Raw genomic sequence first — 518,152 nt, forward strand, 5'->3', positions numbered from 1 at the left:
TGTGTTGAAGCCGGAGAGAGGCAAGCCAGATTGTCTTTAAAGAGAGACTGCACACGCCATTTTTGGAGCTGTTTTTGTTCTGTCCAAAAGTCATATGTCGGATCACAAGTGAGGTGAATTTAGTGATTAGGCCCTGAAATAACGAGCGCTCAGAGAAAAGGATGCACACTAGTGATGTGCGAATAAACTCGTTACTCGTGATTTCCTGAGCATGCTCGGGGGTCCTCATCCTCCGAGTATTTTTTAGTGCTCGGAAATTTAGTTTTTATTGCTGCAACAGAATGATTTACATCTGTTAGCCAGCATAAGTACATGTGGGGGTTGCCTGGTTGCTAGGGAATCCCCACATGTAATCAAGCTGGCTAAGAGATGTAAATCATTCAGCTGCAGCAATAAAAACTAAATTTCTGAGCACTAAAAAATACTCGGAGGACCCCCGAGCGTGCTCGAGAAATCTCGAGTAACAAATGTATTCGCTCATCACTAATGCACACTTGTTGTGGGCAAGTCACTTTTCTGTTTATTCACACAAGAATGCTGTCTCTTATACCATTAAAGCAATGTAACTCAATGTAGCTCATGTAGCCCCCATTTCTCTGTTACCCAGGTCATGATGACTTTATTTACCATGTACCTAAAACACGTTTTTGCAGAATCATAAAAACATTGCATATGAGATAAAAAGTTTAAAATCCTTGAACATGCGACTGTAAGGCTATAACACTAATACAAAAACAAGTTCTAGGCCAAAGAGGAAAAACATTAACCCTTCTATATCACCATGTACATCAAACTGCAAGTATCACTGGTTCCATTGATCTCAATACCAGTGCACTGCAGTATAGGTAGGTGCTACTACTACTTCGCCTGCAGTTCTGTTCCTCATTTTGCAGTCAGGCATGTCAGGTGACTGTGAATGGTATCCAAGTGACGGGAGTCCAGGGAGTTTAGTGGCCCTGGTAAGCAGAGGCGTAGCTAGAGCTTTTGCCGCCCGGGGATGTTCCCGAGTTTGGTGCCCCCCCCCCTCCCCCGGCTCAATACACACAAAGGTTACCAACAATGGTTTTCCTGTTTTGTAGAACTTAAACTGGGCCTAATGGTGTCACCCCCACATGCCAAACCTGTGACTTAATACCACCACACCATGACCAGACCACATAGTGACCGAATAATACTACAGTTAGGGCCAGAAATATTTGGACAGTGACACAATTTTCGCGAGTTGGGCTCTGCATGCCACCACATTGGATTTGAAATGAAACCTCTACAACAGAATTCAAGTGCAGATTGTAACGTTTAATTTGAAGGGTTGAACAAAAATATCTGATAGAAAATGTAGGAATTGTACACATTTCTTTACAAACACTCCACATTTTAAGAGGTCAAAAGTAATTGGACAAATAAACAGAACCCTAACAAAATATTTTTATTTTCAATATTTTGTTGCAAATCCTTTGGAGGCAATCACTGCCTTAAGTCTGGAACCCATGGACATCACCAAACGCTGGGTTTCCTCCTTCTTAATGCTTTGCCAGGCCTTTACAGCCGCAGCTTTCAGGTCTTGCTTGTTTGTGGGTCTTTCCGTCTTAAGTCTGGATTTGAGCAAGTGAAATGCATGCTCAATTGGGTTTAGATCTGGAGATTGACTTGGCCATTGCAGAATGTTCCACTTTTTGGCACTCATGAACTCCTGGGTAGCTTTGGCTGTATGCTTGGGGTCATTGTCCATCTGTACTATGAAGCGCCGTCCAATCAACTTTGCAGCATTTGGCTGAATCTGGGCTGAAAGTATATCCCGGTACACTTCAGAATTCATCCGGCTACTCTTGTCTGCTCTTATGTCATCAATAAACACAAGTGACCCAGTGCCATTGAAAGCCATGCATGCCCATGCCATCACGTTGCCTCCACCATGTTTTACAGAGGATGTGGTGTGCCATGGATCATGTGCCGTTCCCCTTCTTCTCCAAACTTTTTTCTTCCCATCATTCTGGTACAGGTTGATCTTTGTCTCATCTGTCCATAGAATACTTTTCCAGAACTGAGCTGGCTTCTTGAGGTGTTTTTCTGCAAATTTAACTCTGGCCTGTCTATTTTTGGTATTGATGAATGGTTTGCATCTAGATGTGAACCCTTTGTATTTACTGTCATGGAGTCTTCTCTTTACTGTTGACTTAGAGACAGATACACCTACTTCACTGAGAGTGTTCTGGACTTCAGTTGATGTTGTGAACGGGTTCTTCTTCACCAAATTAAGTATGCGGCGATCATCCACCACTGTTGTCATCCGTGGACGCCCAGGCCTTTTTGAGTTCCCAAGCTCACCAGTCAATTCCATTTTTCTCAGCATGTACCCAACTGTTGATTTTGCTACTCCAAGCATGTCTGCTATCTCTCTGATGGATTTTTTCTTTTTTTTCAGCCTCAGGATGTTCTGCTTCACCTCAATTGAGAGTTCCTTTGACCGCATGTTGTCTGCTCACAGCAACAGCTTCCAAATGCAAAACCACACACCTGGAATCCACCCCTGACCTTTTAACTACTTCATTGATTACAGGTTAACGAGGGAGACGCCTTCAGAGTTAATTGCAGCCCTTAGAGTCCATTGTCCAATTACTTTTGGTCCCTTGAAAAAGAGGACGCTATGCATTACAGAGCTATGATTCCTAAACCCTTTCTCTGATTTGGATGTGGAAACTATCATATTGCAGCTGGGAGTGTGCACTTTCAGCCCATATCTAATATATAATTGCCTAGAATACTACTTCCTGCAATTTGTGCCAACTTCCGTGGCTTTGTCCGGAGCTAATGTCCGGAGCTAATGTCCGGAGATTAATTGCCTAGAATACTACTTCCTGCAATTTGTGCCAACTTCCGTGGCTTTGTCCGGAGCTAATGTCCGGAGCTAATGTCCGGAGCTAATGTGCGGAGATAATGTCCGGAGCTAATGTCCGGAGCTAATGTCCGGAGCTAATGTCCGGAGATAAGTGACGTCAACAGTGTCCAGTGTCTGATTGGTTGCCGCCTGCTGCGAGCGACCAATCAGAAACGTGCCGTACTGTGACACACTCCGCCCGCCATTTTGGTGTGATTTTTGAATTTTTACCTCACAGCAAGTTTCTACTGCGTGGAGGCGGGCCCAGTGACATTGCTCTTCAAGCTCCTGCTGAATTTCGTCAAAAAAATGATAATACCATTTACCAAAACTATATATATTTAGTTGTGAAGTGGTTCAGTGACATTTTCACACCAATTTTGAACTTTTGTTTGGTGTTTTCTCCATATACTGCCTATTATTTTTGTTCTTTCTTACTATTATTTATTAACTAGATGGCAGCCCGATTCTAAAGAATCGGGAGTCTAGAATCCATATATACTTTATTTATTCAAATGTAAGAATAATACAATTAATAAATAATAGTAAGAAAGAACAAAAATAATAGGCAGTATATGGAGAAAACACCAAACAAAAGTTCAAAATTGGTGTGAAAATGTCACTGAACCACTTCACAACTAAATATATATAGTTTTGGTAAATGGTATTATCATTTTTTTGACGAAATTCGGCAGGAGCTTGAAGAGCAACGTCACTGGGCCCGCCTCCACGCAGTAGAAACTTGCTGTGAGGTAAAAATTCAAAAATCACACCAAAATGGCGGGCGGAGTGTGTCACAGTACGGCACGTTTCTGATTGGTCGCTCGCAGCAGGCGGCAACCAATCAGACACTGGACACTGTTGATGTCACTTATCTCCTGACATTAGCTCCGGACATTAGCTCCGGACATTAGCTCCGGACATTATCTCCGCACATTAGCTCCGGACATTAGCTCCGGACAAAGCCACGGAAGTTGGCACAAATTGCAGGAAGTAGTATTCTAGGCAATTAATCTCCGGACATTAGCTCCGGACATTAGCTCCGGACAAAGCCACGGAAGTTGGCACAAATTGCAGGAAGTAGTATTCTAGGCAATTATATATTAGATTGTATTATTCTTACATTTGAATAAATAAAGTATATATGGATTCTAGACTCCCGATTCTTTAGAATCGGGCTGCCATCTAGTTATATATATAATTGTATTTCTGAACATGTTTTTGTAAACAGCTAAAATAACAAAACTTGTGTCACTGTCCAAATATTTCTGGCCCTAACTGTACATACAAGGGACAAATACCACAACACCATTTCCAGACCACATATTACCACCACATAGTGACTGAATACTACAATACTGATCAGTAATAAAAAAAAAAAAACAATACTATCACCATAAGTGCCAGTATTCACAGGAGATCTGTACTTAGTATGCAGTGTCTGTGTAGAGGTAATACAGAGATCACTGGTGGTATTATACACAGGAACTCTGTATATAATGTATAGATAATACAGTGATCACTGGTGACATTGTACACAGGACCGCTGTATATAGTATACAGTGTATAGTGTCAGTGTATAGGTAACACTGACTCACCAGTGACGTCTCTAGGTGAAGTCCTTCATCTTTCATCCAGCACAGACCGCCATCATTCCTTCCAGCCAGGACTCGTTTCTGCAGGAAATAACACAGTTATCTCGAGCTCCGCTTGCAGAACACATTACTTAATTTTTCACAACTTCTACATTACATTACATGAAGAAAAAAAGGTGATAGAGTGTCACTCTGCACAGTAACAGGACCGCCTCCCCATTTAAAACAGTATACTCAAAAAATAAAATAAATACATCACTGCAGTAATAATATCCCTTAATTAGCCCCTATGGTAACACTATTCCCCACCCTTGCCCCGTTTATCTCATTCCTGGCTCCAGCCATATGTTCTCGCATCCTGCCCTCTTGAGTATCCATTCTACCCCATATGATCTCCCCATCCTGCCCTACCAGCCTACATCGTATCCGTCCTGCCCCATGATCCAATCCTGCCCCATGATCCAATCCTGCCCCGTGTCTCCAATCATGCCCCGTATCTACATTCTGCCCATGCCTCAAGTCCTGCCCCCAGTGTGTCCAGCATATTACCCCCATGTTGTCCAGCAATCTGCCCCAGTGTGTCCAGCATATTACCCCCAGTGTGTCCAGAAATCTGCCCCAGTATGTCCAGCACTGCCCCCAGTGTGTCCAGCAATCTGCCCCAGTGTGTCCAGCATTGCCCCAGTGTGTCCAGCATATTACCCCCAGTGTGTCCAGCAATCTGCCCCAGTATGTCCAGCAATCTGCCCCAGTGTCCAGCATTGCCCCAGTGTGTCCAGCAGTCTGCCCCAGGGTGTCCAGCATATTACCCCCAGTGTGTCCAGCATATTACCCCCAGTGTCCAGCATTGCCCCAGTGTGTCCAGCATATTACCCCCAGTGTGTCCAGCAATCTGCCCCAGTGTCCAGCATTGCCCCAGTGTGTCCAGAAATCTGCCCCAGGGTCTCCAGCATTGCCCCAGTATGTCCAGAAATCTGCCCCAGTGTGTCCAGCATTCTGCCCCATGGTCTCCAGTATTGCCCCAGTGTGTCCAGCAATCTGCCCCATGGTCTCCTGTATTGCCCCAGTGTGTCCAGCATTCTGCCCCATGGTCTCCAGTATTGCCCCAGTGTGTCCAGCATTCTGCCCCATGGTCTTCAGTATTGCCCCAGTGTGTCCAGCAATCTGCCCCATGGTCTCCAGTATTGCCCCAGTGTGTCCAGCAATCTGCCCCATGGTCTCCAGTATTGCCCCAGTGTGTCCAGCATTCTGCCCCATGGTCTCCAGTATTGCCCCAGTGTGTCCAGCATTCTGCCCCATGGTCTCCAGTATTGCCCCAGTGTGTCCAGCATTCTGCCCCATGGTCTCCAGTATTGCCCCGTTGTGTCCAGCAATCTGCCCCATGGTCTCCAGTATTGCCCCGGTGTGTCCAGCAATCTGCCCCATGGTCTCCAGTATTGCCCAAGTGTGTCCAGCAATCTGCCCCATGGTCTCCAGCATTGCCCCCAGACAGAGTCAGACACAAAGAAAAAAAAAAAAAAGTAAAATCCTCACCTCTCCCATTCCTAGCGCAGGTCCGGTGCAGTAGTCAGCGTCTCTCCGGCTCTGCGACGCTCAGGACAGAGAGGCTGAGCGGCGCGCACAGTGATGACGTCATCGCGCCCTCTGCTCTGAGACGTCGCAGAGTCAGAGGACGCTGCAGCTGCCGCAGGAACCAGGAGAGGTGAGTATTAGAGCGGGGAGCGGGGTGCGTGGGCCCGGGGGCGGGGGGAGCCTGGTCGTGGCGGAGGACGGCGCCGCCCAAAGATTTAAAGGGGCGTCTTTTTTTTTTTTTCTTTCTCCTCCTGCAGCGCCGGCCTCCCCCCGCATTGTGCCGCCCGGGGCGGACCACCCCCCCCGCACCCCCCTCCCTACGCCACTGCTGGTAAGGGCCACACTTCCGCATCTGTTAGTCCCTGGGAAGAGGGTGCGGTGTTGTGAATTCTTTGGTCAAGCTCCCTCCTGTGGTCATGAGTGGTACATCGGCTGGTTCTGTCCATGGGCTTCCTCTGGTGGATGTGAGTGGGGCTGCGGCTTCTGAGTTTCCTTCCTCAGGTGACGAGGTTAAGTCGTTAGGTGCTGCTCTATTTAACTCCACCTAGTTCTTTGTTCCTTGCCTCCAGTCAATGTTCCAGTATTGGTCTTGCTCTCTCCTGGATCGTTCTTGTGGCCTGTCTTCCCTGCATAAGCTAAGTTCTGCTTGTGTTTCTTTTGTTTGCTATTTTTTCTGTCCAGCTTGCTATTTCGGTTTGTCTTGCTTGCTGGAAGCTCTGGGACGCAGAGGGAGCACCTCCGTACCGTTAGTCGGTGTGGAGGGTCTTTTTGCGCCCTCTGCGTGGTTGTTTGTAGGTTTTTGTGCTGACCGCAAAGCTATCTTTCCTATCCTCGGTCTATTCAGTAAGTCGGACCTCAGTTTGCTAAAATCTATTTCATCTCTGTGTTTGTATTTTCATCTTTACTCACAGTCATTATATGTGGGGGGCTGCCTTTTCCTTTGGGGAATTTCTCTGAGGCAAGGTAGGCTAATTTTTCTATCTTCAGGGCTAGCTAGTTTCTTAGGCTGTGCCGAGGCGCCTAGGTCTGGTCAGGAGCGCTCCACGGCTACTTCTAGTGTGGTATGATTGGATTAGGGATTGCGGTCAGCAGAGTTCCCACGTCTCAGAGCTCGTCCTATGTTATTAGTAACTATCAGGTCATTTTGTGTGCTCTTAACCACCAGGTCCATTGTGGTTCTAAACCACCAGTTCATAACAGTACTGGAGACCCAAAGTACTAATGCTTCTCAATAGAGGGAAAAGAGAAGTTCTGAGACCATTTTTTTTTCTCTGCACTGTGTTTTGTCTTTCTTTTCCCCTAGACATTTGGGTGGTTCAGGACACAGGTGTAGTGATGTACATTAAAGGTCTGTCTTCTTGTGTGGATCATCTCACTGCAAGAGTACAAAATATTCAAGACTTTGTGGTTCAGAATTCTATGTTAGAACCTAGAATTCCTATTCCTGATTTATTTTCTGGAGATAGAGCTAAGTTTCTGAATTTCAAAAATAATTGTAAACAGTTTCTGGCTTTGAAACCCCGCTCCTCTGGTGACCCAGTTCAACAAGTAAAGATCATTATTTCTTTATTACGTGGCGACCCTCAAGACTGGGCATTTTCCCTTGCGTCAGGAGATCCTGCATTATGTGATATTGATGCGTTTTTTCTGGCGCTCGGATTGCTTTATGATGAACCTAATTCAGTGGATCAGGCAGAGAAAATCTTGCTGGCTCTGTGTCAGGGTCAGGATGAGGTAGAGATATATTGTCAGAAGTTTAGGAAGTGGTCTGTGCTCACTCAATGGAATGAATGTGCTCTGGCAGCAATTTTCAGAAAGGGTCTCTCTGAAGCCCTTAAGGATGTCATGGTGGGATTTCCTATGCCTGCTGGTCTGAATGAATCTATGTCTTTGGCCATTCAGATTGATCGACGCTTACGTGAGAGTAAAACTGTGCACCATTTGGCGGTATTATCTGAGCATAAACCTGAGCCTATGCAATGTGATAGGACTTTGACCAGAGCTGAACGGCAAGAACACAGACGTCGGAATGGGCTGTGTTTTTACTGTGGTGATTCCACTCATGCCATCTCCGATTGTCCTAAGCGCACCAGGCGTTTCGCTAGCTCTGCCACCATTGGTACGGTACAGTCAAAATTTCTTTTGTCCGTTACTTTGATCTGCTCTTTGTCATCCTATTCTGTCATGGCATTTGTGGATTCAGGCGCTGCCCTGAATTTGATGGACTTGGAGTTTGCTAGGCTCTGTGGGTTTTTCTTGGAGCTCTTGCAGTATCCTATTCCATTGAGAGGAATTGATGCTACGCCTTTGGCCAAGAATAAGCCTCAGTACTGGACCCAACTGACCATGTGCATGGCTCCTGCGCATCAGGAGGATATTCGCTTTTTGGTGTTGCATAATCTGCATGATGTGGTCGTGTTGGGGTTGCCATGGCTACAGGTCCATAACCCAGTATTGGATTGGAAATCTATGTCTGTGTCCAGCTGGGGTTGTCAGGGGATACATGGTGATGTTCCATTTCTGTCTATTTCATCATCCACCCCTTCTGAGGTCCCAGAGTTCTTGTCGGATTACCGGGATGTATTTGATGAGCCCAAATCCAGTGCCCTACCTCCGCATAGGGATTGCGATTGTGCTATCGATTTGATTCCTGGTAGTAAGTTTCCTAAAGGTCGACTGTTTAATTTGTCTGTGCCTGAGCACGCCGCTATTGTAAAGGAATCCTTGGAGAAGGGTCATATTCGCCCGTCGTCGTCTCCATTGGGAGCAGGGTTCTTTTTTGTGGCCAAGAAGGATGGTTCGTTGAGACCTTGTATTGATTACCGCCTTCTTAATAAAATCGCAGTCAAATTTCAGTACCCCTTGCCGCTGCTGTCTGATTTGTTTGCTCGGATTAAGGGAGCTAGTTGGTTCACCAAGATAGATCTTCGTGGTGCGTATAATCTTGTGCGTATTAAACAGGGCGATGAATGGAAAACAGCATTTAATACGCCCGAGGGCCATTTTGAGTACCTGGTTATGCCATTCGGGCTTTCCAATGCTCCATCAGTATTTCAGTCCTTTATGCATGACATCTTCCGAGAGTACCTGGATAAATTCCTGATTGTATACTTGGATGATATTTTGGTCTTCTCGGAAGATTGGGAGTCTCACGTGAAGCAGGTTAGAATGGTGTTTCAGGTCCTGTGTGCGAATTCTTTGTTTGTGAAGGGGTCAAAGTGTCTCTTTGGTGTTCAGGAGGTTTCATTTTTGGGTTTCATTTTTTCCCCTTCTACTATCGAGATGGACCCTGTTAAAGTTCAGGCCATTTATGATTGGACTCAGCCGACATCTCTGAAGAGTCTGCAAAAGTTCCTGGGCTTTGCTAATTTTTATCGTCGCTTCATCAATAATTTTTCTAGTATTGCTAAACCGTTGACTGATTTAACCAAGAAGGGTGCTGATGTGGTCAATTGGTCTTCTGCTGCTGTGGAAGCTTTTCAGGAGTTGAAGCGTCGTTTTTTTTCTGCCCCTGTGTTGTGCCAGCCAGATGTTTCGCTCCCGTTCCAGGTCGAGGTTGATGCTTCTGAGATTGGAGCAGGGGCTGTTTTGTCGCAAAGAAGTTCTGATGGCTCGATGATGAAACCATGTGCCTTCTTTTCCAGGAAGTTTTCGCCTGCTGAGCGTAATTATGATGTTGGCAATCGAGAGTTGCTGGCCATGAAGTGGGCATTCGAGGAGTGGCATCATTGGCTTGAAGGAGCTAAGCATCGCGTGGTGGTCTTGACTGATCACAAGAATTTGACTTATCTCGAGTCTGCCAAACGGTTGAATCCTAGACAGGCTCGTTGGTCGCTGTTTTTCTCCCGTTTTGACTTTGTGGTTTCGTACCTTCCGGGCTCTAAGAATGTGAAGGCGGATGCCCTGTCTAGGAGTTTTGTGCCCGACTCTCCGGGTTTGCCTGAGCCGGCGGGTATTCTCAAAGAGGGGGTAATTTTGTCTGCCATCTCCCCTGATTTGCGGCGGGTGCTGCAAAAATTTCAGGCTAATAGACCTGATCGTTGCCCAGCGGAGAAACTGTTTGTTCCTGATAAATGGACGAGTAGAGTTATCTCTGAGGTTCATTGTTCGGTGTTGGCTGGTCATCCTGGAATCTTTGGTACCAGAGATTTGGTGGCCAGATCCTTTTGGTGGCCGTCTCTGTTGCGGGATGTGCGTTCGTTTGTGCAGTCCTGTGGGACTTGTGCTCGGGCTAAGCCCTGCTGTTCTCGTGCCAGTGGGTTGCTTTTGCCCTTGTCGGTCCCGAAGAGGCCCTGGACACATATCTCTATGGATTTTATTTCGGATCTCCCTGTCTCTCAAAAGATGTCGGTCATTTGGGTGGTTTGTGATCGCTTCTCTAAGATGGTCCATTTGGTACCCTTGTCTAAATTGCCTTCCTCCTCTGATTTGGTGCCATTGTTTTTCCAGCATGTGGTTCGTTTACATGGCATTCCGGAGAACATCGTTTCTGACAGAGGTTCCCAGTTTGTTTTGAGATTTTGGTGAGCCTTTTGTGCTAGGATGGGCATTGATTTGTCTTTTTCCTCGGCTTTCCATCCTCAGACAAATGGCCAAACTGAACGAACCAATCAGACCTTGGAAACATATCTGAGATGCTTTGTTTCTGCTGATCAGGATGATTGGGTGTCCTTTTTGCCTTTGGCTGAGTTCGCCCTTAATAATCGGGCCAGCTCGGCTACTTTGGTTTCGCCGTTTTTCTGCAATTCTGGTTTCCATCCTCGTTTCTCTTCAGGGCAGGTTGAGTCTTCGGACTGTCCTGGTGTGGATACTGTGGTGGATAGGTTGCAGCAGATTTGGACTCATGTAGTGGACAATTTGACATTGTCCCAGGAGAAGGCTCAACGTTTCGCTAACCGCAGGCGCTGTGTGGGTCCCCGACTTCGTGTTGGGGATTTGGTTTGGTTGTCGTCTCGTCATATTCCTATGAAAGTTTCCTCTCCTAAGTTTAAGCCTCGTTTCATTGGTCCGTATAGGATTTCTGAGGTTCTTAATCCTGTGTCGTTTCGTTTGACCCTTCAAGCTTCTTTTTCCATCCATAATGTATTCCATAGGTCATTGTTGCGGAGATACGTGGCACCTGTGGTTCCATCCGTTGATTCTCCTGCCCCGGTTTTGGTTGAGGGGGAGTTGGAGTATGTGGTGGAGAAGATTTTGGATTCTCGTATTTCGAGATGGAAACTCCAGTACCTGGTTAAGTGGAAGGGTTATGGTCAGGAAGATAATTCCTGGGTCTTTGCCTCTGATGTTCATGCTGCCGATCTGGTCCGTGCCTTTCATTTGGCTCATCCTGGTCGGCCTGGGGGCTCTGGTGAGGGCTCGGTGACCCCTCCTCAAGGGGGGGTACTGTTGTGAATTCTGTGGTCAAGCTCCCTCCTGTGGTCATGAGTGGTACTTCGGCTGGTTCTGTCCATGGGCTTCCTCTGGTGGATGTGAGTGGGGCTGCGGCTTCTGAGTTTCCTTCCTCAGGTGACGAGGTTAAGTTGTTAGGTGCTGCTCTATTTAACTCCACCTAGTTCTTTGTTCCTTGCCTCCAGTCAATGTTCCAGTATTGGTCTTGCTCTCTCCTGGATCGTTCTTGTGGCCTGTCTTCCCTGCATAAGCTAAGTTCTGCTTGTGTTTCTTTTGTTTGCTATTTTTTCTGTCCAGCTTGCTATTTCGGTTTGTCTTGCTTGCTGGAAGCTCTGGGACGCAGAGGGAGCACCTCCGTACCGTTAGTCGGTGCGGAGGGTCTTTTTGCGCCCTCTGCGTGGTTGTTTGTAGGTTTTTGTGCTGACCGCAAAGCTATCTTTCCTATCCTCGGTCTATTCAGTAAGTCGGGCCTCACTTTGCTAAAATCTATTTCATCTCTGTGTTTGTATTTTCATCTTTACTCACAGTCATTATATGTGGGGGGCTGCCTTTTCCTTTGGGGAATTTCTCTGAGGCAAGGTAGGCTTATTTTTCTATCTTCAGGGCTAGCTAGTTTCTTAGGCTGTGCCGAGGCGCCTAGGTCTGGTCAGGAGCGCTCCACGGCTACTTCTAGTGTGGTATGATATGATTAGGGATTGCGGTCAGCAGAGTTCCCACGTCTCAGAGCTCATCCTATGTTATTAGTAACTATCAGGTCATTTTGTGTGCTCTTAACCACCAGGTCCATTGTGGTTCTAAACCACCAGTTCATAACAGTGCGGGTAAGGTGTATCCATAGAGACATCAAGAACTATCCCATGGCTTAGGTCGACATATGCACAGACTGGGGTTCTGTGTCCCATAAAGTGGGAGTGGTCAAGGACTTGTTGCATTCTATTGTTATTGGATACGACTTTCCATTATTCTGGGTCTTATGGGCTTAAGCTGTAGCACCCAGTAGTCCAGTGTACAGCCAGGAGTCGGCTATGGTAACAAGATCACATGATGTGACTGGTAAATTTCCTTTCACTATACTGGCTAGAGAGGAAGATGAGGAAGCATGCTCTGAAGCCAATGTCCCAGCCCTAGACGAATTCCAGGACAATGAAATCTTTGGTGGAAGTTGAAGAAAATGGTCCATGACAAGGCTCCAACCTGCAAAGCTGATCTGGCAACAGCAATCAGAGAAAGTTGGAGCCAGATTGATGAAGAGTCCTGTGTGACACTCATTAAGTCCATACCCCAGAGACTGCAAGCTGTTATAAAAGCCAGAGGTGGTACAACAAAATACTAGTGATGTGTTGGAGTGTTTTTTCGTTTGTTTGCTTTTAATGATTCCATAATTTTTTCCTCAGAATTGAGTGATTCCATAATTTTTTCCCCTATGCTTGGATAAAAAAAAGAAATTAAACAAAATTAAACAACTGAATGAACATCCTCCGAGGCCGGTGATTCCATAATTTTTGCCAGGGATTGTACAGCTCAGGTAAAAATTAAGAGACAACTGCAAAATTCTCAGTTTGTCTGATTTTTCTCTTTATAGGTATATTTTTGCATAAAATGTGAAGTGTTCTTTTAGTCTAAAAACTTCTGACAACATGTCTCCGAATTTCCAAGCAATACATTTTGTATTATTTTTCTGAAAAGGAGAAAAGATCAAAATTTAAAAAAAAAAACAGTGCTTTCAGACCTCAAAGAATGTAAAGAAAACAAGTTCATAATCATTTAAAAACAACAATACTAATGTTTTGATTCAGGAAGAGTTCACAAATCAATATTTTGTGGAATAACCATGATTTTTAATCACAGCTTTCATGCGTTTTGGAATGCTTTCCACCAGTCTTTCACACTGCTTCTGGCACAATAATTTAAGCAGTTCTTCTTTGTTTGATGGCTTGGAACTATCCATCATCCTCTTGATTACATTCTAGAGGTTTTCAATGGGGTTCAGGTGGAGATTGGGCTGGCCATGACAGGGTTTTGATGTGGTGGTCTCTTAATTTTTGCCTTCCTGGTATATACTGTATGTCCCATATCCTGGGCCTCGATCTGGTATATACACTGCTCAAAAAAATAAAGGGAACACTTAGACAACAGAATATAATTCCAAGTAAATCAAACTTCTGTGAAATCAATACTGTCCACTTAGGAAGCAACACTGTTTGACAATCAATTTCACATGCTGTGTACAAATGGAATAGACAACGGACAGAAATTATTGGCAATTATCAAGACACACTCAATAAAAGAGTGGTTCTCCAGGTGGGGACCACAGACCACATCTCAGTACCAATGCTTTCTGGCTGATGTTTTTGTCACTTTTGAATGTTGGTTGTGCTTTCACACTCGTGGTAGCATGAGACGGACACTACAACCCACACAAGTGGCTCTGGTAGTGCAGCTCCTCCAGGATGGCAGATCATTGCGAGCTGTGGCAAGATGGTTTGCTGTGTCGGTCAGCGTAGTGTTCAAAGGCTTGAGGTACTACCAGAAGACAGGCCAGTACACCAGGAGACATGGAGGGGGCCGTAGGAGGGCAACAACCCAGCAGCAGGACCGCTACCTCAGCCTTTGTGCAAGGAGGAACAGGAGTAGCACTGCCAGAGCCCTGCAAAATGACCTCCAGCAGGCCACAAATGTGCATGTGTCTGCACAAACCGTTAGAAACTGACTCCATGAGGATGGTCTGAGTGCCCGACGTCCACAGATGGGGGTTGTGCTCACAGCCCAACACCATGCAGGATGCTTGACATTTGCCACAGAACACCAGGATTGGCAAATTTTCCACTGGCGCCCTGTGCTCTTCACAGATGAAATAATGTCTTCAAAGGGAGATTTGTAGTTAAAATTCTGCGCTGCCGCTAAGATGAATTTCAGGAGAGTAAAGTTGATTCACAGTGGTTTTATTCAACGCGTTTCAGGGGTCTCATACCCCCTTCATCAGGAACTACCACACAGAACATACAGGCATCACAGGTATAAATAGTTTTGCTAGGTTACAAAAAAATCGTTTTTTTTCTTTCTCAAATGCTGCAAATTTGGAAATATTGTCTAGAAATATAAAAGAAGTCATTATATTTTTTCATTATATATACCTCCCTAATCGTTTGAATTGTTAATTGTGTGTTATCATTGAACTTTGACACTGAGTCATCTGACCTGTTGGTGCCCTTTTTTTTTGTAACCTAGCAAAACTATTTATACCTGTGATGCCTGTATGTTCTGTGTGGTATTTCCTTATGAAGGGGGCATGAGACCCCTGAAACGCGTTGAATAAAACCGCTGTGAATCAACTTTACTCTCCTGAAATTCATCTTAGCGGCAGCGCAGAATTTTAACTACAAATCTCCCTTTGAAGATATTATTTTCTCTGGTCGGTGAAGACCTGTGGATCTGCAGCAGCCGCTATCTATATGCTCTAATCTCATCCTAATTTTGGTGTATATTCTCCTCTGTGTAACGTGGATAAGACCCTATTGCGCTCTTTGTCTCCACATTGTTTTGCAATAATTCACAGATGAAAGCAGGTTTACACTGAGCACAAGTGACAGAGTCTAGAGACACCGTAGAGAGCGATCTGCTGCCTGCAACATCCTTCAGCATGACTGGTTTGGCAGTGGGTCAGTAATGGTGTGGGGTGGCATTTCTTTGGAGGGCCGCACAGCCCTCCATGTGCTCGCCAGAGGTGGCCTGACTACCATTAGGTACTGAGAAGAGATCCTCCGACCTCTTGTGAGACCATATGCTGGTGCATTTGGCCCTGGGTTCCTCCTAATGCAGGACAATGCCAGACCTCATGTGCCTGGAGTGTGTCAGCAGGTCCTGCAAGATGAAGGCATTGAAGCTATGAACTGGCCCACCCATTCCACAGACCTGAATTAAACACATCTGGGGCATCATGTTTCGCACTATCCACCAACGTCACGTGCAGCACAGACTGTCCTGGAGTTGGTGGATGCTTTAGTCCGGGTCTGGGAGGAGATCCCTCAGGAGACCATCCACTGCCTCATCAGGAGCATGCCCAGGCGTTGTAGGGAGGTCATACAGGCACGTGGAGGCCACACACACACAACAGAACATCATTTCCTTGTCTTTCTTGAGGCATTTCCACTGAAGTTGGACCAGCCTGTAATTTGATTTTCCACTTTGATTTGGAGTATCATTCCAACTCCAGACCTCAGTGGGATATTAGTTGTGATTTTCATTGATCATTTTTATGCTTTATTGTTCGTAATCGCAACACATTCCACTATGTAATGAATAAAGATTGGCAACTGAAATATTTCATTCAGTGATATCTACGATGTGGTATTTTAGTGTTCCCTTTATTTTTTTTTAGCAGTGCATATTCCCCAACCTGGTATATATGTTTCTTATCCTGGTCCCATCTTGGTATATACAGTGGGGCAAAAAAGTATTTAGTCAGTCAGCAATAGTGCAAGTTCCACCACTTAAAAAGATGAGAGGCGTCTGTAATTTACATCATAGGTAGACCTCAACTATGGGAGACAAACTGAGAAAAAAAATCCAGAAAATCACATTGTCTGTTTTTTTAACATTTTATTTGCATATCATGGTGGAAAATAAGTATTTGGTCAGAAACAAAATTTCATCTCAATACTTTGTAATATATCCTTTGTTGGCAATGACAGAGGTCAAACGTTTTCTGTAAGTCTTCACAAGGTTGCCACACACTGTTGTTGGTATGTTGGCCCATTCCTCCATGCAGATCTCCTCTAGATCAGTGATGTTTTTGGCTTTTCGCTTGGCAACACGGACTTTCAACTCCCTCCAAAGGTTTTCTATAGGGTTGAGATCTGGAGACTGCCTAGGCCACTCCAGGACCTTGAAATGCTTCTTACGAAGCCACTCCTTCGTTGCCCTGGCGGTGTGCTTTGGATCATTGTCATGTTGAAATACCCAGCCACGTTTCATCTTCAATGCCCTTGCTGATGGAAGGAGGTTTGCACTCAAAATCTCACGATACATGGCCCCATTCATTCTTTCATGTACCCGGATCAGTCGTCCTGGCCCCTTTGCAGAGAAACAGCCCCAAAGCATGATGTTTCCACCACCATGCTTTACAGTAGGTATGGTGTTTGATGGATGCAACTCAGTATTCTTTTTCCTCCAAACACGACAAGTTGTGTTTCTACCAAACAGTTCCAGTTTGGTTTCATCAGACCATAGGACATTCTCCCAAAACTCCTCCGGATCATCCAAATGCTCTCTAGCAAACTTCAGACGGGCCCGGACATGTACTGGCTTAAGCAGTGGGACACGTCTGGCACTGCAGGATCTGAGTCCATGGTGGCGTAGTGTGTTACTTATGGTAGGCCTTGTTACATTGGTCCCAGCTCTCTGCAGTTCATTCACTAGGTCCCCCCGCGTGGTTCTGGGATTTTTGCTCACCGTTCTTGTGATCATTCTGACCCCACGGGGTGGGATTTTGCGTGGAGCCCCAGATCGAGGGAGATTATCAGTGGTCTTGTATGTCTTCCATTTTCTAATTATTGCTCCCACTGTTGATTTCTTCACTCCAAGCTGGTTGGCTATTGCAGATTCAGTCTTCCCAGCCTGGTGCAGAGCTACAATTTTGTTTCTGGTGTCCTTTGACAGCTCTTTGGTCTTCACCATAGTGGAGTTTGGAGTCAGACTGTTTGAGGGTGTGCACAGGTGTCTTTTTATACTGATAACAAGTTTAAACAGGTGCCATTACTACAGGTAATGAGTGGAGGAAAGAGGAGACTCTTAAAGAAGAAGTTACAGGTCTGTGAGAGCCAGAAATCTTGATTGTTTGTTTCTGACCAAATACTTATTTTCCACCATAATATGCAAAAAAAATGATAAAAAAAACAGACTGTGATTTTCTGGATTTTTTTTTCTCAGTTTGTCTCCCATAGTTGAGGTCTACCTATGATGTAAATTACAGACGCCTCTCATCTTTTTAAGTGGTGGAACTTGCACTATTGCTGACTGACTAAATACTTTTTTGCCCCACTGTATATCCCTCATCCTGGTATATATGTTCTCCATCTTGTTATATATCCCACATTCTGTCGCCGTTCTTTAATGCATAGGAAAAAAAAGAGATTATATTCACTTCCCCACTGAGCGGCATCCTCTTCTAAAGCCAGCAGGTGACATCAGTATGCAAGCTACGGTAGCTCATGACGCCACTGCCATGTGAACCCAATCATGTGCACTTTGACATCAGTTGCTGACGTCTGATTGTCCAGTAGCATGAATTGCAGCCCCCAGACCCTGCTGGTTTCTGCACTGCAAACACTTCAGCTGAATGTGCGTCCGAGAATACACATACAGTTGAAATTTGTGCTGGCATTGGGGGGTCCCCTACCCGCATGGGCCCAGACAAGGTCACAACCTCTGCGACCGTGATCATTACGCTCCTGTGTTTTGATAGATAAAATCCTGTGCCACATGTATCCAAGCAGTTACCCCAGATCGTGAACCCCTATAATGTGTATATGTCTGTATATTTAAACTATATACATGACTATGTATGTGTGCAGTATGTCTGTGTATATGTCTTTGTATACACACATTTATATAATTACTAGATTGTGGCCCGATTCTAACGCATCGGGTATTCTAGAATATGCATGTCCCCGTAGTATATGGACAATGATGATTCCAGAATTCGCAGCAGATTGTGCCCGTCGCTGATTGGTCGAGGCAACCTTTACGACATCATCGTCGCCATGGCAACCATTATGACATCTACATCGATACTGTGCCCGTTGCTGAATCAGAGACGCGGGATGTCTACGTCCTTTATGACATCATCGTCGCTGTGCCGGTCGCTGATTGGTCGAGGCCTGGCGGCCTCGACCAATCAGAGATGCGGGATTTCCAGGACAGACAGACAGAATGACAGACAGACAGACAGAAAAACCCTTAGACAATTATATACCGTATATAGATTGGTACCCTCCTATTAGACTAAGAAAAAACCCACAATGGTCACTGAAATAACTTGAAACTGACTAAAGTAATTATCAGTGTACATTTACTGAATATCAGCTAAAAAATATCAGACATTGCTTTAAATTTATGGTTCAACAGAGAAAAAAAATGGCCTGGACAAAAATGATGGTACCTCTAGAAAGGAATTAATATAATTTGACCAAAGGGACATGATAAACTAAGGTGTTTCCTGTAGTTATCATCATAGGTGTCTACAACTTGTAATCAGTCAGTCTGCCTATTTAGAAGGTGAAAAGTAGTCATTGTGCTGTTTAGTATCATCATGTGAGCCACACTGAACATGGACCAAAGAAAGTGAAGAAGAGAGTCATCTCAGATTAGAAAAAAAATAATAGACAAACATAATAAAAGCAATGGCTATAAGACCATCTCAAAGCTTGATGTTCTTGTTACTACAGGTGCACTTATTATTCAGAGGTTTATGGTCTATGGGACAGTAGCCAACTTCCCTGGATGTGGTCTCAAGAGGAACATTAATGACAAATTGAAAATATTCTTAATATGAATGTAACCAGAGAGCCCAGAACAACTTCCAAATAGATTAGAGGTGAAATCCAAGGTCAAGGTACATCAGTGTCAGATTGCATCATCTCTCGCTGTCTTGGCCAAAGTAGACTTCATGTAAGACGAGTGAGGTGGAAACCCTTGTTGGTAGCAAATCATAAAAAAACAAAATTGGAATTTGTCAAAATGCATATTGAAAACCACAAAGTTTCTAGAAGAATGCCTTTTGGGCAGACAAAACTGGAGCTTTTTGACGTCACATAAGCTCTATCTTATATGTAGAAGCAGTTGACTCATCTATGCATATCCATGCACGGAATCACCCATTAAGTAAAAACAGCAAGACATTCCCAGAAATGTTCCAAGGGACTAGATCCAAAATGTTAAAACTTGTCTTTATTTTAATTCATATAAAAACGTGCAAGTCCATCATTTCCATGCATACAGTATATCTTACAGGTACAAGTCCCAGGAAGGCATTAGATTAGGTGGACGCATTTAAAACCTATATGGTTCTTACTCATAAACCAGTCATGGGTGCAAGAAAAAAATTGCATGGCACACGGACCATGTGTGTGCTGTCTGATTTTTTATCTCAAAGGAAACCCAACATTTTATCAGCTAAGTACAGTAAATTCACAGCCCAAACTTTCAGAATAGGATAGAATAGTTAGAAATATGTCAGTGAGCTATATCATCAGTGCCTGCATTTGTAGTTTTCTGTACTTGTATTTAACCCTTTTCTGAAATCGGACATAATAATCTGTCCATATGATCTGGGTCTATTTGACCAGGTACAGATTATAACGTCTGCTCGATCGCCTGCACACACAGGTGGTGTGCGGGCGATCGCCACTGGGTGACAGCTGATTCTGACAATTGACACCTGGCACTAAGTGCCAGGAGCGATCTTGCACCGCTCCTAGCACTTCAACCCCCGAAATGCTGCAATTGAATGAGATCGCAGAATTCCGGGAGCCGATATAGGGCTGACAGCCCCTCTGCCTTTGGATTGGAGATCCCGCGGCGTGACGTGGGATCCTGATCATTGTCATGGTGACCCAATGTCGTCATGGAAACCAGCAAACCATAACAGTAAAATCTAGCGCTCCTTACCTTCGGAGCTTTGCACTGTGCCTGAATAATATTTACCAATTACATGTAGGGTATTGGTGCACTCAGGAAAAAATGGACCTCTGTTTGTTGTAAAAAAAAAATCCTATTGGCCCTTAGAAAAATTAAAAACTTGGGGCTAAAACAACATTTTAGTGGCAAAAATGTAATTTATTCTTTCTTTACCCCTCAGTGGTATAAAATTCTTTGAGGCACATGTGGTGTCAATATGATAACTGCACCCCTAGGTGAATTCATTGGGGAGTGTAGTTTGTAAAATTAGTTCACATATAGGGGGTTTCTGTTGTTCTGGAACCTCATGGGCTCTGCCAATGTAACATAGCACCCTCAAACCATTCCAGCAAAATCTGAACTCCAATATGGCGCCTCATTCCTTCTGAGCGTTCCACTATGCCTCAAAAGTAGTATTACCCCACATCGGGGTTTTGGCGTCCTCAGGAGAAATTGCACTACAACTTGTATGGCGCAATTTCTCCTGTTACCCTAATGAAAATGCTAAATTTTGGGCTAAAATAACATGGGGAGTCAACTGTTTAGGCACATCAGGCGCTCTCCAAATGGGACATGACGTCTGCTAATGATTCAAAAAGTCAAATGATGCTCCTTCTCTATTGAGCCCTGCTGTGCGCCCAAGCAGTAGCTTTCTCCCTCATATGGGGTATCAGCATACTCAGGAGAAATTGAACTACAAATTGTATGGTGCAATTTCTCCTGTTACTCTTATGAAAATGCAAAATTTGGGGCTAAAATAACATTTGTGTGTGGAAAATGTCATTTTATTATTTTTACGGATCAACGTTATAAAATTCTGTAAAGCACCTGGGAGTTCTAGGTGCTCACCACACATCAAAATACATTCCTTTAGGGGTCTAGTTTCCAAAATAAGGTAACTAGTGGGTGGTTTCTACTGCTTGGGCACATCAGGGTCTATGCAAATGGGACATGGTGTTCCCTAATGATTCCAGGAAAATTTACATTCAAAAAGTCAAATGACGCTTCTTCCTTTTCGAGCCCTGCCATGCACCCAAACAGTAGTTTTCTCCCTCACATTGGGTATTGGCGTACTCAGGAGAAATTACACAACAAATTGTATGGTACAATTTCTCTTGTTACCCTTATAAAAATGCAATATTTTGTGCTAAAAACATATTTGTGGGGAAAATTAGATTTTTTTTATTTTTATAATTCTTCTCTAATTGTTATAAATTTCTGTGAAGCACCTGAGGGTTCAATGTGCTCACCACCCATCTAGATCATTTCCATGAGAGGTCTGATTCCAAAATAGTGTCACTTTTGGGGAATTTTCATTGTTTAGGCACATCAGGGGCTCTCCATACGCGACATTCAAAAAGTCAAATGGCGCTCCTTCCCTTCCGAGCTCAGCCGTTCTCCCAAACAGTGGTTTTCTCACTCATATGGGGTATCGGCATGCTCAGGAGAAATTACGCAACAAATTTTGTGGTCTATTTTTTCCTGTTACCCTTGTCAAAATAAAAAAAAATTGGATATAAAGTCAATTTTTTGTGAAAATTCCTGTGAAACACCTAAAGGGTTAATAAACTTCTTGAATGTGGTTTTGAGCACCTTGAGGGGTTCAGTTTTTAGAATGGTGTCACTTTTGGGTATCTTCTATCATATTAACACCTCAAAGTGACTTCAAATGTGATGTGGTCCCTAAAAAAATGGTTTTGCAAATTTTGCTGAAAAAATGAAAAGTCGCTGGTCAACTTTTAATCCTTATAACAATCCTAACAAAAAAAAATATTGTTCCAAAATGTTGTTGATTTAAAGTAGATATACCGTATATACTCGAGTATAAGCCGAGATTTTCAGCCCAAATTTTTGGGCTGAAAGTGCCCCTCTCGGCTTATACTCGAGTCACGGTAGCGGTGGGGTCGGCGGGTGAGGGGGAGAGGGCGCTGAGGCATACTTACCTGCTTCCAGCGATCCTGGCGCTCCCCCTGCCGTCCCACAGTCTTCTGTGCTGCAGCTTCTTCCCCTCTTCAGCGGTCACGTGGGACCGCTCATTAGAGAAATGAATAGGCGGCTCCACCTCCCATAGGGGTGGAACCGCCTATTCATTTCTCTAATCAGCGGTGCCGGTGACCGCTGATAGAGGAAGAGGCTGCAGCACAGAAGACCGTGGGACAGGCGGGGAGCGCCAGGATCGCTGGGACTAGGTAAGTATGTCATATTCACCTGTCCACGTTCCTGCCGCCGGGCGCCGCTCCATCTTGCCGGCGTCTATGCGCTCTGACTGTGCAGGTCAGAGGGCGCGATGACGCATATAGTGTGCGCGGCGCCCTCTGCCTGATCAGTCAGAGCGGAGAGACGCTGGGACCGGACGCTGGGAGCTGCAAGCAAGAGAGGTGAGTATGGCTTTTTTTTTTTATTGCAGCAGCAGCAGCAATGGCAGAGATTTATGTGGAGCATCTATGGGGAAATATGAACGGTGCAGAGCACTATATGGGGCACAGCTATGGGACAAAAATGAACAGTGCAGAGCATATATGGGGCACAGATATGGGGCAATATAAACGGTGCAGAGCACTATATGGGGCACAGATATGGGGCAATATGAACGGTGCAGAGCACTATATGGGGCACAGCTATGGGGAAATATGAACGGTGCAGAGCACTATATGGCACAGATATGGGGCAATATGAACGGTGCAGAGCATATATGGGGCACAGATATGGTGCAATATGAACGGTGCAGAGCACTATATGGGGCACAGATATGGGGCAATATGAACGGTGCAGAGCATATATGGGGCACAGATATGGGGCAATATGAACGGTGCAGAGCACTATATGGCACAGCTATGGGGAAATATGAACGGTGCAGAGCACTATATGGGGCACAGCTATGGGGAAATATGAACGGTGCAGAGCACTATATGGGGCACAGATATGGGACAATATGAATGGTGCAGAGTACTATATGGCACAGCTATGGGGAAATAATGATCTATTTTTATTTTTGAAATTCACCGGTAAATGCTGCATTTCCACCCTAGGCTTATACTCGAGTCAATAAGTTTTCCCAGTTTTTGTGGCAAAATTAGGGGGGTCGGCTTATACTCGGGTCGGCTTATACTCGAGTATATACGGTAATTGATTTAAGGGCATAAAAAATAAATTAAAAGTTGGAAAATTGCTAAATATTCAACATTTTCGCCAAGTTTCCATTTGTTTTCACAAATAAACACAAGTCATACCAAAGAAATTTTACCACTATCATGAAGTACAATATGTAACTTATTATGTTATTCTGGTTCACTATCTATTCATCTTTCCAGCCTATTAATACCAGCTGACAGCGTAGCCATTACTGGTCATTAAAAATGACATGGGGCTCGACCTATTTTTAATAAATCAGGAAAGGCTAAGCAGACAGCAGGGGCTAATATCAATAGGCTGGTAAGGGGCCATGGATATTGTCCCCTTCCCAGACTAATAACACCAGCCCTCAGCTGACCCAGAAATGGCGCATCCATTAGATGAACCAATTCTGGTGCTTAGCCTCAGCTCTGCCCAATTGTCCTGGTGCATTGGTAACCAGGATAATGGTTTTGGGTTTCATGTCATCTGTGTAATGTCTGCTGACATTAAACCCAGGGGTTAGTTATGGAGAGGCGTCTGTCAGACATCCCATTACCAACCCCGTAGTAAAAAAAAATGAACACACAGGAAAAAGTATTTTAATTGTTAAAAGCATTCCCAGATAATTATCTTCTTTTACCCATTTACTACCATAAAAAATAAAATAATCCACAGCGGTCCCCCATAAATCCATAGCAATCTGGTCCCACGACAATCCCCGACTCTGCTACATCCGGAGACTGTGATTTTTCACAGCTCAAAAGTATTTCAAGGATCCGTCCTTTCCTCAACCCTCACTCTACCAAAATGCTTGTGCATGCCCTAATCATCTCCCGCCTCGACTACTGCAACATCCTCCTGTGTGGCCTACCTTCTAACACTCTCGCACCCCTCCAGTCCATCCTTAACTCTGCTGTCCGACTAATTAATCTCTCTCCTCGCTACACTCCTGCTTCCCCTCTTTGCAAATCCCTTCACTGGCTCCCAATTTCCCTGCGTATCCAGTTTAAACTACTAAGGCCGGAGTCACACTACAGCGAGATACGGCCGAGTCTCGCTGGGTAAAAGCAAGCTCTGGCACCGGCATTCCGGAGAGGAGTATACAGCTCCATGTATTGCTATGCGGCCGCACGCTCTGCTCTGGAGTGCCGGTGCCAGAGCTTGCTTTTAACCAGCGAGACTCGGCCGTATCTCGCTGTGTGTGATCCCGGCCTAACACTGACCTACAAAGCCATCCATAACCTTTCTCCTCCATATATTTCCGAACTAATCTCTCAATATCTTCCCTCACGTAATCTCTGGTCCCCACAAGACCTCCTTCTCTTCTCCATTTTTATTCACTCCTTGCCCAATCGCCTCCAAGATTTCTCCCGAATATTCCCCATCCTCTGGAATTCAGTGCCCCAACACGTCCGGTTATCCACCACATTTGGATCCTTCAAACAGAACCTGAAAACCCACCTCTTCAAAGAAGCTTACAGCCTGTAAAGACCACACGGCCACCTCAACACCATCGGAGCTACGGCAACCCCGGACCTACTGTCTCCTTCCCCACAATCCTGTAGAATGTAAGCCCACAAGGGCAGGGTCCTCGCCCCTCTGTATCAGTCTGTCATTGTGACATTTGTTTACTGTAAGTGATATTTGTATTTTGATGTAACTCCGTCTAATGTACAGCACCATGGAATTAATGGTGCTATATAAATAAATAATACTAATAATATGTATGAGGATTTACAGGCATATCTAGCCCTGCTTCAGCAGCATGCCACTGTAGCTATAACCTTGCCAGACAATAATTTGCTCTATTATCTTTCTCTAATCCATTCAGAAACGTTGCTGCTATTTCACCCCTGGTATCTTTTGCATAGGCACTTTACCTTATTTCCTCTTCTTGATTTCACCTTATATACCTGCACATACTCATTTTACTCCATTGCATCATACATGTTATTGCAGCAAAAATTCTTGCTTATATAGTATACTATCAGGCCTTATGACTGCAACTTTGCACATAAGCACTTTACTGTTTATTTAGTGTATGACATCTATACCTTGCTGCTATTATTCATACAATTTTACTACATTTTCTTGCCTTGTCCCTTGTGGTGTGTCCGTTCTCTCCCTGGTTATTTGTTCCTACCCTACCTCACCAGTTTATGTCTATAATATACAGTATATACTCGAGTATAAGCCGACCGATTCCGACCCCCTAATTTTTCAACAAAAAACTGGGAAAACTTATTGACTCGAGTATAATCCTCAGGTGGAAAATGCAGCAGCTACCGGTAAATGTCAAAAATAAAAATAGATACCAATAAAAGTAAAATTAATTGAGACATCAGTAGGTTAAAGGGAACCTGTCACCCCCAAAATCGATGGTGAGGTAAGCTCACCGTCATCAGGGGCTTATCTACAGCATTCTGTAATGCTGTAGATAAGCCCCCGATGTATCCTGAAAGAGGAGAAAAAGAGGTTAGATTATACTCACCCAGGGGCAGTCCTGCTGCGGTCCAGTCAAATGGGTGTCTCAGGTCCGCTCCGGCGCCTCCCATCTTCATTCCATGACGTCCTCTTCAGGTCTTCACGCCGCGGCTCTGGTGCAGGCGTACTTTGTCTGCCCTGTTGAGGGCAGAGCAAAGTATTGCAGTGCGCAGGCGCCGGGCCGCTCTGACCTTTCCGACGCCTGCGCACTGCAGTACTTTGCTCTGGCCTCATCAGGGCAGACAAAGTACGCCTGCGCCGGAGCAGCAGCGTGAAGACCAGACGAGGACGTCATGGAATGAAGATGGGAGGCGCTGTTCCGGACCTGAGACACCCATCGGAGCAGGACCGCCCCTGGGTGAGTATAATCTAACCTCTTTTTCTCCTCTTTCAGGTAACATCGGCATTACAGAATGCTGTAGATAATCCCCTGATGACGGTGAGCTTACCTCACCATCTATTTTGGGGGTGACAGGTTCCCTTTAAGTGTTTTTTAATATCCATATTGAATCAGGAGCCCCATATAATGCTCTATACTGTTCATGATGGGCCCCATAAGATGCTCCATACAAAATACGCCTCATATAATGCTCCAAACAGTTTATGATAGCCCCATAGATGCTCCATATACAAATATGCCCCATATAATGCTTCATGCAGTTCTTTATGGCCCCATAGATGCCCCATATAATGCTCCATGCAGTTCTTTATGGCCACATAGATGCCCAATATAATGCTCCATGCAGTTCATTATGGCCCCATAGACGCTCCATATAACATTGCACCACATGTAATGCTGCTGCTGCAAAAAAAAATGACATACCTCTCGTTGCTGCCCGCTGCTCCTCAGCGTCCCATCTCTCCGCAGTGACTGTTCAGGCACAGGGCAGCGCGCACACTAATACGTCATCGTGCCCTCTGACCTGAAAAGTCACTGCAGAGGACGCGGAAGACGGAGCGTCGGTGGAACGTGGAATGGTGAATATGAAATACTCACCTGCTCCCAGCGCTCCTGATGCGGTCCCTACATGTCCCACGTCTCCGGGCGCGGCAGCTTCTTCCTGTAGTGAGCGGTCACGTGGCACCGCTCATTACAGTAATGAATATGCGGCTCCACCCCTATGGGAGCGGAGTCCATATTCATTACTTTAATAAGCGGTACCAGTGACCGCTGAACAGGGGAAGAAGCTGCCCCGCCCGAAAACCGTGGGACATGCAGGGACCGCGTCAGGAGCGCCGGGAGCAGGTGAGTATTTGACAGTCATCACTCCCCCTCACCCGCCGACCATGACTCGAGTATAAGGTGAGAGGGGCACTTTCAGACCATTTTTTTGGTTGAAAATTTCAGCTTATACTCGAGTATATACGGTAAATAAAGTTACAACTTTGTTCACATATTTTGGGCTCTTGAATTCGTTTTTTCCTCTGTCCTTATCGTTCATTCTGCCTATATGTCAAATATTTTGTCCAATGTACACGTGGTGGTGACGGTATGTTTCCCATTATAAACTATACACTATATTTATCAATGTCTACATGTGTACTCTGTCTCTGAGGTATTTTATTAAACTGTCAATCAAATATATATGACCGAGCTTAAAATTGCTACCAACAAAATACTGAGCACATGTAGATGAATAAATACTGAGACGCACTAATCAACTATGAATATCACCAGAAAAAATTGTGCTATAAATTCTCATAGATAATATACTTTATTAAAGAAAATATATAATTTAACAACAATAAATGACAAATATAGCACAGTACCCTATGAAGGGCCACAACTAACAAGTATATAAAGGCATAGTATAAAACTAAGTTGAGTAGAGAAATCCCAATATCTATAAGGTGTATCCCTATGTTTTTTAACCCCTGTACGTCCATGTCGGAATCCCTCCATTTGATGTGGGCTCCAGCGCTGAGCCCACATCTTTCCCGGCACAAGTCAGCTGTATTGTACATCTGACTTGTGCCTCAAACAGCAGCTGGTGCAATCGAGATCCACCTGCGACTATTAACCTGTTAAATGCTGCTGGCAATCTCTGACAGCGTCATTTAACTCACGCTTTCTGGAAGTATGCTGGAAATCCCGCCCACAGGTGACGGGACGTGACAGGGTCATCACGTGATTGCAGGTCACCAATGGGTTGGCATGACAACCAGAGGTCTCCAGCAGACCTCTATGGTTGTCATAGCCGGTTTGCTATGAGAGCTGCTCGATGGTCGGCACTCATAGCAAGTGAGCATTTCTGCTACATACAGGCGATCTGATCATCGCCTATATGTAGCAGAGCCGATCAAAGTAGTACAGCTTTTAGTCTCCCATGGAAACTATTAAAGCATGGAAAAAGTTTTAAAAAAATGGTTTTAAAAATATTAAAAAATGTAAAAGTTCAAATTACCAACTTTTGATCCATTCAAAATAATAAAAAAAAAAATCAAATATACACATATCTGGTATTGCCGCACTCAGAATCGCCCGATCTATCAATTTAAAAAAATAGATCATAACGGCATAACAAGAAGAAAATTCAAAACGTCAGAATTATGTTTTTTTGGTCACCTCTAAATTGCAATAAAATGCAATAACGGCGATCAACAGATCATATCTACACTAAAATGGTATCAATAAAAACATCAGCTCAGCATGTAAAAAATAAGCCCTCACCCAGCCCCAGATCATGAAAAATGGAGACGCTACAGGTCTTGGAAAATGGCGCCATTTTTTTTTTACCAAAGTTTGGAATTTTTTTCCACCACTTAAATAAAAAAGAACCTAGGCATGTTTGGTGTCTATGAACTCATAAGGATCTGGAGAATTATAATGGCAGGTTAGTTTTAGCATTTAGTGAACATGGTAAAAAAAAACAACAACTATGGAATTGCACTTTTTTTTGCTATTTCACCGCTCTTGGATTGTTTTTTCCCGGTTTCCAGTACATGATATGTTAAAACCAATGGTGTTGTTCAAAAGTGCAACTCGTCCTGCAAAAAACAAGCCCAACATGGCCATTTTAACCAAAAAATAGAAAAGCTACGGCTCTGGGAAGGAGGAGAGCGAAAAACAAAAATGCAAAAACAAAATTACCTCTGGTCGTTAAGGGGTTAAATAAGACATCATACCACCAAAATCAAATATTGAACTTACTTCAACTGATGAATCAATTGGGAAAGGTGCTGTGTGGCCCAGGAGCCCCAACGCGTAGCTTCGTCAGGGAACGTTGGGGAAAGACATTATCCAGTTTGTATTTGATCACCTTTCTCTACAGATTTCATCAGTACCTATCCCCTTGTTTGCTAGCATGTTTATTTTATTTATATTCATTTTAAAATAACCTATGATGAATCAAACCCGTTAAACATATCTACGCCTCTTAAATGGCCATCATCTCATATTAAATATCTAGGGCTTCATATCACAAATATCACAACTTCTTTATGCTACCATAACTGTCCTACCCTACTTACAAAAATTTAAAACCCTGTTAAAAACGTCTGATATTCCCTTCCTATCCTTAATAAGTAGGAAAAATGTCCTTAAAACTTATATTCTTTCTAAAAGGCCAGGGTCACACTAGCGAGTTTTACGGACGTATGAGAGGCGCAGAAAGTACGGATTGCATACGGTACAATGATTCTCTATGGCCCAGCTCCTATCAGCCGTATTTTACGTATCCGTATTATACGGTTTTGTACGGCCATAGAAAATCGCAGCATGCTGCGTTTGTCAGCGTATTGCGCAAAAAATCCACCAATGAAAGTCAATGGGGACGAGAAAAATACGGATTACGCACGGACCATGCATGTGACTTGCAAGAAATACACAGCGGTGTTCTATAGAAAAGCCAGAAATTCAGTGCGGTGTACAGTAAAATCACACTGACAAGTTAGAATAGAATAGCTAAGATAAATGTCTACACATAGTATAGGGGTATGTGTATGTATATATATATATATACTAGCTATTGAACCCGTTCTACGCCCGGGTGGCGAGCATTTATATTGGTATATGGTCTCCATCCTGGTATGTGCTGCTCAATCCTGCGTCCCCATCCTGTCATGTGCTGCACCCATCCTGTGTCCCCATCCTGTCATGTGCTGCACCCATCCTGCGTCCCCATCCTGTCATGTGCTGCTCCATCCTGCGTCCCCATCCTGTCATGTGCTGCACCCATCCTGCGTCCCCATCATGTCATGTGCTGCACCCATCCTGCGTCCCCATCCTGCCATGTGCTGCACCCATCCTGCGCCCCCATCCTGTCATGTGCTGCACCCATCCTGCGTCCCCATCCTGTCATGTGCTGCTCCATTCTGCGTCCCCATCCTGTCATGTGCTGCACCCATCCTGCGCCCCCATCCTGTCATGTGCTGCACCCATCCTGCGTCCCCATCCTGGTATGTGCTGCACCCATCCTGCGTCCCCATCCTGCGTCCCCATCCTGTCATGTGCTGCACCCATCCTGCGTCCCCATCCTGGTATGTACTGCACCCATCCTGCGTCCCCATCCTGCATCCCCATCCTGTCATGTGCTGCACCCATCCTGTGTCCTCATCCTGTCATGTGCTGCACCCATCCTGCGCCCCCATCCTGTCATGTGCTGCACCCATCCTGCGCCCCCATCCTGTCATGTGCTGCACCTATCCTGCATCCCCATCCTGTTATGTGCTGCACCCATCCTGCGTCCCCATCCTGTCATGTGCTGCACCCATCCTGCGCCCCCATCCTGTCATGTGCTGCACCCATCCTGCGTCCTCATCCTGGTATGTGCTGCACCCATCCTGCGTCCCCATCCTGTCATGTGCTGCACCCATCCTGTGTCCCCATCCTGTCATGTGCTGCACCCATCCTGCGCCCCCATCCTGTCATGTGCTGCACCCATCCTGCGTCCCCATCCTGTCATGTGCTGCACACATCCTGCGTCCCCATCCTGTCATGTGCTGCACCCATCCTGCGTCCCCATCCTGTCATGTGCTGCACCCATCCTGCGTCCCCATCCTGTCATCTGCTGCACCCATCCTGCATCCCCATCCTGTCATGTGCTGCACCCATCCTGCGTCCCCATCCTGCGTCCCCATCCTGGTATGTGCTGCACCCATCCTGCGTCCCCATCCTGTCATGTGCTGCACCCATCCTGCGTCCCCATCCTGGTATGTGCTGCACCCATCCGGCGTCCCCATCCTGCGTCCCCATCCTGGTATGTGCTGCAACCATCCTGCGTCCCCATCCTGCGTCCCCATCCTGGTATTTGCTGCAACCATCCTGCGTCCCCATCCTGGTATGTGCTGCAACCATCCTGCGTCCCCATCCTGTCATGTGCTGCACCCATCCTGCGTCCCCATCCTGGTATGTGCTGCAACCATCCTGCGTCCCCATCCTGGTATGTGCTGCAACCATCCTGCGTCCCCATCCTGCGTCCCCATCCTGGTATGTGCTGCAACCATCCTGCGTCCCCATCCTGGTATGTGCTGCACCCATCCGGCGTCCCCATCCTGCGTCCCCATCCTGGTATGTGCTGCAACCATCCTGCGTCCCCATCCTGCGTCCCCATCCTGGTATGTGCTGCAACCATCCTGCGTCCCCATCCTGGTATGTGCTGCAACCATCCTGCGTCCCCATCCTGTCATGTGCTGCACCCATCCTGCGTCCCCATCCTGGTATGTGCTGCAACCATCCTGCGTCCCCATCCTGGTATGTGCTGCAACCATCCTGCGTCCCCATCCTGCGTCCCCATCCTGGTATGTGCTGCAACCATCCTGCGTCCCCATTCTGGTATGTGCTGCAACCATCCTGCGTCCCCATCCTGTCATGTGCTGCACCCATCCTGCGTCCCCATACTGGTATGTGCTGCACCAATCCTGCGTCCCCATCCTGGTGCCGGTCAGGGCTGCCACTAGAAATTTCGGGGCCCCATACTGGCAACATTTTCGGGGCCCCCTTGAGACTCCGCCCAGGCTCCACCCCAGCCCCGCCTCCAGGCTCCACCCCTCGAACTGTCCACAGTCCCACCGCTCTCTCTTGGAAAAACTCCACTTCTCACCAATCACACATTAACAGTTCCCATCACCAGATCACACATATAGCCGGCAGCTTTTGTTTTGGCCAAAAGATTTTTTAAGCCGCCACCATAACACGGTAGACACTTTTGGCCGGGCCCTACTCTGCTGTAACCTATTAAATATTTGTTAAAATATGCAATACAATTTAGGTATATTTTTATTTATTTTTCAATTTTTAAAATGCCCAATAATATCACATAGAAGGAACAAATACCACAACACCATGACCAGATGACATATTACCACCACAGTGATCGAATAATATCACATACAAGGAACAAATACCACAACACCATGACCAGACCACATATTACCACCACAGTGATCGAATAATATCACATACAAGGAACAAATACCACAACACCATGTCCAGACCACATATTACCACCACATAGTGACTGAATACTACAATTCTGATCAGTAATTTTTAAAAAAGCACCATACTATCACCATAAGTGCCATTATACACAGGAGATCTGTACTTAGTATGCAGTGTCTGTGTACAGATAATATAGTGATCACTAGTGAAATTATACACAGGAGCTCTGTATACAGTGTATAGTGTCAGTGTATAGGTAACACACTGACTCACCAGTGACGTCTCTAGGTGAAGTCCTTCATCTTTCATCCAGCACAGACCGCCATCATTTCATCCAGCCAGGACTTCTCTCTGCAGGAAATAACACAGTTATCTCGAGCTCCGCTTGCAGAACACATTACTTAATTTTTCACAACTTCTACATTACACCACATGAAGAAGGCGACATAGTATCACTCTATACAGTAACAGGACCGCCCCCCATTTAAAACAGTATACTCAAAAAATAAAATAAATACATCACTGCAGTAATAATATCCCTAAATTAGCCCCTATGGTATTAATAATATCACCCAGCCTGGCCCCGTGTGTCTCATTCCTGGCGTCAGCCAGATATTCTCCCATCCTGCCCTCATGAGTATCCATTCTGCCCCATATGATCTCCTTATCCTGCCCCATATGATCGCCCCATGTGATCTCTCCATCCTGCCCCATCTGTCTCCATCATATCCATCCTGCCCCATGATCCTGCACGATCTGTCTCCAATTCTGCCCCCAGTGTCTCCAATCATGCCCCATGTCTCCATTCTGCCCCCTATGTCTCCAACCATGCCCCCATGTCTGCAATCCTGACACTTGTCTCCAATCATGCCCCCTGTGTCTCCATTCTGCCCCATCTGTCTCCAATCCTGCCCCATCTGTCTCCAGTCATGCCCCCATGTCTTTCACCCTGCCCCGTGTCTCCAATCATGCCCCGTATCTCCATTCTGCCCCGTGTCTCGCATTCTGCCCCTGGGTCTCACAGTCTGCCCCTGTGTCCAGCATTCTGCACCTGTCACTGTGTCCAGCATTCTGCCCCTGTCACTGTGTCCAGCATTTCTGCCCCACTGTGTCCAGCATTCTGCCCCAATGTCCAGCATTCTGCCCCTGTCACTGTGTCCAGTATTTCTGCCCCTGTCTCCAGCATTCTGCCCCACTGTGTGTCCAGCATTCTGCCCCACTGTGTGTCCAGCATTCTGCCCCACTGTGTGTCCAGCATTCTGCCCCACTGTGTCCGGCATTTCTGCCCCTGTGTCCAGCATTTCTGCCCCTGTGTCCAGCATTTCTGCCCCTGTGTGTCCAGCATTCTGCCCCACTGTGTCCAGCATTCTGCCCCACTGTGTGTCCAGCATTTCTGCCCCTGTGTGTGTCCACCATTCTGTCCCACTGTGTCCAGCATTTCTGCCCCTGTGTCCAGCATTTTTGCCCCACTGTGTCCAGCATTTCTGCCCCACTGTGTCCAGCATTTCTGCCTCTGTGTGTCCAGCATTCTGCCCCACTGTGTCCAGCATTCTGCCCCACTGTGTGTCCAGCATTTCTGCCCCTGTCTCCAGCATTCTGCCCCACTGTGTGTCCAGCATTCTGCCCCACTGTGTCCAGCATTTCTGCCCCTGTGTCCAGCATTTCTGCCCCTGTGTGTCCAGCATTCTGCCCCACTGTGTCCAGCATTCTGCCCCACTGTGTGTCCAGCATTTCTGCCCCTGTGTGTGTCCACCATTCTGTCCCACTGTGTCCAGCATTTCTGCCCGTGTCCAGCATTTCTGCCCCACTGTGTCCAGCATTTCTGCCCCTGTGTGTCCAGCATTCTGCCCCACTGTGTCCAGCATTCTGCCCCACTGTGTGTCCAGCATTTCTGCCCCTGTGTGTGTCCACCATTCTGTCCCACTGTGTCCAGCATTTCTGCCCCTGTGTCCAGCATTTCTGCCCCACTGTGTCAAGCATTTCTGCCCCACTGTGTCCAGCATTTCTGCCCCACTGTGTCCAGCATTTCTGCCCCACTGTGTCCAGCATTTCTGCCCCACTGTGTCCAGCATTTCTGCCCCTGTGTGTCCACATTTCTGCCCCACTGTGTCCAGCATTCTGCCCCACTGTGTCCACCATTCTGCCCCACTGTGTCCGGCATTTCTGCCCCTGTGTCACTGTGTCCAGCATTCTGCCCCACTGTGTCCACCATTCTGCCCCTGTGTGTCCACCATTCTGTCCCACTGTGTCCAGCATTTCTGCCCCACTGTGTCCAGCATTTCTGCCCCACTGTGTCCACCATTCTGCCCCACTGTGTCCAGCATTCTGCCCCACTGTGTCCACCATTCTGCCCCTGTGTGTCCACCATTCTGCCCATGTGTGTCCACCATTCTGCCCCACTGTGTCCAGCATTTCTGCCCCACTGTGTCCAGCATTTCTGCCCCTGTGTGTCCAGCATTCTGCCCCACTGTGTCCACCATTCTGCCCCTGTGTGTCCACCATTCTGCCCCTGTGTGTCCACCATTCTGCCCCACTGTGTCCAGCATTTCTGCCCCACTGTGTCCAGCATTTCTGCCCCTGTGTGTCCAGCATTCTGCCCCACTGTGTCCACCATTCTGCCCCTGTGTGTCCACCATTCTGCCCCTGTGTGTCCACCATTCTGCCCCACTGTGTCCACCATTCTGCCCCACTGTGTCCAGCATTTCTGCCCCTGTGTGTCCACCATTCTGCCCCTGTGTGTCCAGCATTTCTACCCCTGTGTGTCCATCATCCTGCCCCCCGGGCCCCCCTGGATCGCAGCAGCTCTCAAAGAAAAAAAAAAAACACAACTTCTTACCTGGCCAAGCTCCAGCGCCGGGTGAAGCTCCCTCTCCAGGCTCCACACAGACGCACTCGCCGCCGGGCCCGGCGGCTGACAATGACGTCAGACGCCGGCGGCGGCGAGTGCGCACTGCGGCCCTATTCAGCCGCCAGCCTCAGACTGGCTGGCGGCTGTTAACTATTGACGTGCGGGCGCGGGCCCGCACGTCAATAGTGTGCCGCTGCCGAAGCGCCTGCAGGGGGGGCCCGGTGACCAGATGAGACGGGGCCCGATGCGGGCCCCCTCTGCTCACCGGGCCCCATACGCCAGTCACGGCTGTCATGCCCTGATGGCGGCCCTGGTGCCGGTATCGCCGCCAGCTCAGGCCCCCCAGCACTTGCTATACTCACCTGTCTGTCCTGTTCCAGCGCTGCGCGCCGCCATCTTCCTGGTCTCCTGGCTGTGACTGTTCAGTCAGAGGGCGGCGCCGGCGCGCATTAAGCGCGTCATCGCGCCCTCTGAACTGAAGGTCACAGGCCGAAGAACGGGAAGATGGCGGCGCTCAGCGGTGGAACGCAGGACAGGTGAATATGGCCAATACTCACCCTCCTGGCGGTCCCTGCTTCTCTGTTAGAGATCGCGGTGTGCGTTCAGTGTGAACGCATACCGCGATCTCCCGGGAGCGTCACTCTGTGAGGCCCAGACTGCGCCGGCGCTTGCGCCTGCGCAGTCTATAAAGGCTTTCGGACAGAGTGACGCTCCCAGCGTTATATTATAGATACATATATATATATATATATATATATATATATATATATATATATATATATATATATTCAATTGCCGGTTTTTGCTATCTCCTTCCCAAACCTGATATTCAGAAAAATTGCCACGCTCGAGTTCATCTGAGGTTATGGCAGCAGGGGGGCACAGCATCGCAAGTCTAGGTAGCTACGCTCATCTGCTTTCCATTCATTCCCCTGGTTTTTACAGGCAGGGGCGGCTGCATTAGCAGGCTTCTGCTTGTAAAATTATTTAACCCCTTCAGATGGATTTACTGCGTGGGACAAGACTGAACGACAGAAGGTATGGGATATTGTTGTTTTTTTATTTTAACTTTGTTTCAGGTGACAAGGGTCTTCAATTGGATTGAGAGCATAATAAAGTATTACAACACCCTGTGTCTTTATTTCATTAAAATACTTTTTTCATAATGTTTGTGTATTATTAACCCTTTATTACTATAGGATTAATAATGGATATGTGTCTTATTGACACCTCTCCATTATTAACCTGGCTTAATGTCACCTTATTATTACCCCATATCCCACCGCTACACGGGAATGGGAAGAGAGTGGCCAAGTGCCAGAATAGGCGCGTCTTACAGATGTGCCTTTCCTGGGGTGGCTGGGGGCAGATGTTTTTAGCCAGGGGGGGCCAATAACCATGGACCCTCTCCAGGCTATTAATATCTGCCCTCAGTCACTGGCTTTACCACTCTGGCGGAGAAAATTGCACGGGAGCCCACGCCAGTTTTTTCCGCATTTTAACCCTTTATTTTACCAGCTAGAGCGCCCAAATTTTGCACATACACACTACTAACAGTAGTAGTGAGGAATATGCAAAAAAAAAAAAAAAAAAGGGATATGAAAAGGTTTACTGTATGTAAACCATGTCTCATATCCTGTCGGGTTTGGGAAGGAGATAGAAAAAGCCGGCAATTGAATTACCGGCTTTTCTGCTATCTAGCGCTGTATGAAATATATATATATATATAGACTGTATATTTTAACGAATATTTGAGCCCATGGATCCATTGTATGTCCGTTTTGCAAGCCGGCGAGAAAATCTCGCAGTACGGATGACATACGGATCACTATTTTTGGAACATTTCTGCGTATTACGGCCGTAAAAAACGGACCGTATTTTCATACGCCTAGTGCGACGCCGTCCAAATAGTTCACATGCTTAATATGGTCTCCATAGAAATCCCAGGATCTTTTTTCAATTCCCTTTGAACGCTTTTTCCCCACTTTATATGAAAAACTAAACCTCCAAGACTCCTTGTAAACTTCTTTCCCTCCTGAAACAATATGGAGGCCTTGGCCTTCCTAATATCCAATCCTACTATAACTCCATTCTCTTAAACAGAAAGCTGAGACTACTGTAACGTGGAGGTCGCTGTGGGCGAGGTACTCGTCTCTTACGTCCTGAAGGTGGTGGTTCTGTCTGGGTGTGTGGACTTGTACTGTGGGGGAGCTATACCCTTGCAGGTAGAATGTAACTGGTAACTTTGGTTTGCCAGGACCAGATGTTGGACAGTTTAATGAGGGAGACCACCAGTCAAAAATAAACTTTTTACTCAACGATAACTGGGAAGGCATTATATACAGGAGATAGCGGCCATATGTCTTGATAAATGTTTCTTTCACAGTATGGAGCATTTTCCACACACAGATTCCTTCCTCTCCTCTATCTTCATCTTTTCTCTTTACTTCACTATATTCCAACTCAGTACTACACTCCAGTTTGTAAGAGTTCCATGCTTAACCTGCAAAGGACTCTTTTCGTCTTACATAGAATGTTCCGTTTAGGCTTGTTACCTCTGAGTTATAAACGCTAGGCTGTACTGCTAGGTGTCCTGATCCAGGACATGTCTCCGATCGATCACTCTCTTTCTTCAGTAACTTCTCTTCTACTTCGCTTCTCTTGCTATCCTCTGTCTCTTCTCTCATTAGGGGCACGCACATCACGCAGCACTGCTATCATTAGACCTTAGGTCTTTTCTCTATGCACACTGGGCCCTTTCTGACAGGAAACTGTCTCTCTCCCTTCAGCTTGCCCACACCCTCACTCTGGGCTAGTCCCAAACTTAACTCTGTCATGTTAACTATCTGTTGCTGGGCAGAATACAGCTTCATCACTAACAATACAGATTATTACACATACAAACATCATAGCACATTGCAACAATACACACATCTTCAAGGGGGAACATGGGCAGCATTTCCATCTTTTTTTTTTAATCAGATATTTTTATTGAACAGTAAGGATAGTATATGGAAATTGCATTTTTTAAAACATTTCAACCCCGAGCCAAACTCCCACCCCCCCCTCCCCTCCACCCTTTAGAGACCTGTCGTGAGCTGCCCCCGTTTGCAACATCATACATGGAGAAAAAAGGAAGATGACATATCAATAACACTCCCAGGAGGACCAAAAGGCCCAAGCATGCAAATAAAGCCCCTTAAATTAAATTGACTCAAGCCAAGGATTCCACAACCTGTGGAAGAGGTCAATCTTGTTTCTCTTAAAGTAGCTACTTTTCTCCAAAGCAATAATATGGTCCGCTTGCATCAGAAAGTCTCTTCTTGTTGGTGGTTCTTCCCTGATCCAGAACTTGGCGATCAGCTTCCGCGCGATAAATAGCAATCTGGCGATAGCCATTTTGTACATATTATCAGTTACAATCTCTTCTACATAACCTAGAATTGGTATAGAACAATTGTATGACAGTCCCACTCTATTCAACACCACAATCCAAAAGGAGGATAGCCTGGGGCATTGCCACATCATATGAAGGATACCCGCCTCGGACTGCGAGCACCTAGGGCATTCTGAATTAGGTCTCAGACCAGCCTTGAATAACATGTCCGGAGTTCTGTAGGCCCTATGGATAGCAAACAGTTGTGACAACCTCCCAGACTCACTCATTGATTATCAATCACCCCCAGGTCCTTTTCCCATTTCGCTCTAGCTCTAATAGGGTGCCCCTGCATTTCCAACTTCTTACAATAGTATATCTTTCTAAATAAAACGCCTTATCAGATGTTGGAACTTGCACTATTAGGACTTAATGCCCACTGTTGCTCTTGGATGAGTTCCTTCTTACCCAAGATAGCGGTATTAGGCATATTACCATATCTACTTTGAAAATAAAATGTACAGTGGAGCGAGATTTTGACATGTTGTCTTTTTTCTTTGCCTTAACCCCAATAAGCAACATATCTACTTTCTAAACCCCAATTATGTTGACATCTACAATCTGTGGCACTCCTTGTGTAATGTTATTATCACGCAATTCTTCAATAATCAAAATCCAAAGACATACATTTGGTCAGAGGTCACTTTGGGTCACACCCATAACTTCTTGTAAATACGTATATGTTCCTACATCCCAGAAACTGGTCTTGGTTAGACGTACTTTTAAAATTATCACACTCCACTTCTAGGCTGATTTCTAAACTCTATAAACAAACTAAATCCCCCTTCAAAGTTTTTAAAACTATCTTTCTTGGGAGAAAGAGTTAATAATAACCTCTGTAAAGTAAGCAAAAGCTATTTTTACTAAACCCTCATGTTTTTTTTTTTTAGATGTACACTCCTCCAAGAAAACTTAGAAAATCATTCCAACTGGGAAGGAACACCTCAGATTTTACAACATTTAGGACCAGCTTAATCAAATTTGTGTTGGAGATGATTTATTCACATAAATGTGTGTTTTGCCCAAACATAAAGCTGTTCTGGTTTGAAAAAGAAACAACCTTACTGGATATAGGCATTATACCACATCCTCTTTTGGAGAGGAGGTGCTTTTATCAAAACTTATCGTACTAATAATTAAAAACAATTTAAACAATGACCTTCATCCCCTCTTTTTAGCTCCAGCTAAACATCTGATTCCATTACATTAGAAACAACAAATTCTACAACCCTCTGAATGGTCTGTAAAGTCCATTTAATTTTCTACGTAGAAGAACTTTCCAGCTGAGAAACTCACATACTGTTCTGTCTCCGCCATCTAATATTGTTACCCTGATTATTTGCTTGCATAATTGCAGTTTCCTCAGTATACAGTATTGATATATTCATGCCTTTATTCATCTGTTATGCTTTGGCTCCCTCTAGCGGTCAGAGTTATGTTGGCAGTTCAATCTTGTTTTTGTATTATCCATGTCTGATTCTCCTCCTCCTTTGCAATGCATTATGGTAGCTCAGCCTCCATTTCCCTCCATTTTTCCTTTCACTTTCTTCAGTTTGCCTTCAAGGAAAGACGCTTCACTTCATCCCCCTTGCGATTGCATTGCCGGTATGTCTTTATGCTTCATATAGATATTCCTGCTCTATATTAGCTTAGTTTAACCAGTTGTACTCCCAGTTTAGTCACTAGCTTTCTAAATGTTATGCATAATGTATATCATGTGTATTATGTATCTGTTCTATACCTTGCACTGATTCTATGTATATCATTGTTCACAGTTTCACCGCATCAATATACCACTACGTTTAATAAAGCACAGACTCAACCACAGTCTCCTTATTGGACCCCGGTATAGCGGTTTAGCTGACTGTATAGCTACGTATGAGCCTGCCTCAGCTAGTGAGGACAGAACAGTGAAACGGCAGCCATCCAGCTAGTGGGATTCAAGTCACCGGCTACACAGAGACTGAATACAGCTGCAGCAATCTCTGCACAGCCAAGCACTTTCCCAAGACACCATGTCTCACAAATCACATAGGACAAGATCTGTTACTTCCGTCTCCTCAAAGACAACATCCATCAGCAGCGCGGTCGCCATTGCCCGCGCAAATGCTGAAGCCGCCAAAATACGAGCGAGCTTTGCTGACCAAGAGATGCAACTTAAATTAGAAAAAGCACGCCTAGATGATGAAGAGAGAAGGTTGCGCTTAGAGAGAGACGAGCAAGAGAGAAGAATGCAGTTAGAGAGAGCCGACCAAGAGAGAAGAATGCAGTTAGAGAGAGCCGACCAAGAGAGAAGAACGCAGTTAGAGAAGGCACGTGTGGATGCCGCCTTAGAAAGCCTAGCAGCAAAAAGGGAAGCTGCCGCAGCCCTCGCCGAAGCAGAATCGCTAGAAGCCGCGCAAAATCCCAAGCTGCATAGCCAAAGCAGTACGTCGAGTCTGGAGTTTCCACTGCAAGACTCACCACAACGCACATCTCAGTATGTTAATGACCTTCCTGATCCAAACTATAACCCTGAACCAGTACCAAAACCAGAATACGACACCTCCAGCGAAGTGAGCGAGAGTCGTCACGAGGCTCAGGACAGAAACAAACTCGAAAATGTGAGGCAAAACAACTCTGCTAATGACTACCTTGCCCCTCATCAGGTAACCAACGTGGATCACCCTGCTGACGCACCGTACATCAGGCCGCAGCAATACGACACCGGCTGGCGCCACCATGAGGACACTAACAGGTACGAACGCACCTCACATCACTATCAGGGCGACCCATCACCAGTATACTCTGCTGACAACCGGTTCACGACAGAATTTGCCAAGTTCTTCACACGACGTGAACTGGTTGCCAAGGGACTCATGAAATTCACTGACCGAGCTGAAGGTTACAGAGCTTGGAAAGCTTCCTTCCAAAATGTCATTAGAGACTTGGGGCTACAACACAGGGAAGAGATAGACCTGTTAGTCAAATACCTGGGAGAAGAGTCAGTCAAACACGCAGTAAGGATCAGAGACATTAATATAAACCGCCCTGAGACTGGCCTCAAAGAGATCTGGAAAAGGCTGGATGAGTGTTACGGCTCAGCAGAAGTAATAGAAAGAGCCTTGTTCAAAAGAATCGATGACTTTCCTAAAATATCTAACAAAGGTCTCCAGAAACTTAGAGAGCTAAGCGACCTGCTAAAGGAAGTCCAAGTTGCCAAATATGAGGACGACCTACAGGGACTTGCATTTCTCGACACAGCCAGAGGTGTTAACCCTATAGTCCAGAAGTTGCCCTATAATCTACAGGAGAGGTGGCTCACACATGGTTCCACGTACAAATACAAACACAGTGTTCCATTCCCTCCCTTCTCCGTTTTTGTAGACTTCATACACCAACAAGCGAGAATTAGAAACGATCCCAGCTTTGACTTTGCAATACCATATGCCACACCGTCACCACCTGCAAATCCACGCAGAACATCTGTGGAAGTACACAAGACTTATGTTTCTTCTCCAGGTTCTAATTACAGGTCTGCTGGCTGCTCCGAATCAGAGACAAAGGTGCAGGACCCTGACAAGCAGTGCCCACTTCATCAGAAGCCTCATCCTCTCCTGAAATGCAGAGCCTTCAGAGGAAAATCTATGCCAGATCGCAGAAGCTTCCTGAAAGAAAACGGTATCTGCTACAAGTGCTGCTCGTCCACAGCTCATCTCGCCAAGGATTGCAAGGTCAGTGTAAAATGCACAGAATGTGGCACCACAGATCATAACACCGCTCTACACCCTGGCCCAGCTCCATGGAGTACACAAAACATGCCAGCTGACAGTGAGCATGGCGGGGAGGAAAGGAACACGGATACAGCTACGCCAGAGATCACTTCACAATGCACCGAGGTCTGCAAAGGGACAATAGACAGTAGGTCCTGTTCAAAAATATGCCTCGTCAAAGTATACCCGAAGAGCCATAGAGACCAAGCTGTAAGACTGTATGCTATCTTAGATGACCAAAGTAATCGATCCTTGGCTAGATCAACGTTCTTTGACCTATTCAACATCAAAGGGCCAAGCACTCCCTACTCCTTAAAGACGTGTGCAGGTACTGTGACAACAGCAGGCAGGAAAGCTACTGACTACCAGATCGAGTCTTTAGACGGGCAATTCTGCCTACCACTACCTACGATCATCGAATGTAACCAGATCCCAAACAACAGATCTGAAATCCCTACGCCAGATGTAGCAATCCATCACGCTCACTTAAAACAAATAGCACACCTCATACCGGAACTCGACCATCAGGCCCAGATAATTCTGCTGTTGGGGAGAGATATCCTACAGGTTCATAAAGTGAGACGTCATATCAACGGACTCCACAATGCTCCCTATGCCCAAAGGCTAGACCTAGGATGGGTCATAATTGGCAACGTATGCTTGGGACGCATGCACGCCCCATCTTCTGTGACAAGCATGCTGACAAATACATTGGAGAAAGGACGTCCATCTCTGTTTCAACCTTGTAACAATGAGTTCCATGTCAGGGAACTGCCACACAGCATCCAACTACCTGATCATTTAATAGACTTTGCTCACGACAGCAGTATAGTGTCGGCAAGCTATGAGGATCAGTTAGGGGGCACAGTCTTCCAGAGAACTAAGCAGGACAACCAAGTGGCAATGTCGGTAGAGGACAAGTTGTTCTTAGAGGTAATGGACAAGGGACTCGTTAAAGATGAGACCAACAGCTGGGTCGCACCTCTTCCCTTCAAAACCCACAGACCACGTCTACCGAACAACAGAAATCAGGCATTACAACGTTTCTCCTCTCTCAAACGTAATCTGCAAAAGAAACCAGAGATGAAAGATCACTTTTTCTCCTTCATGTCAAAGATTTTTGAAAACCGTCATGCAGAACTAGCTCCCACTCTCAAAGACTCTGAAGAATGCTGGTTCCTACCCATCTTCGGAGTATACCACCCTAAGAAACCAGGCCAGATCAGAGTCGTGTTTGATTCCAGTGCTAAATTTAATGATGTCTCCCTGAATGACGTTCTGCTGACAGGACCAGACCTCAATAACAAACTACTGGGTGTACTTATGCGCTTCCGTAAGGATTCCATTGCCTTCATCGCTGACATCCAGCAAATGTTCCATTGTTTCCTTGTGAGAGAGAGAGACAGGAACTTCCTAAGACCAGTTGAAGTGTATTGAGCACGAAACGGCCGTCGTCCGGGTGCATTCACTACCCTCCCTCCCTGCGTTTTCTATGTATATGTCCGAATAAACCTGATGTTTCACTACCGGTGAGTGCGCTCTTTTCTCTTCTTTTTCTTCTTATTTTTTGTGGGATCCTACTAAAGAAGTCACAGAGTATCGCATGAGAGTGCACATCTTTGGCAACAGTCCTTCACCTGCAGTCGCCATTTACGGACTCAAAAGGTCAGCTCAGGAAGGAGAACCAGAATACGGAGCAGATGTCAGACAATTCATAGAAAAGGACTTTTATGTCGACGACTGTCTAAAAGCCATGCCTTCAAATGAGACTGCCATCAGTCTTCTCAGGAGAGCTCAGGACATGCTTGCCTACTCGAACCTTAGGCTTCATAAAATAGCCTCAAAAAGCCAAGAACTCATGGAAGCGTTCCCTTCTCAAGACCTATGTAATGGTCTCAGAGACCTGGACCTGGGGTCAGACCCCGCACCAATGCAACGCAGCCTCGGGCTTCTCTGGAATCTACAATCAGACACTTTCACCTTTCAGGTCAGCCAGGAAGAAAGGCCTTTCACACGTAGAGGCGTCCTGTCTACCATCAACAGTCTGTACGACCCCTTGGGTTTCGAAGCTCCTGTTACTATACAAGGCAAGGCCCTACTAAGAGACTTAACTAGGGAAACATCTGACTGGGATGCACCTCTGCCACCTGATAAGAGGATCCAGTGGGAAGAGTGGAAGAACTCGTTAGCGGCACTCTCCAACTTGCATATGCCAAGACCATACACCCCTGTGCCATCTACTGAGATAGAGAGCCAAAGACTGTACGTATTTGCAGATGCTTCTGTCAAAGCAATTGCCGCTGTTGCCTACCTCAAAACTGTAGACTCCAAATGTCAGTGCCACATTGGTTTCGTCATGGGAAAGGCCAAACTCGCACCACAACCAGAGCACACTATACCCAGGTTAGAGCTTTGTGCCGCAGTCTTAGCCGTTGAGTTAGCGGAGTTCATCGCATCCGAAATGGATATCGACCTGACACAAGCCAAGTTCTACTCAGACAGCAAAGTAGTCCTGGGATATATCCACAACGAAACCAGGCGATTCTACGTTTATGTCAATAACAGAGTGCTACGAATCAGGAGATCAGTTCATCCAAAGCAGTGGCATTACATACCCACAGACCAGAATCCCGCAGATCATGCAACTAGAGCATTTGACGCAAGTTGACTAGGAAGCACAACGTGGCTCTCGGGACCAAAACTATTGTACATTGAGGAATGTTTTCCAGACACCTTTGAACTAGTAGGAGAGGACTCAGATGCTGAAATCCGCCCTCAGGTGTCTACCCTTCATACAGTGACCTCTGTTATCCAGCTTGGATCTTGCAGGTTCGACAGATTCTCAAGTTGGAAGTCGCTTACTCGAGCCATTACCTGCCTGACTCATATAGCTCGCTCATTCAGGACCACCAGAACTTGTGGCACAGAAAAATGTAAAGGTTGGCAACTTTGTAAAAATACCTACGTTACCTCCGACTTAGAGTTCTCTAGAAATCACATCATCCTCACTGTTCAAAGAGAAACCTACTTGGCAGAAATCCAATGTCTTACTAACAAAGCTCCAATACCAGCGAGCAGCGTATTGAGAAAACTCGACCCATTCATCGACAACAACGGCCTGCTGAGGGTAGGAGGCCGACTCAAAGAAGCTGAGATGGAGTTTGTGGAGAAATTCCCTCTTATACTTCCCGGAAAATGTTATGTTGCCTACCTAATCGTACATTACCACAATCTGGTCAAGCACCAAGGAAGACTATTTACAGAAGGAGCCATCAGATCTGCTGGCTTGTGGATCATCGGTGCAAAAAGACTCATCAGTAGTGTCATCTACAAATGTGTTACCTGCCGTAAGCTTCGTGGTTCAACTCAAACCCAAAAGATGGCTGACCTACCAGCAGATAGACTCAGCCCAGACCCTCCCTTTACCAGCGTTGGTCTCGATGTGTTTGGGCCTTGGTCAGTTGTTACACGTCCTACGAGAGGCGGCCAAGCCAATAGTAAACGTTGGGCAGTCATGTTCACTTGCATGTCAATCAGAGCCGTCCACATAGAGGTCATCGAGTCCCTTGACACGTCAAGCTTCATCAATGCCTTAAGACGTTTTATGGCCATCCGTGGTCCTATCAAGCACATACGTTCAGACAGAGGTACTAACTTCGTTGGTGCAGCAAAGGAATTAGGAATACCCTCAAATCTAAACTATAAGACTCTCGAGAGGTTCCTCAGTGACCAAGGCTGCACATGGTCATTCAACCCACCTCACTCTTCACATATGGGAGGATCTTGGGAACGAATGATTGGTCTAGTACGGAGAATTCTTGACTCCACTCTTCTTCAAGAAGGAGCAGCGAGACTCACCCACGAAAGTCTCATCACCTTCATGGCTGAAGCTGCAGCTATAATTAACGCAAGACCCCTGGTTCCAGTTCCTAACGACCCTGAGGAGCCTTTGTTATTGACTCCAGCTACTTTACTTACCCAGAAAACAGGACTGTCCAGTGCCCCTCCAGGAGGATTCGACGCGAAGGACCTCTACAAGCGCCAATGGAGACAGGTACAAAGTCTTGCAAATACTTTCTGGGACAGGTGGCGCAAACAATATTTGTCTACCCTGCAGCCACGTACGAAGTGGCAATCTACTAAACCTAATCTGAACATAGGTGACCTTGTTCTTGTGAAAGACTGTCAGATTCACCGGAACCAGTGGCCACTTGGTCTAGTTACCGCAACGTTCCCGAGCAAGGACGGCAACGTCCGCAAAGTTGAGCTAAGGATGACCAAAGGGAATGAACCTAAGACATTTTCCAGACCGGTATCTGAACTGGTCCTATTGTTGCCTTCGGAAGAAAGGAGTAGTGACATCCGTTGATGCCAGACGGGGAGTGTTCTGTCTCCGCCATCTAATATTGTTACCCTGATTATTTGCTTGCATAATTGCAGTTTCCTCAGTATACAGTATTGATATATTCATGCCTTTATTCATCTGTTATGCTTTGGCTCCCTCTAGCGGTCAGAGTTATGTTGGCAGTTCAATCTTGATTCTCCTCCTCCTTTGCAATGCATTATGGTAGCTCAGCCTCCAATTCCCTCCATTTTTCCTTTCACTTTCTTCAGTTTGCCTTCAAGGAAAGACGCTTCACTTCATCCCCCTTGCGATTGCATTGCCGGTATGTCTTTATGCTTCATATAGATATTCCTGCTCTATATTAGCTTAGTTTAACCAGTTGTACTCCCAGTTTAGTCACTAGCTTTCTAAATGTTATGCATAATGTATATCATGTGTATTATATATCTGTTCTATACCTTGCACTGATTCTATGTATATCATTGTTCACAGTTTCACCGCATCAATATACCACTATGTTTAATAAAGCACAGACTCAACCACAGTCTCCTTATTGGACCCCGGTATAGCGGTTTAGCTGACTGTATAGCTACGTATGAGCCTGCCTCAGCTAGTGAGGACAGAACACATACATTCTTGGTTCCTAAACACTTGGCTCATCTGGTCTTAAAATGTTCCCAACCCTTGTGTAAAAATACTCCTCCATCATCTCATTGATTAATTTGTATGCCTCCTTCTATTCATATCCCATTATTTATCATCATGCCATTTAATGGTTCCTCCTGGTATTCCATGCTAATATCCGGATAACTTCGTAATTTTCATACTTACAACATCCATTTCTCTTTAATTTACAACTGTTCTCATAGGTTTCTCTTTGTTTAGGAACAAAACAAGAACACAGCAAATATATAGATAAAGCCATAGATTATACATATTTTCCAAAATATCTATAATGTGAACAAGAATCCACACTGTGACCTTAGTTTTGTCCAATTTTCATATTAACATAAGAAGGAGAAAGAGAGTGAAGAGAAAAGACTAGAACTGCAGGCATGATGAAAGAGACAAAAAGAGAAGAGTAGACAGGGGGAGAAATGAAAGTGTAAAGTAAAGGTACCTTCACACTGAGCAACTTTACAACGAGAACGACAATGATCCGTGACGTTGCAGCGTCCTGGATAGCGATCTCGTTGTGTTTGACATGCAGCAGCGATCAGGATCCTGCTGTGACATCGCTGGTCGTAGCTAGAAGTCCAGAACTTTATTTGGTCGTCAGGTCGGCGTGATTCGTCATGTTTGACAGCAAAAGCAACGATGCCAGCAATGTTTTTACATGGAGCTAACAACCAGCGAGAACGATAAGTACGTCACTGGATCGCTCCTGCATCGTTCTGGTGTTGCCGTGTTTGACGTCTCTATAGCGACCTAAACAGCGACGCTGCAGCGATCGGCTCGTTGTCTATATCACTGCAGCGTCGCTTAATGTGACGGTACCTTAAGAGAAAAAAAAAAGGAGGTGGGGGATGGGAGGTGGTAGAGAACCACCCCATTCAAGGCAATCTCATAGGTTTCTATAAGATAAGTTTTCTTTGTATTCCCTGTTCTTTTTTAGGATACTTTACTGGAAAGGATCCACTTACTCTGTACTTTGCCACATGTACTCCCCTTTTTCACTTGTATTGTTATTTCTGCATTTATCATAAATAAAATGTAAAAAAAAATTGATTTGTGAGGAATTGATTAGTGATGAGTGAACATGCTCGGATAATTTATCTGAGCATGCTCGGGTGCTAACCGAGTGTCTTTGGCGTACTTGAGTAATAATAAAATGTTAATAACACACTGGCGCTAGGAACAAAAGGATTAAAGCTGCTGATACCGGACAGGTACTGTGCCACCCCTGTCGCACCTATAAGGTAGAAAGTGAAAAGCTAAAAATGAGGTATCGCGCTAAAAATACTAAGCAGGCTGTAAGTTCGGGATTTTACCTCCTGGAAAAACTAGTGTGCCAACAAACAACTAGTACTGGAACTAATGCTGCTAGTAGCGGTTATAAGTGAAAATAATAAACACTTACTCGTTGCCTAAGTCGTGGAATGCAGTCCCAATTGGTGTGATGACCTGCGGGTGCTGCTGTACAGGATTCCAAATAACCAGACGGCAGGAGTAGTTGGAAGGCGCGCAGAGCCAGAAGCACCCCGGCCGGTGGCGTCCCTGGATGCGCGGCTGAAAAAAATGGCCGACAGTGCTCTGCAGCGTTTGACGTCACGAGGCTACGGAGCCTTGCTGGGGCAAAAAAACTAACCAACGCGTTTCGAGGGACTCCGTCCCTCTTCGTCAGTTTTTTTGCCCCAGCAAGGCTCCGTAGCCTTGTGAAGTCACACGCTGCAGAGCACTGTCGGCCATTTTTTTCAGCCGCGCATCCATGGACGCCACTGGCCAGGGCGCTTCTAGCTCTGCGCTTTCCAACTACTCCTGCCGCCTGGTTATTTGGAATCCTGTACAGCAGCACCCGCAGGTCATCACACCAATTGGGACCGCATTCCACGACTTAGGCAACGAGTAAGTGTTTATTATTTTCACTTATGACTGCTACTAGCAGCATTAGTTCCGGTACTAGTTGTTTGTTGGCACACTAGTTTTTCCAAGAGGTAAAATCTCGAACTTACAGCCTGCTTAGTATTTTTAGCGCGATACCTCATTTTTAGCTTTGTACTTGAGTAATATGTTCCAGTCCTCGCAGCTGCATGTCTCGTGGCTCTTCGAAATCCGCAACACATGCAGGGATTGCCTGTTTGTTAGTTAATCGCTGCATGTGTTGAGGCTGTCAAACAGCCACGAGACAAGCAGGCGCGGGGACTCGGACATATTTGTCAAGCACGCCGAAGTCACGCGGTTAGCACCCGAGGTCCAATGTGTTAAGTTTTCTTTTTTCCCTTTACGGTCGCCACTTTTTTGCAATCCTAAAAGTGGTATATTTGATATTCTTGAAGGAGAATGGACACATTGCATACCTATAATTTTGAGAGAAACTTTATTCTTGGCTCAAAAACTGACAGCATTGCATTGGATGACTTACAAATCATTGTCATGAAGTTTTTTAAATATTAAATAAGTTGACACTTCACAACAATGTAATATATCTACATAGGGAATACCCAACTTTTTGAAAAAAAATTTTTTTCATAAAGCATGGGACTTAGGGTATGTGCACACGTCAGGATTTCTTGCAGAAATTTTCCTGACAAAAAACGGACATTTCTGCCAGAAATCCGCATGCATTTTTTTTCGCGTTTTTTCATGCGTTTTTTGACGTGTTTTTGTGCGTTTTTTCCCAAATGCATAGAATAGCGGGAAAAACGCAGAAAATCTGCAAAATTAATGAACATGCTGCTTTTTTTTTTACCACGATGCGTTTTTTTTTTCGCGGAAAAAAACGCATCATGTGCACAAAACATGCAGAATGCATTCTAAATGATAGGATGCATAATGTATGTGTTTTTAATGAGTTTTTATAGCGTTTTTACCGTGAAAAAACGCAAAAAAACCTGAACGTGTGCACATAGCCTTATAGTTAGCTACTAACATTATTTTTTCCAAACAGGAGTACTGAGTCATTCATATGAATATTTATGGGTGGGAGCACACGAACCATGAATTTGTTGTAAGATCAAAAATGGGCTTTTCTCCTGTCTTGAACTGTACTTGCGACTTTGGCATTAAAAGTTGCAAGATTTGCGCCAAAGTTTTTGACATACTCAAAAATACATCAGGGGAAGGCTGGAGTAAAATTGTGTCAAGTATTGCAACTTTTCCAAAAGTCGCAAGTGGCTAAAGATCTGGAATCGCTAAACTACAATGCGAAAACAAAACAGATGAACACATATAAATTAGATTTAAAAAAAGGCTCAAATAGAATAATGAATTGGGTACAAACAAAGAAAATGACGCCAAGCACAAAAAACAGGTGCATGATGAATTGGGGCTTTTGCATATTGTTCTCTACCGGCAGTAATTAAAATGGTATATTAAGAATATGTGTACGCAATATGTTTTTTGTCACAATTTCTGAATATTGCTTTTCTTTTGTAGGGCATGTGATTTTAACTTGAACGTACCTGCTCATTTTTTTTCTTGCCAATTTTTGTTCTTCAATTATTTATCTAAAAAGAAAAATTCTACTTTCCTGTGTGACTTTTCTGATGTTTAAGAAGATATGATTTGTAGGTAAAACACTTCCCACAGTCTGAACATGAAAGTGTTTTTCCTGCGTGAGCTCTCTGGTGAGCAAATAAAGAGGAGTTTTGTGCAAAACACTTCCCACACACATTACATGAAAATGGTTTCTCTCCTGTGTGAATTCGCTGATGTGCAATAAGAACTGAATTCTGGTTAAAACATTTCCCACATTCTAAGCAGGAAAATGGTTTCTCCCCTGTGTGGATTCTCAGATGGGTAACAAGTTTAGATTTATCGCCAAAACGTTTCCCACACTCGGAACATGAATATGGCTTCTCCCCTGTGTGAATTCTCCGATGTTTAACTACAGATGATTTCTGATTAAAACATTTCCCACATTCTGAACAGGCAAACGGTTTGTCGCCTATATGAGTTCTTTGATGCCTAACAAGATGTGATTTCTCTGCAAAACATTTTCCACATTCTGGACACGAAAATGGTTTCTGCCCTGTGTGTGCTCTTTTATGAGCATAGAAAGATGCATTTTGGCGAAAACACTTTCCACATTCAGAACATTTAAATGGCTTCTCTCCTGTATGAATTCTCTGATGAGTAACTAAAGCTGATTTCTGGGTAAAACATTTTCCACATTCTGAACATGCAAATGGCTTTTCCCCCATATGAATTCTCACATGCTGAACAAGATTTAATTTTTCTCTAAAACATTTTCCACATTCTAGACATGAAAATGGTTTCTCACGTTCGTGAATTATCTGATGTTCAGCAAGATCAGATTTGTGAGAAAAATGTCTCCCACATATGGAACATAAAAATGGATTATCTGTGTGAATTTTAAGATGTCTAAATAAAACGGATTTCTTCTTAAAACATTTCCCACATTCTGCACATAAAAATGGCTTCTCCTCTGTGTGAGGTCTTTCATGTTCAAAATCTCTTCTGCTATCTTCATTTTGCTTAAAAGTTGGTGATAAAGCAGAAAATGAAAGATCTTCACTGCAAAGGGATGAAAGTATTTCTGGAACACTGGCAAGATATTCACATGTATCTGGTATTATACCATGATCTTCTGCTTTAAAAAATGAAATTAACTGATGTTCCTCTGAACTTCTGGTAGAAACATCTGCCAGGAATAAAAAATAGTCATATTATTGGTCAATAACAGCGCCTTGAAGTTATATAAATTCTAATATTTTACACATAGTATGTTCTAACATTTCAATATAAAACCAATATATTACAAATTGTAAAATTCTCTGCTTTGGTCAAATCCTGCTGCTGAAGCCATATGATGGTGCATTGTCATGACTCTCTTAAGTTAACAATTACTTTGGCTATCAGACTGGATAGGCTATTGCACTTGCCCTTTCAGATACCTTTTTACTACAAGCTGTAACTTGGACATGTAGAATAAGACTCTGGCTTTTATGACTTGCAGCCTGCAATTTTAATACACCCACCACGAAGCTGCAAATCATCTGTCTGTGTGTCTCTTTGGTTGTGTGACTCACTTATTCAGTGATAGTCCATTTTGTTTAGACCAATACAGATTTTAGCTAATCCTTACTCAAATTCTCTGCATGTGAGGGTCTCTGCATCACTTTCCCATGCTTATACAGGGTGGTGTTTGTAACAGCGTCTGAGTACAGAGTCTTGCAATTCAGAGCAGCTGATGAAAAAGCATGAACTTTAGGAAGCTAAAACAGCAGGGTTTCGGAGATAGAACAGTGCAAAATAAGGTAATGGAGATTCATAACTTTGCAAAATCTGCTCAATAATTCAATTAAAAAATAAATCAAAGAAAGACCCTGGAAAGCTGTCATTAGCCAAACAAAAATGGAGGCATACAATTCCCAAATATTACCAAATATAACTTTCCTATTCAAATCAAGAGAAGGCAGATGTGTCGTACCCTACCATGGGCCACTATCAGCAGCTCCATAATCGAGAAGTTCCGTCTGGGAGCCAGTGCCAAAACTGAGAACAGCTGATCGGCGGACATTTAGGACTTCAACCGATCAGACATTGATGACATACCCTAAAGGTACCGTCACACTAAGCGACGCTGCAGCGATACCGACAACGATCCGGATCGCTGCAGCGTCGCTGTTTGGTCACTGGAGAGCTGTCACACAGACAGCTCTCCAGCGACCAACGATCCCGAGGTCCCCGGTAACCAGGGTAAACATCGGGTTACTAAGCGCAGGGCCGCGCTTAGTAACCCGATGTTTACCCTGGTTACCATCCTAAAAAGTAAAAAAACAAACGCTACATACTTACCTACCGCTGTCTGTCCTCGGCGCTCTGCTTCTCTGGTCTGGCTGTGAGCGCCGGGCAGCCGGAAAGCAGAGGGGTGACGTCACCGCTCTGCTTTCCGGACACTGTGCTCACAGCCAGACCAGAGAAGCAGAGCGCCGAGGACAGACAGCGGTAGGTAAGTATGTAGCGGTTGTTTTTTTTACTTTAACGATGGTAACCAGGGTAAACATCGGGTTACTAAGCACGGCCCTGCGCTTAGTTACCCGATGTTTACCCTGGTTACCAGCGAAGACATCGCTGAATCGGTGTCACACACGCCGATTCAGCGATGTCTACGGGGAGTCCAGCGACCAAATAAAGTTCTGGACTTTCTTCCCCGACCAGCGACAGCACAGCAGGGGCCTGATCGCTGCTGCCTGTCACACTGGACGATATCGCTAGCGAGGACGCTGCAACGTCACGGATCGCTAGCGATATCGTCTAGTGTGACGGTACCTTAAGGATAGGTCATCAATGAAAAAGTAGTGGACGAACTCTTTAATTAGTTTACTTCAAGATTGGGGTAGACTTGATAAATATAACAAACAGATAATCTAATCTCTGTACAGAAAGGGCCCTAGTTTTTCCCTGTAAATTCCCCGTTACACACAGTTCTTTCAACACTGCCAGGTGAAGAGAAAGCGAAGCCTCATCTTACAACATGCTATTGTGGCCTAGAAGACATGCAGGTAATTTTTTTTAATTACCTTTTTAATAAGTAAACATTTAACACTGTGGTGGCATCTCGAGTTTCCTCAAGGGCTGGAGAACAAGTACCGTATTTTTGAAAAATGGCACAAAACAAGGTATAACGGCAGCTGGTCAACTATTTCATTCTGTGGCAGCTAAATATGTAACTTTCCTGCTCCACATATGGCCTATAAGCTAATCAATTTTTGGACCTTTAGTCCGGTTAACCACTTTTTTAACACAAGGGTTCACAACCCTACTAATGTGGCCACTCTAAATGTTTGACAATTTACTGAAGGATGACCCTGTGACACACTCTTTATCCTTAATTTACTTTCAAATGTGTACCATGCTGATTTTCCCACGCTCAAGAGTTCATCTGAGTTCAAGCTGTGAGGGAGCGCAGGTTCAGTGACGTCACCGCTAGTCTCTGGAGCTCCGCTCCCAGCATTTCATTCATTCCCCAGTAGTTTACAGCCAGGCCGGTCGCATTAGCACCGCTCCCAGTTGTAAACTTTATATACCACAAATATGGATTACGGTGTGGGACTGTCTGAACGCCGGACAGGTATGGGTATATTGTTGGTTTTTATTTTTAATTTTTTCCAGGAGATCGAGGGCTTCGCATGGATTACCAGTAACAATAAAATGGTCAAACTGTGTTTAGTGTTTTATTTCATTAAAATACTTTTTTCTGGCTGTGTCATTTTTTAATCCATTAACAACTATAGGATTAGTAATGGATAGGTGTCTTATTGACACCTCTCCATTACTAAGCCGGCTTAATGTCACCTTACAATACAAAGGTGACATTAACCCCTTATTACCCCATATGAAACCACTACAGGGCAATGGGAAGAGAGAGGCTAAGTGCCAGAATAGGTACATCTTACAAATGCGCCTTTTCTGGGGTGGCTGGGGGAAGATGTTTTTAGCCAGGGGAGAGCCAATAACCATGGTCCCTCTCTAGGCTATTAATATCTGTCCTCAGTCACTGGCTTTCCCTTTCTGGCGCAGAAAATTGCGAGAGAGCCCACGCCAGTTTTTTCAGTGAAAACATTATTTTATTAAATACATATAGGTCCCAAATTTTACACACACATACTACTAACTGTATTAGCCACTGACATATATAAATCTAACTGTTCTGCAATGGTTTACTGTATGTAATCCTGGTCTCTTATCCTGTCGGCTTCTGCAATGATTTTACAGAAGCCGACAAATGAATTATCAGCTACTCTGCGATCTATCTGTCTATGAAATATAAAGATATATATATGTATATGCGTGTGTCACTGATATATACACATAGTATACGTGTGTATATATATATATATATATATATATATATATATATATATATATATATATATATATATATATATATACACACGTATACTATGTGTATATATCTATTCTATTCTAACCCATTCTATTCTCTACTGGACGCGGCAGATCATTTGCCGGCTTTTAATCTATATATATATATATATATATATATATATATATATATATATATATATATATATAATTATTTGGTATTAAAACAATGTTACAGTTGTGTTTTACAATGCAATTTTAACATGTGCTTTTACATAGAGAGAACTGCTGTATGTTAAAGCTCATGTTAAAATTGCATTTCATAAGGATGCCATATGGATGTGACACTGACACTCACATTGCAAACAGATTACATACAGATCACTGTTCGGGAACATTTGTGCGATTCTCGGCCGTCAAAACCGGACCGATTTTTTTTATACGGTGAATGTGACTCCAGCCCAAATCAGTATAACAGTGCTGATCTGACACTGTCTGTAGGTCACTGTGCACAATCCTGCTGAAAGGTTCCCTTTAAGTTTACTGAAAACTTTGTGGGCAAGAGGAAAGATCCTAGGTTTGGTAAAATCCACTAAGAAAAAACTGTATTAATATTCTCATAAAAATGTTACACATAATTGTACAAGTCAATCACTGAGAAGAATCTGTGATTTCTCGACATTTAGTGGTCACTACTCACCTGTGAGGTTATCTGTAAAATTCTCCTCTTTACATCGCTCACCATCCCTCACATATGTCTCTATAGTATTCATATGGGTCAGATCTTCACCCTAAAATGGATATTGTAAAAATCAAAGACAAATGGAAAAATCATGTGAAATGATTTTTAACACCAGAAAAGCTCATTGACATTTTTTTTGGAGAATAAGACACATTTTTAGCAAGAAAAACCCTTGCTAAAAAGTGCATGTGTGTTATAGTCCGGAGACAGCTCATTCTGCTTGATTGGTCTGAATGTCATCACTGTCTTTGATCATCATTTTTACCATCAGAGTTTGGTCAAAGTTTCATCAGTTTTTCTCCGGTGACAAAAAAAACTGATGGAGGTTTCTCAAGCTTCTCCTTTCGAACACTCCAAGAACAGGCACACGGTTGACTTTAGAGTGCAATCTGTTTTTTTTTTTTCACCACAGACTTACATTGGCATGTTTGATCTGACACATGGGTTAATATCAGACAAATGTCCGTGCTTTTGTGTGGAGCACTTGGTCTGACAAAAAACTGGACATGTGAACTTCCCCAAAGGCTATCAAAGGTATGAGTGTACTCCATAAAAACATAAAATTGATGAATGAATGAGCCCGAAGATGTATCCAAACCTTCAAACAAACTTGCCACATAATCACCTAGATATAAAGCAGAAGAGGAGACCGGAAGTAATATTTGCGGTTACACTAACCCGTATGATATGTGCACATGTCAAGTATTTAACCTGTTTTTTTTTCTGCGAAAAACACAGCATTTCATATAGTTTTCACTAGTGATGAGCGAACGTGCTCAGATAAGGTGTTATCCCGCACGCTCAGGTGCTAACCGAGTGTCTTCGGTATCCTTCAATAATATATTCAAGTCCCAACGCCTGTTTGTTATGCAATCACTACATGTGTTGTGTCTGTCGAACTGCCGCGAGACATGCGGGGACTCAAGCTTATTTTTTGAGCACGCCGTAAACACTCAGCACCCAAGCATGCGGGATAACACCTTATTCGCTCATTACTATTTTTCACCCATTCTAATGAATGGGAATACAAATAAAAAAGAGCATTAAAAAATTTGAGTATTTTACGCAGCATTTTTCCTACCAAGAGACACGATGTTTGGAACAGAGATGTCTCTTGGTAGGAAAAATGTGTGCACGTACCCTTACACTTCCATTCATCCATTACAATTTTAAATGCAAAACAGCCTTAAACTGTTTTATATAGTGTTAATTCACACTACTCTTACTCATAAGGCCTTTATGGAAGTTTAAATACTATGAAATATAGTTTTCCTGTTTTGATTTTTGTTGTCTAAACCTGGGTGCATCCTATAGTCAGAAAAATATGGTAATTAGCATGTTGACCAATAATATCCCAGTGGGTGATTAGACAGGATTGAATGTAAAATGATATGTGGACATACAAGGAACAAACAGGTTGTGTATAAGGGAAAGCACTCACTACCATTTTTGTGCAGAAGGAAGAAATCTGAGAAACGTACCTAGAAATAAATGGATGGTTGTGAAAAGAAGCACTGCATCATAATAGTGCATAAGGAAATGATGTTCCCTGGACCAAAGACCCCATGTGTGTACATATAGAACTGGAGAAACAAGTTGGCGATTCTGAGATACCGTGGAGAAAAAATAAAGGATGCCAATCCAATTTCGGATGGTTTTATTCGTCGACACGTTTCGAGGTATATAACGTCTAACTTCTTCATCAGAACAAACTGTGATCGTTTTATACTTCGAAATGGGTAGACGAATAACACCACCTGAAATTGGATTGGCATCCTTTATTTTTTTTCTCCTCGGCAGGCAAGAGTAACCCAGTTGTTTCTCCAGTTCTATGCATTTATCTCCTCGTGGGTCTGCAGCTGCATCCAGGAGAGCGCAATCGTGCATATCTTTCTATATTGTTACCCAGATAAGACCCTATTTGCGCTTTGTCTCCTCTCCAGTGTCTCTCTGTCTTATGTGTATATTCACATAAAGGATCGATGTGAATATAGCGCATGGACTGAAATAGTCTCATGGTACCGGCCGATAAACAATGTAGCGCATGTATAAAAGATATAGCTTGCGAGCCAGAATACTGCTTGCGCCAAAATAAAGTAAATAAAAAGCTAATGCTTATAAATAAGATTGAGCAATTAAAACAGCTAAAAAGACAAAGCATATGTGATATCACAAGCGACAGCACACTACTAGAATGAAGATACGGGCACATCCTGCCGGCTGGGTCCTTATTTATCCATCACAAACAGGAGAGCAACTTCTATAAGCGCCATGATGTATGCAAACATTGAATATATGAAATTTGAACCGCAGTACTGCTATATTGAATATACTTATAAAAAAATGAAGGTACTTAGTGCAAACTAAAGACCAACCAGACAAAACCCATAGCATGGACTGACTCCACACCCAAAACACATAAGAAGGCATCAGGACCAATGCTTAATAATAATAATAATAATAATAAAAATAATCTTTATTTATATAGCACCAACATATTCCGCAGCGCCTTACAGTTTAACAGTTTCAAACACAACAGTCATAAGTACACGGTAGAGGTGTGTATTTACAATGATGCTCCAGCCATCTTCAGGGGGTGGGGGATAGATGGAAGTAGTGAATGGACTACACACACACACTTATACGTAAAATGACTTTGATTAGGGAATGTGATAGGCCACTCTGAACAAATGTGTTTAGAAGCAGGGCCTAAAAGTATGCAAATTGTGGATGGTCCTAATATCTTGGGGTAGAGCATTCCAGAGGATTGGCGCAGCACGGGAGAAGTCTTGGAGTTGGGAGTGGGAGGTACGGATTAGTGCAGAGGTTAGTCAAAAGTTGTTTGCAGAGCGCAGTGGTCAGTTAGGCCAAAAGACAGAAATGAGGGAGGAGATGTAAGGGGGTGCCGCATTGTGGAGAGCTTTGTGGGTGAGAACAAGTACTTTGGATTGGACTCTATAATGAATGGGCAGCAAGTGTAACGACTGACGAAGAGCGGAGACGTCTGAATACCGATTAGCTAGACGGACAACCCTGGCTGCTGCATTAAGGACAGACTGGAGGGGGAAAGTTGAGTAACAGGGAGTCCAATTAATAGAGCATTGCAGTAGTCCAGGCGGGAGTGGATCAAGGCGTCAGTGAGGGGTTTTGTTGTTTCCATGGTGAGAAAAGGGCGTATCCTAGAGATGTCCTTTAGGTGTAAGCGGCACGAGTGGGCAAGAGATTGTATATGGGAAGTGGAGAGATCGGTGCCACTCACAGAGAGGGAAATGTCAGATTTAGGGAGGTTAGTAGACGAAGAAGTTCAGTTTTGGAGAGGTTGAGTTTCAGATAGAGAACGGACATGATGTTGGAGACTGCGGATAGTCACTGGCATTCTGTAGCACAGCAGGGGTAAGGTCAGGGGATGACCTGTATAGTTGTGTGCCATCAGCATAAAGATGGTACTGAAAGCCAAATCTGTGATGGTCTGTTCAATTGGGGCTGTGGAGAGAGAAAAGAAGGGGGCCAAGTACTGAGCCCTGAGGTACCCCGACAGCGAGAGGAAGAGGAGATGAAGTGGAGCCAGCAAAGAAAACACTGAATGAGCAGTCAGAAAGATAGGAAGAGAACCAGGAGAGTGCAGTGTCTTTATTGCCTAATGACTGGAGCCTAGAGAGTAGGAGACGGTGGTCAACAGTGTCGAAAGCTGCAGAAAGGTCGAGAAGAATGAGCAGAGAGTGGTCACCATTACATTTTGCTGTCAGAAGGTCATTGGTCACTTTTATGAGTGCAGTTTCTGTCGAATGTAGGGGGCGGAAGCCGGACTGTGAAGAGTCTAGGAGGGAGTGAGTGAAGAGGTCACGGGTAAGGTGGGAGTAGACCAGGCACACCAAGAGTTTAGAGATGTGGGGGAGATTGGAGACTGGTCTGTAGTTATTTGTGCAGGATGGGTCGAGAGCGGGTTTCGTTAATACTGGAGTAATGATAGAGTGTGTGAAGGAGGATGGGAAATTGCCTGAGGAGAGGGAGAGATTAAAGATTGTAGTTAGGTGAGTTGTGACGACTAGAGAGAGTGACTGGAGGAGGTGTGAGGGAATGGGGTCGGTAGTGCATGTAGTCGGACGAGAAGAAAAGAGGAGCCTGGAGACTTCTTCTGTGATGGGATCAAATGTGGAGAGTGAGCCAGGGGAAATGTAGGGAGGGATGGCAGTCACTGCACTTGGTGGTTGGGAGCAGATTTCCTGACGGATGTTATCTATTTTCTCTATAAAGTGGGAGGCCAGGTCATCAGCACAAATATCTGTGATAGGAGCTTGTGCATTTGGCATGAGGAGGGAGTGAAAGGTGTCAAAAAGTTTCTTGGGGTTGTTGGATAGTGAGGAGATCAGGGTGGTGTAGTAGGCCTGTTTGGCGAGGTAAAGTGCAGAGTTATAGGTTCTTAATTAAATATGAAGTGGATGAAGTCTTCTGGTGTGCGAGTTTTCCTCCATAAGCGTTCAGCACTCCTAGAGCATTGCTGGAGAAGCCGAGTTTGTAATGTGAGCCAGGGCTGTTTTACTCTGTGCTTGGAGTTTCTGAGGGTGAGGGGCGCTACTTGGTCCAGGGTGCTTCTTAGAGTTTCACTGTAGTGGTGTACAGCCAGATCAGGACAGGAAAAAGAGGAGATTGGGGACAGTGATGAGTGTAGGGAGTCTGAAAGTGTATGAGGGTTAATTGTTATGATCTGGTGGTTTAGGAGCAACATAGGACGAGCTCTGAAGGAAGTGGTAACTGTACTGACCGCAGTCCCTAAGCTCAACACAACACTAGAAGTAGCCGTGGGATGCTCCTGACACTCCCTAGGCACCTCGTCACAGCCTGAGAACTAACTACCCCTAAAGATAGAAACAGGAAAACTATCTTGCCTCAGAGAAAATCCCCAAAGGATAGCTAGCCCCCCACAAGTAATGACTGTGAGTGGAGAGGGAAAAGACATACACAGAATGAAACCAGGATGAGCACAGGAGGCCAGTCTAGCTAGATAGATAGGACAGGATGGAATACTGTGCGGTCAGTATAAAACACTACAAAAAATCCACACAGAGTTTACAAAAATCTCCACACCTGACTAAAGGTGTGGAGGGTAAATCTGCTTCCCAGAGCTTCCAGCTACACTGAATTAATTCATACTGAAAAGCTGGACAAACATAGAAAGCACAGAACGGATAAGTCCACAACCTGTGGACAGAAAAGAGCAAGCAAGGACTTAGCTTTGCTGAACTGGTCAGGATAACAGGGAAATCCAAAGAGATGTGAATCCAACCAGGAACCATTGACAAGTGGCAGAAGCTGAAGGAAAGAGCCAGGCTAAATAGCCGAGCAGAATAGACAATCAGTGGAAGCAGCTGCTGACTGCTAAATCCAAGGAGCAGCCATTCCACTTAAAACCACCGGAGGGAGCCCAAGAGCAGAACTCACAAAAGTGCCACTTACAACCACCGGATGGAGCCCAAGAGCAGAATTCACAACAGTTAAAGGGAACCTGTCACCCCGAAAATGGCGGGTGAGGTAATCCCACCGGCATCAGGGGCTTATCTGCAGCATTCTGTAATGCTGTAGATAAGCCCCCGATGTTACCTGAAAAAGGAGAAAAAGACGTTATATTATACTCACCCAGGGGCGGTCCCGCTGCTGGTCAGGTCGGATGGGCGTCTCCGGTCCGCTCCGGCGCCTCCTATCTTCTTTCCATGACGTCCTCTTCTGATCTTCAGCCACGGCTCCGGCGCAGGCGTACTTTGCTCTGCCCTCTTGATGGCAGAGGATAGTACTGCAGTGCGCAGGCGCCGGAAAGGTCAGAGGCCCGGCGCCTGCGCATTGCAGTACTTTGTCTGCCCTCAACAGGGCAGAGCAAAGTACGCCTGCGCCGGAGCTGTGGCTGAAGATCAGAAGAGGACGTCATGGAAAGAAGATAGGAGGCGCCGGAGCGGACCGGAGACGCCCATCCGACCTGACCAGCAGCGGGACCGCCCCTGGGTGAGTATAATCTAACGTCTTTTTCTCCTTTTTCAGGTAACATCGGGGCTTATCTACAGCATTACAGAATGCTGCAGATAAGCCCCTGATGCCGGTGGGATTACCTCACCCGCCATTTTCGGGGTGACAGGTTCCCTTTAATGGCATGTAGATTTCTGAATGTGTGGTAGGTAGGATTGTGCTGGGGTGGGCGAGGAATTGTGAACGAGATGGAGAGAATGTTGTGGTCAGAGAGGGGAAGCTGTGAATTATCTAGGTAGGAGATTGAGCAGAGCTGGGCGAAGACAAGGTTTAGGGTGTTACCTCAGAGATTGAGAGCTGTGAGAGGCCGAGAAAAGTGGTTAGTGATAGAAGCTGGGACGCAGATGTGGAAGTAGGGCTGTTAATGTGGATGTTGAAGTCTCCCAGGATAAGGGTTGGTAGTTCTGAGGACATGAAGTGCGGCAGCCAGGCTGAGAAATGGTCAAGGAACTGGGTGGGTGAGCCTGGAAGCCGATATATGACTGCTACTCTGAGGGAGAGGGGACAAAAGAGCCTGATGGTGTGGATCTCAAAAGAAGGAAATGAGAGTGACGGGGTATGACCTGGAAAGTGCATTGTAGGGACAGGAGTATGCCGACTCCGCCACCAGGTCTGTTTGTGGGTCTCGGGGAATGGGATAATTGTAATCCACCATGGGATATCGCAGCAGGGAAGACAGTGTCAGAATTCTGGATCCAGGTTTCAGTGAGGGCTAACAGATTCAGAGAGTTGTTCAGAAAGTAGTCGTTCAGGAAAGGAAGCTTGTTACATACAGCCCATGGATTCCAGAGGGCACAATTAAGAGAAGGAGATGAGGGAGTGCAAGTAGACTCCTGCCCTGACTAACTGCCATGGAAAAACTGCTTTTTCTTGATGTTTAGCTTCTGTGATGCTTTGCTTATGGGAAGCGTGCATGCACCCCGCACTGCATGCACCCCTTAAAGTGTTTCCAAATTTATAGGCCACAATACAGGGTCATGAGAGAGGGTTTGTAGGAGCTGGATTGGGATAAATTAGCAATAGCTGCTCAACACATCCTGGTGTGGATAGATGATCAAAGACACTAGTCCTGATTCCATCTCGGTGCTATAACACCTCTCCCAAGATAACATCTACAGTGACCCCCCATGGATATACAACAGTGAGTACTGAGAACAATGCAACAGATCAATTATAGCAAATATTCAGTAAGCATAATTCATTAAAATATATTGCAGGTGATATGCAGCAGATGAGACAGCAGACAGAGATGAGTAGTTGTACCATTACAAGCTGCTTGCTGACATAGAATAGAGTGAACACTTGCAGGATGGATCTGTTTAGGAATTTAATGGTGGAATAGTAGTTAAAGGGACACTGTCACCTGAATTTGGAGGGAACAATCTTCAGCCATGGAGGCGGGGTTTTCGGGTGTTTGATTCACCCTTTCCTTACCCGCTGGCTGCAATATTGGATTGAAGTTCATTCTCTGCCCTACGTAGTACATGCCTGCGCAAGGCAATCTTGCCTTGCGCAGGCATGTACTATGGAGGACAGAGAATGAACTTCAATCCAATATTGCAGCCAGCGGGTAAGGAAAGGGTGAATCAAACACCCGAAAACCCCGCCTCCATGGCTGAAGATTGTTCCCTCCAAATTCAGGTGACAGTGTCCCTTTAAGGCAAAAGAAAGTCAATCTATTTAATGGATGAGAAGAATACCGAATTAATATTTATAAGAAAAAAGGTCACCTTGCTGTGGTTGATGGGCACACAGGAATTGGCCAATTTATGAGCTAAGTACTTTCATATTTATAAGTCTATTATATATAGCAGTGCTGCTGTATTCCTTTGTTTGTATATTATGCCACCATGGCAGCTTGCACCTGTTTACACAGTAGCAAGACAATTGTGAGAAGATCCAGACAACATGCAATATCTATGATCAGCTTTATCCTGTCATACTGGTGGATAAAATAAGACTGAGCATAAGACCTTCAAAGCCGTCTTCACATTATAGGGAAGATCCAATGACATCTTCTCTCCATCTACCTGATGATCCTGAGGAACACTGGGATCTTCTTGTTTACAGTCCTGTGGAAGAAGAGGACGGGGACATCTCTCTGGTGTTGTCCTCTTACTGGATAGAACTGGAGGAAACACATACAGGGACTGAATTCATTCATTACATACAGATAATTATTGGCCGTGTGTATTTAGTCCTGTCTATTACCTCGTGATGTGAGGGGCTGGGGAACCTCCATCATGATGTCCTTGTAGAGATCTTTGTGTCCTTCTAAATACTCCCACTCCTCCATGGAGAAATAGACGGTGACGTCCTGACACCTTATAGGAACCTGACACATACAATGATACTGTCATCCCCCCGATCCCTCCATAGCGTTACTGTATAATGTCCCAGCATTCCCAGCAGTGTCACCTCTCCAGTCAGCAGCTCAATCATCTTGTAGATGAGTTCTAGTATCTTCTGTTCATTGATGTCCTCATGTATCAGGGGGTGAGGAGGAGGCCCCGTGATTGGACTCAGGGGTCTTCCCCATCCCTCCGACATAGGGGCCTGACAGCGCTCACTAGAGGTCTTCTTCATTATTGTGTAATCCTGGTTATGGATAGACACATTAATAAATCTCACTAGACATATCCAGAGTCCTCACCTCTCCAGTTCTGTCCATCTATTATTCCCATAGATAAGAATGATGGAATGTGACGTCATCAGAATCTCTCACCTCTCCAGTAAGCCGGAAGAGGATCTCTAGGGTGAGGTGTAATATCCTCTCCGCCATCTTGTCTCTGTCCCTACCCATCCTTCACGGGTCAATCAGGAAAATTCAATTAAATAAAAGATCTCCACTGAGATAATCCGATATTGTAGGAACCTGAATGGGGAGAAGATGACGATGTAACATCATAAGGATCCCATGTAATATTACAATTACTGGAGATAATAAGGGGAAATCTATAAGGGGATATACAGTTAGGTCCATATATATTTGGACAGAGACAACATTTTTCTAATTTTGGTTATAGACATTACCACAATGAATTTTAAACAAAACAATTCAGATGCAGTTGAAGTTCAGACGTTCAGCTTTCATTTGAGGGTATCCACATTAAAATTGGATGAAGGGTTTAGGAGTATCAGCTCCTTAACACGTGCCATCCTGTTTTTAAAGGGACCAAAAGTAATTGGACAATTGACTCCAAGGCTATTTCATGGACACGTGTGGGCAATCCCTTCATTATTTCATTCTCAATTAAGCAGATAAAAGGTTTGGAGTTGATTTGAGGTGTGGTGCTTGCATTTGGAAGGTTTTGCTGTGAAGTAAACATGAGGTCAAACGAGCTCTCCATGCAGGTGAAACAAGCCATCCTTAAGCTGCGAAAACAGAAAAAACCCATCCGAGAATTTGCTACAATATTAGGAATGGCAAAATCTACAGTTTGATACATACTGAGAAAGAAAGAAAGCACTGGGGAACTCATCAATGCAAAAAGACCTGGGCGCCCACGGAAGGCAACAGTGGTGGATGATCGCAGAATAATCTCCATGGTGAAGAGAAATCCCTTCACAACAGCCAACCAAGTGAACAACACTCTCCAGGGGGTCGGCGTATCAATATCCAAATCTACCATAAAGAGAAGACTGCATGAAAGTAAATACAGAGGGTTCACTGAACGGTGCAAGCCACTCATAAGCATCAAGAATAAAAAGGCTAGACTGGACTTTGCTAAAAAACATCTAAAAAAGCCAGCACAGTTCCGGAAGAACATTCTTTGGACAGATGAAACCAAGATCAACCTCTACCAGAATGATGGAAAGAGGAAAGTATGGTGAAGGCGTGGTACAGCTCATGATCCAAAGCATACCACATCAACTGTAAAACACGGTGGAGGCAGTGTGATGGCTTGGGCATGCATGGCTGCCGGTGGCACTGGGTCACTAGTGTTTATTGATGGCGTGACACAGGACAGAAGCAGCCGAATGAATTCTGAGGTATTCAGAGACATACTGTGTGCTCAGATCCAGCCAAATGCAGCCAAACTGATTGGTCGTCGCTTCATACTACAGATGGACAATGACCCAAAACATAAAGCCAAGGCAACCCAGGAGTTTATTAAAGCAAAGAAGTGCAATATTCTTGATTGGCCAAGTCAGTCACCTGATCTCCACCCAATTGAGCATGCATTTCACTTGTTAAAGACTAAACTTCAGACAGAAAGGCCCACAAACAAACAGCAACTGAAAACCACCGCAGTGAAGGCCTGGCAGAGCGTCAAAAATGAGGAAACACAGCGTCTGGTGATGTCCTTGTGTTCAAGATTTCAGGCAGTCATTGCCAACAAAGGGTTTTCAACCAAGTACTAGAAATGAACATTTTATTTAAAATTATTGAATCTGTCCAATTACTTTTGGTCCCTTTAAAAACAGGGTGGCACATGTTAAGGAGCTGAAACTCCTAAACCCTTCATTCAATTTTAATGTGGATACCCTCAAATGAAAGCTGAAAGTCTGAACTTCAACTGCATCTGAATTGTTTTGTTTAAAATTCATTGTGGTGATGTCTATAACCAAAATTAGAAAAATGTTGTCTCTGTCCAAATATATATGGACCTAACTGTAATGTGTAGATATTGTATTCTTTTCCTCTTTGTATGGACTAGAAGATTTAATATATTATGAGAGAAGCTCTTCCATATTTGATGACAAAGTCATCTCACACCTTCACATGAGCCCTACAGCTAATCCATGGTTGGCATACTGAAAAACATGGAGTGCATACACTAATCCAAGATATAATTCAAAAAGATTTATTAAACATACAAAAAGGCATGTGCATATACCGTTGTGCTCTAAAGTTTCCATACTCCGGCAGAATTTTTGCTTTCTTGGCATTTTTTTCAGAGAACATGAATGACAAAACCAAAACTTTTTCTCCACTCATGGTTAGTGGTTGGGTGAAGCCATTTATTGCCAAACTACTGTATTTTAGCTTTTTAAATCATAATGACAACCCAACACATCCAAATGATCCTGATCAAAAGTTTACATACCCAATTTCTTTATACCAGGTATTGCCCCATCTAACATCAATGACAACTTGAAGTCTTTTGTGGTAGTTGTGGATGAGGTTCTTTATTTTTTCAGATGGTAAAGCTGCCCACTCTTTTTGGCAGAAAGCCTCCAGTTCCTGTAAACTCCTGCGCTGTCTAGCATGAACTGTGCACTTGAGATCTCCCCAGAGTGACTCACTGATATTGAGGTCAGGAGACTGAGATGGCCACTCCAGAACCTTCACTTTATTCTGCTGTAGCCAATGACAGGTCGACTTGGCCTTGTGTTTTGGATAGTTGTTATGTTGGAACGTCTAAGTACATCCCATGCGCAACTTCCGGGCTGATGAGTGCAAATTTGCCTCCAGTATTTGCTGATAATGTGCTGCATTCATTTTTCCTTCAACTTTGATCAAGTTTCCTGTGCCTTTATAGCTCACACATCCCCAAAACATCAGCGATTCACCTCCGTGCTTTACAGTAGGAATGGTGTTACTTTCATCATAGGCCTTGTTGAATGTAACGTTTATGGTTGTGGCCAAAAAGTTAAATTTTGGTCTCATCACTTCAAATGACCTTGTTCCAGAAGCTTTGAGGCTTGTCTCTGTGCTGTTTTGCAAATTGTAGGTGAGATACTTTGTGGCATTTGCGCAGTAATTGCTTTCTTCGACCATGCAGCCCATTTTTCTTCAAGTTCCTCCTTATTGTGCATCTTGAAACAGCCACACCGCTAGTTTTAGGAGTGTCTTGTATTTCAGCTGATGTTATTTGTGGGTTTTTCTTTGCATCCCGAACAATTTTCCTGGCAGTTGTGGACGACATTTTTTTGGGTCTGTCTGACCATGGTTTTGTTTTTACAGAGCCCCTGATTTTCCATTTGTTAATCATAGTTTGAACGCTGCTGACTGGCATTATCAATTCCTTGGATATCTTTTTGTATCCCTTTCCTGTTTTATAGGGTTCAACTACCTTTTCCCATAGATCCGTAGACAATTCTTTTGCTTTCCCCATGACTAACAATCCAGAAACGTCAGTGACTGCATGAAAGATGCAAGAGTCTGTCTGGATCCCATAAACTCACTCAGCTTTTATGCACACACACTGATTACAAATAGGTCACAGGTGAGGATGTTACCTTTAGTAGCCATTCAAATCAATTTGTGTCAACTTCTGTGCATGTTATCAGGCCAAAATCACCACGATATGTAAACTTTTGATCAGGGTCATTTGGATGACCATATATTGTTACACATCTGTGGTACCATGCTCACATTCCCAATGCACGTTTTGCCAAAGAGGGCCCCTTGAGGAAGCTAATGTGAAACGTGCATTGTTGCGGTCAGCGTGGTACCACATATAATAACGCGTAAATAGTTCATTATGGTTGTTTGTATGGATGCAGTGTTACATTTAGGTTACTACATGTGAGAAATAAATTACCTACACACAGGGCCGGCGTTAGGGGCAGGCAGACCAGGCAGCCGCCTAGGGCCCCCGCTCCTCCAGAGGCCCCCAGCCAGTGGCGTGCCATCAACAGCGGCACACCACACAGCCACTATGGGGCCGATGAGTAATAGGGGCCCGACGCTGCATCACGCATTCAACTTTTCGGCATCATAGATGCTGATACAATCGAAAGCAGTGATGGAGGAGTGTCATGTGACACTCCCTCTCGTTTCACTCCCCCTCTGCCTCTGACTGAGCATGTGTCAGCAGTGGAGCTGATGAGACGCTGAGACACTCTGCAGAAGCCAGAGCAGCTGGGGAAGAAGGAGTGTTGTGTGTCTGCTGCACTACACTATGTTTCGGGGGGCTGCATTAAGACTGTGCGTGTGGAGGCTGCACTATACTGTGTATGTGGGGGGATGCATTATACTGTGTGGGGGGAGCTACATTATACTGTGTGTGTGGGCGGGGGCTGCATTATACTGTGTATGTGTTTGTGTATGTGTTTGTGGGGGGCACTGAACTATACTGTGTGTGTGGTGGGCTGCATTATACTGTGTGGGGGCTGCTGAACTATACTGTGTGTGTTTGTGGGGAGGGGCGCTGAATTATACTGTGTGTGGTGGGCTGCATTATACTGTGAGGGGGGCTGCATTATACAGTGTGTGTGGGGCTGCTTTATACTCTGGGGGTCTGCATTATACTGTGTGTGGGAGCTGCATTATACTCCGGGGGGTTGCATTATACAGTGTGTGTATGGGGCTGCATTATACTCTGAGGGGGCTGCATTATACTGTGTGTGGGGGGTTGCATTATACTCTGAGGGGACTGCTTTACACTCTGGGGCACTGCATTATACTATGTGTGGGGGCTGCATTATACTCTGGGGGTGCATTATACTGTGTGTGGGGGCTGCATTATACTCTGGGGGGCTGCTTTGTACTCTTGGGGGCTGCATTATATTGAGTGTGGTGAGCTACATTATACAGTGTGTGTGTGGCTGCATTATACACTGAGGGGGCTGCTTTATACTCTTTGGGCTACATTATACTGTGTGTGGGGCTGTATTATACTCTGAGGAGGCTGCATTGTACTCTATGAGGGGACTACAGTATACTCTGAGGGGGTTTCATTATACTCTATGGGGGGCTGCAGTATACTCTTAGGGGGGCTGCATTATACTATGAGTGGGGCTGCATTATACTCTATCAAGGACTATCTGTACCAATTATTCTTCCTGGAGCAATGGTAGGTGCAGACGGTCAGTAGACGTTGCGAGTTGGACGTTGCGTACTTGTGCAGCATCCAGATGTTACAGCACAGCGGATGGGATTTCAAGAAATCCCATGCTCACTATGTGTGTCCAGATGCCCGCAGCTCCTCTGCGGAGATGGACATGTAGCGTGTCTCTCCAGACCGCAGCATGTCTATGTCTCGCATCCACAAGATAAATTTCACCTATGCAATGTATTAGACGCGGTGAATCTGCACGGTTCAGTGATCACATGTGAATTCACCTGCGTTCAATAGCCAGCAGCGTTTTGGATGCAGCAGACATGTGATGCGTCCAAAGCGCTGTCAATTACTGAACGTGTGTACCTACCCTAAAGAGGCCGGGAAACAAGTGTCGAACGACTTCAATATTGTCTATCACGCTCATTTACCGGACTGAACTTAGTGCTTGTAAATACAACAGAAGAATTTCGGTGTGATAATGCAATATTTGAGCATTTGGGGCCCCACATTAAACTTTTGCCCAGGGCCCCACTTTGTTTAAAACCGGCCCTGCCTACACACTTTGTATTGGTACAGTATCCACTCTGCATCTCTTCGTGCAGTTGGTTATGAGGTTTATATAAGCATTTGCACTTTATTCGGTTATTAATTGAATTAGATACTCTCTTTGCCCTAGTACTGTATGTGATATACACGCTTTTCTCTGTTTTCTGTGTCTCTGTTCTAATTGACTTTGCATAGATACATGGTAACATAGTAACATACAATATTGTTCTGCTCCAGGAAGACATCCAGGCCTCTCTTGAACCCCTCGACTGAGTTCGCCATCACCACCTCCTCAGGCAAGCAATTCCAGATTCTCACTGCCCTAACAGTAAAGAATCCTCTTCTATGTTGGTGGAAAAGCCTTCTCTCCTCCAGACGCAAAGAATGCCCCCTTGTGCCCGTCACCTTCCTTGGTATAAACAGATCCTCAGCGAGATATTTGTATTGTCCCCTTATATACTTATACATGGTTATTAGATCGCCCCTCAGTCGTCTTTTTTCTAGACTAAATAATCCTAATTTCGCTAATCTATCTGGGTATTGTAGTTCTCCCATCCCCTTTATTAATGTTGTTGCCCTCCTTTGTACTCTTTCTAGTTCCATTATATACTTCCTGAGCACCGGTGCCCAAAACTGGACACAGTACTCCATGTGCGGTCTAACTAGGGATTTGTACAGAGGCAATATAATGCTCTCATCATGTGTATCCAGACCTCTTTTAATGCACCCCATGATCCTGTTTGCCTTGGCAGCTGCTGCCTGGCACTGGCTGCTCCAGGTAAGTTTATCATTAACTAGGATCCCCAAGTCCTTCTCCCTGTCAGATTTACCCAGTGGTTTCCCATTCAGTGTGTAATGGTGATATTGATTCCTTCTTCCCATGTGTATAACCTTACATTTATCATTGTTAAACCTCATCTGCCACCTTTCAGCCCAAGTTTCCAACTTATCCAGATCCATCTGTAGCAGAATACTATCTTCTCTTGTATTAACTGCTTTACATAGTTTTGTATCATCTGCAAATATCGATATTTTACTGTGTAAACCTTCTACCAGATCATTAATGAATATGTTGAAGAGAACAGGTCCCAATACCGACCTCTGCGGTACCCCACTGGTCACAGCGACCCAGTTAGAGACTATACCATTTATAACCACCCTCTGCTTTCTATCACTAAGCCAGTTACTTAGTGATAAGTAACTGATAAGTAAGTTTTATATATATATATATATATATATATATATATAATTTTGTATGGTTAATAATAAAGCTTTTTGAACTATATCTGGGAATATGCAATCCATGTTTTTCAGTATCCATTCCAATTTATGAGTGCCCATGTAGATTTATTGATTATGCTCCTTTAATTAGGCATAGGGTCAGTAATATACCTATATTTTTTAATATGGTTTCTGTATTGATGATATTGTTTAAAGCTAATCAATGGTGTGAGCGGTGATGGCAGCATGTATGGTGAATGATCTCTGTGGAGCATCACATCACAGTCATCACCGCTTAAACCAATATTGTGGCAGTAAGCCTTTTACGTGACTACGGCCTCACTGTCCAAGCAAAGTGAATGTGATTCCATGAACTCTCCTGGTTACTGTGCGTCTAAAGATTCTGTCTGACCCAAAGAGATCAGTATGTTTTCCCCCATATTATGGTTAGATCTTCAAAGGGATTTTCCCACAAAGAATTGTCGCCTATCTCCATCGGTCCCATTAAGGCTACGTTCACATTAGCGTTGCGCCGCCGTGCGTCGGCGACGCAATGCGCGACGCACGCTAAAACGCACGCAAACGTGCGCGTTTTGCGACGCGTGCGTCGTTTTCTGACGAAAATCGGACGCACAGAAAATGCTACATGTAGCGTTTTCTTGCGTCCGACGCTAGCGTCGGAAACGACGCACGTGGCGAAAAACGCCACCAAAACGACGCACGCGTCCCCTATGTTAAACATAGGGGCGCATCGCCGCTGCGTCGCCGGCGCAACAGCGAAGCACATTGGCGGAACGCCAATGTGAACGTAGCCTAACAATGTACGGTACGACAGCGTTCATGCTCGACCACGCAGCTCAATTCAGTCGTGTGATGGGAACCCCGTTATAATGAATTAAACCACGCAGTCTACGACAAAACAAAGTGCAAAATACGATGGCGTCATTCTCTACTTAACGCCACAAAAAATAATACACATTAATTGTAATGGAATATCTAAATTAAAATATTACCTGTATATAAACAGAAACAAACTCACACAAGGCGACATAAAGGCTAGAAAAGTGAAAACTTAATTAAAGTTAATGAATGAATTCTACGCAGCTCAGTAAGGGGTATGCTGTCCAGCACTGTGGTAGTTAATGTCCCCTGCGCCCAATAATGGGGAATCTCCAGCACCTACCTCCACCTGCAGAGCCGCGCACCACATATATGGCTGTTCTGTGCACACAGGACCTGGGATGAGGTCATAGGAGGGGAGGAGTCAGGGGTCACATGATCAGGGGCCTCAGTGTCTGCAGGACTCTGCTGTGCTGGTTGTCATGGTGCTGGATGAGAGGAAGTTTATGTGTGGGGTCAGGAGGGGTTTACAGTGTGGATGTAGCAGAGCAGTGTGTGTACGAGGTGTACGGAGCAGAGCCGTGTGTGTACGGAGTGTAAGGACTAGCGGAGCCGCATGTGTATGAGGTGTACGGAGCGGAGCTGTGTGTGTACGAGGTGTGCGGAGCGGAGCCGTGTGTGTACAAGGTGTGCGGAGCAGAGGCGTGTGTGTACGAGGTGTACGGAGCGGAGCCGTTTGTATACGAGGTGTACGGGCGGAGCCATGTGTGTACGAGGTGTACGGAGCGGAGGCGTGTGTGTTCGTGGTGTACGGAGCGGAGCCGTTTGTATACGAGGTGTACGGGCGGAGCCATGTGTGTACAAGGTGTGCGGAGCGGAGGCGTGTGTGTTCGTGGTGTACAGAGCGGAGCCGTTTGTATACGAGGTGTACGGGCGGAGCCATGTGTGTACGAGGTGTACGGAGCGGAGCCATGTGTGTACGGGGTGTATGGAGCGGAGCCATGTGTGTACGGGGTGTACGGGCGGAGCCATGTGTGTACGGGGTGTATGGGCGGAGCCGTGTGTGTACGGGGTGTACGGGCGGAGCCGTGTGTGTACGGGGTGTACGGGCGGAGCCGTGTGTGTACGGGGTGTACGGGCGGAGCCATGTGTGTACGTGGTGTACGTAGCGGAGCCATGTGTGTACGGGGTGTACGGGCGGAGCCATGTGTGTACGTGGTGTACGTAGCGGAGCCATGTGTGTACGGGGTGTACGGGCGGAGCCATGTGTGTACGGGGTGTACGGGCGGAGCCGTGTGTGTACGGGGTGTATGGGCGGAGCCGTGTGTGTACGGGGTGTACGGGCGGAGCCGTGTGTGTACGGGGTGTACGGGCGGAGCCGTGTGTGTACGGGGTGTACGGGCGGAGCCATGTGTGTACGGGGTGTACGGGCGGAGCCGTGTGTGTGACATTTGTATTGTAGCGCTGTGATTGCGTATGACGCGTATGGTGCGGATTTGTGTGTATGTGACATGTATGGAGCAGCGCTTGTAGGATACGTGCTGTGTGGAGTTCATGTGGGTTTTCTCTGTGTTCCGTGTCAGAACCTTTTCTGTGAGGAGCCATGCTTAATCAGCCATGATGTATCGTTATTAGAGATGAGCAGATTCGTGTATGTCCGTGTTCGGGAGCACTTTTTTTTTAAAGGGACACTGTCACCTGAATTTGGAGGGAACAAAGCCATGGAGGCGGGGTTTTTGATTCACCCTTTCCTTACCCGCTGGCTGCATGCATGCTGCAATATTGGATTGAAGTTCATTCTCTGTCCTCCATAGCACACGCCTGCGCAAGGCAAGATTGCACCTTGTGCAGGCATGTACTACAGAGGACAGAGAATGAACTTCAATCCAATATTGCAGCCAGCATGCAGCCAGCAGGTAAGGAAAGGGTGAATCAAAAACCCCGCCTCCATGGCTGAAGATTGTTCCCTCCAAGTTCAGGTGACAGTGTCCCTTTAAGGTCTGGTTCGGGTCGCAAACTTGACACCGAACCCTATATAAGTCAATGGGAACCTGAACTTCAGTGCTGTAAAATGACTAAAATGGTCGGAGTAAGGGCTAGGGGGCTGCAAAATGGGGATAAGAGCAGGACAATTGCCCTACAAACAAATGTGGATAGGAAAATGGCTTAAAGGGGTTCTGTCAAAATAGTAATCATGGTAAAATAGGGAGTAAATGGTGGTAGTAAGGGCTAGGGTGCTGCAAAAGGAAGCAAAATGGGGGTGAGAGCATAACAATTGTGTAACGAATGGAAGCGGAGGCACATGTGATGAAGTTCACATTCGTCTTTTATTTTTTGAGTGGAACCTCGGGACCTTGGTCTGGGGGGCTCCGAAGGGGGCGTAACTAGTGAGCCCCAGGTATCCATGGTAAGATCCCTCGAACAGGACCAGAATGGAATACCTGAGGGACACAGGTGCTACCTCCAGCTAGACCCCGGACACGTGGCAGCTGTCCAAGCAGGACAAATGGATAAACAGATATAACATATATGATGGAGCTGACCGGCGGACACCGAGTATGAGATATAAAGTATAAAGCTGGCTCTGGCGAGGGAAGTCAGATTCCAGGTAGATGGGAGCGTAGTCCAGGGGTTTAGATGGCGAGTGGCGGAACGGGATGGCACTTGAGTATAAAGGTACAGGTGTCGTCTTAGAATAGCCAAACCCCTGATCACTGATATTATGCGGAAACAAACAGTATAAGCAGAGTGCAAACGGAACAGGAAATAGCAAGAGTAGATACTCGTTGCTCTGGCACCCTCTCTATGACGGAGGAGCCAGAAGTAGTAATCAGTGCGTTGCCATTGGTTAATTGGAGTTTTCAAAAAATGCGCATTATCCCTTTTAAGAGATTGGAGGTAAGCGGGCACGTGTCCTAAGCACTCTGCCTGGAGGCCTGCTGGCAGCAGGATGCCAAGAGTGTGCAAAGCAGTCATCAAAGCAAAAGGTGGCTACTTTGAAGAACCTAGAATATAAGACATAATATCAGTTGTTTCACACTTTTTTTGTTAAGTATATAATTCCACATGTATTAATTCATAGTTTTGATGCCTTCAGTGTGAATTTACAATTTTCATAGTCATGAAAATACAGAAAAATCTTTAAATGAGAAGGTGTGTCCAAACTTTTGATCTGTACTGTACATATGAGATAGCCTTATCAATTGGTGAATGAATACTATGGCAACTGATGGCTATGTGACATTATATGGGATAGTTAAGTTTTTTTTTTGTACATATTATATATCATTGGTCGTCACTAAATGTAAGTGTTATGTGAGATATTGTACAATGTATATTTTGTTTATGTAATCATTGTTCATTATTATGTAAATTATTTGGGCGGTTTCTAGATGGTGATTGGTGGCTGTGATTGTATTGAAAAAGACCTGTATGGTTGAAATGTTGCATCTGGCACAATAAAGAACTTTTTATACTTCACCTGGATTGGATGCTGTCCTTCACTTTTTTTTTGTTCTGTAATATGCACTATCTTGGAAAATTTTGCTGGGAGTGTTCTACGTGTTATCTGCCTGTTTTGTGGTTCAATAAAGCATTGCCACCCTGTCTTACCCTCACCCTGTGTTGTCTGAATGGGAGAGGGGGCATTAGGCGGAACGATCCATGGTCTATGACGTTTCGGCTAGCAGACTTGGGTGCCCACGACCCCCCGTTTCTCCACAGTTCTAAAGGACAGAAATGTCCAAGAAGGATGGGAGATTTTGCTAAATGAAATTCTCACCAAACAATCTATAACAATCTTGAAAAGAAGTAAGAATTGGAAGCATTTAACCCCTTCCCGACCCAGGACGCCACGTAGGCGTCATGAAAGTCGGTGCCAATCCGACCTGTGATGCCTATGTGGCGTCATGGAAAGATCGCGTCCCTGCAGATCAGGTGAAAGGGTTAACTCCAATTTCACCCGATCTGCAGGGACAGGGGGAGTGGTACTTCAGCCCAGGTGGCTACGATTGCTCCGATTTGCTGTTGAAAGTGAAACTGCCAATCAGAGCAATTTGTAATATTTCACCTAAAAAACTGGTGAAATATTACAATCCAGCCATGGCCGATGCTGCAATATCATCGGCCATGGCTGGAAACACTGATGTGCCCACCCCCCACCACACCAATCGCCACCCCAGTACACCGATCTGTGGTCCGCTCCCCTCCGTCCTGTGCTCCGCTCCGTTCTCCTGCCCCCCTTATACTTACCAAGGCTCCCAGTGTCCGTCCGTCTTCTCCATGGGCGCCATCTTCCAAAATGGCGCGCACATGCGCAGGCCGAATCTGCCGGCCAATTCGTTCCATGTACATTTTGATCACTGGGATTGTTAGGTCTCGAGTTCCCATTTCTGCACAGGGGGAATCTCGAGCCATCTCCGCTGTGGTCTCCCATGCTTATCCAGCCGCAGTGGAGTCTGCTCAGCAGGGACGTCGGTCCCAGCGTCTTGCTCAGTCTCACTCTGTACAGAGAGTTACTGCTGCTTCTTCAGCTTCTGCCATTAAAGCCAGTGCTGGTCAGCAGCGAGCGGACTTCTCTGGGACTAAGTCCTTGTCTGCACACACTGAGCATGCCCAGGGCAAGATCTCCCGTTGGAGATCGAGGGTCATGTGCTCAGGCTCTGCAGCACATTCCATTGGTTCTCTTGGCAGGTCTTGGAAGGGCAAAGTTTCTGTGGCCACTTCCTGTGCTGCAACTATATAAACTGCGCATGACCGCACGGCCATGCGCTAGTGTACAATTGTTAATGTGTGTATGTTGTGAGTGCAAGTCGTCCTTGGATACCCCTACCCTATTGAATGTCTGTTCGCGGAAGGTGTATGGTTGCTATCTAGCGCCCGACTTATCCTACAGCACGAATCACACATTACAGCGTCCAGTTGCTGTGACCGCCAGTACGGCGCCGTGCACTTCCTCTGTGCTTTCCTTACCCAAGCCTGGGTGGTTAGTGGCGTTCGTCAGTGCGGCACCACATGCACTCTTGTGCCTTAATATTGTTATTTAGTTTCCTTACACACCCATTTGCGGTGTTGTGCCAGCAAGGGTCTAATCGGACTTCATTCCTAGTTGGGGTTGAGTTCGCTGACTACTTGCTCGCGCTCTATGTGCGGTACCGCGGTCCTGTGACGCAACAGGATCGCTTCCTTCACGCTGGGTGAAGTTTAACCCACGTGTGTATACTTATGAGTACCGCCATACAGTCCGTCATTACTTGGCAGCAGGTTCCATCTCTGCACGGTGGACCCCGGGCTGCGAACGCACCATACTCTATCTGTCTTATCATTTGGTGCGTTCCGCTAGCCCTAACATTACACTAGCGCCAGGGTCTGGCTAGTAATGACGGACAAACAGCAATCCTTGCGGTATATCCAGCAGCTGGAGGGTAGGTTGGCGGCTCTTAAGAGCGCAACCTCAGCTGTGGATGTTCCCGCAGTTGCTGTACAGGCTGCTAGCGTGGCTGCAGCAACCCTGTCCATTGCCACCCCTGCTCCGACATTTTCTCGCCTCCCGCTGCCAGAAAAATTTTCTGGCGATAGCAAATTTTGTAGGGGATTTGTGAGTCAGTGCTCTATTCACCTCGAGCTCCTGGCTGCACGTTTTCCCACAGAGCGGGCTAAGGTGGGATTTATAGTCTCTCTTGTCGGACAGGGCGTTGGAATGGGCTACGCCGCTGTGGGAGCGTGGCGATCATGTGGTGCAGAGTGCTCCGCTGTTTCTGAGCACTCTGAAACAGGTCTTTTTAGGACCTCAAGTCACCCATGATACTGCGCTCCAACTGCTGGCATTAACTCAGGGTGAGTCCTTGGTCAGTCATTTTGCCGTCCAATTCCGCACATTAGCTTCTGAGCTGGATTGGTCGGATAAAGCTCTTATCCCCATATTTTGGAGGGGCCTGGCTGACCACGTTAAGGACGCTCTGGCCACTAGGGAGATTCCTGCCACACTGGAGGAGTTAATAACTGTCTCCACTCGAATTGACCTCCGTTTTAACGAGCGGAGGTTAGAGCGAGCCCAGTGTAGGCAGAGGTTTCGGCTGGCTCCTACCTTCGCCAAACCTCTGGAATCTCCGGTCCTGGTTCCTGAGTCACATGAGGCCAGGGAAGTGTCACAAGCAGGATCTAAGTCCCGGACCGCTTGTGCACTCAAGGTCTGTCATGTTTGCCAGCAGTCAGGACATCTAGCCACCAGATGTTCTCAGCGGTCGAGGAAACGTCAGCGTCTAGTGGTAGTAGGTGGAGGTACACTAGACACGGCGACGTTTGCCTCTAAATTGTCCTTTAAGGGGACAATTACTATAGGCTCATTCTCCCACTCGGTAGAGCTCTGCGTGGATTCTGGGGCGGAGGGCAATTTTATGTCTTCTGCCTTCGCCCAACGTCACGCAATACCCCTGGTTATGCTAGCTCAACCAGTAACGGTACGAGTGGTGAATGGGTCGACACTGCCCTCACAGATAACACACCAGACCATCCCTTTTACTCTGTCCATGTCGCCATCTCATCAGGAGATTATATCTCTGCTCGTCATTCCTGAGGGAATTGATGAGGTCCTGTTGGGAATACCTTGGCTACGGTACCACTCTCCTCATATCGAGTGGTCCTCTGGCAGAATCCTGGGATGGGGCGAATCTTGTGGGGGTAGGTGTCAGAGGGAGTGCGTTCAGGTTGCTACTACAGAGGTACCCGCAGATCTTTCCTCTCTCCCCAAGCAGTATTGGTCTTATGCAGACGTGTTCTCCAAAAAGGCGGCGGAGATCCTTCCGCCCCATCGCCCCTATGACTGGTCACAGAAGGTGCAAAAAGTGTCAGAGAACCTCCAAAAGTAGATGAGTGGAAGCATGTGACCAAAAGAAGCAAGAAGACCATGGAGAAATCACCAACCACACAACTGAAGAACCGATATCAAATCTTTGTAGAGGATGAAGATGGCACACCTAAGGATGAAGCAATACCAGCAAGCAAAAAAGAAAAGGGCACACAGCAACAAGTGACAGCAAAAAGTACAGCCAAGAAGCAACGAAGAGTGGTGGTGGTGGGAGACTCACTACTGAGAGGCACAGAAGCAGCCATCTGCAGACCGGACATAACTGCAAGAGAAGTATGCTGCCTTCCAGGTGCGATGATCAAGGATGTGACCGATAGGATACCAAAGCTCTTCAGCTCCAAGGACGTCCACCCATTTCTTCTGATACATGTTGGCACCAATGACATGGCAAGGAAGGACCTACCGACAATCTGCAAGGACTTTGAAGAGTTGGGGAAGAAAGTAAAGGAACTGGATGCACAGGTAGTTTTTTCTTCTATCCTTCCAGTAGATGGGCATGGCACCAGGAGATGGAACAGGATCCTTGATGCAAACAACTGGCTAAGACGATGGTGCAGACAACAAGGATTTGGATTCCTGGACCACGGTGTGAATTACTGGTATGATGGACTCCTCGCCAGAGACGGACTACACCTCAACAAACCTGGGAAACACACATTCGCCAGAAGACTCGCTACACTCATCAGGAGGGCGTTAAACTAGAAGAAGAGGGGACGGGAAGAAAAACATTAGACTCGAACAAAGACGACCCAGGAAAACATACTCAGAAGGGAGGTAAGAACATTTCTAAAACAATCCACAGTGAGGAGATTGGAACAAAACAAAATCCTCTAAACTGCATGCTCGCAAACGCCAGAAGCCTGACAAACAAGATGGAAGAACTAGAAGCAGAAATATCTACAGGTAACTTTGACATAGTGGGAATAACCGAGACATGGTTAGATGAAAGCTATGACTGGGCAGTTAACTTACAGGGTTACAGTCTGTTTAGAAAGGATCGTAAAAATCGGAGAGGAGGAGGGGTTTGTCTCTATGTAAAGTCTTGTCTAAAGTCCACTTTAAGGGAGGATATTAGCGAAGGGAATGAGGATGTCGAGTCCATATGGGTTGAAATTCATGGAGGGAAAAATGGTAACAAAATTCTCATTGGGGTCTGTTACAAACCCCCAAATATAACAGAAAGCATGGAAAGTCTACTTCTAAAGCAGATAGATGAAGCTGCAACCCATAATGAGGTCCTGGTTATGGGGGACTTTAACTACCCAGATATTAACTGGGAAACAGAAACCTGTGAAACCCATAAAGGCAACAGGTTTCTGCTAATAACCAAGAAAAATTATCTTTCACAATTGGTGCAGAATCCAACCAGAGGAGCAGCACTTTTAGACCTAATACTATCTAATAGACCTGACAGAATAACAAATCTGCAGGTGGTTGGGCATTTAGGAAATAGCGACCACAATATTGTGCAGTTTCACCTGTCTTTCACTAGGGGGACTTGTCAGGGAGTCACAAAAACATTGAACTTTAGGAAGGCAAAGTTTGAACAGCTTAGAGATGCCCTTAATCTGGTAGACTGGGACAATATCCTCAGAAATGAGAATACAGATAATAAATGGGAAATGTTTAAGAACATCCTAAATAGGCAGTGTAAGCGGTTTATACCTTGTGGGAATAAAAGGACTAGAAATAGGAAAAACCCAATGTGGCTAAACAAAGAAGTAAGACAGGCAATTAACAGTAAAAAGAAAGCATTTGCACTACTAAAGCAGGATGGCACCATTGAAGCTCTAAAAAACTATAGGGAGAAAAATACTTTATCTAAAAAACTAATTAAAGCTGCCAAAAAGGAAACCGAGAAGCACATTGCTAAGGAGAGTAAAACTAATCCCAAACTGTTCTTCAACTATATCAATAGTAAAAGAATAAAAACTGAAAATGTAGGCCCCTTAAAAAATAGTGAGGAAAGAATGGTTGTAGATGACGAGGAAAAAGCTAACATATTAAACACCTTCTTCTCCACGGTATTCACGGTGGAAAATGAAATGCTAGGTGAAATCCCAAGAAACAATGAAAACCCTATATTAAGAGTCACCAATCTAACCCAAGAAGAGGTGCGAAACCGGCTAAATAAGATTAAAATAGATAAATCTCCGGGTCCGGATGGCATACACCCACGAGTACTAAGAGAACTAAGTAATGTAATAGATAAACCATTATTTCTTATTTTTAGTGACTCTATAGCGACAGGGTCTGTTCCGCAGGACTGGCGCATAGCAAATGTGGTGCCAATATTCAAAAAGGGCTCTAAAAGTGAACCTGGAAATTATAGGCCAGTAAGTCTAACCTCTATTGTTGGTAAAATATTTGAAGGGTTTCTGAGGGATGTTATTCTGGATTATCTCAATGAGAATAACTGTTTAACTCCATATCAGCATGGGTTTATGAGAAATCGCTCCTGTCAAACCAATCTAATCAGTTTTTATGAAGAGGTAAGCTATAGACTGGACCACGGTGAGTCATTGGACGTGGTATATCTCGATTTTTCCAAAGCGTTTGATACCGTGCCGCACAAGAGGTTGGTACACAAAATGAGAATGCTTGGTCTGGGGGAAAATGTGTGTAAATGGGTTAGTAACTGGCTTAGTGATAGAAAGCAGAGGGTGGTTATAAATGGTATAGTCTCTAACTGGGTCGCTGTGACCAGTGGGGTACCGCAGGGGTCAGTATTGGGACCTGTTCTCTTCAACATATTCGTTAATGATCTGGTAGAAGGTTTACACAGTAAAATATCGATATTTGCAGATGATACAAAACTATGTAAAGCAGTTAATACAAGAGAAGATAGTATTCTGCTACAGATGGATCTGGATAAGTTGGAAACTTGGGCTGAAAGGTGGCAGATGAGGTTTAACAATGATAAATGTAAGGTTATACACATGGGAAGAGGGAATCAATATCACCATTACACACTGAACGGGAAACCACTGGGTAAATCTGACAGGGAGAAGGACTTGGGGATCCTAGTTAATGATAAACTTACCTGGAGCAGCCAGTGCCAGGCAGCAGCTGCCAAGGCAAACAGGATCATGGGGTGCATTAAAAGAGGTCTGGATACACATGATGAGAGCATTATACTGCCTCTGTACAAATCCCTAGTTAGACCGCACATGGAGTACTGTGTCCAGTTTTGGGCACCGGTGCTCAGGAAGGATATAATGGAACTAGAGAGAGTACAAAGGAGGGCAACAAAATTAATAAAGGGGATGGGAGAACTACAATACCCAGATAGATTAGCGAAATTAGGATTATTTAGTCTAGAAAAAAGACGACTGAGGGGCGATCTAATAACCATGTATAAGTATATAAGGGGACAATACAAATATCTCGCTGAGGATCTGTTTATACCAAGGAAGGTGACGGGCACAAGGGGGCATTCTTTGCGTCTGGAGGAGAGAAGGTTTTTCCACCAACATAGAAGAGGATTCTTTACTGTTAGGGCAGTGAGAATCTGGAATTGCTTGCCTGAGGAGGTGGTGATGGCGAACTCAGTCGAGGGGTTCAAGAGAGGCCTGGATGTCTTCCTGGAGCAGAACAATATTGTATCATACAATTATTAGGTTCTGTAGAAGGACGTAGATCTGGGGATTTATTATGATGGAATATAGGCTGAACTGGATGGACAAATGTCTTTTTTCGGCCTTACTAACTATGTTACTATGTATGTTACTATGTATGTTACTGTCCTATTGATCTCTTGCCTGGTGCTGAGCCTCCCCGGGGTCGAGTCTATCCGCTATCTCTCCCGGAGACGGAGGCCATGTCACAGTACATCCAGGAAAATCTGGCAAGAGGATTCATTAGGAAGTCAGTGTCACCTGCTGGGGCAGGGTTCTTCTTCGTGCAGAAGAAGAATGGGGAACTACGTCCATGCATAGACTATAGGGGTCTTAACGCCATCACCGTTAAAAATAAGTATCCTTTGCCCTTGATATCTGAGCTCTTCGATAGGCTTCGGGGAGCAAGGGTATTTACTAAACTAGATCTGTGGGGTGCTTACAACCTGATTCGCATCCGTGAGGGGGACGAATGGAAGACGGCTTTTAACACCAGGGATGGGCACTATGAATATCTGGTGATGCCCTTCGGGCTCTGTAATGCCCCAGCCGTTTTCCAAGACTTTGTGAACGATATCTTCCGGGATATGCTTTCCACCTCGGTCGTAGTCTATCTGGATGATATTCTCATCTACTCTCCAGATATTGACTCCCACCGGAGAGATGTTTGCAAAGTCTTCGACCTCCTACGGGCAAACTCCCTCTATGCCAAGTTGGAGAAGTGTATGTTTGAGCAGGAGTCCTTACCTTTCCTAGGCTACATCATCTCTGCCCAGGGATTGGCTATGGATCCTGCCAAACTACAGGCAGTGATGGAATGGCAGGAACCCCATTCTCTTAAAGTGGTGCAGCGCTTTATGGGGTTCATTAATTATTATCGCCAGTTCATTCCGCACTTCTCAACTTTGGTAGCTCCCTTGGTTGCCCTCACCAAGAAGGGGGCGAATCCCAAATTGTGGTCTGAGGAGGTCTCCAAGGCCTTTAACTCTATAAAGTCACACTTCGCTAGCGCTCCCATCCTACATCGCCCCGACGTTGATAAGCCATTTATCATGGAGGTGGATGCCTCTTCTGTTGGTGCTGGAGCAGTCCTCTTCCAAAAGGATGCTCAAGGTCGGAAACATCCTTGCTTCTTTTTCTCCAAGACCTTCTCACCAGCAGAGAGGAATTATTCCATCGGGGACAGGGAGTTGCTAGCCATGAAGTTGGCTTTCTCGGAGTGGAGACATCTCTTGGAGGGAGCACGTTTTCCCTTCCAAGTCTTCATAGACCATAAAAATTTGGTGTACCTGCAGACAGCCCAGCGGTTGAATTCTCGCCAGGCCAGATGGTCCTTATTCTTCTCCCGTTTTCATTTCACCCTCCATTTTCTTTCTGGGGAGAAGAACATTCGGGCCGACGCTCTCTCTCGCTCCGTTGTGTCATCTGCGGAGGAGGAGGAGGACCCTCGGCTTATTGTCCCCACCGAGAGCTTGAGAACTGTGGCCCCGGTTTCGACCGGAGGTTCTCTCTTGGGCACACTCGTCCAGGGTGGGTGGACATTTTGGTACTAAAAGGACATCTGAGTTACTGGCGAGGACATACTGGTGGCCGCATATGGCTCGTGATGTCGCAGAGTATGTTCGGGCGTGTGTCTCTTGCGCCAAGAACAAGACTCCTCGGCAACGGCCAGCTGGTTTGCTTTATCCTCTGCCGGTGGCGGACAGGCCCTGGGAGATGGTCGGGATGGACTTTGTGGTGGGCTTACCCAAGTCTCGTAACTGCACCATTATCTGGGTGATCACCGATCATTTTTCCAAAATGGTGCACTTGGTGCCTCTTCCACAGCTACCTTCTGCACGGGCGTTGGCTGTCTTGTTCGTCAAGCATATCTTTCGCCTACACGGTATGCCAGACAAAATTGTTAGTGACTGGGGTCCATAGTTTGCGTCTCGATTCTGGAGAGAGCTTTGTCATCTGCTCTGTATTGAGTTGAATCTCTCTTTGGCATATCATCCCGAGACGAATGGGTTGGTAGAGAGGGCCAACCAGACCTTGGTCACATATTTACGACATTTTGTTTCTGACTGGGCATCCTTGCTACCGTGGGCAGAGTTTGCACTTAACAATGCCGTAGCCGACTTCACCGGTCAGACTCCATTCCTCCTAAATTACGGCCAGCATCCGCGTGTTCCTGTGCCCATGCCTGTGTCTTCTGCTGATTCCAGGGTGGCAGACTGGGCTGTGGAGGCACGGGACATTTGGGACCGCACGCAGGATGCCATTCAGGCCTCCAAGGAGAGAATGAGGTCCTCCGCCGATGTTCATCGGCGCCCCGCTCCGACCTTTGCTCCTGGCGACTTGGTGTGGCTCTCCGCCCGTAACATCAGGCTGCGAGTTGAGTCCACTAAGTTTGCTCCTCGCTACTTGGGTCCCTTCAAGGTTCTCGAACGGGTTAATCCTGTGGTCTACCGTTTGCCTCTTCTTCCACGCTTGGGTATCACCGACACCTTTCATGTGTCCCTCTTGAAACCCGTATACATGTCCCGGTTTTCCGAGTCATCTGCCGGGACATCGGGTTCGTCTACGGACGATTACGAGGTGAACGCTATTTTGGGGTGCAAGGTGGTACGCGGCAAAAAGTTCTATCTGGTGGATTGGAAGGGTTATGGCCCAGAGGACAGGTCATGGGAGCCTGCTGAAAACATTCGGGCCCCACAGCTCATTGCTGCCTTCGAGCGTAGCGAGGCCCAAGGAGGGGGGGTAATGTTAGGTCTCGAGTTCCCGCTTCTGCACAGGGGGAATCTCGAGCCATCTCCGCTGTGGTCTCCCATTCTTATCCAGCCGCAGTGGAGTCTGCTCAGCAGGGACGTCGGTCCCAGCGTCTTGCTCAGTCTCACTCTGTACAGAGAGTTACTGCTGCTTCTTCAGCTTCTGCCATTAAAGCCAGTGCTGGTCAGCAGCGAGCGGACTTCTCTGGGACTAAGTCCTTGTCTGCACACACTGAGCATGCCCAGGGCAAGATCTCCCGTTGGAGATCGAGGGTCATGTGCTCAAGCTCTGCAGCACATTCCATTGGTCCTCTTGGCAGGTCTTGGAAGGGCAAAGTTTCTGTGGCCACTTCCTGTGCTGCAACTATATAAACTGCGCATGACCGCACGGCCATGCGCTAGTGTACAATTGTTAATGTGTGTATGTTGTGAGTGCAAGTCGTCCTTGGATACCCCTACCCTATTGAATGTCTGTTCGCGGAAGGTGTATGGTTGCTATCTAGCGCCCGACTTATCCTACAGCACGAATCACACATTACAGCGTCCAGTTGCTGTGACCGCCAGTACGGCGCCGTGCACTTCCTCTGTGCTTTCCTTACCCAAGCCTGGGTGGTTAGTGGCCTTCGTCAGTGCGGCACCGCATGCACTCTTGTGCCTTAATATTGTTATTTAGTTTCCTTACACACCCAGTTGCGGTGTTGTGCCAGCAAGGGTCTAATCGGACTTCAATCCTAGTTGGGGTTGAGTTCGCTGACTACTTTCTCGCGCTCTATGTGCGGTACCGCGGTCCTGTGACGCAACAGGATTGCTTCCTTCACGCTGGGTGAAGTTTAACCCACGTGTGTATACTTATGAGTACCGCCATATAGTCCGTCATTACTTGGCAGCAGGTTCCATCTCTGCACGGTGGATCCCGGGCTGCGAACGCACCATACTCTATCTGTCTTATCATTTGGTGTGTTCCGCTAGCCCTAACAGTGATAGGTTTTATCACAGTGATCAAAATAAAAAAAAGTAAATGAACCCCCCCCCCCTTTATCACCCCCATAGGTAGGAACAATAATAAAATAAAGAAAAAAAAAATTTCCACTACAGTTAGAACTAGGGTTAGGGTTAGGGAATGTGCACACGTATTCTGGTCCTCTGCGGATTTTTCCGCAGCGGTTTTTATAAATCCGCAGTGCAAAACCACTGCGGGTTTATCGCAGATTTACCACGGTTTTCTGCAGATTTCACTGCGGTTTTCTATTGGAGCAGTTGTAAAACCGCTGCGGAATCCGCAGAAAGAAGTGAAATGTGCGGAATGTAAACCGCTGCGTTTCTGCTCAGTTTTTTCCGCAGCATGTGTGCAGCGTTTTTTGTAAACTCATGGGAAACTGCTGCGGACCCGCAGCGGTGGAAACGCTGTGGATCCGCAGCGTTTTCCGCGTCGTGTGCACATACCCTTAGAATTAGGCTATGTACACACGGTGCGGATTTGGCTGCGGATCCAAAGCGGATTGGCCGCTGCGGATTCATAGCAGATTTCCATCAGCTTTACAGTTCCATGTAAACCTATGGAAAACCAAATCCGCTGTGCTCATGGTGCGGAAAATATCGCGCGGGAACGCGGTGTTGTATTTTCTGCAGCATGTCAATTCTTTGTGCGGATTACGAAGCGTTTTACACCAGTTCCTCAATAGGAGTCCGCAGGTGAAATCTGCACAAAAAACACTGGAAATCCACGGTAAATCCGCAGGTAAAACGCAGTGCCTTTTACCCGCGGATTTTTCAAAAATGGTGCTGAAAAATCTCACACGAATCCACAACGTGGGCACATAGCCTTAGGGTTAGGGTTGGAATTAGGGCTAGGGTTAGAAATAGGGTTAAGATTAGGCTTGTGGTTAGGGTTAGGATTATGGTTAGGGTTGGGATTAGGGTTAGGGGTGTGTTGGGGTTAGTGTTGGAGTTAGAATTGAGGGGTTTCCACTGCTTAGGCACATCAGGGGTCTCCAAACGCAACATAGTGCCACCATTGATTCCAGCCAATCTTGCGTTCAAAAAGTCAAATGGTGCTCCCTCCCTTCCGAGCCCCGACGTCCGCCAAAACAGTGGTTTACCCCCACCTATGGGGTACCAGTATACTCGGGACAAACTGGGCAACAACTATTGGGGTCTAATTTCTCCTGCTACCCTTGTGAAAATAAAAAACTGCTTGCTAAAACATCATTTTTGAGGAAAGAAAAATTATTTTTTTATTTTCACGGCTCTGCGTTATAAACTTCTGTGAAGCACTTGGGGGTTCAAAGTGCTCACCACATATCTAGATAAGTTCCTTTGGGGGTCTAGTTTCCAAAATAGGGTTACTTGTGGGGGGTTTACTGTTTAGGCACATCAGGGACTCTGCAAATGCAACGTGACACCCGCAGACCAATCCATCAAAGTCTGCATTTCAAAACGCCACTACTTCCCTTCCGAGCCCCGACGTGTTCCCAATCAGTAGTTTACCCCCACATATGGGGTATCAGCGTACTCAGGACAAACTGGGCAACAATTATTGGGGTCCAATTTCTCCTGTTACCCTTGTGAAAATAAAAAATTGCTTGCTAAAACATCATTTTTGAGGAAAGAAAAATTATTTTTTTTTTTCACGGCTCTGCGTTGTAAACTTCTGTGAAGCACTTGGGGGTTCAAAGTGCTCAACACATATCTAGATAAGTTCCTTGCGGGGTCTAGTTTCCAAAATAGGGTCACATGTGGGGGAGCTCAAATGTTTAGGGACACAGGGGCTCTCCAAACGTGACATGGTGTCCGCTAAGGATTGGAGCTAATTTTTCATTCAAAAAGTCAAATGGCGCTCTTTCCCTTCCAAGCCCGGCCGTGTGCCCAAACAGTGGTTTACCCCCACATGTGAGGTATCACTGTACTCAGGAGAAATTGCCCAATAAATTTTAGGATCCATTTTATCCTGTTGCCCATGTGGAAATGAACAAATTGAGGCCAAAATACATTTTTTGTGAAAAAAAGTACTTTTTCATTGTTACGGATCAATTTGTGAAGCACCTGGGGGTTCAATGTGCTCACTATGCATCTACAGTCATGGACAAAAATTTTGAGAATGAGACAAATATTAATTTTTCCAAAGTCTACTGCTTCATTTTTTCTAATGGCAATTTGCATATACTCCTGAATGTCAGAGTGATCAGCTTAACAGCAATTACTGTACTTGCAAAGTCAATATTTGTCCAGAAAATGAACTTTAACCCCCAAAACACATTTCAACATCATTGCAGTCCTGCCTTAAAAGGAGCAGCTAACATTGTTTTAGTGATTGATCCATTAACACAGGTGTGGGTGTTGATGAGGACAGGGCTGGCGATCAATCAGTCATGATTAAGTAAGAATGACATCACTGGACACTTTAAAAGGAGGCTGGTGCTTGGTATCATTGTTTCTCTTTAGTTATCCATGGTTATCTCTAAAGAAACACGTGCAGCCATCATTGCACTGCACAAAAATGGCCTAACAGGGAAGAGTATAGCAGCTACAAAGATTGCACCTCAGTCAACAATCTATCGCATCATCAAGAACTTCAAGGAGAGAGCTTCCATTGTTGTCAAAAAGGCTCCAGGGCGCCCAAGAAAGACCAGCAAGCTCCAGGACCGTATCTTAAAACTTTCAGCTGCGGGATCGGACTACCAGCAGTGCTGAGCTTGCTCAGGAATGGCAGCAGGCTGGTGTGAGTGCTTCTGCACGCACTGTGAGGCGTAGATTCTTTGAGCAAGGCCTGGTTTCAAGGAGGGCAGCAAAGAAGCCACTTCTCTCCAGAAAAAACATCAGGGATCGACTGACATTCTGCAAAAGGTACAGGGAGTGGACTGCTGAGGACTGGGGCAAAGTCATTTTTTCTGATGAATCCCCTTTTCGATTGTTTGGGACATCTGGAAAACAGCTTATTCGGAGAAGAAGAGGTGAGCGCTACCACCAGTCTTGTCTCATGCCAACTGTAAAGCATCCTGAAACCATTCATGTGTGGGGTTGCTTCTCAGCCAAGGGAATCGGCTCACTCACAGTCTTGCCTAAAAACACAGCCATGAATAAAGAATGGTACCAGAATGTCCTCCAAGAGCAACTTCTCCCAACCGTCCAAGAGCAGTTTGGCACCCAACAATGCCTTTTCCAGCATGATGGAGCACCTTGCCATAAAGCAAAGGTGATAACTAAATGGCTCATGGAACAAAACATAGAGATTTTGGGTCCATGGCCTGTAAACTCCCCAGATCTTAATCCCATTGAGAACTTGTGGTCAATCATCAAGAGATGGGTGCACAAACAAAAACCAACAAATTCTGGCAAAATGCAAGCATTGATTATGTAAGAATGGACTGCTATCAGTCAGGATTTGGTCCAGAAGTTGATTGAGAGCATGCCACGGAGAATTGCAGAGGTCTTGTAGAAGAAGGGTCAACACTGCAAATATTGACTTGCTGCATTAACTCATTCTAACTGTCAATATAACCTATTGGTACTTAATAATATGATTGCAATTATATTTCTGTAGGTGATCTAAACATCAGACAAACACTAATAAAAACCAGAGGGCAGCAGATCATGTGAAAATATAATTTTGGTGTCATTCTCAAAACTTTTGGCCATGACTGTAGATAAGTTCCTTGGGGGGTACTTTTTAATTTTTAAGGATCAATTTGTGAAGCACCTGGGGGTTCAAAGTGCTCACTATGCATCTAGATAAGTTCCTTGGGGGGTCTAGTTTCCAAAATGGGGTCACATGTGGGAGAGCTCCAATGTTTAGGCATACAGGGGCTCTCCAAACCCGACATGGTGTCCGCTAACAATTGGAGCTAATTTTTCATTCAAAAGTCAAATGGCGCTCCTTCCCTTCCGAGCCTTGCCGTGTGCCCAAACAGTGATTTGTGACCACATATGAGGTATCGGTGTACTCAGGAGAAATTGCCCAACACATTTTAGGATCCATTTTATCCTGTTGCCCATGTGGAAATGAACAAATTGAGGCTAAAAAAAATTTTTTGTGAAAAAAAAGTACTTTTTCATTTTTACAGATCAATTTGTGAAACACCTGGGATTTCAAAGTGCTCACTATGCATCTAGATAAGTTCCTTGGGGGGTCTAGTTTCCAAAATGGGGTCACTTGTGGGGGAGCTCCAATGTTTAGGCACACAGGGGCTCTCCAAACGCGACATGGTGTCTGCTAAAGATTGGAGCCAATTTTTCATTGAAAAAGTCAAATGGCGCTCCTTCCCTTCCGAGCCCTGTCGTGCGCCCAAACAGTAGTTCCCCCCACACATGGTGTATCGGCGTACTCAGGACAAATTGTACAATAACTTTTTGTGTCCAGTTTCTCTTTTTACCCTTGGGAAAATAAAAAAATTGTTGCTAAAAGATCATTTTTGTGACTAAAAAGTTAAATGTTCATTTTTTCCTTCCATGTTGCTTCTGCTGCTGTAAAGCACCTGAAGGGTTAATAAACTTCTTGAATGTGGTTTTGAGCACCTTTAGGGGTGCAGTTTTTAGAATGGTGTCACTTTTGGGTATTTTCAGCCATATAGACCCCTCACACTGACTTCAAATGTGAGGTGGTCCCTAAAAAAAATGGTTTTGTAAATTTTGCTGTGAAAATGAGAAATCGCTGGTCAACTTTTAACCCTTATAACTTCCTAGCCAAAAAAAATTTTGTTTCCAAAACTGTGCTGATGTAAAGTAGACATGTGGGTAATATTATTTATTAACTATTTTGTGTCACATAACTCTCTTGTTTAACAGAATAAAAATTCTAAATTTGGGGGGCGTGTCTAACAGCCGGAGAAGAAGGACGCATGGTGGAGAGCTCCTCCAGTAAAAAGGAGATAAAAGGTCTTCCCCTAGACCTTAATCCATCACAGACCACCCAAAATTCCCTAGCAACGAGCCTGGATTAAGAGAGACCCCCAGCTGTGCCCCGGAGAAGTTACACCGGATCCGCAGGCACATAGAGGCTCTGCAGCACAGCGCATCGAGCATAGGCCGGCACAGAGAAGACTCCCCAGGCTCAGCTAACGGCTCAGGGAGGCCCGGCGGGCGACGTGTGACGAGGTGAGCGGCGGCAGCAAGCAGTTTGCGGACCCCCGCCGAGCTAAGGGGGTAGTGAAGGGGAGACCCTCCCGCCCCTGTATTCCCCGCGGCACCCGCAGAGAGAACACCGCGAGCGTGCACACCCGGATCCCCTGCAGGCAGGCGGCGCGTGGTAAGGAGAGCGGCGGCAGCAAAAAGTCTGCGGACCCCCCGCCAAGCTAAGGGGGTAGTGAAGGAGAGACCCTCCCGCCCCTGCATTCCCTGCTACACCCACAGAGAGAGCATCGCAGGTGTGCTTACCCGGAACCCCTGCAGGCAGGCGGCGCGTGGTGAGGACAGCGGCGGCAGTAAAAAGTCTGCAGACCCCCCGCCGAGCCACGGGGGTGTTGAGGGAGAGGCAGTCCCATCCTTTGATCCCCTGAAGCACCATCAGTGAGATTGCTGCGAGTGCGCCTTTGCTCCGTCAGTGCCGACTGTTTTCCCACCACTGGGAGGGTAGACGCCATCTTGGGGACGGAGCACCTCATAGAGAAGCACCATATCAGGGCAGGCACACCTAAGATACTCGGCACTGCTGCATCTTACCCTACATACCATCCTTGCTGCAGAAGCGGAGCAGTCACTCTACCATAGCCCCTTACTGGGCTGTCATTGTGCCTTAGCTACATTACATCAGAAAACAGAACCTCAGCACTCTACCTAACAAGCTTATAATTTACAAACTTAGACCTCTGGTGACACCTAGTGCTGGAACTGTTTATCACATCTAGAGGTTCCTTTTTCTGGCTCAGGACATTGTATATGCCCCACTAACTTAAAGATTATAATTAAATGCACCTCGGAGGGGGCTTGCTAATGGGGGGCTCTGCCTGATGCGGTGATCGCTGCACCCCCATGTTCCCCTGAACTCTACCACGGGCGATTAATAGCAGCAGACATATATGGGTAAAACTAAGAAGACTTCTGGGCAACCCATAAGCTTACACAAGGAGCCTCCTATTGAGGACATGGAACGGTTCTTAAACCAGCCACTCCAAACAAGGAACACCAGATCAGCAATGTCGCAAACACCGCATAAAAATAGTTCCTCCTCAAAAGAGCCACAGACCTCACATATCTCCCCTAAAAAATCAATAGACAACAGTGGCGGAGATGAAGACATGCCGGAGGACATGAATATAGCTGAATTGAGTAAATATATTAAAGCTCTTCCAACCAAAACGGACCTGGAAAGTTTTGCGTGTAGGCTTGAGAACTCGTACAAAAAGGAGATACATAATCTGCAGACAGAATTCACATCGCGTATAGAAGATGTGGAAAAGACCCAGGAGAATATCTCACAGGAACTTCAGGCACACAGAGAAATCTTAATGGACCACACCATGAAACTGGAGGAAATGTCATCTGGTCTTGAGGACCTGGAAAATCGCAATAGGCGTAACAATATCCGTATACGTGGCCTACCAGAATCTGTCAGTCCTCAGGATCTAGACCGTACAGTTCAGAGAATATTTCTGGACATTCTCGGCGACCACGAGGACAACACCATCGAGTTCGATAGGATTCATAGATCCCTTGGTCCTAAACCCACGTCTGAGTCGCGCCCCAGAGACGTCATCTGCAGGGTACATTACTTCAGAGTTAAGGAGGCCATCATGATGGCCTCTAGGAAAAAGGGATCCCTCCAGTTTGAAGTTCAACCAATCCTGCTCCTATAAGATTTATCCAGGCGCACTCTATTTTTGCGCAAAGCTCTGAAGCCCTTGCTGGAGGTTCTCAAGGAAAGAGACATCCCCTACAGGTGGGGGTTCCCATTCCAACTATCAGCATCCAAAGGTGGCAAAAGCGCATATTTCCGCCGGATTGGGGATCTGGCTAATTTCCTGGGCACGTTTGAACTTCCATTAATAAATCTTCCGGATTGGCCTCTGGCTCCGACACTCCCAGATGCTCCTCCAAAGTGGCTCAAGGTTCCCCGTTCCAAGAATCGTCATACTACCGAAGGCTCCTCAGAGCCTCCATGAAGTTTTTTTCTCTTTTCTTGTTTCAGTTTCCTCTTAGTTACAAGTAGTTTTTATTAATTGCTGCAATGCATCTAGATACTCTACTGCAGTTGAGTAGTCTCATGAACACTTATTGTTAAACGGATGAGTCTCCTGGTGTGGCGGCTTGTCTTACCATGGGCTCGCCTTGGAGGTTTGATTCTATTCTTTAAGCACCTGGGTGCGTGGTGTCCTGCCTGTCATCGGTGAATTTGTCCTTCTTCCCTCCCCCCTAAATTCCCACCCCTTCCCTCCCTTCCCCCCCCCCCCTTTTTTTTTTTTTTTTTTTTTGTATTCGCTGATGGCATGCGGGACATCTCGCCGGTGCAGAGACTATTACTATGTTTAACCAAACGTTACGTGTTTACAAGTTCTCGTTTATGGGACCTACCAGGTTCGGGGGGGCTGGGGGGGGTCAGTGTTTCCCTTGGCTTCCCTTACTCACCTAAGGTGCACGGGTGAAGGGAGAGGAGGAGACCTCTCCTCCATTCTTTTGCCCTAACTACACAGATGTAAAGTATGACCCGGTGCGTCAATCCTAACGCACCTTCTTCTATGTTTTCCATGTTCTATTATCTCTTCTCTACCCTGCCTTTTTCCCTTCCTTCCTATTGTTTCCTCCCTACTTCCCATGGCTGTCGCGTGTTCTGGCGGATGGGGCGCATGGTATTACGGAATGGCGTAAAGGTATTTGATAATGGATGAAATTAAATTTTGCTCCTTCAACGTTAAGGGGCTAAACATACCGGAAAAAAGAAGACGGGTCCTATTTGATAGTCACAAACAGAGGGTATCTGTGTTACTGCTCCAAGAGACACATTTCAAAACTGGTGTGGTACCACACTGTATCACGAAAAATTACCCTAAATGGTATCACTGCCCAAACCCATTTTCAAAGTCAAAAGGAGTCTCAATAGCCTTCCACAAGTCCTTTGTGCCTGAGATCTTAGATTCACAAATTGACAAAAATGGCAGATATATCTTCCTACTCATCACATGGGCAGCTCATAAACTTGTAATCGCTAACGTTTATTTTCCAAACCAAGGGCAACAGAAGTTTGGAGCCGAATGCAAAAGACGCCTCGAGGACTTTGCTGGTTCCTCTCCTGTGATACTTGGGGGCGACTTTAATATTCCTATGAACCCTGTGGTGGATGTCTCTTCGGGTAAGTCTTCATATCCTGCATCTTCTATTAAAAAAATAAGATCCCAGCTGCGCAGCATGAGACTGGTAGATGTCTGGAGGGTTCTTAATCCAACAACCAAGGACTATAGTTTCTTCTCAAAAATACATAACACCTACAGTAGAATAGATTACTTTTTCGTTTCTCATAGGTTGCTTGACATGCAGGTAAAGGCGGACGTGGGGTCGATATTGTGGTCGGATCACGCTCCTATTTACTTAACAATCTCACTTCATTCTGCCTCAAGACCAGGTTTCTCTTGGCGCTTGAATGAAAACCTGTTACAGGATCCCATATGTAAATCCAAGATTGATCAAACAATCACAGATTTCCTGTCTGACCACGAGGAAGACACCACGTCCCCCACTGTAAAATGGGAGGCGTTGAAAAGTGTAATAAGAGGCGTCCTCATTTCTCATGGCGCTAGGCTAAAAAAAGAAAGAGCGGCGGAAATACTTAGCTTAACAGAACAAATACACCAATTAGAAAACAAACATAAACGAGACCTTGAGGCCAGCACATTTGCTAGGCTCTCCTCGGCCAGACAAAAACTGCTATCTATAATAGACCAAAAATCCAAATGCCTCAGAGAAAGACTTAAGAGCCGCTTCTACCAGCTCGGTAATAAAAGTGGTAGACTCTTGGCCAGAGCTCTCAATCAACGCAATCCCAATACTTACATCCCTTTTATTAAAAACAAAGAGGGGAAGAAAGTTTTTAATACCAGAGATATTCTTTCCAACTTCAGCGAATACTACAAATCTCTATATAACATAGCAGGACACTATAAAGAGGCTCCATTACATTTTCTCCGTAATAAAATCAAATCATATCTACAGGAACATAAACTACCCACTCTGCCTGAAGGTGATCTACTTGATCTTGAAAAGGAATTCTCAGTGGAGGAGGTGTCTGAAACCATCAGCGCCCTGAAACAGGGCAAGAGCCCGGGCCCTGATGGATACTCAGCAGGCTTTTACAAGTCATTCAACTCACTGCTTAGTCCAATATTCCTGAAGGCCTGTAATTATGTCTCTCTTGGGGGCTCGTTCCCTACACAGGCACTCATCGCTCACATAACAGTTCTCCCTAAGCCGGGCAAGGATCCTTCTACATGCGACAATTACCGTCCGATTTCCTTAATAAACCTAGACATTAAAATATATGCAAAAATGTTAGCCAATAGAATATGTCCCCTTTTACCGAAACTAATAAACCAGGACCAGGTAGGCTTCGTTCCAGGGCGAGAGGCGAGAGACAACACAATCCGAACCATCTCTCTAATTGACAGAGCGGGCAGAGAGGGGGACCCCCTGTGTATCATGTCAATTGACGCTGAAAAGGCTTTTGACCGGGTCCATTGGGAATTTATTTCTCAGACTCTAGAGGAAATTGGCCTAAAAGAGAACATGCTGCGTAGGATCTCCGCCCTATATTCTTCCCATAGTGCTCAGGTCAAGGTAAATGGCACATTATCGGAAATGTTCCCGGTCAGGAATGGTACAAGGCAGGGGTGCCCTCTCTCTCCCCTCTTATATATTCTAACAATGGAGCATTTAGCTGTGGCCTTGAGAAACAACCCATCAATCACTGGTATAAAACTTCGTTCCGAAGAACATAAGCTAGCGCTTTTTGCAGATGACATCCTGTTATATATTACGGCCCCCTCTACGAGTCTACCAAACATCATTTCGGAGCTACATAAATTCGGATTTCTAAGCAACTTCAAAATAAATTCCCATAAATCCGAAATCCTAAACATTTCACTCCAATTCCCTTTGGTAGATCATCTTAGGAAGACCTTCCCATTTAAATGCTGCTTTGATTCCCTTACTTATTTAGGTATTAAAATTACAAGCAAAACATCTAAGCTGTTCGAAACCAACCTAGCACCAACCCTACAGAAAACAAACTCAGATTTAGAGAAATGGCACAGGCTCCAATTGTCCTGGCTGGGTAGGATCAATGCAGTTAAGATGGACCTCCTGCCTCGCCTCTTATATTTTTTTCAAACAATCCCCCTATACCTACCGGCTTCTTTCTTTTCCCGCCTCAAACAAATGATTACTCGTTTTATTTGGTCTCATAACCGGGCACGTATTTCATATACAACATTAAGTAGATCTAAACTGACGGGTGGATTGGGTCTCCCGGATCTCGCAATTTATAGTTATGCATCAATGGGAACTTGTATTCTAGACCTTTATCACAGTAAAAACTACAAAAAATGGGTAAACCTAGAAAACGATCTTAACAGATGCGACTCCCGAGTTGTTCTTTGGACAGGAGGCAGGGGGCTAGGATCAGGCACTTACATACCCTTCCTCACACGAAACATACTGCTTCTTATTAAAAACCGAAACAAAGACCTTCAGATCACAACTCTCCCGGGCCCCTTAATTCCAATTTATGACAATTCTGCTTTTCCGGCGGGGCTGAATAGAGAGACATTTCTACATAAGAGAAAAGATTCCAATCCCATCATCCATGACTACTTAAAAGAAACTGGGATGAAGTCCCTTCGGGAATTATTCCCAGAGGAGGAATCACAATCTGTTGATTGGTTCTTCTATGAACAACTAAAAAGTTATATCCACTCAATCTCTAAACAAGCCAATATTAGCAGGCCGCTAACTCCCTTTGAGATGCTTTGTATATCAGCAAATCCCCCGGATCATACTGTCTCGCTGCTGTATAAAATCTTCCAAGAGGGGAGGGCTCCACTGCAGGGTTGGCCATTGTTTTTCTCGAAATGGGAGGGCGATCTGGGAAGGCCCTTGTCATCTGAAGACAGGGGAAAAATTCTTCTCTTCTCGTCTAGATCGTCATTATGCGCGGTATCACAGGAGAGGAGCTATAAGATTCTAGCAAGATGGTACAGATGCCCCTCCATGGTGCATGCGGTGTTCCCCACGACCCCTGACACCTGCTGGAGATGTCTAAAGGAGACTGGCTCTTACATGCATATCTGGTGGGACTGCCCCCCCATAAAGGATTTGTGATTGGCTGTCTTTGAACTTCATAACAAGCTGTCTATCATACAGATCCAACCTTCACCAAGTATAGCATTGTTGTCTCTATGCGATTTGTCAATATCTAGGTTCAAGAAGGGTATCCTTAGACACTTTCTTACTGCAGTCAGAAATCTAATTCCTCGGTTTTGGAAACAAGAAAAATTTCCTTCCCATACAGAATTTGTGGCAGAACTTAATAACATCTATAGAATGAAGCAGTTGATAAACCAGTCACCAGGTAACGCAGAAAAAACCTACAACATATGGGCCCCCTGGATCGCTTTTAGGGAAACTCCTGAACTAGACCTCTGGGTTTCCAGAACCCGACACATTGTATAGCTTGTTCTCGTGTACATCCGGGCCGTTTCTTGACATGTGTTCTGTCCGCTGGGGTACGGAGGCAGCCACACTCCTTCCCCGAATTTCCCCCACCCTCTTCCATCCCTCCCTTCTTCTTCTTGCCCTTCTTCCTTTCCCCTTTTCTGACTTTCTGTTTGTCTTCCCCATATCCAGTTTGATTATATATATATAGTATTTTAAATGAATACAAAAGAACATATCAATGGTTACCAACTATCCCGGATGTTTTCTATTATTATTATCTCATATTCTCGGGACAGCCAATAGCATTATTAACCAGACAGTTAAAGTATAAGATTTAATTGATGCAACAATGCTCCTCTTGTTCGACTTGTAATTACCGCCTACCATTGCACTACCAGTTTGTAATGTTTACCTTTAATCTTCATTGCTGTGACCAATAAAATGATTTATACAAAAAATTCTAAATTTGAAAATTGCGAAATTTTCATAATTTTAGCCAAATTTCCATTTTTTTCACAAATAAACACAAAAATTATCGACCTAAATTTACCACTAACATGAAGCCCAATATGTCACACAAAAAAAATCTCAGAACCGCTAGGATTCGTTGAAGCGTTCCTGAGTTATTACCTCATAAAGGGACACTGGTCAGAATTGCAAAAAACGGCCAGGTCATTAAGGTCAAAATAGGCTGGGTCATGAAGGGGTTAAAGAGACCAGGATGGATGAACACAGAACTTAATCACTCGTTAAAAAGGAAAAAAAGAAATATACAGTATATTAAATAGAAAGAGGGGGCATATCTAAATAAGAATATAATGCTGTTTGCAGGGAATGCAGGGCAAATGTTAGAAGAGCTAAAGCCAGAAATGAAGTGAGGCTTGCGAGGGAGACCAAAAGTAATAAAAAGGATTGTGGAGGTATGCCAAAAGTAAAAGAAAAGTCTAAGGTGCTGTAGGATTTTTGCAGATTTTTACAGGGTGAAAAGGGTGAAGTTGTCAAAATGATGTTGAGTAGGCCAAACTTTTAAATTCCTATTTTGCATCTTTGTTCTCTAAGAAAGCCATTGTAACATCAACTAATCTTCACGGTGCTATCGAAGGAATAAAAAAAATCCACACTATATATAAGCAAAGATGGTGAGGGAACACTTAGCTAATTTAATTGAATTTTAATCTCCTGGTCTAGATTAATTATATTCTAAGATATTGAAAGAGATTGGAGAGGAAATTGCAGAACCAGTAGCCACAATCTTTGAAAAATCTTGAAGAACAGGAAAATTCCAAGAAGATAGGAGAAAGGCAAATGTCCTTATCTTCAAAAAAGGAAAGACTATGGAGCCAGGAAACTACAGGCCAGTGAGTCTTACTTCTATACCAGGAAAGATATTTGAACAAATTATTAAACAGCATGTACGTAAGTACAGTAGTTAACCAGAGCCAGCATGGTTTTGTAGCAAACAAGTCATGCTAGACTAATCTAATTTCCTTCTATTATGAAATCACTGGCTGTGTGGATTAGGGAAATGCGGTAGATATAGTATATTTTGAGCCAACCAAGTATGGGATTGACAAAGCTATGATTAGGTGGATTCATAACTGGCTCAGTAATCGCACCCAAAGAGTGGTACCAAAGAGGGGTACGGCAAGGCTCTGTCATGGTCCCAGTGTTGTTCAACATTTTTATGACTGATCCAGATAAGGGAACTGAAGGTAAACTAATCACATTTGCAGACAATGCAAAGTTAGGAGGGATAAGCAACACTAGAGAAGACGGAAAGAATTCAGAATGATCTAGATTAGCTTGAACGATAGGCGAGTAATAGAATGGTATTTAATGGGGAAATGAAAGATTCTACTTTTGGATAATAAAAACGAAAATTACACTTACAAAATGGGAGGAATAGAACTAAGCAACATCACGTATGAAAAAGACGGATACACTAATAGACTGCACAGGAGTCGACAGTGTGATGCAGCAGAAAAAATAGGCAAGCACAGTTAGTTCTGCATTAAGAGAAGCATAAAGTCTATATCACATTAAGTAATTATCCCCCTCTACTCCTCCTTGTTCAGGCCTCATCTGGGATACTATGTCCAATTCTGGGCACTACATTCTAAAAAAAGACATTGAAAACTGGAGCAAGTTCAGAGAAATGCTATCAGGATGGTGAGCGGACTGGAAAGTATTTCCTACGATGAACAGTTACAGGATCTGGGAATATTTAGCTTGCAAAAATGTAGGCTAAGAGGAACAAATAACAAATAGAGTCTTACCATGGTTGGGTGCAGCTGGTATAGTTGTCTATTCAGAGAAAGGTACAAACAAGTCCTTTGTGACCCATGCCTGGTTCATTTTAATGAATGTGAGCTTGCCCACGTTGGCTGTAAACAAGTGGATGCACCTGTCTGTGATGACACCCCCTACCGTGTTAAACACATGGTCAGACAGTACACTTGCTGCAGGGCAGGCCAGCACCTCCAAGGCATAAAGGGCAAGCTCAGGCCATGTGTCCAATTTGGAGACTCAAAAGCTAAATGGGGCAGACCTATCAGTTATAACATGGAGATGTGTGGACAGGTATTTTTTCACTATATATTCAGCCATGCCTTACAAGGTGCTGGAGGTGCCCCAGTCGCATTGGCGATTTCCTTCCTCTTTGTTAAAGAATGCAATGGATGTTCAAAACGTGTAGCTGTGTCTACACTCATGATGGAATCTATGAATATTTTTTAATCCAATACATTTTTGCAAGCTTGGAAGCTGTATCATTTCCTCTCTTGACTTCCTCCTCTGTCTTGTTCTTCCACTGAGCCCCTGCTGTCAGGTGGTAAAGCCATCAGTAGTTTCTCCACCAGCATGTGCTTGTATTCAAGCATTTTGTGATCCCGGACCAAGGATGGAAGTAAGGATGATATGTTGTCCTTGTAGCAGGGATCCAGCAGGTGGCAACCCAGTGAATCAGCGCTGGCAATAATATGGGCAACTCGGTGGTTGTTGAGTAGGAAAAGCAGTGTCACGGATTTACCATGACAGAGAGGTGCCAGAAGACTGTGCCATCTGATTTCTCCTGCTCCTGCACTGACTAGAAGCACTTCTTCATATTAAGCTGTACAGGTTTCTTCTAGCAGTGCAGGGGTTAATCTGCTCAGTTGAAAACTCCTGCAAGCTTACCTGCATTAAGGCCCTCAGGTGTTCACTGTTGGCCACTCCCCTCTCCTATATAAATTCGACTCTGGCAAGCAGGCATTGCCAGAGCTAGCTTAATTGCTGCATTGTTCAGTAGTTGGTGGAAAGTTGTTTGAGAAGGCAGTTGGTGGATCCAGCTAAGACTGTTGCGTGGTTTAGGTTGTGTGCAAACCTCTCCTTCTTCTAATTTGTTTTTTCCCTCCATCCTCCACTCCCCGGTGTTTTCCTCTGTTGTTTGTGTGTGCATATTTGTATGATTGGTATTTTGCTTTATCACCGTTACCTTGTTATTACCTAGTTGCCATACACTACTACTCCCCTCTTCCCTGGGTGGGGGGAGGTAACAGACTGAGGGCGGATTCAGGAGATTTTTTGATCCCATCAGTGTGCTGACTGGCAACTCAGCATTGAAGTAGTGTAATACCTGCTGCAGCGCAGTAGCACACAACCTCCATGAGGGGGTGCGGGTGAAGGAAAACAGGTATACTCATAGTGAAATCACAGAGTAGCAGGCAGAAGCCACTAGGTGGTGAAAGAGTAGTCAGAAAAAGCCGGGTCAGCAACAGAGGGAACAAAGTACCAGAGGTCACAGCAATACACGTGGTCAGAAACAAGCCAAAGAAGTCAGAGCCGATCAGCAGCAAGAAAGCTAGAGACGCAAGACAGTCAAACAGGTCAGAGGACAAGCTGAGTCAAATACCAAGGGGTCACAACACGGAGAGCGAGTACTACAATGAACTAAGTCACAAGGGAAAACAGGAACGGAACCTAGGTAAACGGGCAGAGGACAAATCATGGTTTAATGGGGTCAGCTGCTCAAGCCAGAGACAGGAACTATAACTGACACTGCCTGCAGGCAACAGCAGACCTAAATAGCCACACAAATCCCAAAACAAGGCAAAGAAGATCAACCCCCGCATTAACATCCCGGGGAAAGAATAATCAGAAACAAACCCCAGACTATATCATGACAGGTGGTAGATCTACGTACTGTTGTTTTGCAGCACCCAAACAGGTTTGGGGACTCTGACTCCCAGGCAACCCCTAGCAGAGCTCAAGATCACTCTCCTGTTGCACTCTCAGTCGCTCTGGATGGTGGAGGAATTTTTTCTGGCACTGGGTCATATAAACTATGACACCGACTGTGTCTCCCTGGCTGAGTCTATGCCACAATTCAGTAACGAAAGTGGCCGGCAGGGGAGTATTGCTCTGAGCTTCGGAGGTGGTCCACTGACAGTAAGTGGAATGACCCTGCCCTACGTAGCCAGTTCTGTCAAGGTTAGTTCAGGATCAGGGCCTCAAAATACAAACACTGTTTGGACATATACCCTTAATCGCCAAGACTTCGCACCCTTGAGCCAGGGATATTTTACTCAAATCGTGAAAAGGGATACATCTTCAGGTAGGGGTCATGCACTCAGAATGTATTGCCTGTTATGTGCTAGCAGGTTTGCCTTCTCCTCTGGATCTTAGACTACCTTGGCTCATGATGCACAACCCTGCAATAGATTGGCAAACTTGGGAGATGGTAAAGTGGAGTATGCATTGTCAAGGACACTTTTTAGGCACCGAGCCAGTAATGCATTTTCAATGTTCATTCTTCGTAAATCATGGTGTAACCGTTATCGTTTTTCAACTTATATGCTCCTGGGCAAAAACAGAACAGGGACCCAATTTACGAAGGACGCCTTGACATGGCAATTGGGCTCACATATATTGACCAATTTATGTGCAAAGTACCTTCCTTTTTTCATAGCAATTTTGCAGATAAATAGTTCATGTGTATATTATATAGCGCTTTTTTCCCATTTTCTATGGCAGTGATGCATTTTCAATGTTCTAGAGTAATCATTATTGGTAAATCATGGTGCAACCTTTATCGTTTTTCAACTTATATGCTTTTTTTTTTGTTTGACGCCTGTTCACACTAGCTTGGATGTGCTGGTCTTTTTCTCTATTTGTATTAGGCACCCAGCTAGTCAGGGTGGATACCAATCTGTGCCTAAATACCTGTCTGACTTTGGGGATGTGCTTTTGGAGCAAGGGTGCAAAGAACTTTCTACCCATCATCCTTATGACTGCACCGTTAATCTTATTCCTGGGGCCAAGCTGCCAAAAAGCAGACTATATAATACAGTCATGGCCAAAAGTATTAACACCCCTGTAATTCTGTCAGATAATACTCAGTTTCTTCCTAAAAATGATTGCAATCACAAATTCTTTGGTGTTATTATCTTCATTTAATTTGTCTTAAATGAAAAAACACAAAAGAGAATGAAGCAAAAAATAACCAAATATAACTGCGACCAACCGCTTCCAGTAACCATCAATGAGTTTCTTACAATGCTCTGCTGGAATTTTAGACCATTCTTCTTTGGCAAACTGCTCCAGGTCCCTGATATTTGAAGGGTGCCTTCTCCAAAATGCCATTTTTAGATCTCTCCACAGGTGTTTTATGGGATTCGGGTCTGAACTCATTGCTGGCCACCTTAGAAGTCTCCAGTGCTTTCTCTCAAACCATTTTCTAGTGCTTTTTGAAGTGTGTTTTGGGTCATTGTCCTGCTGGAAGACCCATGACCTCTGAGGGAAACCCAGCTTTCTCACACTGGGCCCTACATTATGCTGCAAAATGTGTTGGTAGTCTTCAGACTTCATAATGCCATGCACACGGTCAAGCAGTCCAGTGCCAGAGGCAGCAAAGCAACCCCAAAACATCAGGGAACCTCCACCATGTTTGACTGTAGGGACCGTGTTCTTTTCTTTGAATGCCTCTTTTTTTCTCCTGTAAACTCTATGCTGATGCCTTTGCCCAAAAAGCTCTACTTTTGTCTCATCTGACCAGAGAACATTCTTCCAAAACGTTTTAGGCTTTTTCAGGTAAGTTTTGGCAAACTCCAGCCTGGCTTTTTTATGTCTCGGGGTAAGAAGTGGGGTCTTCCTGGGTCTCCTACCATACAGTCCCTTTTCATTCAGATGCCGACTGATAGTACGGGTTGACACTGTTGTACCCTCGGACTGCAGGGCAGCTTGAACTTGTTTGGATATTAGTCTAGGTTCTTTATCCAACATCAGCACAATCTTGCGTTGAAATCTCTTGTCAATTTTTCTTTTCCATCCATATCTAGGGAGGTTAGCCACAGTGCCATGGGCTTTAAACTTCTTGATGACACTGCGCACGGAAGACACAGGAACATTCAGGTCTTTGGAGATGGACTTGTAGCCTTGAGATTGCTCATGCTTCCTCACAATTTGGTTTCTCAAGTCCTCAGACAGTTCTTTGGTCTTCTTTCTTTTCTCCATGCTCAATGTGGTACACACAAGGACACAGGACAGAGGTTGAGTCAACTTTAATCCATGTCAACTGGCTGCAAGTGTGATTTAGTTATTGCCAACACCTGTTAGGTGCCACAGGTAAGTTACAGGTGCTGTTAATTACACAAATTAGGGAAGCATCACATGATTTTTCGAACGGTGCCAATACTTTTGTCCACCCTCTTTTTTATGTTTGGTGTGGAATTATATCCAATTTGGCTTTAGGACAATTCTTTTTGTGTTTTTTCATTTAAGACAAATTAAATGAAGATAATAATACCAAAGAATTTGTGATTGCAATCATTTTCAGGAAGAAACTGAGTATTATCTGACAGAATTGCAGGGGTGTTAATACTTTTGGCCATGACTGTATATCTGGTCCAGAGAGGCAAGCCATGAAGAACTATATCGTGGAAAGTTTGGCAAAGGATCATATCAGACCATCCTCATCCCCCGTTGCTGCAGGGTTTTTTTTTGTAAAGAAAAGATGAGGGGTTATGCCCCTGCCTGGATTTCTGCAAAATCAATCAGATCAAGGTCTGGGACCTTACCCTCTCCCTCTCATCCTGGACCTCTTTAACCATATTTTGGGCGTAACATGGTTTTCTAAACTGGATCTCAGGGGGCGTATAATCTCATTCATATTAAGGAGGGGGATGAGTGGAAAACAGCCTTCCATACACCTAAGGGACACTATGAGAACCTTGTGATGCCATTTGGGTTGATTAATTCTATCACCATCTTTTAGCACTTTGTAAATGACATCTTTAGTCACCTGGCAGGTAGATTTGTAGTGATCTATCTTGATGACATATTAATTTATTTGCCTCACCTTGAGTCCCATCAGGGACATGTCAGGCAGGTTTTACAGATACTCAGAGACAATAAATTGTTTGTCAAACCAGAGAAATATATGTTCTTGGTTGAGATAATCCCATTTCTGGGGTTTTTGCATGGATATGGTGAAAGTCTGTGTGGTATTGAATTGGGATCGTCCTGAGGACTTAAAGGCATTACAAATGCTCTTCGGTTTCGCCAACTACTGCCGTAAGTTCATCAAAAACTTTTTAGTAGTGGCCAAACCTCTGACTGATATGAGCAGGAAAGGGATTTTTCCAAATGGTCCAGTCTGGCCAGGGAGACATTCGATACCTTGAAAGAGTGCTTTGCATATGCGCCGATTCTCATATAGCCTGACGTCACTTAGCCGTTTATTGTAGACATTGACACGTCTAAAGTGGGGGTTGGGCTGTATTGTTGCAAGGTGCATCTTCTGGTAAATGGAGTCCATGTGCACACTTTTCTAAAAAACTGTCATCCGCTGAGATAAATAATGAAATTGGTAACATGTAACATTTTTTGGAGGAGGCATTTCATCCGATTATGATAATCACAGATCATAAGAATCTTGTATATCTAGAGTCTGCAAAACGTCTAACACCTAGACAGGTAAGATGAACGTTATTCTTCACCAGGCTTAATTTTTTTAAATACATATAGGCTGGGGAACAAGAACATTAAGGTGCATGCTTTATCTTGTTTTCCTGGAGGTGAAGATAATTTTGAACCTGTATTAGAAAAGAACTTGGTACTCAATACGAAAAAACTGTTTTTGCTTTTGCTTCCTTTATATTAATGCATCCAGACCAAAAATAAACGTTTTTGGTCCAACAATGGACCTTCATCAGACAAATCTTTGATATGGAACTATGAATACATAAAGTGAAAAAAACCAGAATTGTCACATGATGCAAAATATATCAGAAACAATTGCTATACAATGTTGATAATAATAATTCAAACCGGTAGATATGATTCACAGACAAACATCAATAAAGAGCTCTATCCGTGAGTGCTCCGTGAGTGGTGGAGGTTCCAATAAAATTGCAGACCGTGCTGTATAGCAAATTTAAGGGAAATAAGGGAAATAAGGTGATATAAGATTATGTGACTGAGTAGAGCAACAATATTATTGCGTCATGATAGCACCAAGTGGTAAAAGGATACGTAGTTGGATATTAATGCCATAAAGTGAATACGGTATACACTGTAATACAGGTTTTTTGATAGAAGTATCAAGTGAAGGTCTATACGTCAGGTGAAGGTATAAGCGACCAATATAAGTGAGTAACATGTGCAAAACCTAAAAAATAAATACGTATTAATAATGACCTGTAGACAAAAAGTGAATAACATAGTGCCTAATGTGGATTGAAAGTAAGTAGGCAAAGGGTTAAATGGTGCCTATTACCTGAAGAATGAAACACCAATAGGAAAATGATAAGCGCCGGGGTTAGGAGCAAACGACGTTGCAGAGGCAAAGCCCTGAAATGAAGGTGCATGAAATTAGGAAATGGATCAGCACTGGGGGCGAGACGCGCAGCATATTGCTGCAATTACCTGTGTCCGGGTCAGTGAGGAGAAAGCGCGCAGAGCAGCAGGAGGGACGCTGTATCCCTGTGTAACTTCCGGGTATAAATCCCGGCAAGCGATGATGTAATCGCGGTCATGTGAAAGCCAGGGACAAAGGTGCGCATGCGCAGAGGCCGGAAAGGAGAAGTCCGGAGAAAGGGGAGGGGAGGGAGAGAAAGAGGGAAGGCCGTGTATAAAAGCTAAGGAGAAACAGAAAAAAACATAAGACAAGACAGGATTTCTATGGGGAAGACTAATTATAACTAAAGAAACGGCCTATGAACGCCAAAGAGAGAAAAAAAAGAGAAAGGGGGGAAAAAAGGGAAGGGGAAAAAAAGGGGAAAAAAGAAAAAAGGGGGAAAAAAAGAAAATGTGCTGGAGGTAAATGAAAAAAGTCAAGAAATAGAAAACTAAATGGCCACAACATATAAACCAGTAGTGCTAAATCTAGACGTGATATACCATGCATGATGATGATGGTGCCCAGTGCTGTGAATGGTGTCGTGTCAAAGATTCTAAAATAGAAGAAATAATAGATTAAAAACAATGAAAAATTACATCGTAATATCAAAATCAATATATCACCATGGAATACTCTATTCACAAAAAGGATAATATGTCATATTCCCGATTAAGCCCTTTAGGCTCAAGGATGTGGAGTGTGAATATCCAGAATGCTTCCCTTTTTTTAAGTAATTTGGTTCTATTGAGACCTCTCCTACTGGGATCAATTTGTTCCAGAACTTGGAATCTAAGTTGTGAAATATTATGATTCATTTCCTGAAGTGATGTGGGAGGGGTAGGTGGGTTTTCTTACAACGAATGGTGGATTTGTGCTGAGACACCCTATCCCTGACAGGTTGAGTGGTTTCACCAACATAGGCTAGACCACAGGGACACTTTATTAAATGCACAATATATGAGGACTCACATGTGTAGAAGCCCTTAATTTGAAAACCTTAACCTGTGTGAGGATGAAAGACCATGGGACCTTTTTGAATGTTGTTGCATTGCAGGCAACTCAGACAAGGAAAAGTACCTTGTTTTTGTGTCCGCAGGAAGGTCTGTCTCGGTATAAGATTTTTTGAGCCTACATCTGCCTTTACCAATCTGTCCCGTAAATTTTTAGCCCTGCAAAAACATGAGAGGAATGGTAACTTGAATTCTGGGATGGTAGGATAACTCTTTTGTAAGAGATTCCAGTGACGTCTGATGGTAGACTGTACGAGGTTAGAGAAGGGATGAAAGGTGCTGACAAAGGGAATCCGTTTGCCACTAACATTGGTTCTTGTGGATGTACCCCCTTGTCGGGCCTTGGTCAGTGTGACGTAGGATAGCCCCTTGTATGGAATTTGTCCTGCATCTCATTCAATCTAGTGGTTTTTGTAGAATCATCAGAAACAATCCTACTCACCCGTTGGAACTGGGATTTAGGCATAGCCTTTTTAATGGTCGGGAGATGGCAGCTGCTAAAATGTAGTAAGCTGTTTCTATCGGTAGGCTTAGAAAAAAGATCAATGGCTAATGTACCATTGTGCTGTTTGCAGACCAGGGTACCAAGGAAGCTAATACGTTCCATGTCGTATTGTACAGAGAATTTCAATTCCGGCCATATGTTGTTAAGATATTGATCAAAGGTCAATAGTGACTCAATGGGGCCGTCCCAGATGCAAAAAATGTCATCTATGAATCTGCGCCACACGCGCGTATGGACCTGAAATAACGGATGGGAATATACAAAATCATTTTCAAATGATGACATATAAGCAAATCGCATAAGGGGGCGCTACATTTGAGCCCATAGCGGTGCCCTGTTGTTGGACATAGAAAGTGTCCTCTAACATAAAATAGTTCTCTTTGAGGACCAGGTTGAGGAGGTCAGCACAAAATTGCCGAATTTTCGTGTCAGTGCCTGCTTCATTAAGAAGTCTATCAATTGCTAAGAGCCCTTTGTCATGGGTGATCGATGTGTACAGGCTACTAACATCCCAGGTAACCAATACTGAAGATACCGGAAGAGAGCCCAATGTCCTGATAACTTTAAGAAAGTCATTTGTATCCAGGATAAATGACCTGGTCTGTTTGACCATTGGGGTAAGTAGTTTTTCAAGTACTATGGCAAAAGGTGCCAAAATTGAGTCAGTAAGGGCTACTATAGGACGCCCATGTGGTTTGACCAATCGCTTGTGGATTTTCGCCAATAGGTCAAACACCGGAGTGATGGGGTCTGTTTTGACAATAAATTTTTTAAAGTTTTTTGTCTATAGTGCCCTCATGTTCGTGAAGCTCTAGGAGATTTTTTATCTTACAGGCTATTATGGCAAGTGGATTATGCGTTATGACATTATAGACTTCAATGTCACTGAGTTGTCTATAGGCCTCTTCCGACTAGTCAGTCCTATCCATCACCACTATTGCCCCACCCTTCTCAGCTGGTTGAGGGTATGTGCACACGTTCAGGTTTTTTCACATTTTTTTCGCAATAAAAACGCATTACAAACTGCAGACATATGCATCCTATCATTTCGAATGCATTCTGCAATTTTTGTGCACATGATGCGTTTTTTTCTGCAAAAAAAACGCATTGTGGTAAAAAAGCAGCATGTTCATTAATTTTGCTGATTTTCTGCGTTATTCCCGCTATTCTATGCATTTGGGAAAAACGCACAAAAACGCACCAAAAACGCAAAAAAAAATGCATGCAGATTTCTGGCAGAAATGTCCGTTTTTTGTCAGGAAATTTCTGCTAGAAAATCCTGACGTGTGCACATACCCTTAATCACAAGGGTGTTATCAGAGGATAGCTGTTCTAAAGACAATCTTTCACATGGTGTCAAATTGGTATGAAAATGAAATTTCCCAGATTGTACATCCCTGTGAAACCGATCAATATCTCTTTCTACCAAAGAAATAAAGGTCTCAATAGGTGGACTATTTTTAGGAGGCATAAAAGAACTCAAAGTACGTAGACCCAACTCATGGAGACCAAGACGAGGAGGGGTACCCTGTGGTAGAGGGTCCTTAGATGGTAGTTGAGTAGAAAAGTGAACACGCAACCAGAGGTTACGAAATAAACTCTGTAGATCCATATTAAGTTCAAAAGAATTGAACCTAAATGTAGGACAGAAGGACAGGCCCTTTTGTAGTAAAGTCAATTGTGAACAACAATAATTTTTCCTATTGAGTGCCGTGTTTTCCTCTATTATTTTGATAATTTTGAACCTGTTCCTATACTACATAAAGGGCTGGTTATTGTGTCTATGTGCTCCGATCTTGAGAAGGAGGTTGCAGAGGCTCAGGGGGAAGCCTGTTCTGTTTGTCCGTTAGGTAATCTGTTTGTACTAATGAATCTCTGTCTTAGTTCTAACTGAACATCATGATTCGGTCATGGCTGGACATCTTAATAGTAAAGCCACCACAGATTTTTTTACTCTGTGTTTTTGGTGGTCATGGGTATATCAGGATGTTGAGAGGATGTAGCCGCCTGCTGTTTGTGCTCTTTCTAAGACCTCTTATACTTGTCCGTCTGGGTCTTTCCAACCATTGGTTATTCTCAGTAGACATTGGACTCATTATGGATAGATTTCATCACTGATCTACCCGGTGTTTTCCTCTGTTGTTTGTGTGTGCATATTTTGTATTACCTTGTTAGTCTGGTTGATGTATTGCCATACACTACTACTTCCCTATTCCCAGGGCGAGGGGAGGGAGCTGAGGGCAGATTCACGAGCTCAGCAAGGTACATGGCCCCTATGATTTCACCATTAGAAGTATTCCGGGGAACACTGATAGCTACGGCTCTCTTAGTGTTAGTGACAGGGAAGGAGCCCCTGGTCCTGGAATTCCCAACAACAGAGTCGTGATAAGCAGCATGGGTGCCAGGCTGCCCAGAGTCAACAACAAGCTGTTCTCAGTGGAAGGTGTATGGGTGCTCTGTATCCCTCTAACGACGCTTGAGTGATGCCAGTGATCAGTTTGGAGTGCCACCCTGCTGGAAACCCGGTTCTTCAACATCCTCCTCCAAAACTTTCCCTTGTTTGGACCCTTGCGTACCAGGTCGCTGTGGGTACAGGAACCCACTCTTCCGAGCCATATGTGGATGACAGACCTGAAAAAGGTGTGATTCTCCTGCTCCTCTTCCTCCTGTGCCACCACCTCATCCATCATCACCTTAAGGTTTTTTCAAGCAGACACAGAAGTGGGACAGTAATGCTGATTATGGCGTCATCTCTTCAGCTCTGGTCATGTTAGTGGAATATTCAAAGCAGTGCAACATGGCATACACATCTTGCATGGAGGCCCACTTATTCGTGGTGAAGTGGTTTTCCATTGAGCATCTGGTGCAGGCGTGCTGCAGCTGAAACTCCACTATTGCCTGCTGCTGCTCACACCGACTCTCCAGCATATGTAAGGTGGAGTTCCACCTTGTTGGTACATCACATATGAGGTGGTGAGCTGGAAGGCAGAAGTGACGCTTCAGCGCAAACAGGCGAACAGCAGCAGGGAGAGAACACTGAAAGCGTGCACACTGCACCACACTGTGGATCTGTCCCCCAAACAAATTAGTTGCAGAACAGCTTGCTGGCGTTTTCCCCTGACTCTGCTGAAATTGGTGGTGCAGGGCTCGCTGTGACTGGATAAGGACGTGATGGAGGAAGCAGAGTAGGAGGATGCAACATGTACTGAGAAACATCCAGCAATCCTTGGTGGTGGTAGGACAATTGCTGAAACACGTTCTGCCTCTATCCTAGCTGCCACTACATTGACGCAGTGGGCAGTTAGGGAGATGTAACGTCCCTGTCAATGCTTACTGGCCCATTTATCTGTTGTAACACGGACCTTGCCAGTGATGACGTTGCACAATGCACATCTTATCTGGTCAGAAATGTGTGTAGGGCAGAGATTGCTCACCTGGCAAATTAGTGGTGGCAGGGAACAACGTACTGCAGGACAGCCATTGATATCATTTTTTTTAAACTGGCGGTCTCTTCCAGCCGCAATGGCATTTTAACCCCTTCACCCGAAGCTTGTTTTCAACTTCCTGACAGGGCCATTTTTTTCAATTCTGACCACTGCACTGTCACTTTATGAGAATGTTTTCCCGTCACATATTGTACTTTATAACAGTGGTAATATTTCTTCGATATAACTTGCATTTATTTGTGACAAAAATGGAAATTTGGTGAAAATTTTGAAATTTTCATACTTTTAGTTTTTATGCCCTTAAATTTGAGCATCATATCACACAAAATACTTAATAAATAACATTTCCCACATGTCTGCTTTACATCAGCACAAGTTTGGAAACATATTTTTTTTGTTAGGAAGTTATAAGGGTTAAAAGTTGACCAGCGATTTCTCATTTTTACAACAAAATTAGCAAAACCATTTTTTTAGGGACCACCTCACACTTGAAGTGACTTTGAGGGGCCTATATGACAAAAAATGACCCAAAGTGACACCATTCTAAAAACTGCACCCCTCAAGGTACTCAAAACCACATTCAAGAAGTTTATTAACCCTTCAGGTGCTTCACAGGAATTTTTGAAATGTTGACAAAAAAAATGAACATTTAACTTTTTATCACAAAAAATTACTACAGATCCAATTTTGTTTATTTTACTAAGGATACCAAGACAAATTGTACTCCAAACGTTGTACAATTTGTCCTGAGTATGCTGATACCCCATATATGCAGGTAAACCACTGTTTGGCAGCATGGCAGAGCTTGGAAGGGAAGGAGCGCCGTTTGACTTTTGAATGCAAAATTGGCTGGAATTGAGATCGGACACCATGTCACTTTTGGAGAGCCCTTGATGTGCCTGAACAGTGGAACCCCCCCCCCAATTCTAACTCCAGCCCTAACCTCAACACACTCCTAACCCTAATTCCAACCCTAACAATAACCCTAACCACACCCCGAACCTGAACACTCTCCTAACCCCAACCCTAACCACAAACCTAACCCCAACACACCCCTAACCCTAATCCCAATCCTAACCATAACCCTAACCACAAACCCAACCCTAACACACCCCTATCCCTAATTCCAACCCTAACCCTAACTCCAACCCTAATTCCAACCCTAAGGCTAGGGTCACATTGCGTTAGTGCAATCCGTTTAGCGCTAGCGGATTGCGCTAACGCAATGTTTTCTATGGGGCTGCGGTCGGGGTCGCGGTAACGTCCCCGCTCTCGCAGATCCCCGATCTGCGAGAGCGTGGAACGGACCGCGGGCGCGCCTCGGACGCTGCAAGCAGCGTCCGCGGCGCGCCAGGAATCACCGGCGCGTCGCTAGCGCGTGCCGAACATGGCACGCGCTAGTGAAGCGCGTTCCCATTAGCGTGAATGGGCGCGTTAACGGCCGCGTTGCACGGCGTTAATTTCGCCGTGCAACGCTGTCCGTTTAACGCGGTCCCATAACGCAATGGGAACCCAGCCTTACCCTAATCCCAACACTAACCCTAATACCAACCCTAACCCTAACTTTCGCCCCAACCCTAACCCTAACTTTAGCCCCAATCCTAACCCTAATGGGAAAATGGAAATAAATAAATAAAATTTATTTTATTATTTTTCCAAAACTAAGGGGGTGATAAAGGGGGTTTGATTTACTATCTATATCGGTTTTTTATGTTTGACAGCTATCACACACTAAAAGACGCTTTTTATTGCAAAAAATTTAGCATCACCACATTTTGAGAGCTATAATTTATCCATATTTTGGCCCACATCAGTCATGTGAGGTCTTGTTTTTTGCAGGACGAGTTGACGTTTTTATTGGTACCATTTTTGGGCACATGACTTTTTTTATTGCTTTTTATTCTGATTTTTGGGATTCAGAATGAACAAAAACCAGCAATTCATGAATTTTTTTTTTTTATACTATTCCGCGTTTCATAAAATTGATAAGGCAGCTTTATTCTTTGGGTCAGTATGATTAAAGTGATACCTCAATTATATCTTTTGTTGTTTTTTTGGCGCTTTTACTCAATAAAAACTATTTTATAGAAAAAATAATTATTGTTGCATCGCTTTATTCTGAGAGCTATAACTTTTTTATTTTTCTGCTGATGGAACTGTATGGCAGCTTACTTTTTGCGGGATAAGATGACGTTTTCAGAGGTACCATTTTTATTTACATCCGTCTTTTTGATGACGTTTTATTGCACTTTTTGTTCGGAGGTATGGTGATAAAGCATTGTTTTTGCCTCTTTTTTTGTGGCGTTCACTGAAGAAGTTATCTAGTGGGACAGTTTTATAGAGCGAGTCGTTACGGACACGGCGATACCAAATTTGTGCACTTTTATTGTTTTTTTTATTTACATAAATAGATTTATTGGAAAATTATTTTTTTTTCTCTATTTGGGGATTTTTAAAAAAAATATTTGTACACATTCAAATTTTTTTCTTTTTAACTTCATAACATTGTCCCAGGTTGGGACATCACTATATCATGTCAGATCGCTGATCTGACACTTTGCATAGCACAGTGTCTGATCAGCAATCTGACAGCCAGTGTGGGAGGCTTGTTGGCAGCAGGCGCTGACAATCCACCTCACTGAAGGACCCGGAATGACCCTGTGGCCATCTTGGAGCCAGGGATCTCCATGGAGACCACCGGAACAACAGCGGCTTCAGAGGGGCTAAATGCCGATGCTCGGCGCTAGCACCGATCGTGGGCATTGCTGCGGGGTGTCAGCTGTCGCATATAGCTGACACCTGCACCCGATCACTGCGGCGCTCAGAGTTAGGCTGTGGTGATCATGACGCCGTACTAGTACTGCTCTGAGCAGAAATGCAGTTGAAAGTAATTAAGAAATGCTGATATTCAGGCACATTGCTCAAGTGTGGTTAGGGTGGAATGTCCTCTTTTTTTCGAGGGTTTGGGGATGGAGAGCTGAAAACTTTCATGAGACTGTGTAGACATGGTCGGTGCTGCTGCTGGTAGTGGTGATGTTACTGTCACATCCTCTCTTTGCGGTGAGGCAGTTAGCCCTGTTGAATGTGACCGAGAAGAAGAGGCCGAGAGTGCAGAAAAAGGGGGAGCAGGAGGTGTCTCAGATTTGTCATGCTTTTTAAGATATTTTCTCCACTGCACCTCAAGCTTGGATGTGAAATGCCTGATCATCCAGATGGCGCTCAGGTGTAGAATATTTATGACTTACTTCAGGCTCTGATGGCACAGCGTGCAATCAATCTGCAGCTCATCTTCACTACATTGGGTGAAGAAGTCCCATGCCAGGGAGCTCCTTCGAGCTGACTTTTGGGGGCTCATTCCCTTGGCCTGAGGGGCAGTAGCAGATGACGTACTGGCTATGGGACAGCACTGTGGTTTTCCACCCCACTCCCTCGTTTGCTGTGCTGATCGGGAAGTGTGACCACCACCTTCTCTTCCTTTGAACCGCATACATCACTATGAATCCCTTTGATGCATGTGGGGTCGAGGACCCCCCCCGCCTTATCTTCTTGCCAGTCCTGACCCGTGCCCTCCTTGACAGTCGGCACACTGCAGAAAGCTGCAGCAGTTGGGAACTGTGTTTTTCCATCCCCAGAGAAGGGCTGAGTTGGTACACTGACCTTGTGCACTGGCTCTACCACATAATCATCCAACAGAACCAGTGGTTGCCCATCAGTGCACTCAGTCTCTTCGATTTCTGGGGCAGAGCCAGGAGGAAAGGCCATGGAATCCCAGCCAGAGGACTCAACAAACAGCAGAGGAGACTGCTGCATGACTTGGCACTAAGATTGCTTGAATGATTTTCAAGGGAGTGAGGTAGAAGAACGATGACAAAGATCCTTAGATGCCAACTGAACACTTTCTGCAAGGAACTAGGTGGAAGAAAATGTGACGAAGCTGGATGCACGCTCAGTCATCAAATCTAACACCACCTCCACATGTTCTAGCCTCACCAATCGTTCGGCGTGACGGCCTACTAAATAACTCAGAACGTCCTGTCTCCTGTGTGCAACTGAGGAAGGTGTTGCAGTTGAACATGTAACAGGCATATATCGACCACGTCCTCTCTCTTCATCAGCTACACCTTCACCACTAGCAGCACCACGTCCCCTATTTGCTGCTCTAGTCATGTTTTTCCCCCTTAAAAAAATACCTTGTAGGTAAGAGGTTAGAATCGGGAACTCTACGCAAGGCTATTATGCAACAGAGCAACAGGTTTTTAAGGCACAGAGTACAAGTTTTTTTTTCAAAGAGTACAAGCTTTTAATGCAACAGAACAATAGAATGTTTTGCCACAAAGCATAAGGTTTATATGGCACAGAGCAATAGGTTTTTTTGCCACAGATTACAAGTTTTATATGGCACAGAGCAATAGGTTTTTTTCCTACAGAATACATGTTTTATATGGCACAGAGCAATATGATTTTTTTGCCACAGCAACAGGCTTTTATGACACAGACAACAAGACTATTATGGCACAGAGCAACAGACTGTTAAGGCAGTCTAGACAATGCTTGTATGGCACACAGGAACAGGCATTTAGCGCACAAAGCACAAGGCTGATATGACACAGAAGTGAGAACCATGCTGACAGTGCACAAGGAACAGAATGGCGTCGCAACCCTGCCTTTATACAGACAGGATTAAATGGTACGCCAGCCAATCACAGCCATGCCAGTACTTGGCATATGTGGCACCCCAGGAGTTCAGGTACAACAGTAGTGCTGCCTTCCTCTAGGGGAGAATAGTGCTATGCCTGAAAACAAGAGGGATCTCTTTCGCAGGTAAACCTCACACACAGCACCTTCTGAATCCAGGCCAGGAGGGGGACCTCAAAACCCTGTTTTAGGGCAGCTTCCTTGAATAAAGATCCTGGTTTGGAGGAGGAGCTAAGTTAGTCTGGATCAGACAGTCGGGAGAGCAGACAGGAAAGGAGCAGAGGAGAGATTTCAGGGCTCAAGGAGGCTGCAAGTGGGCCTCCAAGGAGCCAAAAGCACAGAAACTTGGTACCGGGAGCCTGAGGCTAGAGTGGAACTGTAGGACACCTAGCAGAACCGGAGGGCACAGAACTACATGTGTAATGCCCAATTTAAGCCTGTGGTACAGCAGCACCCTGGAGTCACTGTGCAGAGACCCCAGAAGGAACGGCTCAAGCTGCCTACCATACAGGTACCTTTCCCAGGACAGGGGAAGGAACCAGGACCTTGTTAAGACATTACAGACAGCAAGGGACTATAGCAAGTGCGCATTGGAAGGCTCCCAACCTGACTTGCCATGGGGATGTCGTTTGTTTCCGGGCTGCCTGGACTCCTAATGTACCTGTTGCCTGTACCCTGGCCTGCCAACTACAGTAAACCAGGTAAAGACTTTACAACTTGTGTCCTTTACTCGGTGACCGGCAAACACCATCATCACCATACACTCTAGGACCCCTGGGGAGCCCGCTTCACCTGTGGGAAGCATCACCATCATTGCTGCAACAACATCCCCCAGAGGACCCCTTTAAAGCAGCGTCGGTCCCCCTATTGACTGAACACCACAGGTAGCGTCACGACAGACTTATTCACAATTCCCCTTTAAAGACCGTTCCCTTTTACAGTGAGTCCCAGGGCCACGGACCAGGTCACAGCCACCATGACATCCCCTTTAATAGCCGAGTACCGAGTACCCTGCCCTGGTGGGCGACTCATCTTTTTGGCGTCACGAACAGGATTTCGTGCCCTAGCATCGCCAGGTACTGTGTGCCAGAGACAGTGACAGTTTGTTTGAAAACCGCCATTGCCACATCGCATGGAGCGCGAGGGGGAGGAGATGTACCTTCGTGGGCGGAGCCAGCCGAAAAGAGCATGAAGAAGGAAAACTGGTGCCGTGCTGCCAGAGGAACGCTGGAAGTGAAGACGCCATGCAGCAGGCCCAGAAGTGAGGATGCTACAAAGTGCTGGACGGAGGGCCGGGAACTGCTGCAGACTGCACACCGGAGGAACCACTACAGACTCCAGAGGAGAGACGCTGGCTTCTACCAGATTGAGGGGGAAAAGCCATGTCTGACCTGGGAGGAGGATTGGCGGTGGTCGCGGCCACAGGCCCCATACCGCTACCAGGTCTTGCAATGTCCGCAGCTCCAATAAGCTGGCCAGACCCAGCCGCAGCTACGGAGCCTATCATGCCGCTGTCCATGCCATATATTCCTGGAGTGGCTTGGCTTCCACAGTATTACAGAGAGTCCCATACCTTAAGTGACTTTAAGGAAAGACTCTGCAGCCTATTTGAAGTCTATCCCCTGACAGAGCATCAAAAAGTTAACATCGTAACTGGCCAACTGATTGGCGCGGCCCTAAGAGAGGTAAAATCCTGGCCAGATATGGAAAAAAGGACTGTGCAGCAGCACCGCTGCAGAGATAAAAATGTAGTTCTTCGGGTGTAAGCAAAGAACACAGGATAGCATACGGGACTATGCCCTTAATCTGCAAGAGGCACTATGGGCCATAAAACAGGTTGATCCTAACAGCGTGCAGGATGGAGATAAACTTTTAAAGGAGCAGTTAATTGAGGGACTCCTGTCCAGCACCCACAGGACCCAGCTGTCATGATCCAGTTCTGAGTTCTTGTCTCTGTACTGGTCATGTGGGAGTTAATCCTCTCTGCCTCACCCTGGAGCTGGCTGTGCTATTTAAGTCCTCTGCAGCCTGGGGGCCAGTGTCAGCTATAGTTCATGCTACACTGTTTGAGCTCCTGACCTGATCCGTTATAGTGTTCCTGTTTGCCTCTGACTGCCTGCACCCGTTTATGACTTGTTCTGACCTTTGGCCTGTACCCCGACTCCGTCTCACGTTTTGGTTACCACGTTCCCGGTAGGTTCTGACGTCTTGCTTGTCCCCGACGATTCTCTGCTCGCCCCTTCTGTACCGCGCCGCTATCTCCGTGTATGACCTTGGCTTGTTTCATGTCCCTTTCATTACCTGTGACACCTGTGTTGTTGCTCAGTTTTTCTGCGCTGTGTGTGCAGCCTCCTTTCCTTAGCCAGCACCCCCTGGTGGAGGTTGCTCTATACTGCACTGCAGCAGCACATTACATTATCGCTGACCTGACATTTAAAGGAGTACCTCTGCCAACCTGACACGGTCCGGTTCGTCATAGATAAGTCCTCCTATTTTGCAAAAACAATCCACATGCTTTTGTTGAATAGGAGGACTTATCTATGACGAACCGGACCGTGTCAGGTTGGCAGAGGTACTCTTAAGTTAGTCAACGTGGTGGGCCCTTGGGAGTAGGGGCTGTGTTATCCCAAGGGGTTACCACGTTCCCGGTAGGTTCTGACGTCTTGCTTGTCCCCGACGATTCTCTGCTCGCCCCTTCTGTACCGCGCCGCTATCTCCGTGTATGACCTTGGCTTGTTTCATGTCCCTTTCATTACCTGTGACACCTGTGTTGTTGCTCAGTTTTTCTGCGCTGTGTGTGCAGCCTCCTTTCCTTAGCCAGCACCCCCTGGTGGAGGTTGCTCTATATTGCACTGCAGCAGCACATTACATTATCGCTGACCTGACATTTAAAGGAGTACCTCTGCCAACCTGACACGGTCCGGTTCGTCATAGATAAGTCCTCCTATTTTGCAAAAACAATCCACATGCTTTTGTTGAATAGGAGGACTTATCTATGACGAACCGGACCGTGTCAGGTTGGCAGAGGTACTCTTAAGTTAGTCAACGTGGTGGGCCCTTGGGAGTAGGGGCTGTGTTATCCCAAGGGGTTACCACGTTCCCGGTAGGTTCTGACGTCTTGCTTGTCCCCGACGATTCTCTGCTCGCCCCTTCTGTACCGCGCCGCTATCTCCGTGTATGACCTTGGCTTGTTTCATGTCCCTTTCATTACCTGTGACACCTGTGTTGTTGCTCAGTTTTGCTGCGCTGTGTGTGCAGCCTCCTTTCCTTAGCCAGCACCCCCTGGTGGAGGTTGCTCTATATTGCACTGCAGTAGCACATTACACCAGCTATGCATCCTGGCCTTGCAAAACCCTGACCTGCACTTTGCGCAATTTAAAGACAGGGCCAACCGGGTGCTACACGAACCTCAGCCCAGCCGCACAGTGCCCCCTAGATGTCCAGCCCTCACGTACCACCAGGAGGTAGCATCATATCCTCAGGTCCCAGTTGAGGCAGACGCACAGATCCTGGATGATGATCCCTCCACAGGACTACGCCCCCAGGTGCAGGAGCTGACTAAAAGCGTAGCTGCACTAGCCCGGACCATGCAGTCCCTACAGGAATCCCCAAAGGAGATCAAGCTAGCTTCCAGACCAGCGACAGAAGAGGATCCCGCCGACCAGAGGAAGAGTGTTATGATTTGGTGGCCTAGGAGCAGCATGAGACGGACTCTGGAGAAGGTGGTCCCTGTACTGACTGCAAACCCTGAACCTAGCAGCGCAACTAGAAGTAGCCGTGGGGGGTACCTAACACTCCTTAGACCCCTTGGCACAGCCTAAGATCTAACTACCCCTAAAGACAGAAACAGGAAACCTATCTTGCCTCAGAGAAAATCCCCAAAGGATAGATAGCCCCCCACAAATATTGACTGTGAGAGGAGAGGGAAATAACATACGCAGATATGAAATCAGATTTTAGCATAGGAGGCCATACTAGCTAAAAAGAAAGAATAGAACAGAGTACTATGCGGTCAGTATAAAAACACTAGAAAATATCCACCGCAGAAAATACGGAACACCACATCTGACTAAAGACATGGGGGGTATATCTGCATCTCCAGAGAAATAGCTAGGCTGCAAAAAATCCTTCACAGTCTAAGCTGGACAAGACAAAAACATGAAAATGCACAGAACTTTAAGGTCCACAGCAGGTGGACAGCAAAAACAAAGACAGGACTTATCTTTGTAGAAAAGCACAGCAAACTGGAGAGACCAGCAGGGAAGAGAATCCTTCCTGAACAATGGACAACTGGCACTGACTAAAGGATCCTGCAAAGCTATATACCCCAGTCAGTTTTGCAATCAGTAGATACACCTGTCCACTCCTGCAGTCCAGGCACAACTGCATTACCCTCTACAACCACCGGAGGGAGCCCAAAAGCTGAATTCACAACAGTACCCCCCCCTTGAGGAGGGGTCACCGAACCCTCACCAGAGCCCCCAGGCGGATCAGGATGAGCCCGATGAAAGGCACGAACCAAATCAATGGCATGGACATCAGAGGCCGAAACCCAAGAATTATCCTCCTGGCCATAACCCTTCCACTTGATAAGGTACTGAAGCTTCTGCCTCGAAAAACGGGAATCCAAAATCTTCTCAACAACATATTCCAACTCCCCATCGACCAATACAGGGGCCGGAGGATCAACAGAGGGAACAACGGGCTCCACATATTTCCGCAACAAAGATCTATGGAAGACATTATGAATAGCAAAAGAGGCCGGAAGCGCCAGGCGAAAGGACACCGGATTAATAATCTCAGAAATCCTATAAGGACCTATAAATCGAGGCTTAAACTTAGGGGAAGAAACCTTCATAGGAACATGACGGGAAGATAACCAAACCAGATCCCAACCCGAAGCCAGGAACCAACACACCGACGACGGTTAGCAAAACGCTGAGCCTCCTCCTGAGACAGCACCAAATTGTCCACCACATAAGCCCAAATCTGCTGCAACCTGTCGACCACAGAATCCACACCAGGAAGGTCAGAAGGCTCAACCTGCCCAGAAGAAAAACGAGGATGAAAACCAAAATTACAAAAAAAAAGGCGAAACCAAAGTAGCCGAACTAGCCCGATTATTAAGGGCAAAGTCGGCCAATGGCAAAAAAGCCACCCAATCATCCTGATCAGCAGACACAAAGCATCTCAAATAGGTCTCCAAGGTCTGATTAGTTCGCTCAGTCTGGCCATTAGTCTGAGGATGAAATGCAGAGGAAAAAGACAAATCAATGCCCAGGTTGGCACAAAAGGCCCGCCAAAACCTGGAAACAAACTGGGAACCTCTGTCGGACACAATATTCTCCGGAATACCATGCAAACGCACCACATGCTGAAAAAACAACGGAACCAAATCAGAAGAAGAAGGCAATTTAGGCAAAGGCACCAAATGAACCATCTTAGAAAATCGGTCACAGACAACCCAGATAACCGACATTCTTTGGGAAACAGGAAGATCGGAAATAAAATCCATAGAAATATGCGTCCAAGGTCTCTCAGGGACCGGCAATGGCAAAAGCAACCCACTAGCGCGGGAACAGCAAGGCTTAGCCCGCGCACAAATCCCACAGGACTGCACAAAAGAACGCACATCCCGTGACAAAGAAGGCCACCAAAAGGACCTACTAACCAAATCTTTGGTACCAAAAATCCCAGGATGGCCAGCCAACACAGAACAATGAACCTCAGAAATCACTTTACTAGTCCATCTATCAGGAACAAACAGTTTCCCCACAGGACAGCGGTCAGGCTTATCAGCCTGAAATTCCTGAAGAACCCGTCGCAAATCAGGGGAGATGGCAGAAAGAATCACCCCTTCCTTCAAAATGCCGACCGGCTCAAGAATCCCAGGGGAATCAGGAAAAAAACTCCTAGAGAGGGCATCCGCCTTAACATTCTTAGTACCAGGAATGTACGAGACCACAAAATCAAAACGGAGAAAAACAGGGACCATCGAGCCTGTCTAGGATTCAGCCGTTTGGCAGACTCGAGGTAAATCAGATTCTTATGATCGGTCAGGACCACAATACGATGCTTGGCCCCCTCAAGCCAATGTCGCCACTCCTCAAATGGCCACTTCATAGCCAACAACTCCCGATTGCCGACATCATAATTGCGTTCCGCAGGTGAAAACTTCCGAGAAAAGAAGGCACACGGTTTCATCAAGGAACCATCAGAATACCTCTGAGACAAAACGGCCCCTGCCCCAATCTCAGACGCGTCAACCTCAACCTGAAATGGAAGAGAAACATCTGGCTGACGCAACACAGGGGCAGAAGTAAATCGGCGTTTAAGCTCCTGAAAGGCAGAAACAGCCACGGAGGACCAATTCGTCACATCAGCGCCTTTCTTGGTCAAATTGGTTAGAGGTTTAACCACACTGGAGAAGTTGGCAATGAAACGACGATAAAAATTAGCAAAGCCCAAGAATTTCTGAAGGCTCTTCACAGATGTGGGCTGAATCCAATCATGAATGGCCTGAACCTTAACCGGATCCATTTCTATAGATGAGGGAGAAAAAATGAAACCTAAAAAAGAAACCTTCTGCACTCCAAAGAAGCACTTTGACCCCTTCACAAATAAAGCATTATTACGGAGGATCTGAAATACCATCCTGACCTGTTTCACATGAGACTCCCAATCATTGGAAAAAATCAAAATATCATCCAAATATACAACCATGAATTTATCAAGATAACTCCGAAAGATATCATGCATGAAGGATTGGAACACAGATGGGGCATTAGAGAGTCCGAATGGCATCACAAGGTATTCAAAATGGCCTTCGGGCGTATTAAATGCAGTTTTCCATTCGTCACCCTGCTTGATACGAATAAGATTATATGCCCCTCGAAGGTCAATCTTAGTAAACCAGCTAGACCCCTTAATCCTAGCAAACAAATCAGTAAGCAAAGGCAAGGGGTATTGAAATTTAACCGTGATCTTATTCAAGAGGCGATAATCAATACAGGGTCTCAAGGAGCCATCCTTCTTGGCAACAAAAAAGAACCCCGCTCCCAACGGTGAAGAAGATGGCCGAATATGCCCTTTCTCCAAAGACTCCTTAATATAGCTCCGCATGGCGGTATGTTCAGGCACAGACAGGTTGAAAAGTCGGCCCTTAGGGAACTTACAACCTGGAATCAAGTCAATAGCACAGTCACAGTCCCTATGCGGTGGAAGGGAACTGGATTTAGGCTCATCGAATACATCATGGAAGTCAGACAAAAACTCAGGAACTTCAGAAGAGGGGGAAGAGGAAATTGACATCAAAGGAACCTGATCATGAACCCCCTGACAACCCCAACTAGTCACAGACATGGATTTCCAATCTAACACCGGATTATGTAGCTGCAACCATGGAAAACCCAGCACAATATCATCATGCAAATTATGCAACACCAGAAAACGACACTCTTCCTGATGGGCTGGCACCATGCGCATGGTCAGCTGTGTCCAAAACTGAGGTTTATTTTTAGCCAATGGTGTAGCATCTATGCCCCTCAAAGGAATAGGGTTCTGCAAAGGCTGCAAGGGAAAACCACAACGTCTGGCAAATTCTAAGTCCATTAAGTTCAGAGCGGCGCCTGAATCCACAAATGCCATGACAGAAAATGATGATAATAAACAGATCAAGGTCACGGATAACAGAAATTTAGGTTGTATAGTACTGATGGCAACAGAACTAGCGATTCTCTTAGTACGCTTAGGGCAATCAGAAATAACATAAGCAGAATCGCCGCAGTAAAAACACAACCTATTCTGACGCCTGAATGTTTGACGTTCAGCTCTAGACAAAATCCTATCACACTGCATAGGCTCAGGGCTCCGCTCAGAGGGCAACACCACAGTGTGCACAACTCTGCGCTCGCGCAAGCGCCGATCAATCTGAATGGCCAGAGACATAGAATCACTCAGACCAGCAGGCGTGGGGAACCCCACCATAACATCTTTAACGGATTCAGAAAGACCCTTTCTGAAAATTGCCGCCAAGGCATCCTCATTCCATTTAGTCAGTACAGACCATTTTCTAAATTTCTGGCAATACAATTCTGCCGCTTCTTGACCTTGACACAGGGCTAACAAGATTTTCTCAGCCTGATCCACTGAATTAGGCTCATCATACAACAACCCCAATGCCTGAAAGAATGAATCAACATTAAGCAAAGCAGGATTGCCAGATTCCAGGGAAAATGCCCAATCCTGTGGGTCACCACGCAGCAGAGATATGATGATTTTAACCTGCTGAATAGGATCACCAGAAGACCGGGGTCTTAATGCAAAAAACAGTTTACAGTTATTTTTGAAACTCAAAAATTTGGATCTGTCACCAAAGAATAAATCAGGAGTGGGAATCTTAGGTTCTAAGGCAGGAGTTTGAACAATAAAATCTGAAATGCCCTGTACCCTAGCAGCAAGCTGATCCACCCGAGAAACTAACTCCTGAACATTCATGTTAATACTAGACTCCGTAGCCACCCAGAGGTAAAGAGGGAGGAAAATACCAAACAGGCTAAGGAGAAAAAAAAATGGCTCAAAAGCTTCCCGCCCTTCTTCTGAGATGCAATTAACTCATTGTTGGCCAGTTGTACTGTTATGATCTGGTGGCCTAGGAGCAGCATCAGATGGACTCTGGAGAAGGTGGTCCCTGTGCTGACCGCAAACCCTGAACCTAGCAGCACAACTAGAAGTAGCCGTGGGGGGTACCTAACACTCCCTAGACCCCTCGGCACAGCCTAAGATCTAACTACCCCTAAAGACAGAAACAGGAAACCTATCTTGCCTCAGAGAAAATCCCCAAAGGATAGATAGCCCCCCACAAATATTGACTGTGAGAGGAGAGGGAAATAACATACGCAGATATGAAATCAGATTTTAGCATAGGAGGCCATACTAGCTAAAAAGAAAGAATAGAACAGAGTACTATGCGGTCAGTATAAAAACACTAGAAAATATCCACCGCAGAAAATACGGAACACCACATCTGACTAAAGACATGGGGGGTATATCTGCATCTCCAGAGAAATAGCTAGGCTGCAAAAAATCCTTCACAGTCTAAGCTGGACAAGACAAAAACATGAAAATGCACAGAACTTTAAGGTCCACAGCAGGTGGACAGCAAAAACAAAGCCAGGACTTATCTTTGTAGAAAAGCACAGCAAACTTGAGAGACCAGCAGGGAAGAGAATCCTTCCAGAACAATGGACAACTGGCACTGACTAAAGGATCCTGCAAAGCTATATACCCCAGTCAGTTTTGCAATCAGTAGATACACCTGTCCACTCCTGCAGTCATTTAAACGAGCGACCCCTGGGGCAGAGGGCCAACCTCCAGGAGTAGGATGACCAGGCCCACAAAACTGGTGAGCAAAGTACGTCGGCGGATGACCAGTCCTCCCCATTGTGATTGACGGCATCCCGATGAACGCTTTATTGGACACGGGCTCTCAGGTTACAACTATGCCTTACATTCTTTATAAATGTTATTGGTCTGACACAGACATTACCCGTGGCCAAGATAGTGATCTAACAATAGTAGCCAATAATGGTCAGCTTTTGCCACAGATGGGGTACAAGGAAGTCACCATTAAGGTGGGGCGGGTAGAATAAAAGGCCCAAAGAATGGTGATTCTTGATATTGACCGACGTGAATGTAACCCTAAGATAACCATTGGTACTAATGTTATTGAAAATTTTTTTGCCGAGATTATTGTCTTGTTACAACAGGTGGCTGAAACTGCTGGTTCCAGTGTGCAGAGTCCTGCAGAAAGAAATGAGAACCCTGGTACAGAGACAGCAGGTAGAACTATCTGGTGGAGAAATTGGCAGAAGTAGAGTAAACAATCACTGCACACTTCAGTTCAAGAGAATTGCTTCAGGTGAATAATTTATTAGAGTATGGTGAAGAAGGTGAAACGACAGGCAAGTAACGTTTCGGCCAACCAGTGGCCTTGATCACAATATTGCCTTTTGGCGGTTTGTTTCTATAAACAAACGTATCGTGTTTTTGGAAAAATCAAATGAGAAATTGGCAAGGCCTTTTCCACATAGGGGAAATGTATGGCCAATGGTCCAAACAGAGAGCGTCAAGGTAGGTGTATATACAATGCATAGCCAGAAGAGGATTTGCCGTATAGGGTTGAGCCAGCTGGGACCAAGATAGATAGAAGTAACAGCGCTGTATGTGCTTACTTGCCCGGAAAAATAGGCACCTATAAATCCGTTGGTGGCACAGCGGGGATCGCAATCCAGGCCCTGGGAGCCAGCGTTGGTGGCTAAGTGGAAGGAGCTGACACAGCGTGTGTCCTAGCAGGGGAGCGGGTTTGTGCATGTGCAGCGCCCCAGAGTCCTGGTCGTTGCAGTAATGTTATTCTTCCACCAGGGGGAGTGATGTTACGTCTGAAGGCAATGAAGGAGATCTTCTGTCCAGGTATCACAACCACAAAACACACTTCACACTCCAGGCCGCCAGGGGGAGCCATGCTTCTATCTATTAGGGCACTCCTCACAATTAGATAAAACTGGTAGTCTGGACAGAAAGTGAGAACGAGGAGAGGAGAGCAGACGGAGGTCTGTGGGAGAACGAGGGTTCACGGAGCTGCGCCTGCCCCACGTGCGGCAGCATCCAAAGAAAGAGACATTGAAAGGAATTGTGTTGCAGTGAGTGAGAAATGAAGTCATAGCAAAAGGAGAGGAACATCGGGGGAGACCAGCTAGAAGCAGGCTGCCTCCTTCTGAAGCGGAGTACCGGTTGCCAGAACACAGAGGGAGTAAGGATCTCTATGCTTTACTTCAGAGACTGGCAGGACAGTTGATTCCACGTTGGATGCCCGACCATATACCCAGGAGGCATGATGGCAACTTGTGGGGCTGGGGCGTCTCTAGGTTCCCTATAAAAAGCCTCAGGGCATCAGTCACGGGTTTGTCCTACCCGTCAGGGGGACAGAGAGAAAGAGACTTAACACCTACGATAGTTGAGAGGACCTCACCGAGGATCTCAGCAGGGAGGTACTACAACACTCAGGCGCTAGTGGAAGGCTATTGAATTGCACCTGGATAAGGGTACTCTGGATTTGCCTTCAGACCGGCCGGACTCTGCCTACCCTGTGGTCCCTACCCTGGACTGTGGATGCTGAAGCCTTCAGTAAAGAGACTGAAACCTTGTGTCCTCGTTATTCACTGCGCCTTACATCATCCACCATCTACACTCTGGGAAGCCCTGGGGACACACTTCACCTGTGGGAAGGTATACCATCTAGTTGCCATAACATCACCCCAGCGGAGCCCTAAGCAGCGTCGGTCACCCTGACCGAATACCACAGGTGGCGTCACGAACATTATCCCTTTAATGACCTTTCCCCCAAAGAACCTGGCTCACATGAGGACCGCCCCAGGAAAGGAAGACCAAGAGTCACCTCTGCTTCTGAGATTAAGTTTATCTGAGTCACCAGCCTCAGAAATCGCAGAACAGCTGCTCAGATTAGAGACCAGGTCAATGCCACACAGAGTTCTAGCAGCAGACACATCTCTACAACAACTGTTAAGAGGAGACTTTGCAGCGGGCCTTCATGTTCAAATAGCTGCTAGGAAACCACAGCTAAGGGCAGGCAACAAGCAGAAGAGACTTGTTTGGGCTAAAGAACACAAGGACTGGACATTAGACCAGTGGAAATCTGTGCTTTGGTCTGATGAGTCCAAATTTGAGATCTTTGGTTCCAACCACCATGTCTTTGTGTAAAGCATAAAAGATGAATGGATGGACTCTACATGCCTTGTTCCCATGTGAAACATGGAGGAGGAGGTGTGATGGTGTGGGGGTGCTTTTCTGGTGACACTGTTGGGGATTTATTCAAAATTGAAGGCATACTGAACCAGAATGGCTACCACAGCATCTTGCAGCATGCTATTCCTTTTGGTTTGCGTTTAGTTGGACCATCATTTATTTTTCAACAGGACAATGACCCCAACCCCAAACACACCTCCAGGCTGTGTAAGGGCTATTTGACTAAGAAGGAGAGTGATGGGGTGCTACGCCAGATGACCTGGCCGCCACAGTCACCAGACCTGAACCCAATCAAGATGGTTTGGAGTGAGCTGGACCGCAGAGTGAAGGCAAAAGGGCCAACAAGTGCTAAGCATCTCTGGGAACTCCTTCAAGACTGTTGGAAGACCATTTCCGGTGACTACCTCTTGAAGCTCATCAAGAGAATGCCAATAGTGTGCAAAGCAGTCATCAAAGCAAAAGGTAGCTACTTTGAAGAACCTAGAATATAAGACATATTTTCAGTTGTTTCACATTTTTTTGTTAAGTATATAATTCCACCTGTGTTAATTCATAGTTTTGATGCCATCAGTGTGAATTTACAATTTTCATAGTCATGAAAATACAGAAAAATCTTTAAATGAGAAGGTGTGTCCAAACGTTTGCTCTGTACTGTATATACATCACATATAAGAAACTGGCACCACTGCACATACATCACATAGGTGACACTGGAGCTAGTGCATATACATGACATGGGAGACACTTGAGCAAGTGCATATACATCACATATGACACACTGGAACTGGTGCATATACATCCCATAGGAGACACGAACTGGTGCATATACATGACATGGGAGACCATAGGGCTGCTGCATATACATCACATAGGAGACCCTGGGGCTGGTGCATATACAGTTGTGCTCAAATACTTTTGGATGTTTTGGACTGTCATGTTTTAAAAAGAGAAAACATAGTAGTTTGACAATAAATGGCTTTACCCAACCACTAACCATGAGTGGAGAAATAGTTTTGGTGTTATCATTCATATTCTCTGAAAAGTGGCCAAGAAAGCAAAAATTCTGCCGGGGTATGTAAACTTTTGAGCACAACTGTACATCACATTGGAGACACTGGGGTTTGGTGCATATTTATCTCATAGGATACACTCGGGCTGGTGTACATACAGCGCATAGGAAACACTGTGACTGCAACTATTAACAATAAAAAGGAGCTATAATAATGATAAAGAAAGAAGAGAGCACCCAAAGAGGAGGAAAAGACAGAAAAACAAAACAAGTAATAAAACAAAACAGTGCTGTATACATCACATAGGAGACACTGGGGCTGTTGCATATACACCACATAGGAGACACTTCCACTAGTGCATATACACATAGTAGATATCAAGACTGCTGTATACATCACATTGGGGATACTGTGACTGCTGTATAATCATATAGGAGACACTGGGGCTGGTGCACAATCAGCACAAAGGAGACACTGGGATTGGTGTATACATATCTCATAGGAGACATTGGGGTTGGCGCATATACATCTCATAAGATACACTGAAACTGCAACTATTGGCATTATAAAGGAAATATAATAATGAAAAACAAAGAAGGAGAAATCCAACGTGGAGGGAAAAAGAAAAGGAAAACAAAACAAGTAAAGAAAAGAGAGAGGAAAGAAAGAGAAAACAAAGGGGAAATATAATGAGATAAAAAGGGGCATTCCCACACGGAGTCACAAAAAAGTGGTAATAATAACCCTGAGAGAAGAACTAGGGTGCAGCAGTGTGTGCTGGCTCTGCCTCTCCAGCATCCTGATCTCAACACTTTCCTCCAGCAACACATGATCCTGTCCCGTTTTGTGATGTGTCAGAGGGGTGCACAGTGGTGTGATGTAGCCCGCTTAGTCTGGGGATGCGGGAGGCAATCGGGGAAGCACTGACTCCAGTTGCTGCACCTGTAGGTAGATGACGCCACTATTTAATATCCCCTTCTCCTAAGTCACACTAAACCCCTGATGAAGACGCTTACCCGAAACGTGCGCTAGCTGTGTCCTCTCTGTACTGCGCCGGCAAACATTTGTAAAACTTATGAACCCATTGTACAATGCTATGGCTGTTATTGTTTTTACATACAGTCATAGCCAAAAGTGTTGGCACCCTTGAAATTGGTCCAGAAATTGAAGTATTTCTCTTTTGAACACGCTTATTTCCTTTGTGTGTATTGGAACGACACAAAAAAAAAACTGAGAAAAAAGGCAAAAACAATTTTCAGATCTCTCCAAAAGTGATCAATGTGATCCATCACTGCACAGAACACGTTTCCTCCAGAGTCCAGTGGTGGCTTCCTTACACCACTCCATCTGACGCTTGGCATTGTGCTTGGTGATGTAAGGCTGCATGCAGCGGTTTGGTTATTGCAACCCATACCATGAAGCTTATGGCACACATTTTTGTGCTGCTATGTGGTCTGCAAACTTGTGAGTGTTGTTCCTAAACGTATATACTCTTCAATAATATCACTCACAGGTGATGGTGGAATATTTAAGAGGGAAGAAATGCCCTGAACTGACATGGTACAATGGTGGCTCCTACTACAGGCCACTCTCGAATTTAGTATAATATGAAAAATAATACTCCCTGGATGAAGCCAATATAGGCGAAACCTAGGTTTGGGCTTGATGATTTTTAAATTCAAGAGTGGGTTTGGTCTCTTCCTCTGTGAATATAAGGAATGTTGGATGGTCTGCACTGTGTTTTGTACTTTAGTAAGTTGTGTAAGGATTGGAATTAAAGAACTAGACCCGAAGCATTAGAAATTCTGACCTGAAACCTGAAGCTAATATGGACTGGAACTTATTGTTCAGCCTGATCTCCAATCCATTAAAATCTGTGGGGGATTTTGGCCAGAGGAAATATTCAACCTTTCGTCATTAGGAGGAAAATCTAACCAAGGAGTCAAAATGTTGATTGTCGGATAACCACACGATTTTCCCTCAGCTTGAGTAACCGTGGAATATGCAATGTTTTTGACTGAAAACAGAGCGGCCTATCTCTAATATACCAAGTCAGCTCTGTTGGATCTCAAAGGGTGTCTGCGAATGTCACATTTATGGGACATATCCTCTGTGACATCTAGGTGAACAGCGTCAGTAGACGTCCCACCCTTCTTAGGCTGGTTTCACATTGGCGTTTTTTGGGGTGCGTTTTTGCGGTAAAAAACGCAAAAAAAAAGCATGGTGAAAAAACGCATGTAAACGCGTGTAAACGCTGCGTTTTTTTGATGCATGCTTTTTTGCATGTGGTGAAAAAAACGCGGCGTTTTGACGCGTTTACATGCGTTTTTACATGCGTTTGCGTTTTTTAAAACGCTGCCAATCATCAAAATAAAGTAAAAAACCCACTATAAACAGAAATAGTTAGGGTTAGGGGTAGGGATCATAACCCTAACCCTAAAGGGATCCTACCCCTACCCCTACCCCTAAGGGATCCTAACCCTAACCCTACCCCTAAGGGATCCTAACCCTACCCCTAAGGGATCCTAACCCTAACCCTAACCATAAAGGGATTAGGGTTAGGATCCCTTAGGGTTAGGGGTAGGGTTAGGTTTCCTTTAACACCTCTATGTTGGGGGGTGGCATATCAGTGTGTTTTCTGGTTTTTTAATAAAAAAACGCATGCACCAAAAAACGCATGCGTCCCCATTGACTCCAATGTATTTTTTGACCCAAAAAAAACGCATGAAAACGCATGCGTTTTTTTTTTGGTCCAAAAAACGCTTCTAAAAATACTACAAGTAGCATTTCAGAAAATGAACGCATGCAGTAAAAAAAACGCATGCGTCACAAAACGCGACCAAACGCGTACACAAAAAAACGCATGCGTTTTCAATGTTAAACATAGGAAAAAAAAAACGCATGCGTTTTTTTGAAAAAAAAAAAACGCTGCAGACAAAAACGCAAGTGTGAAACCACCCTTACACTGATTTTGCATCTCATTCAATTGTTTGTCAATTTTTGCCTGTTGACGGAGCCTCTGAAAACTTGCAAATGTAATTTTGTTTGTGTTGCAAAACTCATCCTATAATATTAATATCACAAAAATTAAATTCCCAATTTTCCAAAGCTGCTGCATAGTGAACTTTTACCACAAGGTGGCAGCATTGTACAAAAAAAGGGAACTTTTTAATTTTTTTTAACCTGATATGTTTTCCTGAAAGTGCCATTCTCTGCAGTATGTCTTTAGTTACAGTTCCTAGCCAGATTGTCCCCAACTTTTCCAGAATCCTTACCAGTTATGTAACAGATTTACCATTAAGGTGGTAGAGTTTTGTAAAAAGCCCGGTATGTTGATAAGATGCAGCTCACATACTGATGTAAGGCCGAGTCACGCTGTTTTGGTCTCTGACTGGTGGAATGCTGCAGAGTGACACACAGCACTGTAGCTGATAGACAGCGGCACACCCTTGGCACGCTGAATGACCTGAGCGATGGAGTCACTATCAGCTTTAGCAAGAAGGTTGGATCTGAAGACCTTTCTGCCAATAGAAGTCAATTAGGATAGTGCATTCATGTTCTATCGTGTCTAAGCCCCATCTCTGTAATAAAGCTGCCCGTAATCTGCAAAAATAATCATCACAGTGCTGTAAGAAGTGATAATGGGCTCAGAACTCACACAGCACTCATGATTTGCATCTTCTTCTAGTAGTGATCATTATAAAGTTGCCGATTAGCATAATCATGGAAAATGTATTTAGCTGGGGCCTGGAACTAAATTTCTCCAATGATTTAAAAGGACCCATCACCAGGGAAAAGTGCAAGTTTTTGCTTTTATTTCATTCCTGATTTATATTATACTAGATGGTGGCCCGATTCTAACGCATCGGGTATTCTAGAATATGCATGGCCATGTAGTATATTGCTCAGCCACGTAGTATATTACCCAGTGACATAGTATATTGCCCAGTCACGTAGTATATTGCCCAGTCACGTAGTATATTGCCCAGTCACGTAGTATATTGCCCAGCCATGTAGTATATTGCCCAGCCACGTGGTATATTGCCCAGTCATGTAGTATATTGCCCAGCCACGTAGTATATTGCCCAATCACATAGTATATTGCCCAGTCACGTGGTATATTGCCAAGTCACGTAGTATATTGCCCAGCCACGTAGTATATTGCCCAGCCACGTATTATATTGCCCAATCACGTAGTGTATTGCCCAGCCACATAGTATATTGCCCAGCCACGTAGTATATTGCCCGGCCACGTAGTATATTGCCCAATCACGTAGTATATTGCCCAGTCACGTAGTATATTGCCCAGCTACGTAGTATATTGCCCATCTACGTAGTATATTGCCGAATCACGTAGTATATTGCCCAGCCACGTAGTATATTGCCCAGTCACGTAGTATATTGCCCAGCCATGTAGTATATTGCCCAGCCACGTAGTATATTGTCCAGCCAGGTAGTATATTGCCCAGCCACATAGTATATTGCCCAGCCACGTAGTATATTGTCCAGCCACATAGTATATTGCCCAGCTACGTAGTATATTGCCCAGCCGCGTAGTATATTGCCCAGCCACGTAGTATATTGCCCGGCCACGTAGTATATTGCCCAATCACGTAGTATATTGCCCAGTCACGTAGTATATTGCCCAGCTACGTAGTATATTGCCCAGCTACGTAGTATATTGCCGAATCACGTAGTATATTGCCCAGCCATGAAGTATATTGCCCAGCCACGTATATTGCCCAGTCACGTAGTATATTGCCCAGCCACAAAGTATATTGCCCAGCCACGTAGTATATTGCCCAGTCACGTAGTATATTGCCCAGCCATGTAGTATATTGCCCAGCCACGTAGTATATTGTCCAGCCACGTAGTATATTGCCCAGCCACATAGTATATTGCTCAGCCACGTAGTATATTGTCCAGCCACGTAGTATATTGCTCAGCCACGTAGTATATTGCCCAGTGACGTAGTATAATGCCCAGTCACGTAGTATATTGCCCAGCCGCGTAGTATATTGCCCAGCTGCGTAGTATATTGCCCAGCCATGTAGTATATTGCCCAGCCATGTAGTATATTGCCCAGTCACGTAGTATATTGCACAGCGACGGAGTATACAGCACAGAGCCATGTAGTATACAGACTTAAAATAAAAAATAATTTTTCAGTTTAAATCAATATTTTAGAGTAGAAATTCGTAGGAAGCATAAGTTACTCAAAAAAACAAAAATTTATTAAATATATCTCTTAAAAAGCCACCAACCTGTGGCTGCACCAAACACCAACACAAAAACTGTGAAAAGACTAGTCAGGGGAACTAGGAATACCCTGTAATGATATCTAAATTGTGGTCTGCCTATCAGCGGGGGTTGGCGCCCTATGGGATAGCGTTGTGGCGCCCCCGCTCCACGTCGGCTCGCCCTGGGGTCCCTAGAAAGCCCTAACAAAACGTTGGGCCCCTCTACCCACACAATGGTGAACTAAGGGTCCCTTCTGGACTAAACATAGACCACTCCTGCCTCTTAAGAATCCTGTACCCCATACTGTGTTTTAAAAACAAATAGAGAACATGAAGACAAAGGCGTGTGGCAGAAATCACCCAAATACTCAGCCCACTTCTTCAAGCTTATATTTACTTGCGTGGCTTTCTCAAAGTTACGGTAAACAGTATGCACAAAGGGTGTTACTTGTATTTTATGAGATAGTGGTATTCCTAGTTCCCCTCACTAGTCTTTTCACAGTTTTTGTGTTGGTGTTTGGTGCAGCCACAGGTTGGTGGCTTTTTAAGAGATATATTTAATAAATTTTTGTTTTTTTGAGTAACTTATGCTTCCTTAAAATAAAAAATAATCATATACTCACCCTCCGTTGAAGTCCTGGCCCTGCGTGTGGTGCACCCGGCAGCTTCCGGTCCCAGGGTTGGTATGGGCGCAGGACCTGTGATGACGTCGCGGTCACATGACCGTGACGTCATGGCAGGTCCTTGTCGCATACCATCTTTGCCACCGAAACCTGACGCTTGCATGGACTGGTCACCGGAGCGTCGTGAGGAGCGGGAAAGGCACCGGAATGTGAGTATATGATGATTTTTTATTTTTTTTATTATTTTTAACATTAGATCTTTTAACTATTGAGGCTGCATAGGCAGCCTCAATAGTAAAAAAGTTGGTCACACAGGGTTTATAGCAGCGTTAATGGAGTGCGTTACACCGCGGCATAACGCGGTCCATTAGCGCTGCCATTAACCCTGTGTGAGCGCTGACTGGAGGGGAGTACGGAGCGGGCACTGACTGCGGGGAGGATGGAGCGGCCATGTTGCCGCCGGAATGCGCCCGTCGCTGATTGGTCGTGGGCGTTGTGCCACGACCAATCAGCGACTTGGATTCCATGACAGACAGAGGCCGCCACCAATGAATATCCGTGACAGACAGACAGAAAGACGGAAGTGACCCTTAGGCAATTATATAGTAGATTCCAGAGCTGCACTCGCTATTCTGCTGGTGCAGTCACTGTGTACATACATTACTTATCCTGTACCGATCCTGAGTTACATCCTGTATTATACCCCAGAGCTGCACTCACTATTCTGCTGGTGCAGTCTCTGTGTACATACAGTACATTATTTATCCTGTACTGATCCTGAGTTACATCCTGTATTATACTCCAGAGCTGCACTCACTACTCTGCTGGTGCAGTCACTGTGTACATACATTACATTACTTATCCTGTACTGATCCTGAGTTACATCCTGTATTATACTCCAGAGCTGCATTCACTATTCTGCTAGTGCAATCACTGTGTACATACATTACATTACTGATCCTGTACTGATCCTGAGTTACATCCTGTATTATACTCCACAGCTGCACTCACTATGCTGCTGGTGCAGTCTCTGTGTACATACATTACTTATCCTGTACTGATCCTGAGTTACATCCTGTATTATACTCCAGAGCTGCACTCATTATTCTGCTGGTGCAGTCACTATGCACATACATTGCATTACTTACCTTGTACTGATCCTGAGTTACATCCTGTATTATTCTCCAGAGCTGCACTCACTATTCTGCTGGTGGAGTCACTGTGTACATACATTACAATACTTAGCATGCAGTAATCCTGAGTTACCTCTTGTATTATACTCCAGAGCTGCGCTCACTATTCTGCTGGTGCAGTCACTGTGTACATACATTACTTACCCTGTACTGATCCTGAGTTACATCCTGTATTATACTCCAGAGCTGCACTCATAATTCTGCTGGTGCATTCACTGTCTACATACATTACATTACTGATCCTGAGTTACCTCGTGTATTATACTCCAGAGCTACACTCAGTAATCTGCTGGGGCAATCACTGTGTGCATACATTACTTATCCTGTACTGATCCTGGGTTACATCCTGTATTATACTCCAGTGCTGCACTCACTATTCTGCTGGTGCAGTCACTGTGTACATACATTACATTATTTATCCTGTACTGATCTTGAGTTACATCCTGTATTATACCCCAGAGCTGCACTCACTATTTTGCTGGTGCAGTCACTGTGTACATACTGTATATACTCGAGTATAAGCCGACCCAGTATAAGCGGAACCCCCTAATTTTGCTACAAAAAACTGGGAAAACTTAATGACTCGAGTATAAGCCTAGGGTGGAAAATGCAGCAGCTACCGGTAAATGTCAAAAGTAAAAATAGATACCAATAAAAGTAAAATTATTTGAGACATCAGTAGGTTAAGAGTTTTTGAATATCCATATTGAATCAGGAGCCCCATATAATGCTCCATACAGTTTGATAGGCCCCATTAAATGCTCCATATTAAAATATGCCCCATATAATCCTGCATAAAGGGTAATAAGGGCCCCATAAGATGCTCCATAGACACATTTGCCCAATATAATGCTGCACAAACGTTATGGCCCCATAAGATGCTCCATACAGTCACTTGCCCCATATAATGCTGCACAATCGTTATGGCCCCATAAAATGCTCCATACAGTGACTTGCCCCATTATAGTGCTGCACAAACGCTATGGCCCCATAAGATGCTCCATACAGTCACTGCCCATTATAGTGCTGCACAAACATTATAGCCCCATAAGATGCTCCATACAGTCACTGCCCCTTATAGTGCTGCACAATCGTTATGGCCCCATAAGATGCTCCATACAGTTACTTGCCCCATATGCTGTGGCTGCGATAGCAAAAAAAAAAATAACATACTCACCTCTCTGTCGCTCACTTTCACCTACTCCTCCTATGGGAGGTGGAGCCGCATATTCATTACTGTAATGAGCGGTACCATGTGACCGCTCAGTACAGGAAGAATATGCAGCGCTGGAAGAAGCAGGGACGCGCAGGGACCGCACCAGGAGTAGGTAAGTATAATTAGATAGCCCCTGCTCCCCCTCCCCTGCCGACCCACTGGGACAATGACTCGAGTATAAGCCGAGAGGGGGACTTTCAGCCCAAAAAAATAGGCTGAAAATCTCGGCTTATACTCGAGTATATACAGTATATTACATTACTTATCCCGAGTTGTCTCTTGTATTATACCCCAGAGCTGTACTCACTATTCTGCTGGAATAGTTACATTCTGAGTTACATTCTGTAAGATAGTGAGTGCCGCTCTGGAGTTATTTTGGATGATGTACTTTCACAACAGCTGGAGTTTTTAGCCGAAGAGAATTCTGGGCAAAGTTCCTTATTTTACCTGCTGTGTATTATAGAGCCTCTCCTTGACACGTTTTTCTTGGTTATGGTACCTGCGATAAAATCCGCCATCACTGAACTGATTTACGAGCTGCTCTCTCTTCCCTGAATCCCCGCTGCTTTAATATCCAGTGGTGCTCAGTATGGGCTACATAGGGCAGAAAGGTCACACTCCAGCAAGTGCAAGTGGCTGCAAGAAAATGATGGGAATTATGTTTAACTATAATTTGAAGAGGAACTTTCATCAGTGTATGTTAAACTGGCCAAATCATGGGATAGTGGCTGCAGGGTTGAAAAAAAATTAATTTTTAATTTCCCCTCTCCGTTGTGGAGACGTTGTTTTGCGACGCATGCGTCCTTTTTTGCACGCAAAAAAAATGCAACTTGCTGCGTTCCCTGCGCCCCTACGCTTGCGGCAAAAAAACGCATGCGTCGCAAAACGCAGCACAACGCATGTCCGTGCGCCCATGTTAAATATAGGGGCGCATGACGCATGCGTCACCGCGGTTGCGCCCGACGCAACGCAAATGTGAACGTAGCCTTAGAAAGCTGTCATCTCTGCAGTACTTCCCCTCCCCCCTCACTGACTGCCATGAGATGAAAACTGGAGATGTTAGTAATCAAACTCAACACAGCTGAACTCCTCTACCACCACACTGACTGCTGAGAGATAAAAGCTGGAGGTGTTTGTAGTGAGATTCAGCTCTGCTGCATGCTACATAGGTGCAGAGATTATGGAGGAGAGCAGTGCTATGTGTCATTACATGTCTCACAGGAAAAAGCCTGTTCTAAACATTTCTGAGGTGTATTGTTTCATTAAATTACTGTAGGGGAAGTGAGATTGTGGGTTCTTTACTCTTAAAGCAGTGTTTATGGATTCTTTACTGTGCAAGCAGTGAGACTATGGATTCTTTTCTGTTCTTGCAAGCAGACTATGAAATTCTCTGCTATCACATGTTGTGATGGTCGATTTATGATACAAGTTCCATGAGGGCCTGGATGCCTTTGCTGATTCATATACTACACTTTATGGGAACTAGATTCTGGAGATGTGATGTTGACCAAGTAATCAATATTTGGAGTCAGGAAGGACTTGTATAGTATTGGAAACTTAAAATTCTGAGAACATCTGATCAGTGGTGTTGCCGGGTGTTGGACCCACACCGATAGTGTCAACCTATTCTAAGGTAATAGGTCATCAGTACCATTGTAGTGAAATGTAGTGTAGTATCTCTTTAACCCTCCGTCACATACAACTGATCTGACAGGCGCTTCTCTTTTACTTTCATTTCTCCTTCCTCACCAGATTGTGAGGAAACCCCCTCCATCCAGGTAGTCTCCTGTCTCTTGAAGGTCTGTGAAACCTGATATCACAGTTGGATTTCAGAGCTTCAGGGGAGAGGATATAGCTGCACAGATCTCTCAGGCTCATTGTATGTGAATACGTCACATTCAGTAAGGTTGGTATTTTATGTTTTTATTCATCACAATAGTTTATTTAGATTGTTTTATGAATGTATAGCACAAAATGTGAGGATATTTCATAGAAATAAGGGAGATTTTATAAAAGAAAGTGTGCTGCTCAGGCATATACAGTAGTTCCCTAACATATTCCTTCTCTTGCTTCAGATTATCTGCTGAAATGGAGAGGAAAATGTACAATTTATCCAAACAACTTGATGTTGAGGAAGTAACAAACATGCTGTTAGATGATAGAGACCTCACACTGAATGAGGATTTAGAAGAGGAAAGTGAGATTGATTCTCATGATGAGGTGGAAGAATGTGTCCTGGATTCTGAAACAGAGCAAGATGGTGACAGTGGTGAGGATGAAGAAGTTGGATCATATTATATTGGAAAAGATAAAAATACTAAATGGAACAAGAAGCCATTCCAGAAAAAACGTAGGGAACCTTTAAACATTATTACTCACCTTCCTGCAGTAATAGGAACTGCACGTAATGCAAAAACTGCAGTTGAATGCTGGAACAGTATATTTACAGATGACATTCTGGACTCTATTGTCACATATACCAACCAATATATATATACATTATAAAGGACAAGTACATCTGCAACAGAACCATCAAGCCCACAGATGAAATAGAACTGCGTGCTTTTTTTGGATTACTGTACCTTGCAGGAGCTTATAGGGCAAATAGACAAAGTTTGGAGGAACTTTGGGGTAAAGATGGGGATGGAGTTGAAAAATTTAGCCTTGTTATGTCCATAAACAGATTCAAGATTCTAATTCATTGCCTACCCGAACCGAACGCAAAACACATGACCGACTTGCTCCAATTCGTGATATATTTCAAAGATTTGTTGTAAACTGTAAACAAAGTTATTACCCTGGAGAGAATCTCACTATTGACGAAATGCTCCCTGGTTTTCGTGGTAGATGTGCCTTTCGTCAATATATTCCATCAAAGCCAAACAAATATGGAATAAAAATGTATGCCCTTGTTGATGCCAGTAAGACCTACATTTACAACCTGGAAGTTTATGCAGGAAAACAACCAGAAGGTCCTTACTGTGTGAGCAACAAACCCATTGATGTTGTAAAAAGACTGGCTGAACCCTTATTTGGATCGGGTCGCAATATTACAGCTGACAATTGGTTTACAAGTTGTGATCTGATTGATTATCTGAAAATTCAGAAGCTGTCATATGTGGGAACTGTAAGAAAAAACAAAAGGGAATTGCCGCCACAGTTTGTAAGTGTGAAAGAGAGACAACAGTACAGCAGTATGTTTGCATTCCATAATGGAAAGGCTTTAGTTTCCTATGTACCACGTGCCAAAAAAATCGTACTTCTTCTATCAACACTTCATGATGATGCTGCCATCGATCCTGGGACTGGGGCAGAAAAAACCCCGGAGATAATTACATTTTACAATGCCACCAAAGGGAGTGTGGATATAGCAGATCAGATGTGCTCCACTTTCAACGTCAGCAGAAACATCAAACGCTGGCCAATGGTCATATTTTTTGCTATGTTGAATTTGGGTGGTATAAATTCACAAGTAATTTATCTTGAAAACAAGCTTGAACCACTCCGTAGACGATTGTATCTGAAAAAATTGGCCCATGAACTAGTACTTGGAGAGCTACGCAGGAGAAGCGTGAAAACATTCGGTATCCCCTCTCGCCTTCAAGTTCAGCTCAAAAGGTTCCGCCCAGAAGATGATGGTGAAAAGTCACCATCTGCACCACCTCACAAAAGAAGGAGATGCACCACCTGCCAAACGGAAAGCGGAACCAGAAGGCTTTCAAATTATGAATGTCTCAAATGTCATAAAGCAATTTGCCTGACACATGCAAAAATGGTGTGTAATTCTTGCTATTTGCTCTGCAAGTGTGACTTTTCTGGGGAAACCTCAGCATCTACTTCTGATTGAATATGTTTTTAATAGTACTTAAGGTACCTTAAAATTAAGTTTGTGTTTAAAAATTTTCTTTGTACATTTTTTTGAGAGAGTCGAACTGGGGACTATTTGGCGGGAGTTTTGAAAAGTTTGTATTTCATAGTTATTAGTTTTATGTTAAGTAAATGTTTTTTTTGCAACTGATTATGTGTAGTCTCTTTTATTACATCCCTATGAAGGTCACTGATCACTTTTAGAGCACTGAAATTGCAAACATTAGATATTATAGGTATTTTTCCAGCAGGCGCCTGACAGGCACATTGTATGTGAACTCGTTAGTCCGAATATTGTATGTGACGGAGGGTTAATGAAGGCGAGGATAAGTGGCACTCCTGCCCATATTCTGTATCTCCATAATGAAAGGAAAAGTTAAATGATGTGTAAATATAGTTTTCTTGTGTGATTTTATACTATATATTTTGAAGGAAAAGGAAGAAACATGCCAAATAACAGGGAGTTGGCCCAACAGACAGATTTGCACCAAAGTATATATAGAATGCACGTCTGAAATATAGACTATACTAGTAATACCGAAACCACTGGCCTTACTTATAGAAAGATTAATGCTTTGGCACCCAGTATGATGCCCCACACTCTGAAAATCTGAATAAACTTGCAATTACCTCTATGGATACTCAAACCAAAAGATTGCTGTGAAAAGCCAAAAACTTTTGTCAAGAATGCGGTCTTAATGCACAAAAACTAAGACAAAAGGCTCAAAGAATGCAGAGGTGGTCTGCTGTAGGCAAACAGTAAGGAGCATTAACTTACCTGCAGTGCTGCAGTTCCTCAAGTAAAGCGCAAGGGGGGATGCTTATAGACCAGGGCCAGGGTAAAGGTGCATATGTCTGGAGGGACACGTTGAAGGCCCAACGCGCGTCGCCACTCAGGTGGTTTCTTCAGGGGCAGGTATTTGTCTGTATGCATTTATACTCTATTTTCTCATAAAAGGGTCTTGTTGATATTGCTACTTCTTATTCTTCTGAAGTGTCACATGATATCACCAGTTCCTGGTGAATTGATAAGTTGTGTTTTCACAAATATGAAGTGTCTCTATGATGTTACTGGTTCCCGATGTATTTATAGGCTGTATTCTCAGGAATATGAAGTGTTTCTATGATGTCACTGATTACCTATTTATTAATAGGCTGTATTTTCATGTATATGAAGTGTCTCTATGATGCCACTGATTCCTGATGTATATATAGGCTTTAATCTCATGATTATGAAGCGTCTATGATGTCGCCAATTCCTGATGCATTTATAGGCTGCATTCTCAAGAATACAAAGTGTCTCTACCATGTCAGTGATTCCTTTTAAATATAGACTGTATTCTCATGAATATGAAGTGTTTCAATGATGTCACTGATTCCAGATGTATTTATAGGCTGTATTCTCATGAATATGAAGTGTTTTTAAGATGTCACTGATTTCAGATGCATCTATAGGCTGTATTCTCTGTTGTGAATTCTGTGGCTGAGTTCACTTCTGTGGTCACAAGTGGTATTGCAGTCTCTGGGCTTCCTCCCTCAGGTGTTTTGGTGAGCTCGTTGGCTGCCTTGCTATTTAGCTCCACCTGAGTCTGTCTTCCTTGCTCCTTGTCAATGTTCCAGTGTTGGATCTGAGCTACTGCATCTTTCCTTGGGCCTGCTGCTCTGCTAGATAAGTGCTTCTAGTTTGTTTTCTGTTCTTTCTGTCCAGCTTGCTATTAACTTTTGCTGGAAGCTCTGAGAAGCAAAGGGGTGCACCGCCGTGCTGTTAGTTCGGCACGGTGGGTCTTTTTGCCCCTTTGCGTGGTTTTCGTTTTAGGGTTTTTTGTAGACTGCATAGTTCTCTTTGCTATCCTCGCTCTGTCTAGAATATCGGGCCTCACTTTGCTGAATCTATTTCATTCCTACGTTTGTCTTTTCGTCTTGCTAACAGTCATTATATGTGGGGGGCTGCCTGTTCCTTTGGGGTATTTCTCTGGGGTAAGTCAGGCTTGTATTTCTATCTTCAGGCTAGTCAGCTCCTCAGGCAGTGCCGAGTTGCATAGGTAGTGATGGGCGCAATCCACTGCTGCTTATAGTTGTGTGAGGATAGATCAGGTACTGCAGTCTACAGAGATTCCACGTCTCAGAGCTCGTCCTGTTGTTTTTGGTTATTGCCAGATCTCTGTGTGTGCGCTGATTACTGCACGCTGTGTTGCCTGATTGCCAGCCATAACAGTACAAGGAGCCACACCAATGATTCCCAATAGAGGGAAAAAAGAAATCCTGACATCATTTTTTTTTCTTAGCTCTGTCTTCAGTCTTTTTTTTCCCCTAGACATTAGAGTGCTTCAGGACACAGCTGTGGACATGGATATTCAGGCTCTGTGCTCCTCAATGGATAATCTCGTTGTAAATGTACAAAAGATTCAAGATACTATTGATCAGAAATCGATGCTAGAACCAAGAATTCCGATTCCTGATTTGTTTTTTGGTGACAGAACTAAGTTCCTGAGCTTCAGAAATAATTGTAAGCTATTTTTGGCCTTGAAACCTCATTCTTCTGGTAATCCTATTCAACAGGTTTTGATTATTATTTCTTTTTTGCGCGGCGACCCACAGGACTGGGCGTTTTCTCTTGCACCAGGAGATTCTGCATTGAGTGATGTTGATGCATTTTTCCGGGCGCTGGGATTGCTTTACGATGAGCCTAATTCAGTGGATCAGGCTGAGAAAAATCTGCTGGCTTTGTGCCAGGGTCAGGATGATGTAGAGGTATATTGTCAGAAATTTAGGAAGTGGTCAGTACTCACTCTGTGGAATGAATCTGCACTAGCGGCTTTGTTCAGAAAGGGTCTCTCTGAAGCTCTTAAGGATGTAATGGTGGGATTTCCTATGCCTGCTGGTTTGAATGAGTCTATGTCCTTGGCCATTCAGATCGGTCGTCGCTTGCGCGAGCGTAAATCTGTGCACCATCTGGCGGTATTGTCTGAGAGTAAACCTGAGCCTATGCAGTGCGACAGGACTATGACTAAAGTAGAACGGCAAGAACACAGACGTCTGAACAGACTGTGTTTCTATTGTGGTGATTCTACTCATGCTATTTCTAATTGTCCTAAACGCACTAGGCGGTTCGATAGCTCTGCCGTTATTGGTACTGTACAGTCCAAATTCCTTTTGTCCATTACCTTAATGTGCTCTTTGTCATCGTATTCTGTCATGGCGTTTGTGGATTCAGGCGCTGCCCTGAATCTGATGGATTTGGATTATGCTAAACGTTGTGGATTTTTCTTGGAGCCTTTGCGGTGTCCTATTCCGTTGAGAGGAATTGATGCTACACCTTTGGCCAAGAATAAGCCTCAGTACTGGGCCCAGCTGACCATGTGCATGGCTCCTGCACATCAGGAAGTTATTCGCTTTCTGGTACTGCATAATTTGCATGATGTGGTCGTGTTGGGGTTGCCATGGCTACAAACCCATAATCCAGTATTGGATTGGAACTCTATGTCGGTAACCAGCTGGGGTTGTCAGGGAGTACATGGTGATGTTCCATTTTTGTCTATTTCGTCATCCATTCCTTCTGACATCCCAGAGTTCTTGTCGGACTTTCAGGATGTATTTGAAGAGTCCAAGTCTGATGCCCTACCTCCGCATAGGAATTGTGATTGTGCTATCGATTTGATTCCTGGTAGTAAATTCCCTAAGGGTCGTTTATTTAATTTGTCCGTACCTGAACACACCGCTATGCGCAGTTATGTGAAGGAGTCCCTGGAGAAGGGACATATTCGCCCATCGTCGTCACCATTGGGAGCAGGGTTCTTTTTTGTAGCCAAGAAGGATGGTTCGCTAAGACCGTGTATTGATTACCGCCTTCTTAATAAGATCACTGTTAAGTTTCAGTATCCCTTGCCATTGATTTCTGACTTGTTTGCTCGGATTAAGGGGGCTAGTTGGTTTACTAAGATTGATCTTCGTGGTGCGTATAATCTGGTGAGAATCAGGCAGGGAGATGAATGGAAAACGGCATTTAATACGCCCGAGGGTCATTTTGAGTATCTGGTGATGCCGTTCGGACTTGCCAATGCTCCATCTGTTTTTCAGTCTTTTATGCATGACATTTTCCGTGAGTATCTGGATAAATTCTTGATTGTTTACTTGGATGACATTTTGATCTTCTCTGATGATTGGGAGTCTCATGTGAAGCAAGTCAGAATGGTTTTCCAGGTACTGCGTGCTAATTCCTTGTTCGTGAAGGGATCAAAGTGTCTCTTCGGTGTGCAGAAAGTTTCATTTTTGGGGTTCATCTTTTCCCCTTCTACTATCGAGATGGATCCGGTTAAGGTCCAGGCCATCCAGGATTGGACTCAGCCGACATCTCTAAAAAGTCTGCAGAAATTCCTGGGCTTTGCTAATTTTTATCGTCGCTTCATCTGTAATTTTTCTAGCATTGCCAGACCATTGACCGATTTGACCAAGAAGGGTGCTGATTTGGTTAATTGGTCTTCTGCTGCCGTGGAAGCTTTTCAGGAGTTGAAGCGTCGTTTTTGCTGTGCCCCTGTGTTGTGTCAACCTGATGTTTCTCTTCCGTTCCAGGTCGAGGTTGATGCTTCTGAGATTGGTGCAGGGGCGGTTTTGTCGCAGAGAGGTTCTGGTTGCTCGGTGTTCAAACCATGTGCTTTCTTTTCCAGGAAATTTTCTGCTGCTGAGCGTAATTATGATGTGGGCAACCGAGAGTTGCTGGCCATGAGGTGGGCATTCGAGGAGTGGCGTCATTGGCTTGAGGGTGCTAAGCATCGCGTGGTGGTTTTGACTGATCATAAGAACCTTACTTATCTTGAGTCTGCCAAGCGCTTGAATCCTAGACAGGCCCGTTGGTCGTTATTTTTTGCTCGTTTTGATTTTGTGATTTCATACCTTCCGGGCTCTAAAAATGTGAAGGCGGATGCTCTGTCTAGGAGTTTTGTGCCCGACTCTCCGGGGTTATCTGAGCCGGCGAGTATCCTCAAGAAGGAGTCATTGTGTCTGCCATCTCCCCTGATTTGCGGAGAGTGTTGCAGAAATTTCAGGCTAATAAACCTGATCGTTGTCCGGCCGAGAAATATGTTCGTCCCTGATAGGTGGACTAGTAAACTTATCTCTGAACTTCATTGTTCGGTGCTGGCCGGTCATCCAGGAATCTTTGGTACCAGGGAGTTGGTTGCTAGATCCTTCTGGTGGCCGTCTCTGTCACGGGATGTGCGTGCTTTTGTGCAGTCCTGTGGAATTTGTGCTAGGGCTAAGCCCTGCTGTTCACGTGCCAGTGGGTTGCTTTTGCCCTTGCCGGTCCCGAAGAGGCCTTGGACACATATTTCGATGGATTTCATTTCTGACCTTCCCGTTTCTCAAAAAATGTCGGTCATTTGGGTGGTCTGTGATCGCTTTTCTAAAATGGTCCATCTGGTGCCCTTGGTTAAATTGCCTTCCTCCTCTGATTTGGTGCCTTTGTTCTTCCAGCATGTGGTTCGTTTACATGGCATTCCTGAGAATATTGTTTCTGACAGAGGTTCCCAGTTTGTCTCGAGGTTCTGGCGAGCCTTTTGTGGTAGGATGGGCATTGACCTATCTTTCTCCTCCGCCTTCCATCCTCAGACTAATGGCCAGACCGAACGAACCAATCAGACCTTGGAAACATATCTGAGATGTTTTGTTTCCGCTGACCAGGATGATTGGGTGTCATTTTTGCCGTTGGCTGAGTTCGCCCTTAATAATCGGGCCAGCTCGGCTACCTTGGTCTCTCCATTTTTCTGCAATTCTGGGTTCCATCCTCGTTTCTCTTCAGGACAGGTTGAGTCTTCGGACTGTCCTGGTGTGGATTCTGTGGTGGACAGGTTGCAGCAGATCTGGACTCAGGTAGTGGACAATTTGACCTTGTCCCAGGAGAAGGCTCAGCTTTTCGCTAATCGCAGACGCCGTGTGGGACCCCGACTTCGTGTTGGGGATCTGGTTTGGTTATCTTCTCGTCATATTCCTATGAAGGTTTCCTCTCCTAAATTTAAACCTCGTTTTATTGGTCCGTATAGGATTTCTGAGATTCTCAATCCGGTGTCTTTTCGTCTGACCCTCCCAGACTCCTTTTCCATACATAATGTATTCCATAGGTCGTTGTTGAGGAGATACGTGGCACCTATGGTTCCATCTGTGGAGCCTCCTGCCCCTGTTTTGGTGGAGGGGGAATTGGAGTATATTGTGGAGAAGATTTTGGATTCTCGTGTCTCTAGACGGAAACTCCAGTATCTGGTCAAATGGAAGGGTTATGCTCAGGAAGATAATTCCTGGGTTTTTGCCTCTGATGTCCATGCCCCAGATCTTGTTCGTGCCTTTCATGTGGCTCATCCTGGTCGGCCTGGGGGTTCTGGTGAGGGTTCGGTGACCCCTCCTCAAGGGGGGGGTACTGTTGTGAATTCTGTGGCTGAGTTCACTTCTGTGGTCACAAGTGGTATTGCAGTCTCTGGGCTTCCTCCCTCAGGTGTTTTGGTGAGCTCGTTGGCTGCCTTGCTATTTAGCTCCACCTGAGTCTGTCTTCCTTGCTCCTTGTCAATGTTCCAGTGTTGGATCTGAGCTACTGCATCTTTCCTTGGGCCTGCTGCTCTGCTAGATAAGTGCTTCTAGTTTGTTTTCTGTTCTTTCTGTCCAGCTTGCTATTAACTTTTGCTGGAAGCTCTGAGAAGCAAAGGGGTGCACCGCCGTGCTGTTAGTTCGGCACGGTGGGTCTTTTTGCCCCTTTGCGTGGTTTTCGTTTTAGGGTTTTTTGTAGACTGCATAGTTCTCTTTGCTATCCTCGCTCTGTCTAGAATATCGGGCCTCACTTTGCTGAATCTATTTCATTCCTACGTTTGTCTTTTCGTCTTGCTAACAGTCATTATATGTGGGGGGCTGCCTGTTCCTTTGGGGTATTTCTCTGGGGTAAGTCAGGCTTGTATTTCTATCTTCAGGCTAGTCAGCTCCTCAGGCAGTGCCGAGTTGCATAGGTAGTGATGGGCGCAATCCACTGCTGCTTATAGTTGTGTGAGGATAGATCAGGTACTGCAGTCTACAGAGATTCCACGTCTCAGAGCTCGTCCTGTTGTTTTTGGTTATTGCCAGATCTCTTGTGTGTGCGCTGATTACTGCACGCTGTGTTGCCTGATTGCCAGCCATAACAATTCTCATTAGTATTAAGTCTCTATGATGTCACGGATTCCCGATTTATTTATAGGCTGTATTTTCATGATTATGAAGTGTTTCTATGATGTCACTGATGTATTTATAGGCTGTATTTTTATGTATATTAAGTGTCTCTATAATCTAATTTGTGCCGTATGTATTTATAGGCTGTATTCTGATGAATATGAAGTGTCTCTATGATGTTACTAGATCCTGATTAATTGCTAGGAAGTATTTTCAGGATTATAATGTATCTTGGTGATGTCATTGGTTCCTGCTTTCTCATGAATATTACTTACGAGATGGTGGCCCGATTCTAACGCATCGGGTATTCTAGAATATGTATGTATATAGCAGCCATATACTATAGAGCACAGGCCACGTAGTATATAGGAGTCATGTATATAGCATACAAATAGTACGTGGCCTGTGCTATATAGTATGTGGCTGCTATATACATACATATTGTACAATACCCGATGTGTTGTATATAACGCAGCCCACGCAGTATCTAACACCAGCCACGTAGTATACAGCAGCCACGTAGTATATAACACTGCCCACGTAGTATATAGCAGCCATGTAGTATATAGTACTGCCCACGTAGTATATAGTAGCCATGTAGCATATAGTACTGCCCACGTAGTATATAGCAGCCATGTAGTATATAGTACTGCCCACGTAGTATATAGCAGCCATGTAGCATATAGTACTGCCCACGTAGTATATAGCAGCCATGTAGTATATAGTACTGCCCACGTAGTATATAGCAGCCATGTAGACAACGCAGCCCACGCAGTATTTAGCAGGGTGGGCACATATCCCTGTTAAAAAAAATAATTAAAATAAAAAAGTTACGTACTCACCCCCTGGGATCCAACGACGCTGTGGCGATGGATGCGCGGCTGCCGCCATTTTCCGTTCCCAGGATGCATTGCGAATTTACCCAGAAGACATAGCGGTCTCGCGAGACCGCTAAGTCTTCTGGGTAATTTCGCAATGCATCTCTGGGACCGAAAGCTGGCAGAAGGCGCGAGCGCATCCTCGGACTACGGAGGGTGAGTATAGCAGGTTTTTTTTTTTATTATTTTTAACATTAGATTTTTTTACTATTGACGCTGCATAGGCAGCATCAATAGTAAAAAGTTGGGGACACAGGGTTAATAGCAGCGGTAACGGAGTGCGTAACCCGCGGCATAACGCGGTCCGTTACCGATGGCATTAACCCTGTGTGAACGGTGACCGGAGGGGAGTATGGAGCGGGCACTGACTGCAGGGAGTAGGGAGAGAGTAATCGGACTGTGCCCGTCGCTGATTGGTCGCGGCAGCCATGACAGGCAGCTGGCGAGACCAATCAGCGACTTGGATTCCATGACAGAGGCCGCGACCAATGAATATCCATGACAGACAGAAGGACAGACAGACGGAAGTGACCCTTAGACAATTATATAGTAGACTAGATGGCAGCCCGATTCTAAAAAATCGGGAGTCTAGAATCCATATATACTTTATTTATTCAAATGTAAGAATAATACAATTAATAAATAATAGTAAGAAAGAACAAAAAATGGCTGCACTCACCAGCTCTTGACAATTCTTGTTATTTAAGTAAAAATTCAAAAATCACACCAAAATGGCGGGCGGAGTGTGTCACAGTACGGCACGTTTCTGATTGGTCGCTCACAGCAGGCGGCAACCAATCAGACACTGGACACTGTTGACGTCACTTATCTCCGGACATTAGCTCCGGACATTATCTCCGCACATTAGCTCCGGACATTAGCTCCGGACAAAGCCACGGAAGTTGGCACAAATTGCAGGAAGTAGTATTCTAGGCAATTAATCTCCGGACATTAGCTCCGGACAAAGCCACGGAAGTTGGCACAAATTGCAGGAAGTAGTATTCTGGGCAATTATATATTAGATTACTAGTGCATAGAGAGATCAGGTGTGGTTTTATTGTTTCTTCTCTGTACATCAGGATTAAATTCCCTCTAATTTCACATGTTGTTAGGATGGAAGTGAAGAATAACTATACTCATCCGTTGCGCAGACACATGGGTGAATTGTTAACATATGAATCCTCAGTGCATAACAACATCTGGTACAATAGGAGACCAGACTGAACCTTAGACACTCTACTTCTGACATATACCTGGTGACACAGGCAACCAAGTTTACAACAGGAGACACTATTTATTACTGGTGATACTCATTCAACATTGATATATGCTGTAAAATCTCTAATTACCAGGCAAGGAGAGCAGCTATGATTTTGGCTGGGACTTGACTTGGAACCTTCTCACCGCCGCTGGATGACCTTTTACTAAGTCAGAAGTAATATGCATTATGTTCAGAGTAAACTCCACCAAATGAAACATCTCTCATCCAGTGGAAAATGATCCATGGGTATGAAATGTGATCTTCCTTTGTAAATCACACTCAAATTCTCTCTTTTATGTGGGAACATCTTGCTCAGTAGCACTGTTATTTCTTCTCCTTCAGTTTTACTTACCACAGGGCTGTACTGTATAGAAAGCTAAAACATATGCACCCTATGGAGGCTCGATTCAATCACTCCACTGTGAAATAAAGAAGCCTTTCTGCTCTGTAAGTCCTTATGTGGGTAATGTTCCAAAATTAAAATCAGACCCATACTTGTGCTGCCAAATCCTGGCAACCCCTTTATACCTCTACTAACACTCTGGCACTAGTCCTGACTTGTTCTCCTTCCCTTGCCCTAAAACCTGGCATAAGTCTTGACCCCTCCACTGAACATACTTCCTTTTGCAAACACCCCAACTTTAGTTTTGACCCCCTAACCCAATAACCTCTTTCTCCAATCTCCTGCAAACACCCTATACCCATAATACCCTGACAAATGAAATAAAAAAACACTCTGACATCTCTTTTCAACAGATTTTTCAGGTCTGACTCCTAGTTCCCAAGTCCTAACAATAACCCTCCTAGCCAAAATATTTCCAGCATACTAGGAATAGCGCTTTGCTCTCTACACAATGCCAGAACACTTGCCACTTCCCTGACCCATCCTACCGGTTCCTCTACCTAACATGTGCTGGCCATCCCAAAGCCATCCTCTAAGCATCTTGCCACTACCTCTGGCCCCTTCTTCTTCTTGAATTTCCACCAACATTCCAAAGCTTCACTCTAGTCTCTACTGCCAATACCAGGCCATGATCTCTCTTTACAAAACTAACCATCTCTCCACAGCCATATCAAGTCAACTGTCCCACTTTCAACCTTGTCTCTTTGAACTTCTATTCTTTTCAATCTATTTTATTCTTCTTAGTATCAATCTTGGTTCTCAATCCTGTATCAGTCTTATACAAAACTTATCCACCTTGCTATCAGTGTCCACTGTTACAATCATGAACACCATACACCTTCAAAGACTTTCACAATTTGAATCATGGTATCCAATTCAAAGCTAACCTCTGGATATTAGATCTAATTCTCCTAATAGTTATAGGATGAAATCAAGAAGAGCTTGCTCTAAAAACCTGATAACCTGCATTATTTTTCAATTTATGACAGGCAATATGCAGGTTAATCTTGTGCCCTCTGTTGGTGAAATCTTCTATGATTTTGTGGTTGTGAGTGTACATTTTGGGCCTGTCTAAATCTATGCACGTATTTTCATCAAGTCGATGATCACAGTGGAAAATGAAGGAATGCGGTGTCAGTGTTCGCAATAATCACAAAAACCATACACTTTAAAAGACTTTACAATATGACGTCTCCGATTCAAGCCAAACATCTGACCTAATTCTCCTAATAAACATAGGGTGAAATCAAAAAGAGCATTATCTATAAGACTAAGATTTGGCAAAATTTCATAATTGTACATATTTTGTCAGGCAATGTGCAGGTTGATCTTTGTTGGTGGAATCTTCATAGCATTTTGTTGAAGTCTCTGTGGTTCTGAGTGCACATGTTGGGCCTGCCTAAGTTTATGCGCATATTTTAATCAAGGGAAAGACCACAGTGGAAAAAGAAAACAGCAGCCAAATCAATTCTGAGTGAAGTACATAATACAACAAGAGTCTTGCCGGGCCCTCTTGCTGGCTTGTGGCCCCACACTAAAAGGGCTAAGAGCTCCAACTGATCCACTTGGTCGCTTTTGTGGATGGCTGCCATGTCTTATCCCCCCTCCCCATGTAGAAACCCGACTCTCCATACTTTCTTGTTTCTTTAAGTGGGTTTATGATTAAAATTTAGTTTGTTTTTTTCCATAAAGTGTAGTGATTAATCATGTGATCTGCGGTTTCTTTTCATCTTCCCTAAGCTATAAAAAAAAGTCCCCGGCAACATAAGAGAAAGAAAAAATGATGGGATGGTTTTGGCGCTCAGGGCAGAATATAGGATTTTATTAAACAACCTGGGATTTCTTGCTTTTTCATGCCAAAGTGGGAAGCAGAATTCTGAATTCCTCCCAGTGATTCGTCTGTAATAAAACCTCTGTAAGGTAAATTTTGGGTTCCAGCAGAGGCTGGAGAGAACATTATCTGTTAAGTTTTGCATGTGGATTCTATAAATTGGAAACGTTGGTACGTTTTTGTAATATGGTCTGGCTGAGGTCTTATGAATATATACTAAATGAAGAAGCCATGTGGTGATGATACCTATGGTAGCCTCTAGATTACAAGACATCAATGTAATGGACACACGTTGCAACACTCCAGTGTTGTCTTCCTCCACCAGTTCTGGGGCTCGTTGGGTTAAAAAGCGATGAGTGCACACAACTTGCGTTTTAGATAAATCTGAAGTGCCCAGACCTCTGCTGCAGTCATTCTAATCCCAAATTGGTTGCACTTTTGCTAAAAATATATTTCAGCTTTGACCCATTCTGTCTTTGACCATGAGTTGGTTTCTGTACTAAGTAATCTCTGCTGTGTTATTCCTGGTTCCTACTCCTGGTTTGTTCTTGAAGACACAAAAGAGAATAGTAAAACCAAAAACACTCAGTTTGAAAAAATGTTGCAGTAATCCGCAAGTGCTAGTAAAAGATGTAAAAAACAGGGTATTTGGTTGATACGTTTTTTGCAAAAAATGTATACTAAGCTACTCTACCAATCTTCACGGTATACCCTTATCAGAGCAGTCCTAACTAATGTATGCAATCCCTATCTGATGTATTTAAAAACCTGATCATCTGTATATAACCTGTGTGAACAGGGTTCAGAGAGGAAAAATCCATGTGTGCATACAGGGTAGAACAGCTTTTGTGCAGATAGCCCAAGAGGAGTGGTGGAACTCCCCAGTCTTGTAGACACAAGAGAACAATTATGGAAACAGGAACACATGGGCTACTTGCACAGTGAACAAGTCTGTATGATCATGTTCACACACCACCAAGAAACCTGAAGACACAAAAGAGAATAGTAAAACCAAAAACACTCAGTTTGAAAAAATGTTGCAGTAATCCGCAAGTGCTAGTAAAAGATGTAAAAAACAGGGTATTTGGTTGATACGTTTTTTGCAAAAAATGTATACTAAGCTGCTCTACCAATCTTCACGGTATACCCTTATCAGAGCAGTCCTAACTAATGTATGCAATCCCTATCTGATGTATTTAAAAACCTGATCATCTGTATATAACCTGTTTTTTACATCTTTTACTAGCACTTGCGGATTACTGCAACATTTTGTGTCTTCAGGTTTCTTGGTGGTGTGTGAACATGATCATACAGACTTGTTCACTGTGCAAGTAGCCCATGTGTTCCTGTTTCCATAATTGTTCTCTTGTGTCTACAAGACTGGGGAGTTCCACCACTCCTCTTGGGCTATTTGCACAAAAGCTGTTCTACCCTGTATGCACACATGGATTTTTCCTCTCTGAACCCTGTTCACACAGGTTATATACAGATGATCAGGTTTTTAAATACATCAGATAGGGATTGCATACATTAGTTAGGACTGCTCTGATAAGGGTATACCGTGAAGATTGGTAGAGCAGCTTAGTATACATTTTTTGCAAAAAACGTATCAACAAAATACCCTGTTTTTTACATCTTTTACTAGCACTTGCGGATTACTGCAACATTTTTTCAAACTGAGTGTTTTTGGTTTTACTATTCTCTTTTGTGTCTTCAGGTTTCTTGGTGGTGTGTGAACATGATCATACAGACTTGTTCACTGTGCAAGTAGCCCATGTGTTCCTGTTTCCTGGTTTGTTCTTGTCTGGTATCTGTAGCATCCATCCTAGTTCTTACTTCTGACTTGCTCCTGAGGTCCTCCTCAGACCCTTTGCCTGATATCTGTAGTTCATCTTCTGGTTTGGACCATGATCATGTGCTCTATGACGTTTCGTCACACCCTGAAAGCCCGCCTTCTAATTGTACAGCTGTTCCTCCCAAATAGGCAACTGTCCTAATCTATTCAACTGTTTAGTCACCCTGTGACTAGAGTTAGTGACAATTGATTGGCATGTCCCATTCCATCGGCATCGACACTAGGTGTGTTGACACCGGAGAGGGAGTACCGTTTCTTAATTGCCAATGGCGCAACATCGTCATTGAAGCGTGATGCACATGCGGCATCATGCTAGGCCGGCTAATCAAAAGAAGAGCCACGGATAGCGTCATTTAAGAGGCGGTACTCCCATCCAGTGGCCACAGACCACTGTCGTGGCCAATGGAATGGGTGGGACATTCTAGGCAGTGCCCCTAGAATTTTTCTTGACCCAAGGTCTCCCTTCCTTGTGGCAGAGATTGAATCAGATTCTGCAACCAGTCTAACCTGTGACAAGTCAACCAAAGTTCTCAAAGCTACATATTAGGTGAGCAAGAGTAACAACCAACATGTTCAGAGCTCTTTCCCTAGTTCCAGAACCCTACAAATTTGGGGGTTCCTTACGTCTTCGCTCTTTCCCTATTTCCAGAACCCTACAAATTTGGGGGTTCCTTACGTCTTCCTGTGAGGTACTCAGTTTGATTGGAGGCTTATGGTCCATACAGGCTGATGCTCATGGACACTGCTCCAAGTCTTTACAAACAACCAGTGGAAAAAGAGGTATGGATTGATGTTATATATGATATCAAGCTGAATGTGGCAGAAAAACCCAATATAGCTAGAGCGATATTAGAAGTGGCCTGAGTTGTCCCTTAGTGCAGCTCATTTATCTTTAACATAAAACGTTATTTATTAATGTTTTCTGAGCGTTTCCATGGAGAGTCCCTGTTTGTGAGATTCCTACGTATTCTTCAGTAATGACCATTTGATGCAATGCTTTAGTTCCCCACTAAGATGGCGCTCTTTAATTGCTCTGTGAGTATAGATTAATTTCTCTTGAACAGTGACGTGGCCACAGGACCAGGATGATTTGTGTCTCCAATCACGTCTGATTTCACCTGTGAAGGCCCAGCACTTATAATTTCTATATGACACACATTACATACTTTTTTCTTTATATGTCCATCCCTTTGCTGAAGATGCTAGATCAGTTCTTGGCAAACGGGTGCTTTAGTCATTCGTGCAGGAAGAAAATGAAAAACATATATTACACCCACAATGTATTGTGCTGCTCCCTGTGACCTAGCCTATCCCTATAAAGCTCCACACAGGGCGGTGGCCGCTTTAATGACTGCTCCACCTTTTGAATTAATTGACCTCGAAGTGTTCATGGTGATCTCCCTATTTTACTAATACAATGCCAAAAGGGCATCAAAGGCTAGAAGGCAGGCAGAAAATAGCTTGTATCTATGAAATGCTGGGGGATTACACCTATGGGTACTGTAGGTACTTGGAATTATTGGCCTTTTAATTAACCCTTGAAGCATTGTGGTGTGTTATACATCTTTCTGTGTAGAAGTAACATACATGCCCTGTCCATGCACAGTACTTTCCACTGCTTGTAAAGAGGTAATTTCCAGTTTTATGCATAAGAGCTGTGATTTACAGGTAGCCCCTATTATAATACACAGGCGGGGAGCTCTGCAGACTACCTGGCCTTGTGCCACAAACCCCCCCCCCCTCAACAGAAGTTACTTTCACCCTTGTAACTTAAAAACCCGCTTGTGACAGGATGCAAATCTTCATTACAGTGAGGATTCATCTTTGTCTGAAACGCTGGGAGATTACACCTATGGGCACTGTAGGTATTTGGGACTGATGGCTTTTGAGGGGACCTTTTGAGCATGGTGGTGTCTTATGCATCTTTTTGTGTAGTAGCAACACACGTCCTGTCCATGCCCAGTACATCCCAATGCTTGTAAAGAGGTAATTTCCATTTCTATGTATATAAGCTGTGATTTACAGGCTGTCCTCCATTATAATACACAGGCGGGAAGCTCTGCAGACTACATGGCCTCATGCCACAACCCCCCCTCAACAGTAGTCACTTCCACCCATGAAACGTAAAAACCCGCTAGTAGCACCTGTTACTCCATATGCACAGGGGTGCACTGACTTTTGCATTGCTGGTTAATTGCTTCCCAGAATTATATAGGGATAAAGTATTCTTCATGTTACAGGGTAACGGCTTCACCCCTAACTACGCAGGTACATTTCCATTTTCCCCATGGTGTGGACTGACCGACTGTCACTGCCTTCCTTCCCCCTCCTGCCCTGGAATTGGCAGGAACCATTGAGCGAGACAGTCTGCGCCTCATCTGGATTCGCTTACTCAATCAAGTCCAGATGTTGCAGATCGAGTGGCCTTTGTTTTATTTCTGTTTGGATCTGCCATGTCGGATCCGTTTAAAATCTCGCCTTCCTTACCCCCGACCCCAAAACCTCACAGTCACTTAGTATAGAGATGGCGGGGAAGGGGGGATGATGCTTCCAAATCCTTTTACTACTTCCAGCCGGGAGCCAATGGCAACTCCGGAATTAAACGTATGGCGGAATAAATAAGTGGCGCCTCTGGGAGATCCGAGGTTGGAGTCAGCATAGATATGTCCATTCAATGAATGAAAGCAGTGATCCTAAAAAACATTGGAATCAAAGTCTGTTAGAAAGTTGCCTATCTTTTCATGATATGATGATGAAGATTCAGTTTCATGATGGAGCTCCGCCGCAGGTCGCGTGGTACCTGCGCAGCCAGTAAATGTTCTCTGAATAATCCAGTGTTAGCTAATGAGGCCACCTGCAAATTATTACCCAGCATTACCTAAAAACAGGGAAAAAGTGGCCAAGTGAAATGTTTCCCGGCGGCTAATGAGCAGCTGAATGAGAAGCAGGAACAGATGTGATTGTGGATGATCCGTACATGGAACGCGTTACACTTAGGTCACCTCCAGCTGTACAGGGGCTGTGGCTGTCTCTTGTCCTGTGCAAGTAGCATCTTCAGAGAGGAAGAGGACAGAAACTCTAGCGCCATTTATTTGAAGTAGCCATTTTAAAAGTCCATATCGACACTTTAACGAGCCATGCCACAAGCCTTAAGATAAAAGACAAACCAGACACTCGATATGCAGACACGTGTTCCAGGGTGTTTGCCCCTCATTAGTGCAAGGCAACAAATGAGCAGCTATGTATTCAGTATCCCAGGTCCTCTGCTGTTCTGGTAATGACAAAAGATGCTAGGCGTTGCAGTTCCCAGTAGTTGGTAACCCAAACTTCACATCTTCAATACTTGCACTCTGTGAAAAGGTCCAAGGTCGTCCAGAAGCTAAAATCTGCTTTATTGCTGTGCGAGTCTAACACCTGCACCAACATGTTCCCCTATAGGCACCCTGCACCTGCAGACTGAAAGGAGTTCAGTCTATTGTTCCCTGTTATCAGCTACTTCAGAGCAGGGAGGGGCTGAAAGTGTGAAATGATGTGTATATTCAGCCTCTGGGTCCCGTCAATGTTATTCACGCCTTCCTGGCGTCTGATCCGCGCCTCCGTTGACAATACCCAGATTATCTGAACTATGTGTTGATAATAGCTGGAGATCTGTTACAATGGCAGCTGCTTTCAGGTGCATTTCCCAAGTGACACCTGCTGGAAAATATCGATACATGTCTGAACAGCGCTGGCCGCCTCCTCCGCTGCCAGGATCAGGTTGTTGGATGGCGTCATGGTGCAGCCTGCATTGTGTATAGTATATAAACAACAGGGTTATTAAAGGAGAACTCCAGCATTGGCAACAAGCTGCATCATCAATGCCTCCTCTGCATGAAAAAGTCAAGATAGGTCACCCATAGTGACATCTCAGAAGTTTTTCAGAACGGCGCCAATGGGCAGAAAAGCTGAGCAGGGCACTGAACCTTGTCTTTATATAATGGCTGTCCTAGGAAGTGTGGTGTATGGATCCACAGAAAGTTGGTAGACTATATATCTATATCTTCATTGCTGTTTCCACTATCCAAACTTTTAAAAACTTTCTGAAGATCTGTATTATGCTTTCCCCACTTTTCCTCCCACAACCCAGTGTACCTCCCTACCCGTCTTCTCCACAGTGCTGCATCACCATACATCTCCTCATAACTGTCTAGCGCCTGAAACATGCTCTCCAGTGCTGCACAGCCCTACATCTCCTCCTTCATTTGTCTACAACCCTGTCTTCTCCACAGTGCTGCATCACTATACATTCCTCATAACTGTCTACCACCAGAATCGTGCTCTCCAGTGCTGCACAGCCCTATATCTCCTCCTTCATTTGTCTACAACCCTGTCTTCTCCACAGTGCTGCATCACCATACATTCCTCATAACTGTCTACCACCTGAAACGTGCTTTCCAGTGCTGCACAGCCCTACATCTCCTCCTTCATTTGTCTACAACCCTGTCTTCTCCACAGTGCTGCATCACCATACATTCCTCATAACTGTCTACCACCTGAAACGTGCTCTCCAGTGCTGCACAGCCCTACATCTCCTCCCACATTTCTGTCTACAACCCTACCTGTCTTCTCCACAGTGCTGCATCACCATACATTCCTCATAACTGTCTACCACCTGAAACGTGCTCTCCAGTGCTGCACAGCCCTACATCACATCTCCTCCTTTATTTGTCTACAACCCTGTCTTCCCCACAGTGCTGCATCACCATACATTCCTCATAACTGTCTACCACCTGAAACGTGCTCTCCAGTCCTGCACAGCCCTACATCTCCTCCTTCATTTGTCTACAACCCTGTCTTCCCCACAGTGCTGCATCACCATACATTCCTCATAACTGTCTACCACCTGAAACGTGCTCTCCAGGCCTGCACAGCCCTGCATCTCCTCCTACATTTGTCTACAACCCTGTCTTCTCCAGTGCTGCATCACCATACATTCCTCATAACTGTCTACCACCTGAAACGTGCTCTCCAGTGCTGCACAGCCCTACATCACATCTCCTCCTTTATTTGTCTACAACCCTGTCTTCCCCACAGTGCTGTATCACCATACATTCCTCATAACTGTCTACCACCTGAAACGTGCTCTCCAGTCCTGCACAGCCCTACATCTCCTCCTTCATTTGTCTACAACCCTGTCTTCTCCACAGTGCTGCATCACCATACATTCCTCATAACTGTCTACCACCTGAAACGTGCTCTCCAGTGCTGCACAGCCCTACATCTCCTCCTACATTTGTCTACAACCCTGTCTTCTCCAGTGCTGCATCACCATACATTCCTCATAACTGTCTACCACCTGAAACGTGCTCTCCAGTGCTGCACAGCCCTACATCACATCTCCTCCTTTATTTGTCTACAACCCTGTCTTCCCCACAGTGCTGCATCACCATACATTCCTCATAACTGTCTACCACCTGAAACGTGCTCTCCAGTGCTGCACAGCCCTACATCTCCTCCCACATTTCTGTCTACAACCCTACCTGTCTTCTCCACAGTGCTGCACCATCCTGCATCTTTTCCACATCGCTGTCTACCCCCCTAAACATCCTCTCCAGTGCTGCAAACACCCTACATCTCTTCTTTCATCCGTGTACCACCCTACTTGTCCACTCCACAGTGCTGCACTACCTTACATCTCCTCCTGCATCCTTGTGTACCTCCTTACCCATCCTCTACACAATAATTTGTATTTCTATAGTGCCAACATATTCTATTTCAGAGGGGACTTGTACAGACAATTTCAGATATTACAGAGTAACATAATTCAATAGCTACCAAGATGAGTGAGGTTCCTGCTTGCAAGCTACAATCTACGAGGAAATAGGGGGGACACAAAAGGTAAATAGTGCATGTCATGTATGGTTCAGCCATGAATATAATTACCTGCCCTCTCCTGTGCTGCACAGCCCTACATCATCTCCCACATCCTTATGTACCTTCCTACCCATCCTCTCTGTTGCTGCACAACCATACATCAACTCTCACATTCGCATTTACCTTCCTACCTGTCCTCTCCCATGCTGCACAGCCCTACATCATCTCCCACATCCCTATGTACCTCCCTACCCGTCCTCTGCTGTGCTGCACAGCCCTACATCATCTCCCCCATCCCTATGTACCTTCCTACCCATCCCCTCCTGTGCTGCACAGCCCTACATCATCTCCCACCACCCTATGTACCTTCCTAACCGTCTTCTCCAGTGCTACACCACCCTTCATCTCTTTCATTTGTCTACTATCATACTCGTCCTCTCCACAGTACTGCACGACCCTACATCTCTTCCAACATCTTTACCATCCTACCCAACGTCTCCACCGTGCTGTACTCCTCATCTGTCAACCATCATACCCATGCTATCTGTTCTTGTAATACATAAGACTAACATCTTCCATAATCTGATGCTCCCACTATGGTCTCCATGACTTCTCTAGAGCTGTACCAGTTCTTTGCTACACCAGACATATCAGTTACATTCCCAATATCCACAGTTTTTGGCATGTTTTTTTCAGAAGGCTCATCACATGTACTCTCTGAACTGTAAAAAGTGTTGAAGAATATGTTATATATATTGAACAAGCAGCTGGGGAGCAGAAGGCTGCACGGGTACAGAGGGTCTTCCTGCTAGAAATATCCCCTCCATATTAAGATCCCCCATCCATGTGACAGGCATGAACCCACTCTGAATACATTTCACTCAGGTCTGCGGTGTTAACACTTTGTAGGGGGAGGGCTAATGGCTGTAACGTTTCATGTTGAGCCAGGGCACTATAAACATTTCACGGGTTCATATAATCCTATAGATTTGGAGCAATGGCCCCCCGAGGAATTTAACGCTTCTGGTAAGTGTAATTGAAGGATATTAAAAACCAGTTGGAATTTCGGGCCCCCACCCCCACCCCCACCCCCACCCCCACCTTTTCCCTCTTTTGTAGCCGACAGAAATATCTTCACACCAACCTGATCCCTCACTGACACGATCAATGAGATCAGTTACAAGGGCAGGTCCACATTTCACCACGCGTTTCACGTCTGCATGGATGTAACAATTGATTCTGAAAGGTCTCGTGCACTACACAGCTGAAGGTTTGTTGCAATGTATCCAGCAGTGCCTTATTCACATTAAGGTCACCTGACACATGGAAAGGTTTTAATACTAGAGACAGGATAGGACCGTACCGATGGGCACACCTTGTCGCAGTGGGATGGCTTTTATACTTTTTTGATCAAAATAGCATTAACGAAGTATCCTATGTTATTTCCATGTACAATTACTATGTACTTATTTACTTACTACAGGGTATATGCTCATTTTTTTTCTTCTTGGGTTTTATATGTGAAATGGCCAGTGTGAATGTACTCTTACACTGGACACTTATACCAGCTTTTTGCCTGGCCCATATACATCATTTATAGACTGTAAGATCATTTGTTCCTCCACCTTTATTTCACAGTTAGTACATGGGTCCCTTTAATGACAAGAGATGGGTATACAGCAATAGTAAGCACGGCGCTCTTGGCTTCTTGGAGGTGCGCAAGTTAGGTTTCCAACCCGTCAAATCAAAGCAATAAATTACTTGGCACTCAGGAGATCTTTATGCATGATCAGAAGTGAACAATTCGTTTATTTAGTGCATCCAGCTCAAACATTAAACGTTTTCGGTCTAATCAAAAGACCTTCATCAGAAACAGTTTTGGAGTACTGGAAGCCACGAAGAGTAAATGTGGGCCCACAGGGGTGCCAACAATCGGCTGAGTCCGGGAGAGAAAGGCGTCTTAAAGAGTCTGGAAATGCGGAAGCAGAGCGCTGCAGAAGGGCGAGATACTCGCAGTGGCGGTAGCGCTGAATCCTCAAAGGGCACCGGCGCCGTGCAGAAGGGGTCGCGTTCTTCCGAGGACTGCAGTCCCGGGAGAACGCGACCCCTTCTGCACGGCGCCGGTGCCCTTTGAGGATTCAGCGCTACCGCCACTGCGAGTATCTCGCCCTTCTGCAGCGCTCTGCTTCCGCATTTCCAGACTCTTTAAGACGCCTTTCTCTCCCGGACTCAGCCGATTGTTGGCACCCCTGTGGGCCCACATTTACTCTTCGTGGCTTCCAGTACTCCAAAACTGTTTCTGATGAAGGTCTTTTGATTAGACCGAAAACGTTTAATGTTTGAGCTGGATGCACTAAATAAACGAATTGTTCACTTCTGATCATGCATAAAGATCTCCTGAGTGCCAAGTAATTTATTGCTTTAAGAGATGGGTATACCCCAGAGAGTAAAAAACAGAGGGGGGGCATCAAGGCCTAGTCATATGAATAAAGAGGAGGCCAGAGCTGGAGCGGCGCGTGAAGGCTGGGGAAGGGACACCGGTGACAAGAACAGGTGAGAAGCCAGGTCACCATGATAGTTTCTTGCTTCTTTTTAACCCCTTCCTGGGCCCTGTAAACTCTGCAAAACATTGGATTTTGAATAAATATGCAATTGATGGAATTCGCTAAATTTGGGGAAATTTTTGCCGAATTTCAAATGATTTCGGATTGATTCTTTCATCCTTAGGGATGAAGCCATTGTCATCCTCCGTGAGGCTGAAGGTACAGACGACCGCCCTGGTGTCGGAGGTGAGAGGAAACACCCAGGACCCTGTAGGGTATATTTTACATCTGAGCGCTGTGTATGGGAGTGCGAGGGTTAGGGATCCAGCAGATAGGGAGTGGAGGGGCTAATGTGATGCAGATGTCCGTAGGTGTATTCATCCCTGCCAGGAATGCATTAGTGAGACCCCTACAGACCCTGAATCAAGAGTTGCGCCCAGTCTCCGTATCATACAGTCGGTTACTAATTTGCTTTGTTTCTATTCCTAACCCTTTTCAAGATCTCTGCTTGCTTTTGTGGATGGAAACATCCAGTCCTATTACAGCTGAGGGTTTGTTACAACTGAATCCAGTCTAGACAATTCTCAGTGCGGAGCCTGGGCTGCTAATATAGGCATGGATACAATGTAGCAAACCTTCAGCTGTGAAAAAGCATTTGGTCTGCACAGGGACTTTGAGTGCTGTCGATGATAATGTCACCTGTGATTGGCTGCAGCGGTGAGTGTGTTTGGCACATCACTTTGGATTATCGAAAAACTTTGATGGATGAAACAGATGAGGAATCAGTGAGCGCAGGCCTGATGGCGGCCAGCAGGAGGCGCCGTTCACACATCATGTCTTGTGTGCTATCTCTCACACGCCTGTAGCAGGATGATGATGTTTGTTGTACTGACACCTGCTGTGAATTACTCCATGATCCCATCTCCTCCTTGTACGGCGGCGGAATCCCGCTGATGTGTTTACAGGAATAGTGCTGACACTTCATGTCTCATCCACAACACAGGGCTGGGAATGCTGGGAGCTGTAGTCCTGGGGAGGATGCAGACTATGTACTAACAAATCGCAGACGCCATCCACCCAGTGCGAGGAAGGTGGTCGGATCATTATATAGAAGAGACTAGGCTACTGTGTCTTTAAGAGTGAAAAATCAAAACTTTTTTGTGTTCAAGACTTTCCTGTTTACATGTAGAGGGCTGAGCTCCCCTCCATTACCAATGCTCCTATATATGGATCGTCAGCACAATCCTCTGTGAGCGGAGCGGTGGGCTCTGTGAGCAGCACTAGTGGCTGTGAGCGAGATGAATGGTGACAGTACGGTCATCAGGCCGATGTCATGTGCATTGTGCTGTGACTGCTGCAGCGCCGTCTGTCCATCGGCCTCATGTACCGTGTGCCGCGCCTGCACCTCAGCCTCCGTCCTCTTCATGGTGTCGTTTATCGCTCCCCTCGCACTCAGGTGTCATTTTTCATGCCCTGCCCTTTCCATAGTAGAAAAGAAGCTGAAAGAAAGAGAGCGGCTTAGAAGGGCCCCAATATGTACTAAACGGGGGGCTCCATCCTGTGCTAAGTGGAGGGTTCCATCACATATTGCACCATGGGGAGCTCCGCCACATGCTACCACATACTTCAGGGGGGTTCCACCACATACACTAAGGGAGGCACCACCACATACTCCACTGGGAACTACACCACATACATCGGTTGGCTCCACCACATACTTCCCGAGGGGTGGCACTACATACTATTACATACGCCAGAGAGGGCTCCACCACATACTTCCCGAGGGGTGAAACTACATACTATTACATATGCCACAGAGGGCCCCACCATATACATAGGTGGGTTCCTCCACATAGACTACTGGGGGTTCCAACACATACACCACAGGGGGCTCCACCACATACTTCCCGAGGGGAGGCACTACATACTATTACATATGCCACAGAGGACCCCACCACATACTTCCCGAGGGGAGGCACTACATACTATTACATACGCCAGAGAGGGCTCCTCCACCACCGGACATAACTGCAAGAGAAGTATGCTGCCTTCCAGGTGCGATGATCAAGGATGTGACCGATAGGATACCAAAGCTCTTCAGCTCCAAGGACGTCCACCCATTTCTTCTGATACATGTTGGCACCAATGACACGGCAAGGAAGGACCTACCGACAATCTGCAAGGACTTTGAAGAGTTGGGGAAGAAAGTAAAGGAACTGGATGCACAGGTAGTTTTTTCTTCTATCCTTCCAGTAGACGGGCATGGCACCAGGAGATGGAACAGGATCCTTGATGCAAACAACTGGCTAAGACGATGGTGCAGACAACAAGGATTTGGATTCCTGGACCACGGTGTGAATTACTGGTATGATGGACTCCTCGCCAGAGACGGACTACACCTCAACAAACCTGGGAAACACACATTCGCCAGAAGACTCGCTACACTCATCAGGAGGGCGTTAAACTAGAAGAAGAGGGGACGGGAAGAAAAACATTAGACTCGAACAAAGACGACCCAGGAAAACATACTCAGAAGGGAGGTAAGAACATTTCTAAAACAATCCACAGTGAGGAGATTGGAACAAAACAAAATCCTCTAAACTGCATGCTCGCAAACGCCAGAAGCCTGACAAACAAGATGGAAGAACTAGAAGCAGAAATATCTACAGGTAACTTTGACATAGTGGGAATAACCGAGACATGGTTAGATGAAAGCTATGACTGGGCAGTTAACTTACAGGGTTACAGTCTGTTTAGAAAGGATCGTAAAAATCGGAGAGGAGGAGGGGTTTGTCTCTATGTAAAATCTTGTCTAAAGTCCACTTTAAGGGAGGATATTAGCGAAGGGAATGAGGATGTCGAGTCCATATGGGTTGAAATTCATGGAGGGAAAAATGGTAACAAAATTCTCATTGGGGTCTGTTACAAACCCCCAAATATAACAGAAAGCATGGAAAGTCTACTTCTAAAGCAGATAGATGAAGCTGCAACCCATAATGAGGTCCTGGTTATGGGGGACTTTAACTACCCGGATATTAACTGGGAAACAGAAACCTGTGAAACCCATAAAGGCAACAGGTTTTTGCTAATAACCAAGAAAAATTATCTTTCACAATTGGTGCAGAATCCAACCAGAGGAGCAGCACTTTTAGACCTAATACTATCTAATAGACCTGACAGAATAACAAATCTGCAGGTGGTTGGGCATTTAGGAAATAGCGACCACAATATTGTGCAGTTTCACCTGTCTTTCACTAGGGGGACTTGTCAGGGAGTCACAAAAACATTGAACTTTAGGAAGGCAAAGTTTGAACAGCTTAGAGATGCCCTTAATCTGGTAGACTGGGACAATATCCTCAGAAATGAGAATACAGATAATAAATGGGAAATGTTTAAGAACATCCTAAATAGGCAGTGTAAGCGGTTTATACCTTGTGGGAATAAAAGGACTAGAAATAGGAAAAACCCAATGTGGCTAAACAAAGAAGTAAGACAGGCAATTAACAGTAAAAAGAAAGCATTTGCACTACTAAAGCAGGATGGCACCATTGAAGCTCTAAAAAACTATAGGGAGAAAAATACTTTATCTAAAAAACTAATTAAAGCTGCCAAAAAGGAAACAGAGAAGCACATTGCTAAGGAGAGTAAAACTAATCCCAAACTGTTCTTCAACTATATCAATAGTAAAAGAATAAAAACTGAAAATGTAGGCCCCTTAAAAAATAGTGAGGAAAGAATGGTTGTAGATGACGAGGAAAAAGCTAACATATTAAACACCTTCTTCTCCACGGTATTCACGGTGGAAAATGAAATGCTAGGTGAAATCCCAAGAAACAATGAAAACCCTATATTAAGGGTCACCAATCTAACCCAAGAAGAGGTGCGAAACCGGCTAAATAAGATTAAAATAGATAAATCTCCGGGTCCGGATGGCATACACCCACGAGTACTAAGAGAACTAAGTAATGTAATAGATAAACCATTATTTCTTATTTTTAGTGACTCTATAGCGACAGGGTCTGTTCCGCAGGACTGGCGCATAGCAAATGTGGTGCCAATATTCAAAAAGGGCTCTAAAAGTGAACCTGGAAATTATAGGCCAGTAAGTCTAACCTCTATTGTTGGTAAAATATTTGAAGGGTTTCTGAGGGATGTTATTCTGGATTATCTCAATGAGAATAACTGTTTAACTCCATATCAGCATGGGTTTATGAGAAATCGCTCCTGTCAAACCAATCTAATCAGTTTTTATGAAGAGGTAAGCTATAGACTGGACCACGGTGAGTCATTGGACGTGGTATATCTCGATTTTTCCAAAGCGTTTGACACCGTGCCGCACAAGAGGTTGGTACACAAAATGAGAATGCTTGGTCTGGGGGAAAATGTGTGTAAATGGGTTAGTAACTGGCTTAGTGATAGAAAGCAGAGGGTGGTTATAAATGGTATAGTCTCTAACTGGGTCGCTGTGACCAGTGGGGTACCGCAGGGGTCAGTATTGGGACCTGTTCTCTTCAACATATTCATTAATGATCTGGTAGAAGGTTTACACAGTAAAATATCGATATTTGCAGATGATACAAAACTATGTAAAGCAGTTAATACAATAGAAGATAGTATTCTGCTACAGATGGATCTGGATAAGTTGGAAACTTGGGCTGAAAGGTGGCAGATGAGGTTTAACAATGATAAATGTAAGGTTATACACATGGGAAGAAGGAATCAATGTCACCATTACACACTGAATGGGAAACCACTGGGTAAATCTGACAGGGAGAAGGACTTGGGGATCCTAGTTAATGATAAACTTACCTGGAGCAGCCAGTGCCAGGCAGCAGCTGCCAAGGCAAACAGGATCATGGGGTGCATTAAAAGAGGTCTGGATACACATGATGAGAGCATTATACTGCCTCTGTACAAATCCCTAGTTAGACCGCACATGGAGTACTGTGTCCAGTTTTGGGCACCGGTGCTCAGGAAGGATATAATGGAACTAGAGAGAGTACAAAGGAGGGCAACAAAATTAATAAAGGGGATGGGAGAACTACAATACCCAGATAGATTAGCGAAATTAGGATTATTTAGTCTAGAAAAAAGACGACTGAGGGGCGATCTAATAACCATGTATAAGTATATAAGGGGACAATACAAATATCTCGCTGAGGATCTGTTTATACCAAGGAAGGTGACGGGCACAAGGGGGCATTCTTTGCGTCTGGAGGAGAGAAGGTTTTTCCACCAACATAGAAGAGGATTCTTTACTGTTAGGGCAGTGAGAATCTGGAATTGCTTGCCTGAGGAGGTGGTGATGGCGAACTCAGTCGAGGGGTTCAAGAGAGGCCTGGATGTCTTCCTGGAGCAGAACAATATTGTATCATACAATTATTAGGTTCTGTAGAAGGACGTAGATCTGGGTATTTATTATGATGGAATATAGGCTGAACTGGATGGACAAATGTCTTTTTTCGGCCTTACTAACTATGTTACTATGTTACTATGTTACATACTTCCCGAGGGGTGAAACTACATACTATTACATATGCCACAGAGGGCCCCACCATATACATAGGTGGGTTCCTCCACATAGACTACTGGGGGTTCCAACACATACACCACAGGGGGCTCCACCACATACTTCCCGAGGGGAGGCACTACATACTATTACATATGCCACAAGAGGGCCCCACCACATACTTCCCGAGGGGAGGCACTACATACTATTACATATGCCACAGAGGGCTCCACCACATACTTCCCAAGGGAAGGCACTACATACTATTACATATGCCACAGAGGGCCCCACCACATACATAGGTGGGCTCCTTCACATACACTACTGGGGGTTCCAACACATACTACCACATACACCACAGGGGGCTCCACCACATACTTCCCGAGGGGAGGCACTACATACTATTACATATGCCACAGAGGGCCCCACCACATACTTCACGAGGGGAGGCACTACATACTATTACATACGCCAGAGAGGGCTCCACCACATACTTCCCGAGGGGTGAAACTACATACTATTACATATGCCACAGAGGGCCCCACCATATACATAGGTGGGTTCCTCCACATAGACTACTGGGGGTTCCAACACATACACCACAGGGGGCTCCACCACATACTTCCCGAGGGGAGGCACTACATACTATTACATATGCCACAAGAGGGCCCCACCACATACTTCCCGAGGGGAGGCACTACATACTATTACATATGCCACAGAGGGCTCCACCACATACTTCCCAAGGGAAGGCACTACATACTATTACATATGCCACAGAGGGCCCCACCACATACATAGGTGGGCTCCTTCACATACACTACTGGGGGTTCCAACACATACTACCACATACACCACAGGGGGCTCCACCACATACTTCCCGAGGGGAGGCACTACATACTATTACATATGCCACAGAGGGCCCCACCACATACTTCCCGAGGGGAGGCACTACATACTATTACATACGCCAGAGAGGGCTCCACCACATACTTCCCGAGGGGTGAAACTACATACTATTACATATGCCACAGAGGGCCCCACCATATACATAGGTGGGTTCCTCCACATAGACTACTGGGGGTTCCAACACATACACCACAGGGGGCTCCACCACATACTTCCCGAGGGGAGGCACTACATACTATTACATATGCCACAAGAGGGCCCCACCACATACTTCCCGAGGGGAGGCACTACATACTATTACATATGCCACAGAGGGCTCCACCACATACTTCCCAAGGGAAGGCACTACATACTATTACATATGCCACAGAGGGCCCCACCACATACATAGGTGGGCTCCTTCACATACACTACTGGGGGTTCCAACACATACTACCACATACACCACAGGGGGCTCCACCACATACTTCCCGAGGGGAGGCACTACATACTATTACATATGCCACAGAGGGCCCCACCACATACTTCCCGAGGGGAGGCACCGCATACTATTACATATGCCACAGAGGGCTCCACCACATACTTCCCGAGGGGAGGCACTACATACTATTACATATGCCCAGAGGGCCCCACCACATACATAGGTGGGCTCCTTCACATACACCACAGGGGGCTCCACCACATACTTCCCGAGGGGAGGCACTACATACTATTACATATGCCACAGAGGGCTCCACCACATACTTCCCGAGGGGAGGCACTACATACTATTACATATGCCACAGAGGGCTCCACCACATAGTTCCCAAGGGGAGGCACTACATACTATTACATATGCCACAGAGGGCCCCACCACATACATACATAGGTGGGCTCCTCCACATACACTACTGGGGGTTCCAACACATACTACCACATACACTACAGGGGGCTCCACCACACACTTCCCGAGGGGAGGCACTACATGCTATTACATATGCCACAGAGGGCTCCACCACATACTTCCCGAGGGGAGGCACTACATACTATTACATATGCCCAGAGGGCCCCACCACATACATAGGTGGGCTCCTTCACATACACTACTGGGGGTTCCAACACATACTACCACATACACCACAGGGGGCTCCACCACATACTTCCCGAGGGGAGGCACCAGTGGCGTAACTACAAAGTTATGGGCCCCGGTGCGAACTTTCAAATGGGCCCCCCTGCCAAAATATTTTCCACCCAATTCCACATCCTGCCCATGATCCTGCCCCATCTGACTCCACATTCTGCCCCATCTGACTCCACATTCTGCCCCATTTGACTCCACATTCTGCCCCATCTGACTCCACATTCTGCCCCATCTGACTCCACATTCTGCCCCATCTGACTCCACATTCTGCCTCATCTGACTCCACTTTCTGCCCTATCTGACTCCACTTTCTGCCCCATCTGACTCCACTTTCTGCCCCATCTGACTCCACATTCTGCCCCATCTGAACACACATTCTGCCCCATCTGAACACACATTCTGCCCCATCTGAATACACATCTCACCGGAACAGCAGGAACCGGAAATCTGCTGCTGGCTGATACCAGAGAACACGAGCTGCACACAACCAGGACTCAGCTGCTGCTGAGAGCTGAAGGACCTGTGGTGACGTCATCGTCATGTGATCAAGAGGCGGAGCTGATAAATGGTGAAGGACCTATGATGATAATGATGACGTCACCACAGGTCCTTCAGCCCTTCCTTTCTAACAGTTCAGGTGTCGGCTGCGGAGTTGATGTGTGCGCCCGGCAGGTCAGGTGGAGAGCAGGTCTGTCTTTTGCAGTGTGGGAGGAATCACCTGCGCGGCAACAGTTTTGACCTTTTTGCTGATGTCGGGTCGGCATGCATCTGACCTGCCGGGCCCCTGACTCCCCTGGGCCCGGTCGCAGTGGCGACTGCTGCGACCGTGGTAGTTACGCCCCTGGGAGGCACTACATACTATTACATATGCCACAGAGGGCTCCACCATATACATAGGTGGGCTCCTCCACATACACTACTGGGGGTTCCAACACATACTACACCATGCACCACAGGGGGCACCACTATACACACCATGGGGCTCCACCACATACTACGCCATGCACCACAGGGGGCACCACTATACACACCATGGGGCTCCACCACATACTACGCCATGCACCACAGGGGGCACCACTATACACACCATGGGGCTCCACCACATACTACGCCATGCACCACAGGGGGCACCAATATACACACCATGGGGGCTCCACCACATACTACACCATGCACCACAGGGGGCACCACTATACACACCATGGAGGCTCCACCACATACTACGCCATGCACCACAAGGGGCACCACTATACACACCATGGGGGCTCCACCACATACTACACCATGCACCACAGGGGGCACCACTATACACACCATGGAGGCTCCACCACATACTACGCCATGCACCACAGGGGGCACCACTATACACACCATGGAGGCTCCACCACATACTACACCATGCACCACAGGGGGCACCACTATACACACCATGGGGCTCCACCACATACTACGCCATGCACCACAGGGGGCACCACTATACACACCATGGGGCTCCACCACATACTACGCCATGCACCACAGGGGGCACCACTATACACACCATGGGGCTCCACCACATACTACGCCATGCACCACAGGGGGCACCAATATACACACCATGGGGGCTCCACCACATACTACACCATGCACCACAGGGGGCACCACTATACACACCATGGAGGCTCCACCACATACTACGCCATGCACCACAGGGGGCACCACTATACACACCATGGGGGCTCCACCACATACTACACCATGCACCACAGGGGGCACCACTATACACACCATGGAGGCTCCACCACATACTACGCCATGCACCACAGGGGGCACCACTATACACACCATGGGGGCTCCACCACATACTACACCATGCACCACAGGGGGCACCACTATACACACCATGGAGGCTCCACCACATACTACGCCATGCACCACAGGGGGCACCAATATACACACCATGGGGGCTCCACCACATACTACACCATGCACCACAGGGGGCACCACTATACACACCATGGAGGCTCCACCACATACTACGCCATGCACCACAGGGGGCACCACTATACACACCATGGGGGCTCCACCACATACTACACCATGCACCACAGGGGGCACCACTATACACACCATGGAGGCTCCACCACATACTACGCCATGCACCACAGGGGGCACCACTATACACACCATGGAGGCTCCACCACATACTACACCATGCACCACAGGGGGCACCACTATACACACCATGGGGCTCCACCACATACTACGCCATGCACCACAGGGGGCACCACTATACACACCATGGGGCTCCACCACATACTACGCCATGCACCACAGGGGGCACCACTATACACACCATGGGGCTCCACCACATACTACGCCATGCACCACAGGGGGCACCAATATACACACCATGGGGGCTCCACCACATACTACACCATGCACCACAGGGGGCACCACTATACACACCATGGAGGCTCCACCACATACTACGCCATGCACCACAGGGGGCACCACTATACACACCATGGGGGCTCCACCACATACTACACCATGCACCACAGGGGGCACCACTATACACACCATGGAGGCTCCACCACATACTACGCCATGCACCACAGGGGGCACCACTATACACACCATGGGGGCTCCACCACATACTACACCATGCACCACAGGGGGCACCACTATACACACCATGGAGGCTCCACCACATACTACGCCATGCACCACAGGGGGCACCACTATACACACCATGGGGGCTCCACCACATACTACGCCATGCACCACAGGGGGCACCACTATACACACCATGGGGGCTCCACCACATACTATGCCACAGGGGGCACCACTATACACACCATGGGGGCTCCACCATATACTACGCCATGCACCACAGGGGGCACCACTATACACACCATGGGGGCTCCATCACATACTACGCCATGCACCACAGGGGGCACCACTATACACACCATGGGGGCTCCACCACATACTATGCCATGCACCACAGGGGGCACCACTATACACACCATGGGGGCTCCATCACATACTACGCCATGCACCACAGGGGGCACCACTATAAACTCCATGGGGGCTCCACCACATACTACGCCACAGGCACCACAGGGCGCACCTATACACACCATGGGGGCTCCACAACATACTACATCATGCACCACAGGGGGGCACCACTATACACCATGTGGGCTCCACCACATACTACGCCATGCACCACAGGAAGCACCACTATAGACACCATGGGGGCTCCACCACATACTACGCCACAGGGGGCACCACTATATACACCATGGGGGCTCCACCAAATACTATGCCATGCACCACAGGGGGCACCACTATATACACCATGGGGGCTCCACCACATACTACGCCATGCACCACAGGGGGCACCAGTATATACACCATGGGGGCTCCCCTACATACACCACGCGGGGCCTCCAACACATACTGCCTCATACTCGACAGGGGACTCCATCACATACACCACGGGGGCCGCCTCCTCATACACCATGGAGTATTCCATCACAGACACCATAGGGGACTCCATCACATACACCACAGGGGACTCCTCCTCATACACCATGGAATACTCCATCACATACACCACAGGGGACTCCATCACATACACCATGGAGTACTCCATCACATACACCACAGGGGACTCCGTCACATACACCATGGAGTACTCCATCACATACACCACAGGGGACTCCATCACATACACCACAGGGGAATCCATCACATACACCACAGGGGACTCCATCACATACACCATGGAGTACTCCTTCACATACACCACAGGGGACTCCGTCACATACACCACAGGGGACACCGTCACATACACCACAGGGGACTCCGTCACATACACCACAGGGGACTCCGTCACATACACCACAGGGGACTCCGTCACATACACCATGGAGAACTCCATTACATACACCACAGGGGACTCCATCACATACACCACAGGGGACTCCATCACATACTCCACAGGGGACTCCGTCACATACACCACAGGGGACTCCGTCACATACACCACAGGGGACTCCTCCTCATACGCCATGAAATACTCCATCACATACACCACAGGGGACTCCTCCTCATACACCATGGAATACTCCATCACATACACCACAGGGGACTCCATCACATACACCACAGGGGACTCTATCACATACACCATGGAGTACTCCATCACATACACCACAGGGGACTCCATCACATACACCACAGGGGACTCCTCCTCATACGCCATGAAATACTCCATCACATACACCACAGGGGACTCCTCCTCATACACCATGGAATACTCCATCACATACACCACAGGGGACTCCATCACATACACCATGGAGTACTCCATCACATACACCATGGAGTACTCCATCACATACACCATGGAGTACTCCATCACATACACCACAGGGGACTCCGTCACATACACCATGGAGTACTCCATCACATACACCACAGGGGACTCCATCACATACACCATGGAGTACTCCTTCACATACACCACAGGGGACTCCGTCACATACACCACAGGGGACACCGTCACATACACCACAGGGGACTCCGTCACATACACCATGGAGAACTCCATTACATACACCACAGGGGACTCCATCACATACACCACAGGGGACTCCATCACATACTCCACAGGGGACTCCGTCACATACACCATGGAGTACTCCATCACATACACCACAGGGGACTCCATCACATACACCACAGGGGAATCCATCACATACACCACAGGGGACTCCATCACATACACCATGGAGTACTCCATCACATACACCATGGAGTACTCCATCACATACACCATGGAGTACTCCATCACATACACCACAGGGGACTCCGTCACATACACCATGGAGTACTCCATCACATACACCACAGGGGACTCCATCACATACACCATGGAGTACTCCTTCACATACACCACAGGGGACTCCGTCACATACACCACAGGGGACACCGTCACATACACCACAGGGGACTCCGTCACATACACCATGGAGAACTCCATTACATACACCACAGGGGACTCCATCACATACACCACAGGGGACTCCATCACATACTCCACAGGGGACTCAGTCACATACACCACAGGGGACTCCGTCACATACACCACAGGGGACTCCTCCTCATACGCCATGAAATACTCCATCACATACACCACAGGGGACTCCATCACATACACCACAGGGGACTCTATCACATACACCATGGAGTACTCCATCACATACACCACAGGGGACTCCATCACATACACCATGGAGTACTCCATCACATACACCATGGAGTACTCCATCACATACACCATGGAGTACTCCATCACATACACCACAGGGGACTCCATCACATACACCACAGGGGACTCCATCACATACACCACAGGGGACTCCATCACATACACCACAGGGGACTCCTCCTCATACGCCATGAAATACTCCATCACATACACCACAGGGGACTCCTCCTCATACACCATGGAATACTCCATCACATACACCACAGGGGACTCCATCACATACACCATGGAGTACTCCATCACATACACCATGGAGTACTCCATCACATACACCATGGAGTACTCCATCACATACACCACAGGGGACTCCATCACATACACCACAGGGGACTCCATCACATACACCACAGGGGACTCCTCCTCATACGCCATGAAATACTCCATCACATACACCACAGGGGACTCCTCCTCATACACCATGGAATACTCCATCACATACACCACAGGGGACTCCATCACATACACCATGGAGTACTCCATCACATACACCACAGGGGACTCCGTCACATACACCATGGAGTACTCCATCACATACACCACAGGGGACTCCATCACATACACCATGGAGTACTCCATCACATACACCACAGGGGACTCCATCACATACACCATGGAGTACTCCATCACATACACCATGGAGTACTCCATCACATACACCACAGGGGACTCCATCACATACACCACAGGGGACTCCATCACATACACCACAGGGGACTCCATCACATGCACCACAGGGGACTCCATCACATGCACCACAGGGGACTCCATCACATGCACCACAGGGAACTCCATCACATACTCCACTGGGGACTCCTCCTCATACACCATGGAATACTCCATCACATACACCACAGGGGACTCCATCACATACACCATGGAATACTCCATCACATGCACCACAGGGGACTCCATCAAATACACCATGGAGTACTCCATCACACACATCACGGGGGTCTCCTCCTCATACACAATGGGGGGACTCCACCACATATTGCATTCGTGGTCAAAAGTTTTGAAACTGACACATTTTTGTTTTCACATTTTGCTGCTTTAGGCTGTGTGCACACGTTGCAGATTTTTCAGGTTTTTTCGCTATAAAAACGCAAAAAAAAACCCTGCATACATTATGCATCCCATCATTTAGAATGCATTCCGCAATTTTTGTGCACATGATTTTTCCGCGAAAAAAATGCTTTGCGGTAAAAAACGCAGCATGTTCATTAATTTTGTGGATTTCCCACTATATTATTGCATTGGGAACCTCTGGAAAAATCCGCAAAAAAAAAACGCGGTAAAAACACAAGAAAAACGCGCAGAAAACGCATGCGAATTTCTTGCAGAAAATATCTCATGTTTTGCTCAGGAAATTTCTGCAAGAAATCCTGAACATGTGCACATAGCCTTAGAGTTGTTTTTATCTTTTAGTTGGATGTTTATCTGGTTACTGAAGGTCAACTATAAACATTTCATAAACAAATACATGAAGTTTATGGAAAAAATGAAAATTTCCAGCACTGCCCCTTATTTCTCCAGACTTCTGCCCTTCGCCCTGGCTGCTGGATATCAGCTCCTAGGCCAGATCCTGAGTGATGGCCACCCATTCTTGTCTCATCAAGGTTCGGAGATTATCATAATTTGTGTTTTTGTTAGTTGCTTTTTGAGCACTGACCACAATTTCTCAATGGGATTGAGATTCTGGGGAGATTCCTGGTCAAAATTAGACCCAAAATGTAAATGTTTCACTCTACGAGCCACATGTTTATCCCTTTTGCATTGTGACATGGTCGCCTTCATCATGGAAAAAAGCATCATCACCAAATTGTTCCTAGATCATTGGGAGAAGTTGCTCTTGGTTGATATTTAGATCCCAATCTTTATTCATAGCTGTGTTCTTAGGTAAAATTGTGAGTGATATGTAACCCCCCCACATGAATGGTCTCAGGATGCTTTACAATTGGCCTCATGGTAGTGCTCGCCTTTTCTTCTCCGGTCAATCATTCTTCCAGATGTCCCAAACAGTCTGAAGTGGGCTTCATTCGAAAAAATAACTTTACCCCCCATCCTCTGCAGTCCAGTCCCTGTACTTCCTCAGAATGTCAGTCTGTCCTTGATGTTTTTTTTATGGAGAGAAGTGGCTTCTTCGTTGTTGTTGTTGTCCTTCCAGACACTATGCTGCCTCCAAAATCCTTCGCCTCACTGTTCGTTCAGATACACTGACACCGCCTGCTGCCATCTCTCAGCAAGCTCTACCCTGGTGTTAAACTGAACCCATCGCCGAATCCTCCCTATGAGAAAATCCTAGCACTTGCTGGACTTTCTTGGGCATCCTGACACCTTCTTCACATCAAGTAAACTTCTCTCTTTGAAGTTCCTGATGATCTGACGAATGGTCGATTTAGGGGCAATCTTACAAGCAGCAATGTCCTTGCCTGTAAAGCCCTTCTGATGCAAAGCAATGATAACTGCATGTTTTCTTGGAGGTAACAGAAGAAGACAATAATATAAATCACCAGCCACCTTCTTCTAGCCTTCAGTCTGCTCTTATAATTCAATAAGCAGGACAGAGTGATATCAGCTGCCTTGTCCTCGTTAACACTTTTTCCTGAGCTAATGAGAAGATCACTGATGATATCAACAGGTCATTTTCTAAATTAAATTCGGTGGAAATGTTTTTTTTTGTCATGAAGTTCATTTTCATGGTCAGGGCTGACTTTGCAATTCATCTCATCGCTCTTCATAACAATTTAGAGTTAATGCAAATTGCAGCTATAAAAATTGAAAACTTTCCCAAAACCAAAATTTGTGTCCGTCTCAACTTTTGCACCCCAGGGGGCTCCACCACATACTGCACCAGCTTCCGAGCATCAGAATACCTGTGGAGCAGCCTCAGCTAAAGTGATGATAATCTTCTCCCTCCTTCAGGTTCAGAGATCGCAGATTGTCCTCAAACCCTCCTCCTGTCAGGTCCTGCAGAGAAGAGGACAAGGTCAGTATCCGGATTCTCTCCTGTCTAAAGGGATCAGTACTAAAAAGCGACATGTCAACAAATAAAAACTTTCTAAAACACTTTATTTTTAACTAGCTGAAGAGCCCGGCGTTGCCTGGGCATAGTAAATATCTGTGGTTAGTTATAGCACCTCACTTCTCTTATTTTCCCATCACACCTCTCATTTTCCCCCCCTCACATCTCTCATTTTCTCCCTTACACCTCTCATTTTCCCCCTAACTCCTCTCATTCCCCCCTAACACTTGTCATTTCGACCTCACATCTGTCATTTTCCGATCACTCCACTATTTTCCCTCACTCCTCTCATTTTGCACTCATACCTTTTTATTTTCACCTCACACCCCTCATTTTCACCTCACACCTCTCATTTTCCTCTCAGTATATACATGTTTGTCATCTCCCTTATATATAGTATACACCTGTATGTCATCTCCTGTATATAGTATAAACCTGTATGTCATCTCCCCTGTAAACAGTATATACCTGCTGTATGTCATCTCCTCCTGTATATACCTATGTGTCATCTCCTCCTGTATATACCTGTATGTCATCTCTTCTGTATATACTATATACCAGTATGTCATCTCTTCCTATATATAGTATATATCTGTATGTCATCTCCTGTATATAGTATATACCTGCTGTATGTCATCTCCTCCTCTATATACCTATGTGTCATTTCTTTTATATAGTATATACCTGTATGTCATCACCTGTATATAGTATATACGTGTGTCATCTCCTGTATATAGTATATACCTGTAAGTCATCTCCTCCTGTATATAGTATATACCTGTGAGTCATTTGCTCCTGTATATAGTATACACCTGTGTGTCATCTCCTCCTGTATATATATGGACCTGTATGTCATCTCCTCCTGTATATAGTATATACATGTGTGTGATCTCCTCCTGTATATAGTATATACCTGTGTGTCATCTGCTCCTGTATATAGTATATATCTGTGTGTCATCTCCTCCTGTATATAGTATATACGTGTGTCATCTCCCCTGTATATAGTATATACAGTCATGGCCAAAAGTATTGACACCTCTGCAATTCTGTCAGATAATTCTCATTTTCTTTCTGAAAATGATTGCAAACACAAATTATTTGGTATTATTATCTTCATTTAATTCGTCTTAAATGAAAAAAACACAAAAAGAATTGTCCTAAAGCCAAATTGGATATAATTCCACACCAAACATAAAAAAGGAGGTGGACAAAAGTATTGGCACTGTTCAAAAAAATCATGTGATGCTTCTCTAATTTGTGTAAATAACAGCACCTGTAACTTACCTGTGGCACCTAACAGGTGTTGGCTAACTAAATCACACTTGCAGCCAGTTGACATGGATTAAAGTTTACTCAACCTCTGTCCTGTGTCCTTGTGTGTACCACATTGAGCATGGAGAAAAGAGAGAAGACCAAAGAACTGTCTGAGGACTTGAGAAACCAAATTGTAAGGAAGCATGAGCAATCTCAAGGCTACAAGTCCATCTCCAAAGACCTGAATGTTCCTGTGTCTACCGTGCGCAGTGTCATCAAGAAGTTTAAAGACCATGGCACTGTGGCTAACCTCCCTAGATGTGGACGGAGAAGAAAAATTGACAAGAGATTTCAACGCAAGAGGTCATGGGTCTTCCAGCAGGACAATGACCCAAAACACACTTCAAAAAGCACTAGAAAATGGTTTGAGAGAAAGCATTGGAGACTTCTAAGGTGGCCTGCAATGAGTCCAGACCTGAATCCCATAGATCACCTGTGGAGAGATCTAAAAATGGCAGTTTGGAGAAGGCACCCTTCAAATATCAGGGACCTGGAGCAGTTTGCCAAAGAAGAATGGTCTAAAATTCCAGCAGAGCATTGTAAGAAACTCATTGATGGTTACCGGAAGCGGTTATTTTGGCTAAAGGTTGTGCAACCAAGTATTAGGCTGAGGGTGCCAATACTTTTGTCTTGCCCATTTTTGGAGTTTTGTGTGAAATGATCAATGTTTTGCTTTTTGGTTCATTCAGAATTGCAGGGGTGTCAATACTTTTGGCCATGACTGTACCTGTGTGTCATCTCCTCCTGTATATAGTATGTACTTGTGTGTCATCTTCTCCTGTATATAGTATATATCTGTGTGTCATCTCCTCCTATATATAGTATATACCTGTGTGTCATCTCCTCCTGTATATAGTATATACCTGTGTGTCATCTCCCTTGTATATAGTATATATGTGTGTCATCTCCTTCTGTATATAGTGTATACCAGTATGTCATCTCCTCCTGCATATACCTGTGTGTCACCTCCCCTGTATATAGTATATATGTGTGTCATCTCCCCTGTATATAGTATATACCTGTGTGTCATCTCCTCCTGTATATAGGATATACCTGTGTGTCATCTCCTCCTGTATATACCCGTGTGTCATCTCCCCTGTATATAGTATATACCTGTGGGTCATCTCCCCTGTATATAGTATATACCTGTGTTGTCATTTCCCCTGTATATAGTATGTACCTGTATGTCTTCTCCCCTGTACATAGTATATACCAGTGTGTCATCTCCTCCTGTATATAGTATATACCTGTATGTCATCTCCTCCTGTATATAGTATATACCTGTGTGTCAATTCATCCTGTATATAGTATATACCTGTGTGTCATCTCCCCTGTATATAGTATATACCTGTGTGTCATCTCTCCTGTATATAGTATATACCTGTGTGTCATCTCCCCTGTATATAGTATGTACCTCCATGTCTGTTGTGAATTCTGTGGCTGAATTCACTCCTGTGGTCACAAGTGGTACTGCAGCTTCTGAGCTTCCTCCCTCAGGTGTTCTGGTGAGCTCGTTAACTGCTTCATTACTTAACTCCGCCTGATGCTGCTATCCTTGCTCCTTGTCAATGTTTCAGTGTTGGATCTGAGCTTCTCCTGATTGTTCCTGTGACCTGCTGCTCTGTATAGCTAAGTGCTTTTTGCTTTTTTGTTGCTTTTTTTCTGTCCAGCTTGTCTTTTGTTTTGCTGGAAGCTCTGAGACGCAAAGGGTGTACCGCCGTGCCGTTAGTTCGGCACGGTGGGTTTTTTTGCCCCCTTTGCGTGGTTTTGCTTTAGGGTTTTTTGTAGACTGCAAAGTTCGCTTTACTGTCCTCGCTCTGTCCTAGAATATCGGGCCCCAATTTGCTGAATCTATTTCATCCCTACGTTTTGTCTTTTCATCTTACTCACAGTCATTATATGTGGGGGGCTGCCTTTTCCTTTGGGGAATTTCTCTGGGGCAAGTCAGGCCTATTTTTCTATCTTCAGGCTAGCTAGTTTCTTAGGCTGTGCCGAGTTGCCTAGGTAGTTGTTAGGTGCAATCCACAGCCGCTTTTAGTTGTGTTTAGGATAGGATCAGGTGTGCGGTCTACAGAGTTTCCACGTCTCAGAGCTCGTTCTTGTATTTTTGGGTATTTGTCAGATCACTGTGTGCGCTCTGATCGCTAAGCACACTGTGTTTCTGGATTGCCTTCATAACACCTGTCATTAGCAAACATAACAGTACAAGGAGCCTAACCAATGATTCTCAATAGAGGGAAAGAAAAAGTTCTGACATCATTTTTTTTTTTTTTTTTTCTGCTCTGTGTTTACTTTTTTTTTTCCTAGACATTTGGGTGATTCTGGACACAGGTGTGGACATGGATATTCAGGGTCTGTGCTCTTCAATGGATAATCTCGTTATAAATGTACAAAAAATTCAAGATACTATTGATCAGAAATCTATGTTAGAACCAAGAATTCCTATTCCTGATTTGTTTTTTGGAGATAGAACTAAGTTTCTAAGTTTCAAAAATAATTGTAAGCTATTTCTGGCCTTGAAACCTCATTCTTCTGGTAATCCTATTCAACAGGTTTTGATTATTATTTCTTTTTTGCGCGGCGACCCTCAAGACTGGGCATTTTCTCTTGCGCCAGGAGACCCTGCATTGAGTAGTGTCGATGCGTTTTTCCTGGCGCTCGGATTGCTGTACGATGAGCCTAGTTCAGTGGATCAGGCTGAGAAAAATTTGCTGGCTTTGTGCCAGGGTCAGGATGATATAGAAGTATATTGTCAGAAATTTAGGAAATGGTCAGTACTCACTCAGTGGAATGAATCTGCGCTGGCAGCTTTGTTCAGAAAGGGTCTCTCTGAGGCTCTTAAGGATGTCATGGTGGGATTTCCTATGCCTGCTGGTTTGAATGAGTCTTTGTCTTTGGCCATTCAGATCGGTCGACGCTTGCGCGAGCGTAAATCTGTGCACCATTTGGCGGTACTGCCTGAGGTTAAACCTGAGCCTATGCAGTGCGATAGGACTATGACTAGAGTTGAACGGCAGGAATACAGACGTCTGAATGGTCTGTGTTTCTACTGTGGTGATTCCACTCATGCTATTTCTGATTGTCCTAAGCGCACTAAGCGGTCCGCTAGGTCTGCCGTCATTGGTACTGTACAGTCCAAATTCCTTCTGTCCATTACCTTGATATGCTCTTTGTCGTCGTTTTCTGTCATGGCGTTTGTGGATTCGGGCGCTGCCCTGAATCTGATGGATTTGGATTATGCTAAACGTTGTGGGTTTTTCTTGGAGCCTTTGCGGTGTCCTATTCCATTGAGAGGAATTGATGCTACACCTTTGGCCAAGAATAAACCTCAATACTGGGCCCAGCTGACCATGTGCATGGCTCCTGCACATCAGGAAGTTATTCGCTTTCTGGTGTTGCATAATCTGCATGATGTGGTCGTGTTGGGGTTGCCATGGCTAGAAACCCATAATCCAGTATTGGATTGGAATTCCATGTCGGTATCCAGCTGGGGTTGTCAGGGGGTACATGGTGATGTTCCATTTTTGTCGATTTCGTCATCCACCCCTTCTGAGGTCCCAGAGTTCTTGTCTGATTATCAGGATGTATTTGAAGAGCCCAAGTCCGATGCTCTACCTCTGCATAGGGATTGTGATTGTGCTATCAATTTGATTCCTGGTAGTAAATTCCCTAAAGGTCGATTATTTAATTTATCCGTGCCCGAACACGCCGCTATGCGCAGTTATGTGAAGGAATCCCTGGAGAAGGGACATATTCGCCCATCGTCATCACCACTGGGAGCAGGGTTCTTCTTTGTAGCCAAGAAGGATGGTTCGCTGAGACCGTGTATTGATTACCGCCTTCTTAATAAGATCACTGTTAAATTTCAGTATCCCTTGCCATTGTAATCTGACTTGTTTGCTCGGATTAAGGGGGCTAGTTGGTTCACTAAGATAGATCTTCGTGGTGCGTATAATCTGGTGAGAATCAGGCAAGGAGATGAATGGAAAACTGCATTCAATACGCCCGAGGGTCATTTTGAGTATCTAGTGATGCCGTTCGGACTTGCCAATGCTCCATCTGTGTTTCAGTCTTTTATGCATGACATCTTCCGTGAATATCTGGATAAATTCCTGATTGTTTACTTGGATGACATTTTGATCTTCTCAGATGATTGGGAGTCTCATGTGAAGCAGGTCAGAATGGTTTTTCAGGTCCTGCGTGCTAACTCTTTGTTTGTGAAGGGATCAAAGTGTCTCTTCGGTGTGCAGAAAGTTTCATTTTTGGGGTTCATATTTACCCCTTCTACTATCGAGATGGATCCAGTTAAGGTCCAAGCCATCCAGGATTGGATTCAGCCGACATCTCTGAAAAGTCTGCAAAAGTTCCTGGGCTTTGCTAATTTTTATCGTCGCTTCATCTGTAATTTTTCTAGCATTGCCAAACCATTGACCGATTTGACCAAGAAGGGTGCTGATTTGGTTAATTGGTCTTCTGCTGCTGTGGAAGCTTTTCAGGAGTTGAAGCGTCGTTTTTGTTCTGCCCCTGTGTTGTGTCAGCCAGATGTTTCTCTTCCGTTCCAGGTCGAGGTTGATGCTTCTGAGATTGGAGCAGGGGCGGTTTTGTCACAGAGAGGTTCTGATTGCTCAGTGATGAAACCATGTGCTTTCTTTTCCAGGAAGTTTTCGCCCGCTGAGCGTAATTATGATGTGGGCAATCGAGAGTTGCTGGCCATGAAGTGGGCATTCGAGGAGTGGCGTCATTGGCTTGAAGGAGCTAAGCATCGCGTGGTGGTATTGACTGATCATAAGAACTTGACTTATCTCGAGTCTGCCAAGCGCTTGAATCCTAGACAGGCCAGTTGGTCGTTATTTTTTGCCCGCTTCGACTTTGTGATTTCGTACCTTCCGGGCTCTAAAAATGTGAAGGCGGATGCTCTGTCTAGGAGTTTTGTGCCCGACTCTCCGGGTTTATCTGAGCCAGCGGGTATCCTCAAGGAAGGAGTCATTGTGTCTGCCATCTCCCCTGATTTGCGGCGGGTGCTGCAAAAATTTCAGGCGAATAAACCTGATCGTTGTCCAGCAGAGAAACTGTTCGTCCCTGATAGGTGGACTAATAAACTTATCTCTGAACTTCATTGTTCGGTGTTGGCTAGTCATCCTGGAATCTTTGGTACCAGAGAGTTAGTGGCTAGATCCTTCTGGTGGCCATCTCTGTCACGGGATGTACGTACTTTTGTGCAGTCCTGTGGGATTTGTGCTAGGGCTAAGCCCTGCTGTTCTCGTGCCAGTGGGTTGCTTTTGCCCTTGCCGGTCCCAAAGAGGCCTTGGACACATATTTCGATGGATTTCATTTCTGACCTTCCCGTTTCTCAAAAGATGTCAGTCATTTGGGTGGTCTGTGATCGCTTTTCTAAAATGGTCCATCTGGTGCCCTTGGCTAAATTGCCTTCCTCCTCTGATTTGGTACCTTTGTTCTTTCAGCATGTGGTTCGGTTGCATGGCATTCCTGAGAATATTGTTTCTGACAGAGGTTCCCAGTTTGTTTCAAGGTTTTGGCGAGCCTTTTGTGGTAGGATGGGCATTGACCTATCCTTTTCCTCGGCTTTCCATCCTCAGACTAATGGCCAGACCGAACGAACCAATCAGACCTTGGAAACATATCTGAGATGTTTTGTTTCTGCAGACCAGGATGATTGGGTGTCCTTTTTGCCGTTGGCTGAGTTCGCCCTTAATAATCGGGCCAGCTCGGCTACCTTGGTTTCTCAATTTTTTTGCAATTCTGGGTTCCATCCTCGTTTCTCTTCAGGACAGGTTGAGTCTTCGGACTGTCCTGGTGTGGATTCTGTGGTGGATAGGTTGCAGCAGATCTGGACTCAGGTAGTGGACAATTTGATCTTGTCCCAGGAGAAAGCTCAACTTTTCGCTAATCGCAGACGCCGTGTGGGTCCCCGACTTCGTGTTGGGGATCTGGTTTGGTTATCTTCTCGTCATATTCCTATGAAGGTTTCCTCTCCTAAATTTAAACCTCGTTTTATTGGTCCGTATAGGATTTCTGAGGTTCTCAATCCTGTGTCTTTTCGTTTGACCCTCCCAGACTCCTTTTCCATACATAATGTATTCCATAGGTCGTTGTTGCGGAGATACGTGGCACCTATGGTTCCATCTGTTGTGCCTCCTGCCCCGGTTTTGGTGGAGGGGGAATTGGAGTATATTGTGGAGAAGATTTTGGATTCTCGTGTTTCTAGACGGAAACTCCAGTATCTGGTTAAATGGAAGGGTTATGCTCAGGAAGATAATTCCTGGGTTTTTGCCTCTGATGTTCATGCTTCCGATCTTGTTCGTGCCTTTCATGCGGCTCATCCTGGTCGGCCTGGGGGCTCTGGTGAGGGTTCGGTGACCCCTCCTCAAGGGGGGGGTACTGTTGTGAATTCTGTGGCTGAATTCACTCCTGTGGTCACAAGTGGTACTGCAGCTTCTGAGCTTCCTCCCTCAGGTGTTCTGGTGAGCTCGTTAACTGCTTCATTACTTAACTCCGCCTGATGCTGCTATCCTTGCTCCTTGTCAATGTTTCAGTGTTGGATCTGAGCTTCTCCTGATTGTTCCTGTGACCTGCTGCTCTGTATAGCTAAGTGCTTTTTGCTTTTTTGTTGCTTTTTTTCTGTCCAGCTTGTCTTTTGTTTTGCTGGAAGCTCTGAGACGCAAAGGGTGTACCGCCGTGCCGTTAGTTCGGCACGGTGGGTTTTTTTGCCCCCTTTGCGTGGTTTTGCTTTAGGGTTTTTTGTAGACTGCAAAGTTCGCTTTACTGTCCTCGCTCTGTCCTAGAATATCGGGCCCCACTTTGCTGAATCTATTTCATCCCTACGTTTTGTCTTTTCATCTTACTCACAGTCATTATATGTGGGGGGCTGCCTTTTCCTTTGGGGAATTTCTCTGGGGCAAGTCAGGCCTATTTTTCTATCTTCAGGCTAGCTAGTTTCTTAGGCTGTGCCGAGTTGCCTAGGTAGTTGTTAGGCGCAATCCACAGCCGCTTTTAGTTGTGTTTAGGATAGGATCAGGTGTGCAGTCTACAGAGTTTCCACGTCTCAGAGCTCGTTCTTGTATTTTTGGGTATTTGTCAGATCACTGTGTGCGCTCTGATCGCTAAGCACACTGTGTTTCTGGATTGCCTTCATAACACCTGTCATTAGCAAACATAACACATGTCATCTCCCCTGTATATAGTATATGCCAGTGTGTCATCTCCTCCTGCATATGATATATACCTTTGTGTCATCTCCTCCTGTATATAGTATATACCTGTGTGTCATCTCCTACTGTATATAGTATATACCTGCGTGTCATCTCTCCTGTATATAGTATATATCTGTATGTCATCTCCTCCTGTATTAGACCGCGTTCACACGTTATTTGGTCAGTATTTTTACCTCAGTATTTGTAAGCTAAATTAGCAGCCTGATAAATCCCCAGCCAACAGGAAGCCCTCCCCCCTGGCAGTATATATTAGCTCACACATACACAGAATAGACAGGTCATGTGACTGACAGCTGCCGTATTTCCTATATGGTACATTTATTGCTCTTGTAGTTTGTCTGCTTATTAATTAGATTTTTATTTTTGAAGGATAATACGAGACTTGTGTGTGTTTTAGGACAAGTTTCATGTGTCAAGTTGTGTGTATTGAGTTGCATGTGGCGACATGCATGTAGCGACTTTTGTGAGATGAGTTTTGTGTGGCATGCGTATAGCAACTTTTTGTGTGTCGAGTTGCATGTGAGAGGTTAGTGTAGCAAGTTGTGTGCAGCAAGTTTTGCGCGTGGCGAGTTTTATGTGTGGTGCGTTTTGAGTATGTGCAAGTTTTGTGTGAGGCAAGTTTTGCATGTGTTGCAACTTTTGTGCATGGGCCAATTTTTCCGCGTGTGCAAGTTTTGCGTGTGGCGAGTTTTCCATAAGGTGAGTTTTGCACGTGTGGCGAGTTTTGCGTGAACCTAGTTTTGCATGTGGCGAGTTTTGCGTGAACCTAGTTTTACATGTGGCGAGTTTTGAGCGGCGACTTTTGTGTTTCGACTTTTATGTGGCGAGGTTGGTGTATGTGTGGTGAAATGTGTGCTGAGGGTGGTATATGTGTTCAAGCACGTGGTAGTGTGTGGCGCATTTTGTGTGTGTGTTCATATCCCCGTGTGTGGTGAGTATCCCATGTCGGGGCCCCACCTTAGCAACTGTACGGTATATACTCTTTGGCGCCATCGCTCTCATTCTTTAAGTCCCCCTTGTTCACATCTGGCAGCTGTCAATTTGCCTCCAACACTTTTCCTTTCACTTTTTCCCCATTATGTAAATAGGGGCAAAATTGTTTGGTGAATTGGAACGCGCAGGGTTAAAATTTCGCCTCACAACATAGCCTATGACGCTCTCGGGGTCCAAACGTGTGACTGCAAAATTTTGTGGCTGGTGCAGACGCCAATCCCGGACATACACACATACATTCAGCTTTATATATTAGACTAGCTGAAGAGCCCGGCGTTGCCTGGGCATAGTAAATATCTGTGGTTAGTTAGAGCACCTCACTTCTCTTATTTTCCCATCACGCCTCTCATTTTCCCAATCACATCTTTCATTTTCCCCCTCACATCTCTCATTTTCTCCCTCACTCCTCTCATTCCCCCCTAACACTTGTCATTTCGACCTCACATCTGTCATTTTCCGATCACTCCACTATTTTCCCTCACTCCTCTCATTTTGCACTCACACCTTTTCATTTTCACCTCAGTATATACGTTTGTCATCTCCCTTATATATAGTATACACCTGTATGTCATCTCCTGTATATAGTATATACCTGTATGTCATCTCCCCTGTATATAGTATGTACCTGCTGTGTGTCATCTCCCCTGTATATAGTATATACCTGTATGTCATCTCCTCCTATATATAGTATATACCTGTATGTCATCTCCTTCTATATATAGTATATACCTGCATGTCATCTCCTCCTGTATATAGTATATACCTGTGTGTCATCTCCCCTGTATATAGTATATATCTGTGTGTCATCTCCTCCTGTATATAGTATATACCTGTATGTCATCTTCTATATATAGCATATACCTGTATGTCATCTCCTCCTGTATATAGTATATACCTGTGTGTCATCTCCTCCTGTGTATAGTATATACCTGTATGTCATCTCCTCATGTATATAGTATGTACCTGAATGTCATCTCCTCCTCTATATAGTATATACCTGTGTGTCATCTCCCCAGCCAACAGGAAGCCCTCCCCCTGGCAGTATATATTAGCTCACACATACACATAATAGACAGGTCATGTGACTGATCGCTGCCGTATTTCCTATATGGTACATTTGTTGCTCTTGTAGTTTGTCTGCTTATTAATCAGATTTTTATTTTTGAAGGATAATACCAGACTTGTGTGTGTTTTAGGGCGAGTTTCGTTTGTCAAGTTGTGTGTGTTGAGTTGCGTGTGGTGACATGCATGTAGCGACTTTTGTGAGATGAGTTTTGTGTGGCAACATGCGTGTAGCAACTTTTTGTGTGTCAAGTTGCATGTGACAGGTTAGTGTAGCAAGTTGTGTGCAGCAAGTTTTGCGCATGGTGAGTTTTGCGTGTGGCGAGTTTTATGTGTGGTGCGTTTTGAGTATGTGCAAGTTTTGTGTGAGGCAACTTTTGCATGTGTTGCAAGTTTTGTGCATGTGGCAATTTTTCCACGTGTGCAAGTTTTGCGTGTGGCGAGTTTTCCATGAGGTGAGTTTTGCACTTGTGGCGAGTTTTGCGTGAGCCTAGTTTTTGCATGTGGCGAGTTTTGCGCGTGGCGAGTTATGAGCGGCGACTTTTATGTGGCGAGGTTGGTGTATGTGTGGTGAAATGTGTGCTGAGGGTAATATGTGTTCAAGCACGTGGTAGTGTGTGGCGCATTTTGTGTGTGTGTGGTGAGTATCCCATGTCGGAGTCACACCTTAGCAACTGTACGGTATATACTCTTTTGCGTCATCGCTCTCATTCTTTAAGTCCCCTTTGTTCACATCTGGCAGCTGTTAATTTGCCTCCAACACTTTTCCCCATTATATAGATAGGGGCAAAATTGTTTGGTTAATTGGAAAGCGCGGGGTTAAAATTTCACCTCACAACATAGCCTATGATGCTCTTGGGGTCCAGACGTGTGACTGTGCAAAATTTTGTGGCTGTAGCTGCGACGCCTCCAACACTTTTCCTTTCACTTTTTCCCCATTATGTAGATAGGGGCAAAATTGTTTGGTGAATTGGAACGCGCGGGGTTAAAATTTCGCCTCACAACATAGCCTATGACGCTCTCTGGGTCCAGACGTGTGACTGTGCAAAATTTTGTGGCTGTAGCTGCGACGGTGCAGATGCCAATCCCGGACATACATACACACACACACACATACATTCAGCTTTACATATTAGATTTCTGATATTTAAGATATCTGATTGCTGTCAATGAATGTGAACAATCTAATTTGCATACAATACCTGTTCTGATCCAACACTTTTCAGAGCTGAGGGTTTGCTACAGTTGTACCCTAACATCACAATTATCACCAGCACAAATTTGTCTCCAGTGATGAGTCTGTTACAATGTATCAGTGCACTAAAATGTATCTGTTTTATTTTTTTTTTTTAAGGTAATCCAGGCGATTGTGTAGACTGGATATAACGGTTACAAACCCTCAGCTGTGACAGGTAAAGTCAAGCCTCAAGAATATTTACATGACTCACTGATAGCAAGCAGAGATCTTGAAACAGGAGCACAACATGGGTGTTTTTTGTTTCCTTTGCACCACGTGGAGTTTTCTGTACCCATTGCGCTTGCTCTGGGGTTGTCATGGTAGCATCAACCAATCAGAAGAACACATTGACAGGACTGGAGGTCACATGATGAAAAGTCTACTGCTGCTACCATGGCGACCCCAGAGCAAGCAAATACAGAAGGGTAAATAAAAAAACAAGGTGAATATTAGAATATTGAAGGCGCCAATCTACTGCTGCCACGTGAAGCACGTTCCTTCAAGTCATTAATACACCAAAAGTAACACCTGCAGCCTCTCTCGCTTGTAGCTCCTGAATCCCGGCTTTATTCTCTTCTTTATAGGGTCTGTAAAGAATCTGGTGAAAGGCTACAGAGATCCTAAGGCTACTTTCACACTAGCGTTTTCTGCAATCCGTCACAATGCGTCGTTTTGCAGAAAAAACGCATCCTGCAAAAGTGCTTGCAGGATGCGTTTTTTCCCCATAGACTTGCATTGACGACGCATTTGCGACGGATTGCCACACGTCGCATCCGTCGAGCGACGGATGCGTCGTGCTTTTGCGGACCGTCGGAAGAAAAAACGCTACATGTAACGTTTTTTTCTCCTGACGGACCGCTTTTTCCGACCGCGCATGCGCGGCCGGAACTCCACCCCCACCTCCCCGCACCTTACAATGGGGCAGCGGATGCGCCGGAGAAATGCATCCGCTGCACCCATTGTGCAAGGCAGCAAACGCTAGCGTCGGAATCTCTCCCCGACGCATTGCGACGGGGAGATTCCGACGCTAGTGTGAAAGGAGCCTAACCACCAGCTGGAGTTAACCCTTCATAAGGGAAAGCGAGGGCAGCACGGCGATCATGTGGCGACTTCTGGGAAAAATCTAGATACTACGGCCATTAGGATGCATTAGGTCATCATGGTTCTGGGTGTAATCTGTAATTATGGAGATGCATAATTCTACATAGGAGCTGTATACACAATAAAACAAAACGTGGTAACTCCAGCACTTCCAGCAGACCCCGTACACTGGACTGCGGCCGGCGCCTGAGGTCGCCCCCTACAGGTGAGTGCTATTTTATTATTCGGATACATGAATGTGACCACATGAGAGGAGCGTGCAGGGAGCGTGGCCGCAGCGTAAGATGTGGGGAGCCTTCTATAAATAGCGGGGTGGGGTTCAGGGTGGACCCCCCGCCTCATGTGGCTTCGGAGCAGCAGATCTGCGGGTCTTTTGTTGGGTTTACGATTCTTTAGATTTGCTGCCTGTGAAGTATTTCTATAGCACTGGGGCGGCTGCTCCCCGACCACATCTGAGGAGGCGGCCATAACGGCCATGTCTGGGGTCTATAATCAGCACCTCCGTGGGTTAACCCCTTGCATACAAGTCCCGTCGCCTCTCTTCCATCTTGAATGTTGGAGGACCCCCCCGCACAGCCTGCCATGAGGAACAGCAGCAACTCAAAGTACAGATGTGAGCTGCCAGAAGTCATGGCTCCTGAGCTATTACCTCGCTGATGTCAGCCACTCCACACATAATGATACAGACGGTCACTACAGGACGTTCCTCGGGATCACTCACCAATTTAACACAGATGATAAATGGGGGTTTGGCTTCAGAGAAGTGCAGGACTGGGATCCGGGGCTTCGGGTGCTCCTGTAAGAAAGAAGCAGGAATTACATGTGCCACAATGTCGGCTGCGCTGTGCTGTCTACTGGAGCCAGAAAACCATCTCTCACCCATGCTTTACACTGCAGCTGTCCTCCATTAGAACACAGCTATGATGAGTGACTCAGTCTGAGATACCTATCCCATTTGTCCGTTCCATATTGCCCTAATGCTTTACACTGCATCACTACTCTACAACAACATAAATAGACAAATTGTTTATTGGGGTCTAAAGATGTTTGGAATCCACCTACAGTTGTGGCCAAAAGTATTGACACCCCTGCAATTCTGTCAGATAATACTCAGTTTCTTCCTGAAAATGATTGCAAACACAAATTCTTTGGTATTATTATCTTCATTTAATTTGTCTTAAATGAAAAACACAAAAGAGAATGAAGCAAAAAGCAAAACATTGATCATTTCACACAAAACTCCAAAAATGGGCCAGACAAAAGTGTTGGCACCCTCAGCCTAATACTTGGTTGCGCAACCTTTAGCCAAAATAACTGCGACCAACCGCTTCCGGTAACCATCAATGAGTTTGTTACAATGCTCTGCTGGTATTTTAGACCATTCTTCTTTGGCAAACTGCTCCAGGTCCCTGATATTTGAAGGGTGCCTTCTCCAAACTGCCATTTTTAGATCTCTCCACAGGTGTTCTATGGGATTCAGGTCTGGACTCATTGCTGGCCACCTTAGAAGTCTCCAGTGCTTTCTCTCAAACCATTTTCTAGTGCTTTTTGAAGTGTGTTTTGGGTCATTGTCCTGCTGGAAGACCTATGACCTCTGAGGGAGACCCAGCTTTCTCACACTGGGCCCTACATTATGCTGCAAAATTTGTTGGTAGTCTTCAGACTTCATAATGCCATGCACACGGTCAAGCAGTCCAGTGCCAGAGGCAGCAAAGCAACCCCAAAACATCAGGGAGCCTCCGCCATGTTTGACTGTAGGGACCGTGTTCTTTTCTTTGAATGCCTCTTTTTTTCTCCTGTAAACTCTATGTTGATGCCTTTGCCCAAAAAGCTCTACTTTTGTCTCATCTGACCAGAGAACATTCTTCCAAAACGTTTTAGGCTTTTTCAGGTAAGTCTTGGCAAACTCCAGCCTGGCTTTTTTATGTCTCGGGGTAAGAAGTGGGGTCTTCCTGGGTCTCCTACCATACAGTCCCTTTTCATTCAGATGCCGACGAATAGTACGGGTTGACACTGTTGTACCCTCGGACTGCAGGGCAGCTTGAACTTGGTTGGATGTTAGTCGAGGTTCTTTATCCAACATCCGCACAATTTTGCGTTGAAATCTCTTGTCAATTTTTCTTCTCCGTCCACATCTAGGGAGGTTAGCCACAGTGCCATGGGCTTTAAACTTCTTGATGACACTGCGCACGGTAGACACAGGAACATTCAGGTCTTTGGAGATGGACTTGTAGCCTTGAGATTGCTCATGTTTCCTCACAATTTGGTTTCTCAAGTCCTCACACACAAGAACACAGGACAGAGGTTGAGTCAACTTTAATCCATTTCAACTGGCTGCAAGTGTGATTTAGTTATTGCCAACACCTGTTAGGTGCCACAGGTAAGTTACAGGTGCTGTTAATTACACAAATTAGAGAAGCATCACATGATTTTTCGAACAGTGCTAATACTTTTGTCCACCCCCTTTTTTATGTTTGGTGTGGAATTATATCCAATTTGGCTTTAGGACAATTCTTTTTGTGTTTTTTCATTTAAGACAAATTAAATGAAGATAATAATACCAAATAATTTGTGTTTGCAATCATTTTCAGGAAGAAACTGAGTATTATCTGACAGAATTGCAGGGGTGTCAATACTTTTCGCCACAACTGTACTACCTAATCAGAGGCTGAAGCTACCGCTTTTTCTCTCTTCCATGCTTTACACTGCAGCAGCTCTCCATTGGGACACATCTATGATCGGTCCCAGCTGCATTGTCTATAGGAGTTTGACGTCTCACTATAGGTATCAGACTTCTGTCCATTCTATATTGCCCCCATACATTACACTGTCTTTCTGCTCCAGTAAGCAATGGCTCCAGCTTAGTTGCATGGTCTATTGGAGCCTGATAGAGCAATCCATTCCGTCTCTTCTTCCCGTTCAGCCCTGCCTCACCCTGCATCTCTTCTCCTCTGATCAGCAGGTATGAACAGTGACATTGTCTTGTACCGTCTTACAAATTCACCCTGTCTCATTACAGGGCTGAAATCTCTTCCTGCTGTATACTGCCCCATACTTTATACTGCATCACTGCTCTATGCCACAACTATGCACAGCGACTTCAGGTTAGCTGCATTGTCTACTGGAGCTTGAGGAAGTCTGAAATCCACCTCTCATCAGCAGCTCAGGCTACTGATTTATGTTTCTCCTATACTTTACACTGCAGCTGTCCTTCATCAGTACACAACTATGATCAGTAATTCCAGCGTAGCTACATTGCCTATCAGTGTGGGAGGTACGCTCTCATCAGAAGGCTCAGACGATTGAATGCTCTACAATGTCGCTATGCTTTACATGCGTCACTGCTCCATTAAGCCACAGCTGTGGCCAGGACAGTCACTGTTCACATGCTCTGTGGCTTACTGGTGCAGGAAGGCACTATAAAGCATGGAGACGTCTGACCTAGTCAGTGTAGCTAGGCTGGAATCACTGATGGAGGACAGCTGCAGTGTAGAGCAGGGAAGAGAGTGACAAAAGAGTAGCTTTAGGCTATGTGCACACGTAGAATGGTCCACTGCGTATTTTTCCGCAGCGGATTTGATAAATCCGCAGGACAAAAACACTGCGTTTTTCCTGCGGATTTATAGCGGATTTACCGCGTTTTTTGTGCGGATTCCACTGCGGTTTTACACCTGCGGTTTTCTATTATGGAGCAGGTGTAAAACCGCTGCAGATTCCGCACATGCTGGGGAATGTAAACCGCTGCCTTTACGCGCTTTTTTTGGCAGCATGGGCACTGCGTTTTCGGTTTCCCATAGGTTTACATTGTACTGTAAACTCATGTGAAACTGCTGCGGACCCGCAGCAAAATCAGCATCGTGTGCACATAGCCTTAGTCTTTAATGAGATGAGTGGATTTAACAGTACTCCATGCTCCAACAGACTATGCACTCAGGCTGGGGTCACAGATCACAGTTGTACCCTGATAGAGCAGAGCTGAAGTGTAAAGCATAGTGCCGCACAGGCAGCAGTCTGACTCCATGTTGTGCTTTGCTGTCACCGTGCTCTATTCACATTCTTAGGGTGATGTCATCAGTCTTCTCCATGATATAATCCAGATATTGCTGCTCAAATGGAGGGGTAGGGGGCGAGTGCTGCCAATGCGTGCGAGCAATGACAATGCGTGCAAGCAATGACAATGTGTGCGAGCGCTGACAACGGGGGCGAAAGCTGACAAAGTGTGCGAGCGCTGGAATGAATGCGAGCGCTGACAATGTGTGCGAGCGCTGACAATGTGTGCGAGCACTGACAATAGGGATTGAGCGCTGACAATGTGTGCGAGACCAGAGAATGTGTGCGAGCGGTGACAATGTGTGCGAGCGCTGACAATAGGGATTGAGCGCTGACAATGTGTGCGAGAGCAGAGAATGTGTGTGAGCGCTGACAATGTGTGCGAGCGGTGACAATGTGTGCGAGAGCTGACAATAGGGATTGAGTGGTGACAATGTGTGCGAGCGCTGACTGCGTGCGAGCAATGACAATGCATGCGAGCAATGACAATGTGTGCGAGCGCTGGAATGAATGCGAGTGCTAACAATGTGCGCGAGAGCAAAGAATGTATGGGATCGATGACAATGGGTGCGAGGACTAACAATGTGTTTGAGAGCAGAGAATGTGTGTGAGGGCTGACAATGTGTGTGAGCGCTGACAACGTGTGCGAGCGTTGACTACAGGAATTGAGCGCTGAATGTGTGCGAGCAATGACAATGAATGTGAGCGCTGACAATGTCTGTGAGCGGTGACAATGGGGTCAAGAACTGACAATGTGTGCGAACTCTGACAATAGGGATTGATCTCTGACAATGTGTGCAAGCACTGACAATGTGTGCGAGCAATGACAATGTGTGTGAGCGCTGACAACGGGGGTGAAAGCTGACAAAGTGTGCGAACGCTGGAATAAATGCGAGAACTGACAATGTGTGTTAGAGCAGAGAATGTATGCGAGCGCTGACAATGGGTGCGGGCACTGACAATGTGTGTGAGCGGTGACAATGTGTGTGAGCGCTGACAATGCGTGCAAGCAATGAGAATGTGTGCGAGCAATGAGAATGTGTGCGAGCAATGAGAATGTGTGCGAGCGCTGACAATGGGTGCGAGCACTGACAATGTGTGTGAGCGGTGACAATGTGTGTGAGCGGTGACAATGTGTGTGAGCGCTGACAATGTGTGCGAGCAATGACAATGTGTGCGAGCGCTGACAATGGGGGCGAAAGCTGACAAATGAATGCGAGCGCTGAGAATGTGCGCGAGAGCAGAGAATGTGTGTGAGCGGTGGCAATGGGGTCAAGCAATGACAATGTGTGCAAGCGCTGATAACGGGTGCGAAAGCTGACAAAGTGTGTGAGCGCTGGCAATGAATGCGAGCGCTGACAATGTGTGCGAGAGCAGAGGATGTGTGTGAGCGGTGACAAAGGGGTCAAGCACTGACAATGTGTGCGAGCGCGGATAACGGGTGCGAAAGCTGACAAAGTGTGCGAGCGCTGGCAATGAATGCGAGCACTGACAATGTGTGCGAGAGCAGAAAATGTGTGCGAGAGCAGAGGATGTGTGTGAGCGGTGACAGTGGGGTCAAGCACTGACAATGTGTGTGAGCAATGACAATGTGTGCGAGCTCTGACAATGTGTGCGAGCGCTGATAATAGGAGCAAGCGCTAACAATGTGTGCGAGCGCTGACAATGTGTGCAAGAACTGACAATAGGGATTGAGAGCTGACAATGTGTGCAATAGCTGACAATAGGGATTGAGCACTGACAATGTGTGCGAGCACTGACAATGTGTGCGAGCACTGACAATGGGGTTGAGCGCTGACAATGTGTGCGAGAGCTGACAATGTGTGCGAGCGCCGACAATGTGTGCGAGCGCCGACAATGTGTGCGAGCGCCGACAATGTGTGCGAGCGCCGACAATAGGGTCGAGCGCTGACAATGTGTGCGAGAGCTGACAATGTGCACGAGCGGTGACAATGTACGCGAGAGCTGACAATGTGCACGAGCGCTGACAATGTGCGCGAGTGCTGACAATAGGGATTGAGCGTTGACAATGTGTGTGAGATCTGACAATAGGGATTGAGCGCTGACAATGTGTGCGAGATCTGACAATAGGAATTGAGCGCTGACAATGTGTGCGAGAGCTGATAATGTGTGCGAGAGGTGACAATGGCTCAATCGCTGACAATGAGGGGCAAACGCCGATGTTGAGGGGCAAATGTTGAGCTTTAACAAAGATGCTGGGAGTGGTAGTATTGCTACAAAGTTTCTCATCTCTCACCTCAGATTCTTCGAATGTGTAGAAACCTTTGGAAATTTTTTTGACGTCAACATCACAAAAAGCAACAACCTAAAGACATAAAATAACCAAAATAATCAGCACAACAAATCATCAAAGTACCTCCTCCTGACCAGCAGGTGACACTGACACTAATATAAAATGTGGAGGAATAGTGAGTGCAGCTCTGGGGTATAAATACAGAATGTGACTCAGGATCAGTACAGGATACGTAATGTATGTACACAGTGACTGTACCAGCAGAATAGTGAGTGCAGCTCTGGAGAATAATGCAGGAGGAAACTCAGGATCAGTACAGGATAAGTAATTCAATGCATATACACAGTGACTGCACCAGCAGAATAGTGAGTGCAGCTCTGGAGTATAATAAAGGAAGTAACTCAGGTTCAGTACGGGATAAGTAATGTAAGGTATGTACACAGTGACTGCACCAGCAGAACAGTGAGTGCAGCTCTGGGGTGTAATACAGGATGTAATTCAGGATCAGTACAGGATACGTAATGTAATGTATGTACACAGTAACTGCACCAGCAGAATAGTGAGTGCAGCTCTGGAGTATAATACAGGATGTAATTCAGGATCAGTACAGGATACGTAATGTATGTACACAGTGACTGTACCAGCAGAATAGTGAGTGCAGCTCTAGGGCATAACACAGGAGGTAACTCAGGATAAGTAATGTAATGTATGTACACAGTGACTGCACCAGCAGAATAGTGAGTGCAGCTCTGGGGTATAATACAGGATATAACTTAGGATTAGTACAGGATAAGTAATGTAATGTATGTACACAGTAACTGCACCAGCAGAATAGTGAGTGCAGCTCTGGAGTATAATACAGGATGTATCTCAGGATCAGTACTGAATGTCATGTAAAGTTGTGCTCAAAAGTTTGCATACCCCAGGGAGAATTTTTGCTTTCTTGGCCTTTTTTCAAAGAATATGAATGATAGCTTTTTCTTTACTCACTAGATGGCGGCCCGATTCTAACGCACCGGGTATTCTAGAATATGCATGTCCACGTAGTATATTGCCCAGCGATGTAGTATATTGCCCAGCCACGTAGTATATTGGCCAGCACAGAGCCACGTAGTATAGAGACTTAAAAAAAAAAACATATACTCACCTTCCGAAGGCCCGTTGAAGTCCTGCTATACTTACCCTCTGCCGCCTTTCTCGCTCCTCGCCACGCTCCCGGGATCGCTCCATTGCAAGCGGCAGCTTGTGGTCCCAGGGCTGGTGTGAGCAGGACCTATGATGACGTCGCGGTCACATGACCGTGACGTCACGGCAGGTCCTTGTCGCACACCAGCGCTGGGACGGGAGCGGAAGCTGCCGCTTGCAATGGAGCGGTCCGGGGAGCGTGGCGAGGAGCGGGAAAGGCGGCGGAGAGTGAGTATAGCAGGTATTTTTTATTATTATTATTTTTAACATGACCTATTTTTACTATTGATGTTGCATAGGCAGCATCAATAGTAAATAGTTGGGGACACACAGGGTTAATAACAGCGGTAACGGAGTGCGTTACATTGCGGGCCGTTACCGCTGCCATTAACCCTGTGTGAGCGGTGAGTGGAGGAGATTACGGAGCGGGCGCCGGGCAGTGAGTGCAGGGGAGTAGGGGAGGAACTAATTGGACTGTGCCCGTCGCTCATTGGTCGCGGCAGCCATGACAGGCAGCTGCCGAGACCAATCGTTCGTCGCTGACTGGTCGCGGCAGCCATAACAGGCAGCCGCCGAGACCAATCAGCGAATGAATAACCGTGACAGAAGAACAGACAGACAGACGGAAGTGACCCTTAGACAATTATATACAGTGGGGCAAAAAAGTATTTAGTCAGTCAGCAATAGTGCAAGTTCCACGACTTAAAAAGATGAGAGGCGCCTGTAATTTACATCATAGGTAGACCTCAACTATGGGAGACAAACTGAGAAAAAAAATCCAGAAAATCGCATTGTCTGTTTTTTTATCATTTTTTTTTGCATATTATGGTGGAAAATAAGTATTTGGTCAGAAACAAACAATCAAGATTTCTGGCTCTCATAGACCTGTAACTTCTTCTTTAAGAGTCTCCTCTTTCCTCCACTCATTACCTGTAGTAATGGCACCTGTTTAAACTTGTTATCAGTATAAAAAGACACCTGTGCACACCCTCAAACAGTCTGACTCCAAACTCCACTATGGTGAAGACCAAAGAGCTGTCAAAGGACACCAGAAACAAAATTGTAGCCCTGCACCAGGCTGGGAAGACTGAATCTGCAATACCCAACCAGCTTGGAGTGAAGAAATCAACAGTGGGAGCAATAATTAGAAAATGGAAGACATTCAAGACCACTGATAATCTCCCTCGATCTGGGGCTCCACGCAAAATCCCACCCCGTGGGGTCAGAATGATCATAAGAACGGTGAGCAAAAATCCCAGAACCACGCGGGGGGACCTAGTGAATGAACTGCAGAGAGCTTGGACCAATGTAACAAGGCCTACCATAAGTTTCACACTACGCCACCATGGACTCAGATCCTGCAGTGCCAGACGTGTCCCACTGCTTAAGCCAGTACATGTCCGGGTCCGTCTGAAGTTTGCTAGAGAGCATTTGGATGATCCAGAGGAGTTTTGGGAGAATGTCTTATGGTCTGATGAAACCAAACTGGAACTGTTTGGTAGAAACACAACTTGTCGTGTTTGGAGGAAAAAGAATACTGAGTTGCATCCATCAAACACCATACCTACTGTAAAGCATGGTGGTGGAAACATCATGCTTTGGGGCTGTTTCTCTGCAAAGGGGCCAGGACGACTGATCCGGGTACATGAAAGAATGAATGGGGCCATGTATCATGAGATTTTGAGTGCAAACCTCCTTCCATCAGCAAGGGCATTGAAGATGAAACGTGGCTGGGTCTTTCAACATGACAATGATCCAAAGCACACCACCAGGGCAACGAAGGAGTGGCTTCGTAAGAAGCATTTCAAGGTCCTGGAGTGGCCTAGCCAGTCTCCAGATCTCAACCCTATAGAAAACCTTTGGAGGGAGTTGAAAGTCCGTGTTGTCAAGCGAAAAGCCAAAAACATCACTGCTCTAGAGGAGATCTGCATGGAGGAATGGGCCAACATACCAACAACAGTGTGTGGCAACCTTGTGAAGACTTACAGAAAACGTTTGACCTCTGTCATTGCCAACAAAGGATATATTACAAAGTATTGAGATGAAATTTTGTTTCTGACCAAATACTTATTTTCCACCATAATATGCAAATAAAATGTTAAAAAAACAGACAATGTGATTTTCTGGATTTTTTTTTCTCAGTTTGTCTCCCATAGTTGAGGTCTACCTATGATGTAAATTACAGACGCCTCTCATCTTTTTAAGTGGTGGAACTTGCACTATTGCTGACTGACTAAATACTTTTTTGCCCCACTGTATATAGATGATTAGTGGTTTGGTGATGACATTTATTGTCAAACTACTGTGTTTTCTCTTTTTGAATCATAATAACAATCGAAAACATCAAAATGACCATGATCAAAAGTTCACATACCCTGGTGATTTTGGCCTGATAACATGCACAGAAGTTGACACAAATGGGTTTGAATGGCTACTAAAGGTAACATCATCACCTGTGACCTGTTTGCCTGTAATCAGTGTGTGTGCATAAAAGCTGAGTGAGTTTCTGGGATCCAGACAGACTCTTGCATCTTTCATCCAGCCACTGAGGTTTCTGGATTGTAAGTCATGGGGAAAGCAAAAGAATTGTCAACGGATCTATGGGAAAAGGTAGTTGATCTGTATAAAACAGGAAAGGCATACAAAAAGATATCCAAGGAATTGATAATGCCAGTCAGCTGTGTTCAAACTGTGATTAACAAATGGAAAATCAGGGGCTCTGTAAAAACAAAAACCACGGTCAGGTAGACCAAAAAAAATGTCGTCCACAACTGCCAGCAAAATTGTTTGGGATGCAAAGAAAAACAAACAAATAACATCACCTGAAATACAGGACTCTCTGAAAACTAGTGGTGTGGCTGTTTCAACATGCAAAATAAGGAGGCACTTGAAGAAAAATGGGCTGCATGGTCGAGACGTCAGAAGAAAGCCATTACTGCCCAAATGCCACAAAGTATCTCTCCTACAATACGCAAAACAGCACAGAGGCAAGCCTCAAAACTTCTGGAACAAGGTAATTTGGAGTGATGAGACCAAAATTGAACTTTTTGGCCACAGGCATCAATATTTCATTTGGAGAGAGGTAAACAAGACCTGTGATGAAATGAACACCATCCCTACTGTAAAGCACAGAGGTGGATCGCTGATGTTTTGGGATGTGTGAGCTACAAAGCCACAGGAAACTTAGTCAAAGTTGAAGGAAAGATGAATGCAGCACATTATCAGTAAATACTGAAGGCAAATTTGCAAACATCAGCCCGGAAGCTGCACATGGGACATACTTCGACGTTCCAACATGACAACAATCCAAAACACAAGGCCAAGTGGACCTTTCATTGGTTACATATAGACAGGAAGAAATACGGCAGCACTCACCAATCTTCTGTGCAGGTTACTTTATTAATACATAGACTTCACGGCATGGGGGTGTATACCGAGGTAATGTGAGGGCTGAACGACGGCCGTTTCGCACCTGTCCGGCGCTTCCACGGAAGTAATAAAGTAACCTGCACAGAAGATTGGCGAGTGCTGCCGTATTTCTTCCTGTCTATATGCACGTTCTTATGTTTCCGTGGCAATAGCACCCGAAATCAAGAGCAGACCAGCAGAGGTTCATTCTCCGGACCGTTCATTGTGAGTTTGGCTTTAGTGGTGCGGATCCCTCTTTTTTTCTTTACTTTCATTGGTTACAGCAGAACAAAGTGAAGGTTCTGGAGTGGCCATCTCAGTCTCCTGACCTCAATATCATTGAGCCACTCTGGGGAGATCTCAAGCGTGTAGTTCATGCTCGACAGCCAAGGAATTTACAGGTACTGGAGGCTTTTTGCCAAGAAGAGTGGGCAGCTTTACCATCTGAGAAAATAAAGAACCTCATCCAAAAGTACCACAAAAGACATCGAGGTGTCATTGAAATTAGAGGGGACAATACACAGTAATAGGAAATGGGGTATGTGAACTTTTGATCAGGGTCATTTGGATGTGTTGCGTTGTCATTATGATTTAAAAAGAGAAAACACAGTAGTTTGACAATAACAGGATTTTTGGTTGCTTACCGTAAAATCTGTTTCTTGGAGCCTCCATTGGGGGACACAGGAATCATGGGTGTATGCTGCTGCCACTAGGAGGCTGACACTATGCAAATAAAAAAGTTAGCTCCTCCTCTGCAGTGTACACCCCACCGACTGGCATTATACTCTTCAGTTAGTGAGAAAGCAGTAGGAGATAACGAACAAGGTTGAAAAACCATAAACACAAACTTGAGAACTGTAAACGCGAGAACAGTAATAGAACATAAAACAACAGAAAACATTGGGAGGGAGCTGTGTCCCCCAATGGAGGCTCCAAGAAACAGATTTTACGGTAAGCAACCAAAAATCCTGTTATCTTTATCGCCTCTCATTGGGGGACACAGGAACCATGGGATGTCCCCAAAGTAGTCCCACGGGCGGGAAAAAGACTTCCATCAGGTCAGAGGACTCACCACAGCCGCCTGCAAGATCCTTCTGCCTAGGCTGGCGTCCACCGAAGCGTAGGTATGGACCTTGTAAAATTTGGCGAACGTGTGGATGGAAGACCAAGTTGCCGCTTTGCAAAGCTGTAGAGCGGAAGCCCTGTGGTGCACCGCCCAGGAGGCGCCGACTGCCCGGGTAGAGTGAGCCTTAATCCCAGGAGGGGGCACTCTGTTCTTGACTCGGTAAGCCTCCAAAATTGCCATTATGATCCAGCGAGCAATAGTCGCCTTAGAAGCCGGTTGGCCTCTGCATGTGCCATCAGGAATGACGAAAAAAGAATCCGTCTTCCGGAAAGTGGACGTTCTATCCAGGTAGATCCTCACTGCCCTGACGAGGTCCAGCTTGTTCAACGATCGCTCCAGAGGATGAGTCGGAGCTGGACAAAAAGAAGGTAGAACGATGTCCTCGTTGAGGTGGAAACCACCTTAGGAAGAAAAGAAGGTGGAGGCCGGAAGACCACCTTGTCCTGGTGAATGACCAAAAACGGAGGTTGGCAAGACAGGGCCGCCAACTCGGAAACACGGCGAATAGACGTGATGGCCACAAGAAAGGTCACCTTCCAAGATAGAACTGATAGAGGAATCTCCCTAAGAGGCTCAAAGGGGGAAACCCTCAGAACATCCAGTACCAGGTTTAAATCCCATGCATCCACAGGGGGCCTGTAAGGCGGGACAGCGTGGGCTACTCCTTGAAGGAAGGTCCTAACCTGTGGCCGAGAAGCTAAAGTCTCCTGAAAGAGGATGGAAAGCGCAGAGACCTGGCCCTTCAGGGAGCTAAGAGCCAGGCCCGAATCCAGTCCTGCCTGAAGGAAGGCCAAAAGAGAAGGCAGGGAAAAGGACATAGATGGAATGCGGTTGGACTCGCACGAACGGAAGTAAGCCTTCCAGGTACGGTAGTAAGTCCTGGAAGACGAAGGCTTCCGAGCCTGAATCATGGTGTGAATCACCCGGTCCGAAAGGCCGGACGCTCTCAGAACTGCGGTCTCAACGGCCATGCCGTTAAACTGAGCGACCGAGAATTCGGGTGGCAGATCGGACCCTGAGACAGCAGATCAGGCCTGTCTGGAAGGCGCCAGGGAGCGTCCGCGAGAAGGTTGACGAGCTCTTTGAACCAAGCTCTCCTGGGCCAATCCGGGGCAATCAGGATGACCGGCACCCCTTCCGCTTTGATCTTCTTCAACAGTTTGGGAAGTAAAGAAAGGGGTGGGAACAGGTAGGGCAGCACGAACTGTGATCAAGGAATGGCCAGAGCGTCGACGCCACTGCGAGAGGATCGCGAGACCTGGAGACGAACTGCGGAACCTTCCTGTTCATTCGAGACGCCGTGAGATCCACGTCCGGAGTCCCCCATCGAAGACAAATCTGATGGAAGACCTCCGGATGCAAGGACCATTCCCCTGCCGCGAGGCCCTCGCGGCTGAGGAAGTCGGCGGCCCAGTTGTCCACGCCGGGGATATGCACCGCGGATATCACCGGAACCGTTGCCTCTGCCCAAAGGAGGATCTTGGATACCTCGGCAAGGGCCAAGGAGCTCCGGGTCCCCCCCTGATGGTTGACATATGCCACAGCCGTGGCGTTGTCCGTCTGCATCCGGACTGGCAGGCCCCTGAGAATCCTTTCCCAGTGGCGGAGGGACAGAAAGATGGCCCGAATCTCGAGGACATTGATTGGCAGAGATGACTCCTGAACCGTCAGGTGGCGAAAAACCGTACCCCAGCCGAGCAGGCTGGCGTCCGTTGTCACCACTTCCCAGTGAACTGGAAGGAAGGACCTGCCCTGGGAGATGAAAGGTGACGTCAGCCACCAAATGAGATACCGTTTGACCCGAGAAGAGAGTCGGATCGGCCGATCCAGGGAGAAGACAGACCTGTCCCACTGAGACAGAATGGCTTGCTGAAGGGGTCGCGAATGAAATTGGGCTAAGGGAATCGCTTCCAATGTTGCTACCATCCTCCCCAGAACCTTCATGGCCGATCGGAAGGAGGGAGGCCGAGGACCCTGGAGCCAGCGTATGTCCCGACAAAGAGTGGATCTCTTGTCTTTGGGAAGGAAGACTCTGGTCTGATGAGTGTCGAAGAGCATGCCCAGAAAGATGATGCTCTGAGAAGGCAGGACTTCTTCCGGTTGACCAGCCACCCGAAACGGGCTAAGATGTCGAGAGCAATGGACAGGCTTTCGTGAGCCTGAGAAAAGGACGGAGCCTTGATGAGGATGTCGTTGAGGTATGGAAATAGGACCAGGCCTCTGACTCTCAAGATGGCCATCAGCGCCGCCATGATCTTCGTGAACACCCTTGGAGCGGTTGCGAGACCGAACGGCAGGGCGACGAACTGAAAATGTTCTCGGAGCACTGCAAAGCGCAGGAAACGGTGATGTCCGGGAAATATCAGGACATGGAGGTAGGCGTCCTGGATGTCTATTGAGCACAGAAATTCCTGGGCCTCCATGGAAGCAATTACTGAACAAAGGGATTCCATCCTGAAGTGTCTCAGACGAACTCTCCTGTTCAGCAATTTGAGGTCCAGAATGGGGCGAACCTTGCCGTCTTTTTTCGGTACCACAAAAAGGTTCGAGTAGAAACCCGTGAACCGTTCTTTTTCTGGGACGGGAACGATTACCCCGGCTTTGAGAAGAGAAGCGATGGCTGCGAAGAAACCCGGAACTAGAGCGGGATCTCTTGGAGGACGGGATTCGAAGAAATGATCCCGGGGTCGTGAAACGAACTCAATCTTGTATCCCGAGGATACAACTTCCCTGACCCATGCGTCCTCTACTGCGGAAATCCAGACGTCCCTGAAAAAGAGAAGACGGCCGCCCAACCTGGGAGTTGAGCTGGAGTCTTGCCGAGAGTCATGCCGAGGTGGTTTACCCTCTGTAGAATGGGTGACACTTTGCCTCCTGGTGACCTTTACAGAAGCCCAGTACTAAGATGCTGTCACCTATTAACTTGTCACCACTCCATAAACCCAGCAGATCTGTCATGCATCACATTCAATGATATTTGTCTGAGGTCAAGTTACAAAGTGACCTGAAAATCTCCTGACAATCAATAAAAAGAGACGTGCTGTAAATCAGAACTAGTGACAGTGGGGGTATGTGCACACGTCAGGATTTCTTGCAGAAATTTTCCTGACAAAAAACGGACATTTCTGCCAGAAATCCGCATGCGCTTTTACCACGATTTTACCGCGATTTTGACACGTTTTTGATGCGTTTTTTCCCAAATGCATAGAATTGCGGGAAAAATGCAGAAAATCCGCAAAAATAATGAACATGCTCATTTTTTTACAGCGATGCGTTTTTTTCGTGGGAAAAAAACGCATCCATGTGCACAAAACATGCAGAATGCATTCTAAATGATAGAATGCATAATGTATGCGTTTTTAATGAGTTTTTATAGCGTTTTTAGCGCGAAAAAAATGCGAAAAAACCTGAACGTGTGCACATGGCCTGCCACAGCATTAAGGAACTACAGTAATGAAAAAGGTCCCCCCTCCCCTGCTTTACCAAAAGAAAAAAGTCCTCCGTGACTTTCTGATTCTGGAAATGTGGGTGACAACTAGTGTGATCATAGCCACACAGCGACTGACTGACACACTGAGGCAAGCTTCCTGAAATGTAAATTATATATCTTCTCCCCCTGTTGATATTATTCAGGAAGTGATGTGTATACAAGTCCTGTATTATACTCCAGAGCTGTAATCAACCTTCTGCTGGTGCAGTCACTGTGTACATACATTACATTACTGATCCTGTACTGATCCTGAGTTACATCCTGTATTATACTCCAGAGCTGCACTCTCTATTCTGTTGTTGCTGCTGATGCCCATAGCAGGGGAAGCTGGACCCTCAGTCCTGCCGCCTGCAGACAGTTCAGTCTATCCCCCTTCATGCACACTGTACGCGGTGGGTGGTCTCTTGGACAGAAGTATTACAATAAGGGCAGTCGGCATTGCAGGCTTCCTTCTGGCTGCTCTGTGTATTGTGTATACCGTATTTGTTTTCTTCCAGTCAATGGGCCTTGTGACTGGCAGAGAACTCTGAGCTCGTCACACGGGGACACGTCACCACCGATCACCGCCTCTGTATACATGTCTGCTACATGTTTATTTACTGTGTGACTGGCTACCTGCAGGGAATATCTGCCACCAGTGTGTACAGACACATGGACAGGGAGCGCAATGTGTACCTAACCCTATCCTGTGTGATACTGTCTGCTGAGCTGATTACCTAACCCTATCCTGTGTGATACTGTCTGCTGAGCTGATTACCTAACCCTATCCTGTGTGATACTGTCTGCTGAGCTGTGTATCTAACCCTATCCTGTGTGATACTGTCTGCTGAGCTGTGTATCTAACCCTATCCTGTGTGATACTGTCTGCTGAGCTGTGTATCTAACCCTATCCTGTGTGATACTGTCTGCTGAGCTGTGTATCTAACCCTATCCTGTGTGATACTGTCTGCTGAGCTGTGTATCTAATCCTATCCTGTGTGATACTGTCTGCTGAGCTGTGTATCTAATCCTATCCTGTGTGATACTGTCTGCTGAGCTGTGTATCTAATCCTATCCTGTGTGATACTGTCTGCTGAGCTGAGTATCTAACCCTATCCTGTGTGATACTGTCTGCTGAGCTGTGTATCTAACCCTATCCTGTGTGATACTGTCTGCTGAGCTGTGTATCTAACCCTATCCTGTGTGATACTGTCTGCTGAGCTGTGTATCTAATCCTCTCCTGTGTGATACTGTCTGCTGAGCTGTGTATCTAATCCTATCCTGTGTGATACTGTCTGCTGAGCTGAGTATCTAACCCTATCCTGTGTGATACTGTCTGCTGAGCTGTGTATCTAACCCTATCCTGTGTGATACTGTCTGCTGAGCTGTGTATCTAACCCTATCATGTGTGATACTGTCTGCTGAGCTGTGTATCTAATCCTATCATGTGTGATACTGTCTGCTGAGCTGTGTATCTAATCCTATCATGTGTGACACTGTCTGCTGAGCTGTGTATCTAATCCTATCCTGTGTGATACTGTCTGCTGAGCTGTGTATCTAATCCTATCCTGTGTGATACTGTCTGCTGAGCTGTGTATCTAACCCTATCATGTGTGATACTGTCTGCTGAGCTGTGTATCTAACCCTATCATGTGTGATACTGTCTGCTGAGCTGTGTATCTAATCCTATCATGTGTGATACTGTCTGCTGAGCTGATTACCTAACCCTATCCTGTGTGATACTGTCTGCTGAGCTGTGTATCTAACCCTATCCTGTGTGATACTGTCTGCTGAGCTGAGTATCTAACCCTATCCTGTGTGATACTGTCTGCTGAGCTGTGTATCTAACCCTATCCTGTGTGATACTGTCTGCTGAGCTGTGTATCTAACCCTATCCTGTGTGATACTGTCTGCTGAGCTGTGTATCTAACCCTATCCTGTGTGATACTGTCTGCTGAGCTGTGTATCTAACCCTATCCTGTGTGATACTGTCTGCTGAGCTGTGTATCTAATCCTATCCTGTGTGATACTGTCTGCTGAGCTGTGTATCTAATCCTATCCTGTGTGATACTGTCTGCTGAGCTGAGTATCTAACCCTATCCTGTGTGATACTGTCTGCTGAGCTGTGTATCTAACCCTATCCTGTGTGATACTGTCTGCTGAGCTGTGTATCTAACCCTATCCTGTGTGATACTGTCTGCTGAGCTGTGTATCTAATCCTCTCCTGTGTGATACTGTCTGCTGAGCTGTGTATCTAATCCTATCCTGTGTGATACTGTCTGCTGAGCTGAGTATCTAACCCTATCCTGTGTGATACTGTCTGCTGAGCTGTGTATCTAACCCTATCCTGTGTGATACTGTCTGCTGAGCTGTGTATCTAACCCTATCATGTGTGATACTGTCTGCTGAGCTGTGTATCTAATCCTATCATGTGTGATACTGTCTGCTGAGCTGTGTATCTAATCCTATCATGTGTGACACTGTCTGCTGAGCTGTGTATCTAATCCTATCCTGTGTGATACTGTCTGCTGAGCTGTGTATCTAATCCTATCCTGTGTGATACTGTCTGCTGAGCTGTGTATCTAACCCTATCATGTGTGATACTGTCTGCTGAGCTGTGTATCTAACCCTATCATGTGTGATACTGTCTGCTGAGCTGTGTATCTAATCCTATCATGTGTGATACTGTCTGCTGAGCTGATTACCTAACCCTATCCTGTGTGATACTGTCTGCTGAGCTGTGTATCTAACCCTATCCTGTGTGATACTGTCTGCTGAGCTGAGTATCTAACCCTATCCTGTGTGATACTGTCTGCTGAGCTGTGTATCTAACCCTATCCTGTGTGATACTGTCTGCTGAGCTGTGTATCTAACCCTATCCTGTGTGATACTGTCTGCTGAGCTGTGTATCTAACCCTATCCTGTGTGATACTGTCTGCTGAGCTGTGTATCTAACCCTATCCTGTGTGATACTGTCTGCTGAGCTGTGTATCTAACCCTATCCTGTGTGATACTGTCTGCTGAGCTGTGTATCTAATCCTATCCTGTGTGATACTGTCTGCTGAGCTGAGTATCTAACCCTATCCTGTGTGATACTGTCTGCTGAGCTGTGTATCTAACCCTATCCTGTGTGATACTGTCTGCTGAGCTGTGTATCTAACCCTATCCTGTGTGATACTGTCTGCTGAGCTGTGTATCTAATCCTCTCCTGTGTGATACTGTCTGCTGAGCTGTGTATCTAATCCTATCCTGTGTGATACTGTCTGCTGAGCTGAGTATCTAACCCTATCCTGTGTGATACTGTCTGCTGAGCTGTGTATCTAACCCTATCCTGTGTGATACTGTCTGCTGAGCTGTGTATCTAACCCTATCATGTGTGATACTGTCTGCTGAGCTGTGTATCTAATCCTATCATGTGTGATACTGTCTGCTGAGCTGTGTATCTAATCCTATCATGTGTGACACTGTCTGCTGAGCTGTGTATCTAATCCTATCCTGTGTGATACTGTCTGCTGAGCTGTGTATCTAATCCTATCCTGTGTGATACTGTCTGCTGAGCTGTGTATCTAACCCTATCATGTGTGATACTGTCTGCTGAGCTGTGTATCTAACCCTATCATGTGTGATACTGTCTGCTGAGCTGTGTATCTAATCCTATCATGTGTGATACTGTCTGCTGAGCTGATTACCTAACCCTATCCTGTGTGATACTGTCTGCTGAGCTGTGTATCTAACCCTATCCTGTGTGATACTGTCTGCTGAGCTGAGTATCTAACCCTATCCTGTGTGATACTGTCTGCTGAGCTGTGTATCTAACCCTATCCTGTGTGATACTGTCTGCTGAGCTGTGTATCTAACCCTATCATGTGTGATACTGTCTGCTGAGCTGTGTATCTAATCCTATCATGTGTGATACTGTCTGCTGAGCTGTGTATCTAATCCTATCATGTGTGATACTGTCTGCTGAGCTGTGTATCTAATCCTATCCTGTGTGATACTGTCTGCTGAGCTGTGTATCTAACCCTATCATGTGTGATACTGTCTGCTGAGCTGTGTATCTAACCCTATCATGTGTGATACTGACTGCTGAGCTGTGTATCTAATCCTATCATGTGTGATACTGTCTGCTGAGCTGATTACCTAACCCTATCCTGTGTGATACTGTCTGCTGAGCTGTGTATCTAACCCTATCCTGTGTGATACTGTCTGCTGAGCTGAGTATCTAACCCTATCCTGTGTGATACTGTCTGCTGAGCTGTGTATCTAACCCTATCCTGTGTGATACTGTCTGCTGAGCTGTGTATCTAACCCTATCATGTGTGATACTGTCTGCTGAGCTGTGTATCTAATCCTATCCTGTGTGATACTGTCTGCTGAGCTGTGTATCTAACCCTATCATGTGTGATACTGTCTGCTGAGCTGTGTATCTAACCCTATCATGTGTGATACTGACTGCTGAGCTGTGTATCTAATCCTATCATGTGTGATACTGTCTGCTGAGCTGATTACCTAACCCTATCCTGTGTGATACTGTCTGCTGAGCTGTGTATCTAACCCTATCCTGTGTGATACTGTCTGCTGAGCTGAGTATCTAACCCTATCCTGTGTGATACTGTCTGCTGAGCTGTGTATCTAACCCTATCCTGTGTGATACTGTCTGCTGAGCTGTGTATCTAACCCTATCCTGTGTGATACTGACTGCTGAGCTGTGTATCTAAGCCTATCATGTGTGATACTGTCTGCTGAGCTGTGTATCTAATCCTATCCTGTGTGATACTGTCTGCTGAGCTGTGTATCTAACCCTATCATGTGTGATACTGTCTGCTGAGCTGTTTATCTAATCCTATCCTGTGTGATACTGTCTGCTGAGCTGTGTACCTAACCCTATCCTGTGTGATACTGACTGCTGAGCTGTGTATCTAATCCTATCCTGTGTGATACTGTCTGCTGAGCTGTGTATCTAAGCCTATCATGTGTGATACTGTCTGCTGAGCTGTGTATCTAATCCTATCCTGTGTGATACTGTCTGCTGAGCTAGGTATCTAATCCTATCCTGTGTGATACTGACTGCAGAGCCGTGCATCTAATCCTATCCTGTGTGATACTGTCTGCTGAGCTGGGTATCTAATCCTATCCTGTGTGATACTGTCTGCTGAGCTGTGTATCTAACCTTATCCTGTGTGATACTGACTGCTGAGCTGTGTATCTAATCCTATCCTGTGTGATCCTGTCTGCTGAGCTGTGTATCTAACCCTATCCTGTGTGATACTGTCTGCTGAGCTGTGTATCTAATCCTATCCTCTGTGATACTGTCTGCTGAGCTGTGGATCTAATCCTATCCTGTGTGATACTGTCTGCTGAGCTGTGTATCTAATCCTATCCTGTGTGATACTGTCTGCTGAGCTGTGTATCTAATCCTATCATGTAGGATTGCTGACCGGCTAGGGGTGAGGGGCCGCTGATCGGCTCAGGGTGGTGGATCGCTGACTGGCTCAGGGTGGGGGCTGCTCTCATGGAACCAGGTCTGAGATGGGGGGCGCTGATGACCGAATGGGGGTGGCAGTCGGTGACCGGCTGGGGGCCACTGTCATGGGTCTGAGGTGATGCTTGGTGATACAGGTCCAGGCGCTGTGTGCAGAACATCCGCTAATCCCGGCAGAGGATCCTCCACACCATCCGCTTCCCTTCTGCTTGCACTGGGGACTCATCCTCGGCTCCTGGACTCGTGCAGCAGGTGTGCAGGATGCCTGTAAAACGCACCGTTTGGACACCGTTGTCATGGTGACTCGCCGCTAACAGTCTGGAAGAGGAGTTTGGATGGGGACACTGACGTAATGTAAGCTATTCCTCACCTGACCAGCGCGGACTCCAGCAGACCTGTTTCTATCATCAGCCTCATTTCCTGGGAATATTCGCATATTTGGGTTTAATGTCAAGATCGAGAAGCGGAGCCAAAGCTGCACATGTCTAACACAGCCGATCAAGCTGCAGTGCATATGGATTAACGCGTTCAGTACTGCTACATCCTGCAGACAGCAATGGTGTACAACAACTCCCAGCATGTATGGCCAGTTGAAAAGAGCACATTCCCTCCGATTACGCACGACTGTGTGCTGATTGGACAGGCACCGTCATAGAGGCTCCTCAGCACCAAAATGTCAGCGTCACATCATTTTACAGCTTGTGTCTGGCTTCTTTTAAATTAATGGGGCTGACCTGCAATACCACACACAACCTGTGGACAAGCATGGCACTATATTTGGAAGGCAAGCTACTGTAAGTCAACCTTTTTCTGTCTTCTAAACTTATTTTAATGTTTATCATTGATCTCTGAAGGTGGTGATCTCCTGGAACAGGATGGTTGAATACAGTCAGAGGACATGGGATAATTGGGGCAGAAGAGACAAGACATGGGATAAGAGGGACAGAAAAGACAGGACATGGGATAACAGGGGCAGAAGAGACAAGACATGGGAAAAGAGGGACAGGTGAGACAGAAATAGGATAAGGGTAGGAGAGATAGGACATAGGAACGATGGGCAAGAAAGACAGGACATGGGATAAGAGGGACAGAAAAGACAGGATGTGAGATAACAGGGCAGAGGAGACAAGACATGAGATAAGAGGGACAGGAAAGACAGGACATGGGATAATAGGGGCAGAAGAGACAAGACATGGGATAAGAGGAGCAGAAGAGACAAGAAAAGGCATAAGAAGGGCAGGAGAGGTAGAAATAGGATAAGAAGGGTAGGAGAGACAGGACATAGGAACGATGGGCAAGAAAGACAGGACATGGGCTAAGAGGAGCAGAAGAGACAAGACATGGGATAAGAGGGACAGGTGAGACAGAAATAGGATAAGAAGGGTAGGAGAGACAGGACATAGGAACGAGGGGCAAGAAAGTCAGGACATGCAAAAGAGGGACAGGAGAGACAGGACAAGGGATAAGAAGGGCAGGAGAGGCAGAAATAGGATAAGAAAGGCAGGAGAGACTGGACATAGGAAAGAGAAGAGGACTAGAACTCTAGTGCCACCTATTGGAAGTAGCAATCCTAAGGCTATGTTCACACGTTCAGGATTTTTCGCGTTTTTTCGGCCGTTTTCCGCAGGAAAAATGCTTAAAAAAACGCATACATACAGTCATGGCCAAAAGTATTGACACCCCTGCAATTCTGTCAGATAACACTCAGTTTCTTCCTGAAAATGATTGCAAACACAAATTATTTGGTATTATTATCTTCATTTAATTTGTCTTACATGAAAAAACACAAAAGAGAATGAAGCAAAAAGCAAAACATTGATCATTTCACACAGAACTCCAAAAATGGGCCAGACAAAAGTGTTGGCACCCTCAGCTTAATACTTGGTTGCACAACCTTTAGCCAAAATAACTGGGACCAACCGCTTCTGGTAACCATCAATGAGTTTCTTACAATGCTCCATTCTTCTTTGGCAAACTGCTTCAGGTGCCTGATATTTGAAGGGTGCCTTCTCCAAACTGCCATTTTTAGATCTCTCATCAGGTGTTCTATGGGATTCAGGTCTGGACTCATTGCTGGCCACCTTAGAAGTCTCCAGTGCTTTCTCTCAAACCATTTTCTAGTGCCTATGTCCTGTCTCTCCTACCCTTCTTATACTATTTCTACCTCTCCTGCCCTTATTATCCCTTTTCTTGTCTCTTCTGCTCCTCTTATCCCATGTCCTGTCTCTCCTGTCCTTCTTTTGCATGTCCTGTCTTTCTTGCCCATCGTTCCTATGTCCTGTCTCTCCTACCCTTCTTATCCTATTTCTGTCTCACCTGTCCCTCTTATCCCATGTCTTGTCTCTTCTGCTCCTCTTAGCCCATGTCCTGTCTCTCCTGTCCTTCTTTTGCATGTCCTGTCTTTCTTGCCCCTCTTTCCTATGTCTTGTCTCTCCTGTCCTTCTTATCCTATTCCTGTCTCTCCTCCCCCTCTTATCCCATGTCTTGTCTCTTCTGCCCCTATTATCCCATGTCCTGTCTTTCCTGTCCCTCTTATATCATGTCTTGTCTCTTCTGCCCTGTTATCTCATGTCCTGTCTTTTCTGTCCCTCTTATCCCATGTCCTGTCTTTCTTGCCCCTCGTTCCTATGTCCTATCTCTCCTACCCTTCTTATCCTATTTCTGCCTCACCTGTCCCTCTTTTCCCATGTCTTGTCTCTTCTGCCCCTGTTATCCCATGTCCTGTCTTTTCTGTCCCTCTTATCCCATGTCTTGTCTCTTCTGCCCCAATTATCCCATGTCCTCTGACTGTATTCAACCATCCTGTTCCAAGAGATCACCACCTTCAGAGATCAATGATAAACATTAAAATAAGTTTAGAAGACAGGAAAAGGTTGACTTACAGCTTGCCTTCCAAATATAGGCGTCTGACCGGGATCCAAGAAGTATCGTTTCTCCTTGCGGAAAGTGACAAGTTAAGTATGCCGCGATGAGGAGACTTAAAGCTGCAATGCACACTTTGCACTGACGAGAGGCAGTACCCCGAAACACAGTGTCTGCAAATTGAGATTCTGGTTTGGCTTTTATCCTAAGTCATGTGATAAGGCTTGTTAAAGGGTCGACATTGACTTTTAGGATTGTTACTTCCAATAGGTGGCACTAGTCCTCTTCATCTCTGAAGTGACACTTTGCATATTTCTCAGAGGAGCATTGCAGCTTTAAGGCTCCTCATCTCGGCATGCTTAATATGTCACTCTCCACAAGGAGAAACAATACTTTTTGGATCTCGAAAGAGGGGAAGGAAAGACATGAGTAGGACAAGAATGGCAGAAGAGACAGTACATGGGATAAGAGAGGCAGGAAAGACATGAGTAGGAGAAGAAGGGCAGAAGAGGCAGAACATAGGATAAGAGGTGCAGGGAAAACATGAGCAGGACAAGAAGGGCAAAACAGACAGTACATGGGATAAGAGCGGCAGGAAAAGACAGAATATTAGTAAAGAACGGAGGGACATACAGGACATGGATAGGTGCAGGAAAGACAGAATATGAGATAAAAAGACAGGTCAGACTAGGCATGGGTTAAGAGGAGCAAAAGAGACAGGAACTGGAAAAGGCAGGATCTGGAAATAGAGAAGGACCTTGGGTAAGAGAGGCAGGAGAGACAGGACATGGGATTAGAGAGCAGGATAGAAGGGATATGGGATGAGAGGCAGGAGAGACAGGGTATGGGATAAGAGAGGCAGGAGAGAAAGGATATGGGATAAGAGAGGCAGGAGAGAGAGGGTATGGGATAAGAGGCAGGAGAGAAAGGATATGGGATAAGAGAGGAAGGAGAGACAGGATATGGGGTAGGAGAGGCAGGAGAGAAAGGACTTCAACTAAGACTGTCAGGAGACAGGATATGGAAACAGAGATACAGGAGAGACAGGACATGGGAAAAGAGGGGCAGGAGAGACAGGACATGGGAAAAGAAGGGAGGAACAGACAGAACTTAGGACAAGATAAAAGAGGCAGTTGAGCCAGAATACGGGATGAGAAAGAAAGGAAAGACAGGAAAAGAAGAGCAGGAGAGATGACATTGCATATGAGGGGCAAGAACCCTCAAAAGAGACAATTACTCTCAAGCATTTGGCTTCCATCTCCGCCCTCAATGATGGGAGTTACGCGTTACGCTCCTTCTGCTGGAAGGAGTCTGTTTAGCTTCAGTGTTTGAAATGTTAACAAGAACCCAAATCCACAACTAAATAGTGACCATCTGCAAGACGTCCTCCAGCTGCTCCTCCTGGATTTGCATAGAAGCAGTTACCCCTAGATATGTGTCGGATATATCCTACATCTAACTGATGCCATATCCATCCTTAGACCCATTCATGGCTCTGCCTGTTACTGCACATAGTCGGGACCTGCAAGTCACCTATGATGGATGGAAGAGGGGCCCCTGTCTCCAGACCCCAGAGATTTAGTAACTGATCATAGGGTTTTTGTGCCAGAGGTAAAAATACACCGGGCTGCGATTTTAATTATAACCGCGATGAAAGGCGTCTGATGTCGCAGTCTCTGAGGTTTGCCAAAGAAAACGTTAGGAAAAGGTCAGCTAGAGGGAATGGCAAGATCTGTGCGGTGGTAATTGGAAGCAGACAGGCTCATTGAGGGGGACAGGTTACACCTACATATCATCTCTGACCGACTCATGGTCTACGTATGGAGGCGGCAGGGGCCTGAACTAGGTGAAAGGGGCAGCAAAGAGAAGCGCCAGAGCAAAGAAGAGAAAGAGAGCCAGAAAACATAAGATAAAGGGGACAAGACAGACAAAATATGACAAAAAGGCTTAAAGAAAACAGGATATATAAGCAAAAGGAGAGACAAAATGAGGAATGTAAAGTTCAAGGGAGATAACATTTTGGATATGAGGTGCCTGAGAGACAAAATCTTGGATATGATATCCAGGGGAGATAAAAACATGGGCAGAATACACTAGGCAGAAGAGACAGAGCAAGGCATTTGAAGACCAGAAGAGATAAGACATGATAAACAAAGGGTAGAAGGGACAATTCATAGGATACTAATGATAGGAGAGTCAGAAAAAGGGGAGACAGAATATGGAATATGAAGTGCAGGAGAGATAGTATGTGAGATATGAAGAATAGAGAATACATAACATGAGGAGCACAGGGCAGGAGAGACAGATCCTGACATCTGAGAACCAGGAGAAATAGGACACGGTAAACAAGTTGCAGAAGGTACAGAACATGGAACAATTTGAGATGTAGATACAAAGGAAACAGGGCATGAGAGACAGAACATGGGATAGGAGGAACAGGAGAGACAGTATTCGGGATATGAAGGGAAGGAAAGTCAGGACTTCGTATACGAGGGGCAGGAGAGACAGGACTTGGGATACGAGGGACAGAAAAGACAGGACTGGGATACAAGGGGCAGTAGAGACAGGACTTGTGATGCAAAGAGCAAGATCGAAATGACGTGGGATATGAGGGGCAATAGAGAAAGGACTAAAGATTCTAGGGGCAGTAGAGACAGGACTTGGGATATGTGGGCAGGAGAGACAAGACTGGGATACGAGGGTCAGCAGAGACAGGACTGGGATACGAGGGGAGGGCCAGCACAGACAGGACTGGGATACAAGGGTCAGCAGAGACAAGACTGGGATACAAGGGTCAGCAGAGACAGGAATTGCGTTATGAGGGACAGTAGACAGGACTTGGGTTATGAGGAGCAGTAGACAAGACTTGGGTTATAAGGGGCAGCAGACAGGACTCGGGTTATAAGGGGCAGCAGACAGGACTTGGGTTATGAGGGGCAGTAGACAGGACTTGGGATATGAGGGGCAGTAGACAAGACTTGGGATATGAGGGGCAGCACACAGGAATTGGGATATGAGGTGCAGCACACAGGAATTGGAATATGAGGTGCAGCACACAGGAATCAGGATGTGAGGGGCAGCACACAGGACTTGGAATATTAGGGGCAGCACACAGGACTTGGGTTATGAGGGGCAGCACACAGGACTTGGGTTATGAGGGGCAGCACACAGGACTTGGGTTATGAGGGGCAGCACACAGGACTTGGATTAATGAGGGGCAGGAGAGACCGGACTTGGGTTATGAGGGGCAGTAAACAGGACTTGTGACATGAGGGGCAGTAGACAAGACTTGTGACATGAGGGGCAGGAGAGACAGGACTTGGGTTATGAGGGGCAGTAGACAGGACTTGGGTTATGAGGGGCAGTAGACAGGACTTGGGTTATGAGGGGCAGTAGACAGGACTTGGGTTATGAGGGGCAGTAGACAGGACTTGGGTTATGAGGGGCAGTAGACAGGACTTGGGTTATGAGGGGCAGTAGACAGGACTTGGGTTATGAGGGGCGGCACTTGGGACGTTGGATATGAGGGGCAGCACACAGGACTTGGGATATGAGGGGCAATACACAGGACTTGGAATATGAAGGGCAACACACAGGACTTTGGGTTATGAGGGGTAGAAGACAGGACTTGGGTTAATGAGGGGTACGAGAGACCGGACTTGGGATATGAGGGGCAGTCGACAAGGCTTGTGACATGAGCGGCAGTAGACAGGACTTGGGTTATGACGGGCAGTAGACAGGACTTGGGTTATGAGGGGCAGTAGACAGGACTTGGGATATGAGGGGCAGTAGACAGGACTTGGGATATGAGGGGCAATAGAGACAGGACTTGGGTTATAAGGGGCAGTAGACAGGACTTGGGTTATAAGTGGCAGTAGATATGATTTGGTTTATGAGGGGCAATAGAGAAGACTTGGGTTATGAGGGGCAGTAAACAGGACTTGTGACATTTGAGCCAGGAGAGACAAGTCCTAGGATAGGAGATAAAAGACTTGGGATACAAAAGACAGGAAGGACCTAAACCAGTCATGTGGACATTCGGCCCACTTCATACCTGAGCTCGCACTGGATTTTCCCCTTGTGGGTGGTCCACTGAACGAGGTCATAATTACTTGCATATGGCCGATGTTGAAAATATTATGAAAAGAACACATAGAGTGGATGAAATCTGTAATCTCCTCACATCTGCCTGACCCTGCTCTGAGTGCAGCCATCTTTCATCTCTAAGCCTCAGATGTGTCAGGGTATCACCGCTGGCACCCAGATCACCCTGTGCCCACCATGTGCTTCCCATACCGCTTTACCATCACCGTAACATGCTAGAATATTGTGCAAGCAAGACAGTCCTCTCCCATGAGCAGAGAGCATTCGAGAAGAGGAGTGTGAGCAAGGTCTCACAGCACCACAGAGTATTTCAGGAGTAGTGTGTACTGATCTAACGAGAGGTCATGAACTGAGAGTTACATACAGGAAGTAGCTGGCTGTCCAGCAGCACAAAGTATTTCAGGAGACGAGTGTGCTGATTAAATCAGAGGTGACAAGTGTTGAAAAGCAGAAGCAGCAGAGAATTTCAAGAGAGGTGTATACTTATCTGGTGAGGTGCATCAGATTAAAGTTACACAATTAACGAAGCAGGGTTTGTGGCAGCACAGAGTATTTCAGGACATCTTTGTACCTATTTAGCAATAGTCACCGAATAAGTGCTAAAAAATACAAGAAGGAGGGACTAGCAGTAGCACAGAGTATTTCAGGAGAAAAGAATACCGATTTAGTGCGAGGTCATGGATTACACATAGTGGATGGAAAGTGTACAGGTGTATTTAGCAAAGCCTAGAAAATCTGTCTGGGTCATACATCATGGCTGCTGACAACCTGGGAAATGAGTGGAGGGCGATCTCCCAGGAGACTGCTGTCCTGTCAGCGCTCTGTGCTCCTTTACCTGCAGGGCCAGAATGGAGAATATACGACGCAGCTGTCAGGACGTCTGACAGGTTGGGATTCCTGGAAGTCACCTGTCAGCAGCACATGGCTATGAGCGCTGGGACTCAATATGGCTGCTGTGGTAATGGAGCCCGTGTGTTCTGTGCTCCTCTGAATAAACCTAGTAACATTACATCGGGCTAGCCCTGACACCAGCTCCTTACCTTGTCTCTGTTTCTGGGTGCCAGGCTCCGGTACAGCTTGCGTCCTTGTTTGCCGGCGTTCCAGATGGTGAATGATGGCCAGTGCTCAAGTACTCGCTCCTCCAGGAACTGCACACGATACTTCCATATTGTCTCCCTAGAAAGAGTAACACATCAGTCACTATATGTGGAAAATATTGCGACTGGGAGGATACGTGTACTATACAGTACTAAGATTGTGCTGTATACTGTACGGGTACTGTGTGAGTGCTGTATACTGTACAGGTACTGTGTGAGTGCTGTATACTGTACGGCTACTGTGTGAGTGCTGTATACTGTACGGGTACTTGTGAGTGCTGTATACTATATGGGTACTGTGTGAGTGCTGTATACTATATGGGTACTGTGTGAGTGCTGTATACTGTACAGGTACTGTGTGAGTGCTGTATACTATATGGGTACTGTGTGAGTGCTGTATACTATAAGGGTACTGTGTGAGTGCTGTATACTGTACGGGTACTGTGTGAGTGCTGTATACTGTACAGGTACTGTGTGAGTGCTGTATACTATATGGGTACTGTGTGAGTGCTGTATACTGTACAGGTACTGTGTGAGTGCTGTATACTATAAGGGTACTGTGTGAGTGCTGTATACTGTACAGGTACTGTGTGAGTGCTGTATACTGTACAGGTACTGTGTGAGTGCTGTATACTATATGGGTACTGTGTGAGTGCTGTATACTGTACGGGTACTGTGTGAGTGCTGTATACTATAAGGGTACTGTGTGAGTGCTGTATACTGTACGGGTACTGTGTGAGTGCTGTATACTATATGGGTACTGTGTGAGTGCTGTATACTGTACAGGTACTGTGTGAGTGCTGTATAATATACGGGTACTGTGTGAGTGCTGTATACTGTACAGGTACTGTGTGAGTGCTGTATACTGTACAGGTACTGTGTGAGTGCTGTATACTGTACAGGTACTGTGTGAGTACTGTATACTGTACGGCTACTGTGTGAGTGCTGTATACTGTACGGGTACTTGTGAGTGCTGTATACTATATGGGTACTGTGTGAGTGCTGTATACTATATGGGTACTGTGTGAGTGCTGTATACTATATGGGTACTGTGTGAGTGCTGTATACTGTACAGGTACTGTGTGAGTGCTGTATACTATATGGGTACTGTGTGAGTGCTGTATACTATAAGGGTACTGTGTGAGTGCTGTATACTGTACGGGTACTGTGTGAGTGCTGTATACTGTACAGGTACTGTGTGAGTGCTGTATACTATATGGGTACTGTGTGAGTGCTGTATACTGTACAGGTACTGTGTGAGTGCTGTATACTATAAGGGTACTGTGTGAGTGCTGTATACTGTACGGGTACTGTGTGAGTGCTGTATACTGTACAGGTACTGTGTGAGTGCTGTATACTATATGGGTACTGTGTGAGTGCTGTATACTGTACGGGTACTGTGTGAGTGCTGTATACTATAAGGGTACTGTGTGAGTGCTGTATACTGTACGGGTACTGTGTGAGTGCTGTATACTATATGGGTACTGTGTGAGTGCTGTATACTATACGGGTACTGTGTGAGTGCTGTATAATATACGGGTACTGTGTGAGTGCTGTATACTGTACAGGTACTGTGTGAGTGCTGTATACTGTACAGGTACTGTGTGAGTGCTGTATATTGTACAGGTACTGTGTGAGTGCTGTATACTATAAGGGTACTGTGTGAGTGCTGTATACTATAAGGGTACTGTGTGAGTGCTGTATACTGTACGGCTACTGTGTGAGTGCTGTATACTGTACGGGTACTTGTGAGTGCTGTATACTATATGGGTACTGTGTGAGTGCTGTATACTATATGGGTACTGTGTGAGTGCTGTATACTATACGGGTACTGTGTGAGTACTGTATACTGTACAGGTACTGTGTGAGTGCTGTATACTATATGGGTACTGTGTGAGTGCTGTATACTATAAGGGTACTGTGTGAGTGCTGTATACTGTACGGGTACTGTGTGAGTGCTGTATACTGTACAGGTACTGTGTGAGTGCTGTATACTATATGGGTACTGTGTGAGTGCTGTATACTGTACAGGTACTGTGTGAGTGCTGTATACTATAAGGGTACTGTGTGAGTGCTGTATACTGTACGGGTACTGTGTGAGTGCTGTATACTGTACAGGTACTGTGTGAGTGCTGTATACTATATGGGTACTGTGTGAGTGCTGTATACTGTACGGGTACTGTGTGAGTGCTGTATACTATAAGGGTACTGTGTGAGTGCTGTATACTGTACGGGTACTGTGTGAGTGCTGTATACTATATGGGTACTGTGTGAGTGCTGTATACTATACGGGTACTGTGTGAGTGCTGTATAATATACGGGTACTGTGTGAGTGCTGTATACTGTACAGGTACTGTGTGAGTGCTGTATACTGTACAGGTACTGTGTGAGTGCTGTATATTGTACAGGTACTGTGTGAGTGCTGTATACTATAAGGGTACTGTGTGAGTGCTGTATACTATAAGGGTACTGTGTGAGTGCTGTATACTGTACGGGTACTGTGTGAGTGCTGTATACTGTACAGGTACTGTGTGAGTGCTGTATACTGTACAGGTACTGTGTGAGTGCTGTATACTGTACGGGTACTGTGTGAGTGCTGTATACTGTACAGATACTGTGTGAGTGCTGTATATTGTACAGGTACTGTGTGAGTGCTGTATACTGTACGGGTACTGTGTGAGTGCTGTATACTGTACGGGTACTGTGTGAGTGCTGTATACTATATGGGTACTGTGTGAGTGCTGTATACTATACGGGTACTGTGTGAGTGCTGTATAATATACGGGTACTGTGTGAGTGCTGTATACTGTACAGGTATTGTGTGAGTGCTGTATACTATATGGGTACTGTGTGAGTGCTGTATACTGTACAGGTACTGTGTGAGTGCTGTATACTATATGGGTACTGTGTGAGTGCTGTATTCTGTACAGGTACTGTGTGAGTGCTGTATACTATAAGGGTACTGTGTGAGTGCTGTATACTGTACGGGTACTGTGTGAGTGCTGTATACTGTACAGGTACTGTGTGAGTGCTGTATACTATATGGGTACTGTGTGAGTGCTGTATACTGTACGGGTACTGTGTGAGTGCTGTATACTATAAGGGTACTGTGTGAGTGCTGTATACTGTACGGGTACTGTGTGAGTGCTGTATACTATATGGGTACTGTGTGAGTGCTGTATACTATACGGGTACTGTGTGAGTGCTGTATAATATACGGGTACTGTGTGAGTGCTGTATACTGTACAGGTACTGTGTGAGTGCTGTATACTGTACAGGTACTGTGTGAGTGCTGTATATTGTACAGGTACTGTGTGAGTGCTGTATACTATAAGGGTACTGTGTGAGTGCTGTATACTATAAGGGTACTGTGTGAGTGCTGTATACTGTACGGGTACTGTGTGAGTGCTGTATACTGTACAGGTACTGTGTGAGTGCTGTATACTATAAGGGTACTGTGTGAGTGCTGTATACTGTACGGGTACTGTGTGAGTGCTGTATACTATAAGGGTACTTTGTGAGTGCTGTATACTATAAGGGTACTGTGTGAGTGCTGTATACTATATGGGTACTGTGTGAGTGCTGTATACTGTACGGGTACTGTGTGAGTGCTGTATACTATATGGGTACTGTGTGAGTGCTGTATACTATATGGGTACTGTGTGAGTGCTGTATACTATAAGGGTACTGTACGCTATACGGGCACCGTGCGAATGCTGTATACTATAAGGGTCCTGTGCGGGTGCTGTACATGTGCTGTATACTGTACGGCACTGTGGGAATGCTGTATACTATACGGGTACCGTGTATATACACTGTACCTCAGCACTGTGTATCCGAGTTTCACCTTTTGATTTTCTGATGTGTACAATCTGCCAGGATTACCGCGGCCCCACGATCAGTGACAGCTCTCGTATGAGCAGTGATGTGTATACTGCACCGTCAGCGATTACCAGAAACTGAGGAAACCTCCTACATTCATAAAAACCATAATTCATAGCAAACACCAGGGGGGGGTCTTCTGAGCATGGCTGCTGACTCAGTAGATGAAATGTTAATCATTGCGAGAAGATGTGACGGGAAAGAAATCCGACCACAAAATCTACTATATAATTGTCTAAGGGTCACTTCCGTCTCTCTGTCTGACTTTCTGTCAGTCTGTCACTGATATTCATTGGTCGCGGCCTCTGTCTGTCATGGAAATCCAAGTCGCTGATTGGTCGTGGCAAAACACCTACGACCATTGCCACGACCAATCAGCGACGGTCTGCTTTAGTGCCCTGCAGTCAGCGCTGAGTGCTCACACAGGGTTAATGCCAGCGTTAATGGACCGCGGTGTAACGCACTCCGTTACCGCAGCTATTAACCCTGTGTGACCAACTTTTTACTATTGATGCTGCGTATGCAACATCAATAGTAAAAAGATCTAATGTTACAAATAATAATAATAATAATAAAAAGGTTATTCTCACCCTCCGACGTGGCGTGCTGTCCTCGGCAGTGCAAGCGGCAGGTTCCGGTGCCAAGGATGCTATGCGAGAAGGACCTGCCATGACGTCACGATCATGTGACCATGACGTCATCAGGTCCTGCACTCATACCAACCCTGGGACCGGAAGCTGCCGCGTGCACCGCACACAGGCACCAGGACTTCAAGGGGCCTTTGGAAGGTGAGTATATGTTTATTTTTTATTTTAAGTCTTTTTTAACCACTCATATAGTGCCTAAATTACTATATACTATGTGGGCTCTGTTACATACTGCGTGGGCTCTGTTATATACTACATCTCTGTGCTATAGACTATGTAGCTGGGCAATATACAACGTGACTGTCCAATATACTACGTGCTCTGTGTTATATACTACGTCAACTGCAATATACTACGTGGCTCTGTTATATACTACGTGGCTGTGCAATATACTATGTAGCTATGCAATATACTACGTGGCTCTGTTATATACTACGTGGCTGTGAAATATACTACGTAGCTTTGCAATATACTACGTGCCTCTACAATATACTACGTGGCTATGTTATATACTACGTCGCTGACCAATATACTACATACCTGTGCAATACACTACGTAGCTATGTTATATACTACGTCTTTTGTGTTATATACTATGTCACTGTGCAATATAGTACATAGCCTGTGCTATATACCACCTACATATTCTAGAATACCCGATACGTTAAAATCGGGCCACCATCTAGTATATAATATGTGCGCAGCCTTAAGACGAGGGAGGCGCTGTTCCTTTATATAAACCGCCATATTTTTTCATATTACTTTAATTGACCTATGAATGAAATTCCCACAGTAGCCTGAGTTTTTCACCCCCCAGGACCCCGCTTAACAATAGACTTGGTTCATCCACCTCACAATGGCCTCCGCTGACAGGTAGCTGTGGTTTTACCCACAATTACAGGAGGTTGATATACTTACTATACTATCGGGGGAGGGGTGCATCTCCGGCCACAAATGTTACCTTGCAGCAGGTAAAATGCGAGCTCCAGGCACATTCCCAGAATCCTGCTCTGCGGCATGTGCGGTGCCAGGAATATTCGCTCGCTGCTATCCTCGCTGCCCCCCGAGGCTGGTACCTGTGATTCCAGTGCAGGGAAAGCTGGGGAAACAGGTTCCCATAGTTGGAGCCAGGACAGGTGCAGAACGAGGAGTATGAACTTGCCGCCTTGTACAGGGAAGACGCCTCGCAGCGCTGCTTTACCACAGTGTGGGAACCTTCCGTTATGCTACCATATTGACGCCATCCCACGCTGATTACCGCTGGTACTGGGTCTATGGTCAAAGTGGCACGAAGTTGCCGCATATTTTTTAGTCGTGATGCCATGTTTTTTGAGTACGGAGGGAGTGACGATTCTTTTACAAAAAAGTTGTCCACTGTGCAAATAAAAAGTGCCGCAATACAGTGATCTTGGAACACAAAACGGCACTAATTACGAATTCCATGCATACAGACGTGCTCTTCCTTACCTTCCTCTTGGCTCATATTCTCACCAAATGATCAGCTAAAAAATGTAAAAAAATGGCGCCACACCATAGGCAAAAATTTACGCAAAAGCTGTCGACATAGATCTATTCTGTAAGGTAAGACACTGGAGTCCTTCCAGGAGACATATATATGGGCACCACATCTGGATATCACAGCCATTTTAGTTTCTATACAGTAAAGGTTTCAATATCTCAATTTGCCTCTCTAGAATGATATTGTCAGTGCCAAGCATGGAGGTCCTGATTAGAAGATTCTTTTAGAGGGTCGAAAATTTTCGACATGTCATCGTTCCATCCTGAAAGTCTGCAGCAGGTGATGATGTCATCATTCCTCTTTGGACGTTTGCAGCAGGTGATGATGTCATCATTCCTCTTTGGAGGTTTGCAGCAGGTGATGATGTCATCATTCTTCTTTGGAGATCTGCAGCAGGTGATGATGTTATTGTTCCTCTTTGGAGATCTGCAGCAGATTATGATGCCATTGTTCCTTTCTGTAGACTCAGTGCTGGTGTTGATGTCATTGTTCCTTTCTTGAGATCTGGCGCAGGTGGTGATGTCATTGTTCCTCTCTGTAGGTTTTGCAGCACGTGATATCATTCATGGAGGTCTGCAGCAGGTGATAATGTCACCATTCAGCTCTAGAAGTCTACTGCTTGGTGACGATGTCATTATTTTGCTCTGGATGTCTACATAAGGTGATGATGTCACTGTTTATCTATGAATGTCTACAACAGGTTATGATGGCATTGTTCCGCTCTGGAGGTCTACAGAAAGTGATGATGTCATTGTTCAAGTTTGAAGGTCTATAGTTGGTGATGTCATCGTTCCTATCCAGAGGTCTACAGCAGGTGATGATGTAATTGTTCATATCTGGAGGTCTATAGCAGGTGATGAAGACATTGTTCCTCTGGGGAGGTCTCCAGCAGGTGATGATGTCATTGTTCATGTTTGGAGGTCTACAGCAGGTGATGATGTCATCGTTCTTCTCTGGAGGTCTCCAGCAGGTGATGATGTAATTGTTCATATCTGGAGGTCTCCATCAGGTGATGAAGGCATTGTTCCTCTAGGGAGGTCTCCAGCAGGTGATGATGTAATTGTTCCTCTCTGGAGGTCTCCAGCAGATGATGAAGGCATTGTTCATATCTGGAGGTCTACAGCAGATGATGAAGGCATTGTTCCTCTGTGGAGGTCTCCAGAAGATGATGACGTACTTGTTCATATCTGAGGTCTACAACAGGTGATGATGTCATCGTTCCTCTCCGGAGGTCTCCAGCAGGTGATGATGTCATTGTTGATATCTGGAGGTCTACAGAAGGTGATGATGTAATTGTTCATATCTGGAGGTCTACAGCAGATGATGAAGGCATTGTTCTTCTGGGGAGGTCTCCAGAAGATGATGACGTACTTGTTCATATCTGAGGTCTACAACAGGTGATGAAGTCATCGTTCCTCTCCGGAGGTCTCCAGCAGGTGATGATGTCATTGTTGATATCTGGAGGTCTACAGAAGGTGATGATGTAATTGTTCCTCTCCGGAGGTCTCCAGCAGATGATGAAGGCATTTTTCATATCTGGAGGTCTACAGCAGATGATAAAGGCATTGTTCCTCTGTGGAGGTCTACAGCAGCTGATGTCATTGCTTATCTCTGGAGGTCTCCAGCAGGTGATTCAGTCGCTGTGGTCCACATCTCGCTGCAGGTTCCTTGTCGTGTGAGATTTTTTGTTGTTGTCGGTGAAATTATGAAACGTGAGACGTCGTCATTGAGCAAACAACCAACAGAGACAAACATCAGTCACCTGAGGATACTGTCGCTCTACCTGCCTCAGAACAGGACTAAACATACCAGCATGCCCACAGAGAATTCGCCCTTACTCATGTACATGGAGCACAGCAGCAATAAATGGCAATAAGGTATACCCGAGATGTGTAATTCCGCAGTAGCCTGTAAACCTCTGACATTTAAGGCTTGGATAAGAGAATATTACACATTATGACAATGAGAAGTCAATTGAACACGATGAGAGTTGTTATCCTTCAGCAACATGCTCTTTGGGTTTGACTGGCAGTGAATGAGTTAACACTAGGCAGAGCCGTGTGTGACTGTGTGAACTGCCCCCAGCACTGTTCTCTATCCATCAAACATTACAGCTGATGCTCATCTCCCATCCCGCCAGATTACGCCCCGACAAGCTCAACTCTGCAAAACCCGTCCCATCTCATAATCAGGATGGGCCTTGGCAATATATTAGGTGCCATAGGCCTAATTTAGAAATGCTTTCTTTGTTGCCCATAGCAACCAATCAGGGTACAGCTTTCATTTCTTAAACAGCCTGATAACATGAGCTGCAATTGGTTGTACTGTGCTGTAATTGATTGTTCTGGGCAATAATGATAACTTGGAGTTAGAAGAGCTAGGCCAGGATGCTGTACTCGGCAGAAAAGTGGAGTACTGTATGAGGGGAGGAGGAGGCAGGGGCTACTCCTGGAGGGATGGACGATGGGTGTGAGACGGTACAGGGCTACAGTCCGGATATATGCAGAGAATTGCATCTATGATAGAAAGGTGTCAGGACACAGAGCATTGCAGCTATGATAGAAAGGTGTCAGGACACAGAGCATTGCAGCTATGATAGAAAGGTGTCAGGACACAGAGCATCGCAGCTATGATAGAAAGGTGTCAGGACACAGAGCATCGCAGCTATGATAGAAGGGTGTCAGGACGCAGAGCATCGCAGCTATGATAGAAAGGTGTCAGGACATGCAGAGCATTGCAGCTATGATAGAAAGGTGTCAGGACACAGAGCATTGCAGCTATGATAGAAAGGTGTCAGGACACAGAGCATCGCAGCTATGATAGAAAGGTGTCAGGACACAGAGCATCGCAGCTATGATAGAAGGGTGTCAGGACGCAGAGCATCGCAGCTATGATAGAAAGGTGTCAGGACATGCAGAGCATCGCAGCTATGATAGAAAGGTGTCAGGACACAGAGCATCACAGCTATGATAGAAAGGTGTCAGGACACAGAGCATCGCAGCTATGATAGAAAGGTGTCAGGACACAGAGCATCGCAGCTATGATAGAAAGGTGTCAGGACATGCAGAGCATCGCAGCTATGATAGAAAGGTGTCAGGACACAGAGCATCGCAGCTATGATAGAAGGGTGTCAGGACGCAGAGCATCGCAGCTATGATAGAAAGGTGTCAGGACATGCAGAGCATCGCAGCTATGATAGAAAGGTGTCAGGACACAGAGCATCGCAGCTAAGATAGAAGGGTGTCAGGACACAGAGCATCGGAGCTATGATAGAAAGGTGTCAGGACATGCAGAGCATCGCAGCTATGATAGAAAGGTGTCAGGACACAGAGCATTGCAGCTATGATAGAAGGGTGTCAGGACACAGAGCATCGCAGCTATGATAGAAAGGTGTCAGGACATGCAGAGCATCGCAGCTATGATAGAAAGGTGTCAGGACACAGACCATTGCAGCTATGATAGAAAGGTGTCAGGACACAGAACATCGCAGCTATGATAGAAAGGTGTCGGGACATGCAGAGCATTGCAGCTATGATAGAAAGGTGTCAGGACGCAGAGCATCGCAGCTATGATAGAAAGGTGTCAGGACACAGAACATCGCAGCTATCATAGAAAGGTGTCAGGACACAGAGCATCGCAGCTATGATTGAAAGGTGTCAGGACACAGAGCATCACAGCTATGATAGAAAGGTGTCAGGACACAGAGCATTGCAGCTATGATAGAAAGGTGTCGGGACATGCAGAGCATTGCAGCTATGATAGAAAGGTGTCAGGACACAGCATCGCAGCTATGATTGAAAGGTGTCAGGACACAGAGCATTGCAGCTATGATAGAAAGGTGTCAGGACACAGAGCATTGCAGCTATGATAGAAAGGTGTCAGGACATGCAGAGCATTGCAGCTATGATAGAAAGGTGTCAGGACACAGAGCATTGCAGCTATGATAGAAAGGTGTCAGGACACAGCATCGCAGCTATGATTGAAAGGTGTCAGGACACAGAGCATTGCAGCTATGTTAGAAAGGTGTCAGGACACAGAGCATTGCAGCTATGATAGAAAGGTGTCGGGACATGCAGAGCATCGCAGCTATGATAGAAAGGTGTCAGGACACAGCATCGCAGCTATGATAGAAAGGTGTCAAGACACAGAGCATTGCAGCTATGATAGAAAGGTGTCGGGACATGCAGAGCATTGCAGCTATGATAGAAAGGTATCAGGACACAGAGCTTTGCAGCTATGATAGAAAGGTGTCAGGACACAGCATCGCAGCTATGATTGAAAGGTGTCAGGACACAGCATTGCAGCTATGATAGAAAGGTGTCGGGACATGCAGAGCATTGCAGCTATGATAGAAAGGTGTCAGGACACAGCACTGCAGCTATGATAGAAAGGTGTCAGGACACACAGAGCATCGCAGCTATGATAGAAAGGTGTCAGGACACACAGAGCATCGCAGCTATGATACAAAGGTGCCAGGACACACTGAGCATTGCAGATATGATAGAAAGGTGTCAGGGCACAGAGCATCGCAGCTATGATAGAAAGGTGTCAGGACACAGAGCATCGCAGCTATGATAGAAAGGTGTCAGGACATGCAGAGCATCGCAGCTATGATAGAAAGGTGTCAGGACACAGAGCATCGCAGCTATGATAGAAGGGTGTCAGGACGCAGAGCATCGCAGCTATGATAGAAAGGTGTCAGGACATGCAGAGCATCGCAGCTATGATAGAAAGGTGTCAGGACACAGAGCATCGCAGCTAAGATAGAAGGGTGTCAGGACACAGAGCATCGCAGCTATGATAGAAAGGTGTCAGGACATGCAGAGCATCGCAGCTATGATAGAAAGGTGTCAGGACACAGAGCATTGCAGCTATGATAGAAGGGTGTCAGGACACAGAGCATCGCAGCTATGATAGAAAGGTGTCAGGACATGCAGAGCATCGCAGCTATGATAGAAAGGTGTCAGGACACAGACCATTGCAGCTATGATAGAAAGGTGTCAGGACACAGAACATTGCAGCTATGATAGAAAGGTGTCGGGACATGCAGAGCATTGCAGCTATGATAGAAAGGTGTCAGGACGCAGAGCATCGCAGCTATGATAGAAAGGTGTCAGGACGCAGAGCATCGCAGCTATGATAGAAAGGTGTCAGGACACAGAACATCGCAGCTATCATAGAAAGGTGTCAGGACACAGAGCATCGCAGCTATGATTGAAAGGTGTCAGGACACAGAGCATCACAGCTATGATAGAAAGGTGTCAGGACACAGAGCATTGCAGCTATGATAGAAAGGTGTCGGGACATGCAGAGCATTGCAGCTATGATAGAAAGGTGTCAGGACACAGCATCGCAGCTATGATTGAAAGGTGTCAGGACACAGAGCATTGCAGCTATGATAGAAAGGTGTCAGGACACAGAGCATTGCAGCTATGATAGAAAGGTGTCAGGACATGCAGAGCATTGCAGCTATGATAGAAAGGTGTCAGGACACAGAGCATTGCAGCTATGATAGAAAGGTGTCAGGACACAGCATCGCAGCTATGATAAAAAGGTGTCAAGACACAGAGCATTGCAGCTATGATAGAAAGGTGTCGGGACATGCAGAGCATTGCAGCTATGATAGAAAGGTATCAGGACACAGAGCTTTGCAGCTATGATAGAAAGGTGTCAGGACACAGCATCGCAGCTATGATTGAAAGGTGTCAGGACACAGCATTGCAGCTATGATAGAAAGGTGTCGGGACATGCAGAGCATTGCAGCTATGATAGAAAGGTGTCAGGACACAGAGCACTGCAGCTATGATAGAAAGGTGTCAGGACACACAGAGCATCGCAGCTATGATAGAAAGGTGTCAGGACACACAGAGCATCGCAGCTATGATAGAAAGGTGCCAGGACACACTGAGCATTGCAGATATGATAGAAAGGTGTCAGGGCACAGAGCATCGCAGCTATGATAGAAAGGTGTCAGGACACAGAGCATCGCAGCTATGATAGAAAGGTGTCAGGACATGCAGAGCATCGCAGCTATGATAGAAAGGTGTCAGGACACAGAGCATCGCAGCTATGATAGAAGGGTGTCAGGACGCAGAGCATCGCAGCTATGATAGAAAGGTGTCAGGACATGCAGAGCATCGCAGCTATGATAGAAAGGTGTCAGGACACAGAGCATCGCAGCTAAGATAGAAGGGTGTCAGGACACAGAGCATCGCAGCTATGATAGAAAGGTGTCAGGACATGCAGAGCATCGCAGCTATGATAGAAAGGTGTCAGGACACAGAGCATTGCAGCTATGATAGAAGGGTGTCAGGACACAGAGCATCACAGCTATGATAGAAAGGTGTCAGGACATGCAGAGCATCGCAGCTATGATAAAAAGGTGTCAGGACACAGACCATTGCAGCTATGATAGAAAGGTGTCAGGACACAGAACATCGCAGCTATGATAGAAAGGTGTCGGGACATGCAGAGCATTGCAGCTATGATAGAAAGGTGTCAGGACGCAGAGCATCGCAGCTATGATAGAAAGGTGTCAGGACGCAGAGCATCGCAGCTATGATAGAAAGGTGTCAGGACACAGAACATCGCAGCTATCATAGAAAGGTGTCAGGACACAGAGCATCGCAGCTATGATTGAAAGGTGTCAGGACACAGAGCATCACAGCTATGATAGAAAGGTGTCAGGACACAGAGCATTGCAGCTATGATAGAAAGGTGTCGGGACATGCAGAGCATTGCAGCTATGATAGAAAGGTGTCAGGACACAGAGCATTGCAGCTATGATAGAAAGGTGTCAGGACATGCAGAGCATTGCAGCTATGATAGAAAGGTGTCAGGACACAGAGCATTGCAGCTATGATAGAAAGGTGTCAGGACACAGCATCGCAGCTATGATTGAAAGGTGTCAGGACACAGAGCATTGCAGCTATGTTAGAAAGGTGTCAGGACACAGAGCATTGCAGCTATGATAGAAAGGTGTCGGGACATGCAGAGCATCGCAGCTATGATAGAAAGGTGTCAAGACACAGAGCATTGCAGCTATGATAGAAAGGTGTCGGGACATGCAGAGCATTGCAGCTATGATAGAAAGGTATCAGGACACAGAGCTTTGCAGCTATGATAGAAAGGTGTCAGGACACAGCATCGCAGCTATGATTGAAAGGTGTCAGGACACAGAGCATTGCAGCTATGATAGAAAGGTGTCAGGACACAGAGCATTGCAGCTATGATAGAAAGGTGTCGGGACATGCAGAGCATTGCAGCTATGATAGAAAGGTGTCAGGACACAGAGCACTGCAGCTATGATAGAAAGGTGTCAGGACACACAGAGCATCGCAGCTATGATAGAAAGGTGTCAGGACACACAGAGCATCGCAGCTATGATAGAAAGGTGCCAGGACACACTGAGCATTGCAGATATGATAGAAAGGTGTCAGGGCACAGAGCATCGCAGCTATGATAGAAAGGTGCCAGGACACAGAGCATCGCAGCTATGATAGAAAGGTGTCAGGACACAGAGCATCGCAGCTATGATAGAAAGGTGTCAGGACACACAGAGCATCGCAGCTATGATATAAAGGTGTCAGGACACACAGAACATCGCAGCTATGATAGAAAGGTGCCAGGACACACTGAGCATTGCAGATATGATAGAAAGGTGTCAGGGCACAGAGCATCGCAGCTATGATAGAAAGGTGCCAGGACACAGAGCATCGCAGCTATGATAGAAAGGTGCCAGGACACACAGAACATCGCAGCTATGATAGAAAGGTGTCAGGACACACAGAACATCGCAGCTATGATAGAAAGGTGCCAGGACACACTGAGCATTGCAGATATGATAGAAAGGTGTCAGGGCACAGAGCATCGCAGCTATGATAGAAAGGTGCCAGGACACAGAGCATCGCAGCTATGATAGAAAGGTGCCAGGACACACAGAACATCGCAGCTATGATAGAAAGGTGTCAGGACACACAGAACATCGCAGCTATGATAGAAAGGTGCCAGGACACACTGAGCATTGCAGCTATGATAGAAAGGTGTCAGGACACAGAGCACTGCAGCTATGATAGAAAGGTGTCAGGACACACAGAGCATCGCAGCTATGATAGAAAGGTGCCAGGACACACTGAGCATTGCAGATATGATAGAAAGGTGTCAGGGCACAGAGCATCGCAGCTATGATAGAAAGGTGTCAGGACACAGAGCATCGCAGCTATGATAGAAAGGTGTCAGGACATGCAGAGCATCGCAGCTATGATAGAAAGGTGTCAGGACACAGAGCATCGCAGCTATGATAGAAGGGTGTCAGGACGCAGAGCATCGCAGCTATGATAGAAAGGTGTCAGGACATGCAGAGCATCGCAGCTATGATAGAAAGGTGTCAGGACACAGAGCATCGCAGCTAAGATAGAAGGGTGTCAGGACACAGAGCATCGCAGCTATGATAGAAAGGTGTCAGGACATGCAGAGCATCGCAGCTATGATAGAAAGGTGCCAGGACACACAGAACATCGCAGCTATGATAGAAAGGTGCCAGGACACACTGAGCATTGCAGATATGATAGAAAGGTGTCAGGGCACAGAGCATCGCAGCTATGATAGAAAGGTGCCAGGACACAGAGCATCGCAGCTATGATAGAAAGGTGCCAGGACACACTGAGCATTGCAGATATGATAGAAAGGTGTCAGGGCACAGAGCATCGCAGCTATGATAGAAAGGTGCCAGGACACAGAGCATCGCAGCTATGATAGAAAGGTGTCAGGGCACAGAGCATCGCAGCTATGATAGAAAGGTGTCAGGACACACAGAACATCGCAGCTATGATAGAAAGGTGCCAGGACACACTGAGCATTGCAGATATGATAGAAAGGTGTCAGGGCACAGAGCATCGCAGCTATGATAGAAAGGTGCCAGGACACAGAGCATCGCAGCTATGATAGAAAGGTGCCAGGACACACTGAGCATTGCAGATATGATAGAAAGGTGTCAGGGCACAGAGCATCGCAGCTATGATAGAAAGGTGCCAGGACACAGAGCATCGCAGCTATGATAGAAAGGTGTCAGGGCACAGAGCATCGCAGCTATGATAGAAAGGTGTCAGGACACAGAGCATCGCAGCTATGATAGAAAGGTGTCAGGACATGGAGCATCGCAGCTATGATAGAAAGGCGTCAGGACACAGAGCATCGCAGCTATAATAGAAAGGTGTCAGGACACAGAGCATCGCAGCTATGATAGAATGGTGTCAGGGCACAGAGCATCGCAGCTATGATAGAAAGGTGTCAGGACATGCAGAACATCGCAGTTATGATATAAAGGTGTCAGGACACAGAGCATCGCAGCTATGATATAAAGGTGTCAGGACACAGAGCATCGCAGCTATGATATAAAGGTGTCAGGACACAGAGCATCGCAGCTATGATAGAAAGGTGTCAGGACATGCAGAACATCGCAGCTACGATAGAACGGTGTCAGGACATGCAGAACATCGCAGTTATGATATAAAGGTGTCAGGACACAGAGCATCGCAGCTATGATATAAAGGTGTCAGGACACAGAGCATCGCAGCTATGATATAAAGGTGTCAGGACACAGAGCATCGCAGCTATGATATAAAGGTGTCAGGACACAGAGCATCGCAGCTATGATATAAAGGTGTCAGGACACAGAGCATAGCAGCTATGATAGAAAAGTGTCAGGACATGCAGAGCATTGCAGCTATGATAGAAAGGTGTCAGGACACGGAGCATCGTAGCTATGATAAAAAGTTGTCAGGAAATGCAGAGCATCGCAGCTATGATAGAAAGGTGTCAGGACACGGAGCATCGTAGCTATGATAAAAAGTTGTCAGGAAATGCAGAGCATCGCAGCTATGATAGAAAGGTGTCAGGACACGGAGCATCGTAGCTATGATAAAAAGTTGTCAGGAAATGCAGAGCATCGCAGCTATGATAGAAAGGTGTCAGGACACAGAGCATCGCAGCTATGATATAAAGGTGTCAGGACACAGAGCATCGCAGCTATGATATAAAGGTGTCAGGACACAGAGCATCGCAGCTATGATATAAAGGTGTCAGGACACAGAGCATCGCAGCTATGATATAAAGGTGTCAGGACACAGAGCATAGCAGCTATGATAGAAAAGTGTCAGGACATGCAGAGCATTGCAGCTATGATAGAAAGGTGTCAGGACACGGAGCATCGTAGCTATGATAAAAAGTTGTCAGGAAATGCAGAGCATCCCAACTATAATAGAAAGGGGTCAGCACTTGTGGAGCGCTACACCTTGCTGTGTATGGGGCTGTATAAATGTGGCCACTATATCCAGTATATATAGCATACACTCACTCTGATACAGAATGTGTGGCCGCGTGTTTGTGGTAGCGATACTGCAGGAGACATTCATCTACGCGATGTACGCCACCACCTTTCCGAAGGTGATCATAGAAGAACAGCAGATCCTCCGGGGTCCCCTGGAAACAAAAGACAACAAACACGTCACCACGAAATAGAGAGGCAAAAGCAGATGATGATGGGGGTGATAATGAAGAAGCTGCTTGCATGCAGTCCTCTGACATCATACATCTGGACGACGGAGAAGACCCGGGATCAGATCCCGTACACTCGTTTTATAAAAAGTTCTGCTACTTTCCTACACACTTCATGTTCCGCTTCTTCATCCTTTTCAAAAGCTCTGCTTGCTGTCAGTGTATTCGAACATTGTCGTTTAACATTGAAAACTTCAACGTACTGGAAATTAAGGAGCCAAAAAATTGTTAAAAAGCTGACAACCAGACCATTCTTTTCCAAGGATGACACTCTCCTATTGTGAGGGCGAAAGACGACGTAACGCCAGGCACCTCGTGTGGGAACCGTGCGCCTCCTCACATAAATCATTGATATAAACCTGATACTTGTCTCTGATAGAAGTCAAATTACATTTCCTCGCTCCGATGCCAAGAAAGTAACTGACGCCCACTTGTGTGCCGGTACTCCCGGGGAGGGGGATAGCCACATCAGAGGCTGGATGAGGGGTGGGGTACAGCTGCTGGGTTGCCCCACGTTATTCCCATAGACATTGGCTTCTCTGGACTCTCCCAGCAGGGTCACGTAGGGACTGAAAATGGCAAAACTCTTTCCCCCCCCTTATCGAAATGCTCAGCAGCCCTTTTAACGGGTGCCTGTCGCAGATATACCCTCAAGACATGATACCCCTAGCAAGCAGACGACGTGGTGACATGACTCGGGTGACCCTCAGCGCTCGGCTCGCCATTTCCCAGGATGCGTTATCGGGCCCCTGTTATTTCTGGCCATCGGACAGACCATCCTTATCACTCCGAGGCGAGAGAATGGGACCCTGTACAAAGAAGAGGAACAGCAGGGCTCAGGGTCAGCCATCACCGACTTCCTCTCCTTATATAGAGATATCTAGGCGCGGATTAACTCTTAAACGTCAGCCATGGGCTGCCATTACTAAGAGGGGTGGTCGAAATTAAAGGAAAACTCTTATAATACATAAAAATAAAGTCTGAGATACATGGACAACATTTTTTTTTTGTTTAATCGCCCTCCTTCAAGATCTTAAAAGGCAGCTCCATTTGAAACCAACCTTGGCATAACTGGTTCAGGCATCACCACTTTGCTATAAGGTGAATACAATTTATTCAAAAAGTTTTGGAAAATGACGTTATCGTCATTACAACTATCACTCTCATCATTGCTCGGATTTTACGGCCCTTTTCATCTGGGAGGAGCTATCTCTTGTGCTCTTTGTCGCCATCCACTGGACAATGCTTGAACTGCGCGGCGGTTTAAAAAATGAATGACCTGTGAGACTCAGGTGTTACCTGGCCATCTTCGACAAATTGTCCCACGTAGCAGAACCACTCTCTGGAACAGAACCAGGTGGGCATGATGACGGTGGGCCCATGTGATGTGAAGACCTACAAAAACAAAGAAGCAAAGTTCTTTTATTTCCAAGCTGGGTGACAATTACTAAGGAAAATGCCATCGGTTCAATTGTTCTTTGCGTGTATGGGAACGTTTTGTGACAACTCGACCTTACTCCCCCTCTGGCACGGTTGTCGGGCAGCCGTGAGAAGGTTGAGGTGTTGTGGATGGGTGTGTAATAATTGTGCTGAACCTCTCCATTCATAACAGCCATAGCGTGGGAAAACAAGTCCCCAAACTCAACACAAGAGGCTTCTAAAGAGAAACGTCCCGTTGTGCCCGAAGCGCGTCAAATATTGGAGGGTCGTGTGGAATTTGTGAACGGAGTGTAAGAGTAGTGATATGGTGACAGGACAAGGTGGGAAATGGCGTGCTGACTGTGGCAACATCCACCAAGGGGCGAGACACTAATAAACGAAGGTCTGTGAAAACACTGGGGGTCAAGAAATGGACGTGTTCCCAGGACATGCGCAATGACCTAAATAATGTATGCTTTATTCTGGCATTTTTTAAGGAGCTATGAGCTTGGCTGGCATTTATAATACGCTATAGGTACAGCTGGCACATATCACTAGTTTACCTAGAAGTTTTCATGCATGGCACATTGTACTGGGCTGTGGGCCTAGATGAAGAGGCAGAATCAATCACACTACAGACAGAAGTGGTTCGTTTTATTAAGATACAAGCTGAAGTGACGAGAGACATGTACCTGGCGAGTGACATGGGACTACAGATGTACCTGATGAGTGACATGGGGCTACAGGTGTACCTGGCGAGTGACATGGGGCTACAAGTGTAGCTGGAGAGTGACATGAGGTTACAGATGTACCTGGCGAGTGACATGGGGCTACAGGTGTAGCTGGTGAGTGACATGGGCCTACAGGTGACCCTGGCGAGTGACATGGGCCTACAGGTGTAGCTGGCGAGTGACATGGGGCTACAGGTGTACCTGGCGAGTGACATGGGGCTACAGGTGTACCTGGCGAGTGACATAGGGCTACAAGTGTAGCTGGAGAGTGGCATGAGGTTACAGATGTACCTGGCGAGTGACAAGGGGCTACAGGTGTAGCTGGCGAGTGACATGGGGCTACAGGTGAACCTGGCGAGTGAAATGGGGCTACAGGTGTAGCTGGCGAGTGACATTGGGCTACAGGTGTAGCTGGCGAGTGACATGGGGCTACAGGTGTACATGGTCAGTGACATGGGGCTACAGGTGTACCTGGTGAGTGACATGGGGCTACAGGTGTAGCTAGCGAGTGACATGGGGCTACAGGTGTAACTGGCGAGTGACATGGGGCTACAGGTGTACCTGGTCAGTGACATGGGGCTACAGATGTACCTGGTGAGTGACATGGGGCTACAGGTGTAGCTGGCGAGTGACATGGGGCTACAGATGTACCTGGCGAGTGACATGGGCCTACAGGTGTACCTGGCGAGTGACATGGGGCTACAGGTGTACCTGGTCAGTGACATGGGGCTACAGGTGTACATGGTCAGTGACATGGGGCTATAGGTGTAGCTGGCGAGTGGCATGGGGCTACAGGTGTAGCTGGCGAGTGACATGGGACTACAGGTGTAGCTGGCGAGGGACATGGGACTACAGGTGTAGATGGCATGTATGATGGGTACAGGTGTAGATGGCATGTATGATGGGTACAGGTGTTGCTGGTGAGTGACAATGGAGCTACAGGTGTAGATGGCATGCATGATGGGTACAGGTGTAGATTGCATGTATGATGGGTACAGGTGTAGATGGCATGTATGATGGGTACAGGTGTTGCTGGTGAGTGACAATGGAGCTACAGGTGTAGATGGCATGCATGATGGGTACAGGTGTAGATTGCATGTATGATGGGTATATGTGTAACTGGCATGTATGATGGGTACAGGTATAGATGGCATGTATGATGGGTACAGGTGTTGCTGGTGAGTGACAATGGAGCTACAGGTGTAGATGGCATGCATGATGGGTACAGGTGTAGATTGCATGTATGATGGGTACAGGTGTAGATGGCATGTATGATGGGTACAGGTGTAGATGGCATGTATGATGGGTACAGGTGTAGATGGCATGTATGATGGGTACAGGTGTTGCTGGTGAGTGACAATGGAGCTACAGGTGTAGATGGCATGCATGATGGGTACAGGTGTAGATTGCATGTATGATGGGTATAGGTGTAACTGGCATGTATGATGGGTACAGGTATAGATGGCATGTATGATGGGTACAGGTGTTGCTGGTGAGTGACAATGGAGCTACAGGTGTAGATGGCATGCATGATGGGTACAGGTGTAGATTGCATGTATGATGGGTACAGGTGTAGATGGCATGTATGATGGGTACAGGTGTAGATGGCATGTATGATGGGTACAGGTGTAGATGGCATGTATGATGGGTACAGGTGTAGATGGCATATATGATGAGTACATGTGTAGATGGCATGTATGATGGGTACAGGTGTAGATGGCATGTATGATGGGTACAGGTGTAGATGGCATATATGATGGGTACAGGTGTAGATGGCATGTATGATGGGTACAGGTGTAGATGGCATATATGATGGGTACATGTGTAGATGGCATGTATGATGGGTACAGGTGTAGATTGCATGTATGATGGGTACAGGTGTAGATGGCATGTATGATGGGTACAGGTGTAGATGGCATGTATGATGGGTACAGGTGTAGATGGCATGTATGATGGGTACAGGTGTAGATGGCATGTATGATGGGTACAGGTGTAGATGGCATATATGATGAGTACATGTGTAGATGGCATGTATGATGGGTACAGGTGTAGATGGCATGTATGATGGGTACAGGTGTAGATGGCATGTATGATGGGTACAGGTGTAGATGGCATGTATGATGGGTACAGGTGTAGATGGCATGTATGATGGGTACAGGTGTAGATGGCATGTATGATGGGTACAGGTGTAGATGGCATATATGATGAGTACATGTGTAGATTGCATGTATGATGGGTACATGTGTAGATTGCATGTATGATGGGTACAGGTGTAGATGGCATGTATGATGGGTACAGGTGTAGATGGCATGTATGATGGGTACAGGTGTAGATGGCATGTATGATGGGTACAGGTGTAGATGGCATGTATGATGGGTACAGGTGTAGATGGCATGTATGATGGGTACAGGTGTAGATGGCATGTATGATGGGTACAGGTGTAGATGGCATGTATGATGGGTACAGGTGTAGATTGCATGTATGATGGGTACAGGTGTAGATGGCATATATGATGGGTACAGGTGTAGATGGCATATATGATGAGTACAGGTGTAGATGGCATATATGATGAGTACATGTGTAGATGGCATGTATGATGGGTACAGGTGTAGATGGCATGTATGATGGGTACAGGTGTAGATGGCATGTATGATGGGTACAGGTGTAGATGGCATGTATGATGGGTACAGGTGTAGATGGCATGTATGATGGGTACAGGTGTAGATGGCATGTATGATGGGTACAGGTGTAGATGGCATGTATGATGAGTACATGTGTAGATGGCATGTATGATGGGTACAGGTGTAGATTGCATGTATGATGGGTACAGGTGTAGATGGCATATATGATGGGTACAGGTGTAGATGGCATGTATGATGGGTACAGGTGTAGATGGCATGTATGATGGGTACAGGTGTAGATGGCATATATGATGAGTACAGGTGTAGATGGCATATATGATGAGTACATGTGTAGATGGCATGTATGATGGGTACAGGTGTAGATTGCATGTATGATGGGTACAGGTGTAGCTGGCATATATGATGGTACAGGTGTAGATGGCATGTATGATGAGTACATGTGTAGATGGCATGTATGATGGGTACAGGTGTAGATTGCATGTATGATGGGTACAGGTGTAGATGGCATATATGATGGGTACAGGTGTAGATGGCATGTATGATGGGTACAGGTGTAGATGGCATGTATGATGAGTACATGTGTAGATGGCATGTATGATGGGTACAGGTGTAGATTGCATGTATGATGGGTACAGGTGTAGATGGCATATATGATGGGTACAGGTGTAGATGGCATGTATGATGGGTACAGGTGTAGATGGCATGTATGATGGGTACAGGTGTAGATGGCATATATGATGAGTACAGGTGTAGATGGCATATATGATGAGTACATGTGTAGATGGCATGTATGATGGGTACAGGTGTAGATTGCATGTATGATGGGTACAGGTGTAGCTGGCAAGTGTTATGGGATACATGCCTGCATGTGGTAATTTAACAATTCCCAGGGCACCTCCACGGGGAGGGGGGGGTGATAATCACATCCGGTCATACAGAATCTACATGTCTATTACACGTATGATATGCTGCCCTGTTCTTCTTCCTGTTGGCTATTCTCTGGCACATTAACCCTTTTCCCCCTGACGCTGAGGAAGATTACTTAGCAATCAGGTACGTTTGCCATTGAGGAGACTGGGAAAGCTGAGTGATTCCTATGCTGCTGTCACCCAGCTTTCCCAGTATGAGGCTGAACTACCACACATCACTGCAGCTTGCACCATTACACCGTATAGAAGTCCGGAAAGCTTTACAGACGTTTCCTACTGCCACATATAATGGAGGCAAAGAAATTAGGTGAAAGACTGGAAGAAAAAAGCTCAAGACGAGACTTGCCCACCGGGGCAGCAGGTTCCCCCGCTCTGCGGCCGTCACTGGGTGTCAGTCAGTCGCCTGCACACTAATCCTCTGCAGTAATTTGCCGTTCTCCCCGGAGATTATCCCACGTGCTCAGGAGCTGCTGGGACTTGCTGAGCACAGGGGGCGAGAGGCCAACACTTCATCATCACACCTGTCACCTCCGCGCTACCTGTAATGTCACCCACCAGCGCCCTGCAAGGCCAACTGCTAAAATACTCTGTGCTCCTGGAGGACACCCTGCTCCATCCTCAATGTGTCTCCCAGTCTGTGACATTCCACAAGAAAAGCGCACTTTTCTTCTGAAATACTCTGTGCTGCTGCTGTGGATCGTCTCAGTCTGTGATGAATCACTAGATGAGTGCGCTCTTCTCCTGTAATACTCTGTGCTGCTGTAGACCTCATGTCTTTCACTATGTAATCTAAAATACTCTGCGCTCCTGGAAGAGCGGGCTTCTTATATCAGTTTCAGTACAACACAATCCTCTCCTGAAACACTCTGTGCTGCCAGGAAACCTTCCTTCTTCCGCTATGTAACTCTGACTTTGGCACACTCCTCTCATGAAATACTCTGTGCTGCTTCTTCATCCACTACATAACCCTCACTCTGAGGCCTCCCACAAGCTCCGCACACTCTTCTCCTGAAATACTCTGTGCTGCTACTCCATCCACTACTTAAGCCTCGCTCTGAAGCCTCCCACAAGCTCCGCGCACACTCCTCATCTGAAATACTCTGTGCTGCTACTCCATCCACTACTTAAGCCTCGCTCTGAAGCCTCCCACAAACTCGGCACACTCCTCTCCTGAAATACTCTGTGCTGCTACTCCATCCACTACTTAAGCCTCGCTCTGAAGCCTCCCACAAGCTCCGCGCACACTCCTCTCCTGAAATACACTGTGCTGTTTCTCCATCTGCTACTTAAGCCTCACTCTGAAGTGTCCCACAAGCTCGGCACACTCCTCTCCTGAAATACTCTGTGCTGCTACTCCATCCACTACATAACCCTCACCCTGTGGCCTCCCACAAGCTCTGCACACTCCTCTGCTGAAATACTCTGTGCTGCTACTCCATCCACTACATAACCCTCACCCTGTGGCCTCCCACAAGCTCTGCACACTCCTCTGCTGTAATACTTTGTGCCGATTCTCCATCCACTACATAACCCTCACTCTGTGGCCTCCCACAAGCTCCAGACACTCCTCTCCTGAAATACTCTGTGCTGCTTCTCCATCCACTACATAACCCTCACCCTGTGGCCTCCCACAAGCTCTGCACACTCCTCTGCTGTAATACTATGTGCCGATTCTCCATCCACTACATAACCCTCACTCTGTGGCCTCCCACAAGCTCCAGACACTCCTCTCCTGAAATACTCTGTGCTGCTTCTCCATCCACTACATAACCCTCACCCTGTGGCCTCCCACAAGCTCCGCACACTCCTCTGCTGTAATACTCTGTGCCGCTTCTCCATCCACTACATAGCCCCCACTCCGTGGCCTCCCACAAGCTCCGCACACTCCTCTCCTGAAATACTCTGTGCTGCTTCCCCATCCACTACATAACCCTCATTCTGTGGCCTCCCACAAGCTCCACACACTCCTCTGCTGTAATACTCTGTGCTGCTACTCCATCCACTACATAACCCTCACCCTGTGGCCTCCCACAAGCTCCGCACACTCCTCTGCTGTAATACTTTGTGCCGCTTCTCCATCCACTACATAACCCTCACCCTGTGGCCTCCCACAAGCTCCACACACTCCTCTGCTGTAATACTCTGTGCTGCTTCTCCATCCACTACATAACCCTCACCCTGTGGCCTCCCACAAGCTCTGCACACTCCTCTGCTGTAATACTTTGTGCCGCTTCTCCATCCACTACATAACCCTCACCCTGTGGCCTCCCACAAGCTCCACACACTCCTCTGCTGTAATACTCTGTGCTGCTACTCCATCCACTACATAACCCTCACCCTGTGGCCTCCCACAAGCTCCGCACACTCCTCTGCTGTAATACTCTGTGCCGCTTCTCCATCCACTACATAACCCTCACCCTGTGGCCTCCCACAAGCTCCACACACTCCTCTGCTGTAATACTCTGTGCTGCTACTCCATCCACTACATAACCCTCACCCTGTGGCCTCCCACAAGCTCCGCACACTCCTCTCCCGAAATACTCTGTGCCGCTACTCCATCCACTACATAACCCTCACCCTGTGGCCTCCCACAAGCTCCACACACTCCTCTGCTGTAATACTTTGTGCCGCTTCTCCATCCACTACATAACCCTCACCCTGTGGCCTCCCACAAGCTCCGCACACTCCTCTGCTGTAATACTTTATGCCGCTTCTCCATCCACTACATAACCCTCACCCTGTGGCCTCCCACAAGCTCCACACACTCCTCTGCTGTAATACTCTGTGCTGCTACTCCATCCACTACATAGCCCCCACTCCGTGGCCTCCCACAAGCTCCGCACACTCCTCTCCTGAAATACTCTGTGCTGCTTCCCCATCCACTACATAACCCTCATTCTGTGGCCTCCCACAAGCTCCGCACACTCCTCTGCTGTAATACTCTGTGCTGCAGTCATTATTAATGATGGTCGGCCTCTCCCTGTATCCCAGTGATGAGTAAAGTGGATCCACATGGCCGCAGCATATGATTCACGTTACACACAATCTCCCGACGCTCCAGATTTTTCTGGCAGGAATGGCGCCTTCATCAGAGAGCTGAGCACCGTCCTGATTTCATTGACAGAAAGCCTATATTGCTCCAGCTGAGGGAGGCGGGGGTCCCCCTTACATCATGGTGGGGGGCAGCGTACATACATTCATCAATGTGTGGGCTAAATACCTTCTCTTATGGGAAAGTTTCAGTAACCTCCATGATTAATCATCTGTGCTTTTTCTAAACCTCTGCTTGCTGTCAGTCAGCGAGTCAGCACTTCCATCTCCCGGTTGAAAACCCCAGGACACTGTCTGTATATCAATGTCTGTCCCCCTACTGATATATTTTTGTCTTGTGCGGCTGATGCATTCAGCTCTCCGACTACAATTGTACCAAACCTTCAGCTTTGAGTAGTCCGAAACAGGTTAGCGGCCTTTGAATGGAACAGTAATGTTTCCATTCACCGACACCAAGCAGAGATCTTAAAAACGATGAGCGGGAGTATATTTGCGCATTTACATTGAGCAGGACACCACTTTATGTTTATTTGGGGGTCCCCATAGCTCATGCTGATGTTGATTTCCACGGGGCCGTTCTGGCTCATTCTCTTGGCACGGGATCGGGGCTCGGGGTCTGCCAGGGACTTTTTGGAAAGTTCTGCAGGTGAAGGAGCGAAAGTTTCCCTGGGTAAGGGGCCTGCTTTTCCCATGGAGCAGAGTTTGGGGGGGAGGTTACAGTTGGGGTATTGAGGCTTCCCAGCCTGAGGGAACTGTGAGATTAATCAGCCGATTGCTCGCCTCCTCCGCAGTTCCCTGTCTCATATTATTAGGAGCCTGGAAGCGTGGGCAGAGGAGAAGGATCCGGTGTGAATCCGGCCCAACCGGCATTAACCCTTACACTGCAGCCCTCTTATAGGGACGTCTTCTAAAGTTTCGAAACTTTTCCAAAACTTGTGAAATCTTTTCAAACTTTTTTTTTTATATATATCTGCTTGCTGTCCGTGCTTTCTTTACAGTCAGAGGCTGAGAACTGGTACAGACCTAATATTTTTCACAGCTGAGAGTTTGCTACAGTTGTATCCAGTGCACTTCAGTAGCCTTGGGATGAAAGTATTAACGCCCTACTCCATATGGTGGTCACCTACCTCTTTGAATCTTTTACGGAATTGCCGGTTCTTCCCCTTTAAGGATCTAGAAAACCTTTGTATTTTCTCCTTATAATCGGCCGCTGCCATTATAAAAAGACCACCGACATATACCGGGGCCCTGTCCGGTGACCAGGCGAGGAGCTCGAGTAACCGAGGACTATGCTCCGCATCCTGTATTCATTAACACGCGGCCATAAACCCCGGAGCCCAAAGTACAAAGTGCTGTGAATAGTGCAAAAAAATAATATACACATCACGACCCTTTAAATTTAAAGGAGCCCCCAACTCTTATCATTATAGGGATCACAATTAAAGCTAAAAAAAAAAATAATAACAAAAAAAGTCACACCTTCCATGATGGAGATTTTCACAGCAATGGGGCCACTAGGTGGCGCTGTGCTATCACAATCCAAGTTATATGGCACTATATGGACTTAAAGGGACGTGACACCGTAAGTAGTCAAAGTTGCTGCATCTGTCGATTTTTATTTCTGATTTTGGGGACACAAGGAACATTGAGGCCCCTACCCCTTGCAATGGCACGGACTGATAAGATTAGGCGGTGACCTCGGTCTCCCTCCTCCGATATCTCCTGTCCTCACAGTCAACACTTGTCAGTAGCAGAACTGGAAGACAAATATTTGGAGCCTGAGGTTTATTTAGTCCTGATCTGGGCAAACTACAGATGTGACCTGTGACCCGAGGGTTATCTACGGGGCATACGCCACTGCAACCAAAATATTCAGGAGCCCCTGTAGAAAATGTAATGAGAAAGCCGTGGACTGACAAGTCGGCCGGACACTTATCCCTGGGAGAACATTGTGATCGACAGTCCGAAATCAGACATGCACGATCGACATCACTCCGGACCATCAGTCGGCCGGTGCCCAAGTACATATTAGACTGTTGGCTGACCCCATCGATATCAGCAGGTTCGGTCAACACTTGTCCAATGAGTATGGGAACCTTAAAGGCTTTATCCAGGACTATTTTTTAACTATGTGTCTAAAAACTAACAGGCAGGTAGCGGGTAATTACCCTGCAGCAGCATAGAGCTGTCATTGACCGCTCCTGCCAGCGATTCAGCTGCTCCACATCAATAGAGAAGATCTTCCTCTTCCGAGCTGCTGTTTACAGAGCGTGACTGCTGACGTCATGCTGATTGACAGTCGGCCCCCCTCGGTTAGGCCACATTCACACAATCGGTCAGTATTTTACATCAGTGTTTGTAAGCTAAAATCAGGGATGGAACAATCAGAGGAAAAGTATAATAGAAACACGTCACCACTTCTGGATCTCTCACCCACTCCTGGTATCGGCTTACAAATACTGATGTAAAATGCTGACCAAATACTAAACGTGGCCTTATGGAGCCGGCTGTCAATCAGCATGACATCAGCAGTCACACCCCATCAATTAAATAGAGAGGGAGAGAGGCTACTGCTCTGTCGATCAGTGGAAGCCCCCAATTTGCCAGCAGGAGTGGTCTGTGACAACTTGCAGCCAGCAGAGATCGGCACTAGGCACAACAGGCAGGTAGGTAACAACTACCTGCCTGTTAGTACTTGCGCCCATAGAGTAAAAAAAAAAGTACAGGATAACCCCTTTAAAATAAATACAGGGGCGCCTTGACTCTCACACGACTGCAGATTGGGCAAGTTGGATTTCAGTATGACCGATCGTTTTGTTCTAGAATAGTCTGCCAACTACTTGTTCGCTTCTGGACAGAACACATTGATCGTGCGACAAACAGATAAGAGATACATAGAGATAAATATGAAATTGATAGATAATCGGAAGACATATTCTATATTGTCAGACACGACCTACCACAATAGATAACACACTCGATCCATGCGTGTGACGCAGTCGGACCCTTGGAAGCTGATGTGCGGTGTGAACGCTTTCGTGTTATGATGATGGATGTAGTAATATTAAGGAATTTTCTATGCGAAACGTGTTAGAATAATGTTTTTTCTTTAATACGTGAACATTTTTTATCCTATATGATTAAAGGCTAGGTTTTGGCCATTGAGTAGAAATATTGAATGGGTAACTATGTGGCTCACCATCCCATCACTGCTTTCCACTTTTATGGGGCAACGCGTTTCAATCACCAACCGTGTCGTCATTTCACTATGGTGGTGGTGGTTTCACTTGATGGACTCCATTTTGGTGAAGTGGGAACACAGTGAATTGGTTGGTGTGATGTGATCTCTGGTGTTTTGCCCGCAGCGCGACACGATAAGGTGAGAGTCTAGCGGATTTTATTGAATTGCCCTCTAAAAGGCCACGTTCACACGTTCAGTACTCGGTCAGTATTGGTAGGCAAAACCAGGAGTGGCGCAATCTGAAGAAAAGTATCATGGCTCTCTAGATAACAGATGAGAGACCGGAATAGGGGCGACACAACGGCGGCCTCCATATCACAAATCTGTGTGGGTTAGAGGGAAAGTTCGGTATCCATTTTGGTACTTAAATGGTGGACACCTTGACAGGAAGTCACTAGGCAACCAGCCTCGAAACATGTCAGCCCAGGCCCCTCTGTGTCTGTGGCAGGGTTAGGCCTGAAGTCAGTCATGTGCTGACATCTATTTGCGATCATTACACTATCTCGTATAACTTGTGTGGTCTTGGCTTTAAGATTTCTCCAAAATACTGGCGGGACCGGTCTGTCCGGATTAAGGAGCCAGATTATTCACAATCATGAATCAACATTCACTGCCGGCTTTGAAGATCAGGTGAGGATCTCAGATGTTTCAGCTCGGCATCAGCTCCTCGTTATAAAGGCTTAGTTCTGGAAAGATCTACAAAGTCCTCGTATCGAATGACCCAGGACAAATGTCGGACAGAAGATAATGGCTTGTGGAAGGTGGTAACACCGGGCGCATCATTACAGCAGAAGACAACACCAACCTAGTCTACAGTGTATGATGGATGTGATAGTAAGATAGATAGAGTCCCATCCCCACTGGTATATAACATCTAGGCCCTCGGTGTATAACATATGGCCCCATTGTGCCCGGTACGTAACATCCGGCACCTCGGTTTATTAAGCGCTCACTGATACCAGTGCGGTCCTAATCGAAGCCACTGGTATAACAAGTCCATTCATGACATTTATTTGTTCCTTCTAGATCTTTTCCTGTCTGTAACGGTAATTCCCTTTGCACCACTCCACAGGCTCCATGCTGAATTGGGGCAACTTCCTACCAGGCTACCAGCAAGTTCAGTGACAAATTGTTTCTGGTGCCTTGAAAACAATGTGTTCCTAAGGCTGCTTTCACACTAGCGTCGGCATGGGCCCGACGTGCCGACGCGCGTTATGAAAATAATGCCCGACGTGGGCAGCGGAAGCAGTCTCACTACGCTTCCTCTGCCCCATTGTAAGGTCCAGGGAGGAGGGGGCGGAGTTTCGGCCGCGCATGCATGGTCGAAAATGTCAGACACGACGCGCAAAAAAAGTTACATGTAACGTTTTTTTTGTGCCGACGGTGCGCCAAGACACGACGCAACCGTCGCACGGCGGTTGAGACGTGTCGCAATGCATCGCTAATATTAGTCTATGGGGAAAAAACGCATCCTGCAGACAACTTTGCAGGACGCGTTTTTTTGTTCTCCTAAACGACGCATTGCGACGTGCAGCCAACAACGCTAGTGTGAAAGTAGCCTAAATCTTCCCCCATCACCTGTGAGTGATACTACTGAGAAGTGGAAAGAACCGCAGCAACTCACTATTACTATCCCTCACACCCTAATATATGACTGTATTATTAAAGCTATACATTTATATTCGTGTTTCAGTTCCTAACTAACGTGCCATGGTAGAAAAAGAGTGTCCAGCAGAAGAGAGAGCAATTACATGGGGTTTTCTGTACTGATACACTGCATCAACACTGCAGCTGTGTGAGCAGGATTAGACCAGGACAGTGTTTTAGGCATACTGGGAGATGTGGTTTCAAACAGTTGTAGAGTAATCCAGAGCACGAACGTCAACCTGAGTAATAATAACAGTGTCGTGACCGAGCTGGGACAGCACCCAGCTATAGTAGTTGTGATCTCCGTTACACGTACACACTTGGAAAATGCTGGGTAAACAGAGGCCTGCGCCACTGATCCATTGTTCTCACTGTGTGCTTAGACTTTTGTTACACCCGGTGTTGCATTACTGTTAATCAGACCTAATTATAGATGAGGATTACATGCATCATTACTAGCTGAGGGATGGGCCAGGACAGGCCACTCGCTGATCTCCAATGATGCATTAGGAAGGAAAGGCTGTGAAACGCGTCGCCACTTTACTTACGTAAAGAGTCTTGAGGATGGTAATTGGTGTGATCGCCTATCCTACCTTCTATACAATGCGCAATCAATAAGCTTCCAAGGAGACAAAATGAAGAATACCTGGTGAAACGCGTTGGTTAGGTCATTTTAAAAACAGGACATCAAATAATAGAAAATAGAAAGGTGCCTTCAATGATCACAGCAGCAGATTATCAGAAGACAAAAATGTGGTTTCTTACGTCAAAATGATTAATTCTCAACATTTTTAAAGTTGAGGAGCATTGTGCAAGAGTGGATGAAACATTGCCCATTGTAAGATGGTCAACATAGTCAAAAAATTAGAATGGTGTTAGACCAAAATCAGACTTCAGAAACACGACCAAGTATACATTCTGAAAGTGTGTGGAGGATTAGTAACCACACAAACAATAATGGCTGAAGAATATTTGTGGTCTAAGGAAAATCAGGAGCTAATTTCAAATATAAGATTGGTTGAATAAGAGCATCATTTGTTGGAAGAAAGTCAAAGAAATCTCCCAAATTTACCAGGGAGAAGCTGTGAAACGCGTGCAATTGGATTCACTAAGAACACTGGCGAATATGTGACGAATGAAGAGTAGGGAGGCCACCATACACTTTAGCTGGTTGTTTGATAATTTGGGTTGGCCTGACTTTCTTCTCATCAAAGCTTTAAACTAAATGCAAACTTGTAGAACCTCAAAGCATGAGCATGAAGAAGCCGCGAAATACGTATGGTAGGCTCTAACAGACTAGATACCAATACTTCGTAAGGAACATCTGTCTTCTCAAGAAAGGTAGGAGAATGCCAAAATACAGAACACTCAAACCTGTGAAACACACATGGAGTGATATACAAAATGGTACGGCCCTCCACGAGTCCCCATACACAATATTGCTCTGCTCAACCGAAACTCCTGTGTTCACTGTGGGAGAGATGATGCCTCTGATCTCCGGAAGAACAAAAGAACCAGCCATCATTTGTTTGGGGACAATCAGGGAGACCCCCACACTTTTGGTCGATATCAGTGGGTTTGGCCATCGCTAATGTTTAGAGTGTCATAAACCCCCAATAATCTGATTATGAAAAGCTGTAAATTTTGCATAGGGGGCTTCACGAAACACAGATGTCAAAGGTGTCTAAGAACAGGTGTAGTCTCTAGAGTCAAGAGATCGCCATACACATTAGCTATTGGTAAGAAAGGAATTAAATTGGCTTTTATCTAATATCTATGGGCAACCTCAGACAAAAGGCAAACTGGAAGGACTGATTCTCCTGAGGAACCAAGCCCATAAAGATTTATCAACACAAAAACATAAGCTGTATGAAAAACTCAGGAGTCAGAAGGCAGGTTAATGGACTGGCCCAACTTTCATCTAATACAGACCGAATGAAGTTTGGTAAAACGGAAGCTCCTTCATGAACATGGACCAAGGAGAAACCTTTAAATTCACATGGTGGGCAATTCTAAACCAAAAACAATACCAGTTGAAGAACATCTGTTGTTTAAGGAGAGAGAAGAGAGCCCCATAACTACAAAAAAATAAAAATCTGTGAAATAAATGAGGAACGCCTTAAGAAACGCAAAAAAACAGTATTGGCTAGGCCATCTGAACAATGCCACAAATGAGAAACTTGTTTAGCAAGAAATAATTGCTGTTGGAAAACACAAGTCGTCGAAAAAGTCTGACCAGGGTCACATACACATTACATCATTGTCCGATATATTAACTGGTAGAACTGACCTGAATCCAGTATGTATGGACAACTTTGGACTAAATAAGGATTGGTAAGACTGAAGCTTCCTCAAGAGCCATGATGGAACAAGACCTGTGGAAACGCGTTAGGAGGACCATATGATACAGAAATACGTACGCTACTCACCTGGTAGCAGTGTTTTTTCAGGAGCCATGACAGCACAACGAGAGAGGGGATCCGCCCTTCAGGGACAGGAAACCTACAGACATAAAAAGGGCGGTACCTCTCTCCCACGTCAGTTGTTTCCAGAGCATGAGAGGACCACCTTGGTTAGTAACACAGATGCAGCATGTATATAAATACATTTTATTATGCCAGTGAACATGGAATTTAACGCAAAACCAACAGGGTATTGAAACATCCAAAAATATAGGGTAGGGAATCTAAGGGTGCTGTCATGGCTCCTGAAAAAACACTGCTACCAGGTGAGTAGCGTACGTATTTATTCAGTCGCCATGACAGCACAACGAGAGACTTTCAGAGACGAAAGATTTAGGGGGGGATAATAGCTTCTAGCACTCTTCTCCCAAACGTGAGGTCCGAGGAACTACCCAGATCTAATCTGTAGTGTCTAAGAAAGGTAGAAGGAGAAGACCATGTGGCCGCCTTACATATGTCTTCGATCGATACCTCTGACCTCTCCGCCCAGGAAGATGCTACGGCCCGCGTGGAGTGTGCCTTTATACCATCTGGAACTTCGTTGCCACCTGCGGTATAAGCGAGAGAGATTGCCTCCCTAATCCATCTGGCTAGAGTGTTTTTAGATACTCTAAGACCCTTCCTCACCCCTTGATAGGCTACAAATAAAGAGTTATCTTTTTTCCCGGCATCTGAAACTTCAATATATCTAAGGAGGCATCTTCTCACATCTAAGCAATGAAATTTACGTTCTTTATCGTTAGCAGGGTTGGAGCAAAAAGAGGGTAGGACTACCTCCTGTATCCTGTGAAATTTTGACGCAACTTTAGGAAGATATAGGGGATCGGGTTTCAATATTACCCTATCCTCCCTAACCTGCATGTATGGTGGATGTCTGGAGAGTGCCTGCAGATCACTAACCCTTCTAGCAGATGTGAGAGCAACCAACAGGGCTGTTTTGATTGAAAGGATCTTTACAGGGATGGTATCAATGGGCTCGAATGGGGCTTGCGTTAGGGCTGAGAGTACCAAATTTAGGTCCCATGGGACTAACCTTTGTTTAACAATTGGTCTAGACCTAGTGACTGCTTTAAAAAATCTAGAAATCCAGTGATTACTGGCTAAATTAAGATTATATAATGCTCCTAGCGCTGACACCTGAACTCTAAGAGTACTTGTGGCCAAGCCCATTTCTAGGCCTTTTTGTAAAAATTCGAGAATCTGGTTTATACATGGTTTTTGGTCAATTTGAGCCCCTGAATATGATAAAAATTTTCTCCACACTCTAACATAAATGCTCGTTGTAGAGGGTTTCCTACTTTTAAGGAGTGTATTTATCAGACTCTGAGAGAATCCTTTTCCCCTCAGTAAGGACCTCTCAAGTTCCATGCCGCTAGGTGTAAGTTGGCTACTTGAGGATGGAGGATTGGCCCCTGGGAGAGCAGATCTGGTAGCTCTGGAAGAATCCATGGTTGGCAGACAGACATCTTCCTCAGCCAAGGAAACCAAGCCCTCTTGGGCCAAAATGGGGCTATCAAGATTACCTGGGCCCTGTCCTCCCGAATCTTCCTCAGAACTAAAGGAATCAGATTTAGAGGGGGAAAAGCATATGCGAGCCTGAAGTGCCAAGATATCAGCAGAGCGTCCACAGCGTATGGGTTGTCTTTTGGATTTAGGGAGCAGAATTGGTGTAATTTTTTGTTCCCCCTGCTGGCAAAAAGGTCTATCTCCGGACAACCCCATAACTGAATGATCTGGTTGAAAATGGCTGGATTTAACGACCACTCTCCCTGTCTGAGCATGTTGCGGCTTAGATAGTCGGCTTTGGTATTGATACTTCCTTTTATATGAAGCGCCGTCAGCGAGAGAAGATGTACTTCGGCCACCTGAAAGATATGATTTGCGACCTCCATCAATGAACTGGATCGCGTGCCACCTTGACGATTAATGTAGGCCACAGTTACCCGATTGTCTGACAATAGCCTGACGTGTCAACCCTGTAGGGGTACAAGGAATTTATTTAAGGCATGTTTTACCGCCAACAGCTCTTTCAAGTTGGAGGAAGAGTCCTGTTCAGACTGAGACCATAGTCCCTGAACCCAATCCTCCCCTAAGTGAGCCCCCCACCCCTTGGGGCTAGCGTCCGTAGTTAATACTCTAGATATATGATTTATCCAAGGGACCCCCCTGCGTAGATTCGAAGTGTGAGTCCACCAACCAAGAGAATGTGTAGTCTCCGTAGAAAGTGTGAATTTACTGTCGAGGTGAGCTCTTAGACGACGGGAATTGTGTAGCACGTCCCACTGTAGAGTCCTTGTGTGGAACAGTGCCCAGAGAACCGCCGGGATACAGGACGTAAGAGAACCCAAGATCGACATCGCACTTCTGACCGATACTAAGGGATTATTTATTGCCCTGGTGACCAACTGCTTAACCTTAGCAACTTTTGCGTCCGGCAGGCGACATTCCTGCTGACTAGAGTCTATAACATATCCCAGGAACTCTTGTACTTTTAGGGGCTGAAGGCGCGACTTTTTGATATTGACTATCCAGCCCAATTTGTGTAACGCATTCATGACCTTTTGTAGTTGGTCTTTGCAATGCGACTCAGAATGACCCACAATTAGCAAATCATCCAGGTAAGGGACTATCAATATATCCTGTTCATGCAAGTGCGCCATAACCTCCACCATGATTTTTGTGAACACCCGGGGTGCAATTGCGACTCCGAAGGGAAGTGCCTGATATTGAAAATGTTCTATCGTGCCAGCTAGTGAAACCACCACCCTAAGAAACCTCTGATGATCTATATGTATTGGTACATGGTAAAAGGCGTCTTTGAGATCTAAGACAACCATAAAACAATGGTTAAAGAGTAATTTTATTGCTGTCTTGACCGACTCCATTTTGAAGGAGGGTATCAACAAAAAATTGTTCAGGCCTTTCAAATTGATAATGGTGCGATATGAACCATCAGGTTTTTTGACCAGGAACAGAGGGGAATAAAACCCCCTACCTTCCTCGCCTGTAGGGACTTTGATTAGAACTTTCTTCCGTTGGAGTTCCCGGACCTCAGACTCCAGCGCCAACTGCTCTGTAGAGGAGGAACGAACAGGTGTCAACATAAATTTGTCCCGAGGAGTATAGTGGAAGTCAAAGGTTAGGCCTTCCGCCACAATGCTTAGAATCCATGGATTGTTTGTAATCCGCACCCAGGCTGGGTAGAAGGCCGAAAGCCTACCCCCCACCTGGTCCGCTAGTCATTGCGGTTTCTTAACATCTCGTGAAGGATTAAACATAAATCCTCTACCCCTCCTTCTGCTGCTGTCGTATCTAGTAGATTCTCTGTTAGAGTCTCTATATGGTCTTCTGCGGTTAGACCATCCTCTATTATAGTCCCGTCTGTAGAAGGGTCTTCCTAGGAAGGGAAAGCGTTTTTTATTATCCCCTGCTTTTTCCAATAGCTCGTCTAGGACCGGTCCGAATAAGTGAGCTCCTTCACAGGGAATGCTACATAATTTTGTTCTGGCTTGTAAGTCCCCTGGCCAGCATTTTATCCATAGCGCTCTCCGGGCTGCATTGGATAACGCCGAGGACCTGGCGGCCAACCTGACCGAGTCTGCTGATGCATCCGAAAGGAAAGCTGCGGCATCCTGGATTATAGGCATAGAGGACAATATTTCCGTCCTAGGGACTTTATCCCTGAGCTGATCTTCGAGGTGACCTAACCATACCATCAAGGACCGAGCGGTACAGGTGGCTGCTATAGCTGGCCTCAAGGACCCCGCCGAAGTCTCCCAAGCTCCTTTAAGGAAGATGTCGGCTTTCCTATCTAATGGGTCCTTCAAGTTCCCCAAGTCGTCAAAGGGGAGAGATGTTTTCTTGCATGCCTTGGCGACTGCCGCATCCAGTTTCGGAACTTTATCCCATGAGGATGAAGCCGCCTCCTCAAAGGGATATCTTCTTTTAAAGGCTGGTGGAAGCGATCCTTTCCTTTCTGGTTTCTTCCATTCCTTTGAGATTAGCGACTTGATTTTGTCAATCACTGGAAAGGCTCTTCGGGATTTCCGCTCAATACCTTTGAACATAACATCCTGAATGGAACATTCTGACTGGGTATCTTCTATCCCCATTGTGCTGTTAACTGCTTTAACTAGATGGTTAACCCTATCTAGGGACAAACAGGCTCGACTAGACTCCAGATCCTCAGAGGAGGAAGTAGACGGAAGAGACCCTGAGCTCAGTTCACCCGAGTCCCAATTTACATCAGATAAAGGGGATGATCTTTTAACTTCCGTTCCCCGAGACTTGGATCTCACGGGACCTTTAATTTCCTGTCTAACCATCTCTCTTATTGTAGAGGTCAGATCAGGCGCCTCCTCCTCCAGCAGGCGTTGGATACATATTTTACACAACTTTTTCAAATGCCCATCCGGAAGCGGCTCTGCACATTCGGCACACTGCCTATGTTTGGCTTTGGACAAACTTTTCCTCCCCTGATAGAGGAAAAAAACAAGGGGAATACAATCATCACTAAGTGGACTTTCACGAAGATCACTTACCCCGTCCAGTAATGAGTGGTACCGTAGATGGGGGGTCCTTCGTAGCCGGCAAATCCTTACGGCTTGAGGACTTTGGTATAGAAATCCGAGCCTCCTTAGCTCCACTAGCGCGGCTACTGCCACAAGACCGACGCTGGGAGCTTCTTCGAGGCTTATCTGATTGCTGGTGTTGCTGCTGCGGCTCCTGCTGCTGCTGGCTGTCGATAGTCCCTTCTGGCGACTCCATTATGGAATGGGCAAGGAACACTGACCATCCCAGCTTGCAGCATTAAATAATGCCCCCAAGGTACCGCCCCCGGAAGGGGGCCAGCAGGGAATCCCAGGTGGTAATCGACCGTCCGCCACTGCGCTGCGCTACCCCTCCCCGAAGCCCCGACTGTCCCCGCAGCTGGGCGCCGCCATTAGCCGGAGATGACGCTACTGCGCATGCCCAGCCGCGTCATCCGGCCGCGCCGCTCGCCGCGTCATCCGGACACGCCCCTTCCGGACGCGGCGACGGCGCCAAGCCGACACGCGGACCAGGACGCCAGCAGACACCTCCCCGGACCAACGCCGCCACCCCGCCTGGCACAGACTGACTCCCGGGACCCTAGCAGCCAAGCACAAACTCCACAGGTACCTTGCGCTGCGGACGCCTCAGAAGCTAGCCTATATGTCAGAGGCTGCTTCCTCCTGCTGCCACCTACACCGAGCAGTCCCCCTGCCGTGTGGTGCTTCCTGCCTCCTGAACAGGCCGAGGTAGGGGGCCCCCGCTACCTGCACCGGTCTGCCAGGAGTGGGGATATCTTCTTAGCTTCGACCCTCTTCCCAGGGCCTGTCTGAAGAGGTTCCGCTGTCAGGGACAGGAAACCAAACTGACGTGGGAGAGAGGTACCGCCCTTTTTATGTCTGTAGGTTTCCTGTCCCTGAAGGGCGGATCCCCTCTCTCGTTGTGCTGTCATGGCGACTGAATAAAAATCAGATTTGCCGGGAAGCATCAGCCATCTGGAGAAACCCATAACTAAAGCCAAGGAGAAGCTGTGAAACCTAAACAGTGGCTTACACCAAACAGAAAAATTATAAAAGTTTTGGAAAATCTGTCGTCTGAAGAATCAGAAGAGTTCTCCGATCCAGATGAAATTGACAGGTTGGGCAAATATCTAAAATTAAGGTCAGCTTCAGACTAAACGTAGAACTGAAGCTTCGAGATCCTGGGTGAAGAAAAAGCTGTGGTGGACCATACTATATACAAGCCAATAAGGAAGGTGTCTCAACAGCCAGAGCAGTACCACTTTGTGTGATCAGTTACACTTCTCCTTTCGTGGTTTTTTGAAAACTGAATATGACTGATCAAATCTCGGTAAGGACAAAGTTGTACAACCAGAACTGGACAAGAGATTATACATGTGTGCTGTAAAGCAGAGGTCCCCAACTCCAGTCCTCAAGGCCCACCAACAGGTCATGTTTTCAGGATTTCCTTTGCATTGCACAGGTGATGCAATTATTACCTGGGCAAGACGTAGGAAATCCTGAAAACATGACATGTTGGTGGGCCTTGAGGACTGGAGTTGGGGACCCCTGCTGTAAAGTTCATAATACTAAAAAAAACAGCAAAAGAGTGTAAAAATCATTACAGAACAGTGTAGTCTGAAGGTTCCTTGTGAAATCTGAGGAATTTACAAGACACCACCAAAAAGAAGCTGAGAAACAAGTGTGTGGGGGGCAAAGAAAATACCAGGTGATGTTGCAACTCTCATATCATTCAGGGAGCAGTCACAGGGTGCCAAATATTTTCCTGATGATGGTGGAGAAAATCAACTTTCTGTCAGGATTGTTGCAAAATTCTTGGTCTCTGTTAATAATGTTCTTTGTGTATTGCAGTTTCCTTGATGAAAACCAGAGATTGTTTTATGACTGGTTCTACTATACTGAGAAATGTTCCTGAGAAGTGATGGAAGGAGTCAACAAGAGCACGGTCCACATCACTACATGCAAAACGGGTAATGTATACCAGCTGGACGTACATAGTTATATACAGGGGATACCCAGGTTATACCAGCTTGACATGCAAAGTTATATACAGGAGATGCCCTGGTTATACCAGCTGGACATACAAAGTTATATACAGGAGATGCCCAGGTTATACCAGCTGGACATACATAGTTATATACAGGAGATACCCAGGTTATACCAGCTGGACGTACATGGTTATATACAGGGGATACCCAGGTTATACCAGCTGGACATGCAAAGTTATATACAGGAGATGCCCAGGTTATACCAGCTGGACTACATAGTTATATACAGGGGATACCCAGGTTATACCAGCTTGACATGCAAAGTTATATACAGGAGATGCCCTGGTTATACCAGCTGGACGTACATAGTTATATACAGGGGATACCCAGGTTATACCAGCTGGACATACAAAGTTATATACAGGAGATGCCCAGGTTATACCAGCTGGACATACATAGTTATATACAGGAGATACCCAGGTTATACCAGCTGGACGTACATAGTTATATACAGGGGATACCCATGTTATACCAGCTGGACATACAAAGTTATAAACAGGGGATGCCCAGGTTATACCAGCTGGACATACATAGTTATATACAGGAGATACCCAGGTTATACCAGCTGGACGTACATAGTTATATAAAGGGGATACCCAGGTTATACCAGCTGGACATACATAGCTATATACAGGAGATGCCCAGGTTATACCAGCAGAACATACACAGTTATATACAGGAGATACCCAGGTTATGCCAGCTGAACATACATAGTTATATACAGGAGACGCCCTGGTTATACTAGCTGGATATACAGTTGTATACAGGGGATACCCAGGTTATACCAGCTGGACATACAAATTTATATACAGGAGATGCCCAGGTTATACCAGCTGGACTTGCATAGTTACATAAAGGGGATACCCAGGTTATACAAGCTGGACATACATAGTTATATACAGGAGATGCCCTGGTTATACCAGCTGGACGAACATAGTTACATACAGGAGATGCCCAGGTTATACAAGCTGGACATACATAGTTATATACGGAGGATACCCAGGTTATACCAGCTGGACGTACATAGTTATATACAGGAGATACCCAGAATATACCAGCTGTACATATATAATTATATACAGGAGATACCCAGGTTATACCAGCTGGACATATATAATTATATACGGGAGATACCCAGGTTATACCAGCTGAACATACATAGTTATATACAAGAGACACCCTGGTTATACCAGCTGGGTATACACAGTTATATACAGGGGATACCCAGGTTATACCAGCTGGACATACAAAGTTATATACAGGAGATGCCCAGGTTATACCAGCTGGACTTACATAGTTATATACAGGGGATACCCAGGTTATACCAGCTGGACGTATATAATTATATACGGGAGATACCCAGGTTATACGAGCTGAACATACACAGATATATACAGGAGATACCCAGGTTATACCACCTGGACATACAAAGTTATATACAGGAGATACCCAGGTTATACAAGCTGAACATACATAGTTATATACGGGAGATGCCCAGGTTATACCAGCTGTACATATATAACTATATACAGAAGATACCCATGCTATACCAGCTGGACATACACAGTTATATACAGGAGATACCCAGGTTATACCAGCTGGACATACATAGCAATATACAGGAGATGCCCAGGTTATACCAGCTGTACATATATAACTATATACAGAAGATACCCAGGTTATACCAGCTGGACATACACAGTTATATACAGGAGATACCCAGGTTATACCAGCTGGACATACACAGTTATATACAGGAAATGCCCAGGTTATATCAGCTGTATATATATAATTATATACAGAAGATACCCAGGTTATACCGGCTGTACATATATAATTACCGTATATACCGACCATCCCAGATTATACCAGCTGTACGTATATAATTATATACAGGAGATAACTGGGTTAAACCAGCTGGACCTAAATAGTTATATACAGGAGATACCCAGGTTATACCAGCTGGACATATATAATTATATACGGGAGATACCCAGGTTATACCAGCTGAACATACATAGTTATATACAAGAGACACCCTGGTTATACCAGCTGGGTATACACAGTTATATACAGGGGATACCCAGGTTATACCAGCTGGACATACAAAGTTATATACAGGAGATGCCCAGGTTATACCAGCTGGACGTATATAAAATTTTATATGGGAGATACCCAGGTTATACGAACTGAACATACACAGATATATACAGGAGATACCCAGGTTATACCACCTGGACATACAAAGTTATATACAGGAGATACCCAGGTTATACAAGCTGAACATACATAGTTATATACGGGAGATGCCCAGGTTATACCAGCTGTACATATATAACTATATACAGAAGATACCCATGCTATACCAGCTGGACATACACAGTTATATACAGGAGATACCCAGGTTATACCAGCTGGACATACATAGCAATATATAGGAGATGCCCAGGTTATACCAGCTGTACATATATAACTATATACAGAAGATACACAGGTTATACCAGCTGGACATACACAGTTATATATAGGAGATACCCAGGTTATACCAGCTGGACATACACAGTTATATACAGGAAATGCCCAGGTTATATCAGCTGTATATATATAATTATATACAGAAGATACCCAGGTTATACCGGCTGTACATATATACCGTAATTACCGTATATACCGACCATCCCAGATTATACCAGCTGTACGTATATAATTATATACAGGAGATAACTGGGTTAAACCAGCTGGACCTAAATAGTTATATACAGGAAATACCAAGGTTATACCAGCTGTACATGTAATTATATACAGGAGATACTCAGGTTATATCAGCTGTACATATATCATTATATACTGGTGATACCCAGGTTCTACCAGCTGTACATATATAATTATATACAGGAAATACCAAGGTTATACCAGCTGTGCATATAATTATATACAGGAGATACTCAGGTTATATCAGCTGCACATATATTATTATATACTGGCGATACCCAGGTTATACCAGCTGTACATATATAATTATATACAGGAGAAACCCATGTTACACCTGTGGGACATACATAGCCATATACAGGAGATGCCCAGGTTATACCAGCTGTACATATATAATTCCATACAGTAGATGCAAAGGTTATACCAGAGTGAGGTCCTATCATTACACATGCTGTAGTGAGTTATATCACTACCCTATGTCAGGACCATTATTCCAGCCATGAGGAGCGGTGGAAACATTGCAGGTACCCAGGTTATACCAGCTGGACATACACAGTTATATACAGGAGATACCCAGGTTATACCAGCTGGACATACACAGTTATATATAGGAGATACCCAGGTTATACCAGCTGGACATACACAGTTATATACAGGAAATGCCCAGGTTATATCAGCTGTATATATATAATTATATACAGAAGATACCCAGGTTATACCGGCTATACATATATAATTACCGTATATACCGACCATCCCAGATTATACCAGCTGTACGTATATAATTATATACAGGAGATAACTGGGTTAAACCAGCTGGACCTAAATAGTTATATACAGGAAATACCAAGGTTATACCAGCTGTACATGTAATTATATACAGGAGATACTCAGGTTATATCAGCTGTACATATATCATTATATACTGGTGATACCCAGGTTCTACCAGCTGTACATATATAATTATATACAGGAAATACCAAGGTTATACCAGCTGTACATATAATTATATACAGGAGATACTCAGGTTATATCAGCTGCACATATATTATTATATACTGGCGATACCCAGGTTATACCAGCTGTACATATATAATTATATACAGGAGAAACCCATGTTACACCTGTGGGACATACATAGCCATATACAGGAGATGCCCAGGTTATATCAGCTGTATATATATATAATTATATACAGAAGATACCCAGGTTATACCGGCTGTACATATATAATTACCGTATATACCGACCATCCCAGATTATATCAGCTGTACATATATAATTATATACAGGAGATAACTGGGTTAAACCAGCTGGACCTACATAGTTATATACAGGAAATACCAAGGTTATACCAGCTATACATATATAATTATATACAGGAGATACCCATGTTACACCAGTGGGACATACATAGCCATATACAGGAGATGCCCAGGTTATACCAGCTGTACATATATAATTCCATACACTACCCTATGTCAGGACCATTATTCCAGCCATGAGGAGTGGTGGAAACATTGCAGGTACCCAGGTTATATCAGCTGGACATATATAATTAGATACAGGAGATACCCATGTTACACCAGTGGGACATACATAGTCATATACAGGAGATACCCAGGTTACACCAGCTGTACATATATAATTAGATACAGGAGATACCCAGGTTACACCAGTGGGACATACATAATCATATACAGAAGATGCCCAGGTTATACCAGCTGTACATATATACCATAATTAGATACAGGAGATACCCATGTTACACCAGTGGGACATACATAGTCATATAATAATAATAATAATCTTTATTTTTATATAGCGCTAACATATTCCGCAGCGCTTTACAGTTTGCACACATTATCATCACTGTCCCCGATGGGGCTCACAATCTAGAATCCCTATCAGTATGTCTTTGCAATGTGGGAGGAAACCGGAGAACCCGGAGGAAACCCACGCAAACACGGAGAGAACATACAAACTCTTTGCAGATGTTGTCCTGGGTGGGATTAGAACCCAGGACCCCAGCGCTGCGGTGCTATCCACTGAGCCACCGTGCTGCCCACGAGATACCCAGGTTATACCAGCTGTACATATATAATGAGATACAGGAGATACCCATGTTACACCAGTGGGACATACATAATCATATACAGGAGATGCCCAGGTTATACCAGCTGTACATATATAATTAGATACAGGAGATACCCATGTTACACCAGTGGGACATACATAATCATATACAGGAGATGCCCAGGTTATACCAGCTGTACATATATAATTAGATACAGGAGATACCCATGTTACACCAGTGGGACATACATAATCATATACAGGAGATGCCCAGGTTACACCAGCTGTACATATATAATTAGATACAGGAGATACCCATGTTACACCAGTGGGACATACATAGTCATATACAGGAGATACCCAGGTTACACCAGCTGTACATATATAATTATATACAGGATTTACCCATGTTACACCAGCGTGAGGTCCTATCATTACATATACTGTAGTGTTATTTCACTACCCTAAGTCAGGACCATTATTCCAGCCACGAGGAGCGGTGGAAACATTGCACAATCTCGGAGTTGCTCTGAGCGCCAAGACCGATTCCACTACATAAAAGCAAAAGGGATCTGATTCCTGTCCGGCCACGAATGCAGGATGGAAGCCATCTATGATCTGCCGCAATTAATCATCGCTCTCGCCATTACACACAACTTCCCCAGATCATCACAATTTGTTTTCACTTTCTATGGCAACGGCAGGAAACAATCTCTGACTATTTATAGAAAGATTACACCACATTCAGGAAGATTTATATATATATATATATATATATATATATATATATATATATATATATATATATATATATATATATATATATATATATATATATATATATATATATATACACACACACATACACAGCACCGGGCAAAAGTTTTAGGCAGGTGTGGAACAAATGCTGCAGAGTCAGAAGCTTTCAGAAATAGAATAACAAAATACAAAGTGATGGAACAAAACAATCTAAGTCCCATCTATATTTGGTGACCGCCCGTTGCCTTCTTCTAGATACACTTGCCCACAGTCAGACATTTTGTAGGACTACAGTCCGGTGTATGAGTAACAGGTATTACTGATGATCATTTTCATATATAGGTTGTAAAAAAAAAGAATTAACTAAAACAGTAACAGCTATGTAAGAGGCTGGAAACTGGGTGAGGAACAGCCAAACTCTGCTAGTTTGGTAAGGTGGTAAGACTGAGCACAGCAACAAGACACAAGATAGTTATACTGCATCAGCAAGGTGTCTCCCAAGCAAAGATTTCACTAGAGAGAAGAGACACCAAACACGGCAGGGTCTTTTCCTAGGCGATGGAGAAGGAACTGCTCACTTTACAACTGAAGAATCAAATATATCAGCTGCTGCAGTACCCTCGAGCTGGGGAATCCCATCGTGTAGAACAGTTAAAGGGAACCTGTCACCCGCCCCAGGCTTTGTGACTAAAAGAGCCACCTTGTGCAGCACTAATGCTGCATTCTGACAAGGTGGCTCTTTTAGTTCGGGTCCCTGGCACTGCTGAAATAATTGTTTTTGAAATTTGTCCCTCATACCTCGAAATCGCCACAGCGGCAGGTCTTTCACCTTGAATCCAGACGCCTCACAGCCATCACTCAGGGCCTCTGCATGCCGGGCGCCGCATCCTCTTCCTTCATTAGCGCCCCCGGCGCCTGCGCTGTAAGTTCGAAGGGCAGCGCAAGCATTAGTGCTGCACAAGGTGGCTCTTTTAGTTACAAACGCGTGGGGGGGGGGGACAGGTTCCCTTTAATAGTAGAATAGGGTTGGTAGTCTGCGCTGCAAATGTTGGACTCAAAAACCAAGGACAATAGGGAAATTTGACCACGCAGTTTATTCTCTACGCGTTTCGAAGTTGGACCAACTTCTTCATTGGGAAAACCACATGAAGTCTCTCATTGATGTTCCTGGCTCCTGGTGAGCGGATACTTCATATTTATGTAGACTATCAATTCATCTAAACCAGAGACCTCCTGGAGACACTTCATATTAATGAGGATGTACCCAGTCTCAATGATGTCGCTGGTTCCTTGTGAATTGATAGACTACATTCTCAGGAACATGAGATGTCTCAGTAATGTAACAAAGGGCTGGCATGGAGGAGTAACTCCTAGCTGAGAAAGAGTATGTACTGCTGTAGATATCGTTTCAGTCTAAACAATAGGGGTCTATGTCGGTTGCAGAGGATGGAAGTTGATAACAGTCATCAGAAAAAAAAAATGATATTTAATCCTTGGCCTGATATGTTTTTAGATCATCCAATGGAGAAAGTCCAGCTTGTACAAGAACATACTTGTGAACTCACAACAAAGACTTCAATAGCTGCACAATGTCACAAGAGGGGAAAAAAGGAGTTCAACAAAGATGACAACACATTTTCATACAAATCAAGCCAGCCGTTCAGATAAACCTTTGTCTAATACATTCTGTTTTCTTCCTGTCCCATAACAAAACTACAATTAGCTCCAAAGGTGTGACATTAGCGTGCTGCAGCTCGCTGCCACCGTCAATCCCTGCACACAATAAGTCACATAGTGATGATGATAGTCATGAACATAGGGTCTAATATGCGGTAATACTGCCCCTACGCACTATATATCTGTTATAATACTGCCCCTTATGTACAAGAATATAAGTACTATAATACTGCTCCTAACTACCATAATACTGCTCCTATGTACAAGAATATAACTACTATAATACTGCCTCTTATGTACAAGAATATAACTACTATAATACTGCCCCTATGTACAAGAAAATAACTACTATAATACTGCCTCTTATGTACAAGAATATAACTACTATAATGCTGCTCCTATGTACAAGAATATAACTACTATAATACTGCTCCTATGTACAAGAATATAACTACTATAATACTGCCCCTATGTACAAGAATATAACTACTATAATGCTGCTCCTATGTACAAGAATATAACTACTATAATACTGCCCCTATGTACAAGAATATAACTACTATAATACTGCCCCTATGTACAAGAAAATAACTACCATAATACTGCTCCTATGTACAAGAATATAACTACTATAATACTGCCCCTTTTTTCAGGGAATACGAATGATAACACCAAAACCTTTTCTCCACTCATGGTTAGTGGTTGGGTGAAGCCATTTATTGTCAAACTACTGTGCTTTCACTTTTTAAATCATAATGACAACCCAAAACATCCAAATGACTCTGATCAAAAGTTCACATACCCTGGTGATTTTGACCTGATAACATGCACAGAAGTTGACACAAATGGGTTTGAATGGCTACTAAAGGTAACATCCTCACCTGTGACCTGTTTGCCTGTAATCAGTGTGTGTGCATAAAAGCTGAGTGAGTTTCTTGGATCCAGACAGACTCTTGCATCTTTCATCCAGCCACTGAGGTTTCTGGATTGTAAGTCATGGGGAAAGCAAAAGAATTGTCAACGATCTACGGGAAAAGGTAGTTGATCTGTATAAAACAGGAAAGGTATACAAAAAGATATCCAAGGAATTGATAATGCCAGTCAGCAGTGTTCTAACTGTGATTAACAAATGGAAAATCAGGGGCTCAGTAAAAACAAAACCACGGTCAGGTAGACCAACAAAAATATCGTCCACAACTGCCAGGAAAATTGTTCGGGATGCAAAGAAAAACAAACAAATAACATCACCTGAAATACAGGACTCTCTGAAAACTAGTGGTGTGGCTGTTTCAAGATGCAAAATAAGGAGGCACTTGAAGAAAAATGGGCTGCATGATCGATTCGCCAGAAGAAAGTCATTACTGCGCAAATGCCACAAAGTATCTCGCCTACAATATGCAAAACAGCACAGAGACAAGCCTCAAAACTTCTGGAACAAGGTAATTTGGAGTGATGAGAACAAAATTGAACTTTTTGGCCACAGGCATTAATATTACATTTGGAGAGAGGTAAACAAGACCTGTGATGAAATGAACACCATTCCTACTGTAAAGCACAGAGGTGGATCGCTGATGTTTTGGGATGTGTGAGCTAAAAAGCCACAGGAAACTTAGTCAAAGTTGAAGGAAAGATGAATGCAGCACATTATCAGTAAATACTTAAGGCAAATTTGCAATCATCAACCCGGAAGCTGCACATGGGACATACTTGGACGTTCCAACAAGACAACAATCCAAAACACAAGGTCAAGTCGACCTTTCATTGGCTACAGCAGAACAAAGTGAAGGTTCTGGAGTGGCCATCTCAGTCTCCTGACCTCAATATTTTTGAGCCACTCTGGGGAGATCTCAAGTGCGCAGTTCATGCTAGACAGCCCAGGAATTTACAGGAACTGGAGGCTTTTTGCCAAGAAGAGTAGGCAGCTTTACCATCTGAGAAAATAAAGAACCTCATCCACAACTACCACAAAAGACTTCAAGCTGTCATTGATGTTAGAGGAGACAATACACGATATTAAGAAATGGGGTATGTGAACTTTTTATCAGGGTCATTTGGATGTTTTGGGTTGTCATTATGATTTAAAGAGAGAAAACACAGTAGTTTGATAATAAATGGCTTCACCCAACCACTATCCAGGAGTGGAGAAAAAGTTTTGGTGTTATCATATTCTCTGAAAAAAGGCCAAGAAAGAAAAAATTCTACCGGGGTATGTGAACGTTTGTGCACAACTGTAATTACTATAATACTGCCCCTATGTACAGGAATATAACTACTATAATACTGTCTTCCATGTTAAGGAATATACTTGCTATAATACTGCCATGAGTGCAAACCTCAGTACATACCCTGTACATACAGGGTTAATTAAACCTTACTACATGGCAATTCTATCTACATTTATTCCACATCAGGATGAAGGATCTGAACAGCTGGAGGCAGGAGAAATTGGAAATCCAGTTGTAATGCTGGAGAAAGCGGACCTGGATCTACCTGGATTAATAGTCCTTCAAGATGTGGCGTCTTCAGAAGGGTTTTGACGAGTGTTAATGGAGTCATGACCTTTCACAGCTCGGTCTTCATGCTAGGCAGTCATTCAACCCTCATAGTTAATGTAAACATAGGCACTGGTATGGAGGGGTGGACTAATGGCTTCCTAATCCTTGGAGCCAGGGAATTTACTGACCAATGATAATTTCTATACTCAGTCTTTCAAAGATAGATTTTTTTTTTTTACAGCATATGCAGAAAGCTTCAGTTGCTCAAAGTTACAATACAAAATTGACCATGTCTTTGCCATCTCTATCTAACAGAAGGATTTTTTACTGTTAGAGCCATGAACACTTCTTTGCATTTTTTAAGGGAAGAACCTGTAGATATACAGTTGTGTGAATAAGTGTTTGCCCCCTTCCTGATTTCCAATTCATTTGCATGTTTGTCACACTTAAATGTTTCAGATCATCAAACAAATTTAAATATTAGGCGAAGATAACACAAGTAACACAAAATGCAGTTTTTAAATGAAGGTCTTAATTATTAAGGGAAAAAGAAATCCAAAGCTACAGGGCCATGTGTGAAAAAGTGCTTGCCCCCCCCCCCTTTAAAACATAGATTAACTGTTGTTTATCACATCTTTGAGAAGCTGAGTTCAAAGCTATCTATACCCAGACCCGATTATTGCCACACCTGTTCTCAATCAAGAAATCACTTAAATAGGACCTGCCTGACCAAGTGAAGTAGATCAAAAGATCATCAAAAGCTAGACATCATACCGCGATCCAAAGAAATTCTGGAACAATTGAGAAACAAAGTAATTTAGATCTATCAGTATGGAAAAGGTTATAAAGCCATTTTGAAAGCTTTGGAACTCCAGCAAACCAAAGTGAGAGCCATTATCCACAAATGGCGAAAACATGGAACACTGGTGAACCTTCCCAGGAGTGGCCGGCTGACCAAAATTACACCAAAAGCACAGCGACGACTCACCAAGAGGTCACAAAAGACCCCACAACAACATCCAAAGAACTGAAGGTCTTACTTGCCTCAGTTAAGATCAATGTTCATGACTCCACAATAAGAAACAGACTGGGTAAAAATGGCCTGCATGGCAGAGTTCCAAGATGAAAATCACTGCTGAGCAATAAGAACATAAAGGTTTGTCTCAGTTTTGCCAGAAGACATCTTGATGATCCTCAAGACTTTTGGGATAATAGTCTGTGGACTGACGAGACAAAAGTTGAACTTTCTGGAAGGTGTATGTCCGATTATATCTGACGTAGAAGTAATATAGTAATTCAGAAAAGGAACATCATACCAACAGTAAAATATGGTGGTGGCAGTGTGATGCTCTGGAGCTGTTTTGCTGCTTCAGGACCTGGAAGACTTCCTGTGATAAATGGAACCATGATTTCTGCAGTCTACAAAAATATCCTGAAGGAAAATGTCCGGCCATGTGTTCGTGACCTCAAGCTGAAACGCACTTTGATTATGCAGCAGGACAATGATCCAAAACACACCAGCAAGTCCACCTCTGAATGGCTTAAGAAAAGCCAAACTAAGTCTTTGGAGCGGCCTAGTCAAAGTCCTAAACTTAATCCAATAGATATGCTGTGGCATGACCTTAAAAAGGCGGTTCATGCTCGGAAACCCTCCAACGTGGCTGAATTACAACAATTCTGCAAAGATGAGTGGGGCAAAATTCCTCCAGAGCATTGTAAAAGACACAGTGCCAGTTACAGCAAATGTTTGATTGCAGTTGTTGCTGCTAAGGGTGGCCCAACCAGTTATTATACTTAGGAGGCAATCACTTTTTCACACAGGGCCCTGTAGGTTTGGATTTCTTTTTCTCTTAATAATAAAGTCCTTCATTTAAAAAGGACATTTTGTGTTTACTTGTGTTATCTTTGTCTAATATTTAGATTTGTTTGGTGATCTGACACATTCAAGTGTGACAAACCTGCAAAAGAACAGGAAATCAGGAGGGGGCAAACACTTTTTCACACAACTGTAATTAAGGTCTGTCTGCATTCACTTATTTGGAGGCATCAGCATCCAAAATGACTGCACCATCTTTAGCGGGAAGTAGGAATGTAAGGATTCTTAACATGTAGAGCAGTAAATCTATGCATGTACATATATGTGTGCATACAGGAACTGTGAGGTATGACGTTCTGGGGAAAGGTATTAGTTGAACTGACTATTCTCCACTGGGGTGGTAGAAAGAGGTCTAAATGCCTCCAAAAAAGAACTTTTAGCAAATATGCAAATGAGGTGATAAGTGCTGGGTGTTCCCAAGCCAGGCAAGAGATCATACTTTCTTAACTAAACCCAGCCATAGGCCTCCAACTTGGTCTCGCTTCATGGTCAGTAATGGAAGATAATGATCTAGACCAAGTGGTAGGTGTAAGGTATCCCGGGCACAAGTGTCCAGTGGGCGGTCCCGAACCTGCCATGAACTATTAGTAAACTCTGTCTTGTGACTTACCCTTGGTCTTGATTGATGGTTTGTGATGTAGGGCAACACTTTAGATGTTAATCAACTCCAAGTGGGAGGTGCAGCGTTTACTTAGGAGAGCCTGGGCTTGGGAACGCCCACTGGACACTTGCATCCTAATTTGCATATTAACTAAAAGTTAATTTTCCCTGCAGTTAGTCGGCTTTTCACTGCCGTTTTATGGCTAGAAAGGAGGAGCCAGACTCGAGTCATCAATCAAGACCAAGTGGGAGGTTAAGGGTTTACTTAAGGAATCCTAGGCTTGGGAATGCCCACTGGACACTTGTATCCTCATTTGCATATTAATTAAAAGTTAATTTTCCCTGCAATTAGTCCTCTCTTTAATACTGTATAATGGCTAGAAAGAAGTAGACAGACTCTTGAGTCATCAGTGGGAGGTGCAGTGTTTATGGGAAGAACCTGAGCACTTGCCAGGCTTGGGACCTCCCACTGGACACTTGTGTCTCCATTTGCATATTAATTTAATATTAAAAAGTTTGTTTTCTTTGCTACCAGATCTCTCTCTCTACTGCTTTTTTTAATGGTCAGCAAGAAGCTGAAAGTACCACTTACAGCCGAGGGTCCCAACCGCAGAAACCCTCTTGGCTTCCATGAAGTATCGGATAGGAGTGTGGGAAGCTGCACGGGCGGCTGGCAGGTCCCTGCACATCACCTGCTCTCAGGTGTCTGTGGCCGCTGTAGCGTGTAATGAAGGCGTGGTGCACCTGTAATCGGACCCCCCCTCCTCTGTATTCTGCTGACAGGGGCCCTGATAAGATCCAGGTTCCCAGGCGTGATTTATGACCCCGTTCATGGTGCAAACACAGAATCCTTGGCATGAACATTGTGCTGGAAACGCACCGCTGGCCAGATCTCTGCGCTCTGGAGCCGCCACGATAATCACGCTGGATCTTACCCCATTGATCGATTCATTAGTAGGATACAATAAAGAGGGCGAAGGTTATCGAAGGCGACTCGCTCACGTAAAGTTTCCCGTGAGAACGCCACGCAGCGAAACGTGGCCACCAGGATTTATTTCATTATACGACAGCGAGGATTCTAGATTCTTACACCGCCATCTTCTGTTATATCCTAGACATTTTAAGATCTCTGCTTGCTGGTAATGAATAGGGCCCAATTGGGGAGAAAAAATGGAACCTAAAACTTCACAGCTGAGGGCTTGGTACAACAGTATCACACCCTTAGGTTTGCATTTGGTTTTCGGCTTCTAAGATTGCTCCTATTTACTGACAGCAAGCAGAGATTTTTGTTTTTAATCTAAATGCATGTATTTGGGGCTAAAAAAAACATTTTTGCAATTGGGTTTCATTAGAAACTTCGCACCATTTTGCTTTTACAGGCTCTTTACATTCAACTTTGATGTGATCCATGGTCATAAATCAGCTGAAAGGCAGATGAAGGAGTTACAAACGCTCCCACTGGACCGAGCTCACTGATGGATTCTCAGTTAACTCAGCCAGCAGTAGGCAGAAGATATAAAAGGCAAACGATGCAAAATTGTTAATGAAACTCATTTAAAAATATATATATTAGCAAAAAATGCCTGGAATTATGTAAGGAAAAAATCCCTTTAAATGTGCCGGTATTTAAAGAGACAGCATCAGAGTGATCCTGGTGATGAAGGAGATAATGCGTAATTGTGGTTAATTGGATTGTCGGTCCCTGGTGTATGTAATTAATCACTAACGAGGGGCCGGGCTTCCCTGGGTTCACGTTACACCCCCTAATGTATTTATCTGTAAATGATCTTAAAGTGTTTTGGTATTTCGAGGATTTGCTGAAAGCTTCCACTTAGCAGAACACGACGTGTCAGCTGCCGCTGATTGAGCCGGTATTAGGGTATTAGTGCGCCCCAGGCACAGGGCCGAATCACAATCCGAAAATGCACCAGGGAATGTAAGTGCCCACAGGTCAGGAACATACTGTTTATATAGCCACTATATATTCAGTATAGTATCCAAATAGTCCCGCCATACAGTGCCTACAGAACACCACCATATACTGCCCTAATAACAGTGCCATACAGTACCAACGGAACGACATACACTATTCACACAGTTGGCAAGCGCCAAAGTAATATCACACAACAGCAGATGAACAGCGCCAAAATAATATTATGCATTGGCATAATACAATGCCACACCACTGCCGAATATTAACAAAGCACTGCAAAGACACTACTGTATAAAGTGCACAGGACCACAAGATGCCCAAATATCCCCATATCCTGTCCTAATAAAAGGACTATAAAGGGCCCAAATATCCCATATCCTGTCCTAATAACAGGACCATAAAGGGCCCTAATATCCCCATATCCTGTCCTAATAACAGGACCATAAAAGGCCCAAATATCCCCATATCCTGTCCTAATAACAGGACCATAAAGGGCCCAAATATCCCCATATCCTGTCCTAATAATAGGACCATAAAGGGCCCAAATATCCCCATATCCTGTCCTAATAATAGGACCATAAAGGGCCCAAATATCCCCATATCCTGTCCTAATAAAAGGACCATAAAGGGCCCAAATATCCCATATCCTGTCCTAATAACAGGACCATAAAGGGCCCTAATATCCCCATATCCTGTCCTAACAACAGGACCATAAAAGGCCCAAATATCCCCATATCCTGTCCTAATAACAGGACCATAAAGGGCCCAAATATCCCCATATCCTGTCCTAATAATAGGACCATAAAGGGCCCAAATATCCCCATATCCTGTCCTAATAACAGGACCATAAAGGGCCCTAATATCCCCATATCCTGTCCTAATAATAGGACCATAAAGGGCCCAAATATCCCCATATCCTGTCCTAATAACAGGACCATAAAGGGCCCAAATATCCCCATATCCTGTCCTAATAACAGGACCATAAAGGGCCCAAATATCCCCATATCCTGTCCTAATAACAGGACCATAAAAGGCCCAAATATCCCCATATCCTGTCCTAATAACAGGACCATAAAGGGCCCAAATATCCCCATATCCTGTCCTAATAACAGGACCATAAAGGGCCCAAATATCCCCATATCCTGTCCTAATATAGGACCATAAAGGGCCCAAATATCCCATATCCTGTCCTAATAACAGGACTATAAAGGGCCCAAATATCCCCATATCCTGTCCTAATAATAGGAGCATAAAGGGCCCAAATATCCCCATATCCTGTCCTAATAACAGGACCATAAAGGGCCCAAATATCCCCATATCCTGTCCTAATAACAGGACCATAAAAGGCCCAAATATCCCCATATCCCGTCCTAATAACAGGACCATAAAGGGCCCAAATATCCCCATATCCTGTCCTAATAACAGGACCATAAAGGGCCCAAATATCCCCATATCCTGTCCTAATATAGGACCATAAAGGGCCCAAATATCCCCATATCCTGTCCTAATAACAGGACCATAAAGGGCCCAAATATCCCCATATCCTGTCCTAATAACAGGACCATAAAGGACCCAAATATCCCCATATCCTGTCCTAATAACAGGACCATAAAGGGCCCAAATATCCCCATATCCGATCCTAATAACAGGACCATAAAGGATCCAAATATCCCCATATCCTATCCTAATAACAGGACCATAAAGGGCCCAAATATCCCCATATCCTATCCTAATAACAGGACCATAAAGGGCCCAAATATCCCCATATCCTATCCTAATAACAGGACCATAAAGGGCCCAAATATCCCCATATCCTGTCCTAATAACAGGAACATACAGTCATGGTCAAAAGTATTGACACCCCTGCAATTCTGTCAGATAATACTCATCTTCTTCCTGAAAATGATTGCAAACACAAATTCTTTGGTATTATTATCTTCATTTAATTTGTCTTAAATGAAAAAACACAAAAGAGAATGAAGCAAAAAGCAAAACATTGATCATTTCACACAAAACTCCAAAAATGGGCCAGACAAAAGTATTGGCACCCTCAGCCTAATACTTGGTTGCACAACCTTTAGCCAAAATAACTGCGACCAACTGCTTCCGGTAACCATCAATGAGTTTGTTACAATGCTCTGCTGGTATTTTAGACCATTCTTCTTTGGCAAACTGCTCCAGGTCCCTGATATTTGAACTGGCATTTTTAGATCTCTCCACAGGTGTTCTATGGGATTCAGGTCTGGACTCATTGCTGGCCACCTTAGAAGTCTCCAGTGCTTTCTCGCAAACCATTTTCTAGTGCTTTTTGAAGTGTGTTTTGGGTCATTGTCCTGCTCGAAGACCTATGACCTCTGAGAGAGACCCAGCTTTCTCACACTGGGCCCTACATTATGCTGCAAAATTTGTTGGCAGTCTTCAGACTTCATAATGCCATGCACAGGGTCAAGCAGTCCAGTGCCAGAGGCAGCAAAGCAACCCCAAAACATCAGGGAACCTCCGCCATGTTTGACTGTAGGGACCGTGTTCTTTTCTTTGAATGCCTCTTTTTTTCTCCTGTAAACTCTATGTTGATGCCTTTGCCCAAAAAGCTCTACTTTTGTCTCATCTGACCAGAGAACATTCTTCCAAAATGTTTTGGGCTTTTTTAGGTAAGTTTTGGCAAACTTCAGCCTGGCTTTTTTATGTCTCGGGGTAAGAAGTGGGGTCTTCCTGGGTCTCCTACCGTACAGTCCCTTTTCATTCAGACGCCGACCGATAGTACGGGTTAACACTGTTGTACCCTCGGACTGCAGGGCAGCTTGAACTTGTTTGGATGTTAGTCGAGGTTCTTTATCCAACATCCGCACAATCTTGCGTTGAAATCTCTTGTCAATTTTTCTTTTCCATCCACATCTAGGAAGGTTAGCCACAGTTCCATGGGCTTTACACTTCTTGATGACACTGCGCACGGTAGACACAGGAACATTCAGGTCTTTGGAGATGGACTTGTAGCCATGAGATTGCTCATGCTTCCTCACAATTTGGTTTCTCAAGTCCTCAGACAGTTCTTTGGTCGTCTTTCTTTTCTCCATGCTCAATGTGGTACACACAAGGACACAGGAGTCAACTTTAATCCATGTCAACTGGCTGCAAGTGTGATTTAGTTATTGCCAACACCTTTTAGGTGCCACAGGTAAGTTACAGGTGCTGTTAATTACACAAATTAGAGAAGCATCACATGATTTTTCGAACAGTGCCAACACTTTTGTCCACCCCCTTTTTTATGTTTGGTGTGGAATTATACCCAATTTGGCTTAAGGACAATTATTTTTGTGTTTTTTCATTTAAGACAAATTAAATGAAGATAATAATACCAAATAATTTGTGTTTGCAATCATTTTCAGGAAGAAAATGAGTATTATCTGACAGAATTGCAGGGGTGTCAATACTTTTGGCCATGACTGTAAAGGGCCCAAATATCCCAATATCTTGCCCTAATAACAGGACCGTAAAGGGCCCAAATATTCCCATATCCTGTCCTAATAACAGGACCGTAAAGGGCCCAAATATCCCCATATCCTGTCCTAATAACAGAACCATATACCACCAAATACCACCAATACCTACTTCAATAACAGGACCATATAGTGCCCAAACATCCCCATATCCTGACCATGAAGTGTCCAAATACCACCAAATCCTACCCCAATAACAGGACCATAAAGTACCCAAATACTCCCATATTCTGTTCTAATAACACGAACATAAAGAGTCCAAATAACACAAAATTCTCTACCAATAACAGGACAATAAAGTACCCAAATACCACCAAATACTGTCGAAAAGACTGGACCACAAAGTGCCCAAATACTACCAAATCCTGTCCAAAAAATGGACCATGAAGTTCCCAAACACCAAGAATTTCCCAAACACCACCAAATCCTGTTCCAATAACAGGACCACAAAGTGTCCAAATACCACAAAATTCTACCCCAATAATGGGACAACAGAATGCCCAAATACCACCAAATCCTGTCAAAAAAAACTGGACCATGAATTGCCCAAATACCACAAAATTATCTCCCAATAACAAAACCATATATTGCCCGAATACAACCAATTCTTGTCCTAAAAGAAGGACAGTACAGTACCAAAATAATACCATATTAAGTATACTTCCCTAATAATAGCTTCATACAATGTCCAGATAACACTACCAATCCAGCCCTAAAACAAAGGACTGTAAAGCACCAAAATAATACCATCTTATACTGCTCTAATAAAAGTGTTTTACGGGGTCCAGATAATACAACCAAGTCCTGTCCTATAAAGGAGGACCATACAGTGCCACAATAATACTATCCAATACTGCTCTAGAAATAGCGTTGCACAGTGCCCAATTAATACCACTAAATCCTGGCCTAATACTGCATCAGACAGTGGCCAAAAATAGTGTCGCAGTATCAAGCAATGCACAAGTTATGTGCCCAGGTTGCCATTCTATTGGTAGTCGTATCTTTAAGGTTTTTTTTCGACGATCGCCTAATATCCTGTTTACACCGGCAGACCGCTGCATTATTATCGGGACACTTGTAGGAATGCTCCTTCACCATAACCTTGCAGTGTAAATGGACCCTTATGTCTCAATTATACTGGATTGCTGTTGGCTCTCAGGTATAGATCCTCAGATCTCACTGCTGTCCCCGGACGTTTCAGTGTCAGGACAGGTTAAACCCCATGGTTGGACATCAGTTAAGTGGTTGGAAGCTGAATTAAGAATGCAGCTCTATGTGGGACTGCAGTTTAAAACCTGATGGAAATCAAGATGATTTATTATAATACTTCCTAAGTGCAAAAACGGGAGCGGCTGTGGGGTGTAGTGTTTACATCCACAAAGCCTTCCCCGGCATCTGACCTGCTGCTTTGCGTTACCGACACCTCACAGCATTTGGCAGAAGTGCGGGGCGCAGCTCCCATCTCTCTCTGCTGACTGAGCAGGTTCAAGAGTTCACGCCGCCCGCCAAAAAACTTGGGCTCCGGGGGTATCACTTTCCCGTGTTACCAAACTGGAATTGGAAGAGAGGAGCTGTGGGACTTGGCAGGCAGAGATGTGATCGGAAACCTAAGGGCCTGGCATCAGGAGGAGGATTCGCGCAGGAGGAGATGTATAACCGAGCTACCGTGTCATCTGCTCTGCTTAGAGTTCTTCTGGAAGCATAGGAATGCATGCGTTCAGAAGATACTGCTCATCCTGAGCTTCCTGGTTCGTGAAATAGTCTTATGCCATCGACAGTCTTCACTAGACATCTGTGTGCATAGAACTAAAACAAAAACAAGAAGACTTGTCAGCAGGTCATAAGAGTCCAGTTTCTGGTCTCATTCCATAACTACTTAGTTTTTTATTGGTTTTTAAATCCGCCATACGGTTCCAGAAATATGGGCCTTTTTATTGATTGCTAATTTTTATGGTCTTTACTAAAGGGGTGTGGCTCTCAGGACAATTATGCAAAACAGCTAAAGACACGCCCCCGAGGAGCCGGTGAGCCACACCTTCTTTAGCACCAACTAAAGCGGCCTATAGCTCTGGAAGTGTATGGTAGAAGTGAAAACAATAAAAAAAACTGCATAGTCAGGGAAACAGCAGGAATAAAATACTAGCAAAAACTGGTCACTTTTTGACCTGCTGATTGGTCCTCTCCAAAGCGGTGTCCGGGATTGGAAAAACACGAATGGTTTCTTCCATAAACAGCACCACCCCACCCATTGGTTGTGTTATGACACATTCACTTTAATGGAGTCATACTGCAATACCAGCTATGACCTATAGACTGTGGTGGCGCTATTCTTAAAATAAACATTTTTTTAAGCAATTTTTTTTTTTACTTTGTTTTATATTTTAAAAGGTTCAATGAACAAAAAAAATTATGACAAAAATTTGGCATAATTTACAGAAGAAATCATGGAAACTTACAAGAATTTTGGCATAGAATTTAAAGACATATAGGGAATGGGGTGGGGAAGGGGGGACCTATCAAATCTGTTCTGGTCCCGATTGTAATGATCGATTTCATGTGCGCGGCATGCAGTGAATAGCACAATCTTCTCCAGCCCATTTCCTTTCAGAGGACATTTTCCACCTGCACATCGGGGCGTAGTGAATGGCGTCTTTCTTCTCGCAGGCCGTCATTCCTGCCGCTCGGTTACATTAGAGCCGGACACATGTTATCGTCTGATTGCTTTATCTGTACAGAAACTTGGCTCTGGGGTGCAGCAATTTGCTTAAAGCTGCAGTTGGTCGGGCTCCAAAACGTCCATCATTTGGTTAAAGAACCCACCGCTCCCCTGTGTCGCGTGCGCTCCTTAAAATGATAAGCCATTTTAGGGCATGGACAATAGGGGACAACTCTATGGGGTTAAATAATATGTGTGAGACAAATTTAAGGGGCATTTCCCCTTTAAATAATTTCTTTTTTTTTTAAATCCTTGGTGAACGTAAGATTTTGAGTTGTGAAAAATGCTACCCACTTAGTATTTATGGGAACACTGGGTAACAAGCAATACGACCGGGTTGTCACTCAATTTTCCGAATTCCCCGGGCAGGGCAAAGAAGAAAACAAAGATTTAAATGGGAAATGTTCTTTTAAAAGGTTTTTTTTTTATCAAAACTTTTTTTTCAGAAACAGCGCTACCCCTGATCATTGGCTGGATTTGGTATTGCAACTCAATAAATGGAGCCGTTTCTGAAAGAAAGACATACCGTATTTTTCATATGCAAGACGGGGTTACTCCATATAACCTCACAGGTGTGAAAGAGCATGCCCATAAAAAAAGTGGAGATCCCCTTTAAGAAGAAATGTTACTAATAGCCCTTGAATTTGTATTATATCCAATATTAGGCAAAGAGTGGGTCCAATGCCTCCAGTAATGGTAGCGTCCTGCTATTATCATATTTTCTAGGATCCTCAGGGGCTGTCACTGTCCATACATTAGAAAGCCCCGCCCATGCTTAGAGCTATGTCCATCATATTGAAGGAAGCTGCTGGCACCTTCGTCCTTATTAATAACCAAGTATAAATTACGGTTTCCACCAGGAAGTGCCACGGATTAGGTCATATGTGCAGGATTAGGCGCACACAATGTGATTTTGATGTCACCGAGACAATTACACGCGGATTAGCAACTGGAAGGATACACCCGCCATTATGAGCTGCAGCAGGATAAACCTCTAAACACTGTTATTACTCCCGCTATGATTAACATATGATTATTAATACCGCACACAGATCCCTCTCCTTATGTGGCCTGCTACAGAAAAGTTTAAAGGGGAAGCGCAACTATTTACTTTTTATGCTTCTAAATTAAAATGGCAGGGTGCCGTGGGTGAAGAAACAAGTAGACAAGACTATCCTACTCCCAAACTTAGAAAGGAACACCCGCATGACAGCCCACAAGCTACCATACTATCACTATATCAAAATGAAAAAGGCATAGTGGAAAACTACACAGAAATCCAGAAGTTCAGCGCTAAGAGCGTAAACCATCTTATTAGAGGCTCTGACTGCTGTGTTCTTTTTCCATGCTTTACACTGCAGCTTAGCGCTAATAAAGATAGGTCACAATCTGGGACTATAGCTTAGATGCAAGTCTAAAGTCTTCTGAACTCTACCACCTCCTGTCTCACAATAAGCCTATTGTGCTGTTCTGTTCCGTCCACATTGCTTTATCCTGCATTACTGCTCCTTGAAGTCTGAAATCCAACTCTTGTGTTCTCTGCACCTTTATCAGAGGATCCCCAGGACCAGTTCTAAGAACAGGAGGATTTTTGGGCTGGGGAGGGAGAAGTGCAGCCATTTTGACACTGGTCTTGGCACCAGGTTGTGGCACCTGCCACTGATGATGCCATGTGAGGGCAGGCTGTCATCAGAAGCAGATCTGGCCGTGGTGCCCATCTGATAAGGGGCAGTGACGGACGCTCGTACAAAAGAAGCGTTGTTAATATCAATCTTTTATAGGATTACAGCTCGCCTTCATGAGCAGGCCATGACATTAGCTGTCGGCGGGTGAAAGATGGAGGATTCCTGCGCCCATATAAAAGCCTCGTACGAAACAATCCTGTCCTGTCCCGACAAGTCGCCCTGTGAAGCTTCAGTCAGCATGACACAATCAGCTTTGTACACCTGAAGAAGGGGGAGGTCTGACGTGATATTTAAGACGGCCGATTGAACAAAATGACTTCTTGTCTGCCCTAAAATTAGCGGCTGCCAATCCGGGTGAGCAGACAGGTGCCGTTTGTGGGTCACAATGGCAAGAATCATTTGTTGTTAGGAACGTCGCAGATAAGTAATCACTGTCATTAGTGGTAATTCTGTGCCGAGGCTCCATCATTATATTGTCTTATCTGAGAGATCTACAAACGTTCTCACAGAGTATCAGAAAAAAAGACCATATAGTACACACAGAGTGCACCTCATATACAAAAAGTAGTGATGGAGAGACCTCGTGTACAAAAAGTAGTGATGGTGAGACCTCGTACGTACAAGTAGCAGTGATGGTGACACAACGTATATTCAAGTAGTAGTGATGGAGAGACCTCATATACAAAAAGTAGTGATGGAGAGACCTTGCACATATAAGCAGAAGTGAAGGCGAAACCTCTTGTACAAAAAGTAGTGATGATGAGCCCTCGTACGTACAAATAGTAGTGATGGTGACACAACGTATATTCAAGTAGTAGTGATGGTGAGACCTCGTGTCCAAAAAAGAAGTGATGGAGAGACCTCGTGTACAAGAAGCAGTGAAACGCGCGTTGGAGCTGCACATACTTGGTCCCTGAAATGATATCATGGGTAAGAGCAAACTTCGGTAGTGGTGATATTTATGATGTTTTTTTTCTTAAAGTGACATACATGGTATGTCTTCACTTTATAAATTCTGGACTGCTCTTTCAGATGGTTCACTTCTTCTTTTCACCATCACTTATTTAAGGCACATGGTAGTTTAATAGAAGAGCTATAAAACATGTTGTGCAGGCTGGTTACTGTACATACATGGGGTATATGGGAGTATTGAGTTGCACTGGCACTTTAAGACTTTTTCCCTTTATAATGATATTTTGTTACCAACCCTATTATCACAGTTTGCTCTCCCATCCTACATAATACAGTTGGACCTTGTGTGATACACCTGTTAGAATCACATTTCTACTTTTTCATTAAATGGTTTGTTATTGTATTCTGGTATTTCTATGTAACTTGAATAAATTATTTGTTAATTTTTACTTTGGGAAACTTGCACTCTCTTCTTTTCTATGGCTGCACTCATATAAAAGAAGTAGTGATGGTGAGACTTGTTATATAAGAGGTAAAGATGGAGAGACCTTGTTTGCAAGAGGTAGTGATGGAGAAACCTTGTGTACAAGAAGTAGTGCTGGAGAAACCTTGTGTACAAGAAGTAGTGATGGAGAGACCTCGTGTAAAAGAATTAGTGATAGTAAGACCTCATCTATACAAGAAGTAGTGATGGTGAGACTTGTTATTCAAGAGGTAAAGATGGAGAGACTTTGTGTTCAAGAGGTAGTGATGGAGAGACCTCGTGCACAAGTAGTGATAGTAAGACCTCATATATACAAGAAGTAGGAATGGCGAGACCTCGTGTACAAAAAAAAGTGATGATGAGACCTAGTGTACAAGAAGCAGTGATGGAGAGACCTCATGTACAAATAGTGGAGAGACCTTGTGTACAAAAAGCAGTGATGGCAAGACCTCGTGTACAAGTAGTTTTGGGGAGACCCTGTGTACAAGAAGCAGTGATGGTGAGACCTCGTGTACAAGAAGCAGTGATGGTGAGACATCGTGTGCAAAAAGTAGTGATGGTAAGACCTGATATATACAAGTAGCGATGGTGAGACCTCGTGTACAAGAAGCAGTGATGGAGAGACCACCTGTACAAGAAGCAGTGATGGTGAGACCTCGTGTACAAGAAGAAGTGATGGTGAGACCTCGTATACAAAAAGTAGTAATGGTTAGACCTGATATATACAAGTAGTAGTGATGGTGAGATCTCGTGTTCAAAAAGCAGTGATGGTGAGACCTCGTGTACAAGAAGCAGTGATGGAGAGACCTCGTGTACAAGTAGTGATGGTGAGACATTGTGTACAGGAAGCAGTGATGGAGAGACCTTGTGCACAAGAAGTAGTGATGGAGAGACCTCGTGCACAAGAAGTAGTGATGGAGAGACCTCGTGCACAAGAAGTAGTGATGGAGAGATCTCGTGCACAAGAAGTAGTGATGGAGAGATCTCGTGCACAAGAAGTAGTGATGGAGAGACCTAGTGCACAAGAAGTAGTGATGGAGAGACCTCGTGTACAAAAAGTAGTGATGGTGAGACCTCGTACATATAAGCAGAAGTGATGGCGAGACCTCGTGTACAAAAAGTAGTGATGGTGAGACCTCGTACATATAAGCAGAAGTGATGGCGAGACCTCGTGTACAAAAAGTAGTGATGGTGAGACCTCGTATGTACAAGTAGTAGTGATGGTGACCCAACGTATATTCAAGTATTACTGATGGTGAGACCTTGTGTACAAAAAAGCAGTGATGGAGAGACCTCGTGTACAAGAAGCAGTGAAACGCGTGTTGGAGCTGCACATACTTGGTCCATGAAAGGATAACATGGGTAAGAGCAAACTTTGGTAGTGGTGATATTTATGGTGTTTTTTTCTTAAAGTGACATACATGGTATGTCTTCACTTTATAAATTCTGGACACCTCTTTCAGATGGTTCACTTCTTTTCACCATCACTTATTTAAGGCACATGGTAATTTAATAGAAGAGCTATAAAACATGTTATGCAGGCTGGTTACTGTACATACATGGGGTATATGGGAGTATTGAATTGCACTGGCACTTTAAGACTTTTTCCCTTTATAATGATATTTTGTTACCAACCCTATTATCACAGTTTGCTCTCCCATCCTGCATAATACAGTTGGACCTTGTGTGATACACCTGTTAGAATCACGTTTCTACTTTTTCATTAAATGTATTGTTATTGTATTTTTGTATTTCTATGTAACTTGAATAAATTATTTGCTAATTTTTACTTTGGGAATCTTGTACTCTCTTTTCTATGGCTGCACTCATAAAAGAAGTAGTGATGGTGAGACTTGTTATATAAGAGGTAAAGATGGAGAGACCTTGTTTGCAAGAGATAGTGATGGAGAAACCTTGTGTACAAGAAGTAGTGCTGGAGAGACCTTGTGCACAAGAAGTAGTGATGGAGAGACCTCGTGTAAAAGAATTAGTGATAGTAAGACCTCATCTATACAAGAAGTAGTGATGGTGAGACTTGTTATTCAAGAGGTAAAGATGGAGAGACTGTGTACAAGAGGTAGTGATGGAGAGACCTCGTGCACAAGTAGAGATAGTCAGACCTCATACATACAAGAAGTAGGAATGGCGAGACCTCATGCACACAAAAAAGTGATGATGAGACCTAGTGTACAAGAAGCAGTGATGGAGAGACCTCATGTACAAATAGTGGAGAGACCTTGCATACAAAAAGCAGTGATGGCAAGACCTCGTGTACAAGTAGTGATAGTAAGACCTCATATATACAAGAAGTAGGAATGGCGAGACCTCATGCACACAAAAAAGTGATGATGAGACCCTGTGTACAAGAAGCAGTGATGGTGAGACCTCGTGTACAAGAAGCAGTGAGGGTTAGACCTCGTGTACAAAAAGTAGTGATGGTAAGATCTGATATATACAAGTAGCGATGGTGAGACCTCGTGTACAAGAAGCAGTGATGGAGAGACCACCTGTACAAGAAGCAGTGATGGTGAGACCTCGTGTACAAGAAGAAGTGATGGTGAGACCTCGTATACAAAAAGTAGTGATGATTAGACCTGATATATACAAGAAGTAGTGATGGTGAGACCTCGTGTTCAAAAAGCAGTGATGCTGAGACCTCGTGTACAAGAAGCAGTGATGGAGAGACCTCGTGTTCAAAAAGCACTAATGCTGAGACCTCGTGTACAAGAAGCAGTGATGGAGAGACCTCGTGTACAAGTAGTGATGGTGAGACATTGTGTACAGGAAGCAGTGATGGTGAGACCTCGTGTATAAGAAGTAGTGATGGAGAGACCTCGTGCACAAGTAGTAGTGATGGAGAGACTTTGTGCACAAGAAATAGTGATGGAGAGACCTCGTGCACAAGAAGAAGTGATGGTGAGACCTCGTGTACAAGAAGTAGTGATGGAGAGACCTCGTGCACAAGAAGTAGTAATGGAGAGACCTCGTGCACAAGAAGTAGTGATGGAGAGACCTCGTGCACAAGAAGTAGTGATGGAGAGATCTCGTGCACAAGAAGTAGTGATGGAGAGACCTCGTGCACAAGTAGTGATGGAGAGACCTAGTGCACAAGAAGTAGTGATGGAGAGACCTCGTGCACAAGAGGTAGTGATGGAGAGACCTCGTGCACAAGAAGTAGTGATGGAGAGACCTCGTGCACAAGAAGTAGTGATGGAGAGACCTCGTGCACAAGAAGAAGTGATGGTGAGACCTCATACAAGAAGTAGTGATGGAGAGATCTCGTGCACAAGAGGTAGTGATGGAGAGGCTTCGTGCACAAGAAGTGATGGTGAGACCTCATATACAAGAAGTAGTGATGGAGAGATCTCGTGCACAAGAAGTAGTGATGGAGAGACCTCGTGCACAAGAAGTAGTGATGAAGAGACCTCGTGCACAAGAAGTAGTGATGGAGAGACCTTGTGCACAAGAAGTAGTGATGGAGAGACCTCGTGCACAAGAAGAAGTGATGGAGAGACCTCGTGCACGAGAAGAAGTGATGGTGAAGTAGTTACTACCAGTCTTGGCTGTCTTTGGTGGATACTCTGAAGTGTCATCCTCTCATTTAATCATCTAGTAATTTACGGATATCTGACAAGTCCCCTCAGAGTCGGCAGATGCCGGGGGTCATATGTCACCCCAACCTTTATCAATTGTGTTCAGATGACATCATTTTCTGGCAGACGACAAAATAGACAAACTGTCTGCATCTAGCAACAAACACAAGGACCCGCAATCTGCTAATGAATTCCGGAGCATTGAGATTCCGCTCAGGGCTGCATACTTCTATTCTGCGCTTTGTGAGACACTGGTACAGCAACCGGAAAAGCCATTCACTGCTCGGTCGGAAACAAAAGGCCGCGCTGGACGACTGGACGTGAAGGGTTTTCTTTTTGGACAAATTTTTACCCCAACATTGGCACAGAACCAACAATCTATGAAGGATCGAGCTGGGAAAAGATTTGCTGCAGAGTGCAATCTTCCACTGCAAAAACCTTGTCAAAACATAGGTGGCACAAGTGTCCTTATTATACAGTATTATTACCATGCTGGTATAATCTGGGCATCTTCAGTATATAATTACAGTTGAAACCAGGAGTTTACATACACTATATGAAAAGACACATATGCATGTTTTTCTCAATATCTGACATGAAATCAGAACAAACCTTTCCCGTTTTAGGTCAGATACTATTACCATAATTACTAATATTTGCTAAATGCCAGAATGAGAGAGAGAAAGTTTTAAGACATTTTTATTACTTACTGCAAAATCTAAAGTTTACATACATTTCATTAGTATTTGGTACCATTGTCCGTAAACTGAGTGATTTGGGTCAAACGTTTGGGATATCCTTCCACAAGCTTCTCACAATAGTTGGTCGGAATTTGGGCCCATTCCTCCTGACAAAACTGGTGTAACTGATCGTGGTTAGTAGGTCGCCTTGCTCGCACCGGCCTTTTCAACTTTGTCCATAAATTTTCAATAGGATTGAGATCAGAACTTTGTGATGGCCAATCCAAAACACTGACTTTGTTATCCTTAACCCCGTAGGTATTTTCGTTTTTGCGTTTTCGTTATTCGCTCCTTTTTCCCGGAGCCAATTTTTAGTTTTCCGTCAATATGGCAATGTGAGGGCTTGTTTTTTGCAAGACAATTTGTACTTTTGAACGACACCATTGGTTTAACCATGTTGTGTACTAGAAAATGGAAAAAAATTCCAAGTGCCCTGAAATTGCAAAAAAAAAAGTGCAATCCCACACTTGTTTTTTATTTGGCTTTTTAGGTAGGTTCATTAAATGCTAAAACTGACCCACCATTATGATTCTCCAGGTCATTACGAGTTCATAGACACCAAACATGCCTAGGTTCTCTTTTTATCTAAGTGGTAAAAAAAATCCAACGTTTGCTAAAAAAAAAAAAAACGTGCGCAATTTTCCGATAACGGTAGAGTCTCCATTTTTCATGATCTGGGGTTGGGTGATGGCTTATTTTTTGCGTGCCAAGCTGCCATTTTTAATGATACCATTTTGGTGCAGATAAGTTCTTTTGATCGCACGTTACTGCATTTTCACGCAATGTCGCAGCGACAAAAAAAAAGTAATTCTGGTGTCTTGACTTTTTTTTATCGCTAGCAATCAGGTTAATCCTTTTTCTACTGATAGATCGGGCAATTCTGAACGCATCAATACGAAATATGTGTAGATTATACTTTTTTTTATTGTTTTATTTTGAATGGGGCAAAAGGGGAGTGATTTACATGTTTACATTTTTTTATATCTTTAAAAAATTTTCTTTTTTTTCTTCTTTTTTTAACTTTTGCCATGCTTCAAAGGTCTCCATAGGAGACTAGAAGCTGCCATAACCAGATTGACTCAGCTACATAGAGGCGATGATCAGATCGACTACATGTAGTTGAATTACTCACTTGCTATGAGCGCCGACCACTGGGCAGCGCTCACAGCAAGCTGGCAGTGCCAACGATAGAGGTACCCAGGAGACCTCTGGTTGTCATGCCAACCCACCAGTGACCCACGATGACGTGACGGGGGTCACCGGTGGGGGGATTTCCGGCGCGGCTGCAGGAAGTGCTTGTTAAATGCCACAGTCAGCAGCATTTAAAGGGTTAATAGCCGCGTGTGGATCGCGATTCCACCCACGGCTGTTGCAGGCACATGTCAGCTGTTCAAAACTTAGTGACTTCTACCTGGCAGAGTGGCCTTTCAGCCCATGTTGATTCATTAGTCGTTACACTGTGGATATTGACACAATCTTACCCGCTTCCGCCATTATCTTCACAAGGTCTTTTGCTTTTATCCTTGGATTGATATGCACATGTTGCCTTATAAACGGTGTTAGGACCATCAGATGTGTTGTGCAGAAGGTTGGTGGATACCCAGCTGATAGTCTTACTGAATAGACTGTTAGAATTTGTATTATGGCAAGAAAAAAAAGCAGCTAAGTAAAGAAAAACGAGTGGCCATCATTACTTTAAGAAATGAAGGTCAGTCAGTCCGAAAAATTGGGAAAACTTTGTCCCCAAGTGCAGTGGCAAAAACCATCAAGCGCTACAAAGAAACTGGCTCACATGAGGACCGCCCCAGGAAAGGAAAACCAAGAGTCACCTCTGCTTCTGAGGATAAGTTTATCCGAGTCACCAGCCTCAGAAATCGCAGGTTAACAGCAACTCAGATTAGAGACCAGGTCAATGCCACACAGAGTTCTAGCAGCAGACACATCTCTACAACAACTGTTAAGAGGAGACTTTGTGCAGAAGGCCTTAATGGTAAAATAGCTGCTAGGAAACCACTGCTAAGGACAGGCAACAAGAAGAAGAGACTTGCTTGGGATAAAGAACACAAGGAATGGACATTAGACCAGTGGAAATCTGTGCTTTGGTCTGATGAGTCCAAATTTAAGATCTTTGGTTCCAACCACCGTGTCTTTGTGCGATGCAGAAAAGGTGAACGGATGGGCTCTACATGCCTGGCTCCCACCATGAAGCATGGAGGAGGAGGTGTGATGGTGTGGGGGTGCTTTGCTCGTGACACTGTTGGGGATTTATTCAAAATTGAAGGCATACTGAACCAGCATGGCTTCCACAGCATCTTGATGCGGCATGCTATTCCATCCAGTTTGCGTTTAGTTGGACCATCATTTATTTTTCAACAGGACAATGACCCCAAACACACCTCCAGGCTGTGTAAGGACTATTTGACCAAAAAGGAGAGTGATGGGGTGCTACGCCAGATGACCTTGCCTCCACAGTCACCAGACCTGAACCCAATAGAGATGGTTTGGGGTGAGCTGGACCGCAGAGTGAAGGCAAAAGGGCCAACAAGTGCTAAGCATCTCTGGGAACTCCTTCAAGATTGTTGGAAGACCATTCCCGGTGACTACCTCTTGAAGCTCATCAAGAGAATGACAAGCGTGTGCAAAGCAGTCATCAAAGCAAAAGGTGGCTACTTTGAAGAACCTAGAATATAAGACATATTTTCAGTTGTTTCACACTTTTGTTAAGTACATAATTCCACATGTGTTAATTCATAGTTTTGATACCTTCAGTGTGAATGTACAATTTTCATAGTCATGAAGCAAATTGTCTCTTCAGAGAGGAAGAGGACTAGAACTCTAGTACCACCATCAATAGGGCTTTCACAAAATGTCACCGTAGCCCGCCACACTGCCGAACCTGTGCACCAATCTGGGTCATATCATCGCCTGACCACCAACACCCCCTGTAACTCCGCCTCTGATTCCCCCTGGGTAAGCTGAATTCAGGACTATAAGACGGACCCCCATTTGACACATTATTTTTCCCCCCATTTTCCTTCTGAAAATTTGGGGTGCATCTTATAGTCCGCTGCGTCTTATAGTCCGAAAAATACAGCAATTATATATGTACAGCTGGTATAATCTTGCTATCCTCTCTATATGCCTATACATGTACAGCTGCTATAACCTGGGCATTCACTGTATAATTACCTGTTTTCCCTCAAAGGCCTTTACGTTGGTTTATTGGTTTATGCCGGCTGTCTAATAAACCAGCAGAAGATTTAAAGAAACAGCGTTCTTTATTTCTACCTCCATGTACCGCTGTGTGAGCTGAACTACCACAATATGTACAGCTGGGTATGACCTTGAGATCTTCTGTATATAATTTTATGCGTACAGCGGGTATAAACTGGGCATCTCCGGTATATAATTATATATACAGCTGGTATACCTGGGTATCTCCGGTATATAATTATATATGTACAGCTGGTATAACCTGGGTATCTCCTATATATAATTATATATGTACAGCTGGTATAACCTGGGTATCTCCTGTATATAATTATTAACTGTTCAAGAAAATAAAGGCAACACTAAAATCCCACATCCTAGATATCACTGAATGAAATATTCCAGTTGTAAATCTTTTTTCATTACATAGTGGAATGTGTTGAGAACAATAAAACCTAAAAATGATCAACGTAAAATCACAACTAATATCCCATGGAGGTCTGGAGTCGAAACGACGCTCAAAATGAAAGTGGAAAAGGAAGTTACAGGCTGATCCAACTTCAGTGGAAATGCCTTAAGACAAGGAAATTATGTTCTGTTGTGTGTGTGTTGCCTCCATGTGCCTGTATGACCTCCCTACAGTGCCTGGGCATGCTCCTGATGAGGAGGCGGATGGTCTCCTAAGGGATCTCCTCCCAGACCTGGACTAAAACATCCACCAACTCCTGGATAGTCTGTGGTGCAACGGGATGTTGGTGGATGGAGCGAGACATGATGTCCCAGATGTGTTCAATCGGATTCAGGTGTGGGGAACGGGCGGGCCAGTCCATAGCTTCAATGTCTTCATCTTGCAGGAACTGCTGACAGACTCCAGCCACATGAGGACTGGCATTGTCCTGCATTAGGAGGAACCCAGGGCCAACTACATCAGCATATGGTCTCACAAGGGGTCTGAGGATCTCATCTCGGTACCTAATGGCAGTCGGGCTACTTCTGGCGAGCACACGGAGGGCTGTGCGGCCCTCCAAAGAAATGCCCCCCCCCCCACCATTACTGACCCACTGCCAAACCAGTCATGCTGAAGGATGTTGCAGGCAGCAGATCACTCTCCACTGCGTCTCCAGACTCTGTCACGTCTGTCACATGTGCTCAGTGTGAACCTGCTTTCATCTGTGAAGAGCACAGGGCGCCATTGGCGAATTTGCCAATCCTGTTGTTTTGTGGCAAATGCCAAGCGTCTTGCACGGTGTTGGGCTGGGAGCACTTAGACCATCCTCATGGAGTCGGTTTCTAACCGTTTGTGCAGACACATGCACATTTGTGGCCTGCTGGAGGTCATTTTGCAAGGCTCTTGCAGTGCTCCTCCTGTTCCTTCTTGCACAAAAGCTGAGGTAGTGGTCCTGCTGCTGGGTTGTTGCCCTCCTACAGCCCCCCTCAACGTCTCCTGGTTTACTGGCCTGTCTCCTGGTAGTGCATCCAGCCTCTGGACACTACGCTGACAGACACAGCAAACCTTCTTGCCACAGCTCGCATTGATGTGCGATCCTGGATGAGCTGCACTACATGAGCCACTTGTGTGGGTTGTAGAGTCCGTTTCATGCTACCACGAGTGTGAAAGCACAACCAACATTCAAGAGTGACCAAAACAAAAGCCAGTAAGCATTGGCACTGAGATGTGGTCTGTGGTCCCCACCTGCAGAACCACTCCTTTATTGAGTGTGTCTTAATAATTGCCAATAATTTCCATCGGTTTTCTATTCCATTTGCACAATAGCATGTGAAAATGATTGTCAAACAGTGTTGCTTCCTAAGTGGACAGTTTGATTTCACAGAAATCTAATTCACTTGGAGTTATATTCTGTTGTCTAAGTGTTCCCTTTATTTTTTTTGAGCAGTGTATATGTACAGCTGGCATAACCTGGGTGTCGTCTGTATATAATTATATATGTACAGCTGATATAACCTGGGTATGTTCTGACCTATAGTCCTTACTACACATGGATCTTGAGAGTCTACAGTGAGGTTGGCGTTTTATGTACAAGATGTCAGAGCCACAGTGGTGACGGTCACACCAGTACTGATGATTTGATGCCCCGGCGGATGAGGAGGGTGTGAATTCACCAGGATGAAACCATCGGAGAACAATATGACGAGTGTTTGGAGGACCTTGGTTCTGCTCACACGCCACAAGACAAAGCTTGTATTCACGGACAGACGGCAAAAGCGCGCGTTTATGCAGAGCTGGGAACGGCCGTGGGATTCGCTACGATTTTAGATATCATTGCAGAAACATAATAGCTTCTTCCATAAAGGGGAACTCCACCATAAGAAAATTATTATTTTTATTTATTTATTTTATTTTGTGGAGTCGGAAATCACATTCTAGTTTATTCTTGGACCACACAGGTACAATTTATGGCTATAGGAATGAGTTCTTTGCCTTCAATAGAAAGAAAAAAAAACAGCTGAGGAGCTAGAAAAAGGGACTTTTCATCACTTTCACATGTGGCCCCTGGCTCCCTGGGGGTCGCTCAATCATTGGCAAGGTCAGGAAGTAAATAAGACCCCCACCAAAACATTTGATCTGGACTGACATAAAAATGTACTGACCCCCCACAAACCTATACAGCCCTCCCCCACTGACATAAACAGCAGTCATATTGTATGTAGTGCAAAAGTAGGGTCACAACCTCACGGCCGAGTGTTTGCGTCCCCCGATGCCATCAGCCCTTACTAATTGGCCGGGATGATTAACCTTGTCCTTATACATCAGTCCTGTTTATACGGAGAACCCTTAACAATGGACCATTGATGAGACTTTCATAGGACAGATGCACAGACTATCATGCCCCTGACCCAGCAGCAAGAAATACAGGAGCCACTCAAATATTGGGGTCCACTTCCCCCTCTATGGCCACAATTAGAGTTTTAAAGGGGTTCTTTGAAGAATAGGTGATCATGGGGTGAGGATGGGTAGCCATTGCATTTTGGAACTTTCCCATTGCCACCACATTGGTACTCTTGGAATAAATCCTGAACAATCCCCCCCTTCCCAACTTGAAAAAAATTCAATAAAAAGAGGGAGGGAGATCAGAAATATATTTTTTTTTAAATTAGAAAATTCTGATCATCCCCACTCCCTAATTAAAAATAGAAAATTCTGGTCATTCTCCAAATTTAAAAAAAAAAAAAAAAAATATTTATATATATATATATATATATATATATATATATATATATATATATATATATATATATATATATATTTTCATTCTGACCCCACAAATAAAGTAAAATGTTAAAAAAACAAAAAAAAAAAAAGATACCATTGAAGGACAAACCAAGGCGCCGATTCATCAATTGCATTCTCTAAAGTCACTTTTCCTTTTCTTTTGTCATGTGATATGCGCTTACGTTTATTGCGCCAAGTTCAGCGTAATAGCTCACGCGGTTCATGTATTTGGCACAAAGTCAAAAATGGGCTTTTTACGTCCGTCGTTAAAAAGGTTTGAAACTTTTTGAGCAAAATGTTTTGCATTTTTTTGAAAATGTCGCAAAAATGTGAATTTGAAGGGGGCAGGGAAATGTGCATGAAATCAAACTAGGAAAGGACTGAAATGGAGTTGTGCCAAATTTTGGGACTTTAAAAAAAAAAAAAAAAGGCACAGTTGACGAATCAGCCGAAATCACTTGGAATCATTAAAGCTCTGCTTTACGAGGGAAAAAAAAAAAAAAATAGGAAAGCATTTATAAAACAGTCATAAAAAAGGCACAAATAGCATAATGAATTTGGCGCAAACAAGAAAAAAGGCACAAAACTAGACAAAAAAAAAAGAGAAGCAAAGGTAATGATGAGCCAGGGAAAATGCTAAATTACCTCTACCAAGATGGTGTCATAGTAACATAGTTAGTAAGGCCGAAAAAAGACATTTGTCCATCCAGTTCAGCCTATATTCCATCATAATAAATACCCAGATCTACGTCCTTCTACAGAACCTAATAATTGTATGATACAATATTGTTCTGCTCCAGGAAGACATCCAGGCCTCTCTTGAACCCCTCGACTGAGTTCGCCATCACCACCTCCTCAGGCAAGCAATTCCAGATTCTCACTGCCCTAACAGTAAAGAATCCTCTTCTATGTTGGTGGAAAAACCTTCTCTCCTCCAGACGCAAAGAATGCCCCCTTGTGCCCGTCACCTTCCTTGGTATAAACAGATCCTCAGCGAGATATTTGTATTGTCCCCTTATATACTTATACATGGTTATTAGATCGCCCCTCAGTCGTCTTTTTTCTAGACTAAATAATCCTAATTTCGCTAATCTATCTGGGTATTGTAGTTCTCCCATCCCCTTTATTAATTTTGTTGCCCTCCTTTGTACTCTCTCTAGTTCCATTATATCCTTCCTGAGCACCGGTGCCCAAAACTGGACACAGTACTCCATGTGCGGTCTAACTAGGGATTTGTACAGAGGCAGTATAATGCTCTCATCATGTGTATCCAGACCTCTTTTAATGCACCCCATGATCCTGTTTGCCTTGGCAGCTGCTGCCTGGCACTGGCTGCTCCAGGTAAGTTTATCATTAACTAGGATCCCCAAGTCCTTCTCCCTGTCAGATTTACCCAGTGGTTTCCCGTTCAGTGTGTAATGATGATATTGATTCCTTCTTCCCATGTGTATAACCTTACATTTATCATTGTTAAACCTCATCTGCCACCTTTCAGCCCAAGTTTCCAACTTATCCAGATCCATCTGTAGCAGAATACTATCTTCTCTTGTATTAACTGCTTTACATAGTTTTGTATCATCTGCAAATATCGATATTTTACTGTGTAAACCTTCTACCAGATCATTAATGAATATGTTGAAGAGAACAGGTCCCAATACCGACCCCTGCGGTACCCCACTGGTCACAGCGACTCAGTTAGAGACTATACCATTTATAACCATGCTCTGCTTTCTATCACTAAGCCAGTTACTAACCCATTTACACACATTTTCCCCCAGACCAAGCATTCTCATTTTGTGTACCAACCTCTTGTGCGGCACGGTATCAAACGCTTTGGAAAAATCGAGATATACCACGTCCAATGACTCACCGTGGTCCAGCCTATAGCTTACCTCTTCATAAAAACTGATTAGATTGGTTTGACAGGAGCGATTTCTCATAAACCCATGCTGATATGGAGTTAAACAGTTATTCTCATTGAGATAATCCAGAATAACATCCCTCAGAAACCCTTCAAATATTTTACCAACAATAGAGGTTAGACTTACTGGCCTATAATTTCCAGGTTCACTTTTAGAGCCGTTTTTGAATATTGGCACCACATTTGCTATGCGCCAGTCCTGCGGAACAGACCCTGTCGCTATAGAGTCCCAAAAAATAAGAAATAATGGTTTATCTATTACATTACTTAGTTCTCTTAGTACTCGTGGGTGTATGCCATCCGGACCCGGAGATTTATCTATTTTAATCTTATTTAGCCGGTTTCGCACCTGTTCTTGGGTTAGAATGGTGACCCTTAATATAGGGTTTTCATTGTTTCTTGGGATTTTACCTAGCATTTCATTTTCCACCGTGAATACCGGTGGATCACTATCGGATCACTAATGGATGCTACCGCGAAGGCGCCATCTTGGTAGAGACAATTTGTTTTGAGAAATGCCTTACTGTTGAATAGCTAATTAGAGCACCACATGAAGCCCCGCCCACAGCCCCACCCTGGAGCACGAGCATATTATTAACACAAAACTGAAAATAAAGATTACACAACAACCACAAGACGGATTTCATCACCCAAGGTATCATTTCAATCAGTATAACGGTGCCGACCTGACACTGTCTGTAGCTTACTGTGCACAATCCTGACAGGTTCCCTTTAAGGACAGACTGAACTAATAAACAGCAGAGTGCTCAAGTTGTCCATTATATCAAGAAGAAATGCAAGTGAAAAATGCATTCAAGTACAATCCCAACTAATCAGTAGAGCACTCGACTTTTCCTTTTCCTATTATATTTTATTGGAAAAGAACCCCTGGAAAATCCCTCTAAGTACAGACCAAATTAATCAATAGAGGAGGACTGTCACTTTAGAATAACTAAAGGGATTTTTCCTTTTTTTTCCTTGACATATAAATAAAAGAAGGGGACAACTTAGACACTCAGTTTTTCATTATTTAGGTCAGTACTTAAATTATATGTCAAGAAGTAATAGAAGTGGAAAATCCCTTTAAGTACAGACAGAAGTAAATCAATAGAGTACACGAGTTGTCCTTTTCCTATTATTATTACATAATAGGGCAAGAAAAAATAGAAGTGGTAAATTCCTTTTAAGTACAGACTGAACAAATCAATGCAGTGCCCAAATTGATCCTTTTCTGTTATTACATTAAGGGCCAGAGAAATAGAAATAAAATTTAAAAAAATAAAAAATTGACCAAAGTATTCAATGAAGTCAAACATTATAGGTAAAAAAGCAATAGAAGTGGTAAATTCCTTTAAGTACAGAATGAACTAATCAATAGCAGAGTCCTTAAGTTGGTCCTTTCCAATTATGTACCCGTTTCTGGGAAGCCGATTAATCGTTGTGTCAAAAACCCTCAATGGGCGGCCAAACCAAACAGAAGTGGATTCGTACTAACAGAAAAGGTTTTCCTGAACTTTGTGGCTTGTGTCGAGAACCATAAGGCGCTCCCCTATAATTTGGTGATAACTAGTGACAGTGTAATGGGTTGTCATAATCTTAAAAAAAAAAAGTGAGAAAACTGATAACTCACATTAGTTGTGGCCACACGAGGAAATCTCCCTGTATGACTAAAGTATTTGTCGTCATGAGATGATCTCGACTTGTTAACAGCTCGTAGAGAAAACAAGACATCAAGAAAACGATTCCGGCAACAAGCTCGGAAATATTATCGCCCAGCTGCTGCTACACTTCTCATCAAGGAAGAGACACAAGTCAGGAAATACATATTTATATATCCCAGAGCAAACACCTCGCAACTCTGGAGAGGAGCCCGGGTGTCCTAGGAGATCAAAGGAAAACAAGGCTGTATGCACAGCGTCAATAGGCTGCCAGGAATAGTAAAGCATTCCAATTTATGTCGTCTATGTACCCGCCATGGTTTGCACAGGTTTTTCTGTGAAACACAATGGAGAATTAATAAAATTAATATAAGGGCAGGGAGAAGGGCTGTACTTTCAATTGGGCCCCCATGCTTTAGGGACCCCCTGCCTTCCTCAATAAAATGGCTGACTCAGATGACTGATGCTGTCTAACGGTAATCCTACAAGGATATAATAAGATGATGATGTTATGCACTTTTATAATATGCAAATTAACTATTCACCGTGGAGGGTAAAGGAAAATATGATAAATGGTGACATAATCGGTCACCATGAGACTGACATGTGGAACTGGAGCCAAGTTTAGCACTTGCAGCATGGTCCGGGAGTTTTTATCCAATTCCGAGACTTATGAATAGCACAGCCAATCAATATATCAGGAATGATATCACTGAGAGAGCCCGATCTGTGATGTCATTAAAGAGGACCTGTCACTCGCCATAAATATTTCATTTATTTGTCTGGTGTGAAAGCCCCTGTTCCTGTGAATCCGGCGCGGTTTTTCTTTTGATCCTGCGCCTCTCCATTCCTGAGATATGGCCCCTTCTTCCCTCTAGCTAGTCTTGTTAGACAAGAGGGCGTGGTCATCAAATGTTCTTTGTGGGCGTGTTCTTAAGGACTACGCCCCCTTTGTTACCAAGATTAGGTGTACATAGAAAGAAGGGGGCCATATCTCAGGAACGGAGAGGAGCAGGAAGAAACAAAAAACAGCGTCGGATTCAGGAGAACAGCGGCATTTACACAGGATAAATAACATAGTAACATAGTTAGTAAGGCCGAAAAAAGACATTTGTCCATCCAGTTCAGCCTATATTCCATCATAATAAATCCCCAGATCTACGTCCTTCTACAGAACCTAATTGTATGATACAATATTGTTCTGCTCCAGGAAGACATCCAGGCCTCTCTTGAACCCCTCGACTATAGTAACATAGTTAGTATGAATGAAAATTATATATTTATGGCGGGTAACAGGGGCTGTATAGGATGATAAGAAGGGGCCATTTTTTTTCCTCTTTTTAATAAACTATTTCCCTAGCTAAGGAGGCTGAGATACAAGGTGTAATTTGGCTGCTATAGCTCCTCTTATGGTAGTCACCAGGGATTTACTTCCATGACTAATATATAAAAGGGGCAAAAACCTCTATTTCTATCACAGGCAAGCAAACTCCAGCAAATATTGGTCAAAATTCACAATCTTGGGGTCAAATCTGTATTCAGTGAAGATTATTACATTACGGAGATGGGAGTTGACAATTTGTGCCGATAAAATCCTATGAAGATGGGAGGAGTTCTGCCTCTAGCTCCTCCCCTCTCCATAGAACCTTATCGGCACCAACTGTCATCTCATCTCAGTAATGTAATAATCTACACTGAATACAGATTTTACTTGAGAAGTTTGAGAGTGAAAGATCAGTCCTGGAGGAGAAAGAAGCAGATTTCTCTGATACAACATATTACAAAAGTTTCTTATTTCCACATGTACTATTGATTTATGGAATAAAAAATGTAAACGCCGGTCACTCTTCAAGGGACGTGAGAAATGATCTCGTCTTCTGCGATCAGCCGAAGATAAACAGGGGGAAGCGGTCCCGTATTATCATAACCCAAGTATCGGCCTTGCGTTCCATCCGCCTGACACTGAGCAGAGCACCGCGCAATCAGCGCCGCAGAAGTGGGGGCAATTTTGTTTCACTTTAATTACTATGTGACAATTACAGCGACAGGGGGACGAAAGGAAAACACAACGACGCGGCCCATAAATCAAGTCAGAGGCCGCGAGCCCCAAGCAGGAAGCGGCACTAATGACCGACATAAGGGAGGGAGGGGGGCGCCGTTGTTAAACTGCTACGTCTCTGCTAGGTCGAGGGAGAGCAAGTGTGAACACATACCATACAGGTATATCAGAACGATGGAGTACTGCTACTTAAAGGGCAAGTCCGCCCCATAGAAACAAACATGTGGTGCTTTAAATCTAGGGCCATGATGCACTGCTGCAAGAGTCTGTACAAGAAATTGCTTCTACACAAGCCAATCTGAAAGGAGCAGCCATTTTGAGCCCCTTATGAGACAAGAGGTGGACTGCAATAGGTCAGATCGTGACTCACCTGTGTGATCAGAGCTTCAGTTTAAAGCATGGAGGAGGAGATCAGGAGGAGGGTGGGGGTTTATTTTAAATTAGCTTGGACCCCAACAGACAACAGTGCTTAGCTGGAGTCACTGACTATTGCCATGTCAGAGCGCCTCATGTGTCTGGTATCGCCCCTCAGCGGCATCGAAGTGAATGTGGCGAGGATGTAATACTACACACGGCCTAAAGATAGAAAAGATGGTGACACTCCCTATCAAGTACAACACACATGTGAAATTCGACAGGCCCGTCACGTTTTCCCTCATGAAGTGCCCCACTGGGAGTGAAGGGGTTATAGGGCGCCCCCTCCTTACAGAAGCTGGGTTCTGCCCCAGATCCCCCGATATATTAGGGTCTGTTTTTTGTAAGCCTGAGAACACGTCACTTTTCGCACACTGCTCCGTTTGTCAGGAGGTCCCGTTCGCCGCCACGGCGCTAGATGAGGTATTTTATCTAGAGTTCTGGGGTGGGCTCATGATAAAAAGACCGTTGTCTCGATTTTATTCCTTCCCGGGGTTAAGAAAACAGTCATTTTTGTATTTTTTTTCTAATTTAAGGGCTTCGTTCATGGCTGTATTACGGTGCTGTAATCCATCCTCCCGCTATTGCAGCCGTGACTGAAATCTACTGGAGCCTAAGTAGCCTTCCCTGTGGGACGTCACAAAGTTCACACGACTTCATTACTCCGCTCCCTCATTCAACAACGCTCCACTCATCGGGGAATGAAAACTTTCACCATCATCCACAATGTGGACGTTAAGTCCACCCAAATACAGCGACTCTGCTCCATCACGTTCCAGATTTAAGGGGGTTTCGTGCCAGATTTTTATCTGTGGGGTGTGATGAAACGTTCTGTAACTTCGTCCTATACTTCTACCAGTTTCTTATTTTTCACTACCTCTGCTAGAGGTCTAGAGGTCTAGAGGTCAGGGAACGGAGATATCCTCGTATCTGTTCCGTGGCTTTAGAGACATTTAGGGGTGTTCTCACTACAGACTGAAGTAATGCTGCTATATACGAACAGTAACTGATTGATGGGGCCCGATCGCTGTGACCCCGGACGATCACCGTTCCATCAGGTTCTCCTTCTTGTGATCATCAGGGGTCACAAGTTCAAAGTCGCTTATAGTCTCAAAAATAGGTTCTCCAATGTCATAACTGACTGGTACAAAAGTCATAGGATGACCATGTAGGTTGAGGGGGATCGGTATTATTTTGAGGCATCTCTAGCGGTTATTTGAACACCTTAGGGCAGTATTATTATTAGTTACTAGCCACAGTATATTTGGCACAGAACCGTGCTATGGTACTGCTATTTGGTCATGGCATGATGGAAGCAATATGATCTAGTATATTAGCGATATTTGGCCACTATGTGGGAGTATTACTTGTGCACAGTCTGGCACTATTGTTTGGACCCCGCAGTGTCTAGTATTTGGCCACAACATGGTGGTATTATTTGGCACAGTTATTTGATCACTGCCTGATGGTAATAACATGGTGTTACTTAGACAAGAATTTGGCCATTATATGGTTCGGATTATCAGACAATGGGCACTATATGGCACGGTTGTTCGGAAACTGCAGTATAACACATTTATCTACAGATATAATTTTTGGGGCACGTCATAGCACAGTATGTTATTGGCCTAAAGTATGGTGGTATTATTTGTGCACAACCTGGAAGGATTAGTTAATGTATGGCGATATTTCAGCACAGTATGGCACTATTAGTCCACCATTATTACTACTGGGTAGAATGCTCTAGTCCCATAGAACAGACACATACGTCCTGGGGTAACATAGTATGTTAATGTTCCTGGCCAATACGTGGCAGTGTGTATAGAACTAGTATTTGTGTGCCTCATGGTTATATTATTTTGGTATGATACTATTATTCGGCTGCTGTACGGTGGTAACAATCAGCACGGTATCGTACCATTGGCGGACATGACTGGCCATGCAGTGTCCACATAGTGCTATACAGTGATATATTAACATGGTATTTGAACACAATACAACAGTATGACACGTCACGGTTTATTATTGGGTCACAGTATGGTGGTATTGTTGGAACACAACATGAAAAGATGACACACTGTAGGGTGCTATCACGTCGGCACACTTTGGCACTATTCTTGATACAGAACTATCGGGAGTATTATTGAGCACAATATGGCGATATTTTTAGTCACACAGAGTAATTTTGGTCCCTGTTGATGTTTTCTGGGGGACTCCACAGGTCTTGATCTGGCTGTGCTACCACATGTAATACAACACTTTATGACAAGTGAGACGTACTCCAGTTTTCAGTAGGAGAAATTGTCATTCTAGTGTATTCCTAATCTACAACTGTCCACCGAGTCTTCTGACATGTCACCAATCACTTCTAAACAAGCAAAACCCCCTCTGAGACACCCGGCTCAGTGCTTGCTGCCAAAACTGGAGTCTCAGGGACTCCAAATTGGTTGCAGACCATAGGAGCCCACCCTGCATGATCGGTTCTCTGCCACCGCAGGGCGTCGTGCTAAGGCAAGCGGCAAACCTGCTGTGCGAGATGCAGCCTGAACCAACAAAGTGTTTTTCCGAAGTCCACAGCCAATTTCAGGCCTGGGGAATTGTTACTTCACTACAGACAAATCTAAATTGTGGGGGGAAGTGAAGGACGACAGGCGGCCCACTGAGATGTCGGGGAGTCGAGAATTATAAAATCTTGGCTTCCGACAATCAGATTTAATCGTCACCATGAGGAGCGGAAATTTAGTGAAATTATTAACAGCTAAAGCCGTCTGTTCGTGTGTGCAACCAATTCACATACTCTGCTCGTGTTGTGTGCCGCAGAGACGTGCCCCGGGATGGGCTTTCATGTGGCTAGCAGACAGAACACGAGAAGAGTCTGGATGAGCGCATGGAGTTAGACCACATCTGAGCCGGAGATCGGTGTCAGCATGACAAATGCAGTGTGCCTGCAAGTGAGGACTGCTCCGTTTCAGGCGATCATGTCAGCACCATGCAAGACGCTGGGCTGAGCCGGAGATATGCGATGATCTGTGGTGTGAATAAACTCTGCTGCTCAAAGGCTATGTCAGCCGCTGCTCCCAGGACCCTACAGGCAAATACTGTTGAGTTTTCAGACGCAGCAGGCAGTCACTGCTCCTAAGTCGGACCGCGCAGGCTGTCACTGCTCCTAAGCCAGACGCAGCAGGCATTCACTGCTGCCAAGTCAGACGCAGCAAGCAGTCACTGCTCTGAAGTCAGACACTGCAGGCAGTCACTACTAAATTCTCAAATCATGCAGGCTCTCACTGCTCCGCTCTCAGTCACCCTGCTGGCAGCCACAGCTATGTTCTCAGACTCTCCGTGTTTCTTTCACCCTGCAGGTAGTCACCGCTCCGTTGTCAGACCCCCGCAGACGACCACTACTTTGTAATCAGACCCCCACAAGTGGCCACTATTCCGTCCTCTTACCCTGCAGGTGGCCACTATTCAGTCCTCCGACCATGAAGGTGGCTAATATTCTGTCCTCCGACCCTGAAGGCAGCCACTATTCTGTCCTCCAATCCTGAAGGCAGCCACTATTCCGTCCTCCGACCATGAAGGAGGCCACTATTCCGTCCTGCGACCCTGCAGGTGGCCACTATTCCGTCCTCCGACCCTGAAGGCGGCCACTATTCCGTCCTCCGACCCTGAAGGCAGCCACTATTCCGTCCGCCAACCCTGAAGGCGGCCACTATTCCGTCCTCCGACCCTGAAGGCGGCCACTATTCCATCCTCTGACCCTGAAGGCGGCCACTATTCCGTCCTCCGACCCTGAAGGCGGCCACTATTCCGTCCTCCGACCCTGAAGGCAGCCACTATTCCGTCCTCCGACCTTGCAGGTGGCTACTATTCCCTCCTCAGACCATGAAGGCGGCCACTATTCCGTCCTCTGACCCTGAAGGTGGCCACTATTCCAACCTCCGACCCTGAAGGCAGCCACTATTCCGTCCTCCGACCCTGAAGGCAGCCACTATTTCGTCCTCCGACCCTGAAGGCTGCCACTATTTCGTTCTGTGACCCAGAAGACGGCCAGTTTCCATCACTGCAGCAGAATGCACACTCAATTGTCGCTACATTGAATAGTCTCTTGGCTGAATCCAGGAAGAGATAAAGGGCATTAGGTATGATGGTCCACTAGCAAAAGGTTCCAGTGGTCGAGACCCTATCAATGTAAAAGGTGATAAACACTTATCTGGAATACATCTTTTAACAATGGACCAATACTATATTATCTGCACTTATTTTGGAAGATACAGTCGAGATTATGGATCCGAGCAACTCTCTGCAATGAAATGTATGTAAGCTCAATTCTAAAAAGTAATGTTATGAAAACTCAAAACGACAAAGTGAAGAACCTGCACACTTGCGCACAGTCAGGGATGCTGTAGGATTATAGTCCAGTGTACAAGTAACCAACTATACCAAACAGGTGATGAATATTCATTTTCACATATAGGTTGTAACAATCATTAACTGAAACAGCTGTATACGAGGCTGAAAATTGGGTGAGGAACAGACAATTTCTGCTACCAAGGTGAGGCTGTATATGACAGTTTCAGGTCATACACCATGGAAAGACTGAGCACAGCAACAAGACACAAGGTAGTTATACTGCATGAGCAAGGTCTCTCCTAGGAAAAGATAAAGCCTTGGGTTTCCAGATTTTCAAGTTCTTTTGAAGACGCATCAAGAAATAGACAACACAGAGGAACGCAGACGCAGTGGCCGTCCAAGGAAACTTAGTGCAGCAGATGAAAGACACATGATTACTTTCCTTCGAAATAGGAAGATGTTCAGCTGTGCCATCAGCACAGAAGTGGCAGCAACTAATGGTACCAAGCTGCACCCATCTACCGGTCAGAAGAGTCTGGCCAGAAGTGGTCTTCATGGAAGAATTCCAGGCAAAAAAAACATAACTTCCACATAGAAACAATGTCAATTGACTCAACTAAGCATGAAAAATGATGCTCAAATATGGCAGCAGGTGGTTGGGAGTGAGGAGTCCTAAATGAAATATTTGACTTCGCTGTTGAGTTCCATCAAAGCTGTGTGCAAGTCTTGAAGATCTTGAAAATGAGGAAGACAAGGGGGCAGACGCACCCCCAACAGCAATCAGGGAATAATACAATTTCAAGGGACATTCCACATATCATTTCCAGATTACTGGAGATCAATTTAAAGGGAGAGTCTGCACCTATACCTAAAGACAAGGGAATTCCAGTTAAACTGACAGTACACAGACCCCTATTGATCAGGGAATAAAATTTAAAGGGGGAGAAGTCCGACGGTGATCATTTAACAGTCTGACCAGTGAACAAGTAATACATCTTAAAGGGACATAACACACCAATGCCCAGAGATCAGGAAACACACCTGATCCATCCCAAGAGGACAGAAAATACGATTTAAAGGGGCAGTCTACTTCTCTACTGTTTGACAACGTGTAGAATGTAATTGTGTCTAATAAGGTAGGATAGCTCTTTCACCAGTATTGGGAACCACACATTTTCTTTGTGTGGCGGCTGTTGCAGAACATCGGGGTTGCGGTGCGGTGCGTCTACGAGGAGACATTACTACTCATCCTGTATCTCACATATGACCCATATATTTCCTGTATCAGCCGATCACACATCCAACTTCATTTACATCCATCAATCACCTCCATTAACCTAGAGTACAACTCATCACCCGGCTCAGGGATCCAATGTAATCCCAAAAGCAGAAAGCCCAGTTTTTTGATACTATATCAGTCTGATAATCCAGAGTCCGGTAATCCGGCCCTGCTCCGGTCCTCTATACTCTCCGATAAGCCCTTCTGTAAAATTCCCTGACTTGAGAAATCTGCAAATCTGTTATTGTACACCAATTAAGCCTCGCTGACGTGTTTTCTTTTTTGTTTGTTTTTTTTAGTCATGCCACCTTGCAAGAAATGAAAAGTTCAGCTCTTAGCACATGCCACTGAGTCACTGCCAAATCAGCAAAAAAACAAGGAAAAAGAGAAGAAGCTCTCTGTTCTGCTATGGTCAACAGTAAATTTGTATTTGTTAGTTGCCTGTTGGCGGTTTTACTATCCCTGCGGGCCTAAGGTCATGGTCAGGCTTCACACTCTGCAGGGATTTTTATGTTGATAGTTAGAGAGGAGGTGGAGGATGGAAGCGATGCCTTTGTCATCTTTCATATTTGGTGGGGTTCTGTAGATCATAAAGGATTTTGCGGTACTATGACAACTCTTCCTACAATACAGACACAATGTAAGAATGTCCAACTCCAAACATGGTGGATCTCATTACCTGAAGACTAACTTGAATTAATTAAAAAAAAAGTTTTTTGCTTGCACAGCCCCTTTAAATATTAAAATAAAGACTGAATGTGGGAGGTCTTAGAACTACACCCCACCCATGAGGAACAAGTATCACATTGATGGAACCACAAATGCTTGATAATTCTCAGATCACTGAAATAAAGTAGCTTTTCATTAGTTTTATTGTATTCTGGTGGTCACCTGGAGAAAATCATCCCACTTTGTGGGCGGTGTGTGTGTTGGAGGTGGGGGGGGGGGGGGAGAGAGATACAGAGACCAAAAAGGATAAAAATATGATCAGTTCATGACTTTCACTCTTCTATGAATTGATGGAGGGGGTCAAAATACAAGATACTCATCTGAGGTTTATAACACGTATGGCTTCACGTAATGGTAGCCATAGCCCAATGCTAACAGCAGCACAGAGTATTAAAGAGATGGACGTGCTGGTCTCACAGAAGTGTGGCCTCATGGCAGTGAGTTGCATAGTATAGGGTGCAGGGCCTTCCACTAGCAGTACAGTATTTCTCAGAGGAGTGTGTTGATCTTGTGGTACAATATAGATATATATACACATACGGGCTACCTCTATCACATCAAATAGATGGTTTTCAATATTACAAAGCATATCAGGAGGATCACTTACCAGCTTGTTACATAGTGGAAGTAGTATAGTTCTTCTAGCAACACAGTATTTAAGGATATGAGAGCTGATCTTCAAGAAGATTACCGATTAAGAGTTGCAGAAAAAAGTAGAAGGTCTTTTATAGTGAGTGCTATGTAACTTTGATAGCAGTACTCTTACAGCACACTCTTGGGCTGGCGCTACTCATGCAGGGTGCTCTTGGGTTGGCACTACTCATGCAGGGCACTCTTGGGCTGGCACTACTCATGCAGGGTGCTCTGGGGGTGACACTATCCATGCAGGGCACTCTGAGGGTGACACTATCATGTAGGACGCTCTTGGAGTGACAATTCATGCAGGACGCTTTTGGAGTGACCCTATTCATGCAGGCCTCTCGAGTTGGCATTCATGCAGGACACTCTTGGAGTAACCTTATTCATGCAGGACTCGAGCTGGCATTCATGCAGGATGCTCTTGGGGTGACCCTATTCATGGAGGATGCTCTTGGGGTGACACTCTTCATGCAGGACGCTCTTGAGGTGACACTATTCATGCAGGGCATACTTTCTTGTGCACTCTCACACATCACCAGTAAGTACAACCAGATATATTACATGGAGCATTGCCCAACAGCGGCGCAGAATGGAGCACGTGAAGGGTTACAGAATTCGCCGGCCTCATTGTTTTTAGTGCAGGAAGTTTTTCTTGTGATAATGGGGGATATAGCGCCCCCCTGCACATCCTGCCCAAACTCAGCTTTCACTTTCACAATGCTGGAGCATGGAGCAGACAGCAGGGGGTCAGGGCACACCAGCACCTGGATCAGGGGGTTCTGGCAATGCATCACCAACACATATAACAGGATGTGGGGCCTTCCAGAACCTCCTGTGCCAACTCAGCGACAAATGCGCAGAGGCAGCGGCTCAGATCTAGCAACACCGAAAATGCTGATCATATAAATGAGAAAAAAGGGGCGCAGATCCGCGCTGCTCTCCAGCCCCACAACAAGTTACTGAGACAGTGAACACTTGGATACACAGCTCAGCAGACAGTATCACACGATAGGCTTAGACACAGAGTTGGATACGTGGGCAGTGCTCTTGCCAAATATATAGACTGGTGCATGCTGGGTAAGGGCCACAGTGCATTTCATTTCATACATGGCTCCTTATGTGGAAGCAAGGAGGGGACACAATCCCCACATGGGATCAGTCTGACGACTTATTAGAACTCTCTGGTGTATGACAGAACAGAGCGTCCGGAGCTGGAGGGGTTAATCTCCGCACACGTCGGCCACACATTGCCCTCCGGAGAACAAGCCACGTTCTGTTCTCTCTTCATATTTCTCAATGAAGGAAATGGTTGGATTTATTTATAGAGCTGTGGGTAATTTCTGCTCAATCGCTAATCTAAACCCTGCTCCCCTTCGTGCTGCTGTCACACTGCCCGCGTGCCGATACACAATCACCCCATCGAAGCCTACGTGATAATACACCAAGTCACCAACGTAAAGAGGCGAGACAACTGGAGCTAGAACATGAGAAGAAACCAAAGTGACAGAAGATACTATGTGCTCCTTGGTGCAGGTCTATATTTAGTCTGTGGTGGACCTCACCGAGCAATCTTCGGTGGACCTCTTTGCGGTCTTTAGTTTACCCCTTGGTGCAGTCTTTGGTGTACAGCTTCATATACTTTTGGTGTATAGGGAAGTCTTTGCTTGAGCCTCTTTACACAGTCCATGTTGAATTAGGCTGCTCAGTGGTTAGCACTAGTGATGAGCAAACGTGCTTGGATAAGGTGTTATCCGAACATGCTCGGGGGCTAACCGAGTGTTTTCTGCATGCTCGAATAATATGTTAAACTCCCCGCATATGCATGTGTTGCGGCTGTATAACAGCCGTGAGATATGCAGGCGCGGTACCCCGAACATCTTTTTCAAGCACACTGAAGACAGTCGATTAGCACCCGAGCATGTTTGGAAAACATGCACCTTATCCGAGCACATTCGCTCATCACTAGTAAGCACTTTTGCTTTACAGAGCTAGGGGGTCCAGAGTTCAAATCCCACCAAGGAAAACATCTGCAAGCAATCTGTAAGTTCTCCCCATGTTTGTGTGGGTTTAAGCTGGGTTCTCTGGTTTCTTCTTACCCTCAAAAGACATACTGATGGGGAATTTAGATTAAGAGCCCCAATGGGGACAGCGATGATGATGACAATGTCTGTAAAGCACTGCGGAATATGATGGAGCTATAAAAGCAAAAAATAAATATGCAAGTGTAGTCTTTGATGGACCTTTTGATAAAGTCCATGGTGACTCTTGTTTGGTGGACTTCTTGATGTACACCTTTGTCAATTCTCATAGTGTAGTCTGAGTAATCTCTTGGTGCAGTTTTTGGTCGACGATTGGGTATAGTCCTTGATCAATTTATTTCCATACTGTTTTGTAGACCTGTTGAACTGGTCCTTGGTCAATCTCTTGGTGTAATCTTTGGATAAAATAATTGTGTAGTCTATGGTGGAGCTCTAGATGTAATTCTTGGTAAATTTCTTTAAGTAGTGTTTGACCAAGGTTTAAATCAAGAGATCCACCAAATACTATGCAAAGGGATTCACCAAATACTATGTCAATAAGTCCACCAAACTTTTAATGCGGTCTTTAGTCAATGTCTTGGTGTAGTTTTTGTTGACCTTCTTGATGTAAACCTTGGATGAACACTACAAAGAGACTCATCAACAAATTAGTGTGATAAAGAAAACGTCAAGAGGTCCACCAAAGAGCTACGTGCACATATTGAGCATTTGTTAAGTTTTTTACCTCAGTCTTTGTAATCCAAAACCAGGAGTAGGCAAAAAATGCAGAAGTGGTGAAAGTTTCGATTATACTTTTCCTTTGACTGTTCCACTCCTGGTTTAGGCTTACAAATACTGGCGGTAAAAAACCTCCAACCAAATCCTGAACCTTTGGACATGGACTTCGTATAGAATATTTTTTCATAGACTCCCTGCCATAGACATTAATGTACCTCTTGACTTTGTGCCTGGCGAATCTCTGTGTGTAGTGATTGGTGTACCTCTTGATTTAAACCTTGGTCAATCTTCGTATATACTCCCTATATACTTCCTTACTGAGACATTAGTGAATATCTTGGTGTGAGCGCTGAGGTACCTCTTGACTTCATTCTTGATGATTCTCTTAGCGAAGTTTTTGATGGGCCTCGCAGGATTATCCTTCAAAAAAATTTTTTTTAGAAATGTACCAAAGGCCAAGTGGCATACTAAAGACTATTATTAGCGTAGTCTTTGGAAAATCTTAGTGTAGTTTAGTCTTTGACATATCACGTGTGTTCTCCCTCGTATACCCCTTAGCGTAGTTTTTAGCGCACATATTTACCATATCAACGATGTCCCTCTTGGCGTAGTCTTTGGTGTAGCTTGTAATTTAATTTGTGAGCTTTATGTATAGCCTTTCTTTTTCCTCAGCATGTGTTCTGCAGGTTGTACATCTTTGTGTCTCTATGTCTTGGGCCTGGTTTTCACCTAAGCCTCGATCTCACTTTTCATGTACAGTTGTGGCCAAAAGTATTGACAATTTAAGACAAATTAAATGAATATAATAATACCAAAGAATTTGTGTTTGCAATCATTTTAAGGAAGAAACTGAGTATTATCTGACAGAATTGCAGGCGTGTCAATACTTTTGGCCACAACTGTACATAAAGTAGCTTAAACCAAGAACAAGTGACCCTACTACTCCTCAACGGCCCAAGTAGACCTCCACTGCCTCTAATCCTATAGAAAGGCACAACCAGGTCACATGATCCATGATTAAATGAACCCTTTGCCATTGGAGCCCTTAATACATGCACTCCAGCTGTAGGCAGAATAGGCAACCTCACTGATGACATTAAGGACAAGGATCGAATGTTCTCAATACAAAGATGTTTCCACATTACCTTCTTAATGAATCAGGAACGGTCTTTTAAAGGGAACCTGTCACTCCGTTTTTTGAGATTGAGCTATAAATACTGTTAAATAGGGCCTGCGCTGTGTGTTCCTATAGTGTATGTAGTGTACCCCGATTCCCCACCTATGCTGAGAAATAACTTACCAAAGTCGCCGTTTTCGCCTGTCAATCAGGCTGGTCAGGTCGGGAGGGCGTGGTGACATCGCTGGTTCTTCCTCAGCTTTACGTTGGTGGCGTAGTGGTGAACAAGCAGCGCGCGATCTGCGCTGTCATCCCTTTCGTCGGTGGGGGCGGCCATCTTCCTGGGGCCGCGCGTGCGCAGATCGAGTGCTCTGCTGCATTAGAGATCGCGGCGGCCATTTTCCCAAAGCCGAGATGCAAACTCGGCTTTGGGAAAATGGCCGCCGCGATCTCTAATGCGCACGCGCGGCATCCCGCGGCCATTTTCCTGAAGCCCCGTGCAGCAGAGCACTCGATCTGTGCACGCGCGGCCCCAGGAAGATGGCCGCCCCCACCGATGCAAGGGATTACAGCGCAGATCGCGCGCTGCTTGTTCGCCACTACGCCACCAACGTAAAGCTGAGGAAGAACCAGCGATGTCACCACGCCCTCCCGACCTGACCAGCCTGATTGACAGGCGAAAACGGCGACTTTGGTAAGTTATTTCTCAGCATAGGTGGTGAATCGGGGTACACTACATACACTATAGGAATACACAGCGCAGGCCCTATTTAACAGTATTTATAGCTCAATCTCAAAAAACGGGGTGACAGGTTCCCTTTAAAGATCAGCTTCTTATAAAATATCAACAAATTGCGCAATATTCATCTAATCAAAGTGGTGATCACTTCCCATCCATTAAAGGAACGTGATTATTTCGATATATTCAAATTTCAGGTCTTTGATACCAGATGTCCATGGGCTTGGCAAAATACTTTCCACAGCTTGGCCTTTGGTAGAGTAAAGGTACCTTCACACTAAACGACGCTGCAGCGATCCAGACAACGATCCGGATCGCTGCAGCGTCGCTGTTTGGTCGCTGGAGAGCTGTCACACAGACCGCTCTCCAGCGACCAACGATGCCGTAACCAGGGTAAACATCGGGTTACTAAGCGCAGGGCCGCGCTTAGTAACCCGATGTTTACCCTGGTTACCATCCTAAAAATAAAAAAAAACAAACGCTTCATACTTACATTCCGCTGTCTGTCCCCGGCGCTGTGCTTTCCTGTACTGACTGTGAGCACAGCGGCCAGAAAGCAGAGCGGTGAGTCACCGCTCTGCTTTCCGGCTGCTGTGCTCACAGTGAGTGCAGGAAAGCACAGCGCCGGAAGACAGACAGCGGAAGGCAAGTATGAAGCGTTTGTTTTTTTTTACTTTTAGGATGGTAACCAGGGTAAACATCGGGTTACTAAGCGCGGCCCTGCGCTTAGTAACCCGATGTTTACCCTGGTTACCAGCGAAGACATCGCTGAATCGGTGTCACACACGCCGATTCAGCGATGTCAGCGGGAGTCCAGCGACCAAATAAAGTTCTGGCCCTCTAGCCCCGACCAACGACATCACAGCAGGATCCTGATCGCTGCTGCGTGTCAAACTGAACGATATCGCTAGCGAGGACGCTGCAACGTCACAGATCGCTAGCGATATCGTTTAGTGTGAAGGTACCTTAAGTCTTCATGGACTACCCAGCCCGACTGAGTAGATGAGGGATAGACAGCCACAAAACAGTCACTAGTAAAGATGGAAACTTGGCACAAATTGCCATCTTTATACCAAGTGGGAACCAAGTAAACAGGCATCAGTAGAGTACTATTATATGGGGACAGTCACAGCCATGAGCGTCACCCAAATTTTGATCCACTGTCACCACCAGTTTTGTGACTGAAGACATAAGGGAAAAAAAAACAAAAAAAAAGTGGCAGTATCGCAGACCATCAGATTGAAGGAACAGCTCAGCAGACCATATCACACATGTAGGGGGCTGTAGATCACGGTGGTTAAATTCCTTGCACAGTCGCTCCATAGGTGGTGGGCAGTGATCGTTTGCTTGTATTTTGCCAACCCTTAAGCTAATCTCAGCATCTGGATGTCATATGCGAGTGCTGATCCACCAGTGAAATAATATGGTGGAGGCAAAGACAGAAGTCATGACGTACAGCTCTGAAGAATGAAGTCACCTGGCTGACCAGTAACACAGTACTCCATCACCAGCCCCAACACACATGAAGCGAGATACCGGATGACAGTGGAGAACCCCCACATGCACACAAGCAGTGAGGTGTCCATCAAGTCGGGGAGAGGTTATTGTATATGTGTAGGTAAACCCGGGGTACACGACTTAAGGTACTGTCACACATAACGATATCGTTAACGATATCGTTGCAACGTCACGCTTTTGGTGACGTAGCAACGAACCAGCTAACGATCTCGTTATGTGTGACAGCGACCAATGATCAGGCCCCTGCTGGGAGATCGTTGGTCGTTGGGGAATGATCAGGACCATTTTTTGGTCGCTGATCACCCGCTGTCATCGCTGGATCGGCGTGTGTGACGCCGATCCAGTGATGTGTTCACTTATAACCAGGGTAAATATCGGGCTACTAAGCGCGGCCCTGCACTTAGTAACCCGATGTTTACCCTGGTTACCCAGGTGCTGCAGGGGGACTTCGGCATCGTTGAAGACAGTTTCAACGATGCCGAAGTCGTTCCCCTGATCATTGGTCGCTGGAGAGAGCTGTCTGTGTGACAGCTCCACAGCGACCACACAACGAGTTACCAACGATCACGGGCAGGTCGTATCACTGGTCGTGATCGTTGGTAAGTCGTTTAGTGTAAAGCTACCTTTAATCCAAGTTTCATCATCCTGCACCCCAAGTGTCAGTGTCATTATCCTGCACCCCAAGTGTCAGCGTCATTATCCTGTACCCCAAGTGTCAGCGTCATTATCCTGTACCCCCAAGTGTCAGCGCCATTATCCTGTACCCCAAGTGTCAGCGTCATTATCCTGTACCCCAAGTGTCAGCGTCATTATCCTGTACCCCAAGTGTCAGCGTCATTATCCTGTACCCCCAAGTGTCAGCGCCATTATCCTGTACCCCAAGTGTCAGTGTCATTATCCTGTACTCCAAGTGTCAGTGTCATTATCCTGTACCCCAAGTGTCAGCGTCATTATCCTGTACCCCAAGTGTCAGCGTCATTATCCTGTACCCCCAAGTGTCAGCGCCATTATCCTGTACCCCAAGTGTCAGTGTCATTATCCTGTACTCCAAGTGTCAGCGTCATTATCCTGTACCCCAAGTGTCAGTGTCGATATCCTGTACCCCAAGTGTCAGCGTCATTATCCTGTACCCCAAGTGTCAGCGTCATTATCCTGTACCCCCAAGTGTCAGCGCCATTATCCTGTACCCCCAAGTGTCAGCGCCATTATCCTGTACCCCAAGTGTCAGTGTCATTATCCTGTACCCCAAGTGTCAGTGTCGATATCCTGTACCCCAAGTGTCAGCGTCGATATCCTGTACCCCAAGTGTCAGCGTCATTATCCTGTACCCCCAAGTGTCAGCGCCATTATCCTGTACCCCAAGTGTCAGCGTCATTATCCTGTACCCCAAGTGTCAGTGTCATTATCCTGTACCCCAAGTGTCAGTGTCATTATCCTGTAGCCCAAGTGTCAGTGCCATTATCCTGTACCCCAAGTGTCAGTGTCATTATCCTGTAGCCCAAGTGTCAGTGTCATTATCCTGTACCCCAAGTGTCAGCGTCATTATCCTGTACCCCAAGTGTCAGCGTCATTATCCTGTAGCCCAAGTGTCAGCGCCATTATCCTGTACCCCAAGTGTCAGTGCCATTATCCTGTACCCCAAGTGTCAGTGTCATTATCCTGTACCCCAAGTGTCAGTGCCATTATCCTGTACCCCAAGTGTCAGCGTCATTATCCTGTACCCCAACTGTCAGTGTCATTATCTTGTGACTCAAGTATCCAACGATGGAGGGGTCCACGCTCATGATGTATTAGTGTGAGGACGGTCGGCATTATCATCCAGGGACTTTCCATCATCTCGTAACAGATTAATAAACCGCACTCCCGTCCGCTCCTTCCTCTTTCTGACCAACCAGCTGCAAAAGTACTTCCCATTACCCAAAATAGGAGAATGGGGCAACTCTGGATATAGAAATGCCGGACACGGATATTAGATTTGTCACGTAGATATAGAAGGTGATTGATGTACCTCAAGGTTGACTTTGCCAACACGAGGAGATGACTAACGGGTTACGGATTTCACTTTGTGTTGGTTTATACAAAAAAAGAAAAAAAAAAACACCCACATTGGTGGATATAAAAGGATGCGAGTAATGGATGACACCTCCAGACCTCATAGCTACTAATTTCTCAGAAGTAGACACCGCCCCTTTAAGTGAGGCTCCCGCTGATCAGTCATTTAACCTCAGGTTTAATCACCTACCTTTGCCCTTGACAAAGCAAGTGGCCTTGTGCAAGACAGGATGGAAAAGACCACCCAACAAGCCACCATGGGCACTGCAATGGTCTTGGGTAAACGAGGAAAGCCATACAGCTATAGCTGGGTAATGGCCATGCCTCCTGTTGGCCCTGGGAAAGCTGGGTAATGGCCATGCCCTGTGAGCCCTGGGAAAGCTGGGTGGGCCCTGGGAAAGCTGGGTAATGGCCATGCCCCCTGTGGGCCCTGGGAAAGCTGCGTAACGGAGATATCCTTGTGAACTGGAAAAGCTGGGTTATGGCCATGCTCCTGTGAACACTGGGAAAGCTGGGTAAGGCCATGCCCCTTAGGTCCTGCAAAAGCTGAGTAGTGGCCAAGCGTCTATGGATACTGGCCATGCCCCCATGAGAACTGGGAAAACCGGGTAATGGTCATGCCCTGGGTGGGCACTGGGAAAGTTGGATAATGGCCATGCTCCTGTGGGTACAGATAAAAGCTTCACAATACAGAATTTGTAGAAATCTGTGTGACTGGATCAAAGTCTATGGAGAAGCCGAAGGGGTTAATACATCGCCTTTATATATTTTTAGTGAGAGGGGGTACAGGATCACAAGAGGGACTTTGTTAGAGGGTGTGGGTCCACAGCCCCCTCTTGTAGCGCTGTCACCCAGCCGTGCTGACAGGAAGCAGTTACCGCCTTGCGTCTCAGCCGACCCACGTGCAGCAGGCCCGGCCGGCCGACCACAGAGCGGCCTCTGTTCCCCTCGTAATTGTCAACATCTGCTCTACAGAGATCAGATGGGTGAGGAGAAAACAAAATATACACAGAGCCCCCGCTCTACGAGGAACCGCACGCGTCCCGAAAACTGCGCACTGAACCAAGGAGAAAGGGAGCACGGCGAGACTTTGAATCCTGTGTCCGCAAGATCAATATAGAAGAACTAGATGGTGGCCCGATTCTAACGCATCGGGTATTCTAGAATATGCATGTCCACGTAGTATATTGCCCAGCCACGTAGTATATTGCCCAGCCACGTAGTATATTGCCCAGTCACGTAGTATATTGCCCAGCCACGTAGTATATTGCCCAGCCACGTAGTATATTGCCCAGTCACGTAGTATATTGCCCAGCCACGTAGTATATTGCCCAGCCACGCAATATAGTTGTAGTTCGGACCTTCTCGCGCAGGCCCTGTGATGACGTCGCGGTCACATGACCATGACTTCATGGCAGGTCCTTCTCCCATACCATCCTTGCCACCGGAACCTGCCGTTTGCATGGAGCGGTCACTAGAGCGTAGCGAGGAGCGGGAAAGACGGGGGAAGGCGAGTATATAATGATTTTTTATTTTTTTAATTATTTTTAAAATTAGATGTTTTGACTATTGACGCTGCATAGGCAGCGCCATCAATCGTAAAAACTTGGTCACACAGGGTTAATAGCGGCGGTAACGGAGTGGCATTAACCCTGTGTGAGTGGTGACTGCGGGGAGTATGGAGCGGGCGCCGGGCGAGTAGGGAGTAGGGAGGGACTAATCGGACTGTGGACGTCGCTGATTGGTCGCGGCAGCCATGACAGGCAGCTGGCGAGACCAATCAGCGACTTGGATTCCATGACAGACAGAGGCCGCGACCAATGAATATCCGTGACAGAAAGAAGGACAGACAGAAGGACAGACAGAAAGACGGAAGTGACCCTTAGACAATTATATAGTAGAAAGATGGGATCCCTGACAAAGTGTGGGTAACCTGTGCCTGCTCATATACTAGAACTATACCGTGCCCCCCCACATGCTACACAAATAGCGCCACACAGTACCCACATGCTACACATATAGAGCCACACAGTACCCACATGCTACACATATAGAGCCACACAGTGCTCACATGCTACACATAATAGTGCCATACAGTGCTCACATGCTACACATAATGGCGCCATACAGTACCCACATGCTATACAAATAGCACCAAACAGTGCTCACATGTTACACATAATGGTGTCATACAGTGCTCACCTGCTACACATAATGGTGTCATACAGTACCCAAATGCTACACAAATAGCACCATACAGTAACCACGTTACACAAAGTGCCATAAAGTGCTCACATGCTACATATAAATAGCATCATACAGCACCCACATGCTACATATAAATAGCATCATACAGCACCCACATGCTACACAAATAGCGCCAGTGCCCACAGATTACACAAATAGTGCCACACAGTGCTCACATGCTACACATAATAGCACCATGAAGACACAAAAGCACACAGAGAGGTCAAAAAATACTCTGCCGTAAAAAAGTCACAGTAAATAAGCAAGTGCTAGTCAAAAATGAAAAAATACAGGGTATTTAGTGAATACGTTTTTTTTTGTAAAAAAAAGTATGTTAAGCTGCTCCACCAATCGTCAAGATATACCCATAATAGAGCAGTCCTATCTAATGTATATAATCCCTATCTGATGTATTTAAAAACCTGATCATCTGTATAGTACCTGTATAAGCAGGGTTCAGAGAGAAAATATCCATGTAGAACATGCAGGATGGAACAGCTACAATGCAAATGACCCACAGAGGAGTGGTGGACTCCCCAGTCTTGTAGAAACAAGAGAACAATTATAAAACGAAAAACACCATGCACCATACAGTGCCCACATGTTACACAAATAGTGCCATACAGTGCTCACATGCTACATATAATAGCACCATACAGTGCCCACATCCTACACAAATAGTGCCACATAGTGCTCACATGCTACATATAAATAGCGCCATACAGTACCCACATGCTACATATAAATAGTGCCATACAGTGCCCACATACCATTCTTTATTAACTTAATGTGTTATCCACACACGACAACCATGTCGAGTTTTAGCGTAGAGATGTCATGAGGGGGGAAAATCTACTACTTATTCCCCGGGGTGCAGTATCTCTGTAATAAGCTGCTGCTACTCCGTAGGGTCTAGCTATGCCCACTGGCATCCCAACAGTTAGAAATGTGGACCAACAAAATGAAGAATAAGGGTTGTCTAATAGGGGACCGAGGTGGATAACACGAAGGGGTGAGTTAGCTCTACAATGGTGGTGTAGATCAGGGGTCCCCAACTCCAGTCCTCAAGGCCCACCAACATGTCATGTTTTCAGGATTTCCTTAGTCTTGCCCAGGTAATAATTGCATCACCTGTGCAATGCACAGGAAATCCTGAAAACATGACCTGTTGGTGGGCCTTGAGGACTGGAGTTGGGGACCCCTGGTGTAGATCACTGGGGGAATATGGGGATTAGCAATGTCTGCAGGTGTTCCCGAGTGTCACAGGAATGTCTTTGGTCTGTTGTCATTTCTATAGCAGCGACCCCCCCACCATCCCGCTCGCAACACACCGGGTCTGCAGCACGGAAGTGCTCCTTGTTCACCAACACTCGCCACATTTCCTCTAAGAAGATGAAAAGCGACGCGCCTCATTTCTCCTGAAGAGCTGAAATCTCTCTGTTTGCTTACTGGGATGAGACTTGAGGGCCGGGATCACGATGGGCCTCACGGATGCCCAAGCATGAAGCACTTTTCTAAAGAACTGGGCTGACTGCTTCGTTGTCCATTGTTTCAAACATCTCGGGAGGGTGCAGGATAGCAAATTCAGAAAACGGAACATTCAAACACCTGTTTGATGAAGGCATCAAGGAGGAGAGCACTCTTCTCACCAGTGACGATTGACCAACCACCACTTGGACTAATACCCACGGAGACCTCGAAACTTAAGAGAATATTGTCGGCATAACAGGTATGGCCACACACGTAACAGGCTATAAAAATCCTACAACTGAAAATCAGTCCCGAGGTGGGCTTCTACTATGCAAGGAGGCCCCAGGCCAACTGTGTAGTAGGTTATATATTTTTAAATCATTTCAGCACTCCAATTAATTAATACGAATAATAGAGCTATTGATATGGTTTCAATCAGATATACGAATAATTCCACCACATGTGCTCAGAGGCCCATCCTCCAATTGCTGAATTTCTGCCATGTGTCCCACATGAAGCCCCCCTCCTCCAGTTGGGAAAAGCTGGTAAATCAGGTTTCATTGGGGATTGAGGGGGATGTACCTTTGCCAGTGGACAATAGACTTGTGACATCATTCCCCACATGTGGGGCTGGACACACCTCTGGTAGCTGGACAGATATGACAGAGGACAAGTGCTTTAGGCGCTCTCTTGCTTCCTGGACAATCAGTGATGAACTCCTACCATGCTAATGTAATGTATGACTTATGACTATTCATTATATGCTATTTTGAGTGATTGCTTATATTTATTATGTTTTATTAAGTAAATTAATTTTAGTTTATTCAATTGTCGTGTGAGCATTTATTTATTCATTCATCACAATTCCTTGAACCTTAACGAAACACCAACCAAATAGGACATCAGTGGTGGACTGGGCCTCATTCTCAAGGAGGTCAAAGCCACCTAAGAGGACATCGGCGGTATACGTCTTGGTGCAATACCCAAGGGGGCCCAAGACACCTAGGAGGACATCAGAGCTGTTAGGCTTGGTATAATACCCAAGAGACCCCAATACACTTTAGAATAAATCAAAAGGTATAAATAGGTATAGGCACAATTGGCAGATTGGTTGCCAAAAATTCTACAACTGAAAATCAATCCGGAGGTGACTTGGCCCAATACACATGAATGCCTCAGGCCAGCCTAAGAGGACATTGGTGGTGGATTGGGCCTCAGACCAACTAAGAGGACATCAAAGGCAGGATACAGAAGATGGTTTGCTATTACAGCTTCTGGTCTAAACAATCTTCTAGGGCAGTGTTCCCCAACTCTGGTCCTCAAGAGCCACCAACAGGTCACGTTTTCAGGATTTCCTTAGTATTGCACATGTGATTGAATCCTTGCCTGTCCAGGTGATGCAGTTATCACCTGTGCAATACTAAGGAAATCTTGAAAACATGACCTATTGGTGGCTCTTGAGGACCGAAGTTGGGGAACACTGTTCTAGGATAGAGATTTGAGTGGAATACTGTTGGGGCTTGTGAGATTCACCAGAGCCGAGCTCAGAAGGTCAACAAACTCTTCTCGAGAGCTGGCCAAGATAGAAAAGCTGCCGTTTGGTTCTAGAAGAAACCCGATAATGTGACTCCTCTGCGCTTGGCTCATCTTAGCACAGAGGAGACGTTCGTCTTATCAGAAGATTAGAAGACCTTGTGGGTTTATTCCTTCAGATGTTGACCGTCAGACGAGAAGTTTCATTTCCTGATCTTACTACGTTTCCCAGGCAGGGTACTTAAGGCCGGTCTTAAAAGGAGGATGTTGTAAGTGGATCCACTTCAGGCTGGTTGTCGGATTTGACTGCGGATATTAATGTAGGTTAACCCCATAATGAACGGTGATAGATTTAGGTAGGAAGGAAGTGTCCAGAATTGGAAACAAATGTCCGAGCATGAGGGGGGGGGGGGGGGATGGGAGCCAAATGCCATGTGGGCCACTAATCAGGACTTCATGTTACAAAGTTGAGGAGTCTGCCATTCTAAGAGGTCCCAGATATTGTAATAGGTTTTCTAATAGGCTGAACACGTTATCAATACCCATCGGCCTGCTGTCCCCTAACCAAACCCTTCCAGCCTCCTGTCTCCATTACCTTCAGACTACTGGCCCCATTATTAAATCCATCAAGTATGCTGGCCTTATTACCAAAATCTCCAGTCTGCTGGTCTCCTAACCAATGCTATCCAGACCTGCTAGTCCCATTACAAAAGCCTAATGGTTGCATTAGCAAAGTCCTCCAGTCTTTTGGCCCTCATGACCAAAACCCTCAAACCTGAGGGTGCATTACCAAAACACTAGAGGTTATATGAACCAAGCACCTGGTAGTTCAGGCTGTTGGCCCCAATGATATAGCCTTCTGGATACACTTCCAGCCTTAGTATTTTAGCCTCCTAACCCAAATTCCAAGGGTTGTACTGATGAAGGATCATTGCCCATTACAATGATCCTCTTCACTCCACACTATCCAGCAGTGACAGGAAGCTTTTCCCATGATGATCCATTAACATCTGGATTTCCGTGTCTTTCGAGAATTCCTAAGTGTGGAACGGAGAGAGGAATTCATTCCACAGTGATTCAGAGATGTTTGGCAGGGGTGGTCCCTGTTTATCTGCTAATTAAAGGGGTGTAGTCATTAGCAATGCTGCGCACGTCCAGAGAAGCGCTGACTGACAACATGTCTTGTGCACTGAGTGTCAGCATTGAACTAGTTAACTGTTTCCCTGGCCTGGTGCCACCCAAAGCAGGAATTGTTTTTGCCAAAATCTTCTCCAGCTCACCCTTGGAACCGGGCCGACTGACAAGTCCTCTCCAAGCCTGGCCTGAATGACGATGACGAGAGCCACAATATAGTGCCGAGCACTGGAAACTGGGACAGGGAGAGGAGGGAAGGCTGGGAGGGGATACTGCCTTTCCGAAACCCTCCAAGAAAGGAGAAGGGCCCCAGGCACTCAGAAGGCCATCAATGTCAAAGTCTAGGAAGAACCTGTCTTCCTCCCGGCTTCTGCCTAAGTTGCCTATGGGCATCCGCAAGGGGCCGTGGACTGCAGTTTGGCACCGCTCTGAAACAGTCAGGGTTGGTCAATCTGAACAGCATTTACAATGGATGAGGATGGTAAAAGCCAGGTGAAGAAGGGTCGGGGCTTCCCATGGGCTCCAGTTGGCAGGAAAGATGGGGTTTTAACTGAATTGCGATACTGTCCCAGGAGAGATGTTTCATAACGTAAGCCAAGTTAACACACCTGACCCCCACCCCTCCGCGCACTCTCGACACGCACGATCCCCCTTCCGCGCACTCTCGACACGCACGATTCCCCTCCGCGCACTCTCGACACGCACAATCCCCCTCCGCGCACTCTCGACACGCACAATCCCCCTCTGTGCACTCTCGACAAGCATAATCCCCCTCCGCGCACTCTCGACACGCACGATTCCCCTCCACGCACTCTCGACACGCACAATCCCCCTCCACGAACTCTCGACACACACAATCCCCTCCGCGCACTCTCGACACACACAATCCCCTCCGCGCACTCTCGACACGCACAATCCCCCTCCGCACACTCCAGATCCCCCCCAGCACTTCCGATAAGACTCAAACTCTTGATGAACCAGATGGTTCCACACACCCTACTGGAGCGTATTCATTAATTATAATGACCTCGGCCTTATTAAAGCTCATTCACCTCACTAAATGATGCAGGAACCAACTCTCAGTGCTCCGACCTGCAGCGGAGCTTCTGCTTATACACAACAGCCAATCAGAAGAAGCAGAGCTGCAGTACAAAACATGAGGGGGGGGGTGAACTTCAGAAGGGATAGAAAGTGAACATCAGACCACAGGAGACTCCCACAGATCACAGACATAAATAGGCATGATTGATTGGAGAAGAGCTGCAGTGTAAAGCAAAGTCTATCCAGGCAACAGCATAAGCCTCTGAAAGGACAAAATATATTTTGGAGGACTTTCCAAAATGTATAGGCATTCCCCCTTAAAAGGGACCCAAAATCTACTGCTGATTAGCCAGAATATAAAAAGTAGTCTCTTTACAATTATATTGGTTTCCAACCTGCAGTGTAAAGAATGGAGGACTTCAGCCACACTTCATATAACAGCAGTTTTAGAACGAAAGATTGGGCAATCTGACAATTCTGTAACATAGGAGGGTGTCCCTTTAAAAAAAAAATCTGCAGAATCTTTCTTGCCGCTTCCTTTTGTCACATTTGTGTTTCATCTGGTTTCTATCTGTAAGGTCAGAACCTCATCTGTCGGAGAACCCAGCCGCTATGCCCGGCTCCCTGAACCATGTCTGTTCCTGGCACACTTATCGTAACGGGTGGTTTCGATATCAATCATAGGTGAACTCAAGATCCGAAATTAAGAAAACTTCTGTAACTTTCTATTCTACTTGACGCTGTGCCTCAAGACATCATTGCCAAGACCTCTGCTTGCTGTGAATATATCCACATCGTGTCCCTATACTTCTCACAGCTGAGGGTTTGTGCCCAATTGTTACCAGTCTAAACATTCCTAATCAGCAGCACAGGATTGTCCAGACTGGATACACTGTAACAAACCCTCAGCTGCGAGTAGTATTAGGTCTGAAACATTCAGCGACCCAGTATGACCCATCGGCCCATTACCAGTGATCACCAGCCACTAATCCGGATAACCTGATACGTCTCTATACATTAATTCTGCCCCCTCCTTTCTGCGGCCCCCTAAACTGAGCATTAGCCAGGAGACTGACCGCATTACAGATGCCGCTGCCAGACGGACAGCAACATGTGGATGCAGGGGCGGAGGAGGAGGGGGCTCGGCCCCCTCTGGAGGGACAGGACAGGCATCAAAGGCCAAGAGACTGACCGCAAAAGCTGCACCTGTCCCCAACCTGTAACGCTTAATCCGGGGGGGCATTTACAGGAAACTAGGAAGCCCCCTGATGGTAACGGAAGGCGAGGTGGGGCTGCAGGTTTCCCATGGGCTGCGCACACTGGGAACGATGTGGATTTCACGGAAGAATTAGGATACTGACCCAAAAGGGAAGCTTAATAATGTGTGGCTAAATGAACACACAAGATCCCGGCTCAACCCGAGGCGCAAGATCCCCGGTCAACCCAAGATCCCCGCTCAACCCAAGGCGCAAGCTCCCCGCTCAACCCGAGGCGCAAGATCCCTGCTCAACCCGAGACGCAAGATCCCCGCTCAACCCAAGGCGCAAGCTCCCTGCTCAACCCGAGGCGCAAGATCCCTGCTCAACCCGAGACGCAAGATCCCCGCTCAACCCGAGACGCAAGATGCCCGCTCAACCCGAGACATGGAACAGCGGCAAGGAGGAAAATCTGCTCTTCTGCAATTACAGTAAACTGAACAAGAATTTCAGGATGCCGGATGATTTAAATTTCATTCCCTACATGCTACTATACCCTTTCCCAGTCTCGTACCGTAACATTCAGCTGTCCACTATAATATAGGAACTGAATTGTGGTAGTGTAAAATCATCACCTGTGAGAGAAGCTGATCGGATGTCAGACTGTTGATCCACCGGGTATAACGTTCTGTAGCGTCAGATGGTTCCCGGCTCACCCGACATCCAATAATCTGTGGGGAAGAAAAAGGGTAATGTAATGTATGTACAAGGTAACTCCACCAGCAGAATAGTGAGTGCAGCTCTGGAGTATAATACAGGATGTGAATCAGGATCAGTACAGGATGTGTAATGTAATGTATGTACACAGTGACTGCACCAGCAGAATTGTGAGTGCAGCTCTGGAGTATAATACAGGATGTAACTCAGGATCAGTACAGGATAAGTAATGTAATGTATGTACACAGTGACTGCACCAGCAGAATTGTGAGTGCAGCTCTGGAGTATAATACAGGATGGAACTCCGGATCAGTACAGGATAAGTAATGTAATGTATGTACACAGTGACTGCACCAGCAGAATAGTGAGTGCAGCTCTGGTGTATAATACAGGATGGAACTCCGGATCAGTACAGGATAAGTAATGTAATGTATGTACACAGTGACTGCACCAGCAGAATAGTGAGTGCAGCTCTGGAGTATAATACAGGATGTAACTCAGGATCAGTACAGGATAAGTAATGTAATGTATGTACACAGTGACTGCACCAGCAGAATAGTGAGTGCAGCTCTGGGGTATAATACAGGATGTAACTCAGGATCAGTACAGGATAAGTAATGTAATGTATGTACACAGTGACTGTACCAGCAGAATAGTGAGTGCAGCTCTGGGGTATAATACAGGATGTAACTCCGGATCAGTACAGGATAAGTAATGTAATGTATGTACACAGTGACTGCACCAGCAGAATAGTGAGTGCAGCTCTGGAGTATAATACAGGATGTAACTCAGGATCAGTACAGGATAAGTAATGTAATGTATGTACACACTGACTGCACCAGCAGAATAGTGAGTGCAGCTCTGGGGTATAATACAGGATGTAACTCAGGATCAGTACAGGATAAGTAATGTAATGTATGTACACAGTGACTGCACCAGCAGAATAGTGAGTGCAGCTCTGGGGTATAATACAGGATGTAACTCAGGATCAGTACAGGATAAGTAATGTAATGTATGTACACAGTGACTGCACCAGCAGAATAGTGAGTGCAGCTCTGGGGTATAATACAGGAGGTGACTCAGGATCAGTACAGGCTCAGGGTTAGCAGAGAAGGTATTCAGGATTTGGGCTTGTGGTGTAGACAGGAGGCACGTTAGTGATGAGTAATGACAGGGATGATGCGTATGTACAGGAGGAATGCATGAAATGGCACAAATTACCCCCAAGCTCCTCCACTAATAGATCAAAACGTTGTAACAAATTACGGCCTTTCACTTTTCCTGTAGGAATGTGAGCGTATAACATTGCGGATTATTTGTATATACCCCAGAGATCAATCATGTCTTCCCATACAGTATAATGTAACATTATTTCTCACTTTGCCAAACTTGTAGGCACTAAGCAAGGAATCAAGACGCAGTTTCGAAAATCATTTTCAAGATCTCTGCTTGTTGTCAGTGAATGGCAGAGAGAAAATCTCGCCATGACCCATTACTTCTCGCCTAAATCATCTACATCAGGACAAATCTGTCTCCTTTGCTGCCTATAGTGACCAATCAGAGCTCAGCTTACATGTCTTAAACTGATCCTTTAGCGATTTAGTCTTCGTAAATGAGGCTCAGGATGAAGCCCTTGTTGCCGGTAGCAACCAATCAACAAGCAGCTTTCATTTTTGATGAGCAGTTTAAGAAATGGAAGCTGCACTTTGATTAATCGCTATGGGCAACAAGGGCGGTCCCACTACTAGACCATTTTTTATGGATGAGGCCTAAAATATATTAGAAATTATATAGTATGGCAGGGTGAATCCGTGTACAAGTGCTTCTCACAAAATGAGAATATCAACAAAAAGTTAGTTTATTTCAGTTCAATACAAGAAGTGAAACTCATATAGAGCCATTACACACAGAGTGATCTATTTCAAGTGTTTATTTCTGTTAATGTTGATGATTATGGCTTACAGCCAATGAAAACCCAAAAATCATTATCTCACTAAATTAGAATACTTTATAACACCAGCTTGAAAAATGATTTTAAAATCCGAAATGTTGGCCTACTGAAATGTATGTTCAGTAAATGCACTCAATACTTGGTCAGGGCTCCTTTTGCATCAATTACTGCATGCATGCGGCATGGCATGGAGGCGATCAGCCTGTGGCACTGCTGAGGTGTTATGGAAGCCCAGGTTGCTTTGATAGGAGCCTTCAGCTCGTCTGAATTGTTGGGTCCGGTGTCTCATCTTCCTCTTGACCAGTGGCGTAACTACAAAGTTATGGGCCCCGATGCTAACTTTCAAATGGGGCCCCCCCCACCATGCCAAAATATTTTCCAAATTCACATTTTCCCTATTCATTTCACACACTATAGCTTTATTGCAAAGTTTTATAGTGTGAACTCAGTGGCATAACTACTTGGTGCTCCATCCTGGTATATATTTGTCCCTCGTACTGCCATTGTTAGGTAATGTATAAAAAAAAAAAACCATTATACTCATCAGGGGCTTACACAGAAGTCATGGGGATCCATATAAGAAGTATAATGTACCCCCACGGTCCTCTATATAATATACTGCACAGTTCATAGTCATCCATATAGTATAATACACTGCCAATAGTCTTCTATATAGTATTATACACTCCCCATAGTCCTCCATATAGTATTATACACTCCCCATAGTCCTCCATATAGTATTATACACTCCTCATAGTCCTCCATATAGTATTATACACTCCTCAGTCCTCTATATAGTAGAATACACTACTCATAGTCTTCCATATAGCATAATCCACTCCTCATAGTGCTCCATATAGGATAATACACTGCTCAGTCCTCCATATAGTATAATACACTCCTCAGTCCTCCATATAGTATAATACACTCCTCATAGCGCTCCATATAGCATAATGCACCGCCATAGTCATCCATGTTGTAAAATTCACTTCCCATAGTATAATGCACCCCATAGTTCTTCATATAGTATATTGTATTCCCCATAATCCTCAATACAATATAATGCAGCCCACATATAGTATAATGCAGCCACCCCACAGAGTATAATGCAGCCACCCCACAAAAGTATAATGCAGCCCCACCATACAATATTCTGTAACCCCCATAGAAGAAAATGCAGCGCCTCGATACAGGGGCTGCGAGAAAGACATGGGCAAATAGTGACTAGGGGGCAGGGGAGAAGGACACAAGGGGGCTAGGGGAGACCGGCACAAGGGTGACACAGGGGGGCTAGGGAGCAAGGATCACAGGCACAAGGGGACACACGGGGGCTAGGAGGCAGGGGAGAAGGGCACAAGGGGACTAGTGGGCAAGGGACTCACACAAGGGGACACAGGGACTAGTAGGTAAGGGAGACTGACACAAGGGGACAAGGGACACAAGCACAAGGGCACTCATGGGGACTAGAAGGAAGGGGAGAAAGGCACAAGGGGGCAAGGGAGACAAGCACAAGAGGACACAACAGGACCCCGAGGGCAGAGTAGATAGGGACGCACAAAGAGACGGGGCTGCAGGGTGACAGGGGAAGACGGAGGGGGGGGGGAGGACTTGGGAGCAGGGAAGAAGGGGGCACAGGGATTACGAGGACAGGGTAGATGGGGAACACACGGTGAGAAAGGGGACAGGGGAGATGAGAGCAGGGCAGACAGGTCACTCCGGGACAAGGGCCAGGGAATGCATGGGGGTGCAGGAGGACTCAGGGCATGGGTGATGGCGAGCATTGGGGGACCAGAGGAGGAGGGACAAGGAGTGAACGGGGGCCCGGAGGAGCACAACGACCTGAACCTGGGGATCTACGTGGACATGGGACACGGGAGAGCAGGGCGGAAACGGGGTTGGTGTCACAGGGGGCCATGAAGGGCGACACACGGGCAGCAGACACCTCACTGGCGCTGCTCCCGTACACCTCCGTGTTCCGACCCTTCACATGGCTGAGCCACTGCGGCATCCCCCTCCTGGGCGGCTTGGTACATGCGCTCCCCGCCAGCTCCGGAGCCGCCTGTTCCCGGTCCCAGCAGCCACCACAGGCTCCGCCAATATGGCGGCCGCCATCACCTGTGCTGATGCTGCACTGCCTGGGCCCCGCACACAGCGGGTGCACGATGAAGTAACGTCATCATGCACCCACAGTATGAGAGGCAAATGATGGGAGAGGGAGCGTCAGCTGACGATCTCTCCTACATCATTGCTTTGAACTGTACTGGTGTTATAGACGCCAGTATAGTTCACTGCGGTGGCGGGAGTTGGGTACCTCTGACCTGCCGGGCCCCTGACCTGCCAGACCCGGTCACAGCAGCGACCGCTGCAACCGTGGTAGTTTCACCCCTGCTCTTGACAATACCCCAAAGATTCACTATGGGGTTAAGGTCAGACGAGTTTGGTGGCCAATCAAGCACAGTGATACTGCTGTTTTTAAACCAGGTATTGGTACTTTTGGCAGTGTGGACAGGGGCCAAGTCCTGCTGGTAAATGAAACTTCCATCTCCAAAAAGCTTGTCGTTAGAGGGAAGCATGAAGTGCTCTAAAACTTCCGGGTAGATGGCTGCGCTTACTTTGGCCTTGATAAAACATAGTGGACCTACACCAGCAGATGCATTGGCTCCCGAACCATCACAGATTGTGGAAACTTCACACTAGACCTCAAGCAGCTTGGATTGTGGCCTATACATTCTTCCTACAGACTCTGGGACCTTGATTTCCAAATGAAATGCTAAATTTACTTTTATCTGAAAACAACACCTTTGACCACTGAGCGACAGTCCAGTTCTTTTTCTCCTTGGCCCAGGTAAGAGGCTTCTGGCGTTGTCAATTGGTCATGAGTGGCTTGACACAGGGAATGGGACACTTGTAGCCCATGTCCTGGATATGTCTGTGTGTGGTGGCTCTTGAAGAAATGACTCCAGACTCCAGCAGCAGTCCACTCCTAGTGAATCTTCCCCAAATTTTTGAATGGCCTTTTCTTAATCCTTTCAAGGCTGCGGTTATCCCGGTTGCTTGTGCACCTTTTTCTACCACACTTTTTCCTTCCACTCAGGTTTCCATTAATATGCTTGGATACAACACTCTGTGAACAGCCAGTTTCTTTAGCAATGACCTTTTGTTGCTTACCCTCCTTGTGGAGTGTGTCAATGACTGCCTTCTGGACATGTCAAGTCAGCAGTCTTCCCCATGATAGTATGTGGAGCCTACTGGAACAGACTAAGGGACCATTTTAAACACTTAGGACGCCTTTGCAGGTGTTTTTTGTTAATTATTCTAGTTTCCTGAGATAATGACTTTTGAGTTTTCATTGGATGTAAGCCGTAATCATCAACATTAACAGAAATAAACACTTGAAATAGATCACTCTGTCTGTAATGACTCTATATAATATAGAAGTTTCACTTTTTGTATTGAACTGAAATAAATTAACTTTTAGATGATATTCTAATTTCGTGAGAAGCACCTGTACATATATGTCAATATTGGAGGAGAGAGACATGGCCGACCATCCTGACTATGGGCAGTCGTGATGTGACACATCTAGTAATGTCATCTGTCCACACCAGGGCAGCGCCAAATCATTAGGGAGTCCTCAGTAATTAAATAATCCGGCCACAGTGAAGGGTTTTCTAGTTTTCCTCCATTACAGGGCTAATGGAATTAGGAAGCCGATGACTGATGGATGCAGGACTACAAGCCGAGGACTCCGATATGGAGGAACTGTGTGCTATAAAACACATCAACACCTGCTCCAGGGAAAGGCTGAAACTTACAGCACCTCCGACTGAGCACCAAGGGATGGCCAAAACAAACAGCTTCTCCAACTGAGTTCCAGGGGAATGCCAAAACAGCCCCTCCGACTGAGCTCCAGGGGAAGGCTAAAACTAACAGCCCCTCAGGCTGTGCTCCAGGGTAAAGCCAAAACAAACGGTCCCTCATGCTGTGCTCCAGGGGGAGGCCAAAACAAACGGCCCCTCATGCTGTAACTCTAGGGGGAGGCCAAAACAAACAGTCCCTCCGACTGAGCTCCAAGGGAAGGTTGAAACAAACAGCCCCTCCGACTGAGCTCGAGGGGAAGGCCGAAACAAACAGCCCCTCTGACTGAACTCCAGGGGAAGGCCGAAACAAACAGCCCCTCTGACTGAACTCCAGGGGAAGGCCGAAACAAACAGCCCCTCTGACTGAGCTCCAAGGGAAGGCTGAAACAAACAGCCCTTCTGACTGAGCTCCTGGGGAAGGCCGAAACAAACAGCCTTTCAGACTGCGCTCCAGGGGAAGGCCGGAACAAACGGTCCCTCCGGCTGAGATATAAGAGAAGGCAGAAACAGATAGCCCCTCTGTTTCTACCTTCCCTTTATCTCAGCTGGAGGGGCTATTTGTTTCATCCTCCCCCTGGAGCACAGTCGGAGGGGCCGTTTGTTTCTGTTTCTACCTTCCCCTATATCTCAGCCAAACGGCCCCTCTAGCTGAGCTCCAGGTGAAGGCAGAAATAAATAGCCCCTCCAGCTGAGATACAGGGGAAGGCCCCACCAGCCGAACCCTAGGGAGGAGGGTCTATATTATAGTATAGAACCTTAAAAAAAAAAAAACAGGTATGAGGTTGAATCCATCACCATTCCCTAGATTTGGCCACACAACTAAAGCCTCGTCTTATTGAGGTAGGCCAGACTTAAAGAAAAAAAAAAAAAACTACACATGGCTGCTTTCAAAAGAAAAAAATAATTAAAAAAAACAGCACCACACATCTACAGGTTGTATGTGGCATTATTCAATACAGTGGAGCAGAGCTGCATTACCAGCCCCTTGTGGTGTTTTTGTAATCCAGGGCAACCCTTTTTGAAAGATGCTAGGATTTCGCTAGGTGCTAGTATTTAGCATCGATCGGAATACATAAGCGCCTAAATACCAAATATTCTAGATTATTAGATGTGCTCTTCAGTTGAAAGCCCAAAAATAAATCAAAAACATTTGCTGTCATTACTTATTTTTGCTCCTTGATCTTCTGTGTCCGCATTAATTAGCATTTTTAGAGACTTCTGGGATTACTAGAGGCCGGACTAAAGTAAATTTGTGAAAAAATAATTTTTTTTAGAAAAACTTTTTTTTTTTTTTTTTTTTTGTTGCATACTGTCCCTTTAAGAGTCAGTGTGCCTGCGCTGACATTACTGGGATAGTTGTGGTGTCCGCTTGTGATGTGCTGCAGAAAACAAGACGCCGAAACCCCAGGAATTTTTATTTGTCATAAGTCGGTTTTTGCCGCTTCCTCCACCTCCAGCCGGCACAGCGCGCTCACTTCTAATTGAATTGTAATTAAATGTGGGGGAATGCAGGACAGATGTGGGGGGGAGTCACCATATATGACCGGCCAGGAATACACAACAGGGTGTACAGCATCTCGGATCACATGAGCCAATATATACATATTGTGTGTGCATAAAGTACATCGGAGATGTGTAATCCACACGCTGTGCACATAAAGATCATGTACATACGAATGTGTATAATAGGCATGCAAATGTACTTATGTATGTGTACAATATGAATGTATGTATACGAGCATGTGTAATGTATGCAGTATAATGGTATGCACATGTATGTGGAATTTACATAGTATTAATGTGCGTATGAGTGCGTACAGGATGAATGTATGTGCATGGGTATGTGTAGAGTATACCAGTAGTATGAATATACGGTAAGTATACAAATACACGTGCATCCCCTCATATTGCACACATCACTCACACATTCATACTGTACACATCACATATATTCATACTGTATACCTTCAACGCACATGTGCATCCCCTCATATAATAATAATAATTTTATTTATATAGCGCCAACATATTCCGCAGCGCTTTACAAATTATAGAGGGGATTTGTACAGACAATAAACATTACAGCATAACAAAAATCACAGTTCAAAATAGATACCAAGAGGAGTGAGGGCCCTGCTCGCAAGCTTACAAACTATGGGGAAAAGGGGAGACACGAGAGGTGGATGGTAACAATTGCTTTAGTTATTCGGACCAGCCATAGTGTAAGGATCGAGTGTTCATGTAAAGCTGCATGAACCAGTTAACTGCCTAATTAAATGCCTCATATTGCACACATTACTCATATACATATATTCATACTGTATATATTCCACACGTGCATCCCCTCACATTGCACACAACTCACATTCATACACCATGTTCCAAATTATGCAAATTACATTTTTCTCTGATTTTTCCTAAATGGTCGGTGCAAATGACAGTCAGTCTAATAAAAGTCATCACCCGTTAGAGTAAACATCGAATGTTATTGAAGAAACCTCCCAATGATAACAGTATAATCTCCAAAATGAATAAAAACTCAAAATGCACTGTTCCAAATTATTAGGCACAGTAGAATTTCTGATATGTTTTAAAGAACTGAAAATGCTCATTGTTGGAATTTGCAGCATTAGGAGGTCACATTCACTGAACAAAGAAGCTATTTAACTCCAAAACATCCTAACAGGTCAAGTTACATGTTAACATAGGAACCCTTCTTTGATATCACCTTCACAATTCTTGCATCCATTGAACTTGTGAGTTTTTGGATCGCTGCTGTTTTGATGTGAACTGCCTCCCACCCTCATAGATCTTGTGCTGGATGATACTCCAAAGGTTTTCTATAGGGTTGAGGTCAGCTGAAGATGGTGGCCACACCATGAGTTTATCTCCTTATATGCCCATAGCAGCCAATGACTCAGAGGTATTGTTTGCAGCATGAGATGGGGCATTGTCAGCATGAAGATGATTTTGCTCCTGAAGGCACGTTTCTGCTTTTTATACCATGGAAGAAAGTTGTCAGTCAGAAACTCTAAATACTTTGCAGAGGTCATTTTCACACCTTCAGGAACCTTAAAGCGTCCTACCAGCTGTTTCCCCGTGATTCTGGCCCAAAATGTGACTCCTCCACCTCCTTGTTGGGACATGGTGGCAATCCACCAATCATCCTCTACTCCATCCATCTGGACCATCCAGGGTTGCTTGACACTCATCAGTAAACAACTCTATTTGGAAATTATTCTTCATGTATGTCTCGGCCCACTGCAACCATTTCTGCTCATGAACACTGTTTAGGGGTGGCCGAATAGTAGGTTTATGCACCACAGAAAGCCTTTGAAGGATCATACACCTTGAGGTTCGAGGGACTCCAGAGGCACCAGCAGCTTCAAATAACTGTTTTCTGCTTTGTAATGGTATTTTGGCAGCTGCTCTCTTAATCACATGAATTTGTCTGGCAGAAACCTTCCTCATTATGCCTTTATCTGCATGAACTCTGTCTGTGCTCTGTTTCAGTCACACATCTCTTCACAGTATGATGACCACTCTAAGTTTTCGTGGAATATCTAATGTTTTCATACCTTGTCCAAGGCATTGCACTATTTAATGCTTTTCAGCAGCAGAGAGATCCTTTTTAGTTCCCATATTACTTGAAACCTTTGGCCTGCTTAATAATGTGGAACATAATTTTTAAGTAGTTTTCCTTTAATTAGAATCACCTGGAAAACTAATTATCACATGTGTTTCAGATTGATTTCAGTGATCCATTGAGCCCTGAGACACAATACCATCCATGAGTTTATTTGAAAAACACCACAATTAAATCTTTGACACTTAAATCCAATTTGCATAATAATTTCGAACACAGTGTACTGTACAGATCACATATATTCATACTGTATACATGCCACACACATGTGCATACCCTCATATTGCACACATTACTCATGCACATATTCATACTGTATACATCACATTCATACGGTATACATTCCACACGTGCATCCCCTCATATTGCACGCATTACTCATACACATTCATACTGTATACATCACATATATTCACACAGTATACATTCCACAAATGTACACACCCTCATACTGTCCACATTACACATACTCATACATTCACACTCTACACATTCTCGTGTATACATTCATACTGTGCAGATTACACCTACATGTGCATACCCTCATACTGTACACATTGAGTGTGTACAGTATAAATAGGTGTATGAGTAATGTGTGCAGTATGAGGGTATGCAAACATGTGTAATATGTACAGTGGGATATGCGTTCTACAGGCGTTATACATGTAGCAGGTAACCCCTGCACTGCCGTATGTACAGTAAGATATATGACGTTCATGCAGATCTTACTAAATATCTGCGCGTTTCCTTCCTATTTCTGGGTAATAGATTTCCTCTTTCTGCCGCATGCACGTCTCTGGAGATGAATTATAACAGTGATCAGATTATTATAGCTCCGCCATATATGTCACTGCAGTACATACAGGAAGTACAGTCTATCCTGGCACATGTGGGGATCACCATTTACTAGATCACAGGTTTCTGACCAATCTCAGAGTACTGGTCATATTGGGTGTCACCACATTTCCAGGGAACAGATAGCAGATGTCACCTCCAGGACAGACGGGATCTGTTTTCAGTGAGCACGCACTCCTCTGGGTACTGGACATAGGAGTATGGGAAAGCAAGAGTCGGTGGGCATAAGCAGTGTACATTGTACAAGTTCCCATCACAAATGGTGGAGAGCACGGGCAGCCACAGTTATGTACACCGAAATCCTGTAACCCAAGCTGCTGGTCCAGATGCAATTCTGGAGGGGGAAGGTAGGGGCCTGGAAGTTTCCCATGGTCGATAAACTGGGGGCATTTCAAAGCAAGAACAATCATCCATAGTCCTTAGCAAGGGCCTGAACGTGTAAAGAGGTAAGGGATCAGAGGAGCCCAAACAACTGGCAACACCACAAAGGATCATGTAAGGATAGGTTCTTGTGCCAAGTGGGCTTCATAGCAGGCCGGGGTCTGTTCTGCAACTTACTAGTGGATTATATTTGTATTCCAAATCAATATCTCTGCTTGTATTAAGGGAGTGGAAACATTCTCATTTATAAATCAGGAGCTAAATACCCCTACAGATGTGACAAACACAGCTGAGTGTTTGTTACAGTTGGATCCAGTCTAGACAATCCAGTGGGGGAGCGTAACATTATATAACAGTGGCACAGATATGGCGTTGCGGACAAGCGCCACTGCCGTGACAGATCCGTACTGAATGGGGAGGAAGAAATGGCGGCTTGGCCTGGCGACAGTCGCCCCTGAATGTTAAGTGGCTTTAATTAAGGATGAGGGGGGAAAGCGCCCGCCGCCGTGATAATTATTTAATTAGGGAGGATTCTGTCCTGATTACCAGTCATGGGGCACAACTTTGCGGGGGTGGGTGAGTGCAGAGCCGGTCGTGTCGAACAGACCCCGCTAAGCTGCTGGCATGGTGCTCTGCCAGAATGAGATGCGGTGCCAAGCACGGACGCTTCCACAGAGGAGGGAAGGTGATTAATAAATTAAGTAGAGTGGCCTGTGAACCGAGCAAATGGCCACTTTTCTTAACGATTCTCTCCGGATAAGAGCTCGCTGTAAAGATACAGCTGCGCAGTTGTCGTGATAGCAAGATCCGCCTTGATGGGCGCATAAATTACACATTCATGTTCGGATGGGGAGGGGGAAAATTATCCTCAAAGCAATGTGTCCCCGACGTGACGCGGTTACTGAGAAGGTCCGGTCGAAGGATAGACTCTCTCTGTGATGGCAGATAGTAAAGAGAAAAACCTGCAGCAGGCCACAAGAGACGCGAGACCCGGAAATTTGGTCTTCAGTAGCCACAATCAAAAGCAAGGGCACTTTAAGAGACTTCTGCTCCGAGGGTTCTGATACCTTCTTGGTGTATACAGGGAACAGCCCACGAGACCCGTCGTATACTGGAAGAAGCCCACAAGACCCGCCATATACTGGAAACAGCCCACTAGACCCGCCGTATACTGGGAGCAGCTCACAAGGTCCTTCGTATAGTACACCAGGAACAGTCCACAAGACCCGCTGTATACTGGGAGACGCCCACAAGACCCACGTATAGTACACCAGGAACAGCCCACAAGACCTGCCATATACTGGGAGACACCCACAAGACCCGCGTATAGTACACCAGGAACAGCCCACAAGACCAGCCATATACTGGGAGCAGCCCACAAGACCTGCCGTATAGCACACCAGGAACAGCCCACAATACCCGCCATATACTGGGAGCAGCTCACTAGTCCCCTCGTATAGTACACCAGGAACAGTCCACAAGACCCGCCGTATACTGGGAGACGCCCACAAGACCTGTGTAAAGTACAACAGGAACAGGCCACAAGACCCGCCATATACTGGGAGCAGCCCACAAGACCCGCTGTATAGTACACCAGGAACAGCCCACAAGACCTGCCATATACTGGGAGCAGCCCACAAGACCTGCCGTATAGCACACCAGGAACAGCCCACAAGACCCACCATATACTGGGAGCAGCCCACAAGTCCCCTCGTATAGTACACCAGGAACAGTCCACAAGACCCACCGTATACTGGGAGCAGCCCACAAGACCTGCCGTATAGCGCACCAGGAACAGCCCACAATACCCACCATATACTGGGAGCAGCCCACAGGTCCCCTCGTATAGTACACCAGGAACAGCCCACAAGACCCACCGTATAGTACACCAGGAACAGCCCACAAGAATTGCCATATAGATCTGCTGCATAGTGGGAAGACGACATCATATACCAGGCAGACGCCACACAATGGACCGCATAACTAGAGACCCCAACAAGACCCGCCTTATACTAAAAACACTCCACAAGACCAGTGATATACAGGGAACACCCCACCAGATCTGCTGTATTCCGTACCCCCCCCCCCCCCCCCAACCAGACCTGGGACTCTCTGTACATCAGGAAGATGCCACATGACCAACCGTATATCAGAACCCCCCACAAGACCAGTCGTATACAGGAAAGACGTCAATACCCACCGTACATCGGGGACACTCCACAGGACCCGTATACCGGAAATCCCACAAGACCAGTCACTTCCTGAAAAGATGCTACAAGATCTGCCGTATACTTAGAACACCTGACAAGACCCGATGTCTACTAGGTACACCCCGCCAGATTTGCCGTATACTGTGGACACCCCGCAGGACTCGCCGTATAAAGGGAACTTCCACAAGATCTGACGCATACTGGGAAGACACCACAAAACCTGTCATACAGTGGGGACACCCAGCAGGACGCCGCGTAAACCAGGACATCCCACAAGACCCCTAGCATACTGGGAAGATGCCACAAGGCGTGACATATACAGGGACACCGCACAAGACCTGCCGCATACTAGGGCCACCCAATATACTGGGAAGGCGCCTCAAGAGCTGCTATATACCAGGAACACCCTGCAAGATCTGCTGTATACCAGGAACTCCCCGCAACACCTGCCGTATACCTGGAACTCCTCACAAGACCCGACATTTTGGAAATTACCCTGTCTAGACATCACAGGACAGTGACAGTCACTCAGCTCTTCCGCTTGCTCCTTTTCCTGCTTCCAGTACACAATTTAACCAGAGTTAATATATTAAAAAAAAAAAAAGCCTCCACAGAATCATTTCCCCCTCGCAGGATGGGAGTAGTAGGCTGGGACTGAGCCTTGCTGCAGAAGCGTGCCAGCGTTACAGGACAAGGCCGGGTCGGCTGGACACGCTTTGATCCCGGGAGAGAATGACTTCCCATGGAAGCGGCGGGAAAGGAAGCGGAGACACGGGGGCATATTTTGGTCGTAGCAGAATGTAAACAGAAGAAGGGCAGTGACTGATCTCGTGGAGGGATGTAGCAAAAGGCGTAACCGCAACACCTTTCCTGTCAGCCAGAAGATGAGCCAAAAGCTGGACCTACGACAAGAAAAACATGCCGGCTGCTATTCTTACATCTTCGAGTGTACGGAGGATCATCTGCCCATGAAAAGTCATCCTCATCTGAACAGGCCAGGGAAAGGCGTTACTCATCACTTTGGGGTCCTCAAACAGGGAGAGGGCACAAAAATAATTAGAGAGGCCTTCAAGGATTAAAGGCATGAAAACCATTTTAATATCCAGTTTCTAGGCCGAGATATAATGGATTGGAAATAGAGGCCTGAAGCCCGAGGATGCACTACTGAGAGGTCCTGATGACGTCATCCTGATGACAACACCTGAGTCCTCACAGTGATGTCATCGATCCACTCACGATGTCGGTGACATCATTGCACCAGACAGAACCAGGAGGCCTAATGTCACCACGGGCACTCGGTAGTGCAGCCTCAGGCCCGGCGGTGTAGATTGGCAGAAGGTTATGTCCTCACGTGTCACATACCAAACATACTTCATTACATGAAGGCTGCGTGTTTTACAGCTGTAATTACACACATACCATCACTGCTATGTACAAAAAAAAAAAAACTCATCCGCCTTAAAGGAAAAGTGCCCCCATTACATTTTACTATAAGGTGGTGCAGAGCTTCCCCCAAAAACCTCTATAATGTCGCTCTTTTCTGTGAGCATCCCAGTCACTCAGCATACATTACCTTCTGAAAGGGCTTGTCCATAATTACTCAACCCCATTAATGGATGGACAAAAGCCATGTTTTTCTCATCCTGGACAACCCCTTTAACAGCAAAGAGTCTGATGGACGGGCGGCTTCAGACACTGAATGACCATGTACAAAAGAGTCATTGAGTTGGAGCTTATGCCTTCATGGACTGACACGTCATGGATGCCACTGAGCTCCATCGGCATCACATGTAGCCAATGTTCATTGGAGCAAACAAACTGCTGTATTTAAAGGGGTTCTCCGGACAGGGTACAAAATGCCGCCAACAAGTAGTACTAATATTTAATGATATTGAGTCTATTAATATTTTATTTCTGAAAGCCACCCTGCGGACTGGGGGTACACTCTATGTACATGATTGATTATGTTAGGGAAACAATGGATTGGTCATGTCTGGATGGATCTGAGACATGGATGGGATAAACTATTTGTAATCTCAGAGGTGGGACGGGCCATACAATGAAGGTTATAATTTACTATCTGTACAGGGGCGATTAGTAATGTCTGTTCCATGAGGATAGAACCTGCTCTCCCTACAAAAGGTATTCAATTCTGCAACCTTTCTGCATTCAGAATCAACTCATTCTGTCTGATCAATGTGAATGGGTAGACACAGAAATCTACCGTGCCAAGTGATTCTGCAGCAGCTGTGGTGGCTTATCAACTGCTGCACAACCTCTTTGATAGGATTACTGTGCTTAATCCCATGTACAGTACATCCATTACATAAGCGCAGCAACAGCTCAAGAACGCAGCAATCTCGGTCCAATGATGGCGCCTCCTCTGAAGGGTTAAAAATGTAGTAATCCCAATTAGGGGCTGATTCCCACGCACAGGTTTCCCACTTGCCAAGATTCCTACAGTGTAATTAGAGGACACAATTGTGGCTGAGCAGCAAATTAACATTTGTGCTGTATCCAAACTGCATTGTGAAGTGGTCAGGGCCATGACAAGAGAGCCCTCCGTACACAGGGAACATCGGAGGATGAGGGACCCCACCGTACCAGGGTACACGGAGGTATACAGAGCACGCATGAAAGAGAAATGGAGCGAAAGACAGAGAAAGTAATAACTGGGCATAATGTAAAGGATAGGAAGAGACAAGGTAAAGAAGAGAGCAAGCACCAAAGAGAACAAGAAACAACACGCCAGAGAGAAAAGGAGAAAAAAGAGAAAGTGCATCACAGAGCAAGTTGAAGAGCGGTGGTGGACGCAGTATGACAGTGCAGTGGTGGCATCGACAGCGCAAGACAAAGCGCGGCAGGGGCGTCAGCAGCGCAAGACGAGAGTGAGGCAGGGCTGTCGGCAGTGCAAGCCGAGAGGAGCGCGGCAGGGGTGTCGGCAGTGCAAGCCGAGAGGAGTGCGGCAGGGATGTCGGCAGGGCAAGACGAAGAGAGGAGCTAACAGGGGTGTCGGCAGTGCAAGACGAGAGGAGTGCGGCAGGGGCGTCGGCAGGGCAAGACGAAGAGAGGAGCGCGGCAGGGGCGTTGGCAGGGCAAGACGAAGAGAGGAGCGCGGCAGGGGTGTCGGCAGCGCAAGCCGAGAGGAGCGCGGCAGGGGCATCGGCAGTGCAAGCCGAGAGGAGCGCAGCAGGGGCGTCGGCAGTGCAAGCCGAGAGGAGTGCGGCAGGGGTGTCGGCAGTGCAAGACGAGAGGAGTGCGGCAGGGGCCTCGGCAGGGCAAGACAAAGAGGAGCGAGGCAGGGGTGTCGGCAGTGCAAGCCGAGAGGAGTGCGGCAGGGGCATCGGCAGTGCAAGACGAGAGGAGTGCGGCAGGGGCGTCGGCAGGGCAAGACAAAGAGGAGCGCAGCAGGGGTGTCGGCAGTGCAAGCCGAGGGGAGTGCGGCAGGGGTGTTGGCAGCGAAAGACGAGAGGAGCGCGGCAGGGGCCTCGGCAGGGCAAGACGAAGAGAGGAGCGCGGCAGGGGCGTAGGCAGCGCAAGATGAAGAGAGGAGCGCGGCAGGGGTGTCGGCAGCGCAAGAGAGCGAGAAAAATAGCGGGAGAGCAAGCAAGAGAGCGAGCACAACAAAAAGTAGCAGAACTTCTTGAACCCAGCTGTTGGTCCAGCCACAAAGGCCAATGTCACCCACTGTGCCCCTTGTGTCTAATCTTTGACGGGGAAGGGAGGACGATACAAATCTAATCCCGCAGTGACGAGCGGTCAGACAAAGCAGACTAGGTGGGAATGATTGGTGTCCACACAGGGAACAATGGCAGCAATGTGCAGAAATGCCGGCTCCTCCAAGAACCCACCTAACCGCATTGCTCATAAGGCACAGCAAGCCGATTACAGCTGCCTCCTTTAACCCCTGCTGTACCAGTTCAACTTGCCCCCAGCCATGCACCAGAAATCTGACTGGAGCTGCCCAATATAGAGACCATGCCCGCTGGCGTTTTATCCCACCCTGCCAAGTATACAATTTCCAGCCATGTCCTCACCTCTGAGGCATATAGGAAGTATCAGTCACATCGCGAAGCGCCGCCATGTGCCATCACGTAAGGAGCCACAACATGACCAGTGCTCAGTGTGTGGCAAAACCAATGTGGCTGAACTGGAGCCGGAAAACTTCTTAAATATCTGACTTGTAGCATGACATTTAACCCCTTAGTGACAGAGCCAATTTGGTACTTAATGACCAGGCCAATTTTTACAATCTGACCGCTGTCACTTTATTATGAGGTTATATCTCTGGAACGCTTCAACAGATCCCGCTTCTTCCAAGACTGTTCTTTGTGACATATTGTACTTCATGTTAGTGGTAAAATTTCTTCGATATAACTTGCGTTTATTTATGGGAAAAAATGGAAATTTGGCAACTTTAGAAAATTTAGCAATTTTCAAACTTTTAATTATTTTGTACCCTTAAATCAGGGAGTCATATCGCACAAATAAGTTAATTAACATTTTCCACATGTATACTATATCATCAGCACAATTTTGGAAATTTTATTTTTTAGTAGGACGTTATAGGGGTTAAAAGTTCACCAGCAATTTCTCGTTTTTCCAACAAAATTTACAAAACCAATTTTTTTTTTTTTTTTTTTTTTTTTTGAGACCACCTCACATTTGAAGTGAGCTTGGGGGGTCAATATAACAGAAAATACCCAAAGGTGACACCATTTTAAAAACTGCACCCCTCAAGGTGCGCAAAACTACATTCAAGATGTTTAGTAACCCTTCAGGTGCATCACGAGAACTAAAGCAATGTGGAAGGAAAAAAATAAAACATTTTTCACAAAAAATTTACTTCGGAACCAATTTTTTTTTTTTCACAAGGGTATGAGGAGAAAATGGACCACAGAATTGTTGCGCAATTTCTTTTAAGTATAACGATACCTCATATGTAGGGGAAAACCACCGTTTGTCTTGAACACAAAATTGGCTGGAATCAATGATGGACGCCATGTCGAGTTTGGAGACCCCCCGATGTAACTAAACAGTGGAAATCCCCCAATTCTAACTCCAACCCTAATCCCAACACACCCCTAACCCTAATCATAACCCTAACCACAACCCTAGCTCTAGCCCCAACCCTAACAGAAATACTTTTTTTATTTTACTATTTTTACCTAATTAAGTGGGTGATAAAGGAGGGGGGGAAGGGGGGGTTGATTTTTTTTTTTTGATCACTGTGATAGGGTCTATGGGTCTATCACAGTGATCAAAATGAACCAATAGGAAAAATTTATTTTTAGTGCCGGCCGGCCTATCTTGGCGAGCGCACTGCGCATGCACAGCCATTTTCTTCCTGGAAGACATCGCTGCCATCCAAGGGGACATCATCAGGATGCAAAAGGGTCTAGGGACACCTGGGTCTAGGGACACCAGAGGTACCGGGGGGGGAGGAAATCGGGGAACACCATTTCTCTCTTCTCTGATGTGCGATCACATCAGAGGAGAAATTAAATGGGAAATCAGCATCGGAATAACGGCGACAATGGGGTTGGTAAAAACCGTTCCGAATCATGTTCTCTGGGGGTCTCAGCTACCCCGGTAGCCATGACCTTGGAGAATTTTCGATGCTGGGGGGCTCTAGCCACTTATTTCTCAGCGCCCTTAAAAAGCAGCGCTAAGGAATAAGTACCCTTAACTGCCGCCGTTAAAAGGCGAATCGGCGGTCTTTAAGGGGTTAACTGCTTAAAAAGTTAGAGGCCTGAGGCTGATGCATGATGACTGCATGTCTCCTGACTTGTCAGGTGCACACCAGTGGCAACTGCTTTATGCCGTCAGAATCTCCCAGGATCATTAGCCTAGAAGATGCCAATTTGGATCCACATCCTCATTTACAAGGTTTCTATACCAGGTCTCAGTAGTGCAGTATCAGGCTTGGGAGATCCTAGAGGTTGCATTGTGGAAGGCGTGTGTGGACAGTGATGTGGATGTGACTGACATTCTGTCACTGCGGAGGGTGATCGCTCTGTGGGTGACATCAGTACAGGCCGATCACCTCTGCTCGGTCAGGAATGTGCTGAAGTGTCTGCACTTAGAGAGGCCAATAGGAGGCGCCGCCTGCTCTTCACCTTCCTGGATTGTGACATCCTCCTGTGAGGCCTAGAAATGAGCACTGCCCCCACACATCAGACCCAGGACCACCAATACTCACACACTGTGGTCTGCACTGCGCTGCCTCATACTGGAGCCGCACTCTCTGTGGCATCATGACGTCATCCTGTAGGGAAGAGAATGGTGTGATGTCATCAGTCACCAGTGCAAAATCCTCATCTGTGTGTCAGTCTGATGTCAGAGGGGGATGGGGGGTCCCACATATAACAACATCTGATATGTAAAGTGCTGTGTAATATGTTGGTGCTATATAAAGTTATTTAGCCCCGATGCATTACATTATTATCCATCACCCATGTTGTAACATCCCACCTCACCCATGTTGTAACATCCCACCTCACCCATGTTAATAAACTCTGCTCAAAAAAACTGAGGCCCTGTATCACACACATATATACACATATATATATACACACACACACACACATACTAGATGCTGGCCCGATTCTAACGCACCGGGTATTCTAGAATATGAGAATATGTATGTATATAGCAGCCACATAGTATATAGCACAGGCCACATAGTATATAGGAGCCATGTAGTATATAGCAGACAAATACTATGTGGCCTGTGCTATATACTATGTGGCTGCTATATACATACATACATATTGTAGAATACCCAATGCGTTAATACAGGCCACGCAATATATAACAGTGGCCACACAGTATATAACACAGCCACGTACTATATAATACAGCCCACGCAGTATATAGCAGCCACGCAGTATATAACATAGGCAACGTAGTATATAACAGGCCACACCGTATAGAACACTGGCCACGTAATATATAGCACAGCCCACGCAGTATATAGCAGCCACGTAGTATGTAACACTGCTCACGTAGTATATATTTATAACAAAAACCAATCCAACGGATATAATTATGAATGTAACCAACCCTTCTACATGAGGTGCCCATTGCACCTCAACGGGGTGAAGAAGAGGGGCAATACTCCCCCCATACATAAAGTCCTAAGAATCAACTGAGAGCATGCTGCCCCATTGATAATAAAACACAAACCTTTTCGTTGTAAAACGTACAAATTTTATTGAAAAAACTACAATTAATAAAATAACAATTAGTACTAGTGATGAGGATAAGGTAGATGACTAAAAGACACGTCCACAAGGAGACACATACATAACTATATTAAGGTGCAAAAATAGTGCGGCACGTGAAGCAAGTGCTTCACTTTGTGGGGCAAAGATATACTGGAGTGCAAGATACTACATCAACCATCAGCTCAATTGCAAAAAAGAGGTACATCTGTATAACTCCCTCAAGCGACTACTGACCCCACTCACTATGCACTCACCTATGAAGTGCAACTAGAGCATATAAAGCTACCGCTAATACTGCTTACCCATGATGTGGTCTCCCTCTGGAGGTGTCAGCTACCTATGCATGTACTCTGTACTAAGACACTCACATTAAGGCAAGGATTTATCATGTTGCATCTACTTTTAATGGAGAAATAAAGTATTGAAGTTTTATGGAGCTGGAACGCCTTTTTCTATTTCGTTACATACTCACCCCTGGGATCCACCGAAGCTCCGGCGTTACACGCGCGGTTGCCGCCATCTTCCGTTCCCAGGAAGCATTGCGAAATTACCCAGATGACTTAGCTGTCTCGCGAGACCGCTAAGTCTTCTGGGTAATTTTGCAATGCATCGCTGGGAACAGAAGATGGTGGCAGGCGCGTGCGGCTCGGCGGACTACGGGGGGTGAGAATAGCAGTTTTTTTTTTGTTTTTTTTTAACATTACATTTTTTTTTACTATTGATGCCGCATAGGCAGCATCAATAGTAAAAAAAAAGTTGGTCACACAGGGTTAATAGCAGCGGTTACGGAGTGCGTTACCTGCGGCATAACACGGTCCGTTACCGCCGGCATTAACCCTGTGTGAGCGGTGACTGGAGGGGAGTATGCCGGTGCCAGGCACTGACTGCGGGGAGTAAGGAGCGGCCATTTTCTTCTGGACTGTGCCTGTCGCTGATTGGTCGTGGATGTTTTGCCGCGACCAATCAGCGACTTGGATTTCCATGACAGACAGGCCACGACCAATGAATATCCGTTACAGAAAGACAGACCGAAAGAGACGGAAGTGACCCTTAGACAATTATATAGTAGATTATATAGTAGATATATATACCTATCAGCATTGTACATTACCTAGGTAGTAACATAACAGGTAGTGTATAATGCCATCACATACAGGTGCTTCTCACGGAATTAGAATATCAAAAAGTTAATTTATTTCAGTTCTTCAATACAAAAAGTGAAACTCAATATATAGTCATTACAGAGTGATAGTGATCTATTTCAAGTGTTTATTTCTGTTAATGTTGATGATTATGGCTTACAGCCAATGAAAGCCCAAAAGTCGTTATCTCAGTAAATTAGAATACTTTATAACACCAGCTTGAAAAATTATTTTAAAATCCGAAATGTTGGCCTACTGAAATGTCTGTTCAGTAAATGCACTCAATACTTGGTCAGGGCTCCTTTTGCATCAATTAGGCTACGTTCACATTAGCGTTGTGCGACGCAGCGTCGGGCGCCGCTGTGGCGACGCATGCGTCATGCGCCCCTATATTTAACATGGAGGGCGCATGAACATGCGATGTGCTGCGTTTTGCGACGCATGCGTTTTTTTTGCCGCAAGCGTAGGGCGCAGAGGACGCAGCAAGTTGCATTTTTTTGCGTCCATTTTTCGTCAAAAAAGGACGCATGCGTCGCAAAACGCAGCGTTTTATTGCACAACGCAACATCGCACAACGCAAATGTGAACGTAGCCTTACTGCATCAATGCGGCGTGGCATGGAGGAGATCAGCCTGTGGCACTGCTGAGGTGTTATGGAAGCCCAGGTTGCTTTCATAGCAGCATTCAGCTCGTCTGTATTGTTGGGTCTGGTGTCTCATCTTCCTCTTCACAATACCCCATAGATTCTCTATGGGGTTAAGGTCAGGCGAGTTTGCTGACCAATCAAGCACAGTGATACTGTTTTTAAACTCTCCTGCTGGAGAATGACATTTCCATCTCCATAAAGCATGTCGGCAGAGAGAAGCATGAAGTGCTCTAACATTTCCTGGTAGACGGCTGCGCTGACTTTGGTCTTGATAAAACACAGTGGACCTACACCAGCAGATGACATGGCTCCCCGAACCATCACTGATTGTGGAAACTTCACACTAGATCTCAAGCAGCTTGGATTGTGGCCTCTCCACTCTTCCTCCAGACTCCGAGACCTTGATTTCCAAATGAAATGCAAAAAATACTTTCATCTGAAAACACCTTGGACCACTGAGCAACAGTCCAGCTGGCGTTTGTCTATTGGCCATGAGTGGCTTGACACAAGGAATGTGACACTTGTAGCCCATGTCCTGGATACATCTGTGTGTGGTGGCTCTTGAAGCAATGACTCCAGCCGTAGTCCACTCCTTGTGAATCTCCCTCTAATTTTTGAATGGCCTTCCCTTTCAAGGCTGCGGTTATCCCGTTTGTTTGTGCACCTTTTTCTACCACACTTTTTCCTTCCACTCAACTTTCCATTAATATGCTTGCATACAGCACTCTGTGAACAGCCAGCTTCTTTAGTAATGAGGGTTTGTGACTTACCCTCCTTGTGGAGTGTGTCAGTGACTGCCTTCTGGACATATGTCAAGTCAGCAGTCTTCCCCATGATTGTGGAGCCTACTGAAACAGACTAAGGGACCTTTTTAAACACTTAGGAAGCCTTTGCAGGCGTTTTTTGTCAATTATTCTAATTTTCTGAGATGTTGACTTTTGGGTTTTCATCGGATGTAAGCCATAATCATCAACATTAACAGAAATAAACACTTGAAATAGATCACTTGTTTATTATGACTATATAAATATACGAGTTTCATATTTGTATTGAAAAATTGTTAATATTCTAATTTAGTCAGCAGCCCTTGTAGGTAGCGTACACTGCTATCACATTACCTTTGTTGTTCTATTATTACCACTTGTGTTACGGCATTGTACATTACCCCTGTTAAATCACCACCTGTTATATGGCCCGTCACGCCCTCTGTCATTACCTAGGTTATAGCGTGCGATTGCACATTATAAGTGTTGCTCGTCTCCCATAAATCACAGGTGCTTTATTATACCGCTATTATACGGTGACTGATGACACTGTGCAATCTCAGGGTATAAATCCGCCAGTTACATCGGCTCCTCGCTGACACTTTATGGTTCTTGGCCTCGGACCCCCTATGTATATGGCCGGCAGCAGAGGCGAGGCAGGGGCCCCCGAATTGGCTAATAGATAAGCTAGAAATGCAGAAGTGACAGGCGAGATTTGGGGAAGTGGCTGTCATGTTGTGCCCTGACATCCATGTGACCTTGTGCAGGTCTATTACGAGCGGGGTGAGGCATCACGCGCTGCCTTTCTTAAAGGGACGCTCCTCATTCTGTAACACTAAAGTCGGTAGGACCTGCAGTAACTTTCCGGCCTGACTAATGCAGGACCTCCCACTTGTCGGACTCCCCCCAACTCTGCGAGGGAGCCAGTCAGCTTCACTGGAAAGTCTCATCTTCGTCAGGACTGCTCCAGAAAAGCAGCTTTGTTATTACTGCAAGTTTCAGCCCTTTTCATACATTTACCCAGATCTCCACAGCCTCGTACTGCTTCTAGCTGCGGGTTTGTTACAGTTGTATAGTGCAGGAGCAGAACAAACACATGGCTAGCACACGACTTATGCTTGGATGTACGGCGCTAGTGAACGGAATCAATGATCCCATACATAAGTAAAGTCTAGAATCACTGCACTCATACCAGGAGATTTGCTTCAAGTGAATATTTTATTTATAGGTGATAAGCGACAGGCGATATTGACATTTCGGCCACACTGTGGCCTTAATCACAATGTCGCTGAAAAAAAAATGAAAAAAACATATATTATTTATATACGAAGTAGTGAGATGGAAGGATTGTCAAAATCTAGATGTCATTCAGTTAAATGATCCCTGTTCACAGCAAGCAGAGGACTGGAGAACAGGTAACGTGTCAGCGAGACCCTCACGGCCCCCAGCACTATCCAGCTGTACGGAATCTGCTAGAATTGTGTGCCACCTGGATGAGGTGCTGCAGCTGCTGAGGTGCCTGTTATGAGGTTCTGCAGCAGTTGTGGCGCCCGTTATGAGGTTCGGTTGAGGAGTACAATGAGGTTCTGCAGCAGCTGAGGTGCGCATTATGAGGTTCTGCAGCAGATGCGGTGTATAATGGAGGTTCTGCAGCAGCTGTGGTGCCTATTATGAGGTTCTCCAGCAGCTGTGGTGCCCATTATGAGGTTCAACTGAGGTGTATAATGAGGTTCCGCAGCAGCTGAGGTGGCCATTATGAGGTTCTGCAGCAGCTGAGGTGCGCATTATGAGGTTCTGTAGCAGCTGAGGTGTATTACGAAGTACTGGTGGACTGGTTCTCTGTAGATGAGGAGCCAGTGCACAGTCTGGGGGTGAGTCAGGCTCTGCCTGGGACGGTGGATGATGGGAGTTGTGAGCTCTCAGGATGAAATCTGCAGATGTCTGAAAACCTCTGAGTCACAGAACAGATTTACCGTGGAAATAAAGTGGAGAAAACAAAAACAGCCCTGTGCGCCCACGGCTGCCAAGGAAGGGCGGGTGACTGGGGCGAGAGGGTCATCGGCTTCCCCATGGAGCACTGCAGACAACACAAATGGGAGCTCCGCCCGCAAGACCGACGCACGGAGTCAGCTGCACTATACTTCACATTGGCCGCCATCTGCGCTTGCTGTCAGTGAATATTAATCACCCCACACCTCCCAGAGCAGCCCGCTGTATCCAGTCTGGGCAGTCCTCTCACCACAAATCTCTTCTGCCACAATGTACCAGTGCAGGTAAAATCTCAGTAAGAGGCAGACTGGCTGTCCATGGGGGCAGGACAGGTTTTTAGCTTCGACAGGTAAACAAGAGAGTTTCCCGTTTACTGACAACAAGCAGAGTTCTTGAGGAAAGCAAGGGGGAAAAAATGGACAAGTGTTTTCATCAAGTGTCCAATCTCCAGACCCCAGGTAATATACTGTCAGCCCCTCCTGCCATGAGAAATAAGATGGTAAACATACAATTCTGACAGCCACCACTAGGGGGAGCTCAAGAGCTTACTGCATACATCTACAACAACACAGTATGCAGTCAGCTCACAAGCTCCCTCTTGTGGCAGCTCCTGGAAAACAGCATTTTATCTTTCATCCAAGCTGGGGATTTGGAGCTTTGAATCAGAAAGCTGAACTTCATGGCGTTAGCAGCAGAGAATACATAATACTGCTCAGTCAGGGCAGTAGGTCAGCTGGCAAATGGCTAAACAATGTCCATACTGCAGATTGCACCCGTCTAGACAAAGTTGGAGCCACATATACTAGTCATCTGGAGGTCCACCTATCCTCTGACCCTGTGTGTCACGTACAGCCACATGTATGAAGACCACAGTCTGAGACGATGGACCTATTTGACCAATCTGCACAACGGCCCCCGGTGGTGCATAACAATTTCAATGGTGCCAATAGTGTCAGGAAAAGATGGCCGGGGGGGCCCCAAGGGAGGAACCACACACTGGGACTGGAGGATTATTCACGGCCTTGACTTATTACACAAGATCTTATGCAGCTGTCCTTGGGTGGAGACTGACTCAGCAGAAAGTCCCAGGGGAGTATGATTCAGAACCCATGAAGTCCGAGACGGGGGGCTTTCCATGTTCATCCAACGCAACAATTAAAATAAAAGTTGGAATTAAGTCAACCAAACCCATATTAGGAGTCATTAATGAGAACTCGTTCTACCGGGTTGGGTGTTTACATTGAACTTTAAGGGACCACTAGCAAACCAGGGATAAGTAGGCGTCTACTGGATCAGAAGGGGTTACGGAGACCCTACTAAACCACATAAGGTGAAAAGGTAAACCTGAACTAGGAAAGACTCGAAGATCCCACCCTAAACAGTCACTAATAGGTGGATCACCACCTACTGGCAGCTACTAACCTCCTTTAACTGGATCACTGCACATAGCAAGGTCTCCACTGGACCACCACAAGAGCACAAGGCCCATCCTAAACCTCCACCAAAATCTACATGGCCCCAGATCAATCCGAACTTCAACACTACAGATCACAAGGCTTCCACTAGGCCTCGTGGTATTAGAAGTCCACCACTGGGCCAGCAGGGACAATGTCTATAACCAAGAATGGTATTCTAGATGATAAAACTTCCTAAAGAACTATAAAAGTAAAGAAAATGCATACTAGTATTACAACTCTTACTGGGACCCCGAAGGTCAAAAGTGGCCTTCAAGTGACTACAAAGCCACCACCCATAGTGGAAGGCTAAAAATGACAAGATCGTTACTAAGCTACTAAGGCAGCAACAATTACCAAGGACTAAAAAGCTCAACTGTAACAATACAAACTAAAAAAAGGGAAAAAACCAACACCAGCCCACCCGGTATAACAAGTCCTCTACTTGCCCACCAGGGACTATATCCACAATAATACTAAAAAATATTAAAATGGATTACAAATTGATCTGTAAGCTTCTAAAATCATAAACCTCGAATGATTATGGTACACCCTCCAAGAGAACACTACACAAATGGTTCCCTCTGAGCCCCCAAGATCAACAATGACCCACTGATCACTACAAGGCTACACCATCCTGGAAACTCAGTCACTAAGGAGAACAAACTCAAAACTAAAAATCACCAGTGACTATAAAGCTATGTGCACACGTCCTTAGGCCCACCTTGCCAAACACTAGACCACCAGGGACAGCAAACCTTCCAAAGCTCTAAATTGGAAGCTAGCAGATTAGAAGGAAAGTTCAACACAGATCCCACAACAGTCATTTGGAAATAATGGGTCCTAATGAAGTGGCCACTCTTAAAACATGGTGGTGAAGGCCGTGTTGTCATCGGTCTCCCACACAACGCTCTATGCAGACATGTTTTAGTACATAAAAGCTACGGTCATACAGAAAGATAACATGGGGAGGGATAGTTTTTCCTGTACACAGCAAAGCATGTCAAATAAATCGGCTGTTGCCCATCAATAGCAGCTCCCACAAGAGTAGAGTGGTGGGAAATGACGCAAGCAGGGGCCCATCGTCAGGTGGGGGCTGCTCCCCAGTGACCTTGCAATGTAAAAGGTGGTTGTGCAGCCGCGAACCGAGGACAGATGGGAGAACATCCAGGAAGCCGCGGCCAAGGTTGTAGATAAAGAGGGATGCGAACAAACTGCTACTCTCCATCCATCGTCTGGGTCACAGCGGCTTCTAATGGACGTGGGAGACCTCTCAAGGCCGAGACACAAACGCTGCAGACGTCTCACCAAACCAGTCCAACTGTTGTCTCACTGATCCAAGACCGAGCGGCCGATTCCAAGTCTTAAGCAATCTATCACCTCCCCTAACGCCACTGCCATATGCCTACAATAAAATTATATACATGTAAGCTTATAGTAGTTATATTCTTGTACATAGAGGACAGTATTATAGTAGTTATATTCTTGTACATAGAGGACAGTATTATAGTAGTTATATTCTTGTACATCCGGGCAGTATTATAGTAGTTATATTCTTGTACATAGGGGTAGTATTATAGTAGTTATATTCTTGTACATAGAGGCAGTATCATAGTAGTTATATTATTGTACATAGAGGACAGTATTATAGTAGTTATATTCTTGCACATAGGGGCAGTATTATAGTAGTTATAATCTTGTACATAGAGGCAGTATTATAGTAGTTATATTCTTGTACATAGAGGCAGTATTATAGTAGTTATATTCTTGTACATAGGAGGCAGTATTATAGTAGTTATATTCTTGTACAGAGGAGCAGTATTATAGTAGTTATATTCTTGTACATAGGAGCAGTATTATAGCATGGTAGTTATATTCTTTTACATAGGAGACAGTATTATTGTCATATTCTTGTACATAGGGGCAGTATTATAGTAGTCATATTATTGTACATAGGAGCAGTATTATAGTATAGTCTTGTACACACAAGACAGTATTAGTAGTTATATTCACTGTGCTTTACATTAAATTGATTACAACACTTTTACACATGGAGATGCCAACAACAACTACATAAATCAGAACGGTTTGAACAGCGCCAAAGTAGACCTCAACGCCATGTGTCTCATTGTGTTTGAACTGAGAAGTATGAACAAGGGGAACAAGAAGCCAGATTTATATGAAACTTTCCTAACAATCTATAAACAAGCGGCGCACCGGTGCCAGCCTGAAATGTGGTTTACGGATCTTTCAGAAGCCAAATAATATAGGAGGATGGAGGGGGGGAGGGCAGCACAATGACCCGGAGAAAAGAAAAGCATTGTTCTCCCACTGTTTGATGTTACAAGTTGCAATATTAAATAATGGCAGTATCATTACGGCACAATGGTCATCTGTTCAAGAAAAGCAGAGCCCAATCACAGGTAGAAAACAACTCTCTTTCAGAGAAATCCTTTACTTTTGGGGGGGCAACATATACAAGGCCAAAGAGGGAGCAGTCGGCAGGGGCCTCCTCCCCAAGGCCAAAGAGGGAGCAGTCGGCAGGGGCCACCTCCCCAAGGCCAAAGAGGGAGCAGTCGGCAGGGGCCACCTCCCCAAGGCCAAAGAGGGAGCAGACGGCAGGGGCCTCCTCCCCAAGGCCAAAAAGAGGGAGCGGTCTGCAGGGGCCTCCTCCCCAAGGCCAAAGAGGGAGCAATCGGCAGGGGCCTCCTCCCCAAGGCCAAAGAGGGAGCAGACGGCAGGGGCCTCCTCCCCAAGGCCAAAGAGGGAGCAGACGGCAGGGGCCTCCTCCCCAAGGCCAAAGAAGGAGCAGTCGGCAGGGGCCACCACCCCAAGGCCAAAGAGGGAACAGTCGGCAGGGGCCGCCACCCCAAGGCCAAAGAGGGAGCAGACGGCAGGGGCCTGCTCCCCAAGGCCAAAGAGGGAGCAGTCGGCAGGGGCCCAGAGCCCAAAAGGGAAGAGGTCGACAGGGGCACAAGTCAGAAGGGAAGGCCGCAGAATGTCCAAACCTCGAAAGGACAAAAAGTGCACAAAAGCAGCCCTCAAAGAACCAATTTTAGCGTGCTACATCAGTGTAGGTTTCTGTCATACAGAAAAGGAAAAATGGTAGAAGCGCAGAAATTCCACACAGGACATTATAATCGCCATCTACTCTCCTGAAAGCCGAACCGTCTGACTGCAACAAGCAGCAAAAGAAAATGAAAATTAAACCAATAAAAAATGAGCTATTAAAAAAAAGAAAAATTCCATCCTCCGCTGCCAAACACAAAAACTAATGAAAACTTCCTGTAAAGCGCTGGACACGAGTCCGCAGTCACCCGCCAGCATTTCCACAGCTATAAACTATTTAAAGGGCCGGTAGTGCGGACACCGACTGACCCGAGAGACACCCCGGGCTTGGCACTCTTTCCTGATAATGTCCGACATCATGGAAAACATTTATATTAAAGGGGAATTCCACATTTAATGCATCTACTAAAAGAGAGCAGTGCATCAGAATTATGAATGTAGCTTTGAGCTGAACAGAGAATCGATGGGAAGCAAAGCGAAGGGCGACACTTGGGAAATGTCATCTTCCTCTCGGAGCAGTTCACACCTGGCCGTGAGCAGAAACTTCACTCCTCTGGTCTTGTCTCACTAACAGGTCCTGAATTCTGCAGCTCCGTGCGACATACCCAATGTGAACCTTCACCGATACATCCTCCACGCTGCACTGTCTACTGCTGGCTGCAGAATGGAGGTACCTGGGGATTAGTCAGCGAGCTCAGAAAGACAGAAAAGCCACAAACTCTCCAATCACCTGATTGATGACCACAGATCACATCAAAGCTGAACGTGCAGGAAACAAAGCCTGCAAAAACCAAAAAGGAGGAAACACTTCCTTATGAAATCCAACAGCAGAAATTATTGGGTCACTAAGTATTTTCAGCGAACAGATTGAAAAGAAAAAGAAAAGAAAAAAAAAAAGAAATGCCTCCCCTCCAAATAATTGCTTACAATACATACAAAAACAGTAACTAAAAGATTAAAAATAAAACTAATGCAAAGATAAAAAAACAAAACTAAAAAGTAAAACATAAAGACCTACAAGGCAAGAAAAAAAAAAAAAAGCTTAAAAAAAAATTCTAAGAAATCCTCTAAAAAAAACTAAAAATAAATGCCTACAAACATATAAAATAAATGAAAAAAATACAAGTTAAAAAGGAAAGAAAATAATCAAAATTTAAAAAAAAAAAAAAAACTTGTGCGCCTGACACACAAGAATGTCTGAGTGTGAAGGGAAAGATCAATCCCCAATCTCGTACATCGGATCTGAGAACAGGATTCCCCCTGTGTATTGGCAGCACCTTCAGACGACACTATAACTCTCATCATGCCATTACTTCTCCAGAGCAGACACCTCTGCAGTGCTAAAACGAATTTCCTTGGGAAAGCCGGGTAACAAAATGGCCATGACTACTTCCACACTCATTACTCGACATATTTCCTAAAGGACTGGTAGCGGACGTGCCATCTGAATCCTAAAGCGATCACTCAGCTTTCCCAGATTCCTGAATGGCACATCTGTCTAGGTGCAGCATCCGGTGCCGGTCACCCAGTTTTCCCAGCTATAGAGGTATATTGACACACATTTAGTACACAAGCTCTTAATTAAAAGGCAGCACGGTCAGGGGCCTCTCCACCTTTCAGATAAGAACAGAAGTCGACGATCTAGTACTTCGTAAAGTTGCAGAATGCCTGCGGGCGCTGGCACGGGCACACGAAATGGCGTAGCAGCCAAGGACAACAAGCCTGTAAGGAAATAAAAGCCGAGCTGTGGACAGTTATGCGGCAATTCACTCCCCCTCTCTAGCCCTGAGGGCACCGACGGTGGCAGGCTCGTCGCTCCGGTGCTACTAGTTAGCGATGAGGATGATGAAGGGTGAGAGTCTTCCTGCGAAAAACGTTTACATTTAATAATGGCGCTTTCGCCACTGCCAAAGCAAACAGCTCCCAGGGCTGCTCGTATTGCTGGTGCCAGACCCACAGCGATCCGCCGGACCACGCGACGGAAAATGAAAGGGATTGCAAAACGATGGCTGAGAATCAAGAGTAATACGGGCGGCGGGAACCAGAGCAAGCGGGACTCGATGGATTGGCGACATTTTATGGAAAGACGTCATATTGTGCCACCGTATTCAAGATCTCCGATTGCTGTCCGTAAACTTTTTAAAAAAAATTTTTTTTAACAAACCAGCACAGACCATGTTTGTACAGCTGAGGGTTTGTTACAATTGCATCTAGTCTGCATAATATTTCAATATAGTGATAAGTTTTGCAGGCGCTACTCGAGACTGCTTTTCAGAGGTTGATGCCGGACATTGGTGGGCAACAATAGGGCCTCTACTGTAGCATTATGTGGCACCGCAGGCTACCCAGTGACGGTGACCACTCTGCTCATTCTCCTCGACCTTTCTGCAGCTTTTGACACTGTTGACCACCCTCTCCTACTCTCTAGGCTCCAGTCACTAGGCATTAAGGACACTGCCCTCTGCTGGTTCTCCTCCTATCTTTCTGACCGCTCCTTCAGTGTTCTGTTCTCTGGCTCCACTTCATCTCCTCTTCCTCTCACTGTCGGGGTACCTCAGGGCTCAGTCCTTGGCCCCCTTCTCTTCTCTCTCTACATGGCCCCAATTGGACAGACCATCAGCAGATTTGGCTTTCAGTACCATCTTTATGCCGATGACACACAACTATACACGTCATCCCCTGACCTTACCCCTGTTGTACTACAGAACGCCACTACAGAACGTCTGCAGTCTCCAACATCATGTCCGCTCTCTGAAACTCAACCTCTCCCCTGCCCATTCATTATAGAATCCTATTCAAAGTACTTGTTCTCACCCACAAAGCCCTCCACAGTGCGGCACCCCCTTACATCTCCTCCCTCAATTCTGTCTATCGACCTAACCGACCGCTGCGCTCTGCAAATGACTTTCGACTAACCCCTGCACTAATCCGTACCTCCCACTCCCGACTCCAAGACTTCTCCCGTGCTGCGCCAATCCTCTGGAATGCTCTACCCTAAGATATTAGGACCATCCACAATTTGCACAGTTTTAGGCACTCCCTCAAAACACATTTGTTCAGAGCGGCCTATCATGTTCCTTAATCAAAGTCATTTTATGTTTGTGTGTGTGTAGCCCATTCACTATCCCCATCTATCCCCCACTCCCTGAAGATGGCTGGACCATCATTGTAAATACATCATTGTAAATACACACCTGTACTTTGTATCTCCCCCATCTCATTGTAGATTGTAAGCTCTCACAAGCAGGGGCGGCTTATTTCGCTTTAATTATTATATTGTTAACATTGTTACTTATGACTGTTGTGTTTGAAACTGTTAAACTGTAAAGCGCTGCAGAATATGTTGGCGCCATAAAGATTATTATTACCAGTGTGGCCACCAGATGTGGCATCCTGTCTACCAGCACAGAACGGCCAAATGTCATCCACTGACCACCATTCCTGGCGCTGATGGACGTCTCACGTTCCTTTGGTCTAAAGGACGGCTCGCGATTACATACTTGACCCTTTCAGGCCCCATCACAAGAGCACACAGCGTCTGCTGAGACACAGGAGCTGTCCAAACACCGCAGACGTGTGTACACAGCCCCGCGGCCATCACCCTGGGATTACACTGTCACTTCTAGACACTCGCTGAGGTATTTGACAACTTCCCCCTGAAAGACCACATTTCCATCCACGCTTTCCCACGGGGACAGAGGACGTCGAAGTATCCCAGATCAACAAGGTGCAGGACGAGCGACGTATTAGTTAGAAAAGTATGTGCCCCCTCCACATTACACTAAAGGAGCTTTTATCACCACCCGACCTTCATCCATGGACAATAATATGGAGTCGGCCCCTCTGAAGCTATAACATCTCCCGCTCTTCTGGGAAGACTTTCTATAAGTTATTTGAGGCATCTGTGGGAATGTTTGCCCCTTCATCATTTGTGAAGTCAGATCCAGATATTGGGGAGAGGACGGGCTCACAATTTGGATGGGGTTGGGGTCCGGGCTCTGGGCAGCCGGTCATATCACCATGTTTGTATGGACATCAGAAAAGGGCCTCCCCAATCTGTTCCCACAAAGATGGAAGCTAAAGTTGTCCACAACTACTTATGCTGAAAAACCAAGATTTCTTTTCTTTAGAACTAAGAGGTCGTCGGAGACCCCTCATAACAGCCCATAGTATTATCCTCCACACCAAACTGTACAGCGGGCACAAGGCAGGCGGGTAACCTTATCCTGGTATTCACCAAACCCACTCATCCATCAGCTACCAGAGAAGTGTGATCAATCACTGCACACAACACGTTCCCTTCAGAGTCCAGTGGTGGCGGCTTTACACCACTCCATCCGACGCTCGGCATTGAGTTTGGTGATGTAAGGCTGCATGAAGCTGCTTGGCCATGAAGCTCATGGTGGGGGTGCAGTGATTGTGCTGATGTCAATACCAGAAGAGATCTAGGAGCTTTGGGGACTTTTCTGCCCCCCACTCTGTAACATTACGAGGTCACCACTTTGTGGCTAAGTTGCTGCGGTTCCTTCCACTTCTCAATAATATCACTCACAGGTGATGGAGGACGATTTAGGAGGAAGAAATGTCAAATGGACTAGTGACACCGGTGGCTCCTATTACAGGACCGCTCCGGACCACCAGCCGTTCTGTCACATGTTGGTAAAGGCATACATAATGGTGGGGAGGAGGAGGGGAGATGTTATACACCGGGGGTGAGGGGCCTGATATTATATTCTGGATTCAATGGTGCCGGATGTTATACACCGGGTGCGAGGATCCAGATGAGAAGTAAATAAAAAAAATAAAAAAAAACAAAAACAAAACAGAAGTTATTAATTACGGTACTCACCGAGTCCAAAAAACACAAGTAATGCCCAGAACTCTGGTGGATGGCTTGATTTTTTGCGTAGCCCACTAAAATAAATTAAAAGATAAAACATGACTACTGATAATAAAGAAGGTGTAACCTACAAGAAAACACGGAACATGGAGTAAAATGCTCATCCATTAATTTATGACATTCGGGGTTTGCGGAAAGCTGGGCGACAACTCACAAAACCGCTCTACTATATGTCTTTAACTTCGGTGAGCCGACGAGCAGAACAGGCTGAAAAAGCTGAAGATTTGCTACAGTGTGCCAGTCCTGTGAGAAGCCTGGGATGCACTGTAACAAGTCTTCGGGGACACGAGATGCTGATGTGTTGAAGTGCGCGATAATCGGCCACCGCTGGTTAATGAGGCACCAGACGTCTGAGAACGAGCCGGATCCTGAATGTGCGGGACCTGGAGCAGGATCTGAGGTCACGAGGCCGATAGAGAAGCAGCACAACCTACGTGGAACAAGCCTCTTATCTGCCTGAACCCAGCTGCCAGGACAAATATTTACCCGAGATTGAGCCCGCTGCCACCACAGCTCTCAGGATCAGCGCTGCAGGAAAAGCGGGACCGGCACGGCTCCCAGGAAGGTTTATCAGAGGGACGAGGAGGGGAATGACCCCCTATTTGTTTTGGTTAAAGGTTATCTGATGCTTTATTTGTTTAATAGGGAATATTTAGCTACATGACTAAGTGGTGGTGGAAATACTCACAAGATCTAAAAAAAAAAAAAAAAACACATGAGAAAAGTCATCCACAAACAGCAATTTTCAGAAGGCAAATTACCTCCACAAACAGCAATTTTCAGAAGGCAAATTACCAGTGTGAGAAGCCTGGAGATTGTGAATGCGGCTCTGGAGCACAAAGTTTTTAAAAAACTAAAAATTAGGTAGATGAGAAAACATCATATTGTTAGGGTATTCGTTTGGTAAATGATGAAGGGGGATCAGATCATCTTGCCCCTTTAAAACACCTGAGATCAGCTGGGGGGGTGGGGTGAAGGGGTCTGAAAAGTCGAAATACCAATTTTCTGGCATTAGCAATTTTCTTGTCTTGAATTACTCCAAATTTTAAGCCTTAAATACTCCAAAGCTGCATTTACAATTTTTTTTGCCTTACAGAGCTGAAATCTTCGACAAATGGTAACATAATAAATTCAGTCGAAATAGTTTAATCTCGTCCCCTTAAAAGGAAGTAGTCCACTACTTTGATACGGATACCTCACCCCAAAAAGGGAAGATGGCTGTATGACTGACGAGGATCGCAATGCAATGCTTGGACTGGCCAGTCGGCTCTCCCGACCTGAGCATGACAGCTTGATGTATTTCTATGAAATGGTCAAGCTCATGTCGGAGGAGCCGCCGGTCAGTCCATGCATTGCACTGCGATCCTCGTCCAAGTCAAGCGGCCATCTAACATAGTAACATAGTAACATCGTTAGTAAGGCCGAAAAAAGACATTTGTCCATCCAGTTCAGCCTATATTCCATCATAATACATACCCAGATTTACGTCCTTCTACAGAACCTAATAATTGTATGATACAATATTGTTCTGCTCCAGGAAGACATCCAGGCCTCTCTTGAACCCCTCGACTGAGTTCGCCATCACAACCTCCTCAGGCAAGCAATTCCAGATTCTCACTGCCCTAACAGTAAAGAATCCTCTTCTATGTTGGTGGAAAAACCTTCTCTCCTCCAGACGCAAAGAATGCCCCCTTGTGCCCGTCACCTTCCTTGGTATAAACAGATCCTCAGCGAGATATTTGTATTGTCCCCTTATATACTTATACATGGTTATTAGATCGCCCCTCAGTCGTCTTTTTTCTAGACTAAATAATCCTAATTTCGCTAATCTATCTAGGTATTGTAGTTCTCCCATCCCCTTTATTAATTTTGTTGCCCTCCTTTGTACTCTCTCTAGTTCCATTATATCCTTCCTGAGCACCGGTGCCCAAAACTGGACACAGTACTCCATGTGCGGTCTAACTAGGGATTTGTACAGAGGCAGTATAATGCTCTCATCATGTGTATCCAGACCTCTTTTAATGCACCCCATGATCCTGTTTGCCTTGGCAGCTGCTGCCTGTCACTGGCTGCTCCAGGTAAGTTTATCATTAACTAGGATCCCCAAGTCCTTCTCCCTGTCAGATTTACCCAGTGGTTTCCCGTTCAGTGTGTAATGGTGATATTGATTCCTTCTTCCCATGTGTATAACCTTACATTTATCATTGTTAAACCTCATCTGTCTCTTCCCTTAGATTAAATTATCAATATCTGTCCACCTCAACCGATCGGCTGTACATGGTGTACATAGCCGAAACAGCACAGATCTGTATGCTGTGTAGTGGGCATGCTCGGTACTGCAGTGTGTCTGGAGCAGTGCTGTTCAGGCTTTATAATGTGTGCTACAATCAGAAGGTTTGTGGGGGTGGCATATCGCAGACATCAGAGATTAGTATGGCACTCAGGACTTGCCCCGTTCCCGTAAAGTAAATTTTTAGCTCAATAACTTACCCTAAAGACTACAGTAAGTGGTATAAGGATCCAGATTACATCACTTTGACCTTTTTTGTGCATACACCTATATGTCTAAATGAAGAATCCCACCTTTAAAAAGTATCAAATTGGTTTTCTGCTACAGATAGACCCCTTTATTCTATCAACAAAGAAAAAAAGATATTGAATACCTGCAAACAACACTAGAGGGAGCTCACCGCATACAGCTTACCCATAAAACCCAATGATAAACCTGTATGCGGTCAGCTCACGAGCCCCCTCTAGTGTTGGCTACAGGCCAGCTAAATTTATCATGTAACTGCATATCTATTCAGCATTGCATCAGCAAAACTGAATTTTTAATTAAAAAAAAAAAAAAAAAAAAAAAAAAAATGTGGACCTTCCTTGTAAGATTAGGTGAAGATCCTTTTCTACCAAAGAAAATTAACCCGAAAAACCATTTAATGAGCAAAATGCTCCTGAACAGAAGTGATTAATGACTGCCGCTAGTCTCTTATTTTGGCAGCAAGTCCGTTCCTCTGAGAAAGGCCAGTGATGATGACATCACTCCATCTGGACTGGATTACTCCAGTAGGGGTCGGCTCGCTGACAGGACTGTAATATATGGGATATTTTTAGGAGTTTACACCTGAGGGCATTGGAGGGGTGGGAAACAGAAGGCCCAGAGACTTTACTCCACCAGGAGATCACCGAAGTGGCGCTCAATGGTTCACCGCGGACCCAGTTTCCCATGGTGCGGATCTTCTGCCGCAAAGATCCCCTCCCCCACTTCATTTCCTTCTGTGACATAATAAAATAAATGGATTCTGGAAAGTAAATTCAGCTCCTTGCGAGGATGAAGCCGCGGCTTTATTACATCTGTACATTGTTCGACGGATGTATATTTATTGTAAGGAGCCGGATCAAATGGATAAAAGATGATAGAACGGGAGCGGATATTAGCAGAAGGACACTAATCCTCTTAGAAAAGCAGTGGATAGGACTTTTTTTGGTGCAATGTATCAGTAACAGATCTGTGAGAAAACCCCAATCGACATAAAGGTCTAAAGCTTCATAATACAAAGTTTCAATTTCAATTACAGTACAGACCAAAAGTTTGGACACACCTTTTCATTTAAAGATTTTTCTGTATTTTCATGACTATGAAAATTGTAAATTCACACCGAAGGCATCAAAACTATGAATTAGCACAAGTGGAATTATATACTTAACAAAAAAGTGTGAAACAACTGAAATTATGTCTTATATTCTAGGTTCTTCAAAGTAGCCACCTTTTGCTTTGATGACTGCTTTGCACACTCTTGGCATTCTCTTGATGAGCTTCTAGAGATAGTCACCGGAAATGGTTTTCAATTCACAGGTGTGCCCTGTCAGGTTTAATAAGTGGAATTTCTTGCCTTATAAATGGGGTTGGGACCATCAGTTCTGTTGTGCAGAAGTCTGGTGGATACACAGCTGATAGTCCTACTGAATAGACTGTTAGAATTTGTATTATGGCAAGAAAAAAGCAGCCAAGTAAAGAAAAACGAGTGGCCATCATTACTTTAAGAAATGAAGGTCAGTCAGTCCGAAAAATTGGGCAAACTTTGAAAGTGTCCCCAAGTGCAGTGGCAAAAACCATCAAGCGCTACAAAGAAACTTGCTCACATGAGGACCGTCCCAGGAAAGGAAGACCAAGAGTCACCTCTGCTTCTGAGGATAAGCTTATCTGAGTCACCAGCCTCAGAAATCACAGGTTAACAGCAGCTCAGATTAGAGACCAGGTCAATGCCACACAGTTCTAGCAGCAGACACATCTCTACAACTGTTAAGAGGAGACTTTGTGCAGCAGGCCTTCATGGTAAAATAGCTGCTAGGAAACCACTGCTAAGGACAGGCAACAAGCAGAAGAGACTTGTTTGGGCTAAACACAAGAAATGGGCATTAGACCAGTGGAAATCTGTGCTTTGGTCTGATGAGTCCAAATTTGAGATCTTTGGTTTCAACCACCGTGTCTTTGTGCGACGCAGAAAATGTGAACCAATGAACTCTACATGCCTGGTTACCACCGTGAAGCATGGAGGAGGAGGTGTGATGTGTGGGGGTGCTTTGCTCGTGACACTGTTGGGGATTTATTCAAAATTGAAGATATACTGAGCCAGCATGGCTACCACAGCATCTTGCAGCAGCATGCTATTCCATCCGGTTTGCGTTTAGTTGGACCATCATTTATTTTTCAACAGGAAAATGACCCCAAACACACCTCCAGGCTGTGTAATGGCTATTTGACCAAGAAGGAGAGTGATGGGGTGCTACGCCAGATGACCTGGTCTCCACAGTCACCAGACCTGAACCCAATCGAGATGGTTTTGGGTGAGCTGGACCGCAGAGTGAAGGCAAAAGGGCCAACAAGTGCTAAGCATCTCTGGGAACTCCTTCAAGATTGTTGGAAGACCATTTCCGGTGACTACCTCTTGAAGCTCATCAAGAGAATGCCAAGAGTGTGCAAAGCAGTCATCAAAGCAAAAGGCAGCTACTTTGAAGAACCTAGAATATAAGACATATTTTCAGTTGTTTCACACTTTCTTGTTAAGTATATAATTCCACGTGTTAATTCATAGTTTGATGCCTTCAGTGTGAATGTACAATTTTCATAGTCATGAAAATACAGAAAAATCTTTAAATGAGAAGGTGTGTCCAAACTTTTGGTCTGTACTGTACGTCAAGACCTCTGCTTGCTGTCAGTTGACTGAAGTGGTTTCTAATTACGATCAAAGGCCAAAAACATACTGATGTCACACTCCTGAAGGTTTGTCACAACTCTATGCAGTCCACATAAACCTCAGTGTTACTCATGTATTGGCTTCGGAGCCGCACCGCCCGTCTCCTCTCTGCTCGACTCTCTCTACTCGGGCTTGTCAACTGTGTGTGTGTCTCAATTGGCTGTGCTACAACAAGATGCCTATCCACCAATCCGACTCTGCTGTTCCTGGGTGCACAACTGGCAGTGCTACAACAAGATGCCTATCCACCAATCCGACTCTGCTGTTCCTGGGTGCACAATTGGCTGTGCTACAACAAGATGCCAGTCCACCAATCCGACTCTGCTGTTCCTGGGTGCACAATTGGCAGTGCTACAACAAGATGCCTATCCACCAATCCGACTCTGCTGTTCCTGGGTGCACAATTGGCAGTGCTACAACAAGATGCCTGTCCACCATTCCGACTCTGCTGTTCCTGGGTGCACAATTGGCTGTGCTACAACAAGATGACTATCCACCAATCCGACTCTGCTGTTCCTGGGTGCACAATTGGCTGTGCTACAACAAGATGCCAGTCCACCAATCCGACTCTGCTGTTCCTGGGTGCACAATTGGCTGTGCTACAAGATGCCAGTCCACCAATCCGACTCTGCTGTTCCTGGGTGCACAATTGGCTGTGCTACAACAAGATGCCAGTCCACCAATCCGACTCTGCTGTTCCTGGGTGCACAATTGGCTGTGCTACAACAAGATGCCAGTCCACCAATCCGACTCTGCTGTCCCTGTGTGCACAATTGGCAGTGCTACAACAAGATGCCAGTCCACCAATCCGACTCTGCTGTTCCTGGGTGCACAATTGGCTGTGCTACAACAAGATGCCAGTCCACCAATCCGACTCTGCTGTCCCTGGGTGCACAATTGGCAGTGCTACAACAAGATGCCAGTCCACCAATCCGACTCTGCTGTTCCTGGGTGCACAATTGGCAGTGCTACAACAAGATGCCAGTCCACCAATCCGACTCTGCTGTTCCTGTGTGCACAATTGGCAGTGCTACAACAAGATGCCAGTCCACCAAGCCGACTCTGCTTTTCCTGGGTGCACAATTGGCTGTGCTACAAGATGCCAGTCCACCAATCCGACTCTGCTGTTCCTGGGTGCACAATTGGCTGTGCTACAAGAAGCCAGTCCACCAATCCGACTCTGCTGTTCCTGGGTGCACAACTGGCTGTGCTACAACAAGATCCCTATCCACCAATCCGACTCTGCTGTTCCTGGGTGCACAATTGGCTGTGCTACAACAAGATGCCAGTCCACCAATCCGACTCTGCTGTTCCTGGGTGCAGAACTAGCTGTGCTACAACAAGATGCCTATCCACCAATCCGACTCTGCTGTCCCTGGGTGCACAATTGGCAGTGCTACAACAAGATGCCTATCCACCAATCCGACTCTGCTGTTCCTGGGTGCACAATTGGCTGTGCTACAACAAGATGCCAGTCCACCAATCCGACTCTGCTGTTCCTGGGTGCACAACTGGCAGTGCTACAACAAGATGCCTATCCACCAATCCGACTCTGCTGTTCCTGGGTGCACAATTGGCTGTGCTACAACAAGATGCCAGTCCACCAATCCGACTCTGCTGTTCCTGGGTGCACAATTGGCAGTGCTACAACAAGATGCCTGTCCACCATTCCGACTCTGCTGTTCCTGGGTGCACAATTGGCTGTGCTACAACAAGATGCCTATCCACCAATCCGACTCTGCTGTTCCTGGGTGCACAATTGGCTGTGCTACAACAAGATGCCAGTCCACCAATCCGACTCTGCTGTTCCTGGGTGCACAATTGGCAGTGCTACAACAAGATGCCAGTCCACCAATCTGAATCTGCTGTTCCTGGGTGCACAACTGGCTGTGCTGCAACAAGATGCCTATCCACCAATCTGAATCTGCTGTTCCTGGGTGCACAACTGGCTGTGCTACAACAAGATGCCAGTCCACCAATCCAACTCTGCTGTTCCTGGGTGCACAACTGGCAATGCTACAACAAGATGCCTATCCACCAATCCGATTCTGCTGTTCCTGGGTGCACAATTGGCAGTGCTACAACAAGATGCCTGTCCACCATTCCGACTCTGCTGTTCCTGGGTGCACAATTGGCTGTGCTACAACAAGATGCCTATCCACCAATCCGACTCTGCTGTTCCTGGGTGCACAATTGGCTGTGCTACAACAAGATGCCAGTCCACCAATCCGACTCTGCTGTTCCTGGGTGCACAACTGGCAGTGCTACAACAAGATGCCTGTCCACCATTCCGACTCTGCTGTTCCTGGGTGCACAATTGGCTGTGCTACAACAAGATGCCTGTCCACCATTCCGACTCTGCTGTTCCTGGGTGCACAATTGGCTGTGCTACAACAAGATGCCTATCCACCATTCCGACTCTGCTGTTCCTGGGTGCACAATTGGCTGTGCTACAACAAGATGCCAGTCCACCAATCCGACTCTGCTGTTCCTGGGTGCATAACTGGCAGTGCTACAACAAGATGCCTATCCACCAATCCGACTCTGCTGTTCCTGGGTGCACAATTGGCAATGCTACAACAAGATGCCTGTCCACCAATCCGACTCTGCTGTTCCTGGGTGCACAATTGGCTGTGCTACAACAAGATGCCAGTCCACCAATCCGACTCTGCTGTTCCTGGGTGCACAATTGGCAATGCTACAACAAGATGCCTGTCCACCAATCCGACTCTGCTGTTCCTGGGTGCACAATTGGCTGTGCTACAACAAGATGCCAGTCCACCAATCCGACTCTGCTGTTCCTGGGTGCACAATTGGCAGTGCTACAACAAGATGCCAGTCCACCAATCCGACTCTGCTGTTCCTGGGTGCACAATTGGCTGTGCTACAACAAGATGCCAGTCCACCAATCCGACTCTGCTGTTCCTGGGTGCACAATTGGCTGTGCTACAACGAGATAATATCGAACAAAGTCCAGCTCACCATGGTCGACATCCTTGGAGACTCGGAGCACGGAACCGCTGTGTCAGGGCGTAGAAAATCAAAAAAGAAATAAGGAATCCAGCTCAACGAGGTAGTGAAAAAAACTTCTCTTTCTTTATTCACTTGAAAATATATTCAGTGGAGGATAAAAACATCAGCAATTACAAAGGATAAAATGCGATATCAAAGCGTTTCTGGTGACCAAGCACCCTTAATCATGATAAGGGTCAATTGGCTGTGCTACAAGATGCCAGTCCACCAATCCGACTCTGCTGTTCCTGGGTGCACAATTGGCTGTGCTACAAGATGCCAGTCCACCAATCCGATTCTGCTGTTCCTGGGTGCACAATTGGCTGTGCTACAACAAGATGCCAGTCCACCAATCCGACTCTGCTGTTCCTGGGTGCACAATTGGCAGTGCTACAACGAGATGCCAGTCCACCAATCCGACTCTGCTGTTCCTGGGTGCACAATTGGCTGTGCTACAACAAGATGCCAGTCCACCAATCGGACTGTTGTTCCTGGGTGCACAATTGGCTGAGATACAAGATGTCTGTCCACCAATCCGACTCTGCTGTCCCTGGGGCTGGGCACACAATTGGCTCTTCTACAAAACGCCTGTCTATTGATCCAGCATTGTAGTTCCTAGGTACTCAATTGGCTCTGCTACAAGATGCCAGTTCACCACTCCTGCTCTGCTGTTCCTGGGTGCACAATTGGCTGTGCTACAACAAGATGCCTGCCCACCCATCCAGCTCCGCTATTCCTGGGGCTGGGCACACAATTTTCTGTTCTACAACAAGATGCCAATCCGGCAATGTTGTTGGCACACTTGGCTGCGTTACAACAACCTACCTGTCCGGCAATCTGGTTCTGCTGTTCCTAGGTGCTGTCCTCACACTCTGCTCCACAACACCAAACTCCTTGACATCACGCACGACTGATGAACCAAAGGTGAATGTCCGTACACAGACTCACAGCACACAGTCACTGCTCCGCAGCATCTCTGCACCCACTCCTCTGGTCCGAGCTGTCCCATCATAACCATATGCTCAATAAATCTACCTCATCAGGTGAACCAACAAATCTAATCAACACAAATCTCTGCTGTCTCAGCACAGGTACATGTATAACCTGCACTCCATATTGTAAAGCTCAAACAGGAATTTCTGGAATGGAAGCAAATGTAGCAAAACTTCACCTGTGATAAGTAAAGGGTATATAACGCCTTCCATTATAACGACAGCAACTACAGATCTTCAAAAAATAGTGAAGAAAAGAAAATCTACATAAATATTTCTGCTTAAATAGAAAAATCTGTTACAAAAGGGTTAATGGCACTGACAGAAAAGTGCATTTCCATAATGCATTTGTCCTTATGACATTCACATGACTAGAAAAAAAAAATCCAACTACAGATCGGATCACAAGATTTGACGGTGATCGCTCGCACTTCCTGCTGCTGGGAGCAATTGTACCCAGATAACGGTCTCTGAGATGGGCGGATATGGTGAACCCTTGAGGTTAGTAATGGCAAAGGAAGCTGAAGCTGGTATTGAGCGTGGGAGGGAAAAAAGAAACAAATCTCCAGATCTAAGTCACGTACAAGACCAAAAATGATGACCAATAAGGAAAGTATCACTGGCTGCAGCTAAATACACATATACACAGAGGAACTGCAGAGCTGCACTCACTATTCTGCTGGTGCAGTCACTGTGTACATACATTACATTACTTATCCTGTACTGATCCCGAGTTACATCCTGTATTATACTCCAGAGCTGCACTCACTAATCTGCGGGTGCAGTCACTGTGTACATACAATACATTACTTATCCTGTACTGATCCTGAGTTACATCCTGTATTATACTCCAGAGCTGCACTCATTACTCTGCTGGTGCAGTCACTGTGTACATACAATACATTACTTATCCTGTACTGATCCTGAGTTACATCCTGTATTATACTCCAAAGCTGCACTCACTATTCTGCTGGTGCAGTCACTGTGTACATACATTACATTACTTATCCTGTACTGATCCTGAGTTACATCCTTTATTATACTCCAGAGCTGCACTCACTATTCTGCTGGTGCAGTCACTGTGTACATACATTACTTATCCGGTACTGATCCTGAGTTACATCCTGTATTATACCCCAGAGCTGCACTCACTATTCTGCCGGGGGCTCTGGCCTTTCACAAAATGTCGCCAGAACCCCTGCAGCACCGGAGACACCCCCGCAGCACCGGAGCCCCCTTGCAGACCCCATCATCCCAGCCTGCAGCAATGTTCCACTCCTGCCTCCAGCAACAACCCTGGGACCCTGATCCACCGCAGCCACAACCCCTGGTAAGCAATAAGACGCATGGATTATAAGAAGCCCCACCAATTTATTAAAAAATGTTTTTTTTTCCTATTTTTCTTCTCAAAATTTGGGGTGCGTCTTATAATCCGGAGCGCCTTACAAAGCAAAAAATACGGTACATTACATTACTGATCCTGTACTGATCCTGTTACATCCTGTATTATACTCCAGAGCTGCATTCACTATTCTGCTAGTGCAGTCACTGTGTACATACATTACATTACTTATCCTGTACTGATCCTGAGTTACATCCTGTATTATACCCCAGAGCTGCACTCACTATTCTGCTGGTGCAGTCACTGTGTGCATACATTACATTACTTATCCTGTACTGATCCTGAGTTATATCCTGTATTATACTCCAGAGCTGCACTCACTATTCAGCAGCCATTATTGCTGAATTATCCCAGTACTCCCTGCTTTCTTCATTAGATATATAATTTATCCTCTTTAGAAGTGGAAACTGATCTGGCTTCACAGCAAAATTCTAAATTGAAGACGTTCTCCATTTTGGAACGATGGGAGAGAAAAAAAATCTCTTATTACGAAATTTAGCTCCCGCTGTTCCTGGTACCCGCTCGCTCTCTCTCCCGCTCGCTCTCTGCAGTGGAGGGTTTGATTTCTAAACATGGTTTCAGTTGATTTTACAGCTCCATAAACCAATCTGCAAAACTCATGAGTCAGTGAGAATGGTAGTAATGGATACCTGACGACTGCAAGAGGGAAAAAAACTGCACGTGTAAGCAGCCAGGCTTAAAGGGGATGCGCAACTGTTGTCATTGGTAAGTAATTGAACCAAGACCCAACCTGGTGATTGCTAGAATGTCTCATTATTTGTATACCTTATATCATTCAATATAGTCTATTGTTCCCTGTTAACTGCCCTGCTCCATTTTTCAAAACGTTTGAAATGGCTGATATGTTAAAAGGGGTCACTGCTGCTCCTCATACAATATTGGATTTCAGCAAAAACAAACCTACAGTCAATTAAATACAGATTTCTCAAGAACTAGATTTACATTCAGAGAAGTCTACAAATATCTGGAGGGCTGTCACATTGTAGAAGGATCATCATTATTCTCATTTGCACAAGGAAAAACGAGAAGCAATGGGATGAAACCGAAGGGGGGGGGGGTGGGGGAGACATAGATTAGATAATAGAAAAAAACTTTTAGACGGTGAGGGTGATCAATGAGTGGAACAGGCTTCCGGGAGAGGTGGGGAGTTCTTCTTCAATGGGAGTCTTCAAACTGAGGCTGGACAGACATCTGTCTGAGATGGTTTAAAGAATCCTGCAATGAGCAGGGGGTTGGACACGATGACCCAGGAGGTCCCTTCCAACTCTACCATTCTATGATTCTATGATTAAGTGAGATCAGGGAGGTGACGACAACTTTTGGGGACTATAAACAAATGGGAAAAACTGAAACAGAAAATAATGCTGACATGTTAATAAAGGTGCTAAATATAAATATATATATATATATATATATATATATATATATATATATATATATATATATATATATAAACTAGATGGTAGCCCGATTCTAACGCATCGGGTATTATTATTATTTATTGTTATAGCGCCATTTATTCCATGGCGCTTTACATGTGAGGAGGGGTATACATAATAAAAACAGGTACAATAATCTTAAACAATACAAGTCATAACTGGTACAGGAGGAGAGAGGACCCTGCCCGCGTGGGCTCACAATCTACAAGGGATGGGTGAGAAAACAGCAGGCGAGGGTAGAACTAGAATATGTATGCGCAGTACATTCCCCAGCCCGCGCAGTACATTCCCCAGCCCGCGCTGTACATTCCCCAGCCCGCGCTGTACATTCCCCAGCCCGCGCTGTACATTCCCCAGCCCGCGCAGTACATTGCCCAGCCCGCGTTGTACATTCCCCAGCCCGCGTTGTACATTGCCCAGCCCGCGTTGTACATTGCCCAGCCCACGCAGTCTATAGCAATGTGGGCACCATATCCCTGTTAAAAAAAAAAAAAAAAAAGAATTAAAATAAAAAAATAGTTATATACTCACCCTCCATTGGCCCCCAGATCAAAGCGGTTACCAACGCTCCTCGTGCGCTCCGGTTTAAAAAGTGCATTGCGGTCTAGCGAGATGATGACGTAGCGGTCTCATGAGACTGCAATGCATGGAGCGGTCACCGGGGCGTCGCGAGGAGCGGGAAAGGCCGGTTCCTGATCCGGGGGGGCCACCGAACGGTAAGTATATAACTATTTTTTATTTCTTTATTATTTTTAACATTAGATCTTTTTACTATTCATGTTGCATAGGCTGCATGAATAGTATAAAGTTGGTCACACAGGGTTAATAGCAGCATTAACCGAGTGCGTTACACCGCGGTCAACGCTGCTATTAGCCCTGTGTGAGCACTGACCGGAGGGGAGTATGTAGGCGCTGGGCACTGACTGCGGGGAGGAAGGAGCAGCCATTTTCTTCCGGACTATGCCCGTCGCTGATTGGTCGTGGCTGTTTTGCCGCGACCAATCAGTGACTTGGATTTCCATGACAGACAGAGGCCGCGACCAATGAATATCCGTGACAGAAAGACAGAAGGACAGACAGACAGAAAGACGGAAGTGACCCTTAGACAATTATATAGTAGATGGCTCTTCCCCAATTAAAAGCCTGAGTAAGCTCAGTACACAGTGACTGCACCAGCAGAATAGTGAGTGCAGCTCTGGAGTATAATACAGGATGTAACTCTGGATCAGTACGGGATAAGTAATGTATGTACACAGTGACTGCACCAGCAGAATAGTGAGAGCAGCTCTGGAGTATAATACAGGATGTAACTCTGGATCAGTACAGGATCAGTAATGTAAGGTATTTACACAGTGACTGCATCAGCAGAATAGTGAGTGCAGCTCTGGAGTATAATACAGGATGTACAGTACAGACCAAAAGTTTTGACACCTCATTTAAAGATGTTTCTGTATTTTTACGACTATGAAAATTGTACATTCACACTGAAGGCATCAAAACTACGAATTAACACATGTGGAATTATATACTTAACAAAAGTGTGAAACAACTGAAATTATGTCTTATATTCTAGGTTCTTCAAACTAGCCACCTTTTCCTTTGATGACTGCTTTGCACACTCTTGGCATTCTCTTGATGAGCTTCAAGAGGTAGTCACTGGGAATGGTTTTCACTTCACAGGTGTGCCCTGTCAGCTTTAATAAGTGGGATTTCTTGCCTTATAAATGGGGTTGGGACCATCAGTTGTGTTGAGCAGAACTCTGGTGAATACACAGCTGATAGTCCTACTGAATAGACTGTTAGAATTTGTATTATGGCAAGAAAAAAGCAGCTAAGTAAAGAAAAACGAGTGGCCATCATTACTTTAAGAAATGAAGGTCAGTCAGTCCAAAAAAATTGGGCAAACTTTGAAAGTGTCCCCAAGTGCAGTGGCAAAAACCATCAAGCGCTACAAAGAAACTCGCTCACAAGAGGACCGCCCCAGGAAAGGAAGACCAAGAGTCACCTCTGCTTCTGAGGATAAGTTTATCCGAGTCACCAGCCTCAGAAATCGCAGGTTAACAGCAGCTCAGATTAGAGACCAGGTCAATTCCACACAGAGTTCTAGCAGCAGACACATCTCTACAACTGTTAAGAGGAGACTTTGTGCAGCAGGCCTTCATGGTAAAATAGCTGCTAGGAAACCACTGCTAAGGACAGCCAACAAGCAGAAGAGACTTGTTTGGGCTAAAGAACACAAGGAATGGACATTAGACCAGTGGAAATCTGTGCTTTGGTCTGATGAGTCCAAATTTGAGATCTTTGGTTCCAACCACCGAGTCTTTGTGCGACGCACAAAAGGTGAACGGCTGGACTCTACATGCCTGGTTTCCACCATGAATCATGGAGGAGGTGTGATGGTGTGTGGGTGCTTTGCTGGTGACACTGTTGGGGATTTATTCAAAATTGAAGGCATACTGAACCAGCATGGCTACCACAGCATCTTAATGCGGCATGCTATTCCATCCGATTTGCGTTTAGTTGGACCATCATTTATTTTTCAACAGGACAATGACCCCAAACACACCTCCAGGCTGTGTAAGGGCTATTTGATCAAGAAGAGTGATAGGGTGCTACGCCAGGTGACCTGGCCTCCACAGTCACCAGACCTGAACCCAATCAAGATGGTTTGGTGTGAGCTGGACCGCAGAGTGAAGGCAAAAGGGCCAACAAGTGCTAAGCATCTCTGGGAACTCCTTCAAGATTGTTGGAAGACCATTTCGGGTGACTACCTCTTGAAGCTCATCAAGAGAATGCCAAGAGTGTGCAAAGCAGTCATCAAAGCAAAAGGTGGCTACTTTGAAGAACCTAGAATATAAGACATAATTTCAGTTGCTTCACACTTTTTTGTTAAGTATATAATTCCACATGTGTTAATTCATAGTTTTGATGCCTTCAGTGTGAATGTACAATTTTCATAGTCCTGAAAATACAGAAAAATCTTTAAATGAAAAGGTGTGTCCAAACTTTTGGTCTGTACTGTAACTCAGGAAAAAGTGTAGTTACTCACCGATAACGGTGTTTCTCAGAGCCCATGACAGCACTACCAGAGAGAGGGGATCCGCCCTTCAGGGACAGGAAACCTACAGGATAAAAGGGCGGTACCTCTCCCCTGCATCAGTTTTGTTTACAGAGCATCGGAGGTCCTCCAGGTTAGTCACAACAACACAAAAAATACGCAATTTAATCATAATGCTTAACAGTGAACACCGTGTCTATATGTAAAAAACCACTTCACACAAATAATGTGCTCACCGCACACGTGATGAGGGGGGGAATAAGCAGGTGCTGTCATGGGCTCTGAGAAACACCGTTATCGGTGAGTAACTACACTTTTCTCAGTCGCCCATGACAGCACTACCAGAGAGAATTACAGAGATCATTGCTTAGGGAGGGACCACAGCCTGCAGAACCCTTCTCCCGAAGGTTAGGTCAGACGAAGAGGCTAGGTCTAAGCGGTAGTGTCTGAAAAAGGTTGAAGGTCATGACCAGGTGGCCGCCTTACAGATCTGATCTAATGGTACCTCTGACCTTTCGGCCCAGGAGGTCGCCATAGCCCTTGTAGAATGTGCCTTCAGTCCTTGCGGAATGGCGTTCCCGGAGGATGAGTACGCCAAAGCTATTGCGTCTGTGACCCATCGAGCTATAGTGCCCTTAGAAGCTTTGAGTCCTTTCCTGGGACCCTGGAAGCAGATAAAAAGAGACCCTTCCTTCCTATACTGCTGGGTGATTTTTATGTATTGGACCAGGCACCTTTTAACGTCTAGTGTATGGAATTTCTCTTCCTTCTTATTTTTAGGGTTTTGACAGAAAGAAGGAAGGATTATTTCTTGGGATCTATGGAATGTTGACGCAACTTTCGGTAGATAGGAAGGGTCTGTTTTTAATATAACTTTATCATCCAGAATTTGTGTAAATGGAGGGTTTACAGACAGGGCTTGGAGGTCACTTATCCTACGGGCAGAGGTCAGGGCTATTAGGAGGGCCGTTTTAAGAGAAACAATTTTAAGGGGTACCGATTCTATGGGCTCAAACGGAGAGTCTGTTAAGGCTGACAGGACTAAGTTCAGATCCCAGGTTGGTAAACTACTTATAGTTAGCGGTTTAGACCTTGCGGCTGCTCTGATAAACCGTATAACCCAAGGGTTGGCTGCTATGTTCTCACAGTATAAAGATCCTAGAGCTGCTATCTGTACCTTTAAGGTACTTACCGAAAGGCCTAAGTCTAAGCCCTTCTGTAGAAATTCTAGTATTTCAGATACTGGAACACCATCTTGCAATTTTACCCCAGAGGAGGACAAAAATTTTTTCCATGTTTTGCCGTATATTTTTGTGGTCACAGGTTTTCTACTTTTCATTAGTGTAGACACTAGCTTGTCAGAAAACCCTCTTTCCCTCAATAGTGACCTCTCAAAAGCCACGCTGTCAGATGGAGATTTTCTGATTGAGGGTGGAACACCGGTCCCTGAGACAGGAGGTCCGGAAGATCCAGAAGCACCCAGGGATCGGTGATTGATAACATCCTCAGCCATGAAAACCAGGCTCTCTTGGGCCAGAAGGGGGCTATCAAGATGAGTCTGGATTTGTCCTGCCTGATCTTTCTCAGAACTGCTGGAATGAGAATAGTAGGGGGAAATGCATATGTTAGGGTCTGTGTCCAGGGTATTGTGAATGTATCCACAGCCTGAGGATTCCCCCTGGGATCTAGGGAACAGAAAGTTTCCACTTTCTTGTTGTGCATATTGGCAAAGAGGTCTATTACAGGGATCCCCCATAGATCTGTGATTTTGTTGAATATGCCCTGATTTAGAGACCACTCCCCCTGCTTTAGTAGGGTACGACTCAGAAAGTCCGCTTTTTGGTTTTCCACCCCCTTTATATGTAGGGCTGATATGGACAGGAAGTTGTTTTGTACCAGGCTGAAAATTTCGAAGGTGGTTTCCATTAATGATTGAGACCTGGTACCCCCCTGGTGGTTTAAGTAAGCTACTACTACTTTGTTGTCCGAGAATACTCGGACATGATGGCCTTGCAGTTGGTCTAGGAAGTACAGTAGTGCGTGATTCACAGCCCTCAACTCTTTTTGATTTGAGGAAGATCTGAGCTCCTGAATTGTCCATATCCCCTGAGTGACTCTGTCGTCTAGGTGAGCCCCCCACCCTGTGGGACTTGCGTCTGTGGTAACTATCTGAGATGCCTCTGTTACCCAGGGAATCCCTTTTGATAAGTTGTTGGGATTCAGCCACCAGCCCAGGGAATGAATAGTGGGTAAACTTAGAGTCATTCGATTTTCTAACCGTCCTAGTATTTTTTGGTTCCTTAAAATATCCCACTGAAGTGTCCTTGTGTGGAGCTGTGCCCACTGAACCGCTGGGAGACAGGCCGAGAGGGACCCCAGTAATGACATTGCCTTCCTTAGAGTCATGGTAGGGTTTGCACGCGCTTGTGACACTAGGTGGATTATGTTTTGTTTTTTCTTGTCTAGTAGGTAACAAACCTGAGAACTTGAGTCCAGGATGAGACCCAAGAATTCTTGAACCTTGGTTGGTTCCAGTTTTGATTTTTGGAGGTTCACCAGCCAGCCCAATTTTGTTAAGGTGTCTATGACTCTGTCGCATTGTTGACGGCAGAGTTCGGCCGAGTTGCTCACAATCAGAAAATCGTCTAGATATGGAATAATCAAGACGTCTTCCTCTCTCAGATGTGACATCATCTCCGCTATCAACTTTGTGAAGATGCGGGGAGCAATTGATATGCCAAAGGGAAGAGCCCTGTATTGGTATTCCCTGGTCTGTCCTTTTATGACTACTGCCAGTCTGAGGAATTTCTGAGAGGTCTTGTGGATGGGGACGTGATAATATGCGTCGCTGAGATCTAGAACTATCATAAAACAGTTGGGAAACAGATTTTTTATCGTTGATTTTATTGACTCCATTTTGAATCTGTAGTTTTTTTACATAGGTATTCAACTTCCGTAAGTTTATTATAGTTCGGAAGGTTCCGTCCGGTTTGGGAACCAGGAACAATGGAGAGTAGAATCCCTTCCCTCTCTCCAGAGGGGGGACTTCTTGGATGACAGCCTTGTGTACTAGTTTTACAATTTCTAGTTCTAGAGCTTCTTGTTGTTGAGATGATCTCAGCGGTGTTACCACATAATTCCGTGGGGGTAGGGATAAAAATTCTATGCGAAGCCCTTCTCCTATTAATTTTAATATCCAAGGGCTGGTCGAAATTTTCTCCCAGGCCGGGAGGAATTGAGTCAATCTCCCTCCCACCCTGGGGAAGACGTCACTTGGGAGGGGGGGGGGGGGTTTCTACCTCGAGGGGAGTTACCAAAGAGGAAACCTCTGTCTTTCCTCCTTCCGTCATCCCATCGGTTTTGCTCCCTCGGTGGTCTCCTTCTATAAAATTTTCTGTTCCGAAAGGGCCGTTTATTATATGTTGGGGCCAGGATGGGAAAACCTTTCTTTTTATCACCTGCTTTTTGCAGGATGTCGTCCAAAGTCTCTCCAAAGAGGAATTTACCTTCACAGGGGATTGAACACAGTTTGTGTTTAGTTTGTAAATCCCCCGGCCAGCTTTTTAACCATAGGGTTCTACATGCCGCATTTGAGAGAGCTGCTGATTTAGTTGTTAATTTGATGGAGTCGGCTGAAGAGTCGGCCAAGAATGCCGCGGCTCCTCTAATCATAGGGATGGACTCTAAAATTTTATTCCTAGGGACCCCATCTCTAATCTGTTTCTCTAAGTTGTCGACCCAAATCATTAAGGAACGCGATGTACATGCCGCTGCTATAGTTGGCCTTAAGCATCCTCCGGCTGACTCCCAGGCCCCTTTAAGAAAGGTATCTGCTCTTTCGTCAAGAGGGTCTTTCAAGGTTCCCATATCCTCGAATGGTAATGCGAACTTTTTCGAGGCCTTAGCTACCACAACATCGAGTTTGGGGGCTTTATCCCACGAGACCGAAGCCTCTTCTTCAAAGGGGTATTTCCTTTTAATAGAGGGAACCGATGCATTTTTCCTCTCAGGTTTCTCCCACTCCTTCTTAATTAACGTTTGAATATTTTCATTAAGGGGAAATACCTTACGCTTTTTTTGGGAAAGACCACCAAACAATGTCCTGTACCGTTTTATCAGGACGAGGATCTAACACCCCCATCGTCGATCTTACAGCCTTTACAAGGCCGTCAACCTCATCTAGGGGGAAGCAATGACGACCCCCACTTTCACTGTCTGAAGAGGAGGGGGATGAATCTTGCGTATCCGAGTTTTTACTCTCGGAGCTAGAAGAGTCGGAATTTCTATCAGGAGCTGATTTCTTAGTAGATCTCCTGTCGCTTTTAAGGGAGTTAAACACCGTCTCAACCTCCGCTTTAATTACAGAGCGTAACTCAGAGGCGAAGTTCGGGGTCTCCTCACAGAGGACTCGCTCAATACAGGAGTCGCATAATTTCTTCTCCCAGGACTGTGGTAATGCTTTCTCACATAAGGGGCATGTTCTATTTTTCATCTTCCCCGTTCTCTTCCTTGCCTGAGATAAGGGAGAAGGGGAACCCCAATTACAAAAAATGAGCTTTCACGAAGATCACTCACCAATCTGACGCAGCCACAGGTACCGCTTCTGGAGGAGGGGTAGGATCCTGAGGCGTATGATCCGTGGCCGGCCGCAGGTTTACCGCACTGGAACTACATGGTGTGGAATGGCTACTGGATCGGGAACTTCGGTTGCTTGCAGAAGTTCTCTTCCCCTGGGCATCTGGTTTCTGGCGCTGACGATGGTGCTGCTGCTGCTGCGGTGGCGGCGGCTGGAGCTGCTGATCGCTGTCTTCCATCTTGGAACAGCATGCAGCAAGGGTCTGTCAAGCGCACCTTCTTTTTAAAGGGTGGCGCTTGGTCCCCTCCCCCTGTGGCTGCACTGTTTGGGGGAAGCGCTTTTTTTTTTTTTTTTTTCCATTTCTAGCCACTGCGCATGCGCGCGCAGCCAGACGACCGGGGCAGCGCCATCTTGGTGTAGCCATTTACCTCACTGCCCCCGAACCGGAAGTTCCTCCACTACTTCCGGTGCGGCGCCATCTTGGATCCTGGCGTCCTGCGGCAGTGTGCTGGAGAGCTCCAACTCCTATCCGGAGTGGCGGCGGCGCTTCCCCCCGCTCACGCTTCCGGACCCCTCGGTCGAAGTCGTGGCGGCCTCGGATACCGGACCAGCCGTGGCAGGGGCCTCCCCGCCGCCAGAACTCGGACTGGCCGGTTCCGGATCTTCGCCAGGTTAGTCTTCCGGTTGTCCATGCCAGGTACCGTCCGAGAAGGTTCCCCGTCAGGGACAGGAAACCAAACTGATGCAGGGGAGAGGTACCGCCCTTTTATCCTGTAGGTCTCCTGTCCCTGAAGGGCGGATCCCCTCTCTCTGGTAGTGCTGTCATGGGCGACTGAGAAAGTAAAAGGATAAGTAATGTAATGTATGTACACAGTGACTGCACCAGCAGAATAGAGAGTGCAGCTCTGGGGTATAATACAGGATGTAACTCAGGATCAGTGCAGGATACGTAATGTAATATATGTACACAGTGACTGCACCAGCAGAATAGTGAGTGCAGCTCTGGAGTATAATACAGGATGGAACTCAGGATCAGTGCAGGATAAGTAATTTAATGTATGTACACATTCACTGCACCAGCAGAATAGTGAGTGCAGCTCTGGAGTATAATACAGGATGGAACTCAGGATCAGTAATGTATAAGCCTCCTAACCGCTTCCCAAAACTGAAGGTGAATGCTGTCGCTCCTATGATACAATTACTAGAATAATATTTGTGCTTCCAGCTCGGTGATCACATTTGCGCACATCTGGCAGCTCGCGGCGTCTTGACAGCTGTGTTTGAAATCCGACCTCGAGATAATAAATAGATGGATTCTCTCCTTTATGAACAGGATACGTCTGTGCGGCCGCACTCCTCGCTCCGGCAGCGCTTAAATATTTTTTTTTTTCTTTTGCGGAAGGAAAAGGAGCCGTGCGTCCCGTGCCAAAGGGATTTGCATTCAGCGCGGACTGCCGAGGATGGAAGGGGAAATGGGTTGCCATGGCGACGGCTTAGTAATGCGCGTTCCATCAGATATTAAACATTCCACACGCGGCTGGAATGAGGAGTGACCCCACATTTCCACCCCGAGACTCCGACTTCACGCATATTTCTACTGAAAATAAACAGATCCCAGGCGGAGCAGTCTGGGGTACGGCAGGAGGAATGCACAGCCCCCACACAGCCCATAAAAATGCCCCCAAAAAGCCCATAGGGAGGCAAAAACTACCGCCCTGCCACATACATCTCCTACCTTGCTAGATCAAGTAATAAATAATTTTATCTTTTTAACTCCCCATTTTCAAGATCTCTGCCGGCAGTCAGTGAATGGATGTATTAATATCACCTGATCGAGAGCAGCCCTGACAAATCTACAGAGGGATGAGCATACTGCAAGTCCCAGAATGGAAATCACTAGAAATAATGAGCCTGTGGGAAATGCTGATAGATCAGCTCTGGAACCTGCAGAACTAGGAGTGCAGCTGTGGAGCATAGAAACGGGTGCAACTCAAAAAAAGTACCAATATATTTGTAAGCTAAGGGAATCCTAGAGATGTATGTACATACTGATCCCTTCGCTTCTTGCCACATTTCCAGGTGTGTTGTCAGACAGTCACGTGTCCACGCTGCCAGACTTTTACAGTCCGGCCACCTTTCCCAATGGCTGGGCCAGGACTCCTTCCCATAAGTGCCAAACCCAGCACCGCGGCAGCCAATGGTGGAGTCGCTGCCGGAGACACCAGTGAAACCGCTCCGTGTGCGTCCCTCTGGGCCCGGGCCGCACTCACAAGGCCTAATTCTCAGAATGTTCCTCCGTATTGTGTTTCATCTGGCATCTTGATCGCAACAGCTGTTGTGTGTGTTATGACTGCTGTCTGCTACCCCTGCGTGCACGTCCTACAGATGTAACTACGTAGACCACTGTAAAAGTATGCAAAGGGTTAAAGCAGAAACCCATCATGCCAAGGTTACATATCAAAAAAAAGGCATCTTTATACAAAAAGGCATTTTATACCGTACATCCTGTAGATCTTTTATTATAAAAATGAAAAACATAATAAACAAAACAGATATCAGCCAGAAAATAATCAGTATACTGAACACTGGTCCAGCCGCTCATTCTCTCCTCTCACACATATTATACAGAACAACAACTAATAATAACTATTAATAACTTCTGGTCTGGTCACCAAACAAAATAATAACAAACAAAGAAAAACAAACAATAGCAAACAACACTATATAAACTTTTTTTTATTATGTTAAATAAAAACCACAAACTAAACAAATATATACAATACTAAGCTATCCTTCATTCCCAACCCCCCCCCGCACTGACCTGAGAGCTGGTCCTGCGTCTCATGCCTCAGTCCATGTCCAACGTCCATAGGCCAGATCAGGCAGTGCTAGTTTTCCCCCAAACAACCCAGTGTCCCATAGTCCCACAAGATAATCCCACCTCCCCCCTTTTCCCACCACCCAACCTAACACCTACACCCAATTCTATATCCCTATATACAATATATGCATTATATACAGCAGCACACACCACAATAATTACAAATCACGATGCCCAAGTTCGGCGCCTGCAGCTGTACATCACTGTATACCGATAATTTTATTTATATAGCGCCAACATATTCCGCAGCGCTTTACAAATTATAGAGGGGATTTGTACAGACAATAAACATTACAGCAAAACAAAAATCACAGTTCAAAATAGATACCAAGAGGAGTAAGGGCCCTGCTCGCAAGCTTACAAACTATGAGGAAAAGGGGAGACACGAGAGGTGGATGGTAACAATTGCTTTAGTTATTCGGACCGGCCATAGTGTAAGGCTCAGGTGTTCATGTAAAGCTGCATGAACCAGTTAACTGCCTAAGTATGTAGCAGTACAGACACAGAGGGCTAATAACTGCATAAAGTTTGTGAGAACCTGATACGAGGAACCCAATTATGGTTTAAGTTTTGGTTTGTTTGTTTTTTTTAAAGGGAACCTGTCACCCCCGTTTTTTGAGATTGAGATATAAATACTGTTAAATAGGGCCTGTGCTGTGCGTTACTATGGTGTATGTAGTGTACCGATTCCCCATGTATGCCGAGAAATACATTACCAAAGTCGGCGTTTTCGCCTGTCAATCAGGCTGGTCTGGTCAGGTGGGCGTGTTCACAGCGTTCTTTTCTTCCCCAGGTTTCCGTTGGTGGCGTAGTGGTGTGCGCATGTCCAAGGTCCGGATTCCCTGTGCCCACGTGAAGACACAGCGCGCGATCTGCGCTGTCATTCCTTTCATCGGTGCGGGCGGCCATCTTCCTGGGGCCGCGCGTGCGCAGATGTAGTGCTCTGCTGCACGGGGCTTCAGGAAAATGGCCGCGGGATGCCGCGCGTGCGCAGAAGAGATCGCGGCGGCCATTTTCCCAAAGCCGAGATGCAAACTCGGCTTTGGGAAAATGGCCGCCGCGATCTCTTCTGCGCACGCGCGGCATCCCGCGGCCATTTTCCTGAAGCCCCGTGCAGCAGAGCACTACATCTGCGCACGCGCGGCCCCAGGAAGATGGCCGCCCGCACCGATGAAAGGAATGACAGCGCAGATCGCGCGCTGTGTCTTCACGTGGGCACAGGGAATCCGGACCTTGGACATGCGCACACCACTACGCCACCAACGGAAACCTGGGGAAGAAAAGAACGCTGTGAACACGCCCACCTGACCAGACCAGCCTGATTGACCGGCGAAAACGCCGACTTTGGTAATGTATTTCTCGGCATACATGGGGAATCAGGGTACACTACATACACTATAGTAACGCACAGCGCAGGCCCTATTTAACAGTATTTATATCTCAATCTCAAAAAACGGGGTGACAGGTTCCCTGTAAATGTGCCACACAGGGACAGTTAGGATAATGTGTTGAGGCAGTAGGCCAATCTGAACAAATGAGTTTTTAGGGCACGCTTAAAACTGTGGGGATTGGGGATTAATCGTAATAACCTGGGTAAAGCATTCCAAAGAATCGGCGCAGCACGTGTAAAGTCTTGGAGACGGGAGTGGGAGGTTCTGATTATTGAGGATGCTAACCTGAGGTCATTAGCGGAGCGGAGGGCACGGGTAGGGTGGTAGACTGAGACCAGAGAAGATATGTAGGGTGGTGCTGAGCCATGAAGTGCTTTGTGGATGAAGGTAGTAGTTTTGTACTGGATTCTGGTGTGGATGGGTAACCAGTGTAATGACTGGCACAAGGTAGAGGCGTTGGTGTAACGGTTGGTGAGGAATATGATCCTGGCAGCAGCATTCAGGACAGATTGGAGCAGGGAGAGTTTGGTAAGAGGGAGGCCGATTAGTAGAGAGTTACAATAGTCCAGACGAGAATGAATAAGTGAAACAGTAAAAGTTTTTGCAGAGTTGAAAGTAAGAAAAGGGCGAATTCTAGAAATGTTTTTGAGATGCAGATAAGAAGAGCGAGCCAGTGATCGGATGTGGGGGGTAAAGGAAAGCACGGAATCAAGTACCGATCAAACAAAAAACAAAATCTAGTGTCAGCAGCAGCCCACCACCAGGAAAGGAGATGACCACACTAGGGCACACTAAAAGAAAAGCCCCTCCAGAGGAGAGCAGCTCTACGTGTGCCTATTCTCCCATACTCCAGAGAGTGCACCTTCACCAGGTCCCCGAGTATGGCCCTAAACACATCGTCCACTGGGAGGATTTTCAGTTGTGTCGATACTAAGCACCGTGCGTTCCACGTGTGATACCTAACCACGGCGCTAACTAGAAATAAGGTGCAGCGGTCCCGACCACCAAGGTCTCCTAGTGCTCCATAGGCCAATCCCGCTTAAGAGACCGGCCAGCCGAGACCAGCCAATGAAGGCGCCCACCCTGTTGTACACCTCTGTGTTGAAGGGACAATGAAGCAGGAAGTGATCCATGCTTTCCAGCACAGTACCACAATGCTCCCGAGGACAGTTCCTGTCCTCAGAGCTCCTACACTTCAGATTGTCCCTCACACACAGTTTCCCATGGAAGCAGCGCCAAGCCAAGTCCCAAAACTTTGAGGGGATCCTGATAGAATTCAAAAGATGCAAACCCACCCCAAGATCCCAACTTGGGCAATCCCTGAGTGCCAGAGACCTTTGGAAATAGGTCAACAGAACCCTATTGTCAAGGAGTATCCTTGGCAGAGTCCTGATCTCCCACATTCCCAGAACCCACCAACAAATTACCTTCAGAACCAAGGTACCACAAGCCGGAAGAGGTCCATGTGGTGTGCGAAAATCCCTCACTTGCCCTCCTGTCTCCCATTCCTGGAAGAAAGGCTGAAACCATCCCCTACAGGAGAATACCCATGGAGGAGCCCTCTCTTTCCAGAGGTTTGCAATGTTGATCTTAATGAAGGTATCCACAAGGAATACTACAGGGTTGACCATACCCAACCCTCCTAGTCTCCTCGTACGGTAAGTAACCTCCCTCGACCAGGTTCAGTCTTTTCCCCCATAACACTTGGAAGAACAAACTGTAGACCCGAGTCCAGAGAGACTCCAGCAAGATGCACACACTGCCCAGATAAATCAGTAAAGGGAGCAGGTAAGTTTAGATCAGGCTTACCTTTTCCCTTAGGGTCAAAGACCAACCCTTCTATTGGTTCACCTTCTGAGTGGCGATCTTTAGCCCGCTATCCCAATTTTATTTGGGGTAATCCCCTTGGCCAAATTTGATGCCAAGGACCTTTGCAGTGACTTTGGGTCCTGGAAGAGTGTACAGGAGATCAAAATCAGGATCTCCTCCTCCTAGCCAGAGACTGTCACACTTATCCCAGTTGATCTTGGACCCAAATACCCCCGAGAAGCGATGTACCTCTGACATCAGCCACCCTGCCTCCTTTTGAGAGGAAACAAAAATCAGTGACATCATCGGCAAACGCCACCACCCTCAAAGTGGCTTCCGATGCTGCCCGATCCATCCCAATGGTCCACGCTCCACCCTCCTAAGAAGTGGATCAATCGCAAACATGTGCAGCAGTGGGCTCAAGGGACAACCCTGGTGAACACCAGATTCAACCTCAAAAGAGCTGACAATCCAACCGTTCACAAGCAGGAAACTCTCTGCCCCACTGAACAAGGTCTTAAGCCAATCAACAACACCCACCCCAGGCAGATCATACCTTAGAAGGACGGGCCAGAGGTACTCGTGATTAACCTGATCAAACGCTTTTGCCTGATCCAGTGACAGCTTGTACCCCTTCCAGTGACCAGCCCTACCCTGCTCCACCACCTCTCGGACACAGTACAGCACTAAATGTTCTGCGGCCTGGAACAGAGCAATGCTGGGCCCCTGAAAGGAGTCTGGGTGCAAATTTCACAAGCCGATTAAACAGCAGCTTTGCCAGAACCTTCCTGTCTGCATTGAGAAGCGCTATGGGACGCCAATTCTCAATGCAAGATGGGTCCTTACCCTTTGACAAGATGATCTGGGCAGACCTCCTCATTGACTTCGGCAGAGTGCCCGAGGAAAGACACTCATTGAATACCTCAGTCAAGAGGGGAACCAAAGCATCCTTAAAGGTCTTATAGAATTCAGATGTTAAGCCATCTGGACCAGGATTTTTTGGGGGGCAAGTACTTCAATCGCCAACTGAACTTCGTCTTTCCTGATCATTTCTGTCAAATCATCAAGAGAGGGTGCTACCCCTGGTTCGGGGACGGCTTCAGCTAGCAAAGCAGACATTTCATCCCAATCAAGATCCCTCTTCCCCAAGGAGGATCTCACAACCTCCAGAATCCCTGATCTGGATCGCCTCAGGGACCCCGTAGTGTCGACCAGTCCTGTAACTACTAAACTATTCACTGACATCTTGCAGTTTCTGTAAGGGTTAGGCAAGCAGTGCTTCCCGTAATCCCTCTTAAAAACCAAAGATGCGTGTCTATCATACTCACACTTCATAAGCAAAGATTTCACTCTGGAGATCTCCTTGCAGCTACCCCCAGTTGAGACAAGATGCTCGAGTTTCCTCCTCAAACCCCGATACAGGCGGTACCTGCTCAGACTCCAGAGCTGTCGGAAGAATCTCGCCACCCTTTCCTTGAACATCTCCCACCACTCTGACTTACTACTACAAAGATCCAGTAAGGGTACCTGGCTCTGAAGAAAATTCTCAAAGGACAGTCTTATTTCCGCTTCATCCAAGAGAGACGAATTGAGCCTCCAAAGCCTCTTCCCATCCGGAGGGTCTCTGTAACATTCTGAGAAAACAAGATTAAACAGTTGTCGGGGAACTCCACCTCAACAACAGACACTGCTGAAGAGACAGCTTCCTCCTTTAAATAAAACCTATCTATCCTGGACCTACAGTAACCTCTATAATAGGTGAACCCCTCGTGGCGTGGTGTGTGCTGAATGTGGACATCCACCAGGCGAGCCTCACTAGCTATACTATTAAGGGCGACGCTATCATAAGTCAGCTTGTTCTCTGGAACCTCCTCTATCTCAGGGGCTCGTGACAGTGTTGAAGTCACCTCCAAAGACAACCTGCCGACTTGTAAAAATGTAGGGCTTGATCCTCAAAGAGACACTCCCGGGCCCACTTAGATTGGGGACCATAGATTTTAATGAGCCAGAGCTCGTCCCTTCATGAGGACATCTAATATCAGGCACCTCCCCATTTCTAACACAATAATAATCGGTCAGCATTCCACCGCTGCGGTAAAAAGGATGGCCACTCTGCTATATGGCTCGGCCACAAGAGAACAATAGGAGCGCCCGAGTCTCCACTCCCTCTTAGCTTTAAACACGTCTGCCATGGTTGACAGCCTGGTCTCTTACAAAAAGAAAATGTCAGCTTGAACCAGGCCGAGAAAATCAAAGGCTGCAAAACTAGCTGTATTTGACTTTATGTTGGTGACATTAATGGACGCCAGCATCAACGGAGTGGGTACCTCCATCATTGGTGATTGAGTTAGATGGCTTTCTTCTTCCCACTCCCCTAATCCTCTGCCTCAGGAGGAGGAATCATTTCCTCTCTTTAATGACAGAGGTATCCATTCCCACGTGTTTTTTCTTTTAATCGTCCTCGTCTCCGGACTCTGGGCCAGTCCCTCCCTCCAAGGACCTTATATTCCCAGAAGAAGATTCGGCACCACCTGTAAGCCCCGCCGAAGCCGGAACCTCACCCTCAGCTTCCTCTTCAGAGGAAGAAATGTTCTCAAGGGCTTGGAACCGGTTAGAAAGGCAAACCAGAGGGGAGTCAGTTTTACCTTCCTTAGCTACCTTGGTCAGAGAGGGAGATGTTTTATCTCCCATCTTTCTCTTCTTTTTGGTGCCGAGCTTACGCTTGTCCTCTAGCCACTGCCTATTATCCTCATCCATACTGTCATAATGAGAGGATTCGAAGGCAGTGGCGCATTACTCCCTGTGGATCCTCCTGACCTCATCTAACTCATCATCCCTCGGGGCCTCAGCAGCAAGACTGGCCAGGGCAGGGGCCAACTCAGTAGCCCGAGGCTCGGCCAGCTCCCTATTCTGTCTGCGCTTGTCTAGACGTTTCAGCGGGGTAGGTGTCTTTTTATTGCTTTTCCTCCTTGGCCTCTCAGCTCCCTCACCCCTGCTAGTCCCTTCCCCAGCAGAATCAGCCTCACGGCTTTCTCCCACCAGGGTCACAACTGCATTAGCAAAGGAGCGAGAACAACGGCTGAATGGGTGACCTAACTCACCACACAGGTGGCACCTAATCTCCACACAAGATGCAGCAAGATGGCCGATTTCTGCACAGTGCAGTTTGCACTGACGTGTGTGGGGTCACCGCACCTGTGACACGGCTTCAGTTGCCCCTGATAGAAGACCTGGATACGATCCCTTCCCAGTAAGGCAAATGATGGAATGTGGGCAACCATACCACCTGAACGCTTAAGTTTAACCATAAACATCCAGACCCCTGACCAGATACCAAACTCGTCATGGTTTATCTTTGGCATTTCCACCACCTCTCCATACTAGCCAAGCCACGTCATAACAAGAAAGCGACTCGGTACAAGTCATCATGGTCACTTTCTTGACTTGGTTTTGGCGAGAAACTGCCTGAATGGCAAAGTCTCGCCAGCCGGGCTCATTTTTTGCCAACTCATAGTTTGACCAGAAGAGCTCAAGCCCCTCTGGCCAAACAAAGCTTACATCAAACTCAGGGGTGGAATAGGGATGTATCAAGGCGTAGATGTCAATCGCCTTGAAGCCCATCCTCAGCAGGATCTCCACAACCTTCGACCTTGGAGGACACATCACTGCCCCTCCACCGAAGACAGACCACATTCCTATGCACACTACCCAGCCCGGCTGTTGGGAGGGGGGGGGGGGGATACAGTATGGTCCCCCCCCCCCTCTTTGCTCTCGGAAGGCCCCGAGGCCATGCCTCTCTATCCAGAAGGATAGATCAACTTCTCGACCCTCTTCCATTAGTGATCTCTGCCCCTTCTTTTTAGAGCCTCTAGATGTCGTTGCAACATGCCGTCCCCAGAGCTAAGAGACGAGGAGGACGCCCTATTTCCATCCAGAGGTGACAGCAGCATAACTCCTGATGGGTGCTGCCACCAGGCTTGGGAAGGGCAACCGAACAAGTGACCACATCAACAGTATCACTATTACCCACCTCCATAACCCCCTTACCCTCCACCAAACCAGCAACCACACCACTAGACAAAGAATTTTCCTCATCCATACCCACCACCACATTCACTCCTGCTGGACCAGTGACAACAGGGGGTGACATTTTGACCTCCGTATCATCAGACACAAGGGGCCGAGTCTCCTCCACAGAACTGGAGGCGACCTCACCCCTAGTCTTACATGCGCCCTTCGCATCATCAGTTTCACAGTTGATACCACACGCTGCTGATATTTCGCCGCTGTGATGCGCAGCTGATCCTTTATATCAGCATCTTGTTGACCAGCAGCGCCAACACAGAATAGGACTTTGGTGGGAGGACTGGAACTCCCAACCCCGGCAAACCCCTCACACTGCCGCCGCTTCTCAACTAAGTGATCAGTGGCAACAGAATTCAGAGGTTCCAAGGCTACCGGAGCTGCCACCCAGACAATGGACCGCTCGCTCCTCCCACTGAGGAGCGCACCACAGTATCGTGGCCTGACCGTACGCCTGCCGCCGGGCCACCCTCACTGTCCAGCCTCTCAGCTGATGCATCTGCTGCTACGCCCCCGCTACTACAAGCAGAGATGGAGGTCTGCGCCACACTACGTTGCTTTGCAATCTCCCAGCACCTTTGCACTGGATCCACAGCAGAACCCGGGCTGGGCTACGCGGCTTTTACAGCGACCTGACCCTGCAGCCAACTCAGGGGTTACAGGGAGGGGGGCAAATACATAGCTTACCACTTCCTGTAATTTTGGCTTGTTCTTCTTTGTCTTTTTCTTCTGGCCCCCAGGTGCCTCCTCTGGTAAATCATCACCAAGATGGAAGTTCTGAAGGTACACTGGGGACCTCCAGCAGCTTGATCTCTGCCATTAGCGCTCCTCCCTGGCCGCTGTTGTCACTGTCCTCCCCAGAGTCAGCAGAACTGCGCCCAAATGTGAATGTCACCTGTCCTCCAGTGAGATCGCTGCACATGGCCTGCGGGTGACTTTGTAGGGTGCAAGGTGGGGCTTTCTGCTGGTCATCATTCTACTCCTCCTCCTCTTCATCATCCATCTGGCTCTCAGGCTGCAGCCTCATCTGCCTTTGCTCTCTGTTATCAGCCATTTCTCTGAATCGGTCCTCATTTTGTAGTTTTTCTTTTAACGGTCCACTTTTTTCTCTAATAAAAGCTATCCTCACTTCAAGCTCATTAATTTCAAGCTTAAGTCTCTTTACCTCCGCCTGGAGTTGGGTCTTCCTCGGTTTGGAGGAACCTGCAGCTTTGGCGCTTGTGCAGCGCAGCTCCTCCCGGAGCCTCCTCAGGGTCTTGCATCTTCATACTCACAAAGGAGGCTCATGACCCGGGAGGCATAGGTGGACACAGACACCCGGGTCTCTGCAGCCCCCAACCTTCCTCAGTAAGGTCAGCCTCACCTCCGTGAGCACTCGGCTTTCCTCCGGAAGGACCGCCATCATGCACGCTAGCAGGCTTCTCCTCCATGTTGGAAGCCTTGCGGCTTCCCCCAGGTCTGCAGAGACCCAGAAGAGTTGGAGCCACATTGCTGTGATTCCTGGTGGAGCATCTCACCCCCTAGTCCTATGATGTGAAGGGCGGTTGCTGGTTTCTTCTGCCCCCACCAGCCTGGTACGGGAAGCAGAAGCCTGGGACATGGCTCCTTCACTCATCCCAGGAAACCAACTCCCTCCCTGGGTAGGAGAGAGAGCAGGTCCCCAGGCGGAGAGCTGGTGAGTCTCTGGAGCTCAGGAGCAGACAGCAGGATCAGTGGCGACCACATCCACAATTAGCACAATGAGCAGCAGCTGAGCTGCACTCACTATTCTGCTGGTGCAGGCACTGTGTACATACATTACTTATCCTGTACTGATCCTGAGTTACATCCTGTATTATACCCCAGAGCTGCACTCACTATTCTGCTGGTGCAGTCACTGTTGACATACATTACATTACTTATCCTGTACTGATCCTGAGTTACCTCCTGTATTATACTCCAGAGCTGCACTCACTATTCTTCTGGTGCAGTCACTGTGTACATACATTACATTACTGATCCTGTACTGATCCGGAGTTACATCCTGTATTATACCCCAGAGCTGCACTCACTGTTCTGTTGTGCAGTCACTGTGTACATACATTACATTACTGATCCTGTACTGATCCGGAGTTACATCCTGTATTATACTCCAGAGCTGCACTCACTGTTCTGTTGTGCAGTCACTGTGTACATGTCTGGTATAATCAGGTTTGCTCTCACCTCCCCGTGGTCGCTCGCTGTCATGACCTCCTAAAATCACCCGGATGCCTTTATCTTCAAGCTTTGGTTTCCATCTCTCTATAATACCAGGAGAATCATCCTGAAAGAAACAACAGTACAACTCTTCACTTCTGCAGAATTCAGCGTTTTAAAGACTTGTGTTTTCTTAACATTTGCTGGATCTCGGCTTCATGTCATTGAATGGAAATTTAGCTCTTTATAGGCAAAAGGCCAAACACAGGAGCTGCCCAATAATGTGCCATCTGAAGCAATCAAGACGCCTTCTGTCCTCTGGGTGCAAATGACAACATTCATTCACTGACAATGAGCAGAATGTCAAAAAAAAGGTGAGAAATGTAACAAGAAAGTAAGAGAGCTGCAAAACGTATTATTTTGTATTAGAAAACATCCTTTCCTAGCAGGGAAGAATATCATTTTAAAGAGAGTCTGGGAAGGCGAGACAAACTGTTTGCCAGGGTCACAAAACTACAAGTCCCAGCATGCACCTGTTGGACTCCCCGTAGCTCAGCGTCCTGGATGACTGGGTGTGAGGGTAGAACTACAAGTCCCCGTGTGCAGCTGTCCTGGATGACAGGTTGCGAGGGAGGTTGGATGAAGCACACATATACAGGGATACTCACCGTGCTGGCGTCATTGTAAATGGAGACTTCCAGGCCGCCGTTGAAATCCTGCTGAGAGACGGACGCCAAGCAGTCGTGCAGCCAGAGCGCGGCATTGTACACAGGGATCACGAGCGACTGTAACACAAGAGAGATGAGACCGATGCAGCGAGCCCCGCCTGCTCCCCACAACACCCCGTACTGACAGGAACCATTACTGATCGCCCCCCACTTCTGGAGGGACCGATAAAACAAGGTCTGGTATAAAATATACGCAAAAGGGGACATTATCACCCATAGCAACCAATCACAGTGCAGCTTTCTTTCCAAATTCTGCTCTTCAAAAAAGAAAGCTGCGCTGTGGTAGGTCACTATGGGCAACAAACCCATACTATACTATATTTTGACAGTTTTGATGAATCTTCCCCTTCAGGTGAACAACTCATCCTGACTGGGGGCTCCCAGATGAGGAGTCGAGGAGCAAACGGGGGTCAATGAACAGCTGTGCACCCCTATATAATCCAATCCCGCATCACCTCAATATGGCGTCACAGAGGACAAACCAGCAACCTGAATAGGTCAGCAGATGACTGGACAATGCTGAGCTAAGGACACTGTGGGGATACAGGCCCCCTCCCCAGAACAAACATGAACCATGAACCACTTTCCAGGAAGCAGAATGGGGCAGATCAAGGATGGTTGTTCACTTGTTTGGGTTTGGGGATTGGGGGGGGGGGGGGGGTCCTAAATTTTTTACACATAGAACAGTCCATTAGGGGGCGCACATACCACATCCGCTGGCGGATTGGTCTCCAAATCTGCCACTGGCGAGCTGCTTCCAGACTCCTTCATGTGGCTGCTGTACAAAGGTTTTAGGCAAGTGTGGAAAAAAAATGCTGCAAATGTAAGAAAATTACTAATTAAAAAAAAAAAAACAGTGAAGGAACAAAAGTGAAATGTAAATCCCATCAGTATGTGGTGACCGCCCTTTGCCTCCATCACTTCTTCTATGTACTTTACAACGAGGTCAACCATCAGCACTCAGACAACGGATGCACGCTCCAAAATCCAATGATCCAATCGGACAAAAACGTATATGAAGAAGAAAGAGCAGCATCCATACCAGGTGATGTCAATCCAAAAAAGTTCTTTATTCCGCCATGATAAAAGTACAACATTTCGGCCTGGTTGGCCTTTGTCTCACCAGGCCGAAACGTTGTACTTTTATCATGGCGGAATAAAGAACTTTTTTGGATTGACATCACCTGGTATGGATGCTGCTCTTTCTTCTTCTATGTACTTGTCACTTGTACACAGGTTATGATGGAGGTCAGAAGGAGGTTGTTCCAAACATCTTGTAGGACTGACCCCAGATCTTCTGTGGATGTCACTTGTACAAATCCTTCTATCTCTTCATGTGATCCCACACAGACTGGATGATGTGAGATCGGGGCTCTGTGGGGCCGGATCATCACTTCCAGGACTCCTCACTCACATTGGCCGGATGTTTGGGGTCGACACTGTCATCCACAACATCACCTTCATCGATTAGCTGTTCCTCACCCAGTTTAACGTTCCTACACAGCTGTTATTGATTATCACAACCTACATATGGAAAGGATGATCATCATCTGTTTGGTATTAGTTAATTATACCCCTACATCATCCATAACTCGGAGTATAACTAGAGGAACGCAAAGGGCGGCCTCCACCTACTCATGGGGTTTAGATTTCTGTTATGTTCTTTCACTTTGAATTTTGTTATCAGATAAAAAAATAAAACTACTAACACTTCTATTTACTGAGCAACCCATTCTTTACAAACGACGAAGGCAATGAAAAATAGCTACTCATTAATGTATGTGAAGTCACCGCCCCCCACTGTCACCTATACACAGTATCACTCCGCAGTCACTGCCCCCCACTGTCACCTATACACAGTATCACTCCGCAATCACTGCCCCCCACTGTCACCTATACACAGTATCACTCCGCAATCACCGCCCCCCACTGTCACCTATACACAGTATCACTCCGCAATCACCGCCCCCCACTGTCACCTATACACAGTATCACTCCGCAATCACTGCCCCCACTGTCACCTAAACACAGTATCACTCCGCAATCACCGCCCCCCACTGTCACCTATACACAGTATCACTCCGCAATCACCGCCCCCCACTGTCACCTATACACAGTATCACTCCGCAATCACTGCCCCCACTGTCACCTATACACAGTATCACTCCGCAGTCACTGCCCCCACTGTCACCTATACACAGTATCACTCCGCAATCACTGCCCCCCACTGTCACCTATACACAGTATCACTCCGCAATCACTGCCCCCACTGTCACCTATACACAGTATCACTCCGCAATCACTGCCCCCGCTGTCACCTATACACAGTATCACTCCGCAGTCACTGCCCCCACTGTCACCTATACACAGTATCACTCCGCAGTCACTGCCCCCCACTGTCATCTATACACAGTATCACTCCGCAATCACCGCCCCCCACTGTCACCTATACACAGTATCACTCCGCAATCACTGCCCCCACTGTCACCTATACACAGTATCACTCCGCAGTCACTGCCCCCACTGTCACCTATACACAGTATCACTCCGCAATCACTGCCCCCCACTGTCACCTATACACAGTATCACTCCGCAATCACTGCCCCCACTGTCACCTATACACAGTATCACTCCGCAATCACTGCCCCCCACTGTCACCTATACACAGTATCACTCCGCAGTCACTGCCCCCCACTGTCACCTATACACAGTATCACTCCGCAATCACTGCCCCCACTGTCACCTATACACAGTATCACTCCGCAATCACTGCCCCCCACTGTCACCTATACACAGTATCACTCCGCAGTCACTGCCCCCCACTGTCACCTATACACAGTATCACTCCGCAATCACTGCCCCCACTGTCACCTATACACAGTATCACTCCGCAGTCACCGCCCCCCACTGTCATCTATACACAGTATCACTCCGCAATCACCGCCCCACACTGTCACCTATACACAGTATCACTCCGCAATCACTGCCCCACACTGTCACCTATACACAGTATCACTCCGCAATCACTGCCCCCCACTGTCACCTATACACAGTATCACTCCGCAGTCACTGCCCCCCACTGTCACCTATACACAGTATCACTCCGCAATCACTGCCCCCACTGTCACCTATACACAGTATCACTCCGCAGTCACCGCCCCCCACTGTCATCTATACACAGTATCACTCCGCAATCACCGCCCCACACTGTCACCTATACACAGTATCACTCCGCAATCACTGCCCCACACTGTCACCTATACACAGTATCACTCCGCAATCACTGCCCCCCACTGTCACCTATACACAGTATCACTCCGCAGTCACTGTCCCCCACTGTCACCTATACACAGTATCACTCCGCAATCACCGCCCCCCACTGTCACCTATACACAGTATCACTCCGCAGTCACCGCCCCCCACTGTCACCTATACACAGTATCACTCCGCAATCACTGCCCCCCACTGTCACCTATACACAGTATCACTCCGCAGTCACTGCCCCCCACTGTCACCTATACACAGTATCACTCCGCAATCACTGCCCCCCACTGTCACCTATACACAGTATCACTCCGCAATCACTGCCCCCCACTGTCACCTATACACAGTATCACTCCGCAGTCACCGCCCCCACTGTCACCTATACACAGTATCACTCCGCAATCACCGCCCCCCACTGTCACCTATACACAGTATCACTCCGCAATCACCGCCCCCCACTGTCACCTATACACAGTATCACTCCGCAATCACCGCCCCCCACTGTCATCTATACACAGTATCACTCCGCAATCACTGCCCCCCACTGTCATCTATACACAGTATCACTCCGCAATCACTGCCCCCCACTGTCACCTATACACAGTATCACTCCGCAGTCACTGTCCCCCACTGTCACCTATACACAGTATCACTCCGCAATCACTGCCCCCCACTGTCACCTATACACAGTATCACTCCGCAGTCACCGCCATCTATACACAGTATCACTCCGCAGTCACTGCCCCCACTGTCACCTATACACAGTATCACTCCGCAGTCACCGCCATCTATACACAGTATCACTCCGCAGTCACTGCCCCCCACTGTCACCTATACACAGTATCACTCCGCAGTCACCGCCCCCCACTGTCATCTATACACAGTATCACTCCGCAGTCACTGCCCCCACTGTCACCTATACACAGTATCACTCCGCAGTCACCGCCATCTATACACAGTATCACTCCGCAGTCACCGCCCCCCACTGTCACCTATACACAGTATCACTCCGCAGTCACCGCCCCCCACTGTCATCTATACACAGTATCACTCCGCAGTCACCGCCCCCCACTGTCACCTATACACAGTATCACTCCGCAATCACCGCCCCCCACTGTCATCTATACACAGTATCACTCCGCAGTCACCGCCCCCCACTGTCACCTATACACAGTATCACTCCGCAGTCACCGCCCCCCACTGTCACCTATACACAGTATCACTCCGCAATCACCGCCCCCCACTGTCACCTATACACAGTATCACTCCGCAATCACCGCCCCCCACTGTCACCTATACACAGTATCACTCCGCAGTCACCGCCCCCACTGTCACCTATACACAGTATCACTCCGCAATCACTGCCCCCCACTGTCACCTATACACAGTATCACTCCGCAATCACCGCCCCCCACTGTCATCTATACACAGTATCACTCCGCAATCACTGCCCCCCACTGTCATCTATACACAGTATCACTCCGCAATCACTGTCCCCCACTGTCACCTATACACAGTATCACTCCGCAATCACCGCCCCCCACTGTCACCTATACACAGTATCACTCCGCAGTCACCGCCCCCCACTGTCACCTATACACAGTATCACTCCGCAATCACCGCCCCCCACTGTCACCTATACACAGTATCACTCCGCAATCACCGCCCCCCACTGTCACCTATACACAGTATCACTCCGCAATCACTGCCCCCCACTGTCACCTATACACAGTATCACTCCGCAGTCACCGCCCCCACTGTCACCTATACACAGTATCACTCCGCAATCACCGCCCCCCACTGTCACCTATACACAGTATCACTCCGCAGTCACCGCCCCCCACTGTCACCTATACACAGTATCACTCCGCAATCACCGCCCCCCACTGTCATCTATACACAGTATCACTCCGCAATCACCGCCCCCCACTGTCACCTATACACAGTATCACTCCGCAGTCACCGCCCCCCACTGTCATCTATACACAGTATCACTCCGCAGTCACTGCCCCCACTGTCACCTATACACAGTATCACTCCGCAGTCACCGCCATCTATACACAGTATCACTCCGCAGTCACTGCCCCCACTGTCACCTATACACAGTATCACTCCGCAGTCACCGCCATCTATACACAGTATCACTCCGCAGTCACTGCCCCCCACTGTCACCTATACACAGTATCACTCCGCAGTCACCGCCCCCCACTGTCATCTATACACAGTATCACTCCGCAGTCACTGCCCCCACTGTCACCTATACACAGTATCACTCCGCAGTCACCGCCATCTATACACAGTATCACTCCGCAGTCACCGCCCCCCACTGTCACCTATACAGTATCACTCCGCAGTCACCGCCCCCACTGTCATCTATACACAGTATCACTCCGCAGTCACCGCCCCCCACTGTCACCTATACACAGTATCACTCCGCAGTCACCGCCCCCCACTGTCACCTATACACAGTATCACTCCGCAGTCACCGCCCCCCACTGTCATCTATACACAGTATCACTCCGCAGTCACTGCCCCCACTGTCACCTATACACAGTATCACTCCGCAGTCACCGCCATCTATACACAGTATCACTCCGCAGTCACCGCCCCCACTGTCATCTATACACAGTATCACTCCGCAGTCACCGCCCCCCACTGTCACCTATACACAGTATCACTCCGCAGTCACCGCCCCCCACTGTCACCTATACACAGTATCACTCCGCAATCACCGCCCCCCACTGTCATCTATACACAGTATCACTCCGCAATCACCGCCCCCCACTGTCACCTATACACAGTATCACTCCGCAATCACCGCCCCCCACTGTCACCTATACACAGTATCACTCCGCAATCACCGCCCCCCACTGTCACCTATACACAGTATCACTCCGCAGTCACTGCCCCCACTGTCATCTATACACAGTATCACTCCGCAATCACTGCCCCCCACTGTCACCTATACACAGTATCACTCCGCAATCACTGCCCCCCACTGTCATCTATACACAGTATCACTCCGCAGTCACTGTCCCCCACTGTCACCTATACACAGTATCACTCCGCAGTCACTGTCCCCCACTGTCACCTATACACAGTATCACTCCGCAATCACTGCCCCCCACTGTCACCTATACACAGTATCACTCCGCAATCACCGCCCCCCACTGTCACCTATACACAGTATCACTCCGCAATCACCGCCCCCCACTGTCACCTATACACAGTATCACTCCGCAATCACCGCCCCCCACTGTCATCTATACACAGTATCACTCCGCAATCACTGCCCCCCACTGTCACCTATACACAGTATCACTCCGCAATCACCGCCCCCCACTGTCACCTATACACAGTATCACTCCGCAATCACCGCCCCCCACTGTCACCTATACACAGTATCACTCCGCAATCACCGCCCCCCACTGTCATCTATACACAGTATCACTCCCCTCCATGTGTTATGCCTCCTTGTCCCTCTTCCCGCCACGCACCTGAGAAGCCGATCAGCACCACGTGTTTCTAATCCGCAAACTAAAGACGTTTCCGGGGTGGGTCTTGCAGCTGATTGGCCACCTCATAACCTCCCTCACGTCTTATTGGCTGAGTCTGCTGTCCATCCAGTCACCTGTTCTGGAGCACAACACTGCAGCATGGTTAACCCTTAGTATCCTGGATTCAATCGGCCAATTACTCCTGTCAGCACAACACAGGAGGAGGCCAAGTGCTAATGACACATTGTATGCAGTATGTAGGTAAAGAGCTGAGCTGTGTATCTAATCCAATTCTGTATGATACTGTCTGCTGAGCTGTGTATCTAATCCTATCCTGTGTGATACTGTCTGCTGAGCTGTGTATCTAATCCTATCCTGTGTGATACTGTCTGCTGAGCTGTGTATCTAATCCTATCCTGTGTGATACTGTCTGCTGAGCTGTGTATCTAATCCTCTCCTGTGTGATACTGTCTGCTGAGCTGTGTATCTAATCCTATCCTGTGTGATACTGTCTGCTGAGCTGTGTATCTAATCCTATCCTGTGTGATACTGTCTGCTGAGCTGTGTATCTAATCCTATCCTGTGTGATACTGTCAGCTGAGCTGTGTATCTAATCCTATCCTGTGTGATACTGTCTGCTGAGCTGTGTATCTAATCCTCTCCTGTGTGATACTGTCTGCTGAGCCGTGTATCTTATCCTATCGTGTGTGATACTGTCTGCTGAGCTGTGTATCTAATCCTATCCTGTGTGATACTGTCTGCTGAGCTGTGTATCTAATCCTATCCTGTGTGATACTGTCTGCTGAGCTGTGTATCTAATCCTCTCCTGTGTGATACTGTCTGCTGAGCTGTGTATCTAATCCTATCCTGTGTGATACTGTCAGCTGAGCTGTGTATCTAATCCTATCATGTGTGATACTGTCTGCTGAGCTGTGTATCTAATCCTCTCCTGTGTGATACTGTCTGCTGAGCTGTGTATCTAATCCTATCATATGTGATACTGTCTGCTGAGCTGTGTATCTAATCCTATCCTGTGTGATACTGTCTGCTGAGCTGTGTATCTAATCCTCTCCTGTGTGATACTGTCTGCTGATCTGTGTATCTAATCCTCTCCTGTGTGATACTGTCTGCTGAGCTGTGTATCTAATCCTATCATGTGTGATACTGTCTGCTGAGCTGTGTATCTAATCCTATCATGTGTGACACTGTCTGCTGAGCTGTGTATCTAATCCTATCATGTGTGACACTGTCTGCTGAGCTGTGTATCTAATCCTATCATGTGTGACACTGTCTGCTGAGCTGTGTATCTAATCCTATCATGTGTGACACTGTCTGCTGAGCTGTGTATCTAATCCTATCCTGTGTTATACTGTCTGCTGATCTGTGTATCTAATCCTCTCCTGTGTGATACTGTCTGCTGAGCTGTGTATCTAATCCTATCATGTGTGATACTGTCTGCTGAGCTGTGTATCTAATCCTATCATGTGTGACACTGTCTGCTGAGCTGTGTATCTAATCCTATCATGTGTGACACTGTCTGCTGAGCTGTGTATCTAATCCTATCATGTGTGATACTGTCTGCTGAGCTGTGTATCTAATCCTATCATATGTGATACTGTCTGCTGAGCTGTGTATCTAATCCTATCATGTGTGATACTGTCTGCTGAGCTGTGTATCTAATCCTATCATGTGTGATACTGTCTGCTGAGCTGTGTATCTAATCCAATTCTGTGTGATACTGTCTGCTGAGCTGTGTATCTAATCCTATCCTGTGTGGTACTGTCTGCTGAGCCGTGTATCTAATCCTATCATGTGTGATACTGTTTGCTGAGCTGTGTATCTAATCCTCTCCTATGTGATACTGTCTGCTGAGCTGTGTATCTAATCCTATCCTGTGTGATACTGTCTGCTGAGCTGTGTATCTTATCATATGTGATACTGTCTGCTGAGCTGTGTATCTAATCCTCTCCTGTGTGATACTGTCTGCTGAGCCGTGTATCTAATCCTATCATGTGTGATACTGTCTGCTGAGCTGTGTATCTAATCCTATCCTGTGTGATACTGTCTGCTGAGCTGTGGATCTAATCCTATCCTGTGTAAGGCCGGCTTCACACTCAGCGTAAGACAATACGGTCCGTATATTACGGCCGTAATACGCTGAAATGTCCCGAAAATAGTGGTCCGTAGCTCCTCCGTAGGCAGGGTGTGTCAGCGTTTTTTGCGCATGGCATCCTCCGTATGGCATCCGTACTGCGTGTTTTTCTCGCAGGCTTGCAAAACCGACATACGGATATACAAGGGATCCATGTGTAAAAAAAAAAAAAAAAAACATATATACTGTATATGTGTGTGTATATATATATATATATAATCAGTAGACACATATATGTATATATATTATTACTTCATCCAGCGCGATATAGCAGAAAGCCGGTAATTCAATTGCCGGCTTTTGCTATCTCCTTCCTAAACCCGACATGATATGAGACATAGTTTACATATAGTAAACCATCTCATATCACCTTTTTTTTTTTTTTGCATATTCCACACGTGTGTATATGCAAAATTTGGCTGTTCTATTAAATTAAAGGGTTAAATGGCGGAAAAAATTGGCGTGGGCTCCCGCGCAATTTTCTCCGCCAGAGTAGTAAAGCCAGTGACTGAGGGCAGATATTTTTTTTTTTTTTAACCATAAAATTTTTATTTTATTAAACATTTTAGAACAAAACAGGGTCTTACAAGCATTTAGTTTCTGTATAGAATGCATGAACAGTAAACGATATAAACAATATAGACGATATAAGGCCATCAATGACCTTAATTCTACAAAGACGTAAATGACAAAGACAAGACAATAAGGGGTAGAGGGAAGGGAGGAAAGAGAGAGGGGAAAAAAAAACTGAGGGCAGATATTAATAGCCTAGAGAGGGTCCATGGTTATTGGCCCCCCCCTGGCTAAAAACATTTGCCCCCAGCCACCCCAGAAAAGGCACATCTGTAAGATGCGCCTATTCTGGCACTTGGCCACTCTCTTCTCATTCCCGTGTAGCGGTGGGATATGGGGTAATGAAGGGTTAATGCCACCTTGCCTCACCGCAAATGAAGGTAAATATAGGTCAGTGACCTACTTTACCTTCATTCTCCGGGGTTTTGCAGCCAGGAGCAGCGCTGCATTAGCAGAGCTCGTGGCTGCAAAATATTTTAACCCCTTCAGATGGATTTACATCGTGGGACCTTACAGATCTTCGGAAGGTATGTATATTGTTGGTTTATTATTTTTACTTTGTTACAGAGCGAGGTTCTTCAGAAGGATTGAGCGAAGAATAAATTATTACAACAACCTTTGTTTTTATTTCATTAAAATAATTTTTATTAATATGTGTGTCTTTTTTTAACCCTTTACTAGTATTGGATTAATAATGGATAGGTGTCATAATTGACGCCTCTCCATTACTAATTTGGCTTAATGTCACCTTACAATAGCAAGGCGACATTAACCCTTCATTACCCCATATCCCACCGCTACACGGGAATGGGAAGAGAGTGGCCAAGTGCCAGAATAGGCGCATCTTCCAGATGTGCCTTTTCTGGGGTGGCTGGGGGCAGGTGTTTTTAGCCGGGGGGGGAAATAACCGTGGACCCTCTCTAGGCTATTAATATCTGCCCTCAGTCACTGGCTTTACTACTCTGGCGGAGAAAATTGCGCGGGAGCCCACGCCAATTTTTTCCGCCATTTAACCCTTTAATTTAATAGAACGGCCAAATTTTGCATAGACACACTACTAACAGTAGTGTGGAATATGCAAAAAAAAGGTGATATGAGATGGTTTACTGTATGTAACCATGTCTCATATCATGTCGGGTTTTAGGAAGGAGAAAGCAAAAGCCGGCAATTGAATTACCGGCTTTAAAGCTATCTAGCGCTGGAAGAAATATTAATATATATACATGTCTCACTGACATAGAATATATATATATATATATATATATACCTATTCTATGTGTACACATTTATTCTACCTACTCTACTGTAAGCTGTCAGTGTGATTTTACTGTACACCGCACTGAATTGCCGGCTTTTCTCTCTAAGGCTAGGTTCATATTGCGTTAATGTGACCGCGCTAACGGACAGCGTTGCACGGCGAAATTAACGCCGTGAAACGCGTCCGTTAGTGCGCCCATTAACAGCAATGGGGACGCGCATCACTAGCGCGTGCCATTTTCGGCACGCGCTAGCGATGTGCCGGTGTTTTGTGGCGTGCCGCGGACGCTGCTTGCAGCGTCTGCGGCGCACCCGAGGTCCGTTCCCCGCTCTCGCAGATCAGAGATCTGCGAGAGCGGGGACGTTTAACGCGACCCCATAAAACAACATTGCGTTAGCGCAATCTGCTAGCGCTAGGCGCTAAACGGATTGCACTAACGCAATATGAACCTAGCCTAACACTGCTGCGTATTTCTCGCAAGTCACACTGCTGGTCCGTGTGTAATCCGTATTTTTGAGGCGTCCATAGACTTTCATTTGCGTTTTTTTTGCGCAATACGGTGACAAACGCAGCATGCTGCGATTTTCTACGGCCGTAGAAAGCCGTATAATACTGATCAGTAAAATACGGCAGATAGGAGCAGGGGCATAGAGAATAATTGGGACGTTTGTTAGGCGAGTTTTACGGACGTATTTTATGCGCTCATACGTCCGTAAAACTCACTAGTGTGACACCGGCCTAATACTGTCTGCTGAGCTGTGTATCTAATCCTATCCTGTGTGATACTGTCTGCTGAGCTGTGTATCTAATCCTATCCTGTGTGATACTGTCTGCTGAGCTGTGTATCTAATCCTATCCTGTGTGATACTGTCTGCTGAGCTGTGTATCTAATCCTATCATGTGTGATACTGTCTGCTGAGCTGTGTATCTAATCCTCTCCTGTGTGATACTGTCTGCTGAGCTGTGTATCTAACCCTATCATGTGTGATACCGTCTGCTGAGCTGTGGATCTAACCCTATCCGCCATGCCGTCATGTACGGTGCGGCCATCAGTATCATACATAAAGCTGCAGGATCCGGTCAGCAGCCGCTGTCTGAGCCCGCTGAGTGCATGGAGGCCGTGTACATAGATGCTGTGTAAGGGTAACTGTAAGGCTGTGTGCACACATTGCTGATTTTTCGCGTTTTTCCGCTATAAAAACTCTATAAAACCGCAAAAAAACAGCATACATTATGCATCCCATCATTTACAATGAATGCCGCAATTTTCGTGCACATGATGCATTTGTTCCGCGAAAAAAACGCATCGCGGTAAAAAACGCGGCATGTTCATTAATTTTGCGGATTTCCCACTATATAATGCATTGGGAAATGTCTTGAAAAATCCGCCCAAAAACGCATGCAGATTTCTTTCAGATTTCTTGCAGAAAACTTCAGGTTTTTCTCAGGAAATTTCTGCAAGAAATCCTGAACGTGTGCACATAGCCTTATAGTTACATGAGTCAGGCAATAAACCAGGTAAATACGGTAAGTGCGTTTTTAGGGCACTCTTAACCCCTTCACCCCCCCAAACCTTCCCCCGGGATTTTTCGGTTTTGCATTTTCATTTTTCGCTCCCCTCCTTCCCAGAGCCATAACTTTTTTTATTTTTCCGTCAATATGGCCATGTGATGGCTTGTTTTTTGCAGGACGAGTTGTACTTTTGAACGACACCATTGGTTTTACCATATAGTGGAAAACAGGAAATAAAATCCAATTGTTTTGAAATTGCAAAAAAAAAGTGCAATCCCTCAATTGTTTTTTCAGGGTTTTTTTTTTTTACCATGTTCACTAAATGCTAAAACTGAGCTGCCATTATGATTCTCCAGGTCTTTACGAGTTCGTAGACACCAAACATGTCTAGGTTCTTTTTTATTTAAATGGTGAAAAAAAAAATGGCGCCATTTTCCCAGACCCAATAGCATCTCCATCTTTCAGGATCTGGGGCTTATTTTTTGCCTGTTGACCTGACTTTTTTTTTATTGCTGCCATTTTGGGGTATATATGATGGTATGATCACCCATTATTGCATTTTATTGCTATGTTGCGGTGACCAAAAAAAGTGCGTTCCATATAAGTGGCGCAGCTCGAGAGAAGTCTTGAAGACAGGAGTGAGAAGTTTGGATTACTAAGGATGTTAGCGAAACAGAGGGCATGATTAGGGGGATAGAGACCAGGGAGGAGATGTAGGGTGGTGCTGAGCCATGGAGTGCTTTGTGGGTGAGAGTGATAAGTTTATACTGAACTCTGGAGTGGATGGGTAACCACCAGTGTAATGACTGGCACAGCGTGGAGGCATCGGTGTAACGGTTGGTGAGGAATATGATCCTGGCTGCAGCATTCAGGACAGATTGGAGAGGGGAGAGTTTGGTAAGAGGGAGAGAGTTAATAGTCCAGACGAGAATGAATAAGTGAAATAGTAAGGCTTTTGCAGAATCAAAGGTGAAAAAAAAGGTCAGATTCTGGAGATGTTTTTGAGGTGTAGGTGACACAAGCGAGTGATCAGATGTGGGGGTGAAGGAAAGATCTGAGTCACATATAACCCCAAGACAGCGGGCGTACTTCTTGGTGTTCTCTTCTATTCCTGAGTCCTGCCTTCTCGTCTCCAGTCTGATCACTCAACGTATTTATACACTATCCCCTAAAAATGACATCCTCCTGTATAATAATAATATAACAGTGCCTCCCGCAGTAATAATATATCGGTGCCTCCCGCAGTAATAATATAACGGTGCCTGCCGCAGTAATAATATAACGGTGCCTGCCGCAGTAATAATATAACGGTACCTCCCACAGTAATAATATAAGTGTCTACCAGAGTAATAATATAACAGTACCTGCCGCAGTAATAATATAACAGTGTCTACCAGAGTAATAATATAACAGTGCCTGCCGCAGTAATAATATAATGGTGCCTGCCGCAGTAATAATATAATGGTGCCTACCGCAGTAATAATATAACGGTGCCTACCGCAGTAATAATATAACGGTGCCTGCCGCAGTAATAATATAACGGTGCCTGCCGCAGTAATAATATAACGGTGCCTGCCGCAGTAATAATATAACGGTGCCTCCCGCAGTAATAATATAACAGTGCCTCCCACAGTAATAATATAACAGTGTCTACCAGAGTAATAATATAACAGTGCCTGCCGCAGTAATAATATAACAGTGCCTGCCGCAGTAATAATATAATGGTGCCTCCCGCAGTAATAATATAACAGTGCCTCCCACAGTAATAATATAACCGTGTCTACCAGAGTAATAATATAACAGTACCTGCCGCAGTAATAATATAACAAGGTCTACCAGAGTAATAATATAACAGTGCCTCCCACAGTAATAATATAACAGTGCCTGCCGCAGTAATAATATAACAGTGCCTGCCGCAGTAATAATATAACAGTGTCTACCAGAGTAATAATATAACAGTGCCTGCCGCAGTAATAATATAACAGTGCCTGCCGCCGTAATAATATAACGGTGCCTGCCGCCGTAATAATATAACGGTGCCTGCCGCCGTAATAATATAACGGTGCCTGCCGCAGTAATAATATAACGGTGCCTGCCGCAGTAATAATATAACGGTGCCTGCCGCAGTAATAATATAACGGTACCTCCCACAGTAATAATATAACAGTACCTGCCGCAGTAATAATATAACAGTGTCTACCAGAGTAATAATATAACAGTGCCTGCCGCAGTAATAATATAACGGTGCCTGCCGCAGTAATAATATAATGGTGCCTACCGCAGTAATAATATAATGGTGCCTACCGCAGTAATAATATAACGGTGCCTGCCGCAGTAATAATATAACGGTGCCTGCCGCAGTAATAATATAACGGTGCCTGCCGCAGTAATAATATAACGGTGCCTGCCGCAGTAATAATATAACGGTGCCTACTGCAGTAATAATATAACGGTGCCTACTGCAGTAATAATATAACGTTGCCTACCGTACCGCAGTAATAATATAACGGTGCCTACTGCAGTAATAATATAACGTTGCCTACCGTACCGCAGTAATTATATAACATTACCTGCCGCAGTAATAATATAACAGTGCCTGCCGCCGTAATAATATAACAGTGCCTGCCGCCGTAATAATATAACAGTGCCTACCGCATTAATAATATAACAGTGCCTACCGCATTAATAATATATCAGTGCCTCCCACAGTAATAACAGTGCCTATTGATGGACTACAATAACAGTGCCTACTGCAGGACTATAGTAACATTGCCTTATGCAGGACTACAGTAACAGTGCCTACTGGAGGACTACAATAACAGTGCCTACTGCTCGACTACAGTAACAGTGCTTACTGCAGTTCTACAACAACAGTGCCTACTGCAGTTCTACAATAACAGTGCCTACTGCAGGGCTACAATAACAGTGCCTACTGCAGTTCTACAATAACAGTGCCTACTGCAGGGCTACAATAACAGTGTCTACTGGAGGACTGCAATAACAATGCCTACTGCTCGACTACAATAACAATGCCTACTGCAGTTCTACAATAACAGTGCCTACTGCAGGACTACAATAACCATGCCTACTGCAGGACTACAATAACAGTGCCTACTGCAGGACTACAATAACAGTGCCTACTGCAGTTCTACAATAACAGTGCCTACTGCAGTTCTACAATAACAGTGCCTACTGCAGGACTACAATAACCGTGCCTACTGCAGGACTACAATAACAGTGCCTACTGCTGGACTACAATAACCGTGCCTACTGCAGTTCTACAATAACAGTGCCTACTGCAGGACTTCAATAACCATGCCTACTGCAGGACTACAATAACTGCCTACTGCTGGACTACAATAACAGTGCCTACTGCAGTTCTACAATAACAGTGCCTACTGGAGGACTACAATAACTGTGCCTACTACCAGAGTAATAATATAATAGTGCCTCCCACAGTAATAACAGTGCCTATTGATGGACTACAATAACTTTGCCTACTGCTAGAGTACAATAACAGTGCCTACTGCAGGACTATAGTAACATTGTCTTATGCAGGACTACAGTAACAGTGCCTACTGGAGGACTACAATAACAGTGCCTACTGCTCGACTACAGTAACAGTGCTTACTGCAGTTCTACAATAACAGTGCCTACTGCAGTTCTACAATAACAGTGCCTACTGCAGTTCTACAATAACAGTGCCCACTGCGGGACTACTATAACAATGCCTACTGCAGGGCTACAATAACAGTGCCTACTGCAGTTCTACAATAACAGTGCCTACTGCAGGACTACAATAACAGTGCCTACTGCAGTTCTACAATAACAGTGCCTACTGCAGTTCTACAATAACGGTGCCTACTGCAGTTCTACAATAACAGTGCCTACTGCAGGACTACAATAACAGTGCCTAATGCAGTTCTACAATAACAGTGCCTACTGGAGGACTACAATAACTGTGCCTACTACCAGAGTAATAATATAACAGTGCCTCCCACAGTAATAATATAAGTGCCTCCCACAGTAATAATATAACAGTGCCTGCCGAAGTAATAATATAACAGTACCTGCCGCAGTAACAATATAACTACCTGCCGCAGTAATAATATAACAGTGCCTCCCACAGTAATAATATAACAGTGTCTCCCACAGTAATAATATAACCGTGTCTCCCACAGTAATAATAGTGCCTACTGATGGACTACAATAACTTTGCCTACTGCTAGAGTGCAATAACTTTGCCTACTGCGGGACTACAGTAACATTGCCTACTGCAGGACTACAATAACAGTGCCTACTGCGGGACTATAGTAACAGTGCCTACTGCTGGATTACAGTAACATTGCCTACTGCAATGCTACAATAACAGTGCCTACTGTTGGACTACAATAACAGTGCCTACTGCGAGACTACAGTAGCAGTGCCTACTGCAGAACTAAAAGAGCAGTGCCTACTGGAGGACTACAATAACAGTGCCTACTGGAGGACTACAATAACAGTACCTACTGCTCGACTACAATAACAGTGCCTACTGCAGGACTTCAATAACAGTGCCTACTGGAGGACTACAATAACCGTGCCTACTGCTGGACTACAATAACAGTGCCTACTGCAGTTCTACAATAACAGTGCCTACTGGAGGACTACAATAACAGTGCCTACTGCTCGACCACAATAACAGTGCCTACTGCAGAACTACAATAACAGTGCCTACTGGAGGACTACAATAACAGTGCCTACTGCGGTTCTACAATAACAGTGCCTACTGCGGTTCTACAATAACAGTGCTTACTGCAGTTCTACAATAACAGTGCCCACTGCGGGACTACAATAACAATGCCTACTCTGGAACTACAAAAAAAATGGCGCCATTTTCCCAGACCCAATAGCATCTCCATCTTTCAGGATCTGGGGCTTATTTTTTGCCTGTTGACCTGACTTTTTTTTTATTGCTGCCATTTTGGGGTATATATGATGGTATGATCACCCATTATTGCATTTTATTGCTATGTTGCGGTGACCAAAAAAAGTGCGTTCCATATAAGTGGCGCAGCTCGAGAGAAGTCTTGAAGACAGGAGTGAGAAGTTTGGATTACTAAGGATGTTAGCGAAACAGAGGGCATGATTAGGGGGATAGAGACCAGGGAGGAGATGTAGGGTGGTGCTGAGCCATGGAGTGCTTTGTGGGTGAGAGTGATAAGTTTATACTGAACTCTGGAGTGGATGGGTAACCACCAGTGTAATGACTGGCACAGCGTGGAGGCATCGGTGTAACGGTTGGTGAGGAATATGATCCTGGCTGCAGCATTCAGGACAGATTGGAGAGGGGAGAGTTTGGTAAGAGGGAGAGAGTTAATAGTCCAGACGAGAATGAATAAGTGAAATAGTAAGGCTTTTGCAGAATCAAAGGTGAAAAAAAAGGTCAGATTCTGGAGATGTTTTTGAGGTGTAGGTGACACAAGCGAGTGATCAGATGTGGGGGTGAAGGAAAGATCTGAGTCACATATAACCCCAAGACAGCGGGCGTACTTCTTGGTGTTCTCTTCTATTCCTGAGTCCTGCCTTCTCGTCTCCAGTCTGATCACTCAACGTATTTATACACTATCCCCTAAAAATGACATCCTCCTGTATAATAATAATATAACAGTGCCTCCCGCAGTAATAATATATCGGTGCCTCCCGCAGTAATAATATATCGGTGCCTGCCGCAGTAATAATATATCGGTGCCTCCCGCAGTAATAATATAACGGTGCCTGCCGCAGTAATAATATAACAGTGCCTGCCGCAGTAATAATATAACAGTACCTGCCGCAGTAATAATATAACAGTGCCTGCCGCAGTAATAATATAACAATGTCTACCAGAGTAATAATATAACGTTGCCTCCCGCAGTAATAATATAACAGTGCCTCCCACAGTAATAATATAACAGTGTCTACCAGAGTAATAATATAACAGTGCCTGCCGCAGTAATAATATAACAGTGCCTGCCGCAGTAATAATATAATGGTGCCTCCCGCAGTAATAATATAACAGTGCCTCCCACAGTAATAATATAACCGTGTCTACCAGAGTAATAATATAACAGTACCTGCCGCAGTAATAATATAACAAGGTCTACCAGAGTAATAATATAACAGTGCCTCCCGCAGTAATAATATAACAGTGCCTGCCGCAGTAATAATATAACAGTGTCTACCAGAGTAATAATATAACAGTGCCTGCCGCAGTAATAATATAACAGTGCCTGCCGCCGTAATAATATAACGGTGCCTGCCGCCGTAATAATATAACGGTGCCTGCCGCAGTAATAATATAACGGTGCCTGCCGCAGTAATAATATAACGGTGCCTGCCGCAGTAATAATATAACGGTGCCTGCCGCAGTAATAATATAACGGTGCCTGCCGCAGTAATAATATAACGGTGCCTGCCGCAGTAATAATATAACGGTACCTCCCACAGTAATAATATAAGTGTCTACCAGAGTAATAATATAACAGTACCTGCCGCAGTAATAATATAACAGTGTCTACCAGAGTAATAATATAACAGTGCCTGCCGCAGTAATAATATAATGGTGCCTGCCGCAGTAATAATATAATGGTGCCTACCGCAGTAATAATATAATGGTGCCTACCGCAGTAATAATATAACGGTGCCTGCCGCAGTAATAATATAACGGTGCCTGCCGCAGTAATAATATAACGGTGCCTGCCGCAGTAATAATATAACGGTGCCTACTGCAGTAATAATATAACGTTGCCTACCGTACCGCAGTAATAATATAACGGTGCCTACTGCAGTAATAATATAACGTTGCCTACCGTACCGCAGTAATTATATAACATTACCTGCCGCAGTAATAATATAACAGTGCCTGCCGCCGTAATAATATAACAGTGCCTGCCGCCGTAATAATATAACAGTGCCTACCGCATTAATAATATAACAGTGCCTACCGCATTAATAATATATCAGTGCCTCCCACAGTAATAACAGTGCCTATTGATGGACTACAATAACAGTGCCTACTGCAGGACTATAGTAACATTGCCTTATGCAGGACTACAGTAACAGTGCCTACTGGAGGACTACAATAACAGTGCCTACTGCTCGACTACAGTAACAGTGCTTACTGCAGTTCTACAACAACAGTGCCTACTGCAGTTCTACAATAACAGTGCCTACTGCAGGGCTACAATAACAGTGCCTACTGCAGTTCTACAATAACAGTGCCTACTGCAGGGCTACAATAACAGTGTCTACTGGAGGACTGCAATAACAATGCCTACTGCTCGACTACAATAACAATGCCTACTGCAGTTCTACAATAACAGTGCCTACTGCAGGACTACAATAACAGTGCCTACTGCAGGACTACAATAACAGTGCCTACTGCAGTTCTACAATAACAGTGCCTACTGCAGTTCTACAATAACAGTGCCTACTGCAGGACTACAATAACCGTGCCTACTGCAGGACTACAATAACAGTGCCTACTGCTGGACTACAATAACCGTGCCTACTGCAGTTCTATAATAACAGTGCCTACTGCAGGACTTCAATAACCATGCCTACTGCAGGACTACAATAACTGCCTACTGCTGGACTACAATAACAGTGCCTACTGCAGTTCTACAATAACAGTGCCTACTGGAGGACTACAATAACTGTGCCTACTACCAGAGTAATAATATAATAGTGCCTCCCACAGTAATAACAGTGCCTATTGATGGACTACAATAACTTTGCCTACTGCTAGAGTACAATAACAGTGCCTACTGCAGGACTATAGTAACATTGTCTTATGCAGGACTACAGTAACAGTGCCTACTGGAGGACTACAATAACAGTGCCTACTGCTCGACTACAGTAACAGTGCTTACTGCAGTTCTACAATAACAGTGCCTACTGCAGTTCTACAATAACAGTGCCTACTGCAGTTCTACAATAACAGTGCCCACTGCGGGACTACTATAACAATGCCTACTGCAGGGCTACAATAACAGTGCCTACTGCAGTTCTACAATAACAGTGCCTACTGCAGGACTACAATAACAGTGCCTACTGCAGTTCTACAATAACAGTGCCTACTGCAGTTCTACAATAACGGTGCCTACTGCAGTTCTACAATAACAGTGCCTACTGCAGGACTACAATAACAGTGCCTAATGCAGTTCTACAATAACAGTGCCTACTGGAGGACTACAATAACTGTGCCTACTACCAGAGTAATAATATAACAGTGCCTCCCACAGTAATAATATAAGTGCCTCCCACAGTAATAATATAACAGTGCCTGCCGAAGTAATAATATAACAGTACCTGCCGCAGTAACAATATAACTACCTGCCGCAGTAATAATATAACAGTGCCTCCCACAGTAATAATATAACAGTGTCTCCCACAGTAATAATATAACCGTGTCTCCCACAGTAATAATAGTGCCTACTGATGGACTACAATAACTTTGCCTACTGCTAGAGTGCAATAACTTTGCCTACTGCGGGACTACAGTAACATTGCCTACTGCAGGACTACAATAACAGTGCCTACTGCGGGACTATAGTAACAGTGCCTACTGCTGGATTACAGTAACATTGCCTACTGCAATGCTACAATAACAGTGCCTACTGTTGGACTACAATAACAGTGCCTACTGCGAGACTACAGTAGCAGTGCCTACTGCAGAACTAAAAGAGCAGTGCCTACTGCAGAACTAAAAGAGCAGTGCCTACTGGAGGACTACAATAACAGTGCCTACTGGAGGACTACAATAACAGTACCTACTGCTCGACTACAATAACAGTGCCTACTGCAGGACTTCAATAACAGTGCCTACTGGAGGACTACAATAACCGTGCCTACTGCTGGACTACAATAACAGTGCCTACTGCAGTTCTACAATAACAGTGCCTACTGGAGGACTACAATAACAGTGCCTACTGCTCGACCACAATAACAGTGCCTACTGCAGAACTACAATAACAGTGCCTACTGGAGGACTACAATAACAGTGCCTACTGCGGTTCTACAATAACAGTGCCTACTGCGGTTCTACAATAACAGTGCTTACTGCAGTTCTACAATAACAGTGCCCACTGCGGGACTACAATAACAATGCCTACTCTGGAACTACAAAAAAAATGGCGCCATTTTCCCAGACCCAATAGCATCTCCATCTTTCAGGATCTGGGGCTTATTTTTTGCCTGTTGACCTGACTTTTTTTTTATTGCTGCCATTTTGGGGTATATATGATGGTATGATCACCCATTATTGCATTTTATTGCTATGTTGCGGTGACCAAAAAAAGTGCGTTCCATATAAGTGGCGCAGCTCGAGAGAAGTCTTGAAGACAGGAGTGAGAAGTTTGGATTACTAAGGATGTTAGCGAAACAGAGGGCATGATTAGGGGGATAGAGACCAGGGAGGAGATGTAGGGTGGTGCTGAGCCATGGAGTGCTTTGTGGGTGAGAGTGATAAGTTTATACTGAACTCTGGAGTGGATGGGTAACCACCAGTGTAATGACTGGCACAGCGTGGAGGCATCGGTGTAACGGTTGGTGAGGAATATGATCCTGGCTGCAGCATTCAGGACAGATTGGAGAGGGGAGAGTTTGGTAAGAGGGAGAGAGTTAATAGTCCAGACGAGAATGAATAAGTGAAATAGTAAGGCTTTTGCAGAATCAAAGGTGAAAAAAAAGGTCAGATTCTGGAGATGTTTTTGAGGTGTAGGTGACACAAGCGAGTGATCAGATGTGGGGGTGAAGGAAAGATCTGAGTCACATATAACCCCAAGACAGCGGGCGTACTTCTTGGTGTTCTCTTCTATTCCTGAGTCCTGCCTTCTCGTCTCCAGTCTGATCACTCAACGTATTTATACACTATCCCCTAAAAATGACATCCTCCTGTATAATAATAATATAACAGTGCCTCCCGCAGTAATAATATATCGGTGCCTCCCGCAGTAATAATATAACAGTGCCTCCCACAGTAATAATATAACCGTGTCTACCAGAGTAATAATATAACAGTACCTGCCGCAGTAATAATATAACAAGGTCTACCAGAGTAATAATATAACAGTGCCTCCCACAGTAATAATATAACAGTGCCTGCCGCAGTAATAATATAACAGTGCCTGCCGCAGTAATAATATAACAGTGTCTACCAGAGTAATAATATAACAGTGCCTGCCGCAGTAATAATATAACAGTGCCTGCCGCCGTAATAATATAACGGTGCCTGCCGCCGTAATAATATAACGGTGCCTGCCGCAGTAATAATATAATGGTGCCTGCCGCAGTAATATAACGGTGCCTGCCGCAGTAATAATATAACGGTGCCTGCCGCAGTAATAATATAACGGTGCCTGCCGCAGTAATAATATAACGGTACCTCCCACAGTAATAATATAAGTGTCTACCAGAGTAATAATATAACAGTACCTGCCGCAGTAATAATATAACAGTGTCTACCAGAGTAATAATATAACAGTGCCTGCCGCAGTAATAATATAATGGTGCCTGCCGCAGTAATAATATAATGGTGCCTACCGCAGTAATAATATAATGGTGCCTACCGCAGTAATAATATAACGGTGCCTGCCGCAGTAATAATATAACGGTGCCTGCCGCAGTAATAATATAACGGTGCCTGCCGCAGTAATAATATAACGGTGCCTACTGCAGTAATAATATAACGTTGCCTACCGTACCGCAGTAATAATATAACGGTGCCTACTGCAGTAATAATATAACGTTGCCTACCGTACCGCAGTAATTATATAACATTACCTGCCGCAGTAATAATATAACAGTGCCTGCCGCCGTAATAATATAACAGTGCCTGCCGCCGTAATAATATAACAGTGCCTACCGCATTAATAATATAACAGTGCCTACCGCATTAATAATATATCAGTGCCTCCCACAGTAATAACAGTGCCTATTGATGGACTACAATAACAGTGCCTACTGCAGGACTATAGTAACATTGCCTTATGCAGGACTACAGTAACAGTGCCTACTGGAGGACTACAATAACAGTGCCTACTGCTCGACTACAGTAACAGTGCTTACTGCAGTTCTACAACAACAGTGCCTACTGCAGTTCTACAATAACAGTGCCTACTGCAGGGCTACAATAACAGTGCCTACTGCAGTTCTACAATAACAGTGCCTACTGCAGGGCTACAATAACAGTGTCTACTGGAGGACTGCAATAACAATGCCTACTGCTCGACTACAATAACAATGCCTACTGCAGTTCTACAATAACAGTGCCTACTGCAGGACTACAATAACCATGCCTACTGCAGGACTACAATAACAGTGCCTACTGCAGGACTACAATAACAGTGCCTACTGCAGTTCTACAATAACAGTGCCTACTGCAGTTCTACAATAACAGTGCCTACTGCAGGACTACAATAACCGTGCCTACTGCAGGACTACAATAACAGTGCCTACTGCTGGACTACAATAACAGTGCCTACTGCAGTTCTACAATAACAGTGCCTACTGGAGGACTACAATAACTGTGCCTACTACCAGAGTAATAATATAATAGTGCCTCCCACAGTAATAACAGTGCCTATTGATGGACTACAATAACTTTGCCTACTGCTAGAGTACAATAACAGTGCCTACTGCAGGACTATAGTAACATTGTCTTATGCAGGACTACAGTAACAGTGCCTACTGGAGGACTACAATAACAGTGCCTACTGCTCGACTACAGTAACAGTGCTTACTGCAGTTCTACAATAACAGTGCCTACTGCAGTTCTACAATAACAGTGCCTACTGCAGTTCTACAATAACAGTGCCCACTGCGGGACTACTATAACAATGCCTACTGCAGGGCTACAATAACAGTGCCTACTGCAGTTCTACAATAACAGTGCCTACTGCAGTTCTACAATAACAGTGCCTACTGCAGTTCTACAATAACGGTGCCTACTGCAGTTCTACAATAACAGTGCCTACTGCAGGACTACAATAACAGTGCCTAATGCAGTTCTACAATAACAGTGCCTACTGGAGGACTACAATAACTGTGCCTACTACCAGAGTAATAATATAACAGTGCCTCCCACAGTAATAATATAAGTGCCTCCCACAGTAATAATATAACAGTGCCTGCCGAAGTAATAATATAACAGTACCTGCCGCAGTAACAATATAACTACCTGCCGCAGTAATAATATAACAGTGCCTCCCACAGTAATAATATAACAGTGTCTCCCACAGTAATAATATAACCGTGTCTCCCACAGTAATAATAGTGCCTACTGATGGACTACAATAACTTTGCCTACTGCTAGAGTGCAATAACTTTGCCTACTGCGGGACTACAGTAACATTGCCTACTGCAGGACTACAATAACAGTGCCTACTGCGGGACTATAGTAACAGTGCCTACTGCTGGATTACAGTAACATTGCCTACTGCAATGCTACAATAACAGTGCCTACTGTTGGACTACAATAACAGTGCCTACTGCGAGACTACAGTAGCAGTGCCTACTGCAGAACTAAAAGAGCAGTGCCTACTGCAGAACTAAAAGAGCAGTGCCTACTGGAGGACTACAATAACAGTGCCTACTGGAGGACTACAATAACAGTACCTACTGCTCGACTACAATAACAGTGCCTACTGCAGGACTTCAATAACAGTGCCTACTGGAGGACTACAATAACCGTGCCTACTGCTGGACTACAATAACAGTGCCTACTGCAGTTCTACAATAACAGTGCCTACTGGAGGACTACAATAACAGTGCCTACTGCTCGACCACAATAACAGTGCCTACTGCAGAACTACAATAACAGTGCCTACTGGAGGACTACAATAATAGTGCCTACTGCGGTTCTACAATAACAGTGCCTACTGCGGTTCTACAATAACAGTGCTTACTGCAGTTCTACAATAACAGTGCCCACTGCGGGACTACAATAACAATGCCTACTCTGGAACTACAATAACAGTGCCTACTCTGGAACTACAATAACAGTGCCTACTGTGGGACTACAATAACAATGCCTACTCTGGAACTACAATAACAGTGCCTACTACATGCCGGATCGTTATCTACCCCGCCAACATCTCTTGGGGGCCCCCATAAACATTAGACTGTCGGCCGAACCCGCCAATATCAGCGGTTCCTCCAACTGTAATGTAGCGTGTATGGTGGCCTCACCAGGACCCCAAAAGCTTCACTAGGAACCATGAGGCTATGTACACATGTTCAGGTTTTTTCGCATTTTTTTCCACTTTTTTTGCGCTAAAAACGCTATAAAAACTCATTAAAAACGCATACATTATGCATTCTATCATTTAGAATGCATTCTGCATGTTTTGTACACATGGATGCGTTTTTTTCCGCGAAAAAAAACGCATCGCGGTAAAAAAAATGAGCATGTTCATTATTTTTGCGGATTTTCTGCGTTTTTCCCGCAATTCTATGCATTTGGGAAAAACGCACCAAAAACGCGTAAAAATGCGTGAATAAGGCGGTAAAATCGCGGTAAAAACGCATGCGGATTTCTGGCAGAAATGTCCGGTTTTTGTCAGGAAAATTTCTGCAAGAAATCCTGACGTGTGCACATACCCTGATAGTGGTACTGTGCAGGTAGAGACAGGTACAGTATAGTGTCTACACTATGGTACATACAATTATTGTGGCACTGTGACACCAAAAATACAAGCATTATACTGTGGGTAGTGTGGTAGGCACTGTTATTGTAGTCCCCACAGTAGGCGGTTATTGTAGTGGAATATGTTCGGCGGAGATGTTCTCTCATAGAGAACACAACAATACTTGGGGCTGGTGGCTGAATGATCGGACAAAGCATCTATCCATTGTGTATGGGGTCGCCTTGGCCTCCTGGCTTTGGCACCAGACCTGGAGAGTTTTGTGAGAAGTTTCTGTGGAGTTTCCTCATGCACAGGAGACAATCAGGTGTCATAATCCCATTATCATCACTAATTCTTCCTCATACAATGTCCTCTCTTATCCTGATAGTGCTGCCATTGTGTGCTGAGCACCTGCTGCCATCATCATCCCTGCTGTTTATTTACCTTTGCCACAGTGACAATGGCCCCTGTGTATGGAGACTAGCAGTCCTGTCTGGCTTTGGCCCTGCTAACAGCCACCGAAAAATAAACTCTGAGAACCCTGAGGCCCCGGCCACCATCTTGGCTTCTGTAGCATTTTATTGGTTTTATTTTTTGTTCTCCGCTCACGGCGAGAGCCATAAATTGTTATTGTTGCTGTTTACCGATATACAGGTGGTTCTCACTAAATTAGAATATCATCAAAATGTTAATTTATTTCAGTTCTTCAATACAAAAAGTGAAATTCATACATTATATAAAGTCATTAAAAACAGAGTGATGTATTTCAAGTGTTTATTTCTGTTAATGTTGATTATTACGGCTTACAGCCAATGATAACCCAAAAGTCATTTTCTCTGTAAGCTAGAATATAACACCAGCTTGAAAAATGTCTGTTCAGTAGATGCACTCAATACTTGGTCGGGGCTCCTTTTGCATCAGTTACTGCGGCAATGTGACGTGGCATGGAGGCGATCAGCCTGTGGCACTGCTGAGGTGTTATGGAAGCCCAGGTTGCTTTGATAGGAGCCTTCAGCTCGTCTGCATTGTTGGGTCTGGTGTCTCTCATCTTCCTCTTGACAATACCCCATAGATTAGGTTAATGTCAGACGATTTTGCTGGCCAATCAAGCACAGTGATACTGTTGTTTTTAAACCAGGTATTGGTACTTTTGGCAGTGTGGACAGGTGCCAAGTCCTGCAGGAGAATGAAATTTCCATCTCCATAAAGCTTGTCAGCAGAGGGAAGCATGAAGTGCTCTAAAATTTCCTGGTAGACGGCTGCGCTGACTTTGCTCTTGATAAAACACAGTGGACCTACACCAGCAGATGACTTGGCTCCCCAAACCATCACTGATTGTCATCACTTCTTACTAGACCTCAAGCAGCTTGGATTGTGGCCTCTCCACTCTTCCTACAGACTCTGGGACCTTGATTTCCAAATGAAATGCAAAATTTACTTTCATCTGAAAACACCTTGGACCACTGAGCAACAGTCCAGTTCTTTTTCTCCTTGGCCCAGGTAAGAGGCTTCTGGCGTTGTCTATTGGACATGTGAGGCTTGACACAAGAATGCGACACTTGTAGCCCATGTCCTGGATACATCTGTGTGTGATGGCTCTTGAAGCAATGACTCCAGCAGTAGTCCACTCCTTGTGAATCTCCCCCAAATTTTTGAATGGCCTTTTCTTAAAGGGACACTGTCACCTGAATTTGGAGGGAACAATCTTCAGCCGTGGAGGCGGGGTTTTGGGGTTTTTGATTCACCCTTTCCTTACCCGCTGGCTGCAATATTGGATTGAAGTTCATTCTCTGTCCTCCAGAGTACATGCCTGCACAAGGTGCAATCTTGCCTTGTGCAGGCATGTACTATGGAGGACAGAGAATGAACTTCAATCCAATATTGCAGCCAGCATGCAGCCAGCGGGTAAGGAAAGGGTGAATCCAAAACCCCGCCTCCATGGCTGAAGATTGTTCCCTCCAAATTCAGGTGACAGTGTCCCTTTAACAATCATTTCAAGGCTGCGGTTATCCCAGTTGCTTGTTCACCTTTTTCTACCACACTTTTTCCTTCCACTCAACTTCCATTAATATGCTTGGATACAGCACTCTGTGAACAGCCAGCTTCTTTAGCAATGACCTTTTGTGGCTTACCCTCCTTGTGGAGTGTCTCCAACAAAGTGTTTATCCGCACAGCGGGGAAGCCCACTCAGTGCACAGGTACAGTAATTGCATGAACTGATGCTGCAAGCATGTATACAGCAGTAAGTGCTCCGTAAGCCGGGGTGCCACTCCAAAGAAAATAGCCACAATGGATACAAAAATTGAAAGGAACGGATGGCACTCACCGGTTAAAAACGTCTTTATTCCAATACTTTAAAACATCGGCGTCGGGAGGATGGGAGCAGGAGTGGAATGGACGACAGCCGTTTCTGCTGCAGTGGCGCTTCTACTGGTCACACACTGTGTATATATATATATATATATACACAGTACATGGTGTCCACTGTATCTAATCCTACCATGTCTGATACTATCTGCTGATATATGGTATCCACTGAATCTAATCCTGCCATATCTGAACCTGTCTGCTGATACACTGTGTCCACTGTATCTAATCCTGCCATGTCTGATACCCTCTGCTGATACATGTTGTCCACTGTATCTAATCCTGCCATGTCTGATACTGTCTGATACATGGTGTCCACTGTTTCTAATGCTGCCAATGTCTGATTCTGTCTGCTGATACTTGGTATCCACTGTATCTAACCCTGCCATGTGTGATACTGTCTGTTGAGCTGTGTATCTAACAATATCCAGTATGATGCTGTCTGATGAGCTGTGTATCTAATCCATCACGTGTGATACTCTATGATAATATGCATTATCCACCGTATCTAATCTTGCCATGTATGATATTCTCGGGTAATATATGGTGATAACTGTATCTAATCCTGTTGTGTGATACTGTCTTATGAGCTGTGTGTGTAATCTGAGCCGTGTATCTAACCCTATCATGTGTGATACTGTCTTCTGAGCTGTCTATCACATACTATCCTGCGTGATACTATCCCCATGTATCTAAGCCTATCATGTGTGATACCATGTATATCTGTGCACAGTGGTCTGGATGATATTGCCCACCGGGTGCCCACATGCCGGGGGGGGGGAGTGTCTGACGAGGGGCAGGTTAGGGCTCACAACATGGCTTCAGACAGACCACTCCTAAAACAAGCAAACAACCAGATTCCTGTTTATATTAGGGCCTTTCGGCTCGGACCACCTTGGTAGTGGCATATTTTTGGTCCACCCAGAGGCCGACGCCTTGAACCACCCCGGTCACTGCAAGATCAAGAATCCAAATAAAACTAGGAGACCACGGAGTGAAATAATGATGACGGGCGCCTCTCTGCAGACCTCAATCCCACGGAAGGAACAGACTTATTAACCCTCACTGGTTACCAGGCCAAAACTATCATGGCCGACCAACGGCCTTCAGGAACATTGGATGCTGTAAGACAATTTATTTATTCTGCAGAGTTAGCTTTTTCCTCGCACCGCACTGTGGAAAGTTACACAGTTTTCCATGCACTTCTGTAAATATCGACAAAGTTGTCAAAGGTGTTTGTACAGCTCTCTGGTTGGAAAAGTACGGTATATGATGTATACTGCCACGACGACTGTAAGTGGTATATACGTGGGTAGTAATAACGAATAATCACACTCTGCTTGTGTTAACATTGATGAGGTCAGGACGCTAACAGGAACATAATGTGCAGGAATATAACTACTAAAATACTGCTCCTATGTACAATAATATAACTACTATAATACTGTCCCTATATACAAGAATATAACTACTATAATATTGCCCCCTATGTACAAGAATATAACTACTATAATACTGCCCCCTATGTACAAGGATATAACTACTATAATACTGTCCCTATATACAAGAATATAACTACTATAATACTGCCCCTATATACAAGAATATAACTACTATAATACTGCCCCCTATGTACAAGAATATAACTGCTATAATACTGCCCCTATGTACAAGGATATAACTACTATAATACTGCCCCTATGTACAAGGATATAACTACTATAATACTGCCCCCTATGTACAAGAATATAACTACTAAAATACTGCTCCAATGTACAAGAATATAACTACTATAATACTGTCCCTATATACAAGAATATAACTACTATAATACTGCCCCCTATGTACAAGGATATAACTACTATAATACTGTCCCTATATACAAGAATATAACTACTATAATACTGCCCCTATGTACAAGAATATAACTACTATAATACTGCCCTTTGTACAAGAATATAACTACTATAATACTGCATTTATGTACAAGACTATAACTGCTATAATACTGCCCCTATGTACAAGAATATAACTACTATGATACTGCCCCTATGTACAAGAATATAACTACTACTAGATGGTAGCCCGATTCTTAACGCATCGGGTATTCTAGAATATGTATGTAGTTTATTTATGAAGATTTTAGAATAATACATTGAATACACAGGATTCGGCCGGCCGCGACCAATTAGCGAAGCGTGGTTCACTGATTGTTCGCGTCCGGCCACGTAGTATATTGCACAGCCCACGTAGCATATTGCACAGCCACGTAGTATATTGCACAGCCCACGTAGCATATTGCACAGCCACGTAGTATATTGCACAGCCCACATAGTATATTGCACAGCCCACGTAGTATATTGCGCAGCCCACGCAGTATATTGCACAGCCTATTGCACAACCCACGTAGTATATTGCTCAGCCGCGTAGTATATTGCACAGCCCACGTATATTGCCCAGCCCACGTAGTATATTGCCCAGCCCACGTAGTATATTGCACAGCCCATGTAATATATTGCACAGCCCACGCAGTATATTGCACAGCCCACGCAGTATATAGCAATGTGGGCATCATATCCCTGTTAAAAAAAAGAATTCAAATAAAAAAATAGTTATATACTCCCCTTCCGTTGGCCCCCGGATCATGGCGAAGCAGTTACCGCCGCTCCTCGCATGCTCCGGTCCCAAGAGTGCATTGCGGTCTCGTGAGATGATGACGTAGCGGTGTCGCGAGACCGCTACGTCATCATCTCGCGAGATCGCAATGCATGAATCGGTCACCGGAGCATCGCGAGGAGCGGGAAAGGCCTGTTCTGGATGCAAGGGGCCGACGGACGGTGAGTATATAACGATTTTTTTATTTTTTTTATTATTTTTAACATTAGATCTTTTTAGCATTGATGCTGCATATGCAGTATCAATAGTAAAAAGTTGGTCACACAGGGTTAATAGCAGCATTAACGGAGTGCGTAACACCGCAGCATAACGCGGTCCGTTAGCACTGCCATTTACCCTGTGTTAGCGCTGACGAGGGGATTATGGAGCAGGCACTGACTGCGGGGAGGAAGGAGCGGCCATTTTGCCGTCGGACTGTGCCCGTCGCTGATTGGTCGTAGCTGTTTTGCCGCGACCAATCAGCGACTTGGATTTCCATGACAGACAGAGGCCGCGACCAATTAATATGCGTGACAGACAGACAGACAGAAGGACAGAAAGACGGAAGTGACCCTTAGACAATTATATAGTAGATAATACTGCACCTATGTACAAGAATATAACTACTATAATACTACCCCCTATGTACAAGAATATAACTACTATAATACTACCCCATATGTACAAGAATATAACTACTATAATACTGTCCCTATGTACAAGAATATAACTATTATAATACTGCCCCTATGTACAAGAATATAACTACTATAATATTGCCCCTATGTTCAAGAATATAACTACTATAATACTGCCCCCTATGTACAAGAATATAACTACTGTAATACTACCCCATATGTACAAGAATATAACTACTATAATACTGCCCCTATGTACAAGAATATAACTACTATAATATTGCCCCTATGTACAAGAATATAACTACTATAATACTGCCCCCTATGTACAAGAATATAACTACTGTAATACTACCCCATATGTACAAGAATATAACTACTATAATACTGCCCCTATGTACAAGAATATAACTACTATAATACTGTCCCCTATGTACAAGAATATAACTACTATAATACTGCCCCCTATGTACAAGAATATAACTACTGTAATACTGCTCCTATGTACAAGAATATAACTACTATAATACTGCCCCTATGTACAAGAATATAACTAGTATAATACTGCCCCTATGTACAAGAATGTAACGACTATAATACTGCCCCTATGTACAAGAATATAACTACTATAATACTGTCCCCTATGTACAAGAATATAACTACTATAATACTGCTGCTATGTACAAGAATATAACTACTGTAATACTACCCCATATGTACAAGAATATAACTACTATAATACTGCCCCTATGTACAAGAATATAACTACTATAATACTGTCCCCTATGTACAAGAATATAACGACTATAATACTGCCCCTATGTACAAGAATATAACTACTATAATACTGCTCCTATGTACAAGAATATAACTACTATAATACTACCCCATATGTGCAAGGATATAACTACTATAATACTGCTCCTATGTACTAGAATATAACTAATATAATACTGTTCACTATGAAGAGTAATTTGGACCTGACAGTGTAAGGAAGTTCTCATTTCTGACTGGCATCGGTCTTTATCTAGCCAAACATAGTTGTTTCCCTTTAAAGAGTCCATAGTCTGTAAAATGCTGATGCAGCTTTGTGTCTCCAGAGGATGATAAGTGATACTTATTTCCACTTGGGGCCAAGCGGGTAAGTAGGAAATATATGAAAAAACTGCTTGTAATAACAATATGACAACAGGCTATTCATGGAGATAAAAGGCCCTATCTGTTCCATCACCAGCGTAACTGACATCTCACAAGGCAGGAAATTAATGTTCAGCTCTCACTGAGGATAATAAGAATTCAGCGTTTTTTTTAAGGCTGCGGATCAGATAACAGGATTGTTGATAATTATTTTTGAGGTTTTTTTTGTACAAGGCATCAATGAAAGGATTAGAAAAAAAAGACAACCAGGTAATAAAAAGAGAAGAAAAGAGAGCTCACTCTATTACCCAATGTCAACACATGTAGTAGCCAAACCTGGGATATTCCTAGACTTCCTCCATAGCCACCATACAGGTTAGATAGCTGTCTGCTGAATGATTGTTTGCGACACCTATGTCTTTGGGTCCTCACACACAAGAAATCTGTGCCGAGCCGAGTTCTCCTGTGTTCTCTATGAGAGAACCGCTGCCAGACTCTTAGGGTTGAGGTATATGTCCTGGAGAACAAATGGGTCGTCCGTTGTAAATCCAGTACGCCGGATCCTTCTCTCCCTCGACATCATCCATCAGGGAAGAGGCAGGAGGCCCTATACACATTAGATTGGCTGCCAATCTTGCCCATATTGGCCAGGATAGTTAAAAGGCAGCCATACACATTAGATGGATGTTTGTCTAACAATACTTTGGCTGATCGTTCAGTTGAGTTCTTCATGACTGGCCAACAGACATTTCTGCCGGTGTTTTTGTTTTGGGAGAACCAAGCAATCAGTCGTCTGAAATCGGACACACGCATTCGACATCACCTCAAACAATCAGTTGGCCTGCTCCCTCATAAACCTTAGCGTGTCATCCAAACCCATCAATACCGGTGTGTTCAGTCTACATTACTCTAATGCAGCGGTTCTCAACCTGGGGGTCGCGACCCCGAGGGGGGTCGAACGACCAAAACACAGGGGTCGCCACCAGTGGCGTAGGAAGGGGGGAGAAGAAGGAAAAAAAAAAAAAAAAGACGCCCCTTTAAATCTTCGGGCGGCGCCGTCTGCCGCCACAACCAGGGCCAGCTCCCCCCACCCCCGGGCCCCGCCCCCGCTCTAATACTCACCTCTATTGGTTCCTGCGGCGCCGGCATCTGCAGCGTCCTCTGACTCTGCGACGTCTCAGAGCAGAGGGCGCGATGACGTCACTACTGTGCGCGCCGCTCTGCCTCTCTGTCCTGAGCGTCGCAGAGCCGGAGAGACGCTGACTGGCTGCACCGGACCTGCGCTAGGAATGGGAGAGGTGAGGATTTTACTTTTTTTTTTTTTTCTTTATGTCTGACTGTCTGGGGGCAATGCTGGACACACTGGGGCAATACTGGAGACCATGGGGCAGAATGCTGGACACACTGGGGCAATACTAGAGACCATGGGGCAGATTGCTGGACACACTGGGGCAATACAGGAGACTACTATGGGGCAGATTGCTGGACACACTGGGGCAATACTGGAGACCATGGGGCAGAATGCTGGACACACTGGGGCAATACTGGAGACCATGGGGCAGAATGCTGGACACACTGGGGCAATACTGGAGACCATGGGGCAGATTGCTGGACACACTGGGGCAATACAGGAGACTATGGGGCAGATTGCTGGACACACTGGGGCAATACTGGAGACCCTTTGTCAGATTTCTGGACACATTGAGGCAATGCTGGAGACCCTGGGGCAGACTTCTGGACACACTGGGGTAATGCTGGACACTGGGGCAGATTGCTGGACACACTGGGGGTAATATGCTGGACACACTGGGGCAATGCTGGACACTGGGGGTAATATGCTGGACACACTGGGGCAGATTGCTGGACAACATGGGGGTAATATGCTGGACACACTGGGGGCAGGACTTGAGGCATGGGCAGAATGTAGATACGGGGCATGATTGGAGACACGGGGCAGGATTGGATCATGGGGCAGGACGGATACGATGCAGGCTGGTGGGGCAGGATGGGGAGATCATATGGAGTAGAATGGATACTCATGAGGGCAGGATGCGAGAACATATGGCTGGAGCCAGGAATGAGATAAACGGGGTCAGGGTGGGGAATAGTGTTACCATAGGCATAATAGGGGATAATTAAGGGATATTATTACTGCAGTGATGTATTTATTTTATTTTTTGAGTATACTGTTTTAAATGGGGGGGCGGTCCTGTTACTGTGCAGAGTGACACTATATCGCCTTTTTATCTTCATTTGGTGTAATGTAGAAGTTGTGAAAAATTAAGTAATGTGTTCTGCAAGCGGAGCTCTAGATAACTGTTATTTCCTGCAGAAACGAGTCCTGGCTGGAAGGAATGATGGCGGTCTGTGCTGGATGAAAGATGAAGGACTTCACCTAGAGACGTCACTGGTGAGTCAGTGTTACCTATACACTGACACTATACACTGTATACTATATAGAGGTCCTGTGTATAATGTCACCAGTGATCTCTGTATTACCTCTATACATAATGCATATCAGATATTTACATTCCGAATCATAACTAATAAAATTACAGTTTTAAAGTAGCCATCAAAATTATTTTTTGGGTTGGGGGTCACCGCAACATGAGGAACTGTATTGCGGGGTCACGGCATTAGAAAGGTTGAGAACCACTGCTCTAATGTATATGGTGGCCTTTGTCAGACCTCAAAAGACAGCTAACAGAGAAAATGTATTGTTTTCCAGAGATAATAATGCATAGAAAGCTAATCAATTTGATCATTGTGTCTTTTATTTGTGGTAGCAAACCTGGTGGGAAGACGCACTAAATTCTTGCAGATGTTGCTTCTAGTTTGAATGGAACTCATGATCTCAGGATCTGTCAAAGACTGGCTATACAGGTATTTCATTCTGGGGTAGCAATTGGGTGTTTGGTAGGAAACTAATGAGAAGTATAATGTATTTGAATTGGAAGCCTTGGAATGACCTACAAATCCATTCAGATGTTACTCCTTTAGTTGTTCAAAACTGGTAATACAGGTTTCTGGTTTTAGGGTAGAGATCAAAGAAGCTAATGGATTGATCAAGATGCTTTTGAAATGTGGGAGGATAGTTCATTTTCAGCGTATATGTTGCTCTGAGTTGGACTTGGACACAGTACCCCAGGATCATTAAGTGATTGGTCTTACGGGTCTTTGATTTTATGATCGTGATTGCTGCTTAGGAAGCCAATGCAACAATGATCAGAATGTTTTTAAAATGCAGGAGGAAACCTCTGGAAGTAACATATAAGGCTATGTGCTCACGTCCGGAATTGCCGCGGAAATTTCCGCGGCAATTCTGCAACTGTGCCACGGGTAAAATGCATGCAGAATTGGCATGCGGTTTCCCGCTAAACACTAGTGCAGCGCCCCAGAGACCTGGTCGTTGCAGTAATGTCGCTCTGCCACTAAGGGGAGTGATGGTACGTCTGATGGCACTAAAGGAGTTCATCTGACCAGGTATCACAAGCACACATTACACTTCACACTCCGGCCACTAGGGAGAGCAAAAGGTTCTATTTATTAGGCCACTCCTCACACTGGTAAAACTAGGGGTTGGATAGGAAGTTAGGGAGAAGCTGACTGGGTTTTGCCCAGGCAACATCCCGTGGCAGGGGGTGTTGCGGGGGAGACTTCAGAGGGGTCCCTGTCAGGCGTGGGAACCTGGCAGAGACTTAGCGACAAGGACAGATCATTACAGAGCAGCGCCTGCACTACCTTGCGGCGGCATCTAAAGAAAGGACACGAAGTGAAGGATATTGTGGACAGTGAGAAACGAAATCAAGCACAAAGGAGAGCCAGTAGGAGTCGTGCCCCGAGAACGGCAACATCCTACTGAGGCGCGTAGCCGGTGACCGGAACACCGAGGAAGTAACTGACTTTATGCCTTACTTCAAATACCGCAGGACCGTTAATTATAGGTTGGCTGTCTACCATACATCACCTAAGCAGACATGGGGGCAACCGTGGAGAGGGGCGTCTCTAGGGTCCCAGAATAGCTCCGAGCCTTCCCGTCAAACGGGTGCGTCCTATCCAGATAAACTTGGGGGACGGAGGGAAAGAACGAGAACAGAAGTTGTGAGGACTATCCCGAATGCTCAGCAGGGAAGAACTACAACACACAGGCGCTAGTGGTAGGCACTGATTTCCACCTGTAAAGGGAACTCTGGATGTGCCTTCGGACCGGCCGGTCTCAGACAGCCCTGTTGACAGTGCTCTGGATTGAGGATCCCGAAGCCTTCAGTAAAAGGTAAAGAGACTGCAACCCTGTGTCCTCATTATTGACTGCGCCTCACATCATCGCCACCTACACTACTGGGAAGCCCTGGGGACATACTTCACCTGTGGGAAGGCATACCATCTAGCTGCCATAACACCACCCCAGTGGACCCCAAGCAGCGTCGGTCATCCTGACCGAATACCACAGGTGGCGTCACGAAACCTTAGCCGACTTTCATTACCCCTTCTATTGGACGCCCCTTAGCAGGGTCACGGACCGGGTCCAGCCACCGTGACAACCCTAGAACTGAGACAGAGAGGACCGGTATCGATTAACCCGCGGCCCTGCGTCTGGGGGCGCTCCACTAGCGTTTTACAAGCGTTATTAGCTTGCAGAATGCTAGCGTTTTACAAGCGATTAGTAGCATCACTTGGAAAACTGATTGACAGGTTGGTCACACTTGTCAAACAGAGTTTGACAAGTGTAACCAACTTTTTACTATTGATGCTGCCTATGTAGTAAAAGATGTAATGTTAAAAATAATTTAAAAAAATAAAAAATCGTGATATTCTCACCTTCCGGCGGCACCCGCAGCTTTCCCGCTCCTCGCGAGGCTCCCGTTCCCAGTAATGACCCCAGATGACGTAGCATCATGCAAGACCGATACATCACAGATCATTGCTGCAAAGCATCACTGGGAACGGGAGCATAACGAGCAGTAAGGCTGCCGGGGCCGCCGGAAGGTGAAAATATCATGATTTTTTATTTTAATTATTTTATTTTTTTTTTACAGGTTTATGGTTCCCAGGGCCTAGAGGAGAGTCTCCTCTCCTCCACCCTGGGTACCAACCACACATGATCCGCTTACTTCCCGCATGGTGGGCATAGCCACATGCAGAAAATAAGCAAATCAATGCATTCCTATGTGTGCAGAATCCCCGCGATTCCACACAAATCATGAACATGCTGCGTTTTTTCCGGAATCTGATTCCGCCTGCGGGAAAAAAAAAGGCAACTTGTGCACAAAAATAGCGGATTGCATTCTAATAATAGGATGCTTAATGTATGCGGTTTTCTTCGCGGTTTTATTGCGAAAAAAACGTGAAAAATCCTGAACGTGTGTACTCACAGCCTTAAAGCCATACAGGTATTTTCAGATTTGATCCAAAAATCATGATCCCATATAGGTCATACAAGTCTTAGATTTTAGGGAAATAATCAAGTGTTGTGTAGTAAGCTAATGGATCAATCTAAATATTTTTGAATTGTGTGAGGAAACCTAAAGAGGGGGGGGGGGCATACAAAATCTATGAACAAATGATGAATTGAGGGTGGGGGACAGGGGACAGTAAATGGTGAATTGAGGGTGGGGGATGGGGGACAGTAAATGGTGAATTGAGAGTGGAGCACTGCAAATGATGAATTGAGAGTGGGGGACAGGGAAAACAAATGATGAATTGAGGATGGGAGACCTGGAACAGCAAATGATGAATTGAGTGTGTGGGACAGCAAATGATGAATTCAGGATTGGGGACAGCAACTGACGATAATTTGAGCATGGGGGGTGGAGGAGAGCAAATAATGATTAATTGAGTGGCATAGAGCAAAATATTGAGAGTTGGGGAAACCAAAATGATTAATTGAATGTGGGGGCAAGCATTTGATAATGAATAGAAGGTAGGTGGGGGAGAGAGAGAGGACATGACATAATGATCTGGGGGGTATGTAAATATAATGAATCGGATAAGCAGGAGGTTTAGAGTGAGGGGAGTTGAGGATGCAGGAGTGTGACTGGTATTGAATTGGGGGGAGGAGTACAGGTACTAATTAATATATAGTTACTGGGTGGGGAAAGTGGCTATAATTAGTGGGGGCAGCGTGGTGGATTACGATTTATATGTGGAATGGTAGGTTGCATAATAACTAATTATATTTTAATGGCAGAAGCACGTTTGTATTCAGCTGCATAGTGTAGACGTTGGGTAAAAAGTGGGGAATGTGCTCTGGAAGCTGTTTTCTAGGTAACTATCTGTTATTTAGGCAGAGACAAGTCCTTGCTGGAACAAGTGATTGTGGTCTGGGCTGAATGAAGAAGAAAAGCAAAGATGAAGGGCTTCAGTTAGAAAAGTTACTAATGAGTCAATGTGTTAGGCTAGTTTCACACTAGCGTTTTGCTGAGCTGCGGAGGGCTGGGGACTTCCTCCGTGAAGGCCCGTCCACAGCACCGCCCATGTCCGCATGTGGCCTCATACCTATCTTTAACATTAGGTACGCTGGTCGTGCGGATGCCTCCGCGAGTGTCGTTTTGACAATGCGGCGACCCGCGTCAAACGCAGCTGGTTGGAATTTTTTTTTCTCTGCATCGTCAAAACGATGCATGCGGAGGCATCCGCATACATCCGCACGACCTGCGTACCTAATGTTAAAGATAGGTACACAGGCCACATGCGCAAGTAGGCGGAGCTGAGCGGCGAAGGTGCCGTGGGCGGGGCTTCACGGAGGAAGTCCGCAGCTCAGCAAAACGCTAGTGTGAAACTAGCCTTACCTGTACACTTATACTAAACACGGAACTCATGTGTATAATGCCACTGGTGATCCTTGTATTACCTTTACACTGACATTATATACAGAGCTCCTGTGTATAATGTCACAGGTGATCCTTGTATTACCTGTACACTGGCACTCTATATGGAGCTCCTGTGTATAATATCACTGGTGATCACTGTATTACCTGTACACTGGCACTGTATATGGAGCTCCTGTGTATAATGTCACTGGTGATCACTGTATTACCTCTACACTGGCACTGTATACACATCTATGCTTAATGTCACTGGTGATCCCTGTATTGCCTGTACATTGACATTATATGCAGAGTTCCCTTGTATAATGTCACTGGTGATCCCTGTATTACCTGTACAGTATACACTATATCCAGAGCTCCTGTGTATAATGTCACTGGTGATATCTGTATTACTTGTACACTGTCACTATATACAGAGCTCCTGTGTATAATGTCATTGGTGATCACTGTATTACCTGTACACTGACATTATATACAGAGCTCCTTTGTATAATGTAACTGGTAACCTGTACAATGACACTATTTGCAGAGCTCCTGTGTATAATGTTACTGGTGATCCCTGTATTACCTGTACACTATATACAGAGCTCCTGTGTATAATGTCACTGATGATCACTATATTACCTGCACACTATATACAGAGCTCCTGTGTATAATGTCACTGGTGATTCCGGTATTACCTGTACACTGTCACTATATACAGAGCTCCTGTGTATGTGACTGGTGATCCCTGTATTACCTGTACACTGTCACTATATACAGAGCTCCTGTGTATAATGTCACCGATGATCACTGTATTAGGGTGGTTTCACATTTGCATTGGGCAGAGTTGCAGAGGGCTGCGTACATCCTCCGTTAAGCCCAGCTCACTGCCGCACCTCTTTCCATTCAGCTCCGACTATGTCTGCATGCGTCCTGCATGATGTATGTGGATGCATCCACATTCTTGTTTTTGACACGCCCGCCAACCGCAGCAAATTGCAACATGTAGCGTTCGACGCAGTTCAGTGCAGTGTCAAAACGATGCATGCGAATGCATCCGCTTACATCCGCATGACCTGCGTACCCAATGTTAAAGATAGGTACGTAGGACACATGCAGAAGTATGCGGAAGTAGGCGTGGCTTAACGGAAGACGTACGCAGCCCTCCACAAAGCCCCCAAATGCTAATGTGAAGTTACCCTTGCCTGAACACTATATACAGAACTCCAGTGCATAATGTCCCTGTATATACTATGTACAGAGTTCCTGTGTATAATGGTACTTATGGTAATAATAGTATTCTGTTTTTTATTAATGATTAGTATTGCAGTATTCTTTCACAATGTGGTGGTAATATGTGGTCTGGTCATGGTGTGGTGGTATTTGTTTCTTGTGTGTGGTATTATTCAGTCAACTGTGTGGTGCTAATGTGTAATCTGGTCATGGTTTGGCAATATTTGTCCCTTGTATGTGATGTGGTATTATTCTGTCACTATGTGGTGGTAATATGTGGTCTGATCGTGATTTGGCAGTATTTGTCCCTTGTATGTAGTATGATTTGGTCACTATGTGGTGCTAATATGTGGTCTTGGCATGGTGTGGCAGTGTTCCTTGTATATGGTATTATTTGTTCACTATTTTATCTGGTTATGGTATAGCGGTATTTGTTTATTGTATGTGATATTATTTGGTCACTATGTGGTGGTAATATGTGGTCTGGCCATTTGTGAAGGTATTTGTCCCTTGAATATGGTATTATTGATCATTTTTTAAATAAATGTAACACATTACCTTAAACAAAAATAAATTAAGATATACCTTTAGAGAGTATTGGATATTTTAACAAATATTCAATAGGTTAGAATAGAGTATGGCCCTGCCAAAAGAATACTTTTGTGGTGGCGGCTTAAAAAATCTTTTGACCAAAACAAAAGCTTATGGCAATGTATGTGTTCTGGTGTTAGATGGGAACTGTTAATGTGTAATTGGTGAGGACGTCGTGCAAAAGTAGTTTTTACAAGAGTGGATGTAGGATCTGTGGAAGGTTTGAGGGGTGGAGGCGCAGCCTCAGGTGGAGCCTGGGCAGAGTCTCAAGGGGGCCCAAAAATGTTGCTAATATGCGTCTCTGAAATTTCTAGTGGCAGCCGTGATGATATGTATAGCTGCTAAATAAGGGTGCTTTCACACTGCATTTTGGCACTGATTCATCGGTCCCATTGGGCTTACATCTGAACCGCCCCGCAAATGGGATTCGGTTGTACTCGCCGGCGGGGCCATAGACTATAATGGTCCTGATAGAGTGAATGTGTGCTCTGTCGTGCATCATTTTCAAGCGTTTACTCCTACTGGAGGCACATGTTCAGACATACTATTCTCCAATAGGCGTACATGCTGAAAGTAATTAACAACATAGCATACGTACACTCTGTTGGCACTATTATAGTCTATGGCCCTGTTGAGGCATATACCCAAATCCCATTTTGCAGAAGTTTGACATAGGCCCTGATGGGACTAACAGGTGCCAAAATGCAGTGTGAAAGCACCGTAATGTGTCTTCCTTGGATACATACAACTCTCATGTGATCTGGACCATCATGACACTGAGGGTATGTGCACACATTCAGGTTTTTTCGCATTATTTTTTTCGCAATAAAAATTTGATAAAACCGCATTAGAAACCGCAGACATATGCATCCTATCATTTAGAATACATTCTGCAATTTTTGTGCACATGATGCGCTTTTTTCCGCGAAAAAAACGCATTGCGGTAAAAAAAAAGCAGCATGTTCATTAATTTTGCGTTTTTTGCGTTTTTCCCACTATTCGATGCATTTGGAAAAAACGCAAGAAAAAACGCATCAAAAACGCACAAAAAACGCATGCAGATTTCTGGCAGAAATGTCAGGTTTTTGTCAGGAAAATTTCTGCCAGAAATCCTGACGTGTGCACATAGCCTGAAGATCTTGTCTTTACTCTTCAAACCTGTATAATCTTTTGCCCTGTGAAATAATGGACAGCTCTCCTAATTATATTTGCTCGAATTTTCTTCCTATCTTCTTGGCCCCTCACCCCTTTCCCCCACCCCCAACCATCTTGTACAAGACAATAAACAGTGCACCAGTTGCATTCACCTGAGTAAACATTTGTAATTGACGACTTGTTTATGCAGAGGGGGCACAAGAGTTTAGGTAAAGCTTTAGGTAGTGGCTGATCCAGTTTTGATTGGTAATTATTAGGCTTAGACTTTGGACCAGATTGATCATCAGCCATCAGAGATCACAGATGGTGGTTTGTGGTTCATTTCTGTCTTTACTGTTGGAGTCCCTTGCACCCATCCAAATTTTTAGCTCTGGAGGGCAAATCATCTGGCTCCTAAACTCGTCAACTTCTATTTTGCTAAACAATTTTCACCCTTTCAAGTTATCTGACTACGTATGGGAAGGTCGTCATTTCGAGACTCAAGTTCGGAGAGATTTTGGTGTCTCATTAATCTTAACCTATAACTGAAGGTTCAAAGTCTGACAATATTTAAAAAAAATCAAAATGTATTTTCACCATTCTACAAAAAAAGCAAAACAGGATTGCATCGTATGAACATGCCCTCAGGAAATTTTCACATATTGTATTTTTTAAGAAAAAATATACTTCTTTCATAGTTAGTTATGTTTTCCTCTAATTTTTGTTTTCAATACTCAATAATGGTGTTTGGGTCATTGTAGATTTCAGGCAGCTTTTTCCCAGCGTTAGCATAGTGTATTCCATAAACATGTAAGGTTTTATCCTTATGATGATCTTCCAGCCTTTAACCCCTTGACCGACCTGTGACACAGCGTATGCGTCATGAAAGTCGGTGCCAATCCGAGCTGTGACGCATATGCTGTGTCACAGAATGATCGCGTCCCTGCAGATCGGGTGAAAGGGTTAACACCAATTTCACCCGATCTGCAGGGACAGGGGGAGTGGTACTTCGTAACCCCCCTCCCTCCCCGTGTCTACGATCGCTCTGATTTGGCTGTTGAAAGTGAAATTGCCAATCAGAGCAATTTGTAATATTTCACCTAAAAAAACTGGTGAAATATTACAATCCAGCCATGGCCGATGCTGCAATATCATCGGCCATGGCTGGAAACCTTGATGTGCCCCCCCCAACGCCACCGATCGCCCCCCCAGTTCCGTGGTCCGCTCCCCTCTGTCCTGTGCTCCGCTCCCCCGTCCTCCTGTCCTCTCCCCCGTGCTCCAATCCCACCCCCCATGCTCCGATCCAACCCCCCTGCACTCCGATCCACCCCTCCCGTGCTCCGATCCACCCCACCCCCCGTGCTCCGATCCACCCCCCCATACCCGCGGATTTTTCAAAAATGGTGCTGAAAAATCTCACACGAATCTGCAACGTGGGCACATAGCCTTAGGGTTAGGGTTGGAATTAGGGTTGTGGTTAGGGTTGTGATTAGGGTTATGGCTACAGTTGGGACTAGGGTTAGGGGTGTGTTGGGGTTAGTGTTGGAGGTAGAATTGAGGGGTTTCCACTGTTTAGGCACATCAGGGGTCTCCAAACGCAACATGGCGCCACCATTGATTCCAGCCAATCTTGTATTCAAAAAGTCAAATGGTGCTCCCTCACTTCCGAGCCCCGACGTGTGCCCAAACAGTGGTTTACCCCCACATATGGGGTACCAGCATACTCACGACAAACTACGCAACAATTACTGGGGTCCAATTTTTCCTGTTACCCTTGTGAAAATAAAAAATTGCTTGCTAAAACATCATTTTTGAGGAAAGAAAAATGATTTTTTATTTTCACGGCTCTGCGTTGTAAACGTCTGTGAAGCACTTGGGGGTTGAAAGTGCTCACCACATATCTAGATAAGTTCCTTGGGGGGGTCTAGTTTCCAAAATGGGGTCACTTGTGAGGGGTTTCTACTGTTTAGGCACACAGGGGCTCTGCAAATGCAACGTGACGCCCGCAGACCATTCCATCAAGGTCTGCATTTCAAAACGTCACTACTTCACTTCCGAGCCCCGGCATGTGCCCAAACAGTGGTTTACCCCCACATATGGGGTATCCGCGTACTCAGGAGAAACTGGACAACAACTTTTGGGGTCCAATTTCTCCTGTAACCCTTGGGAAAATAAAAAATTCTGGGCTAAAAAATTATTTTTGAGGAAAGAAAACGTATTTATTATTTTCAGGGCTCTGCGTTATAAACTTCTGTGAAGCACTTGGGGGTTCAAAGTCCTCACCACACATCTAGATAAGTTCCTTTCGGGGTCTAGTTTCCAAAATGGCGTCACTTGTGGGGGGTTTCTACTGTTTAGCCACATCAGGGGCTCTGCAAACGCAACGTGACGCCCGCAGAGCATTCCATCAAAGTCTGCATTTCAAAACGTCACTACTTCACTTCCGAGCCCCGGCATGTGCCCAAACAGTGGTTTACCCCCACATATGGGGTATCCGCGTACTCAGGAGAAACTGGACAACAACTTTTGGGGTCAAATTTCTCCTGTTACCCTTGGGAAAATAAAAAATTGCGGGCTAAAAAATCATTTTTGAGAAGAGAACATTTTTTTTTTTATTTTCATGGCTCTGCGTTATAAACTTCTGTGAAGCACTTGGAGGTTCAAAGTGCTCACCACACATCTAGATTAGTTCCTTTGGGGGTCTAGTTTCCAAAATGGGGTTATTTGTGGGGGATCTCCAATGTATAGGCACACAGGGGCTCTCCAAACGTGACATGGTGTCCGCTAATGATTGGAGCTAATTTTCCATTTAAAAAGCCAAATGGCGTGCCTTCCCTTCCGAGTCCTGCCGTGCGCCCAAACAGTGGTTTACCCCCACATATGGGGTATCAGCGTACTCAGGACAAACTGGACAACAACATTTGGCGTTCAATTTCTCCTATTACCCTTGGCAAAATAGGAAATTCCAGGCTAAAAAAGCATTTTTGAGGAAAGAAAAATTATTTTTTATTTTCATGGCTCTGCATTATAAACTTCTGTGAAGCACCTGGGGGTTTAAAGTGCTCAATATGCATCTAGATAAGTTCCTTGGGGGGTCTAGTTTCCAAAATGGGGTCAATTGTGGGGGAGCTCCAATGTTTAGGCACACATGGGCTCTCCAAACGTGACATGGTGTCCGCTAACAATTGGAGCTAATTTTCCATTCAAAATGTCAAATGGCGTGCCTTCCCTTCCGAGCCCTGCCGTGTGCCCAAACAGTGGTTTACCCCCACATATGAGGTATTAGCGTACTCAGGACAAATTGGACAACAACTTTTGTGGTTCAGTTTCTCCTTATACCATTGGAAAAATAAAGAAATTGTTGCTAAAAGATCATCTTTGTGACTAAAAAGTTAAATGTTCATTTTTTCCTTCCATGTTGCTTCTGCTGCTGTGAAGCACCTGAAGGGTTAATAAACTTCTTGAATGTGGTTTTGTGCACCTTGAGGGGTGCTTTTTTTTAGAATGGTGTCACTTTTGGGTATTTTCAGCCATATAGACCCCTCAAACTGACTTCAAATGTGAGGTGGTCCCTAAAAAAAATGGTTTTGTGTAAATTTCGTTGTAAAAATGAGAAATCGCTGGTCAGATTTTAACCCTTAACTTCCTAGCAAAAAAAAAATTTGTTTCCAAAATTGTGCTGATGTAAAGTAGAAATGTGGGAAATGTTATTTATTAACTATTGTGTGTCACATAACTCTGGTTTAACAGAATAAAAATTCAAAATGTGAAAATTACGAAATTTTCAAAATTTTCGCCAAATTTCCGTTTTTATCACAAATAATCGCAGAATTTATTCACCTAAATTTACCACTAACAAGAAGCCCAATATGTCACGAAAAAACAATCTCAGAACCGCTAGGATCCGTTAAAGCGTTCCTGAGTTATTACCTCATAAAGGGACACTGGTCAGAATTGCAAAAAACGGCCAGGTCACTAAGGTCAAAATAGGCTGGGTCATGAAGGGGTTAAAAGAATTTCTAATAAAAAGATTAATTTTATGGATGGAAGTGCCAGAAAATCCTTTTTCTCGACTTCGTTTTCTATTAGCTTCTATTATAGAACTTGAAAAATGCCTAAAAAATGCATGAAGCAACAAAAAAGGCATGATAAATATATGGTGTAAACGAAAAGGAACTGTGAAGAACAAAAAATTATGTGAAGGAAGTTTAATAAATATATCAATCGATCATTTTTCTGTTCTTCGAGGATCTTCCCCTCCGAACACACTAAGTGCATTCCAGAACAGACTGAAGTCTGTAAGACAGGGCTGTGGTGTTCAGTTTCTTCTAGGGGTGAGTTGTAGAAGAGAGGGTTTCTAGTGTTCAAGAAGTTCAGGAGGAGGTGGTGGCTGTGACCACATCTTTTTTTCAAACACCCCTCTCCTTACCACGCCTCTGATGGGCATGGCCTGTGTGCTCAGTGCAGAGATCTCAGCTTGGAGGTGCTCAGTGTACAGTGAGCTGGCTGTGGAGAAGGCTGTGAAGTTGTGTCTGGGGATTGAGATCTGTTGATCCTAAGTGATGGGGAGAGGAAGTTTGGGAGCTCCTGGGTAAAGTCTACTCTTCTGCACTGGGCAATGTCTGCACATTCTGCTCCTGCTCTTGTCCTTTCTTCCTGGATTATTGCCTCCTAGTGCAGTTTCTTGGATTTATTTTTGCTCTTACTTTGCTGTGACTTGCCATCATGCTAAGGAGTGTCTTCCTCAGCGTCTTTATGGTGATTGTCACGGGCAGAGGGTCTTCATTGCAATATTCCAGTGATATGTGTAATTGGAAAGGAAGGTAAGAAATCTCCAGCCTGAGTTGCATCTCAGTACATTGTATGTTTGTGTTTGACGATAATGTTAGTCTCAGATGGAAAAAAAAGACAAGAAAAGAATTTGCCAACTCCAATTTATTATACCCCCATTTAAATCCTTCTCCATTCAACCCTTCCACTCCCTCCTGCTGAAGGGTCTCAGCTGTAGACTGACCCTTAGATTGAGGAGTGGGAGGTGACACTTTTTTTCCTTTTATCACCTCCATCAAAAATTGCAAGCAAATGCAAACTTCTTGAGAAAGAAGAGTTTGCGTAGAAGAAAACTTTTTAGATTTCTTGACAATTTACACTTTTATAGTTAACTTTTCAAATAGTTACTTGGAGACTACTCCGCCTCTGGGGCTAGTAGTCTCCCTCAATAGGGTGTGATATTATGTAACTATTCCATTGCTACAATGGTGGAACCTATAGACACAAGTTCAGAGAAGTAACAAGTCCGTACCGGACTAACCAGTCCATAAAAGACTGAAGCTTCTCCAAGTCTCTTTTGTGATTTTATAACCTCCAGCTCATTGGAGGCAAAAGGTTCTGTGTGGTATTTTCAGCTCAAGGTTGGAGGATTGTAAAAGACAGCTGATTATCAGATGTTCAGCTCATATAATGGATCTTATTGTGCACACTTAATAAAGGAGAAGAAAGCAGATTTTTTTTTCTCTTTTCCTCCGAACTGTCAATTTTAATTTCTAAGATCAGGCAGTGGGTGGCATTTTCCGAGAAATTAGTTAGAACTTAGTGACAGAAATTAAGTGACACATAAAAAAATAACTATTTCCTCCCTCCACTGCCACTTTCATCAGTATTTTTTCTTGTTTCAGTTTTTAATTTGTTGCAGTTAAATTCCTATTTTCTTTGACATTTTTAAAAAGATCTTAGAATTTTAATTTGAAATTAAATGTGAATTTTAGATTTACTGACTCTTCAAACCCATAATTATGGTCAAAAATAGATTCCCTTATCATGGGTCACCAAGCACTGGTGACTGTGTATACATAATGGAATTGCCTGGGGGATGGGGAGGTCTTCAAGTGAAGATTGTGTGCAAAGTTTCTGTAGTCAAAATGTTTTTTTTTTGGGGGGTGGGGGTAGTATATACTCTAAAATTAACTTTTTTTTAAACCCTGGTATGATAATACATTCTAAAATTATCATTAAAAACTGTAAGTCACACTAAAAATGTAAATTAATTCAAACTAATATTGCGTTTCCTTAACCTACACCAATGTTGCAGAGGCATGAGGTGCTGTGTACCTCACTTGTGCTTGCCAAGGTTTTACTTTGTATATTGATTATCTCTGGTTTAATCTGCACCTGAAACTTTACAGAGGTACAACTGTCTCCAGTGAAACCTCTGCCCCGTAACATCAGTCTCTTAGGATTCCCTCTGGGTAAATTGGAATATCATGAAAAGACAGCAAAACAAATACCTTAACCCACTATATTCCAATTCTAATAACTTTTTTTTTATTGTTTTTTGTTACATAGTTACGTAGGTTGAATAAAGACCTATGTCCATCGAGTTCAACCTTTCTCCACCATCTGTACTTTGTTTTTTTTTGTATTTTTTTCCCCACATGTGTAATAATCTTTATCTTTTTTTTTTCTCTCTCTAGTGGACTGACCCACGAGAGCCACAAGAAGGACGTGGAACAAGTCTACCTGCGATGCTCAGAAGGTTCGGTGGAATGGCTTTACCCCACGGGGGCGCTCATCGTCAACTTGCGACCGAACACCTTCACGTCAAGCTCCCAGCACTTCACTGTTTGTATCAAACTTTTCACAGGCTCCAAAGGAGCTAATATTTATTTGGAAAAAACTGGAGAACTCAAGCTTTTAGTCAAGGATGGGGACAGTCAACCCCCAAAGGTCCACTGCTTTAGTTTGGACCAAGGAGGCTTGTTCATTGAAGCGACGCCCCAGTTGGACATTAGTCGTAAAATCACTGGCTTCCAGTATGAACTTATAAGCCAGAGGACGCTCTCGGATTTGCACGCCGTTTCTGGTAAGGATAAAAGTTGAAAGAAACCAAACAACCTACAAAGTTTAATTCGCCCTTTGTCGTCCAGAAATTGTTTTGCTCTTTGTTGTAATACTCTTACTTGCTGCTAGGTGGCACTATGGGAAGCTGGAAAGCCTAGATCAATGTTTTTGTTGCAAGAACTTTTTGGTGAAATTTCAGATTTTTATTTTTTCAAATATACCTAGCCAATAACTGAGCAATTCTGTTTATTCTAGAATATGGCAACATTCTAGCATATCCTTTACTGCTACATTTCCCCAATAGGGAGAAAATAGTCCATTTTATAGCTGTATGCCTTCAGTTTAATTGGTAATTGGTGTTTTTTGTGCAGTTTGCTTACTAAGCCTATAACAATACTCTAGCAGTGTAATTGTAGTTCCACCACCTGATTGACTCTCTTACTAATGGTGATGACATCATCAGTTGAGTCTTAAACGCTAGACTCTGATTGGCCCACACTTATGACTTGCTCCATTAACTAGCCACTTATCCCCATTTAATTGCCAGTGATGCTGTTTACAGCACGGCCTACACCCAGTTCTCAAATACCATAATAGTAGTAATTTAGGCTTGCAGAGTGTGAGCGCAGACCTCAGCAGGTTGATTATTCTAAGTGGTGAGTGTGTGGCAGAACCTGCCGAGCGTCTGGTAGTAATTTTCAGGATCTAAACAAAACAAATGGGGTGTGCCTCCCCAGCTTGCTCGACACGCCCTAGGTTAAGAACATGATGTGACATTTTTAGTGAAGGGCGCAGGAATGACAACCTGGTTGTTCACGGTTGAGTAGTTGCTTCTGATTTGTAACTTGAGTGTTCTAGCCAAAAAATTCTAAATACAATTCTCTTTTTTTTTTTTCCATTTTATAATTTAAATTTTTTTAGTTGTGCCTTAAAAGTCCAATACATATATCTACCTGATCTTGCTACTATATTTTAGCTGTAGCAGCAGCGCCCCTAATGGCCAGTTGTGGAATTGCTTAATTTTTTTTTTTATGGACTGAAGTAGCATCCAATGTTCTCAGATATAGGGTAAATGTTATTTAGTAACACTACAAGTCACAAATTATTAATCTAAGGAAAATAAGCGACCTTTGGAAGTGAAGGACGGTTATCCTAGTCTGGCTATGCTTGTGCCTTGAGGCATTTCTACATGGAAACTTATTAGTAATACATTACTGAGTAACTTATTAACCTGATGGTGGAAAATTGCTTATGTTCCTTTTTTTGAACCGAGGAAATGGTTCAAATTAGGGTTTGCTTTGGATTTTTATGGTCTGGTAGAGTCAATAGGAATGAGCTATCTCTCCCCTCCCCCTCCTAACCTCCACCTCCTCCTCCTCCTGTCTTAAAAGTGACAAAGTGTTTTTTTTTATCGAGTTTCCTGGAGAAAGAAAGACAGATGTATTGTGAAAAGCTAATCTAAGGAAAGTTAAAAAGAAAAGAAAATTCAAAACTAAAAAAAATCTAAAAAAAATAAAGTGCAATAGCAATCCCTACTGGCCTTGATGATGTACTTCACCCCCTTTATGAAAAAAAATAGTAATTATCTACATCCATTATAATAAGGTACACTAGGGAGGAAAACCCTGCCCAAAACTTGGAACTTGGATCTGAGCGTACACTTAATTGCACAATGCCAACCGGAGACTCTTAAAGGCCCACCACAGCAGTTGCCAGTGTGCTTATTAGACAATGTTTTTTCTCCTTTTTTGAGTGCCCCCTTTTTTCTGAAATGAAATCTTATCTTGATTGAATCTGGTGACCTCCAGCCAGTGAATATATTATCTGGAAGGAGCAACCAACTTGATAATAATCTTAATTTCCTTCCTTCTTGTGGCAGGTCTTCAACTCTTTAATCCATGGAAAGCCCAAAAAATTACCTTGACCATTTTTTTTATACGAAGAGGGTGTGTGGGGGGGGGGAAATAATGAAGAAATTTTTTTTGTAATGCCCAACTAGGGGAAAGGGGGTTTATATACATTGTAAGCAAGGTTACCCACATGAATAGGGGGTCTTTAGTGAATAGTTGCTAATCCCTTATTGTGATGATTGTAGAGGTAATTAATATACAATTGTACATTCTTGTGGCTTCTTCTGGGGCATTGTCTAGACCGAAAGAGGATTTGCTTCCAATTGTAATGTTAACTACTATGAGACCAAATGAAAAAAATTCAAGAGGGCCTCCACCCTCCCCCACTTGGTAGTTGTGTACCTAGAGAGGTCATCCAGGAAGACATGCAGTCCTCCAAGATGAGACTTGACCCTTCTTATTGGGTAATTTGTAGAATTAAAGTTGTGTTTTGGTTTTCTCAAACTTGCTCTTTTTGGCAGGGCTTAGTCATGTCTGTGGAGCCGGTCAGACAAATGCGAGCAAAGTGAAATTTAATACCTTTTGCTTGTCCATCAGCTTTTGACCTTTGCTCTTGAATGGGCCCAATTCTACATGCTCGGATGATCCATATGTCCATGTTTTTCGAAGTGTATGTTCTTTTTGTGTCTGACTAGCTTCAGCGCACACAAATTTGTAAGAAAATGGCCCATTCCTTGGTAGACTGCTCATGAATTGCGGCCTCATTGGTTTCCCTCTTTTAAGATTTCAATGGCCATAATCCGTCAGGTGCTCATAGGGGCAGCTTGGGTTAAGCCACAAAACTCCTTTGGTGTTAGAGGAATCTGTCAGCTTTCTGTATTCCTCTAATCCTCCTCTTCTACTGTGTAATCGGACTTGTCTGGTCCTGGGGTCATGATTTCTCCTCAGGTTGGTTCAGCCGAATGCATCTTCTCTAGTCATGTCAAGGCAAATTAGTGCAGAGTGTGGACGAATGGTTTCTGAGCCGGTAGACCCCTTTCTGGCCTCCGAATGCTATATCGGCAATTTCTCTGTAGAAGACGTTTGGGACAAAAACAAATTTCTTAGTATTTTGATTTAGATTATTCTTTACAACTTTGAAGCGCTGCCGAGAATATGGTAATGTTTCCTATGGTAGCATTGAACTCTTGTGTTTTTGGTGACTCTTTCACATGAATAGTGAGTGCAGCTCTAGAGTATAATACAAGATGTAACTCAGGATCCGTACAGGATAAGTAATGTAATGTATGTACACTGTGACTGCACCAGCAGATTAGTGAGTGCAGCTCTGGAGTATAATACAGGATGTAACTCAGGATCCGTACAGGATAAGTAATGTAATGTATGTACACAGTGACTCCACCAGCAGAATAGTGAGTGCAGCTCTGGGGTATAATACAGCATGTAACTCAGGATCAGTACAGGATCAGTAATGTATGTACACAGTGACTGCACCAGCAGAATAGTGAGTGCAGCTCTGGATTATAATACAGGATGTAACACAGGATAAGTAATGTAATGTATGAACACAGTGACTGCACCAGCAGAATAGATAGTGAGTGCAGCTCTGGAGTATAATACAGGATGTAACACAGGATCAGTACAGGATAAGTAATGTAATGTATGGACAGAGTGACTGCACCAGCAGAATAGTGAGTGCAGCTCTGGAGTATAGTACAGGACATAGGAGAAGTGTTGTGTTTATGCCATGACTCAGCTTTTTTGTTTCTTAAATGTCAAATGAGACAGGACAGTCATTGAGTCTTTTTTTACAACAAGTGTGGTCCACTGTCAGCATTACCGTGCTCCTCTTGACAACCTAAAGATCAGAGGGCAAGTTTCTTGTAGCAGCTGGAACTTGCAAAAAATGCTGTAATTACATCTCCTGGGCCGAGCAGCGATTAGAGGTCTGCACGGGGCTTTGCGGAAGGGACCGCTTCAGGTTACCTAAGGATACAGTCAGGATCTTTTTAAATAGTTTCCCTGTAGGTTTTGGCAGCTGACCTGCACAATGGCGGTATTATCGGGCCAATCGTTTAATTACAGTCCCATGAGTTTTCGGGAGATGCAATAAAACTCTGCTCTTTTCAATGTCATGAATAGAGGCTTGTTAAGATAACCCCAAGTGGAGAATTTAGCCACTTCCAGTGGAAATTTGCATGATGCCACTCCAACACAAATATTTTTGCTTCAGACCGTCCGTTTCTTCCTAACTGGAAGTGGGCAACCGATACAGCTGGGCTACTGAGTAGGTGAACCTTCAGATCTGCCCAAGAATTGGGTACAGGCATGGAGCCACCTTGTTTAATCAAACTATATTTTTTGGGGATCGTTGACTGGTGCCAAATCTTAGAAGTGGTGGTTTGAAGCCAGTGCAGAAGGGTATTAGTTTTTGACTATTCGCATTTTATGAACTTGGGCTATGAAGGAGCTTCTAAACTGGCCTTTAGGCATGTTATTCCGAGGTGGACTCTTGACACAAAAAAATGGCCTCCAATGCTCACACGACAGGTGTTTTTCTCCTGAATTGACGCATAGTTACAGTTAAGAAGAGCAAGTGGATAACAACACCCCCCAAGGGCCGATCAGTCAGACCTTTATTGACACAGCTATGGGTTTTGGAGCATAAGTTGAGCTTCAAGTCCTCAGGGCTCAGCCACTTGTGATTTTAATTGAGCAGCAACCTTGAGGAGGGCGAGTCACAACGTGCAATTTTTTGGGGGAACCTGCTCAGGTCTTAATCACCCGTGAATAATTGAATAACATTTTTCCCACACTGTCTTGTCACCCTCTGTCATTAAATAAATTTATAATTTAATGGTTTTTTTTTTCCCCCAATAATCTGTCACCCACATGCAAACACTCGCAGCGGAGGTGTCAGAAAGTATTTATGGTTCCCTCAGCAAGTACCTGCCCACAGCCCGGATCCTGTGTAATCCGGTCAGGTCGTGTACCATAAAGCGCTTCCATTGTCAGGTGACTGACATAGCTCGCATGATTTCACAACGTAATCTCCGCAATTTACTTTAGAGGCCAAGGTGATAATCTAGAGGAGAATGTAAGAAACTGAGAGAATAATACCGCCGAGTAAACAATGGACCTAAAGGGCAACTGCATTCACCATTGATCATTCGTGTTTCATGACAAAAACTTTTTTTTTTTCAATTATCTAAATTTTTTAATTTTAGCAGAAATGTTATTTTTTTTACTTTTTTCTTTTTTTTAGCCTATGCATTTTTTTAATGCAGTTTGCATGATATTCCATAAGAGGAGCTTTCTCCGATACTCTGTTGTAGAGATGAGAGAATTAGTTTGTGGATCAATTTTTCACAACTAAATTTAGATTTGCCAGAACCCATATTTAATATTTAGCTCGAATAAAGAAAAATGGAGCCACTTTGCATGTTTCTTTTTAGGCCCGGCATGAGATTTCCACCCCCCCAAAAAAAAAAAAAAAAAAATAGACCTCCTATTTTGGCACTACAGCTCCCCACCCTGTCGCCCGCATGGCCACTTCTTACTCCGGTATTCACTTCTGTCTTCCGTCCCTTTGGAACTTCAGCTGCTGGCTAGGCCATAACATGCAAAGACGCTTGCCTTAGCATCCCGCTAGAGGCCTTGTGAGCGCGGAAGTTGATGAAAGAGGGAAGAAAAGACTGAAACCGGAGGGAGAAAGGTAGCCAGTGGAGTACCAGAAAAGTCTACCGGGCGGGGAGCTGAGGTGCTACAATCGATGTCTTCTCTACTATACTTTACATACAAGAAAAGTGTGGGATTAAAAGAGACAACCTCTCCAATAGCATTACTGGCTCTACGAAACAAGTTGTCACACTTTAAACGTTTTTAGCCGAGTACGTGACAAAAAAAGCAAAATTTTTAACTGACTTTAATTTTTCTTTAAAGGGAATCCGTCAGTAGGATCAACCCGCCTAAGCCGTCTATATGATCATGTAGGTCATATGAAGCTGACTAAAATGATACCTTGATATCTGCGATCTGATGTTTTATTCTAGAGTAATCTATGTTTTTCTTAATATGTAAATGAGCTGCGGGCTGGACATAAATCCTCTAAAGATCATGTCCGGCCCATAGATCTTAACAGTTCATTTACATATTAATAAAAACGTGGATTTATCTGGAATAAAACATCAGATCGCAGATATGGAGGTATCATTTTACTCAGCTTCCTATGACCTGCATGCTCATATAGACGGCTTAGGGGGTTGATCCTACTGACAGATTCCCTTTAATATATGAACCTTTTACATTATTTTTTTAATCTGATTTGTAAAACTCTGCGATTATTGTCGCCTTGTCCCAGTATTGTAAGTTTGTGTAATGGGACAATGGGGAGCTTGTGCTGCATCCCGGTTTGGGCAAACATAACTCGCATCAATCGGTCCCTTTTTTTTCTCTCCAAATTTTGTGATTGTTTTGAGGCTCCATCCCAGAATTCCACTTTCTGAGCTGTGAAATACAATGCGGAATAAGGAGGAATTTTGCTGCGGCGGCAAACTATAATGAAAGAGCTTATTATTTCATATCCACTCATCTCGCCTGTTTATTTTTCTTTCCAGATCCCTGTCGGCCGTGCAGCGACACAGAGGTCCTTTTAGCTGTGTGCATTAGTGACTTTGGTGAGTATCTCAAGATTTTTTTACTTGAATTTTTCTAACATCTGACATCCTCTACGCCAGTGGTGTCAAACTGCATTCCTCGAGGGCTGCAAACAGGTCATGTTTTCAGGATTTCCTTGTACTGCACAGGTGATAATTTAATCACCTACACAAATAATGAGTTGGTGATTAAATTATCACCTGTGCAGTACAAGGAAATCCTGAAAACATGACCTGTTAGCAGCCCTCGAGGAATGCAGTTTGACACCCCTGCTCTACGCTTTAATAGTGTAACCAATGTGATTAAACTGGGCTGTAGTGTAAGGAGGACAGAGCTGAAAATATTCCTTAAAAATCCATATCTAATTTTCCGATTAATGTGAATTTTTGTCTTTTCAGTGGTCAAAGGTTCCATCTCGGAGGTTGCGACCGACGCCGAGCTACAGGAATCCATCATCAATATTTCAGTCGATAAACTTTATAGACAGAAAACGAAGATATTTCAACCTAGCAGTGAAGGTCACGGCTGGGAAGGACATATTAAGACGCCGCTGGAATGTGGCGTGAAAGCCGGTTCGGGGGACTTCCTTTTTACCGGTCGCATGCACTTTGGGGAGCCCCGACTTGGATGTGCGCCCCGATATAGGGATTTCCAAAGGATATATCAAGAAGCAAAAAATAAGGGACTTAACCCTTGTGACATCATCACAGACTGAACAACGTCATTGCCTCGTCTGGAAAAACAGATGGACTTTCAGAAGTTGGGACTGGCCGACAACCAGTACGGAAATACTCTGAAGGATTTATAGTGGTGGTCAGACTGAAGAGGGGGCCCCAACACTGCCAGGTCCCACCACCAAAACCAGCGGACACTGTTACACTAACGTGTTGGGAGGTACGAGCTGCGCCGCACAAGATGCCATTTTTTTTTTTAAGTCTTACTGAAAACCTAAATTATTTTAAAATTTTTATATTTTTTTTTTAAAGGACTTAAGTCTTAAGAAGAAGAAACTGCCGTTTCTAACGGTCTCAACGTGGGCGTAGCAAGTCGGCGGTCGGCATGCCGGCTGTGTGTAAATGGCGTGAATGTGGACAATGTTTTCTTTTTTTTTATAACATGCTTTGTAAAAAAGCTCGGTGTAAATTTTCTTTGAGAATGTTTCTTATGAAAGAAATGACTGAAGATGATCTTTGTTTTTTTTTTGTTTGTTTTTTTATTGTACAATCGTGGTCTGCCATTTTGCACAGGCTGCCGAATTGTTGGGATATTTTTTTTTTTTTTTTTTTTAAGTTCCAGTAAAATAAAAAACGCTCTGGAATTTAATTTATATTTTGTCTCCTTTTTACAAGAGTTTCTATACCCATAGCTTTTGTTGTGAAACATAAAAGGCATAATGGAGCGTATGGACATTCTATCGGAACAGAGAGCTGTTATGTATGTGGTTGCCGAATCGGAATGGGTGATGTAATACCACATTTCTCCTCTAGTGGTCACTGCAGGAAAAATGTGCAGTTAGCTGAAGCTTTTCTCTGGCGATCACTTGTGATTTCACCTGAATCCACTAATCCTGAATTAGAGAAGTGTTTCCCAATGTCCACACAAGACAAGCCCTTTCAAAATAAAACTAAACATAGAAACAAATCTTTAAACCAGAAATCTAATCGCCATCACTGCAGCTTTGTCTGTATAATTTTCAATCCATCCTGCTCTGAACAAAGGGTAAACCTCCTGCTGATCTATTCAGGCTTTAGCTTTTAGCCTGCTTATCCTCTGCCCTTTTTTTGTAAGGGGTGGGGCTAGGCAGTCTTGCTCTACAGGGGAGAAGCTCCTGCTGCAGTCAGCTATCTGGTAGGAGAGGGGTCATGGATACCAAGTAATGTGTCATTTCCATGGAGGATGACTACTTTTCTTCTTTTTCACCCCACTACTGATAAAATAATCTTGAAACCCATTTCTTAAGGTACCTTCACACTCAGCGACGCTGCAGCGATACCGACAACGATGTCGATCGCTGCAGCGTCGCTGTTTGGTCGCTGGAGAGCTGTCACACAGACAGCTCTCCAGCGACCAACGATCCCGAAGTCCCCGGGTAACCAGGGTAAACATCGGGTTTCTAAGCGCAGGGTCGCGCTTAGTAACCCGATGTTTACCCTGGTTACCAGCGTAAAAGTAAAAAAAAAAAAACACTACATACTTACCTACCACTGTCTGTCCCCGGCGCTGTGCTTCTCTGCACTCCTCCTGCACTGGCTGTGAGCACAGCGGCCAGAAAGCAGAGCGGTGACGTCACCGCTCTGCTTTCCGGCTGACCGACGCTCACAGCCAGTGCAGGAGGAGTGCAGAGAGGCACAGCGCCGGGGACAGACAGTGGTAGGTAAGTATGTAGTGTTTGTTTTTTTACTTTTACGCTGGTAACCAGCGGCCCTGCGTTTAGTAACCCGATGTTTACCCTGGTTACCAGTGAAGACATCGCTGGATCGGTGTCACACACGCCGATCCAGCGATGTCTGCAGGGAGTCCAGCGACGAAATAAAGTTCTGGACTTTCCTCAGCGACCAACGATCTCCCAGCAGGGGCCTGATCGTTGGTCGCTGTCACACATAACGATTTCCTTAACGATATCGTTGCTACGTCACAAAAAGCAGCAATATCGTTAACGATATCGTTATGTGTGAAGGTACCTTTACATTTGGACTGCTCATAGTGGACAACCCCTCTGGGCAGAGACCTTTTTAGGCCGGCGTCACACTTGCGAGTGGAATGCGAGAAACTCGCATCAATACCCGGCACTGCCGCTGGCACTCGGGACCGGAGCGTGCGGTTGCATGTATTTCTGTGTAGCTCGTGCGAGTTTCTCGCATTGCACTCGCAATTGTGACACCGGCCTTAAATGAACACTAGACCTAGAATTGAATATATACAATAAGCCATAAATCCCTCACTGACTTTCTGGTTCATACAAAACATGCAGTAGACTACAGGCGCCATACACATTAGATGACTATTAGCCAAATGACACTTCGGTGATCATTCAGCTAACTATCATCTCGGCTGCCTCTGCCGTATGCAAGAGCTCTTGTTCGGTTGTGCTCTCTGTGAGAAAGCAGCCAGATGACACATTGGCCTGCGGCTTATCTTTGAGAGAACAAAGCGATCCGAAATTGGACATGTCCGGTCGACCGCTCCCTCAACAGTCAATCGTCTGATGCCCCCATACACATTAGATCGTTGGCTGAACTAGTTAATAAGTCTGTGTGTGAGAGCCATTATCGTCTTGTAGAAATCCTACAGAGAACAAAACTCGTGATTATCAGTTCCATCTATAGTTCATGGTAGGCTACACCCCAACCCTAACAACCAAGGAGTGACGCTTAGCAATCTTTGGTTTTACTGTAGATAGGACAGAGAGGAGAGGCACCTGCTGCAGCAAATTTTCTTCAAGTTAGAAATAGGATAGTGAGGAGAAGAGATGGATGCCATGCAATGTGTTATTTCCATGGAGTACTTGTTTCCTTAGCAGAGACTCCTGCATTTTCAATTGGATTATGGTGGCAGAACCATCTAACAGATGAGTTGACCATGTTTGCCAAGATTCGACCTATGATGCACCAGCTGAAGAGGAAAGCTCCATGGATAACCAAACAATGCTCATATGACTTCATGGTAGATTTTGAGCCCTCTCCATGAGTTGCTATACCTCACCTCCTTTCCATGTTGTATCTTTCTGCATAGTCATATACAGTTTTCTTGCAGAGCTCCTGTCTATAGATACACTAGGTGACAACAGCAGATGGTTCTCAACCATACTGTATGACAGGGAAGTCTTTGTAATTTACCCCAGATGCTCAATGCCAGTGGGGTGCCAGCAAGCTGCTGTCTTAGCCAGGTTATTTAGGTAAAGGGCTCTCATTGCCTATAACCTGCTGAGTTCATGCGAGTCCCTGATGGTGACACAGACATCTCATTCCTCCTCATCTCTAGCTAGGTACCAAAGAATACACCTTCCAGAGACTGGTGTGAGAGCTGGTTGAAATATGGCAGTTGCTGGTAAAAAATACTTGTAGACAGCATTAAAATGTCTGCCAGAGCCGGTGAGGGGAGTGAGGAGGAGTTCTAACCAGGGCAGCAGTTTCCGCACAAGCTTGTGGCTTCGAACAGTCAGCCTTGAATACAGAGTCCTTTTTCTTGTGGGACTGTTTCTTAATTTCCAGTTAATCATTTTTAATCCACAGTAAATCAATGAGAACAGATGAGAGAATTGAGAACTCGGGACGGCTCCTTCCTGTCAGTGATGTCAGTGTAGAAGAAAGGCCCCATTGTATGGTGACATCGCTCCAGAAATAACACTCAAAATGCCAAGGAATGTGCATAGTTATGTGTCTAATGTGGTGTGTGTGTTAGTAATTGCAGTTGTGTGTCTGTAGTTGTGTGCATATGTCTATGTATCTGTAGGTATGTCTGTAGTTATTTGCGTCTGTAGTTGTTTGTGCCTGTAGTTTTGTATGAAGGGGTGTGTGAACATGCATCTGGAGCGTTGTGTGTCTGTATCTGTGTACATCTATAGCTGCCTTTGTAGTCAGGGGTGTAACTGCAATAAGTGCAGGGTTTGCAATCGCACCCGATCCCAGGTGCCTAAGTGGCTCAAAAAAGTCCCTTTGTCCTGTATATATAAAAAAAATACTATTATGTACTTGCCATAATTGGGGGCCTTGTTGTAGATTTGCATTGGGGTCCATGAGATTCAAGTTGTGCCACTGTTTGTAGTGCTGTGTGTAATTCTGTGAACATATCAGGGAAAACTCACACCTCTGATGAAGGGTGCGTGGGTGTTTCAGGTGCCTGTGCCTGTAGTTTATGCAGTTGTGTATGTGCATGCCTTTGAAAGTTTGTGAAATCTGAGTCTGTAGTTTTTCTGGTTGTGTGTTTGTAGCATTGTGCATCTGTGGTTGTATCTGTAGCGGTGTGGGTATGTGATTCTGTGAGCCCATCAGGGAAACTCAAATTAAAAAAATTCTGATGAAGGGTCCTTCAGGTGTGTGTGCATGTGCCTGTTGTTTTGTGCAGTTGTATATGTAGGTGTGCTCAGGCGTTCTCTGCACATCTGTGTCTAGTTTGTGTGTGCGTGTATGTGTGATTGCATGAATACTTTAGGGAATACTCCTACCTCACACTTTTGTTAAAAGGTCTTATGGTTGGGTGTGTAAGCCAGTAGCTGTGTGTGCGCGCCTGTAGTTTTCTGCTATTGTGTATGTAGGTGTGTGTGCGCAGACATCTGATGTTTTTGCGCATCTGTGTCTGTAGTTGTATATGTTGTTGTGTGTCGTTTTGTGTGTGCATTGTTATATGAATACTTTAGAGAATACTCCTACCTTACACCTCTGATGAAAAGTCTTACAGTTGTGTGCATGAGCCTGTAGCTGTGTGTGCACGCCTGTTGTTTTGTGTGATTGTGTATGTAGGAGTTTTTGCGCAGACTTCTAGAGTTTTGTATGCATCTGCGTCTCCAGTTGTGTGTGTGTGTGGTTCTGCGAATTACTTTGGAAAATACTTCTACCTTACCCATCTGATGAAAGGTCTTACAGTTGTGTGTGTCTGACATTGTGTGTGCACTGGTAGTTATATGCAGTTGTGTATGTGATTTTGTGTCGGTAGGTGTTTGTGTGTTTCTGCGAATACTTCTGCCTCACACCTCTGATGAAATGTCTTACAGTTGTTTTGTGCAGTTGTATATGTGGTTTTGTGTATGTGTAGTTGTGTGAATACTTTGAGAATACTCTAACCTTACACCTCTGATGAAAGGTCTTATGGCTGTTTGTATGTGTGTTGTAGTTTTGTGCCATTGTGTATGTAGGTGTGTGCGCAGATATCTAGAGTTTTGTGTGCATCTGTGTCTGCAGTTCTATATGTGGTTGTGTGTGTGGTTGTATGAATACTTTAGGGAATACTCGTACCTCACACCTCTGATGAGAGGTCTTATGGTTGTTTGTGTGTTTGCTTTCATTTTGCGCAGTTGTGTGTGAAGGTGTGTGTGTGTCTGTGTGCATCTGTATCTGCAGTTGCATATATGGTTGTGTGTCTGAAATTGTGTGTGGTCATGTAAATACTTTATGGAATATTCCCACCTCACATGTCTGATGAAGGGTCCTAAAATTGTGTCACTGGCTGTGTATGTAATTTTTGTTCTGTGTGTTGCTGCGGCTGTGTATGTGCGTCTGTTGTCTGACAAAATCGGGGAACGCTCCCACCACACACCTGTGATGAAGGGTGTGATGAGATGTGAACAGATCTTACATGTAACCTCCCTGCTGTGTGTATGATGCTTGTACTTTTAGTATTATTGTACTGTGACCAGGGCTGCCACTAGGAATTTCGGGGCCCCATACTGGAAAAATTTTCGGGCCCCCTTGAGACTCCGCCCAGGCTCCACACCAGCTCTGCCTCCACCCTTCGAATCTTCCACAGTCCCAGCACACACTCTTGGAAAAACTCAACTTCACCACCACGTCCTCATCAATCAGATAAAAAGCCAGCAGCTTTTGTTGGGACCAAAATAATTTTTAAGCTGACACCACTACACGATAGACTATTTTGGCCGGATCCATGACCACACCATGACCAGACCACATATTACCACCACATAGTGACTGAATACTACAATGCTGATCACTAATTAAAAAAAAAAAAAAAGCAATACTAAGTGACATTATATAGGAGCTCTGTATATAGTGTACAGTGTACAGGTAATACAGTGATCACCAGTGACATTATACACAGGAGCTCTGTATATAGTGTATAGTGTCAGTGTACAGGTAATACAGTGATTACCGGTGACATTATACACAGGAGCTCTATATATAGTGTCAGTGTACAGGTAATGCAGTGATCACCAGTAACATTATACACAGGAGCTCTGTATATACAGTGTCAGTGTACAGAAAATATAGTGATCACTGACGACATTATACACAGGAGCTCTGTACAGAGTATACAGTGTATAGTATCAGTGTACAGGTAACACACTGACTCACCAGTGATGTCTCTAGCTGAAGTCCTTCATCTTTGCTTTTCTTTTTCATGCATCATAGGCCGTCATCATTTCTTCCAGCCAGGACTCATCTCTGCATAAAATAACAGTTACCTAGAGCACGGCTTCCAGAGCACATTCCCCTCTTTTTCCCTTTTTCCTACACATCTGAATAGAGATGTGCACCCACCATCTACTATATAATTGTCTAAGGGTCACTTCCGTATTTCTGTCCATCTGTCTGTCTGTCACGGATATTCATTGGTCGCAGCCTCTGTCTGTCATGGAAATCCAAGTCGCTGATTGGTCGCGGCAAAACAGCCACGACCAATCAGCGACGGGCACAGTCCGGTGGCAAAATGGCCGCTCCTTCCTCCCCGCAGTCAGTGCCCACTCCATAATCCCCTCCAGTCAGCGCTCACACAGGGTTAATGGCAGCGCTAACGGACCGTGTTATGCCGCGGTGTTACGCACTCCGTTAATGCTGCTATTTACCCTGTGTGAACAACTTTTTACTATTGATGCTGCCTATGTAGCTGCCTATGTCAAGAGTGCATTGCGATCTCGCGAGATGATGACGTAGCGGTCTCACGAGACCGCTACGTCATCATCTCGCGAGACCGCAATGCATGGAGAGGTCACCGGAGCATTGCGAGGAGCGGTAAAGGCCTTTCATCTCGCGAGATCGCAATGCACTCTTGAGACCTGAGCGCGCGAGGAGCATCGGTAACCGCTTTGCCATGATCCGGGGGCCAACGGAAGGTGAGTATATAACTATTTTTTATTTTAATAATTTTTTTTTAACAGGGATATGATTCCCACATTGCTATATACTGCGTGGGCTGTGCAATATACTACGTGGGCTGTGCAATATACTACGTGGGCTGTGCAATATACTACGTGGCCTGTGCTATATACTACGTGGGCTGTGCAATATACTACGTGGCTGTGCAATATACTACGTGGGCTGTGCAATAGGCTGTGCAATATACTGCATGGGCTGTGCAATATACTACGTGACCTGTGCAATATACTACGTGGGCTGTGCAATATACAGGTCCTTCTCAAAAAATTAGCATATAGTGTTAAATTTCATTATTTACCATAATGTAATGATTACAATTAAACTTTCATATATTATAGATTCATTATCCACCAACTGAAATTTGTCAGGTCTTTTAATTGTTTTAATACTGATGATTTTGGCATACAACTCCTGATAACCCAAAAAACCTGTCTCAATAAATTAGCATATTTCACCCATCCAATCAAATAAAAGTGTTTTTTAATAACAAACAAAAAAACCATCAAATAATAATGTTCAGTTATGCACTCAATACTTGGTCGGGAATCCTTTGGCAGAAATGACTGCTTCAATGCGGCGTGGCATGGATGCAATCAGCCTGTGACACTGCTGAGATGTTATGGAGGCCCAGGATGCTTCAATAGCGGCCTTAAGCTCATCCAGAGTGTTGGGTCTTGCGTCTCTCAACTTTCTCTTCACAATATCCCACAGATTCTCTATGGGGTTCAGGTCAGGAGAGTTGGCAGGCCAATTGAGCACAGTAATACCATGGTCAGTAAACCATTTACCAGTGGTTTTGGCACTGTGAGCAGGTGCCAGGTCGTGCTGAAAAATGAAATCTTCATCTCCATAAAGCATTTCAGCCGATGGAAGCATGAAGTGCTCCAAAATCTCCTGATAGCTAGCTGCATTGACCCTGCCCTTGATGAAACACAGTGGACCAACACCAGCAGCTGACATGGCACCCCACACCATCACTGACTGTGGGTACTTGACACTGGACTTCAGGCATTTTGGCATTTCCTTCTCCCCAGTCTTCCTCCAGACTCTGGCACCTTGATTTCCGAATGACATGCAAAATTTGCTTTCATCAGAAAAAAGTACTTGGGACCACTTAGCAACAGTCCAGTGCTGCTTCTCTGTAGCCAATTTCGGCACCTGTAGCCCATTTCCTGCACACGCCTGTGCACGGTGGCTCTGGATGTTTCCACACCAGACTCAGTCCACTGCTTCCTCAGGTTCCCCAAGGTCTGGAATCGGTCCTTCTCCACAATCTTCCTCAGGGTCCGGTCTCCTCTTCTCGTTGTACAGCGTTTTCTGCCACATTGTTTCCTTCCAACAGACTTACCATTGAGGTGCCTTGATACAGCACTCTGGGAACAGCCTATTTGTTGAGAAATTTCTTTCTGGGTCTTACCCTCTTGCTTGAGGGTGTCAATGATGGCCTTCTTGACATCTGTCAGGTCGCTAGTCTTACCCATGATGGGGGTTTTGAGTAATGAACCAGGCAGGGAGTTTATAAAAGCCTCAGGTATCTTTTGCATGTGTTTAGAGTTAATTTGTTGATTCAGAAGATTAGGGTAATAGGTCGTTTAGAGAACCTTTTCTTGATATGCTAATTTATTGAGACAGGTTTTTTGGGTTATCAGGAGTTGTATGCCAAAATCATCAGTATTAAAACAATAAAAGACGTGACAAATTTCAGTTGGTGGATAATGAATCTATAATATATGAAAGTTTAATTGTAATCATTACATTATGGTAAATAATGAAATTTAACACTATATGCTAATTTTTTGAGAAGGACCTGTACTACGTGGGCTGTGCAATATACTACATGGGCTGTGCAATATACTATGTGGGCTATTATATACTACTAGATTGTGGCCCGATTCTAACGCATCGGGTATTCTAGAATATGCATGTCCCCGTAGTATATGGACAATGATGATTCCAGAATTCGCGGCAGACTGTGCCCGTCGCTGATTGGTCGAGGCAACCTTTATGACATCATCGTCGCCATGGCAACCATTAAGACATCTACGTCGATACTGTGCCCATCGCTGATTGGTCGAGGCGAATTCGCGGCAGACTGTGCCCGTCGCTGATTGGTCGAGGCAACCTTTATGACATCATCGTCGCCATGCTGTGCCCGTCGCTGACTGGTCGAGGCCTGGTGGCCTCGACCAATCAGAGACGCGGGATTTCCAGGACAGACAGACAGACAGACGGAAAAACCCTTAGGCAATTATATATATAGATGTGGCTGTGCTATATACTACGTGGCCAGCAGCGAACAATCAGCGACAGGCGCAGTCCGGATCCGACTCCTGTGTATTCAATGTTTTATTCTAAAATCTTCATAAATAAACTACATACATATTCTAGAATACCCAATGCGTTAGAATCGGGCTACCATCTAGTTAATACATAATTGGTTTGTAATGCAACCCACCCTTCCAAATATAAATTATAATACGCCACTGGGCCCCTTCTAGCTGTATATAGCCACTTCCCCCACCTAATACATTTATCATCACCTGTACTCTTTCCCCCATTTAATTACCAGTCACTGCATACTCAATGTGCCTCCCGCTCCCCCGACTCATTATATTTACATAGCCCTTCTGCCCCAATTCATTGTCATGTCTTCTCTCTCCCACCCTCTATTCATTATCAACAGCTCTACCCCCACATTCAATACATCTTTACTCCCCCACCCTCAAAATTCATTATTATTTGCTCTCCCGATCATCATTTGCTCTCCCCACCCCCCCACCTTCAATTCATTTGCTGTCCCACTTCCCTCACTCTCAATTCATCATTTGCTGCAGTCTCCCGTCCCCTCCCCCACTTCATCATGTGCAGTCCCCCTCCTCCCACTTCATCATGTGCAGTCCCCTTCCCCCACTTCATCATGTGCAGTCCCCTTTACCCCATGTCATCCTTTGCAGTTCCTTTTAACCCCCCACATCATCATGTGCAGTCCCCCTCTAACCCCCCACATCATGTGCAGTCCCCCTTTAACTCCCCACATCATCATGTGCAGTCCCCCTTTAACCCCCCTCCCCATATCATCATGTGCAGTCCCCTTTTAACCCCCCACATCATCATGCGCAGTCCCCCTTTAACCCCCCTCTCCACATCATGTGTGGTCCCCCTTAAGCCCTCACATTATGTGCAGTCCCCCTTTAACCACCCCACATCATAATGTGCAGCCCCCTTTAATCCCCCTCCCTACATCATCATGTGCAGTCTCCGTTTAACCCCCACATCATCATGTGCAGTCCACCTTTAACCACCCCACATCATGTGCAGTCCCCCTTTAACCCCCCACATCATCATGTGCAGTCCCCCTTACTCCTTCCCCGTCATCATGTGCAGTCCCCCTTACTCCTTTCCCATCATCATGTGCAATTCCTCCTCCTCCCCTCACCCATTTAATTCATTTTGTACAGAAAACAAAAAAGTTTTGTATACTTACCTCACAGTCGCTCCCCAGCAGCGCCGCTCTACCTCCATCATCCGGTACATGTCGAGCGGCGTGCACCGTCACCTGACAGGAAGTATACTGAAGATAGAGGGAGCAGGAGCTGCGCAGCCATCAAGGTAGGACCGCCATGCACAGCTCCAGGAAAGCTCCCGGGCCCCAGCACGGACGTGTGTGCCGCAGCGCGCACCACTTTGCTGCATGATGGGGCCTGATGAACAGTAGAACATAAGCAGGGCCCCGGACCTGCGGGCCCCTCTGTGTACTGCTGTTCACCGGGCCCGATACAGCAGTAAGGGCAGTAATGCCCTGATGGCGGCCCTGACTCTGACTCTCCCGGGTCCAGAAGGTTCCCGGGAAAAAAAAGGAGATCTTCCGGCATCGACGGACACAGACTAAAAAGGACCCCTGTGCAAGAACAGCAGATGAGACCTTTGCAGTTTAATAGCTCATCATAGTGCAAAATTCCACCTGCTTTGGAGGTGGTAAAGGACCCATTAACTCTTGGGCCCCTGTGCGGCTGCACAGGTTGCCAACAATATATCCACTCCTGGCTCCTGGATTCCTGCAGTAATTGGCAAATCTTCCCGACTACACAGAAGCCTCCGCAAATGCGCCTGACAGCAGGATAGGTTCATGTACATGGTGCTGGGATGCCCCCTGAGTGATTTGCTTTCCACCATTGCTCCTTCCCTTGCATTGAAGATAAAAGCAAGTTTTGCAGAATGTACATGAGCGGCTGTGAATTTTATGAATGGTGCGTTCTTCATGTTCTGATTGAGGCTACAATGTAATGGTGTATAGCGTAAAAATAATCTGTAGGAAGGTTCAGGTTGGAGGCAGCATGCCTTAAGGCCCCTTCACATTAAGCGACGCTGCAGCGATACCGACAACGATCCGGATCGCTGCAGCGTCGCTGTTTGGTCGCTGGAGAGCTGTCACACAGACCGCTCTCCAGCGACCAACGATGCCGGTAACCAGGGTAAACATCGGGTAACTAAGCGCAGGGCCGCGCTTAGTAACCCGATGTTTACCCTGGTTACCATGCTAAAAGTAAAAAACAAACAAACAGTACATACTTACCTACAGCCGTCTGTCCTCCAGCGCTGCGCTCTGCTTCTCTGCTCTCCTCCTGTACTGTCTGGGAGCCGGAAAGCAGAGCGGTGACGTCACCGCTCTGCTTTCCGGCTCACAGCCAGTACAGGAGGAGTGCAGAGCACAGCGCTGGAGCACAGACAGCGGTAGGTAAGTATGTACTGTTTGTTTTTTTTTACTTTTAGCATGGTAACCAGGGTAAACATCGGGTTACTAAGCGCGGCCCTGCGCTTAGTTACCCGATGTTTACCCTGGTTACCAGTGAAGACATCGCTGGATCGGTGTCACACACGCCGATCCAGCGATGTCCACGGGAGATCCAGCGACGAAATAAAGTTCTGGACTTTATTCAGCGACCAACGATCTCCCAGCAGGGGCCTGATCGTTGGTCGCTGTCACACATAACGATTTCATTAACGATATCGTTGCTACGTCACAAATAGCAACGATATCGTTAACGATATCGTTATGTGTGAAGGTACCTTTAGGAATGAAGGGTTGGGGGAGGGATGGAGGAAGCCGAAGAAGTATAGGAATGAACCACCTGCTGACCGCATTGTCTGCAAGAAAGAAGTCACTGGACCTTATAGCAAAACCTTCTCCTCCCCCAGTGCTGGGAGAAAGGGCATGGCCATGTTGTGTCGAATGCAGGACACTGTCCTCTTGTATTTGGAGTGTTATGTTCTTGTGTTTATAGAGTCACAACACATTGGTGGCTGTTGTGTGTTTCAGGGAAGAAGTCATCTTGGGTCTTAAGCATAGAGTCAAGACATGGTCTTCTCTATATAGAAGGAGAGTAGATATAGCCATCTGTGATCTGCATAGTGGAGGCTGATATATAAAAGTAGGCACCAGATGGACCCAATCTGGGGCACAAAATGATGCCATGCAAGCTAAGAAATCAGACCTGGACATCTTATTCCCTACAAGAGAGAAAATAAGACTCAGCCATCTTGGTAGGAGGTACTACAAGATAGGAAAGGAGAGCTAGAAATCCTGTGCATTTCAGTTTAGGAAAAAAGACCTTGACGTATTATGGCCTGCAAGCTAATAAACTAGATTGGGTCATCTAACGCCCTGCAAGCTAACCATCAGCTTAAGCATTTAAGGCCCTCTCAGCTAGGAAACTAGACCCGGATAACTTGTTCAACAAGAACTGGCCATCTAATGCCTCGAAAGTCAGAAAACCATACGTGGCCATTTTGTCCTACAAGATAGTTAAGTATACCTGGACATGTTCTGTCATAAAGATTAGTAAACCAGACTTGGACATCTCATGGCCTGCTAACTAGGGCTGACTGGCCATTTACTGTCCTGCAGGCCAAGAGACTAAACCTGGCCATCTTATGCTCTGCATGCTGGGAAACCAGACTTGGACATACAGAACTATGCCCTGCAAGCTGGGAAACCAGTTAAGATCATCTAATGCCCTGCAAGCAAACAATCAGGTTTGAGCATTCAATGCCCAATGAGCTTGGAAACTAGACCTAGACATCTTCTACAACAAAGCTCAGGCCTTCTAATGCCTTGAAAACCATAAAACCATATCCTGTTATAGTGTGCCCTGCAACTAGTACACTAGACTTGGACATGTTCTGCCATAAAGATTAGAAAACCAGACCTGGCCATCTCATGGACTGCTAACTAAGGATGACTGGCCATTTAATGTCCTGCAGGCTAGGAAACCAAATATGGACATATTATGTCCTGCAAGGTAGAAAGCCAGACCTGGACCTATTAAGCCCTGCAAAGTAGGAAACCAGACCTGGACATATTATGCCTTAAAGTTTAGGAAACCTGATCTGGCCATCTCAGACTGCAAATTAGGCCTTATTACCATCTTATGTCCTGCAAGCTAGGAGACCAAACCTGGTCATATTATGCCCTGCAAAGTGGGAAACCAGACCAGGCCAAATTATGCCCTGCAAGCTAGGAGACAAAACCAGGCCATATTATGCCCTGAAATCTACTAAATCAGACCTAGCCATATTATGTCCTGCAAGCTAGGAGACCTAACCAGGTCATATTATGCCTTGCAATCTAGGAGACCAGACCTGGCCATATTATTTCCTGCAATCTAGGAGACCAGACCTGGCAATATTAAGCCCTGCAATCTAGGAGACCAGACCTGGTCATATTATGCCCTGCAAGCTAGGAGACCAGACCTGGTCATATTATGCCCTGCAATCTAGGAGACCAGACCTGACCATATTATGCCCTGCAGTCTAGAAGACCAGACCTGGCCATATTATGCCCTGAAATCTAGGAGAACAGACCTGGTCATATTATGCCATGCTAGGAGACCAGACCTGGCCACATTATGCTCTGCAAGCAAGGAGACCAGATCTGGTCATATTATGCTCTGCAAGCTGAGAAACCAGACCCAGCTATCTTGCCCTCTTTTATGCTAACCACACAATCATTTTTTCCACATTAGAAGTAGACGCTGGATTTCTGCTCTTTATGGTAATCCTCTAAAAATATATACCTTGAAAACTGAAACTTTCCAGGCAGAAAAACAAAGTGGTGGCCAGGAATGTACCAATCCTTCCAATCATAAAAGTTCATTACCCTTCATGATGACTTTTCTTGAGCATTCATTTATTCGCCAGGACATTTTCCAGACCTGACTGCTACTTATGTCAGTATTTATGAAGTGAGGCCCAGATGTGCGGCCCGCCTAATGTTTCTTTTTAATAATAGGTACTGTGTAGGGCTACTGTTCCTAATTTGCCACGTGCTTAGCTAATGCTAAAAACTGTTGCGATCATGCTCGCCTAGGAATTTTGTATAGCATTTTGAGGCAAGAAACTCAAAATGTCTCTGTTTTTCCCTAAAGATGCTGTTCCTTTCAAAATTACTCAATAGACCATTAAGCTGTCCTCTATTTGGCAAATATTCGGGAATTGAATTGCAATCTCCATTAGTTAGAGAGATATTTGAAAGATCCTGTAATTTGTTAATCTGGAAATGCTGATTCTTTTGTATTTTATATTAAAGGGATATTCTATCGTCACCTATCCACCGAAGAGAAGAAAGTTATTAGAGCTACTGGGAGTCCAACCATTCTTCAGAATTGTTTCCCGGTGTCCCTTGTTTCTCTCTTTCTCATGAATGCAAGGCCACGATCAGGAGGAGTGGAATGAAGCATCAGGTTGCACATGCAACCTGCTGTTTAATTTTAAATCTATGATGATAGCAGAACATACACTGAACATGGCTATCTTCACAGCACCATAGTTTTTGAATGGGCTGGTATGGCACGTGTGCAAATGGCCACTGCTTTTAACATGCAAGATTGGAGCCAGGGGATAACAGGGGACGTAAGTCTCCATTTATGGTGTTAAGATAGGGTCCCAGAAGTTGATTAGTGATCATTTTTGCAGATCAGAAAACTTATGTATTGTATTGGCATATCCACTTCCAACCCTGCTCAAATCCTCCTGGCCACAGTCTGGCAAAAGAAAAAAATGGAGACGTGCCAAAGATAGCCAAACACAGTGCTACACTATCAATATTAAAGACTTGGAGCGGAGCTGCCGGGCGCATGCACAGCCAGACTCCACCTGGCCATTGTCTTCCAGCTAAGGTAGAACCAGTTCCGAATGGCAGCCTTCTCCTACCACTCCACACTAGGTCTACACTGTTTAGGATGCAAAGATAGCCAATAGCACTGCTGTATTTCACTATCTTCGTCAGTGACTTACAGTTTGAATCGTGCTGCGGGGTGTATGTGCAACTAGATGATCCATTCAATTCCCTCTGGCCATGATCTTACAATTAGGGTAGAACCATCAGGATCTTTTTTACCTGACCGATACGCTCTACATCTAAAGCGTTGAGGAAAGAAAGATAGCCAAATGCGGTGCTATGCATAGCTATCTTGGTCAGTGCCGTAACAGTGCTGTTGCCATAATCTCCTAATAGGGGGAGGGGGGTGTTTGGATGGGGGGGTCCTCCACTGGCCCCCGCTATAAAGGGTTCTTTGTGCGTAGAGATGGCCCTTATCAGCAAGCAAAGGGCAGAACAATATTAACCCTGGGCTAAAAATAAGGACATAATGAGCAAGTATCAAAATGTGATGCAATGCACAAACAGTGATAAGTGTCTGTGGCCCCTGTCTTGATAAAGGTAGAGCAGATAATTGTCATAGATTTACATGGGGATGGATGGAAAAATAGTGGGTCCCAAGGTCAGTGGGCCCTGGAGTGTAGTGGGTCGCTGGAGTGCCAGGGGTCCGGTGCAGCCATCAACACTGACTGATGGTTGCTGTGGATTGGGCCATATTGGTCTCCAAGTCTTGGGAGTGAGGTCCACAATCTAAATTCCCTATGTACCTGTGCCTTTGGAGTACTGAGCTAGTTTGCATATTTTTTTCCCATGGAGCACTGCCTTGAAATTGGTCAATAATTGGGTCTCTTCCATCATGGAAACAATGGAAGAGAAAGTACAAAAATCAGCAGATTTAACCCTGGGAGTCCAGTTTATTTTTGTGCGTTATTCTTTTATGTTTTGTGATGTTTTGTTGCATTGTTTTCTATCGTGCAACGTTCTGTATAGTGTTTTATTGTATTACTACACATTGTACGTAAGAAATTATATTGTACTAGATGGTGGCCCGATTCTAACGCATCGGGTATTCTAGAATATGCATGTCCATGTAGTATATTGCACAGCCCACGTAGTATATTGCCCAGCCACGTAGTATATTGTACAACCACGTAGTATATTGCCCAGCCACATAGTATATTGCACAGCCACGTAGAATATAGCCCAGTCACGTAGTATTTTGCGCAGTCACGTAGTTTATTGCCCAGTCATGTAGTATATTGCCCAGTCACGTAGTATATTGCACAGCCCACGTAGTATATTGCCCAGTCACGTAGTATATTGCCCAACCACGTAGTATATTGCCCAGCCACGTAGTATATTGCACAGTCACGTAGTATATTGCCCAGCCACGTAGTATATTGCCCAGTCACGTAGTATATATGGCAGCAGCTGCCAAGGCAAACAGGATCATGGGGTGCATTAAAAGAGGTCTGGATACACATGATGAGAGCATTATACTGCCTCTGTACAAATCCCTAGTTAGACCGCACATGGAGTACTGTGTCCAGTTTTGGGCACCGGTGCTCAGGAAGGATATAATGGAACTAGAGAGAGTACAAAGGAGGGCAACAAAATTAATAAAGGGGATGGGAGAACTACAATACCCAGATAGATTAGCGAAATTAGGATTATTTAGTCTAGAAAAAAGACGACTGAGGGGCGATCTAATAACCATGTATAAGTATATAAGGGGACAATACAAATATCTCGCTGAGGATCTGTTTATACCAAGGAAGGTGACGGGCACAAGGGGGCATTCTTTGCGTCTGGAGGAGAGAAGGTTTTTCCACCAACATAGAAGAGGATTCTTTACTGTTAGGGCAGTGAGAATCTGGAATTGCTTGCCTGAGGAGGTGGTGATGGCGAACTCAGTCGAGGGGTTCAAGAGAGGCCTGGATGTCTTCCTGGAGCAGAACAATATTGTATCATACAATTATTAGGTTCTGTAGAAGGACGTAGATCTGGGTATTTATTATGATGGAATATAGGCTGAACTGGATGGACAAATGTCTTTTTTCGGCCTTACTAACTATGTTACTATGTTACTATGTTATATTGCACAGTCCACGTAGTATATTGCCCAGTCACGTAGTATATTGCCCAACCACGTAGTATATTGCCCAACCACGTAGTATATTGCCCAGCCACGTAGTATATTGCCCAGCCACGTAGTATATTGCCCAGTCACGTTGTATATTGCCCAGTCAAGTAGTATATTGCCCAGTCATGTAGTATATTGCCCAGTCATGTAGTATATTGCCCAGCCACGTAGTATATTGCCCAGTCACGTAGTATATTGACCAGTCACGTAGTATATTTTCCAGTCACGTAGTATATTGCCCAGCCACGTAGTATATCGCCCAGTCACGTAGTATATTGCCCAGCCACGTAGTATATGGCCCAGCCACGTAGTATATTGCCCAATCACATAGTATATTGCCCAGCCACGTAGTATACTGCCCAGTCACGTAGTATATTGCCCAGCCACGTAGTATATTGCCCAGTCACGTAGTATATTGCCCAGTCCCTTAGTATATTGCCCAGACACGTAGTATATTGCCCAATCACATAGTATATTGCCCAGTCACGTAGTATATTGCCCAGTCACGTAGTATATTGCCCAGCCACATAGTATATTGCAGAGGAATGTAGTATACAGCACAGAGCCACGTAGTATACAGCACAGCCACGTAGTATATTGCCCAGACACGTATGTAACAGGTTAAAAAAGACTTAAAATAAAAAATAAACATATACTCACCTTCCGAGGGGTCCCTTGTAGTCCTGGCACCTGTGTGCGGTGCACACTGCAGTTTCCGGTCCCAGGGTTGGTATGAGCGCAGGACCTGTGATGACGTCGCGGTCACATGACCGTGACGTCATGGAAGGTCCTTCTCGCATAGCATCCTTGGCACCGGAGCCTGCCGCTTGCACTGCCGAGTACACCGCGCACGTCGGAGGGTGAGAATAATGTGTTTTTTTTAATTATTATTCTTATTTTTAACATTAGATCTTTTTATTATTGAGGCTGCATACACATCATCAATAGTAAAAAGTTGGTCACACAGGGTTAATAGCTGCGTTAATGGAGTGCGTTACACCGCGGCATAACACGGTCCATTAACGCTGCCATTAACCCTGTGTGAGGGCTGACTGGAGGGGAGTATGGAGCGGGCACTGACTGTGGGGAGGAAAGAGCGGCCGTTTTGCCGCGACCAATCAGCGACTTGGATTTCCATGACAGACAGAGGCGATCAATGAATATCCGCGACAGACAGAAAGACAGACAGACAGAAAGATGGAAGTGTCCCTTAGACAATTATATAGTAGATTGCGGTATATGCTATTTAGAGAATATCCTACACTTATCCTACATTTCATATCATCAAGGTATGCACAAATCAGACCCCCAAAAATATGGATTTTGGGGGAAGTTTTGTGTATTGTGTTATGTTGTGTTATATTTTATTGCATTTTTATGCATTAAATTGCATTTGAATCTGATAGAATTCAGAATAAATTCTATTTTTATTGAATTTATTCAATGTAAATCAAATGTAAATTGTGGGGTCTTTCCTGCTCCTTCCCCAGGACATATTCTAAAAATATATAAAATAAAATAAAAAATATTATATTCACTTTGTCTTGCTCCTATCCGGTTGCCTTCTTCATTCAGGTCACAGGTGTGGTCTTCACTGGGCCATCTTCAGGGTCTTCTGAAGCCCATCATCAGGGGCGCAACGATCGATGGGCCTGACAACTCCAGAAAATACTTAAGCTGGATGTGTGTGTTTTATTCCCATGTTTTGGATCATGTTACATGCTGGCTTATTGTGTTATGGGACATTGTCTTCTGTTGTATTCTATAGTATTGTTTTACATCTCATCACATAGTTTAGCATTGTTACCCTTTATATTGTATTTTATTACCGTCTGTTATGTCTTATTCCCATGTTTTCTGCCCTGTATTATGTGGTATTATGTCTTATTATATTATTTTGTGATGTTATATTACATTTTTTTACATATATTTTTGTTGTATCAGTTATGTTTTATGTTTTCGGTCCTGTATTTTGCTGTATTATGCTTTATTATATTATTTTTTGATATTATATTACATCGGTTTGGTTTATTCATGTTGTATTTTATGTCTTACTACCATGTTTTCGGTCCTGTATTGTGTTTTATTAGATTGTGTTGTGATGTTATTTTACATTGTTTTGTTATATTCTTGGTGTATCAGTTACTTATGTTTTGTGTTTTCAGTTGTACATTACGTTGTATTTTGGCTTATTATATTATTTTGAGATGTTGTATTACATTGTTTTGTTATATTCTTGTTGTACCATCTCTGTCTTGTGTTTTGGACTTGAATTTTGCCTTATATTATTTTGTGATGTTATATTACATTGCTTTTTTTTATATTTTTGCTGCATCAATTATGTTTTGTGTTTTTGGTCTTACAATATGTTGTATTATTCTTTATTATATTATTTAGTGATATTATATTACACTGTTTTGATACATGCTGTATAAGTGTTTTATGTCTTACTACCGTGTTTTTGGTCCAGCATTGTGTTTTATTATATTGTGTTGTGATGTTATATTATATTGTTTTGTTATATTCTTGTTGTATCAGTTAGTTATGTTTTCTGTTTTCAGTTGTACATTAATTTGTATTATGGCTTATTATGTTATTTTGTGATGTTATATGACATTGTTTTGTTTATGCTGTATAAGTGTTTTATGTCTTAGGCTACGTTCACATTTGCGTTGTGCGGTGCTGCGTCGGCGACGCAACGCACACAAAAATGTTTTGTGACGCATGCGTCCTTTTTTGGCATGATTTTGGACGCAAAAAAAAAAGCAACTTGCTGCGTCCTCTGCGCCCTGACGCTTGCGCGAAAAAAGACGCATGCGTCACAAAACGCAAGACAACGCATGTCCATTTGCCCCCTTGTTAAATATAGGGGCGCATGACGCATGCGTCGCCGCGGATGCGCCCGACGCAGCCCCGCAAAACGCTAATGTGAACGTAGCCTTACTACTGTGTTTTCGGTCATGTGTTATGTTTTATTATATTGTGTTGTGATGCTTTATTACATTGTGTTGTCATATTCCTGTTGTGTCAGTGTTTTTTGCCTTATTCCCGTGTTTTGGATCGTGTTACATGCTGGCTTGTGTTATATGACGTTGTTTTCTGCTATATTCTATAGTATTGTTTTACATCTCGTCACGTAGTTTAGCATTGTTACCCTTTATATTGTATTTTATCCCCGTCTGTTATGTTTTATGACATTGTTTTCCTTTGGATTGCTTGACGTCACGCAGTTTTATAGGCTCGTGCCCATTCCGCTGGGGTTTATAACTTTTCGCCTCATACATGTGACCTGTAAAGTATGTGAAGGTTGTTCTGCACTTCTGCTGGAAACTTTCTGCAGTCACCAGTATGTCCACTCAGGTGGAATCAGAGACCATGTGTAAGTGGTGGAACAGCATGCTCCGGTGACAGAGGACTCAGGGACCACTACCCTGCCCCCTCGCCCAGCTCCACTTGTCCTCCCGTTATCAGGACAAGGGTAAAAGTTGTCTGATCCCCCCAAGTTATAATAAGAGCTGTTGAAGGAGCAAGATTTAATGTGGATTACCCGGCATTGGCTGCATCCAGATATTATTTGGTGATGATGGACACATATTTTCTGCACTGGAATGAGCCGGATTCATTAAGACGGAGAATCGAGGCTCTGTTTAGAGAGACCCGAGGTCAAGTATCAATACAGCTTATGTATTAGCACGCCAGAGACTGAAATGGTACCTGAAGTATAGCAATAAGGGATGCAGTCGCCACATGATGCCTTATGCCAGGGAATCCCACCTACCACAGGACACAAGGAGCATTATATGAGGGCGGCTCAGAAGTGCCATCTCATAGACACAGCTACCCCTATATACGAAAATAGAGTGCAACATATACTGCATTCAGCTCTGGAGTATAATACAGGATGGAACTCAGGATCAGTACAGGATAAGTAATGTAATGTATGTACACAGTGACTGCACCAGCAGAATAGTGAGTGCAGCTCTGGTGTATAATACAGGATGTTACTCAGGATCAGTACAGGATAAGTAATGTAATGTATGTACACAGTGACTGCACCAGCAGAATAGTGAGTGCAGCTCTGGAGTATAATACAGGATGTAACTCAGGATCAGTACAGGATAAGTAATGTAATGTATGTACACAGTGACTGCACAGCAGAATAGTGAGTGCAGCTCTGGAGTATAATACAGGAGGTAACTCAGGATCAGTACAGGATAAGTAATGTAATGTATGTACACAGTGACAACACCAGCAGAATAGTGAGTGCAGCTCTGGTGTATAATACAGGATGTTACTCAGGATCAGTACAGGATAAGTAATGTAATGTATGTACACAGTGACAAAACCAGCAGAATAGTGAGGGCAGCTCTGGAGTATAATACAGGATGTAACTAAGGATCAGTACAGGATAAGTAATGTAATGTATGTACACAGTGACTGCACCAGCAGAATAGTGAGTGCAGCTCTGGAGTATAATACAGGATGTAATTCAGGATCAGTACAGGATAAGTAATGTATTGTATGTACACAGTGAGTGCACCAGCAGAATAGTGAGTGCAGCTCTGGAGTATAATACAGGATGTAATTCAGGATCAGTACAGGATAAGTAATGTAATGTATGTACACAGTGACTGCACCAGCAGAATAGTGAGTGCAGCTCTGGAGTATAATACAGGATGTAACTCAGGATCAGTACAGGATAAGTAATGTAATGTATGTACACAGTGACTGCACAGCAGAATAGTGAGTGCAGCTCTGGAGTATAATACAGGAGGTAACTCAGGATCAGTACAGGATAAGTAATGTAATGTATGTACACAGTGACAACACCAGCAGAATAGTGAGTGCAGCTCTGGTGTATAATACAGGATGTTACTCAGGATCAGTACAGGATAAGTAATGTAATGTATGTACACAGTGACAAAACCAGCAGAATAGTGAGGGCAGCTCTGGAGTATAATACAGGATGTAACTAAGGATCAGTACAGGATAAGTAATGTAATGTATGTACACAGTGACTGCACCAGCAGAATAGTGAGTGCAGCTCTGGAGTATAATACAGGATGTAATTCAGGATCAGTACAGGATAAGTAATGTATTGTATGTACACAGTGAGTGCACCAGCAGAATAGTGAGTGCAGCTCTGGAGTATAATACAGGATGTAATTCAGGATCAGTACAGGATAAGTAATGTATTGTATGTACACAGTGAGTGCACCAGCAGAATAGTGAGTGCAGCTCTGGAGTATAATACAGGATGTAATTCAGGATCAGTACAGGATAAGTAATGTATTGTATGTACACAGTGAGTGCACCAGCAGAATAGTGAGTGCAGCTCTGGAGTACAATACAGGATGTAATTCAGGATCAGTACAGGATAAGTAATGTATTGTATGTACACAGTGACTGCACCAGCAGAATAGTGAGTGCAGCTCTGGAGTATAATACAGGATGTAACTCAGGATCAGTACAGGATAAGTAATGTATTGTATGTACACAGTGACTGCACCAGCAGAATAGTGAGTGCAGCTCTGGAGTATAATACAGGATGTAACTCAGGATCAGTACAGGATAAGTAATGTAATGTATGTACACAGTGACTGCACCAGCAGAATAGTGAGTGCAGCTCTGGAGTATAATATAGGATGTAACTCAGGATCAGTACAGGATAAGTAATGTATTGTATGTACACAGTGACTGCACCAGCAGAGTAATGAGTGCAGCTCTGAGGCATCATGCAGATTTTTTTTATAAGGTGGTATTTGTGTATATGGGCCTCAATAGTGGGATCTTCCAAAGGTATTGGATCAGGTAGAATTGCAATTGTGCACCTGCTTTAATCCTGTCTTTCATCTTCATTCCAGAGCTGGTTTCACAGGGGACGAGAACAGAACAGTTTTTCAGGTTTCTATGTTTAGGAGGCAGATGACGAAGATTGTCACATAAAAACAACAATACTCGGGCAGCGCAGCGCTGGGGATGGAGGTATTTCCTGAGCCATGAATGGGTGTGATGGACACAGGTGCACAGGTGACGTCTGCAGACTCATCTCCAATAGCCGCGGTCATTCACCATCACTAATAGAGTCAGACAAGCGGAGCAGCCATTGTGTACCCTCCTCAACAATGGCTGCAGGTAGCAATCCCAGGTAAGCAGGAGATGTCCACAGTGCCTCGTTCTGCACCGAAATGTGGGGACGCAACCTCATCATCAGCGAAGCAGACGGAAAAGACAGAAAGAGCAACTCCCTAATATTATCCTATGGCTGATAAAGCAAGAAGCTCAGCAGACAGTACCACACAGGATAGGATCAGATACACAGGATTAGATACACAGCTCAGCAGTCAGTATCACACAGGATAGGATCAGATACACAGCTCAGCAGACAGTATCACACAAGAGAGGATTAGATACACAGCTCAGCAGACAGTATCACACAGAATAGGATTAGATACACAGCTCAGCAGACAGTATCACACAGGATAGGATTAGATACACAGCTCAGCAGATAGTACCACACAGGATAGGATTAGATACACAGCTCAGCAGACAGTATCACACATGATAGGATTAGATACACAGCTCAGCAGACAGTATCACACAGGATAGGATTAGATACACAGCTCAGCAGACAGTATCACATATGATAGGATAAGATACACAGCTCAGCAGACAGTATCACATAGGATAGGATTAGATACACAGCTCAGCAGATAGTACCACACAGGATAGGATCAGATACACAGCTCAGCAGATAGTACCACACAGGATAGGATTAGATACACAGCTCAGCAGACAGTATCACACAGGATAGGATTAGATACACAGCTCAGCAGACAGTACCACACAGGATAGGATCAGATACACAGGATTAGATACACAGCTCAGCAGACAGTACCACACAGGATAGGATCAGATACACAGCTCAGCAGATAGTACCACACAGGATAGGATTAGATACACAGCTCAGCAGATAGTACCACACAGGATAGGATTAGATACACAGCTCAGCAGACAGTATCACACAGGATAGGATTAGATACACAGCTCAGCAGACAGTATCACACAGGATAGGATTAGATACACAGCTCGGCAGACAGTATCACACAGGATAGGATTAGATACACAGCTCAGCAGACAGTATCACACAGGACAGGATTAGATACACTGCTCAGCAGACAGTATCACACATGATAGGATTAGATACACAGCTCAGCAGACAGTATCACACATGATAGGATTAGATACACAGCTCAGCAGACAGTATCACACATGATAGGATTAGATACACAGCTCAGCGGACAGTATCACACATGATAGGATTAGATACACAGCTCAGCAGACAGTATCACACAGGATAGGATTAGATACACTGCTCAGCAGTCAGTACCACACAGGATAGGATTAGATACACAGCTCAGCAGACAGTATCACACAGGATAGGATTAGATACACAGCTCAGCAGACAGTATCACACAGGATAGGATTAGATACACAGCTCAGCAGACAGTATCACACAGGATAGGATTAGATACACAGCTCAGCAGACAGTATCACATATGATAGGATTAGATACACAGCTCAGCATACAGTATCACACAGGATAGGATTAGATACACAGCTCAGCAGACAGTATCACACAGGATAGGATTAGATACACAGCTCAGCAGATAGTACCACACAGGATAGGATTAGATACACAGCTCAGCAGACAGTATCACACAGGATAGGATTAGATACACAGCTCAGCAGACAGTATCACACAGGATAGGGTTAGATACACAGCTCAGCAGACAGTATCACACAGGATAGGATTAGATACACAGCTCAGCAGACAGTATCACACAGGAGAGGATTAGATACACAGCTCAGCAGACAGTATCACACAGGATAGGATCAGATACACAGCTCAGCAGACAGGATCACACAGGATAGGATTAGATACACAGCTCAGCAGACAGTATCACACAGGATAGGATTAGATTCACAGCTGAGCAGACAGTATCACACAGGATAGGATTAGATACACAGCTCAGCAGACAGGATCACACAGGATAGGATTAGATACACAGCTCAGCAGACAGTATCACACAGGATAGGATTAGATACACAGCTCAGCAGACAGGATCACACAGGATAGAATTAGATACACAGCTCAGCAGACAGTATCACACATGATAGGATTAGATACACAGCTCAGCAGTCAGTATCACACAGGAGAGGATTAGATACACAGCTCAGCAGACGGTATCACACAGGATAGGATTAGATACACAGCTCAGCAGACAGTATAACACAGGAGAGGATTAGATACACTGCTCAGCAGACAGTATCACACATGATAGGATTAGATACACAGCTCAGCAGACATTATCACACAGGATAGGATTAGATACACAGCTCAGCAGACAGTATCACACAGGATAGGTTTAGATACACAGCTCAGCAGACAGTATCACACAGGATAGGTTTAGATACACAGCTCAACAGTCAGTATCATAAAGGATAGGATATAGATACACAGCTCAGCAGACAGTATCACACAGGATAGGATTAGATACACAGCTCAGCAGACAGTATCACACAGGATAGGATTAGATACACAGCTCAGCAGACAGTATCACACAGGAGAGGATTAGATACACAGCTCAGCAGACAGTATCACACAGGATAGGATCAGATACACAGCTCAGCAGACAGTATCACACAGGATAGGATTAGATACACAGCTCAGCAGACAGTATCACACAGGATAGGATTAGATACACAGCTCAGCAGACAGTATCACACAGGATAGGATTAGATACACAGCTCAGCAGACAGTATCACACAGGATAGGATTAGATACACAGCTCAGCAGACAGTATCACACAGGATAGGATTAGATACACAGCTCAGCAGACAGTATCACACAGGATAGGATTAGATACACAGCTCAGCAGACAGGATCACACAGGATAGGATTAGATACACAGCTCAACAGTCAGTATCATACAGGATAGGATATAGATACACAGCTCAGCAGACAGTATCACACATGATAGGATTAGATACACAGCTCAGCAGACAGTATCACACAGGATAGGATTAGATACACAGCTCAGCAGACAGTATCACACAGGATAGGATTAGATACACAGCTCAACAGTCAGTATCATACAGGATAGGATTAGATACACAGCTCAGTAGACAGTATCATACAGGATAGGATTAGATACACAGCTCAGCAGCCAGTATCACACATGATAGGATTAGATACACAGCTCAGCAGATAGTATCACACATGATAGGAATAGATACACAGCTCAGCAGATAGTATCACACATGATAGGAATAGATACACAGCTCAGCAGACAGTATCACACATGATAGGATTAGATACACAGCTCAGCAGTCAGTATCACACATGATAGGATTAGATACACAGCTCAGCAGTCAGTATCACACAGGAGAGGATTAGATACACAGCTCAGCAGACGGTATCACACAGGATAGGATTAGATACACAGCTCAGCAGACAGTATCACACAGGAGAGGATTAGATACACTGCTCAGCAGACAGTATCACACAGGATAGGATCAGATACACAGCTCAGCAGACAGTATCACACAGGAGAGGATTAGATACACAGCTCAGCAGTCAGTATCACACATGATAGGATTAGATACACAGCTCAGCAGTCAGTATCACACAGGAGAGGATTAGATACACTGCTCAGCAGACAGTATCACACAGGATAGGATTAGATACACAGCTCAGCAGGCAGTATCACACAGGATAGGATTAGATACACAGCTCAGCAGACAGTATCACACAGGATAGGATTAGATACACAGCTCAGCAGTCAGTATCACACAGGATAGGAATAGATACACAGCTCAGCAGACAGTATCACACAGGATAGGATTAGATACACAGCTCAGCAGGCAGTATCACACAGGATAGGATTAGATACACAGCTCAGCAGTCAGTATCACACAGGAGAGGATTAGATACACTGCTCAGCAGACAGTATCACACAGGATAGGATCAGATACACAGCTCAGCAGACAGTACCACACAGGATAGGATCAGATACAGAGCTCAGCAGACAGTACCACACAGGATAGGATTAGATACACAACTCAGCAGTCAGTATCACACAGGATAGGATTAGATACACAGCTCAGCAGACAGTATCACACAGGAGAGGATTATATACACAGCTCAGCAGACAGTATCACACAGGATAGGATTAGATGCACAGCTCAGCAGACAGTATCACACAGAATAGGATTAGATACACAGCTCAGCAGACAGTATCACACAGGATAGGATTAGATACACAGCTCAGCAGACAGTATCACACAGGAGAGGATTAGATACACAGCTCAGCAGACAGTATCACACAGGAGAGGATTAGATACACAGCTCAGCAGACAGTATCACACGAGAGAGGATTAGATACACAGCTCAGCAGACAGTATCACACAGGATAGGATTAGATACACAGCTCAGCAGACAGTATCACACAGGATAGTGTTAGATACACAGCTCAGCATATAGTATCACACAGGATAGGATTAGATACACAGCTCAGCAGACAGTATGATACAGGATAGGATTAGATACACAGCTCAGCATATAGTATCACACAGGATAGGATTAGATACACAGCTCAGCAGACAGTATCATACAGGATAGGATTAGATACACAGCTCAGCAGACAGTATCACACAGGATAGGATTAGATACACAGCTCAGCAGACAGTATCACACAGGATAGGATTAGATACACAGCTCAGCAGACAGTATCACACATGATAGGATTAGATACACAGCTCAGCAGACACTATCACGCAGGATAGGATTAGATACAACAGCAGTTAGCAGACAGTATCACAGGATAGGATTAGACACACAGCTCAACAGATAGTACACACATGATAGAGTTAGATACACAGCTCAGCAGACAGTATCACACATGATAGGATTAGATACACAGCTCAGTAGATAGTATCACACATGATAGGATTAGATACTCTGCTCAGCAGACAGTATCACACATGATAGGATTAGATACACAGCTTAGCAGACAGTATCACATAGGATAGGATTAGATACACAGCTCAGCAGTCAGTATCCCACAGGATAGGATTAGATACACAACTCAGCAGTCAGTATCACACAGGATAGGATTAGATACACAACTCAGCAGACAGTATCACACAGGATAGGATTAGATACACAGCTCAGCAGACAGTATCACAGGATAGGATTAGATACACAGCTCAGCAGATAGTACACACATGATAGAGTTAGATACACAGCTCATCAGACAGTATCACACATGATAGGATTAGATACACAGCTCAGCAGACAGCATCACACAGGATAGGATTAGATACACAGCTCAGCAGACAGTATCACACAGGATAGGATTAGATACACAGCTCAGCAGACAGTATCACACAGGATAGGATTAGATACACAGCTCAGCAGACAGTATCACACATGATGATATTAGATACACAGCTCAGAAGCCAGTATCCCACATGACAGGATTAGATACCCAGCTAGGCAGACAGTATCACACAGGATATTATTAGATACACGGCTCAGCAGACAGTATCACACATGATAGGGTTAAATACACAGCTCAGCAGATAGTATCACACATGATAGGCTTAGATACACAGCTCTGCAGTCAGTATCACCCATCATAGAATAATATAGACAGCTCAGCAGACAGTATCACACAGGATAGGGTTAGATACACGGCTCAGCAAACTGTATCACACAGGATAGGTTTAGATACACAGCTCAGCAGACAGTATCACACATGATAGGATTAGATACACAGCTCAGTAGACAGTATCACACAGGATAGGAATACTGTAGATACACAGCTCAGCAGACAGTATCACACATGATAGGATTAGATACACAGCTCAGCAGACAGTATCACACAGGATAGGATTAGATACACAGCTCAGCAGACAGTATCACACAGGATAGGATTAGATACACAGCTCAGCAGGCAGTGTCGCACAGGATAGGATTAGATACACAGCTCAGCAGAGAGTATCATATGATAGGATTAGATACTCGGTTCAGCAGACAGTATCACATACGATAGTATTAAATACTCAGCTCAGCAGACAGTATCTGAGGCATTGTCCCCATATCCGTGTCCTGCTCCTTCTCCTCTGTGCCCATTGACACGTTGCTGTTGGGATCAATCAGAAGCAAAAATATAACCAGTGCAGCTGTATGGAGGCCCGGATGTGGAAGGGGGCATTTGCAGGGCAGATAGTAATGATAATGCTGATAACTAGTTGGCCCTTGCAAAATTTTCGCACATTGGTTGTCTGGGTGCAGGCAATTTCAGTAAAATCAAGCTGGTCAAATGTTAATGTATTTAATGAGATGATGAACACAGAGAGGTATTTATATATGTAGATTAGTAATGCATAATGCATGCAATAAATTGGTTTGATAAGTAGAAGCAAAAGAAAGTCTTGAGGTTGTGGTGCCACCTGCAGGTTATTTTTTTTCTGCAGATTTCTGAAAATTAATGTTTAAACTGTATTTATTGATCAAATCGTGAATGTGTGGTTTGCTTGTGTCTTTTCTTGCTGAAGGGGGCAAGTTTACCTTTCAAATGGTGTATTATTTGTTTGAGTGGGGCGAAGTAATCACCGAAAAAGCAGTGCATGTTTACAAATGTGTTTGCATATGGGACTCACCATTTGTGTGTGGGGCGAAGTAATCACTGAAAAGCAGTGCATGTTTACAAATGTGCTTGCATATGTGACTCACCATTTGTGTGTGTGGGGCGAAGTAATCACTGAAAATGCAGTGCATGTTTACAAATGTGTTTGCATATGTGACTCCTCTGCAGTAAAGTGTGCAATCCTCGAATTTGCCTGAAATAGGCTGGACAAGCACTTCGGAAAGCTGGAAAGACCCCAAGGCAAATGCCACCTGCAGGTAATTTGACCTTTGATATGGTGCATCATTTGTGTGTGTCGGTGGAGTTTAAATGAAGCAACTTGAGGTTGTGGTGCCACCTGCAGGTTACTTTTTTTCCGCAGGTTTCTGAAAATGAATGTTTAAACTGTTTTTATTGATCAAATCATGAATGTGTGGTTTGTTTGTGTCTTTTCGTTCTGAAGGGGGCAAGTTTACCTTTCAAATGGTGTATTATTTGTGTGTGTGGGGTGAAGCAATCACCGAAAAAGCAGAGCATGTTTACAAATGTGTTTGTATATGTGACTCACCTGCAGTGAAGTGTGCAATCCTCCAATGTGCCTGAAATTGGCTGGGCAAGGAGTTCGGCAGGCTGGAAAGCCCCCATAGCAAATGTTAGGATTTGTTTGTGACGTCTGTAAGCTGCTTTGTGGTAGTGTGCTTTGGGGCAGTGTGGTGCCATCTGCAGGTCATTTTTTCTTACTGCAGGTTTATGAAAACTAATGTTTAAACTGTATTTTGTGATCACATCGTCGATGTGTGGTTTGTTTGGCAATTTTCTTGCTGAAGGGGGCAAGCTTACCTTTCAAATGGTGTATAATTTGTTTGTGTGGGTGCAGTATGAACGGAGATACTAAGTAATCACCGAAAAAGAGTGTTTAGAAATATTATATAGTGAAATATGTATAGGTATATATGTGTGTAGTGAAAAATGTATAGGTTTATATGTGTAACCAGCAGTAGTTTAACATCTGCCCTGAAACTGCAGGTCTCATAAAAGTCACAACATATGTATGTTGAGAAGGCAGTCTGCAGTCTCCAATCTCGCCAGAGGGTCTGGCTGGGAACCAGGAAGAAGGGGAAACATTTCACACCTTCTAGCTCTTCTGAAGAGAGATGTCAATTACAGCCGACACTATCTATCTGTGGGAAACTTTACACCAAGAATTTCAGAGAAAATAATATATTCATTGGTGGAGCGTCCATGGGCCAATGAAAAAAACAAGCAATTATAATATTAACCTGAGAGGCTGTTCTAGAAATCTGACCTCCAGGGTGACTCTATAAATCAGGCCTGTATACATAGAATCATGTTGACAGATTGAGGGGCAGCCTAGCTGATGTGTTCCAGTCCATATTCACCCCCCTCAGGGAGCAGAAAGCAGACTGCAAAGTTAGCTATTTCTGTAAGTTTTCTCCTGTTTATTTTGTAACTGTTTTGCATATTTGTATGTCTTTTTATTACCATATTTTTATACCTTTTTTTCTTTATTGTAAGCACTGTACCTTTTTGTATTAAAGCATAAACCTTTAACAAGTTGAACCTTGTATGTTCTAAAGAATCCATAGCCTTAAAGTGTTGATCCTTATGTTTGGCAGACAGTAGTAGTAATATTTCCAGGACTCATCGCCCGTGTGTTCGGTGAGTGGTGGAAGCGTGTATGAGCGGGTGGGTGGCCTGGATTGGTGGGTGATTTATGCTCCCATTACAGCATAGGACAGAGGTTGAATGCTGGACTGAGAGAGGGGGAGATAGATTAACCCTTGAAGGCACAGCCCCAAGTCGCTTGCTGAGAGCGGATCCGTGACAATTGGTGTCAGCACAGTGGGATCCTTAAGACGGAACCTGAAAACCCACCTCTTCCGGAAAGCCTAAAGCCTGCACTGACCCCGCTGCCTCCTCACCACTAGTGAAGCTACCGCCTCACCAACACGGGAGCTCCTACAACCCTCAACCTGTTGTCTCCTTCCCCTCCATCTTGTAGAATGTAAGCCCGCAAGGGCAGGGTCTTCACCCCTCTGTATCAGTCTGTAATTGTTAGTTTGCTTACTGTAAGTGATATCTGTAATTTGTATGTAACCCCTCCTCATGTACAGCACCATGGAATCAAGAGTGCTATATAAATAAATAATAATAGTAATATGTAAGGATATTCGGAGCCCGATGCTCCAGAGGGCCCATGGCCAGATTGCCCTCAGCATGTGCTGGGCAAGGAGCAATTATGCATTGCCCACAAGAGAAAATGGCAGCGGAGCTGCAGGAATACGTTCTCAGCTTCCTACCCATGCTTTCTCAGTGACACAGACGTGCGGCTTGATGACGTCAGCATGCAGTGTGTAATTTAGAAAGTTGCTTGCAATGGAGAAAGAAGCGATAGAGAGGTGAGTGTGTTTTTTCAATGATTGGAGTGGAGAGAAGATAATTATGGGGTGGAGGAGAGGACAATGATGGTGTATGGTCAGGTGACAATGATGGGGGTGGGTAAGTGACAACGAGGGATGTGGGGGAGGGCAATGATGGGAGTGGGTGGAGGACAGTGATGGGGATGGGGAGAGCACAATGATGGGGGTGGTGGAGAGGACAATGATGGGGGTGGAGAAGAGGACAATGATGGGGTGGGGGAGGTAACAATGAGGAATGTGGGGGAAAGGGCAATGATGGGAGTGGGGAGAGAGCAATGAAGGGAGTGGGGAGAGGACAGTGATGGGAGTGGGTAAAGGACAATGATGGGAGTGGGGAGAAGATAATGATGGGAGTAGGGAGAGGACAATGATGGGAGTGGGGGGAAGACAAAGATGGAAGTTGGGAGAGGACAATGATTGAACTGGGGAGAGGACAATGATTGGGGTGGGGAGATAACAATGAGGGATGTGGGGAAGAGGAGAATGATCAGAGTTGGGAGAAGGCCATGATGGAAAGTGGGAGAGGACAATGATGGGGGTGGGGAAAGGACAATGATAGGAATGGGGAGAAAACAATGATGGGAGTGGGGAGAGGGCAATTATGGGGGTAGTGGAGAAGACAATGATGGGAGTGGGGGAAAGGACCATGATGTGGATGGTGTAGAGAACAATGATGGGGATGAGGATGAGAGGACAATGATGTGAGAGGGCAGAGGACAATGATGGAGTGGTTAAGAGTACAATGATGAAAGTGGGAATAGGACAATAATGGGATTGGGGAGAGGACAATGATGCAAGTGGGGAGAGGACAATAATGGGGGTGGACAATAGGACAGTGATGAGAGTGAGGGAGAGGACAATGATGGGGTGGTGGAGAGGACAATGAGGGATATAGAAGAGAGGATAATGAGAGACGTGAGGGAGAGGACAATGATGGGTTGAAAGAGAGAACAATGATGTGGGTAGGGTAATGTTATGGAAATAAGGAGGGTTTATAATAGCTATGGATGTAAAATGAATTGGGTGTTGGAGAGGGTGCTAAGTCCCTGATAGCATCCTCCCCCATTCCACAATTGATTATGACACTATCGGGGACTTAAAATTTATTGAGGAGTGGGTTGGGAGGAGATAAGGTGCATAGAACACTTTGTAATTAATTTTATGGTGGGAGAAGATGCTGTCAAGGATTTGTAATGAATTGGGAGATGATAGGGTCTTCTGCCACCCCAAAATTCATTAGGATGCTAACAAGTACTAATAATGAATGGGGGGACATAGGCAGAGATGTATCTAGTTTTTCTGGCACCCAGGGCAAGAATTCAGTTTGGCGCCACCCCCAAGCATATATATGTGATTTGCACACTAAAGGTACCTTCACACTGATCAACTTTCCAACGATCACGACCAGCGATGCGACCTGGCCGTGATCGTTGGAAAGTCCTTGTGTGGTCGCTGGGGAGCTGTCACACAGACAGCTCTCCAGCGACCAACGATGCCGAAGTCCCCGGGTAACCAGGGTAAACATCGGGTTACTAAGCGCAGGGCCGCGCTTAGTAACCCGATGTTTACCCTGGTTACCATTGTAAAAGTAAAAAAAAGAAAACACTACATACTTACATTCTGGTGTCTGTCACATCCCTCGCCGTCAGCTTCCCGCACTGACTGTGAGCGCCGGCCGGCCGTAAAGCACAGCGGTGACGTCACCGCTATGCTCTGCTTTACGGCTGGCCGGCGCTCACAGTGCGGAAAGCTGACGGCGAGGGACGTGACAGACACCGGAATGTGAGAATGTAGTGTTTTTTTTTTTTACATTTACAATGGTAACCAGGGTAAATATCGGATTACTAAGCGCGGCCCTGCGCTTAGTAACCCGATATTTACCCTGGTTACCAGTGAACACATCGCTGGATCGGCGTCACACACGCCGATTCAGCGATGTCAGCGGGTGATCCAGCGACGAAATAAAGTTTTGGCCTTCTAGCTCCGACCAGCGATGTCACAGCAGGATCCAGATCGCTTCTGCGTGTCAAACACAACGAGATCACTATCCAGGACGCTGCAACGTCACGGATCGCTAACGTTATCGTTCAAAAGTTGCTGAGTGTGACGGTACCTTTAGTCATATGCCGACGAGCTGCTCGTCCTAATTCAATGTTCAGTTGAAAACTGAGAGAAGTAGAAGAGAAGCTTGTTGTTACGCAACAGTATGAAAATCGTATGAGTGAAGTGGCCATGTTATGACTGCTGGAACCAGCAAGCAGAGCTGAATCCGGACAGTGAGGATTTTACACGCTGTTAGGATTGGCTGCAGAGCTTCATTTTATAATTAAACGGCTTGTGCAGGTTTGAGATGAAAATCTGCAGTCACTATAAGTAGCTGCAGGTTTCTGAATTCTCACAGTGCATGCACTGCACACTTTTAGGATTCTCCATTGCACAAGTATGTGATTTGTATACTTCTGGCCACATTCCGACTAGAAGTGCCTGGCTTTGCTCAATTCTTTTTCATTTAGTGAGGACACGCATATCAAGTCAGCACGTGACCACATGTATGCAAATCACCAGCACCAGAGAATCCTGACAGTGTGCAAGGTGCACTGTGAGAGTTCAGAAGTCTGCAGTCAAATAGAATGACTGCAGACTCATCACAAACCTGGACAACCCCTCTAATACTCTTAACAGAAATAAAAATATGGAAATTAGTCAGTATCACAAAAAACATTTACGTTGTCTCTGGAGTCATTCTCTTTCTTTTCTTCTTCATCTTGTCCAGACTCATGAATTTTCTCATCCACAGCTCGTATCTGCAGACTTTCATCTTCTATGGTCTCCTGTAGCACATCCCCACACGATGCCCTTAAAGATACCAGTGTCATTATAATGCTTCTGAATAAAAATATCTGCCCTACGCTGAGCCCCTGAATAAATACTTGCCCCTCACTATATGCCCTGTGTAAGGAGTGCGGGGGGAGGGGGGGCAGTTTAATGCCCTGTACTCCTTGCATATGTTGCTGGTAAAAGCGGTATATTCCATATGTTGTGTAATGTTGATAAATTATGTAATGCATTGTACCTATGTTTATGTGTTGTAAAGATATAGGGATAGTGTAGGACTTACACCAGTAGGGGGAGTACAATATGATAAGTATTAGTTGGACCAATAGGATTTGTCTGGCTAGGAGGAGCTAAGAAAGAGTAGTTGGGGGAGCTTCCTGGAGTTAGTCGGGAGCATGGACAGGACAGTCGTGTCTGAGGGAACATTTAAGCAGAGGAGCCCAGCAGTCCAGGCCCTAAGAGCTGACAGTCACATGGTGGTGGAGCAATATCAGGGCAGCATAAGAATGGTAGCAGCTAACTTCGTGGGAACAACCCTTAACGTCCGAGGCCTACGGCCTAGCAAGGAATGGAAGAGCCATCATAGTAAAGAGTAATGAGTCATGAGTAAGACTGCATAGTGCAGTCGAAACGGGTCGACTGGGTCATGTCGACCATGTACATTTTTCTTCTGTATGCACTATAATTTCTTTTGAAAAAGAAAAAGAAAAGGAAAATCCAGTCCTGTTGAGCCAGACTCCAATTGTTTCTATTTTCCTTAATGGAATGGTGATATTCTGCGAAGGATCTTGTGCTGTTTCTGTGACTAAACTGGACAAGCTGAGTAAAATTGTTGTGTTGAAGATGAACTTGGATTCTGACTATCATTAAGTGTTGTTAAAGGTAAAGGAGCCCTGGCAGTGTGGAAAGGACATTGCCTTACAAGTGAGTGGACTACGGTGTGTTAATGTTGCGGAGAGCCTGGGTGTACCAGTATTGTCACCGTTAGCCATGACTACCCTCTTGCCCTTTGTTTCACCCTGCACAAAATATGACCCCAAACTCCCCCTCATATGGTACATGCCCTCTACTCCATACTGTCCACCCCTTTCCATAATGGGCCACCTCGTCACACTTTTCTCTCACACTAAGTCACCCATATAGGGCTCAGTCTCTAAACTGTGCCCCCTTACCACACTCCCCCTCCTTGGTAAACTGTCAGCTCCTGACTGTTCCCTCATGCTACACCCACCACTCAATCTCTATTCTGTGCCCACTCGCACTTTTTTACAACCATACTGTCTCCTCGCACGTTTCCTCCTCCCTCCTCATACATTTACCTTCTCACTTTCCATACTGCCTCCTCACACATCCTTCCAACTTCCCATATTGTGTCCGCACCCATCCTATTACCCTCACGTCCCATACTGTATTCCTTATACATTTTTCCCTCACTCCTCATACTGTGTCCACACCCATACCATCACTCGCCATACGGTGTCTGCACCCATCCCCCATACATGCCCCACATCTCATACCTTCCTACTCATGTTGTGTCTTCAAATTATTCCCACTCCCAATATTGTGTCTGCACCTGTCTCTTCCTTGCTCCCCAAATTTGTGTCCTCAAATCATCCCCGTTACACAAAATCTCACCAGCCCCGTTATACTAAATACCCCATCACAATAAATGTCCTTCTGCTCTATTGCAGTAAATCTCCCCTACACAGTAAATACCCCCCTCACCCTACACACAGAGTAAATACCCTTCTCCACATACACAGTAAATACCCCCCACACACAGTAAATACCCCCTCACACACACAGTAAATATCTCCTCACACACACACAGTAAATACCCCCTCACACACACAGTAAATATCCCCTCACACACACAGCAAATACCCCCCACACAGTAAATACCCCCCCCACACACAGTAAATACCCCCTCACACAATAAATACCCTTGCATCCCACACACAGTGAACACACCCTACACACAGAGTAAATATCCCCCCACACACAGTAAACACCCCACACACACAGTAAATACCCCCACACACAGTAAATACCCCCCACACACATTAAACACCCCCTACACACAGAGTAAATAACCCCCCCACACAGTAAATACCCCCCACACACAGTAAATACCCCACACACACAGTAAAAAAAAACCCTCACACACAAATAAATACCCCCTTCAGAGACAGTAAATACCGCACACACACACTAAATGCCCCCACACAAAATATACCCACACACAGTAAATGCACCACCCCCCAGTAAACACCACCCACACCCAGTAAATACCTTTCCCCTACACAAAATAAATAAACCCACACACAGTAAATACACATGCACAGTAAATGTACCCCCTCAGGGAATGAAATACCCCTGCAAGCAGTAAATACCCTCCTATATCTTTGGTGTCTTCAGATAATGTGGAACATTACCATCAAACCATCAAAATGGGGAAAAAACGCATCCTGCAAGCACTTTTGCAGGATGCGTTTTTTCTGCAAAACGACGCATTGTGACGGATTTACAAAAAACGCTAGTGTGAAAGTAGCCTTACAGTTCATTGTGGAGAGTCAGAGACTATTATTTATATTTATTAGGTGACAGAAATTATAGTTAATGGGGGGCACAGTGATGCTTATCACTTTATATTTTGATTGGTGTGTGCATATCTGTATGGTGAGGAACATATCTGTAGTCAGGGGCGCATTGCGGGGGGGGGGGGAGACACATGTATGTATACAATGTATGTGACCTTGTTATTTTCAGAGCTGCGATAATCATTTTGAGAACATGAGTCGTGGCTGGGAGATGTCGACATGAAGGTCTGACCAGATGGAGAAGAAACAGCTAAACACTACTTTAGTCAGATGATACATCAGCGGAAAGTGCCTGGATGTAAAATTATTCTGTATCTGCACTGTGTCACGTGGAGTGATAATGTTATCTGTAAAATACCTTATTCTACAGTACATTCTCACATGTGTGTGAAATGTCTGTGTGCTTCCAGATTTTTTTTATCAGACGGCACACAGACTTATATGGTTTTATAGGTCCATTCACACATCCGTGAAAATCACAGATCTGAGAATAAGATCCGTGAGGGTCAGAAAATTTCCTGTTGTGATCTGATTTTGAGGATCAGAATAGGACATGCTCAATGCGCCAGAAAAAGAGTGCAGCACACCGACACTGCACATACAGTTAGGGCCAGAAATATTTGGACAGTGACACAATTTTCGCGAGTTGGGCTCTGCATGCCACCACATTGGATTTGAAATGAAACCTCTACAACAGAATTCAAGTGCAGATTGTAACGTTTAATTTGAAGGGTTGAACAAAAATATCTGATAGAAAATGTAGGAATTGTACACATTTCTTTACAAACACTCCACATTTTAGGAGGTCAAAAGTAATTGGACAAATAAACATAACCCAAACAAAATATTTTTATTTTCAATATTTTGTTGCAAATCCTTTGGAGGCAATCACTGCCTTAAGTCTGGAACCCATGGACATCACCAAACGCTGGGTTTCCTCCTTCTTAATGCTTTGCCAGGCCTTTACAGCCGCAGCCTTCAGGTCTTGCTTGTTTGTGGGTCTTTCCGTCTTAAGTCTGGATTTGAGCAAGTGAAATGCATGCTCAATTGGGTTTAGATCTGGAGATTGACTTGGCCATTGCAGAATGTTCCACTTTTTGGCACTCATGAACTCCTGGGTAGCTTTGGATGTATGCTTGGGGTCATTGTCCATCTGTACTATGAAGCGCCGTCCAATCAACTTTGCAGCATTTGGCTGAATCTGGGCTGAAAGTATATCCCGGTAAACTTCAGAATTCATCCGGCTACTCTTGTCTGCTCTTATGTCATCAATAAACACAAGTGACCCAGTGCCATAGAAAGCCATGCATGCCCATGCCATCACGTTGCCTCCACCATGTTTTACAGAGGATGTGGTGTGCCTTGGATCATGTGCCGTTCCCTTTCTTCTCCAAACTTTTTTCTTCCCATCATTCTGGTACAGGTTGATCTTTGTCTCATCTGTCCATAGAATACTTTTCCAGAACTGAGCTGGCTTCTTGAGGTGTTTTTCTGCAAATTTAACTCTGGCCTGTCTATTTTTGTTATTGATGAATGGTTTGCATCTAGATGTGAACCCTTTGTATTTACTGTCATGGAGTCTTCTCTTTACTGTTGACTTAGAGACAGATACACCTACTTCACTGAGAGTGTTCTGGACTTCAGTTGATGTTGTGAACGGGTTCCTCTTCACCAAATTAAGTATGCGGCGATCATCCACCACTGTTGTCATCCGTGGACGCCCAGGCCTTTTTGAGTTCCCAAGCTCACCAGTCAATTCCTTTTTTCTCAGAATGTACCCAACTGTTGATTTTGCTACTCCAAGCATGTCTGCTATCTCTCTGATGGATTTTTTCTTTTTTTTCAGCCTCAGGATGTTCTGCTTCACCTCAATTGAGAGTTCCTTTGACCGCATGTTGTCTGCTCACAGCAACAGCTTCCAAATGCAAAACCACACACCTGGAATCCACCCCTGACCTTTTAACTACTTCATTGATTACAGGTTAACGAGGGAGACGCCTTCAGAGTTAACTGCAGCCCTTAGAGTCCATTGTCCAATTACTTTTGGTCCCTTGAAAAAGAGGACGCTATGCATTACAGAGCTATGATTCCTAAACCCTTTCTCCGATTTGGATGTGGAAACTATCATATTGCAGCTGGGAGTGTGCACTTTCAGCCCATATTATATATATAATTGTATTTCTGAACATGTTTTTGTAAACAGCTAAAATAACAAAACTTGTGTCACTGTCCAAATATTTCTGGCCCTAACTGTAGATACAGGAATGTAGCCTATTTATTACATAGTCCTCTCTTGTTAGATATAAAATGACTGCTGACGTAGCAGGCGGTGACCAGACAACCAGTCCATCAGCTACTCCATTAGAAAAGAAACTTTCCCATGCTCCATCAGCCATCATTGCATTATATATCTAACAAAAAAGGACGGTATATAATGAAAACAGGGCTCTATATAATCCAATATGTAAGGGGTGGAGATGTACATAACAAGAGAGGGCACTGTGCAATAAGGGACGGTAATATACATAATCACTTCCAAACTCCTGGAGCAGCACATCAATGCTGACTTTCCTCCCACCTCTCATCTAACTTGCTCTTTGACAATCTACAATCTGGTTTCTGCCCCATCACTCAACTGAGACAGCCCTGACCAAAATCACTAAGACCTACTTACAGCCAAAGCTAAGGACAATACTCTTGACTCCTAGACCTGTCCTCTGCTTTCGACACAATTGACCACTGCATCCTACTACAGATCCTCTCCTCCTTTGGCATCAAAGACCTCGCCCTATCCTGGATCTCCTCATACCTTTCCAACCGCACATTCAGCATCTCCCACTCCCACACTACCTCCTCATCCGACCCTCTCTCTGTTGGCGTCCCCCAAGGCTCTGTTCTAGGACCCCTACTCTTCTCAATCTATACACTCGGCCTGGGACAACTCATAAAGTCTCATAGATTCCAGTAGCACCTTTATGCTGATGACACTCAGATCTACCTTTCTGGCCCAGACGTCACCTCCCTGCTGTCCAGAATCCCAGAGTCTCTATCAGCCATATCCTCCTTCTTCTCCTCTCGCTTCCTAAAGCTCAATGTGGACAAATCTGAACTCATCATCTTTCCTCCATCTCATAGATCTTCCTTACCTGACCTATCTATCGCAGTAAAGGACATCACGCTTTCCCCCGTACCCCCAAACTGCACATCCAAGCTCTTTCTACCTCCTGTCGCCTCTAACTCAAAACTATCTCCAGAATCTGTCCTTTCCTCAACCTTCAATCTACTAAAATGCCCTCATCATCTCCCGCCTTGACTACTACAACATCATTTTCTGTGGCCTCCCTGCTAACACCCTTGCACCTCTCCAGTCCATCCTTAACTCTGCTGCCCGACTAATTCATCTCTCTCCTCGCTACTCATCCACTTCCCCCCTCTGGAAATCTCTTCACTGGCTCCTATTCCCTCAGTGTATCCAGTTCAAAATACTAATACTGTCCTAGAAAGCCATTCATAACCTGTCTACTCCATTTATCTCTGAACTAATCTTCCGATATCTTCCCTCACATAATCTCCGGTCCTCCCAAGACCTCCTTCTCTCCTCCACACTTAATCGCTCCTCACTCAACCGCCTCCAAGACTTCTCCCGAATATCCCCCATCCTCTGGAATTCTTTGCCCCAACATGTCTGACTATCAACCACATTCATATCCTTCATACGAAACATGAAAACCCACCCTTCCAGGAAGGCCTACAGCATGCACTGACCCTGCGGCCTCCTCACCACTACCGAAGCTACCGCCTCACCAACACCGGAGCGCCTGCAACCCTCAACCTATTGTTTCCATCACCACCATTCTGTAGAATGTAAGCCCACAAGGGCAGGGTCCTCGCCCCTCTGTATCAGTCTGTAATTGTTAGCTTGCTTACTGTAAATGATATCTGTAATCTGTATGTAACCCCTTCACATATACAGCACCATAGAATCAATGGTGTTATATAAATAAATAATAATAATAAAGACTATGTAATATATATGTGTATATATGTGTACATATATATACAGTTAGGGCCAGAAATATTTGGACAGTGACACAAGTTTTGTTATTTTAGCTGTTTACAAAAACATGTTCAGAAATACAATTATATATATAATATGGGCTGAAAGTGCACACTCCCAGCTGCAATATGATAGTTTCCACATCCAAATCGGAGAAAGGGTTTAGGAATCATAGCTCTGTAATGCATAGCGTCCTCTTTTTCAAGGGACCAAAAGTAATTGGACAATGGACTCTAAGGGCTGCAGTTAACTCTGAAGGCGTCTCCCTCGTTAACCTGTAATCAATGAAGTAGTTAAAAGGTCAGGGGTGGATTCCAGGTGTGTGGTTTTGCATTTGGAAGCTGTTGCTGTGAGCAGACAACATGCGGTCAAAGGAACTCTCAATTGAGGTGAAGCAGAACATCCTGAGGCTGAAAAAAAAGAAAAAATCCATCAGAGAGATAGCAGACATGCTTGCAGTAGCAAAATCAACAGTTGGGTACATTCTGAGAAAAAAGGAATTGACTGGTGAGCTTGGGAACTCAAAAAGGCCTGGGCGTCCACGGATGACAACAGTGGTGGATGATCGCCGCATACTTAATTTGGTGAAGAAGAACCCGTTCACAACATCAACTGAAGTCCAGAACACTCTCAGTGAAGTAGGTGTATCTGTCTCTAAGTCAACAGTAAAGAGAAGACTCCATGACAGTAAATACAAAGGGTTCACATCTAGATGCAAACCATTCATCAATAACAAAAATAGACAGGCCAGAGTTAAATTTGCAGAAAAACACCTCAAGAAGCCAGCTCAGTTCTGGAAAAGTATTCTATGGACAAATGAGACAAAGATCAACCTGTACCAGAATGATGGGAAGAAAAAAGTTTGGAGAAGAAAGGGAACGGCACATGATCCAAGGCACACCACATCCTCTGTAAAACATGGTGGAGGCAACGTGATGGCATGGGCATGCATGGCTTTCAATGGCACTGGGTCACTTGTGTTTATTGATGACATAAGAGCAGACAAGAGTAGCCGGATGAATTCTGAAGTGTACCGGGATATACTTTCAGCCCAGATTCAGCCAAATGCTGCAAAGTTGATTGGACGGCGCTTCATAGTACAGATGGACAATGACCCCAAGCATACATCCAAAGCTACCCAGGAGTTCATGAGTGCCAAAAAGTGGAACATTGGCCAAGTCAATCTCCAGATCTAAACCCAATTGAGCTTGCATTTCACTTGCTCAAATCCAGACTTAAGACGGAAAGATCCACAAACAAGCAAGACCTGAAGGCTGCGGCTGTAAAGGCCTGGCAAAGCATTAAGATGGAGGAAACCCAGCGTTTGGTGATGTCCATGGGTTCCAGACTTAAGGCAGTGATTGCCTCCAAAGGATTTGCAACAAAATATTGAAAATAAAAATATTTTGTTTGGGTTATGTTTATTTGTCCAATTACTTTTGACCTCCTAAAATGTGGAGTGTTTGTAAAGAAATGTGTACAATTCCTACATTTTCTATCAGATATTTTTGTTCAACCCTTCAAATTAAACGTTACAATCTGCACTTGAATTCTGTTGTAGAGGTTTCATTTCAAATCCAATGTGGTGGCATGCAGAGCCCAACTCGCGAAAATTGTGTCACTGTCCAAATATTTCTGGCCCTAACTGTATGTATATATACTGTTTGGAAACTGAGTGCAAATTCTCTATGCATACTCAGGCCTCATTACTGTCACATCTGTTCTCAATCAAGAAATCACTTCAATACGACCAGCCGACAAAAATTACCCCAAGAGCACAGCGACGACTCATCCAAAAGGTCACAAATGACCCCACAACAACATCCAAAGAACTGCAGGCGTCACTTGCCTCAGTTAAGGTCAATGTTCATGACTCAACCATAAGAAAGAGAATGGGCAAAAATGGCCTGCATGGCAGAGTTCCAAGATGAAACCCACTGCTGAGCAATAAGAACATAAGGGCTCATTACAGTTTTGTCAGAAAACATCTTTATGATCCCCAAGACTTTTGGCAGAATACTCTTTGGACTGACAAGACAAAAGTTGAACTTTTGGGAAGGTGTATGTCCCATTACATCTGGCGAAGAAGTAGCACAGCATTTCAGAAAGGAACATCATACCAACAGTAAAATATGGTGGTGGTAGTGTGATGGTCTAGGCTGTTTTGCTGCTTCACGACCTGCAAAACTTGCTGTAGCAAACGAAACCCTGAATTCTACAGTCTACTAAAAAATCCTGAATGAGAATGTCCGGCCATCTGTTTGTGACCTCAAGCTGAAGTGCACTTGGGTTATGCAGCAGGACAGTGACCCAAAACACAGTAGCAAGTTCACCTCTGAATGGCTTAAGAAAACCAAAATTAAGACTTTGGAGTGGCCTAGTCACAGTCCTGACCTAAATTCAATTGGGATGCTGTGTCATGACTTTAAAAAGGCGGTTCATGCTCAGAAACCATCCACTGTGGCTAAATTACAGCAATTCTGCAAATACAGCTGATGATTGCAGCCCGCAGCTGTTAGTTTTGACTGGCTGGTTATCAAAAATACAGGGGAACCCACTCCTTGTTTTAATTTATTTATTTATGAGGAAGGCGTCCGCTGTTGAATTCTCTCATCAGCCGCCTGCTCTTGCTGTTATTAGCGGCAGCAGGCATAGGCTGATGGAAGCAGTAGTCTCATTAGCCGATGCCAGTGACCGGAGGTGAACCTTTACCTCTGATCACAGTTGTGGGCTCAGCATGGGAACCACGGCTCTCTGACCAATGAGTTTACCGCCGATCAGAAGCAAATATCTGATGTTTGGGGGGCCAAACCCCAAAAGTGATACGGACTTCCTGGTGAAGTTTGTGTTCGCTGTCCATGCCCGAACAGTAGGAGTTTGCTACGGATGCTGAACTTTTCTGTTCGGGTTTGCTCATCTCTACATAAAATGTGAATAGCGATGTGATTCTTATGTAATCTGTTATGATAATCTCCAGCATGTAAGTAAAGTGTTAATGTATAATGTGAGTAGTGCATAGTACCGGATTTATGGTAAATAGGGATAAGAAACAAGCTGTTTATATAGTAAGTGGTTTAGCAGCGGTATAGGAAATAGGATGAGAGTAGGTTTAATCTGAAGGATAGGGCATAGTGAATAATAGAACTAGTCTAGTGGCTGAAAACCAGTGTTAATAAAAGTTGGGCACTTATTGCTGATGAGGTAAATAGGGAAGTGCAGTGACAAGGTCAAGTTCAGGATGACGTGGGCTGCTAGGGGCAGCATGTGCCAGACGCTCAAGGCCATACTGTTATCCCTTGTAGAAATGTAGACATTCCTGTAATGTCTGGAGTCTAAAGCTCGCGCCAGGTACCAAGAAGCGGCCCCAAAGATGGTGGATGTGGAATCATGTGAATGTCAGGTGGCCGGTCCCAGGTACACTGTTGAAGTGGGCAGGAAATCCCTGAGGCTGACTGAGTCAGTGGGCTTGAGGATAGTCCAGGACAAACGAATGGTAGTTTTAAAGAGATACTGTACAAGCAAGGAAGAAACATGAAGTAAAGTGATTGAGATATACCGACTACCTGTCAGCACACTGTGACACCATTTGTTTGTAAAGTGCCACAGCATAACTGGACAGAAGCTACCTCTCTAGTGCACATTACACTTAGCATAGTTGGCGGGATTGATCCATGTATCAAAAAAACTTGACAGAGGCAGGGAAGGATCCAGTGAAAACAAAGATGGTGGCGAGTGTCGCAAACTGGCAAGACGGACCTGTTCATTGTGGGCATAAACAAAGTGAAAGAATGCGAAAATCCATCCAGCCTGGGAAGTGGCTTATGCAGAGAGGCCGGCCTGTAGTGAGCTGTTCCCACCCCCAATGACTGTGGCAGAATAGAAAGAAACCCCGTCCGTTGCAGCAAGTCAATGGAGAACAGGCGGAGACTGCCAGAAAATGGCAGATGAGCTGGAAGTAGCTCCACCTAGGTAGAGGCGGAGCCGTGACAGGCCTCAGAAGCCAGAAGAGACAACACCATTGGTGGTAAGTGGATTGGTGAAAGAACAATAGAGCGAGACAATGGCGGAGGTAAGCAAGGCCTCCGAGGGTGCGATCGGAGGAGTAGAAGAACCGGAGCAGGTCAGATTAGCAGTGGAAGGGGCAGGAGCTTGCAGCACGGAACCAGCAGATTTCACTGAGCCACCAAGGCTCGAATCCAGGACACGGCGCAATCACCGGGATTCCTGAGGACTGAGGATGGGAGAACCAGGGTGCAGCAACTGGTGAACAACATAAGGGGTCTGGGCTGTTCAGAAGAAAAAAGGAGGCGGACTAGGACCAGAGACATTCTAGTGGTCCCACTAGCTGTAAGGTACAAGGAGTTGGCGTACTGGGTAGAGGTCGTCACATATGATCCACAACGTAAACTGGGGTTCATAGAGGAGTTCCATTAATCAAGGAGAAGTTGAAACCAAACACCTACCCAAAAAGACAGATGAGGAACTATATGGACTGCGCTCCGGGACTGCTGGAGCTATTGATGTGCTGGCCAATGGGTCTTTAGTTTTTAAAGAATGTGGACATGCTGTGTCAGGGTCTCCAAAACTGGCGAAACCAAAGTCATGCGGATGCAGGGAAAAAAACTGATTTCCCGATGTCCTTACTGAGTTGAAGACACTGGACTCTGACCATGGGCTGTTGGGCGATTGCTGTTGTGTAGACCTAAGGGTCATTGTTTCACAGGAAACATGGACTTGGATGGACTTTCGTCTGCGGTTCTAACCAAGAAGACTGCCTAATTAAAGTATTATACAGGGAAAGGACTTGGTATGTGCCCAAGGACTGCTGGGCGGTTGTTATGTTGGCCTATGAGCCCAAGAACATTAGCTTTTTTATTCTGGGTTAGTACGCTCGCTGGCAATGGACACTCAACACCGTGGGAAGAGACTTCTGGTTTATGTTGAATTTTATATGCTGTGTGTTGTTTTCCAGGTTCCAGAATTGTCGAGGATGACCATGTTCAAAGAGGGGAGGAATGTGACAATGATGGACTGCTCTGCTGTGTTCCTACTCGTGAAGACAACAATCGCGCTATGTATATAGTGTCATGCGGTTTTATATGTAATATGAATATTGATGTGCATCTTAGGTAATTTATTATGGTAATGTACAGCATATAAGTAAGGTAAAGTGTTAATGTATAATGTGAGTAGTGCATAGTACTGAACTAGATTAGTGATAAGATAAGAATGGTATATATAGTACGTGTTTTTAGCAAAGGTATAGGACATAGGATAAGGACAGTAGGTTTAGTCTATAGGATTAGGACATAGTTAATAATAGAACTAGTGCAGTGGATGCGAGCTAGTGTTAATAAAAGTTGAGCACTTCTTGCTAGTGAGATATATAGGGAAGTGCATTGACAATGTCAAGTTTGTGGTGACCTGAGCTTTTAGGGGCACCATTTGACAGTTGTTCAAGGCAGTGGGAGGCCGTAATGTTATCCCTTGTGGACATTCCTGCAATGTCTGGATCCTAGGTCTCAGACCAGGTATCATGGAGAGGGTCTGGTCTTCTGACATCTCAAAGTTAGTGGACGTGGAAGGGCAGGTGGCCGGTCCTGGGTGAACTGCTGAAATGGACAGGAAATCCGTGAGGCTGACGGAGTCAGTGGGCTTGGGATTAGACCAGGATGAATGAGTGGTAGGGCTGAAGAGGTATTTACTAAGGAAGGAAGAAACATGAAATGCTGTGACCTATCCCACATGTCACCACCCGATGAACTGACCAATAAACGTTTGCCTATTGTAAAGAACCTGGTGCCCCATGTACTGTATGCGTCAGCTTCTAAGGACGGAAGTCTGAAGGCAGCGGAGGCCTGCAGGGTACAAGTAAGTGTGATGCACGCCACACCTGTGTCAGCCAATAGACATGCACCATGTACTGTTTCTCAACTGGTGGACCTACATCATGTGCATCAGCCAGTGGGCCTGTACCTTGTATATCAACCAGTAGGCCTGCACCTTGTATATCAGCTGGTGGGCCTTCTCCTTGTGCATCAGTTGATGATGGGCCTGAACCTTTATCAGCCAATACACCTGCGTCTTGTATATAAGCTGGTGGGCCTTTACCTTGTGCATCAGCCAGTGGGCCTGTACCTTGTTTATCAACCGGTGGACCTGCTCCTTGTATATCAGCTGGTGGGCCTTCTCCTTGTGCATCAGTTGGTGGACCTGTACATTTATCAGCCAACAGACCTGCGTCTTGTATTTCAGCCGGTGGGCCTGCACCTTGTTTATCAGCCCAAAGACCTGCAGTTTGTTTGTCAGCCAGTGGGCCTGCACCATCAGACCTGGGGTGGTCCTGGGTAACTAGTGAAGGATTGAATCTAAACACAGTGATTAGGAATGTGGCCTCCTCAGTTCCCCCAGGAAGATGCTGACATTTATATGGGAAGTTTAAGAATGTGAAGAATTCAGAGACTGAACATGAGATTTATGATGGCTTATCTCAGGAAGGAGAACACTTAATACAACATTGTGAGCTGCAATTGGCACATTTCTCCAGAGATTATAGCTGGGTAAATCCTCTGTGTATTGTAATACTGCACCCAGGGGGAGAGGAGAATTAGAAATATAGGGAGCAAAAGGTCTATGTAGCAATGAGGGCAACCAAGGTGACTGCTGTGGGCGCCATTGATAGAGACGGCCCAGTGTCACGCACGCGCCCAGACTGGTTGGCGCGGGCATACGGGGGTGTGGCCCCACTGGACCACAGACCAAACTTCCCTGGAAGGGGCGTAACTAAGTAGCTTCCTAGGTGTTCGCTGGAGCCTCTGATGGTGAGGTTAGACTTGTGCAATAGGAAGCTACCAGGTGCCACTCCAGGGTGATGTCTGGCTGTGGCTGCTGATCCCACTAAGGAACGGAGCGGGCACGGCTGGCACTCTGGCTGACAGGCGGGCACGGCTGGGACACAGGCAGGCAGACGGGTACAACAGAGACACTGGCGGGCAGGCGGAAACGGCTGGCTCTCTGGTAGGCAGGCGGGTACGGCTGGAACATAGGAAGAACCGGTAGGAACCGATCTGCAGGCAGGTATGTGAAACAGGTTGGAACCTGTTCAGACAGGAGGACTAAGTAACAAGTAGAAGGTGGAACTAAGAGAAGAGAAGGAGAAGGCAGAGCCAAGGGCGGAGCCGCAAGAGGCGGAGCCAAGGGCGGAGACGCTGGAGGCGGAGCCAAGAGCGGAGACGCTGGAGGCGGAGCCAAGAGCGGAGATGCTGGAGGCGGAGCCAAGAGTGGAGACGCTGGAGGCGGAGCCAAGAGCGGAGAAGCTGGAGGCGGAGCCAAGAGCGGAGACGCTGGAGGCGGAGCCAAGAGCAGAGACGGAACCAAGTGCAGAAACACAGGAGGCGGAGCCAGATAGAACCGCAAAGAGCGGAGCCAGATAGAACCGCAAAGAGCGGAGCCACAGAGCAAAGCCAGAGAGTGCGAAGCAAGGTCTGAGTGCAGAGCCGCAAGAGTGCAGAGTGTAAGCAGACTGAGAACACAAGGAAAGACAAAGCAGGGAAGGAAGCCACAGACAGGGAGACCGAGAAAAGACAAAGTACAGACAAGGCAATGGAACAAGACACGGACAAAGACACAGGGACCAGGATATTCTGCCTCCTGGAGGGCGGACTACAAGATCAAGGCAATAGCACAGAGAAAAGCCTCCAGAGAGGGAGAAACTCAGAGCAAGACCAGGCAAACTCAGCAGCTAAACACTAACTGAGCTAACACATTGCACAGGCCCAGACCACAGGGTGGAGCTGCACTATATACAGCAGGCCTCTTGGTAATTGGTCAGGAACTGATTAGACAGATGCACCTGATTCCTATAAGAACCAGAGAGTTCAGGCGCCGGCCCCCTATACACATAGCCATGAAGCATGCAGAGAGCAAAGACACAGAACATGGAGCTGGCATGAAACAGAAACCACATCATGGCCTGGAGCAGTGGGTAAGATTGTGTGAGAGATGTGAGGCCATGCTGTGATGCCAGCAGAGTTGTTACACCCAGACAACAATGGTGACTTCTTCCTAGGAAGCAAATTATATTTACATGACTGATTATAAGTGGTGGAGAGGGTAAAAAGTCAAACACCCAAAATTTGTGTCTTAGATGGCATCACCAAGCACCATGATGTGGACATATGGTGAAAAAAACAAAGCACAGAATGATACCTCCCTGACAGGTGCCTTAGTCATCACCATTTGGTAAGGACATCACATGAGCGCTGCAGCCAATACCATTCCAATTCCATCTGAGTAGAAGAAGCTGGCTCAGACGGAATGTGAGTGTGACGATCCCATAAGAAATTGAAGCTAGAAGACCGTCACGGGTTGCAGTGCTGACTACTGTAGATTGGCGCAAAACCGGGTGGTAACTATTGTCTCCTCCATACTGAGCCATGCATCCCCCGCCGGGCCGGTATACATCCTGCGGGAGGGTCACGTTCACATTCTGTCCAAGCCACCTTCTTCCACTCAGATGGAACATGAATGCTACAGCCGATCAGAGGACACTGATTAGCTGCAACACTCCACTGACATCCCCGCTGGATCAATGTCATCCCTGGCCAATCTCCTGGCACGTCACAGTAGCGCTGCGACCAGTCAGATCAGCTGCAGCGCTTATTTATTATTCCATCTTAGTAGAAGAAGCAGGCTCGGACTGAACAAGTGATATAGAAGATGGTTGCTAGGAATATTTCATTTGTAGACCAATGGACTATTTCTCTTTGGCCGATAGAATTCATTGTAAATCCCGACCGCCTCTCTCGCAGACATTTCTAGGAGCCTGTCCACATTGTGCATTTCCCGTTTTCTATGGGGACATTGGATTGTCCGCGTTCAGTCCTTGTAGACCCGACAATCACAGATGTTTTCCTCCAGCTCCTCTCTGCTATGTTCATTATAACACATCTTTTCCGTTCACCCTATGAATAGTCGTCTGATGCGAAACGCACTGCCAGGTTTTCTGTTTCTTAGCTGCAGGAAGAAAAGTCTGTCACCTCATCATTCAGGAGAGGCAGGTTGTGGGGAAGGGAATTGGAGGGAGGGGGATTTCTGGATGTTATGCTATAGGGAGGGGGATCAGATATGTAGGTATTAGAGGATTGCTTACACTGGGTACAGTTGTAGCAGATCCTCAGCTGTGAGAAGGATAGGATCAGGAACGACACAGCAGTGCTGAGTAAATCGTGATGACTCATGCAGGTTTTATCACATGTAGGGAAAAGTATGGCACCATGATAGGATGGGATTAATTCGACATGGGCCGAGCTGGTGTCCCAGGTGATGCTGGACCTAGGTCTAGTGACGGGTCACCAGCTCCATATTACTCTATGCGAATCAGTACACACTAGGGACCCACGAACCCTGCCATTGGCAAAGAGTCGGAATACCACAGGAGCGCCCATTTCTACAGGTGGATCAAAATTCCCACCCCCGCCACTTCCTTTTGAGTGAGCACATCAATTAAGACAGTTTAGGCTTAGGCAGCAACTTAGGGCTTTGCTAAGGATAGGTCTAAAGTTAGGGTTAGGACTAGTTCTATGGTCTATGTTTACAGTTAGTGCTATGGTTGGGTCCAGAGTTACAGTTAATATTAATGCTAAGGTTAGGTCTAGACTTAGGGATAGGTCTAGTGCTAGGGTTAGGTCTAATGTTAGTGTTAGGTCTAGAATTAGGGTTAGCACCAGGGCGAGGGATAAGCCTAGAGTTAGGGCTAGTGCTAGACTAAGGTATAGAGTTAGAATAAGGACTATTTGTGGGGCTTGGTCTAGTGCAAGAGTTGGAACTAGTGCTAGGATTTAGAGTTAGGGTTAGGGTTAATGCTGGGGTTAGGTCTAGAGTCAGGGTTAGGACTAGTTATAAGGTTAGTTCTAGAGTTAGAATAAGGACTAGGGTTATGGCAAGTGCTGGGGTTAAATCTACAGTTATAGCTTAAATTGTGGTTAGGGCAAGTGGTAAGCTTAAGTTTACAGTTAGAGATGGTGCTAGGGTTAAGTCTAGAGTTAGGGTTAAAACTAGTGTTAGGATTAGGTCTAGAGTTAGGGTTAAGATTAGCGCTGGGGTAAAGAGATAGGGCTAATGCTAGGGTAGAGCTAGAGTTAGGACTAGTTCTAGGGTAGGTCCTAGAGTTAGGGTTAGGACTAATGCTGGAGTTAGGTATATGGTTAGGGCTAGAGTAATAATAAAATAGTTACACCAAAAAACCAACGGGGGAACGTGCCCCATCATACATGCACACTCATCCTGACCAATTGTGCAGCTTTCTCAGCAGATAGGCGTCTGCCGGGCATCTCTGGAGGACGCTTATCTCCCAATAAAACAAGTAAAATATATAGTTTTAGAGTGGTACAACCCCATTATTTGGCATTGGGGTGTGGATGAGTCAGGAATTCCTTACATAGGCAGCAATAACTGTGACCTCCATTCACGGGTTAAAGGGGTTCTAACAGAATAAAGATGTAATTCTTTAAAAAATAGCGCCACCCCTGTCCACAGGCTGTGTGTGGTATTGCAGCTGTATTGAAGTGAATGGGACTGAGCTACAACAACGTACACAAGTTATAGACAGATGTGGTGCTGTTCAGTGACGAAAGCAGAAATGTTTTTTTAAGGTCTAGGAAAATGAGGAAATAAAACCATTTTATCTAAAGTTAGAAACTTTGGCAGCAATTAAAGGGACAGTATCATTTGTCTGCAGATCAAAAAGACATTTCACAGAGATTATAGAAAATTACAGAAATTAAGTGACCGGTCACATCCCGGGTACAGACAACGAGGCAGGTCGGGTCCAACTCCAATGTGATCCTCCGCAGACATTTTATTTTTTTAAAGCGAGATGATGGTTCCTTCAGCTTTGTAGCTAATGATCTGTCTTCTATCAGGAGATGAGATCTCACACAGGACTGCGGAAGCCATGTGCAGAAAGCAGGAGAAAGAGGAGGGGGCGAAGCAAAGTGCTGAGTCCAAGGAAACCAGGAGAACTGCTAAACTGCAAGCAGGCGAAGAGATGGTCCCCGAGCTCCTGCCATTATAGAATGTATAGCTACTTGTACAGTGTGGGAAATAAGTATTTGATCCCCTGCTGATTTTGTAAGTTTGCCCACTGACAAACTTCGCTACTTCCAATAGGTGGCGCTATAGAATTCAAGTCCACTTTTTCTCTGAAGAGGCAATTTGCCCACTGACAAGGACATAAACAGTTTATAATTGTAAGGGTAGGCTCATTTTAACATTGAGAGAGAGAATATCAAAAATAGAATCCAGAAAATCACATTGTATAAATTATATAAATTGATTTGCATTTTGCAATAAGAATATCTCCTGTATATAATTATATATTTACAGTTGGTATAACCTAGGTATCCTTTGTATATAATTATATACTGTATGTATAGCTGGTATAACCTGGGCATCCTCTGTATATAATTATATATGTAGAGCTGGTATAACCTGGGTATCTCCTGTATATAATTGTATATGTACAGCAGGTATAACCTCGGTATCCTCTGTATATAATTATATATGTACATCTGGTATAACCTGGGTATCTCCTGTATATAATTATATATGTACAGCTGGTATAACCTGGGTATCCTCTGTATATAATTATATATGTACAGCTGGTATAACCTGGGTATCTCCTGTATATAATTGTATATGTACAGCTGGTATAACCTGGGTGTCCTCTGTATATAATAATATATGTACAGCTGGTATAACCTGGGTATCTCCTGTATATAATTATATACTGTATATACAGCTGGTATGACCAGGACATTTTCTGTATAAAATTATACATGTATAGCTGGTATAACCTGGGTATCTCCTGTACATAATTATATATGTAGAGCTGGTATAACCTGGGCATCTTCTGTAAAAAATAAATCCATTTCTGGTCCAGTTACATTATTGTCTTGAGCCTAAGAATAGGACGGATGTCTGGGCCCTGCCCAGTGCTATGTGTCCTGCTGCTCCAGATGACTCTGTACTCACTGATGTCTCTGTCCGTCATGCGGCGTCCAGGACGGCGAAGTTATATCCTGTGTTGCCTAATAGTCGTATTGGAGCGGATTGTTTGGCTGCGGAAAATCTCATCCAGTTGTTGTGGCTGCGAGATGTATCATGTCATCATGGGCACAGAAGACATGATGGTGTGATGGGGAAGGTTGGACAACCAAAGGGATATAGACGCCCAGGGGACCTCAAATATACTGTGCCCACCCAGTGCAATTGTAATGCCCCAAAGTTGTAGTGTATGTGCCTTTAAGATGCAGCAGAGCTAGCAGCTACCTCATTAAGGTTGCACAGTGTTCACATTTCCCTTTGCGGATAATGTACCTTACAATTCAGTACATAGAAATGGATTATATACAGTATGCATAGAGTGATGGACTTATTATATTCTGCTATCAGGAGGTTAAGAGTTAACTATGACCGGGTCCTGGGCTTAGCACTGAGAGAGAAGGAGAATTTGTGTGTGGCTAGGAAAACTGAAGGAGCAGGTAGGAAACAGGCAGACAGCTGTGTGATAGGACTGTCCTATAGGCAGAAGTTGGGACTCAGGAATCACTGCACCATTGTTATATCTGCCTGACCATACCGGAAAACAACTGTGATTGCTGCATTGGAATTGAGTCTGTCTTAAACCTTCATTTATCTGTGTATTCGTGCAACAAGTAAAGTTTATCTCTAGCCTCCCTGTTTTCTGGACTATTTGCAGTGCACCACATGACCTCACACTGCCAGAAAATATAGGTTAATAAGAAGTTAACCACGTTCGGATTACAATATAGTGCTTTGTTCCAAAGTACTATAATTAAGTGCACCCCGGGATCAGAAACTTCATTTTACTTTTCGTCCCGGCCATAGCAAAGTGATACCATCCGCACACCACATGGTGTGTGACCTATGACGTAGTAGTGCATCACGGCATTACACAATGATGCTAACACTTGAGGTAGAGAAGATGCCATCATCTTTGTCAGTGTTCTACACCCTCTTTTCTCAAGGTGCCTCATTTTCAATGTGTTCCACTTTTTCTCTGTACTCCCTTTTCATTGTTTGACATCTTTTCTCAGTGCACCTCGTTTTCTTTGTGTCTCCTTTTGTTTGGGTGACCTTTTTTCTTTGCACACTTCATTTTCTATGTGACCCAATATCCTTTCGTGCTCCCTTTTCTATATACACCTAATTTTCTCTGTGCCCCTCTTTTCTCTGTACATTTTCTTTTCTGTGTGCTCTTATTCTTTTGTGCACCCCTTTTTCTGTGCCGCTCTTTTTCTCTGTGTGCCCCTTTTTCTCTTTACAAATCGGTTTCTCTGTGCCCCTCCTTTTGTCTTTACAACTCAGTTTCTCTTTACCCATTTTTCATGTGCACTATTTCCTCTGTACAACTCCTTCTCTGTGTGCCCCAGTTGTGTACTTCCGATTCTCCATGTTCACCCTATTTTACCTGTGTATGCCTTTCTCACCGTTCCCCCTTTTCTTTGTGTGCTCGCTTTGTTCCCTTTTCTGTGTGCCCACTTATCTCTGTGTGCCTCATTTTCTAGTGTATCTACCTTACTCTGTGCACCTCTTTATCTGTGCAGCTATTTTTCTCTGTATCCCCTTTTCTATGTGTCACCTCTTTTCTGTGCACCTTCTTTTTTGTGTGCCCATTTTCTTTGTGTTTTTCCTTTTTTTCTCTGTGTCTCTTTTTCTTTGTGCCATATTTTCTGCGTGCTTCTCTTTTTTTGCGTGTCCCCTTTTCTTTGTGTGCCCACTTTTCACTGTGCACCTCCCATTATCTGTGTACCCCTTTTTTTGTCTGCCTGTTTTTCTTTCTGTGCACCTCCTTCTTCTGTGTCCCCTTTTCTCTCTGTGTCCACTTTTCTCGATGTACCTCATTTTCTGTGTACCACTTTTTCTTTGTGTCCACTTTTCTCTCTGTGCACCTCCTTTCTTGTGTGTGTGCTGCTTTTCTCTCTGTGTCCCTCCCTTTTTCTCTGTGCCCCTCCTTTTACTATATGCTCCACCTTTTTGTCTGTGTCTATGATTTTCTCTGTGCTCCTTTTTCTCTGTGTGCTTTCTTTTCTCTCTGTGCTCCCTTTTCCCTGTTGCTTCATTTTCTGTGTACCCCTTTTTTCTCTTTGCCACCTCTTCTATGTGAACCTCTTTTTATGTGCCTCTTTTCTTTCTGTGCACCTCATTGTTCTCTGTGTTCCCTCTTCTCTCTGTGTACCCTTTTATCTGTGCACCTCATTTTCTGTGTACCCATTTTTCTTTGGGTGCAACTTTTTGTCTGTGCACCTCCTTTTTCTCTGCGCGCCCTTTTTTCTCTGGTCAGCTCATTTTTGTATGTCTCCTTTTCTCTGTGCCACTCATTTTTTATGTACCCCTTTTTCTCTGTGTAACCCTTCTTCTCCCTATGCCCCCTTCTTCTCTGCCCTTTATGAATGATATAATTATGTAATTGATACCAGATTTGTGATCTGTCAGTGATGCTTTCATCAATCGTCCTGTGTTTCTCAGTGATGGAGTGGAAGAGTAAATTGTGGAGTTATTTGCACTTTAGTCTGGAGTTTATTGCACTTTAATTGTTAGCAGAAGGTTTGAAGATAAGTGGTGACATGGATGCTGCCAGGTCCGGGGACTGATGACGAGCGCACCGCTGCAGACTGATGTGCATAGGAAGCACAGATGAGACTGTACTTACCAGGCCCCTTTCATCGGTTGGTAATTGCACATTTTGTAGACAAAGCCACTGATTATCCTCATCGTCTCGATAGATCCCAGTGGGATTTGTACAAATTTCTGTCATAATTGCAGGATTTAAATAAAGATTGCTGAGTTCAAATATCCATCATGGTGAACTCTGAATTACCGGTTATTGCAGGTTAACTTTATAATGATGAGGGTTTTTTCAGTAATGAGCCCAACGATGATGGCCAAGAGTAAATGTCCAATATTCTGCTATGTATAATTTCTTACTACATCTTTATAGCAGATGGAGTAGCAATTTCCTTATGCAGAGCTCCACATTCCCTGCATAAAGAGTTAAATGGTAAGATTCAATCTGCTTGCTGCCACCACTAGGAGGAGCTCAGGAGCTGACTGCATACAGATTTCTCACTGAGTACAATAGGAGCTGTATGCAACTATATGCACTAAACTCCCCCTAGTGGTATTAGACAAATTGATGTTCTTTGGATATTATACCAGAAAGGGGGACATTCTAGTGAAAGGGCCCAGAACAAGGGACATTATTACTACAAGGGGCCATTATGGGACATTTTGCTGGAAGTTGATCAGGATGTGGTACATTGTTATAGGAAGGGGCCCATGATCGGATTGTTGTTATTACATGATTGGGAACATTTTACCAGGAAGGAGCCCTTGGTGAGGGACATTATACCAGGAAAGGTCACAGGATGTGGGACATTATAATAACATGGGGACCAGCAAGTGGGGCATTATTCCTTGAAAGGCCCTAATGGGGACATTATTACAGGCTAGGCCTGGTTTATTATTATTATTATTATACATTTTTATAGTGCCATTTATTCCATTGTGCTTTACATGTGAACAGGGCAAATTTATACAATAAACATGGGTAAAACAAGGCACACACAAGTACAGGAGGAGAGAGGACCCTGCCCGCGAGGGCTCACAGTCTTCAGGGGGGTGATTATTACAGGAAACAGCCAGGATGCGGGACATTATTACATGGGGGCAAATACACATTTCTTTAAAGGATCTAGAATGCTTCAAGGACCCATACATCTGACCAACATGCAGATAGGGGCCCAGGTCTGCTTGGGATCTCATCGGACTCTAGTTATGCCACTGCTAGGTGCCCTAAATTTCATAAATATTCCACCTCCTTGGCTATGGTCCTAGGACATAAGGCCACTTAGGTCCATGCCATCGGCCAAGATCTTTATTTCTCCTTCTACTGCTACGATCCATCTTGTATATTTGACCACATCTACTGCCCATCCTGACCTCTGCTTGCCTACCGATTATCACCGTATTCTTCCTGCCCTGACCCAAGCTCTGTCTATAATTCCTGGCCTCTTCCTTGGTACTATAACTTGATACCTTCAGCCCATTTGATGCTAAAGGAGATTACTCCACAGGTAGTAACCTAAAATTCCCACCTCCTTGAGTTGGTTAAGATCTTCATTCCCTTAGACTCCCCTTCCTGGTATAGCGCCAATCAAAATCCTAGTCCATGCAAACTTTTAGCCTTAGTACAATTGTAACTGGGCTCCAGGGCGCCAATGCAACCTCTGTACCCTCTATAGTGCCTGCCTTTATTGGGAGAAGGCGAGTTTGAGTGGGAAGAAGATTTCAAGATTCAAGCTTGAGGAGGCTAATTTGCGTATTCCAGGTGCCTTCTGGGAAAGCGAAGAGTCTCCCTAAGCTAGGAGATCGTTGGGTACAGCCGGGACCAGCTGCTTGGAAAGAATCACCAAACCAGGGATTCAAGCTTGAGGAGGCTAATTTGCGTATTCCAGGTGCCTTCTGGGAAAGCGAAGAGTCTCCCTAAGCTAGGAGATCGTTGGGTACAGCCGGGACCAGCTGCTTGGAAAGAATCACCAAACCAGGGATTCAAGCTTGAGGAGGCTAATTTGCGTATTCCAGGTGCCTTCTGGGAAAGCGAAGAGTCTCCCTAAGCTAGGAGATCGTTGGGTACAGCCGGGACCAGCTGCTTGGAAAGAATCACCAAACCAGGGATTCAAGCTTGAGGAGGCTAATTTGCGTATCCCAGGTGCCTTCTGGGAAAGCGAAGAGTCTCCCTAAGCTAGGAGATCGTTGGGTACAGCCGGGACCAGCTGCTTGGAAAGAATCACCAAACCAGGGATTCAAGCTTGAGGAGGCTAATTTGCGTATCCCAGGTGCCTTCTGGGAAAGCGAAGAGTCTCCCTAAGCTAGGAGATCGTTGGGTACAGCCGGGACCAGCTGCTTGGAAAGAATCACCAAACCAGGGATTCAAGCTTGAGGAGGCTAATTTGCGTATCCCAGGTGCCTTCTGGGAAAGCGAAGAGTCTCCCTAAGCTAGGAGATCGTTGGGTACAGCCGGGACCAGCTGCTTGGAAAGAATCACCAAACCAGGGATTCAAGCTTGAGGAGGCTAATTTGCGTATCCCAGGTGCCTTCTGGGAAAGCGAAGAGTCTCCCTAAGCTAGGAGATCGTTGGGTACAGCCGGGACCAGCTGCTTGGAAAGAATCACCAAACCAGGGATTCAAGCTTGAGGAGGCTAATTTGCGTATCCCAGGTGCCTTCTGGGAAAGCGAAGAGTCTCCCTAAGCTAGGAGATCGTTGGGTACAGCCGGGACCAGCTGCTTGGAAAGAATCACCAAACCAGGGATTCAAGCTTGAGGAGGCTAATTTGCGTATCCCAGGTGCCTTCTGGGAAAGCGTAGAGTCTCCCTAAGCTAGGAGATCGTTGGGTACAGCCGGGACCAGCTGCTTGGAAAGAATCACCAAACCAGGGATTCAAGCTTGAGGAGGCTAATTTGCGTATCCCAGGTGCCTTCTGGGAAAGCGAAGGGTCTCCCTAAGCTAGGAGATCGTTGGGTACAGCCGGGACCAGCTGCTTGGAAAGAATCACCAAACCAGGGATTCAAGCTTGCGGAGGCTAATTTGCGTATCCCAGGTGCCTTCTGGGAAAGCGAAGGGTCTCCCTAAGCTAGAAGATCGTTGGGTACAGCCGGGACCAGCTGCTTGGAAAGAATCACCAAACCAGGGATTCAAGCTTGCGGAGGCTAATTTGCATATCCCAGGTGCCTTCTGGGAAAGCGAAGGGTCTCCCTAAGCTAGAAGATCGTTGGGTACAGCCGGGACCAGCTGCTTGGAAAGAATCACCAAACCAGGGATTCAAGCTTGCGGAGGCTAATTTGCATATCCCAGGTGCCTTCTGGGAAAGCGAAGGGTCTCCCTAAGCTAGAAGATCGTTGGGTACAGCCGGGACCAGCTGCTTGGAAAGAATCACCAAACCAGGGATTCAGGCTTGCGGAGGCTAATTTGCATATCCCAGGTGCCTTCTGGGAAAGCGAAGGGTCTCCCTAAGCTGGAAGATCGTTGGGTACAGCCGGGACCAGCTGCTTGGAAAGAATCACCAAACCAGGGATTCAGGCTTGCGGAGCTAATTTGCATATCCCAGGTGCCTTCTGGGAAAGCGAAGGGTCTCCCTAAGCTGGAAGATCGTTGGGTACAGCCGGGACCAGCTGCTTGGAAAGAATCACCAAACCAGGGATTCAGGCTTGCGGAGCTAATTTGCATATCCCAGGTGCCTTCTGGGAAAGCGAAGGGTCTCCCTAAGCTGGAAGATCGTTGGGTACAGCCGGGACCAGCTGCTTGGAAAGCATCACCAAACCAGGGATTCAGGCTTGAGGAGGCTAATTTGCATATCCCAGGTGCCTTCTGGGAAAGCGAAGGGTCTCCCTAAGCTGGAAGATCGTTGGGTACAGCCGGGACCAGCTGCTTGGAAAGCATCACCAAACCAGGGATTCAGGCTTGAGGAGGCTAATTTGCATATCCCAGGTGCCTTCTGGGAAAGCGAAGGGTCTCCCTAAGCTGGAAGATAGTTGGGTACAGCCGGGACCAGCTGCTTGGAAAGCATCACCAAACCAGGGATTCAGGCTTGAGGAGGCTAATTTGCATATCCCAGGTGCCTTCTGGGAAAGCGAAGGGTCTCCCTAAGCTGGAAGATAGTTGGGTACAGCCGGGACCAGCTGCTTGGAAAGCATCACCAAACCAGGGATTCAGGCTTGAGGAGGCTAATTTGCATATCCCAGGTGCCTTCTGGGAAAGCGAAGGGTCTCCCTAAGCTGGAAGATCGTTGGGTACAGCCGGGACCAGCTGCTTGGAAAGCATCACCAAACCAGGGATTCAGGCTTGAGGAGGCTAATTTGCATATCCCAGGTGCCTTCTGGGAAAGCGAAGGGTCTCCCTAAGCTGGAAGATCGTTGGGTACAGCCGGGACCAGCTGCTTGGAAAGCATCACCAAACCAGGGATTCAGGCTTGAGGAGGCTAATTTGCATATCCCAGGTGCCTTCTGGGAAAGCGAAGGGTCTCCCTAAGCTGGAAGATCGTTGGGTACAGCCGGGACCAGCTGCTTGGAAAGCATCACCAAACCAGGGATTCAGGCTTGAGGAGGCTAATTTGCATATCCCAGGTGCCTTCTGGGAAAGCGAAGGGTCTCCCTAAGCTGGAAGATCGTTGGGTACAGCCGGGACCAGCTGCTTGGAAAGCATCACCAAACCAGGGATTCAGGCTTGAGGAGGCTAATTTGCATATCCCAGGTGCCTTCTGGGAAAGCGAAGGGTCTCCCTAAGCTGGAAGATCGTTGGGTACAGCCGGGACCAGCTGCTTGGAAAGCATCACCAAACCAGGGATTCAGGCTTGAGGAGGCTAATTTGCATATCCCAGGTGCCTTCTGGGAAAGCGAAGGGTCTCCCTAAGCTGGAAGATCGTTGGGTACAGCCGGGACCAGCTGCTTGGAAAGCATCACCAAACCAGGGATTCAGGCTTGAGGAGGCTAATTTGCATATCCCAGGTGCCTTCTGGGAAAGCGAAGGGTCTCCCTAAGCTGGAAGATCGTTGGGTACAGCCGGGACCAGCTGCTTGGAAAGCATCACCAAACCAGGGATTCAGGCTTGAGGAGGCTAATTTGCATATCCCAGGTGCCTTCTGGGAAAGCGAAGGGTCTCCCTAAGCTGGAAGATCGTTGGGTACAGCCGGGACCAGCTGCTTGGAAAGCATCACCAAACCAGGGATTCAGGCTTGAGGAGGCTAATTTGCATATCCCAGGTGCCTTCTGGGAAAGCGAAGGGTCTCCCTAAGCTGGAAGATCGTTGGGTACAGCCGGGACCAGCTGCTTGGAAAGCATCACCAAACCAGGGATTCAGGCTTGAGGAGGCTAATTTGCATATCCCAGGTGCCTTCTGGGAAAGCGAAGGGTCTCCCTAAGCTGGAAGATCGTTGGGTACAGCCGGGACCAGCTGCTTGGAAAGCATCACCAAACCAGGGATTCAGGCTTGAGGAGGCTAATTTGCATATCCCAGGTGCCTTCTGGGAAAGCGAAGGGTCTCCCTAAGCTGGAAGATCGTTGGGTACAGCCGGGACCAGCTGCTTGGAAAGCATCACCAAACCAGGGATTCAGGCTTGAGGAGGCTAATTTGCATATCCCAGGTGCCTTCTGGGAAAGCGAAGGGTCTCCCTAAGCTGGAAGATCGTTGGGTACAGCCGGGACCAGCTGCTTGGAAAGCATCACCAAACCAGGGATTCAGGCTTGAGGAGGCTAATTTGCATATCCCAGGTGCCTTCAGGGAAAGCGAAGGGTCTCCCTAAGCTGGAAGATCGTTGGGTACAGCCGGGACCAGCTGCTTGGAAAGCATCACCAAACCAGGGATTCAGGCTTGAGGAGGCTAATTTGCATATCCCAGGTGCCTTCAGGGAAAGCGAAGGGTCTCCCTAAGCTGGAAGATCGTTGGGTACAGCCGGGACCAGCTGCTTGGAAAGCATCACCAAACCAGGGATTCAGGCTTGAGGAGGCTAATTTGCATATCCCAGGTGCCTTCAGGGAAAGCGAAGGGTCTCCCTAAGCTGGAAGATCGTTGGGTACAGCCGGGACCAGCTGCTTGGAAAGCATCACCAAACCAGGGATTCAGGCTTGAGGAGGCTAATTTGCATATCCCAGGTGCCTTCTGGGAAAGCGAAGGGTCTCCCTAAGCTGGAAGATCGTTGGGTACAGCCGGGACCAGCTGCTTGGAAAGCATCACCAAACCAGGGATTCAAGCTTGAGGAGGCTAATTTGCATATCCCAGGTGCCTTCTGGGAAAGCGAAGGGTCTCCCTAAGCTGGAAGATCGTTGGGTACAGCCGGGACCAGCTGCTTGGAAAGCATCACCAAACCAGGGATTCAAGCTTGAGGAGGCTAATTTGCATATCCCAGGTGCCTTCTGGGAAAGCGAAGGGTCTCCCTAAGCTGGAAGATCGTTGGGTACAGCCGGGACCAGCTGCTTGGAAAGCATCACCAAACCAGGGATTCAAGCTTGAGGAGGCTAATTTGCATATCCCAGGTGCCTTCTGGGAAAGCGAAGGGTCTCCCTAAGCTGGAAGATCGTTGGGTACAGCCGGGACCAGCTGCTTGGAAAGCATCACCAAACCAGGGATTCAAGCTTGAGGAGGCTAATTTGCATATCCCAGGTGCCTTCTGGGAAAGCGAAGGGTCTCCCTAAGCTGGAAGATCGTTGGGTACAGCCGGGACCAGCTGCTTGGAAAGCATCACCAAACCAGGGATTCAAGCTTGAGGAGGCTAATTTGCATATCCCAGGTGCCTTCTGGGAAAGCGAAGGGTCTCCCTAAGCTGGAAGATCGTTGGGTACAGCCGGGACCAGCTGCTTGGAAAGCATCACCAAACCAGGGATTCAAGCTTGAGGAGGCTAATTTGCATATCCCAGGTGCCTTCTGGGAAAGCGAAGGGTCTCCCTAAGCTGGAAGATCGTTGGGTACAGCCGGGACCAGCTGCTTGGAAAGCATCACCAAACCAGGGATTCAAGCTTGAGGAGGCTAATTTGCATATCCCAGGTGCCTTCTGGGAAAGCGAAGGGTCTCCCTAAGCTGGAAGATCGTTGGGTACAGCCGGGACCAGCTGCTTGGAAAGCATCACCAAACCAGGGATTCAAGCTTGAGGAGGCTAATTTGCATATCCCAGGTGCCTTCTGGGAAAGCGAAGGGTCTCCCTAAGCTGGAAGATCGTTGGGTACAGCCGGGACCAGCTGCTTGGAAAGCATCACCAAACCAGGGATTCAAGCTTGAGGAGGCTAATTTGCATATCCCAGGTGCCTTCTGGGAAAGCGAAGGGTCTCCCTAAGCTGGAAGATCGTTGGGTACAGCCGGGACCAGCTGCTTGGAAAGCATCACCAAACCAGGGATTCAAGCTTGAGGAGGCTAATTTGCATATCCCAGGTGCCTTCTGGGAAAGCGAAGGGTCTCCCTAAGCTGGAAGATCGTTGGGTACAGCCGGGACCAGCTGCTTGGAAAGCATCACCAAACCAGGGATTCAAGCTTGAGGAGGCTAATTTGCATATCCCAGGTGCCTTCTGGGAAAGCGAAGGGTCTCCCTAAGCTGGAAGATCGTTGGGTACAGCCGGGACCAGCTGCTTGGAAAGCATCACCAAACCAGGGATTCAAGCTTGAGGAGGCTAATTTGCATATCCCAGGTGCCTTCTGGGAAAGCGAAGGGTCTCCCTAAGCTGGAAGATCGTTGGGTACAGCCGGGACCAGCTGCTTGGAAAGCATCACCAAACCAGGGATTCAAGCTTGAGGAGGCTAATTTGCATATCCCAGGTGCCTTCTGGGAAAGCGAAGGGTCTCCCTAAGCTGGAAGATCGTTGGGTACAGCCGGGACCAGCTGCTTGGAAAGCATCACCAAACCAGGGATTCAAGCTTGAGGAGGCTAATTTGCATATCCCAGGTGCCTTCTGGGAAAGCGAAGGGTCTCCCTAAGCTGGAAGATCGTTGGGTACAGCCGGGACCAGCTGCTTGGAAAGCATCACCAAACCAGGGATTCAAGCTTGAGGAGGCTAATTTGCATATCCCAGGTGCCTTCTGGGAAAGCGAAGGGTCTCCCTAAGCTGGAAGATCGTTGGGTACAGCCGGGACCAGCTGCTTGGAAAGCATCACCAAACCAGGGATTCAAGCTTGAGGAGGCTAATTTGCATATCCCAGGTGCCTTCTGGGAAAGCGAAGGGTCTCCCTAAGCTGGAAGATCGTTGGGTACAGCCGGGACCAGCTGCTTGGAAAGCATCACCAAACCAGGGATTCAAGCTTGAGGAGGCTAATTTGCATATCCCAGGTGCCTTCTGGGAAAGCGAAGGGTCTCCCTAAGCTGGAAGATCGTTGGGTACAGCCGGGACCAGCTGCTTGGAAAGCATCACCAAACCAGGGATTCAAGCTTGAGGAGGCTAATTTGCATATCCCAGGTGCCTTCTGGGAAAGCGAAGGGTCTCCCTAAGCTGGAAGATCGTTGGGTACAGCCGGGACCAGCTGCTTGGAAAGCATCACCAAACCAGGGATTCAAGCTTGAGGAGGCTAATTTGCATATCCCAGGTGCCTTCTGGGAAAGCGAAGGGTCTCCCTAAGCTGGAAGATCGTTGGGTACAGCCGGGACCAGCTGCTTGGAAAGCATCACCAAACCAGGGATTCAAGCTTGAGGAGGCTAATTTGCATATCCCAGGTGCCTTCTGGGAAAGCGAAGGGTCTCCCTAAGCTGGAAGATCGTTGGGTACAGCCGGGACCAGCTGCTTGGAAAGCATCACCAAACCAGGGATTCAAGCTTGAGGAGGCTAATTTGCATATCCCAGGTGCCTTCTGGGAAAGCGAAGGGTCTCCCTAAGCTGGAAGATCGTTGGGTACAGCCGGGACCAGCTGCTTGGAAAGCATCACCAAACCAGGGATTCAAGCTTGAGGAGGCTAATTTGCATATCCCAGGTGCCTTCTGGGAAAGCGAAGGGTCTCCCTAAGCTGGAAGATCGTTGGGTACAGCCGGGACCAGCTGCTTGGAAAGCATCACCAAACCAGGGATTCAAGCTTGAGGAGGCTAATTTGCATATCCCAGGTGCCTTCTGGGAAAGCGAAGGGTCTCCCTAAGCTGGAAGATCGTTGGGTACAGCCGGGACCAGCTGCTTGGAAAGCATCACCAAACCAGGGATTCAAGCTTGAGGAGGCTAATTTGCATATCCCAGGTGCCTTCTGGGAAAGCGAAGGGTCTCCCTAAGCTGGAAGATCGTTGGGTACAGCCGGGACCAGCTGCTTGGAAAGCATCACCAAACCAGGGATTCAAGCTTGAGGAGGCTAATTTGCATATCCCAGGTGCCTTCTGGGAAAGCGAAGGGTCTCCCTAAGCTGGAAGATCGTTGGGTACAGCCGGGACCAGCTGCTTGGAAAGCATCACCAAACCAGGGATTCAAGCTTGAGGAGGCTAATTTGCATATCCCAGGTGCCTTCTGGGAAAGCGAAGGGTCTCCCTAAGCTGGAAGATCGTTGGGTACAGCCGGGACCAGCTGCTTGGAAAGCATCACCAAACCAGGGATTCAAGCTTGAGGAGGCTAATTTGCATATCCCAGGTGCCTTCTGGGAAAGCGAAGGGTCTCCCTAAGCTGGAAGATCGTTGGGTACAGCCGGGACCAGCTGCTTGGAAAGCATCACCAAACCAGGGATTCAAGCTTGAGGAGGCTAATTTGCATATCCCAGGTGCCTTCTGGGAAAGCGAAGGGTCTCCCTAAGCTGGAAGATCGTTGGGTACAGCCGGGACCAGCTGCTTGGAAAGCATCACCAAACCAGGGATTCAAGCTTGAGGAGGCTAATTTGCATATCCCAGGTGCCTTCTGGGAAAGCGAAGGGTCTCCCTAAGCTGGAAGATCGTTGGGTACAGCCGGGACCAGCTGCTTGGAAAGCATCACCAAACCAGGGATTCAAGCTTGAGGAGGCTAATTTGCATATCCCAGGTGCCTTCTGGGAAAGCGAAGGGTCTCCCTAAGCTGGAAGATCGTTGGGTACAGCCGGGACCAGCTGCTTGGAAAGCATCACCAAACCAGGGATTCAAGCTTGAGGAGGCTAATTTGCATATCCCAGGTGCCTTCTGGGAAAGCGAAGGGTCTCCCTAAGCTGGAAGATCGTTGGGTACAGCCGGGACCAGCTGCTTGGAAAGCATCACCAAACCAGGGATTCAAGCTTGAGGAGGCTAATTTGCATATCCCAGGTGCCTTCTGGGAAAGCGAAGGGTCTCCCTAAGCTGGAAGATCGTTGGGTACAGCCGGGACCAGCTGCTTGGAAAGCATCACCAAACCAGGGATTCAAGCTTGAGGAGGCTAATTTGCATATCCCAGGTGCCTTCTGGGAAAGCGAAGGGTCTCCCTAAGCTGGAAGATCGTTGGGTACAGCCGGGACCAGCTGCTTGGAAAGCATCACCAAACCAGGGATTCAAGCTTGAGGAGGCTAATTTGCATATCCCAGGTGCCTTCTGGGAAAGCGAAGGGTCTCCCTAAGCTGGAAGATCGTTGGGTACAGCCGGGACCAGCTGCTTGGAAAGCATCACCAAACCAGGGATTCAAGCTTGAGGAGGCTAATTTGCATATCCCAGGTGCCTTCTGGGAAAGCGAAGGGTCTCCCTAAGCTGGAAGATCGTTGGGTACAGCCGGGACCAGCTGCTTGGAAAGCATCACCAAACCAGGGATTCAAGCTTGAGGAGGCTAATTTGCATATCCCAGGTGCCTTCTGGGAAAGCGAAGGGTCTCCCTAAGCTGGAAGATCGTTGGGTACAGCCGGGACCAGCTGCTTGGAAAGCATCACCAAACCAGGGATTCAAGCTTGAGGAGGCTAATTTGCATATCCCAGGTGCCTTCTGGGAAAGCGAAGGGTCTCCCTAAGCTGGAAGATCGTTGGGTACAGCCGGGACCAGCTGCTTGGAAAGCATCACCAAACCAGGGATTCAAGCTTGAGGAGGCTAATTTGCATATCCCAGGTGCCTTCTGGGAAAGCGAAGGGTCTCCCTAAGCTGGAAGATCGTTGGGTACAGCCGGGACCAGCTGCTTGGAAAGCATCACCAAACCAGGGATTCAAGCTTGAGGAGGCTAATTTGCATATCCCAGGTGCCTTCTGGGAAAGCGAAGGGTCTCCCTAAGCTGGAAGATCGTTGGGTACAGCCGGGACCAGCTGCTTGGAAAGCATCACCAAACCAGGGATTCAAGCTTGAGGAGGCTAATTTGCATATCCCAGGTGCCTTCTGGGAAAGCGAAGGGTCTCCCTAAGCTGGAAGATCGTTGGGTACAGCCGGGACCAGCTGCTTGGAAAGCATCACCAAACCAGGGATTCAAGCTTGAGGAGGCTAATTTGCATATCCCAGGTGCCTTCTGGGAAAGCGAAGGGTCTCCCTAAGCTGGAAGATCGTTGGGTACAGCCGGGACCAGCTGCTTGGAAAGCATCACCAAACCAGGGATTCAAGCTTGAGGAGGCTAATTTGCATATCCCAGGTGCCTTCTGGGAAAGCGAAGGGTCTCCCTAAGCTGGAAGATCGTTGGGTACAGCCGGGACCAGCTGCTTGGAAAGCATCACCAAACCAGGGATTCAAGCTTGAGGAGGCTAATTTGCATATCCCAGGTGCCTTCTGGGAAAGCGAAGGGTCTCCCTAAGCTGGAAGATCGTTGGGTACAGCCGGGACCAGCTGCTTGGAAAGCATCACCAAACCAGGGATTCAAGCTTGAGGAGGCTAATTTGCATATCCCAGGTGCCTTCTGGGAAAGCGAAGGGTCTCCCTAAGCTGGAAGATCGTTGGGTACAGCCGGGACCAGCTGCTTGGAAAGCATCACCAAACCAGGGATTCAAGCTTGAGGAGGCTAATTTGCATATCCCAGGTGCCTTCTGGGAAAGCGAAGGGTCTCCCTAAGCTGGAAGATCGTTGGGTACAGCCGGGACCAGCTGCTTGGAAAGCATCACCAAACCAGGGATTCAAGCTTGAGGAGGCTAATTTGCATATCCCAGGTGCCTTCTGGGAAAGCGAAGGGTCTCCCTAAGCTGGAAGATCGTTGGGTACAGCCGGGACCAGCTGCTTGGAAAGCATCACCAAACCAGGGATTCAAGCTTGAGGAGGCTAATTTGCATATCCCAGGTGCCTTCTGGGAAAGCGAAGGGTCTCCCTAAGCTGGAAGATCGTTGGGTACAGCCGGGACCAGCTGCTTGGAAAGCATCACCAAACCAGGGATTCAAGCTTGAGGAGGCTAATTTGCATATCCCAGGTGCCTTCTGGGAAAGCGAAGGGTCTCCCTAAGCTGGAAGATCGTTGGGTACAGCCGGGACCAGCTGCTTGGAAAGCATCACCAAACCAGGGATTCAAGCTTGAGGAGGCTAATTTGCATATCCCAGGTGCCTTCTGGGAAAGCGAAGGGTCTCCCTAAGCTGGAAGATCGTTGGGTACAGCCGGGACCAGCTGCTTGGAAAGCATCACCAAACCAGGGATTCAAGCTTGAGGAGGCTAATTTGCATATCCCAGGTGCCTTCTGGGAAAGCGAAGGGTCTCCCTAAGCTGGAAGATCGTTGGGTACAGCCGGGACCAGCTGCTTGGAAAGCATCACCAAACCAGGGATTCAAGCTTGAGGAGGCTAATTTGCATATCCCAGGTGCCTTCTGGGAAAGCGAAGGGTCTCCCTAAGCTGGAAGATCGTTGGGTACAGCCGGGACCAGCTGCTTGGAAAGCATCACCAAACCAGGGATTCAAGCTTGAGGAGGCTAATTTGCATATCCCAGGTGCCTTCTGGGAAAGCGAAGGGTCTCCCTAAGCTGGAAGATCGTTGGGTACAGCCGGGACCAGCTGCTTGGAAAGCATCACCAAACCAGGGATTCAAGCTTGAGGAGGCTAATTTGCATATCCCAGGTGCCTTCTGGGAAAGCGA

General features: G+C 45.4%; 3 protein-coding genes across 12 annotated transcripts; 1 reads left to right on the top strand and 2 right to left on the bottom strand.

Moving 5' to 3' along the window:
- Positions 1-49,486: 49,486 nt before the first annotated feature.
- LOC138664153 (oocyte zinc finger protein XlCOF22-like) lies at positions 49,487-72,475 on the bottom strand. 2 transcript variants are annotated; one of them, XM_069750599.1, is made up of 7 exons: positions 72,416-72,475; positions 64,458-64,607; positions 64,151-64,330; positions 63,944-64,067; positions 63,763-63,860; positions 55,676-55,766; positions 49,487-51,790 (listed from the first exon to the last, which is right to left on the bottom strand). In XM_069750599.1, the coding sequence occupies exons 2-7, from the start codon at positions 64,533-64,535 to the stop codon at positions 50,649-50,651; spliced, it is 1,713 nt and encodes a 570-aa protein (XP_069606700.1). In that variant the 5' UTR covers positions 64,536-64,607; positions 72,416-72,475; the 3' UTR covers positions 49,487-50,648. The 2 variants fall into 2 exon arrangements, with proteins under 2 accessions (XP_069606700.1, XP_069606701.1); XM_069750600.1 differs by lacking the exon at positions 72,416-72,475 and having other exon boundaries at positions 64,458-64,625.
- A 34,193-nt stretch (positions 72,476-106,668) lies between these two features.
- Positions 106,669-398,918, bottom strand: B3GNTL1 (UDP-GlcNAc:betaGal beta-1,3-N-acetylglucosaminyltransferase like 1). Of its 9 annotated transcripts, XR_011318300.1 has the most exons (15): positions 398,873-398,918; positions 392,820-392,926; positions 392,052-392,168; positions 391,411-391,510; positions 359,239-359,303; positions 344,299-344,364; positions 325,112-325,207; positions 239,007-239,102; positions 237,508-237,632; positions 221,049-221,184; positions 198,376-198,444; positions 192,790-192,864; positions 178,981-179,074; positions 107,313-107,365; positions 106,669-107,050 (listed from the first exon to the last, which is right to left on the bottom strand). XR_011318300.1 is itself a non-coding variant. In XM_069750603.1 (14 exons), the coding sequence occupies exons 2-13, from the start codon at positions 392,880-392,882 to the stop codon at positions 178,994-178,996; spliced, it is 1,089 nt and encodes a 362-aa protein (XP_069606704.1). In that variant the 5' UTR covers positions 392,883-392,926; positions 398,873-398,918; the 3' UTR covers positions 164,379-164,745; positions 178,981-178,993. The 9 variants fall into 9 exon arrangements, 8 of the variants coding, with proteins under 8 accessions (XP_069606704.1, XP_069606702.1, XP_069606703.1 ...); XM_069750603.1 differs by lacking the exons at positions 106,669-107,050; positions 107,313-107,365 and adding an exon at positions 164,379-164,745; XM_069750601.1 differs by lacking the exons at positions 106,669-107,050; positions 107,313-107,365; positions 359,239-359,303 and adding exons at positions 164,379-164,745; positions 386,653-386,759.
- Positions 398,919-439,066: 40,148 nt separating this feature from the next.
- Positions 439,067-449,243, top strand: METRNL (meteorin like, glial cell differentiation regulator). Its single transcript, XM_069750610.1, has 4 exons — positions 439,067-439,400; positions 441,048-441,436; positions 447,881-447,940; positions 448,319-449,243. The coding sequence occupies exons 1-4, from the start codon at positions 439,303-439,305 to the stop codon at positions 448,633-448,635; spliced, it is 864 nt and encodes a 287-aa protein (XP_069606711.1). The 5' UTR covers positions 439,067-439,302; the 3' UTR covers positions 448,636-449,243.
- Positions 449,244-518,152: the final 68,909 nt, after the last annotated feature.

The sequence above is a fragment of the Ranitomeya imitator genome, chromosome 2, assembly GCF_032444005.1.
Source record: "Ranitomeya imitator isolate aRanImi1 chromosome 2, aRanImi1.pri, whole genome shotgun sequence".
NCBI classification, from domain to species: Eukaryota; Metazoa; Chordata; class Amphibia; order Anura; family Dendrobatidae; genus Ranitomeya; species Ranitomeya imitator.

Excerpts from the sequence above, each read along its gene's own strand:
- LOC138664153 (XM_069750599.1), bottom strand. The coding sequence starts at position 64,535 with ATGGGTAGGGACAGAGACAAGATGGCGGAGAGGATATTACACCTCACC. Across the intron at positions 64,331-64,457 it reads TCTTCCGGCTTACTGGAGAG|GATTACACAATAATGAAGAA; the intron begins GTGAGAGATTCT and ends ATCCATAACCAG. Across the intron at positions 55,767-63,762 it reads GTGTTCCTCAGGATCATCAG|GGTGAAGATCTGACCCATAT; the intron begins GTAGATGGAGAG and ends TATCCATTTTAG.
- B3GNTL1 (XM_069750601.1), bottom strand. The coding sequence starts at position 392,882 with ATGAAGGAGTCTGGAAGCAGCTCGCCAGTGGCAGATTTGGAGACCAAT. Across the intron at positions 391,511-392,051 it reads TTTACAATGACGCCAGCACG|GATGATTCTCCTGGTATTAT; the intron begins GTGAGTATCCCT and ends TGTTTCTTTCAG. Across the intron at positions 198,445-221,048 it reads CACCCAGAAACAGAGACAAG|GTTGTTGCTTTTTGTGATGT; the intron begins GTAAGGAGCTGG and ends TTATGTCTTTAG.
- METRNL (XM_069750610.1), top strand. The coding sequence starts at position 439,303 with ATGCTAAGGAGTGTCTTCCTCAGCGTCTTTATGGTGATTGTCACGGGC. Across the intron at positions 439,401-441,047 it reads ATGTGTAATTGGAAAGGAAG|TGGACTGACCCACGAGAGCC; the intron begins GTAAGAAATCTC and ends TTCTCTCTCTAG. Across the intron at positions 441,437-447,880 it reads GGATTTGCACGCCGTTTCTG|ATCCCTGTCGGCCGTGCAGC; the intron begins GTAAGGATAAAA and ends TTTTCTTTCCAG.